The sequence below is a fragment of the Erinaceus europaeus genome, chromosome 14, assembly GCF_950295315.1.
Source record: "Erinaceus europaeus chromosome 14, mEriEur2.1, whole genome shotgun sequence".
NCBI classification, from domain to species: Eukaryota; Metazoa; Chordata; class Mammalia; order Eulipotyphla; family Erinaceidae; genus Erinaceus; species Erinaceus europaeus.
This window is the reverse complement of record NC_080175.1, coordinates 29,194,056-29,770,771: the sequence shown is the minus strand read 5'-3', so window position 1 is coordinate 29,770,771 and position 576,716 is coordinate 29,194,056. Positions and strand designations below refer to the sequence as shown.

The window sequence follows — 576,716 nt, the reverse complement described above, 5'->3', positions numbered from 1 at the left end:
CAAACACCCCACCCAAGGCAACAACTAATCCAGACCAAGTGGCAGCTTAGTGGGAGCAAGGCCCACCCAGCAGGGCCCTGCTGGGTTATGTTGCCAGCTTGTGGACACGGAACAGAATGCACCTTATGGGAAACTAGAGCCAACCAAAGGGCTCCCGTATTTCTCCGAATATTCACTTCAATTTCTTTTCCTGACACAGATCCAGGGATTAAAACACAGAGAAACACCAGAACATTGTAAGCTCAAACTAAAGGCGGTGCCAGGAATGAAACTGGGTTCTTGAAGCCACAGGCATGAAAGTCTTTGGCAGAAGAACTCTTTAAGATAGCTCATAAGCTATCTTAAGGTAAAAGGTCTTTTTATTTTTAATATTTGCAATTTCCTGTATTATATTTTGCTATGGAGAGACAAAAATTGTGAGAGAGACAGACAGAGAGAATGATGCTACCTATGAAACTGTCTCATAACCAAGGAATTTCTTTTAAAATATTTTTACTTTACTTTGTTACTAATTTGAGTAATGAGGTGAGTTTAAAGAGAGAAAAATGATAACTACTAGGCACTTTCACTAAAGCTCTCCTTTTTATTTAATAATTTTTCATATTTTATTTTCTTCTGATAGTTAGTATTGAAAGAGTGAGATGGGCAGTGGTAAAATCATAACACTGGTGCAAAGAGACTCTCATACCTGGAGTTCTCTGGGTCCTGACTCACCATGATGCAGGGCTGAGCAGGGCTATGATAAAAAAATGAATGAATAAAATAAACAAATAAATAAATAAATGACTCAGAGAGTGAGAGCAGAGCACTGCTCAGCTCAGACTTAATGCTGGAGAGTGGGGCATTCAGCCTGAAGCCTTGAAGCCTTGAAACCTCAGGCATGAAAGCTTTTTACTTAACCAGTAAGCTCTCTGTCTGGCCCCCAAGGGCTTCTTTCAACAAGAGCCCACAGACTGTGGATTCAGGCCCAGAATGGAGCAGCCTGCCACATGCTCAATGCAGGACAGTGACGCTTACACCTGAGAACCCCAGTTTCATTCCTGGTCCTTCCCAGGCCCAACTGCTCTTACCTGTTACCCCCCCTTGACTTATTTGGCTAAACACACAAACCTGTTTTCCCCCTGTAGGAAAGAGTGACTTCCTGTGCATCATAGCAAAAGCAAAGTCTCCGCATGCCTGGCCAAAGAGGAGACTGACCTCCCCTACCCCAGCCCTTGCCCATGCACAGAACTCTGCTCCTGCTCTATGGACTTTGCATTTTCCTAGCAGTTGGCAATCTCCAAGTCAATGTGATTTCCGTCTCTCTCTGATTTTCTTTCAAAATGACATCAAATTAGGATGTAACTTTTTCAAAACGTTATTTATTACCTATAACACACCAACAGGGAGAAAGAGAAAGTAAGCGCATTTCTTGCTCAGACAAATGTCAGAGGAACTCAAACGTCACCATCCAAGGCCCTGTGTACTGACACCAGAGATGTTTGTATCAATGAGGTGGGCAGCTCAGAGCTTCCTGGGTCAACAGCTGCAAGGGAATGAAACCCCTTGAAGGATTCCTGTTGGGGTGGCCTCCACCCTGACCCCAGGCACTGTGCACAACTTGGAAATTTTGTTGCAGTTTCTGCTTGTTGGCCCAATGACAAACACCAGCCTTGTCCTTCATTCTACCAGTTCAATCCCCAGCAGGACCTGTGAGGCTTCCTGCATATGTGCTTTGCCTCTCCCTTCTTTCTACTCCTTTCTTTTATCTCTTCTTGTTTGTATTTTTAAAATTATTATCCATTGCCCTTTTATTGTCTTTTATTGTCAAATATTATTCTAATCTCTTTATCGGGCATTAATGGCTTAGAGTTGTTGGTAAAATACAGTACTTTGTATATTTCTCTGTTTTCTTTTATTAAAAAATTAAATTTTTACTTGTATTTATTATTATTATTTACCAGAGCACTGATCAGCTCTGGTTTCTGGGGTATGGGGTATTGAACCTAGGACTTCGGGCCCTCAGGCATGAGAGTCTGTTTGCATAACCATTATGCTATCTATCCCCACCCTCAGTTTTCTTTGTTTTTTAAAAAATATTTTATTTTTTTATTAATTAGAATGACAGGAAAAGAAAGAACCAGACATCACACCAGTATATGTGCTTCCAGGGGTTGAACTCGGGACCTCATGCCTGAGAGTTCAGTGCTTTATCCATTGTGCCCCCTCCCGGATCACCACCCTTAGTTTTCTATATGACAATTAAACCCCTTCTAGGTCTTCCTCTGCCCTTATGTTCAGGACCTGAATCCTGAACCCCACCCTGGAGTCTTCTCCTTTGGTACAATATGCCATTGTTTGTACTTTATTCCCCCTTTCCAGTCTTTCTTCTATTTTCCCTTTTTTTTTTTTTGTAACCAGAGCACTGATCAGCTCTGGCTTATGCTGGTGCTGGGGATTAAACGTGGGACTTCAGAGCCTCAGGCCTGAGAGTGTTTTTGCATTACTATTCTGGTGTCTACCCCAGCCCCTCTTCTAGTTGGGATGCCACTAGGTGGATTGCTGAGGCTCTGTGCCAGCCCTAGGAAGCCAGGGTGACCCGTGGCTTCCCCAGCCCCTCCCCAACACCCTTCCATTTTTTGTTTCTTTCTGAGTTGAAAATCTACTGAGAAATTGAGAGGAAGGTGTGAGATAGAGACTTGGAGAGGAAGTGAGACCCCTTCAGACCTACCTCACCTCTCCTCACTCTGAAGGTGGGGAATGGGGTTTCAACCCTGCTCCTTGTGCACAGAAGTCTAGGAACTCCAGCGGGTTCCTCACAGCCCAGCAGCCCAGCAGCCCAGCACGGGTGCTCAAACTGTTTATTTCCTGGAAGGGGGTTGGAGCAGTGCAGGAGACAGAAGGGGGCTGGCCCATGGCACAGGCACAGGGGGAGCAAAGGCAGAGCTCCAGGACCCTTCTGTCTCTGTGGTCAGCACACCAGGCCAGGCAACCTAGCATCTCAGCCTCATAAGCCTGGTGTTCTGGCCAGTGAACCCTGTAACCTGCCTCTCTCTAGCTCCTGGGAAGGAAGCTCCCAAGCACACATCCTGTGAACAGACTGAAAACACCCTGCCCAAAGCAACAACCAGTCCAGACCAAGAGGCAGTGTAGTGGGGGCAAGCTCTGCCCACCACTATGTCGCCACCTTGTGGATACGGGGCAGAATGCACCTTATGGGAAACTAGACCCAACCAAAGCACTCCTCAATGTCTCCCAATATTGTTTTCACTTACTGTTTGTCACACAGAGCCAGGGAGAAACACACACAGAAAAACACTAGAACACTCTCTGGTTCAAGATAATGGTGGTGCCAAGGATTGAAACTGGATTCTTGAAGCCACAGGCATGAAAGTCTTTGGCAGAACTCCTCAGATAACTCCTAAGCACAAGGTAATCGTATTTTAAATATTTATATTTCATTGTAATATTATATTAAACTATCGAGAGAAAGAAGAGAGATAGATAGAAAATGATGGTAGCTACTAAGCTGTCTCCCAATCCAAGGACTTTTTTTCTAATATTTTTATTGACTTTAATATTTTTAGTAATGAGACATAGGTTCAAAGAGAAAGATAACTGCTGGGCAGTCATTTCTCCCCATGCTCCTTTTTGACTCACTGCTTGGTCATATTTTATTTTATGATTATGTTTAGTGATAAGAGCTAGAGATACAGAAAGATAAAGAGAGAGGGAGATGGGTAGGGGCAGATAGCATAATGCTGATGCAAAGAGACTCTCATACCTGAAGCTCTGAGGGTCCTGCCTTACCATGAGGCAGAAAACAGCAAGTCTCTCGTGAGACAAACAAAAAGCCGTATTTATATCGTATATATCTATATAGAGAGACTGAGAGCAGAGCACTCCTCAGCTCAGACTGATGCTGAAGAGCTGGGGATTCAGCCTGAAGTCTTGGAACCTCAGGCATGAAAGCTTTTTACATAACCATTAAGCTTTCTCTCTAGCCCCCAAGGGCTTATTTCTACATGAACCCCCCAGAGTGTTGGTTCCAGCCCAGAATGGAGCAGCCTACTTCATGGCTCAGTGCAGGACAGTGATGCTTACACCTGAGAGCTCCAGTTCCATTCCCTGCTCTTCCCAGGCCCAAGTGCTGTGACGCTCCCCCCCCCCCTTGACTTACGTGGCTAAATACACAAACCTATTTTCCCCCTGTAATAAATAAGAGTGACTTCCTGTGCACCATGGCAAATGCAAACTCTCCAGCTCCCGGGCAAAAGAGGAGACCTTGACACAAGTCCCCTTGTACCACCCAAAACTCTGCTCCTGCTGTATGGACTTTCCACTTTCCTAGCACTGAACAACCCAAGCCAATGTGATTACTCTCTCTCTCACTATCTCTCTCTAATTTTTTTTTCAAATAGTATCAGTATAGGATGTAACATTTTCAAGATATTTATTACAACCACACACCACCCTGGTGTGGGGGGGTGAGAGAAAGAGAGAGAGAGATTCAGAGCATATCTTGCTCAGATAAAGGTCAAAGGAACTCAGACATAACCATCCAAGGCCCTGTGCACTGACCCACCTCCTGGGACACCAGAGACATATATATCAATGGCGGGGGCAGCACAGAGCTTCCTGGGTCAACAGCTGCAAGGGAATGAATCCATTTGAAGGATTCCTGCTGGGGTGGCCTCCACCCTGACCCTAGACGCTGTGCACAGCTTAGAAACTTTGATGCAGTTTCTGCTTGCTGGCCCAATGACAAGCACCAGACTTGTCCTTCATTCTACCAGTTCAATCCCCAGCAGGACCTGTGAGGCTTCCTGCAAATGTCTTTCCCCACATTGTCCCTTTCTTTCTTCCTTCCTCTCTTTCTTTCTTCCTTCTTCTTTCTTTCTTCCAAGTGTTCTTATCTGTAATTTTCCCTCACTGTTTTCTTTCCTTCTTAATCTCTCTTTTTTAAAACTAGAGCAATGATCTGGTGGTGGAGGGCATCGAACTTGGGACTGCTGAGCCTCAGGCATCCTAGTGACTTTGAATAACCATTCTGGTATCTGTCTCTACTCCCTTTTCTAGTTTGAATACCACTAGGCTGATTGCTGAGGCTCTGTGCCAGCACTAGGAAGCCAGGGTTGCTGGAAGCAATCCCTCCCACACCATCTCCAACCACCTCCCAGTTGTTCTTTTTCTTTGATTTTAAAGTATACTGAGAAATTGAGGTGAAGGAGTGAGGTACAGAGGTGGACAGAAAGAGAGACCCCCACAGACCTGCCTCACCTCTCCTTCCCCTGCATGTGGGGAATGAACGCGGCTCCAGCCCTGGCCCTTGTGCATGGAAGTCTGGGAACTCCAGTGGGTTCCTCACCACCCAGCATCCCAGCACAGGTGCTCAAATCGTTTTTTTCCTGGAAGGGGTTTGGAGCAGTGCAGGAGACAGAAGGGGACTGACCCATGGCACAGATACAGGGAGAGCAAAGGCAGAGCTCCAGGACCCTTCTGTCCCAGTGGCCACCCCACCATGTCAGGGAATGTGGCACCTTAGTCTTGCAAGCCTGGGGCTCTGTAACCTGCCTCTCTCTAGCTCCTGGGAAGGAAGCTCCCAAGAACAGATCCTGTGAGCAGACTGCAAACATCCTGCCCAAAGCAACAACTAGTCCAGACCAAGGGGCAGTGCAGTGGGAGCAAGGCTCGCCCAGCAGGGGCCCTGCTGTTATATCGCCACCTTGTGGACACAGAGCAGAATGCAACTTACTAGAGAACAGACCCAACCAAAGGGCTCCCGTATTTCTTCTAATATTCTCTTCATTTTCTTTTTCTGACATAGATCCAGGGAGAAAAACACACAGAGAAACACTAGAACATTGCCACCTTGCTTAAGCCAAGGTGGTCCCGGGGACTTAACATGGGTTCTTGAAGCCATGGGCATGAAAGTCCTTGGCAGAACTCCTAAGATAGCTTCTAAGCTCAAGGTCTTTTTATTTGAAATATTTATAATTTATTGTATTATTATGTGTAGCTATGGAGAGAGAGGCAGACACACACACACACACACACACACACACAATGATGATAGCTACTAAGCTATCTCATGACCAAGGATTTCTTTTTAAAATATTTTTCTTTTGCAAAGCTCAATGACCCAGGTTTGAGCCCCTGGTCCCCACCTGCAGGGGGAAAGCTTTGTGAGTAGTGAAGCAGTGTGGTAGATGTTTCTCTATCTCCCTCCCTTCTCTATCACCCCCTTCTCTCTCCATTTATTATTGTCTCTATACAATAAGTAAATGAAGATAAAAAGAGATAAATGTTTTATTTTACTTTAGTTAATGTTTTTAGTCATGAGAGAGGTTTCAAGAGAGAATGATGATATCTACTAGGTAGTCAATTTCCCCTAAGCTCTCCTTTTTGATTTACTGTTTTTTCATATTTTACTTTATTGTGATGTTTAGTCACGAGAACCCAAGATACAGAGAGAGGGAGATGGGCAGGGGGAGATATCATAATGTTGATGCAAAGAGACTCTCATACCTGAAGCTCCAAGGTCCCTGCCTCACCATGATGCAGCGCTGGGTAAGACTCTGGTAAAAAAAAAATTAATAAATCTAAGTGAGAGCCGAGCACTGCTCAGCTCAGACTTATGCTAAAGAGCTGGAGATTCAAACTGAATTCCTGGAATCTCAGGCATGAAATATTTTGACATAACCATTAAGCTATCTCTCCAGCCCCCAATGTTCTTTCAACAGGAGCTCAAAGACTGTTGTTTCAGGCCCAGAATGGAGCAGCCTGACACATTGCTAACATTCTTTTTTTTATTGATTTATTTTCCCTTTTGTTGCCCTTGTTGTTTTTCATTGCTGTTGTAGTTATTATTGTTGTTGATGTCATTGTTGTAAGATAGGACAGAGAGAAATGGAGAGAGGATGAGAAGACAGAGAGGGGGAGAGAAAGGTAGACACCTGCAGACCTGCTTCACCACCTGTGAAGAGACTCCCCTGCAGGTGGGGAGCTGGGGCCTCCACCCAGGATCCTTACTCTGGTCCTTGCACTTCATGACACATGCGCTTAAACCACTGCACTACCGCCCGACTCCCAGGGCAGTGATTCTTACACCTGAGAACCCCAGTTCCATTCCCTGCCCTTCCCAGGCTCAACTGCTGTAACCTTTCTCTTGACTTACTTGGCTAAATACACAAACCTGTTTTCCCCCTGTAGAAAAGAGTGACTTTCTGTGCAGCATGGCAAATGCAAACTCTCCAGATCCCTGGCCAAAGAGAAGACTCACCCCACCCCACCCCTCCACCCCTTGCAATGGGCAAAATTCTGGTCATGCTTTATGGAATATCCATTTTCCTAGCAATGAGCAGTCCCCACGCCAAAGCAATTTTCATCAATCTCTCTCTATCTGTCTTCCTGATTTCTTTTATAATGGCATCAATTTAGGATGCATCATTTTCAGGGTATTATTTATTACCTATCACACACCAACAGGGAGAGAGACAGATAGAGAGACATATGGGGAAATTCAGAGCATTTCTTTGTTAGACCAATGTCAGAGAATCTCAGACATTACCATCCAAGGCCCTTACACTTACCCACTTCCTGAGACACCAGATTCCTTTGTATCAATGAGGGGGGCATCTCAGAACTTCCTGGGTCAACAACCCCAAGGGGATGAATTCCCAGAAGGATTCCAGCTGGTCTGACCTCCACCCAAGGCTAGCCTAATGACAAGCACCAGCCTTGTCCTTCCTTTACCAGTTTAATTCCCAGCACCACCTGTGAGGGTTCCTGCAGTATCTATTTCTTTTCTTTATTCCTACTTTCTTTTATCTCTTGTTTGTACTTTTTATTATCTATAGTTCATTTATTGACTTATTATTAGAAAAAAAATTCTAATTACTTTATGGGCATTAATGCTTTATTGTCAACAGTAAAATGTAGTAGTTTGTACATTTCTCAGTTTTCCACATAACAATTCAACCCCTTTAGACCCTCCTCTGCCATAAAGTTTCAGGACCTGAACCCTGAATCCCATGCCACAGTCTTTTACTTTAGTACAATGCACCAATGTTTTTACTTTAATCCCCCTTCCTCTTTACTTTCTTTTTAAAACAAATTTTTTTAACAGGAGCACTAATGAGCTCCAGCCTATGGTGGTGTGGGGCATTGAACCTGGGACTTCAGAGCCTCAGGCATGAAAATGTCTTTGCATAATAATTATAGTATCTTCCTCTGCCCCTTTTCTAGTTTGGATACCACTAGGCTGAGTGCTGAGACTGTGCCAGCACTAGGAACCCTGGGATGCCGGCAGCATTCCCTTCCTCCCCGCAACCACCTCCAATTTGTTCTTTCTCTTTGATTTTAAAGTACACTGGAAATTGAGAGGAAGGGGTGAGGTAGAGAGGTGGAGAGGAAGAGAGACCCCACAGACCTGCCTCACCTCTCCTTCCCCTGCATGTGGGGAATGAACGCGGCTCCAGCCCTGGCCCTTGTGCATGGAAGTCTGGGAACTCCAGTGGGTTCCTCACCACCCAGCATCTCAGCACAGGTGCTCAAATCGTTTTTTCCCTGGAAGGGGTTTGGAGCAGTGCAGGAGACAGATGGGGACTGACTCATGGCACAGACACAGGGGGATCAAAGGCAGAGCTCCAGGACCCATCTATTCCAGTGGCCACCCCACCACACCAAAGAATGTGGCACCTCAGCCTCACAATCCTGGGGCTCTGGCCAGTGAACCCTGTAACCTGCCTCTCTCTAGCTCCTGGGAAGGAAGTTTCCAAGAACAGACCCTGGCAAAGAGACTCTCCTACCTGAAGCTCTGAATTTCCTGCCTCATCATGACGCAGGGCTGAGCAAGGCTCTGATAAAAAAATAAATGAATAAAAAACATTAAAAATTTAAAAAGTGAGAACAGAGCACTGCTCAGCTCAGGCTTATGCTGGAGAGCTGGGGATTCAACTCTAAGCCTTGGAACCTAAGGCATGAAGTCTTTTTGTTTATTTTCCCTTTTGGTGCCCTTGCTGTTTTTTATTGTTATAGTTATTATTGTTGTTGTTATGGAAGTCATTGTTGTTGGATAAGACAGAGAGAAATGGAGAGAGGAGGGGAAGACCGAGAGGAGGAGAGAAAGACAGACAGCTGGGATCCTTATGCCAGTCTTGTGCTACCTGTGCTTAACCCGCTGCGCTACAGCCCGACTCCCACATGAAAGCTTTTTACATAAACATCAAACTATCTCACCAGCCTTCAAGTTTAGATGTTATGAACTGGCAAAGATCCTGATGACAATATTAAGAAGAAAAAAAAGTAAAATCCATTATAGTGGGAACACCATTAAGTTAAAAAAGACTTCTGTGTTTAATTGATGAATGTTAAAGTTTCTATGTACTTCTTAAGTAATTAGTATTAACTCTAGAGAGAGGAAAGAGAGAAGCCGACCATCACTCTGGCATGTGTGCTGCCTGGGATTGAATTTGAGATGTCGTAATTTTAAATCCAGTGCTCTAGTCACTGTGCTGCTTTCTGGAATGCCGCTGGTGTTTAAAGTATCTCAGGAAATATCCACACCACAAGGCTATAAATACCATTGCCTTGGGGATAGCTGGATGGTATACTCCTGGCTTTCTATCTTTCACACACACACACACACACACACACACACACACACACACACACACACACACACACACACTCTCACTAACATAAAATGATAAGTAAATCTAGTTAAATACTAAGAAAATTCCATTGCCCTTGAGATTAGAGATTCGCAGATGAAGATGGTGGATGGGAGACTTTGCCTTCCCACCCCTGAGGCTCCTCTTGTTCTCTGGAATTGCCTTTCTGGTCAAGAAGATCAGGACCTGAAGAGATCTCTTGAGCAGAAGTTCTTCAGGCTTGCCTTCATGCAGCCATCTTGGCTCTGTGCTCAGGGATGGGAGATTTTTTCTCTCTTTCCCGTGTGATCTTGGATGAGTTATGTGGTTTCTTTGAATTTCATTAAAGGAGAGCTTGGCAGCTATTTTTAAAAAGTGGTACTAGGGGAGTCGGGCAGTGGTGCAGTGGCTTAAGTGCACGTGGCCCAAAGCACAAGGACCAGCTTAAGGATCCCAGTTTGAGGCCCCAGCTCCCCACCTGCAGGGGAGTCGCTTCAAAGGCAGTGAAGCAGGTCTGCAGGTGTCTGTCTTTCTCTCCCCCTCTGTCTTCCCCTCCTCTCTCCATTTCTCTGTCTTATGAAACAACAACAACATCAATAACAACAATAATATTAACCACAACAATGTTAAACAAGGGCAACAAAAGGAAAAATAAATAAATAAATATTAAATTTCTTTTAAAAAAGGAATACTAGGAGGCTTGGCGGTGACGTGTTAAGTGCATATGGCGCAAAGCTCAAGGATGAGCTTAAAGACTGGGGGTTCAAGCACCTGGCTCCACACCTGCAGGGGAGTCACTTCACAGGCAGTGAAGCAGGTCTGCAGGTGTCTGTCTTTCTCTCTCCCTCTCTGTCTTCCCCTCCTCTCTCAATTTCTTTTTGTCCTATTCAACAACAATGACAACAACAACAATGATAAACAACAACAAGGACAATAAAAAGGAAAAAATAGCTTCAAGGAGCAGTGGATTCAAGTGCAGGCATCAAGCCCCAGTGATAAACCTGGAGGCAAATAATAATAATAATAATAATAATAATAATGAAAGAAAAGAAAATTACATCTCAGCAAGGCACTATATTGTCTGTCTTTTGGATCCTTGTATGCAGGTGTCTGTCTTTCTCTCCACCTCTCTGTTTTCCCCTCCTCTCTTGGTTTCTCTCCTACCCAGTGACAACAACAACAACAAAGTGGAGTACATGGCCTCCAGGAGCAATGGATTCATAGTGCAGGCACTGATCCCCAGAGATAACCCTGGACCATATATATATATATAACTTTAAGTTCAAAAGATGGGAAGGCCTAGAGAACATTTACACAGCTGAGAGAGCAATTGACTTTGCAAGAAAGAAGGTGAAAATGGAGACCTGGGTGTGTGTGAGCAAGCGTGTGTCAGGTACATCTCGAGCAGGGGAGCCAGCCACGACACCCCAAATGCCTGGAGGGCTCTTAGGTGGATGCAGGCATCCTCCACTCTTTACTCCTTGACCTGTGTGGTTTCTGGATACTTGGAGCACTAGTGGCTAGGCCAACTCTCTATCACTTAGGGGATCACTCTTTTTGGCCTCTGGCCACAGGTTTTTCTTCTTAAAATTCTACTGATGGGTGTGTTAGACCCAGGCCGTAGTCCAGTTGGCTACTGGCCACAGGATTTCCTGCTAATTCCAATGGAGAGTGGTAAAGGCAGCAGCACCCGGGACCGCGTGAGCCCTTCCCTAACGTGTTTAGTCCAGGCTATGCTGTGTCATGCTCATGGGCAAGGCTTGTAGGACTCCCAAGTCAGAAGCAGACACATTAAGAACCAAGAGGTCCGGGCTCTGTGTGTGTGTTTGTCCACATTCACACATCACTGCCCTTGGCATGTGCAATCAGAGGGCTCAGGGCAAATGCCAGGGACCAGGTGCTGGCTCATCTGGTAGAGAGCACATGTTACCATAGTAGAGGACCTGGGTTCAAGTCCCTGGTCCCCTTTCTCAAGGGGGAAGACCTCAGGAGCAGGTAAACAGTGCTGCATGTGACCATCTTCTCTCTTTAATACTTCTCTTTATTTTGAATAGATAGAGAAAATGAAAGAGGAAAGACAGATATATAGAAAGGGAGAGAGATATCTGCTGCTCTGCTTAACTACTCTGTGAAGCCTCCTTTCCCCTGGGTGAGGACCCAGGGCTTGAACCTGGGTCCTCGTACATTATAGTGGCTGTGCTCTATAGTGTGCACCACTGTATCCCCCATCCATCTGGTCAGTGTCAGCCTCCATTGAAAGAAAAAATGGAGAAGAAGATGACAAAGAATGGCCTCTAGGAATGGTAGAGTTGTCAGGTGTAGAGCCCCAGCCCTGGAAGGACATAATGAAGCACAGAGTAAAGGCCGCCTCACTCTGAACATTTCTGTGAACTTTCAAAGGTTCATGTTCACCTCACTGTTGCCTTCCTTCTATCTTCTGCTGTTTGTCTGTTTGCCTTTTGCCATCATCTTAACGGAGGCCTCCGGGTTTACAGGACAGAGCTGACACATGGGCACAATCCCATCTGCTGTCTCTGTAACCTGTGGAGACACCCGGGCCTCCTGCCCTCAGAAAGCAGAAGCGCCTTTGAAGAAGCTTCTGGAAGCTCCAGGTGGGAAGCAGTGATGTCAAGGACCTGGCCCTGTGGCTGAGGTCTCAGACCCCATCACTGAACACACCCCTTGTCACCCTCCAGCAGGACGGGATCCCCCTGTGCACTGCGACTCTGGTGGACTCGGGGTGTGGTCTCCAAACCCGGGTCCTGGTGCCTCCTCTCAGAGCAGAAGTGCAGACCCATGTGGACCCAGGAGATCAGGCAGGAGCTGGAGCAAGAGCAGGAGCAGGAGGCAGAGGCTCAGGGCATAGGGAGAGCAGGAGTGAGTCTTCCCTGGATGAGTCACGGTGTTGAGGGAGAGAAGGCAGTGCCCAGAAATGAAAGGAGTGGCTACAGCTGTAGGTGGGGCCTTTGGCTTTAAAAGTGGTGAGCCTTTGGGGGGCTTGCTCTCTTTCTGTGGAATACCATGTGACCAACAAGAAAGTAAGTGAGTGCATTCCAATCCCTCTCCCTCTCTCTTCCTCTTTCATGCACTAACATATTTTGTTTTCAATAAAGTTTAGTTTACTTGGATAATCATGCTCTCTTTTCAATTCATTGCTGAGATTGGCATGAGGGATTTTCAGAATGGGGGACAGATGCCCCCCATTATCACTTTAACAATGGGGTGGGGTAGGGGGGCTGTGAGTAGGTGGGGGGATCCTTAATAAAGGCCCAGCAGTGTCACTTCACTCAGGTGACCTGGACTGTGCCCTCCTGGCCACCATCACAGGGAAAACAGAGGGGCTGCTGCAGGCAGGGGCAGGTCTTCTGTCAAAGCCTAGCAGTTCCCCCAGATGCTCCTGGAAGGGGAGACCCAGGTCCCCAACCAGCACTGGCACAAGTCAAGGGCCAGGAAGACACCAGAGGTCATGACCTCGGAGGTTACAGGGGCCTTTGATTTTTTTCTCAGCTGCTCACTCCCTGTTGAGCTCTGGCTGACTCTGGTGCTGAAATAGGACCAGGTATCTCAGAGGCTCAGGCTTCCAAGTCCTTTGCAGAACAATTCTGCTGACACCCAGGCCCACTACAGGGACATTTGCAAATGCAGATTCAGATCACAGTGAGCCTCCAGCTCAGACATCAACAAACCCTTGAGGACCATGTCTGGGAAGGTGTGGAGAAAGGGAGCCCTGAGACACTGCTGGTGGGAATGCCGCCACTTTGCAAAGCTGCACAGGGAGTCCTCAAACAAACAAAAATGGCAATGCCTTAAGATCCAGCAATACCACCCCTAGGCTTATATCCAAAGACATGGAAGCACCGGTTCTCAAAGATATCTGAGCCCAGGGGCCAGGTGGTATTGCAGCAGGTTAAACACACATGGCACCACGAAGTGCAAGGGCCAGCACAAGGATGGGTTCAAGCTCTGTTCAAGCCCCTGGTTCCAGGCACCAGTCTCCCCACAGGCAGGGAGGGAGTCACTTCACTGGGGGTGAAGCAAGCCTGCAGGTGTCTTTCTCTCCCTCTCTCTGTCTTAACCCTCCTCTCTCAATTTCTTTCTGTCCTGTCCAACAACAGCAAAGGCAACAAGGACAACAAAGTGGGAAAAATAGCCTCCAGGAGCAGTGGATTTGTAGTGCAGGCACCCAGCCCCAGAGATAACCCTGGAGGCAAAAAAAAAAAAGGTATCTGAGCCCCCTGTTCTCAGCTGCACTGCTTACACTAGCCAAACAGGAAAGCAAGCTAATAGCCAATAAGATCATTGAATAAGAAGTTGTGAGAATAAGTATTAATCATTCCTTGAAAGTTCTGTAGAATTAAATGAATCTTTTGTTATTGAAAACAGTGTATAGTGTTCTTTAAAATCACTAATGTAGGAATACAAGCAGAGTGACTTTTCCTGGTAGACTGGGTTATCAAGCAAACTTAGCAACATAGATCACTGATGTCTAACAGTGCAGCCTGGTCTAATAGTGCAAATACCTAATAGTGAAACTGGTATAGAATGCTTTTCTCCAACCCTCTTGTATGATTGCAGTCATGAATAACTCTAAATAAACAATTGGACATACAACTTTTTAGTGTGTTCTTGTGAGAGTTGCTCCCGACCTTGCTGTGCCTTACTTAGTCTCTATCTGGTAACACATAAATGGGCAGAGAGACAGATAAATAGTTGCATTTCTATGTATAGATATAGACATGTAGAAATATGGAAAATTCAATCATTACTAAGTAGTTATTTATCTACAAGGAAAATATATTTCAGAGACTTTATCTCTTGTCCTCACAATAACTGTTTGAAGTACAATTTTCGTCACTTCTGCCTTATTGTAAGGAATCTGAGGGTCAGCAGAATTTCTGTGACCTGGATTACAGCTATTTCCCATCTGCATTTTTTTCCTCTTTACTTTCACTGAGGTTAACGGAGCTTTACTGTTGGTTATCAAAGAAAGAACATTGAGATCGCTTTCTCTCCTCTCCTCTCCTCTCCCGGATCAACTAGGAATACTAAAGGAGACCACCCGGACCGAAACAAGACAGGACTAGAATGACCACAGAAACCCAGTAAATCACCCGTGAGTACAAACACGCGTGGCTGGTGACAGAGAGGAGAGAGGGGCCTAAGGAGAGATTAAGTGACTGCTAACAGTTCGACAGTTTGTCAGTGGAGACACCACCTCCAGTCTGCTCCACCAACAAGGGGACAGCTGAAGGGAGGAAAGGACCCCCAGAGACTCACCAAGTGCAACTCTGAGTCTCCATTGCTACTACCCTCAGAATCTGGAGCAGCAACAGGGAGGGACACCAGGGTACAGAGATCTAACTGGGAAAATCAGAAGACCTATACCTCGGTGGCATAGCTGAAGGGCTGTGAAAGTCTCTTTGCATAACCACTGGATTATCTCTGCCACACCCTGCTTTATCTCTTGGTCAGGAGTCAGCGATTAAGCTAAGAAGCCTATTGATAGTTTAAAAGCCCTCAGGCTCCCATAGCCTACAGGGGAAAAAAAAAAGGCTTTTACACCACTGAACTCCAACTCAGGGATTGAAAAAACTGTTAACTTATATAAAATGGTTAAAACAACAAGAAAAAATATTGGAGACTTGAACCAGGACAAGAGTCCAGCTAAAAGTCCTCCAGAGGGTGAAGCACAAAACAACAAGTTCAACATCCAAACATTAGCTAAGGAAATAATAACAGGAGTGAGTAAAGAATTTGAAAAAATTGTAATCAGAAATGCAGGAACAACAAATGAGAATATGGAAGAAAATTCTAATTATCTCATGGTTATTAGAGAGCTGAAAGCTGAAATCTCTGAGCTAAGAAGGCAACTAGCTGAACAAGCTAAAACAGTATCAGTGCAGGGTAACAAAATAGATGAACTCCAGAAAGCAGTAGAGGGCAGAGAGAATAGAATCAATGAGGCTGAAGACAGAATTAGCAAGATTGAGGATGAATTAGAGACAACTAAAAAAGAAGTAAGAGATCTCAAAAAGAGATTAAGAGATGCTGAAAACAACAACAGAGTCCTATCGGATGACTTCAAAAGAAACAATATACGCATTATTGGCTTACCAGAGGAAGAAAGAGAAGGGGAGGAAGAAAGCATTCTCCAGGCCATAATAGCTGAAAATTTCTCTAGTCTAGACAACACCAAAGACATAAAGATTCAAGAAGCCCAGAGGGTCCCAAACAGAATTAACCCAGACCTAAAGACACCAAGACATGTCATACTTAGATTGGAAAGGAATAAGGATAAAGAAAGGATCCTCAAGGCTGCAAGAGAAAAACAAAGAGTCACCTACAAAGGAAAACCCATAAGATTAGCAGCAGACTTCTCCATACAAACACTACAGACCAGAAGAGAATGGCAAGATATCTATCGAGTGCTCAATGAGAAAGGCTTTCAGCCAAGAATACTATATCCTGCTAGACTGTCATTCAGACTAGATGGAAGCATCAAAACCTTCTCAGACAAGCAACAGTTGAAGGAAGCAACCATCACCAAGCCTGCCCTGAAAGAAGTTCTGAAAGGTCTCCTATGAACAACCAGACCACCACAAATAGGACATATATCAAAACACTCTAAAACTCTACAAGAATGGTGTTAAAATATCTTCAATCTTTGATATCAATAAATGTGAATGGCCTGAATTCACCTATTAAAAGACACACAGTAGGAAGATGGATCAGAAAACACAACCCAACAATATGTTGTCTACAGGAAACTCATCTAACGCAACAAGACAAACACAGACTTAAAGTGAAAGGATGGAAAACTATCATTCAAGCCAATGGCCCACAAAAAAGGGCAGAAACAGCTATTCTCATATCTGACATGATAGACTTTAAAATAGATAAGATTAAAAAAGATAGGAATGGACACTACTTAATGCTCAGAGGATCAGTCAATCAAGAGGACTTAACAATTATTAATATCTATGCACCCAATGAGAAGCCATCTAAATACATCAAACTTCTACTGAAAGAGCTACAGCAATATATTAACAGTAACACAAACATAGTAGGGGACTTCAACACCCCACTATCTCAACTTGACAGATCATCCAGGAAGAAAATCAGTAAAGACATAAGGGAGCTAAATGGAGAGACAGATAAACTAGAACTATTGGACATTTTCAGAGTCATTCATCCCAAGAAACTGGAATACACATTTTACTCAAATCCACATGGATCATTCTCAAGGATAGACCATATGTTAGGCCACAAAGACAGCATCAGCTTATTCAAGAGCACTGAAATCATCCGAAGAATCTTCTCAGACCACAGTGGAATTAAACTAACACTTAACAATCAACAAAAGAGTAGTAACAGTCCCAAAATGTGGAAGCTCAACAGTACACTTCTTAACAACTTCTGGGTCAAAGAGGAAATTAAGGAAGAAATCAAAATGTTTCGAGAGTTCAATGAAAATGAAGACACAAGCTATCAAAATATTTGGGACACAGCTAAAGCAGTCCTAAGAGGGAAGTTCATAGCTATACAAGCACACATTAGGAAACAAGAAAAGGCACAAATAAACAGCCTGATTGCACATCTTAAAGACCTAGAAGAAGAAAAACAAAGGAATCCTAAAGCAACCAGAAGGACAGAAATTACTAAAGTTAGGGCAGAAATAAATAACATTGAGAATAAGAAAACCATACAAAAGATCAATGAAAGTAAATGTTGGTTCTTCGAAAGAGTAAACAAAATCGACAAACCTTTAGCCAGACACACAAAACAAAAAAGGGAGAAGACCCAAATAAATCGGATAGTAAATGAAAGAGGAGAAATCACAACAGACACTGCAGAAATTCAACATATCATGCGAGGCTTCTATGAACAACTATATGCCACCAAGTTAGAGAACCTGGAAGAAATGAATGATTTCCTAGATACCTACCAACTTCCAAAACTAAGTAAAGAGGAAGTGGATAACATGAACAGGCCCATCACAGCTAATGAAATTGAAACAGTTATCAAAAATCTTCCCAAAAATAAGAGTCCTGGACCAGATGGTTTTACAAATGAATTCTACAAAACTTTCAAAGAAGAACTAATACCTCTACTTTTAAAAGTCTTCCAGAAGATTGAAGACACTGGAATACTCCCTGCCAGCTTCTATGAAGCCAACATCACCCTGATACCAAAAGCAGACAGGGACACAACCAAAAAAGAAAACTACAGACCAATATCTCTGATGAACATAGATGCGAAAATATTGAACAAAATTCTAGCCAACCGGATACAGCAGTATATCAAAAAAATTGTTCATCATGACCAAGTGGGGTTTATCCCAGGCATGCAAGGTTGGTTTAATATACGTAAATCAATCAATGTGATCCACCACATCAACAAAAGCAAGACCAAAAACCACATGGTCATATCAATAGATGCAGAGAAAGCCTTTGACAAAATACAACATCCCTTTATGATCAAAACACTACAAAAAATGGGAATAGATGGAAAATTCCTGAAGATAGTGAAGTCTATATATAGCAAGCCTACAGCTAACATCATACTCAATGGTGAAAAACTGGAAGCATTTCCCCTCAGATCAGGTACTAGACAGGGCTGCCCACTATCACCATTACTATTCAACATAGTGCTGGAAGTTCTTGCCATAGCAATCAGGCAGGAGCAAGGAATTAAAGGAATACAGATTGGAAGAGAAGAAGTCAAACTCTCCTTATTTGCAGATGACATGATAGTATACATGGAAAAACCTAAGGAATCCAGCAAGAAGCTTTTGGAAATCATTAGGCAATACAGTAATGTGTCAGGCTATAAAATTAACATTCAAAAGTCAGTGGCATTCCTCTATGCAAACACTAAGTTAGAAGAAATTGAAATCCAGAAATCAGTTCCTTTTTCTATAGCAACAAAAACAATAAAATATCTAGGAATAAACCTAACCAAAGAAGTGAAAGACTTGTATACTGAAAATTATGAGTCACTACTCAAAGAAATTGAAAAAGACACAAAGAAGTGGAAAGATATTCCATGCTCATGGGTTGGAAGAATTAACATCATCAAAATGAATATATTACCCAGAGCCATCTACAAATTTAATGCTATCCCCATCAAGATCCCAAGCACATTTTTTAGGAGAATAGAACAAATGCTACAAATGTTTATCTGGAACCAGAAAAGACCTAGAATTGCCAAAACAATCTTGAGAAAAAAGAACAGAACCGGAGGCATCACACTGCCAGATCTCAAACTGTATTATAGGGCCATTGTCATCAAAACTACTTGGTACTGGAACATGAACAGACACACTGACCAGTGGAATAGAATTGAGAGCCCAGAAATGAGGCCCCACACCTATGGACATCTAATCTTTGACAAAGGGGCCCAGACTATTATATGGGGAAGCAGAGTCTCTTCAACAAATGGTGTTGGAAACAATGGGTTGAAACATGCAGAAGAATGAAGCTGAATCACTGTATTTCACCAAATACAAAAGTAAATTCCAAGTGGATCAAGGACTTGGATGTTAGACCAGAAACTATCAGATACTTAGAGGAAAATATTGGCAGAACTTTTTTCCGCATAAATTTTAAAGACATTTTCAATGAAACGAATCCAATTACAAGGAAGACTAAGGCAAGTATAAACCTATGGGACTACATCAAATTAAAAAGCTTCTTCACAGCAAAAGAAACCACTACCCAAATCAAGAGACCCCTCACAGAATGGGAGAAGATCTTTACATGCCATACATCAGATAAGAGTTTAATAACCAACATATATAAAGAGCTTGCCAGACTCAACAACAAGACAACAAATAACCCCATCCAAAAATGGGGGGAGGACTTGCACAGAATATTCACCACAGAAGAGATCCAAAAGGCCGAGAAACACATGAAAAAATGCTCCAAGTCTCTGATTGTTAGAGAAATGCAAATCAAGACAACAATGAGATATCACTTCACTCCTGTGAGAATGTCACACATCAGAAAAGGTAACAGCAGCAAATGCTGGAGAGGGTGTGGGGTCAAAGGAACCCTCCTGCACTGCTAGTGGGAATGTCAATTGGTCCAACCTCTGTGGAGAGCAGTCTGGAGAACTCTCAGAAGGCTAGAAATGGACCTACCCTATGACCCTGCAATTCCCCTCCTGGGGATATATCCTAAGGAACCCAACACATCCATCCAAAAAGATCTGTGTACACATATGTTCTTGGCAGCACAATTTGTAATAGCCAAAACCTGGAAGCAACCCAGGTGTCCAACAACAGATGAGTGGCTGAGCAAGTTGTGGTATATATACACAATGGAATACTACTCAGCTGTAAAAAATGGTGACTTCACCGTTTTCAGCCGATCTTGGATGGACCTTGAAAAAATCATGTTGAGTGAAATAAGTCAGAAACAGAAGGATGAATATGGGATGATCTCACTCTCAGGCCGAAGTTGAAAAACAAGATTAGAAAAGAAAACACAAGTCGAACCTGAAATGGAATTGGAGTATTACACCAAAGTAAAAGACTCTGGGGTGGGTGGGGAGAATACAGGTCCATGAAAAATGATGAATGAAATAGTGGGGGTTGTATTGCTAAATGGGAATCTGGGGAATGTTATGCATGTAAAAAAAAAAAAAAGAAGTAGAAACACAAAGCAGAAATTGACTGAGTTTGGAGTATGGCACCAAAGTAAGAAAGCAGAAGTATACTAGATTTTGCAGTGAGTACCTCCCTAATACTTCCTCTCCACTTTTCCAAGCTTTGGGTCCATGATTGCTCAACAATTTGTTTGGCTTTGTATGTTAACTCTCTTTTCAGTCACCAGGTTCCAGGTGTCATCAGGATGCCGGCCAGACTTCCCTGGATTGAAGACACCACCAATGTGTCCTGGAGCTCAGCTTCCCCAGAGACCCACCCTACTAGGGAAAGAGAGAGGCAGACTGGGAGTATGGACCGACCAGTCAACACCCATGTTCAGCGGGGAAGCAATTACAGAAGCCAGACCTTCTACCTTCTGCAACCCACAATGACCCTGGGTCCATGCTCCCAGAGGGATAGAGAGTGGGAAAGCTATCGGGGGAGGGGGTGGGATATGGAGATTGGGTGGTGGGAATTGTGTGGAGTTGTACCCCTCCTACCCTATGGTTTTGTTAATTAATCCTTTCTTAAATAAAAAATAATAATAATTTTAAAAAAAAGAAAGAAAGAACATGCAGAGAAAAAGTCAGTCAACCAACCACTGATCAGAAGTTTTAGGATTTTTTTGTTGTTTCTTTTTGCATATGCTTGTCTGGTATTTGTATGTGTGTGAAAGAGATAGATAGATAGATAGATAGATAGATAGATAGATAGATAGAGATCAGGTTGTGGTGCACATGGGTAAGTGCACATATCACAGTGCACAAGGACCTGAGTTCAAGGCCCCAGTCCCCACCTGCAGAGGGAAAGCTGCATGATTGGTGAAACAGGATTGCAGGTGTCTCTGTCTCTCTCCCTCCCCTCTCAATTTCTGTCTCTAAACAATAAATAAAGATAATTAAAAATGTTTAAAAATAGAGAGAAGGCTTGTTCTATTATTCTCTCATCTAAGTAATTCAAGCCATCTTGTGCTACTAACTCCTCTGCTAGTCTGTCTTCCTTTGCTGTTCAAATTAGTTGCAGAGGACTGGGGAGAGCACTGGGCAGCACAGCACAGGGTTGTTTGCAGGAAGTCTCAGGATGTTCCCTGGCAGACAATATGCCAGAGTGATGGGAGGACTCCTCTTTCTCTTATCTCTCTCTCTCTCTTAATTTTTAACCAGAGCACTGCTCAGCTCTGACTTATGGTGGTGCTGGGGGGTTGAACCTGGGACTTTGGAGACTTAGGCATGACAATCTCTTTGCATAACCATTATGCTGTCTACCCCCTTCCACGATAGGCTTTCTCTTTGATAAATAAATGAAACTTTACTTTTAATAGAGAGATAATTGTATTCCTAATCAAAATGTGATACTTAAAAGATATGATTTCTAAACTCAAGGAATAAAAATCTTCGCGTGTTTTGTCTTTTTCCCTAAAGAAAGTTTAACAACGTTAAGAACAAGTGCAGATTGCTAGGCAGCAGTGGTCATCTCTGATGCTACTGTGACAAAGAAATGTAAAAAAACCTCTGACTACCAGGCGAACTCACTAGGACTCACTAGGGAGGGTTGAGGAGTACAGAGGGAGCATCACTTGACTTGCAGTGTCATGAATCAGCCACAAGTGGGCGCCCGTCTCATACAAATGTCAGCAAACTGCGTTCACAGCTGGATTTTGCTGCAAAGGAAACTAGAGATTCTACTCCTGAAGTTACACAGCATATTTTATATCCAATAATGTAATTATGTTGTGTGATATTGAATCAGAACTTATCGTGTAAAATTTAATTTACAAAGAGCTTGACATTAGTTAAATTAAAAAATAAAATTTGGGCTGGAGAGACAGCTTAATGGTTCTGCAAAATATGTTCATGCATGATTGTCTTAGGTTCTAGGTTAAAATCCTGGCATCACCACAAGTGAGAACTGAGAAGTGCTCTGGAATAAAATAAAAATAAAAATAAAATAAAATAACTTGGAGAATTGCACCAGGTAAATACTCTGGGTGAAGGTAGATTTTCAGCTCCACTGTAGGTGGGGTGGGGTAGGGACACAGAACGTTGGTGGCGGGAATGGTTTTAATATACACTACTATTAATTTATAGTCTTATAAATCACTCATCAATTGAGAGGGGAAAAACAGATTGAATGTCTTGAACTTGTTGATGCATAGACCTCAGTTATGAGGATATATTCATTCCTTCAATCTTTTTTTTTAATTGCTGTCATTGGATAGGACAGAGAGAATTGAAGAGAGAAGGGGAAGACAGAGACGAGGAGAGAAAGACAGACACCTGCAGACCTGATCACTGCCTGTGAAGCAACTCCTCTGCAGGTGAGGAACTGGGGGTTCGAATCTGGATCCTTATGCCAGTCCTTGTGCTTTGTGTCACATGCGCTTAACCCACTGCGCTACCGCCTGACTCCCTCATTCCTTCAATCTAAGCACTTATGGTTTCAAATTGGTAAGCTGATTAAATTTTAATGGCATGCTTAAAAATTTTATAAAATTATAATAACATAAAGTATCACCAGCCTTTCCCAAGGCATCACATTAAACCTGAGATTTAGAAATAAGATTCGATATGTGTTGAAGGGGCTTGAGACCCCTCAGGACAGAAGTAACGCCCAAGGACAGGCCTTGCTCAGCCCAAAGCAGGCAAAGTCCCCAGGAAGAGCTGCAGAGGCTGGAGGGAAAGGCTGCCTTTGGTGTCCAGGAGTGTCACGTGCAGTTCAGTTTGCAGACCAACAGCAGGCAGTCACCCATGCAGTGCAGCCATGTGCCGGAAAGCCCCATCTCTCGATGCAGACGTAAGGCAGCTGGTATTCTCTACAGCAGCCACATGGCCCTGTTGGCAATTTCTAAACACAACAAGACACTCAGGTTTCCCACAGACACAGACTATAGTAAGTAATAATTAGGGCCAGGTTCCCAAGCATTTCCATTTCCGACTTGCCATTTCCGGGTCTACGTTTTAAAAGCCTTGGCTCTCTGATCAATAAAGATTTTGCATTGTCTCGACACCATGTCTGTTCCTGAGTCATCTCCCTCCCGTCACTGAGTGAGTAGCAGCCCAGGCTGGCTCAGGTTGTGTTCTCTCCAACCCAGAGAGTACGCACGCGCCTGGGAAGAGGCACCCCACGCTAGTCCGGCCTTACTCATTATCTTTTTATGACAGAGACAGAGAGAAATAGGCTGAATAGAGGGCAAGATAGAAGGTACAGGGAAGGAGAAGCAGAGCTCTCACTGCAGGCCTGAGAGTGAGGCAGTTTCCACTGGGGAGGACACAGGGGAGTAGGCCTGCCTGCTGTGTGTGTCTGTGCATCTGTGTGTGTCTCACACATGGGCGGTCACCCACCACAGTGCACAAATTGCCCTTGGTGTGTGCAATCAGAGGGCTCACTGCAAAGACCAGGCCCCAGGTGGTGGCTCAGCTGGAAGAGTGCACGTGTTACCACCACAGTGCACCTGGGTTCAAGTCCCGGGTCCCTACCTGTGTGTGTGTGTTGGGGGGAGCTTTATGATCTGATGAGCAGTGCTGCAGGGGTCTCTCCCCTCTGTCCTCTCTCTCTGTCTCTGTGTCACCCTCCATCAAAAGAAAAATGAAACAAAAGAAAGAAAGAAAGAAAACTAAAAAAAAGTCTCCAGGAATGGTGGAATCCGGCAGGCAATGAGCCTCAGCGATAACCGTGGTGGAGAAAAAGAAGAAAGTAAAGGCCACTTCATGTTAAACATCTCAATGAAATTAAAAGTGTGCTGTGTTCACCTTGCTACTGCCTACCGTATGATGTCTATTTTTTTGATTAATTGATTCAATTTTTTTTTTAACAAAACCATAGGGTAGGAGGGGTACAACTCCACACAATTCCCGCCACCCATCTCCATAACCCACCCCCTCCCCTGATAGCTTTCCCATTCTCTATCCCTCTGGGAGCATGGACCCAGGGTCATTGAGGGTTGCAGAAGGTAGAAGGTCTGGCTTCTGTAATTGCTTCCCTGCTGAACATGGGCGTTGACTGGTCAGTCCATACTCCCAGCCTGCCTCTCTCTTTCCCTAGTAGGATGGGTCTCTGGGGAAGCTGAGCTCCAGGACACATTGGTGGTGTCTTCAATCCAGGGAAGTCTGGCCGGCATCCTGATGACACCTGGAACCCGGTGACTGAAAAGAGAGTTAACATACAAAGCCAAACAAATTGTTGAGCAATCATGGACCCAAAGCTTGGAAAAGTGGAGAGGAAGTATTAGGGAGGTACTCACTGCAAAATCTAGTATACTTCTGCTTTCTTACTTTGGTGCCATACTCCAAACTCAGTCAATTTCTGCTTTGCGTTTCTACTTCTTTTTTTTTTTTTACATGCATAACATTCCCCAGATTCCCATTTAGCAATACAACCCCCACTATTTCATTCATCATTTTTCATGGACCTGTATTCTCCCCACCCACCCACCCAGCCCAGAGTCTTTTACTTTGGTGTAATACTCCAATTCCATTTCAGGTTCGACTTGTGTTTTCTTTTCTAATCTTGTTTTTCAACTTCGGCCTGAGAGTGAGATCATCCCATATTCATCCTTCTGTTTCTGACTTATTTCACTCAACATGATTTTTTCAAGGTCCATCCAAGATCGGCTGAAAACGGTGAAGTCACCATTTTTTACAGCTGAGTAGTATTCCATTGTGTATATATACCACAACTTGCTCAGCCACTCATCTGTTGTTGGACACCTGGGTTGCTTCCAGGTTTTGGCTATTACAAATTGTGCTGCCAAGAACATATGTGTACACAGATCTTTTTGGATGGATGTGTTGGGTTCCTTAGGATATATCCCCAGGAGGGGAATTGCAGGGTCATAGGGTAGGTCCATTTCTAGCCTTCTGAGAGTTCTCCAGACTGCTCTCCACAGAGGTTGGACCAATTGACATTCCCACCAGCAGTGCAGGAGGGTTCCTTTGACCCCACACCCTCTCCAGCATTTGCTGCTGTTACCTTTTCTGATGTGTGACATTCTCACAGGAGTGAAGTGATATCTCATTGTTGTCTTTATTTGCATTTCTCTGACAATCAGAGACTTGGAGCATTTTTTCATGTGTTTCTCGGCCTTTTGGATCTCTTCTGTGGTGAATATTCTGTCCAATTCCTCCCCCCATTTTTGGATGGGGTTATTTGTTGTCTTGTTGTTGAGTCTGGTAAGCTCTTTATATATGTTGGTTATTAAACTCTTATCTGATGTATGGCATGTAAAGATCTTCTCCCATTCTGTGAGGGGTCTCTTGATTTGGGTAGTGGTTTCTTTTGCTGTGAAGAAGCTTTTTAATTTGATGTAGTCCCATAGGTTTATACTTGCCTTAGTCTTCCTTGTAATTGGATTCGTTTCATTGAAAATGTTTTTAAAATTTATGCGGAAAAAAGTTCTTCCAATATTTTCCTCTAAGTATCTGATAGTTTCTGGTCTAACATCCAAGTCCTTGATCCACTTGGAATTTACTTTTGTATTTGGTGAAATACAGTGATTCAGCTTCATTCTTCTGCATGTTTCAACCCATTGTTTCTAACACCATTTGTTGAAGAGACTCTGCTTCCCCATATAATAGTCTGGACCCCTTTGTCAAAGATTAGATGTCCATAGGTGTGGGGCCTCATTTCTGGGCTCTCAATTCTATTCCACTGGTCAGTGTGTCTGTTCATGTTCCAGTACCAAGTAGTTTTGATGACAATGGCCCTATAATATAGTTTGAGATCTGGCAGTGTGATGCCTCCAGTTCTGTTCTTTTTTCTCAAGATTGTTTTGGCAATTCTAGGTCTTTTCTGATTCCAGATAAACATTTGTAGCATTTGTTCTATTCTCCTAAAAAATGTGCTTGGGATCTTGATGGGGATAGCATTAAATTTGTAGATGGCTCTGGGTAATATATTCATTTTGATGATGTTAATTCTTCCAACCCATGAGCATGGAATATCTTTCCACTTCTTTGTGTCTTTTTCAATTTCTTTGAGTAGTGACTCATAATTTTCAGTATACAAGTCTTTCACTTCTTTGGTTAGGTTTATTCCTAGATATTTTATTGTTTTTGTTGCTATAGAAAAAGGAACTGATTTCTGGATTTCAATTTCTTCTAACTTAGTGTTTGCATAGAGGAATGCCACTGACTTTTGAATGTTAATTTTATAGCCTGACACATTACTGTATTGCCTAATGATTTCCAAAAGCTTCTTGCTGGATTCCTTAGGTTTTTCCATGTATACTATCATGTCATCTGCAAATAAGGAGAGTTTGACTTCTTCTCTTCCAATCTGTATTCCTTTAATTCCTTGCTCCTGCCTGATTGCTATGGCAAGAACTTCCAGCACTATGTTGAATAGTAATGGTGATAGTGGGCAGCCCTGTCTAGTACCTGATCTGAGGGGAAATGCTTCCAGTTTTTCACCATTGAGTATGATGTTGGCTGTAGGTTTGCTTTATATAGACTCCACTATCTTCAGGAATTTTCCATCTATTCCCATTTTTTGTAGTGTTTTGATCATAAAGGGATGTTGTATTTTGTCAAAGGCTTTCTCTGCATCTATTGATATGACCATGTGGTTTTTGGTCTTGCTTTTGTTGATGTGGTGGATCACACTGATTGATTTACGTATATTAAACCAACCTTGCATGCCTGGGATAAACCCCACTTGGTCATGATGAACAATTTTTTTGATATACTGCTGTATCCGGTTGGCTAGAATTTTGTTCAATATTTTCACATCTATGTTCATCAGAGATATTGGTCTGTAGTTTTCTTTTTTGGTTGTGTCCCTGTCTGCTTTTGGTATCAGGGTGATGTTGGCTTCATAGAAGCTGGCAGGGAGTATTCCAGTGTCTTCAATCTTCTGGAAGACTTTTAAAAGTAGAGGTATTAGTTCTTCTTTGAAAGTTTTGTAGAATTCATTTGTAAAACCATCTGGTCCAGGACTTTTATTTTTGGGAAGATTTTTGATAACTGTTTCAATTTCATTAGCTGTGATGGGCCTGTTCATGTTATCCACTTCCTCTTTACTTAGTTTTGGAAGTTGGTAGGTATCTAGGAAATCATTCATTTCTTCCAGGTTCTCTAACTTGGTGGCATATAGTTGTTCATAGAAGCCTCGCATGATATGTTGAATTTCTGCAGTGTCTGTTGTGATTTCTCCTCTTTCATTTACTATCCGATTTATTTGGGTCTTCTCCCTTTTTTGTTTTGTGAGTCTGGCTAAAGGTTTGTCGATTTTGTTTACTCTTTCGAAGAACCAACATTTACTTTCATTGATCTTTTGTATGGTTTTCTTATTCTCAATGTTATTTATTTCTGCCCTAACTTTAGTAATTTCTGTCCTTCTGGTTGCTTTAGGATTCCTTTGTTTTTCTTCTTCTAGGTCTTTAAGATGTGCAATCAGGCTGTTTATTTGTGCCTTTTCTTGTTTCCTAATGTGTGCTTGTATAGCTATGAACTTCCCTCTTAGGACTGCTTTAGCTGTGTCCCAAATATTTTGATAGCTTGTGTCTTCATTTTCATTGAACTCTCAAAACATTTTGATTTCTTCCTTGATTTCCTCTTTGACCCAGAAGTTGTTAAGAAGTGTACTGTTGAGCTTCCACATTTTGGGACTGTTACTAATCTTTTGTTGATTGTTAAGTGTTAGTTTAATTCCACTGTGGTCTGAGAAGATGCTTGGGATGATTTCAGTGCTCTTGAATAAGCTGATGCTGTCTTTGTGGCCTAACATATGGTCTATCCTTGAGAATGATTCATGTGGATTTGAGTAAAATGTGTATTCCAGTTTCTTGGGATGAATGACTCTGAAAATGTCCAATAGTTCTAGTTTATCTATCTCTTCATTTACCTCCCTTATGTCTTTACTGATTTTCTTCCTGGATGATCTGTCAAGTTGAGAGAGTGGGGTGTTGAAGTCCCCTACTATGATTGTGTTACTGTTAATATATTGCTGTAGCTCTTTCAGTAGATGTTTGATGTATTTAGATGGCTTCTCATTGGGTGCATAGATATTAATAATTGTTAAGTCCTCTTGATTGACTGATCCTCTGAGCATTAAGTAGTGTCCATTCCTATCTTTTTTAATCTTATCTATTTTAAAGTCTATCATGTCAGATATGAGAATAGCTGTTCCTGCCCTTTTTTGTGGGCCATTGGCTTGAATGATAGTTTTCCATCCTTTCACTTTAAGTCTGTGTTTGTCTTGTTGAGTTAGGTGAGTTTCCTGTAGACAACATATTGTTGGGTTGTGTTTTCTGATCCATCTTCCTACTCTGTGTCTTTTAATAGGTGAATTCAGGCCATTCACATTTATTGATATCAAAGATTGAAGATATTTTAATGCCATTCTAGTAGAGTTTTAGAGTGTTTTGATATATGTTCTATTTGTGGTGGTCTGGTTGTTTATAGGAAACCTTTCAGAACTTCTTTCAAGGCAGGCTTGGTGATGGTTGCTTCCTTCAACTGTTGCTTGTCTGAGAAGGTTTTGATGCTTCCATCTAGTCTGAATGACAATCTAGCAGGATATAGTATTCTTGGCTGAAAGCCTTTCTCTTTGAGCACTCAATAGATATCTTGCCATTCTCTTCTGGCCTGTAGTGTTTGTATGGAGAAGTCTGCTGCTAATCTTATGGGTTTTCCTTTGTAGGTGACTCTTTGTTTTTCTCTTGCAGCCTTGAGGATCCTTTCTTTATCCTTATTCCTTTCCAATCTAAGTATGACATGTCTTGGTGTCTTTAGGTCTGGGTTAATTCTGTTTGGGACCCTCTGGGCTTCTTGAATCTTTATGTCTTTGGTGTTGTCTAGACTAGAGAAATTTTCAGCTATTATGGCCTGGAGAACGCTTTCTTCCTCCCCTTCTCTTTCTTCCTCTGGTAAGCCAATAATGCGTATATTGTTTCTTTTGAAGTCATCCCATAGGACTCTGTTGTTGTTTTCAGCATCTCTTAATCTCTTTTTGAGATCTCTTACTTCTTCTTTAGTTGTCTCTAATTCATCCTCAATCTTGCTAATTCTGTCTTCAGCCTCATTGATTCTATTCTCTCTGCCCTCTACTGCTTTCTGGAGTTCATCTATTTTGTTGCCCTGCTCTGATACTGTTTTAGCTTGTTCAGCTAGTTGCCTTCTTAGCTCAGCAATTTCAGCTTTCAGCTCTCTAATAACCATGAGACTATTAGAATTTTCTTCCATATTCTCATTTGTTGTTCCTGCAGTTCTGATTACAATTTTTTCAAATTCTTTACTCACTCCTATTATTATTTCCTTAGCTAATGTTTGGATGTTGAACTCGTTGTTTTGTGCTTCGCCCTCTGGAGGACTTTTAGCTGGACTCTTGTCCTGGTTCGAGTCTCCATTATTTTTTCTTGTTGTTTTAACCATTTTATATAAGTTAACAGTTTTTTCAATCCCTGAGTTGGAGTTCAGTGGTGTAAAAGCCTTTTTTTTCCCCCTGTAGGCTATGGTAGCCTGAGGGCTTTTAAACTATCAATAGGCTTCTTGGCTTAATCAATGACTCCTGACCAAGAGATAAAGCAGGGTGTGGCAGAGATAATCCAGTGGTTATGCAAAGAGACTTTCACAGCCCTTCAGCTATGCCACCAAGGTATAGGTCTTCTCCTGAGTTTCCCGGTTAGATCTCTGTGCCCTGGTGTCCCTCCCTGTTGCTGCTCTAGATTCTGAGGGTAGTAGCAATGGAGACTCAGAGTTGTACTTGGTGAGTCTCTGGGGAGTCCCTTCCTCCCTTCAGCTGTCCCCTTGTTGGTGGAGCAGACTGGAGGTGGTGTCTCCACTGACAAACTGTCGAACTGTTAGCAGTCACTTAATCTCTCCTTGGGCCCCTCTCTCCTCTCTGTCACCAGCCACACGTGTTTGTATTCACGGGTGATTTACTGGGTTTCTGTGGTCATTCTAGTCCTGTCTTGTTTCGGTCCGGGTGGTCTCCTTTGGTATTCCTAGTTGATCCAGGAGAGGAGAGGAGAGGAGAGGAGAGAAAGCGATCTGCTGCTCATAGCTCCACCTCCGGAAGTTGATTCAATTTTTTTATTTTACAAAATTGCCTGTCGACAGGGCTTTGAGTCCACTCCCTTCCCACCACCAGAGTTCTGACTCTTCAGTCTCCCCACTTCGAGCCACTACAGTTCACTTAAGGTTTTAGACATGGGCCAACCATCATCTCTACAGCTTTTTTTTTCATTATCTTACAGGGGGCTTCATGATTTACAGTTCACTCACTGACACACAGACACAATCTCACCTGCCCCCCCTGTAACCTGTGGAGACACCCGGGTCCCCAGTTCTCAGAAGGCAGAGGAGAAGAAGCTTCTGTAAGTTCCAAGGGGAGACAGTGACATCAGCGATGTGGCCTTGTGGCTGAGGTTTCAGGACCCTACCACGGAGCACATCTGCACTCACTCAGCCTCAGACAGGGCAGCAGCAACTGCAGGACCTGGCGTGCAGTGACCCAACTCCAGGTCCTTGCACATCCTTTCAGGGCAGAAGTACAAGTCCCTAAGATCCTAGGGAATCTCACGAGAGTAGGAGGCCAAGGCTCAGTAAAAGCAGGGACAGAGTCCCCCCTGGATATGTTACAGGGGTGGGGAAGAGGGGTGCTGTGTAGGAGCAGGAAGGGGACAGAGCAGGGCCCAGCAAGGCCACTTCACTCAGGTGGCCTGGGCTGTGTCCCCCTGGTCATGGTCACAGGGAAGACTGAGGGGCTGCTGCAGCTAAAGCAAATATCCCTGAATCTTTTAGAGGTGGTGTTCCAAGGAGTCACTGGACAACGGAAGCAGTTTAATAAAACCAGGGGCACTTGACCGTGCTTTACCCATTTCCCAGCAGCATGAGGGAAGGCCATGGTGTGTGCTTCAATTCCACTTGCTCTTAAACTGTTTCTTTAGGACACAAAACATCTGTCTTATATCTCATGACTTGAGTGAGGAAAGCATTGTACAAGCATCACATCGTATTTTCTTTCAAATAGTTTATATGATACTTCTTCTTCTAGCGTTTGCCCTTCTTCCGTAGCCAGTCAAGAGCGTCAGGTTGAGCCTGATGTAAAGTTTTGAGACCTCCTTTGAATCTGGAGAGGTGGCAGTCCTTGACTATGTGGGTCACAGTCTGTCTGTAGCTGCAGGGGCAGTTCGGGTCATCTCTGGCTCCCCAGCGATGGAACACAGAGGCGCACCGGCCATGGCCTGTTCGATAGCGATTGAGGAGGGTCCAATCATAACGTGCTAGGTCAAAGTCAGGTTAACGCTTGCAGGGGTCTGTGATGAGGTGTTTGTTCTTTACCTCAGCTGACTGCCAACTTTGTTTCCAAGAGAATGGAACAGAGAAGTTCAGTGTAGGCATAGGAGACCAGATTGGGTGACGAGACGTCAAGCGTTGGACAGGGTGGGCGAAGATATCCGTGTATATTGGCAGGTCTGGTCGAGCGTAGACGTGGGAAATGAACTTAGATGATGCCGCATCCTGCCGAATATCTGGCGGGGCGATGTTGCTAAGAACTGGCAGCCATGGAACCGGGGTGGAACGGATGGTTCCAGAAATTATCCTCATGGAGGAATATAATTTGGAATCGACCAAGTGGACATGGGGGCTACGGAACCATACTGGGGCACAGTATTCTGCAGTGGAATAGCACAATGCCAGAGATGATGATCGTAGTGTGGAAGTGCTCGTGCCCCATGAGGAGCTGGCCAGTCTTGCAATGATGTTATTCCTCGCGCCCACCTTTGCTGCAGTTTTTATGAGATGTTCGTGAAATGACAGAGTGCAATCGAAAGTAACGCCGAGATAGACTGGCAGGGCTTCATGCCGGATTCTCGTATCGCCAAGCTGCACATTAAGCTCACGCGAGGCCGAGGCATGGTGTAGATGGAAAACAGATGATACCGTTTTTGCAGTGCTAGGGATTAGTCGCCATTTTTTACAGTAATCAGATATCAGAGACATGTCTTTCGTGAGTGTTTCCTCGAGGATGTCGAACTTGGATGCCTGAGTTGCACAGCAGATGTCATTGGCATAGATGAACTTCCTTGAAGAAGTTTCTGGGAGGTCATTGATGTAAATATTAAATAGCGTAGGAGCTAGAACAGAGCCCTGGGGGAGGGCACTTGAGACAAGTCTCCATCTGCTAGACTTGTCACCCAGATGCACCCGGAATCTTCTGTTTTGGAGAAGAAACGATATAGTGTTGGTCACCCATGGAGACAGGCATCTTGAGATCTTGACTAGGAGACCACGGTGCCAGACCGTGTCATAGGCTGCTGTGAGATCAACAAAGACAGCACCCGTCTTTAAATTCTTCTGGAATCCATTTTCAATGTAATAAGATACATTAAGATACTAAGGGAAGGTAATAAGATACATATAAGATACTAAGGGAAGGTAAGAAAGAAAGAGAAGTCTGAGGAAACACTCAGCCTGGGCAAGCACAGCAGGACAGTGAGAACAGGCTTCTCCCCACCTCTCTCCCACACAAGCAGACACAGACACAAACACACCTGTCTGGTGTTCAACACCCTGATTTTTCTGACCAGTGATTCTCTCACTGATGTTAGTCAATATGTTTTCTTGTCTGTGATCAGATGGAGTGCATCTTACTAGAGCTGCTTAAGACAAGAAGTGGTGGAGGGGTGGGGGGGCACTTGGCTGAGAGCACTAGCTATAAGCTGCTGGGTTCAAGGCCATGGTCTCCTGCCCACCCTGCCTGAAGAGGAAGAGCTTTATGAGCAGTGAAACAGTGATGCAGGTGTCTCTCTGTCTCTTTCTCCATCTCCTCCTTCCCTCTCACTTCTCTGTCTCTATCCAGTGAATTGTAAATAAAAATAATTACTAAAAAAGAAAATAAAATACATAATAAAAAAGAGAAAAAGTATAAAGAAAAAGCTAAGGGATTGTGGTCCAGAAGGTGGCACAGTGGATAATGCATTGGATTCTCAACCATGAGGTCCCGACTTCAATCCTGGCAGCCCATGTACTTGTGCCTGTGATGGCTGGTTCTTTCTCTCTCTCCTCCTATCTTTCTCATGAATAAAGAAATTCTTTAAAAAAACAAAACCTGGAGTCAGGCGGTAGCACAGCTGGTTAAGCGCACATGGCTTGAAGCTCAAGGAAGGGTGTAGGATCCTGGTTCAAGCCCCCAGCTCCCCAGCTGCAGGGGAGTTGCTTCACAGGTGGTGCGTCTGTAGGTATTTATTTTTCTCTCTCCCTCTCTGTCTTCCCCTCCTCTCTCCATTTCTCTCTGTCCTATCTAACAATAATGACATCAATAACAACAACAATAATAACTACAACAACAACAACAAAAACAAGGGCAACAAAAGGGAAAATAAATAAATAAATATAAAAAATTGAAAAACAAAACGAATCTATTCTAGGCTATATCAAGTCCCCTAATGGTTACTTGGATGCGTATTTTTTACACTACAGTTGAAGGACATCAAAAAATGTCAACAACTCATTTGCCATTCGATTTTCCAAATGACATTCCCTTTGTATACGCACACACACACACACACACACACACACACACACGCACACACACACGCACACACACACGCACACGCTCCTGGAAATATTGTGTCTCTGAGAGCATCCATGTGAATATCCTACTGTGATATTTACTCTGTTTAGGATTACATTACCACTGCATGAAATGGGGGCAAGGCTGTGGCATCTCTATTATTTCTAATAAATGTATGGGAATCTATAGTTATCAGAACAAAATTTCGAAGGACTAATTAAAAAACTCAAAGCTGAAGATGCAGATTGCTTCAGAGAATCATTCTGTCAGCTGGTCAGTTATTGTTGGGCAGTACGCCAGCTTCCCCCTATTTAATGCTGCAGTCTATTTACATAACCACTGTTAACTAAGAACCGCCCTGCCTACAGGGCATTGGTTTAATCCCCATTGGTTCATGATGTCTTTTTGCTCCGCCCCCTCTCGTACACCCTGATTTCCACCAGTCTCTTTTTGCTCCACCCTCTCTATGTCACAGCCTGTTTCCATCCTCCTTGGCAAGTATATATACAGCTGCTTTTCTGTGTAAACACACTTGGGATTGCCTTCCGGCTCTGAGAGTTCCAGAGTCTATCTCCTGCGATGCTAGCTCGGCACAAGTTCCTGATCCCTCTCCCACACAGCACCCTCAGGCTATCCCGGCAAGTTATGATGCTGACCTTTGATCTCTGACATCACAGCACAGGGGCCTTGGCTACAGTGGAATCTCCAGTCTTGGAGACTGAGCTGACAGTGTGAACAGTGCTGTGTCCAGCTCTGTCTTTAGTGTCAAGGAGTGAAGAGTAGAGGATGTCTGCGTCTACCAGAAAGTCTTCGAGGCTTTCAGGGTGTCTGGGCTGGCTCCCCTGCTTAAGGCACAGTCTGTTCACATGCCCTGTGTAACTGGCAGAGGAGGAGGAGGGCAGTCCCAGGAGGTGCTCTGTGTGATGCCCACTGACAGAATCCTCAGCTTCAGCCCTGATCTCATGAACAGTTACTTGTGCTCATGAGATTCCCTTCTGCTGATGCCAGAGAGCAGACTTGACCTGTTAGGATCAGGGTCCTGTGGGCTTACTCAGGGCACAGCCAAAGAATACCTTAGTACTTCCTTGAGAAACATTTGGATGTTTTATTTATTATCTGCTGATCTTGGGACTCCTGCCTCCATCAACCCCAAAATGATGACTGACTTAAAGAAGAATAGAGTCAGTTTTCCAGAATCCTGTTATCTAAGGGTGTATGTTAACCTGAGACTATAATGGAATGACCTCTTCACACTCTTGGATGTCATGTAATCTGCAATTTGACCTCTATAAGGTCGTATATCTGTTTATTATTATTATTTTTTATTGAGTGAGAGAGAGACAGAAGCAGAAGTAAGAGAAAGTGAAGGGGCAAAGGAGAAGGGGAAGGGAAGAGGAAGGAGAAGAGGGAGGGGAAGGAGAGAGCCAGAGAGTCACTAGCATATGCAAAACTGGGGATGATACTTGGGGTTACATGATTTTCAGTTCAACTAGACACTGTGCTATGGACCTGAGTTGGTTGTTTGAAACATTCATCATCTCTCCTTTGTCCTCTTACTGTTCCCTCACCCCTTTTTATCATTTAGTGGAGGGGATAATTCACTACAGTGCAGTTTGTTGACACAGGGTAAGATTTCTCATCTCCCGGGAGTCAGGCAGTGGTGCAGCAGGCTAAGCGCACTTGGCACGAACCGCAAGGACTGGAGTAAGGATCCCGATTCGAGTCCCCGGCTCCCCACCTGCAGGGGAGTCGCTTCATAGGTGGTGAAGCAGGTCTCCCCTCTCTGTCTTCCCCTCCTCTCTCCATTTCTCTCTGTCCTATACAACAACGACGACATCAATAACAACTATAATAACTACAACAATAAAACAATAAGGGCAATAAAAGGGAATAAATAAATATTAAAAAAATTTCTCGGGAGTCGGGCTGTAGTGCAGCGGGTTAAGCACAGGTGGCGCAAAGCACAGGACTGGCATAAGGATCCCGGTTCGAACACCGGCTCCCCACCTGCAGGGGAGTCGCTTCACAGGCGGTGAAGCAGGTCTGCAGGTGTCTATCTTTCTCTCCTCTCTGTCTTCCCCTCCTCTCTCCATTTCTCTCTGTCCTATCCAACAACAGTAATAACAACAACAATAAAACAACAAGGGCAACAAAAGGGAATAAATAAATAAAATTAAATTAAAAAAAAAATTTTAAAAATGGCCTCCAGGAGCAGTGGATTCATGGTGCAGGCACCGGGCCCAGCAATAACCCTGGAGGAAAAAAAAAATTTCTCATCTTCCAGTGAGAGGTATCTGCAGAACACTCATCCCCACTCAGCTCCTCTCCTAGCACCAAGCACCAGGACCCCAATACCCTCGCTCCCCCTCACTCCCTCTTAGTGTCTCCTTTCTAACAGGTCCTGAGACTCTGCTGCTTCCTTGTCCCCTGACACTAAAGTGACAGCTCCTGTGCCCTGTCCTTCAAGCTGCCCTCCATCTCCACTGGCCCTGAGTGACCTCAACTCTCAAAGGAGCTCTGTCCAGGGTGAATCAGGGTGCTGAGTCCTTCTGGGGGACTAAGACTCCTCTGTAATGCTTGTGAGTGCTGACATCAGCATGAGTCCCTGTGTCCCGCCTGCCTGGTGACAAGCTGCCCTGTGGGTCTGCTGTGTTGCAGTTCTTCTGTGAAGGAGGGCAGCCCGGAAGAGGAGAACATCCCAGTGTTGCCTCTTGGCTGCATCCTGCTCTTCGGCCCTGGCAAATTCCAGAAGGGGCAGAAGTGGCAGAAAAGGCAAATGTTCTTATATTCCAATGTGCTGCTCATCTCCAACACAAAGTACGTACCTGCTCCCCCTGCTCTTGCCCCCACTGCTGCCTCTTCTCTGCTGCCCCAAGGACAGAAGAGGTGGCTTTTCTGCAAGGTTTCTGTCCAGCACTGTGTGGGCAGCTGAGGGGAAGCATGGAGACTGGGCAGGGCCTGACCCTGGAGAAGGACAGCCAGGGTGGTGAGGCTGAAAGAGAGATGCGGAGACAGAGGCCAGTGGGGCTCCAACCTGGAGGACCCTCTCATGGCCTGCTCTTCCTTCATATGTCTGCCCTTCCAGCTCAGCCCAAGGGAGACAGGACAAGCCACAGTCAGTCCCAGCTTCCCAGGACTCACAGACACTCACATTGAATTTCTGTAAAGTGTTTACACTCACAACCTGCACATGGTGACAGGGACCTGGGACTGAGGGAATGGATGATTCATTGACTGAATTTTTTCTATGTGACAAGAGGCAGTGAATTTAGTGTGTGGAAAACACTGTTGAGCAAAGTCCTCCTCATTTTTTTTTTACTAGAGTTCCCTATTCAGCTTTGGCTGATGGGTTGTGGGGGATTGATCCTGGGACTTTGGAGCCTCAGGCATGAGATTATCTTTTCATAATGATTATGGGATCTACCTACCACCCTCAAATTTCTTTTTAAGTACCTGAGAGACAGAGAAGGAGGTGGGGAAGGGAACAGAGAGGAGAGACACCCAGTGACAGCTCCCACCATGCAGTTCCCTTTGCTCGTGTCCATGGTCCTTCTCATGGTATTCATGAGCCTCTGTCTGGTTTTACGGTGGGCATAGTACTTAAGCTGTTTTTTTTAATTCTTTTTTTAATATTTATTTATTCCCTTTTGTTGCCCTTGTTGTTTTATTGTTGTGGTTATTATTGTTGTTGTCGTTGTTGGATAGGACAGAGAGAAATGGAGAGAGGATGGGGAAGACAGAGAGGGGGAGAGAAAGATAGACACCTGCAGACCTGCTTCACCAACTGTGAAGCGACTCCCCTGCAGGTGGAGAGCTGGGGACTCGAACCAGGATCCTTATGCCGGTCCTTGCGCTTTGCGCCATGTGCGCTTAACCTGCTGCGCTACCGCCAGACTCCCCTTAAGCTGTTTTTTATGTTTTGCCAGACTCTAAGTGAGATCATTATGAATACAAATTTATGAGAGCAAATTTTAAATAACTTAAGCTTTAAAGGCATGAAAACCTCTTAGAAACTGAGACGGGGTGGCTGGGTATTGGCACACCTGGTTGAGCATACATGGCCTAAGTCCCAGGTTCAATCCCCACTCCCCATCTGCAGGGGGAAAGATTCATGAGCAGTTAGCAAGGCTGTAGGTTTCATTCCTCTCTTCCATCTTATTTCTCTCAGTCCTATTAACAAAACAAAACAAAACAAAACAAGACAAAAAAACCAGGAAAATGACCCACAAGAACAGTGGATTCATCATGTATACACTAGGCCACAGTGATAACCCCAGTGACAATTAAAAAATATATATATTGAAAATTCAACTTAATTGTTTGGGACTCATGGAAAATATACTTAAATAACATTGTAATGCATGATTTATTTCATTAGTATCCTCAAGCACTTTCAGGATGACAATAATTAATAAGTTAATTATGATTTCCATACAATTAATAAGGGAAATATGATCATGGATCATTATGGCTAATAAGTAAGCAACAGGAAAGATGCTAAAAGAGTGAAAGTTTTTCTTAGAGAGCTCATAAATATAAGGGGTAGTATATAATTGTTCTACAATGTTCAAGAAAATGCCACTTTTCTCCCTCTGGTAAGGAGTGTTCAGGGACATCCTGGGCTGGGCTCCAGTCAGCACACAGCACTCAGGCCCCAGCCCTCCCTCTGCTGTGTTCTCAAGGCTCAGCTCAGAGGGGAAGGCGCCACAGAAACACACCCACCATCTCCCCAGGAGAAACCCAGCTGCTCCCAGAACGCTAGAGATGCAAGCTAACAGTTCTGTGCTCTGTCCCATCTCCAGGTTCCACAGAGACTTCAGAATCAAGTACTCGGTGCCCCTGCGGGACATGTGGGTGGCACACAACTGGAGGAAAGGCGCAAGAGCCCGCGCATCGCTGGTCTTGGGCTGGGCTGACCGCAGCTTCATGGTCTCTTTTCAGTAAGACTGCAGCCTGGCCCTGTCTCCTCATGACTCTCAGGGGGAGCACAGCTCCATCTGGGGATCTGTTAGCCACACGTGCTCCGACCCTCACAAGAACAGCTGTGTGCCCTCGACTATCCTCTAATGGCTCTGATTCAAGCAAACACATGCAGCTGCTAAGCCCTCTGCAGATGGGGACCAGGGGCTTGAACCCGGGTCTTTGTGCATGGTAACATGTGCAGTTAACCACCGGCACCACCACCTGACCCTCAATCCAATTTCTCCTCCATCTAGAAGATTTCCTTGCCAAATCAGCAAACTATGTCAAAGAGCAGGGCCCCTGACACCCAGTGGGCAGGACAGGCCTCCTGACTCACACAGTCCCACCAATAACAACACGATGTTGATGTTTACATGCTGATGATTTTTTGTTTGTTTGTTTCCTGTAGATAATTTATTCCTGGAAGGGATGACTCTTTTTTTTTTTTTTTTTTTTACTTTTTATTGGTGGGGGCAATACAATGTGTTTGTGTGAATTTTGTGCATTTTAACTTCTTTTCTCCCCTTCTCTTGAATTTCAATTCAGTTGAGAGAATGGAGAAATGGTACAATGAGCTTTATAGGTATGTCCTTAGTTCAGGTATTTCAAATCTTTTTTTTTAAAGACTTTATTTTATTAATGGGAAAGATAGGAAGAGAGAGAGAAAGAACCAGACATGACTCTGGTACATGTGCTTCTGGGGATTGAACTCAGGACCTCATGCTTGAGTCCTTTTATCTTTGTGCCACCTCCCAGACCATGGTATTTCAAATCTTCAAGTTCTCAGAATGCAGAGTCCTAGTAGTCTATGCCACTCCCTCTCATTCCTCTTCTCTCCATGCTGTGATGGGAGCTAACATCACCCTGGACCATGTATTAAACTGCCCTGACTTAAGGGCAGGTTTCTCCACGGGGTGGTTCTCAAAGCAAATGCACTTGCCGGCCCTACAGCCCAGGGAGGTCCTGGCCTGGACTCCAGGAAGAAAAGCTGTGAAGACAGGATCTGCAACCCTGATCTCAGAGACCTGACAACACAGATATGTTTTCTAAGACTGGTCTTATTTTCCAGAAATACATTTGCATATCTCTTCATTAGATCTTGCTGAGTATGTTGATATCCTGAAAAAGTAGTGAAAAATACTGAAGTGACTAGTCAAAACGTAAGTTGATTAGAAAATAATCTAACAACTATTCTGTTTTGGGTCACTGTGGACTTGATTAGCAACATTCATAATGAGATTTTGGACATCCAGAACACCATCCGAAAGCATATGGAAGACATCAGTGTAAGTGTTTCTAAGACTAGAACTTACATTCCAAGCTCCTGCCTTGAAGAGAAAGAGGTCTAGAGATGAGGGAAGAATCCAGAATGTACCAGACAGAAAAGTGTATTTTCCTACAGACACACAGATTATGTATACACAGAAAAGGAAGCTGTTCACTATATGCAACAATAATTAATGGTCACATGACAAACTTGGAAAGAACACTGCATCTGAAAAGTTACCATTTTTTTTCAGATTGCCCATAATATCAATTCTAGATGTCTCTTGTACTAAATAGTTTTCACGAGGCAGCTTTTCTATTAGCATGGATTTTTTCCCCAATTAACTCTTGCATATACAAAGTGGTTTGCATTTTTTTCTGTATAATTTATCCCTGGAAAATATTTTTTTTAAACTTTTTATTCATGGGGAGGATTAACGGTTTACAGTAAACAGTAAAACAGTTGTTGGCACATATGCATATTTTCTCAGTTTTCTGCAAAACACTCTCACCCCCAGCCCAGATCCTCCTCCACCATCATGCACCAGGACCTCAAAGACCACCCTAGTCCTTTACTTTGGTACAGTACACCAAACCCAATTCAAGGATGACCCTTTTAAGTGAAGAGAAAATATTGACCTCAATTTCCTTTCCTTTCCTTTCCTTCTCTCTCCTCTCTCTCTCTCTCTCTCTCTCTCTCTCTCTCTCTCTCCCCCTCTCCCTCCAGGATTATTGCTGGGGCTCATTGCTACACTACAAATCCACTGATCCTATAGCTTTTTTTTTTTTCTTTCAATTTTTCCTTTTTTTTCCTTTGATATGACAGAGAGAAATTGAGAGGGGAGAGGAAGATAGAGGAGACAGAAAGAGGTATGCAGACATGCTTCACCACTTGTGAAGTAACCCCCATGCAGATGAGGAGCAGGGGCTGGAACCAGGATCCTTATGCAGGTCCTTGCACATTGTACTATATACGCTAAACCTGGTGTGCCATAACCCTCCTCTCCCCCCTCAAGAGAGATAGGTACCTGCAGACCTGCCTCACCTCTCATGAAGCCTCCCCACTACAGGTAGGGAGCGAGGGTTCCATCCTGGGTTCTTGCACTTGGTAAGGTGTGTGCCTAACCAGCTGCACCACCTCCTAGCCCTCTTTCTTTTTGCTTCTTCTTTTGCATAATTTGAGCATCTGCATCATGTCAGGGTTGCCCTTCACTCTGCAGCACTGATGACACTTTCCTGCTTCTTCATACACCAGGCAATGCTTCTCCTCAAATGGGGAAAAATGTGGGGTTTTTTTCTTTCAAACCATTAGATTAAATAGTTGACATTTTAAATTATGAATTCACTCAACTGGGAGTTACCTGTGTGTATATCCCACGACTAGAGACCAAGTAGGAAGAAATCCACATATCCTTGTCAACACACTTCTGAACATGCACTGAAAACCCAAGGATTTACTAAAATCTACAGTGTCAATTCTAAACCACAGTCACCCCCAGGGGTCAAGTAGCTTTGATACTGGACACAGGGCTCTCTCTCTGGGGAAACAGAGCTGCTGGGAAATGTGCTCTTCCACTGCTCACTCCAAAGACTTACTGTGACCCTGACTTCTTTCTCTCCCAGGACTCTGAGGAAGCCTCTCAGGGGCCTGTGAGTTCCAGGATGGAAGAAACCACAGAGCCACCTGCAGGTGAGTGTCAGGGAAATCTAAGAAAAGGCTGATTGGAGTGAGACATTAACTGCAAAGCCTCAGAGAAAATGGTTTCCAGCTTAGCTTCAATACCTTCTGACAGGGAAAAGTGTAGGCGACAGGCCTCCATGCATTCAATAGACAGTGACCCACTCACTGCTCTGTAACAGGCTCTAATGACAGTCCTTGCTTCTCTACTTCTTTCTCTGTGGCAGATTGGGCTGCTCTGTAGAGCTCTTCCTCATGAGGAATTCATTGCATTCCAGGCACAGGAATGTATAAGAGCATCTTCCTCTTTATTTTGTCAACTCTTTTCTTGGGCACATGGTAGGGCAGAGTCTCCTGTCAGATTCAGGGACACAGAGACACAGAGACACAGCCTTCTTTGCACAGAAGGTCCAGGAGAAGGCCCATGTGCCATCTTCTACAGTGAGGTGAGTCTCTTCATGGTCAACCTGGACGTAGACTGAGGTTTCTCTCCATCTAGTTGGCATACATCTGCATGAACATGAAGTGGGCCAAATGGCAACCACTGAGGAGCTTCCACTAGAAGCAGATGACTCCTCCAGCCTCACATGTGGAGACCAGCAGTGGAGAGGGGACCCACTGGGTTATTGGATATGCCTCATGCCAATCTTCCTTCCTGAAAAAAACTCATGACACTGTAAACCAATCCCATGGTGGGGGAAAGGCAGGATTGACAGGGACCTAGTAGCCCACAGAAACCATGCACATCTTTACTCACTCACTCACTCTTGTAGAGGTGGAGCAGCAGTGCAGCTAAGAATTGCACGAATGAACTGGACTCTATTCTGAGCTTGTATTGGAGAAGCCTTGGGTTTTCTGTTACAATGAAACTCTCAATTCCACCCCCAGGTCAGTCTCATTTCTCAAGTCATCTTCAGGCCCAGGTCAGCATGAAACTAGACTGAAATTCTATGTTTTATCAGGTGTCTTTAAAATGGTCCTTCTAGCCAGTCCCTCCTCCTTCCCCAATATAATGCTAAAACTCTCCCACCAATCTTTGTGCCTTGGAAGATAGGGCTAGTTGGTATTTGTTTGGATTAGAATAGAATGGGTTGAGATATTTTTATTATGATAATTCTAACCCAGGAGTACTGATTTACATTTTCAAGGTTGTATTCATCAACCCTGAGGAATTTATAAAACAAATCTTGCCTAAACATTGAAGACAGGTCATTTTAATAAGCTAGCCTGTTTAGTCATCCCACTCAACCCCCATGGATAGAACATCCCTTTTGTTTGGTCACAGAGGGAACATGAACTCTTCCTCCAAATAATGCCCATCACAGAAGGACCAAACCTGACAGGGTGATCCAGGAGTCTGTTTCTATGCTGCTGCCTGTGCTCAGCCTCAGAGGACTCACTGGGTATAGTGTGAGTGTAAGGAGAGGTGGCATTCTTCCTCGAGGCCTTCTCTCTGCTGAGACTCAATACTGAATTTATCTGGATTCCAGTTACAAACCTTAAATTCAGTAAAAAGTAAGGTCACGTACCTCAACTCCTCATAAACATCTTTTCCTGCTGATAGGCATGGATCATCTCTTAGACTTAAGACTTAGTTTGCTTTCCCCATCTCTTCTTCTACAATGGTTTCAGTTAGGAAGTGGATCCTTGGAGTTGGGCGGTAGTGCAGCAAGCAAAGCACAAGGACCGGTGTAAGGATCCTGGTTTGAGCCCCTGGCTCCCCACCTGCAGAGGAGTCACTTCACAGGCAGGGAAGCAGGTCTGCAGGTGTCTCTCTTTATCTCCCCCTCTGTCTTCCCCTTTTCTTTCCATTTCTCTCTGTCCTATCCAACGATGACAATAATAACTACAATAATAAAACAAAGGCAACAAAAGGGAATAAATATTTTTTAAAAAAAGGAAGTGGCCCCTTGGCCCCTTGGTTCTCCAAGTCCTTCATCCCCTCACTGCCTCTGCTTTGCTCCCTGAGGCTTCTCCTTTGTCCATTGCTAAACCCTGTGCTGCTATGTTCACAGGTCTCTGTGCTGGGGGTGACTCCACCCGGACCTTGGGCAACTCTGTTGACAGAGACCACAAGAGTAAGAGTGTCTTGGTGGCTGTGGACCAGAGGAGTGATGACAACACTGCCTTCCATGATATGGAAAGCATTAGGCAGTGTGCCATGTTCAACCATCGGCACAGGGCTCCTACATGGCCATCTGTATTGACCCAGACTGCCTTGGAGCCCAACAATGAATTTCTGATGGGCTGTGGGGACAGGACCACCCACAAGGTGCCAGTCTACAACTATGCTCTGGGCCTTCAAAGGCCCCATTATTCCATTAGTAGTGTATTATGTTGGTATATAGTCTTTTGTTGTATTTTGCTGTTTGTTGCTATAATAAAATTTATTCCATAATACTATACTTATATGACCACTATTTTTTGTTCAAGGTTCACATTAGCACTTTGCTGAGGCCTCACGTGGGCAGTTCTAGAATCAGCTGAGGTTATGTGTGCCTCTGCTTAAATTTTATGAACCTCAGGGTAAATTTGGTTGCGTTCTCACTCTTTCTTGCACATGGGTGTTAGCAAGCGTCTCTTTCCTTGCAATATCAGAGTTTTGGGAAGCCTGTTCCATACATATCAAATATCACATTTCTAAATGATAGGCTCATGTCTTTTAGTGCTTGATAATGCCTGGGATTATTATTGTTGTTGTTGTTGTTATTGTTGTTGATGTCATCATTGTTGTATAGAACAGAAAGAAATGGAGAGGCTGCAGGGGAGTCACTCCACAGGCAGTGAAGCAGGTCTGCAGGTGTCTATCTTTTTCTCCCCATCTCTGTCTTCCCTTCCTCTCTCCATTTCTCTCTGTCTTATCTAACAATGATAATATCAATAACAACAACAATAATAACTACAACAACAATAAAAAACCAAGGGCAACAAAAGGGAAAATAAATAAATAAAACTTAAAAAAAAAATGTTGAGTCGCCTATGAAGCGACTCTCCTGCAGGTGGGTGGGGGGACTCAAACCAAGATCCTTATGCTGGTCCTTGAGAGAGATACAGAGAAAGACCACAGCACTGCTGAGCTCTGGCTTATGGTGGTGCTGGGGATTGAGCCCAGGAACATTGGAAGGTTTTTTTTTTTTTTTTTTTTTTTTGCCTTCAGGCCCACACTATGAATCCACTGCTTCTGGAGGCCATTTTTCCCATTTTGTTGCCCTTGTTGTTGTTATTGTTATTGCTGTCATTATTGTTGGATAGGACAGAGAGAAATTGAGAGAGGAGGGGGAGAAAGAGGGAGAGAAAGATAGACACCTGCAGACCTGCTTCATCGCTTGTGAAGCGACCTCCCTGCAGGTGGGGAGCTTGGGGCTAGAGCCGAGATCCTTGCCCCAGTCCTTGCACTTCACACCAAGTGTGCTTAACCTGATGCACTACTGTCCAGCCCCCTCTTTGGAAGTTTTTGCAGAACCATTATGCTGCCTACCAACCTCCTCATTTCTGTTTTTTTGATCAGAGCCCCTCTGGGCTCTGGCTACTGGGGATGCTGTGATCCAACCTGGGACCTCCTGCATGCAAGTCCGGTGGATCACTGCTGTGCATCTCCCCAGCCCTCTGCACTCACTCCTTCTGAATCTTCCCTAAGCAAGGTGGCTGGTCCTCCTACACTTTGCAAACTACTGTGAGAGACTGATTTTGCTGATGGTGGTCCCTGTGCACCTGCCCCTCGCAAGTGTTCCCACAGTCACCAGCCTTGGGCATGACACTCCCCGGCTGGCAGTGGAGCCCCTTCTCCTAGATGCTTCAGGTCCTCTCCTCTCCCGGATCAACTAGGAATGCCAAAGGAGACCACCCGGACCGAAACAAGACAGGACTAGAATGACCACAGGAACCCAGTAAATCACCTGTGAGTACAAACACGCATGGCTGGTGACAGAGAGGAGAGAGGGGCCTAAAGGAGAGATTAAGTGGCTGCGAACAGTTCAACAGTTTATCAGTGGAGACACCACCTCCAGTCTGCTCCACAACAAGGGGACAGCTGAAGGGAGGAAAGGACTCCCCAGAGACTCACTAAGTGCAACTCTGAGTCTCCATTGCTACTACCCTCAGAATCTGGAGCAGCAACAGGGAGGGGCACCAGGGGACAGAGATCTAACCGGGGAAACTCAGGAGAAGATCTATACCTCGGTGGCATAGCTGAGGGGCTGTGAAAGTCTCTTTGCATAACCACTAGATTATCTCTGCCACACCCTGCTTTATCTCTTGGTCAGGAGTCAGTGATTAAGCTAAGAAGCCTATTGATAGTTTAAAAGCCCTCAGGCTCCCATAGCCTACAGGGAAGAAAAAAAAAGAGGCTTTTACACCACTGAGCTCCAACTCAGGGATTGAAAAAACTGTTAACATATATAAAATGGTTAAAACAACAAGAAAAAATATTGGAGACTCGAACCAGGACAAGAGTCCAGCTAAAAGTCCTCCAGAGGGTGAAGCACAAAACAACACATTCAACATCCAAACATTAGCTAAGGAAATAATAATAGGAGTGAGTAAAGAATTTGAAAAAATTGTAATCAGAAATGCAGGAACAACAAATGAGAAAATGGAAGAAAATTCTAATTATCTCATGGTTATTAGAGAGCTGAAAGCTGAAATCGCTGAGCTAAGAAGGCAACTAGCTGAACAAGCTAAAACAGTATCAGAGCAGGGCAACAAAATAGATGAACTCCAGAAAGCAGTAGAGGGCAGAGAGAATAGAATCTATGAGGCTGAAAACAGAATTAGCAAGATTGAGGATGAATTAGAGACAACTAAAGAAGTAAGAGATCTCAAAAAGAGATTAAGAGATGCTGAAAACAACAACAGAGTCCTATCGGATGACTTCAAAAGAAACAATATACGCATTATTGGCTTACCAGAGGAAGAAAGAGAAGGGGAGGAAGAAAGCGTTCTCCAGGCCATAATAGCTGAAAATTTCTCTAGTCTAGACAACACCAAAGACATAAAGATTCAAGAAGCCCAGAGGGTCCCAAACAGAATTAACCCAGACCTAAAGACACCAAGACATGTCATACTTAGATTGGAAAGGAATAAGGATAAAGAAAGGATCCTCAAGGCTGCAAGAGAAAAACAAAGAGTTACCTACAAAGGAAAACCCATAAGATTAGCAGCAGACTTCTCCATACAAACACTACAGGCCAAGATGCTTCAGTACCTTTGGTCCTTCCTGTCACCAACAGGAGGCATGAGGCACGCGATCAATTGTACCCTTTCACAGATAATGCCACCAGGAGGTTTGAAGAGCTGGGAAGGATAAAAAATGTTTACACAGTCCTGTCTTTCAAAGGTGACAATGGATACCCATCTCTTCAGAATAAATAAACATGTGTGATGATCACAAATATTGGTGTTAATTTTAATGAGAGACACACCAGAGCCCTGCTCAACTCTGGCACAAGATGGAGTGCCAGGGATTGAACCTGGGACCTAGAGCTCTTCAGCCCAGCAGAGAGTGGTGGGGCCAGCCTGCCCCCACCCCTGTGGTCACTGTGCACAGGACACATGGAGTGGCTCTGAGTGTGGAAATGGACAAATCTGGATTCTGTGATATGCAGTGGAAGGAAAGGTCAGAGGGGACAATCTGCCTTCAGATCTTCAGAGTCCATTAGCAAGGTGAACAACTAAAGCTGAGAACTTAAGACTTATATCCCTTTTTTATCCATTGGCATAGGAGGTGGCACAGTGGCTAAGAGCTCTAAACTTATGGACCTGAGAACCCAAACTCAAGCCGTTAGCATTGCATGCACCAGAGGAGTGTCCCCCTAACCTCTCTTTATCTTTGCTAAAGGGTTAATTCTTTCTTTATTTTTTAACTTTTAAATTTTTATGGGCTGGGGAGACAGCATAATGGTTATGCAAAAGTCTTTCAAGCCTGAGGCTCTGAGGTCCCAGGTTCAACCCCCCCGGCACCACCATAAGCCAGAACTGAGCAGTGTTCTGGTCTCTTTCTCTCTAGGTATCTTTCCTTCTGTGTCTACTCTTTCTCATTCAAATAAAATAAAAATATTTTTTTCTTTAAAAAAATTTTTTATTATCCTTATTTATTGGATAGAAACAGCCAGAAATTGAGAGGGAAGGAGGAGACAGAGAGACACCTGCTTCACCACTGGCAAAGCTTTCCCCCTGCAGGTGGGGGTCAGGTGCTCGAACCTGGGTCCTTTCACATTGTAACATGTCGCTCAACCAGGTGCACCACCACCAGGCCCCAAATAAAAATATTTTTTAAAATTTTATTATTTATTTGATAGGACAGAGAGAAATTGTGGGAGAAGAGGGAGCTAGAGAGGCAGAGAGACATCTTCAGACCTGCTCCATGGTGATAATCTTGAAGGTGGGAAGCAGGAAATTGAACCTGGGTCTTTGTGCATGGTTATGTGTGCTCTCAGATAGGTGTGTCATCACCCAGCCCCTATAAATAAATTCCTTTTTTAAAAAATTGCCACCAGGGTTATTGATGGGGCTCTGTGCCGACACTATGAATCCATGGCTCCTGGCAGCCATTCTTTCTTTTTCTCTTCTTCTTTTTTCTTTTTTTCTTTGACAGGAAAGATAAAGAAATTGAAAGGTGATGGGAGATAGAAAGGAAGAGGAGGGAGTTGGGCAGTAGGGCAATGTGTTAAACACAGGTGGTGCAAAGCATAGGGACCAGTGTAAGGATCCTGGCTTGAGCCCCTGGCTCCCCACCTGCAGGGGGGTTGCTTCACAAGTGGTGAAGAAGGTATGCAGGTGTCTATCTCTCTCCCCCTCTCTGTCTTCTCCTCCCCTCCTCTCTCTATTTCTCTCTGTCCTATCCAACAACGATGACATCAATAACAACAATAATAGCTACAACAGTAAAAACAAGGGCAACAAAAGGGAATAAATAAATATTTAAAAAATCAAAGGGAGAGGAAAATACATACCCCCGCTAAATAATTCTTTTAAAAAAGACTTTTGTAGGAGTCGGGCAGTGGCACAGCAGGTTAAGTGCATGTGGCGCAAAGCACAAGGACTGGTGGAAGGATCCCCCTTCAAGCCTCCAGATCCCCATCTGCAGGGGAGTCACTTCACAGGCAGTGAAGCAGGTCTGCAGGTATCTATCATACTCTCCCCCTCTCTCCTCCCCTCCTCTCTCATTTCTCTCTGTCCTATCCAACAATGATGACATCAATAACAACAATTATAAGAACTACAACAATAAAACAACAAGGGAAACAAAAGGGAATAAATATTCAAGAAAAAAAAGACTTTTGGATTGAAATAATTACCCTGGAAGCAATAATTAATTCCCCAGCTTCATTTTCAAAGTGAGGTGGAATCATTCAATCATCAGTTCTCCTTTCTTGATTCCCAAATTGTCTTTTGCCGGGCTAGCCTGAAGGTGTTTCTTCCCAGGCACATGTTCTCTGGGTTGGAGAGAACTCTGCCAGAGCCATCCTAGGATGCTGCTTACTCAGCAATGCAGGAGGGGAACCAGGAACTCATGCCAGGCTAGTGTCATGGGAGAGAGCCTCTGGGACTTTCGGAGTGGAACACAATGAAAATGTTTATTGGTTAGAAAAACCTGCCCTTTATATATTCTGAGATGGAAGTGGCAGGCCAGAAAGAGGAAATGGGTAGGAGAGTGGGTGGAAAGAAGGAAAAGAGCATGAAGATACCAAGCTTCCATCTAACCAGTGAGGGTTAAACCAATGCCCTGCAGGCAGGGCAGGTCAACAACTGTTGCGAAGGTTCTAACCAGTGGGGATTAAACCAATACCCTGCAGCCAGAGCGGGTCTCAGGCAAAACAATGATTATGTAAATAGACCACAGCATCAAGTAATGCAGCATGGAGAAGGGGGGAGCTGGCGTAATGCCCAACATCTCCCCCTTTCTTTTTATCTAACGGCCATAGTATCAGTAATGCGGGGTGCTTTGTGAGGCAGGGAGTCTGATAGGAGGAGGCACCCCTTTGGGGTTCTGCTGTCCCTCCTTGCTCAACCTCTCAGTAGAGAGAGAGACTAACAGGATTGACACACCCCTCTGGTTCAAGCCCTGCCAAGCTCAACCACATCCTCACAATTTCCCGACATCTCCCTCTTTCTTAATGGCCATATATAAATGGGTCAATGTCTGTAAAAGACTCCATATCTGTCAGGGGAATAGCAGTGTAGGCATGAACAGAAACCTATATTGTGAAGAAATTTTTTTTTTTTTTAAAGAACTGAAATAAGACAGGGAGGGATAAATAAGAGTAGCAAGGGACAGTGTGAGACTGAAGAGAGGCCTGTTAGGTGGAGAGGGGTTGCCTGATGTGTGGAAAGGGAAGCTGACTAATAGGTGGAGGAGTGGGGGCCTGATAGGCTGAGGGGCGAGAGGGATGATCTGGTCTTGCAAAGTCCTAAGACAGCTGGTGGTATGGTCCATGGACTGCTATAGTCAGTCCTCAAGAAGTCCAGCAGTGTAAAGGGAGTGTCCAAAGTTGTACCAGCAAGTCCAATAGAAGTGTCAGTCCAATGCCAATGACCAGGGAAAGAGATGCTGCACGTCTATCTCAATTGGGGAGGATAGCCACTGGAACTTTGCTTCTCTGTAGAGAGTGAGCTGGAACCACCAAAACATGACAGGCGAAGCAGAAGCAAGATGGGCAGACAGCAATGGGCGAGAGAAATGCAGTAGGAAATTTCTTTCTTGGAGTCAGTGAATCAGGTTCTTTAGATTATGTCAGGTCACATCATGGGTTTCAGGGGTGTGTGTTATAGACATGCCATCTTGTGGGCGATGTCAGAGGACAGGGGTCCAAATGGATTTCTGGGGACTCCATATGAGCAGATGCTTCTTCATGTGAAGGCTTGACATAGCTGTAATCACATACTTGTGAAGAAAAAAACTTGTAACAAATTAGAAGTTTACTATAATTGATAACTTGATAACTATAATTGGTTTAAGTATCTTTATAATTTTGTTTAAAGGGCATCTTATGTGACCTTGTGTAGCAGTCTCTGTACAGTAGGATCTTCAGACCAAATTTAGGTAAAATATATATTGATTTTTAACTATTATTTTACTTCAGACTTTAAACAAACATAGGTTACCTAGAGAGTTAATACATGTTAGTGACAATTTTTTAAAAAACATTTACAATGTCAGATTTGTTGTGGATTAATTTCCACAAGATTAGTTTATAGGGCATTTGTGGGGGCCCTCCAAAAATGTCCTGTATGAAGAATTTGTATTTTAATTTTGGAGATGATGAATTGTCACACTGAATATTTAGACCTTTACCTTAAATACTCAGTTACTGGGAGTCAGGCTGTAGTGCAGCAGGTTAAGCGCAGGTGGCGCTAAGCTGAAGGACCGGTGTCAGGATCCCGGTTTGAGCCCCCGGCTCCCCACCTGCAGGCAGGTCCCTTCACAGGCGGTGAAGCAGGTCTGCAGGTGTCTGTCTTTCTCTCCCCCTCTCTGTCTTCCCCTCCTCTCTCCATTTCTCTCTGTCCTATCCAACAACAACGACATCAATAATAACTACAACAATAAAACAACAAGGGCAACCAAAGGGAATAAATAAATTAAATTAAATTAAATTAAAAAAAAAACTCAGTTACTTTAGTGAATTAATTTTACCTTTATAACAATCGTGTTGAAAACTCCTTCATTTAACTCTGCCTGGTAAGAATGCAGCTTCAGAGTTACACTTTTCACCATTAAGTTCATGTTTACCAAACTTGAAACACACACATAAACATGTAGTTTATAACACACAGGAGGAGAAAACTTTTGTTATGAAGACATATCATTTCAAACATGAATTTAGATCTGTACTGTCTTAGTTGAACCATCTTTACTCACACAGTTGAAGACTAAATGCTTCAAATTTATACCAAGACTTAAAAAAATCAAAAGAGGAAAAAACAATTTTTGGACTGTTTCTGGACATCTCCAGAAACCATGGCTGTGTCCAGCATTTTTATATAAAGTCAATTAAGATTCAGAGTACTCAGAACAAAATGGGTCATACAAAAAATTTTGGTCATTCAGCTCACCCAAAAAACAAAACTGGCCAGTCATAGCATAAGACATTCAGAAAAGGGGCAGGGGAAGAGAGAGAGGGCTCTGTGAACCAGATTTTTCAGATTCTGCCATGTCGTATTATGGGTCCAGGGGTGTGTCCTGCAGCCAGTCTTCTTTCAGTGTTTCTTGGTCCTCAGGGATAGAAGTGCCATCATATGGGTATTGCCAGACATGGCGGGTAGGAAGCCAGACAGGTTTTGAGTAATTAGGTGGAAAAATGCCTGTGAAACCACTCCCCATGGTTAATAGGGGGTCAGGCCCTTTCCAAATTTTATTGAGTGGGTCTTTCCACTTGACCTTAATAGCTGGGAGGGTGGGTGGTGTTTGCCATGAAGAATAATAGGAGATTGGTCCAAGGTATTGAAATATTAAAGAGATTTAATGTAGTTAAGGCTTTTTCCAGCTGGATCTTGGGGGGGTACATTTCTCCTTTTTCTTTATTTAATTGAGCCTTAAGGGTTTGATGGGCCCTCTCAACAATGCCTTGTCCCTGTGGATTATAGGGAATGCCTGTAGTATGAGCAATGTTCCAGAGGGAACAAAATCTTTAAATTGTTTGCTGGTAAAAGCATTCCCACTGTCAGTTTCAAGATGAAGAGGTATGCCCATTACAACAAAACAGGAGAGCATATGGCTTATAAGCTTTTTTGAGCTTTCTCCCACCTGAGCTGTAGCCCACATAAACTTAGAGGTGTCAGTTGAGACAAACATATTTTTGTTTGCCAAAGTTGGGTATGTGGGTGACATTAATTTGCCAAAGAGTGTTGGCTTTTAAGCCACAGGGGTTAACCCTAAGAGTCTGAACAGCAGATGTCTTGATTAGACCTGCACAGGAGGAACATGTAGCAAGAATACATTTCAACTGTGCCAGAGGAATATCAGGAAATCGAGCTTGAAGACCTTTAAGATTAACATGGGTTAGGGAATGGAAGTCAGCAGGATTAGAGACAGAGACTAGGAGAATTCCTGTGGAGGCAAGGCGGTCGGCTGCAGCATTACCTTTGGACAGGGGACCAGGAAGAGGGCTGTGGGAATGAAGGTGTTGAACATACAATGGTTGGGTTCAAGAACAGAGAATAGAGGCAATTTGAATGAAAAGAGGAGAAAGTGGGTTGTCATCAATTTTCACATAAGAACGACGTTGCAAGCCATGGAAGTAAGTTAACAGTATACACACTGTCAGAAAAAAGGTTGAAGGATTCTGGTACAGCTTTTAATGCAAGGAAAACAGCATAAAGTTCTTTGTACTGAGGGAAATTATCAGGAAGCTCAGTAAAGAGAGGTTTGGGGTATTGCTTGTCTGGATAATATATAAGGGCAGCAGCTCCCTTTTCTCCACCATCAGTGAAGATTGTAGGAGCAGAGGGGATGGGATCTCAAGAGAAAATTTTAGGTAGTAGTAGAGGCATAAGAGGTAAAGAAACTATCAATTTATTAGAAGGAAAATGATTATCTAATTGTCCTGGAAAACCCATTAAACTTACAGTAAAATGAGAATGGTGGTGTATGAGTCACTCTGTATCTCTGAGAGAAAAAGGAAGAATAATTGAATCCGGTTCTCTTCCTAAGACCTATACTGATCTATTTCTTCCTTGACGAATCATAAATGCTAAGGCATCTGTCTTGGTAAGAAGTCTTGGAGCCCCTCCTACAGGTGTATGAAGCCATTTGCGAATGCCATGCTTCTGCCACAGTGCCCCCATGACTGTGGGGGTGGAGTTAAAGATTAGAATATTTACAGGAGAGGAAGGGCAGAACCTAACGAGGTGCATGTCTTGGAGAGCCTGGTTAACCCTTTCCAGTGCCAAGGAGGCTTGGAGGGTTAACATGTGCTTTAAGGAGGGCTGTTTGTTTCCTTTTAACAGATCAAACAGAGGTTTCAGGCAGCTAGTAGGAAGATAAAGATACTGCCTAAGCCAATTTAAATTTCCAAGAAAACTTTGTACATCAAAGCGAGTCACCCAGGTGCCTATGGCCACTGCAAGCTCCGCCCAGGCTCAACCCTGCCGCTCATTGGCCCTGGAGGCAGCGCACCAGCCTGGCCGCCCCGCACCCAGCAGCCCAAGCCGAAGACACCCCGGTAAAGCCTTGATGTCCCACTGCCCGCGCGTCCCCCACCAGGCTCCATGGCCTCAGGGGGCATGTGCCTCCCCCACCCCATCTCGGGCTCATGGGCCCACCTCCACCTCACTGCTGCTCACTCTCCGCAGGTGGCCACGGGTGCAAGCGCTGTGGCCATGGGTCCTGAAGTGCATGTGTTGCTGCTGCTGGGCTTGCTGTACTGGGCTGGGGACTGCGAAGCCCAGATGACCTGGCGGCGCCCAGGCCAGCAGCAACTCTGGCCATGGGCCGAGTGGGTGCCGGCTGACGGGCAAGCGGTGGAGAGCTTCCCTCTGGACCTTACGGCCTTGGAGGGCAACATGGAGAGCTTCATGGAGCAGATTCAGAGCCTGGCGCAAGCCCTGTACCCTTGCGCCTCACAGCAGCTCAGCGAAGATCTGCACCTGCATCTCCTGCTCAACAGGTCGGTCACCTGTAACGATGGCAGCCCGGCGGGGTAAGACCCTGGCGCGCCCCCTCCACGCTCCTGGCCGGCCCCTCAGGCTGCGGGGCGTCCGCACCCTCTCTGGTGGCCCGCGCCCTAGCAGAAAGGGGTTCTGTCGGTCTGGGGGGGGGATGCTGGCGCCCCAAGGTAGACGGGGCGGCACTAGAAGAGCTGGTCCCTAGTTGGCCCCGGAACTGACCCCAAGGTCACTGATGCGCAGCCTGCTCATGGCCTTCTGTCCCTGGGCGAGTGACCCTGACCCCAGCAGGAGGAGGTGAGGCGAGGGGGGCGTGGAGTCTTGTGGGACCCCCACTCCCATATGCACACACTACAGTTCCCTGTGGTGATCGAAACAGAAGGTCTTATAAGCAGAATTTAGAAGCATACCAACAATCATGTGAATGGAAAGAATCATAGACTTTCCTCCTTCTCAGGACCACATCACTGTGCAGAGGATGAGGTTTAAACCCAGTTTCCTGTCCTTGCTAACCCAAAGAACCATCAAGTGGCTATCTCAGTTCTACTGGCAGGTGCTGATTGTCTTCCTAGTGCTTTCTGACAGATGAGAGAAAGCTGTGAAGGTTGTGCTCCATCACTCCCCTCAGCCAATCTTTGACACAGCTGGGTCTCATTCCCTGCAAGTCAACGTTGTAATTACTACATTCTCTCTCTCTCTCTCTCTCTCTCTCTCTCTCTCTCCTCTCTCATAAGCTTTGTAACTTGTGCACACACACAGGTGCCCTAGGAGCATATTTCCACTTGAGCTCAGGAGTATTTTCATTTTTTCTGGGAAAGTAGCACTTCAGCTTGACTCTAGAAAGTGTTTGAGAGTAAAACACTGTATGTGTGGATGTCTGCTGTGGATTTGCCTCAAAATATGCAAGGATTATTGTGAAATTACTTTTAAATGTTCACTGTACAAGTTATACATGTGCTTAAAACACTTATAGTGAGGGGCTGGGCAGTAGTGCAGAACATGGCACAAAGCACAAGGACCAGTATAAGGATCCAGATTCAAGCCCCCAGCTCCCCACCTGCAGAGCGGTCACCTCGCAAGTAGAGAAGCAGGTCTGCAGGAGTCTATCTTTCTCATACCCCCTCTGCCTTCCACTCCTCTCTCAATTTCTTTCTGTCCTATCCAACAACAACAACAACAGCTATGACAATAATAACAACTACAACAAGCACAACAACAAGGGCAACACAATGGGAAAATGGCCTCCAGCAGTGTAGGCACCGAGCTCCAGCAATAACCCTGGAGGCATATACATATATATATATATAGTGTGTGTGTGTGTGTGTGTGTGTGTGTGTGTGTATGTGTGTGTGTGAAAATTTCTCTACTCTCCTGGGGATTTGAACCTCTTGCCTCTAGCTTGTCAGGAAACACCTCTCCCACCAGGCCACTCCGCTAGCACTGCAGGCAGCTGCTAACTCTCTATCAGTTGCTTTCTAACAGATGAGAGAGAGAGCTGGGAAGGCAGTGCCACCCTTAATCAAATACTGACTGAGAGGCCAGTCTATGTCTCCATTATGATTCTGTGTCAGGAGCTCCTGCTCTCATCACACAACATCCATCACAGTGACTATAAGCTCAGGTTACTCCGTACTGTGTGCTTTGATTCCTTGAAAAATACCATTTAGAGCTTCTGAAACAGACTTTTGATTATATTAAGAAGACATCTACCTTCGAAATGTAAAAAAAAAAAAAAAAGCACAGTGCATATATATATTTGACCATGCCATTTTGAATTATTTATAAAGAATAGATCCTTTAAATTCTTCAATATTGGGGGTCCAGTTGGTGGTACACCTTGTTAAGTGCGCACATTACAGTGTGTAGGGACCTGGGTTCAAGCCCCGAGTCCCCACCTGTAGGGGGAAACCTTCATGAGTGGTGAAGCAGAGCTACAGGTGTCTCTCTGTCTCTTTCAATTTTTGTCTCCCGATCTCTCTCAATTTCCCTCTGTTCTAGCAAATAAAAATAAAGTTAAAAATAATAATTATAAAATAATAATAATAAATACCCATGGAGCTAGGAAGATAGCATAATGGTTATGCAAACAACTTTCATGCCTGAAGCCTAAGGTCCCAAGTTCAATTCCCCACATCACTATAAGTTGAGGAGTGCTCTGGTAAAATAGATTTTAAAAATCCTTTAACAAGAAAAGGGGGAGGGGAGTTAACACAGCATAATGGTTTAGCAAACAGACTCTCATGCCTGAGGCTCCAAAGTCCCAGGTTTAATCCAATACACTACTGGCATTCGGGGTGGGGGGATGCAGATGAGGGGAGGGAGCAGGAAATAATGGAAAAGAGTGTGTGGGGATAAGATAGCATAATGGCTATGCAAACAGACAATCATTCCTGAGACTAACAAGGCCCCAGGTTCAATTCCCTGCATCACCATAAGCCAGAACTGAGCAAGGCTCTGGAAGAAGATAAAAAAGAAGCTAGGTGGAAGAAAAGTTAAATACCTGTGGAAAGAAGCTAATGAACACTTGATCTGGACTATCTGGGGACACAGCCTTTTACTAAATCTGTGTGTAGGAATTCACTTCATGTGGAGGCTGGAATAGTGGTGGGCATGCCAGAGGTTATTATATGAAGGGACTGACTCTTTGGAAAAGCAAGTGAGTTCATCTCTTGGGGGACAGGCGTTGAGGGGGGGTCAGATTGTTGACATGTCTTGACCAAAGATGCTGAGCAGTCTCCTGAATCATTGACTGCATTCTGGCTCCTTCATGTGGTTAAATAGTGAATAGCACCCTTTAAAGTTATTCGGGATTTTTTGTTTGTATTTGGGTGTTTTTTTTCTTTGTTGTTGTTGTTGTTTGTTTGTTTTTTCCATTTGATTTTATAAGACATTGAGAAATTAAGGGGGAAGACAACAACAACAAGACAACAAATAACCCCATCCAAAAATGGGGGGAGGACTCGGACAGAATATTCACCACAGAAGAGATCCAAAAGGCTGAGAAACACATGAAAAAATGCTCCAAGTCTCTGATTGTCAGAGAAATGCAAATAAAGACAACAATGAGATACCACTTCACTCCTGTGAGAATGGCATACATCAGAAAAGGTAACAGCAGCAAATGCTGGAGAGGGTGTAAGGTCAAAGGAACCCTCCTACACTGCTGGTGGGAATGTCAATTGGCCCAGCCTCTGTGGAGAATAGTCTGGAGAACTCTCAGAAGGCTAGAAATGGACCTACCCTATGATCCTGCAATTCCTCTCCTGGGGATATATCCTAAGGAACCCAACACACCCATCAGATAAACACACCTGTAGAGGAGCCTCTTGTGTTGTCTTTTTCCCCCCCATTATTTAAAAAGCAAATATGTTACAAAACATTATCATTTGTTATGTAATTCATCATATATTTCTTGTTTATTTTTTTAAATTAATGTAATAAAAATTCACTTTATAAAATAATACAAAAGGCAAGGTGAGCGTAGGAATTCAGTGCTTCTGGCTCCCCAGGGAGGGTTGGGCGGCACCCCACACACCCCCACCCCACCCCCATCGTACTGGGGTCTCAGGGACTCAGAATCTTGGGTTCTGCCTGAGGCCACAGTCTGGCTGGGCCTCTCTTAGGCAGTGAGTGAGCTGCAGCAAAGGCTGCTGGGAGAAGGAGTTTGGTTGCAGTGCTGTAGTGCTGGGCCTGGTGTCCTGGTATGGTCAGGAGCAGCTGGACTGGTGTCTTTCTCAGGGAGGCCCCTAGTTCCCACTGCTCAGCATCCCCAGTAGCTTGCTGGGCTCCAGGCCCTGTTACTGGGCCACGCTTGGCACATCAAAGCCCATGCGCCTCAGGAACTGGGCCACGTTCACCTCCTGCCCTGTGAACTGGTTGCGGATGGTGGGGCAGGTGGGGTTGCAGTGAGGCCAGGGGCAGCTATCCACCAGGTGGATGGGGCAGCCTTTCAGGGGGGCTTTGCTGGCATTATGGCTCCCATGCAGGCTCCTGTCCCAGCAGTGCAGCGCCTGGGGTAGGGACGTCCCGTTCACCTGGACTTCTGTCCACTGGCTGCAGACAGAAAACCAGCAGGAGTCAAAGTTCAGGCAGGGTGCAGCCAGAGATGGCCTGAGCTAACTGAGTAAATGGCTTCAGCAGCTTTAGAAAGGTCAAGTGGGTGGGCAGCCTGAGGTCTGGGATGGGGGTATTTGGGCATCTCGTGTGAGGAATGATGAGGGATGATGTCCTAGAGACCCGGGAACACTGACCTTCGGATGATGACCTCATGTGAGAAGCAGGCAGGGGCAAAGCTGGCCCTGGAAGGAAGGAGAGGGATACCCATGAGTCAGTCCCAGTCCCACAGTCCACCTCGGCCTGCCCCCACCCCTCCCTTGGGGGCCAGGCCTCCACCTGCCTCTCAGTCCCTTCCTGTCACCGGGTTTCATCCCCAGCAGCACACATGTCTCTACCACCCTCCTCCCTTCTGCCTCCAGACCTTATTTATTTATTTATTTATTTATTATTTATAGAATCAGAACACCACTCAACCCTGGCATAAGGTGGTGCTGGGGATTAAACCAGTAGCTTTGGGGGCCTCAGACACACAAGGTCTGTGCTCTAAGAGGCTGAGCAGTCTCCTCAGCCCTGTAGTTTGCTTTACAGGGAAGTTTCAGGTTCTTAGCAAAATTGAAGTATAACCCCTGTCCCCACAGATGGGACACTGGTCACAGGGTGACCTGCACATGACACATGTTGTCCAGAGTGCACCAGGGACATGAGAGTCTCACTGTTTCCCCTTCTATCAGTTTGGACAAATAGCAATCAGAACAGTCCCGCGCCCCTAGGATCCCTGTTCATCCCTCCTCCCCAAATCCCTGGAATCCCCCAGATCTGTTTCCACAGCTCTGTCTTTTGCAGAATGTCCTGTCGTTGGGACCATGCAGTGTGTGGCCTTCCCAGATGGGAATCCTCTTTATTCTGGCTGCTTTTCAGTGCTGCACAGTTTCCCTTGATGTGGGGGAGATCAGTGTACTCCCACCCATGGCAGGCTCCTGGCTGCTCCCCTTTCTAAGTCCCCTTTAGGCGAAGTGCTCCCCACCATGTTGAGAAGGGTGCGAGGTTCCCCACAACTCACGACACATTCTGGAGTGTGTGTCTCAACTCTCCGGCTAGGTTCTGGACATAGAGCCTCTGGTCCTCCTGCACTGGCTGGCCAGTGAGGTACGCGTTATCCACTATCAACTGGGCCTGGTCGAACAGCCACTGCACCACGAACAGCGGGCCTGGGGAGAGCAGGGGCTTGGTCCCTGAGGTGTCCACCCTTTCTGAGAGGTACTCTGCCCTCCACCCCCCCCCCCAGCTGGCCTGGCCCCCACAAGCCACACTCTGGCCTAGATCACAGGGACCTGAAAGCTCCCTAGAGTTTGGGGCTGGGAGGGGGTGGTGGGGTCCTACAACAGCGGGCCCTAGGGTGCAGCTCCAGGGGGTGCAGGGCTCCCTAGCGCCCCAGTGAGGCAAACAGAGCTAGTCACCCTGCTCCGGTGGACACGGACCTAAGCCGACCTCTGAGGGACTGTCTTGGGTAATGGATGTTGGAGGGGTGCAAAAAGGCGGACCCCACAGCCCCACTCACTGCTCACTGTTGGGTAGACTTTGTAGCCGAAGAAACAGTTCCATTCCTCGCCTTCCTTGAACTGACGCCGGCAGGGCTCTGGGACCAGCCCGTTCCAGTACCTGGGTCACAGGCTGCAGGTCAGGCGGCGCCCCAGGCCACACAGCAGAGCGGGCACGCCCACCCAACTCAGGTCCCGCCCACTCGGCGCAGATGCCGGCGCAGACCACGCCCAGTCCGCTTAAGCCCCGCCCAACCAACAACAAGTAGGGCTCAGTCCACAATAGGTCCCGCCCACGCACTTGATTCCCCGGCGGATGACCTCCGTGGGCGCGCAGGTGAGAGTGTCGACGCAGTCGGTGTGGCGATACTGCTTGTTATCCAGGAACCAGCCCGAGTCGACCAAACCCCGCACCTGGATGGCCGGGTAGCCCAGCTCCTCCAGCTGCTTGGCCACCCGGTCCACATTGAGCAGCACGCCAGTGCCTCCCGCGCTGTGGGGAGACAGGGTGTGAGGCTGGGGTGGGGACGCGAGGCGGGGTGACTGGGAGAGGAGAGCTCCCCACATCCACAGTCCTGTACAACGCAGAGAGGGGGCTGCAGAGCAGGGGCCCAGGCCAACTGGTCTTTCCCTCCATACCTCCTTCTCTTCCTCTCTCTGGCTCTCTGCCTCAGTTTCCCTATAGACAGTTGAGATGAATGGGTGGCCCAGGTGTCTTGAGCTCCCCACTTGTTGGGTTGCCAGGCCTTGGAGAAGGAACCCTGGTCCCCATGCAACCCACAACCAACTTCCTGGGTCACAAATCAGGCCTTCCTTCTATCACATTATCTGGGGGGATCCTCTGAAGTGAAATCACCAGCTGCCCAGGAATGCCCATTCTCTTGCACCTACCCCAGCTAGGCAGTGTCACACCCCTGGGGCCTGTAGGGCCCCAGCTCCCCTTCCCTTCTACCCAGTGTCTACCCCCTAGCCTGCTTCTGTGTCCTCCCACCCCCTGCCAAGCTCACCTACTTCCTGCCAGCAGCAGCACCTTGCCCCCTGCCAACCCCCTGTCCAGGAGCTCCCGAACCACCTCCTGGATGATGAGGGTACCCATGAAGGCATAATCATCTGTGGGGAGAAAGAAGGCGGCTGCCGGTGGACTGGGCAGGGCAGGCCCACAGCCAGCCCTGGAGCAGGGAGCCCTGGAGCCAGCTCTCACTGAGGGCATCTGGAGGTGGGGGGGGGGTGGTGGCACTAGCGACAGCCAAGAAGGAGGTGGCTGATGCATACCAGGCCACACTGAGACCCCACCCAGGGAGCTTGGAGGAGTGAGGGGACTTCCCCCTCCCTCAGGGTCAGCCTGTCAAGGGATGGAGGGGGTGTAGAGACTGGAGGTCTTTATCTTCCCAGGAGCCCTGCCTGGCCCAGGCACTCACTCTTTTTAGTCTTGGGGGAAGCGCCACTCCATACATCACTGGAGCAGTAGGGGATGAAACTGCAGCAGAAGGACAGAGAGACACAGGTACAGTGTGAGCTGCTGCCCCCCTCCCTGGGAGGAAGGAAGCCCTCCCCAAGAACCTTCTCCCAGAAGTGACCCCCAAAAGGAAGAGCCTTTAAGAATATCCCCCCTCTAATGCTTACACCATGTTGGCATTCCACCAGTGGGGGTTCTCCTCTGGAAGGGAGGACAGAATCCCGGTGCCTGTGGGGGGACACAGGTGATGGGGCTGCTTGCTGGGCGTGTGTGCGTGTGTGTTTGTGGGGGGGGGGGGTGGCCACCCGAGAGCACATGTGTCTCTGTGTGCAGGGATTTCTCTACAGCCCGGTGTGGCTCCAGCAATGGAGGCAGCCAAAAGCACGTAGGGATGGACACATGAAGTCACCATGCTCAAGATGCCCAAGCTGTGACAGCTAGGTGAACCCTGGGAGGTTGGGATAAGAGTGCCAGGCCCATGGATGGGTGGCCTCTGGGAAGTTCAAGAACTGGGCTGGGCAGAAGGACGCTGAGCAGCTTCCAGGATTGGGGATGGAGAGTCCCAAGAGGTCTGCCCCTGGCCCAGGTGGGTCTGTCTCCCCCGCCCACCCCGTCTGTTCACCTATGCGGGTGCGCGGCCAGTCCTTGGAGCTCATGAGGTGCGGCGTTGCGCTGTGTCTCAACTCGCAGGTGTCGCGGTTGAAGCAGTACCAGCCTCCTGTACAGACAGTCCTGTGCTTAGGCCTGGCGGCCTGCAGAGTCCGCCCTCCCGCGGTTCGGCCTGGGGAGGTGGTGGGCAGGGGCGGGGGCGGGGATGGGACGAACCTTCCAAAAAGATCAGCCAACGTCCACTGCCTTTGGACTCCTTCAGGTAGTAGCTGTAAGGGCGCGGGGCGGCGCGGCGTCAGCGGGGTTCAGGGTCGCCCCCATCCCACCCAGAGCCTTCACTCGGGTGTGGAGGGGGTAGGGGGCCCCCGGCGGGGAGGGGGCATCATTCCGCCTGTCACCTCACGCGTGTGGCCACACGAGGGCGCCAGCGGACGGGCAGCGCGTCTGTCCCAGCGAGAGGGCACAACCCCGGGAGGGGGCGCTCGAAGGGCGGGGAAGGGCGCGAGGGGCTGCGTGGTCCGTGGAAAATCCCCACGGGCCGCATGGCCCGAGACCCCCCATGACCTCCACGCGGGCAGCCAGTCGGGGGTCCCCGGCTCCGGGGGGGGGGGCTTGGCGCTCGGAGAATAGCAGGACCCGGGTAAATGTGGGGGCGTGCGGGGACGCACAGAGCAGGGTTGGACCTGCCCACCGAGGTCTGAAGAGTGTCCTCAGGCTGTGCAGTCACCTAGGGCCTCAGCTACCCATCCTTCCCAGCCTGCATCCCCGACAGATGGAGGGCACTGTGCCACCTGAGCCTCCTCTCCGCTCCACCCCTCTCTCCTGGTCAGGCAGCAGGGCAGTAGCGGCTACAGGGAACTGCAGTGTGTGTATATGGGAAGGGGGGTCCCACAAGACTCCACGCCCCCCTCGCCTCACCCCCTCCTGCTGGGGTCAGGGTCACTCACCCAGGGACCGAAGGCCATGAGCAGGCTGCGCATCAGTGACCATGGGGTCAGTCCCAGGGCCAAATGGGGACCAGCTCTTCTAGCGCCGCCCCGTCTACCTTGGGGTGCCAGTATTCCCCGCCCCCCTCCGCCCCCAGACCGAAGGGACTCCTTTCTGCTAGGGCGTGAGCCACCCGGGCCAGCCAGAGAGGGTGCGGACGCCCCGCAGCCCGAGGGGCCGGCCGGGAACCTGGAGGGGGCGCGCCAGGGCCTTACCCTGCGGGGCTGCCATCGTTACAGGTGACCGACTTGTTGAGCAGGAGATGCAGGTGCAGATCTTCGCTGGGCTGCTGTGAGGCGCAGGGGTACAGGGCTTGCGCCAGGCTCTGAATCTGCTCCATGAAGCTCTCCATGTTGCCTTCCAAGGCCGTAAGGTCCAGAGGGAAGCTCTCCACCGCTTGCCTGTCGTCCGCCACCCGCTCTGCCCACGGCCGGTGCGGCTGCTGGCCTAGGCGCTGCCAGGTCATCTGGGCTTCGCAGTCCCCAGCCCAGTACAGCAAGCCCAGCAGCAGCAACGCACGCACTTCAGGACCCATGGCCGCAGCGCTTGCACCCGTGGCCACCTGCGGAGAGTGAGCAAGCAGTGAGGTGGTGGCAGGCCCCTGGGAGCCCGAGGTCCAGGGCAGTGGTGGGGGGTGCGGGGGGAGGCGCTTGCCCGCTGAGGCCATGGAGCCTGCTGGGGGACGCGCGGGCGGTGGGACATCGAGGCTCTACCCTGGTGCCTTTGGCCTGGGCTGCTGAGCAGGGCGCAGGGGCGGCCCGGCTGGTGCGCTGCCTCCCGCCCTTGCCAGTGAGTCGCTGGGACCCAGCCTGGGCGGTGCTCTCAGGGGACCAGGGGAGCCTGGGTGCCCGCGCTTTAGATGTGCCACCACCGCCGCTGCTGCCCGGGCTGGCAGAGGGGGAGGGGGCCGCGCTCGCTCTTTTCTTGGCCTAGGCATCGCCTTTTCTTCCCAAACCATAGGCCTGACAGAGGGGCCTGGATTATTCCCCATGGCAGCAGGAGGCGCTCCCAGCCTGGCTCCATGGGGGGCAGCACAGCCCGAAGGCCCCCACCACTTCATTCACAGTGGTCAGCTTCGCACCGCCCACCCTGTCTCCCAAGCTGCTTGCAGGGTCGTGGGGGGAGGGGGGGCGGGTGGCTCCCCTTGTGTGTGGCCACCCCGGGGTGCGTGCGCTCACCTGAGCCCCTGGCCCGGTCGCCCAGCACACTGGCTGCCCCTAGCCCAGACCTCACCTTGGTTGGTCTGGGATGCTGTCTCCGGAGTCTCTGCTCTGCGCGCTGGTCCACCCGGCTTGGGAGCACTCCCTCTCTGGTGATGGCCAAGAGACTCTGGGACTTTTATTCAGCGAGGCCCCGGATTAAAGAGATGGTGGACACAGGAATCTGTGCCCAGGGGCCTCCAGGAGGAGCTAACAGGTGTGGCGCAAGGCCCTGGTGCCCTGGGTGACATACGGGAGGTACCGGGCGCCCCAGGCTCTAGAGGGAGCCTTCCAGGACCGCTACAGGAGGCGGACCTGGGGTGACCAGTGGGCCTGCACTTCTGTGGGGTCTTGGACCCTCCCCACAGGGGGCCCGGAGGCGGTAGCTGGCGTGACCCATGCTGAGCACACCCCTCACCCCCTACCCCCTGGGAATTCTCCCTGCCTCTGTGGTGGCTGGGACACGGCCTGGATTTACCTCTCTGCATCTCCTTACCTTCCCAGGCAGCCTCCCCGGGATGGAGCAAGACTTTCTGGTAGAAATCCAAGTGAGGAGAACAGGTGTTTGCCTAATTCTCTACCTGGGAGTCAGGGAGGCAAAGAAAGAAAAATGTTTGCTAACCCTCATCCCCAGAGCACAATCCAGACCTCTTCCTGCCAACCCTTCATGTGTGTCCATGGGCAGCGAGACACCCATTCCAAGTCAGAATGCATGCCTGGCCTTTGGGGACCAGTTCAGACCAAGGACAGGACTTCCAACTCCGTTTCCCTAATTCAGGCAGCCAGGGAGCAATGTCCCCCAGGAAGCCATCTGCCTGGGCTCCTAAGCCCAGTCCTACCGACCTATGTGCAGGGCTGCAGCTTCCCTGCCTCTCTTTGTCCCCTTTGTCCCACTATCCACAGACAGCCCACTGTCCTGCACACATAGCAGGTGACACAGTGGGGCACCCAACTGGGGCCATGGAGCACTGTGGTGCCAAGCATTTGAGGCGTGCCAGGTGCTGCCAGTGTGTCATGGTCCAGATCCTCCTCAGGTCCTCCCATTTTCCTGATGAAGACAACTGAGGCTTGGAGGAGCCAGCAGTAGAGCCAGGGATGAGCTCCCAGCATGTGGAAATCCATACTGCAGCCCCCCCACACCTGTCCCATTGTTGAGTCAATTCAAAGGTCATGCTTAGTGTGGCTTAGTGGACAAAGTGCTAGGTTTTCAAGTATGAGGTCCTGAGTTTGATCCCTGATATCACATCTGCCAGAGTGATGCCCTGGTTCTTTCTCTCCCCACATTTCATTAATAAGTAAGCCTTGGGCCTGTGAAATAGCTCACTTGGATAGTGCACTGCTTTCTCATGTGGGCAACACATTTCAAACATGGCTCTCACTGTGCTAAAGGATGCTCTGGGGCTGTGGTCTCTCTGTCTCTCTCTCTCTCTCTCTGTCTGCTTCTCTCTCTCATTTTTTCTTTTTTCCTTTAAAAAATTTTTTATTTATAAAAAGGAAACATTGACAAAACCATAATATAAGAGGGGTACAACTTCGCAACTTCGCACAGTTCTCACCACCAGACCTCCGTATCTCATCCCCTCCCCTGATAGCTTTCCTAATCTTTCACCCTCTGAGAGTCTGGACCCAAGATCATTGTGTGTCTTTTCCTTTTTTGAAAGCACTGCTCAGCTGTGGCTTATGGTGGTGTAGGGGGATTGAAGCTGGGACTCTGGTGCCTCGGGCATGGAAATCTTTCCCATAACCATTATGCTATCTCTACTGGCCTCTGCCTCTACTAACAAACAAAAGAAAACATATTTTGGGGTGCAGGAAGTGACACAGTGGATGAAGGAAGATGTCTTGGATTCTCAAATATGAGGTCCAAAGTTCAACCTCCTGTTTCCCATGTGCCTAAAGGATGCTCTAGTTCTCTTTCTTTTTTTTTTTTTTTAAGATTTATTTATTTTTTTAACCAGAGCACTGCTCAGCACTGGCTTATGGTGGTGCAGGGGATTGAACCTGGGACTTTGGAGCCTCAGGCATGAGCATCTGTTTGACCGGTGTAAGGTGTTTGACCGGTTCAAGCCTCCAGCTCCCCACCTGCAGGGGAGTCACTTCTCAGGCAGTAAAGTAGGTCTGCAGGTGTCTTTCTCTCCCCCTCTCTGTCTTACCCTCCTCTCTCTATTTCTCTCTGTCCTATCCAACAATGATGACATCAATAACAACAACAATAATAACTACAACAACAATAAAAACCAGGGCAAGAAAAGGGAAAATAAAGATATTTTTAAAAATACATAATTTCTTTTTTTCTATTATCTTTATTTATTTATTGGATAGAGACAGCTAGAAATTGAGAAGGTAGGGGATGATAGAGAGGAAACAGACAGAGAGACACCTGCAGCACTGCCTTATCACTCACAAAGCTTACCCCCTGCAGCTAGGGACCGGGCCTCATACCTGGGTCCTTGTGCATTGTAACATGTGCATTCAGCCAGGTGCGCCACCACCCAGTCTCAGTTCTGTGTTTCAATAACAAATAAATAATTTTAAGATAATAACAATGGACACTCATGCCTGAGACTCCAAAGTCCCAGGTTCAGTCCCGCACACCACCATAAGCTAGAGCTGAGCAGTGCTTTGGTAAATATATAGATAAATTAATAATAATAATAATAATAATAATAATAATAGTCAGGCTTAGCTTCAAACACAGGTCCCATCTGGGGCTGTCCCCTGCCCCAGTCTGGTGGAAGGCTCTGGGGAAGCTAGCCAGCACTTTTGTTCCTCCTCCTGGTGTCCCTTGTCCAAGTCTAGGCAGGCCATGCTGGCTTACAGCTGGACAGTATGGTGGCCCTGGCTCCAAGTCACTTCCTGGCAGGGAGATCCTGGGAAAGGTCTGTGACCTCTTCCCAGGCCTCCACTTCCTCCCCTTTTAAGCAGGGCAGTGACCGTCCCTCCATCAGAGTGCAGCTGTGGGATTATAGGAGCCTATGCATGAGAGCGCAAAAGGTTGTCAGCTAGCCCCCGCCTTTGCAGGAGTGGGGGGCTGTGGGGGGTGAGGGCTGGTTTGTTCTGAAACCTGGCCCTGGGCTTTGCTGGACTGTGATGGGTCCACACACACAACGAAAAAGAGTCTGTGGTTAGGTTTACTCCATGCTAGTGGCTGTGAGGAAGGCGCCTCTGTGGGATGCATAGTGCAGGACTTGCATTCTTGAGACCTTGTTGTGGTTTATGGTAGAGCATTGATCTGGCCTTTTCCCTTACTTCTCCCTCATTAAGTATATAAATAAATATTTATTTCTAATTATTTATTAATTATTATTATTTCATTCAGTTATTTTTATTTTTATTTTTAAATTTCCTTATTGGGGAATTAATGTTTTACATTCAACAGTAAATACAATAGTTTGTACATGCATAATATTCCCCAGTTTCCCATATAACAATGCAACCCCCACTATGTCCTTTGTCATCCTTCTTGGACCTGTATTCTCCCCACCCACCCTATTAATTATTATTTAAGATAGAGGCAGAGAATGAAATAGACCCACAGCACTGAAGTTTCCTTCAATGTAGTGGGGGCCTGGCTTGAACCTAGGTTGCAATTATGGCAAAGCTGCTCACTATCAAAGCTAGTGATTTTACTGGCCCTACTTTTATTTTCCATTTTAGATTTATTTACTTATGAGGGGGGGGCTGGGGCTCATACCTGGGTCCTTGAGCATTGTAACGTGCATTCAACAAGGTGTGCCACCACCCAGTCTCAGTTCTCTCTTTCACTAACAAATAAATAATTTTAAGATAATAATCATAGACTCTCATGCCTGAGACTACAGAGTCCCAGGTTCAATCCCCCACACCACCATAAGCCAGAGCTGAGCAGTGCTTTGGTAAATAAATAAAAATAATAATAATAATAATAAATGACAGGGGTAGATAACATAATGGTTATGCAAAGAGACTCTCATGCCTGAGGCTCCAAAGTCCCAGGTTCAATCCCCTGCACTACCATAAACCAGAGCTGAGCAGTGCTCTGGTTAAAAAAAAAAGGGAAATAAATAATAGTTAGGTTTAGCTTCATCTGGGACTGTCCCCTGCTCCAGGCTTGTGGAAGGCACTAGGGAAGCTAGAGAGAGGAGAAAGATCCATGGCATCTCTCTGGCACATGTGATGCTGGAAATTGAACTTGGGACCTCATGTTTGAGTGTCTAATGCTTAATGCACTGAGCCATCTCCTGGATTGCAAAAATAAAAATTAAGAAAAAGTTAGGGCGATGATAGCATAATGGTTATACAAAAACACATTTATGCCTGAAACATGAAAGTTCCCAGGTTCAATCTCAGCACCACCATAAATCAGAACTGGGCAGTTCTCCCGTCACACAAAAGAAGAAAACAAACACTAGCTGTAGAAGTAAAGCAGAGACTCCAAACATGAACTGATTAAACCTCTGAGTGACTCTCCCGACATTGGCAAAGAACCATTCAGACCAGATCCACCCTTGCACCCCTCACGCCTAGGGGGAGCGTCCCCCTCTCTACTTAAGCCCCCCAAATCCAGTGTGACTCCCAGGTCAAACTGAAGTCCTTGCTTGGCACCACAGTGCTCCATGGCCCCAGTTGGGTGCCCCACTGTGTCACCTGCTATGTGTGCAGGACAGTGGGCTGTCTGTGGATAGTGGGACAAAGGGGACAAAGAGAGGCAGGGAAGCTGCAGCCCTGCACATAGGTCGGTAGGACTGGGCTTAGGAGCCCAGGCAGATGGCTTCCTGGGGGACATTGCTCCCTGGCTGCCTGAATTAGGGAAACGGAGTTGGAAGTCCTGTCCTTGGTCTGAACTGGTCCCCAAAGGCCAGGCATGCATTCTGACTTGGAATGGGTGTCTCGCTGCCCATGGACACACATGAAGGGTTGGCAGGAAGAGGTCTGGATTGTGCTCTGGGGATGAGGGTTAGCAAACATTTTTCTTTCTTTGCCTCCCTGACTCCCAGGTAGAGAATTAGGCAAACACCTGTTCTCCTCACTTGGATTTCTACCAGAAAGTCTTGCTCCATCCCGGGGAGGCTGCCTGGGAAGGTAAGGAGATGCAGAGAGGTAAATCCAGGCCGTGTCCCAGCCACCACAGAGGCAGGGAGAATTCCCAGGGGGTAGGGGGTGAGGGGTGTGCTCAGCATGGGTCACGCCAGCTACCGCCTCCGGGCCCCCTGTGGGGAGGGTCCAAGACCCCACAGAAGTGCAGGCCCACTGGTCACCCCAGGTCCGCCTCCTGTAGCGGTCCTGGAAGGCTCCCTCTAGAGCCTGGGGCGCCCGGTACCTCCCGTATGTCACCCAGGGCACCAGGGCCTTGCGCCACACCTGTTAGCTCCTCCTGGAGGCCCCTGGGCACAGATTCCTGTGTCCACCATCTCTTTAATCCGGGGCCTCGCTGAATAAAAGTCCCAGAGTCTCTTGGCCATCACCAGAGAGGGAGTGCTCCCAAGCCGGGTGGACCAGCGCGCAGAGCAGAGACTCCGGAGACAGCATCCCAGACCAACCAAGGTGAGGTCTGGGCTAGGGGCAGCCAGTGTGCTGGGCGACCGGGCCAGGGGCTCAGGTGAGCGCACGCACCCCGGGGTGGCCACACACAAGGGGAGCCACCCGCCCCCCCTCCCCCCACGACCCTGCAAGCAGCTTGGGAGACAGGGTGGGCGGTGCGAAGCTGACCACTGTGAATGAAGTGGTGGGGGCCTTCGGGCTGTGCTGCCCCCCATGGAGCCAGGCTGGGAGCGCCTCCTGCTGCCATGGGGAATAATCCAGGCCCCTCTGTCAGGCCTATGGTTTGGGAAGAAAAGGCGATGCCTAGGCCAAGAAAAGAGCGAGCGCGGCCCCCTCCCCCTCTGCCAGCCCGGGCAGCAGCGGCGGTGGTGGCACATCTAAAGCGCGGGCACCCAGGCTCCCCTGGTCCCCTGAGAGCACCGCCCAGGCTGGGTCCCAGCGACTCACTGGCAAGGGCGGGAGGCAGCGCACCAGCCGGGCCGCCCCTGCGCCCTGCTCAGCAGCCCAGGCCAAAGGCACCAGGGTAGAGCCTCGATGTCCCACCGCCCGCGCGTCCCCCAGCAGGCTCCATGGCCTCAGCGGGCAAGCGCCTCCCCCCGCACCCCCCACCACTGCCCTGGACCTCGGGCTCCCAGGGGCCTGCCACCACCTCACTGCTTGCTCACTCTCCGCAGGTGGCCACGGGTGCAAGCGCTGCGGCCATGGGTCCTGAAGTGCGTGCGTTGCTGCTGCTGGGCTTGCTGTACTGGGCTGGGGACTGCGAAGCCCAGATGACCTGGCAGCGCCTAGGCCAGCAGCCGCACCGGCCGTGGGCAGAGCGGGTGGCGGACGACAGGCAAGCGGTGGAGAGCTTCCCTCTGGACCTTACGGCCTTGGAAGGCAACATGGAGAGCTTCATGGAGCAGATTCAGAGCCTGGCGCAAGCCCTGTACCCCTGCGCCTCACAGCAGCCCAGCGAAGATCTGCACCTGCATCTCCTGCTCAACAAGTCGGTCACCTGTAACGATGGCAGCCCCGCAGGGTAAGGCCCTGGCGCGCCCCCTCCAGGTTCCCGGCCGGCCCCTCGGGCTGCGGGGCGTCCGCACCCTCTCTGGCTGGCCCGGGTGGCTCACGCCCTAGCAGAAAGGAGTCCCTTCGGTCTGGGGGCGGAGGGGGGCGGGGAATACTGGCACCCCAAGGTAGACGGGGCGGCGCTAGAAGAGCTGGTCCCCATTTGGCCCTGGGACTGACCCCATGGTCACTGATGCGCAGCCTGCTCATGGCCTTCGGTCCCTGGGTGAGTGACCCTGACCCCAGCAGGAGGGGGTGAGGCGAGGGGGGCGTGGAGTCTTGTGGGACCCCCCTTCCCATATACACACACTGCAGTTCCCTGTAGCCGCTACTGCCCTGCTGCCTGACCAGGAGAGAGGGGTGGAGCGGAGAGGAGGCTCAGGTGGCACAGTGCCCTCCATCTGTCGGGGATGCAGGCTGGGAAGGATGGGTAGCTGAGGCCCTAGGTGACTGCACAGCCTGAGGACACTCTTCAGACCTCGGTGGGCAGGTCCAACCCTGCTCTGTGCGTCCCCGCACGCCCCCACATTTACCCGGGTCCTGCTATTCTCCGAGCGCCAAGCCCCCCCCCCCGGAGCCGGGGACCCCCGACTGGCTGCCCGCGTGGAGGTCATGGGGGGTCTCGGGCCATGCGGCCCGTGGGGATTTTCCACGGACCACGCAGCCCCTCGCGCCCTTCCCCGCCCTTCGAGCGCCCCCTCCCGGGGTTGTGCCCTCTCGCTGGGACAGACGCGCTGCCCGTCCGCTGGCGCCCTCGTGTGGCCACACGCGTGAGGTGACAGGCGGAATGATGCCCCCTCCCCGCCGGGGGCCCCCTACCCCCTCCACACCCGAGTGAAGGCTCTGGGTGGGATGGGGGCGACCCTGAACCCCGCTGACGCCGCGCCGCCCCGCGCCCTTACAGCTACTACCTGAAGGAGTCCAAAGGCAGTGGACGTTGGCTGATCTTTTTGGAAGGTTCGTCCCATCCCCGCCCCCGCCCCTGCCCACCACCTCCCCAGGCCGAACCGCGGGAGGGCGGACTCTGCAGGCCGCCAGGCCTAAGCACAGGACTGTCTGTACAGGAGGCTGGTACTGCTTCAACCGCGACACCTGCGAGTTGAGACACAGCGCAACGCCGCACCTCATGAGCTCCAAGGACTGGCCGCGCACCCGCATAGGTGAACAGACGGGGTGGGCGGGGGAGACAGACCCACCTGGGCCAGGGGCAGACCTCTTGGGACTCTCCATCCCCAATCCTGGAAGCTGCTCAGCGTCCTTCTGCCCAGCCCAGTTCTTGAACTTCCCAGAGGCCACCCATCCATGGGCCTGGCACTCTTATCCCAACCTCCCAGGGTTCACCTAGCTGTCACAGCTTGGGCATCTTGAGCATGGTGACTTCATGTGTCCATCCCTACGTGCTTTTGGCTGCCTCCATTGCTGGAGCCACACCGGGCTGTAGAGAAATCCCTGCACACAGAGACACATGTGCTCTCGGGTGGCCACCCCCCCCCCCACAAACACACACGCACACACGCCCAGCAAGCAGCCCCATCACCTGTGTCCCCCCACAGGCACCGGGATTCTGTCCTCCCTTCCAGAGGAGAACCCCCACTGGTGGAATGCCAACATGGTGTAAGCATTAGAGGGGGGATATTCTTAAAGGCTCTTCCTTTTGGGGGTCACTTCTGGGAGAAGGTTCTTGGGGAGGGCTTCCTTCCTCCCAGGGAGGGGGGCAGCAGCTCACACTGTACCTGTGTCTCTCTGTCCTTCTGCTGCAGTTTCATCCCCTACTGCTCCAGTGATGTATGGAGTGGCGCTTCCCCCAAGACTAAAAAGAGTGAGTGCCTGGGCCAGGCAGGGCTCCTGGGAAGATAAAGACCTCCAGTCTCTACACCCCCTCCATCCCTTGACAGGCTGACCCTGAGGGAGGGGGAGGTCCCCTCACTCCTCCAAGCTCCCTGGGTGGGGTCTCAGTGTGGCCTGGTATGCATCAGCCACCTCCTTCTTGGCTGTCGCTAGTGCCACCACCCCCCCCCCACCTCCAGATGCCCTCAGTGAGAGCTGGCTCCAGGGCTCCCTGCTCCAGGGCTGGCTGTGGGCCTGCCCTGCCCAGTCCACCGGCAGCCGCCTTCTTTCTCCCCACAGATGATTATGCCTTCATGGGTACCCTCATCATCCAGGAGGTGGTTCGGGAGCTCCTGGACAGGGGGTTGGCAGGGGGCAAGGTGCTGCTGCTGGCAGGAAGTAGGTGAGCTTGGCAGGGGGTGGGAGGACACAGAAGCAGGCTAGGGGGTAGACACTGGGTAGAAGGGAAGGGGAGCTGGGGCCCTACAGGCCCCAGGGGTGTGACACTGCCTAGCTGGGGTAGGTGCAAGAGAATGGGCATTCCTGGGCAGCTGGTGATTTCACTTCAGAGGATCCCCCCAGATAATGTGATAGAAGGAAGGCCTGATTTGTGACCCAGGAAGTTGGTTGTGGGTTGCATGGGGACCAGGGTTCCTTCTCCAAGGCCTGGCAACCCAACAAGTGGGGAGCTCAAGACACCTGGGCCACCCATTCATCTCAACTGTCTATAGGGAAACTGAGGCAGAGAGCCAGAGAGAGGAAGAGAAGGAGGTATGGAGGGAAAGACCAGTTGGCCTGGGCCCCTGCTCTGCAGCCCCCTCTCTGCGTTGTACAGGACTGTGGATGTGGGGAGCTCTCCTCTCCCAGTCACCCCGCCTCGCGTCCCCACCCCAGCCTCACACCCTGTCTCCCCACAGCGCGGGAGGCACTGGCGTGCTGCTCAATGTGGACCGGGTGGCCAAGCAGCTGGAGGAGCTGGGCTACCCGGCCATCCAGGTGCGGGGTTTGGTCGACTCGGGCTGGTTCCTGGATAACAAGCAGTATCGCCACACCGACTGCGTCGACACTCTCACCTGCGCGCCCACGGAGGTCATCCGCCGGGGAATCAAGTGCGTGGGCGGGACCTATTGTGGACTGAGCCCTACTTGTTGTTGGTTGGGCGGGGCTTAAGCGGACTGGGCGTGGTCTGCGCCGGCATCTGCGCCGAGTGGGCGGGACCTGAGTTGGGTGGGCGTGCCCGCTCTGCTGTGTGGCCTGGGGCGCCGCCTGACCTGCAGCCTGTGACCCAGGTACTGGAACGGGCTGGTCCCAGAGCCCTGCCGGCGTCAGTTCAAGGAAGGCGAGGAATGGAACTGTTTCTTCGGCTACAAAGTCTACCCAACAGTGAGCAGTGAGTGGGGCTGTGGGGTCCGCCTTTTTGCACCCCTCCAACATCCATTACCCAAGACAGTCCCTCAGAGGTCGGCTTAGGTCCGTGTCCACCGGAGCAGGGTGACTAGCTCTGTTTGCCTCACTGGGGCGCTAGGGAGCCCTGCACCCCCTGGAGCTGCACCCTAGGGCCCGCTGTTGTAGGACCCCACCACCCCCTCCCAGCCCCAAACTCTAGGGAGCTTTCAGGTCCCTGTGATCTAGGCCAGAGTGTGGCTTGTGGGGGCCAGGCCAGCTGGGGGGGGGGGTGGAGGGCAGAGTACCTCTCAGAAAGGGTGGACACCTCAGGGACCAAGCCCCTGCTCTCCCCAGGCCCGCTGTTCGTGGTGCAGTGGCTGTTCGACCAGGCCCAGTTGATAGTGGATAACGCGTACCTCACTGGCCAGCCAGTGCAGGAGGACCAGAGGCTCTATGTCCAGAACCTAGCCGGAGAGTTGAGACACACACTCCAGAATGTGTCGTGAGTTGTGGGGAACCTCGCACCCTTCTCAACATGGTGGGGAGCACTTCGCCTAAAGGGGACTTAGAAAGGGGAGCAGCCAGGAGCCTGCCATGGGTGGGAGTACACTGATCTCCCCCACATCAAGGGAAACTGTGCAGCACTGAAAAGCAGCCAGAATAAAGAGGATTCCCATCTGGGAAGGCCACACACTGCATGGTCCCAACGACAGGACATTCTGCAAAAGACAGAGCTGTGGAAACAGATCTGGGGGATTCCAGGGATTTGGGGAGGAGGGATGAACAGGGATCCTAGGGGCGCGGGACTGTTCTGATTGCTATTTGTCCAAACTGATAGAAGGGGAAACAGTGAGACTCTCATGTCCCTGGTGCACTCTGGACAACATGTGTCATGTGCAGGTCACCCTGTGACCAGTGTCCCATCTGTGGGGACAGGGGTTATACTTCAATTTTGCTAAGAACCTGAAACTTCCCTGTAAAGCAAACTACAGGGCTGAGGAGACTGCTCAGCCTCTTAGAGCACAGACCTTGTGTGTCTGAGGCCCCCAAAGCTACTGGTTTAATCCCCAGCACCACCTTATGCCAGGGTTGAGTGGTGTTCTGATTCTATAAATAATAAATAAATAAATAAATAAATAAATAAGGTCTGGAGGCAGAAGGGAGGAGGGTGGTAGAGACATGTGTGCTGCTGGGGATGAAACCCGGTGACAGGAAGGGACTGAGAGGCAGGTGGAGGCCTGGCCCCCAAGGGAGGGGTGGGGGCAGGCCGAGGTGGACTGTGGGACTGGGACTGACTCATGGGTATCCCTCTCCTTCCTTCCAGGGCCAGCTTTGCCCCTGCCTGCTTCTCACATGAGGTCATCATCCGAAGGTCAGTGTTCCCGGGTCTCTAGGACATCATCCCTCATCATTCCTCACACGAGATGCCCAAATACCCCCATCCCAGACCTCAGGCTGCCCACCCACTTGACCTTTCTAAAGCTGCTGAAGCCATTTACTCAGTTAGCTCAGGCCATCTCTGGCTGCACCCTGCCTGAACTTTGACTCCTGCTGGTTTTCTGTCTGCAGCCAGTGGACAGAAGTCCAGGTGAACGGGACGTCCCTACCCCAGGCGCTGCACTGCTGGGACAGGAGCCTGCATGGGAGCCATAATGCCAGCAAAGCCCCCCTGAAAGGCTGCCCCATCCACCTGGTGGATAGCTGCCCCTGGCCTCACTGCAACCCCACCTGCCCCACCATCCGCAACCAGTTCACAGGGCAGGAGGTGAACGTGGCCCAGTTCCTGAGGCGCATGGGCTTTGATGTGCCAAGCGTGGCCCAGTAACAGGGCCTGGAGCCCAGCAAGCTACTGGGGATGCTGAGCAGTGGGAACTAGGGGCCTCCCTGAGAAAGACACCAGTCCAGCTGCTCCTGACCATACCAGGACACCAGGCCCAGCACTACAGCACTGCAACCAAACTCCTTCTCCCAGCAGCCTTTGCTGCAGCTCACTCACTGCCTAAGAGAGGCCCAGCCAGACTGTGGCCTCAGGCAGAACCCAAGATTCTGAGTCCCTGAGACCCCAGTACGATGGGGGTGGGGTGGGGGTGTGTGGGGTGCCGCCCAACCCTCCCTGGGGAGCCAGAAGCACTGAATTCCTACGCTCACCTTGCCTTTTGTATTATTTTATAAAGTGAATTTTTATTACATTAATTTAAAAAAATAAACAAGAAATATATGATGAATTACATAACAAATGATAATGTTTTGTAACATATTTGCTTTTTAAATAATGGGGGGGAAAAAGACAACACAAGAGGCTCCTCTACAGGTGTGTTTATCTGATGGGTGTGTTGGGTTCCTTAGGATATATCCCCAGGAGAGGAATTGCAGGATCATAGGGTAGGTCCATTTCTAGCCTTCTGAGAGTTCTCCAGACTATTCTCCACAGAGGCTGGGCCAATTGACATTCCCACCAGCAGTGTAGGAGGGTTCCTTTGACCTTACACCCTCTCCAGCATTTGCTGCTGTTACCTTTTCTGATGTATGCCATTCTCACAGGAGTGAAGTGGTATCTCATTGTTGTCTTTATTTGCATTTCTCTGACAATCAGAGACTTGGAGCATTTTTTCATGTGTTTCTCAGCCTTTTGGATCTCTTCTGTGGTGAATATTCTGTCCGAGTCCTCCCCCCATTTTTGGATGGGGTTATTTGTTGTCTTGTTGTTGTTGTCTTCCCCCTTAATTTCTCAATGTCTTATAAAATCAAATGGAAAAAACAAACAAACAACAACAACAACAAAGAAAAAAAACACCCAAATACAAACAAAAAATCCCGAATAACTTTAAAGGGTGCTATTCACTATTTAACCACATGAAGGAGCCAGAATGCAGTCAATGATTCAGGAGACTGCTCAGCATCTTTGGTCAAGACATGTCAACAATCTGACCCCCCCTCAACGCCTGTCCCCCAAGAGATGAACTCACTTGCTTTTCCAAAGAGTCAGTCCCTTCATATAATAACCTCTGGCATGCCCACCACTATTCCAGCCTCCACATGAAGTGAATTCCTACACACAGATTTAGTAAAAGGCTGTGTCCCCAGATAGTCCAGATCAAGTGTTCATTAGCTTCTTTCCACAGGTATTTAACTTTTCTTCCACCTAGCTTCTTTTTTATCTTCTTCCAGAGCCTTGCTCAGTTCTGGCTTATGGTGATGCAGGGAATTGAACCTGGGGCCTTGTTAGTCTCAGGAATGATTGTCTGTTTGCATAGCCATTATGCTATCTTATCCCCACACACTCTTTTCCATTATTTCCTGCTCCCTCCCCTCATCTGCATCCCCCCACCCCGAATGCCAGTAGTGTATTGGATTAAACCTGGGACTTTGGAGCCTCAGGCATGAGAGTCTGTTTGCTAAACCATTATGCTGTGTTAACTCCCCTCCCCCTTTTCTTGTTAAAGGATTTTTAAAATCTATTTTACCAGAGCACTCCTCAACTTATAGTGATGTGGGGAATTGAACTTGGGACCTTAGGCTTCAGGCATGAAAGTTGTTTGCATAACCATTATGCTATCTTCCTAGCTCCATGGGTATTTATTATTATTATTTTATAATTATTATTTTTAACTTTATTTTTATTTGCTAGAACAGAGGGAAATTGAGAGAGATCGGGAGACAAAAATTGAAAGAGACAGAGAGACACCTGTAGCTCTGCTTCACCACTCATGAAGGTTTCCCCCTACAGGTGGGGACTCGGGGCTTGAACCCAGGTCCCTACACACTGTAATGTGCGCACTTAACAAGGTGTACCACCAACTGGACCCCCAATATTGAAGAATTTAAAGGATCTATTCTTTATAAATAATTCAAAATGGCATGGTCAAATATATATATGCACTGTGCTTTTTTTTTTTTTTTTACATTTCGAAGGTAGATGTCTTCTTAATATAATCAAAAGTCTGTTTCAGAAGCTCTAAATGGTATTTTTCAAGGAATCAAAGCACACAGTACGGAGTAACCTGAGCTTATAGTCACTGTGATGGATGTTGTGTGATGAGAGCAGGAGCTCCTGACACAGAATCATAATGGAGACATAGACTGGCCTCTCAGTCAGTATTTGATTAAGGGTGGCACTGCCTTCCCAGCTCTCTCTCTCATCTGTTAGAAAGCAACTGATAGAGAGTTAGCAGCTGCCTGCAGTGCTAGCGGAGTGGCCTGGTGGGAGAGGTGTTTCCTGACAAGCTAGAGGCAAGAGGTTCAAATCCCCAGGAGAGTAGAGAAATTTTCACACACACACATACACACACACACACACACACACACACTATATATATATATATGTATATGCCTCCAGGGTTATTGCTGGAGCTCGGTGCCTACACTGCTGGAGGCCATTTTCCCATTGTGTTGCCCTTGTTGTTGTGCTTGTTGTAGTTGTTATTATTGTCATAGCTGTTGTTGTTGTTGTTGGATAGGACAGAAAGAAATTGAGAGAGGAGTGGAAGGCAGAGGGGGTATGAGAAAGATAGACTCCTGCAGACCTGCTTCTCTACTTGCGAGGTGACCGCTCTGCAGGTGGGGAGCTGGGGGCTTGAATCTGGATCCTTATACTGGTCCTTGTGCTTTGTGCCATGTTCTGCACTACTGCCCAGCCCCTCACTATAAGTGTTTTAAGCACATGTATAACTTGTACAGTGAACATTTAAAAGTAATTTCACAATAATCCTTGCATATTTTGAGGCAAATCCACAGCAGACATCCACACATACAGTGTTTTACTCTCAAACACTTTCTAGAGTCAAGCTGAAGTGCTACTTTCCCAGAAAAAATGAAAATACTCCTGAGCTCAAGTGGAAATATGCTCCTAGGGCACCTGTGTGTGTGCACAAGTTACAAAGCTTATGAGAGAGGAGAGAGAGAGAGAGAGAGAGAGAGAGAGAGAGAGAATGTAGTAATTACAACGTTGACTTGCAGGGAATGAGACCCAGCTGTGTCAAAGATTGGCTGAGGGGAGTGATGGAGCACAACCTTCACAGCTTTCTCTCATCTGTCAGAAAGCACTAGGAAGACAATCAGCACCTGCCAGTAGAACTGAGATAGCCACTTGATGGTTCTTTGGGTTAGCAAGGACAGGAAACTGGGTTTAAACCTCATCCTCTGCACAGTGATGTGGTCCTGAGAAGGAGGAAAGTCTATGATTCTTTCCATTCACATGATTGTTGGTATGCTTCTAAATTCTGCTTATAAGACCTTCTGTTTCGATCACCACAGGGAACTGTAGTGTGTGCATATGGGAGTGGGGGTCCCACAAGACTCCACGCCCCCCTCGCCTCACCTCCTCCTGCTGGGGTCAGGGTCACTCGCCCAGGGACAGAAGGCCATGAGCAGGCTGCGCATCAGTGACCTTGGGGTCAGTTCCGGGGCCAACTAGGGACCAGCTCTTCTAGTGCCGCCCCGTCTACCTTGGGGCGCCAGCATCCCCCCCCCAGACCGACAGAACCCCTTTCTGCTAGGGCGCGGGCCACCAGAGAGGGTGCGGACGCCCCGCAGCCTGAGGGGCCGGCCAGGAGCGTGGAGGGGGCGCGCCAGGGTCTTACCCCGCCGGGCTGCCATCGTTACAGGTGACCGACCTGTTGAGCAGGAGATGCAGGTGCAGATCTTCGCTGAGCTGCTGTGAGGCGCAAGGGTACAGGGCTTGCGCCAGGCTCTGAATCTGCTCCATGAAGCTCTCCATGTTGCCCTCCAAGGCCGTAAGGTCCAGAGGGAAGCTCTCCACCGCTTGCCCGTCAGCCGGCACCCACTCGGCCCATGGCCAGAGTTGCTGCTGGCCTGGGCGCCGCCAGGTCATCTGGGCTTCGCAGTCCCCAGCCCAGTACAGCAAGCCCAGCAGCAGCAACACATGCACTTCAGGACCCATGGCCACAGCGCTTGCACCCGTGGCCACCTGCGGAGAGTGAGCAGCAGTGAGGTGGAGGTGGGCCCATGAGCCCGAGATGGGGTGGGGGAGGCACATGCCCCCTGAGGCCATGGAGCCTGGTGGGGGACGCGCGGGCAGTGGGACATCAAGGCTTTACCGGGGTGTCTTCGGCTTGGGCTGCTGGGTGCGGGGCGGCCAGGCTGGTGCGCTGCCTCCAGGGCCAATGAGCGGCAGGGTTGAGCCTGGGCGGAGCTTGCAGTGGCCATAGGCACCTGGGTGACTCGCTTTGATGTACAAAGTTTTCTTGGAAATTTAAATTGGCTTAGGCAGTATCTTTATCTTCCTACTAGCTGCCTGAAACCTCTGTTTGATCTGTTAAAAGGAAACAAACAGCCCTCCTTAAAGCACATGTTAACCCTCCAAGCCTCCTTGGCACTGGAAAGGGTTAACCAGGCTCTCCAAGACATGCACCTCGTTAGGTTCTGCCCTTCCTCTCCTGTAAATATTCTAATCTTTAACTCCACCCCCACAGTCATGGGGGCACTGTGGCAGAAGCATGGCATTCGCAAATGGCTTCATACACCTGTAGGAGGGGCTCCAAGACTTCTTACCAAGACAGATGCCTTAGCATTTATGATTCGTCAAGGAAGAAATAGATCAGTATAGGTCTTAGGAAGAGAACCGGATTCAATTATTCTTCCTTTTTCTCTCAGAGATACAGAGTGACTCATACACCACCATTCTCATTTTACTGTAAGTTTAATGGGTTTTCCAGGACAATTAGATAATCATTTTCCTTCTAATAAATTGATAGTTTCTTTACCTCTTATGCCTCTACTACTACCTAAAATTTTCTCTTGAGATCCCATCCCCTCTGCTCCTACAATCTTCACTGATGGTGGAGAAAAGGGAGCTGCTGCCCTTATATATTATCCAGACAAGCAATACCCCAAACCTCTCTTTACTGAGCTTCCTGATAATTTCCCTCAGTACAAAGAACTTTATGCTGTTTTCCTTGCATTAAAAGCTGTACCAGAATCCTTCAACCTTTTTTCTGACAGTGTGTATACTGTTAACTTACTTCCATGGCTTGCAACGTCGTTCTTATGTGAAAATTGATGACAACCCACTTTCTCCTCTTTTCATTCAAATTGCCTCTATTCTCTGTTCTTGAACCCAACCATTGTATGTTCAACACCTTCATTCCCACAGCCCTCTTCCTGGTCCCCTGTCCAAAGGTAATGCTGCAGCCGACCGCCTTGCCTCCACAGGAATTCTCCTAGTCTCTGTCTCTAATCCTGCTGACTTCCATTCCCTAACCCATGTTAATCTTAAAGGTCTTCAAGCTCGATTTCCTGATATTCCTCTGGCACAGTTGAAATGTATTCTTGCTACATGTTCCTCCTGTGCAGGTCTAATCAAGACATCTGCTGTTCAGACTCTTAGGGTTAACCCCTGTGGCTTAAAAGCCAACACTCTTTGGCAAATTAATGTCACCCACATACCCAACTTTGGCAAACAAAAATATGTTTGTCTCAACTGACACCTCTAAGTTTATGTGGGCTACAGCTCAGGTGGGAGAAAGCTCAAAAAAGCTTATAAGCCATATGCTCTCCTGTTTTGTTGTAATGGGCATACCTCTTCATCTTGAAACTGACAGTGGGAATGCTTTTACCAGCAAACAATTTAAAGATTTTGTTCCCTCTGGAACATTGCTCATACTACAGGCATTCCCTATAATCCACAGGGACAAGGCATTGTTGAGAGGGCCCATCAAACCCTTAAGGCTCAATTAAATAAAGAAAAAGGAGAAATGTACCCCCCCAAGATCCAGCTGGAAAAAGCCTTAACTACATTAAATCTCTTTAATATTTCAATACCTTGGACCAATCTCCTATTATTCTTCATGGCAAACACCACCCACCCTCCCAGCTATTAAGGTCAAGTGGAAAGACCCACTCAATAAAATTTGGAAAGGGCCTGACCCCCTATTAACCATGGGGAGTGGTTTCACAGGCATTTTTCCACCTAATTACTCAAAACCTGTCTGGCTTCCTACCCGCCATGTCTGGCAATACCCATATGATGGCACTTCTATCCCTGAGGACCAAGAAACACTGAAAGAAGACTGGCTGCAGGACACACCCCTGGACCCATAATACGACATGGCAGAATCTGAAAAATCTGGTTCACAGAGCCCTCTCTCTCTTCCCCTGCCCCTTTTCTGAATGTCTTATGCTATGACTGGCCAGTTTTGTTTTTTGGGTGAGCTGAATGACCAAAATTTTTTGTATGACCCATTTTGTTCTGAGTACTCTGAATCTTAATTGACTTTATATAAAAATGCTGGACACAGCCATGGTTTCTGGAGATGTCCAGAAACAGTCCAAAAATTGTTTTTTCCTCTTTTGATTTTTTTAAGTCTTGGTATAAATTTGAAGCATTTAGTCTTCAACTGTGTGAGTAAAGATGGTTCAACTAAGACAGTACAGATCTAAATTCATGTTTGAAATGATATGTCTTCATAACAAAAGTTTTCTCCTCCTGTGTGTTATAAACTACATGTTTATGTGTGTGTTTCAAGTTTGGTAAACATGAACTTAATGGTGAAAAGTGTAACTCTGAAGCTGCATTCTTACCAGGCAGAGTTAAATGAAGGAGTTTTCAACACGATTGTTATAAAGGTAAAATTAATTCACTAAAGTAACTGAGTTTTTTTTTTAATTTAATTTAATTTAATTTATTTATTCCCTTTGGTTGCCCTTGTTGTTTTATTGTTGTAGTTATTATTGATGTCGTTGTTGTTGGATAGGACAGAGAGAAATGGAGAGAGGAGGGGAAGACAGAGAGGGGGAGAGAAAGACAGACACCTGCAGACCTGCTTCACCGCCTGTGAAGGGACCTGCCTGCAGGTGGGGAGCCGGGGGCTCAAACCGGGATCCTGACACCGGTCCTTCAGCTTAGCGCCACCTGCGCTTAACCTGCTGCACTACAGCCTGACTCCCAGTAACTGAGTATTTAAGGTAAAGGTCTAAATATTCAGTGTGACAATTCATCATCTCCAAAATTAAAATACAAATTCTTCATACAGGACATTTTTGGAGGGCCCCCACAAATGCCCTATAAACTAATCTTGTGGAAATTAATCCACAACAAATCTGACATTGTAAATGTTTTTTAAAAAATTGTCACTAACATGTATTAACTCTCTAGGTAACCTATGTTTGTTTAAAGTCTGAAGTAAAATAATAGTTAAAAATCAATATATATTTTACCTAAATTTGGTCTGAAGATCCTACTGTACAGAGACTGCTACACAAGGTCACATAAGATGCCCTTTAAACAAAATTATAAAGATACTTAAACCAATTATAGTTATCAAGTTATCAATTATAGTAAACTTCTAATTTGTTACAAGTTTTTTTCTTCACAAGTATGTGATTACAGCTATGTCAAGCCTTCACATGAAGAAGCATCTGCTCATATGGAGTCCCCAGAAATCCATTTGGACCCCTGTCCTCTGACATCGCCCACAAGATGGCATGTCTATAACACACACCCCTGAAACCCATGATGTGACCTGACATAATCTAAAGAACCTGATTCACTGACTCCAAGAAAGAAATTTCCTACTGCATTTCTCTCGCCCATTGCTGTCTGCCCATCTTGCTTCTGCTTCGCCTGTCATGTTTTGGTGGTTCCAGCTCACTCTCTACAGAGAAGCAAAGTTCCAGTGGCTATCCTCCCCAATTGAGATAGACGTGCAGCATCTCTTTCCCTGGTCATTGGCATTGGACTGACACTTCTATTGGACTTGCTGGTACAACTTTGGACACTCCCTTTACACTGCTGGACTTCTTGAGGACTGACTATAGCAGTCCATGGACCATACCACCAGCTGTCTTAGGACTTTGCAAGACCAGATCATCCCTCTCGCCCCTCAGCCTATCAGGCCCCCACTCCTCCACCTATTAGTCAGCTTCCCTTTCCACACATCAGGCAACCCCTCTCCACCTAACAGGCCTCTCTTCAGTCTCACACTGTCCCTTGCTACTCTTATTTATCCCTCCCTGTCTTATTTCAGTTCTTTAAAAAAAAAAAAAATTTCTTCACAATATAGGTTTCTGTTCATGCCTACACTGCTATTCCCCTGACAGATATGGAGTCTTTTACAGACATTGACCCATTTATATATGGCCATTAAGAAAGAGGGAGATGTCGGGAAATTGTGAGGATGTGGTTGAGCTTGGCAGGGCTTGAACCAGAGGGGTGTGTCAATCCTGTTAGTCTCTCTCTCTACTGAGAGGTTGAGCAAGGAGGGACAGCAGAACCCCAAAGGGGTGCCTCCTCCTATCAGACTCCCTGCCTCACAAAGCACCCCGCATTACTGATACTATGGCCGTTAGATAAAAAGAAAGGGGGAGATGTTGGGCATTACGCCAGCTCCCCCCTTCTCCATGCTGCATTACTTGATGCTGTGGTCTATTTACATAATCATTGTTTTGCCTGAGACCCGCTCTGGCTGCAGGGTATTGGTTTAATCCCCACTGGTTAGAACCTTCGCAACAGTTGTTGACCTGCCCTGCCTGCAGGGCATTGGTTTAACCCTCACTGGTTAGATGGAAGCTTGGTATCTTCATGCTCTTTTCCTTCTTTCCACCCACTCTCCTACCCATTTCCTCTTTCTGGCCTGCCACTTCCATCTCAGAATATATAAAGGGCAGGTTTTTCTAACCAATAAACATTTTCATTGTGTTCCACTCCGAAAGTCCCAGAGGCTCTCTCCCATGACACTAGCCTGGCATGAGTTCCTGGTTCCCCTCCTGCATTGCTGAGTAAGCAGCATCCTAGGATGGCTCTGGCAGAGTTCTCTCCAACCCAGAGAACATGTGCCTGGGAAGAAACACCTTCAGGCTAGCCCGGCAAAAGACAATTTGGGAATCAAGAAAGGAGAACTGATGATTGAATGATTCCACCTCACTTTGAAAATGAAGCTGGGGAATTAATTATTGCTTCCAGGGTAATTATTTCAATCCAAAAGTCTTTTTTTTCTTGAATATTTATTCCCTTTTGTTTCCCTTGTTGTTTTATTGTTGTAGTTCTTATAATTGTTGTTATTGATGTCATCATTGTTGGATAGGACAGAGAGAAATGAGAGAGGAGGGGAGGAGAGAGGGGGAGAGTATGATAGATACCTGCAGACCTGCTTCACTGCCTGTGAAGTGACTCCCCTGCAGATGGGGATCTGGAGGCTTGAAGGGGGATCCTTCCACCAGTCCTTGTGCTTTGCGCCACATGCACTTAACCTGCTGTGCCACTGCCCGACTCCTACAAAAGTCTTTTTTAAAAGAATTATTTAGCGGGGGTATGTATTTTCCTCTCCCTTTGATTTTTTAAATATTTATTTATTCCCTTTTGTTGCCCTTGTTTTTACTGTTGTAGCTATTATTGTTGTTATTGATGTCATCGTTGTTGGATAGGACAGAGAGAAATAGAGAGAGGAGGGGAGGAGAAGACAGAGAGGGGGAGAGAGATAGACACCTGCATACCTTCTTCACCACTTGTGAAGCAACCCCCCTGCAGGTGGGGAGCCAGGGGCTCAAGCCAGGATCCTTACACTGGTCCCTATGCTTTGCACCACCTGTGTTTAACACATTGCCCTACTGCCCAACTCCCTCCTCTTCCTTTCTATCTCCCATCACCTTTCAATTTCTTTATCTTTCCTGTCAAAGAAAAAAAGAAAAAAGAAGAAGAGAAAAAGAAAGAATGGCTGCCAGGAGCCATGGATTCATAGTGTCGGCACAGAGCCCCATCAATAACCCTGGTGGCAATTTTTTAAAAAAGGAATTTATTTATAGGGGCTGGGTGATGACACACCTATCTGAGAGCACACATAACCATGCACAAAGACCCAGGTTCAATTTCCTGCTTCCCACCTTCAAGATTATCACCATGGAGCAGGTCTGAAGATGTCTCTCTGCCTCTCTAGCTCCCTCTTCTCCCACAATTTCTCTCTGTCCTATCAAATAAATAATAAAATTTTAAAAAATATTTTTATTTGGGGCCTGGTGGTGGTGCACCTGGTTGAGCGACATGTTACAATGTGAAAGGACCCAGGTTCGAGCACCTGACCCCCACCTGCAGGGGGAAAGCTTTGCCAGTGGTGAAGCAGGTGTCTCTCTGTCTCCTCCTTCCCTCTCAATTTCTGGCTGTTTCTATCCAATAAATAAGGATAATAAAAAATTTTTTTAAAGAAAAAAATATTTTTATTTTATTTGAATGAGAAAGAGTAGACACAGAAGGAAAGATACCTAGAGAGAAAGAGACCAGAACACTGCTCAGTTCTGGCTTATGGTGGTGCCGGGGGGGTTGAACCTGGGACCTCAGAGCCTCAGGCTTGAAAGACTTTTGCATAACCATTATGCTGTCTCCCCAGCCCATAAAAATTTAAAAGTTAAAAAATAAAGAAAGAATTAACCCTTTAGCAAAGATAAAGAGAGGTTAGGGGGACACTCCTCTGGTGCATGCAATGCTAACGGCTTGAGTTTGGGTTCTCAGGTCCATAAGTTTAGAGCTCTTAGCCACTGTGCCACCTCCTATGCCAATGGATAAAAAAGGGATATAAGTCTTAAGTTCTCAGCTTTAGTTGTTCACCTTGCTAATGGACTCTGAAGATCTGAAGGCAGATTGTCCCCTCTGACCTTTCCTTCCACTGCATATCACAGAATCCAGATTTGTCCATTTCCACACTCAGAGCCACTCCATGTGTCCTGTGCACAGTGACCACAGGGGTGGGGGCAGGCTGGCCCCACCACTCTCTGCTGGGCTGAAGAGCTCTAGGTCCCAGGTTCAATCCCTGGCACTCCATCTTGTGCCAGAGTTGAGCAGGGCTCTGGTGTGTCTCTCATTAAAATTAACACCAATATTTGTGATCATCACACATGTTTATTTATTCTGAAGAGATGGGTATCCATTGTCACCTTTGAAAGACAGGACCGTGTAAACATTTTTTATCCTTCCCAGCTCTTCAAACCTCCTGGTGGCATTATCTGTGAAAGGGTACAATTGATCGCGTGCCTCATGCCTCCTGTTGGTGACAGGAAGGACCAAAGGTACTGAAGCATCTTGGCCTGTAGTGTTTGTATGGAGAAGTCTGCTGCTAATCTTATGGGTTTTCCTTTGTAGGTAACTCTTTGTTTTTCTCTTGCAGCCTTGAGGATCCTTTCTTTATCCTTATTCCTTTCCAATCTAAGTATGACATGTCTTGGTGTCTTTAGGTCTGGGTTAATTCTGTTTGGGACCCTCTGGGCTTCTTGAATCTTTATGTCTTTGGTGTTGTCTAGACTAGAGAAATTTTCAGCTATTATGGCCTGGAGAACGCTTTCTTCCTCCCCTTCTCTTTCTTCCTCTGGTAAGCCAATAATGCGTATATTGTTTCTTTTGAAGTCATCCGATAGGACTCTGTTGTTGTTTTCAGCATCTCTTAATCTCTTTTTGAGATCTCTTACTTCTTTAGTTGTCTCTAATTCATCCTCAATCTTGCTAATTCTGTTTTCAGCCTCATAGATTCTATTCTCTCTGCCCTCTACTGCTTTCTGGAGTTCATCTATTTTGTTGCCCTGCTCTGATACTGTTTTAGCTTGTTCAGCTAGTTGCCTTCTTAGCTCAGCGATTTCAGCTTTCAGCTCTCTAATAACCATGAGATAATTAGAATTTTCTTCCATTTTCTCATTTGTTGTTCCTGCATTTCTGATTACAATTTTTTCAAATTCTTTACTCACTCCTATTATTATTTCCTTAGCTAATGTTTGGATGTTGAATGTGTTGTTTTGTGCTTCACCCTCTGGAGGACTTTTAGCTGGACTCTTGTCCTGGTTCGAGTCTCCAATATTTTTTCTTGTTGTTTTAACCATTTTATATATGTTAACAGTTTTTTCAATCCCTGAGTTGGAGCTCAGTGGTGTAAAAGCCTCTTTTTTTTTCTTCCCTGTAGGCTATGGGAGCCTGAGGGCTTTTAAACTATCAATAGGCTTCTTAGCTTAATCACTGACTCCTGACCAAGAGATAAAGCAGGGTGTGGCAGAGATAATCTAGTGGTTATGCAAAGAGACTTTCACAGCCCCTCAGCTATGCCACCGAGGTATAGATCTTCTCCTGAGTTTCCCCGGTTAGATCTCTGTCCCCTGGTGCCCCTCCCTGTTGCTGCTCCAGATTCTGAGGGTAGTAGCAATGGAGACTCAGAGTTGCACTTAGTGAGTCTCTGGGGAGTCCTTTCCTCCCTTCAGCTGTCCCCTTGTTGTGGAGCAGACTGGAGGTGGTGTCTCCACTGATAAACTGTTGAACTGTTCGCAGCCACTTAATCTCTCCTTTAGGCCCCTCTCTCCTCTCTGTCACCAGCCATGCGTGTTTGTACTCACAGGTGATTTACTGGGTTCCTGTGGTCATTCTAGTCCTGTCTTGTTTCGGTCCGGGTGGTCTCCTTTGGCATTCCTAGTTGATCCGGGAGAGGAGAGGACCTGAAGCATCTAGGAGAAGGGGCTCCACTGCCAGCCGGGGAGTGTCATGCCCAAGGCTGGTGACTGTGGGAACACTTGCGAGGGGCAGGTGCACAGGGACCACCATCAGCAAAATCAGTCTCTCACAGTAGTTTGCAAAGTGTAGGAGGACCAGCCACCTTGCTTAGGGAAGATTCAGAAGGAGTGAGTGCAGAGGGCTGGGGAGATGCACAGCAGTGATCCACCGGACTTGCATGCAGGAGGTCCCAGGTTGGATCACAGCATCCCCAGTAGCCAGAGCCCAGAGGGGCTCTGATCAAAAAAACAGAAATGAGGAGGTTGGTAGGCAGCATAATGGTTCTGCAAAAACTTCCAAAGAGGGGGCTGGACAGTAGTGCATCAGGTTAAGCACACTTGGTGTGAAGTGCAAGGACTGGGGCAAGGATCTCGGCTCTAGCCCCAAGCTCCCCACCTGCAGGGAGGTCGCTTCACAAGCGATGAAGCAGGTCTGCAGGTGTCTATCTTTCTCTCCCTCTTTCTCCCCCTCCTCTCTCAATTTCTCTCTGTCCTATCCAACAATAATGACAGCAATAACAATAACAACAACAAGGGCAACAAAATGGGAAAAATGGCCTCCAGAAGCAGTGGATTCATAGTGTGGGCCTGAAGGCAAAAAAAAAAAAAAAAAAAAAAAACCTTCCAATGTTCCTGGGCTCAATCCCCAGCACCACCATAAGCCAGAGCTCAGCAGTGCTGTGGTCTTTCTCTGTATCTCTCTCAAGGACCAGCATAAGGATCTTGGTTTGAGTCCCCCCACCCACCTGCAGGAGAGTCGCTTCATAGGCGACTCAACATTTTTTTTTTAAGTTTTATTTATTTATTTTCCCTTTTGTTGCCCTTGGTTTTTTATTGTTGTTGTAGTTATTATTGTTGTTGTTATTGATATTATCATTGTTAGATAAGACAGAGAGAAATGGAGAGAGGAAGGGAAGACAGAGATGGGGAGAAAAAGATAGACACCTGCAGACCTGCTTCACTGCCTGTGGAGTGACTCCCCTGCAGCCTCTCCATTTCTTTCTGTTCTATACAACAATGATGACATCAACAACAATAACAACAACAACAACAATAATAATCCCAGGCATTATCAAGCACTAAAAGACATGAGCCTATCATTTAGAAATGTGATATTTGATATGTATGGAACAGGCTTCCCAAAACTCTGATATTGCAAGGAAAGAGACGCTTGCTAACACCCATGTGCAAGAAAGAGTGAGAACGCAACCAAATTTACCCTGAGGTTCATAAAATTTAAGCAGAGGCACACATAACCTCAGCTGATTCTAGAACTGCCCACGTGAGGCCTCAGCAAAGTGCTAATGTGAACCTTGAACAAAAAATAGTGGTCATATAAGTATAGTATTATGGAATAAATTTTATTATAGCAACAAACAGCAAAATACAACAAAAGACTATATACCAACATAATACACTACTAATGGAATAATGGGGCCTTTGAAGGCCCAGAGCATAGTTGTAGACTGGCACCTTGTGGGTGGTCCTGTCCCCACAGCCCATCAGAAATTCATTGTTGGGCTCCAAGGCAGTCTGGGTCAATACAGATGGCCATGTAGGAGCCCTGTGCCGATGGTTGAACATGGCACACTGCCTAATGCTTTCCATATCATGGAAGGCAGTGTTGTCATCACTCCTCTGGTCCACAGCCACCAAGACACTCTTACTCTTGTGGTCTCTGTCAACAGAGTTGCCCAAGGTCCGGGTGGAGTCACCCCCAGCACAGAGACCTGTGAACATAGCAGCACAGGGTTTAGCAATGGACAAAGGAGAAGCCTCAGGGAGCAAAGCAGAGGCAGTGAGGGGATGAAGGACTTGGAGAACCAAGGGGCCAAGGGGCCACTTCCTTTTTTTAAAAAATATTTATTCCCTTTTGTTGCCTTTGTTTTATTATTGTAGTTATTATTGTCATCGTTGGATAGGACAGAGAGAAATGGAAAGAGAAGGGGAAGACAGAGGGGGAGATAAAGAGAGACACCTGCAGACCTGCTTCCCTGCCTGTGAAGTGACTCCTCTGCAGGTGGGGAGCCAGGGGCTCAAACCAGGATCCTTACACCGGTCCTTGTGCTTTGCTTGCTGCACTACCGCCCAACTCCAAGGATCCACTTCCTAACTGAAACCATTGTAGAAGAAGAGATGGGGAAAGCAAACTAAGTCTTAAGTCTAAGAGATGATCCATGCCTATCAGCAGGAAAAGATGTTTATGAGGAGTTGAGGTACGTGACCTTACTTTTTACTGAATTTAAGGTTTGTAACTGGAATCCAGATAAATTCAGTATTGAGTCTCAGCAGAGAGAAGGCCTCGAGGAAGAATGCCACCTCTCCTTACACTCACACTATACCCAGTGAGTCCTCTGAGGCTGAGCACAGGCAGCAGCATAGAAACAGACTCCTGGATCACCCTGTCAGGTTTGGTCCTTCTGTGATGGGCATTATTTGGAGGAAGAGTTCATGTTCCCTCTGTGACCAAACAAAAGGGATGTTCTATCCATGGGGGTTGAGTGGGATGACTAAACAGGCTAGCTTATTAAAATGACCTGTCTTCAATGTTTAGGCAAGATTTGTTTTATAAATTCCTCAGGGTTGATGAATACAACCTTGAAAATGTAAATCAGTACTCCTGGGTTAGAATTATCATAATAAAAATATCTCAACCCATTCTATTCTAATCCAAACAAATACCAACTAGCCCTATCTTCCAAGGCACAAAGATTGGTGGGAGAGTTTTAGCATTATATTGGGGAAGGAGGAGGGACTGGCTAGAAGGACCATTTTAAAGACACCTGATAAAACATAGAATTTCAGTCTAGTTTCATGCTGACCTGGGCCTGAAGATGACTTGAGAAATGAGACTGACCTGGGGGTGGAATTGAGAGTTTCATTGTAACAGAAAACCCAAGGCTTCTCCAATACAAGCTCAGAATAGAGTCCAGTTCATTCGTGCAATTCTTAGCTGCACTGCTGCTCCACCTCTACAAGAGTGAGTGAGTGAGTAAAGATGTGCATGGTTTCTGTGGGCTACTAGGTCCCTGTCAATCCTGCCTTTCCCCCACCATGGGATTGGTTTACAGTGTCATGAGTTTTTTTCAGGAAGGAAGATTGGCATGAGGCATATCCAATAACCCAGTGGGTCCCCTCTCCACTGCTGGTCTCCACATGTGAGGCTGGAGGAGTCATCTGCTTCTAGTGGAAGCTCCTCAGTGGTTGCCATTTGGCCCACTTCATGTTCATGCAGATGTATGCCAACTAGATGGAGAGAAACCTCAGTCTACGTCCAGGTTGACCATGAAGAGACTCACCTCACTGTAGAAGATGGCACATGGGCCTTCTCCTGGACCTTCTGTGCAAAGAAGGCTGTGTCTCTGTGTCTCTGTGTCCCTGAATCTGACAGGAGACTCTGCCCTACCATGTGCCCAAGAAAAGAGTTGACAAAATAAAGAGGAAGATGCTCTTATACATTCCTGTGCCTGGAATGCAATGAATTCCTCATGAGGAAGAGCTCTACAGAGCAGCCCAATCTGCCACAGAGAAAGAAGTAGAGAAGCAAGGACTGTCATTAGAGCCTGTTACAGAGCAGTGAGTGGGTCACTGTCTATTGAATGCATGGAGGCCTGTCGCCTACACTTTTCCCTGTCAGAAGGTATTGAAGCTAAGCTGGAAACCATTTTCTCTGAGGCTTTGCAGTTAATGTCTCACTCCAATCAGCCTTTTCTTAGATTTCCCTGACACTCACCTGCAGGTGGCTCTGTGGTTTCTTCCATCCTGGAACTCACAGGCCCCTGAGAGGCTTCCTCAGAGTCCTGGGAGAGAAAGAAGTCAGGGTCACAGTAAGTCTTTGGAGTGAGCAGTGGAAGAGCACATTTCCCAGCAGCTCTGTTTCCCCAGAGAGAGAGCCCTGTGTCCAGTATCAAAGCTACTTGACCCCTGGGGGTGACTGTGGTTTAGAATTGACACTGTAGATTTTAGTAAATCCTTGGGTTTTCAGTGCATGTTCAGAAGTGTGTTGACAAGGATATGTGGATTTCTTCCTACTTGGTCTCTAGTCGTGGGATATACACACAGGTAACTCCCAGTTGAGTGAATTCATAATTTAAAATGTCAACTATTTAATCTAATGGTTTGAAAGAAAAAAACCCCACATTTTTCCCCATTTGAGGAGAAGCATTGCCTGGTGTATGAAGAAGCAGGAAAGTGTCATCAGTGCTGCAGAGTGAAGGGCAACCCTGACATGATGCAGATGCTCAAATTATGCAAAAGAAGAAGCAAAAAGAAAGAGGGCTAGGAGGTGGTGCAGCTGGTTAGGCACACACCTTACCAAGTGCAAGAACCCAGGATGGAACCCTCGCTCCCTACCTGTAGTGGGGAGGCTTCATGAGAGGTGAGGCAGGTCTGCAGGTACCTATCTCTCTTGAGGGGGGAGAGGAGGGTTATGGCACACCAGGTTTAGCGTATATAGTACAATGTGCAAGGACCTGCATAAGGATCCTGGTTCCAGCCCCTGCTCCTCATCTGCATGGGGGTTACTTCACAAGTGGTGAAGCATGTCTGCATACCTCTTTCTGTCTCCTCTATCTTCCTCTCCCCTCTCAATTTCTCTCTGTCATATCAAAGGAAAAAAAAGGAAAAATTGAAAGAAAAAAAAAAAGCTATAGGATCAGTGGATTTGTAGTGTAGCAATGAGCCCCAGCAATAATCCTGGAGGGAGAGGGGGAGAGAGAGAGAGAGAGAGAGAGAGAGAGAGAGGAGAGAGAAGGAAAGGAAAGGAAAGGAAATTGAGGTCAATATTTTCTCTTCACTTAAAAGGGTCATCCTTGAATTGGGTTTGGTGTACTGTACCAAAGTAAAGGACTAGGGTGGTCTTTGAGGTCCTGGTGCATGATGGTGGAGGAGGATCTGGGCTGGGGGTGAGAGTGTTTTGCAGAAAACTGAGAAAATATGCATATGTGCCAACAACTGTTTTACTGTTTACTGTAAACCGTTAATCCTCCCCATGAATAAAAAGTTTAAAAAAAATATTTTCCAGGGATAAATTATACAGAAAAAAATGCAAACCACTTTGTATATGCAAGAGTTAATTGGGGAAAAAATCCATGCTAATAGAAAAGCTGCCTCGTGAAAACTATTTAGTACAAGAGACATCTAGAATTGATATTATGGGCAATCTGAAAAAAAATGGTAACTTTTCAGATGCAGTGTTCTTTCCAAGTTTGTCATGTGACCATTAATTATTGTTGCATATAGTGAACAGCTTCCTTTTCTGTGTATACATAATCTGTGTGTCTGTAGGAAAATACACTTTTCTGTCTGGTACATTCTGGATTCTTCCCTCATCTCTAGACCTCTTTCTCTTCAAGGCAGGAGCTTGGAATGTAAGTTCTAGTCTTAGAAACACTTACACTGATGTCTTCCATATGCTTTCGGATGGTGTTCTGGATGTCCAAAATCTCATTATGAATGTTGCTAATCAAGTCCACAGTGACCCAAAACAGAATAGTTGTTAGATTATTTTCTAATCAACTTACGTTTTGACTAGTCACTTCAGTATTTTTCACTACTTTTTCAGGATATCAACATACTCAGCAAGATCTAATGAAGAGATATGCAAATGTATTTCTGGAAAATAAGACCAGTCTTAGAAAACATATCTGTGTTGTCAGGTCTCTGAGATCAGGGTTGCAGATCCTGTCTTCACAGCTTTTCTTCCTGGAGTCCAGGCCAGGACCTCCCTGGGCTGTAGGGCCGGCAAGTGCATTTGCTTTGAGAACCACCCCGTGGAGAAACCTGCCCTTAAGTCAGGGCAGTTTAATACATGGTCCAGGGTGATGTTAGCTCCCATCACAGCATGGAGAGAAGAGGAATGAGAGGGAGTGGCATAGACTACTAGGACTCTGCATTCTGAGAACTTGAAGATTTGAAATACCATGGTCTGGGAGGTGGCACAAAGATAAAAGGACTCAAGCATGAGGTCCTGAGTTCAATCCCCAGAAGCACATGTACCAGAGTCATGTCTGGTTCTTTCTCTCTCTCTTCCTATCTTTCCCATTAATAAAATAGTCTTTAAAAAAAAAGATTTGAAATACCTGAACTAAGGACATACCTATAAAGCTCATTGTACCATTTCTCCATTCTCTCAACTGAATTGAAATTCAAGAGAAGGGGAGAAAAGAAGTTAAAATGCACAAAATTCACACAAACACATTGTATTGCCCCCACCAATAAAAAGTAAAAAAAAAAAAAAAAAAAAGAGTCATCCCTTCCAGGAATAAATTATCTACAGGAAACAAACAAACAAAAAATCATCAGCATGTAAACATCAACATCGTGTTGTTATTGGTGGGACTGTGTGAGTCAGGAGGCCTGTCCTGCCCACTGGGTGTCAGGGGCCCTGCTCTTTGACATAGTTTGCTGATTTGGCAAGGAAATCTTCTAGATGGAGGAGAAATTGGATTGAGGGTCAGGTGGTGGTGCCGGTGGTTAACTGCACATGTTACCATGCACAAAGACCCGGGTTCAAGCCCCTGGTCCCCATCTGCAGAGGGCTTAGCAGCTGCATGTGTTTGCTTGAATCAGAGCCATTAGAGGATAGTCGAGGGCACACAGCTGTTCTTGTGAGGGTCGGAGCACGTGTGGCTAACAGATCCCCAGATGGAGCTGTGCTCCCCCTGAGAGTCATGAGGAGACAGGGCCAGGCTGCAGTCTTACTGAAAAGAGACCATGAAGCTGCGGTCAGCCCAGCCCAAGACCAGCGATGCGCGGGCTCTTGCGCCTTTCCTCCAGTTGTGTGCCACCCACATGTCCCGCAGGGGCACCGAGTACTTGATTCTGAAGTCTCTGTGGAACCTGGAGATGGGACAGAGCACAGAACTGTTAGCTTGCATCTCTAGCGTTCTGGGAGCAGCTGGGTTTCTCCTGGGGAGATGGTGGGTGTGTTTCTGTGGCGCCTTCCCCTCTGAGCTGAGCCTTGAGAACACAGCAGAGGGAGGGCTGGGGCCTGAGTGCTGTGTGCTGACTGGAGCCCAGCCCAGGATGTCCCTGAACACTCCTTACCAGAGGGAGAAAAGTGGCATTTTCTTGAACATTGTAGAACAATTATATACTACCCCTTATATTTATGAGCTCTCTAAGAAAAACTTTCACTCTTTTAGCATCTTTCCTGTTGCTTACTTATTAGCCATAATGATCCATGATCATATTTCCCTTATTAATTGTATGGAAATCATAATTAACTTATTAATTATTGTCATCCTGAAAGTGCTTGAGGATACTAATGAAATAAATCATGCATTACAATGTTATTTAAGTATATTTTCCATGAGTCCCAAACAATTAAGTTGAATTTTCAATATATATATTTTTTAATTGTCACTGGGGTTATCACTGTGGCCTAGTGTATACATGATGAATCCACTGTTCTTGTGGGTCATTTTCCTGGTTTTTTTGTCTTGTTTTGTTTTGTTTTGTTTTGTTAATAGGACTGAGAGAAATAAGATGGAAGAGAGGAATGAAACCTACAGCCTTGCTAACTGCTCATGAATCTTTCCCCCTGCAGATGGGGAGTGGGGATTGAACCTGGGACTTAGGCCATGTATGCTCAACCAGGTGTGCCAATACCCAGCCACCCCGTCTCAGTTTCTAAGAGGTTTTCATGCCTTTAAAGCTTAAGTTATTTAAAATTTGCTCTCATAAATTTGTATTCATAATGATCTCACTTAGAGTCTGGCAAAACATAAAAAACAGCTTAAGGGGAGTCTGGCGGTAGCGCAGCAGGTTAAGCGCACATGGCGCAAAGCGCAAGGACCGGCATAAGGATCCTGGTTCGAGTCCCCAGCTCTCCACCTGCAGGGGAGTCGCTTCACAGTTGGTGAAGCAGGTCTGCAGGTGTCTATCTTTCTCTCCCCCTCTCTGTCTTCCCCATCCTCTCTCCATTTCTCTCTGTCCTATCCAACAACGACAACAACAATAATAACCACAACAATAAAACAACAAGGGCAACAAAAGGGAATAAATAAATATTAAAAAAAGAATTAAAAAAAACAGCTTAAGTACTATGCCCACCGTAAAACCAGACAGAGGCTCATGAATACCATGAGAAGGACCATGGACACGAGCAAAGGGAACTGCATGGTGGGAGCTGTCACTGGGTGTCTCTCCTCTCTGTTCCCTTCCCCACCTCCTTCTCTGTCTCTCAGGTACTTAAAAAGAAATTTGAGGGTGGTAGGTAGATCCCATAATCATTATGAAAAGATAATCTCATGCCTGAGGCTCCAAAGTCCCAGGATCAATCCCCCACAACCCATCAGCCAAAGCTGAATAGGGAACTCTAGTAAAAAAAAAATGAGGAGGACTTTGCTCAACAGTGTTTTCCACACACTAAATTCACTGCCTCTTGTCACATAGAAAAAATTCAGTCAATGAATCATCCATTCCCTCAGTCCCAGGTCCCTGTCACCATGTGCAGGTTGTGAGTGTAAACACTTTACAGAAATTCAATGTGAGTGTCTGTGAGTCCTGGGAAGCTGGGACTGACTGTGGCTTGTCCTGTCTCCCTTGGGCTGAGCTGGAAGGGCAGACATATGAAGGAAGAGCAGGCCATGAGAGGGTCCTCCAGGTTGGAGCCCCACTGGCCTCTGTCTCCGCATCTCTCTTTCAGCCTCACCACCCTGGCTGTCCTTCTCCAGGGTCAGGCCCTGCCCAGTCTCCATGCTTCCCCTCAGCTGCCCACACAGTGCTGGACAGAAACCTTGCAGAAAAGCCACCTCTTCTGTCCTCGGGGCAGCAGAGAAGAGGCAGCAGTGGGGGCAAGAGCAGGGGGAGCAGGTACGTACTTTGTGTTGGAGATGAGCAGCACATTGGAATATAAGAACATTTGCCTTTTCTGCCACTTCTGCCCCTTCTGGAATTTGCCAGGGCCGAAGAGCAGGATGCAGCCAAGAGGCAACACTGGGATGTTCTCCTCTTCCGGGCTGCCCTCCTTCACAGAAGAACTGCAACACAGCAGACCCACAGGGCAGCTTGTCACCAGGCAGGCGGGACACAGGGACTCATGCTGATGTCAGCACTCACAAGCATTACAGAGGAGTCTTAGTCCCCCAGAAGGACTCAGCACCCTGATTCACCCTGGACAGAGCTCCTTTGAGAGTTGAGGTCACTCAGGGCCAGTGGAGATGGAGGGCAGCTTGAAGGACAGGGCACAGGAGCTGTCACTTTAGTGTCAGGGGACAAGGAAGCAGCAGAGTCTCAGGACCTGTTAGAAAGGAGACACTAAGAGGGAGTGAGGGGGAGCGAGGGTATTGGGGTCCTGGTGCTTGGTGCTAGGAGAGGAGCTGAGTGGGGATGAGTGTTCTGCAGATACCTCTCACTGGAAGATGAGAAATTTTTTTTTTCCTCCAGGGTTATTGCTGGGCCCGGTGCCTGCACCATGAATCCACTGCTCCTGGAGGCCATTTTTAAAATTTTTTTTTTAATTTAATTTTATTTATTTATTCCCTTTTGTTGCCCTTGTTGTTTTATTGTTGTTGTTATTACTGTTGTTGGATAGGACAGAGAGAAATGGAGAGAGGAGGGGAAGACAGAGAGGAGAGAAAGATAGACACCTGCAGACCTGCTTCACCGCCTGTGAAGCGACTCCCCTGCAGGTGGGGAGCCGGTGTTCGAACCGGGATCCTTATGCCAGTCCTGTGCTTTGCGCCACCTGTGCTTAACCCGCTGCACTACAGCCCGACTCCCGAGAAATTTTTTTAATATTTATTTATTCCCTTTTATTGCCCTTATTGTTTTATTGTTGTAGTTATTATAGTTGTTATTGATGTCGTCGTTGTTGTATAGGACAGAGAGAAATGGAGAGAGGAGGGGAAGACAGAGAGGGGAGACCTGCTTCACCACCTATGAAGCGACTCCCCTGCAGGTGGGGAGCCGGGGACTCGAATCGGGATCCTTACTCCAGTCCTTGCGGTTCGTGCCAAGTGCGCTTAGCCTGCTGCACCACTGCCTGACTCCCGGGAGATGAGAAATCTTACCCTGTGTCAACAAACTGCACTGTAGTGAATTATCCCCTCCACTAAATGATAAAAAGGGGTGAGGGAACAGTAAGAGGACAAAGGAGAGATGATGAATGTTTCAAACAACCAACTCAGGTCCATAGCACAGTGTCTAGTTGAACTGAAAATCATGTAACCCCAAGTATCATCCCCAGTTTTGCATATGCTAGTGACTCTCTGGCTCTCTCCTTCCCCTCCCTCTTCTCCTTCCTCTTCCCTTCCCCTTCTCCTTTGCCCCTTCACTTTCTCTTACTTCTGCTTCTGTCTCTCTCTCACTCAATAAAAAATAATAATAATAAACAGATATACGACCTTATAGAGGTCAAATTGCAGATTACATGACATCCAAGAGTGTGAAGAGGTCATTCCATTATAGTCTCAGGTTAACATACACCCTTAGATAACAGGATTCTGGAAAACTGACTCTATTCTTCTTTAAGTCAGTCATCATTTTGGGGTTGATGGAGGCAGGAGTCCCAAGATCAGCAGATAATAAATAAAACATCCAAATGTTTCTCAAGGAAGTACTAAGGTATTCTTTGGCTGTGCCCTGAGTAAGCCCACAGGACCCTGATCCTAACAGGTCAAGTCTGCTCTCTGGCATCAGCAGAAGGGAATCTCATGAGCACAAGTAACTGTTCATGAGATCAGGGCTGAAGCTGAGGATTCTGTCAGTGGGCATCACACAGAGCACCTCCTGGGACTGCCCTCCTCCTCCTCTGCCAGTTACACAGGGCATGTGAACAGACTGTGCCTTAAGCAGGGGAGCCAGCCCAGACACCCTGAAAGCCTCGAAGACTTTCTGGTAGACGCAGACATCCTCTACTCTTCACTCCTTGACACTAAAGACAGAGCTGGACACAGCACTGTTCACACTGTCAGCTCAGTCTCCAAGACTGGAGATTCCACTGTAGCCAAGGCCCCTGTGCTGTGATGTCAGAGATCAAAGGTCAGCATCATAACTTGCCGGGATAGCCTGAGGGTGCTGTGTGGGAGAGGGATCAGGAACTTGTGCCGAGCTAGCATCGCAGGAGATAGACTCTGGAACTCTCAGAGCCGGAAGGCAATCCCAAGTGTGTTTACACAGAAAAGCAGCTGTATATATACTTGCCAAGGAGGATGGAAACAGGCTGTGACATAGAGAGGGTGGAGCAAAAAGAGACTGGTGGAAATCAGGGTGTACGAGAGGGGGCGGAGCAAAAAGACATCATGAACCAATGGGGATTAAACCAATGCCCTGTAGGCAGGGCGGTTCTTAGTTAACAGTGGTTATGTAAATAGACTGCAGCATTAAATAGGGGGAAGCTGGCGTACTGCCCAACAATAACTGACCAGCTGACAGAATGATTCTCTGAAGCAATCTGCATCTTCAGCTTTGAGTTTTTTAATTAGTCCTTCGAAATTTTGTTCTGATAACTATAGATTCCCATACATTTATTAGAAATAATAGAGATGCCACAGCCTTGCCCCCATTTCATGCAGTGGTAATGTAATCCTAAACAGAGTAAATATCACAGTAGGATATTCACATGGATGCTCTCAGAGACACAATATTTCCAGGAGCGTGTGCGTGTGTGTGTGCGTGTGTGTGTGTGTGTGTGTGTGTGTGTGTGTGTGTGTGTGCGTATACAAAGGGAATGTCATTTGGAAAATCGAATGGCAAATGAGTTGTGGACATTTTTTGATGTCCTTCAACTGTAGTGTAAAAAATACGCATCCAAGTAACCATTAGGGGACTTGATATAGCCTAGAATAGATTCGTTTTGTTTTTCAATTTTTTATATTTATTTATTTATTTTCCCTTTTGTTGCCCTTGTTTTTGTTGTTGTTGTTGTAGTTATTATTGTTGTTGTTATTGATGTCATTATTGTTAGATAGGACAGAGAGAAATGGAGAGAGGAGGGGAAGACAGAGAGGGGGAGAGAAAAATAAACACCTACAGACGCACCACCTGTGAAGCAACTCCCCTGCAGCTGGGGAGCTGGGGGCTTGAACCAGGATCCTACACCCTTCCTTGAGCTTCAAGCCATGTGCGCTTAACCAGCTGTGCTACCGCCTGACTCCAGGTTTTGTTTTTTTAAAGAATTTCTTTATTCATGAGAAAGATAGGAGGAGAGAGAGAAAGAACCAGCCATCACAGGCACAAGTACATGGGCTGCCAGGATTGAAGTCGGGACCTCATGGTTGAGAATCCAATGCATTATCCACTGTGCCACCTTCTGGACCACAATCCCTTAGCTTTTTCTTTATACTTTTTCTCTTTTTTATTATGTATTTTATTTTCTTTTTTAGTAATTATTTTTATTTACAATTCACTGGATAGAGACAGAGAAGTGAGAGGGAAGGAGGAGATGGAGAAAGAGACAGAGAGACACCTGCATCACTGTTTCACTGCTCATAAAGCTCTTCCTCTAAAGGCAGGGTGGGCAGGAGACCATGGCCTTGAACCCAGCAGCTTATAGCTAGTGCTCTCAGCCAAGTGCCCCCCCACCCCTCCACCACTTCTTGTCTTAAGCAGCTCTAGTAAGATGCACTCCATCTGATCACAGACAAGAAAACATATTGACTAACATCAGTGAGAGAATCACTGGTCAGAAAAATCAGGGTGTTGAACACCAGACAGGTGTGTTTGTGTCTGTGTCTGCTTGTGTGGGAGAGAGGTGGGGAGAAGCCTGTTCTCACTGTCCTGCTGTGCTTGCCCAGGCTGAGTGTTTCCTCAGACTTCTCTTTCTTTCTTACCTTCCCTTAGTATCTTATATGTATCTTATTACCTTCCCTTAGTATCTTAATGTATCTTATTACATTGAAAATGGATTCCAGAAGAATTTAAAGACGGGTGCTGTCTTTGTTGATCTCACAGCAGCCTATGACACGGTCTGGCACCGTGGTCTCCTAGTCAAGATCTCAAGATGCCTGTCTCCATGGGTGACCAACACTATATCGTTTCTTCTCCAAAACAGAAGATTCCGGGTGCATCTGGGTGACAAGTCTAGCAGATGGAGACTTGTCTCAAGTGCCCTCCCCCAGGGCTCTGTTCTAGCTCCTACGCTATTTAATATTTACATCAATGACCTCCCAGAAACTTCTTCAAGGAAGTTCATCTATGCCAATGACATCTGCTGTGCAACTCAGGCATCCAAGTTCGACATCCTCGAGGAAACACTCACGAAAGACATGTCTCTGATATCTGATTACTGTAAAAAATGGCGACTAATCCCTAGCACTGCAAAAACGGTATCATCTGTTTTCCATCTACACCATGCCTCGGCCTCGCGTGAGCTTAATGTGCAGCTTGGCGATACGAGAATCCGGCATGAAGCCCTGCCAGTCTATCTCGGCGTTACTTTCGATTGCACTCTGTCATTTCACGAACATCTCATAAAAACTGCAGCAAAGGTGGGCGCGAGGAATAACATCATTGCAAGACTGGCCAGCTCCTCATGGGGCACGAGCACTTCCACACTACGATCATCATCTCTGGCATTGTGCTATTCCACTGCAGAATACTGTGCCCCAGTATGGTTCCGTAGCCCCCATGTCCACTTGGTCGATTCCAAATTATATTCCTCCATGAGGATAATTTCTGGAACCATCCGTTCCACCCCGGTTCCATGGCTGCCAGTTCTTAGCAACATCGCCCCGCCAGATATTCGGCAGGATGCGGCATCATCTAAGTTCATTTCCCACGTCTACGCTCGACCAGACCTGCCAATATACACGGATATTCGCCCACCCTGTCCAACGCTTGACGTCTCGTCACCCAATCTGGTCTCCTATGCCTACACTGAACTTCTCTGTTCCATTCTCTTGGAAACAGAGTTGGCAGTCAGCTGAGGTAAAAAACAAACACCTCATCACAGACCCCTGCAAGCGTTAACCTGGCTTTGACCTAGCACGTTATGATTGGACCCTCCTCAATCGCTATCGAACAGGCCATGGCCGGTGTGCCTCTGTGTTCCATCGCTGGGGAGCCAGAGATGACCCGAACTGCCCCTGCAGCTACAGACAGACTGTGACCCACATAGTCAAGGACTGCCACCTCTCCAGATTCAAAGGAGGTCTCAAAACTTTACATCAGGCTCAACCTGACGCTCTTGACTGGCTACGGAAGAAGGGCAAACGCTAGAAGAAGAAGTATCATATAAACTATTTGAAAGAAAATACGATGTGATGCTTGTACAATGCTTTCCTCACTCAAGTCATGAGATATAAGACAGATGTTTTGTGTCCTAAAGAAACAGTTTAAGAGCAAGTGGAATTGAAGCACACACCATGGCCTTCCCTCATGCTGCTGGGAAATGGGTAAAGCACGGTCAAGTGCCCCTGGTTTTATTAAACTGCTTCCGTTGTCCAGTGACTCCTTGGAACACCACCTCTAAAAGATTCAGGGATATTTGCTTTAGCTGCAGCAGCCCCTCAGTCTTCCCTGTGACCATGACCAGGGGGACACAGCCCAGGCCACCTGAGTGAAGTGGCCTTGCAGGGCCCTGCTCTGTCCCCTTCCTGCTCCTACACAGCACCCCTCTTCCCCACCCCTGTAACATATCCAGGGGGAACTCTGTCCCTGCTTTTACTGAGCCTTGGCCTCCTACTCTCGTGAGATTCCCTAGGATCTTAGGGACTTGTACTTCTGCCCTGAAAGGATGTGCAAGGACCTGGAGTTGGGTCACTGCACGCCAGGTCCTGCAGTTGCTGCTGCCCTGTCTGAGGCTGAGTGAGTGCAGATGTGCTCCGTGGTAGGGTCCTGAAACCTCAGCCACAAGGCCACATCGCTGATGTCACTGTCTCCCCTTGGAACTTACAGAAGCTTCTTCTCCTCTGCCTTCTGAGAACTGGGGACCCGGGTGTCTCCACAGGTTACAGGGGGGGCAGGTGAGATTGTGTCTGTGTGTCAGTGAGTGAACTGTAAATCATGAAGCCCCCTGTAAGATAATGAAAAAAAAAGCTGTAGAGATGATGGTTGGCCCATGTCTAAAACCTTAAGTGAACTGTAGTGGCTCGAAGTGGGGAGACTGAAGAGTCAGAACTCTGGTGGTGGGAAGGGGGTGGATTCAAAGCCCTGTTGACAGGCAATTTTGTAAAATAAAAAAATTGAAACAATTAATCAAAAAAATAGACATCATACGGTAGGCAGTAGCAAGGTGAACACAGCACACTTTCAATTTCATTGAGATGTTTAACATGAAGTGGCCTTTACTTTCTTCTTTTTCCCCACCACGGTTATCGCTGAGGCTCATTGCCTGCCGGATTCCACCATTCCTGGAGACTTTTTTTTAGTTTTCTCTCTTTCTTTCTTTCGTTTCAATTTTCTTTTGATGGAGGGTGACACAGAGACAGAGAGATAGGACAGAGGGGAGAGATCCCTGCAGCACTGCTCATCAGATCATAAAGCTCCCCCCAACACACACACACAGGTAGGGACCCGGGACTTGAACCCAGGTGCACTGTGATGGTAACACGTGCACTCTTCCAGCTGAGCCACCACCTGGGGCCTGGTCTTTGCAGTGAGCCCTCTGATTGCACACACCAAGGGCAATTTGTGCACTGTGGTGGGTGACCGCCCATGTGTGAGACACACACAGATGCACAGACACACACAGCAGGCAGGCCTACTCCCCTGTGTCCTCCCCAGTGGAAACTGCCTCACTCTCAGGCCTGCAGTGAGAGCTCTGCTTCTCCTTCCTTGTACCTTCTTCTATCTTGCCCTCTATTCAGCCTATTTCTCTCTGTCTCTGTCATAAAAAGATAATGAGTAAAGCCGGGCTAGCGAGGGTGCCTCTTCCCAGGTGCGTGCGTACTCTCTGGGTTGGAGAGAACACAACCTGAGCCAGCCTGGGCTGCTACTCACTCAGTGACGGGAGGGAGATGACTCAGGAACAGACATGGTGTCGAGACAATGCAAAATCTTTATTGATCAGAGAGCCAAGGCTTTTAAAACGTAGACCCAGAAATGGCAAGTCGGAAATGGAAATGCTTGGGAACCTGGCCCTAATTATTACTTACTATAGTCTGTGTCTGTGGGAAACCTGAGTGTCTTGTTGTGTTTAGAAATTGCCAACAGGGCCATGTGGCTGCTGTAGAGAATACCAGCTGCCTTACGTCTGCATCGAGAGATGGGGCTTTCCGGCACATGGCTGCACTGCATGGGTGACTGCCTGCTGTTGGTCTGCAAACTGAACTGCACGTGACGCTCCTGGACACCAAAGGCAGCCTTTCCCTCCAGCCTCTGCAGCTCTTCCTGGGGACTTTGCCTGCTTTGGGCTGAGCAAGGCCTGTCCTTGGGCGTTACTTCTGTCCTGAGGGGTCTCAAGCCCCTTCAACACATATCGAATCTTATTTCTAAATCTCAGGTTTAATGTGATGCCTTGGGAAAGGCTGGTGATATTTTATGTTATTATTATTTTATAAAATTTTTAAGCGTGCCATTAAAATTTAATCAGCTTACCAATTTGAAACCATAAGTGCTTAGATTGAAGGAATGAGGGAGTCAGGCGGTAGCGCAGTGGGTTAAGCGCATGTGACACAAAGCACAAGGACTGGCATAAGGATCCAGGTTCGAACCCCCAGTTCCCCACCTGCAGAGGAGTCGTTTCACAGGCAGTGAAGCAGGTCTGCAGGTGTCTGTCTTTCTCTCCTCATCTCTGTCTTCCCCTCCTCTCTCCAGATCTCTCTGTCCTATCCAATGACAGCAATTAAAAAAAAAAAAGATTGAAGGAATGAATATATCCTCATAACTGAGGTCTATGCATCAATAAGTTCAAGACATTCAATCTGTTTTTCCCCTCTCAATTGATGAGTGATTTATAAGACTATAAATTAATAGTAGTGTATATTAAAACCATTCCCACCACCAAAGTTCTGTGTCCCTACCCCACCCCACCTACAGTGGAGCTGAAAATCTACCTTCACCCAGAGTCACAGTGCACAGGGGGATCCTGTCCTGCTGGAAGGTGACAAGGGGTGTGTTCAGTGATGGGGTCTGAGACCTCAGCCACAGGGCCAGGTCCTTGACATCACTGCTTCCCACCTGGAGCTTCCAGAAGCTTCTTCAAAGGCGCTTCTGCTTTCTGAGGGCAGGAGGCCCGGGTGTCTCCACAGGTTACAGAGACAGCAGATAGGATTGTGCCCATGTGTCAGCTCTGTCCTGTAAACCCGGAGGCCTCCGTTAAGATGATGGCAAAAGGCAAACAGACAAATAGCAGAAGATAGAAGGAAGGCAACAGTGAGGTGAACATGAACCTTTGAAAGTTCACAGAAATGTTTAGAGTGAGGCGGCCTTTACTCTGTGCTTCATTGTGTCCTTCCAGGGCTGGGGCTCTACACCTGACAACTCTACCATTCCTAGAGGCCATTCTTTGTCATCTTCTTCTCCCTTTTTTCTTTCAATGGAGGCTGACACTGACCAGATGGATGGGGGATACAGTGGTGCACACTATAGAGCACAGCCACTATAATGTACGAGGACCCAGGTTCAAGCCCTGGGTCCTCACCCAGGGGAAAGGAGGCTTCACAGAGTAGTTAAGCAGAGCAGCAGATATCTCTCTCCCTTTCTATATATCTGTCTTTCCTCTTTCATTTTCTCTATCTATTCAAAATAAAGAGAAGTATTAAAGAGAGAAGATGGTCACATGCAGCACTGTTTACCTGCTCCTGAGGTCTTCCCCCTTGAGAAAGGGGACCAGGGACTTGAACCCAGGTCCTCTACTATGGTAACATGTGCTCTCTACCAGATGAGCCAGCACCTGGTCCCTGGCATTTGCCCTGAGCCCTCTGATTGCACATGCCAAGGGCAGTGATGTGTGAATGTGGACAAACACACACACAGAGCCCGGACCTCTTGGTTCTTAATGTGTCTGCTTCTGACTTGGGAGTCCTACAAGCCTTGCCCATGAGCATGACACAGCATAGCCTGGACTAAACACGTTAGGGAAGGGCTCACGCGGTCCCGGGTGCTGCTGCCTTTACCACTCTCCATTGGAATTAGCAGGAAATCCTGTGGCCAGTAGCCAACTGGACTACGGCCTGGGTCTAACACACCCATCAGTAGAATTTTAAGAAGAAAAACCTGTGGCCAGAGGCCAAAAAGAGTGATCCCCTAAGTGATAGAGAGTTGGCCTAGCCACTAGTGCTCCAAGTATCCAGAAACCACACAGGTCAAGGAGTAAAGAGTGGAGGATGCCTGCATCCACCTAAGAGCCCTCCAGGCATTTGGGGTGTCGTGGCTGGCTCCCCTGCTCGAGATGTACCTGACACACAGTTGCTCACACACACCCAGGTCTCCATTTTCACCTTCTTTCTTGCAAAGTCAATTGCTCTCTCAGCTGTGTAAATGTTCTCTAGGCCTTCCCATCTTTTGAACTTAAAGTTATATATATATATATATATATGGTCCAGGGTTATCTCTGGGGATCAGTGCCTGCACTATGAATCCATTGCTTCTGGAGGCCATGTACTCCACTTTGTTGTTGTTGTTGTCACTGGGTAGGAGAGAAACCAAGAGAGGAGGGGAAAACAGAGAAGTGGAAAGACAAACACCTGTATATAAGGATCCAAAAGACAGACAAAATAGTGCCTTGCTGAGATGTAATTTTCTTTTCTTTCATTATTATTATTATTATTATTATTATTATTATTATTATTATTATTATTTGCCTCCAGGTTTATCACTGGGGCTTGGTGCCTGCACTTGAATCCACTGCTCCTGGAGGCTATTTTTTCCTTTTTATTGTCCTTGTTGTTGTTTATCATTGTTGTTGTTGTCATTGTTGTTGAATAGGACAAAAAGAAATTGAGAGAGGAGGGGAAGACAGAGAGGGAGAGAGAAAGACAGACACCTGCAGACAAGCTTCACTGCCTGTGAAGCGACTCCCCTGCAGGTGTGGAGCTGGGCGCTTGAACCCCCGATCTTTAAGCTCGTCCTTGAGCTTTGCGCCATATGCACTTAACACGTCAAGGCCAAGCCTCCTAGTATTCCTTTTTTTAAAAGAAATTTAATATTTATTTATTTATTTTTCCTTTTGTTGCCCTTGTTTAACATTGTTGTGGTTAATATTATTGTTGTTATTGATGTTGTTGTTGTTTCATAGGACAGAGAAATGGAGAGAGGAGGGGAAGACAGAGGGGGAGAGAAAGATAGACACCTGCAGACCTGCTTCACTGCCTGTGAAGCGACTCCCCTGCAGGTGGGGAGCTGGGGGCTCAAACTGGGATCCTTAAGCTGGTCCTTGTGCTTTGGGCCACGTGCACTTAAGCCACTGCACCACTGCCCGACTCCCCTAGTACCACTTTTTTAAAATAGCTGCCAAGCTCTCCTTTAATGAAATTCAAAGAAACCACATAACTCATCCAAGATCACACGGGAAAGAGAGAAAAAAATCTCCCATCCCTGAGCACAGAGCCAAGATGGCTGCATGAAGGCAAGCCTGAAGAACTTCTGCTCAAGAGATCTCTTCAGGTCCTGATCTTCTTGACCAGAAAGGCAATTCCAGAGAACAAGAGAAGCCTCAGGGGAGGAAAGGCAAAGTCTCCCATCCACCATCCCCATCTGCGAATCTCTAATCTCAAGGGCAATGGAATTTTCTTAGTATTTAACTAGATTTACTTATCATTTTATGTTAGTGAGTGTGTGTGTGTGTGTGTGTGTGTGTGTGTGTGTGTGTGTGTGTGTGTGTGTGTGTGAAAGATAGAAAGCCAGGAGTATACCATCCAGCTATCCCCAAGGCAATGGTATTTATAGCCTTGTGGTGTGGGTATTTCCTGAGATACTTTAAACACCAGCGGCATTCCAGAAAGCAGCACAGTGACTAGAGCACTGGATTTAAAATTACGACATCTCAAATTCAATCCCAGGCAGCACACATGCCAGAGTGATGGTCGGCTTCTCTCTTTCCTCTCTCTAGAGTTAATACTAATTACTTAAGAAGTACATAGAAACTTTAACATTCATCAATTAAACACAGAAGTCTTTTTTTAACTTAATGGTGTTCCCACTATAATGGATTTTACTTTTTTTTCTTCTTAATATTGTCATCAGGATCTTTGCCAGTTCATAACATCTAAACTTGAAGGCTGGTGAGACAGTTTGATGTTTATGTAAAAAGCTTTCATGTGGGAGTCGGGCTGTAGCGCAGCGGGTTAAGCACAGGTAGCACAAGACTGGCATAAGGATCCCAGCTGTCTTTCTCTCCTCCTCTCGGTCTTCCCCTCCTCTCTCCATTTCTCTCTGTCTTATCCAACAACAATGACTTCCATAACAACAACAATAATATCTATAACAATAAAAAACAACAAGGGCACCAAAAGGGAAAATAAACAAAAAGACTTCATGCCTTAGGTTCCAAGGCTTAGAGTTGAATCCCCAGCTCTCCAGCATAAGCCTGAGCTGAGCAGTGCTCTGTTCTCACTTTTTAAATTTTTAATGTTTTTTATTCATTTATTTTTTTATCAGAGCCTTGCTCAGCCCTGCATCATGGTGAAGCAGGAAATTCAGAGCTTCAGGTAGGAGAGTCTCTTTGCCAGGGTCTGTTCTTGGAAACTTCCTTCCCAGGAGCTAGAGAGAGGCAGGTTACAGGGTTCACTGGCCAGAGCCCCAGGATTGTGAGGCTGAGGTGCCACATTCTTTGGTGTGGTGGGGTGGCCACTGGAATAGATGGGTCCTGGAGCTCTGCCTTTGATCCCCGTGTCTGTGCCATGGGTCAGTCCCCATCTGTCTCCTGCACTGCTCCAAACCCCTTCCAGGGAAAAGTGATTTGAGCACCTGTGCTGAGATGCTAGGTGGTGAGGAACCCACTGGAGTTCCCAGACTTCCATGCACAAGGGCCAGGGCTGGAGCCGCGTTCATTCCCCACATGCAGGGGAAGGAGAGGTGAGGCAGGTCTGTGGGGGTCTCTCTTCCTCTCCACCTCTCTACCTCACCCCTTCCTCTCAATTTCCAGTGTACTTTAAAATCAAAGAGAAAGAACAAATTGGAGGTGGTTGCGGGGAGGGAGGGAATGCTGCCGGCATCCCAGGGTTCCTAGTGCTGGCACAGTCTCAGCACTCAGCCTAGTGGTATCCAAACTAGAAAAGGGGCAGAGGAAGATACTATAATTATTATGCAAAGACATTTTCATGTCTGAGGCTCTGAAGTCCCAGATTCAATGCCCCACACCACCATAGGCTGGAGCTCATTAGTGCTCCTGTTAAAAAAAATTGTTTTGTTTTTTTTTTTGTATCAGCATTTTATTATTCTTTTTTAAGAAAGGATTAATTAACAAAACCATAGGGTAAGAGGGGTACAACTCCACACAATTCCCACCACCTAATCTCCATATCCCACCCCCTCCCCCGATAGCTTTCCCATTCTCTATCCCTCTGGGAGCATGGACCCAGGGTCATTGTGGGTTGCAGAAGGTAGAAGGTCTGGCTTCTGTAATTGCTTCCCCGCTGAACATGGGCGTTGACTGGTCAGTCCATACTCCCAGTCTGCCTCTCTCTTTCCCTAGTAGGGTGGGTCTCTGGGGAAGCTGAGCTCCAGGACATATTGGTGGGGTCTTCAATCCAGGGAAGTCTGGCCGGCATCCTGATGACACCTGGAAAAAATTTGTTTTAAAAAGAAAGTAAAGAGGAAAGGGGATTAAAGTACAAACATTGTTGCATTGTACTAAAGTAAAAGACTGTGGTGTGGGATTCAGGGTTCAGGTCCTGAAACTTTATTGCAGAGGAGGATCTAAAGGGGTTGAATTGTTATGTGGAAAACTGAGAAATGTACAAACTACTGCATTTTACTGTTGACAATAAAGCATTAATGCCCATAAAGTAATTAGAAATTTTTTTCTAATAATAAGTCAATAAATGAACTATAGATAATAAAAAGTACAAACAAGAGATAAAAGAAAGTAGGAATAAAGAAAAGAAATAGATACTGCAGGAACCCTCACAGGTGGTGCTGGGAATAAAACTGGTAAAGGAAGGACAAGGCCAGTGCTTGTCATTGGGCTAGCATTGTCCTTGGGTGGAGGTCAGACCAGCTGGAATCCTTCTGGGAATTCATTCCCTTGGGGTTGTTGACCCAGGAAGTTCTGAGACGCCCCCCTCATTGATACAAAGGAATCTGGTGTCTCAGGAAGTGGGTAAGTGCACAGGGCCTTGGATGGTGATGTCTGAGATTCTCTGACATTGGTCTAAGCAAGAAAAGCTCTGAATTTCCCCATATGTCTCTCTATCTGTCTCTCTCCCTGTTGGTGTGTGATAGGTAATAAATAACACCTTGAAAACGATGCATCCTAAATTGAAATATAAAATAAATCAGGAAGACAGATAGAGATTGATGAAAATTGCTTTGGCGTGGGGATTGCTCATTGCTAGAAAAATGGACACTCCATAGAGCTTGAGCAGAATTTTGCCCATTGCAAGGGATGGAGGGGTGGGGTGGGGTGAGTCTTCTCTTTGGCCAGGGATCTGGAGAGTTTGCATTTGCCATGCTGCACAGAAAGTCACTCTTTTCTACAGGGGGAAAACAGGTTTGTGTATTTAGCCAAGTAAGTCAAGAGAAGGGTTACAGCAGTTGAGCCTGGGAACGGCAGGGAATGGAACTGGAGTTCTCAGGTGTAAGAATCACTGCCCTGGGAATCGGGCGGTAGTGCAGTGGTTTAAGCGCATGTGTCATGAAGTGCAAGGACCAGAGTAAGGATCCTGGTTGGAGCCCCCAGCTTCCCACCTGCAGGGGAGTCTCTTCACAGGCGGTGAAGCAGGTCTGCAGGTGTCTACCTTTCTCTCCCCCTCTCTGTCTTCTCCTCCTCTCTCCATTTCTCTCTGTCCTATCTTACAACAATGACATCAACAACAATAGTAACTACAACAACAATGAAAAACAACAAGGGCAACAAATGGGAAAATAAATCAATTCTTCTTCTTCTAGCGTTTGCCCTTCTTCCATAGCCAGTCAACAGGTCAGGTTGAAAGCTGTCAGGAGCTGCTTGTTGCTGGCATTGAAAGTGACTGGGATCCATGTGGATTCAGTCGGCTAGGAAGGATTGTCAGTTTCCCCAATAAATGGGTACTCACGGGATGCACCACGAGAAGGTCGATCCAATGCATCCCAATAAATCAATAATAAAAAAAAGAATGTGAGCAATGTGTCAGGCTGCTCCATTCTGGGCCTGAATCAACAGTCTTTAGCTCCTGTTGAAAGAACATTCGGGGCTGGAGAGATAGCTTAATGGTTATGTCAAAATATTTCATGCCTGAGATTCCAGGAATTCAGTTTGAATCTCCAGGTCTTCAGCATAAGTCTGAGCTGAGCAGTGCTTGGCTCTCACTTAGATTTTTTTTTTTTTTTACCAGAGTCTTAGCGCTGCATCATGGTGAGGCAGGAACCTTGGAGCTTCAGGTATGAGAGTCTCTTTGCATCAACATTATGATATCTCCCCCTGCCCATCTCCCTCTCTCTGTATCTTGGGCTCTCGTGACTAAACATCACAATAAAATAAAATATGAAAAAACAGTAAATCAAAAAGGAGAGCTTAGGGGAAAGTGACTACCTAGTAGATATCATCATTCTCTCTTGAAACCTCTCTCATGACTAAAAACATTAACTAAAGTAAAATAAAACATTTATCTTTTTTATCTTCATTTACTTATTGTATAGAGACAATAAGAAATGGAGAGAGAAGGGGGTGATAGAGAAGGGAGGGAGATAGAGAAACATCTACCACACTGATTCACTACTCGCAAAGCTTTCCCCCTGCAGGTGGGGACCAGGGGCTCAAACCTGGGTCATTGAGCTTTGCAAAAGAAAAATATTTTAAAAAGAAATCCTTGGTCATGAGATAGCTTAGTAGCTATCATCATTGTGTGTGTGTGTGTGTGTGTGTGTGTGTGTGTGTGTGTGTGTGTGTGCCTCTCTCTCCATAGCTACACATAATAATACAATAAATTATAAATATTTCAAATAAAAAGACCTTGAGCTTAGAAGCTATCTTAGGAGTTCTGCCAAGGACTTTCATGCCCATGGCTTCAAGAACCCATGTTAAGTCCCCGGGACCACCTTGGCTTAAGCAAGGTGGCAATGTTCTAGTGTTTCTCTGTGTGTTTTTCTCCCTGGATCTATGTCAGAAAAAGAAAATGAAGAGAATATTAGAAGAAATACGGGAGCCCTTTGGTTGGGTCTGTTCTCTAGTAAGTTGCATTCTGCTCTGTGTCCACAAGGTGGCGATATAACAGCAGGGCCCCTGCTGGGCGAGCCTTGCTCCCACTGCACTGCCCCTTGGTCTGGACTAGTTGTTGCTTTGGAAAGGATGTTTGCAGTCTGCTCACAGGATCTGTTCTTGGGAGCTTCCTTCCCAGGAGCTAGAGAGAGGCAGGTTACAGAGCCCCAGGCTTGCAAGACTAAGGTGCCACATTCCCTGACATGGTGGGGTGGCCACTGGGACAGAAGGGTCCTGGAGCTCTGCCTTTGCTCTCCCTGTATCTGTGCCATGGGTCAGTCCCCTTCTGTCTCCTGCACTGCTCCAAACCCCTTCCAGGGAAAAAACGATTTGAGCACCTGTGCTGGGATGCTGGGTGGTGAGGAACCCACTGGAGTTCCCAGACTTCCATGCACAAGGGCCAGGGCTGGAGCCGCGTTCATTCCCCACATGCAGGGGAAGGAGAGGTGAGGCAGGTCTGTGGGGGTCTCTCTTTCTGTCCACCTCTGTACCTCACTCCTTCACCTCAATTTCTCAGTATACTTTAAAATCAAAGAAAAAGAACAACTGGGAGGTGGTTGGAGATGGTGTGGGAGGGATTGCTTCCAGCAACCCTGGCTTCCTAGTGCTGGCACAGAGCCTCAGCAATCAGCCTAGTGGTATTCAAACTAGAAAAGGGAGTAGAGACAGATACCAGAATGGTTATTCAAAGTCACTAGGATGCCTGAGGCTCAGTAGTCCCAAGTTCGATGCCCTCCACCACCAGATCATTGCTCTAGTTTTAAAAAAGAGAGAGTAAGAAGGAAAGAAAACAGTGAGGGAAAATTACAGATAAGAACACTTGGAAGAAAGAAAGAAGAAGGAAGAAGAGAAGAAGGAAGAAAGAAAGGGACAATGTGGGGAAAGACATTTGCAGGAAGCCTCACAGGTCCTGCTGGGGATTGAACTGGTAGAATGAAGGACAAGTCTGGTGCTTGTCATTGGGCCAGCAAGCAGAAACTGCATCAAAGTTTCTAAGCTGTGCACAGCGTCTAGGGTCAGGGTGGAGGCCACCCCAGCAGGAATCCTTCAAATGGATTCATTCCCTTGCAGCTGTTGACCCAGGAAGCTCTGTGCTGCCCCCGCCATTGATATATATGTCTCTGGTGTCCCAGGAGGTGGGTCAGTGCACAGGGCCTTGGATGGTTATGTCTGAGTTCCTTTGACCTTTATCTGAGCAAGATATGCTCTGAATCTCTCTCTCTCTTTCTCTCACCCCCCCACACCAGGGTGGTGTGTGGTTGTAATAAATATCTTGAAAATGTTACATCCTATACTGATGCTATTTGAAAAAAAAATTAGAGAGAGATAGTGAGAGAGAGAGTAATCACATTGGCTTGGGTTGTTCAGTGCTAGGAAAGTGGAAAGTCCATACAGCAGGAGCAGAGTTTTGGGTGGTACAAGGGGACTTGTGTCAAGGTCTCCTCTTTTGCCCGGGAGCTGGAGAGTTTGCATTTGCCATGGTGCACAGGAAGTCACTCTTATTTATTACAGGGGGAAAATAGGTTTGTGTATTTAGCCACGTAAGTCAAGGGGGGGGGGAGCGTCACAGCACTTGGGCCTGGGAAGAGCAGGGAATGGAACTGGAGCTCTCAGGTGTAAGCATCACTGTCCTGCACTGAGCCATGAAGTAGGCTGCTCCATTCTGGGCTGGAACCAACACTCTGGGGGGTTCATGTAGAAATAAGCCCTTGGGGGCTAGAGAGAAAGCTTAATGGTTATGTAAAAAGCTTTCATGCCTGAGGTTCCAAGACTTCAGGCTGAATCCCCAGCTCTTCAGCATCAGTCTGAGCTGAGGAGTGCTCTGCTCTCAGTCTCTCTATATAGATATATACGATATAAGTACGGCTTTTTGTTTGTTTCACGAGAGACTTGCTGTGTTCTGCCTCATGGTAAGGCAGGACCCTCAGAGCTTCAGGTATGAGAATCTCTTTGCATCAGCGTTATGCTATCTGCCCCTACCCATCTCCCTCTCTCTTTATCTTTCTGTATCTCTAGCTCTTATCACTAAACATAATCATAAAATAAAATATGACCAAGCAGTGAGTCAAAAAGGAGCATGGGGAGAAATGACTGCCCAGCAGTTATCTTTCTCTTTGAACCTATGTCTCATTACTAAAAATATTAAAGTCAATAAAAATATTAGAAAAAAAGTCCTTGGATTGGGAGACAGCTTAGTAGCTAGCATCATTTTCTATCTCTGTCTCTCTCTTCTCTCTCTCAATAGTTTAATATAATAATACAATGAAATATAAATATTTAAAATACGATTACCTTGTGCTTAGGAGTTATCTGAGGAGTTCTGCCAAAGACTTTCATGCCTGTGGCTTCAAGAATCCAGTTTCAATCCTTGGCACCACCATTATCTTGAACCAGAGAGTGTTCTAGTGTTTTTCTGTGTGTGTTTCTCCCTGGCTCTGTGTGACAAACAGTAAGTGAAAACAATATTGGGAGACATTGAGGAGTGCTTTGGTTGGGTCTAGTTTCCCATAAGGTGCATTCTGCCCCGTATCCACAAGGTGGCGACATAGTGGTGGGCAGAGCTTGCCCCCACTACACTGCCTCTTGGTCTGGACTGGTTGTTGCTTTGGGCAGGGTGTTTTCAGTCTGTTCACAGGATGTGTGCTTGGGAGCTTCCTTCCCAGGAGCTAGAGAGAGGCAGGTTACAGGGTTCACTGGCCAGAACACCAGGCTTATGAGGCTGAGATGCTAGGTTGCCTGGCCTGGTGTGCTGACCACAGAGACAGAAGGGTCCTGGAGCTCTGCCTTTGCTCCCCCTGTGCCTGTGCCATGGGCCAGCCCCCTTCTGTCTCCTGCACTGCTCCAACCCCCTTCCAGGAAATAAACAGTTTGAGCACCCGTGCTGGGCTGCTGGGCTGCTGGGCTGTGAGGAACCCGCTGGAGTTCCTAGACTTCTGTGCACAAGGAGCAGGGTTGAAACCCCATTCCCCACCTTCAGAGTGAGGAGAGGTGAGGTAGGTCTGAAGGGGTCTCACTTCCTCTCCAAGTCTCTATCTCACACCTTCCTCTCAATTTCTCAGTAGATTTTCAACTCAGAAAGAAACAAAAAATGGAAGGGTGTTGGGGAGGGGCTGGGGAAGCCACGGGTCACCCTGGCTTCCTAGGGCTGGCACAGAGCCTCAGCAATCCACCTAGTGGCATCCCAACTAGAAGAGGGGCTGGGGTAGACACCAGAATAGTAATGCAAAAACACTCTCAGGCCTGAGGCTCTGAAGTCCCACGTTTAATCCCCAGCACCAGCATAAGCCAGAGCTGATCAGTGCTCTGGTTACAAAAAAAAAAAAAAGGGAAAATAGAAGAAAGACTGGAAAGGGGGAATAAAGTACAAACAATGGCATATTGTACCAAAGGAGAAGACTCCAGGGTGGGGTTCAGGATTCAGGTCCTGAACATAAGGGCAGAGGAAGACCTAGAAGGGGTTTAATTGTCATATAGAAAACTAAGGGTGGTGATCCGGGAGGGGGCACAATGGATAAAGCACTGAACTCTCAGGCATGAGGTCCCGAGTTCAACCCCTGGAAGCACATATACTGGTGTGATGTCTGGTTCTTTCTTTTCCTGTCATTCTAATTAATAAAAAAATAAAATATTTTTTAAAAAACAAAGAAAACTGAGGGTGGGGATAGATAGCATAATGGTTATGCAAACAGACTCTCATGCCTGAGGGCCCGAAGTCCTAGGTTCAATACCCCATACCCCAGAAACCAGAGCTGATCAGTGCTCTGGTAAATAATAATAATAAATACAAGTAAAAATTTAATTTTTTAATAAAAGAAAACAGAGAAATATACAAAGTACTGTATTTTACCAACAACTCTAAGCCATTAATGCCCGATAAAGAGATTAGAATAATATTTGACAATAAAAGACAATAAAAGGGCAATGGATAATAATTTTAAAAATACAAACAAGAAGAGATAAAAGAAAGGAGTAGAAAGAAGGGAGAGGCAAAGCACATATGCAGGAAGCCTCACAGGTCCTGCTGGGGATTGAACTGGTAGAATGAAGGACAAGGCTGGTGTTTGTCATTGGGCCAACAAGCAGAAACTGCAACAAAATTTCCAAGTTGTGCACAGTGCCTGGGGTCAGGGTGGAGGCCACCCCAACAGGAATCCTTCAAGGGGTTTCATTCCCTTGCAGCTGTTGACCCAGGAAGCTCTGAGCTGCCCACCTCATTGATACAAACATCTCTGGTGTCAGTACACAGGGCCTTGGATGGTGACGTTTGAGTTCCTCTGACATTTGTCTGAGCAAGAAATGCGCTTACTTTCTCTTTCTCCCTGTTGGTGTGTTATAGGTAATAAATAACGTTTTGAAAAAGTTACATCCTAATTTGATGTCATTTTGAAAGAAAATCAGAGAGAGACGGAAATCACATTGACTTGGAGATTGCCAACTGCTAGGAAAATGCAAAGTCCATAGAGCAGGAGCAGAGTTCTGTGCATGGGCAAGGGCTGGGGTAGGGGAGGTCAGTCTCCTCTTTGGCCAGGCATGCGGAGACTTTGCTTTTGCTATGATGCACAGGAAGTCACTCTTTCCTACAGGGGGAAAACAGGTTTGTGTGTTTAGCCAAATAAGTCAAGGGGGGGTAACAGGTAAGAGCAGTTGGGCCTGGGAAGGACCAGGAATGAAACTGGGGTTCTCAGGTGTAAGCGTCACTGTCCTGCATTGAGCATGTGGCAGGCTGCTCCATTCTGGGCCTGAATCCACAGTCTGTGGGCTCTTGTTGAAAGAAGCCCTTGGGGGCCAGACAGAGAGCTTACTGGTTAAGTAAAAAGCTTTCATGCCTGAGGTTTCAAGGCTTCAAGGCTTCAGGCTGAATGCCCCACTCTCCAGCATTAAGTCTGAGCTGAGCAGTGCTCTGCTCTCACTCTCTGAGTCATTTATTTATTTATTTGTTTATTTTATTCATTCATTTTTTTATCATAGCCCTGCTCAGCCCTGCATCATGGTGAGTCAGGACCCAGAGAACTCCAGGTATGAGAGTCTCTTTGCACCAGTGTTATGATTTTACCACTGCCCATCTCACTCTTTCAATACTAACTATCAGAAGAAAATAAAATATGAAAAATTATTAAATAAAAAGGAGAGCTTTAGTGAAAGTGCCTAGTAGTTATCATTTTTCTCTCTTTAAACTCACCTCATTACTCAAATTAGTAACAAAGTAAAGTAAAAATATTTTAAAAGAAATTCCTTGGTTATGAGACAGTTTCATAGGTAGCATCATTCTCTCTGTCTGTCTCTCTCACAATTTTTGTCTCTCCATAGCAAAATATAATACAGGAAATTGCAAATATTAAAAATAAAAAGACCTTTTACCTTAAGATAGCTTATGAGCTATCTTAAAGAGTTCTTCTGCCAAAGACTTTCATGCCTGTGGCTTCAAGAACCCAGTTTCATTCCTGGCACCGCCTTTAGTTTGAGCTTACAATGTTCTGGTGTTTCTCTGTGTTTTAATCCCTGGATCTGTGTCAGGAAAAGAAATTGAAGTGAATATTCGGAGAAATACGGGAGCCCTTTGGTTGGCTCTAGTTTCCCATAAGGTGCATTCTGTTCCGTGTCCACAAGCTGGCAACATAACCCAGCAGGGCCCTGCTGGGTGGGCCTTGCTCCCACTAAGCTGCCACTTGGTCTGGATTAGTTGTTGCTTTGGGTGGGGTGTTTGCAGTCTGCTCATAGGATTTCTTCTTGGGAGCTTCCTTCCCAGGAGCTAGAGACAAGCAGGAGACAGGGTTCACTGGCCAGAGACCGGGCTTTCGAGGCTGAGGCACTAGGTTCCCTGGCCTGGTGGGGTGGCCACAGAGACACAAGAGTCCTGGAGCTCTGCCTTTGCTCCCCCTGTGTCTGTGCCATGGGTCAGTCCCCTTCTGTCTCTTGCACTGCTCCAACCCCCTTCCAGGAAAAAAGCGATTTGAGCACCTGTGCTGGGCTGCTGGGCTATGAGGAACCCTCTGGAGTTCCCAGACTTCCATAGACAAGAACCAGGGTGGAGCCCCAGTCCTTCCCCGCCCCTTCAGGGGGAGGAGAGGTGAGGCAGGTTCGCAGGGTGGATCTCTATCCACATCTCTATCTCATCCCTTCTTCTCAATCTCTCAGTGTAACTTTAACTCAGAGAGAACGAACAAACTCTCACTCTTTAACACACACACACACACACACACACACATTTGTTTTTATTTATTCATTCATTTAATTTTTCCAGAACCTTGCTCAGCCTTGAGTCATGGTGTTGTAGGAATCTCAGAGCTTCAGGTCGGAGAGTCTCTTTGCATCAGCATTATGGTATCTTCCCCTGCCCATCTCCCTCTCCCTGTATCGTTCTGTATCTCTAGCTCTCATCACTAAACATAACCATAAAAGAAAATGTGATAAAATAGTAAGTAAAGAAAGAAAACTTGGCCATAAGTGACTGCCTGGTAGTTATCATATTTCTGTCTTTATAATTACCTCTCATTACTAAAGATATTTAAAAAGTAACGAAAGAGAAAATGTTAAAAAAAAAAAAAAGTCCTTGGACTGGGAGACAGCTAAGTAGCTAGCACCATTCTCTCTGTATCTCTCTATCTCTCTCCCCCTCTTTCTCCCCATATCTAAATATAACAATGCAATAAAATATCTAAATTAAGAAGACCTTGGGCTAAGGAGCTATGCTAGGAGTTCTGCCAAAGAATTTTATGGCTTGGGTCTCAAAAACCCAGTTTCAATACCCGGCACCACCATTAGCTTGAGCTGAGCAGTGTTCTGGTGTTTCTTTGTCTGCTTTTCTCCCTGGATCTGTGTCAAGAAAAGAAAATGAAGACAATATTCGGAGAAATACTGGACCCCTTTGGTTGGGTCTAGTCTCCCATAAGGTACACTCTGCTCCGTGTCCACAAGGTGGCGACATAACCAAGCAGGGCCCCTGCTGGACGAGCCTTGCTCCTACTGCACTGCCCCTTGGTCTGGACTAGTAGTTGCTTTGGGCAGGGTGCTTAAAGTCTATTCACAGGATCTGTTCTTGGTAGCTTCCTTCCTATAGGCTAGAGAAAGGCAGGAGACAGGGCTCACTGAGCAGACACAGGCTTTTGAGTCTGAGGTGACAGGTTCCCTGGTGGGATGACCACAGAGACAGAAAGGTCCTGGAACTCTGCCTTTGTTTCCCCGTCTCTGTGCCATGGGTCAGTCCCTTTCTGTCTCCTGCACTACTCCAAATCCCTTATAGGAAAAAAAAAAAGCGATTTGAGGGGACTGGGTGATAGTGCATCGGGTTAAGCACACATGGCGCAAAGTGCAAGGGCTGGCATAAGGATCCTGGTTTGAGCCCTTGCTCCCCACCTGTAGGGGGGTTGCTTTGCAAGTGGTGAAGCAGTGAAGCAGGTCTTCAGGTGTCTATCTTTCTCTCCCCCTCTCTGTCTTCCACTCCTGTCTCCATTTCTCTGTCCTATCCAACAACAACGACATCAGTAACAATAACAATATCCACAACAATGCTAAAACAACAAGGGAAACAAAATGGAGAAATAAAATAGCTTCCAGGAGCAGTGGATTCGTAGTGAAGGCACCAAGCCCAACAATAACCCTGGAGGAAAAAAAAAAAAAGCAATTTGAGCAGCTCTGCTATGCTGCTGGGCTGTGAGGAACCTGCTGGAGTTCCCAGACCTCCACACACAGAACCAGGTATGGATCCCTGTTCCCAGCCTGTACCAGTAGGAAAGCTAAGGCAGGTCTTTGGGGGGTCTCTCTCCCCATGTCTCTATCTCATCCCTTCCTCTCAGTTTCTCAGTGGACTTCAAACTCAGAGGGAAAGAAAAAGTGAGAAGGTGTTGGGGTGGGGAGCCTCCAGCAACCCTGGCTTCCTAGTGCTGGCACAGAGCACCTAGTGGTATCCAAACTATAAAAGGGGGCTGGGGTAGATACCATAATGGTGATGCAAAGACACTCTCAGGCCTGAGGCTCTGAAGTCCCAGGTTCAATTCCCCTCACCACTAGAAGTGATAATAACAAATCAGTGTCTTTGATTTGTTTATTTTTGCCGCCATAGTTATCACTAGGGCTCAGTGACAGCACTGCAAATCCACTGCTCCTGGAGGCCTTTTTTGTTTGTTTTTCTATTTTAATGGATAGGACAAAGAGAAATTGAGAGAGGAAAGGCAAAATAGAGAGCCAGAAAGACAACTTCAGACCTGCTTCACTGCTCATGAAGTGTCCCCCCTGCAGGTGGGGAGTGGAGGCTGAAGCCCTGGCTCTTGCATGGTCCTTGTGCATAGCAAAGCCCATGCTTAACCGGGTGCACCACTGTCTGGCCCCCATGAATGAATGTCTTTTTATTTTAACTTCTATTCTGGGATAGATTAAAAAGATGGCCTCTGAGCAGTTGCCTGGGACTTTGGGGACATTGAGAACGTGTCGTGCAGGTTAATGGGGACAGTCCAGTGTCCCCCCAGCAGGGACCCAAAGCTGACACACTCTGACTCCTGCCCCAGGTGCAGGCCTCCAGGGCTTTCCAGCTCCCCAGCTGCCTCAGGCTTTCTCAGCTCATCACCACCATCACCTGAGCTCCCCCCACCATGTGACTTTTATTTCAGATGGAAAGAAACAGAGGGGAAGAACTCACAGCTCCAAAGCTTCCTTCTTCAGAGGTGTCTTGCCGTCACCCAGCAGGCATCTCACCTCCTCACAGGTCAGAAACTAGTTCTGTGCCCACCACTCCCTGTAGTTGTTTTATTTCCGTGTCTGAAATAGTCTCTTGCTTTGTCAAGTCAGCATTCAAATCTTCAAATCTTCAATAATCTTGACAGGTAGGAGGTAGGCAGATAGGTATGTGAGGTTTGCATACACAGATGTAGGGAATTCTTTTTTTTTTTAATGAGAGAGTAAGCATGTATATCACTCTGGAACTTGTGGTGCCTGGCATGGAACTTGGGTCTCATGCTAGAGGGTCCAACACTGTAGCCACTGTGCCACCTCCTGAGCCCCGTGGCCATGAGGCATCCGAGTGCACGGTTTGCACACACATTGTGGAGCTCTCAGCTGGGCCTCATGGGGCCAAGTGATTAAGGTTTGCAAAGACCTTCAAATAAGTGAGCTGGATAGATTTCACCTAGAGGAGAAGCCCTGTGAACCAGAGGAGAAGGAGAAAACACCTAAGAGATGCCGCAATGGGACAGACAGAAGACAGTGGAGGAAAAGGAGCAGGTTTCTGCACAAAGGAGAACACAGTACGTACTGTTTCCTGCATCTTTGAAATCTTCTGTAGCAAAACAGAGATGGTAAAGCTGCTGTGTGGGGGGGGGAAGGGGGGCACGGGGGGGTTGTCAGCAGTCTCACTGGCCTCGGCTTTCCACAGGGCAACCTTGGTCTCAGCGGGTCTCGAACTCTTCTGCCACCCAGAAAACTCAAACAAGCCCTCTGGGTCCTTGGGACACTTGACTGCAGTTTGCTCTTGGCCCCTCAGATGCTCCTGAATCCTTAAATCTCTCTCAGAAGAGCTCTAAGATCCATCTCTCGGCTTCTCTCAAGACCCAGGTGCCAGCTGCCGTGCTGGGTAGTCAGAGAGCCGGTGCCGATCCCACAGGGCCCAGGACACAGGTTGGGCTTTAACCCAGGACCCGCTTCCTGCCCTGTTCCAGCCTGTCCTTCCGCCTCTGAGGCTGAAAATTAAAATCATTAATCACTCCAGTTGTGTTCACAGCAAACTTGTTGCTGAGAACTCAGGAAATAGCAGGGCTGTTTTATATTCTCTCTACTTCCTGGTGTTTCACTCATCCCTGTCCCCTCCTGCTACTCCCAGCAGTCTGGATGGCAGACAAAGCTGGAGTCAAGCTGCAGAGGACAGAGGACGCCCTGAAGACACTTGTAGTTCCTGCTGGAAAGATGAAGACCCACCTTAGGGAATCAGACCTGGAGAAGTTAAATGGTTTGTAAGTTTCTCCTGTGGTTTAAGCAACAGGTTTCTAGGGGCCTCCCTCCTCCCGGCCCCCTTCCCTATCTTTATTTAATAAGAGTTAAGGAGAACCTGATAAAATTGTAAGTAGGGCACCAAAGTAAAAACCCAGTGGTGAGGGGTAGACATGTAGCTTCCTGGGCCAGTGGGGGGTGGGAATGGGCGGGAGGGATGGGTCACGGTCCTTTGGTGATGGGAATGGTGTTTATGTACACTCCTAGCAAAATGTAGACATATAAATCAGTAGTTAATTAATATGAGAGGGGGAAATCAATTGTACGTCTCAAAGGTTCTCAAAAGACAAACTGAATCTTTTTAATAGATAGGCTACGTATTTGATATGCGGACTCTCTCAAAAGCCTAGACCAAGTAGATTAGAAGCTTCCAATAGCACAGCTATATACAAGATACTGGGTACTGTACAGCAAACCATAACAAAGGGACTTTTCAAAGTTAACCCAATTAACAAATAATGTGATGATAATATTAACTATTGATTGTCTTTTTGAACCCTAAGACAGCAGGAACCTCACATCTTCACTATAGAGCCCCTACTTCCCCCAGTCCTGGCACCCTTGGATAGGGCTCACTTTCCCGTATGCATCTCCCAATCCATACCAAATAATATTGCATCCGCCAATCACAACCTAACCAAAGCAACGATTGCCATCTCAACATGCTTCACCTCAGAGTGTATCCAGAGACTTCACGTGTGGAATGACAACCCTTCAGCTTCATTACTCGGGTGAGACCTTTCCTTTTATAGTACACTCTAATTTCATCTCAGGTAGTTCACTTTCTAACAAAGTCCCATAACCTAGACATACACCAGTTTCTGTGAGAGAGAGCGTATGTGCACACGTATCCATAAACTACTGCAAAATATATACCTGAAAGCAGGATTACACTAGAGTTTGCAGTGAGTACCTCCCTAACACTTCCTCTCCACTATTCCAAACTTGGGATCCATGATTGCTCAACAAATTGTTTGGCTTTGTATGTTAACTCTCTTTTCAATCACCAGGTTCCAGATGCCACCAGGATGCTGGCTAGGCTTCCCTGGATTGAAGACCCCACCAATGTGTCCTGGAGCTCAGCTTCCCCAGAGACACACCTTACTAGGGAAAGAGAGAGGCAGACTGGGAGTATGGACCGACCAGTCAACGCCCATGTTCAGCGGGGAAGCAATTACAGAAGCCAGACCCTCTACCTTCTGCAACCCTCAACGACCCTGGGTCCATGCTCCCAGAGGGCTAGAGAATGGGAAGGCTATCATGGGAGAGGGTGGGTTATGGGGATTGGGTGGTGGGAATTGTGTGGAGTTGTACCCCTCCTACCTTATGCTTTTGTTCACTAATCCTTTCTTAAATAAAAAATTTAAAAATAAAAAAAATAATAAAAAAAAAGAGTTAAGGAGAATAAAACCCATAGACCAAAATAAACTGCTTCATGTCAGTGAAATTTCTACAGGGCTAGAACAGGGGGCTTGGGACTTGTGAGGTAAATGCCTCCACAGGGCTCCTGAGCCAGCCCCCACCCTCCTCAGCCTTACTGAGTACAGTCTTCTCTAGGCTGCCAGGCCCTAAGGCTGGAACAAGTGAAAAACTTTGCTGGGGTGGGGGATTCGATCCTAAGATCTGGGAGGTGAGAGGCGAGAGCGCTAGTAATGTTCCTATCGTCCCACCCTCCCAACCTAATGCAGACTTTTCCCCATAAGTCTCCTCCAGGTCCCAACAGGCGGGAAAAACATCTCCTGGAGGGGATCCAATCCCGAGACCTGGGACTTGAAAGGCAAGAGGGTTGAGCATGTTCCTATCGGCCCTCCGTCCAACCCTTCTCCGACTTTCACTCACCAGGTCTCGCCTCTCTAGGGCTCAAACCCACATGAAAACACTTAGCGCTCTCAGCAGAGCACCAGCCTGGGATCTGGGGCCTGTGAGGTGTGAGAGCGCTTCCATGGGCTATTCTGCTCCCCACCCACCCTACAGGGAATTTTGAGTACTTAGCTCTCCACCGGGTCTCCTCTCTCAAACACGAATGAAAATGCTCAGAACACCTGCCTGGGACCGATCCTGGGAGCTGGGGCATGAGAGGCAAGAGGCCTCTGCAGGGCTATTCACCGGCCTCCTGTACTTTTCCCTTAATTCTCCTCCATGCTGCAGGGGGGGAGAGGGGGATGGAGGGTGGAGCCTGAAAAGCTGAAATGCTTCACACACTGGGGTGGTGGGGTTACTAGGGGGACAGGACCCCGGACCCAGGACATGAAAAACATGCGAGTTCCTGGGACTCTTCCCCCCAAACTGACAACTCCTTCATTCTGTGACAACCAAGGACTGAACCCAAGGCCCCAGGGCCCCTGGGGTCACTGCCCCCCACACCCACACAACTCTCAGCTTCCTGCAGGTGAACTCCGCTACAGCAGCCCCTGCTTGGAGAAGGGGCAGAGCTGACCGAAGTGGAAACAGAAGGGGAAACTCCCAACCCCTGCAGGTGTCTGCAGTCCAGGGGCTGGGGAGGGCCTCAGGGAACAGGTAGACGGCTTCATCCGGGTCAGCAGCCTGCGGCCAGCCCTAGGCTGTGGGGACATGGTAGCATCTGTTGACTACAGTGGTTGGTACCCTGCTCCTCAGTCCTGTTAGGCTGTCTGCCCAGCCTTCACCCCCACTCCTCCCACCCCCCAGCCACTGCCCGCTTAGCTGTCTTGGATCAGACAGCATGTAGAGCAAACTCATGCAGCAGACTCCACAGGCTGGGACCCAGAGGCCCTGCAGCCACAAGCCAGAGAGGATGGGGGCTCTGGACGAAAGGAAAAGTACATCAAAAAGGACCATTTTAAAAAAGATTTATTAGAGAATGAACCAGAGTATCACTCCAGCATTGGCAGTGGCTGGCATCAAACTCTGGGCTTCACAAATGCAAGTCCCTTGCTCTACCTGCGGTGGTATCTCCCTGCCGCAGGGTTCTCTCAGGCCAGGGAGAGCTCAGTGGGAGAGCGCAGGACCTGTGCGCCCAAGGCCTCCCATGCTGGAGCCGCCTCGCCCCGCCCCGGGGCCAGATCCAGTGCTCTCCACCTGGAAGCCCTTCAAGAATGAGGTGTGGGGAAGGAGAGCAGCACGAGGACTCACCATGCTTCCAGGTGTGGGGAACTGCTGTGGGGCCAGGGTGACCCCTCACTGCTCAAGGCTGTTGCCCCAGCGCAGATGGCACAGTTCTGTGTCCACACTGAGATTCCACCCTAGACGTGGGACACGGCTGCAGAGTCTGCACTGCCACCATAGCCGCTCAAGTCCTGCATCTGCGCCACGGCTCACTTCAGGCTCCGCCCATCGGGGTCTGGCCCCGCCTACCAGGGTCCTGGCAGCTCCCAGTTGACCAGCAGCAGGGGAAGAGTGTGGAGCCCCCCTGGGAGATTAATTACACCTGAGGCAGCCATGACCCTGCCAATTAGCAAGTCCGTTCCCAGGAAAGTGACTTAGGAGACATTCTGCATTGACATGGCCCTTTATGTCCAGCAGAGGCAAAGATGGGGCTGCCCAGAGGGGCGCCTTGATGGTGGAAGGTGGGGGCAGGTACCAGGTGGCGGTGCACTGGGCGCCATGTGCCTGGACCCAGATTCAAGCCCCAGGTCTCCACCTGCATGGACAAGATTCAGGAACAGTGGGTCAGTGTTGCAGTGCGCTCTCTCTCTCTCTCTCTCTGTGTCTCTCTCTCTCCATCTGCATTCATATCTCCCTGTCCACATTTCTCCCTCACCGGTTCTCAACTCTAAATTAAAAACAAAATAGCAGTCAGTCATGATCCATGGAATCTACCAGGTGCCTAAAGAAAGATGTTCATCGAATATAAACTAATGTATTATAAACACTGGATACTCAATACATCATAGGGGAAAAAACAAAACAATGGTTTGAGAGTAATTGTGGCACTCGTGTGTAAATCCACTGTGCAAAAAGCCACATTCACAGAATGCTGCAAAACAACCAGGATGCCTTGTGGACATGCTGAAGAATGCATCTGAATTGGCATATTGCCCCCAAGTAAAAGACTCTGGGGTGGGTGGGTGGGGAGAATACAGGTCCATGAAGGACGATAAATGACATAGTGGGGGTTGTATTGTTAAATGGGAATCTGGGGAATGTTATGCATGTACAAACTATTGTATTTACTGTTGAATGTAAAACATTAATTCCCCAATAAAGAAATAAATCATTTTTTAAAAAAATGACATAGTGGGGGTTGTATTGTTAAATGGGAAGCTGGGGAATGTTATGCATGTACAAACTATTGTATTTACTGTTGAATGTAAAACATTAATTCCCCAATAAAGAAATAAATTTAAAAAAAAAGAAAAGAAAAAGTTGTAAGTCTGTGTATATTCTTCTGGTAATTATATGTGTGTATATATATGCATATATATCTGAAAAATAATTTTAAAAAAGTATTTAAGAAATGCGCTGCGTACAAAGCCTGAGCTCTCCTTTCCACAAAATGCTTAGAAACAAGCTGGATTGCGGTGTTTTGCTGCCTCCTTGTGGACACACTGTAGAATGCATCTAAATATACGAATTCATCAGCTCCCGGTGTAAGCTTTGTATATTCAAAGATATTCATCTCACTGCAACTGAGACGAATGGAAGGCGAGGGAGACAGCATAATGGTGATGGAAAGAGACTCTCCTGCCTAAGGTTATGAGGTCCCAGGTTCAATCTCTCGAACCACCATCAGCCAGAGCTGAGTAGTGCTCTGCTAAAATAATAATGGTGGTAATAATAATAATAATAATAGAAACTGAGAAGATGGCTCAGTGGTGGACAGCAAGTCTTGAATGTGTGATCCCAGGTTCAATCCCTGCCCCTCCCAGGCCTGGCTGTTTGTTTGGAGCCCTTTCCCTCTTTACATGGATAGAAAGTGCTTTTTTTTTTAATATTTATTTATTCTCTTTTGTTGCCCTTATTGTTTTATTGTTGTAGTTATTGTTGTTGTTGGATAGTACAGAGAGAAATGGAGAGAGGAGGGGAAGATAGAGAGGGGGAGAGAAAGACACCTGCAGACCTGCTTCACCATTTGTGAAGCGACTCCCCTGCAGGTGGGGAGCCGGGGGTTCCAACTTCGATCCTAACACAGATCCTAGCACTTTGCACCACGTGTGTTTAACCCACTGCACTATTGCCCAACTCCTGACAGCTGTTCTCTGTGACAGCACTCACTTATTCAGTCTTGACTGGATAGTAGAGACAGTGAAAATCAAAGCCCACTCTGGGCACTTGGCTTTGCCGGAGGCACTGGGCCTCAGAGGTGAACATCTGGGTTTTCTAGCACTGAGAGGTCTCTAGACAAATGTCTGGATCAGTCTCTACATCAATGTCTGATCTGTCCTTTTTTAAATCAAAATTAAATCAAATTCCACAAAACAACATCACTAGGGAAGTTTCACATGGGATGGAGCAATGCAGTGGTGTCTCTTTCTCTTCCTTGTCTATCTCTGTTTTTAAAAGATTTTAATTATTTATTCATGAAAAAGATAGGAGGAGAGACAGAAAGAACCAGACATCACTCTGGTACATGAGCCACCAGGGATTGAACTCAAGACCTAATGCTTCAGAGTGCAATGCTTTATCCACTGCATGGTCCCAGACTATGACTCTCCCTTATCTCTCTCTCCTTCTCTCTCTTCTAATCTACTTGTATCTCCCTGAGTCACAATCCCCAGGCCCTGAATTAAGTAAGGAGTCTGTCATGGCCAGGGAACCCTGCACACCATCTACTTACACAGATACACTCACAGTTAAATAAATAAAGATATGCTAAATAAACACATAATAGCCATCTCCATACCAACTCCCATCAATGGAGAAGGACGCATTTCATGGATAGTCTGTACAGTTAACACAGTAAGATCTGGCGAAAACCTGGGCTCTCAATAGTCCACAGAGTCTGGATATACCTGACTACAGCACTCTGCTGCCACCTCCTGGCCACGCCGCAGGATGGGGGGGGGCTGCCAGCTGGGTGGGGTGTGATGTAGATGTCCAACGCAGGGGTCAGGAAGTACGTGCCAGTGAAAACAGGTGGCTCAGACATCATTTCCCCCTCCCCCCAAATTTTTTTTTCTTAAAAAAATGTGTGCTAAAGTGAGCTGTATCTGTTTGGATCCATTTCAGAAAGGAATATATTGCTCCTGAAAGATTGGGGAAATATATATACACAGACATAATCAGCCCATGTCGATGACCTTGGGAAAATCAATACAGTTTGCAGTGGGGAAGATGGGACACAGAACTCTGGGGGTGGGAATGGTGTGGAATTATGTTGTTGAGCCAGATGTTGTTGTGTGCGGGTCGTGGAGATGAGAGAGAGGGTGTCCAGAGCAAAGAGGAAACACAAATCTTTATTTGCACTGGCACCTCAGAGTTGGGTGCTAGAGAAGCAGGTTGGGTTGCATGGAGGTAGCAAAAATGGCCGCCCTATGCAGTAACCTTTCCTGTGTCTGAACACCGAAGTGAAGCGCTGGCAAGAGAGCGAGGTGCGGAAAATGAAGGGTTTTTATAGGAGTAGCTTTCATGAGAATGGGAAGGGGGAGGAGTAACCATAGTACTCCAGGATAGGATGATAACTCTCGTGAGAATGGGAGGGGGAAGGAGTGACCAAAGCACTCCAGATATCGCGGGGATATAGACAATGTCCTGAGGGCATAACATGGCAGAACAGGCACTCCCAGAATGTCCCAACTCTCACGAGAACTAGTAGCCTGAGGGGAAAACATGGCAGATGTGAATGCATCTGCACAATTTCCCAGCATCTCCCAGAATTAGATCCCTATTACCTTACAATCTTGTAAATCAATATGGAATCACTAATGATTAAAAGAGTTCTTACAGGGCCTAGCAGTGGTGCAGCTGGTTAAGCACATACATTACAGTGTGTAAGGACACAGGTTCAAACTCCTGGTCCCCACCTGGAGGGGGAAAGCTTCAGGAGTGATGAAGCAGGGCTATAGGTATCTCTCTCTCTCCCTCTCTACCTCCTCCCCCTCTCAATTTCTGTCTCTATCCACTAATAAATAACAATAATAGTAAATTTAAAAAATTTAAATCTCTCTGCCTTTTGTATGCTAATGACTGACTCTGCCTAGGGCCAGTGCTCTCCACCTGGAAGCCATTCAAGAATGGAGGGAGGGGGAAAGCCCTCAGGTGTTGGCTTGTCTGAGATGGCAGGCTGGGGGGCCAGGTGGCAGTGCACCCAGTTAAGCATGTGCTACCATGCAGTAGGACCCAAGTTCAAGACCCCTGACCCCACCTCACAGGGAGAAGCTTCACAAGTGGCAGAGCAGTGCTGCAGGTCCCTCTCCCCACCCCACCCCCACCCAGTTTCTGTTCTATCAAACGGTAGTGCCCGCAGCCCTGCTCCACCTCCTATAAAACTTTCCCCCCGCAGGTGGCAAGTGGGGACTTGAACCTGGGTCCTTACTCATGGCAATGTGTGCACTCTATCAGGTGCACCACCACCTGGCCCCTCTTGCCCAGATCCCCAGATAAAAGCCTTTCCCCCCCCATAGAGGACAGCAGCAGAGGCAGGCACCAGAGCCCCTCTGAAGTGTGTTAGGGGGTGGGGACACGCTGAGGGGCACCCTGTGCTTCTGCTCCCCCTCAGGCTGGCTCAGTCCTCACCTGCAGGTGGGAAGCTTCCAAGTGGTGGAGCAGGGCTGCAGGTGCTTCTGTCTCCTCCCCTAACCTCCCTCCTGATTTCTTTCTTTTCTTTTTTCTTTCTTTCTTTCTTTCTTTTTTTTTTTTTTTTTGCTTCCAGGGTTATTGCTGGGGCTTGGTACCTGCACTATGAATCCACCACTCCTAGAGGCTATTTCTTTCCCTTTTGTTGCACTTACTGTTTATCGTTGTGGTTATTATTATTGTTGTTATCACTGTCATTGTTGTTATATAGGACAGAGAGAAATCGAGAGAGGAGGGGAAGACAGAGAGGGGAGAGAAAGAGAAGACACTGAAGACTTGCTTCACCACCTGTGAAGCAACCCCCCATAAGTGGGAAGCTGGGGGTTCAAACCGGGATCCCTACCCTGGTCAGTGCTTTGCGCCATGTGTGCTTAACCCACTGAGCTACTGCCCAGAACCCTCCCTCCTGATTTCTCTCTCTCTCTCTCCAGTATATAAAATATTAAAAAAATTAAAGGAACATCAAAAGTCTCGTGACTCCATGTATTGGGGTGGGGCTAGAAGGGGATTCACGTCACCTTGTCATGCTTAGCGCTGAAGAGCAGGTGCAGGAGCCAGAGGAGAAGGTGGGCAGGAAACAGCCACTGCACCCCAACTCTGCGGGCTGACACTGTCCTCTGACTTGGGAACACAGAGGACCCCGGGCAGCGCAGCCCCTGTGCCCCCTCCCTCCATGCCTGACCTTGGAAAAGTAAAGAGAAGAACCATTGTTAGAAGCCTCAAGCATGAGAATCATTAGCATAACCATTGTGTGATCTATCATTCAACCAAGCTGGTTCTACCTCTTTAATTGAGAAGGTATACATTGAGAGCTTTACATATCAGTAGCCTCTTTTCTACCTTTTGTTACACCCTTTGAGATGGAGACACAACCTAGGTGTGCACAAGATCTTCAGACCAGATTTAGTTAAAATATACTGATTTTTAACTAATTTTTACCCTAGACTTTAAACAAACTCAGTTTACTTAGAGAGTTAACACATGTTAGTGACAATGTTTTTTAGAACATTTACAATGTCAGATTGATGCCAGATGTGTTGTGGATTAATTTCCACAAGATTAGTTTGCAGGGCACTTTTGGGGGCCCTCCAAATATGTCCTGTATAGAGAATTTGTATTTTAATTTTGGAGATGATGAATTGTCACGGTAAATATTTAGACTTTTACCTTAAATACTCAGTTACTTTAGCAAATTAATTTTCCCTTTGTAAAAATCATGTTGAAAACTCCTTCATTTAACTCTGCCTGTAGCTTCAAAGTTCCACTTTTAACCTTAAAGTTAATGTTTACCAAACTTAAAACACATATAAACATGTAGTCTATAACACACAGGAGGAGAAAAACTTTTGTTATGAAGACATATTATTTTAAACACAAATTTAGATCTGTACTGTCTTAGTTGAACCATCTTTACTCACACAGTTTAAGACTAAACATTTCACATTTATACCAAGACTAAAAAAAAATCAAAAGAGAAAAAAAAAATTTAGGACTGTTTCTGGAAGTCTCCAGAAATCATGGCCATCATATTTATATGAAGTCAATTAAGTTTCAGAGTACGCTGAGCAAAATGGGTCATACAAAAAATTTAGTCATTCAGATCACTCTCTTACAAAACACAACTGAAAGCAGAGGGGGAAGACAGCAAGCTTAAGATGTTCAGAGAGAGCGAGGGGGAAAGAGAGAAACGGTAGGAAGGTTTTGTTTTTGGGCTCTGTCAACCAGATTTTTCAGACCCCGCTGTCGCATTATGAGTCTCAGAGGACGTCCTACTCCAAAAAGGGCCTCAAAAATCCCAGTTAGGCTGGTTCTGACTGTTCCTGCAGGATTGCTGTGAGCACCCATCCCCAGAAGATAGATCAAAGGTGGGGGGGCTGGCTTAAGGCTCGACAGAAGGGGGTGATAGAGAGGGAGAGAGACCAAGAGACACCTGCAGCACTGCTTCACAATTTGTGAAGCTTTCCCCCTGCAGGTGGGGGCCAGGGGCTCGAACCTGGGTCCTTGCACATTGTAGCATGTGTGTTCAACAAGGTGCGCCACCACCTGGCTCCCAAAAGTCTTACTCTTATGAAACAGCCAATACATTACAATACTTGCCTCCCAAAACTTGTACAGAAAATTATCAGGGCGAAGTGGTAGTGCGCCATGTTGAGTGTACTCATTACAATGCTCAAGTATCCTGGTTCAAATCCCCAACCTCCACCTGCAGGGGTGGATCTTTACAAACCGAAACAGTGCTGTAGATGTCTGTCTTTTTCTTCCTATATCTCCCTTCCCCTTCAATTTCTCTCTCTCCTATCAAATAAAAAACAAACAAACGGGAGTCGGGCAGTAGCACAGTGAGTTAAGCGTGTGTGGCGCAAAGCACAAGGACCGGTGTAAGGATTCAGGTTTGAGCCCCCGGCTCTGCACCTGCAGGGGAGTCACTTCACAGGCGGTGAAGTAGGTCTGCAGGTGTCTATCTTTCTCTCCCCTTCCTCTCTCGATTTCTCTCTGTCCTATCCAATGACAGCAACAACAAAAACAATAATAATAATAACCACAACAATGGTGGTCCAGGAGGTGGTGCAGTGGCTAAAGCACTAGACTCTCAAGCATAAGGTCAAGAGTTCAGTCCCTGTAGCACATGTACCAAAGTGATATCTGGTTCTTTCTCTCTCTCTCTCCTATCTTTCTCATTAATAAATAAATAAAATCTTTTAAAAAAATTAAATAACCACAACAATGATGGAACAACAAGGGCAACAAAAGGGGGGGAAATGGTCTCCAGGAGCAGTGGATTCATGGTGCAGGCACCGAGCCCCGGCAATAACCCTGGGGGCAAAAAAAAAAAAACACAATAGATTTCCTAGCATTTATTATCTTTATTTATTGGATAGAGACAGCCAAAAATCAAAAGGGAAGGGTGATAGAGAGGGAGAGAGACAGATAGACACCTGTAGCACTGCTTTACTATTCATAAAGATTTTCCCCTGTAGGTGGGGTCCAGGGACTCCAAACCAGACCTTGTGCACAGTAACATGTGCGCTCAACTAAGTGCTACCAACCAGCCCCATTTAAAAGCAAAACAAAACAAAACAAACGAGAGCACTGCACTGCTTATCTCTGGTTTGTAGAGGTCCAGGGGATTGAATTGGGGACTTTGGAATGTACGGCATGAGATTCTCTTTTGCATAGCCATTAAGCTATCTACCCTCACCCTCTAGGTATGAATCTTAATAAAATAAACTACTTTTTTTGGGGGGGGAGATAGCATAATGGTTATGCAAAGAGACTCTCATGTCTGTGGCTCCACAGTCCCAGGTTCCTAGGTTCAATCTCCACCCTACACCACCAGACTGAGCAGTGCTCTGGTGAAAAAAAGAAAGAGAGAAAGAAAGAAAGAGAGAAAGAAAGAAAGAAAGAAAGAAAGAGAGAGAGAGAGAAAGAGAGAAAGAGAGAAAGAGAGAAAGAGAGAAAGAGAGAAAGAGAGAAAGAAAGAAAGAAAGAAAGAAAGAAAGAAAGAAAGAAAGAAAGAAAGAAGGAAGGAAGGAAGGAAGGGGAAGGGAAGGGAAGGAAAGGAAAGGAAAGGAAAGGAAAGGAAAGGAAAGGAAAGGAAAGGAAAGGAAAGGAAAGGAAAGGAAAGGAAAGGAAAGGAAAGGAAAGGAAAGGAAAGAAAAAAGAAAACAAAAGAAGAATCTACTTTTGTACTTTGTGATTACTCAAGTAAAAATGCATCTTTTTCAATGATATGGTTTCTAATCCTTCAACAAATTTAAGTAGATGGAAAAATCAAACCAGATGTTTGGTAAGACTCCATTAATTCACTTTTTGTGTAAAAAAGTTTCATTAGGTGGTTCAGGAGGTGGCACAGTAATAAAACTTTGAACTCTCAAGCATGAGGTCCTGAGTTCGATTCCCGGCAGCACATGTGCTAGAGTGATGTCTGATTCTTTCTCTCTCCTCCTATCTTCCTCATTAATAAATAAATAAAATCTTTGTTTAAAAAAAGTTTCCTTAGTACCTATCTAAAGTAACCAAAATATGAGTAAAGTTGGTAATAAACTCTATTTACTCTACAAAAATATTGTCATTTTAATTATCCTTAATGTAACTAAAAAGGTTTTTAAAAACCCCATTCATCACGGGCAGGTGGGAAAGCTTCACAAGTGGTGAAGCAGGGCTGCAGGTGTCTCTTTCCTCTCTCCCCCATCCCTCTCAATTTCTGGATGTCTCTAGCCAGTAAATAAAGATTTAAAAAAAAAAAAAAACAAAGAAAGAGACTCACTAAGAGGTGCACTACCCAGCGGGGCTATTTTTTGACCCCAGTTTTTTTTTTCTTTTCTCTTCTATTTTCTTTTAGGGTGATAGGACCTCGTATGTGCACAGAAAGATTCCCAGAAAGATCATTTCATTTCCATCATAGAACCAGAGAGAAGGTGAGACACCACCACGACACTGCTCCATCATTTGTGGAACTCCCCACTGTTGAGGTATTCTTTTTTTTTCTTTTAAGATTTTATTTATTTATTTATTTACTTATGAGAAATATAGGAGGATAGAAAGGACCAGACATCACTCTGGTACATGTGCTGCTGGGGAGTGAATTTAGGATCTCATGCTTAAGAGTCTAATGCTGGGGCTCTGGGCAGAAATCTTCTGCTTAAATTACCCCCAGGATATTTGTTAGACACGCGCATTTCTTTTATTTATTTATTATAGGAAATAGATCAAGAGAAATTAAGAGGGGGCAGGGGAGATAGAAAAGAGACAGAGAGACACCTACAGCCTACTTTACCATCTGTGAAGCTTTCCTCCTGAAGGTGGAGACCAGGGGCTTGAACCCAGGTCCACTGTAGTGTATGTGCTTAATCAGGTGTGCCACATCCTGGTTCCTGCACATTTCTTTTTTTTTAATATTTATTTATGTATTCCCTTTTTTGTCCTTGTTGTTTTATTGTTGTAGTTATTATTGTTGTTGGTGTTCTTGGATAGGACAGAGAGAAGTGGAGAGAGGAGGGGAAGAGAAAGATAGACACCTGCAGACCTGCTTCATCGCCTGTGAAGCGACCCACCTGTAGGTGGGAAGCAGGGGGCTTGAACCCGGATCCTTATGCAGGTCCTTGCACTTTGCGTCATGTGCACTTAACCCGCTGCACTACCATACACATTTCTAACTAGACCCTATTTACATCTATCAAGCCAAATCCCCGGAGGTGAGACATGCGAATATGAACCTTACAAGGTTATTTTGACATAGGTAGCCCATAGACCACACTTTGAGAAATACTGCTATGCCATTGCCAAACTCTTTCAAACACCCAATCCAAACATCATTTCAAATGCTAACATAGTAGTTTCAGCAGGGGGCAGTAAAGTTAATAGAACTAATCTAATTATAATATGCTTTCAAACAATATATGCAAGGCATCCTGTTCGATCCAAGGGATATAATGATCAGCAAAACTGGTCTGGTTTCTTCTCTGGTGGACCTAAATTTCTAATTATTGGAGACTCTTAAGCATTAACAGAGACTAACAAATGTAACATTACAACTGGAAGATATGTTATGAAAAGGAAATACATCACACACTAAAAACATGTTAGGTGGGGCAGGGTGGAGGCACACCTTGTTGAGTGAACACATTATAGTTCTTAAGGACCCAGGTTTGAGCCCCCAGTCCCCACCTGCAGGGGCAAGTGGGATCTACACAAGTGGTGAAGCAGTGCTACAGGTTTCTTTCTGTCTCTTTCCCTCTCTATCACCTCTTTCCCTCTCAATTTCTGGTTGTCTCTGTCCTCAAAAAAAGGGGGGTACTGCGTGGTAGCACACCTGGTTTAGTGTACAAGGAAATAGGTTCAAGACCCTGCACCCCACTTGCAGGGGGAAAGCTTCACAGGGGGTGAAACAGGACTCCCTCTCTTCTTCCCTCTCCCCTCTCAATTTCTCTCTGTCCTATCTAGTAAAATAAATAAAAGGTTTTACTGTTGAATGTAAAACATTAATTCCCCAACAAAGAAATAAATTTTTTAAAAAATTTTAAATGTTAGATATGTTTGACCTTATCTAGGAAGTTATGTGATAATGGGACAGCAGCATTTAAAATGAGATTTTTTAAAATTATTTATTTTTTATTATTATCTTTATTTATTGGGTAGAGACAGACAGAAATTGAGAGGGAAGGGGGAGATAGAGAAGGATAGAGACAGAGAGACACCTGCAGCACTGTTTCACCGCATGTGAAGCTTTCCCCCTGCAGGTAGGGACTGGGGACTTGAACCCATGTCCTTACACATTGTAACATGTGTGCTCAACCAGGTGCACAATTGCCCAGCTCCTGAAATGAGATCTTAAAGATAAAAAGAGTCCATTAATGGGGCTGGGCAGTAGCCCAGTGGGTTAAGTGCACACGGCGCCCAGTGCAAGGACTGGTGTAAGGATCCTGGTTCGAGTCCCTAGCTCCCCACCTGCAGGGGGACGGGCAGGTCGCTTCACAGGTGGTAAAGCAGGTCTTCAAGTGTCTATCTTTCTCTCCCCAATCTGTCTTCTCCTCCTCTCTCGACTTCTCTCTGTCCTATCCAACAACAACAATAGCAATAACAACAATGACAACAACAAGGGCAACAAAAATGGGGGGGAGAGTCAATTAGACTAAGTTTGATGTGGGGGGCAGAATTTTCTAACAAAGAACATCATACTGTAAATGTCCTATGGTAAGAAGATGAAGTCTTTGTTTCAGAGCAAGAAGAAAAAAAGTTTGAAATGAAATCTGGGAGGTAACGGTAAGACTTGCAAGGCCTTGACAGTCATGTTATGAGGGATTAGTTTATATTGTAAAAACCATGGGATGTCATTACAGAGTTGGAATTAGATAATATGTCAGTTTTTTTAAAAAATCACTTTGCTGTGGAAAAAGACAAAGGGTAGAAGGCCTAGAACATGTATCATTATTCTTATTTCATGAATAATAAAGTAAGATTTATTATTTTTTGTTGTTTATTTATTATTTTTATTTATTTATTATTTATTAATAAGAAAGTGAGATTTATTATTTATTTATTTAAATTCTGAAAGCAGAAGTACACTAGAGTTTGCAGTGAGTACCCCCCCAACACTTCCTCTCCACTATTCCAACCTTTGGGTCCATGATTGCTCAACAATTTGTTTGGCTTCGTGTGTTAACTCTCTTTTCAGCCACCAGGTTCCAGATGTCATCAGGATGTCGGCCAGGCTTCCCTGGACTGAAGACCCCCACCAATGTGTCCTGGAGCTCCGCTTCCTCAGAGACCCACCCTACTAGGGAAAGAGAGAGGCAGACTGGGAGTATGAACTGACCAGTCAACATCCATGTTCAGCGGGGAAGCAATTACAGAAGCCAGACCTTCCGCCTTCTGCAACCCACAATGACCCTGGGTCCATGCTCCCAGAGGGACAGAGAATGGGAAAGCTATCAGGGGAGGGGGTGGGATATGGAGATTGGGTGATGGGAATTGTGTGGAGTTGTACCCCTTCTACCCTATGGTTTTGTTAATTTGTCCTTTCTTAAATAAAAAATAAATTATAATAATAATAATAATAAATTTTTTAGATTTTTAAAAAATTTTATTTATTTATTTTAAAGAATTTATTTATTTATTCATCATAAAGATAGGAGGAGAGAAAAAAACAGCCATCACTCTGGTACATGTGCTGCTGGGGATCGAACTTAGGACCTCATGCTTGAGAGACTAGTGCCTTAGCCACTGTGCCACCTCCTGGACCACTTTTTAGGTCTTTATTATTTATTTATTTTTACCACAGAACTGCTCAGCTGTGGCTTAAGATAGTGTGGGGTACTGAACCTGGGACTTTGGAACCCGAGCCATAGGAGTCTCTTTGCATAAACATAATACTATCTACCCCAGCTCTTAAGTTCCATACTTGATGTAAGGTTTAGTTATTTCATCTATAAAATAATAATAACAGCACTTACTACAGTGTTTTTTTAGTGAATCCAAGCCAATTAAAAGAATATTAAATTTTTAAGGGCTGGGGAGATAGCATAATGGTTATGCAAAAGCCTTTCAAGCCTGAGGCTCTGAGGTCCCAGGTTCAATCCCCAGCCCCACCATAAGCCAGAACTGAGCAGTGTTCTGGTCTCTCTCTCTATCTATCTCTCTCACTCTCTCCCCCTCTGTATATACACTTTCTCATTAAAATAATAAACTAAATAAAATATTTTTTAAAAGAATATTAGATTTTTAGTACACTATTAGGTTTCTAGCTGGAACTCAACAGGTATTATTATTTCTATTATTACAATTATTAGAACATACATTCTTGTCCGCCCATCACAGAAATGAGTGGCCTCAAATCACCCACCTTCTTAGCATAAAACTAAGATGACCATAATTAGTCACAGTCCTTTGTTGGTTTGCACAATCAACTGGGTGTAAGACCATAGCACCAAATTTGGGCTACCTCACAAGTTAGTTTTCTTTTCTCCTGAATAGACTATTATTACTCTAGGCCCATGTCCTATGTTACTGCAATTATTGGATCAACTTTTCATCCTAAAGAATAGATCTAAACACTTAGTGTCAGGACTGGAGATATAGCTAATCAAGTAGGGTGCTTCCCTTGCCATGTGTGTGAACCATGTTTGAATCCTGCCACCACATGGGAGGTTCTATATCAACAGAGGAAGCTATGGTTCTGTGGTGTTTTCCCTCAACCTGAATGGGGGGGGATCACTGGAGCAGTGAAACTGAGTGAAAGCCCAGTTCAACAATAACAATAGTACAGCAATAACAATAACATGTCATTAGCAAAAACTAATTAAGGCAGCAAATGAATCTTGAATTATTTTGTGTGATCAGCCTTGAAGTCCTGAGTTATCTGTGCTTTTTCTTTTTTAAATATTTATTTATTTCCTTTTGTTGCCCTTGTTTTTTTATTGTTGTAGTTATTGTTGTTGATGTCATCATTGTTGAATAGGACAGAGAGAAATGGAAAGAGGAGAGGAAGACAGAGAGGGGGAGAGAAAGACACCTGCAGACCTCCTTCAATGCTTGTGAAGCGACTCGCCTGCAGGTGGGGAGCCAGGGGCTCCAACTGGGATCCTTACACTGGTCCTTATGCTTCGCGACACCTGCGCTTAACCTGCTGCACTACCGCCTGACTCCCATCTTTTTCTTCTCTGACCTTCTCCTTTAAATCTTGGATAGCAGCCTCAAGGTCCCTTAGACTGGGGCTGTTTTCCAAGTTAGAGTTGCCACCACTCTCCATGGGAGACACAGGAGGGGGAGCAGGGGAAGTCTTAGGAGGAACTTCCTCGGTCTTTTTGGGAGGGGGCCCTGCATATCTCCTGAAAGCTGCAATCATGGTCAAGAGGAATCAAGATGTGGCCCAGAGCAAAATGTCCCAGAGACAGAGAACCTGTCTAGCAAAAAAAGAGTAGAGGATTTTGGAATCCTCGTGATAAGGAGGAAGGTTGCCCATGACAGAGGGGTCTCAGGAAAATAAGAAGAGGGAGAAAAAGAACTGCAGTGACTTTGTTAAACACAAGGCTGCAGAGAACCAAGCGGCTGTATACTTATCTGGGGCTGGGGTGCCTTCATACGTCTGCCGCTTGTGTGTGAAGCTGAGGGGGGTAGGTCCCAGGTTTGGGCGCCAGATGCCAGGCTAGTGTGGGGGTGTCTCTTCCTGGGCGCGTACTCTCTGGGTTGGAGAGAATGCGACCAGAGCCAGCCTGGGCTGCTACTCACTCAGCAACACAAGGGAGATGACTCAGGAACCAAACACATGGCACGAGGCAATGCAATATCTTTATTGAACAGAGAGCCACGGCTTTTAAAGAACAGACCCAGAAGCAGCAAGTTGGAAACAAAAATGGCTAGGAAAGGGGCGGAGAAAGGCCAGAAAGGTAGGAACTTCCTTAGCAACTGTTGCGAGGGTATTAACTTGTGGGATTAATGATACCCTGGAGGCAGCAAGGGTCTTGAGTGTAGAAAGAAGATAGATCAAAGGAATGGAATGGGTGGGTATCTTTCAGGCAAAACAATGATTATATATATAGGCCATCGTATCAGGAAAGTAGGGTTCTTTGTGAGCCCTGCCGAGCTAAACCACATCCTCACAATTTCCCGACACTTCTCTATTATTATTTTTAATTAATTAATTAGTGTATATAGAGAGAAATTTAGAGGAGAGGGGAAAGTAGAGAGGGAGAGAGAGAGAGAGAGAGAGAGAGACACCAGCCCTACTTCACCACTTGGAAACTTTCCCCTATAGGGGACCAGGAACATGAACCTGGATCCTTACACATTATAATGTGTTTGGTTAACCAAGTGCACCACAGCCTGGCCTCTTTCTGTATTATTTTTTAGACCTAAAGGCATAGAGGGAGAAAGAGACAGAGATATGGGAAAAGAGAGAGTGAGTGGGATGGAGAGAGAGGGGAGAGGGAGGGAGAGAGGCTTGGCAGTGGTGCACTGGGTTAAGTGCATAGTACTAAGCTCAAGGACCCACATAAGGATCCCAGTTGGAGACCCAGGGTCCCCACCTTCCTATCAAAAAAATTAGAAAAAAATGACCAGAGGAGCAGTGGATTTGTAGTGCAAGTACTAAGCCCCAGTGATAATCCTGGAGGCAAAAGAGAGAGAGAGAGAGAGAGAGAGAGAGAGAGAGACCACAACACTAAAACTTCCTTCAATGCAGTGGGAGCTGGGCTGCTGAACTTGAATATAGTTAATGCATATGGCAAAACAGCACTGTCCAAATGAGCTATTTCACTGGTCCTGAGATATCTGTATTTTTTCTTGCTATTCTCAGATGCTATTCCCATTTTAATTAATTCTGGCCAGAACAAGTGACAACAGTAGCAAAGCTTTCTTTAATGTGTGTGGAGTAACTCACCTCTGTCACAGAAACAATGAGGTGTTTTTTTTCAATATTTTAAATATTTATTCATTGCCTTTTGTTGCCCTTGTTTTTTTATTGTTGTAGTTATTATTGATGTCATTGTTGTTGGATAGGACAGAGAGAAATGGAAAGAGAAGGGGAAGACAGAGAGGGGGAGAGACAGATAGATACCTGTAGACCTGCTTCACCACTTGTGAAGCAACTCCCCTGCAAGTGGGGAGCTGGGCGCTCGAACCGGGATGCTTACATGGGTCCTTGCGCTTCACGCCATGTGCGCTCAACCTGCTGCGCTACCACCTGACTGATACCATAAGGTTTTAAAAAGTCTCGGGTGACTAGACACCATCCTTGCAGCCTAAAGGACTGTGTGCGTGCAGCAGTAATCTCTTCGCTTCTTGCCTTTTTCTTAGTTCCTTTTAAGATTATTCAAAGGAATCTTTTTTAAAAATATTTTTTATTTATTTTATTTTTGAGAGAGACACACAGAGAGAGAGAGAGGAGAGAGAGAGAGACCAGAGCACTGCTTAGCTCTGGATTATGGTGGTGCAGGGGATTGAACCTGAAAGTTTTGTAGCTTCAGGCCTGAGAGTCTGTTTGCATAACCATTATGCTATCTCCCCTGCCCCTATTCAAGTAAAACTTAAAATAGTTTATTTATTTACTTTATTATGTTATTATTACTTTTTGCCCCCAGGGTTATCACTTAGGGCTTGGTGCACTATGCTCCTAGTGGCCATTTTTTCCATTTTTTTTTTAATTTTTTTTTTTCCTCCAGGTTCATCGCTGGGGCTTGATGCCTGCACCACGAATCCACTGCTCCTAGAGGCCATTTTTCCCATTTTGTGGCCCTTGTTGTTGTCATTGTTGTTATTGTTGCCATTGATGATGCTGTTGTCAGATAGGACAGAGAGAAATGGAGAGAAGAGGGGAAGACAGAGAGGGGAAGAGAAAGACAGACACCTGAAGACCTGCTTCACCACCTGTGAAGCAACTCCCCTGCAGGTGGGGAGCCGGGGGCTCGAACCAGGATCCTTATGCCGGTCCTTTCGCTTTGTGCCACCTGCGCTTAACCCACTGTGCTACCGCCCGACTCCCTCATTTTTTCTTGGCTAGGAGAGAGAGAAATTGAAAAAAGAGTGGAGGATAGAGAGGGGAAGAGAAAGATAGACATCTGTAGACCTGCTTCACTGCTTGTGAAGCAACCCTCCTGCAGGTGGGGAAACAGGAGTTCGAACTGGGATCCTAGTGTGGGTCCTTGGGCTTCTTACTAAGTGCACTTAGTCTGGTGTGCTATCACCCAGCTCCCCTTAAACAGTTTATATCTGTTGTTTTCACCGGGCTGGCTTCACGGGCGGGTAACAGACGACCCGGGACTCATGGCTGGGTTGTAAGCAGTATCTCTTTATTCATGCAGGACGCAGCACAATCTACACCAAGCTAAGCTAAACTAAAACTAAAACGAACAATGTTGTCTTATATATACTTCCCAAGTAGAGTGTGAACAGGATGTGACATAGAGAGGGTGGAGAGAAAAGTGACTGGTGAAAATCAAAGTGTGACAAGGAGAGGGGGCAGAGCAGGCAAGAATTCTACCACTGAACCACCAATGCCCTGGAGGGAGGGTGGTGCTTGTTAACAGCAGTTATATAAATAGAATGAAGTGGTTATGTAAATAGAATAATGTTAAGCAGGGGGATTAAACTAATGAAACAGAAGGGGTTTTTAGAAGCATACCAACATATATCAGCAAAATAACTTTATAAGGAGAACAAATGGAGAGTAAAATCTGCATGTCACTGATAAGGGGAGGTAAAATCAGCGGTTTCCTCTAACTAACATTCAATGTCTTTTCTTTTAAAAATGTTTTTTATTATCTTTATTGATTGGGTAGAGATAGCCAGAAATCTAGAGGGGAGGGGAAGATAGATAGGGAGCGAGAAGAGAGACACCTACAGCCCTGCTTCACCACTTGCAAAGCTTTCCTCCTACATGTGGGGACAGGGGGCTTGAACCAAGGTCCTTGTGCACTGTAACATGTGCTCAACCAGGTGTGCCACCACCTGGCCCGCATTCAATGTCTTTTCTAAGTAGCATTCCCAAAGGGATCTCAGCATATTTTATGGCTGAAATATCTAGAAAATAATTCACCCCCTCATTCATTTTTTAAATTTAAAAAAATGTATTTGTTTATTTATTTATTGGATAGAGACAGAGAGGAATCAAGAGGGGGAGATAGAAAGGGAGACAGAGAGACACCTGCAGCCCTGCTTCACCACTCATGAAGCTTCCCCCCATAGGTGGGGTCAGCTTCAGCTTGAACCTGGGTCCTTATGCTCTGTAACGTAAGCACTTAACCCCATGTGCCACTGCCTGCCCCGCTCCCATTCACATTAGATACTATTTAGCAATGACCAGGCCCTTTGGCACCAGAATTTTGGTTCTACTGACACCTATCTGTGTTACAGGAATTATAGATCTTTGTTGGCCAACCGGAGTAACTAGACCATGGACTGTGCAAGCCTGTGGTCAGTACAAAACCTGGCGTGCTGAGATATCTATTCTGGGTATTCTCCAACAAATGTGTGTGTCTATGGGGCAGGGGGAGTTAGACTCCAACCTGGTTTCTGTGCATGGCAAAGCAGATGCACTATCAAAGTGAGATATTTTGGAACCAGAAAGACAGAATGTGGTGCACTTGGCTGTATGCACGTGTTACCTTGCACAAGGACTTGAATACTTCCCCCTGCTCCCCACTTGCAGGGGTGGGGGACACTTTATAAGTAGTGAAGCAGGTCTGTAGGTGTCTGTCTCTCTCCCTGTCCAATCTTCCCTCCCCTCTCAATTTCTCTATGTCCTAACAAATAAAATAGAAAATAAAATAAGCAAGTAAGTAAAGGAAAAATGGCTGCCAGGAGTGGTGGATTGGCAGTGTTGTCACTGTGCCTCAGAGATAACCCTGTGGCAACAATAATATAAGTGGGGAGTCGGGCAGTAGTGCAGTGGGTTAAGCGAGGCATAAGGATCTCGGTTCGAGCCCCCGGCTCCCCACCGGCCAGGGAGTCACTTATCAGGAGGTGAAGCAGGTCTGAAGGTGTCTTTCTCTCCCTTTCTCTGTCTTCCCCTCCTCTCTCCATTTCTCTCTGTTCTATCCAACAATGACGACAACAATAAAACAACAAGAGCAACAAAAGGAAATAAATAATAATAATAATATAAGTGAGCTATTTGCCACCCCTGCTATTCCCATTTCAAACTTCTTTTTTATTATAGATGCATTTTTAAAAATTTATTTATTTATCAGAGCACAGCTCAGCCCTGGTTTACAGTAGTGTGGGGGGGTTGAACCTGGAACTCTGGAGCCTCAGGCATGAGAATCTCTTTGCATAACCATTATGCTATCTACCTTCACCCTATAGACACATTTTTTTAGTTAATTAATTTATTATTTGGTAGAGAGACAGAGGGAAATTGACAGGGGAGCATAGAGAAGGAAATAGAGACATCTGTAGTCCTGCTTCACCACTTGTAAAGCTTTCCCCCTGTAGGTGGCTTGAACCTTAGTCCCTGCGCACTGTACTGTGTGTGTTTATTTAGATGCATCATTACCTGGACCCCCTGGACCCCCCTCTTCTTTTTCTTTTATTTACCAGAGCACTGTTCAGCTCTGGCTTATGGTTGGGGATTCTTCAGAGCCTCAAGCATGAGAATGTTTTTGCTATCCCCACCCCAGACACATTTTGTTTTGCTGACACTAATATTGGTGAGATGAGGAATTGTGCCTATGTGCCAACAACGGTACTGAAAGCCATAAATCTCCCAATTAAAAAAATAATAAAGGAAACTTAAAGTTCTGGTACAGGGACCACTAAAAGCAAGAAAGAGCCTGTCATATTATTTATTTATTATTTATTTATTTATAGAGGGATTAATGGTTTACAGTTAACAATAAAATACAATAGTTTGTATATGTATAACATTTCCACATAACAATACAACCCTTATATTTATTTATTTTTTAACCAGAGCTCTAGTTTATGGTGGTACTGGAGATTGAACCTGCAACTGGACTTTTGATGTCTCAGGCAGAAAAGTCTTTAATTTTTTTTTTCTTTTCTTTTTTTCCCTTTGTTGCCCTTGTTGTTCATTGTCGTCATTGTTATTATTATTGTTGCTGTCGTTGTTAGGTAGGATAGAGAGAAATTGAGAGAGGAGGGGAAGACAGAGAAAGATAGATACCTGCAGACCTGTTTCACAACTTGTGAAGTGACCCTCCTGCATGTGGGGACCTGGGGGCTCCAACCGGGATACCTGAGCTTTGCGCCATGTGCGCTTAACCCACTGCACTACTGCCCAACCCCCTAAATATTTTAATTAGTTATTTCATAATAATTTACAGAATTGTAGGATAATGAGTATAATTCCACACCTTTCCCATCACCGGAGTTCTGTGTCCCCATTTCCTCCACTGGAAACTGCATTAGTTCTACCAAGATCACAGATAGGGGTTGACTATTATTTCTATAACTATTTAGCTATATTTATATATTTGCCCATTTTTTCTATAGTTTTACCCTCTTTTCCTTTCTAAGTCACACCAACTACTTCCAAGTGTCCTTCCTTCTTTCTTTCTTTTGCCTCCAGGGTTAGTGCTGGGGCTAGGTGCCTGTACTATGAATCCACTGCATCTGGAGGCCAGTTTTGTTTTTTTTTAATAGGACAGAGAGAAATGGAGCGGGGAGGGGAAGACAGAGTGGGGGAGAGAGGGGTAGGGGTATAGCATAATGGTTATGCAAAGAGATTCTCATGCCTGAGGCTCTGAAGTCCCAGATTCAATCCCCCACACCACCATAGACCAGAGTTGAGTAGTACTCTGGTAGAAAGAAAGAAAGAAAGAAAGAAAGAAAGAAAGAAAGAAAGAAAGAAAGAAAGAGAAGAAAGAATGAAAGGAAGGAAGGAAGGGAGGAAGAAAGGAGGGGGAGAGAAACATAGACACCTATAGCCCTGCTTTACTATTTGTGAAGTGACCCTCCCGCCGCCCCCCCCCCCCCCCGCAAGTGGGGAGCCAGGGTCTTAAACCAGTGTCCTTGTGCTTCGCATTATGTGTGCTTAACCCAGTGCGCCACTGCCAGACCCTCTGTCCCTCTATCTCTCTGTCTCTTTCTTCTTTCCATCTTCTATCTCTGGGTCCTGATGGAACTGGGTTTCAGAATCCCTAGTGATCATTTTTTTAAAAATGTTTTTATTTATTTATTAATGAGAAACATAGGAGGAGAGAGAAAGAGCCAGACATCACTCTGGTACATTTGCTGCCGAAGAGTGAACTCAGGCCTCATGCTTGAGAGTCCGCTGCTTTATCCACTGTGCCACCTCCCGGACCACCCCCCTAGTCATCTTCCCCTAACTTTTCTCCTCCTCTGGGAGTGTCGGCCAAAATTCTTTTTAGGGTGCAGAAAGTGGAAGGTTTAGCTTCTGTAATTGCTACTCCACTGGACATGGGCATTGGCAAGCCTGTTTCTGTCTTTCCCTAGTGGAGTAGGGCTCTGGAGAGGTGAAGTTCTAGGACACATTGGTGATGTTATCTGCCCAGGGGGTCCAGCATGAAATCATAGTAACATCTGCAACTTGGTGGTAGATTATCAGGGTTAGAAGGTTGACATCTTATACAGTAATGCCACCAGTTGCTTCTGGTCTCCCTGGTCTAAGCTTTTAGGAGAGTCAACATTTCAAAGAACAAGTCATTATTAGAAAGTTATTAACACTGGTGTATTGCGCCAAAGTACTTTTTAAAAATTTTTTAAAACTTTTATTTATTTATTTTGAATAGAGACAGAGAAATTGTGAGGGGAGGGGAAAATAGTGCAGGAGAGAGACAGAGAGACACCTGCAAACCTGCTTCACCACTTGTGAAGCTTTCCCTCTTCAGGTGGGGACCAGGGGCTTGAACTCGGATCCCTGCTCACTGTAGTATGTGCGCTTACCAGGTGCACCACTGCCTGGCTGTATTGCACCAAAGTAAAAGACTGGGGGGGTGGGGGCGGAGAGTACAGGTCCAATAAGGATGACAGAGGACCTAGTGGGGGTTGTATTGTTTTCTTTAAATATTTATTTATTCCCTTTTGTTGCCCTTGTTTTATTGTTGTAGTTATTATTGTTGTTATTATTGATGTCATCGTTGTTGGATAGGACAGAGAGAAATGGAGAGAGGAGGGGAAGACAGAGAGGGGGAAAGATAGACACCTACAGACCTGCTTCACCGCCTGTGAAGCGACTCCCCTGCAGGTGGGGAGTTGGGGGCTTGAACTGGGATCCTTATGCCGGTCCTTGCGCTTTGCGCCACATGCGCTTAACCCGCTGCGCTAACCGCCTGACTCCCAAGGGGGTTGTATGGTTATGTGGAAAACTGAGAAATGCTATGTACAAACTATTGTATTTACTTTCGAATGTAAAACATTAATCCCCCAATAAAGACATTAAAAAGAAAAAGAAAAAAGAAAGAAAAAATGTATTAGCAAGTTGAGCGCACTGTGAAAATTCAGTCTGACTACATACAAGTTTGAAGTCTTAGATTGAAGGAACATATACTCAGCCTATGGTCTGTGAATTAAAAATGTTTGAGACATTCAGTCAGTTTTTCCCCTCTCATATTAACTAAACAGAGATTTATGAGATTACAAGTTAATAGGAGTGTGCATCAACACCATTCTCACCATGAAAGGGCTGTGTCTCCCCCATCCCCAGTGAAGCTGAACATCTACTCTCATCCAGAAGATGTTTCAATGCACCTTCTAACAGCCTTTTTTTTTTTTCATTTTTCTTTTAAGAGAGGGTGAGACAGAGAGATAGTGAGGGACAGAGACAGAGAACAAGAGTGATATCTGCAGCACTGCTCTACTACTTTGTGAAGCTTCCTTCCTTCCAGGTGAGGACTGGGGCCATTAATCCAGATCCTTGGACACGGTGACAAGTATGTTCTACTGGTTGCACTACCACTCAACTTTTCACCTTCTAATTCTTTTTTAAAAAATATAAAAAGTAAGGTCCAGGCGGTGGTGCACCTGGTTAAGCACTCATATTACAGTGTTCTAGGACACAGGTTCAAGTCCCCAGGCCCCACCTGAAGGGGGAAAGCTTTGTGAGTGGTGAAGCAGGACTGCAGATATCTCTCTCCCTCTTTGTCTCATCCTCCCCTCTCAATTTATCTGTCTCTATGTAATAAGAAAAACAAATTATATATATATACACTATATGTACATTATTATTTATTTTAATGAGATATAGAGATAAAGAAATACCAGAGTACTGCTCAGCTCTTTTTATGGTGGTCTGGGGACTGAACCAGGGGCCTCAGAGCCTCAGGCCTAAAAGTCTTTTGCATAACTTTTGCATATGTCCTCTACCTCACTTCCTATTTTTTTAAAAACTATTTTTATTTATTTTCCTTTTGTTGCCTGTTTGTTTTTATTTTTGTTGTAGTTATTATTGTTGTTAGAGAGAAGTGGAGAGAGGAGGGGAAGACAGAGAGAGGGAGAGAAAGACACCTGCAGACCTGCTTCACCGCTTGTGAAGGGACACCCCCGCAGGTGAGGAGCCAGGGGCTTGAACCAGGATCCTTACGCCAATCCTTGAGCTTTGCGCTTAACCCACTGTGCTACCGCCCAACTCCCCTCATCTTATACTTCTAAATGAGTATAGTTCATAAAGCACATTCATTATTATTCAAAATTCAGATATATAACTTCACAATTGCAGGCAACATAAAAAAATTTTTTTTTCTCCAAAATATCTGTCTTTTCCATGTTTATTTTGCTCCAGGCATAGAAGCTCCGCTTATTGTGAATTCTGGTATCTTGAGTAAAATATAACAATCGAAACAGAACTGAAGGAGAAAGGAATTGTAATGACTGACCAATAATGGACAGCTTCCCTGCTTCTTGTTGTTGTTGATCCTACCCTTCCAAATCAGTCACATAAGACTTCTTGCTTCTAGTTAGCCTTCCTCCAGCTTCTCTATTCAACTATCTCAAACCTCGAGCATACAATGAAACTGTTCTCTTTTGTTATTAAGCTTTTCCATTCCTGTCAGCATTTGAAATTATTTATTTTTTATGAGAGAGAGATGAAGAGAAAGAGATAAAGATAGAGATATGTAGAGATCAGAACCCTATTCATCTTTTACTTATGGAGGTGCCAGGGACTGAACCTGGGACCTAGGTATGCAAATGCAAACTCTGTGCTACAATAGTGTTAAACCTTTGAATCTATGCCAGATCCAAGTGTTGGTGGCTGACTACCTTTGTTGCAGCATGAATAGAATGAGTCACCTCTTTGTGATCTTATCTGGGTGATTTTCATTTATTTCCAGTCATTCACTCACCTATTTACCACATATTAATAGTAAATTATGTGCCAGACAGTGCCCAGCATGGATACCGAAACAGTTCCTGCTCTCAAGGAGACTCGGTCTATTGGGACAAACACATTAGTAGAATTGTAGTTCTGGGAGTCAGGCGGTAGCACAGTGGGTTAAGCGCACGTGGCACAAAGCGCACAAGGACTGTGGTAAGGATCCCAGTTTGAGCCCCTGACTCCCCACCTGCAGGGGAGTCGCTTCACAGGCGGTGAAGCAGGTCTGTAGGTGTCTATCTTTCTCTCTCTCTCTCTCTCTTTCCCTCCTCTCTCCATTTCTCTCTGTCCTGTCTAACAACGACGACATTAACAACAACTACAACAACGAAAAACAAGGGCAACAAAAAGGGGGAAATAAATAAATATTAAAAAATAAAAGAATTGTAGTTCAATGTGGTTAAGTGAAATAAAACACACACACACACACATAGATCAAGTGAGGCTCTTAGGGGAGGAAACCCTAAGTCAAGTGCTAAGGGATCAGTATGACTTGGCCAAAATAAGATGAGGCGAAGAATATTCAAAGCAGGTGCAGGAAGGGTTGGACGTGGGTAGACCGAATGAACAAAGACTAAGAGGCCAGAAAACAGGTTTGTGGGTGGCCTTGTGCCACATTTACAGAGCTTGGTTTTCATCCAAACAGCTCTCTCCCGGAATAAGAGAAATGGCTGCTGTAAGCATAGAAGAATCAACATTAAGGAAGTATTATCTGAGTCCCTTACTACTGTCAAGTCCTGGAGAGCAGAGACACAGCGGCTCAGCTCTGCCACAAAGCGAATACTCAGTGAATGATGAATGAACAAAAGATGTCATTGCTCTCGACTTAATGCTTTCCTTATGAAACAAGGTAACCCGGGTCATCAGTTTGAAAGGTTTATTAGGGATGATGGGAGATAGGACGGGAGTAGAGACATTCTGGAGGGCAGGGCTGGTGGACACGAAACCTGCAGTAGGGTAGGGGCAAGGGATGCACAGCCATGAACGACCTGAGGGCTAACCACGCGGCGGTGGCGGTGGCGGTGGCGGTAAGGCAGACAGCGAAGAGTCGGGACATCCCGGAGCTCACCCTTGTGCCCACGCCCGCCCCCTCTAGGCGGAGCCGCGGCACGACGCTCTTCCAGATTGGACGCTCCGGAAGCCCGGGGCGGGTATTAGAGGCCGAGTGTTCTCGGGGATTGGCTGCCCTGGCAGACGGACGTGCGGCCGACGGAGCTGGTTGGCCCAGGGCTCCGGGGAGTGGAGGGCGGGTCCTTCTCCTGGGTCCCCTATCTGTCATTGGCTCCCTGCGGTTTCCTTGGGGACGTGGCGCCGCCACCGACCCGGGCCTTCTTCCGGCTGGGCTGAAAGCCGCAGGGAGAAGCTACCCCCGGAGCAGAGAGGTGCTGCGGGAGCCGGCAGGCTGCTCTACCTGGTGAGTGTGAGCGTGGGAGGGCGGAGGGGCCCGGAGGGGCAGGGCCGGGATGCGGCGACCCCCACCCCCGCCACCCGGGACGCGCTAGCCCTTGAGAACGCTCCTCCCAGGGAGCCCGGAGCGGCCCCTGCAACGGGGGCGAGCGCATCTCAAGTGGGAGCCGGGCAAGAGGGTGGGCGCAGTGGCCTTCTGGTGGAGCGCTAGTCTTGGGGGGTGGGGGGGACACGCAGGAGCTAAATCTGAAACCCTACCTACTCTTTCCAGACTGCCATCTCCAGAGTTAGGAGATGCCTGGGACAAGGAGACCACCTGCTCAGGGCAAAAGGAAAAGGAGGTGACACCACTGAAGGGAACCCATGGCTAGGTAAAACCGCACGCCTTCTCCTCTGTGGGGGTCTGTTAGTGGTAAACCGGTTGAGGCGCCCTGGGAGATTGGTACAAGTGCGACTTGCATTGGGGCTGCATTTGGATTCGCAGTTTGTTCACATGGGTGCAGACACAAATTGCACGGGAGTGGGAATGTGTGGGTAGGGGGAGAAGGAAACAACAGCAGTTTCCAGTTTATAACTCCAGGTTGATGAGCAAGTGTTCACTCAGCCCTGAAAAGTGCTAGATCATAATGTTCTTCAAATTTCCATTTGAGTGGGGCTAGGCCCCCCTTAAAGAGCTTAAACAAATTTAAAAAATTGTTTTTCATTGAACTTTGAAAACAGAAAGGTCCTTTTGGATCCCTATGGAAGGTGAACTTGACATTGAAATATGTTTGTCCATACATTTTTTTAAAAATCGTCTTTATTTATTTATTGAATAGAGACAGCCAGAAATCCGAGAGGGCAGGGGTGATAGAGAGGGAGAGAGACAGAGAGACACCTGCAACACTGCTTCACCACTCGTGAAACTTTCTCCCTGAAGGTAGGGACTGGGGGTTCGAACCTGGGTCCTTGGACATTGTAATATGTGTGTTCAACCTGGTGCACCACCACCCAGCCCCCATACATTTTTTTTTAAAGATTTTCTTTAAAAAATATATTTATAAGAATGGGAAGGGGGAGGAAATAGAACCAGAATATCACTCTGGCACATGCAATACCAGGAACCAAACTCAAGACCTCATGCTTGAGAGTTCATCTATGCCTCCTCCTGGACCACTACTTGCTTGTACATTTATACTACTGTGAATCTTTCAGAAAAGATTAGTGTGGCTAAATGTATCAGTATGGAACAATTGTGGAGTAGGGTAAGTAGGGGAAAGAAACAGAATAGCAGGTGTGGTGTATAACAAAAAATGGAGATGAACACACAACTAACTATATTACCATAGAGGACAGGTACATATCCATGTACACATAGTATGTCCTTGGGACAAATACTTAGGAACTGTGTTTCAGTGGTTGCCTCTTAAGAGGGAGAGGCAGTTAGGGCAACAGATTTTTTTTTTTTTTTTTTATCGGCACACTGCTCATCTCTGCTTTATGATGGTACAGGGGATTGAACCTGGGACTTTGGAGTTTCTGACATGAAAGTCTCTTTACATAACCATTATTCTATCTTCCCCCCCTTTTTCCCTGTGTTTTTATATGCAAAAACTTCTGACAGTTCAATACATATGCTTTTTAAAAGTCATTTGCATATATTGCCTATTAAAATAATCTTATAAAAATCAGTTGAATACATTTTCTGCCTGTCAAGTTTTTTTGCCGCATTCCTGGTGGGAGTTAATTCTAGTTGCTCTGATTTTCCAGTGTTAATGAAACTTTACGGGAAGACTGGCAGTCTTTTCATTAACAAGTTATTAATTCTTTGAATTGCACCTACCCACCCAAAAGGGCAGGCTCTGGAGGGGCAGGGGTGGGGGGTGAATAAGAGACAAAGCTTTTCTGACTTATATAGTTAGAAGCACCATGAGCTTCATATAAGTCCTTTTTCTAAAAATTGAAACTTACACTTCTGATGGTGTAAGTTTTGCTTTTCTTAGGGAGGTCTTTTACCCATTTAGAAGAGTTATTCAGGGCATTAGAGATGGCATAATGATCATGCAAAAAGACTTTCATGCCTGCTGCTTTAAGGTCCCAGGTTTAGTCTAGCACCACCATTAGCCAGAGCTGAGCAGTGCTTTGGTCACAAACAAAAACAAGAAGTTTTTTATTTAGTACTCGGTTTTAGAGGCTTTTCTGATTAATGTTCATCTCATTTCAGGATCAGTTTTTCCTACCTCTGTCCAGCCTCCTGGTACTTTACTGTGCCCACAGTGAGTCCATTTCTCCGCCAACGAGTAGCCTTCCTAGGACTCTTCTTCATTTCTTGCCTCTTTTTACTTATATTAATCATGGACTTTCGACATTGGGGTGCTTCATTACCACGAGACAAGCAATACGAAAGGTGAGTCAGCTTTAGGTCATTTTGATCAACTTTGGCCTTAATGTCATAAATATTTTGATAAGCTATTTAATACACTACTACCTTTGACCCTCTTGGGGGAAACTGTACTTGTATTGGTAAAATTTCATACTGTTTCTTATAGAAAGATGATCTTAGCCTCATTTTAGCAATGTTCAGTTTTGTCTCAAGAATGTTGATACTGCAATTTAACCATGAAAGACATCTTTCTGTTTTCTTCTTTTGGTGGGCTAACTTACTAGATGTGTAAATGTTTAGAATTGTTATGCTCTCTTACAAGAATTGAGCCTTTTAGCATTAATAAGTGACTCTTTTTATCCTGGATTGTACTTTTTGCTCTGAAATCTACTAATCTGCTGTTAACTTATTTTAGCTTTTTCTTTATTAGCACCAGCAGGGTAGAATTCTTCCATTCTTTTAGTTTAAGCATATTATTTAAGCATATGTAAACATTAAGTATGTTCACATTGTAAGTGAGCTTCTTGTGAGTAATTAAATTTAGTTGAGTCTTGCCTTTTTAACTGTCATTTTATTGAGGGGTTAGTGACTTACAGTACAATTGTTGATGTATGGGTACAACCACCATCCCATCATGCACCCAGGAGCCCACCCCCTACCCGCAGCTGCCTCCGTTCTTCTTTAGAGTTCTTTCCTTTGGTGCAGAGTCTTCCTTTTTATCTAATCTGACAGTGTTTGCATTTTTTGTTGGGATGCTCACTTTTTTTCTTAAATTATTTTTTTCTTAATTTTTTAAAATCTTTACTAATTTGATAGAGACAGCCAGAAATTGAGGGGGAAGAGAATGATAGGGAGAGAGAGAGAGAGAGAGAGAGAGAGAGAATCACTTGTAGCCCTGCTTCACCACTTGCAAAGCCTTCCCCCTGCAGGTGGGGACCAGGGGCTTGAACCCAGGTCCTTGAGCATTGTAACGTGTGCTCAACCAGGTGCCCCACTACCTGGACCCAACTTAGGCCATTTATATCTATGTTTAAATTATGCTTAGGTTTAAATATACTACATTTAATTCTTGTTCTCTGTTTCTTGTTTTTTCTCTTTTTTCATTGAGTACATGCTAATGATCCCCTCTTTTGTTAATTAATAACTTTTTTCTTTTTAGTGCTTACTTTAGAGTGTGCCATATACATCTAACTTATTATATTACCTTAAGCAATATTATGTCTTTATAAGATAGGACAGAGAGAAATTAGAGGAAAGAGATACTTGCAGCACTGCTTCACCCTGCAGGTGAGAGCTGGGGCCTCGAACCTGGATCCTTGTTCACTGGAATGTGTGTACTCAGGCAGAGGTGCCACCTGTAATACTGTTTCTTAATGCACAATATCAAAGCCTAACAATAATATACTTTTAATTTTTCCTTTTCCCCTTGACACTTGTGCTAATATTGTCTTATACTTTGCATTTACATTTGTTATGTACTCCACCATATATTGCTGCTATTTTCATTTTAAAAGTTTAGTTATCTTTTATTTATTTTCATTTAAAAAACTTGATTATCTTTTATTTATTTTCACTTTTACTAAGGATTTATTTATTGAGAGAGAGATGAGAGCAGAACTCCAAAATTGAGGGATAAACCTCCCGTGTTCTACCTACTATTTCCCTATCAGCTCAATTATGTATGTATGTATGTATTTATTTATTTATCTTACCAAAGCACTGCTCAGCTCTGGCTTATGGTGGTACTGGGGATTCAATTATTATTATTATTATTATTATTATTTTAATATTTATTTTATTTATTTATTCCCTTTTGTTGCCCTTGTTTTATTGTTGTAATTATTATTGTTGTTGTCGTTGTTGGATAGGACAGAGAGAAATGGAGAGAGGAGGGGAAGACAGAGAGGAGGAAAGAAAGATAGACACCTGCAGACCTGCTTCACCGCCTGTGAAGCAACTCCCCTGCAGGTAGGGAGCCGGGGTTTGAACCGAGATCCTTATGCCGGTCCTTGTGCTTTGCGCCACCTGCGCTTAACCCGCTGCGCTACAGCCCGACTCCCTCAATTATTATTTTTTAAGGACATTTTAAAAATATGAAAAAATTGGCTGGAGAGGTGGCTTACTAGGTAGGGCACCTTCCTTCTCATGACGTCCCCTGTTCAAGCCTTGGAGCCAGATGGGAGGTGCTTTGGCACTGAAGGAAACCCTGTGCCGTGGTCTCTCCCCAAATGAAAAAGTGGCCTGGTGCCATAAAATCATGCATATGTGAGACCTCGTTTGATTTACTTCTCTAGTTCTGTTGTTCGCTGCTCACTTCCTAGTAGTCTCCATCCTAGCCATATTGACATACACCAACTTGCATGTTTATACCAATTAGAACATGTTGTCTTCATCATTTTCCATATGGTTTTCACTTTACTGCTTCTTAGATAAATATTAGGAGGCTTTTGAATACAAACCTCAGTGAAACTGGTCAAATAAGAAAGCTTACTGGAAAAAAGAGAGAAAGAAAGATAGTTAGTTTATTGGATTACATAACTGGAAGTCCAGAAAACTTAACCAAATAAGAAAGTTTATTGGGGGCAGGGCTAGATAGCATAATGATTATACAAACAGACTCTCATGCTTGAGGCTCCAAAGTGTCAGGTTTAATCCCCGGCACCACCATAAGCCAGAGTTGAGCAGTGCACTGGTAAAAAATAAATAAATAAATAAATAAATAAATAAATAAATAAATAAATAAAATAGACATACATATATATATGATCACATGACTAGAAGACCAGAAGTAGAGGGGAGACTAGATCAACACTGGCAGTCAGGATGAAAATTCTACCTCTTGTCTACATTACCAGGTTCCTTAAAAGTTGCAAAATAGTAGTTAATAGCAACCAGGGCTACAGGTCTCACTCCTGCCCTGCAGAAGAGAAACATATTTCATGCCTCATAAAAATGAAGAAGATTCTCCCCAGAAACCTCTAGCAACTCTTTCCATGAATCTTTCATGTCAGAGTTGGGACATATGTCTACTCCCTTAATATTTATGAACTATATCTTCCCCTAGAATCTCTTTTAGTTTGTTTTGTTTAGAGAGAGAAGTCAGAGAGACAGAGAATGAATGAGATCATAGCACTGAATCTTTCTTCTGTGTGTGGGGCCATGTTTGAACTTGGATCGTCAACATGGCAAAGCAGCACACTATTCAAGTAAGCTATTTTATCAGCTCTTGAATTTCTCATTTCCTGTTTAAGAGTAGCCATTCATTCACCCTTTAAATCAACAAACATTTATTGAGCAGTTATTTTGCCAGGTGATTGTAGGCCATAAGACATGGAGATCTCAGGACCTTTGTTCAAGCTTTTTTTTTTTTTCAATTTTTCTACCCCCTAGTGGTGCTGTGCATTTGTATTATTATTATTGGTTTTTGTTTTTCCTTTCCAGCAGAGGAAATACTTGTTTAGGTGATTGCAGCTGTCAACAGTTGACCATAAGAAGCTTGTTAGCTTTGTAAATCCAAATTCATACTTTGAGTTTTATTAATGGTTATTGAGAAATTTATGACAGGCCTAACTGCAGTTTTCCACTGGAAGACAGCATGAATCTAACTGGATTTTGTGTTAATTAGTATTGCTAGAGTGAAGATGGTTAGGAATGGGTGGTGAGCAATACAGATAGAGAGGAAGATCAGGTTGAGCCTGTTAAACCACTTTAGGGGAGTTAGACATTATCCTGAGTACAGAAGAAAGACTTTGAATGATATGGTCTTGATAGCTTTTTAAATAAAGTTCACTATGGCAGCATTGTAGAGAATGAATTGAAGGGGGAGTAAAAATGAAAGTAGGGAGACAAATTGGAATGTCCTAGCAGAGAGATAATGGTTGCGGAACCAGGAGGTGGCAAACTTGGTTAATCACTCACATTACAGTGTGTGAAGACACAGGTTCAATCTCCTAGCCCCCACCTGCAGGGGGAAAGCTTCACTAGTGGTGAAGCAGGACTGCAGGTGTCTCTTTGTCTCTTTCCCTTTCTTGTCTTCCCCCCCCCTCTCAGTTTCTCTCTGCCTCTGTCCAGTAATAAGTAAATAAAAATATTAGAGAGAGAGAGATGATGGTTGTCTGATCTTAGGTACAGCAGTGATAGATCTGAGAGCTAAGAGGGCCACGTGGTTGGTGCACATGCTGCAATGCACAAGCACCTGGGTTTGAGTCCCTGGTCCCTACTGCAGGGAGAAAGCTTTGCGAGTGGTAAAAGCAGTGTTGCAGGTGTTTCTCTATCTCTGTCCCTTCTTCTCTCTTGATTTCTGGCTATATATATCTCCAATAAATAAATAAAGATAATATAATTTTTTTTAAAGAAAGTTTGAGAGCTAAGCAGGAGGTAGGAGAATTAGGTGGCTCTTATCTGCCACTGCATCCCAAGTGGCAAGATCCAATATATACTTGTTAAGTTGAATTAATTGAAACAAGCTGGCTTCAGTCCTAAGTAACACAAACTATGCTGTTATAAGAACCTTAACCAGGGGAGTCAGGCGGTAGCGCATCGGCTTAAAACACAGGTGATGCAAAGCTCAAGGACCGGTAGAAGGATCCCGGTTCCAGCCTCCGGCTCCCCACCTGCAGGGAAGTCGCTTCACAAGCAGTGAAGTAGGTCTGCAGGTGTCTATCTTTCTCTCCTGTCTTCCCCTCCTCTCTCCATTTCCCTCTGTCCTATCCAACAATGACAACAACAATAATAAGTACAACAATAAAGCAACAAGGGCAACAAAAGGGAATAAATTAATTAATTTAAAAAAACTTTAAAACAAAAAAGAATCTTAACCAGGCTTTGACATCCTACAGTGCTCTGAGAAGCCACTGCATTCTCGTCCTTTGATAAGAAGTTATGCACATATTGCTATGAATTACCATATATTATTTAATTTCACTCATGGCAGCCTCTTTGAATCATTTAGGAAGAAAACACTTGAGAGCTTGTGTACATAACCTGGGTGAGAGATATCGGAGTACAAAGATGAATATAGCATGACCCCTGAACTCATGGAATTTATCCTCAAATTAGAAGGCAGACATTTCCAAACAAGATAATAGTTTATGGGCAGCTGTGCAGAATCAGGAACTGTACATACTCCACAATCAGGAACAAAGTTAAGAGTCAGAAGTTAGTCAGAACAGGCCCATGAACAACAAAATTTGATATGACTAAGTCCACTTAGTTCAGGTTCTCTTATCACTATGAGGTCTTGTATACTTTACTGATAAGATAGGCTGTCACTTAGAGTATGCTTGCTTCCATTTTATACACTGGTTTAGATGGGTTCGCGCATGTTTCAGAACAAAGCAGGTAACAGAAAATTGGAGTGGTGGTATAGTGGTGGGTGTGGTGGTTATTGAATGTAAACATACTGGTGACAACAATCAATATCTGCCATCGTGACAGTGAGGCAGGAGAGGAAACTTATTAATGATAGACTCGGGCTGAGTGGTGGCACGTGTAGTAGAGCTCACATCTTAACAATGTCCAAGGACCTGGGTTTAAGCCCTCCCCCTACCCCCACCTGCACGGGGAAAGCATCACAAGCAGTGAAGCAGTGCTGCAAGTAACACCCTTTTTCTCTCCCTATTACCCCTCCCCTCTCAATTTCTGTCTATCCCATCAAACTATATATATATATGGAAGTAGTTAAAAAATTATTTTCATATTAAAACAAATTAATCTGAGTTTTCAGCTCTTGGTGAAACAGCATATCTTTAAAATTTTTAACTTAATTTTATTATTATATTTGTTGGATAGAGACAGAAATTGAGAGGGAAGTGGGACATATAGAGGGAGATAGTAAGAGAGGCACCCATGGGTGCTGGTGCACCTGGTTGAACATACATATTACAATGCTCAAGGATCTCTGGTTCTTTCTCTCTCCTCCTGTCCCTCTCATTAAATATAAATAAAAAAAATTTTTAAAGAAGGAAATAATGGAGTATCCATAAAGATAGAATCTAGAGCCATTTCTTCTTTTGCTCTTCTTTTTTTTTTTGAATATATATATATTTTTTGCCCTTTTTTTTTCTTTTTCTTTCTTTTTCTTTTTTATCAGAGAAATGCTCAGCTCTGGCTTATGGTGGTGCAGGGCATTGAACCTGGGACTTTGGAGCCTCAGGCATGAGAGTCTCTTTGCAGAACCATTATGCTATCTACCCCTGCCCTCTCTCTCTGGCTCTCTTTTTTAAATCTTCTTTTTTCAATATTTATTTATTCCCTTTTGTTGCCCTTATTGTTTTATTGCTGTAGTTATTGTTGTTATTGATGTTGTTGTTGCTGGATAGGACAGAGAGAAATGGAGAGAGGAGGGGAAGACAGATAGAGAAAGATAAGACACCTGCAGACCTGCTTCACTGCTTGTGAAGTGACTCCCCTGCAGGTGCGGCACCAGGGGCTCAAACTGGGATCCTTACAGTGGTCCTTGTGCTTTGCACCACCTGTGCTTAACCCACTGACTGCACTACCGCCAACTCCTATCTCTCTCTCTTTTTTAAAAATATTGTTTATTTTTAGAATAGTTTGGGCTCACAGGGATGTGAACCCCTACCCTCTATACTCAGGCAGCAAGGTTATTTTTGAGAATAATTTTTGTTAGATATATGTTCTTAACTATATATCTTGCATTTGCTATATAAGACATACTCCAATAGCTCCACATTTCATATATTTTACACTCACTTATTCATGTTCATATTCATGTTATCAACAAACTCTTAGTGTCTATTCTGTGGTATCTAGTAGGGTAGCTATTACCTACAAATGAAGTTAAACTAAATAAAAATTTTAAAATATCAGTGTTTCACTCATACTTGTGCTCATTGGCCACGTGTGGCCTTAGTGACTCTGCATTAGACAGTGCAGCTGGGACTGGTTGGTGGCGCACCTGCTTGAGTACATGTTACCATGTGCATGGACCTAGGTTCAAACCTGCCGGTGGGAAGCTCAAGCAATGGAGAAGTCCAACAGGGGGTCATTTTTTGCCTCTGGGCAAAACTTTATCAGCTTAAAAAAAATTTTCCTGCCTCTGGGGGGCTTACTTGCCTCGACGGGCATTTTCTAGCATGGGGGAAGGGTGAGGCCTAGAGTCCCAAGGCATGGCTGCAGTCAGTCTTTGAGAAACCCAGCAGCATAAGGGAAGCTGCTAGTTTTGTGCAAAGTGTCTGAGGTGTACCAGTGAGTCCGATAGAAGTCCAAAGCAAATGTCCACTGAAGAATTGCCAGGGGGTGAATTGTTGTACGTCTGTCTCGATGGGGAATGTCAGCCATCAGAATTCTGCTTTTCTGTAGAGAACTTGACAGCTGCAATTCACTTACTTATGAAACAAAACTTGTAGCAGGTTAGAAGTTTACCACAATTGATAACTCTATTACAATTAGAAGTCTTTTTTAGAATGATTTTAAGGTTGTTTAAAGTTTAAACAATAGAATGTGAAAAGGCCCTGGTTCTACAGAAAAAGAAGGGGTTTTCAGAAAGGGAAGACAGAGAAAGATCTGTGAAATAGAGAGAGTGCTATGATGGGAAATAAAAAGTCATGTTGGGCTAGAGATGAATCTTGCCTATTTCTCTGCTATCTATGACATCTTGTGCAGTCAGTATTTGCAAGAGTTCTGTAACTTGAACCCAGATGTCTGCCCAGCTTTACCAGTAGAGCTAGATGTTACAAATTTATTGGCTTATCGTAAGCCCAGTTCAGTTCTGTAATTTGATTAGAATGGGAAAGTATGTGGTGAAATGAACTCTTTATGGCTGTGAACTTTCTAGTATGTAACAGGTTTTTACCATCTGCCTTATTTCCCTTAACTCAATCTTGTTTCACATCCAAGAAAATTTTGCCTGACCCTATTCTATAATAATTTACAGCAATATGTTGAAGTTCAGATGTGTGTTTTTCTCTTTTTTTTGTCTCCAAGGTATCGCTGGGGAGCAGTGCCTGCACTATGAATCCACTGCTCCTGGAAGCCAGTTTTCTCATTTTTGTTGTTGTTGTTACTATTGTTGTTGGATAGGACGTAGAAATCGAGAGAGGAGGGGAAGACAGAGAGGGGGAGAGAAAGATAGACACTTGCAGACCTGCTTCACCCTTTGTGAAGCAAGTCCCCCACACCCCCAACCACCCCTTGCAAGTGGGGAGCCAGGGGTGTGAACCAGGATCCTTATGCTGATCCTTGCACTTCACACCATGTATGTTTAACCCACTACACTAGGCCTCCCCTCTTTTTTTTTTTAAGTTTATATATTTAAAAAAAAAAAATTATCATGGGACAGGGGAAGTATCAATAGTTATGCAAAGAGACTCTCATGCTTGAGGCTTCAAAGTCCCAGGTTCAATCCCCTGCACCACCATAAGCTGGAGCTGAATAGTGCTCTGGTTTAAAAAAAAAAATTACACACACACACATAGTATTTGGGGGGCAGTGGTTAATGGACTACTGTATAGTTATTGAGACATGGGTAAAACACTCTCACTCTCAACTTTGGTCCTTTTCCACCACCATGCATCAAGAATGAGGACCCCGCCTTCCTCCAGAGTCCTTTGCTTTGGTGCCATAGTCTAGAGAATTATTAGAATGCTAGAAGTGGACCTACCCTATGGCCTGGCAATTCCTCTCCTGGGGACATATCCCAAGGAAACAGACACTCTTCCAAAGAGATCTGTGTCCACCTATGTTCATAGCCCAGAGTCTGTAATAGCCAAAACATGGAAGCAACCCAGGTGTCCAACAACACATGAGTGGCAAAGAAAGTTGTAGTATAGGGTAGGGGTAAATAGCAAAATGGTTATGCAAAAAGACTCTCATGCCTGCCGGCTCCAAAGTCCCAGGTTCAATCCCCTGCACCACCATAAACCAGAGCTGCTCAGTGCTCTGGTGGAAAAAAAAAGGGAGGAAGGGAGGGAGAGATAGAGGGAGAAAGCTGTGGTATATATACACAGTGGAATACTTACTACTCAGCTATTAGGAGTGACAGATTCACCTCCTTTTAAAAATATATATTTATTTATTGGAGACAGAAATTGAGATGGGACAGGGAAATAGGGAGAGAGATAGACACCTGCTGCTCTACTTCACAACTCCTAAAGCTTTCCTAAGGGGCTTGAACCTGGGCCCTTGTGCACTATAATGTGAGCACTTAACCAGGTGCTCTACTGCCTGGTCCCTGAATTCACCTTCTTCATCTCAACTTGGATGGAGCTTGAAGCAATCATGTTAAGTGAGATAAGCCAAAAAGAGAAGGATGAGTACAGGATGATCTTATTTGTAGGTGGAACTGAAGAAACAACAGAAAGAGAAAACACAGAGTAAAACTTTTTTTTCTCTTAAAAAAAAAAATCTTATAGAATAGGTAAGGTACCCAACTCTTCTTTCCAATTTTAGCACTACTTGTCCATTCTCTTTCATCTCATCCTGTTATGTTTCTCTCTGAAGAAGCATTGTCGTCTGTATGGTAGTCATGAAATCACCAGTAAATACAGGCTGAATTGTTCTGCAGGCTGTGGCTTGCCATATTGCATATTGTTCTGACTGGAGGTGGATTTACTATAAAGTTAATGATACTTGTATCTCAGGGCTCCTCATTTGCCTTATTCCCCTTTGTTAGGAGGTGCCTGGGAATAGACTCAGGGCCTCACATTGAGCTGCTTCCCAACCCTTGCCCATCCCTCCCCTATATTTAATAGAGACTATACCCAGAGCATTGCTCTACCCTACTTGGACTTGCCCTGGTGCTAACTGTGGTGCTCCCATGTAGGCTTGGAGATTGAACTGGAGTTCATGCTTGGTAAGGCTGATACCCGTTGTGCACTGAACCATTCTCTGGCCACCTCTGTATTTGTATTGTTAAACCTTTATTAATTGGTTCCTTTAAGATTTATGTTTTATGGGGGAGAAAGACACTAGAGTACTGCTTTGGCATTTGGATGCAGAAGGGTGGAAATTTATCCTGCAGCCTTAGACATGCAAGTCTTTTGCTCTAATGCTGACCCTTTTCCCCAAGACCCTTAAAACTTTATTTTTAAATATTTATTTATTGATTTTTAAAGAATGAGAGATATATTGTGTGCTAGGTATTGAACCTGGTGGTTTTGGGGCCTCCACCCTGTGTACTACCTCTGGTTGCTGCTCAGCTTTGGATTATGGTGGTGTGAGGGATTGAACCTGGGACTTTGGAGTCTCAGGTATGAGAGTCTCTTTGCATAACCATTATACTATCTACCCCACCCCAATACATTTTTTTAAAGATTTTATTTATTCATTCATGAGAAAGAGGAGTAAAAAGAACCAGATATCATTCTGGTGCGTGTGCTTCCAGGGATTGAACTGGGGACCTCATGCTTGAGAGTCCAGTGCTTTATCCACTGCGCCACCTCCCAGACCACCCAAAACATTTTTTTAAAGAGGTTTCCTGTCCCTAATTGTATTAGCTTCAGGTTTCATGAAACCTATTTCTATTACTGAGGGATTATATGTAAAGGTCCTGGGACTAAGTGGTGGCACACCTGATTGAGCGTACACATTGCCATGTGCAAGGACCCAGGTTCAAATCCCCAGACCCCACCTGCAGGGAAAAAGCTTTACAAGTGCTGAAATAGTGCTGCAGGTCTCTCCCCCCCCCTGCCTCCCCCCCCCATATATATCTTATTTTTAGCTGTCTTAAAGATTACAAAAAATTAAGAAAAAGTCTTGGGAATTTATTATCTAAATTGTATAAGAAGAGGCTAAGTATAATATTTGAAAACATTAGCAGCACCAGTTTTGTGACATTTCTTCAATTATTAGCTCAACCTGTAATAATGCTTATTCAAATTTCTAAACAAGTTATCAGGATTGCTTTAGTTCTCTAACAAGCAGAACAATTTCTCCTAAATTTAATGGATTATAACTACAAACACCAATTATTAATTTTGGCCTAGAAGCTCTTTAATGCTTGGTAGATTGCTCTCCCAGATAGTTTCAGAACTGTGCCCAAATGTAGAGGAGTCTTTTTATTTATCTAATTTCAGTGGTCTATGGGCAAACAATCCAGTCATTGCCTCAAATCATCAATAAACATAGTAACTATGATGATTATGTTTATGTTGAAGTGCAAGGACCCGCACGAGGATCCCGCTTTGAGTCCTCGGCTCCCCACCTTCAGGGGGAGTCACTTCACAAGTGCTGAAGCAGGTCTGCAGGTGTCTATCTTTCTCTCCCTCTATCTTCCCCTCCCCTCTCAACTTCTCTCTGTCTTATCAGAAAAAATGGCCACAGGAGCAGTGGATTTATAGTGTAGGCACCGAGCCCCAATAATAACCCTGGAGGCAAAAAAATGCTAATGAAAAAACGGTTTAAATGGGGGAGTTGGGCAGTGGCACAGTGGGTTAAGCACATGTGGCGCAAAGCGCAAGGACCAGTTAGGACCCCGTTTCGAGACCCCAGCTCCCCACATGCAGGGGAATTGCTTCACAGGCGGTGAAGCAGGTCTGCAGGTGTCTCTCTGTCTCTCTTCCTCTCTATCTCCCCCTTCTCTCTCAATTTCTCTCTGTCTCTATCCAAAAATAAATAAATTTTAAAAATATGCAAAAAGAAAACTAAAAAAAAAAAAAAAGGCTTAAATGGTGGTGCCTTTAATGGACCTAGCTTCTTACCACTAATCCACTGATCTTTGCTTTTGCTTGGCTTAGGTATTTGGCTCGTGTAGGGGAGCTTGAAGCCACTAACACTGATGACCCAAATCTAAGTTATGGACTTGTTGTGGACTGTGGCAGCAGTGGCTCCCGGATCTTTGTTTATTTCTGGCCAAAACATAATGGGAACCCCCATGACCTGCTGGACATCAAGCAAATGAGAGACCGCAACAGCCAACCAGTGGTTAAAAAAATCAAGCCAGGTACTAATCAGAATGTATTTTGTTCTTGATCTTTTTTATCCACTGCAGGCATGAGAGAAGAGAGAAGAGAAGAGGAAAGCAAGCTGTCCTTTTCTTCTCCCAGTTGCAGAATGAGAGGCATAGCTCATTGATTGTTACCTCCTCCTCTCAAATAAGTGTTTAGCACCTTAAACAGAACTTTCTGGGGTGTCGGTTTTCTAGGTCTCTGTGATCTGTTATTTAAAGAAAGTATTTTGTCTTAAGGAATCTCTGCAATGGCAGATACTCCAGAACACGCCAGCGATTACCTTCGTCCTCTGCTGAGCTTTGCTGCTGCTCATGTACCTGTGCAGAAGCACAAGGAAACCCCTCTCTACATCTTATGTACAGCGGGCATGAGGCTTCTCCCTGAGAGGTTAGTACGATACAGGGCCTGAGAAACAGGAAGATGGGAGCCACTGCAATTAACGGGCTGATTTCAAACATTGTCCTCACTGGTTCTCTGGTCTGAAGGTGGGATGTGGGTGCCCCACATGACTAGAAAGGTGGCATGGAAAGACTCCTTGCTCAAAAATAAAGAGCAGAGCCTCCCATGTGCACCCAAATAGTGCAGAGTCATTTGTTCATGTCCTCATTTGCTTCTTTGAGATCAACAGCTACCTGAGATGGCTGTCATGATTCTTAGCTTTGATTGAAGGTTGAAAATTTGGATCTTGAGCCACTGAAAGGGGAGCATAATTGCAGAAGGGTAGGTAGCAGCTAGGCAAAAAGCTCAACTGGTAGAGCATTGGACTTTAATACCTGAGGTTCCTGGTTCAATGCCCAGTACTGCATGTGTCAGAGTGGTGCTCTGGCTTGTATCTCTCTTTGTCTCTGCCTCTTGTATAACCCTTTCTCTTCTATGTAATTAACAGAAGGATGGTGGGAGGGTCACCTGAGGGACTGAGCACCTAGGGACATGTAGGAGGGGCTCTGGCAGGAATGCTAAGTTTATCTGACTACTTGGCAGTTATTGTTGTGACTTGCCAAGCTCAGTCTCCATTACTTTAGACCAACTTGGTCAAACTTGGTTATTCAGGTCTGCAACCTTGCACTAAAGGAAATAGTGAAAGTAGACAAACAAAAAACTTGTATTTCCACGAACCTAGCACAATGGCTGCATTTGTCACATTATCTTCTCTCTGTCCATCCACATGTGATTTCCACAAAGCTGTAATTGCTGCTCGTCCAACTTAGCATTTTTGTTTTCAACATAAGCAATATTCATGTTGTTCACATATTTAGGAACCTTAGGAAAAACATAGATGACACAGATCATAGGTCTGTGAGTAGCCTGAGGTCTCAGAACTCTGTGAGGGGGAGGAGAAGCTAGAGAAAAAGCTGACTACAAGGTCAAAAAGGTGTGGTTAGATAGAGAACATGGTTTAGCCACATTTTCTGTCTGGAGCAAAGGAGAGGATTGCCTCATTTCCTGGCATTGGGCAGCATCTTCTGCTTATCAGAGAAATTTCTATCCAGACAAAATCCACTTACCTCATTCATGTAGGGTGTTTGTTATTAGTATGGAAGTTCTGAATATTGAGATTTATTTGACCTTAAAGATTTTGCAGAACTTGTCTTTTTTAATTCTTTTCTGGTCACCTTTCCTAAAACCCAGCTCTATCCAGGGCTAATAAAATCATTGCTCTGTCAAAAGCAGCTGGACTTACTGGCGTAAGTGTAACTACCGCTGCAAGGCTCTGTTTTGTTTAATGTTTGCTAACTTATGAGCATTGTGAGCCAATATTTAAAATGAGTGTGTCACCTAGACTATACATATATATATCTTTTTAAATAATTATTTATTCCCTTTTGTTGCCCTTGTTGTTTTATTGTTGTAGTTATTATTGTTGTCGTTGTTGTTGGATAGGACAGAGAGAAATGGAGAGAGGAGGAGAAGACAGAGAGGAGAAGAGACAGACACCTGCAGACATGCTTCACCACTTGTGAAGTGACTCCCCCGCAGGTGTGGGGAGCTGGGGGCTTGAACCCAGATCCTTATTCCAGTCTTTGCGTTTGCACCACCTGCGCTTAACCTGCTGCGATACCGCTCGACTCCCCTGGACTATATTTTTAAATTGTTAGCACTAGTTTCATTTTTTTTGCCAAAGACCTGGACTAACAAATTTGTTTCACTTCCTATTTTGTAATAAGGAAGCCTTTAGAGATTTACAAAGATAAGGTGATATTTAAGAAAAATTGTTGTGGAGAATGTTAACTTTACACAAAAGTAGAGATCACAGTGTAATAAGTCCTCATTTACCCATCACTCAGCTTCAACAAGTAACATTTTACCATTAAAATCTTTCTTTTTTGAATGCAGTGCTAGGGGTGGAACCCAGGACCTCATGCATGAGAAGCAGGTACCCTACCACTGAGCCACCTGTCTGGCCCAATTCTTACTTTTTTTCTGGCCCAATTCTTACTTTTTTTTTTTTTTTTTTTTTTAAGAATGAGAGAGATCTAAGTGCTGCTCTACCATCCATGGAATTCCTCTTATTTTGCCTTTGCTGGGGATCAAACCCAGATCCTTACAGATGTGAGGTATCTGCTCTCTTGTTATAGCAAGAACTTCTAACACCATGTTGAATAGTGATGGTGATAGTGGGCAGCCCTGCCTAATACCTGATCTAAGTGTGAATACCTTCCTTTTCTCACCATTGAATATGATACTATTACTTTTTTAATTGACACCAGGGTTATTGCTTGGGCTTAGTACCTACATGATGAATCCACTGCCCCTGGCAGCCACTTTGCCCTTTTTTTTTTTTCTTCTATTTAATAGGAAAGAGAGAGGGGGAAAAAATGATTTTTTTGAGAAGGTAAGGAGAGTTAGCGAGGGAGACAGAGACAGATATGTGCAGTACTTGCTTCACTGCTTGTGAAGCTTCCCCCCTGCAGCTGGCAAGTGGGAGCTCTCACCCTGGTCTTTGTGCATGGTAACATTTGCGCTTAGCCAGCGGCACCACCACCTGGTCCCCTCGTCTATAAATTATGAAGCTGTGCTTCAATTTCCTGTGTATTATTTATTCTCACACTGTAAGAGATATGAAATGAAATGATCCTCTCATCTTTTACTGTGATTTAGATTGTAACATTATATAAGGGAGAATATTATTATTACTGTGCTACTTTTTAAATAGGAGGCTATACTGTGGAGGAAATTTTAACCTTTAGTCAAAGAATGTACAAGTGAATGGAGGAGGCGGACAGTGAGGTTATGACAAACAGAAGGTCAGGTTGAGGCCGTTTGAGGAGAGTTTGATGATTGACTTGTGAATTCTTGTTCTTTCTTGCAGGAAGCAGTTGGCTATCTTGACTGATCTAGTGAAAGACTTACCACTGGAATTTGACTTCCTCTTTTCACAGTCTCAGGCAGAAGTGATCTCTGGGAAGCAGGAAGGTACTGAGTCTTAAAGGCTTTGCTGATTCACCCCTCCATTAACCACAACTTAGTCTTTCTAACGGTTGTTCAGCTCTACTTCACAATCTGATTTTTGTTTGTTTGAAAGTGATGTTCTTGATTCTGCTATACAGTTCTTGTCACTACAGTATTTGTATATTCTGCTTTGGTATCTGCTTTTTAAATTTTATTTTATTTTATTTTTTGCCTCCAGGGTTGTCACTGGGGCTCAGTGCCTGCACTACAAATCCACTGCTCCTGCAGTCATTTTTTTAGATTTTTTTTTATAAGATAGAAGTTGAGAAGGGAGGGGAAGATAGGAAGAGAGAGAGTCGTCACCTGCAGACCTGCTTCACCACTTGTAAAGTACAAATCTAATAGTTTCTTTAGTGTTTTTCCCTTTGAAAGCTAGTTGAATTTTTCTCTTTTTAGATATTTTTATTTGTTTATTATTGGGTAGAGACAGAGAAATTGAAAGGGGGAGGGGAAGATAGAGAGGAAAAGAGGCAGAGCAATACCTACAGCACTGCTTCATCACTCATGAAGCTTCCCCTGCAGGTGGTGGGAACTGTTTGCATTTTCTAAATTTCCTATAGTGAATAAGGATTAATGTATAGAAACATATGTTTGGAAATCATGGAGCTTGTCTCCCCATTGAATGAGCCAGGGGCTTACACCGAGATCCTTGAATGGGGTCCTTACACTTCGTACCAGGTGCAGTTAACCTGGTGTACCACCATCCAGTCTCCTGGTATCTGCTTTAGAATGAAACTCCTTGAAGCCATAACTCTGTTTTTAACTTTGTGCTACATATTGTGCTTGTAGGAATGTGTTAATATTTAGTTATGAGTCATGTTAGAGCTTTGATGAGCTAATTGTAGTTTTGAAAACATGCATACACCTAGGATTTGTACTGACTTAGCCGAAGTCAATTGTAAGACTAATGAACTAAAGTACAGGGGAACTTTCATTTCAGAGAATGATCAGAATGAATTTCCTTTGTTCCATTATGGTTCTCCCTTTACTTACTATGCAGTATTGATCCTAAAAGTTCGCACTAGTAGCTTGTAGTTTGGGGGTAGTCTTGAATATATATTCTTGTATATTCTTGAGAGCTTGTTTGGAGGGTTTTTTTTTTTAATTATAAGCCTTTAAAATTTTTTTTTTATATTTATTTTCTCTTTTGTTACCCTTGTTGTTTTATTGTTGTAGTTATTATTGTTCTTGATGTCATCGTTGGATAGGACAGAGAAAAATGGAGAGAGGAGGGGAAGACAGAGAGGGTGAGAGAAAGATAGACACTTGCAGACCTGCTTCACCGCTTGTGAAGCAACTCCCCTGCAGGTGGGGAGCTGGGGGCTCAAACTGGGATCCTTGAGCTGGTCCTTGTGCTTTGTGCCACATGCGCTTAACCCGCTGTGTTACTGCCCTATTTCTTGTTTGGAGGTTCTAGCAGGAGATCGCAGCTACTCATACACCCTCGACTGAAGATGAGTCCGACTCTATTTGGAGAAGGCCATCCTCTTTGACCGAGGGCGCAGCTTCGAGAAGGACACACACACACATGGAGTGGTGAGGGAGGAAGGGGACACCCGCCTAGCCAGCCAGATCAACCGAATCAACCCTGGCGATCAATAGGGTGACAGATGTCGCAGCCAGATCGCCCTCACATCCTTGAATATGTATTATTAACGTAGCCCAGGTGTGGTCTTTGTGAGGAATTACGTTTTATGTATTCTAGTTACAAAATCACATGAAAGGTTTACCTTCTTCAATTTCAGGATGGCCCTTTCAGCTTTATAAATTCCATTAGGCTCTTTCTTGTATCCTGTTTATTTTCTGTGCTTTCTGTCTTTCCACTCACTGTAGGATCAGACTGGTTTCTTAGTAATATGGCTGCTTTAATAACATTCTAATCATTTCCAACAGCTGTGTCATTTCTGACTTTGCTATTTTGTGTTGAGATTTTTTTTTTGTACTTCTTGGTATGCCTGGACATATTGAATTTTGTGTTATAAGGCTTTTGGCCTTATTTTGCTCATAAAGAGGATTTTTTTTTTTGTTATTACTATTAGTTTTAGTGGAGAGATGACTTGGTTAGGTTTAAGACCCTATTCAGCTGCCTGCAGTGGGCTGTGTATGATTTTCTTGATTGAACTTTCAAGACCTTAGCACTGATATTTGGGTTTGTCCTGTATGTACCAGCTAGTAACCAATGGGGCACCTCGCTAGAGCCCATGCAAGTGGATTATCTAGCCCTTAATTTAGTTCTCAGTAGCTTTGGCATATTATTTAATGCCGGATCCATGCAAATGAGGTATAGAGCGAAGCCCAAGAGTTCATTTACCACAGCTCCCTTCTCTCCTGACATATTCTGCTTGCTCAGGACTCTTTCAAAGTCCTGGTCAAAAACCAGGAAGGGTTTCACTCTCTCATGCACTTGTAAAATTGTGTATGTATCCAGGGCCAAATGATGGATAACAAGAAGAAAAGAAATGATATAAAATATATAAATACTGTGTTGGAAAAACCATGATGCATTTTTGCATAGAAAAATGCATCATGACTTTTCTAACAACTCAATAATGAGAAATTGAAGTGATAACTTCTGTGATCAGAGAGAAGGATTCACAACCTTCCATATTTTAGGCACCTGCTGGGTCAGCCTCCACTGTTGCAGGATTGCTTGGTAGAAGAAGACAAGAAAGAAGAAGGATAGGGGAAGACAAGGGTTGTCCTCCATTCCTTTTGAAACTTTGGAGTTTCTCTTCTGTTCCTTAAACGGCATATAAGATTGCAAACGTCTTTCCACGTTTTTTTGTGTTTCATTCAGTCTTTAAGTTCAGGTCAGGCAATACCAGGAAAAATACTAGCAAATCAATATTAGTTTAGTAGTTCTTTAAATTCTGACTACTGTCCCCATGTGCCCATTTTCATTTACTTTCAGAACTCTCAGTAGCTGTTTCTTGCATTCTATGCAGAATTTACCCTTCCTTACATTCAATGGGGAGACAAGCTCCATGATTTCTAAACATGTTTCTATACATTATTTCTTATTCAATATAGTAAATCTAGAAAATGCAAATATTTTTCAAAGGGAAAAACATAAAACAACCCTAGGGGTCAGGTGGTGGTACATCTGGTTAAGCACACACATTACAGTGCACAAGAACCCAAGTTCAAGTCCCTGGTCCCCACCTGCAGGGGGGAAAGCCTTATGAGTGGTGAAGCAGGGCTGCAGGTGCTTCTCTGTCACTTTCCCTCTCTATGTCCCCCCTACTCTCAATTTCTCTCTGTCTCTGTCCAATAATAAATTAACCAAATAAAAAGATTAAAAAAACAAAAACCATAAAATTTTGTACTGAAAGTATGGAGCAAAATATTATCATCACTTTTTTTTCTAAATAGAGGAAAAGAGCAGACCTGGGGAAATGGGATAGCAGAAGATAAGTCAATGAAAGCTTTCGTATTTCTCTTAGGAGTTTATGCATGGATTGGAATCAATTTTGTTTTGGGAAGATTCGACCATGAAGATGGTGAGTAATCTGGGTTTCTTATGGTTCTTACAGTTCTTTAAGGATTTAATGCTTAATTCATAATCTGTTTGATAGCACGTGAGTATTAATTTAGAGTTGCTTTTCTTTTCTTTTAAAAACTTAAGATGTTTTATTTTTTAGTCCTGGTTTTCTTTTTGACTTTTTTAGTATGGAAATATATATATATTAAAGTGAACCTCTACAAGCCTATTACCCAGAATAAACATGTAATAGTTTACTATTTCTGATGTTCCTTTCATATAGCACTGATATTTTTCTTTCTTTTTCTTTTTTACTAAATTCTTTTTTTTTTTCCTCCAGGGTTATTGCTGGGGTGGAGGATATTTTTCCCTTTTCGTTTTGCTCTTGTTGTTTATCATTGTTGTAGGACAGGATAGAGAGAAATCGAGAGAGGAGGGGAAGACAGAGCGGAAGAGAAAGACACTTGCAGACCTGCTTCACCACTTGTGAAGCGACAACCTTGCAAGTGGGGAGCCAGGGGCTCAAACTGGGATCCTTACACCAGTCCTTGAGCTTCGTGCCATTTGCGCCTAGCCCTGATATTTTCATACTGAATTTTTAGAAATTGACCTACTGAGAGATATGTGTTAGTAACACAAAGGCTTTACATGTAATAGGTCCTGGTTCAGTTCCTACCACCACTAATAACCAGAACTGATTTGTGCTCTGGTCAAAATAATAATAATTATTATTATTATTAAATAGCAAGTCCTAGACATACCATTTTATGTTCATGAATTTTATTTATTTATTTATTTTAAATATTTTATTTATTTATTAATGAGAGAGATAGGAGAGAAAGAACCAGACATCACTCTGGTACATGTGCTGCCGGGGATTAACTCAGGACCTCATGCCTGAGAGACCAACGCTCTATCCACTGCGCCAACTCCTGGACCACCATTTTATTTATTTTTAATATTTATTTATCTTGATAGGATAGGAAGAAACTTAGAGGAGAGGAGATGGAGCAGGAGAGTAAGAGAGACACCTGCTACTTCACTGCTTGTGAAGCTTACAGGCCTGGGGATGTTGTTAACCTGGGTCCTTGCGCATGGTAACTTGTTCACTCAACTGGGTGAGCCACCACCCAGCCCCTCTTTATATGTTTTCATATGTAAAACAAGCAGATGAATTTCAAAATAAAACAAAAATGACCATGATCTCATTTTTTAAACTTAACAAAAGCCAGCACTTCTTAATATCAAAGTTAAATCCTAGATTTAGCTAGGAAACAGTATTTTTAGAAAGAGAAGTACAAGTCATAAATTCACCTAGATTTTAAGGCTATTGTTTAATTTTTTGGAACTTTTTATATTTATATCCTTTCCCTTTTATGCTGAATACTTACTTGCTCATAAATCTATTAACATAAATGTTTATTTTCTTTACTCCACAGTATTTGTCTGATGGCTTTTAAACTAATACTAATACCTTTATCATTTTTATTTTTTTAAATCTTTATTATTGATTTACAAAGTTATAAGACAACAGGAATATAATTACACATGTTTCCAATACTAATGTTATTAACAACAAGGCTACTTAGAATACAATTTAAGATTTGTCACTTTTGGGGGCTAGGTGGTAGTGCAGCAGGTTAAGCAAACATGACTTGAGGCACAAGGATCCCAGTTTGAGCCTCTGGCTCGCCACTTGCAAGGGACATTCACTTCACAAGTGGTGAAGAAGATCTTTCTCTCCCCTTCTCTGTCTTCCCCTCCTCCCTTGATTTCTATCCTATCCAACAACGACAGCAATAACAACAACAACAACAACAATAAAAAATAAGGTCAACAAAAGGAAAAATATAGCCTCCAGGAGCAATGGATTCATAGTGCCAGTGATAACCCTGGAGATAAAAAAAATGGGGGGGGGGAGTTAGGCGGTAGCACAGCATGTTAAGCACACATGGCACAAAGCGCAAGCAAGGACCAGAGTAAGGATCCCAGTTAGAGCCCTGGGCTCCCCACCTGCTGGGGAGTCGCTTCACAAGCAATGAAGCAGGTCTGCACATGTCTGTCTTTCTCCCTCTCTGTCTTCCCCTCCTCCATTTCTCTCTGTCCTGTCCAACAATAATGACATCAATAACAAGAACAACAATAATAAAACAACAAGGGCAACAAAGGGAATGAATAAAAGAAAATTGTCACTTTTATCATTAAGATATGTTATTTTACAGGGATCATATAGTCAGAGTACCCATGTTTAAGTCACTTGAAATAGTTCTCTGCTATTTGATTTGGCTAGATTACTATATTTCAGTTTGCTATATATATTTTTTACTTAGATTGAAATTTGGTTTTTAGTGGCAGAGTTACTCCTGTGCCCTTATTATTTCAGAACCCGATGCTGAAGCTCCCCAGGAATTGGCATCTGGACGCAGAAGGACTGTTGGGATACTGGATATGGGAGGTGCCTCTCTCCAAATTGCTTATGAAGTTCCTACCTCAACCACTGTCCTTCCTCCAAAGCAGGTACTTCCCCTCTCTCTCTCTCTCTCTCTCTTCCCCCCCCCCCATCTCTTTAGCCAGAGCACTACTGAGCTCTGGCTTATGGTGGTGTGGGGTACTGAACCTGGGACCATGAGGTCTCAGGCATGACAGTCTGTTTGCATAACCATTATCCTATTTACTCCCGCCCACAGGTATTCTCTCTTAAGCAAAATTGAGATTTTAGGAATGCTGGTATTTGAGAAGAAAACACTGGGTTCTAATATTTTTATTCCCATACTTGCTCTAGCTTCTTGAGTAGATTACCTCTCTGAGTCTTAATTTCTTCACATGTAAAAAGAAAGTAACATATCTGCTTTATCATGTTGTGAGGATGTAATAGCACTATGTATATAAAGCACTTAGCAGTTGCCCAGCATGTAGTGAATACTTAATACACCTTAGAAGTTATAATCATACTATTTCCCAGTGTGGCCTGAGGATTAAACATAATAACATATAAATTGCAGAACACCATATTTGATAAGTCCTTGTTCATTAAATTGTTGATGAACACTATTATTTCCTTTTCTTTGCTCATGTTATCATTACTGAGCTTTTAATATTCTTAACTTGACTAAAGTATAGAGAATATATTTGAGGTAGGGCAGGGGTAGATAGCATAATGATTATGCAAACAGACTCTTGTGCTGAGGCTCCAAAGTCCCAGGTTCAATCCCCTGCACCACCATAAGCCAGAGCTGAGCAGTGCTCTGGTAAAAAAAAAAAAAAAAAAAAAAAATTAAAAATAAATAATTCCTTTTTAAGAAAAAGAGAATATATTTGAGGAAGAAGCTTCATCATAGAAAGAAAAAAGACTTGCAGAAACTATTTGAGCACCTACTATGTGCAAGGAATGACACATGTTATACTGTCCTGTAATTTGATGTAAATCAGGGTGTCTTGTTCTCAGCATGACTGGCAGCTTGGTCAGGAAAAGTCTTGGTTGTGGAAGGCTGCCCTATGTGTCCTGTGATATTTAGTGGCCTTCTTGGCTCCACCAGGAAGTGACTAATGACAGCTCCCAGCCCTGCCCCTTGCCACTACCCTATCTTTATTTTGATAAAGATATTGTTGGACACTGCCAAATGCCTCTGGAGGGTTGGTGGTGGTGGTAGTGGTGAAAATCACTCTGGTTTAGAGTGCTCTAAGTGAAGGGCTGTAACAGTGTGGGAACTGACAGTGTCAACTCCGTTTGCTAAAGTTAAACAGGAGCCATGCCAGCTTGATGGAAAGTAAGGTATTTACCTGGCCCTTGGATGGAATAGGTATTTGCATAGTTGAGGTTGAGAGAAGGCTGTCTGTATAGAGGGAACAGTATGTACAAAAGCAACAAAGCATAATCATTTATGCTGTCTCCCCAGCCCCTCTGGTTTTCTTTCCCTTCTTTTTTTATTGATAAAATAAATGTTTTTAAACAAAGAATATTATGTCTATTACATATGGCAGAGTTTCACATGAGATAGAGAGACTTGAGCCAGACAGACCTCATTCTGATATTTTTGGCATCAAGGACACAACTGGGAACCTCAAGCATGCGACTCTGGTGCTCTGCGGGTTGAACTCTTTTCTCTTCTGCAGAAACCCCATGATTTAAAAAATTATCTTTATTTATTTATTGGATAGACAGTCAGAAATTGAGAGAGAAGGGGGAGATAGAGAGGAAGAGAGACAGAGAGACACCTATAGCCCTGCTTCACCACTGGCAAAGCTTTCCCCCTGCAGGTGGGGAGCGGGGGCTTGAATGTGTCTCTAGCATTGTAACGTGAGCTCAACGAGGTGCTCCCCCACCCGGCCCCTATACCCATACTCTTAGGAATGTAGACATATATTCAAAGAGTGGAATTGCTGAGCCTAATATTAAATTCATAAATTAAAAAAAAAAAGAATGCTGACCCTGGGTCCATGTTCCCAGAGGGATAGAAAATGGGAAAGCTATCGGGGGAGGGGGTGGGATATGGAGATTGGGTGGTGGGAATTGTGTGGAGTTGTACACCTCCTACCCTATGGTTTTGTTAATTAATCCTTTCTTAAATAAAAAAAAATTTAAAAAAAAGAATGCCATCATAATCTTGATTTTACAGACAAGCAAATATTGCACCTTAAGCACAGTAGAATGGTAGGGAATAGGAATGAGAGAATCATGTAGCTAGAAACAAGAGTGGAGGTTTACTATCATGCTAAGCCATGAACTAAGAAGTCTAATTGATTTAACCTCTGTACCTGAAGTACCTTTTGATTGGAGGTACTTTTGAACTTTCTTAATTTCCAACCCTGTCAGAAGAGAGTATTCAGCAGTTTTAGGAAAAATCAAAAAATTGATCACATGATTACCTCCTAAATCCCTTAAATTTATTTTTGACCAAAGGATTTTTTTTCTGATTATAAATACACATATATTCCCATTATTATTTTTTTTCCTCCAGGGTTATTGCTGGGCTCAGTGCCTGCACCATGAATCCACCGCTCCTGGAGGCCATTTTTTCCCCCTTTTTGTTTCCCTAGTTGTTGCAGCCTCGTTGTGGTTATTATTGCCATTGTTGACGTTGCTTTGTTGTTGGATAGGACAGAGAGAAATGGAGAGAGATGGGGAAGACAGAGAGAGAGGGGGAGAGAAAGAGACACCTGCAGACCTGCTTCACCGCCTGTGAAGCGACTCCCCTGTAGGTGGGGAGCGGGGGCTCGAACCGGGATCCTTACGCCGGTCCCTGTGCTTTGCGCCACGTGCGATTAACCCACTGCGCCACCACCCGACCCCCATATTCCCTTGTGTTTTTTTTTTCTTTTTTATTTATAAAAAAGAAACATTGACAGAACTATAGGATAAGAGGGGTACAACTCCACACAATTCCCACCACCGGATCTCTATATCCCATCCCTCCCCTGATAACTTTCCTATTCTTTATCCCTCTGGGAGTATGGACTCAATGTCATTGTGGGATACTGAAAGTAGAAGGTCTGGCTTCTGTAGTTGCATCCCTGCTGAACATGGGCATTGACTGGTCGATCCATACTCCTAGCCTACCTCTCTCTTTCCCTAGTAGGGTGGGGCTCTGGGGAAGCAGAGCTCCAGGACACATTGGTGGGGTTGTCTGTCCAGGGAAGTCTGGTCGGCATCATGCTGGCATCTGGAACTTAGTGGCTGAAAAGAGAGTTACAAAGCCAAACAAACTGTTGACCAGTCATGTACCTAAAGGCTGGAATAGTGCAGATGAAGAGTTGGGGGGTCCTCCATTTTATAGATAGCTAGTAGGTATATTTAATTATATTCCAAAGGGCCCGTGGCTATACTAGTTTTGTTGGGTTTTTTTGTTTGTTTTTTTGCCTGAGCCTGAAATCTGATATGCAGGTGGATCCAAGTTATTGTCTGGGGAGATGATGTCATGGCTGGAAAAGGAACGGAAAGCTGGATCAAGGAAGAGAGTAGTAGCTCCCTAATATGGGAAAGGGGTATGAATATACCCCATCAATTTGATTTGGTCTGGGGCCCATATTCAGCTTAGGAGCCTAAGTAGCCTCTGCATCCCTGTAGATCTGAGCTCACATTCTGTGGTCATGAGTAGAAACGTTCCAAGCTGCCCCAATATCGACCCGTCTTTCTCAGTTGTAGCATAGAGTATGTTGTCCAGCCTCCCTTTGGAGGATGGAACATTCTCTACCATTGTTGATCCAAGTTGAGGGCAAGGTTCTATGGGGGTCCACAAAGGCGTCTATTTTGTTGTTCCTGGTAGAGATGCCCAGTAACAATAGAGAGAGGGATTTATTTGAGGTTTAGGCCCATCATGTCTGTTTGGGAATCTCAGGACTCCCGGAATAGGACCCCAGCTGATGGGGTAGATTAATCTACCTTGTATATGACTTATAGTGAGTATTATAATCTCTGATTTGCTATTTAGTATATGATTTTTTTGTACATACAGTCTTATCATTTTATGCCTTTGTTTAAAATAGTGTTATGAAAATAAAAGAATGATACAAAATATTCTAAGGAACAGTCATGGAAAATTAAATCTAGCATACTGATGATGTCATAGCTTTCCAAAAATTGGCTAACATGAAAACCGTTTTGTTTTTTTTTTTCACGTTGCATTACAGGAAGAAGCTGCAAAGATCTTGCTGGCTGAATTCAACCTAGGCTGTGATGTGCAACACACTGAACATGTGTATAGGGTTTATGTCACAACTTTCCTGGGGTTTGGGGGCAACTATGCCCGGCAGCGCTATGAAGACCTTGTCCTGAATGGAACTCTTAGTAAAAACAGGTATATTTGATATGGAGTATGTGTTTCTGAATTAGAATGTCATCAGACTAACAGATGTTAGGAAGATATATTCATTCTTTAACTATATTTTTATTAGTGATTTAATAATGATTTACAAGATTATAAGATAGTTGGGGTATAATTCTACACTATTCACACCATCAAAGTTCTTAGCCCCCAACCCCTTCCAATGCTAACCACCATAGTTCTAAGGTCATAGATATGGGTTGACTATATATTTTTTGTTGGCCTTTTTTCAAGTTCATGTGTTCCACTTATGAGTGAAATTACCCCATAGTTGCCTTTCACTTCACTTCCTTCCTTCCTTACCCTAATCATAATCATTGCCAACCCCATCCATTTAGTCCCAAAGGATACACTGTAGTATTTTTTTCAACTGCTTAGTAGTACCCCACTGATTATTTGTCCCATGACCTTTTTTTGTGTTTGTGTAAGATTCATATTAGTGATTTGATTTTTATCCCATTGTTAAAGCCCCACCCCCAACCCTAAGTATTCCTCATAGGGCTTTTTCCTCTGATATTTTAAACTTTTAATCAGGAAAATGAAAAAGCACATAATGGAGAAGCATGTGAACCATTTGGGCAAAGATGGCTGACCCCACCTGGAAGCTCATGCTCATTTTTATTCACTTCCAAGTCCTGCCTCCATTCTTTTCTAAGCCACATCTACAATGATTACAACTTGTGGGTTTCCTCCCGTTTTTCCTTTTCCCTCTCAGATAAGGGAAACAGTGTCTGACTTCTTCAAGTGTTCTGATTCGGAAGATATATTCGTATCCCACTAAAGCAACTATATCCTTTCTTGCTTCTCTTCACAATCACCTTTGCCACCAGGGTATTGTTGTTGTTGTTATTGTTATTATTATTATTATTTGCCTCCAAGGTTATTGCTGGGGCTCAGTGCCTGCACTGACCTGCTTCACTGTCTGTGCAGCGACACCCCACCCCACCCCACCCCCCGCTGCAGGTGGGGAGCCTGGGGCTCAAACCAGGATTCTTACAGCAGTCCTTGCATGTGCACTTAACCTGCTGCACTACCGCCTGACTCCCAGGGATAGCATTTCTTATGATCCCTCTGTTAGTCATTGCACTAACCTGAGTGAGAGTACATTTTGATCTTTGCTGCAAGTGTATAACAGCTTACAGAAATGGCCTCTTGCCATATCCTACCTTGTCGGGCTAGCATCGCGAGAGAGAGATGACCCAGGAACCAGTCTTGTGGCGGCAAGGCAATTCAAATTTTTATTCATCCGAGTGCCCCAGAGTTGGGCAGTAGCACACCTGGTTAAGCTACGTGGAGTAAAACCAATGGCCGTGTCAGCCTCTCGGTCTGCCTATGAGCGCTCTTTCAGGTTGGAACAGGGAAGAGACAAGACAGAAACGGAAGTGGCTTGACAATACCATACATGGTTAGGAAAGGGGCAGAGAAAGGCAAAAGGGGCTGGAAATAGTATGGACCTCCCCAACAACTGTTGCTAGGGATTCAACTGGTAGGATTAGCAATACCCTGGAGGGGGGAATTAGGAAGGAGACCTTTAGTTATTTGTAAGACAAAGCAGAAAATTGATATGTAGATAATAAAAGAAATGCAGGGTGGTGCAGGCTTAATGTTTTAAGGAATGCCGGCTCCTGGAAGCAGGAAGATGCAGCAGGGAAGTCTTATATGGCGGGCAACCTTTTGAGGTTCCTGTGACCCCCCTTTTGCTCAACCCATCCTTAGAGAGAGAGACTAACAGGGCGGACTCACCTCTCAGGTTAAGCCCTGCCAGGCTCCACCACATCCCCACAATTTCCCTACACTATTTCAGACATCAGAAGATTAAATGACATATATTAAGTTGCTAGTTTAAAATGTGTTATAACACAATTTCTAGAAAATCCTTCTGCAAGGCAGTGTCAACACATATTTATTGAACCACACTGAAATTACATCTTTTGAAAGAGTTAGGTTTCATAATAAGCATAAAAGATAGAAAGTATTTATAGCCAAACTTAACTTTTATTTGTATTTTCTTTTTTTTATTATTTATTTGTATTTTCTAAGGCTTATTATTTTTATAATATTTATTAGATAGAGGCAGAAAGAAATTGAGAAGGAAGGGGGAGACAGAGAGGGAATGGGCAAAGAGAGACCTGCAGCCCTGCTACACTGCTTGTGAGGCTTCCTCCCTTTAGGTAGAGACTGGGGGCTTGAGCCTGGATCCTGGTACTTTCATGTAACGTGTACTTTCAACCAGGTTTGCCACCACCCAGCCCCTGAAAATTAATTTTTAACTTATTCTCTCATTAAGTTCAGAATAGTGCACGTTTCCTCGAGCATGTACAAATCTCTGGTTATTGTGTACCTTAGGTGTTTGAAAACCTGATAAAGCCATTAAGATACAAATAGATGTGGGTTTTATTTTTAGCATTTAAGATTATTTCATCACTATGCACATTGAAGGAAAGCAGAATAGAAAGTTTTTTTTTTTCACAATAATTTTTTAGCCCTATTTGTTCATCTAGAAACACTACTTTGGGGCCGGGGAGGAAAGCATAATGATTATGCAGAGACTCTCATGACTGAGGCTCCAAAGTCCCAGGTTCAATCCCCCATACCACCATAAGCCAGAGCTGAGCAGTGCTCTGGTAAAAAAAGAAAGAAAGAAAGAGAAACACTACTTTGAAGAAGTACTGTTATGTTCCATTTATAATAATCTCTTTAAAAATATTTTTATTTATTTATTTATTACTGGATATAAAGAGAAATTGAGAGGGAGAGAGGCACAGAGATACCTGCAGCCCTGCTTTACCACTGCAGGTTGGGACCAGGGGCTTGAACTTGGGTCCTTTTGTACTGTAATGTGTGCACTTAACCAGATGTGCCACTGCATAGCCCTATAATAATTTCTTTACGGCTGTCAGCCGTCTTAGATTGGGTATGTGTTAAAGAAAACATTATCTAATAAGCTTTTCTTTTATTAGTGTTAAGTTTCTACTACAGGGTGCTTTTTTGGAGAATCTGTTATCCCAGATGGTGAATGTATTAAAATCAAGCATTATGTTCATATTCTAAAAACACACTTTATAAGTTGTGTTAATGAGATGGGGAGAGAACTAAAGTCTCATTCTGTCATGTAAGAGTCCAGGGATTAAACTCAGGACCTCATATGTGAGAGTTCAACACTTGGCTATACCACCTCCCAGAATGTCTGAAAACACTCTTAATATATGGAAGTGCTCATGGACCTCAGATCACTCCTGCTGGCACTGTGGCATCTGAAAAACAAATTACCAATTTTATTTTATTCCTTCATCAGCTATTACACTTCCTTTTCCATTGTCTTCTAAAAATTATTTATTTACTTTCTTTTGTTACCCTTGTTTTATTGTTGTAGTTATTATTGCTGTTGTTATTGATGTCATCATTGTTGGATAGAACAGAGAGAAATGGAGAGAGAGGGGGAGAGAAACATAGACACCTGCAGACCTGCTTCACAGCTTGTGAAGTGACTCCCCTGCAGATAGGGAGCCAGGGGCTCGAACCGGGATCCTTATGCCGGTCCTTGTGCTTTGCGCCACCTGCACTTAACTCACTGCGCTACCGTCTGACTCCCAAACTTATTTATTTTGGATAGAGAGAGAAATTGAGAGGGAAAGAGAAGATAGGGAGAAGAAGAGACACCTGCAGCACTGCTTCACCACTTGTGAAGGTTGTCCCCTGTAGGTGGGGACTGGAGGCTTGAATCCTTACTGGGTCCTTGTAAGCTGTAGCATGTGCACTCTGCCAGGTGTGCTACCACCCAGCCCCCCTTTTCCATTTTCTTTGTTGTTCTGATTTTCTCTCTCTCTCTCTCTCTCTCTCTCTCTCTCTCTCTCTCTGTGTCTCTTCATCCCCCTCCTTCCTCCCTCTCCTGTTTTTCTCTGATGTTTTCAGACTGCATCATTGTCTTACTATGCATCCACCTTTTTTTGTCTTATATTTAAGTCTTGCCGCCACTTTAGAAGATTGATTAATCTCATAATGTGTACTACCAGAAAAAAAATCTATAATTACAGGGCCAGATGGTGGCACACCTAGTTGAGTACATATAGTTCAGTGTACAAGAACCAAGGTTCAAGCCCCTGGTCCCCACCTGCAGGGGGAAAACTTCACAAATGGTGAAACATTGCTGTCTCCTCTTTTCCCTCTCAATTTCTCTCTGCCTCATTTTCATTTTCTTTTCTTTTTTAAAGATTTTATTTATTTATGAGAAAGGAGGAGAGAGAAAGAGCCAGATTTTACTCTGGCATATGCGCTTCCAGGGATTGAACTCAGGACCTCATGCTTGAGTCCAAAGCTTTATCGCTGCGCCACCTCCCAGACCACAACAGTTCTCGTTTCTAAACTGAAGTTGCTAAAGTGAAATGCTTATAGTGAAGTGGCTGTGATAGTACTCCACCTTTCTTTTCTTTTTTTCTTCCTTTCTTTCTTTCTTTCTTTCTTTCTTTATCTTGTAGTAGTAATGTCTATCTTTTTGTCACTGTGGTAGGTTGCTGGGCCAGAAGACAGGCCTGACTCCTGACAATCCATATCTGGATCCCTGCCTGCCTGTTGGCCTCACAGATGTGCTGCAGAGAAGCAGCCAAGTCCTGCACGTTCGAGGGAAAGGAGACTGGGCAGCTTGTGGGGCAATGCTGAACCCCTTGCTGGCTCGCTCCAACACCAGCCAGGCCTCACTGAATGGCATCTACCAGTCACCAATTGACTTCAACAACAGTGAATTCTACGGTTTCTCTGAGTTTTTTTACTGTACAGAGGATGTGTTGCGCATTGGTGGCCGCTACCATGGGCCAACATTTGCCAAGGCTGCTCAGGTAAATTATTTACGAGTGCAAGTCCTGCCAGCAGTGGCCCTTTATTGGAAAGATAACTTTGTGCAAGTATCAGCTCTAGGTTAATTTCCCCCTTTGTGGGTATTCTCATATGTAATGTGAAATAATGTCACAGAGGTGGAAATATCAACTTTCATTTTCTTGACTGATGGGATTAAGAACTGATGGTAGTGGTGGGAATTGTGTAGAGTTGTACCACTCTTATCCTATGGTTTTTGTCAGTGTTTCCTTTTTATAAATAAATTAAAAAAGAAAAACTGATGGTGGTATATAGTCACTTTGAATATTAGAAAAATGTTATGGAAAGTAGTGGTGAAGTATTGTTTAAATTTAAATTACAGAAAAAGTAAGAACTTACAAAATATGTGGAGCTTAAGCATCTTATAGACTTAAATTATTACCAGGAATGATAAACATTTAGCTAGCTCCTATGGCTCCTCCTTTTTTTTTTTTTTTTTTTTTTGTAATGATAGTGTAGCAGAGACAATGGGAGGGGCCACCGTACACCAAAGTTTCCTTCAGTGTAGTGGGGGCCAGGTTCAAACCTGGGTTGTAAATATGGCAGAGAAAATTATGGGAAGATGTTTGTATGTGTATGTATATATTTCTAAGTGGCTATTTTCTTTTAATTTTTTTTTTTTTTTTTTACCAGAGCCCTGCTCAGCTCTTGCTTATGGTATTGCAGGGGACTGAACTGGGACTTTGGAGCCTCTGGCATGAGAGTCTCTTTGCATAACCATTATGCTATCTACCCCATCCTCAGTTATTTATTTATTTGTTTATTTATTGCCTCCAGGGTTATCGCTGGGGCTCGATGCCTACACTACAAATCCATTTTTTGCCATTTTTGTTGCCCTTGTTGTTATTATTGCTGTTGTTGTTTAGGACAGAGAGAACCTGAAAGAGAATGGGGAAGGCAGAGAGGGGAAGAGAAAGACACCTGCAGACCTGTTTCACCACTAGTGAAGCAATCCCCCCCTCCCCGCAGGTGGGGAGCCGGGGACTCAAACCAGGATCCTTGTACTGGTCCTTGCACTTTGAGCCATGTGCAATTAACCCACTGTGCTACTGCCCGACCCCCTTTTAAATCTTTTAAATATATTTATTTATTTATTTATTTATTTATTTTCCCTTTTGTTGCCCTTGTCTCATTTTTTATTGTTGCTGTAGTTATTGTTGTTATTTATGTCATCATTGTTGCATAGAATAGAGAGAAATGGAGAGAGGAAGGGAAGACAGAGAGGGGAAGAAAGAAAGACACCTGCAGACCTGCTTCACCGCCTGTGAAATGACTCCCCTACAGGTGGGGAGCCGGGGGCTGGAACCAGGATCCTTACACCGGTCCTTGATCCTGTACGCCAATCCTTGAGCTTTGTGCCATGTGTGCTTAACTTAACTCTGCACTACCGCCCGACTCCCTTAAATAATTTCTTTTTATTAGTTACTAGATGTAGACAGAGATATTGAGAGAGAAAGACACCTACAACATTGTTTCACTGTTCCTAAAGCTTGCCTCTTGTAGGTGTGGACTGGGGGCTTGAACCGGGGTCCTTGAGCACTGTAATGTGCATGCCCCACTATATTTGGTTTTTGTCTGTCTTCTGCCACTAGAATATAAATCTCATGGTGACAGAGCATTTATTTGACTGTTTTATTCCCTTCGGGATTCCCTGGCAATTAGAAGAGTGTCTGGTGCAAAGCAGACAGGGATTGTCAGCTTCCTGAACAAACCAAAAGGAATGATTTCTTTTTTTCTTTTAAGTTGTATTGTTGTAGTTACTGTTGTTGTTATTGATGTCATCGTTGCTGGATAGGACAGAGAGAAATGGAGAGAGGAGGAAGTCAGGAGGTAGTGCAGCAAGTTAAGTGCAGGTGGCGCAATGCACAAGGACCAGTGCGGGCTCCCCACTTGTGGGGGGGTCGCTTCACAGGTGGTGAAGCAGGTCTGCAGGTGTCTATCTTTCTCTCCCCCCTCTGTCTTCCCCTCCTCTCTCCATTTCTCTCTGTCCTATCCAACAACGATGACATCAATAACAACAACAGTAATAACTATAATAAAAAAACACAGCAAGGACAACAAAAAGGGAAAATAAATAAATAAATATTTTAAAAATTTTAAAAAAAAGAAATGGAGAGAGGAGGGAAGACAGAGAGGGAGAGAGAAAGATAGGCACCTGCAGACCTGCTTCACCACTCATGAAGCTTCTCCCCTTTAAGTGGGTTGCCGGGGGCTCAAACTGGGATCCTTAACGCTGGTCCTTGCGCTTTGTGCCACCTGCACTTAACCCGCTGCACTACCACCAGATTCCCAGGAATGATTTCTTTGGTAATAATTGTGACATGGAAGCAGACCAGTGGTAGATCTTTAACCATTCTGTTCCATTTGCTTCACCTGCTCATGTCAAGGTGTAGAGTAGAATGAAACTCTTATCTTTTGATGTTGCTGCTCCTGGTTCTCACCTTACCTTTCTCTGAAGCCTCAGAGGCTCAGGAGCCACTCAAGTTTCCAGTGACCTGAGATCTGGGACTAAAATGGCAAAGGACCTGGCCCAGTGTTCAGTAAACAAATGGACCCTTTTTCATCTGTCAACCCATAGCCCACAAATTACATTAGATATTGAGCACTTTGCCTCCATTTTCATGTTGTACTATTTCTCGATTGGTTGTTCCAGGATTACTGTGGCATGAATTGGTCTGTACTAACTCAGAGATTTAAAAATGGCCTCTTTTCGTCACACGCAGATGAGCATCGACTCAAGTAAGTCATTTTGTTTTCTTCCTTAGATGTGGCCTGAAATTGTAGATTGGAGGTTTCGGTGAGGGAGGGGACGTGAGCAATGATACAGAATGGGTTTTATGTCGGAGAATTTGATTGTTTCAGACCTAGATTATTTGTCTTTGTTGTTGCCTGGGCTTCACCACACCAGATCGACTTTTTCAGAGTCAGAGAGAGGGAAAGCCATCAGAGGCTTCTCAAGTTCAATGGGTGCTATGATCAAACACCCATTCGGTTGAACATATGGCAAAGCAGGCGGGATCCTCCCAGGTGGGCTATGTCTCTAGCCCTTCAAATTTAAATCTTCTGAGGCACCAGGACTAAAAATAGTGAACCTGTTTTAGTGAAGTCAAGGAAGACCAAAGAGAGTCGTCTCCGAGTAGTTTGAAATCAAGAGGTGGTCAATATTTTTTTTTTAATATTTATTTTCCCTTTTGTTGCCCTTGTTTTATTGTTGTAGTTATTATTGCTGTTATTGATGTCATCATTGTTAGACAGGACAGAGAGAAATGGAGAGAGGAGGGGGAGAGAAACATAGACACCTGCAGACCTGCTTCACCACCTATGAAGCGACTCCCCTGCAGGTGGGGAGCCAAGGGCTCGAACCAGGAGGAGCCTTACCCTGGTCCTTGCACTTTGTGCCAGGTGCACTTAACCCGCTGCGCTACTGCCCGACTCCCAATTTTTTTAAATTAAAATGTCAAACATACAGAAAAGGGAGTTGGGCGGTGGCGCAGCGGGCTAAGCGCTTATGGCGGAAAGCACAAGGATCCCGGTTCGAGCCCCCCAGCTCCCCACCTGCAGGGGGGTCACTTCACAATCGGTGAAGCAGGTCTGCAGGTGTCTGTCTTTCTCTGCCCCTTTCTGTCTTCCCCTCCTCTCTCCATTTCTCTCTGTCCTATCCAACAAGAATGACATCAAGAACAACAATAACTACAACAATAAAAAAACAACAAGGGCAACAAAAGGGAAAATAAATAAATATTTTAAAATAACATACAGAAAAATGGGAAGAAAATAACAAACTACTTCAGCAGATGTCAGTATTTTGCCATTTTAGCTCATCAGTAGTCCTCTCATTTTGTAAATGTTTTCATGCAAAAATATTTTGCATTTAAAAAGAGAATAGGGGCTAGGGTAGATAGCATAATGGTTATGCAAAAGAGACTTTCATACCTGAGGCTTGAAAGTCTCAGATTTCCTATACCACCATAAACCAGAGTGGAGTGCTCTGGTAAAAGAAAGTTTAAAATGAGAGAGAATAGTGCAATGAGGGGGCTGGGCAGTAGCGCACTGAGTTAAGTGCACATAATATGAAGCGCAAGGTCCCAGTTTGAGCCCCTGGCTCACCACCTGCAGGAAGGTTAGGTCACTTCACAAGCAGTGAAGCAGGTTTTTCTCTCTCTCTTTCTGTCTTCCTGTCCCCTCTTAATTTCTCTCTGTCCTATCCAATAAAAATGGAAAAATAGCCAACAGGAGCAGTGTATTCTTACTGAGCCCCAGCAATAACCCTGGAGGCAAAAAGAGAAAGAAAGAAAGAAAGAAAGAAAGAAAGAAAGAAAGAAAGAAAGAAAGAAAGAAAACTCCTACATGACTATCACTCAGAGCTTCTCTAACAACTGTCAACTCCTTGCCAATTTTTTAAAAATATTTATTTATTTATTGCTAAATAGAAACAGAGAAATTGGGAAGGAAAAGGGAAACAGAGGGAGAGAGACAGAGAGACACCTGCAGCCCTGCTTCACCACTGGTGAAGCTTTCCCCCTGCAGGCCCCCCGGTCCTTACGTACTGTAGTGTGTTCGTTCAACCAGGTGCACCACCACCTGGCCCCTCCTTGCCAGTTTTATTTCTATTTGCCCACTCACTCCCCTCCCAACAAATAAATTCCAGACATCATGTAATCACAGTTTTAGATATTTTATTTCTCTGAAGATAATGACTCTGGGCAGGGGAGGGGGGAGGAAAGAGATGACATAGCCACATGATTACTGCATAAAGATGTTTTGTTTGTTTGTTTTGGCACAAGGGTTATTGCTGAGGCTCGGTACCAACACTCCAAATCCACCACTCCTGGCAGCTATTTCCTCCCCTTCCTATTTTTTTTTTTATTTGATAGGGTAGAGAGAAATTGAGAGGGGAAATGGAGAGGGAGAGAGAAAGAGAGAGAGACCTGCTTCACTGTTCATGAAGCATCCTTCTTGTAGGTGAGGAGCAGGAGTTCAAACCCAGCTCCTTGCGTATGTTAATGTGTACATTCAACTGGAAATGCTAATATCCAACTCCGTTAAAGTTTTTTTTTTTATTTTTTATTGCTAAATAATGGCTGGTGGAGGGGTTGATGGCCCAGCAGGTAAACGATATGCCTTCCATGTATGAGCTTCTGGACCCACTCCCAAGCACCACACATTAGAACCATTGACAGCACTAAAAGGACTCTGGATGGTGCTTTGGTGCCTTTTTCATTCTGAAAATCTAGAATGAAAATTCCACCTAGTAAGTGGCTCAGAAGTTAAGCAGATGCATGATGCCCTAGCCTCCATCCATAGTATGACATTAAAAACAAAAAAAAAAAAAAAAAAGAAATAGGCTCAAATTTGACACTCTCTAGAGGTGAAGAAGGTAAAGTAGAGACAGTTTTTTGTTGCTGTTTGTTGACAGTGACCAAGAGAATGCAAAGAAATTATTGTAATTCTTTTTTTTTTAAAAAAAAAAAAGGTGGTATAGGAGGTGGCACAGTGGATAGAACTTTGGACTCTTAAGCATGAGGTCCCGGGTTCACTTCCTGACAGCACATGTACCAGAGTGATGTCTGGTTTTTTGGTGTTTTTTTTTTTTCTCTCTCTCTCCGCCTATCTTTCTCATTAATAAATAAAATCTTATTTTTTATTTTTATATTTTTTTTACCCATGCAGTGGATAAAAGCTTTGGACTCTCACGTATGGGGTCCTGAGTTTGGTCCCCAGCATTGCATTTACCAGACTGATGCCCTGGTTATTTATTTTTCTCTTTCTTGCCCCCCCCCCCCATTAATAAATGTATAAATATAAAACTTTTTTTTTTGTCACGCAGATATCAGTGTTTTAAATCAGCCTGGATGTACCAAGTTCTTCATGAAGGATTCCACTTTCCCTATGACTACCCAAACCTGCAGACGGCCCAGCTGGTTTATGACCGAGAGGTTCAATGGACACTTGGAGCCATTCTGTACAAAACTCGATTCTTGCCACTCAGGTAAAATGAGCTGATCAAGCTGGCACCTTGAGCTCAGGAGGTGTCAGCTAGGGCCTCCACAAAGGTTTTGTTAGTGATCCCCACATATTACCATCACATGAACTATTATTTCTAACCAGTTGTGTTAAAACAGAAAGAAGGCTAAGAATTAAGAGTGTTGGGTCCATTTTTAAGTTTTGCAATTTCAAAAGTTCAGTGTATGTGTTCACTCAAAAATTAATGTTTAGGATTGAGTTCTTGCTAACCATATTGACTGATGAACCAAAATGTCATTCTTACATTACTCTGGCAAACATGTCTGACTAGAAAGCTGCAATGGAGAAGGATAGAGGATAGAGTGAGCTTTCCTAATAGGTAGAGTACTCTAGAGGAGGTGTCATTGGTTTGGAAGACTTCTCAGTTGGTTAGAATTAGAACAAAAGATGTTTTTAGTGGGTACTATCCCCAAGCCATGACAGTTTGATGGTCTTGTCCTTTTTTTGTTTTATTGTTTGTTTATTTTATTCCTTGGGAGAGGATTCATGGTTTATAGTCGACATTAAAATACATTAGTTTATACATGTGTAACACTTCTCAGCTTTAACATAACAATCTAAACCACCCCCGCCACCATGGTCTTGTTCTTATGTACTATAACATTATTTAGGGTACTATTTTTCCTGGATTATTTCTGATACCTAGATAAATTCTTAATTTTGGAGGTCTGCTTCTCTAAACTCAGGACCATCAGAAATAAGCAAGTGAGATGCAAGGGTAGGTAGCATAATAGTTATGCAAAGAGACTCTCATGCCTGAGGCTCTGAAGATCCCTGTTCAGTCCCCCACACCACCATAAGTCAGAGCTGATCAGTGCTCTGTAAAATAAATAAGTAAGTAAATAAATAAGCAGGTGATAAAAATGAGAGAAGAGCCCCCAGTCCCCACCTGCAGGGAAGCTTCATAAGTGGTGAAACAGCACTGCAGATGTCTTTCTTCCTCTCTGTCTCCATCCTTCTCAGTTCCTCTATGTCCTATCAAAATAAGTAAAATAAAACAATTTTTTAAGTGAGAGAATAGGGCTGGAGAGATAGCTCTCTAGGTATGGTAGCTGCATTGCCATCCATGCAACTGACATTTGAACCCCAGCACAATATGGTAGATGCTGCATCAACAGAGAAAGTTTTTTATTTATTTATTTATTTTCCCTTTTTGTTGCCCTTTTTTTAAAATAAATTTTTATTATCTTTATTTATCGGATAGAGACTGTCAGAAATTGAGAGGGAAGAGAGAGACAGAGAGGAAGAGAGACACCTGCAGCCCTGTGTCACCACTCGTGAAGCTTTCCCCCTGCAGGTGGGGACCAGGGGCTTGAACCTGGGTCCTTGCTCACTGTAATGTGTGTGCTTAACCAGGTGCACTACTACCTGGCCCCTTGCCCTTGTTATTTTTCATTGTTGTTGTAGTTATTGTTGTTGTTGTTATTGATGTAGTCATTTGTTGGATAGAACAAAGAGAAATGCAGAGGAGAGGAAGACAGAGAAGGGGAGAGAAACATAGACACCTACAGACCTGCTTCACCTCTTGTGAAGCGACTCCCCTACAGGTCGGGAGCTGGGGGCTCGAGCTGGTGTCGTATGCTTTACATTGGTTTGTTCTAGCCCTCCCCCGCCAAGAGAATTGGATCAGTCCTGTTAATTTCGCGGGCCTGCTTGGCCCCGCCCCAAGGAACCCCGAGAGAGGGGTTCCTGAGTCAGAGGGTTCCTGAGTCCGAGAGTTCCTGAGTTCCTGAGTTCGAGAGTTTCAGAGTTACAGAGTAAGAGAGAGTTCCACAGTGGAAGAGTTTCAGAGGGTTCCCCAGTGGGATCCTTACTCTGGTCCGTGTGCTTAACCTGCTGCGCTACCACCCAACTCCCAACAGAGAAAGTTTCACTGGTGCTATGGTGTCATTCTCTCTCTCTTTCTAATTATCCAAGTGAAAAAGTGGCCTAGAAAAGTGAAATTGAACAAACACAAAGCCCCAGTTAAAAAAAAATAAGTGAAAAGAAATGAGAGAAAGGGGAACTGGAGAGACTTGCCATAACCAGTGGATAATTACTCACCTGCAAAAGTGCTGTCTCAGCCATTGCCATTTCTCATTTGTAGAGCAAAGCCAAAAGTTGATGCATTTTTTCAGCTGGGAGACTTATATATTTAAAAAATACAACAAACCAAACAGGGTGGAAATGGATTTTGTATCTGCGTCACCAGAGAACAACTTCTGTTCTAGACAGGTAGATCACTGCACTTTGGTTTGCACACCTCTTAGCCGCCCCCCACCCCCACCCCCAGAGTATAATGCTGTTAATCAGGCAAAAGCTTTCTATAACCGTATCCTAAAGTGCGGTGATCTGCCAGTCTAGAACAGAAGCTGCACTGGTGGTCCTGATACCAAATCCATTTCACTTGGCAGCTCTGGGGCTGGGGATATTAGCCAGCATTGCTTGCTCTGTGGAGCTAATGTCTTAGCATATTTGCTTGAATAGAGTAAGTGCGGGAGCACCACCAGTCGTCTTAAACAGCTTCTCTCTGAAACCAACATTCTTCCCTTAGGGATCTACGGCAGGAAGGTGTCCGACAAGCCCATGGTAGCTGGTTCCGTCTCTCTTTTGTCTACAACCATTATCTCTTCTTCGCCTGTATCCTGGTGGTGCTACTGGCTATCATCTTGTACCTTCTGCGGTTACGCCGAATTCACCATCGACACACTGGAGCCTCAGCTCCATTGGACTTGCTGTGGATCGAAGAGGTGGTGCCCATGATTGGGGTACAAGTAGGGCCATGAGGCTAGACATGGGTGAAGGATGCTAGAGTATCCCCGAGCTGCTGCTCATTGAGTTCCACTACTTTCTTGTATTGGCTCAGATGCTGCTTTGCCTGACCTTGTGGATATTTGGCCTTGGAATTTTGACTTTAGTATCTACTTTGATTTTTCTCTCAATTTCCAGGTTTTCTTCTCTGGAAAAACTGTCAGATAATCTATACAAAACTAAATAATGAGAGATTGGTGCTAACAAAGAGGCCCAACCTTTGTCCATCTGAAGCATGTTTCTTTTCCCTTATCTGAAGGGTTTGGTGTGTTCCAGAAATTTGACTTTTCTCCCCTTGCTAAAGTATGAAGTTTAACATTGGAGTCACAAGAAGACTGGCTGAAACCAAGCTTGGAGCATCTGAAACAAAGCCGAAGACATTCTTGCAAGAGCAGCAGTCCCTTCTTTCTCTGTAACAGAGATGTCATTTATGTGGAGATCCACAGCCTTTAATAGGGACCCAAGGTCTTTGAAGTTCAGTGGGACAGATATGAATTTCCAGGCAACCAAAGTAACAGCTTCTTTGCTTTCTTGACAAAGAAGCTATCATGAGTATGGTCCAGGATCCCTAATATAGAGTTGCCAGTGTTAGTACATGATTTTAAAAGGTGAGAACCTCAGCTAAATGAATGGTCCATTGCAGATTTTGACAGTGTCTTATCTGATGCCTGGTATAACCAAATTAGATTTTTTTTTCCCATGTCTATGTACCTCACAGGCTGTTTGGGCATTATTTTTTTTTTTTCTCTTTGAGCCTTAAGTGTGTTTGTCCATTATACAGGAATTCTCAAGAAGAATTCCTTAATTTTACTGCTAAAGTCAGCATGTGATTTGGGAAGGATATATTTGAGTTGTTTCTAAAGAAGAGAAGAATGTTATCAGGACAGTTGACAAGGCATAATAAAACCCAAATTTTTACTAATTTATTAATTAATGTCTTTCTGAGAAATAGAAATGTTCTCAATTTGACTCTTGAACTGTCTGATAAGAAGCATATTCACAATTTTGGAGTAAACTGAAAATTCTATTAATAAGCCACTTGAAAATTTTCAGAACCTTTGTTGAAAGACTGTTCAGTCACAGACAGCTTATCTAGTAATGAGAAGTGAGAAAAAGCCATAAGAATTATATTTTCATTCACTACCCTTCAGGAGCTCTGTTGCTTCTTAACATTTAACCTTCAGTTTGCACAAGGATTTCATTTCATTTTCATGAACTTATTCTTCCATGGATTTTTTTTTTTTTTTTTTTTTTTTAACTAGAGCACTGTTCAGCTCTGGCTTATGGTAGTGCAGAGGACTGAACCTGGGACTTTGGAGCCTCAGGCACAGGAATCTCTTTTCTCTTTGCATAACCATTATGCTGTCTACCCCGCCCCTATCGAGTTTTTATACTTGTTTTGCCCAAGAATATGTTCCTAGAGTTGAGGGTTGAATTAATCGTTCTTTCTTTTTTTAATTATTATTGTGGTCCAGGAGGTGGCGCTGTGATAAGGCTTTGGATTCTCAAGCATGAGGTCCTGAGTTCGATCCCCGGCAGCACATGTGCCAGACTGATGTCTGGTTCTTTCTCTCTCCTCCTATCTTTCTCATTAATAAATAAATAAAATCTTTTTAAAAAATTATTATTATATTGTATTTCTGCTGTAGAATTCTAGATTAGATAGAGAGAGTGGTTTGATGTTAAAGATAAAAAGTATAAGTGCACACATTACAGTGTGCAAGGACACAGGTTCAAGCCCCTGACTTCCGCCTGCAGTGGGGAAGCTTCACAAGTGGTGAAGCAGGGCTGCAGGTGTCTCTCTGTCTCTCTCCCTCTCTATCTGCCTTTCCCTCTCTACTTCTCTCTATATCCAATAATAAATAAAAAATTTTTTAAAGATTAAAAGTAGAATTAAATATTAATTCTGTGCTGGGAGCAGAAAGAAATGAAATGCTTGATAAAATGTGAAAAAGAAATGAAAATTTCTTATAATAAACTGAGATGGAAGTAAGTATCTCCTGTAGGCAGGTAGATGAGACAATGAGGACTCTTGAATTGCTTCAAATTAGATAAAAATGGAGCCAGCAGAGTCATAGTTCCCTTGGAAATCTTTTTCACTTTTTATTAGAACTTCTGTCACTGTAATTTAATTTTCAAGACTTCAATATTTCCTTTTAAAAACAAACAAAACTCATTATTTTTGTGTCCCAGTGGGTGGCCTTTCCTTGCCTTACGAATGCTGCTTATAAATGTCTAACTCTCTGCTAGTCATTACCTACTCCGGTAATTCTTTTCATTTTGGGTTTCCAAATCTACTGTCTTTTGGTTTTCATTTTCTTGTGAGATCTGGTCAATGATCTATAATAGTTAAGAAGCTACCTTCTTAATTGGCTTAACGGTGTATGCTCAAAATGAAGTTTAAAGGCTCTTGTTAGCAAAGTTACTCATCTTGGTTATACTAGTAATAATAGCTACTATTTATTAAGCACTTGTGTTTCAAACACTTAAAATTTTTCTATGTGGCATTAATCATTATGACATCCTTTCAGATTGATATTAACTGTATTCTTTTTATAGTTGAGAAACTCAGGATACATGTTTATCAGGTTTTTTTCAACATAAATGTATTTCTTATTCTTAACTTATTCTAGTCTTTGAATTTTTTAGTGTATTTTATTCTGTTTATTACCATATTATTGTAAGATCTAGAGTTTTCTTTATTGTCATGAATAAGATTTCTCAGAACTCTATGTTGTAAAAAATAAGATGAAAATTTTATCATACTCCTCAGAAAAACTGAATATTTGCTCTTTGTGTTGATTCCTGTGCTTCTTCCATTGTTCCCAATTAATAGATTTTCAATGAAATTTCATTAGAAAAAAGTCATGTAATCTTTGTTGAGAAAACTGTGTGTGCTTTTACATATAGTGCTTTCTCATAATGAAATAGTCAAGCTTATAGAATCAGACAGTCTTTCACTTTTAACCCCCTAATTTTAGCCTTCAGTGTTTGTGTGCGTTTGTTTACCAGAGCACTGCTTAGTTATGGCTGTCGGCTATTACTGGTGCCAGGAATTGAACTTGGGACCTCAGAGCTTTGTGCATGGAAGTCATTTGAATAGCAATTATGCTATCACCCCCACCCAGTTTTTTGTCTGTGTAAAGATTTCTGATCAGCACGGAGTTTTGACCTGCTCCATTTCCGATGTGGTCCAGTTCACTCCTCCTTAGGTAACCTGGAAGGCCCCCCCACTCCTGGGAGATCACTATATTGATGCCAAACCTAGTGTGGACACTAAGCGCACTGCAGCTCCAGCCTCAAACTCCCATGTAGCTGGGACTACAGGTGTGTGCCACCACACTGGGCTTCTTTAAAGATTTCTATTAGTAATCTCACATTGTAGACAATTCACTTAACAAGATAAATATGGCTTCGTAAAATTTGCATTCCAAACTGGCTCTTTTGAATCTTCATCTTCATGATGAAGCATCAATAAACCTGAACTGTTTTAGTGTTTTTATATTTTTTCTCCTTATTTTTTACCAGAGCATTGATCTGTTCTGGCTTATGGTGGTGCAGGGTATTGAACCTGGGACTTCAGAGCCCCAGGCATGAGAATCTCTTTCCATAGCCATTATGCTATTTATCCCCACCCTAGTGCTTTTCTTATTACTATGAGACACTTCACAAATGTTAATAGTCTTCAGCCATACTACCCTGAACACTCCCAATCTCAGAAGCTAAGCAGGATCGGGCCTGGTTATTGGATGGGAGACCAATGTCAATAGCATGGTCAGTGGCTTACAGGAGTGATACTTTTAGTCTGTGTTGCCATAACCCATCACTTTTCTTTAACTCCTTGTTACCACATCATCATGAAACTATATATAATACTCAATGATGTGCCATTAGCATTCTGTAAGCCAAATTATACCATCTTTCTCTTAAATTGATTTCCCTTGATCAAGGAAATTTTACTGTCCACCAATCTGTATTCTTTTTTTATTAACCAGAGCACTGCTCAGCTCTGGTTTATGGTGGGATAGGGGATTGAGCCTGGGACTTTGGAGCCTCAGGCACAAAATTCAGGTGTCTCTTTGCATAACCATTAATGCTATCTATCCCTGCCCTCCAATCTATTTCTCCAGATGTCATCCTAAGTATTTGGACTGTTCCTTACTCAGTCTAAGACCTCCTGTTAACTACGAAAGCTGTAGGCAGTGACGACTGAAATGATTGGTTGAAAGTTTGTCCTGCACTTGCTTGTCTCATCAGCACTGACACTATCATATCCGTATTTGTATTGCTTAAATAAAATAACTTCTCACTGATGTCCCTTCCCTATACCTCTGTTCTCTTAGTTTATTATTACACTTTTTGTCAGGAGAGAAAGACAAGTGGATAGAATGATTCAGGGAAAAAAAAACACTTCATGAGCAGCCAAACTAAATTCTAGTTCTGGCTTTGCCATTAAACTACGACAACTTGGCCTAGGCAAAATATCTGCCCTGTTTTCTTTGTTTCTTGGCCTGTTTTCAAAAGCAATTATCATGCATAAAGTTCATAAGATGTAATTTTTAACACTGGACTTTTAGAAGCCTTGTTGTTAACTTCCTTGGTTTTATGGATGATATATTTGGGGCCTGGAGTGGTATTAATAGGCACATGGTCTTGATGAGTGACCTGGTCCGGGTTTCTTTCTTCTCTGTACCATCCACATTCTTTGACAGCTACAATGAAATGCTCACTAATGGAACTTTCCTAAGAGATCTTTTTGTTTGTTTGTTTGTTTTTGTCAACAGCATATTTGTGTTATAGATACCTACAACTTCCTACCTGCAGGGGGAAAGCTTTACAAGTGTTGATGCAGGGCTGCAGGTGTTTCTCCCTCTCTATCTCACCCTCCTCCCTCAATTTTTCTGTGTCTCTCCAATAATAAATTAAACTTAAATTAAATTTTAAAAAGGGGACCAGGTGGTGTATCACCTGGTTAAACACTCACATTATAGTTCACAAAAACCCAGGTTCAAGCCCCTAGTCCCCACCAGCAGGGGGAAAGCTTCATGAGTGTGAAGCAGGGCTGCAAGTGATTCAGCCTTCTAGCCTCTCTAACTTCCCCACCCCTTTCAACTTCTGTCTCTTATGTTTTTTAAAAAAATATTTTTAATTTATTTATTAATGAGAAAGATAGGAGGGAAGAACCAGACATCACTCTGGTACATCTGCTGCCAAGGATTGAACTTGAGACCTCATGCTTGAGTGTCTAGTGCTTTATCCATTGTGCCACCTCTCGGACCACTCTGTCTCTATCCAATAATAAGTAAAAATAAAATAAAATAAAATAGATACCTGCAACTAACTGTGCCCAATCTATATGACTGTTGCTGTTATTAATTTGTGATTGCTCACATTTAAGAATAAAATGCGAAATATTTTGTTAAAAATTCCATCGTGCTTTTACTATGTCTATTCTTGTTTCCCTTCTTTTAATACATTTAAAATTTTGATGTCTTTTTTAAACATTTTACATATTTTATGCTTTTTTTTTTTTTTTCCCAGAGCATTGCTCAGCTGTGGCTTATTATGGTGTGGGAAACTGAACCTGAGACCTTGGAGCCTCAGACATGAATCTCTTTGCATAATCATTATGCTCTCTCCACCACCCTATAAAAATTCTTTTAACCATGGCATCCAAGCAATTCGTGTGACAGTATCAATGCCTATTATCTACCTCATTAACAAATTTGGGTGAATTCTTATATTGTTCCCAGACTTCCTTTTTAAAATTTTTTTCAGTTGGACCTTTTCATACTAATTCAAAAATACTACCCAATTTCCCCTTTTGTTGTGGTATGTAATCAATTTGAATTAGGAATTAAGGTAGAAGTAGCCATGAATGTTTTAAATTCTCCCAAATTAATCTTTCAGGTGGTTCTAGTTTGAGAATCCTGATACTAAGGCCCTATGTTTGTCAGATTTGTAAGATCCCACATTAAACAAGTGTTCCCTTTCTCCCTGAATAATTCATTATTTCTCAGTATGGTTATTAGAAAAATGGAGAAGAAATACACCTCTTGATCCTTTTTTTTATTTCTAAGTTTGAGGCATAGGCAGCCCTAAATTCATGTCTGCCCCTACACCTTCCCCTTAGTGTAGCCACATGTAGACAGACCCTCTGGTGACTTGCCACTTCATTATCAATCCACTTCTCCAGTCTGTGAAACTCTGCTACTTTCTTCTCCAAATCACCTAATAGAAGTTGATCTGCCAGGGTTGCTGGTGGTGAAGGCTCTGCCCCTCATCAGCTTCACAAGTCTCTCTGCAAACAGGGATCCCTGATAAAATCTTTGATTCCTGGTGTTCCTGAGTATGTTTACTGTATTTGAAATTCTCATTTCACAGTTCCTTATCAGTGAAAGCCCTGAAGTATATGCTGGGTGTCCTCCATTATTTCTGTTGTGAGCAAGAGTCTGCAGTGTATTGAAAGACTTTTTTTTTTTTTTTTTTTTAGTATGGCCCACAAATAAACACTTTCCTTCCCTACAGCACAAACACCCTAAAGGCTACCTGTATTGCATCACTTTATGGGTTGTTAAAATAGTGTTTTTCTAGTGTTCCATGTTGTTACTGACAGATCTTAACACTTCTCACCATACTCTTAAGGCTGTTGAGCCAAATGTACAATGCACAGGAGAAAGGAAATGCATTTCTCCTTTACTCAGGGGCATGCGTCTATATGCTGCAGATGCAGATATGTAGCCTATCTGCAGCCTCAGGATCAGATGCAGATAAACTGGTTTTCCTAAAGATGAGCGGTGCTGATCTTTGCAACCAGTATTGCTTAGTAGATAGTCTCACCCCTGCCACAATGGATGGCATTTGTCTATGTAAATTAAAGACAAATTCTTGGTTAAGAAAGCCAAGTGTTTGCATTTCTTTGATGTTCTAAAAATAGAGATAGCTTTCTAAAGTATTGAATTCACTTAATTTTTTAAAATATTTATTCCCTTTTGTTGCCCTTGTTTTATTGTTGTAGTTATTGTTGCTGTTATTGGCATTGTTGTTGGATAGGACAGACAGAAATGGAGAGAGGAGGGGAAGACAGAGAGGAGAGAAAGACACCTGCAGACCTGTTGGTATTCTTCGTGTTGGTTTGGCCCCCTTCCCCCTACCTCTGAGAGAAATGGTTTGGTCCTTGCTAGTTTCGGGCCCCTCTTTCTCCCCGCCCCCTATGCTAAGGACGTGCAGAGAGTCCCAGCAGCAGCTGCGGAGGAAGAATGATGGAGAAGCACATGGTGTGGTGATTTGCCTGTTAGTGAATAAAGATTAAACTGCAGCTTGTCAGCCCAGCCGTGTGTCCCCGAGTCTGTCTCTGTCTACCACCGCAACGCTAGCCAGCCAGCTGGAGCCCCCGAATTTAACAATACAGACCTGCTTCACCACTTGTGAAGCGACTCCCCTGCAGGTTGGGAGCCGGGGGCTCCAACTGGGATCCTTATGCCAGTCCTTGCGCTCTACACCACGTGTGCTTAAGCCGCTGCAATACCCCCCAACTCCAGAATTCACTTAATTTTATAGGTATATGATTTATTTTGAAAGAGGTATTGGGACATCAATCTGTGATCATCCATCTCCCATTTATTGATGCAACATTTGGTGTGTCTGGTGCTAGTAGCATAAAACAAAAATAATTTGGATAGAGACCAGGTGATGTTACACCTGGTTGAGCACACATATTTCAATGCACAAAGACCAGGGTTCAAGCCCCCAGTCCCCACCAGCAGGGGAGAAGCTTTATGAATGGTGAAGCAGTGCTGAAAGTATATCTCTCCCTGTATCCCCCTTCCTCTTGATTTTTGTCTCTGCAATAAAGATAATATATATTTTTAAATCTTAAAAAATAATTTAGATACTCTCCATCAGGAGATCATAGATGGACACAATAGTTAAAACTTAAATGCAACCAGATCTGTTATCTTTGTTCATTATCTTTAATAACAAGTGAAGTCGGGGGAGGGGGGTGGCGGTAGCAGCGGGCTAAGCACACATGGCGCAAAGCACAAAAAGTGAAGCTGGAGTAGATAGCATAATGGCTATGCAAACAGACTTTCATGACCGAGGCTCTGAAGTGCCAGGTTCAATCCATGCCCCCCCCACCAACTTTGACACCCTCTCCCCAGATAATGCCTTTGGCCCACCTGCATGTTAGCTGTCATGCTCAAGCAAAAATTAGTAAAGTCATGGGCCCCTTGGAATATACCTAAAATAGACCTAGTAGCTTTCTCCACAATAGAGACCCTGAATCTTATCAGCTAGTCTTCCCTCTAGGTTCCTGATTATTAAACAATTTGCTCTTCTTTATATCTTAATGCTTTTTCAGCCAAGTTGCAGATTCTACCATGATGTCAACCTGACTTCCCTGGGCAGATGACCTCACCAGTATACCCTAGAACCCCACCTTTCCAGACCCCAGCCCCACTAGGGAAAGATAGAAACAGGCTGAGAGCATGGATCCACCTGCCAACACCCATGTTCAGTGGGCAAGCAATTACAGAAGCCAGGCATTCCACCTTCTGTACCCTGTAATATTTTTGAGTCCATGCTCCCAGAAGGATAAAGAACAGGAAAGCTTTCAAGGGATGGGGTGGGATACAGGGTTCTGGTGGTGGGAATTATACCCCTCTTATCCTACGGTCTTGTTAATCATTATTAAATCAATTAAAAAATATATACTGCTTCCAGAGATTGTGGTTTAGATTTAGGTGAGACTAGGGCTATAGGATTAAAAAATTCCCAATGTAAACTGAAAACTGAGTCACTAGCGTAAGTCCCAGGGTCTGAGTTTTTAAAAGTAAAACTGTCTACTTCTCTTCCATTAAGAACATGAGAGTGGCACAGAATACTGGAATATTGGAGAAAGCTCCCCTAACACAGCCCATGCCTTTCCATGTGTGAAGCCCCAGCTCTGAAGCCCAGCACATGGGAGCACCACAGCATCAGGGGGAAATCTGCAGACGGTGAATAGCATTACGGTATCTCTTGCTCCCATTATCAGAAATTAAAAAAAAAAAAAAAAACCCAGTTATTGTAGGCACAGTGTTAATAGTGGATGTGAGGTTCTGGTGATGTCAAAATAAAAAGGGTAGGGGACCCCTGGCTCCCCACCTGCAGGGGAGTCACTTCACAGGTGGTGAAGCAGGTCTGAAGGTATCTTTTTCTTTCTCTCTGTGTTCCCCTGCTCTCTCCATTTCTCTCTGTCCTATCCAACAATGATGACATGAGTAACAATAATAACAACAACTCCAATAAAACAAGGGCAACAAAAGGGAATAAATAAATACCAAGTTGCAAAAAAAGGGCAGAGGAGAGGAACAGATCATCTGGTCAGACTGTTAGGTGAGGAAAACCTTTTTTAAAAAATTCATATATTTTTATTAGTGATTTAATAATGATTTATAAGATTATAGGTGTTGGGCATTAAGCCCTGCTTCATTGTTGATACTATGGTCTATTTACATAATCATTGTTTTGCCTGAGACCTGCCCTGCCTGCAGGGTATTGGTTTATCCCATTGGTTAGAACCTTCGCAACAGCTGCTATGGAAGCTAAGTTCGCGCTCTTTTCTTTTCTCCATCCCCTCTCCTAGCCATTTTCTTTACCAACCTGCCACTTCTAGTTTCTAAGATATAAAGGTGTTGTCTCTGATCCATAAAGGCATTGCATTGCGTTCCCACTCAGCCAGGAGTTCCTGGTCTTCTCTCTCCGGCGACACTAACCAGGCAATAGGGGTATATTTCCACACCATTCCCATCACCAAAATTCTGTGTCCCTAACCCCACCAGTTCTTTCCAACTCATAGAGGAGTTCACTCCGTGTGTGTGTGTGTGTGTGTGTGTGTGTGTGTGTGTGTGTGTGTGTGTGTGTATATATATACACATATTCAAGTTCATGTGTTTCATTAATTTTATTTTTTGTAATATTTATTCCCTTTTGTTGCCCTTTTTATTGTAGTTATTATTGTTGTTGTTATTGATGTCATTGTTGTACAGGACAAAGAGAAACAAGTGTTGGCAAGAACATGGAGAAAATGAAACTCCTGTGCACTATTGGTGGGAAGTAAAATGATGTAGCCACTAACTATGGAAAATAGTCAGGAGGTTGCTCCAAAATAAAAATAGAACGGCCATGTGATGCAGCAGCCCTACTCCATAACTTTCAAAGATATATGCATCTGTATTGTCACTGCAGCATTATTTACAATAGCTAAAACAAGTTAGGTGTCCACTGAAGGAAGAATGGATAAGTGTGATATACATGATGAAATACAAGTGGTCTGGGAGGTGGTGCAGTAGATAAAGCACTGGACTCTCTTCTTTTTTTTTTAACCACAGCATTGTTCAGCTCTGGCTTATGGTGGTGCTGCGGATTGACTCTGAGGCATTTTGTGCCTCAGGCATGAAAGACTTTTTGCATAACCATTTATGCTATCTCCCCAAGCCCAGAGTAAAATCTTGCTCTTTGTAATAACATGAATGGGTTTGGAGAGTATTATGGTAAGTGAAATAAGAATAAGACAAATACTGTACAACTTCACATCTATGTGGCATCTTAAAATGAAACAAATTACAGACCCAACAACAACAACAGATGGTGACCAACGGGAAGGAAACTATGGGAGTGGGAAAAATGTATAAAGAGGATCACAAAGGAAAACTTCCAGTTACAAAATTCAGTCATGGAGTTATAATGTAGAATGAGCATTATAACCGACAATAAGGTACTGCAAACATGGCAGATGCTATGAAAATATGTTAAGTACATTTATTGTGATGATCACGTTACAGTGTGAACATATGTAGATTCCTTGACTGTACACTGGAAATTAAATAATGTTGTATGTCAATTATACTTACAAATAAAGCAGTAAGCAGCTGGGGGAATAACTCAGCTGGTAAAGTGCAGAACTTACATGCCCAAGGCTGCTGGCTTAATCCCTGACAACACATGAGCCAGAGTAGTGTCTAGCTTCTCTCTCTCTCTCTCTCATGTGAAACTCCACCTCATATGAAATAAATAAAACTTTAATATAAAAAAAAATGAAGCAATAAAAAAGTTGGCTAGGACAGAGCCTTATGAAATGTCAATGTAAACTCATAACAATCTGTTTAAACATCTGAATAAATTTTCATATAGTACATCTTCAAAATCCTTTTTCTCTTATTTATAAGGCTGTTATGAAACAAACCTATTTGTACATCTATTCCATTCCTCTGAATTCATAAGATAACAGCACTATCAAAAGAGGCACTGGACTAGTTCATGATGAATCCAACTGGCTACTAGTCATTTTCTTTTCAAAGGACAAAATAAACCTTTTTTTCCTGCAATAGATAACAGATGCCAAGCTTGTAAAAATCTACCCATTTTTGAAAATCAGAACTGTAAAAGACCTTTTTTTTTGCCTCCAGGATTATCACTGGGACTAGGTGTCTGCACTAAGAATCCACTGCTCCTGGAGCCTATTTTTTCCCATTTTTTGTTGCTCTTGTTGTTGTTGTTGTTATTGTTGCCACTGCTGTTGTTGGATAGGACAGAGAGAAATTGAGAGAGGAGGGGAAGACAGAGAAGGAGAGAAAAAGATAAACAACTACAGACCTGCCTTACCACTGAAGCAACCCCCCTACAGATGAGGAGTCGGGGGCTTGAACCAGGCTCCTTGCACAAGTCCTTGTGCTTCAAGCCACGTGCGCTTAACTCACTGTGCTTAACCCACTGCACTACTGCCCAGCCCCCAAGACACTATGTCTTACTGAAGGTTATCTACCTACTTTAGAATTCTGCTCATTGAAACTCAACCTGAAAGAAATACATCTAAGATCATAAATAGTTTCTACTTAGGCAGAATATAGGACTCAAATAGACAGAGATCATACACATAGAGGCAAGAGCTTACAACATTAAGAAATCTGAGGCAGAATCTATTGATGCTAAGCAGCAGAAAATGTCAGAATTCTTCCTCTACATTAAATCTGATTTTCAACATGAAAAGTAGTAAGTCTAAACAGGAACCTTTAGTGTCACCATGCCCAATGATTTTTTTTGGGGGGGGGTGGGGCAAGGAGAGTGCACTTGGAGAAGAGTATGTGCATGCCAGAGATTGAGTCAAACCTAGATCCTTGTCCATGTGAGGTGCAAGCTCTCCCACTAAGCTGCATCCCTGGCCCTCTATGGCATTCTTGATCCAGGGGCTGTCTCAGAAACAAACAATCTGTATAACTTGACCAATCTGGAAACAGCTTGGTATACGAAGGTCATCCTTTTAGAAACCCCCAAATCCTTTATACTCTGATGAGTTCTCAAAAACAGTTTCATTCCTAGGAGGCTGATCTTCTTAGAATTATTTTGGGACTCTTCGGAGTTCACTCATGAGCCAAAGGGCAACACTGAGCAGAGCCAAGGAGCCCGACTGGTGAGTGGCAGCCAGAGGAGTTGGAACATACATCAGCAGAGTGCTGATGCCCAGGCCCACCTGTTTCAAAGGGAAGAAAGCAGCAAGAAAATTAGGAACCACAAACTGAGCTAAAACGACTGAGCAAACCTCCATATTACCCCTTCAAATCATTTAAAAAAAAAAAAATATATATATATATATATATATATATATATATATATAATTTCCACAAATAAATTTATTTGCAGCAAAGGAAAATGCAAACAAAACCAACCTGAATCTCCTTATCCTTCACTCTATTTCTGGTCTCCTCTACAAAAGTCACCACTGTTCTTGTTTCTACATGCTTGTATTGTTTTGTATAAATGTTTATAGATAAACATACAATTATGTACATTAATAAATATATATTGTTCAGTGGAATAGGTAGCATAATGGTTATGCAGAGACCCTCATGCCTGAGGCTCTTAAGTCCCAGGTTCAATCCCCTGCACCACTAGAAGCCAGAGCTGATCAGTGCTCTGGCTAAAGTAATAATAATAATAACAATAATAAATGTATTAAATATATATTGTTCTATCTTTTGGGGTTTTTTTCAGCTAATAATCTATATCTTCTGTTATTTCATTTGTAAGAACTGAAAATTATGTATTTCATTTTCTGATTGATCTTCCAGCCTATTATAAATATTTAAAAATATCTTCTTCTAGGTGCTGGGAAATGGTTCACCCAGTACAGTACATACTGCTGTTTAGGTTTAAGCCCCTGGTCACCACATGGATGCACCTGTACAGGAAAAACTTCAAGAGTAGTAGAATAGTGCTACAGTGTCTCTGTCTCTCTCATCACTCCCTCCCCTAAGGGGGGAAAAAATGTCCCTCACTGGTGGAAATATACAGGTGTGAAGCCCCAGAGAAAAACATGGCACAAAAAAAGGGTTTTTTTTTTTTTTTTTTTTTTTTTTGCCTAGCACTTTTCCTTTTTAACTTTGTTTTGGACACACTGTCCTATCAAAAAAAGTGCTGCTGTTTTTTTACCTGTGTATAAGCCAATGCTAGAAGAGTTGCTGCTGCCATCTTAGTCCTTCGAGGAAGGGGAATTCTCCGCAAGAGAAAATAGAGCACTGTAATGGCAGTCACTGAACTGATTCCCTGCAGGGAGGAAAGACTCTCGGTAAGCACTGGGGAGAAAGAAGTGTGACATTCCTGGTTTCTGCTCACTTTCCATTTTATACTCACTAAGCAGTTTGCTGTCCCAGGTAGAGAACCACCTTGCAGTTCCAACTCTGATTACTCCTTCTCAGTCTCTATCATACTCCTCTTGGTCAACTGGTTATTTAAATGTCAGTATTCACTAGATCCTACCTAGTGTCAGTGTATCACTTAAACATATTTTTTCTCTCCAGTGATCTTTTCCATTTTCCAATGCAGTGTCCCCCAGGTGTGGCTCTCACTTGAAAAAATAATTCAGGTGGGAGAGACAGCATAATGGTTATGCAAACAGACTCTCATGCCTGAGGCTCCAAAGTCCCAGGTTCAATCTCCCACACCACCATAAGCCAGAGCTGAGCAGTGCTCTGGTGTTTCTCTCTGTCTGCATCTCTCTCAAAAATAAAATAAATTTTTTTAAAAAAAGGAAAAGAAAAACTAATTCTTTCCATCTTTTCCCTTAAATTTATCTTTATTTTAATCTTGTATTTCTTTTCTTTTCTTTTCTTTTTTTTGTCTCCAGGGTTGTTGCTGGGGCTCGGTGCCTGCATCATGAGTCCATTGCTCCTGGAGGGTACTTTTTTCCTTTTGTTGCCTTTGTTGTTTTTATCATTGTGGTGGTTATTATTATTATTGTTATTGATGTCATTGTTGTTGGATAGGACAGAGAGAAATGGAGAGAGATGGGGAAGACAGAGAAGGGAAGAGAAAGATAGACACCTGCAGACCTGCTTCACCACTTGTGAAGTGACTCCCCTACAGATGGGGAGGTAGGGACTCGAACCAGGATCCTCACGCCAGTCCCTGCACTTTGTGCCATGTGCGCTTAACCGGCTGCACTACCACCCGACCTCCTAATCCTGTGTTTCTAAAGCAAGGCTGACCCCAGCACATGAGGGCCATTATTTTCTAGGGTTGTAAATAGAGAAAGTGGTGGTGCTGTCAGTGCTTAAACAACAACAAAACTAGTCTCATCTGCATTTATTCCTTCAGACCAGGGTCCTGGGACTGGTAAAAACATTTCCACTGCCCGTTCTGTGATGTCAAGGAGAATATTTTTCTAGCAGATTTCCACATGATTTCACCTCTTTTTCAGGAGTGGTGCCAATTTCAACCTAACTTCACTAGTTCCAAAATGTGTGCAGAGATGGGGGCTGAGTCTACACAAGGTAAGCTGCCGAAGTCCCAGCATTCTTGTAGGCTACCGGAGTTTCCTTTTTGGTCTGTACTTGTGTCACTCTCAGTCACGTACTGCCGGTCCCTGTTCAGGCGCCATTTGCTGGGCTAGCTTCGCGGGCAAGAGACAGACAACCAGGGATTCATGGCTGATCTGGGAACGCAGTTCAATCTTTATTGACGAGCAGGGATGCAGTTCAACAATCTAATCTCTTCTAATCCCTCTTCATTAGAAACCCCTGTCTTTTATATTTCCTGAGGCGGAAGTGTCAGGAAAAGGAAGTATGTAGGATAGGGGGTGGAGAGAAGGAAAATATCGCTTGAACCAATGGGGATTAAACCAATGAAAACAATGATTATGTAAATAGACCAGAGTCAAGCAATGCAACAGAAGGGGTCTTAGAAGAAGCAGAATTTAAAAGCATAGCAACAACGTACCACAAATTGATGACACGCCTCCATTTCTAGTTCATTACTCATTTCCAACTACGTACTATTTCTGAGTCAGAAGAACTATGGGACTTCTTTGATCTTTCTTCATCTTCATTCCTGTATCCTTTCTTCTGTTTCCTAAAACTTCTGTCAATGCACAATTCTTTGCACATTTTGCTCCACTGCAAAGCCTTGATCCCTATCACTCTCACCTGGTTACTAAACAAAACTATTAGTTCTTGTTGCTAATGTTACCCAGCTCCAATTTACCATGCCCAGGCTGCCACATCAAGTTTGACATGAATCCTTAGCAGCTGCTTCAGTGAAATGAAAAGTATTTATGATGCTCTTGTCTTCAGAGCTTCAGGGGTTTCATGAAGCTCTGTGTTTAGTAACCATTGTATTCTCTTCTTACTCAGCCTCCTTTCTGTTAAAATGATGCTCTTGTGTGTGCATACAAATGAGGGATGTTGTCACCTGCCAGCCAATAAAAGGTATGTTTGAACTTTAAGCTAGCTGAATCTGAAAGTCAGACTTTTGCTGAAAACATCGGATCAGGGAGCGGATGCTGTATTTCTTCTAAAGAGAAATGGAAGTCCCCCACTCTACTCTCTTTGTTGCCAGCAGTGTTGCACTGACACATGAGTGGGTCCCTGTGCTTAGCAGTAAATAACAAGCAGACAGACTTACCAATATCCGGTGATCAAACTGCACCATGGTGGGATTCTCAAAAACATTTCTCAGGATGGGGGAGAAGGTGAAGAGATCTCCTGGAATCCAAGATTCTCCCATCTTGGGGAAGGAATTATAGACAAGTCCAGCATCTAAACCAGCCACAAAAGCTCCTATATCCAATGTGAGAGAGAGATTGGTTAAGTACTAGTTCTGGCACAGAAATAAAAACTTATCATCCCAGTGGCAGATAAAAGGAATAAGCAAAAAATAATAACAGGGGTTCTTAAGCAGTGAGTAAACATTATAATCACAATGGGAACTTAGAAATAGCAAATCATTATGTTGCACCTTAAACCAGTGTAATATGTCAAGTATACCTTAAAAAACAAAATTGCACCCTCACTTTTTAAAATCTTGTTTTTTAATCTTTATTTATTGAATAGAGACAGCCAGAAATTGAGAGGGAAGGGGGCAAGAGATAGAGAGATACCTACAGCCCTGCTTCACCACTCACAAAGCTTTCCCCATGCAAGGAAAAGTCTAGGAGGCTAGAACCTGGTCTTTAAGTATTGCAGCATGTGTGCTCAACCAGGTGTGCCACCACCCAGCCCCCATCCTCACTTTCCACTCAAATTTTTGGATTGCCTCTTCTACAGGAATTGAGAGGCATGATAATTTGGAAAATATTCTTTATTGATTCTGCTGTCCCTGCCCCCCCCCTTTTTTTTTTTTTGCTGTTGTTTGTTTTTACAGAATGGATAAGACAGACAAAACCGGAGTCTCTCCAGCTGGTTTTTTGTTTTGTTTTGTTTTGTTTTGCCTCCAGGATTATGCTGGGACTCGGTGCCTATACTAGGAATCCACTGCTCCTGGAGACTATTTTTTCCCCTTTTGTTTTCCTGTAGTTGTATTGTTGTTGTTTTCATTGCTGTCATTGTTGTTGTGTAGGACAGAGAGAAATTGAGAGAGATGGGGAAGACAGACAAGGAGAGAAAGACACCTGCACACCTGCTTCACTGCCTGTGAAGTCACCCCACTCCAGGTGGGGAGCCAAGGGCTGGAACCGGGAATCTTTACGTTGGTCCATGTGTGCTTAACCAGCTGCGATACCGCCTGGCCCTCCCTGATGCCCTTTTTTTTTCTTTAAAAATATTTTATTTATTTTTGTTACCCTTGTTTTATTGTAGTTATTATTGTTATTATTGATATCATCGCTGCTGGATAGGATAGGAAAGAAATGGAGAGAGGAGAGAAAGACAGAGAGGGGGAGAGAAAGATAGACACCTGCAGACCTACTTCACCGCCGTGAGTGACTCCCCTGCAGGTGGGGAGCCAGGGCTTGAACAGGGATCCTTATGCCGGTCCTTATGCTTTGCGCCACATGCACTTAACCCGCTGCGCTACAGCCCGACTCCTCCGATGCCCTTTTTAAACCACCATCATAATCCAATGAGAACTTCCCAAATGAGAAATATTCAGAAATAGATGATTGTATGATTTACTCCCTTGGGCTTGGACTCCAGTGTTACTTAATCAAAGAGACCTTCCCAATGATCCCTCTCTTTTTTAAAATTTATAAAATGGAAATATTGACATGACTGTAGGATAAGAGGGGTTCATTTCCACACAATGTACCCAGAGCTCCATATCCAATCCCCTCCCTCGATAGCTTCCCTATTCATTTATTTATTTATTTATTTATTTATTTTTTAGCTTCTCTATTCTTTATCCTCCTGGGAGAATGGACCCAGGATCCAACTATTTTATTTCTTTATGAGAGAGATGCAAACACACACACACATATACAATCAGGAGAGGACTACTTTGCTCTGGCTTATGGTGCTGCAGGAGACTGAACCTGGAACTTTGGAGCCTCAGGCACGAGAGGCTCTGTACATAACCTTTATGCTATCTATCTCCCCCACCCCTCCCAACGATCTCTTACCCATATCTCCTATCCTGCTTTTTCTTCCAGAATGGAATGCCACCTGACATATATTTTTCTTGTATATTATCTATCTTCCCCAAGTGCTCAGAAAATGTTTGTTGAATGAGGAAACAGTAAAAACTAAACTCTAGATAATACATTAAAAAGGGTATCTATCAGGGGCCAGGTGGTGGGCACACCTGGTTAAGCACAAGCATTATACCGTGCAGGGACCCAGGTTCAAGCCCCTGGTCTCTACCTACATGAGTGGTAAAGTAGGGCTGTAAGTGTCTCTCTTTCTCCCCCATCTTCTCAATTTTTCTGTCTCTATCCAGTAATAAATAATTTTTTTAAAAAATAAAGGGTATGAATTAATAGATGAATGGCCTATCTCTGATCAAAAAGGTTCAGGAGGGAAAGATTATTTTCCTGATTTCTATAAATGACATTTTTTTTATCTATATACAAAATTATAAGCTTACGGAGAATAGGTAAACACCATACACACCATTAAAGTTCTATGTCCCTACCTGCCAACAACCACTATAGTTCTCAGAGGCTTAGACACAGTTTGTAGTAAGGCTAGTTTTTTTTTTTTTTTTAAATGTAAATGATATTTACAAAATTGAAATTCAAGCTCTTCTATTTTACTTACACACACACAAAGTGGAGTGGATTGCTGGTAAGGTGGTTAATGGTTATTATTTTTAGAGCAGTACTGTCTCACAGAATATTCTATGATAGTGGGAATGTTCTATGTCTGCCAGTCAATACAATAGCTGTAAGCCACATGTAACTAATATGACTAAGGAATTAAATCTTAAATTGTAATTAATGTATGTTTGATAATCATGTAAAACTAGTAATCACTTTATTTAACTAGACTGAGAAAAACAGAGGGATGATTTAAAGAGTAGGAAAAGATCTGTGTAGTGTGAAAAATATTTCCCTATAAGCCATTATTAAATCACTACTAAATAATGTTTTAAAAGGGAGGAGGACAGAAAGAAAAGAGAAAAAAGAAATGACCTTTGCTGGCTTCTTCACCCCAATGAACTTCTTGGTGTAATGTAAAAGTAGTAATACTAGGGAGTCGGGCGGTAGCACAGTGGGTTAAGTGCACGTGACACAAAGCGTAAGGATCCCGGTTCCAGCCCCCGGCTCCCCACCTGCAGGGGAGTCGCTTCACAGGCAGTGAAGCAGGTCTGCAGGTGTCTTTCTCTCCCCCTCTCTATCTTCCCCTCCTCTCTCCATTTCTCTCTATCCTATCCAACAACGACGACAACAATAACTACAACAATATAACAACAAGGGCAACAAAAGGGAACAAAAAAAGTAGTAATAGTAATGTTAACAGAATAATATTCTTTTCTACTCTTCTAAGCACTAAATATTGTTCACATGCATTAGTCACACTATTATCATTATCCCCATTTTACAGCTCTGGCTCATTGAAGGATCAAGGTTACACAGATCAACCAAGGTTATATAGTTCATAGTTGTAAAGCCAGGATTTGAATCTGGGCAGGATTCAAAAGTTGATACCTCAAACTTCTGTACAACTGACTAGAAAGCAGGATATTGGGAAAGACAGATGTAGCAGAAAAGGGGAGTCGGATGGTAGCGCAGCAGGTTAAGCTCATGTGGTGCAAAGCACAAGGACCAGTGTAAGGATCCTGGTTCGAGCCCTGTGCTCCCTACCTGCAGGGGAGTTGCTTCGCAGGCAGTGAAGTAGGTCTGTAGATGTCTATCTTTCTCTCTCCCTCTCTGTCTTCCCCTCCTCTCTCCATTTCTCTCTGTCCTATCCAACAACAATGACATCAATAATAACTACAACAATAAAACAAGGGCAACAAAAGGGAATAAATATTAAAAAAAAAAAAGCAGTAGCAGAAAAGACAGGGCTTAAAGATGGTAAATATGAAAAGGCAGGTGTGAGAGAGAAATAAAAAAAAGCTGGAGATCTCATGCCTGAGGCTCCAAAGTCCCAGGTTCAGTCTCCCACAACACCATAATCCAGAGCTGAGCAGTGCTCTGGCAAAAAAAAAAAAAGAGAGAGAGAAAGAAAAGCTAAAGGAAAGGGCAGAAGTTTATGCAAGAGATCTTATAAATGTAATGAAAACAGACCATCTTTGATGAGAAGAGCCTTACCTGAGAGAGCTGTAAGGAACACGAGGCCTGCTGTTCCATGAGCAAATCGTCTCAACCACAGAAGCTGACGAGTTTCAGGCAACTAAGCAAGAAGAAAAAAAAAGAAAAAAAGAAAGAAAGAAAACACCTCACTCAGATAAACCATACTACAGAACCTATGAAGGCCAATCAAGTCTCCAAGTCCTAACCCAAGTGACAGGTTTTTTTTTTTAATTTATATTTATTTATTTTCCCTTTTGTTGCTCTTGTTTCTTATTGTTGTTGGAGTAATTATTGTTGTTGCTACTGATGTTGTCATTGTTAGCACAGAGAAATGGAGACAGGAGGGGAAGACAGAGATGAGGAGAGAAAGGTAGACACCTACAGACCTGCTTCCCCTGCAGGTGGGGAGCCAGGGGCTCCATCCAGGATCCTTAAGCCAGTCCTTGCGCTTCGCACCACATACGCTTAATCCGCTGCACTACCGCCCAACTCCCCCAAGTGACAGTTTAAGGTTAGATCTTCTCTCACCTACAGGTTAGGTACAGTACTCAAAGTAGATAGTCTATGTATATATCACTTTTTTTTTAAGGTTTATAGTTACTGTCTGTCCTCCCTATTACCTTGTAGGCGTAGTGAAGGCAGAACCTGGCACCTGTCTTGCTTCCATAGTACTTTTAGCCCAAAGCTGAGCATGTAGATCTCAATACAGATCTGTTCAATAACTGATGATATCTAAGACTGTTATGTGTGATATTTAGAAATATCAGCACTCAGGAAATATAATCAGGATCCAAACTGCATAAATGCATTTGTTTAATCTTTTTTCTTTTATTTTTTACTATAGATAACTTCTGATACCAATCAGTGAACCAACAAATAGTCATTAATAACTTTACAAACAGGTAATTATAAAGATAGATACAAAGGAACTGAGTCAGAGATGCCCACAAATGGTTTATAATCCTTTATGTGAAAGGTTAAGTACTGTTACTTAGATATCAATGGGCAGCATATCTCATTGGTGAATACTGGCATCATACAACAACTTTCTGTGGAATGGAAATTTTTTTTGTCTGTACTGCCTAAAACATGGCTAGAGATTTAAGACATGGCTAGAGGAACTGGAAATTAGTTAATTTTATTTAATAAACTAATTTATTGGGGCCAGGCGGTGGTATACCTGGTTAAGTGCTCACATTATAGTGTGCAAGGACCCAGGTTCAAGCCCCTGGTTCCCACCTACAAGGAGGAAGCTTTATGAGTGGTGAAGCAGGACTGTAGGTGTCTCTCTGTCTCTTTCCCTATCTACCTCACCCCCTCTCAGTTTCACTCTGTCCCTATCCAATAATAAATACATAAATAAATAAAAATAAAGCTTTTTAAAAAATAAAATAAAATAATTTAATTAGGTAAATTTTAAACAATTGCATGTGACCAGTAGCTACTATGCTAGACTAAAGTGGACTATCATTTATTTCAAACTGTTCATATGATTAGTGGAATGTAAATAAGCAAAAGACAAAAACTAATAATTGGGGGCCAAGTGGTGGCGCACCTGGTTAAGTGCACATGTTACAATGTGCAAGGACCCAGGTTCGAGCCCCTGGTCCCCACCTGCAGGGGGAATGCTTTGCAAGTGGTGAAGCAGGGCTGCAGGTGTCTCTCTTTCTCTCTCACTATCTCCCTCTACCCTCTCAATTTCTGACTATCTCTATCCAATAAATGAAGATAATAATAAAAAACTAATGATTGATAACATTAAAAATTACTTATAACCTTTAAGAGGACCATTTCTCACAAGGAACTACCTTGCTGGCTCCAAGAGTGTCATTTCAGTGGAGAGAATATTTTGAAGTGTAGGGAAACCAAATGATAGGAGTTGACAAAACAGCTCGCCTGGATAGTGTGCTTGCTTTGTCAGTGTGCTATCCAAGTTTTGAGCCTGGACCCCACCTCACCAAAAGAAGTTTCAGTGCTGTGCTATCTTTTCCTCTCTGTCTTCTATCTGATTTAAAAAAAAAAAAGTGACAATCAACAGAAACTGAAAGAAAGAATGGGTTTTCAGGAAGAACACCTACTGATGAAAGCAATTCATTTCAGAAGTTTTGAAAGTTAGGAGAATAATAACAATGTTCAAGCTCATTTGAAGTCCCTGTGGGGAATGACTACCAAGGCAAAACCTTCTTTCCTTTCCCTACTGGGACCTAGGTCATTGTCTCCAAAAAAATAACTGGATTCTAATTTAAAACATTATTTTCCCTAGTGGGGGTTGTATTTTTATGTGGAAAACTGAGAAATGTTATGTATGTACAAACTACTGTATTTACTGTCAAATGTAAAACATTAATCTCCCAATAAAGAAATTAAAGAAAAAATTATTTTCATAAACAAGGAGGTAACCCAGTGGTGGAGCACAGGACTTGCAGGCATGAGGCCAAGTGCCATCCTTTCAACTGAATATTGATGCTTTGATTCTCTCTAGCTAAATAAACCCTTAAAATAAAGTTTTTAATGTCTTCAGAAAAAAGACCTAGAGGAGTCGGGTAGTGGTGTACCTGGTGGTACACGTATCACCATGTACAAGGACCAGGGTTCAAGCCTGTGGGAAAAGGTTCACAAGCACTACTGCAGGTGTCTGTCTGTCTGTCTGTCTATCTCTCTCACACTCTCTCTCTTCCTGTCCCTCTCAATTTCTCTGTTTTATCAAATAAAATAAATAAAGTTGTGGTCTGGGAGGTGGTGCAATAGATAAAGCACTGGACTCTCAAGCATGAAGTCCTGAGTTCAATCCCCAGTAGCACATGTACCAGAGTGATATCTGGTTCTCTTTCTCTGTCTTTCTCATGAATAAATAAATAAGATCTATAAATAAATAAAATAATCCCTGGGAGCCAGCAAGATAACTCACATGCTAGGGCACAAGCCCCTGGCACTCCACATGGGAGGGCTATGATGCCAGAGGAAGCAAGGAATAGTGAGATAATACATGTGTGTGAAGCCCTGGGATTAAAAAAAAAAGTTCTATTTTCATCTCAAACTTAACTTCAAGAATAATTTATCCAGGTAAATTGACTTTAGTACTTAAAATGAAATTTATTGAAAAAAAGAAGATTCATGCCTTGAATTTACAACGAGGCATAAAATATAAAAACCAGTAAGTAGTATTTTCATTTAAACAAAGAGAATACTTTCAAGACAAAAATCACTAAGGCATACCATATTATTAGACCTGATGAATGACAAGTCCCCTTCTAAAGAACTCAATACAGTGCTTGTACATCACTAAAGGTGCAGGGCAGAACTTGTCCTCTGGGCTTCCTCACCTCTGCCCTCCTACTCTAGGGGTTAACAGCAAATGGTCCGTGTCTCTTGATACTCATTCCTGCTTTTTCTAAAATTCACGTTTTCACCTTTCCCTATAGGCAAAGCTAACAAAATACTCAGCTCCTAAACTAACTATTTGAATGAGAAGATTCCAGCACAAGAGAAAACCACATTTTACTTGGTAGTACTGAAGTTATTCCAAGTTTCAAGGGGCGATGTTTCTCTAAACTTTGATTACACCTCGTTTCTGGCAAACTGATATATCTTACTAAGGAAACACATGCAGTTTTACTTTTAGGTCCCCATTAGAACTAGAACTTCCATTTCTCTGAGCCTGTCAACATATGTACACATGTGGTAACAATACAGACCGATATTTACCTTGTGCTGAGGGAGCAGAAGGGAGAGGGAGGTCCATAAGCTGGCACAGTAAAGAACAAGGGCTGATCCCAAGTGGGCAGCGAGGCGGTACTGACTGACCCGAGGGATGTCATAGGAGTTGGGTTTTTCTTCTAATCCACTTTTGACCATGTACCATCCTAACAGACCCTAGTACCAAAGGAGAAGAGGCAAATAAAACAAGATTACAACTTTTTAACTTTACACTATGAGGATGAGCTACTAGGAACCCTCACTACCTGACTTCTTTCTATATATCTTCCTGGAGTCTCTGTATCCTAAGAATCATGAGTCATTTCCACACATAGTAGCAAAATTACCTAGACATGTTTTTTATTACTACAGTTTTGTTTTTAGCACAGGCAGAGATAGAGAAGAGAGAAAGAGACCATAGCATTGAAGCTTCCTTCAGTGTAGTGAGTACTGGGTTTGAGCCTGTGTTGTGCACGTGGCAAAGCAGTGAACTATCCAAGAGAGCTATTTTGCTGACCCAACACTGTTTATATTAAAATTCTGTGGGAGTAGGACTGAGGAGAGAGCACAAAGGACTAGTATGAGAGTGGTCCCAGCTAGAATCCCTGACACCAGTAATAGTAGGAGCTGATTGATGCTCTCTCTGGGCAAAACAACCAACCAACTTTACCGAAGTATTAGCAAAATATAGAACAGTACACAATAGCTTACCTGTGAGGAATACTTTACAAATGCTTGATGTGATTTAGCATTATGTAAAAGAGAGTAAAGTAAGCTATTTCTATAAAAAGTAAACTGGTATTTTAGGAAAACTTGACAAGATAGGGGTTCACAAACTACCATCAAGTTAGGTGAAAAAAGATAATTGTAGAAGTCTGGGGGTCAGGTGGTGGCGCACCAGTGTGCAATGACCCAGGTTGAAGCCCCTAGTCCCTACCTGCAGGGGGAAAACTTCGTACGTGCAGGAGCAGGGTTGCAGGTAGGTGTCTCTCTGTCTCTTTCCCTCCTCCTCCCTTCTCAATTTCTCTGTCTCTATCCAATAATAAAAATAATAAATATTTTTAAGGGTCAGGCGGTGGCGTACCTGGTTAAGCGTACACATTACAGTGTGCACGGACCCAGGTTTAAGCCCCTGGTCCCTACCTGCAGGGGGAAAGCTTCACAAGTGCTGAAGCAGGGCTGCAGGTGTCTCTCTGTCTCTCTCCCGCCCTATCTCCTCCTCCCCTCTCAATTTCTGTCTCTAGCCAATAAAGTTTGGGAGAGAAGTCATAAAAATCTAAGGTTCTGCAGGCAACTTGCTTTTCTTTCTAATTTTTTACTTTTAATATTTTTACTTATTATTGGATAAAGACAGAAACTGAGAGGGGAGAGGGAGGTACAGAGAGACACCTGCAGGCCTACTTAGCTACTTATGAAGCTTTCCCCCTGCAGGTAGAGACCAGGGGTTTGACCTCGGTCTTTGCACACTTAATGTGTGTGCTTAACCACAGCCAGGCTCCCTTCTTCTTTTTTTAACTCTTTTTTTCCCCTTTAATATTTATTTATTTATTTTCCCTTTTGTTGCCCTTGTTGTTTAACATTGTTGTGGTTATAGATGTCATTGCTGTTGGATAGGACAGAGAGAAATGGAGAGAGATGGGGAAGACAGAGAGGGGTAGAGAAAGACAGACACCTGCAGACCTGCTTCACTGCTTGTGAAGCGACTCCCCTGCAGGTGGGGAGCCGAGGGCTTGAACCAGAATTCTTATGCCGGTCCTTGTGTTTTGCATCACATGTGCTTAACCCACAGCGCCACTGCCCAACTCCCCCCCCCCTTTTTTAACTAAATTAAATTTAATTATTTTGGGTGGGGACAGAGAAATTGAGAGGGAGAGACAGAGAAATTGAGAGGCAGGGACAGAGAAATTGAGAGGGAGAGACAGATACCTGCAGGACTGTTTCACTACTTGTGAAGCTTCCCCTGTGCAAGGTTTGAACCTAGGTGCTTGCACACTGTAATGTCTACACTCATCCAGGTGTGCACTGTCCAGTCCCTTTTTCCACTTTTAAAGAATCCTGTGATTGCATCTGACCTATTTGGATAATCCAGAATGACCTCTTATTTTAAGGGCAGATGAGATAATAACTTTAATTTTTTTTTTAAATTGCCACCAGGGTTATTGCCAGGGCATGGTGCCAGCACTACAAATTCACTCTTCACCACTTGTGAAGTATTTCCTCCTGCAGGTGAGGAGCAGGGACTAGAACCTAGGGCCTTACACATGGTAATGTGTGCGCTCAACTGAGTACACCAATGTCCAGGCTGCAATTCTTTTTTTTTTTCTTTCAGATTTTATTTATTAATGAGAAGTAAGAGGAGTGAGAAAAAGAGAACCAGATATTACTCTAGTATAAGTGCTGCCAGGGATCAAACTTTGGATATCATGCTTGAGAGTCTAACACTTTGTCTACTGCACCACCTCCCAGACCATGATAACCTTAATTTTTTTTTTAAAGATTTTATTTATTTATTAATGAGAAAGACAGGAGAGAGAGAAAGAACCAGACATCACTCTGGTACATGTGCTGCTGGTAATTGAACTCAGGACCTAATGCTTGAGAGTCTAGTGCCTTAGTCACTGCTCCACCTCCTAGACCATAATAACCTTAATTCTTTTTTTTTTTTTTTTTTTTAGATAGGACAGAAAGAAATGGAGAGAGAAGGGGAAGACAGAGAGGGGACGAGAAAGACAGACACTTGCAGACCTGCTTCATCGCCTGTGAAGTGACTCCCCTGCAGGTGGGGAGCTGGGGGCTCGAACCAGGATCCTTGCACCGGTCCTTGCACTTTACACCATGTGCGCTTAACCCATTGCACTACTACCCAACTCTGTAATAACCTTAATTTTTAAGCAACTTTTTAATTGTCATTTAACAGAACATATTCATAGATTTTCACAGACTTTTTTTTTTCCCCTTGAGCACTGCTCAGCTCTGGCATGGTAGCACAGGGAATTGAGTCTCAGACCTGGTAGCCTCTGGCTGAGAATCCTTTTGAAAAACTATCATGCTATCTCCTCCACCCTACTCACAGATTTTAGGAAATAAGATATAATTTAGGAAATAAGTTCACATACATCATCTGAATGACTGAGAGGTCTGATAAAAAAAAATATGACACCCTATGTGGCAAACCCTGGTCTGAGCCACCCTAAAATAAGCTCTCTTTGCTTCATCTATCCTCCCTATATACTACTAGACTTTCATTGGTGTCCCTTTATCATCTATTTCCTTTAACTCCATTTTATCTCTTCAATTCCTTCTACTCACTCGATTCATATAGTTAACACTTCTGAATTAAATCAACCAAGTAACTTCCTCCTGACCAAAAGTGGACTTTTACAATTTTTACACCAGAGCACTGCTCAGTTTTGTCCTATGGTTCTTCTTCTTCTTCTTCTTCTAGCGTTTGCCCTTCTTCTGTAGCCAGTCAACAGCGTCAGGTTGAGCCTGATGTAAAGTTTCGAGACCTCCTATGAATCTGGAGAGGTGGCAGTCATTGACTATGTGGGTCTGTCTGTAGCCGCAGGGGGACTGAACCTGGGACTTTTGGAGCCCCAGGGATGAGTCTGTTTACATAACCATTATGCTATCTCCTCTACTCACCAAAATCTGTTGGAATTTTGGATGCTCTCATACTCTTAATTTAGCACCTGTATACCTAGACCCAAATAACACATAAATATCTTCTCTCATATTCCTTTTCTGTCTCTCAGTCTCACCTAACCACATAAAAGTGGGAGTTTTTCAAAGCTCTTTTCCTAAGCAGGAGTTCAACTTGTATGATTTTAATCACCATTAATTAATTTAAAAATCACATCTGCACTTTTAAGATCCTTTGTTTCACAAAATGTTTCTTTTAGGATTTTTCTGTTTGCTTTATAGTTATCTTAGCCTAAGGATCCCACATCCCCAGGGAACAGGAAAATTAGAAAAACAGAAAGACAAGAACTTAGGAGGAGAGCCATGATAGGAAAGAAACTCTGATTCTTGTGATACAAACATATTCTCAGTGTTTAGTGTTTGCAAGCACTAAATGATGTATTTTACAAGATTTCATTTAGTATCCATACAACCTAAATGCTAGGTACTATTATTACAGCCACTAGTGAACTTAGATAAGATGCCCTGCTAACTAGTAGAGCTAGACCTTGAAGCCAGGTTTGTGACCCTAAAACCTAAGCTTTTACCCACTCTGTTATACTGCTTCAAAAATTACATCAAAAACAACGCTAACTGCAACTTCCTGGGGATTTCTCTGGTTTACCAACATTGAGTAAATCTTACCTGGAAGCAGACTAAACCACAGAGGGCAAGAACACGTCCTTTCAAGCCACGACTAAGCCAGCCCTTTCTCCAAAAATAGGCAGCAGGTAAGATGTATGCAAGGCCTACAAGACGACCCCACATTCGGTGTGAGTACTCCATGTACCAGATGAACTTGAATTCTGCCAGTGTCATACCATGATTCAAGCTGGGTGAAAAGTAAAAAAAAAAGAGAGAGAGAGAGAATAAAGATGAAATACGCAGCTGATTTTTATTTTCAGTCTTGAAGTTTGACTGATTTCATCAGACACCTCTTTCAGGATCTCTGGGAATGCACGTGTAGAGTCGAGGGCTAACTGAATTTAACTGAGCCATGTTTCAAGAAATGGAGGGACCAGGCGGTGGCACACCCAGTTTTGCGCACACATTACCATGCCCAAGGATCTGGGTTTAAGGCCCTGCAATGTTTAAATAAGCAAAAGATGACTAAGGAGGTGGTTGTGAGTAGGGTGCTGAACTTGCTAGCATGAGGCCCAAGTCTGATCCGTGGCATCCTATGTGCCAGAGTGATAATCTGGTATCCTCTATCTTATGTTAATAAACAAGACATTTAAAGCAAACAAACATTTGCCCAATTTTCTGTAATAACTTACATTTTAAATTCTGGGAATTGTTGGTATTTTTTGAACTCTGCTTCCCACTCCTCTTGGTTTGTAGGTGGCTTCATCTCCTTTATTAAATGCCAGTCTACCATTGAGAGGCCAGATTCTGTCAACCTTAAGACAGGAAAGAAATTTGAGTGTTTGAGTATGCATGTGTGTGAGTGTACATATAAGATGCTAATTACTTATAAATGGTTTACAATAGGTAGATCTGAATCTAATCCCTCTAAAAGTAAACAGTACTACATTACTTCTTCTGATACCTTTATTTCCTGTAGACTGACTGGTTGTTGCTTGGTCAAATTTAAGTTGGAGGAAGGGGGCAAAATACATTGGAAGTGACCAGAACATTCATGAGTACCCAGTGTCTATTAGATAGGTGAGCTGTAAGGTGGTGATTATTTTAAGAAACATGGAGAAAGTTTGCAGAACACATACTTTTTTAATACCATAAAGCATTTTCATCAAAAGGAGTTAGGGTACCTAAAGCAAAAAGGTGAATTTTAGGGCTCAGGCAGGAAATGTGCAAGATAAATCTGGAACATCTGATTACTTATAAAGTAATCAAAAGTGGGCGGGGGTAGATAGCAAAATGGTTATAGAGAACCTCATGCCTGAGGCTCCAAAGTCCTAGGTTCAAACCCCCATATCACCAGATGAATAAACAAAAGAGCATCAGACAGGTTAGCAAAAGAAAAATCAAGAGGTTTGGGAGAAAACCTGGGTAATTAGGATTGAATATGAGATATTTATCCTGTGATAAGTGGCCTGGAATACATAGAAAAAGTGAAGCCTTTATCAAACAGAGTATGGTGTCATTTTTACTGAGAATAAAAAGCTTAACTTCAGGTATAGAGGTCAAGTTCATTGATGAACTTATACCTGGGTGGTAGTCGCCAAACCACAATCCTCTGGGTCATACTAGGGTCCTCGATGATTACTTCTTCAATTAGAAAAAAAAGGGAAAGGACTGAGATGGGGCAAGAGCTTCTTGAAGCTTTCAGAGCCTTCACTGCTCCTAATTTAAATTAATCTGGATCTTAAATAATAGTGACCCTTTCTCTCAAGGTCCATAGGGATCTGACTGACCCTTAGTTGCCCAAACCAATGTGATGTTTATAGGAAGAGGACTTCTTTAAAAATAAGAAGACAAGCCTATCTGACCTGTTTGGTGAGACTAATCCCACAATTCAAACAAACTGTATTGTAATTTCTGTAATACATCTGAACTCTGCCTATAGGAAACAAATGTCTACAAACAGTGCACAGTTAACAGTAAGTAGCTAGTTTCTAAGTAGGATCCTACTAATAAAACCCTGTTCTATATAGCAGGTTAAGTCATCAGACTTGTTCTTCAAACCTGTTTCTGCTTATGTAAAATGAGGAAGCCGGAATCAATGGTATCTAAGATCTCTCTCCTCAGTCTTCTCCCTCTGTCATCCTATGCTTTCACCGATGACCATCCAGCTAGCTGACACTATGCGAAAATTACTCACCTGGTTACTCCACCAAGAATAACTGCTCCAGCCACTGTTCCACTGCAGACCAGAAGCCATCGACCCACCACTCGCTCAGCAGCCTTTGAGGGAATAGGCACCGTGCTACTCCCAGATTGCAGAGCTACTTCAGAGATAGTGCTGTACTGCCCTGGCCTCAGGGGGCACCTGGCCCCACAGCTGACACCACCCTAAGGACCAAGACAAATTACAGTTGCAGAATGAGGGAAATGCCTCACTCCACACTACTCACATGCAACCCCACTGTGTCTGGAGTGGATTACCCATTCCATTGCTATCACCCTTGTAAAAGACCATCCGCATCTTTCTCCTTTTCAGGATTTTATTAATACAAGATAGAGAAGGTAAAGAGAACCCTGGTAGACAGACACCAGATAGCCAACCCAGGACCTTACGCTTCCAACTCCAGAGTCGTGCTCACTGTGCCATCTCCCAGGGTCCAAACCATCCCTTTTCTGGAGGTTTCTTCCCTTCAGCTTTGCTTCCCTCCAGATCCATCTCCTCACTACGGGAACTATTTTTTAAAATTTATTGTGGGATAGAGACAGAGAGAAATTGGGGGGGGGGGGGAGAAAGTGAGGGAAAGAAAAGACACACACACACCTCCTGCAGCCTTGCTGTGAAGCTTTCCCCCTGCAGGTGGGGACCAGGGGCTTGAACCTAGATCCTTGCACAACTGGTAATGTGAGTGCTTAGCCACGAGAGCCACTACCCACTCTCCATTTTTTTTGTTTTTTTTTTTTGCCTCCAGGGTTATCGTTGGGGCTCAGTACCTGCACTAAGAATCCACTGCTCCTGGAGGTCATCTTCTTAAATTGATTGGATAGGGCAGAGAGAAACTGAGAGAGGAGGGGAGACATAGAGAGGCAAGAGAAAGACACCTCCTGTGATCAAGTGGTCACAGTGGATGATTCTTTTTATTACCGATTGCATTTATGCTTTTGTTATTCTGGGATTCAGTTTATTATTTTTATTAAGAATTAGTGTTCGGATTAGACTTCTGGAGGTGGAGCTACAAGCAGCAGATCGCTTTCTCTCCTCTCCTCTCCTCTCCCAGATCAACTAGGAATACCAAAGGAGACCAACCGGGACCGAAACAAGACAGGACTAGAAGAATGACCACAGGAACCCAGTAAATTACCGGTGAGTACAAACACGTGTGGCTGGTGACAGAGAGGAGAGAGGGGCCTAAGGAGAGATTAAGTGCCTGCTAACAGTCCAGCAGTTTATCTGTTGAGACACCACCTCCAGTCTGCTCCACCAACAAGGGGACAGCTTAAGGGAGGAGAGGACTCCCCAGAGACTCCCCAGAGACTCACAACTCTGAGTCTCCATTGCTACTACCCTCAGAATCTGGAGCAGCGACAGGAAGGTACACCAGGGGACAGAGACCTATCCAGGAAACTCTGAAGACCTATACCTCGGTGGCATAGCTGAGGGGCTGTGAAAGTCTCTTTGAATAACCACTGGATTATCTCTGCCACACCCTGCTTTATCTCTTGGTCAGGAGTCAGTGATTAAGCTAAGAAGCCTATTGATAGTTTAAAAGCCCTCAGGCTCCCATAGCCTACAGGGAAAGAAAAAAAAAAAAGAAAGAGGATTTTAAACCACTAAGCTCCAACTCAGGGATTGAAATAACTGTTAACTTCCACCACTGTGAACCCTTTAATTAACTTACTTATACGTAGACACAAGTCAATCCAGGCAATAGTGATCAATAATTTGAAAAGTACTGATAAAGGGAACTCATAACATAATATATAAAATGGTTAAAACAACAAGAAAAAATATTGGAGAATCGAACCTGGACAAGAGTCCAGCTAAAAGTCCTCCAGAGGGTGAAACACAAAATAACGAGTTCAACATCCAAACATTAGCTAAGGAAATAATAACAGGAGTGAGTAAAGAATTTGAAAAAATTGTAATCAGAAATGCAGGAACAACAAATCAAAATATGGAAGAAAATACTAATTATCTCATGGTTATTAGAGAGCTGAAAGCTGAAATCGCCGAGCTAAGAATGCCACTAGCTAAACAAGCTAAAACTCTAAAACTCTACAAGAATGGTGTTAAAATATCTTCAATCTTTGATATCAATAAATGTCAATAGCCTGAATTCACAGATTAAAAGACACAGAGTAGGAAGATGGATCAGAAAACACAACCCAACAATATGCTGTCTACAGGAAACCCACCTAACTCAACAAGACAAACACAGACTTAAAGTGAAAGGATGGAAAACTATCATACAAGCCAATGGCCCACAAAAAAGGGCAGGAACAGCTATTCTCATATCTGACATGATAGACTTTAAAATAGATAAGATTAAAAAAGATAGGAATGGACACTACTTAATGCTCAGAGGATCAGTCAATCAAGAAGACTTAACAATTATTAACATCTATGCACCCAATGAGAAGCCATCTAAATACATCAAACTTCTACTGAAAGAGCTACAGCAATATATTAACAGTAACACAATCATAGTATGGGACTTCAACACCCCATTCTCTCAACTTGACAGATCATCCAGGCAGAAAATCAATAAAGACGTAAGGGAGCTAAATGAAGAGATAGATAAACTAGAACTATTGGACATTTTCAGAGTCATTCATCCCAAGAAACTGGAATACACATTTTACTCAAATCCACATGGGTCATTCTCAAGGATAGACCATATGTTAGGCCACAAAGACAGCATCAGCCAATTCAAGAGCATTGAAATCATCCCAAGCATCTTCTCAGACCACAGTGGAATTAAACTAACACTTAACAATCAACAAAAGATTAGTAACAGTGCCAAAATGTGGATGCTCAACAGTACACTTCTTAACAACCTCTGGGTCAAAGAGGAAATCAAGGAAGAAATCAGAATGTTTCGAGACTTCAATGAAAATGAAGACACAAGCTATCAAAATATTTGGGACACAGCTAAAGCAGTCCTAAGAGGGAAGTTCATAGCTATACAAGCACACATTAGGAAACAAGAAAAGGCACAAATAAACAGCCTGATTGCACATCTTAAAGACCTAGAAGAACAACAACAAAGGAACCCTAAAGCAACCAGAAGGACAGAAATCACTAAAGTTAGGGCAGAAATAAATAACACTGAGAATAGGAAAACCATACAAAAGAGCAACAAAAGTGAATGTTGGTTCTTCGAAAGAGTAAACAAAATCGACAAACCTTTGGCCAGACTCACAAAACAAAAAAGGGAGAAGACCCAAATAAATCGGATAGTAAATGAAAGAGGAGATATCACAACAGACACCGCAGAAATTCAACATATCATGCGAGGCTTCTATGAACAACTATATGCCACCAAGCTAGAGAACCTGGAAGAAATGGACGATTTCCTAGATACCTACCAACTTCCAAAACTAAGTAAAGAGGAAGTGAATAACATGAACACGGCCATCACAGCTAATGAAATTGAAACAGTTATCAAAAATCTCCCCAAAAATAAAAGTCCTGGGCCAGATGGTTTTACAAATGAATTCTACAAAACCTTCAAAGAAGAACTAATACCTCTACTTTTAAAAGTCTTCCAGAAGATTGAAGACACTGGAATACTCCCTGCCAGCTTCTATGAAGCCATATATCACTCTGATACCAAAATCAGACAGGGACACAACCAAAAAAGAAAACTACAGACCAATATCTCTGATGAACATAGATGCGAAAATATTGAACAAAATTCTAGCCAACTGGATACAGCAGTATATCAAAAAGATTGTTCATCATGACCAAGTGGGGTTTATCCCAGGCATGCAAGGTTGGTTTAATATACATAAATCAATCAATGTGATCCACCACATCAACAAAAGCAAGACCAAAAACCACATGGTCATATCAATAGATACAAAAAAAGCCTTTGACAAAATACAACATCCCTTTATGATCAAAACACTACAAAAAATGGGAATAAATGGAAAATTCCTGAAGATATTGGAGTCTATATATAGCAAACCTACAGCCAACATCATACTCAATGGTGAAAAACTGGAAGCATTTCCCCTCAGATCAGGTAATAGACAGGGCTGCCCACTATCACCATTACTATTCAACATAGTGTTGGAAGTTCTTGCCATAGCAATCAGGCAGGAGCAAGGAATTAAAGGGATACAGATTGGAAGAGAAGAAGTCAAACTCTCCTTATTTGCAGATGACATGATAGTATACATGGAAAAACCTAAGGAATCCAGCAAGAAGCTTTTGGAAATCATCAGGCAATACAGTAATGTGTCAGGCTATAAAATTAACATTCAAAAGTCAGTGGCATTCCTCTATGCAAACACTAAGTTAGAAGAAGTTGAAATCCAGAAATCAATTCCTTTTACTATAGCAACAAAAACAATAAAATATCTAGGAGTAAACCTAACCAAAGAAGTGAAAGACTTGTATACTGAAAATTATGAGTCACTACTCAAAGAAATTGAAAAAGACACAAAGAAGTGGAAAGATATTCCATGTTCATGGGTTGGAAGAATTAACATCATCAAAATGAATATATTACCCAGAGCCATCTACAAATTTAATGCTATTCCCATCAAGATCCCAAGCACATTTTTTAGGAGAATAGAAAAAATGCTACAAATGTTTATCTGGAACTAGAAAAGACCTAGAATTGCCAAAACAATCTTGAGAAAAAAGAACAGAACTGGAGGCATCACACTCCCAGATCTCAAACTGTATTACAGGGCCATTGTCATCAAAACTGCTTGGTACTGGAACATGAATAGACACACTGACCAGTGGAATAGAATTGAGAGCACAGAAATGAGGCCCCACACCTATGGACATCTAATCTTTGACAAAGGGGCCCAGACTAGTACATGGGGAAAGCAGAGTCTCTTCAACAAATGGTGTTGGAAACAGTGGGTTGAAACATGCAGAAGAATGAAACTGAATCACTGTATTTCACCGAATACAAAGTAAATTCCAAGTAGATCAAGGACTTGGATGTTAGACCACAAACTATCAGATACTTAGAGGAAAATATTAGCAGAACTCTTTTCTGCATAAATTTTAAAGACATTTTCAATGAAACGAATCCAATTATAAAGAAGACTAAGGCAAGTATAAACCTATGGGACTACATTAAATTAAAAAGCTTCTTCACAGCAAAAGAAACCACTACCCAAACCCAGAGACCCCTCACAGAATGAGAGAAGATCTTTACATGTCATACATCAGATAAGAGTTTAATAACTAACATATATAAAGAGCTTGCCAAACTCAACAACAAGACAACAAATAACCCCATACAAAAATGGGGGGAGGACTTGGACAGAATATTCACCACAGAAGAGATCCAAAAGGCCGAGAAACACTTGAAAAAATGCTCCAAGTCTCTGATTGTCAGAGAAATGCAAATAAAGACAACAATGAGATACCACTTCACTCCTGTGAGAATGGCATACATCAGAAAAGGTAACAGCAGCAAATGCTGGAGAGGGTGTGGGGTCAAAGAAACCCTCCTGCACTGCTGGTGGGAATGTAAATTGGTCCAACCTCTGTGGAGAACAGTCTGGAGAACTCTCAGAAGGCTAGAAATGGACCTACCCTATGATCCTGCAATTCCTCTCCTGGGGATACATCCTAAGGAACTCAACACATCCATCCAAAAAGATCTGTGTACATATATGTTCTTGGCAGCACAATTTGTAATAGCCAAAACCTGGAAGCAACCCAGGTGTCCAACAACAGATAAGTGGCTGAGCAAGTTGCTGTATATATACACAATGGAATACTACTCAGCTATAAAAAATGGTGACATCACCGTTTTCAGCCGATCTTGGATGGACCTTGAAAAAATCATGTTGAGTGAAATAAGTCAGAAACAGAAGGATGAATATGGGATGATGTCACTCTCAGGCAGAAGTTGAAAAACAAGATCAGAAAAGAAAACACAAGTAGAACCTGAAATGGAATTGGCATATTGCACCCAAGTAAAAGAATCTGGGGTGGGTGGATGGGGAGAATACAGGTCCATGAAGGATGATAAATGACATAGTGGGGGTTGTACTGTTAAATGGGAAACTGGGGGATGTTATGTATGTACAAACTATTGTATTTACTGTTGAATGTAAAACATTAATTCCCCAATAAAGAAATAAATTTAAAAAAATAGAATCGTATTCATGAAAATAAAAAAAAGACGCCTGCTGACCTGCTTCACCGCTTGTGAAGCGACCCCCTTGCGGGTGGGGATCCGGGGGCTCGAACCCGGATCCTTGAGCTTCCTACTATGTGTGCTAAAGCCCAGCTCCCCTTCCCCCTTGGGTCTTTAACACCCTGACCGACAGCCTACACTGCACTTGCTCTGGGATCTGCTCCTGGGCTCGACCAGGTCCACATGTCACCCACAGCAGCCTCTGACCGGGGACTGTGCCTTCAGGTTCATGGGGCTCCATCTGCAGCAGCCATGAGCGCTGGGACAGAAGCGTCTGCGCCTTGGTCCCCTGCGACCTCTGCTTCCAACACAGCTTCCTTACACAGTACAACCAACACACGAGTTTGACAAGTCAATTATACATGACAGAACTGTGATTTCCTCGTGGGCTGGAGGCTTTAACTACCCAGTTTCTAAACAAATAACAGCCTTTTTCTGACTCAACTGCTAATGACAGAAGCCCCAAATTCCATGTACAGTTTCCTGTTTCTTTTATTTTATTTTTAGTTTTTTTATTGGGGAATTAATGTTTTACATTCAACAGTAAGTACAATAGTTTGTACATACATAACATTCCCCAGATTCCCATATAACAATACAACCCCCACTAGGTCCTCTGAATCCTTCTTGGACCTGTATTCTCCCCACCCAGCCACCCACACAAGTCTTTTACTTTGGTGCGATATGCCCGGTTTCCTGTTTCTAAATGAAACAACTTTGGACAATTTAAATCAATCTTCAATTTAACTCCTCCTCTGTGGAAAGGGCTCATGGTCCCTAATCCGAAGACCTGGGGGCTTCCAGCAGAACCTGGCACATGGTTAAGAATAGCCGAGCTTTTGCTACTTGCTAAGTGTTTGATGCACAAGCTTATCAAGTTGGTGTTGCTGTCGTGCCCCTCTTACAGACGAGGAAATCAAGGCACAGCAAGGGTACCTCATTTGGGCAAATTCCAGACACCGATTAAGTGTTGCCCCCGGCCCAGACTATGCGGGTGATGGCTGAGCAACTGCGGGAACGTGGTGTGCACGGGGTTCTACCACCTTCCTCCCTTCCGCTCCGCCCCTTGCCGGCTTCCGTGGGACTCAGATCGCAGCGGTGCGGTACCTGCGTTCTAGAAGCCGCCCTAGGAACAAGGAGCCGGAGGCACGAGTTGCCCATCAAGGCCTTCAAGGGCGGGAAGAATAATCGCTGCATACCGAGAACTAAGCCCGGATGCAACCGACACCCTTTAACTCGCGGTGATCTCCTCCTTCGTCTCCGAAAGGAGAAGCACTTCCGGGTTACGCAGCGAACACCCTCTAGAGGCCGCAGCCAGCAGCGACTACAGCGCCTGCGCGGGCCACTCCACCTACACGCGGAGTGTTCGTACTTGGGCGGCGGGGGCGCGCCTCAGTGAGCATGCGCCGGCACCCAGACTGCGGGAACTGAAGACGCGCGAGAGCGGAACCCTTCTAGCATGATGAGGCAGGCGGCCTCCTCGGAGCGGAAACGGGCGCGGGTGCCATCCGGGACGGCGGGTGCGGACGGTGGAGGGGAAGGGTGTTGTCTGCAGCCTTCTCTCCCAGGGGCGGGGCGCGGCGGGGCGGCACGCTTTCCGGCCAGTGGGGACATCGCGATTTCCCTCAAAGTAGTTTCCCTGGCTCTTCACAGCCCGCCCGCTCGACTTTAAAGGTGTGGTCCCCGAGGGCATGAAGAGGGGCTTACAGAGAGTGCCCAGCCCTCAGCCAGATGTGCGGGTTGGAATCCCAGCGCCCGCCGAGGGGCTTCTTGCAGTTGTTGGTCTTGGCTCCGCGCTGCTGTCCGGGCCGGGCTGGGCAGGGTGACAGGCAGCGGCTGGGACATTTGGCAAGTCCTTCGAGAGCTGCTGGCTCCTCCTGAGACTCAGAACTTTTCCACTTCAGGGTCGTTTTACCCTTTTAAAACTGAGGATCCCGGAGACGGTTAAAACGGATCGGTACTATTGGATTTTTAAACAGATGTAACTAGAAGACGAACATAATGGACCCAATACGTTTCATACAAATAACGTGTGTGTGTGTGTGTGTGTGTACACACAGCCTTCCCTCTGGGACAAATATAAAATGTTAGTGTTCTGTATATTCCGGAGTTATGTTTTCCCCTTTTCTCTGCAGACCTGAGAACTTTTATTTATTCATTTTCCCTTTTTGCTGCCCTTTTTTTTTTAAAAAAAAATTGTTGTAGTTATTATTGTTGGATAGGACTGAGAGAAGTGGAGAGAGGAGGGGAAGACAGAGAGGGGGAGAGAAAGACAGACACCTGCAGACCTGCTTCACTGCTTGTGAAGTGACTCCCCTGCAGGTGGGGAGCCGGGGGCTTCAAACCAGGATCCTTACGCCGGTCCTTGTGCTTTTCACCTGCGCTTAACCGCTGCGCTACCACCCGACTCCCGAGAACTGTTTCTCCAAACAAATGTCATCTCTTCTTTTTATCCCTCCCCTTCTTCTTCTTCTTCTTCTATCCCCAGACACACAGACAAGGATCTTTGTTTCTTGAGGCAAAAGGTTTTTTGGTTTTTTTTTTGCATTGTCTTAGCCTTTTGTGCATCCCACCTCTCCTGGCCTAAATCTTTTCTTGTGTGAAGCTCCTGGAGTGACTCCACGGCTCTTGCGCAGAGCAGACACCTCAGCCTTTCACATTTTGAAACTGACAGTCTTATTTGAAATCAATGAGACAGTTAACAGTCTGATGTTAACATATTAAAGATTGCTCTTCTTTCTTTCTTTATTATTGGATAGAAACAGAGAAACAGAGAGGGGTGGAAGAGACAGAAAGGGGAAGAGACAGAGATACCTGCAGCCCTGCTTCACCCTGCAGGTGGAGGGGGGACCAGGGCCTTGAACTCGTGTCCTTAACGCACTGCAATGTGTAACCAGGTGCGCCACTGCCTGGCCCCTAATACATGAGTTTTTATGAATCTGTATTCAGCCTTCAGTAAGTCATTGTACTACTATTGTGTATTGTGGTAGACACTGCTTGTTGTGGGTTATTAATACATATTTTTTACATACAGACCTTAATTAGTAACAATGATCAGACACCTTGCCTATATAAATAAGAGAAAGTAGTTAATGTTTTAAAGAATAGTATGTGACTTATGAAGCATTATATGAGTTAAAAAGAAGAAAATACAAATTCTTACTTTTGGAAAGAGGAAACCCGTGACCTGAGTCAATGGAAGATTTTTAACATTAAAAATGGAGTTGGATGGACAGTGGAGAATTGAGCTAGCATAATGTATTGTTTATTCATAATAACTTTTTAAAATTTATTTATTTATTTATTTAAAAAGGAGACATTAACAATACTGTAGGATAGGAGGGGTACAACTCCACACAATTCCCACCACCAGAACTCCATATCCCATCCCCTACCCTGATATCTTTCCTACACTTTAACCCTCTAGGAGTATGGACCCAAGGTCATTGTGGGATGCAGAAGGTGGAAGGTCAGGCTTCTGTAATTGCTCCCTGCTGAACATGGGCATTGACAGGTCGATCCATACTCCCAGCCTGTCTGTCTCTTTCCCTAGTGGGGAAGGGCTCTGGGGAAGCAGCTCCAGGACACATTGGTGGGGTCGTCTGTCCAGGGAAGTCTGGTCGGCATCATGCTGGCATCTGGAACCTGGTGGCTGAAAAGAGAGTTAACATACAAAGCCAAACAAATTGTTGAACACATAATAACATTTTTTATACATTTAGTGGGCACTACCTTATTGACGTAAACAATCTTTTATCCTCACTCTGAGGAAAGTATAAAAGCTGTCTTTTTTTTTTTTTTTTTTGGTAGAAAATAAAGAAGGGAACATTTATCCTGTTTTAATAGAAACGTAAGCTAAGTTATTTGTTCGGGATACACAAAATAAGTGGTAGAGCCAAAATTTGAAACACATTTATTTATTTATTTTTTACTTTTTTTTAGTTTATTTATTTATTCCCTTTTGTTGCCCTTGAGGTTTTAATGTTGTAGTTATTATTGTTGTTACTGATGTCATCGTTGTTGGATAGGACAGAAATGGAGAGAGGAGGGCAAGACAGGAGGAGAGAAAGATAGACACCTGCAGACCTGCTTCACTGCCTGTGAAGCGACTCCCCTACAGGTGGAGAGCCCAGGGCTCAAACGCTTTGCTCCACGTGTGCTTAACCGGCAGCGCTACCGCCCGACTCCCCACATCTTATGTTTTAACCACATATTTCTTTTAAAGAAATTTAAACATATTTTCTAGGCATTGAGAAGCATTGAAAAGAATCTGACCTACAAAAAGAAAAGAAAAGAATCTGGCCTAGAATGTGAGGAGGAAAACTGTTTTTAGGAAGATAAACTTGATATTCAATGTATATTTTTATTATTATAGTTTTGTATGTGTGTATAAAACCCAGAAGCATCAAATTAATAATATAGCATATTCACTGGTGCTACTATAATTATGTATTTACCTACTTATTAGAAGTTTGCATTTTGGCAGCAAAACGTATATTATGTATGGTAGGTTGGGCTGGATGGATAGTACCATCATGAAATTGCGTTGTTTGTGTGTTTTAGGAGCAGCAAATGGATTTCTCATGGAAGTGTGTGTCGATTCAGTAGAGTCAGCTGTAAATGCAGAAAGAGGAGGTAAGAAAAATTAGAGAATGAAGGAGCCAGGCGGTGCACCTGGTTAAGCACACACATTACAGTGCTCAAGGGCCCAGGTTCAAGTTCCTCTCCCTACCTGCAGAGGGAAAGCTTCACAAGTGATGACGTAGAGCTGCAGGTGTCTCTGTCTCTTTCCGTCTCTGTCTCCCCACTCCTCTCAATTTCTGTCTCTATCCAATAATAAATAAATAAAAATATTATAAAAAATAGAAAAATTAGAGAATAAATGACAGTTGGTAGCTCTTTAAATTAACATTATAAAAAATAAAAAAATTAGAGAATGAATGACAGTTGGTAGTCTGAAAATGAATCCTGCAAATCCCTAACCTTGGGAGCCCTTATGATAACTAAGGATTCTATTAAACCTTTTGACAAGAATCAACCAACTAGAAAACATACTGGAAAATTACCTTCTTTGAGCCTTCTCCCTGGAAGTGTCATTATGAGTCTATCCACAATGTTACTTTCCTACCAACTTCATTTTTAAAATATATATATATATATTTATTTATTATTTAGTCCTTTTTGTTGCCCTTGTTGTTTTATTGTTGTAGTTATTCATTTTTTAATTGAAAACCTATTTAAGATTTTCTTTTTTTTAAAAAAGATTTTATTTGGGAGTCGGGCTGTAGCGCAGTGGGTTAAGCGCAGGTGGCGCAAAGCACAAGGACCGACATAAGGATCCCGGTTCGAACCCCGGCTCCCCACCTGCAGGGGAGTCGCTTCACAGGCGGTGAAGCAGGTGTGCAGGTGTCTGTCTTTCTCTCCTCCTCTCTGTCTTCCCCTCCTCTCTCCATTTCTCTCTGTCCTATCCAACAACAACAACAACAATAATAACTACAACAATAAAACAAGCGCAACAAAAGGGAATAAATAAAATAAATATTAAAAAAATATTTTATTTATTTATGAAAAAGATAGGAGGAGAGAAAGAACCAGACATCACTCTGGAACATGTGCTGCCAAGAATCGAACATGGGACCTCATTCTTGAGAGTCCAAAGCTTTATCACTGCGCCACCTCCCAGACCACATGTTGTTGTTCTAGATGTCATCATTGTTGGGTAGGACAGAGAGAAATGGAGAGAGATGGGGAAGACAGAAAGCGGGAGAGAAAGACAGACACCTGCAGACCTGCTTCACCGCCCATGAAGTGACGCCCCTGCAGGTGGGGAGCTGGGGGCTCGAACCGGGATCCGTATGCCGGTCCTTGCACTTTGCGCCACCTGCGTTTATCCCTCTGCACTACTGCCTGACTCCCCTGCCTTCATTTTTTAAATTGAACTAGGCAAAGATATACTTCCCCCCATAAAAAACTGTTGACTTACAGATAAGTGTAGAAATTTGTTGACATTTTCACCTTCTGTTCATTTATAATTATCATTTTCTAAACATTCTCTATTTATACCTCAAGGTTTATTTTTTATTTATTTTTATTTTTTGCCTCTGAGGTTATTGCTGAGGCACTGTGCTGGCACTATGAATCCACCACTCCTGGAAGCCATTATTTCATTTTTTTTTTTTATTGGATAGGACAGAAAGAAATTGAGAGACGAGGGGAGGATAGAGAGGAGGGAGAGAGATAGAGACACCTGCAATCCCCCCCTGCAGGTGGGGAGCCATGGCTCAAACTGGGATCCTGATGGGGGTCTTTGTGCTTTGTACTATGTGCATGTAACCGAGTGAGCCACCGCCCAAACCTCCCCCCCAACACCTCAAGGTTTCTTTTGCTTTAATAGGAAGCACAAGCATTTCTATCATCTCATCTCAGCATCAAAAAATAATTTACATTTTTTAAATAGGAAATTTCAAATATACATTAAAGTCTAGAAACAAGTATAAATACCCATCTGCCCAACACTCAGTTTCAACTATTTTCTTTTAAAAATTTTTTTTATTTATAAAAAGGAAACACTAACAAAACCATAGGATAAGAGGGGTACAACTCCACACAGTTCGCACCACCAGAACTTCGTATCCCATCCCCTCCCCTGATAGTTTCCCTATTCTTTTTTTTTTTTTTTTAATTTCTTTATTGAGGAATTAAGTGGTATCTCATTGTTGTCTTTATTTGCATTTCTCTGACAATCAGAGACTTGGAGCATTTTTTCAAGTGTTTCTCGGCCTTTTGGATCTCTTCAGTGGTGAATATTCTGTCCAAGTCCTCCCCCCATTTTGGATGGGGTTATTTGTTGTCTTGTTGAGTTTGGCAAGCTCTTTATATATGTTGGTTATTAAACTCTTGTCTGATGTATGACATGTAAAGATCTTCTCCCATTCTGTGAGGGGTCTCTGGGTTTGGGTAGTGGTTTCTTTTGCTGTGAAGAAGCTTTTTAATTTAATGTAGTCCCATAGGTTTATACTTGCCTTAGTCTTCTTTATAATTGGATTCATTTCTTTGAAGATGTCTTTAAAATTTATGCAGAAAAGAGTTCTGCCAATATTTTCCTCTAAGTATCTGATAGTTTGTGGTCTAACATCCAAGTCCTTGACCCACTTGGAATTTACTTTTGTATTTGGTGAAATATAGTGGTTCAGTTTCATTCTTCTGCATGTTTCAACCCACTGTTTCCAACACCATTTGTTGAATAGACTGCTTTCCCCATTTAATAGTCTGGGCCCCTTTGTCAAAGATTAGATGTCCATAGGTATGGGGGCTCACTTCTGGGCTCTCAATTCTATTCCACTGGTCAGTGTGTCTATTCATGTTCCAGTACCAAGCAGTTTTGATGAAAATGGCCCTATAATACAGTTTGAGATCTGGGAGTGTGATGCCTCCAGTTCTGTTCTTTTTTCTCAAGATTGTTTTGGCAGTTCTAGGCCTTTTTTGGTTCCAGATAAACATTTGTAGCATTTGTTCTACTCTCCTAAAAATGTGCTTGAGATCTTGATGGGAATAGCATTAAATTTGTAGATGGCTCTGGGTAGTATATTCATTTTGATGATGTTAATTCTTCCAACCCATGAACATGGAATATCTTTCCACTTCTTAGTGGCTTTTTCAATTTCCTTGAGTAGTGACTCATAATTTTCAGTATACAAGTCTTTCACTTCTTTGGTTAGGTTTACTCCTAGATATTTTATTGTTTTTGTTGCTATAGTAAAAGGAATTGATTTCTGGATTTCAACTTCTTCTAACTTAGTGTTTGCATAGAGGAATGCCACTGACTTTTGAATGTTAACTTTATAGCCTGACACCTTACTGTATTGCCTGATGATTTCCAAAAGCTTCTTGCTGGATTCCTTAGGTTTTTTTGTGTATACTATCATGTCATCTGCAAATAGGGAGAGTTTGACTTCTTCTCTTCCAGTCTGTATGCCTTTAATTCCTTGCTCCTGCCTGAACACTATGCCAAGAACTTCCAACACTATGTTGAATAGTAATGGTGATAGTGGGCAGCCCTGTCTAGTACCCGATCTGAGGGGAAATGCTTCCAGTTTTTCACCATTGAGTATGATATTGGCTGTAGGTTTGCTATATATAGACTCCACTATCTTCAGGAATTTTCCATCTATTCCCATTTTTTGTAGTGTTTTGATCATAAAGGGATGTTGTATTTTGTCAAAGGCTTTTTTTGTATCTATTGATATGACCATGTGGTTTTTGGTCTTGCTTTTGTTGATGTGGTGGATCACATTGATTGATTTATGTATATTAAACCAACCTTGCATGCCTGGGATAAACCCCACTTGGTCATGATGAACAATCTTTTTGATATACTGCTGTATCCAGTTGGCCAGAATTTTGTTCAATATTTTCGCATCTATGTTCATCAGAGATATTGGTCTATAGTTTTCTTTTTTGGTTGTGTCCCTGTCTGCTTTTGGTATCAGAGTGATGTTGGCTTCATAGAAGCTGGCAGGGAGTATTCCAGTGTCTTCAATCTTCTGGAAGACTTCTAAAAGTAAAGGTATTAGTTCTTCTTTGAAGGTTTTGTAGAATTCATTTGTAAAATCATCTGGCCCAGGACTTTTATTTTTGGGATGGTTTTTGATAGCTGTTTCAATTTCATTAGCTGTGATGGCCGTGTTCATGTTATCCACTTCCTCTTTACTTAGTTTTGGAAGTTGGTAGGTATCTAGGAAATCGTCCATTTCTTCCAGGTTCTCTAGCTTGGTGGCATATAGTTGTTCATAGAAGCCTCGCATGATATGTGGAATTTCTGCGGTGTCTGTTGTGATATCTCCTCTTTCATTTACTATCCGATTTATTTGGGTAGCTTCTCCCTTTTTTGTTTTTTGAGTCTGGCTAATTTTTTAATTTTGTTCACTCTTTCGAAGAACCAACATTTACTTTCATTGATCTTTTGTATGGTTTTCTTATTCTCTGCCCTAACTTTAGTGATTTCTGTCCTTCTGGTTGCTTTAGGATTCCTTTGTTGTTCTTCTTCTAGGTCTTTAAGATGAGCAATCAGGCTGTTTATTTGTGCTTTTTCTTGTTTCCTAATGTGTGCTTGTATAGCTATGAACTTCCCTCTCAGTACTGCCTTAGCTGTGTCCCAAATATTTTGATAGCTTGTGTCTTCATTTTCATTGAAGTCTCGAAACATTTTGATTTCTTCCTTGATTTCCTCTTTGACCCAGAAGTACTTTCAACTATTTTCAGTAGGCCATTTTTAATATATACATATATATTATGTATATATTCATGAGAAAGATAGGAGAGAGAAAAAGAGTCAGTTATCACTCTGTTACATGTGTTGCCAGGGATTGAGCTCAGGACCTCATGCTTGAGAGTCCAGTGTTTTATCCACTTCACCACCTCCAGACCACAAATGGCTATATTCTTCATCTATATCAGAAGCCAGCAAACTTTTTCAAAAGAGTAGTATGTATATTTTTGACTTTGCTGGTCATATTTGGTCTTTTTAAAAAAGATTTTATTTATTTATTAATGAGAAAGATAGGAGAGAGAGAAAGAACTAGATATCACTCTGGTACATGTGCTGCTGGGGACTGAACTCAGGACCTCATGCTTGAGAATCCAGTGTTTTATCTATTGTGCTACCTCCCAGAGGTATTTTTCTTTTTTTTTTTTTTTCTTTTATTTTAATTTTTAGTCATTTTTGGTGCTTCACTATTCTGGGCTAACTTTTTCAGTTAGAAAGGCCAACACATGGGGCCAAGTGATGGCATACCTAGTTGAGCACACGTTACAATGAGCAAGGACCCAGGTTCAAGCCCCTAGTCCCTACTTGCAGGGGGAAAGCTTTGCAAGTGGTGAAGCAGTGCTGCAGATGTCTCTCTTCCTTTATCTTCTCAAATTCTGGCTGTCTCTAGCCAATAAAAAATAAAGGTTAAAAGAAAAGAAAAAGTGCAACACATTGGGTCTAATAAAAGGGCTCATTTGGATAGTGTGCTGCTTTGTATTGTGTGTTACACAGGTTTGAGACAAGCCCCTACTGCACTGAAAAGAGTTTTGGTACTGTGGAAAGAAAGGAAGGAGGGAGGGAAGAATGGAAGAAGGGGAGAAGGAAGGGGAAGAAGGAAGGAAGGAGGGTGGGTAGAGGAGGTGGGGAGGAACCACAGCACCCAAACTCCCATCACGTGGTGAGGTCTAGACTTCTTTTCTTTGAAAATAATCCTTTGAAAAGGTAAGAACCTTTCTTAATTTGGCAACAAAAAAGAATTAATGAAGTACACATGCTACATCATGTATAACTATTGAAACTATAAGTAGAAAAAAGTAAAAATAAACAAAACCTAGTATATCCTAGCATATATATATCCCACTTATATTAAATGTCCAGATCAGGAAAACTTATGGCTACATAGAATGTTAGTGATTGCCATGGGCAGAGAGCATGGGGCAGGCGGAAAGTGAGGCCTAAAGAATGGGAGATTGTGGGAGTCGGGCTGTAGCGCAGTGGGTTAAGCGCAGGTGGTACAAAGCACAAGGACCGGCATAAGGATCCCGGTTCGAACCCCGGCTCCCCACCTGCAGGGGAGTCGCTTCACAAGCGGTGAAGCAGGTCTGCAGGTGTCTATCTTTCTCTCCTCCTCTCTGTCTTCCCCTCCCTCTCTCCATTTCTCTCTGTGCTATCCAACAATGACAACAACAATAATAATAACTACAACAATAAAACAACAAGGGCAACAAAAGGGAATAAATTAAATAAAATAAATATTTTTTTAAAAAAGAGTGGGAGATTGTGGGTCCGATCTGTGGCACCCCCGCTGAAGCATACATAATATGAAGCGCAAGGACCCGTGCAAGGATCCTGGGTCTAGCCCCCAGCACCTCTCCTGCAGGGGGGGGGGGGTCGCCTCACAAGTGGTGAAGCATGTCTGCAGGTGTCTGTCTTTCTCTCACTCTATCTTCCCCTCCCTCTCTCAATTTCTCTCTGTCCTATCAAAAAAAAAAAAGAAAAAAAAGAAAAGATGGCTGCCAGGAGCAGTAGATTTGTACTGTCAGCAATGAGTCCTAGTGATAACTCTGGAGGCAAAAAAAAAAAAAAATGGTGAGATTTATTTCCTAGATGGTAAAAGAAAAATTTCTGGAATTGGTGATGGTGATGACTACAAAGTTCTATGGATGTACTGAAAACCCTTGTATACTTTTAAGTAGGTAAATTATACGGTATATGAATTACATATCAGTATAGATTTTCCTTGTATTTTTTTTTTGCCACCAGGGTTAATCTGAGGCTCCTTACCTGCATAATTCCTCTGCTGCTCCAGCTCCAGATCAGACACACACACACACACACACACACACACGTCATGAAAGGCAGAGAAGGGGTAAGAGGAAGAACAGCACAGTACTGAGCCACTACTCATGAAGCTCTCCTGTGCAGGTGTTCCCATGTGGTGGCTTGATTTTTAGGTATGATAAAGTGTATACTCCACCAGGTGAGCCATCTCTTGGCACCCCCTCCAAAGATTTTATTTTTTTAAAACAAATAATTTTAGTTTACAGGCTACTAAAAAAAGAAATTAAGCATTTAGCCCATAGTCATATTTTGGTTTTTATTTTTTATATTTATTTATTTTCCCTTTTGTTGCCCTTGTTTTTCATTGTTGTTGTAGTTATTATTGTTGTTGTCATCGTAGTTGGATTGGACAGAGAGAAATGAAGAGAGGAGAAGAAGACAGGGGAAAATAAAGACAGACACCTGCAGACCTGCTTCACTGCCTGTGAAGCGACTCCCCTGCAGGTGGGGGGCCGGCTCGAACCGAGATCCTTCCACCGGTCCTTGTGCTTTGCGCCACCTACGCTTAGCCCGCTGCGCTACCGCCTGACTCCCATTTTTTATTTTTTTAAAAAAGCATAGAAAATCCATTCTTTTTAAAAAACATTATTTATTTATTTATTTATTGAATAGGGACAGAAAAATTGAGAGAGGAGGGGGAGATAGTGAGGAAGAGAGACAGAGACACCTGCAGCCCTGCTTCACCACTTATGAAGCTTTCCCCCTGCAGGTAGGGACCAGGGGCTTGAACCTGTGTCCTTGCACACTGTAATGTGTGCACTTAACCAAGTGTGTCACTGCCTGGCCCCACCATAGTCATATTTTGTTGACCTTCCATTTTTCTACTTATTCTCCCAACCCTCAGATTATTTTGTAGCAAATATTAGAAATCATGATGTTTCGTCCTTAGATACTTTAGTAGATATCTCTGGAATCTAAGGACTATTTAAAAGAAATAATATTTTTGTACTTTCCATTGCATAATATTAAAATACAAGCTTAATTTTTTTTCTCTTTTTAGTGTGGTAATGATATTTAGATATTTAGGTATTATCAGGTTTCATTTCAGCATCTCACCTAAGAATTTTAATAGGGGTTACATAGCTACACTAGGGCCGAGTGGTGGCACACCTGGTTGAGTGCACATATCTTACAATGCAGAAGAACCGGAGTTCGAGCCCCTAGCCCCCACCTGCAGGGGGAAATCTTTTTTGAGTGGTGAAGCAATGTTGCAGGTGTCTCTCTGTCTCTCCCCCTCTCTATCTCCCCCTTCCCTCTTGATTTCTGGCTGCCTCTAATAAATAAGTAAATATAATAATAAAAAATGCTGGCTGTAATTAAATCTAACACTTTTCACTTATTGCTAAAATACTGTTTTGACTTCACAACTGGTGAAGCAGGGCTGCAGGTGTCTCTCAATCTCTCTATCACCCCTCCCTCTCAATTTCTGGCTTGTCTTTATTCAATAAATAAATAAAGATAATAATAAAAATAACACAATTATTTAAAAAATAAAATACTTGATTGAAGAACTTTACATTGTGTGGTCTGGGAGGTGGCACAGTGGATGAAGCATTAGATTCTCAACCATGAGGTCCTGAGTTCAATCCCCAGCAGCACATGTACCAAAGTGATGTCTGGTTCTTTCTCTTTCTCATCATACCTTTCTTTTTTTTTTTAAAGGAAATTTCGTTTTTTTTAATATATTTATTTTATTTATTTATTCCCTTTTGTTGCCCTTGTTGTTTTATTGTTGTAGTTATTATTGTTGTTGTTATTGATGTCATCGTTGTTAGATAGGACAGAGAGAAATGGAGAGAGGGAGGGGAAAACAGAGAGGAGGAGAGAAAGATAGACACCTGCAGACCTGCTTCACCGCCTATGAAGCGACTCACCTGCAGGTGGGGAGCCGGGGTTCGAACCGGGATCCTTATGCCGGTCCTTGTGCTTTGCGCCACCTGTGCTTAGCCCGCTGCACTACAGCCCGACTCCCTCATCATACCTTTCTAATAAATAAATAAAATAAAATAAAAAGAACTTTATCGGTTGTAATGAAGTTACAATGAAGTTCAGTTTATACAAGAAAGGGAGGATAAATGCTTCGTTTCTCTTATTTACACACTTTTTAGATGAGTTTTTACTCTGCAGTGAACTCTTTATATAAGCCTGATTTATACATATCTGATGTAGTTTACTTATTTTTAAAGCATATATATATAAACTATTTATTTATTGGATACAGACAGCCAGAAATCAAGAGGGAAGGACAGAGAGGGAGAGAAGACAGAGAGACACCTGCAGCACTGCTTCACCACTCATGAAGCTTTCCCCTTGCAAGTGGGGACCGAGGGGTTGAACCTGGGTCCTTGCACATTGTACCGTGCTCTCAATCAGGTGTGCCACCACTCAGCCCCAAGCATTTATGTATTTATAAAGCAGAGAGAGAGAGAGCACCAGAGCACCCCTTTGACATGTCCAGTGTTGGGGATTGAAGTAGTACCTCCCTAACTACTAGTTAGCCAACTTCCCAGCCACATTGTCATTGTTTTTATTGATGCTCAAAATATCCCATCTTTGATTGTTAGGCGACTCTTCAGTCTGGTTTATAGAATTTTTTTTTCTATAAGCTTCATTTTATTTGACAGGACAGAGAGAAACTTAGAAGGAGGGGGTATAGGGAGGGAGAGGGAGCGATGAGGCGGTGGTGCACTGGTTTAAGCACATATAGTAGGAAGTGCAGGTGGTGGGATCCCAATTCGAGGCCCCGACTCTCCACCTGCAGGGGGGTCACTTCACAAACTGTGAAGCAGGTCTACAGGTGTCTTTTTCTCCCCTTGTCTATTTTCCCCTCCCCTCTCAATTTCTCTCTTTCATATCCAACAACAACAACAATATGGAAAAGATGGCTGTCAGGAGCCATGGATTCGTAGTGCTGGCACCAAGCCCCAGAGATAACCCTGGAGGCAAATAAATAAATAAATGAATAAACAAACGGACAAATGGAGAGAGACACCTGAAGCATCACTTCACCACTCATGAAACTTCCTTCTGCAGGTAGGGGCTGGGGATTGAATCCAGTTCCTAGTGCACTGTAATGTGTGCAATTAGCCAGATGCACCAGTGCCTGCCCCCTGGAATCTATTTTAAATTTATTTATTTTATTTATTACATATTACAGAATCTCACAAGACACATAGAAAGGAGAGATATAAACCAGAGCATTATTACATGTGGGGCTGGAGAGAGGGACCAGATAACCACTCAGGTACACATAGGACTGGGGAGCAAATAGGGAAGCTCAGGCATGCAGCTCTGTCTCTTACTAGCTGAGCCATTTACTCAGCTGCTGGAATCCTCTGATAGACTCTTGTAGTCTAACAGGTCTTTTGCTCTCCGCATTCTCTTATTCTTGAAGTTGTCTTCATTTAAGCTGCGCAAAAAGCTGACTAGTGTTAATTTTTAAGTTAATAATAATAAAGACTATTGGAAAATATAGTTATTTATTTTTTCTTTTCTTTCTTTCTTTTTTTTTGTCTCCTGGGTTATTCCTGGGGATCGTTGCCTGCACTACGAATCCACTGCTCCTAGAGGCCTTTTTTTTCCCTTTTGTTGCCCTTGTTGTTTATCATTGTTGTTGTTGTTATTGTTGTTGTCATTGTTGTTGGATAGGATAGAGAATTTGAGAGAGGATGGGAAGACAGAGAGGGGGAGAGAGAGACACCTGCAGACCTGCTTCACCGCCGCCCGTGAAGTGAACCCCCTGCAGGTGGCGGGGGGGGGCTTGATCCTTACGCCCATCAGCTTCCAGCTTGATCGCCTACACCAAATGCACCTGAGTGGCCTCCTGCCTTCTCTCTCTTTTTTTTGTTTTGTTTTAAGTTTATTTATTTATTCCCTTTTATTGCCCTTGTTGTTTTATTGTTGTAGTTATTATTGTTGTTGTTGCATAGGAGAGAAATGGAGAGAGCAGGGTAGACAGAGAAGGGGAGAGAAAGATAGACACTTGCAGACTTACTTGCTTCACCTCTTGTGAAGCAACTCCTCTGCAGGTGGGGAGCCGGGGGCTTGAACTGGGATCCTTATGCCAGACTTTTTGCTGTGTGTCATGCGCGCTTAACTTGCTGCGCTACTGCCCGACTCCCTTATTTTATTTTTTTAAACTTTACTTTATCTGATAGAACAGAAAGGAAGAGAGAGAGGCAGAGACAGGTATAGCATTGCTCCACCACTCATCAAGCTTTACCCCTGCAGGTGGGAACCAGGGGTTTGAACCTGGGTCTTTGTTGATGGTATTAAATGCAGTTAACCAGATGTGCCACCACTCAGCCTCTGTACTGAGAAGTGCTTGGTTTTAATAAAATCATAGGTGCTGGTCGGATTGAATTATGTTCCAGCTTACTGGAAGGGGGAACCACACCCAGTATGGGTAAGTGTTCAATTTTCATATTTTCTCATAAAAGTGTATAAAACCTGGAGACAGTTGATAATTAATTTCATATGGGTCCGTTACTGTTTTTACTATCCTCTTAATTATGCAATGAGCATTGTGTCAGAAATGCTGATGGTTATAAAGATATGATTAAATATATGTTCTCAAGTGGGGTTAGATAGCCTAATGGTTATACAGAGACTCTCATGCCCGAGTCTCCAAGGTCCCAGGTTCAATCCCTCGAACCACCATAAACCAGAGTTGGTCAGTGCTCTCATTAAAAAATAAATAGGGAGCTGGGCAGTAGTGCAGCAGGTTAAGCTCACATGGTTTGAAGCGCAAGGACCATGAAGCAGGTCTGCAGGTATCTTTCTCTCCCCCTCTCTGTTTTCCCCATCTCTCTCAATTTCTCTGTCCTATCCAACAACAACGGCAGCAATAGCAACAATAACAATAATAAGGGCAACAAAAATTCGAAAAAAGGGGTTCAGGCGGTAGCACAGTGGGTTAAGCACACGTGGCACAAAGCGCAAGGACCGGCGTTAAGGATCCCAGTTCGAGCCCAGGCTCCCCACCTGCAGGGGAGTCACTTCGCAGGCAGTGAAGCAGGTCTGCAGGTATATTTCTCTCCCCCTTTCTGTCTTCCCCTCCTCTCTCTATTTCTCTCTGTCCTATCCAACAATGAACAACATCAACAACAATAACCACAATAAGGCTACAACAAGGGCAACAAAAAGGGGAAAAAATGGCCCCCAGGAGCAGTAGATTCATGGTGCAGGCACTGAGCCCCAGCAATAACCCTGGAGGAAAAAAAAAAAAGGCCTCCAGGAGCAGTGGATTTGTAGTGCAGGCACCGAACCCCAGAGATAACCCTAGAGTCAAAAAACAAAAACAAAAATAAACAACTAATAAATAAATATTCTCTTCTTCATACATCAAAAAGTTGAGATGTAGGTAGTTTGATGTAAAAATTAGTTTATTTGCTCTGCAATAATATTAAAGACCAAACTGTTTTTGATCATTTCACTCTGGAACCCTTGGTATATTGACTTTTTTCTCTCTCTCTCTTTAGAATTATTTATTTTTAAAAATTATTTATTTATGGTGGATAGAGACAGAAATTGAGAGGAAAAGGAGGGAGGGAGAGAGACACCTGCAGCCCTGCTTCACTTCTTGTGACGCTTCCTGGGGCTTGAGCCCTGGTCCTAGTACATTGTAACATGCTACTCTACTGGATGTAACAACATCTGGCCTTCCCCACCCTTTGTTCCCTCTTAGTCTTTATGCTGTAGTCATACATTTTACTTCTTTGTATGCTAAGAATTTTGTAATGTTAAAGGGATTACAATATTGTTTTAAATAATGATAAGGATAGTTTTAATATCTTCATTTTTTAAAAAATATTTATTTATTTATTTATTGCATAGAGACAGAGAGAAATCTAGAGGAAAGGGGGAGATAGAAAGGGAGAAAGATAGCTATCGCACTGCTTCACCACTTGTGAAGTTGCCCCCTGAAGGTGGGGACCAGAAGCTTGAACCTGGTTCCTTGTGTATTATCATATGCACACTCAACCAGGTGTGTCACCACCTGACCCCTCCCCTAATATCTTCATTTCTTTACATTAAGCTGTATTTCTATCTGATGGAATTTTCTTTCTGCCTGACGTGGTTTTTTTCCCCCCCTTTTGTTTGTTTGTCTTGTCATCATCAGGCTTTTATTGGTCTAGGATGACTTTTTCAGATAGAGACAGAGGCAAAGAGGCTACAGCAAAAAAAAGTCATAGCACTGAAGTTTCCTCCAATGTGGTAGGGACTCTTCTCAATAAAGAAGAACATTTCCTGGCATTTCTATGAAATCTTGAGGACATATCTGTAAATTTGAATGCAATCTTTTTTTTTTTTTAACAGTGACTATTAAGTACTGGGCATATTGCTATCCCATGCAAAATTGGGATCCATTAGTAAGAAAAAGAAGTAAATTTATATTGGGCAAATAACTAATAGGACTTGCTACAGAACTTATTATTGGGGTTTATGAGATAGTGGTGAAATTACTTGTGTCATATTTTAAGTACTTTTTAAGCTTTTCCTTTTAAAAATAATTTTATTGGGTGGGGGAGATAGTGTAATAGTTACACAAAGAGACTCTCATGCCTGAGGCTCCAAAGTCCCAGTTTCAACCCCCCCATACCACCATAAGCCAGAGCTGAGCAGTGCTGTGGTTTAAAAAAAAAAAATCATTTTATTGGGGCTTAGTGGTTTACAGTATAGTTCTTGACACATGGGTAGAATCTCGTATCTCACCATGATAGATGTCTCAAAACAACAACTTAAGTCCTTTTCCATCATCACGCACTAGGATCCCTCCTTTCCCCATATTTAAATAATTTTATTCATAGACTTCTATATAAAATAAAAAATAAGTAGGGGCAGGGGTAAATAGCATGATGACTTTGTAATGTCAATATTTTTATTGTTGTAGTTTTTGTTATTGATGTCGCTGTTGGATAGGACAGAGAGAAATGGAGAAAGGAGGGGAAGACAGAGAGGGGGAGAGAAAGACACCTGCAGACCTGCTTCACCGCTTGTGGAGTGACTCCCCTGCAGGTGGGGACCCGGGGGCTCCAACCAGGATCCTTATGCGGGTCCTTGAGCTTTGCGCCACCTACACTTAACCCATTGTTGCACTAGCGCCCGACCCCCAGCATGATGATTTTGTAAAGACACTGTCATGCCTGAGGCTCCATAGTCCCAGGTTCAATTCCCCCCCACACCACCATAAGCCAGAGCTGAGCAGTGTTCTGGTTAAAAAAATAATAATAAAATAATAATAGTGGTAGAACTTTGATTCATCTTTTAAAAAAATTGTATTATCTTTATTTATTTATTAGAGATAGCCAGAAATTGAGAGGGTAGGGGGAGACAGAGAGGGAGAGAGACAGAGATACCTGCAACACTGCTTCACCACTTGTGAAGCTTTCCCCCTGCAGGTGGGGACTGGGGCCTCGAACCTGGGTCCTTATGCTTAGTAACGTGTACTCAACCAGGTGCGCCACTACCTGGCCCCTAAAAACTTTAGAACTATGCAACCATTTCACACTTTTTAAAATTAATATTTTTGGTGTGTGTTTGAGAGAGAGGCCATATATTACTGCTTCATCATATATGATTCTAGGAATTGAACTCAGAGCTCAAGAATACAAGCCACCCACTGGTCCACTTTCTTGGCTCCCTCTACAGTATGTTCTCTCTTTTTTTTTTTTTTAAGATTTTATTTATTTATTAACAAGAAAGATAGCAGGAAAGAAAGAACCAGACATCACTCTGGTACATGTGCTGCCTAGGATTGAACTCAGGACCTCATGCTTGATAGTCTAATGCTTTATCCACTGTGCCACCTCCTGATCACCAGTACGCTCTTTAGAGCTGTAAACAATCAGAATAGGAAGATCAGATCTTAGGTAAGACACCGGCAGAACATTGAGATTGGTTGTTAATACACTTTCCTTTTAAATAATATTTATTCTAATGAGAGTGAGAGAGAGATTGAGAGACTCCAGAGCACTGTTCAGCTCTGGTTTATGGTGGTGCTAGGGACTGAAGCTGGAATCTCAAAGTCTCAGGCACAAGGTGTTTTGCATTATGCTGTCTCACTATCTTGGTTATTACACTTTCTTTTTTAAAATTTTATTTTAGCTATTTACTGATGCTTTGTTATTTGTTTATTATTAGATACAGAGAGAAATTGAGAGAAGAGGGAGACAGAGAGACACCTGCAGCTCTGCTTCACCATTCTTGAAGCTTCCCCCTGCAGGTGGGGACTAAAGGCTTGAACCTGGGACCTTATGCACTGTAATGTGTGAGCTCAATCAGCTGTCACCACTCAGCCACTAATTTTTTTTTCAGTCAGAGATACAGAGAAAAAGATGAAGAGAGTGAGAGACCACAGCTGTGTTTGTCTCTGGCTTATGGTGGTACTGGGGATTTTTTCTTTTTCTTTTTCTTTTTTTTTTTTTAATTTACTTTTAATGAGAAAAATACAGAGAGTGTGGTCCGGGAGATGGTGTAGTGGATAAAGCTTTGGATTCTCAAGATGAGGTCCTGAGTTCAATCTCCAGCAGCTCATGTACCAGGGTGGTGTGTTGTTCATTCTTTCTTTCCTCCTATCTTTCTCATTAATAAACAATATCTTTAAAGCGAGAGAGAGAAAGAGGAATACAGAGAGAAAGATACACAAACCAGGAACACTGCTCAGCTCTGGCTTATGCTGGTACTGGGATTGGACCGGAAATCTGAGAGCCTCAAGCAGGAAAGTCTTTTGCATAACCATTATGCCGTCTCCCCAGCACAAATATTTTTTAAAAACATTTATTTCTTTCATGAACATTAGGGAGAGAGAGGGAGATGCCAGTGTAGCACTGTCATTTGCAATGCCAGATAACGATGTCAGGAATCAGGAGCTCATGTTTATGAATTCAGAACTCTTGGCCTGACTCTACTGGTGTTACTGGCATTCTGTAAGTACTCACAAGTACTTATAGAATGCGATAACTGCTGAGGCTCCAGAGTCCCAGGTTCAATCCCCTGTACTACTATAAACCAGAGCTGATCAGTGCTTTGGTAAAATAATAATAATAATAATAAATACAATAACTGAGGTAGGGGTATATAGCATAATGGTTATACAAAGAAACTCCCATGCCTGAGGCTCCAGAGTCCCAGGTGCAATCCCCCACACTACCAAAAACCAGAGCTGAGCACTGCTCTGGTTAAAAAAAAAAAAAAAATTAGGGAGTCAGGTGCTAGCACAGCAGGTTAAGCGCATGTGGCACAAAGCTCAAGGACTGGAGTAAGAATCCTGGTTCGAGCCCCCTGCTCCCCACCTGCAGGGGAGTCACTTCACAGGTGGTGAAGCAGGTCTGCAGGTATCTGTCTCTCCCCCTCTCTGTCTTCCCCTCCTCTCTTGATTTCTGTCTGTCCTATCAAACAACGACAACATTAATAACAACAACAAAAATAACTACAATAACAATAAAAAAGGACAGAAAAAAGGGGAAATAAATAAAAATTTAAAAAATTAAAATGGCAGTAACTGCTTTCTAATTTCACTTAACTTACACAATATGCCCAATTTTTCTCACTGGCCTCCTTCCTTTTAGGGCTACCTTTCTGTGGTTTCTTTAGTCAACTCTTCCTTGTAGTAGTGATACATAAGAGCAAATGGAAAGACCAAAAATACTGACTTTTTGAGCTTTTTTGCTCATTGTAAATTATTTATTTATTTATTCCCTTTTGTTGCCCTTGTTGTTTTGTTGTAGTTATTATTGATGTTGTTGTTGGATAGGACAGAGAGAAATGGAGAGGAGGGGAAGACCGCAAGGGGGAGAGAAAGACAGACATCTGCAGACCTGCTTCACCGCCTGTGAAGCGACTCCCCTGCAGGTGGGGAGGCGGGGGCTCGAACCAGGATCCTTAGGCCAGGCCCTGTGCTTTGCGCCACATGCGCTTAACCCGCTGCGCTACCACCCGACTCCCTCTCATTGTAAATTTTAATTAATCTGCTTTCTTGTAGGTGTCCTTCAAGTAGTGAAGCAGTGCGTACAGATCCCAGTTTTTGTGATGATTAGGCCACGTGGGGGTGATTTTTTATATTCAGATCGTGAAGTGGAGGTGATGAAGGCTGACATTCATCTTGCCAAGCTTTATGGTGCTGATGGTTTAGTATTTGGAGCATTGACTGAGGATGGACATATTGACAAAGAGCTGTGCATGTCACTTGTGGGTAAGAACAAGTGGACATTAGCAGCAGGTTAAATGCATGTGGTGCGAAGCGCAAGGACTGGCATAAGAATCCTGGTTCTGGTGAAGCAGGTCTGCAGGTGTCTGTCTTTCTCTCCCCCTCTCTGTCTTCCTCTCCTCTCTCCATTTCTCTCTGTCCTATCTAACAACGACAACATCATCAACAACAACAAAAACAAAAACAAGGAACAAAAAGGAAAATAAATAAATATTAAAAAAAAAGAATTTGAATCTGGCAGCTTGGAAGATGCACTCAATTTACAAGCATGAGATTTGGAATTAGATCTCTAGCATTGTATGTGCCAAAGTAATGTTCTGGTTCTTTCTCTTCCTAATTCTTACATTGATAAATAAGTGCATCTTGAAAGAAAGAAAGAAAGAAAGAAAGAGAAGAAGGAAGGAATAAAAAGAAATAAGAGTTTGCATATGAGTCTAAAATGTTCTAGTGATAATTACATTCATATTCTTCATACAGAAAAATATGGTAATGGTGGATGTAGCTCTTTAGGAGAGTGCGTACTTTGCATGTATAAGACCTAGGGTTTGATCCTAGACATAACGTTCCCACAACCCCACCCTCCCATAAAAAAAAAGGAAGGAAGAAAGAAGATAAAAAAGGAAGGAAGGAGAGAAAGAGAAAAAGAAAGAAAAGAAAAAGAAAGGAAGGAAGGAGGGGCCAGGCAGTGGCACACCTGGTTAAGCGCTCACATTACAGTGCAAGGACCCAGGTTCAAGCCTGATCCCAATCTGCAGGGGGAAAGCTTCACAAGTGGTGAAGCAGGGCCACAGGTGTCTTTCTGTCTTTCTCGCTCTCTATCTCCCATCCCCTCTCAATTTCTCTCTGTCTCTATGCAATATTAAATAAACAAACATATAAAAAAAGAAAGAAAGAAAGGAAGGAAAATGAGACTGGGTCTAGTTTTGAACTGACAATATGCTTGAGGCTCCCAATTTCCCAGTATCCCATGTGCCAAAGTTGAACTCTGAGTTCTACCTCTCATTCTGTCTCTGTTTCATTTGAAACTCTTTCCTGTATGTGTAAATAAAATTTTATGAAGATTTTATGTATTAATTAGAAAGACAGAGAGAGAGAGAAAGAACCAGACATCATTCTTGTACATGTGCTTGAGAGTCTAATGCTTTATCCACTGCACCATTTCCTGGAGCACTAAATAATTTTTTTTAATGTGATCCCAAAACAGATTTCTCAGTCATACTTGCAGATACTTACACTAACCTATTTTTAGCAGTGCTTAGTAGTTATTTAGCTGTTTGGAGTAAAGGGTATGTGTGGCAGTCCTCACAACTCTCTTCAATTGCTCTAGATGATGTTCTGCTATCTAAACTCAACAAATTAGGTTAAGGAAGTTACTTGATTCCATTAACTACTGCACCAAAAACTTCAAAAGCTAAAGCATTTGTTTAGTGTAGCAGTATGTTAAAGGAACAGAAGCAAGCTATTTTAACTAGTAGTCCAAAGTATTTCTCAAAAAAGATTCTCATATTGTTTTTTGACCTTCTAGCTAATATTAAGTAATTGTCCTCTCCGATATAAATAATAGATATAACTCTGCCTTTTTAGTTGCCAGTTCATATAATTTTTTTACTTCTTACAAAGAGTAAATGACCATTTTTTAACTATGAAAATTAGATTAGTAGTAAAAGGGCTTTTGAGTTTTTAAGACTTTGTTTTACTATTAATTTAGTTCAATGTCTTCACTCCTTGGGACAAGGGAATATAAAAATTTTCTTCCTGGGAGTCAGGAGGTAGCACAGGTGGCACAGAGCGCAAGGACCAGCGTAAGGATCCCAGTTTGAGCCCCCAGCTCCCTACCTGTGTGTGGGGGGTCGCTTCACAGGCGGTGAAGCAGGTTTGCAGGTATCTGTCTTTCTGTCCCCCTCTCTGTCTTCTCTGCCTCTCTCCATTTCTCTCTGTCCTATCCAACAACAATGACATCAGTAAGAACAACAATAATAACTGCAGCAATAAAACAAGGGCAACAAAAGGGAAAATAAATAAATAAATAAATAAATATTTTTAAAAAGTTCTTCCTGACATGATGGATTCAGTGATGAGCTCTTCATTCACATTGTTATGTAACTTTCTTTTTATAGCTATTTGCCGTCCTCTGCCTGTCACTTTCCACCGAGGTGAGTCCTTTCTTTTCTTTTTTTATTTTCCGTAACTGGGGCCTTGTGTATATCGAGTTTTATCACTCTGGCTGCCTTTTTATTCTGCTAGGTAGACAGTCAGACAGACTGGTGCACCTCTCATAACATTTGTAAATTTATTTATTTATTTTTAATTATCTTTATTCTGTAGAAACTGCCATAAGTCTACAACAACAATAAAAAAACAAGGGGAACAAAAGGGTAAATAAATAATTAAAATATATATATTTTTTATTTATAGGGGCCAGGTGGTGGCACACCTAGTTGAGTCCACATGTTACAATGCACAAGGACATAGGTTTAAGCCCCTTGTCCCCACCTGCAAGGGGAAAGTTTTGAGAGTGGTGAAGCAGTGCTGCAGGTGTATCTGTTTCTCCTCCTCTCTATCTCCCCCTTCCCTCTTAATTTCTTTTTAAAAAATATTTATTTATTTATTCCATTTTTGTTGCCCTTGTTTTATTGATGTCAATGTTGTTGGATAGGACAGAGAGAAATGGGGAGGGGAGGGGAAGACAGAGAGGGGGAGAGAAAGATAGACACCTGCAGATCTGCTTCACCACCTGTGAAGTGACTCCCCTGTAGGTGGGGAGGCGGGGGCTCCAACTGGGATCCTCACACCGAATATTTCCATTTTATTTATTTTTTTTAAAGATTTTATTTATTAATTAATGGGAAACATAGGAGAGAGAAAGAGCCAGACATCACTCTGGTAGATGTGCTGCTGGGGATTGAACTCAGAACCTCATGCTTGAGAGTCTAATGCTTTATCCACTGCACCACCTCCTGGACCACAGTATTTCCATTTTATAAATAAAAATCAAAAAAATATATACTCTGGAAAAAAAAAGTCACAGGCTCATAGCTGTCTTGGCCAGTGCTCTGCTTTGCCATGCGCAAACTCAAGGTTCCAGCCAGCCCTAAACACAGTGGAGGAATCTCTGGTGCTATAGTTTTCTCCCATCTCTCTCTCTACCTCTGTATCTGAAAAAGCCAGTTTAGAGCAGTGAAGCCCTAGAGATGACAACAAGAAAAAGGAAAAGAGAGCTAAGTCATGTGTACAAATACAAAACTCACTGGTTATAAAAGAAGTTTGATCCAAATTGTATTTGGAAAGTTAGAATAAATTTAGGCTAATTGCTTGGATTGCTAAAAACAACATACTAATATTTCTGTATAAGACTTATAATTTTTAGTTATCTTTGACAAGAAATATGGAGGCTGAGGATTAGATTATGATCTTTGTTTAATAGATTGTATTTTTTAAATCTTTCTTTTCACCATTCCACTACTAATAATTTCCTTGTAGTTTTCATTGCAAGGAGATGGCCTAAAGTAGGTGGAATATTTACATGCAGAGATAGGAGTATGACACAAACTCTTTCAAGAGGGACTTCTTTAATGCTAGGATTTTCTTATCTTTTATTTTTATTTTATTTGATTTGATTTATTATTGGATAGAGACAGAGAGAAATTGAGAGAGGAGGGGGAGGTAGAGAGGGAGAGAAACAGAGAGATACCTACAGCCCTGCTTCACCACTTGTGAAGCTTTCCCCCTGTGGGTGGGGACCTGAGGCTTGAACTTGGGTCCTTGCACACTGTAATGTGAGCGCTTAACCAGGTGCACCACCACCTGGCCCCATTAATGCCAGGATTTTTACAATACCCATAAGTTTTTTTTTTTAGATGAATATGTGTATCTAATTGTTACAAATTAAATTGACTTTGGCTTTGATTTTTTTTTTTTCCTGCCAAGGCTTTGTTGGGACTCTGTGTCTACAAGATTCTACTGCTCCCAGTGGACTCTCTTCTTTCTACCTTTTTAAAAATGTTCTATTTTGATAGAGGCAGAGAGAAATTGAGAGGGAAGCGGGAGATAGAATGGCAGAGAGAGAGAGACTGGCAGTACTGCTTCACAGTTCCTGAAGCTTTCCTTCTGCAGGTAGGAATTGGGGGCTTGACCCCAGATCCTTGCACACTGTAACATGTTCATTCAACCAGGTGAGCGGCAAGCTGGCCCCTGTATCTTTTTTCCAGACAGAAGATGAGAGACAGAGAGGAGAGACATTTGATACCACATATGAAACTGCCCCTAGGCATAGTGCTCCTTTGTGGTAACCAGAGACCTGAGCCTGGGTTCTTATGCATGATAAAGTTTACTTTCACTTGGTGAGTTATCTCTGTGCCCTGACTCTGAGTTGTTTTTAAAACTCCATTTTGGGTGGGGGTAGATAGCATAGTCATTATGCAAAAAGACTTGGCACAGAAGCTCCAAAGTTCCAGGGGTTTTTTGTTTGTTTGTTTGTTTTTGAGGGGAGTCATCACTGATCTAAAATTCCAAGTTTAATCCACCACACTACTATAAGCCAGAGTTGAGCAGTGCTCTGGTGTTAAAAAAAAAAAAATCATTTTGGTGGGGGATTAGTGGTTTACAGGACAGTTCTTGACACATAGGTAAAATTTCTCATTTCACCATGATAGATGTCTCAAAACAATCTCACCCCCAACTTAAGTCTGGTGATATTTTCTCTGCCATTTTCTTATATCAGATATTTTTGTTATTATATTCTCCAACTACACATGCCTGCTCTTCTCCTTTATAAATGTGCATGATAACCCCCCCAAGAATACTTGTAAATATGTATAGAAAGCTATGTCACCCTAACTGTACTCTGATAAAACGGAATGCTCCCTCATCTTTTTTTTTTTTTTAACATTTACCATCAGGCTTCCCAAGTTGAGTTGTTTTTTTAAGCCAATAAATCTGTTCTTAAAAAAAAAATTCAAAACAATTTTATTTATTTCAGCCTTTGACATGGTTCATGACCCAATGGAAGCTTTAGAGACTCTAATAACTTTAGGTTTTGAACGAGTATTGACCAGTGGATGTGACAGTTCGGCACTAGAAGGGCTTCCCCTAATAAAGAGACTCATGGAGCAGGTATACACAGTTTATTTCATCTCTTTTTGTGAAAAATCTGGAGAATCGATTGTTCCGCTAGGTTGTAAAGCTAAATATTGTTGACTATAAGGGACAGTGAATAGGCTGTCTATCTACTTGTATTTCTTATTTGTCATTAATGTTTCTAGCAATCAAAACATGCAAAGTATAGTGTGTAGGATTCTGATCTGACTGGAATAATGGCAGCAAATTCTGCCTTTTTCTGCCACCTTTAAGCTACATTTTCATATTCTCAGTCTGTATGTCAAATGTGATAATTATCATTTGAAGGTGAATTCTAAAATTAAGATTTTATTCTTTCACCTCTTCCCAACTCTCAAGATAAGAAATGCATTTTTTTCTTTTGCCATGTTAGTGTCATTTGTAGAACAATCAGAAGATGGCTTTGTAACTGTTCTTCCTTTATTTATTGGACATAGTCCACATAGTGAGTATGAACTTTGGAGATGACAAAATTCTAGATTTGAGACTGACGTTTGGCACTTACTTGTTTTGTAATGTTGTATGGATTATTAACCTTTAAACTTTTTGTTTATTCATGTGTGGAAACTGAGATAAGTGTAGTATTTCCTTGTAGGTTTGTTCTGGGGACGGTAGAGACAGAATGTGTTAAGAGTCTTAGCATAGTGCTCTACATATAATAGATATTAATACATACATTACTGTTTTTATTAATTAAAGTATTTAGTATGACTTTGTAAATATTTGCTTATGCTCACTTTTCTCTAGTTATGAAAGTAATTCTCAGAAATTTCACTTAAGGGTTTGTTGTGACTTTGCTAGTCTAGAATTTACTGGTTTTACAAACTGTGCACTAGGCATATGTTAGGTGCAGGTCATTTTTACTGTAGGGTGGTCAAGATTGTGTGTTTGTGTGTAGTTTCTGCTCTTCCAGTCTAATGCATATTAGGCACTCTTTACTATTTTTTTCCAAAAAATTCTTAATGGTTTATAGTATTATAAGATTTAAAAAATACAGTTTCACGTGTGTATATACATACATGAGTTATACACATATAACCCACTCTGCCTACCCCCATACAGGCACAGAAAAATCCTTTTAGGCTGGCGCAGTAGCTTAGTTGTATAGTGTGCTACTTTGCCGTGTGCATTTACAATCCAGGTTTAAGCTTGGCCTCCATTGTACTAAAGGGAGCTTTGGTGCTGTGGTCTCCTTTACTCTCTCTGCTTCTCTCTCTCTCTCTCTCTCCATATATATATATATATATATATATAATTAATCACTGAATATATATATACCAGAACACTGTTCAGCTCTGGCTTATAGTGATGCAGGGGTTTGAACCTGGGACTTTGGGGCACCAGGCATGAGAGTCTTTTTGCATAACTATTATGCTCTCTACCCTTGCCCTTGATTTTCTTTTAAACTTTATTTGACAGGACAGAGAAATTAAGAGGGAAAGGGGTGGCCTGGGAGGTGGTATAGTGGATAAAGCATTGGACTCTTAAACAAGAGGCAAAAGGCTTAGAGGCGGAGAGAGAGAGAGACATCTGCAGCACTGCTTCCCTGTAGGAGGGGATTGGGTCCTTGTAGGTGGTAACACATGCACTTAGCCAGGTGCACCACTACACACCCTACCCACCCCCAAATTTTAACAACAGGCACTTACAATAAAGCAGGCAATTTCAATAGACTACTATTTTTAAAAATGTTGTGGGAACGCACTGAAGAGGAATTAATCCTAGATTCGAGGGATGGGACTGGCTATAGTTAAATTCTCTAGAAGAAAATACATCCATGTATTGTAATAAGTGTGTAATAAGTAACAGTTATTTGAAGGATGATTAGAAATTACCCATCTAAAAGAGTTAGGGGGAGGGGCAACAAAATGGGGAATGATTCATGCAGAAGAAATAATAGATGCAAAAGACCTGGAAACAAAAGTGGACTTAGTTTATTAAGGTTGAAGAAAGACTAAAATGTTACATTCAAGAGAAGAATATATAAATTATTAAAAAATAAGCACTAGTAATAGTTTTAAAATATTAATATATTTATATTTCTGTTCTCAGGGCCTTATTTCATTTACTAGTAACATGTTAAAACTTGTTCATTTTTTTCTTTCTCTTTTTTTTTCAGGCAAAAGGCAGAATTGTGGTTATGCCAGGTATGTATCCATTCAACAGCTGGACACCAGACTATAGTGGACAAGATGCAAAGGAGTCAGGACAGTGGGTGGGGGAGGGTATTGGTACTTATTGTTAAGAGACAAGAATTTATAATTTGATTAAAATTTAAAATAAGGAAGTTTGTGCTAGAATTTAAAACTTTAGATAAGAGCTGAAACATTCTAACTTTAAAAAAAAATTATCTTTATTTATTGGATAGAGACAGCCAGAAATTGAGGAGGTAAGGGGAGATACAGAGGGAGACAGAGAGATACCTGCAGCACTGCTTTACCACTTGCCAAGGTTTCCTCCTGCAGGTGGAGACCAGGGCTTGAACCTGTCTCCTTGTGCATTATAACGTGTGCTCAACCAGGTGTGCCACCCACCACAGGCCCTTAGGACTGAAACGAGTTAGCTCACAGAGGGACAGGAGAACTGATTAGGATTTCTTCATGTTTGCTTTCTTACAATTTTGTGAATATCAGTATTTATCTCTGGTGATGTACAGTAGTTTCAATGCTGCTACACTGAGTTAAGGTCGAATGTCCTACTTGTTAATAACCAATTTCTTAGGTGATATATATATAATACAGAGTTTATGAAAATCTCTGGCCACCAAATTCTAGAAAAATTTGATCATATGCACCTAGTAATAAACATAATATCAATTAAGTAGATAGTGCCACATTAGAATTGGACAATTTTTAGGGGCCTGGTGGTGGCTCACGCACATGGTTGAGCACTATGTTAGAATTGGACAATTTTTGGGCAGGGGTAGAGAGCATAATGGTTATGCAAACAGACTGTCAAGCCTGAGGCTCCAAAGTCCCAGGTCAATCCCCCTGCACCATCATAAACCAGAGCTGATCAGTGCTCTGGTAAAAAAAAAAGAATTGGACTTTTTTTTTTTTTTTTGGCCTCCAGGGTTATTGCTGAGGTTCGGTGCCTGCACTATGAATTCACTGCTCCTGGAAGCCAATTTTTCCCCTTTGTTGCCCATCGGTGTTGTTGTTACTATTATTGTTGTCGTTGGTGTTGGATAGGACAGAGAGAAATGGAGAGAGGAGGGGAAGACAGAGAGGGGTAGAGAAAGACAGGCACCTGCAGACCTGTTTCACTGCCTGTGAAGCGACTCCCCTGCAGGTGGGGAGCCTGGGGCTCGAACCACGATTCTTCCACAGGTCGTTGCGCTTCGCTCCACGTGTACTTAACCCTCCATGCTACCGCCTGGCCCCTGAATTGGACAGTTTTTATAAAGGACTAGATAAGGATATCAGGGAGCACCAATATGAAAAAAATTAAAAATCAGTTTTTCTTATATTAAATTTCTCAAACTAGGGAGTTGGGTGGTAGCACAGTAGGTTAAGCGCATGTGGCACGAAGCGCAAGGACCCGTAGGAATCCCAGTTCGAGACCCGGCTCCCCACCTGCAGGGGCGTCGCTTCACAGGTGGTGAAGCAGGTCTGCAGATGTCTTATCTTTCTCTGCCCCCGTCTTCCCCTCCTCTCGCCATTTCTTTTCGTCCTACCCAACAACAACGATATCAATAATAACAACAACAACAGCAATAAACCAACAAGGGCGACAAAAGAGAATAAATAAATAAATATTTTTAAAAAATTCTCAAACTTATAAAAATAGAAAATTAGTGTAATAGTTTAACATTTTACCATTTTTCTCATCTTTTTTTATCATGAGATACTTTAAATTAAAGATGAAATAACACTTTATTTTTATACATCTTTAAAAACGTAAGGATATCTTACTGTAACCACAGTGCCATTTGTAGGCCTATCCAAAAACAAACAAAAAAAAAAAATCTAAGCAGATAATATCATTTGAATACTCAACTAATAGTCTCCTTTCTATAGTTGTCCCCAGAATATTATTTATAGCTGATATGAACTAGAATCTTCTTCAGGAATGTGGAGCCTTTTTTCTACCAAGGACCATTTTTTTGGTTTATAAAAATTAAACAAATCATAACATCAGTCATAGACCTTATAATATATCAATTTAAAAGTTACCACTAGGGGGAGTCAGGCAGTAGCGCAGCTGGTTAAGCGCAAGTGGCACAAAGCACAAGGACCAGCACCAGCTTAAGGATCCTGATTCGAGCCCCCCCCCCCCATCCCCATCAGCAGGGGAGTCACTTCACAAGTGGTAGCAGGTCTGTAGGTGTCTTTCTCTCCCCCTCTCTATTTTCCCCTCCTTTCTCCGTTTCTCTCTGTCATATCCAACAACGACAATTACAACAATAAAAAAACAAAACAAACAAAAACAAAATAAAACAAAACAAAAAAAAAGGGCAACAAAAGGGAATAAAATTTTTTTTTTAAAGCGAAAAAAAAAAGTTACCACTAAGGGAGTCGGGTAGTGCAGTGGGTTAAGCATACGTGGCGCAAAGCACAAGGACTGGCTTAATGATCCCTGTTAGAGCCCCCGGCTCCCCCTCACAAGCAGTAAAGCAGGTCTGCAGGTATCTTTCTCTCCCCCTCTCTGTTTTTCCCTCCTCTCTCCATTTCTCTCTGTCCTATCCAACAATGACGACATCAATAACAACAATAATAACTACAATAAAACAAAGGCAACAAAAGGGAATAAATAAATATTAAAAGAAATAATGACAGATGCAAATGAACTTTTTAAAGGAGACCAGGTAGAGAAATAGTGTCATAAATTTAGGAAGCTTTCACCTGATTAATGAACAGTTAGATAGCATCCCTCATATTGAGACCATTAACAGATAAATCCAAGAGTACTAAAGTAACTTACTGAATCTGATGCATTTCCATTTAAAGTTAAATATTTAATCAATATCTCAATGCCCAGACTTTTGAACAATGGTTGATATTGACAGCTATTGTTTAATGTGTAATTATTATATAATCTCCTATGTGCAAGGTATTACTTGGGATGCAGAGTTAAACAAAAAACTACTTCCTCAGGTGATTCACAGTCTTCAGTGAAAAAGATAGTCTATACAAAAATATTTATGTTTAGTTAAACCTTACCCCACAAATACTAATTCCATACCAGGTTCTGTAGGAAGTATGTAAACACGGAATATGAATTAAACCTTTTTTTAAAAAAAGATTTTATTATTTATTTATGAGAAAGATAGGAGGAGAGAGAAAGAACCAGACATCACTCTGGCACATGTGCTGCCAGGGATCAAACTCATGACCTCATGCTTGAGAGTCGAAAGTTTTACTACTGCGCCATCTCCCGGACCACTGAATTAAACCTTCTTAGTTGAGGGCCTTATAGATCTGTAAACATGTTCTTACAATTTCATGTAGACAAGTATCAGCAAGTAAAATTTCCTAGAAAAGTCAGCCTGATGGCCTAATATGTACTTATCATTAAGAAATATAATGGTAAGTAGAACTTGGTTATTTCCTCTAGGGATTTTGATAATGAAACTTCCAATATATTTAGGCTCCATTTCTTTGTATATGAAGAAAGGCTGTTTAGTCAGGACAGGGAGATTAACTCACAGGGTAGTGTATGCACCTTACTACACACAAAGTTCTGGGGTTCAACCCTGGCACCAAGTGGAGCATCATGACGCTGGCAAGTTCCATGGATGGTGGAGCAGTGCTGTTGTGTCTCTTTCCCTTTCACCTCTCTTCTCCCCTCTCTCTCTTCCTCTAAAATAAGAAATGAAAATGTTTTCCCAGGAGTGGTGGTATTGTGCATATGCAAGGCCTTGGCATTGCAGTAGACAACAAAAAAGAAAAATGAAAACTATATAAAGCTAGTTATTTCAGGTTCTAACTGTAAAGATGTTTTAGTCTATTTCTGTTAAATATATGGCCTATATCCTAAAGTTGTGGATAAGCCAACAACATGTAACATGTGTTTTAGTAGTCAAATATTATTTGCTAGGAGGAAATAATATATTTGTATTTTAATTCTTATTTATTGGGGGATAAATGGCTATTTTTTTTATGATCCACAATAAAATATAGTAACAAAAAACAAAATATAGTAGCTTGTACATGTATAACATTGCTCAGTTTTCCACATAGCAATCAGCTCCCTCTGGGTTCTTCTCTGCCATCATGTTCCAGGACCTGGAGCCCCCCCCCCCCCCAGTCCTTTACTTTGGTGTAAACAGCAAACCCAGTCCAAGTTCTGCTTTGTGTATTTTAATTCTTTTTTTTTTTTTTATTGTTAGGGCTTGATGCCTGCACTATGAATATGGAGGACATTTTCCCCCTTTTGTTGCCCTTGTTGTTTATCATTGTTATTATTGTTATTGTTGTCATTGTTGTTGCATAGGACAGAGAGAAATCGAGAAAGGAGGGGAAGACAGAGGGAGAGAGAAAGACAGACACCTGCAGACCTGTTTCACCACCTATGAAGTGACTCCCCTGCAGGTGGGGAGCCGGGGGCTTGAACCAGGATATCTAAGCCGGTCCTTGCGCTTTGCACCATATGTGCTTAACCCGCTGCACTACCACCTAGCCCCCTGTGTATTTTAATTCTTACAAAAGCTTATAAAGTGGGCGATATTATTTCTCTTTTACTGGTGAAAACGAAGTGATGCTTTGAGCCTTTAGGTTATTTAAGGTCACATAGCTAAGAGATAGAGTGATAAAGCCAGGACTCAGATCTGAATTGTATTTCTTAGTCTATTTTTTCTACTTCTCAGGACTTGGTGACTGTACTACTAAGAATATATATATTTCTCAGGACTTGATGACTGTACTAATAAATATATATATATTGTTATTAAAATAAAAAGGACTTGGCTGAGGTGCATAAAGGACTTGGCTATGCCATGGCTGGGAGGAGGTTTAAACAATCAAAGCCTTATTATGGCAGTACAGTAGTACAGGATGTTATAAGTTAGGCACAACAAAATAAGCAATTACTGGCTACTCATTATGGCTGTTGAGGAAAGTCTAAAGAGTTTACTGGCTAGCTGAGTCACATGTGTTTAGTTCCCAGGAGAGGCATCCATGGCAGGCACCTCAAGCACTTTCAGCCAAGATCCATCTGAGCAGGAAAAGAAGCAGGGGGCAAAACGGTCAGACTTCTGGCTGGCTATGTTTAAGTCCATTCAACCCACCCTCAATCCATTGTGTATTTGCACAGATTGTGATGTGATCTGTCACCAGGCTGACATCAGCTGTGTGCTGTGTCCAACATCCTATGGTATTTTTCTTATGGCTGGTATATGTATCACAGCATGTATGGATGAATCATTCAAAGTTTATAGTCATGTTACTTTAGCAACTTGAATTGTTTGATTCAAAGTACATATTTTATCAGTCATTAAAAGTATCTATTGCATCCAACGATATTCAAAGGATATAAAGGTGAATAAACTAAGTTTGTATTTATAATCTGGCATCAGTTCAGAGCATGATTCCTTATGTATGATTCATCAAAACAAAAGAGTCATTGTAGAGTGAGGGTAGATAGCACAATGGTTATGCACAGGCATTCTCTTGTCAGAGGCTCTGAAGTTCCAAATTCAGTCCCACACTATGCCATGAGACAGAGCTGAGAAGTGCCCTGGTTTTAAAAAAAAAAAAAAAAAAAAAAAAACAGTCATTGTAAAGAACTTCGTTGTACAGTTTTAATAAAGTAAAGTCAGACTTTTCTGTGAAATGAAACAACTTGATCTTTTAATGAATAAACTCTATAACATCTTTTTTTATTTCCTTTTTTTAAAATTGCCTCCAGAGTTATTGCTGAGGCTTGGTGCCAGCACCATGATTCCACCCCTCCTGGCAGCCATTTTTCCATTTTGTAGGATAGGACAGAGAGAAATTGAGAGGGGAAGGGGAGATAGAGAGTGAAAAAGATAAACATTGCAGACCTGCTTCACTGCTTGTCATCCACCCCTGCAGGTGGTGAACGGGCTCTAACCCGAACCCTTGTACAGGCCCTTGTGCTTAGTACTATGTGCACTTAACCAGGTGCACCACTGCCTGGCTCCCATTATTTCCATTTTCAGTGATGTTAGCGTATGCTTCAAATCAAAGTTATATCTCTCAGACAAATCTTTAAGGCTGTGGCATTAACTTCAAGTTCTCTCTTTCCCTTGCATTAATACGTGTGTGTGTGTGTGTGTGTGTGTGTGTGTGTGTGTGTGTGTATTTTAGTAGTAGGGAGGGGCCAGAGTGCTGCTCAGCTTTGGTGTATGGTGATGCTGGGCATTGACCCTTGGACCCCTGAACCTCAAGCATGAAAGTCTGGTATACTACCTTTACACTATCTCCCCTCATCCCTTACCTTGCATTTTAATTTGATTTTGCTTTAATTGAGGAAAAGCATAGACTCAGATTCCAAGATGTGGGACAGGAATGAAGCGAGCCACTTCTTTGCCGCGGGACCCAGGTTAAGAATGAGTTCTGGGGTGATGTTATCATAGCCAGCAGCTGTTCCCGGCAAAGAAGTGGCTCGCTTCATTCCTGTCCCACATCTTGGAATCTGAGTCTATGCCCAAAGTTTGGCATCATGCGAAGATAATAGCGGTTTTGAAACCAAAGAAAGACCCAACACTGGCCGCCAGCTATAGACCAATTTCTCTCCTCTCCGTGTGTTACAAACTCCTTGAGAGGCTTCTTCTGTCCCGTATTTCTCATCTTACAGAGAAATTCCTATCACCCGCCCAAGCTGGTTTCCGCCCAGGAAGATCTACCTGCGAACAAGCCCTGGCCCTCTCAACCTTACATTGAAAATGGATTCCAGAAGAATTTAAAGACGGGTGCTGTCTTTGTTGATCTCACAGCAGCCTATGACACGGTCTGGCACCATGGTCTCCTAGTCAAGATCTCAAGATGCCTGTCTCCATGGGTGGCCAACACTATATCATTTCTTCTCCAAAACAGAAGATTCCAGGTGCATCTGGGTGACAAGTCTAGCAGATGGAGTGTCGTATGCTTTACATTGGCTTGTTCTAGCCCTCCCCCTCCAAGAGAATTGGATGAGTCCTGTTAATTTCGCGGGCCTGCTTGGCCCCGCCCCAAGGGACCCCGGGAGAGGGTTCCGGAGTCCGAGAGTTCCTGAGTTCCCCAGTGACAGAGTTCCTGAGTTCCGGAGTTCGAGAGTGCGAGGGTGGGAGAGTGTCTGAGTTCGAGAGTAAGGGAGAGGGTTCCTGAGTTCCAGAGTAAGAGAGAGTGCTTGCGCCGCCGCAAAGAGACAGCAGAGTTCTGTTTGGTGATTAGTTTGTCTTAGTTTGTGAATCGTTGTTCCTGAATAAACAAATACAGCTGCCCTGCCCAGCCGTTGTCTCCGCGTCTCTGTTACCCGCCGTGAAGCAAGCCCGGCCAGAGCCTCTGAAAATTTTAACAACAAATGGCGCCCAACGTGGGGCTGACCTGCGCATCTCTCAGATAAGTAAAGACAATTTGGCTACCTATGCACGATGGCCTTCTCTTCTGCTTGTGAAGAGATCTCCAAAGGCCTCTGCTCTTTCTTCACGAGACTGTTTTGCTGTTTCTGGAACATTTATCTCTGGACCACTCTGTGGTTTCCACTCGCTCGAGCGAACTCAGAACAGCCAGCGGGAAGAGCCAGCGGGCGGGAGGCAAGGCGCGGAGCTGCTGTTTCCACCTGGTCAAACAGCCAGCCAGCCGGCTGCGCCCAGACAACCCCGCGCACCGCGCCAGCAACCCCGCAGCCCCGCAGCCCGCAGGAGGCCTACGCCACCATGCAAGAGCCCGATGCCAGCACGCTAGAGCCCGATGCCAGCATGCTGGAGCCCGATGCCAACATGCTGGAGCCTGAGGCCAACATGCTGGAGCCCGATGCCAACATGCTGGAGCCTGAGGCCAGCCCACAGGAGCCGGCTCTCCACCGCGTGGCGCAGGGCACTGGACGCGTGATCCCTCCACACTGCTTGGCCACTGCGAGCAGGGCAGCAGACATGGCAGGGCCATGGGGCAGGGCCGCGGCGGCCTATCATGGCCGCCACCCCTGGGCACCTAGGCTCACGCCTTCTACAAAGATGGCCTGCCTGCCCTCTTTCTATGAATTCTGGAACCATCCCGGGCCTCCCGGACCCCCGGGCTCCCTGCCGAAACTGGGCACACGACATCTCCAGCTGCCGGTCTGGCCTGAAGGCAGACAAGCTGGAGTACGCAGAGATTTGTGCAGAGATCACAACCTGCAATTCCTAAAAGTGAAGCTGCACGGGAAGTCACCTCCGAATGGTGACCCCCCCCCAACCACTAAGACAGTACAGATTTATATTCGTGTTTAAAATGACATGTCTTCGTAACAAAGGTTTCTCTCCTTGTGTATTAATGACCATGTTTATGTGTATGTTTAAAGTTTGGTAAACAGTAGCTTTAAGGCTAAATTCTTACTAGTCAAAGTTAAATGAAAAAGGTTTTCAACGTAATTCTCATAAAGATAAAATTAACTTACATTTAAAGTCTGAGGTAAAAATTAGTTAACAATCAATATATTTTAACTAAGTTGGTCTAAACAAAAGGTTAAATAGACTCGTTGATATGTAAAACACTACTACCTTCTCTATTAGAAATGGTAGATCGCACAATGGCTATGCTAATTATTCCCATGCCTGAGATTTCCTCTCCGGCCCACACCTAGGGTGTGTCTCCATCTTGAATGGGTGTAACAAAAGGTTAAAAGACGTTGTTGATATGTAAAAGTCTCAAATTCCTTCTCTATTAGAAATGTTAGATCGTACAGTAGATATGCTAATAACAAGTTTTGTTTCATAGTAAATAAGTTGCAGCCAGCTGCCTTTGGGACCCTAGGCCGTTCCCCGCCCCCATGCAAATGCCCATCGAGGCAAGTAGCCCCCCAGAGGCAGATAGGGCCCCCTCAGGCCTTCCCTTGGCAACATGCTGGTTTTTGTTATATATGTTTCTGTTCACCCCACACCCTTGATACTATAGTCATTTAGTTAAAAAGAAAAGGGGGAATTGTCGTATGCTTTACATTGGCTTGTTCTAGCCCTCCCCCTCCAAGAGAATTGGATGAGTCCTGTTAATTTCGCGGGCCTGCTTGGCCCCGCCCCAAGGGACCCCGGGAGAGGGTTCCGGAGTCCGAGAGTTCCTGAGTTCCCCAGTGACAGAGTTCCTGAGTTCCGGAGTTCGAGAGTGCGAGGGTGGGAGAGTGTCTGAGTTCGAGAGTAAGGGAGAGGGTTCCTGAGTTCCAGAGTAAGAGAGAGTGCTTGCGCCGCCGCAAAGAGACAGCAGAGTTCTGTTTGGTGATTAGTTTGTCTTAGTTTGTGAATCGTTGTTCCTGAATAAACAAATACAGCTGCCCTGCCCAGCCGTTGTCTCCGCGTCTCTGTTACCTGCCATGAAGCAAGCCCGGCCAGAGCCTCTGAAAATTTTAACAATGGAGACTTGTCTCAAGTGGCCTCCCCCAGGGCTCTGTTCTGTCTCCTACGCTATTTAATATTTACATCAATGACCTCCCAGAAACTTCTTCAAGGAAGTTCATCTACGCCGATGACATCTGCTGTGGAACTCAGGCATCCAAGTTCGACATCCTTGAGGAAACACTCACGAAAGACATGTCTCTGATATCTGATTACTGTAAAAAATGGCGACTAATCCCTAGCACTACAAAATGGTATCATCTGTTTTCCATCTACACCATGCCTCGGCCTCGCGTGAGCTTAATGTACAGCTTGGCGATACGAGAATCCGGCATGAAGCCCAGCCAGTCTATCTTGGCGTTACTCTCGATCGCACTCTGTCATTTCACGAACATCTCATAAAAACTGCAGCAAAGGTGGGCGCAAGGAATAACATCATTGCAAGACTGGCCAGCTCCTCATGGGGCGTGAGCGCTTCCACACTACAATCATCATCTCTGGCATTATGCTATTCCACTGCAGAATACTGTGCCCCGGGTATGGTTCCGTAGCCCCCATGCCCACTTGGTCGATTCCAAATTATATTCCTCCATGAGGATCATTTCTGGAACCATCCGTTCCACCCCGGTTCCATGGCTGCCAGTTCTTAGCAACATCGCCCCGCCAGATATTCATCGGGATGCGGCATCATCTAAGTTCATTTCCCGCGGATATCTTCGCCCACCCTGTCCAACGCTTGACGTCTCGTCACCCAATCTGGTCCCCTATGCCTACACTGAACTTCTCTGTTCCAGTCTCTTGGAAACAGAGTTGGCAGTCAGCTGAGGTAAAGAACAAACACCTCATCACAGACCCCTGCAAGCGTCAACCCGGCTTTGACCTAGCACGTTATGATTGGGCCCTCCTCAATCGCTATCGAACAGGCCATGGCCGGTGCACCGCTATGTTCCATCGCTGGGGAACCAGAGACGACCCAAACTGCCCCTGCGGCTACAGACAGACTATGACCCACATAGTCAACGACTGCCACCTCTCCAGATTCAAAGGAGGTCTCGAAACTTTACATCAGGCTCAACCTGACGCTGTTGACTGGCTACGGAAGAAGGGCAAACGCTAGAAGAAGAAGAGGAAAAGCAGGAATGGAGCCCTCATGATTTTACTTACTTTAGAATAATCTCTATAGATTTAAAGTCTATGTTATGTAAACCAAAGAGCATCTAAGTTCATGTGGGTTCTGTGTCCTTATCAGTTGTTCTCAGAGTCTGTAGTCTACTTCTTTCTAATCTCATTTTTACTTAATAGGGAAAGAGTAATTCTTGAATCAATGAGAAATTTCAATATGGGGAGCCCAGATAGAGTCAACAGTGACTATTACTCATTAACTTTTATTCAGGGCCAGAGAGATAGCTTGCCAGGTAGGTTAAGCCCTACTGTATAGGAGGTACTATGACACAACTCTGGTACTGTAGTCTCTCTCTCTTTCTCCTTCTCTCTGTCTCTGCTTCTCTCTAAATGGAAAATAGCCCGAGGGTGGGGTGGGGAGCAGTCCAGGAAACAGTACAATTACACATGCACAGGGCACCAGCTCCATAAAAATAATAAGTAAGTTTTATGTAGAATTGTTTTAACTAATGCACTGTATCTTTTCCAATAGGGGGTGGCATAACGGACAGAAATCTACAAAGGATCCTTGAGGGTTCAGGTGCTGTAGAATTCCACTGTTCTGCTCGATCTGCTAGAGATTCAGGAATGAAGTTTCGGTAAAAATGTATTCTTTGACTCATACAAGATGGGATGAGATTAATTTTTACCACCCCAAATAGGAAAAATTTTGTTAGTAACATCAATAGTGAATAGAATGTTGTGATTAGTATATGGCTATTGTAATCATTTTTGCAATTTTTCAAATACATCAGATAAGTTTATATCCTGCCTTAAATAAGCAGCTTCTTCTGAAAATAGGTGAACATCTTTAGTCATAAGTAATTGCTGAACTTATACCAGTTAATAGTAAATTCTAGTTCATTAACTAAATTTCAAATATGTACATGTGTGTTCATTCACCACAGCTTTGCTTTAGTAAAGTTAGTAACTTTGTACGTGGATAAGCTGAAGTCATGGCCATTTTTTTTAATTTGTTAATGGATAAAGACAGAGAGAAATTGAGAGAGAAGGGGGAGATAGAGAGGAAGAGAGACACCTGCAGACCTGCTTCACCGCCTGTGAAGTGACTCCCCTACAGTTGGAGAGCCGGGGGCTACAACCAGGATCCTTACTCCAGTCCTTGCACTTTGTGCCACTTGCGCTTAACCTGCTGCACTACCGCCCGACTCCCAAGTCATGGCCATTTTTAACTTCCTTTTATTTATGTTTTATTATTATTTTTTTTTATCAGAGCACAGCTAAGCTCTGGTTTATGGTGGTGCAGGGAATTGAGCCTGGGACTTTGGAGCCTCAGGTATGAGAGTCTCTTTGTATAACCACTATGCTATTTACCCCTGTTCAACTTTTACCGTTTAATATATATATATGTTTATTTACTGAGAAGAGGAGGAAACCACAGCATCATTCTGGCACATGTGATACCAGGGATTAAACTCCGGATTTCATGCTTGAGAGTCCAGCATGACTCTCCTCCTGGACTACTCTTTTTAATGTTTAAGTATTTATTTATTTATTGCCTTCAGTGTTATTGATGATGCTAGGTACCTACACTATAAATCCACTGCTCCTGTGGCCATTTTTTCAATATTTTTGATAAGACAGAGAAATTGAGAGGGGAGGGGAAGATAGGGAGAGAGAAAGATAAGACACCCACAGACCTGCTTCACTGCTTGTGAAGTGACCCCCCTGCAGGTGGACACTGGGGGGCTTGAACCAGGATCCTTGAGCTTCATACTATGAGCTTAATCCAGTGTGCCGCGGCTCACCCCCTGGGCTACTCTTTTACCTTTAATACTTAGTCACTCCTGACTTTTACTTTCTGTTTTCAGTTATTTTGAAATTATGTCACCATTAAGAAATGGAAAGTTACATTTCTATATTGTTATTGAGTGAATATATATTAAGTTTACCAGAGTACTGCTCAGCTCTGGCTTACACAGGATTGAACTGGGGGCCATGATGCCTCAGGCATGAGAGTCTTTTTGCATAATCATTATGCTATCCTCCCTGCCCCAGATTCCTGTATTTTAATAGTACTTGATGACTTCTAAGTTGGAGGTGGGATGGGGGAAGAGTCTTAGAACTAACATGTCTACATTAAACACACACACACACACATCAGTATAGTAATAGATTCAGTTACTTGGTGTTTCATTACTTAATAAAAATTACTAAGTATGATAGTCCATAGCCTTTGATCTGCCCTATTCTTGCATGTTGAAATATCTTATAAAATGAAGTATCAATACAGTAGCTGATTTGTAAATTTACATAATTATCTTGATTATTTCTATTGCAGAAATTCCTCTGTTGCCATGGGAGCCTCACTATCTAGCTCAGAATATTCTCTAAAAGTAACAGATGTGACCCAAGTAAGGACTTTGAATGCTATTGCAAAGAATATTCTTGTTTAGCTGAATCTCTCTGAGAGATATGTATATCACAGGATGGAGTTAAAATAATTAAGAATAGTAATAATGAAATAGTCTGTATTTCTCTATGAATTTACCTTTCGTCTTGCATGTCCATGGAGAATGTTTCCAAGAAGAAATGGAACATAGGAATATAATCATTTCCTTTGCTTCATCTTGCCAGCCATCTCCATCATCATGATTAAACCTGGCTTATGCTTCTTCCTCAGGCAGAGTCTTAGTTTGTTTTCAATAGAAATAATTTATAAAAAAAAAAGAAATAATTTATGAAATATGAAATTTCAACTATAAGATATAAATTCAGAGTGCTAACTTTGGGGTTGATTTAATAACAGTATTTTGCTTTTTCATTTGTAAAATAAAATTTTCTTTACTATTACGGTAGATTGTCATTTTTTACAATATAGTCTGGCCAAATAGAAAAGCTAGTATTTTGTTTTTGTTTTTCTTCTTTTCATAATTTTTTTCTTGTTATTATGTACTCATTGAATATGTTGCCATTGGCAGGACACTAAGGATACAGAGTAAAGTGATACAACATAAAAAAACAAACAAAAACCCCAGACTTGGGAACTGGGAAGTAAAAGTTCCCAGATTTACAAAGGTACACATGATCTCTGATACTCACTAGGTTACTCTTGCCTCTGCTTCCAGATAGAGAAATTGCATAGTGGTCCGGGAGGTGGTGCAGTGGATAAAGCATTGGACTCTTCAAGCATGAGGTCCGGAGTTCAGTTTCTAGCAGCACATGTACCAGACTGATGTCTGGTTCTCTCTCTCCTACCATCTTTCTAATAATTAAATAAAATCTTTTTAAAAAGACAGGGGCCTGGGAGTCAGGTGATAGTGTAGCGGGTTAAGCGCAGGTGGCTCAGGGCGCAAGGACCAGTGTAAGGATCCAGGTTCGAGCCCCGGCTCCCCACCTGCAGGGGAGTTGCTTCACAGGTGGTGAAGCAGGTCTGCAGGTGTCTTTCTCTTCCCCTCTCTGTGTTCCTTTCCTTTTTCCATTTTTCTCTGTCCTATTTAACAATGACATCAATATTAACTACAACAATAAAAAAGATGATAGTACTCCTCTCTTTCTTTCTTTCTTTCTTCCTTTCTTCCTTTCTCCCTTCCTCCCTTCCTTTCTCTCTTTCTTTCTCTGTTTCTTAAATGGAAACAGTGACCATCGGTAAGAGGGGTATAATGCCCAGGAGTTGGGCGGTAGTGCAGCAGGTTAAGTGCACATGGCGCAAAGCGTAAGGACCGGTGTAAGGATCCCAGTTCAAGCCCACAGCTTCTCACCTGCAGGGGAGTCACTTCACAGGCAGTGAAGCAGGTTTGCAAGTGTTTATCTTTCTTTCCCCCTCTGTCTTCCCCTCCTCTCTCCATTTCTCTCTGTCCTGTCTAACAATAATGACATCAATAACAACAATAATAATAACTACAACAACAAGGGCAACAAGAGGGTAAATAAATAAATAAATATAAAAAGGGGGGTATAATTCCCACCACCAGAGCTCTATATCCCAACCCTTCCCCTGATAGCTTTCCTATTCTTTAACCCTCTGGGAGTATGGACCCAAAGTCATTGTGACATGCAGAAGGTGGAAGGTCTGGCTTCTGTAATTGCTTCTCCACTGAGCATGGGCATTGACAGGTGGATCCATATTCCCAGCCTGTCTGTCTCTTTCCCTAGTGGTGCGGGGCTCTGAGGAAGCAGAGCTCCAGGATACATTGGTGGGGTCGTCTGCCCAGGAAAGTATGGTTGGCATCATGGTAGTATCTGGAACCTGGTGGCTAAAAAAGAGTTAGCATATAAAGCCATAGAAATTGTTGATTAATCATGAACCTAAAGGCAAGAATATTGCAGATGAATATTTGGGGTCTCTGCTTTGGAAATAGCTAGTAGGTCTGTTTTAGGTATATTCCCAAGGGCCCATGACTATTAGTTTTTGCCTAAGCCTGACATCTGATATGTAGGTGAACCCAGGTTATTGCCTGGGGAGATGATGTCATTGCTAGGAAAAGAGCTAAAAAGCTGGATCAGGGAAGAGAGCCACTCCCAATTATGGGAAAAGTGTATAAATATTATTGACTATAAATCCCATCAATCTGGTCTGGGGCCCATATTCAGCATAGAAACCTATGTGAATATGGGCCCCAGAGAGTCTACATCCCTGTAGGAGTGACTCTTCTTTCTTTCTTTGTTTAATTAAAAAAAATTATTTATTCCCTTTTGTTGCCCTTGTTTTTTTATTGTTGTTATTAATGTCATCATTGTTGGATAGGACAGAGAAATGGAGATGGGGGTAAAGACACAGAGGGGAAGAGAGAAAGATAGATACCTACAAACCTGCTTCACTGCTTGTGAAGCAACTCCCCTGCAGATGGGGAGCCGGGGATTCGAACCAGGATCCTTATGCTGGTCCTCGCACTTTGCGCCACCTGCACTTAACCTACTACGCTAGTGCCCGACTCCCGACTCTTCTTTCTGTCCTGCTCTGTCCAGCATTGCAGTTCACTGGCTACGGAATCAGTGGAGTTGCACAGGTGCAAAGTCCCTGATTTTCAAAAGGAAGTATGGATTATCTTGGGTGGGTGACAATGGGAGTAACTGTTTTATGCATATTTTTACTTTTGTTGGAGGAATTTCTAGGCCCTACTTAAAACATAGAGAAAAAGAACTTTTTACTATCACTAATCTGGCTATGTCTTTTAAGATATTGCACAAGAGAGAAAACTTTTTTCTTTATTGGGGAATTAATGTTTTACATTCCACAGTAAATACAGTAGTTTGTATATGCGTAACATTTCTCAGTTTTCCATATAACAATACAACCCCCCACTAGGTCCTCTTGTCGTCCTTCTTGGACCTGTATTCTACCCACCCACCTACCCACCCCAGAGTCTTTTACTTTGGTGCAATACGCCAATTCCAGTTCAGGTTCTACTTGTGTTTTCTCTTCTGATCTTGTTTTTCAACTTCTGCCTGAGAGTGAGATCATCCCATATTCATCCTTCTATTTCTGACTTATTTCACTTAACATGAATTTTTCAAGGCACCCAAGATCAGCTGAAAATGCTGAAGTCACCATTTTTAATAGCTGAGTAATATTCCGTTGTATAAATATACCACAACTTGCTCAGCCACTGATCTGCTGTTGGACACCTGGGTTGCTTCCAGGTTTTGGCTACTACAAATTGTGCTGCTAAGAACATATGTGTACACAGATCTTTTTGGATGGATGTGTTGGGTTCCTTAGGATATATCCCTAGGAGAGGAATTGCAGGATCATAGGGTAGGTCCATTCTAGCCTTCTGAGAGTTCTCCAGACTGTTTTCCACAGAGGATGGACCAATTTACATTCCCATCAGCACTGCAGGAGGATTCCTTTGACCCTACAACCTCTCCAGTATTTGCTGCTAGAGAAAACTTTTCTTAGAGTTATCTACAATCAGAAGAAGACATCCAGAAATCAATTTCTTTTATTATAGCAACAAAAGCAATAAAATATCTAGGAATAAACCTAACAAAAGGATTGAAAGATTTTTATACTGAAAATTATGAGTCAATATTCAAGGAAATAGAAAAAGCCACAGAGAAGTGGAAAGATAGTCCATGTTCATGGACTGGAAGAATTAACATAATCAAAATGAATGTACTACCCAGAGCCAAATACAAATTTAATGCAATCCCCATCAATAAATACCCCACCCATTTTTTTTAACAATACAACCCCCACTAGGTCCTCTGCCATACTGTTCCAGGACCTGAACACCCCCCCCCCCCGAGTCTTGGTGCAATACCCCAACTCTAGTCCAAGTTCTGCTTATTGTTTTCTCTTTTTTTAAATATTTATTTATTTATTTATTTTCCCTTAGTTTTTGCCCTTGTTGTTTTATTGTTGTTGTTATTATTGTTGTTGTTATTGATGCCTTCGTTGTTGGATAGGACAGAGAGGAATAGAGAGAGGAGGGGGAGACAGGGAGAGAGAAAGATAGACACCTGCAGACCTGCTTCACCACCTGTGAAGCGACTCCCCTGCAGGTGGGGAGCCAGGGGCTTGAACCGAGATCCTTATGCCGGTCCTTGTGCTTTGCGCCACCTGTGCTTAACCGCTGCGCTACCGCCCGACTCCCTTATTGTTTTCTCTTATTCTACTTTTTAACTTCTGACTATGAGTGAGATCATCCCATATTCATCCTTCTGTTTCTGACTTATTCCACTTAACAGGATTCCTTCCCCACCCAATTTTTTAGGAGACTAGAACAAAAGCTAAATTGGAACCAGAAAAGACTTAAATTACCAAAATTATTTTGAGAAGAAAGAACAGAATGGAGGCATCACACTCTCAAATCTCAAATTGTATTTTAGGGCCATTGTAATCAAAACTGCTTGGTGGGTTGAGGGTAGATAGCATAATGGTTATGCAAACAGACTTATTCCAGAGGCTCCAGAGACCCAGGTTTAATCTCCCGCACCACTATAAGCCAGAGCTGAACAGTGCCACTTCTGGTTAAAAAACAATAATAATTAAAAAAAAAAAAACTGCTTGGTACAGGAACATAAATAGGCACACTGACCAGTGGGATAGAATTAAGAATCCAGAAGTAAGCCCTCACACCTGCGGACATCTAATCTTTGACAAAGGTGCCCACACTATCAGATGGGGAAAGCAGAGCCTCTTCAACATATGGTGCTGGAAAAATTGGGTTGAAAAGTGCAGAAGAATGAAACTGAACCACTATATTTCACTAAATACAAAAGTAAATTCCAAGTGGATCAAGGACTTGGATGTTAGACCACAAACTATCAGATACTTAGAGGAAAATATTGGCAGAACTCTTTTCCTTATAAATCTTAAAGACATCTTCTATGAAACGAATCCAACTACAAAAAAGACTAAATAAAAAAATTAACTAATGGGACTACATCAAATTAAAAAGCTTCTGCAACCGGTGGCACAGCCATATACAAATAATGTCCACATAAATTATGGTGATGTTGTGTATAATACAGAAAATCCTAACAAGAGATATTTCAAAGTTAACCCAATTGCCAAACAATGTGATTATAGCAATAACTATCTATTGTCTAACTCTTAAATCCTAAAACAGCAGGAACCTCCCACTTGCTCTATATAGCCTATATTTCCCCCAGTCCTGGAACCTCTAAGGGTGGGACTCACTTTCCTGCATGCTTCTCTCAATTCATAACAAATGATATTGCATCCACCAATCCCAACCTAATCAACACAAGGAGTACCACCTCAGCATGCTCCACTTCAGACTGTGTACAGAGACGTCAGACATGGAATGTCAACCCTCCACTCTCATTACTCAGGTGAGACTTTTCCTTTCATAGTATGCTCTAATTCCATTCCAGGAGGTTCACTTTCTAACAAAGTCCCAAAACCTAGATATATACCAGGTCCCGTAAGATAGAGCATATGTTCACAAGTATCCATAAATTAGGGCAAAATATATAACTGAAAGCAAAAGTACACAATAGTCTGTAGTGAGTCAGTATAAAGTTCATAATGAAATAGTGTCTACTTAGACTTAGATACCCTTGTCACCTACTTCCTATTACAATTCTCTTACTCAGTCCAAAGCTAACCTCATCAAAGCAAGGACTGCAAAAGCTGAATAAGGCCAAGAGACTGGCATACTCTCAATGACGCTTTAGTCACTATCAGGCCACCCCGTCAGCTGGGGCCCTAGTCGGAGAGTCCTGAGATTCCCGAACAGACATGATGGGCCTAGACCTTGAATAAATCCCTCTCTCCATTGTTACCAGTCATCTCTATCAGCAACAACACAGTAGACCCCTTTGTGGGTGCCCCATAGGGCCTTGCCCTCAACTTGGATCAACAATGGTAGATAATGTTCCATCCTCCAAAGGGAGGCTGGACAACATACCCTCTGCTATACCTGAGGAAGATGGGTCCTGATATTGGGGCAGCTTGGAACATTCCTACTCATGACCACAGAATGTGAGCTCAGATCTACAGGGATGCAGAGGTCACATAGACTTCTAAGCTGAATATGGGCCCCAGACCACATCAAATCAATGGGGTTTATAGCCAACAACATTTATACCCCTTTCCCATATTTGGGAGCGACTCTCTTCTCTGATCCAGCTTTCTGGTCCTTCTGCCAGCCATGACATCATCTCCCCAGACAATAACTTGGATCCACCTGCATATCAGATTTCAGGCTCAGGGAAAAAAAGAAAAAGGAAAAAAAAAAAAAAACTAATACAGCCATAGACCCTTTGTAATATAATTAAAATATTCCTACTAGCTATTTACAAAATAGAGGACCCCCCCCCCAACTCTTCATCTGCACTATTCCAGCCTTTAGGTTCATGATTGTTCAACAATTTGTTTGGCTTTTTATGTCAACTCTCTTTTCAACCACCAGGTTCCAGATGCTAACAGGATGCCGACCAGACTTCTCTGGACAGACAACCCCGCCAATGTGTCCTGGAGCTCTGTTTCCCATGGCCCCACCCCACTAGGGAAAGAGAGAGGCAGGCTGGGAGTATGGATCAACCTGTCAACGCCCATGTTCAGTGGGGAAACAATTACAGAAGCCAGACCTTCCAACTTCTGCATCCCACAATGACCTTGGGTCCATACTCCCAGAGGGTTAAAGAATAGGAAAGCTATCAGGGGAGGGGATAGGATATGGAGTTCTAGTGGTGGGAATTGTGTGGAGTTGTACCCCCTCTCATCCTATGGCTTTGTCAATGCTTTTTATAAATAAAAATAAATAAATAAATAGCTTCTGCACAGCAAAAGAAACCACTGTCCAAACAAAAAGATCCCTTACAGAATGGGAGAAGATCTTTACATGCCATACATTAGACAAGAGGCTAATAACCAAAATATATAAAGAGCTCATCAAATCCGACAACAAGAAAACAAATGACCCCATCCAAAAATGGGGGGAGGATATGAACAGAATATTCTCCATAGAAGAGATCCAAAAGGCCAACAAACATGAAAAAATGCTCCAAGTCATTGATTGTCAGAGAAATGCAAATAAAGATAACAATGAGATACCACTTCACTCCTGTGAGAATGTCATACATCAGAAGAGGTAACAGCAACAAATGCTGGAGATGTTGTGGGGACAAAGGAAACTCCTGCACTGCTGGTAGGAATGTCAGTTGGTCCAACCTCTGTGGAGAATAGTCTGGAGAACTCTCAGAAGGCTAGAAGTGGACCTACCCTATGACCCTGCAATTCCTCTCCTAGGGATATATCCTAAGGAACCCAACATAACCATCCAAAAAGATTTGTGTATATGTATGTTCATAGCACAATTTGTAATAGCCAAAACCTGGAAGCAATCCAAGTGTTGAACAACAGATGAGTGACTAAGTTGTGGTATATATACACAATAGGATACTACTCAGCTATTAAAAATGGTGACTTCACTTTCTTTACCCCATCTTGGATGGAGCTTGAAGAAATCATGTTAGGTGAGATAAGCCAGAAACAGAAGGATGAATATGGGATGATCTCACTCATAGAAGCTACAAAACAAGATCAGAAGGGAAAACACTAAGCAGAACTTGGACTGGAGTTGGTGTATTGCACCAGAGTAAAAGACTCTGGGGTGGCTGTGGGGGTAGGAGGGTTCAGGTCCTGGAACATGATGGCAGAGGAGGACCTGGGGGGGGGGTTGTATTGCTATGTGGCAATGTTATACATGTACAAACTTACTATATTTCACTGTTAACTGTAAACCATTAATCTCCCAATAAAGAAATAAAAAAAATTCTATAATCATTAACTAGAAGTATACTCTGGCTATCTTGAACATTGAACTTTTATTATTTAAATGCAACCATTTATTAATTAACATTTGCTTACTAAATAGTAACGACCTTATGTTTCCCCTGAGTCATTCTGAACAAGCACTCCTTTCTGCTGAAATCCTTTTCTACTGAATCAATTATTTATAGCATACACATAATCATGACAAAATATTTTTTATAGATCAATAAGACAAAATTTGGGAGAAACTGTTTTGCATAAGTTAAGACCAGAACCCAGACTTTCAGACTCCTTTACATCTTGCAGTCTCTCAGTGCAGTCTTTAAAACTCAATGACAAAAAGGAACCCTGCTAAACTGTTACAAGTGGGAATACAAAGTGGTCTAATTCCTATGGAAAATAGTCTAGACAGTTCTTAGGAGGCTAAAGATGGACCTACCCAGTAACTGGCAATATCATTCCTGGGGATATAGCCAAAGGAAGCAAATACACATCTCCAAAGAGAACTACACACACACCTGTGTTCATTGCAGCACAATTTGTAATAGCCCAAAATTGGAAGCAATGCAGATGTCCAAAACAATAAGTGAGTAAGAAAGTTTTTGTATCTCCTGGCAGTAGATAGCATAATAGTTATGCAAAGACTCTCATGCCTGAGGCTCCAAAGCCCCAGATTCAACCCTCCACAACACCATAAGCCAAATCTGAGCATTGCTCTAGTAAAAAAAAAAAAAAAAGAAAAGAAAAAGAGAGTTGTGATATATGTACTCAATAGAATACTACTTCATTGCTAAAAATGATAATGTCAGGGGCCAAGTAGTGGTGTACCTGGTTGAGGTCACATGCTACAATGTTCAAGAACTGGGTTCATAAAACCCCTATTTCTCCCAGACCTGGAACCTCAGCGGTAGGGCTCGTTTTTCAGTAGTCTTCTCTCAACCCATACCAATTGATACTGCATCTGCATCTGCTGGTCTCAACCTAACCAAAGCAACCAGTACCACCTCCATATGTTTCACTTCAGACTGTGTGTTTGTAGACTGTGAATTATGTTAGGTGAGATAAGCCAACAAAAGAAGAATGAATACCAAATGATCTCACTCATAGTTGGAATTTAAGAAATAAAGATAGAAAGGGAAAACACAGAGTAAAACTTAGACTAGGTTTAATGTACTGCACCAAAACAAAGGACTCCAGGGTAGGGTAGAAGGGAGAAAGCTGGTGGGGCTTTGGGGTCCTGGTGCATTATGTGGGAGAGGACCTAAGCTGAGCCTAAGAGTGTCCTGTGGACACCTATCACAGAGAGACGAGAAGCTGCACCGTTTCCATGACTGCACCAGAAATCATTAACAAACCCTTCAATAGAATTATTTTGAAAAATCAATGGCAATACTTTAAAGAAGAGAGGTCAAAATATTTTCATCCAAGATATTAGGATAATTTCTGAAAATTTGCATATATTTGATATTTTCAGATTACATCTTTTGTGCACAGTGACAACTTGTGGTTTAAGGAAATCCTATGATATATATACACCTAGGTGAAGAGGCCAAACTCATTTTTTTTGTTGTTTTTTGTTTTTCCCAGAGCCCTGCTCAGCTCTGGCTTACAGTGGTGTAGGGGATCGAACCTGGGATCTTGAAATTCAGACATGAAAGTCTCTTGCATAACCATTATGCTCTCTCCACAGCTCTGAATTTACCTTTGAAAAAATATCTTTGTTTATATATAACTATTGCATTAACAAAGATCAGTTATGGCACGAAGCACAAGGACCAGCGTAAGGATCCTGGTTCGAGTCCTTAGCTCCCTACTTGTAGGGGAGTTACTTCACAGGCGGTGAAGCAGGTCTGCAGGTATCTATATTTCTCTCCCCCTCTCTGTCTTCCCCTCCTCTCTCTTCATCTCCTCTCTCTGTGGTATTTAACAATGACAACATCAAGAATAACAACAACAACAAAAAAACAAGGGCAACAAAAGGGAAAATTAAAAAAAAAGACCAGTTAACTATATCTACAGGACCTGTTTCTGGGCTCTGTTCTGGCCCATTGATCTGTTTGCTTAGTTTATCATCATCACCATACCTTTTTTAAAATTTTTTACTAGTGATTTAATAATGATTAACAAGATTGTAGGATAACTGGGTATAATACCATATAGTTCCCACCACCAGACTTCCATATCTCATTCCTTCCGCTGAAAGCTTCCCTATTCTTTGTCTGGGAGTAGGGACCAACATTCTTTATGGAGTGTAGAAGGTGGAAGGTCTGGCTTCTGTAATTGCTTCTCCACTGGACATAGATATTGGCAGGTCGATCCATATCCCCAGCTGGTTTCTGTCGTTCCCTAATGTGGTAGGGCTCTGGAGAGGTGAGATTTTGGGACACATTGGTGAGGTCATCTGCCCAGGAAGTCAGGATGGAATCATAACATTTACAACTTGGTGGCTGAAAGGTGGTAAGATAAAAGCATAACCAAAATTTTAAAAAAATACAATAAAAATAAAGCAGAACAAGCTGTTTTATAAAGAACACAAAAGTAGGAGTAGAGCCCGTGAAATTAGGGGTCTTCAAGTAGGAAGAAGCTAGGAAGTCCAGTTTAGTTATTTTCCAAGGGGACCATAACTTTAGTAATTTTTGCCTGAGCCCAATAGCTAATATACAGATGGACTAAAAATATAGTCTGGGAAGATGTTGTCAGAGTTGAGAATAAGACTAGAAAGCTGGATTAAGGCAGAGAGTAGTTCCCAAACATGAGGAAAGTATATAAATACCATTAACTGTTCACCCCATTGATCTGATCTCATGCCAGTTTATATTTATATTTAGAACAAGAGCCTGTGTAACCTCTGAGTCTGTCACTCTGAGCTCCCAGTCCATGGTCACAGATGGAAACACTCTAGATTGCACTCATTTCAGGACCAGTCTTCCTTGAGCGGCAGAATGTGTTGACCCAACATTACTTCAGAGAGTGGAGCAGTCCCTACCTGTGCGGCTCTAAAGTGAGGGCAAGGTCCTATAGAGGCCCACAGGAGTGCTTATGATGGCATTCCTGATGGAACTGACTAGTGATGACACTGTACTTCTGATTATTTTAGCTTTATAGTATAAATCTTGAAATCAGGTAGTGTTAGACCTCCACCTGGTTCTTAGAACTGTGTTGGCTATTCTGTGTCTTTTGTCTGCATATATAAACTTCAGAATCAATTTATTGATATTCATAAAATAATTTCCCAGAGTTTAAAAAAAAATCTTTTTATAGGGAGTCAGGTGGTGGCGCAGCGGGTTTAGTTCACGTGGTGCAAAGCCCAAGGATGGCATAAGGACCCCGGTTCCAGCTCCCGATTCCCCCCACCTGCAAGGGAGTCTCTTCATAAGCAGTGAAGCAGGTCTGCAGGTGTCTATCTTTCTCTCCCCCTCTCTGTCTTCCACTCCTGTCTCCATTTCTCTCTGTCCTATCCAATGACATCAATAACAATAGCAATAATAACCACAACAATGTTAAACAATAAGGGCAACACAAGGGAAAATAAATAAATAAATATTAAAAAATCTTCCTATTATCTTTACTTATTTATTGGATAGAGACCGTCAGAAAGCAAGAGAGAAAGGGGAAATAGAGAGGAAGAGAGACAGAGAGACACCTGCAGCACTGCTTCACCACTTGCAAAGCTTTCTCTTTGCAGGTAGGGACTAGGGGCTCGAACCTGGGTCCTTGTGTACTGTAATGTGTGCTCAAACAGGTTTGCCACCACCCGGCCCCACAGAATTTTTTATAAGCATCACATTAAATTAATATATCAGGGGATCAGGTGGTGGCACACCTGATTGAGCACACACATCACAGTGTACAAGGAACCGGGTTCAAGCCCCTGGTCCCCACTTGCGGGGGGGGGGTTTCACAGGTGGTGAAACAGGGCTGCAGGTGTCTCTGTCCCTCTCCCTCTCTATCTCCTCCTTCCTCTCAATTTCTGACTGTCTCTATCCAATAAATAAATAAAGATAATAAAAAAATGTTTAAATGAATATATCAGGTTGGGGAGAACTAACATATTGTATCTTACAATATTGAGTCTTATTCTACCTATGAACATAGAATTTATTTAGTTAGTTCATTTATTTAGTTATTTAATGTATTTATTTTGTCTCTTATTTATTTATTATTGGAGAGAGACAGAAATTGAAAGGAGAGGGTGAAACAGAGAGGGGGAGCAACAGAGAGATACCTGCAGCCCTGCTTCACCACTTGTGAAGCCTCCCCCCAGCAGGTGGGGACCAGGGGCTTGAACCCAGGTCCTTGCGCACTGCAATGTGTGCAGTTAATCAGGTGTTCCACCACCTGGCCCCTTATTTAGCTATTTGACAAGGCAAGGCATTGTAATAACTGGCTGTGGTTTCTAATTTTTTTTTTGTCACTGTTATTGTTCACCAGTCAGGACTCATTTTTTCAGAGAAAGAGACCATAACACTGAAGTTGCCTCCAGTGTTGTCTTGCACCCATGTCTACTGTGTGCTTGAACCCGTACATGGTAAAAGCAATCCCTCTTCTAGGTGAGCTATCTCACTGACCTTCAATTATTAAAAAACAAAACTTTCTTAGAATTTGTCTACTTTAAAATCTTAGGTTTATGACTGAGCCTTTTTTTTTTTTTTTTTTTTAGATAGAGCGAGCCAGTACATAGGCATGTATGAAAGGTCTGTCCTGCATTCTGAACCACCTCTCTGGCCCCTATTTTTTTTAATTCCCTAAGGTTTTTTTTTTTTAATTATCTTTAGAAAGGGGGGAGATAGCATAATGCTTAATGCTTATGCAAAGTGTGCCTGAGGCTCCAGAGTCCCCCTCACACCACCATAAGCCAGTGCTGAGCAGTGCTCTGGTTAAAAGAAAAAAAAAAAATCTTCATTTACTTAGTAGATAGAGATAGCCAGAAATCAAGAGGGAAGGGGGAGACAGAGGTAGAAAAACACCTGCAGTACTGCTTGACCACTCATGAAGCTTTCCCCCTGCAGGTAGTGGCCAGGGGCTTGAACCTGGGTCCTTGTGAACTGTAATGTGTGCACTTAACTAGGAAAGCCACCACCCGGCCCCACTTCCCTAAGTTTTAATAACATCGCTTTCTTTTTCTTTTTAAGATTTTATTTATTTATTCATGAGAAAGATAGGAGGAGAGAAAGAACCAGACATCACTCTGGTATATGTGCTGCCAGGAATTGAACTTGAGTCCTCATGCTTGCGATTCCAATGCTTTATCCACTGTGCCGCCACCCAGACCACATAACATAAATTTCTTTAGCATTAATAAACTGGTCTATCTCAGCAGATCCCAGGACTCCAGAAGGGTTGGAGTATGAGAGTGGAGTGAAAGGGGACTGGAGGTCCAGTACCCTGTGGTGGAGGGAGATGACAATTTGGTGGTGGGCGAAATGTGAGATAGTGTCCATATGACAGCAGTGTAGTAAATCTACATTTCCTTAATAAGCTGATTTAAAAAAAAAATGCTTAAGTTTCTTGTGACCTGGGAGTTGACTCTGCTGGTCAAGCACTGAACTTGCAAGTATAAAATCCCGAGTTCAGTCATTTTCCAAGGTGATGCTTGGCTCCTATATCCCCTCCCCTCACTAATAAATATTTTTTTAAATTAAATTTCATATTCATCTCAGTCTCAATGAGTCCCAAAGGGACATGAATTTGAAGTTCAGTGCTCATTTGGAAACTTTAGTGTGCTAAAAAGAAAAAAATTCGCTCCTATATGTTAGAAATTTAGCGGGGGCTGGGCAGTGGTGCACATAGAACGAAGCTCAAGGTTCCTAGTTTGAGCCCCCTGCTCCCAACCTACATGGAGGAGGGTGCCCACAAGCAGTGAAGTTGGTCTAGAGGTATCTATCTTTCTCCCCGCCCTCATCTTCCCTTCCTCTCTTGATTTCTCTCTGTCCTATCCAATAAAATGAAAAAGAAAGAAAGAAAGAAAAAAAAGGCCTCCAGGAGCAGTGGATTCATAATGCAGGTACCAAGCCCCAACAATAACCCTAGAGACAAAAGAAAAAAGAAAAGAAAAAGAAATTTTGTTCTCTTCTTTTTTAAGACTTTTTTTAAAAAAGTATTTTATTTATTTTTGAGAGAGATGCAGAGAGAGAAGGGCACAGAGAAACACGAGAGCACTGCCCAGCTCTGGCTTATGGTAGTACGGGGGATTGAACCTGGGACTTCAGAGCCTCAAGCATGAGAGTTTGTTTGAATAACCACTATGCTATTTACTTCCACCCAATATATAATCTTATTTATTGGATATAGAGAGGGAGAAATAAAAAAAAGAAAGGCAGAGAGAGTAGATAACAGGGAGAGAGAGAGAGATGCACATAGCATTGCTTCACTGTTCATGAAGCTTCCCCTCTCCATGTGGGGACTGGAGGCTTGAACCCAGCTCCTTGTGCATTGTCACATTTGCACTCAACCAGGAGTGCCACTACCTAGTCCCCCTTTCTATTTTAAATCTTCTTTTAAGTGTTGTCCTTTATTAAAGTCAAAAGTTCCTATAGAGACCTACTAAATACTTTTATTATCTCCAGGATAAGAATTTTGCATATACTGACAGCTAATGGGTAGGTATGAAGGCTCTGGGGTAGGGGGGAAGCTCTGACTTAGAATTACAGGAATTTCATGCACAATCTGAACAGCTAAGGTAACATATTTTGTATAAATGCATTGTTCTTTTTTGTTTGTGTGTGTGTGTGGTATAGGTTCACACAAGGTATGTTATGTTATTTATTTCCTAAAGATTTTATTTACTTATTCATGAGAAAGATACGAAGGGAAGACAGAGAAAGAACCAGACATTACTCTGGTACATGTTCTTCTGGGAATGAACTCAAGACCTCACACTTGAGAATCTAATGCTTTGGGATATCCCCTGCGCCACCTCCAGGACCACGGGTGTATTATTTTATAACCTGACTTTTTCAAACAAAATTTTCACTCTTTTTAACCATGCTTTAAGTTACATGTTCTTAATTAGAAGTCTAGAGAAGGAGGGTAGTTCACATTTCTTTCTTTTTTTTTTTTTAATTCTTTTTTATTATTTATTTTCCCTTTTGTTGTCCTTGTTTTTTTGTTGTAGTTATTGGCGTTGTTGATGTCGTTGTTGGATAGGACAGAGAGAAATGGAGAGAGGAGGGGAAGACAGAGAGGGGGAGAGAAAGACAGACACCTGCAGACCTGCTTGCTTCACCGCCTGTGAAGCGACTTCCCTGCAGGTGGGGAGCCGGGGGCTTGAACCGGGATCCTTATGCCAGTCCTTGCGCTTTGCGCCATGTGCGCTTAACCCGCTGCGCTACCGCCCGACTCCCGGTAGTTCACTATAAACTATAAGGCCTTTCTTAAAACAGAAACGAAACACACTTACAGTAGCATGCTCTTCTACTGATTTCTTTTCTTTCTTTTTTTTCTTTTCTTTCCTTTTTTTTTACAAGAGCACTGTTAAGAGGAGGCTTATGGTGGTGCAGGAAGTTGAATTGGGACTTTTGAGCCTCAGGCATGCGAGTCTTTTTTTCACAACCATTATGCTATCTACCCTAGCCCAGTACTTCTCTTTAGGCCATGTGTCTTCAGGAGAATGAGAAACATCTTCACTTCTGATTTGTCAGTGAATTCTGCTGACATCTTCCAGGGACTGCTTCCTTAGATATGACCACACCTACAGAAGTTCCGGTGCTCTGGAATTTGATGAATCTGCCATAGATCTTTAGTCACATGTCTGTCCACTGGGATAGTACAAACATGCAGCTGAAGAAGGTTAACCATTAAATTGTTGAGGTGAAAGGTCAGGTTACCTGATTTTAGTAGGAAATTCAAGCAAGAAATGTCATTGCTACTCACCTGCCTTCTCTGAGGAAAGGGATAAATAAAGAAAATAACACAGTCTTCATTCTAGGAGTGCTCCAGGAATCATGCTGGAAGAGTTCTGCAACTCTACTTTTTGGGTAAGAATGTGTATTTGTCTTCACTGTTGACTCTTCGTAGACTTAGACTAGCCTAAAGTGGTCACTAATAGGAACCAGAGAAGTTAGTTAGATGTGCAGTTGTTCTAAAACTAATTTGTTTTAGGAAATGTAAATCATAGTATCACAAGAGGATGTTTTGTGTGGGAGAGAATCTCTCTCTCTCTCTCACCAGAGTAGTACTCAGTTCTGGTTTATGGTGGTGCAAGGGATTGAATCTGGGGCTTTCGGAGCCTAAGGTATGAGAATCTTTTTGATCATAATCATTATGCTATCTACCCCTGGCTTAATATGTTTATTCTATAATATAACTTTACTGTATCCTGGTCTCTTCTTATACTAACTAGCTGCAAAAATCACCTTCCATAAAGAGAAGTTAGGAAAAGGCTTCCAATTTCATCAACATGGGAGGGGGAATTGTGTGACTTGTGGGGTAAGATAAAAAAAGAAAAGTCCAATTATTAAGTATGTCTGAAAAATGATGTTGAAATGATAATTACATATTTTAGAGGCACTGACTTCAGTGATAGGAACTAGAGCTTGAGGGCAGGAACATTAATTTGGACTTCATCAGCCTTGAGGCAATTTTTCAAAACATTAGAGGAAAGAATGTCAAACCAGAGTTAGTGCAGCATCAAGAGGTCTAGTGGAGGTGGACAATGATAAGGGAACTTGGATTTAGTGACTTTGAGGATGTGTGATTTAGGGGGCCAGGCAGGGGCTCACCCAGTTAAGTGCATATAGTACTAAGCACACATAGTACTAAGCATAAGGACTGGTGCAAGGATCCAGGTTTGAGCCCCAGTCCCCCACCTGCAGGGGAAACGCTTCATGAACAGTGAAGTGGTCTACAGGTGTCTATCTTTTCCCCTCCCTCTCTATTCCCCCTTTTTCTGTCAATTTCTCTGTCTTATCCAATAAAATGGAAAAAATGGCCTCCAGGAGCAGTAAGTTTGTAATTCCAGCACCATGCCTCACCCTGGAGGCAATGAGATAGATAGATGAGAGAGAGAGAGAGAGAGAGAGAGAGAGAGAGAACACGTGTGATTTACAAACTCCTAGCATGAACATCAGGATTACTTGAAATGTTAAAGCAGTTTTTAAAAAAAATTTATTTGTTCATTTTTTGGATAGAGACAAAATAAAAAAGTAAGAGAGAGACCTGCAGCACTGCTCCACCACTGGTAAAGCTTCCCTGCTGCAAATGGGGAACCAAGGCTTGAACAGGAATTTTTTCATTCTGTGGGGTGGCCCGCCACTCAGCCCCTTAAAATAGTTTTAATAGCACGGGCAATTCTTCTGAATAGTAAGGTTAGATACCTTTATGGAAAGAGTAGAAGAGCAGAAATTATAAGTTCATGCAGAGACAGCACTTGTTGTTTTAGGGAAAACTTAGAGCCCAAAGTCCTGGAGATCAGGATTTGTATACCCAGAAATATGGGGCCTAAATAAGCCCCAAGCTGTCTCTTGCAAATTCTGAGAATTATCCAGTAGATCATCTTGGTCACAGCACCTGAGTCTTCCCTTTGTAGAATCTGTACAAACAGATGTACAAGAGGACTTAAAAGTTTTCCCAGTGGAATTAAAAAAAAAAATCTACCTTCTTAGAACTCAGATATACTGTTTTTTCCAACCTCTTTGCTTCACAAGACAGTTTATTGTAGAATGTAGAGACTAGTACAAAATTTCTGGCCATAAAATTTGCCTTATTTTTCAATCCAACTTCAGTCCAAAGTATTTTTGTTGTTCCTGTGCCCTCAGATTGTAATAACCCTTTAGGCTATAGGAGGTTAAATGTCATATCATGACTAAGCATTCTTCTTGTCTGAACTTTACTAATTTTAAGTGGTAGTAAAAAATAAAAACAAAAAGGGCAGTAGTAGATGGCATAATGGTCATGCAAAGAGATTCTCATATCTGAGCCTCCAAAGTCCCAGGTTCAATCCCCTGTACCACCATAAGCCGGAGCTGAGTGTGCTCTGTTATAAATTAAAAATAAAATGACAATGTTTTGATAGCTCAGGGAACTAACGTCTCCTTTAATTTTTAAGTATTTCTGTTTATTTATTTATTATTGAATAGAGATAGAAATTGAGAGAGGAGGGGAGATAGAGGGAGAGAGACACCTGCAGACCTGCTTCACCACTCATGAAGTTGGGGGTTCAAACCTGAGTCCTTGTGCACTGTAATATGTGTGCTCAACCAGGTGTGCTACTATTCTGGCTTCTTGCCCTTTCCTTTAGAAGGAGAACCTTACCACTATTGTTGTCAAGTTGTGGGAAGAAGAAAGGAATGGTTTCTTTTCTGTAGTGACAGCTGTAGTGATAAAGTTAACACAGAATAGCAGGTGAAGAAACTCACTTAGTAACATGGGGAGAAAGGTTTTTAGAGACTGAATTGACCAGGGGGAAAAAATCACTAAATTTTACATGGTGGATTTTTATCAACAAAAATTAACAGGGAAACTAAGCTAGTTAAAGGTCAGGGCTATATAGTTATACTTAATGAATTTAAATTGTTTGGAAGTGGAACTGGGGGTGGTTTCTGTCTTCAGAAAATGTGTATATTCAATAAACCTTTGTTATGGTCTCCCAGAATTCCTCATACCTGGATAGCCCAGAGGCAGACTTACCCCTTTGCTTTGAGCAAACTGTTCTGGTGTGGATTCCTCTGGGCTTCCTTTGGCTCGTGGCCCCTTGGCAGCTTCTCCATGTGTATAAATCCAGAACCAAGAGATCTTCTAACACCAAACTCTACATCGCTAAGCAGGTATGGAGACCCTTTTTTTTTTTTTTTTTTCTAAAATCCTTGGTGTACATAGAGGCATTTTCTTCATAGTTAAAATGTGTTCCTCCCTGTTTTAAGTCACTTTTCCAGGTGACATTGTGTCAAGCAGAGCCATGCTTTGAATGTCTTCCTCTCTACCTGCCCTATGCTTGACCATTTTTTTATGTTCTCAGTTAAAATGACTTTAGTGTTTACATAAGAACAGTGACTCTTAATCTTATAGTATTGGATTTTTTAAACACCAAGCATAAGTAATCAATCAGAAAAATAGTTATGTGCTTTCAGTATTTGAGAAGACTCTGGGTTATCAGTCTTCATACTATTCTGATACATAGAGGGACTGAAATTTAGTGAGCACCTACTATGAAGTGAAAATAAATTTATAGGGCAGAGGGTAGATAGCATAATGGTTATACAAATAAACTCTCATGCCTGAGGCTCCAAAGTGTCAGGTTCAAGCCCTCCGTACCACCATAAGCCAGAGCTGATTAGTGCTCTGGTAAAAAAAAAAAAAAATTAAAGAAGGAAATGAATTTATAATATTTCCTTTGTACCACTTGTGCATTCCAATCACTGCTCATCTCACAGAACCTATATTGAAAATAGGACTTCCATATTCCCAAAGTCTTCCACAAGTCTGGAGGATCACTCATAAAGGGAGGAAGGGCACATCTTTATGGGGACATACCTGAGTAGGAAAATAATGGAAAGAACCTGAACTGCAAGAGAAAGCCCAGGAAGAATGAGAGGGAAGACATTGCACTGGCCAATGCAACTGCACAGAAGGCCCTATGAAAACTCTCAGTGCAGGTTGTCAAAATACTAAAATTCTTTCCTTTGGAAGGTTTCATTCTATCTCTCCTGGTGTGTGTGTGTGTGTGTGTGTGTGTGTGTGTGTGTGTGTGTGGTGTGTGTGTTTTAACCAGAGCTGGCTTATGGTGGTGGTGTGGATTGAACCTGGGACTTTGGAGCCTTAGGCATGAAAGCCTTTTTGCATAACCATTATGCTATCTTCCCCCATCCTTGTCCTGGTCTTTAAAGAGAATTTTAGAAAGGAAACTTTGATTTATCATTCTATGAGCAAGCATGCCAATCATCTCAGATAATCTGCGATCTAAACAGAAGGAAGCACTTGGTCAAGGGAAGTTGGATTTGCACTGATAGTCTGGTTCTCTCTCCTCTTCCTCACTGATAAAAATGAACAAATATGAAAATATATAAAAGATTGCCTATTTTGTTCTGAAAATCTTCAGAGAGTAAGGTTAAGGTCAGTAGGTGTAGGTTATTTCAGGCTAGTCAACTTTGCTTAATTTGTAGATAAGTTTCTTTCTTTATTGCTGCTAGGGTTATTGCTGGGGCATGGCTCCAGCATGACAAACCCACCACTTCTAGTGGCCATGTCTTCCTTTAAGATTATTATTACTATATTATCATTATTTTCCTTTATTTGGTAGGACATATAGAAATTTTGAGGGGAGGAGAAGATAGAAGGGGAGGGAGACAGAGAGACCTGCAGCATTTACTTCACCACTCATGAAATTTCCCCTGGCAGGTGGAGACTTAGGGCTTGAACCCTGGTCCTTGTACATGTTAACGTGTGCACTCAACTGAGTGTACAACTGCCTTGACCTGCAGAATAACTTTTTAATAATACAAAATGTCTTATAACAAAATGGACTACTGAGAGAAATATTCCCTGAAAATACTGTATCGTTCCAGTTTTAGTATATGTGCTGCCAAAGCGAGCATGAAAAATACTGAAGCTGAAGTTAGACATTTGTCTGCCGGAGTACTGGGAATGGGACGACTATACAGAAAATATGACCTCTTCTCTCTCTCTCTCTCTCTTTCCACCCTCCTCCCCTCCCTCCCTTCCCTCTCTCTTTTTTTCTCTTTCTTTCTTTCTCTTTTCCTTCTTTCTTTTTTCCTTCTTTCTTTCTTTTTTCCTTCTTTCTTTTTTCTTTCTTTCTTCCTTCTTTCCTTTCTTTCCTTCTTTCTCTCTTGCTACTGAGATAGTATCTCCTTAAGAAGTTGACTTTAGTAAACCCCCCCTTGTGTTTGAAATTCTTCCAAGAAATCAGACAAAGGGCAAAGATTAGTAAGGTTTTAGTAGTCATTAAACAACCACAATATTTCCCTGATTCTAATAAATGAAATTGCGTATTTCTGTGTGACTGTTGTAGAATGTTTGGAAACTCCTAGAAGATAGGAAAAAATCAAAGTCACTGACATTTGTATCATTCCCTTATGTTTTTGTTAACATTCTGGTATATTTGTCTCTACTCTATTTAGTATGGATATAGTGTTGTTTATTTCATTTTCTTTTAAAAATGGATTAGTGATTTAATAATGGTTTACAAGATTGTAAAATTACAGGGGTATAGTTTTTTTTTTTCTTCCCTCCAGGGTTATTGCTGGGGCTTGGTGCCTGCACTATGAATCCACTGCTCCTAGAGGCTATTTTCCCCCCTTTTGTTGTCCTTGTTGTTATTGTTGTTGTTGTTATTGTTGTCATTGTTGTTGGCTAGGACAGAGAGAAATCAAAAGAGAAGGGGAAGACAGGGGAAGAGAAAGACAGACACCTACAGACCTGCTTCACTGCTTGTGAGGCAACCCCCCTGCAGGTGGGGAACCGGGGCTCGAACAGGATCCTTAATCCGGTCCTTGCACTTTACACTTACACCATGTGTGCTTAACCTACTGCACTACTGCCCAGCCCCCAGGAATATAGTTCTACTCCACACCCATCACCAAGGTTCTGTGCCCCCACCTCAACTCAGCAATAACCACCATAGTCCTCACAATGTCTCAAAGATATGTTGACTACTTTTTCCTTTGCAAGTTCATGTATTTTTTCTTAAGATTTTTATTTATTTATTAATGAGAAAGATAGGAGGAGAGAGAGAAAGAACCAGACTTCACTCTGGTACATGTGCTGCTGGGGATTGAACTTGGGACCTCATGCTTGAGAGTCCAAGCTCTTATCCATTGCACCACCTCCCAGACCACAAGTATTTCAATTCTCTATATGCCACATATGAACAAAACCATCCAGTAGTAAATAATGTGCTTTTATTAGTATTTTCTGATCAATCAACCTGAGAAAAGCTTTCTCTCTCTGCTTCACCACTCATGAAGCTTCCTTCCTGCAGGGGGCTTGAAGCCCAGGTCCTCATGAATGGTAATGTGTGAGCTCTGTTGGGTGCATCGCCACCTAACCCCTATTTACCATTAAAAAAAATTTTTTTATCTTATTTATTTATTGGGTATAGACATCCAGAAGTTAAGAGGAAGAAGAAGATAGAGAGGGAGAGAGGCAGAGACACCTGTAGCACAGTTTCACCACTTGTGAAGATTTCCCCCTGCAAGTGGGGACCAGGGGCTTGAACCTGGGTCCTTGTGCATTGTAACATGTGCGCTCAACCAGGTGCTCTACTACCCAGCTCCCCTTTACCAGCTTTTTCACCTACTAGCTTTTTTGTGTTTATTTTATTAACAGGCCACTGCTCAGCTCTGGCATATGGTGGTGCAGAGTATTGAACCTGGGACTTGAGAGCCTCAGGCACGAGAATCTTTTTGCATACCCATTATGCTATCTATCCCTGCCCTGTGTGTGTGTTTTTAAAACAACTTTTATTTTACTGGTCCTGGGTTTGATTTCTAGAAGCTCTTAATTTCTTTTTTTTTTTACACATGTACCAACAACTTTATTTACTGCTTATTGTAAACCATTAATGATCACAAAAAATAAAAAATAAAAAAACCAAGTCATAATAGTAAGAATTGAACCAATGGCCCAATTTCCTTCTTTCTTTCTTTTCTTTTTCTTTTTTTTTTTTTTTTTGCCATTTTTTCCCCTTTTGTTGCACACCTTGTTATTGCTGTCATTGTTGTTGGATAAGACAGAGAAATCAAGAGAGGAGAGGAAGACAGAGGGGGGGAGAGATAAACACCTGCATTCCTGCTTCACTACTTGTGAAGCGACCCCCACACACACACTTTCCTTTTCCCTATTCTTAATCTTTGTTAAGTTTGACTACAAGGAAAAGATTTATATGGGGTGTGAGTAAGTACACAGGTTACCATACACAAGGACCCCAGTTGGAACCCCCACTTCCCACCTGCAGGGGGGGCATGTTTGGTGAGTGGTGAAGTAGTCTACAGTTGTCTTTTTTCCCCCCTCTCTATCTTCCCTTCCTTTCTAAATTTCTCACTGTCATATCCAATTAAAAATAAATTTAAAAAATGGGGGGGTGGGAGTGACCCCGGGGACTGGTAGATTTATAGTGCTAGAACCAAGCCTCAGCTATAACCCTGGTGGCAGAAAAAAAAAATAGATGTATATTAGTCAAGACTTTCACCTACAAGTTATACCTGCTGGCTTAGATACTAAAGAGTTTATTATCTTGGGGGGGGGCTTATTATCTTATAGATCAAGAAGTCTAGAAGTAATATAGGATTTGCTGATTTTTTTTCCATTTTTTAAAATTTATTTATAAAGTGGAAATATAGACAAAACCATGGGATAAGAGGGGTACAATTCCAAACAATTCCCACTACCAGAACTCTGTATCCCATCCCCTCCCTTGAAAGCTTTCCTATTTTTTTTAAAGATTTCTTTAATATTTCTTTATTTCCTTTTTGTTGCCCTTGTTGTTTTATTGTTGTTGTTGTTATTTATGTCGTTGTTGTTGGATAGGACAGACAGAAATGTAGAGAGGAGGGGAACACAGAGAGGGGGAGAGAAAGATAGACACCTGTAGACCTGTTTCACTGCCTGTGAAGCGACTCCCATGCAGGTGGGAAGCCCGGGGTTTGAACCAGGATTCTCAGCCCGGTCCTGGTGCTTTGCGCCATGTGCGCTTAACCTGCTATAATACCCCCCCCAACTCCCGAAATCTTTCCTATTTATCCCTCTGGGAGCATGGACCGAGGTTACTATGGGGTGCAGAAGGTGGAAGGTCTTGCTTCTGTAATTGCTTCGCCACTGGACATGGTCGTTGGCAGGTCAATCCACACTCCTAGTCTATATCTGTCTTTCCCTAGGGGGTCAGGGGTCTGGAGAGGTGGGGTTCCAGGACATATTGGTGAGGTAATCTGCCTGAAGAAGTCAGGTTAGTGTCATGGTAGCATCTGGGATTTGGTGGCTGAAAAAGCATTAAGATATTAAAGCAGAACAAATTGTTTAATAATCAGGAACCTAAAGATAAGAATATAACAAATGATGGTGTATTGTACCAAAGTAAACATCATTGGGGTTGGGGGGAAGGTTCAGGTCCTGGAACATGATGGCAGAGGAGGACCTAGGGGGGCTGAATTATTATGTGGAAAACTGGGAAATGTTATGCATGTACAAACTATTGTGTTTTGCTGTCAACTGTAAACCATTAATCCCCCAATAAAGAAATAAAAAAAAGAATATAGCAAGTGAGATTTGGGGTTTATATTTTGGAAAAAGCTAGTAGGTCTATTTTAGGTATATTCCAAGGGGCTCATAACTTCACTAATTTTTACCTGAGACCAACAGTTACCATGCAAGTGAACCAAAGGTATTATCTGGGGATATGGTGTCAGAGTTGGGAATAGGACTAGAAAGGTGGATCAGGGAAGAGAGTAGCTCCCAAATATGGGGAAAGTGTGTAAATATTGTTAACTGTAAACCCCACTGATTTGATCTGGGGCCCATATTCATCCTAAGAGCCTGTGTAGCCTCTGTATCCCTCAAGGTCTGAGCTCGCATTCTGTGGTCATGGCTAAGAACATTCTAGGCTGCACTAATTTCAGGACCTATCTGCCTCAAGTGGTAGAGTGTTGGCCCAACCTCTCTTAGGGGAATGAGGCTGTCTCCCATTGTTGGTCCACATTGAGGGCAAGGTTCTATAGGGGCCCACAAAAGGGTATAATATGTTGTTCCTGATGGAGATGGCCAGTGACAGTGAAGACAGGGATCTGTTAGAGGTCTAGGCCCATCATGTCCATGTGGGAATCCCAGGATTCCCTGATTACGGCCTCAGGTGATGGGGTGGCCTGGTAGTAATTAAAAGAGCCATCATTAAAGTAAGCCAGTCTCTTGCCCTTATCCAGCTTTTGTAGCCTTTACTTTGTCTGACAAGGTTAGCCTTGGAGTGATTGAGGGAAGTGAAACATGAAGTAGGTGAGGAGGGTATCTAGGTCTAAGTAGAAACTATTTGATTAGGTACTTTATTCTATCCTTTTTTAGGTCTTTCTACTTGCTTGCTGCATCTACTGAGTCACTGCAAACTATTGTGTACTTTTGCTTTAAGGAATATATTTTCCCCTAATGTATGGATACATGCACATATGCCCTATCTCATGGGCCCTGGTCTATATCTAGGTTCTGAGGCTTTGTTAGGAAATGCACCACCTGAAATGGAATTAAGGAGTCCTATGAGGTAGGAAAGGTCTCATTAGAGTAATGAAGTTGGCTGACATTCCACACCTGATGTCTCTGGACACAATCCGAAATGAAACATGTTGACGTGGTACTGGTTGTATTGCTTAGATTGAGATCAGCAGATGCAGTATCAATTGGTATGAACTGAGAGAAGCATGTAGGAAAGTGAGCCCCACCCCAAGGTCCCAGGACTTGGAGAAATATGGGTTTTATAGACAATGGGAAAGGCTCCTGCTGTCTTAGGGTTTAAGAAGGCAATAGGTAGTTACTGTTATAACCAAATTATTTGTAAATTTGGTTTACTTTGAAAATCCCTTTGTTAGGATTTGCTGGTTTTATTGATTTAACAGGTCTAACAAGGACGTCTACAGGCAGCTAACCATAAAAATCTTTTTTCTGCTGACCTCATTTCAAGCCAGTTATCAAGTTAGCATACCACACAGCCCAATGATTGCAACAGCCACAGTCACCACACCCTCAAGTCAATATCCAGAGAAAGATAAAGAGTTCACGTCCCCTGAGGTATCACTTCAAAAGAAAAGAAAAAAAAAGTTTAATTAATAACAAACAGTTAAAAAAAATACAGTTTCTAAGACTTGTGGAAACAATGATGGTTATTGTTGGGGGTAGGGTGGGGACACAGAATTTGGGGGTGGGGTATGGTGTGGAACTATCCACTGTAATCCTACAATTTTATAACACACTAAAATTACAAATACAAAAATTACAAAAAAGTAAGTTGTAATTCTCATACCACAAGACTCAACTATCTAAATATAATTTAGTGGGTTTTAGTATATTTATAAAATTCTTTGATCATGACCACTAATTTCAGAGTATTTTCTTCACTCTAAAAAAAGAAAAAACCCTCCATAATATTAAGTAGTTTCCTCCCTCTTCTTCCAGGCAACTATTAATCTTTCTGTCTTTATGAATTTACCAACAGACCAGATTTAATTTATATATTGAATTATACATTATACAATATGCGGTCTTTGGTGTCTTATTTCATTTAGTATATGGTTTCCAAGTTTTATCCCTGTTGTAGCTTGAATTAGTATGTCATATTCTCTCTCTCTCTCTGTCTTTTTACCAGAGCACTGGTAAAAAGTGCTCAGCTTTTGCTTATGTTGATGCAGAGGATTGAACCTGGGACTTTGGAGTCTCAGGCATGAGAATCTCTGCCTAACATTATGCTATCTACCTCTGTCCTTCTCTCTCTCTCCCTTTTTACCAGAGCACTGATCAGTTCTGGTTTATGGTGGTGCGGGGGTGGGGGGGGGTTTGAACTTGGGACTTCGGAGCCTCAGGCATGAGAGTTTCTTTGCATAACCATTATGCTATCTACCACCACTCTCGTTCTTTTTTTCTAAAACTGATTTTTATTTTTAGAAAGTGCATGTTATGAATTTACCACTTAAACTATTGAAGGTATATAATCCAATGACATTAAATTCTTTCATAGTATTATGCAATCATCACCACTATATAATATCAAACATTTTCATTATGCCAAATGGAAATTTCATATACATTAAAGAATAATTCTCCATTCTTTCTGCTCTACTCCTCTATCAAGACAAATCTGTTTTCTGTTTCAATATATGCCTATTATAGATATTTCATTTATGAATGCTGACATAGAACATTTTACCTTCTCTGTTGGCTTCTTTCACTTAGCATTTTATTTTCAAGACAGTAGCATACAACATGCTGCAGCATGTATCAATATTTCATTTGTTTTTGTAAATGGCTAATATACCATTGTGTAGATATACCATATATTTTTAAATATTTATTTATTCCCTCTTGTTGCCCTTGTTATTTTTGTTGTAGTTATTATTGTTGTTGTTGGATAGGACAGAGAGAAATGGAGAGAGGAGGGGAAGACAAAGAGGGGGAGAGAAAGACACCTGCAGACCTGCTTCACCACCTGTGAAGAGACTCCCTTGCAGGTGGAGCAGGGGGCTCGAACCAGCATTCTCATACCGGTCCTTGCACTTTGCGCCACTTGAGCTTAACCCACTGCTGCCGCCGGTAGCGCAACTCCCCGATATACCATATTTTGTTTGCCCATTCACCAGTTGATGAACATTAGGATTGTTTTCAATTTTTTGTCTATTGAACATTTTGAATAATGTTGTTGGAAACAGTTGTGTGCATATTTTCAACTTTCTTAGGTATATACATAGGAATAGAATTGCTGGCTCATATGGTGACTCTATGTTTAATATTTTCAAGAGCTGACAATTGTTCCCAAAGTAGTGGGGGGTAGATAGCATAATGGTTATGCAAAAAAACTCTCATGCCAGAGGCTCCAAATTCCCAGGTTCAATCCCCTGCACCACCATAAGCCAGAGCTAAGCAGTACTCTGGTCAAAAATAAATAAATAAATAAATAAATAAATAAATAAATACTACCCAAAGTGACATCACTGATTGCAATGTCAGAAATCTATGAAGGTTCTTTTTTTAAAAAAGATTTTATTTATTTATGAGAAAGACAGGAGAGAGAAAGAACCAGACACCACTCATGGCTGCCGGGGATTGAACTCGGGACCTCATGCTTGAGAGTCCAAAGCTTTATCACTACGCCACCTCCTGGACCACTGAAGGTTCTAATACTCGTCATTACTGGTACTTGTTACTGTCTACCTTTTTATTATGGCTAGACATGAAGTGTATGTCATTGTGGTTTTGATCTGCATTTCCTTAATGACTAGTGATAATAAGCGTCTATTTATATACTTTTTGGCCACCTGTATACCTTCTTTAGAAAATGTTATTCTTTCAACAAGCCCTTTGCCCATTTTTTGGTATTTGTTATTTTTTATTCAGAAGAATGTCTCCCTATGTCAAAAAGTAGATAATTGTACTTACAGCAGAAAAATCCAGAGTTACACTGTTGATGAAGAGTTTGCTGGGCATTTTCAATGCCCTAAAGGCTATAAAGAAAAGGGGAGGGAGTCGGGTGGTAGCGCAGTGGGTTAAGCGCATGTGGCGCAAAGCGCAAGGACCGGCTCAAGGATCCCGGTTCGAGCCCCCGGCTCCCCACCTGCAGGGGAGTCGCTTCACAGGTGGTGAAGCAGGTCTGCAGGTGTCTGTCTTTCTCTCCCCCTCTCTGTCTTCCCCTCCTCTCTCCATTTTTCTCTGTCCTATCCAACAACAACTACAACAATAACTACAACAATAAAACAACAAGGGCAACAAAAGGGAATAAATAAATAAACAAAAATCTTAAAAAAAAAAAAAAAGAAAAGAAAAGAAAAGGGGAGGAGAAGAGGAGAAAAACTACAATGTTCCCTTGTAGTTCTGGAACAGAGAATACAACAAAAAGGCTTCTCTCTTGTTAAATATAAGGACTCCTGAACAGGAACCACCACAACATTTGATGCTTCACATTCTGCTCATAGTCTTGAAGAACCTATCAATACATAGTTCACAAAATAGATTTCAAGTTAATCTGATAATTTAAGTTGAAAGGTGTCACTGGGGCCAGGCGGTGGCGCACTTGGTTAAGCACACACATTACAGTGCTCAAGGATCCAGGTTCAAGCTCCTGGTCCCCACCTACAGGAGGAAAGCTTCATGAGAGGAGAAGCAGGGTTGCAGGTGTCTTTCTGTCTCTCTCTTTCTCTATCTTCCCCTCTCAATTTCTCTCTGTCTCTATACAATAATGAATAAATAAATAAAATATTTTAAAAAACATTAAAAAAAAGAAAAGTGTGGTCTGGGAGGTGGTGCAGTGATAAGGCTTTGGACTCTCAATCATAAGGTCCAGCAGCACATGTGCCAGAGTGGTGTCTGGTTCTTTCTCTCTCCTCCTATCTTTCTCATGAATAAATAAATAAAATCTTAAAAAAAAAAGAAAGGTGTCACTAATATAATTCATATTAAACTCAGTGAGTTAAACAGCTACCAGATAAAGATATGTGCACATTTGATTACTTACATATTTACAGTTAGATACTATTTTTACTATATAATGAAAAAGTAGAATTGATGAATTTTTTTAAATTTCTTTATTGGGGAAATTAATGTTTTACATTCGACAGTAAATACAATAGTCTGTACATACATAACATTTCCCAGTTTTCCACATAACAATACAACCCCCACTAGGTCCTCTGTCATCCTTTTTGGACCTGTACTCTGCCCCCCACCTACCCCAGAGTCTTTTACTTTGGTGCAATATGCCAATTCCAGTTCAAGTTCTACTTGTGTTTTTCTCTTCAGATCTTGTTTTTCAACTTCTGCCTGAGAGTGAGATTATCCCATATTCATTGCAGGATCATAGGGAAGGTCCATTTCTAGCCTTATGAGAGTTGCCAGACTGTTCTCCACAGAGGTTGGACCAACTGACATTCCCACTAACATTGCAGGAGGATTCCTTTGATCCCACAACCTTTTCAGCATTTGCTGCTGCTACCTTTTTTGATGTATGACATTCTCACAGGAGTGAAGTGGTATCTTATTGTTGTCTTTATTTGCATTTCTCTGACAATCAAAGACTTGGAGTATTTTTTCATGTGGATCTCTTCTATGGTGAATATTCTGTCCATGTCCTCTCCCAATTTTTGGAAGGGTTATTTGTTTTCTTGTTATTGAGTTTGGCAAGCTCTTTATATATTTTGGTTATTAGCCTCTTGCCTGATATATGACATGTAAAGATCTTCTCCCATTCTGTGAGGGGTCTCTTGGTTAAGTTTTATTACTATTTATGATATAAAAGCCAGGCTAAGGATCTCACAAGAGGTTCCAAGAATTGAACCTAGGATCTCACACATGCCCTCTTGCTGAACTGCATCCTTGATCTCTAAGTAATTTCTCCTAACAAATAATGAAGATAGTACTTTGGGCTTGTCGAGCAATTCATGGTGATATTTTATTAAGACTCCACTTTTATATTTATTTATTTATGCCTCCAGGGTTATTGCTGGGGCTCGGTGCCTGCACTATGAACCCACCGCTCCTGGAGGCTGTTTTTTCCCTTTTATTGCTTTTGTTTATCGTTGCTGTTGTTGTTGGATAGGACAGAGAGAAATGGAGAGCGGAGGGAAAGATGGGGGAGAGAAAGACAGACACCTGCAGACCTGCTTCACTGCCTGTGAAGCAACTCATGCAGGTGGGGAGCCGGGCTCGAACGAACGGGGACTCTTACTCCAGTCCTTGAGCTTCGCGCCACGTGCGCTTAACCCTCTGCACTACTGCCTGACCCCCTGGCTCTTCCACTGTCCTCCTTCTATTGCCTCCTCTAAGAACAGTCCAGCTTCATTTTCTAGCTACAGACACACCTCTTTCCAAGACTCTACCAACTTGTCTTTGAGATAGTATTCAGCCTTTGATTTCACAAAACCAAACCTAGTAGGTGCTAACAAAGATGCCCCCTCAACCTTCCTCTCTCCCTCCCTCCCTTTCTCCCTCCCTCCCTCCCGTCTTTCCTTCCAGCATTCCACAAATACATACAAACAAATATAGCTACCCACATATAGTTAGAGCTCCTTATGAAACCAAACCAGACTTATGAGTGAAATATAAAGAAATCTACACACTGCCAGGTGTGTGTGTGTGTGTGTGTGTGTGTGTGTGTGTGTGTGTGTGTGTGCGCGCGCTTACTAGCAGGTTGCAAACTGGAGAGGTTGCCCCAAGTCATTGAGGCTTGGTGCCTCAATGCTGATGATTCCACAGCTTCTGGTGGCTTTTTCTTTTCTTTTTTCTTTTTTTATATCAACAGACAGAAATAGGGAGGGAGAGAAAGAGAGACACCTGCAGCACTGCTTCACTGCTTGTGAAGTTTCACCCCTCAGGACAAGAGGACCAGGGACTTGAACTCAGACCTTTATGTGTGATAATGTGTGCAGTCTGGGGTGTGCTGTGGAATTTCCAGTCCTGGAGAAACAGTACTCTGAGCCTGGATCTTCTGACATGATCATGCTCAGTTCATGCTAAGCAGTTTGCTGTGATTAAATTCTCCTTTCCTGAGTTTCTCTACATGGGAAAAAAAAATAATTAAAGCTTGTGTTCTGAAAACACATGTTAGTATCATCTTATTGTTTCCATGGCAAAAATGAGTCTCTCAAGTTTGTAAACTTTTTGTGTATAGTTTTATCTTATTAGCCCCCAAGAACTAATGCAGGACAAGAATGGATTCCATTTCAAGAGCACAACTAGACAGGGGCATAAAAAAATAAAAATAAAAAGTCAGGGAGGTACCTGACTTTTTATTAATTTTTATGATCATTATTTATTTGAGACAGCCAGAAATTGAGAGGAAGGGGGAGGTAGAGACCGAGAGACACCTGTAGTTCTGCTTCACCATTCACAAAGCTTTTCTCCTGCAGGTGGGGAGTAGGAGGAGCTTGAACCTGGGTCCTTGCTAGCTCAATCAAGTATACCACCACCTGGCCCCTGGGACTTAATTTTTAAGTGATTAAGGACATGTTTTAAATTGTGATTATTACTATTAGTTGCTGATAACTCCAGGGCCCCAAGACTGTATCCTTGGAAATATCTTCCTTGGATAAGCAATTTGTTTCTGCAAGTTGCATTTCAAAGTTCAGATAAAGTTGAGAGAGAGAGAGAGAGAATGGTATCAAATCTTCCATGAATGTTCTAGTGCGGTGGCTACCACATAGCACTCACAGCAAAGCAGGACCGCTATCCAAGTGAGCTATTATGCCAAACCATTCAATATTTTTGAAACTCTGCATTGAGTATTAGATAAAATACTTTCAGCTCAGGCCTGTGTTCTGCTTTGCCAAGTGCACAACAGAGAGGCTACCACCCCCCACTGCCCCACCCCTCACAGACACTTGTCTGTGAGAGGCTGTGTCTGCTCCCGGATAACTTTTCATTGTGTCAGACACTAGGACTCCTTCATGTTTCACCCCTTTCGAAGACGATTCCTTGGCTCCTTCTCTGGGTGGCTCACACAACTATTCCCCAATGGCCACTAATTCAACCTTTTTTTTAAAAAAAGATTTTATTTATTTATGAGAAAGATAGGAGGAAAGAGAAAGAACCAGACATCACTCTGGCACATGTGCTGCCGGGGATCAAACTTGGGACCTCATGCTTGAGAGACCAAAGCTTTATCACTGTGCCACCTCCTGGACCACGACTAATTTAACCTTAAGTTCTCTTGCATTTTCCTTGTTTGGCGATTATAATAGAGGCTGCCATAGGGACAATGGCTGTCTTTTAGTTGAGATCTCTCTCCTCTCTCTCTCTCTCTCTCTCTCTATATATATATATATATATATATATATATATATGCATGTGTGCTTCTGCCAGTATCATGTGGCCATTTGTATGGAGTATTTTAAAAAATATTTATTTATTTATTCCCTTTTGTTACCCTTGTTGTTTTATTGTTGTAGTTATTGTTGTTACTGATCTTGTCATTGTTGGATAGGACAGAGAGAAATGGAGAGAGGAGGGGAAGACAGAGAGGGGGAGAGAAAGATAAACACCTGCAGGCCTGTTTCACCACCTGTGAAGCAACTCCCCTGCAGGTGGGGAGCCAGGAGCTTGAACCGGGATCCTTATACCAGTCCCTGCACTTTATGCCACATGTGCTTAACCTGCTGCGCTACCTTCCGACTCCCAGTGTATGGAGTATTTCTACTCAATACTATGAAGGGGGTGCCATTAATGTTGTTGGTGTCAAAAGAAACTAGGGTTCTCTCTTCCTTTCTTCTGTTTAGTTGATTGAGATGTGTGTATGTGATGTGTGTGTGTAGTTGATAGGAGAGAGGAAAAGTAGAAGGGGAATTGCACAGGTAGCACAAGGACTGACATAAGGATCCCGGTTTGAGCCCCCCGGCTCCCCACCTGCAGGGGAATCACTTCACAGGCGATGAAGCAGGTCTGTCTGCAGGTGTCTATCTTTCTCTCCTCCTCTCTGTCATTATGTTCCAGTACCTGAACCCTCCACTCCAACTCGAGAGTATTTTACTTTGGTGCAGTAAAACAAACCCAGTCCAAGTTTTGCTTTGTGTTTTCTTATTTTCCAATATTTTTTCAGTATTTTTTTCTGATATCTGCATATGAAGAAGTTGGTGTGGAATGATGACATTGTGCTTGCATAAGGCCCTGATAATGCCAAAAATAAATGTTTTATAAAACATTCCATTTTTTTTAAACACCAATATTGGGCACCCACCATCAGGGATTCCTTAATTGTTGACTTGACTAAGGCAATCTATAAAAAAACCTCTTGCCTATAGAAATAATGCAAATCTCATATAACAAATCACCAAAGACCTTTTCCAGTTAACTTTGAAATTCTTGTGTTGGGTACACAGTCTCTATTTTAGGTGTGACTGGTGGATTTATACAAGTATTTCAGTAAAACAAGGAACCCAGGATAAATATGCCCCAATACTACCCAGTTCTTCCAACTCCCTACCAGTTCCCTCCTTAGATCTTGAAGTCTCTGATCCTTGTCACTTCTCAGAAGCAGTCTGCAATTTATAAAATCAATAGAATTCCTATTGAATTCCCAATGACATAATTCAAGGAAACTGAACAACTTATTCAAGAATTTATGCAGAACTTTTAAAAAGCAAAAATATCAAAAGCATTACTAAGGGAAAGGAGGAAAAATGATGAGGTACATAGGGATGGTTTGAAAAAGTGGGGTACGTAGAGATGGTTTAGTTTTTGTTGAGATATAACATGGAAAGGGAAGAAAGAGGGCAAGAGTGAGATGGAGAAGGGAAAACATCTGAAAGTTGTGATTGGAAGCAAGAAGTGGGTCCTTGCAGGTTTTAGTGATTATGGATAGAGGATAAGGTTACTAGAAACCTTCTCCCAGCATGGCTGATGGCTGTGGTTGAGTGGTTAAGTCACTGGATATGAAGCTAGAGACCCATGATCAAATCCCTTGAGTTGGATGTCTCTACCCGAAGGTAAGTATGAAGGTCTTAAGTTGAGGGGGGAAGGGGGGTGATCTATGAGATAAACTATTCCAGAAACCCCTATGAGTTAGTGCCCAGAAATTGTCCCCATTGCTCTTTGAGCAGAATTGTCTTCTGTGTCCACGGCTAAAGCAATCACAAGCCAGGAGATGGGACCAGTGATAGTGTTGGAGACAGGTCCAGTTTCTACCTAAATACACAACTGATCTGAGTAGGCTAAATATTTTACAAAAGGGGGGCTTATGGTAGGAAAAAGAGGGTGCTTTTATTGTAGTAGGCAAATGTACCTGAGTCAGGGACCTAACAAGAAACAGATGGCAGAGGCAAAGTAGGATAAAGAGGTTATATTTACAAACAGACCTGGAGCTTAATAGCAAACTACCACAAAGTAGAAGTAGTTGAAAGTTCATTTTTTAAAAACTGTTTTATTTATTTATTTTTAATTAATTAATTAATTTAAAAAAGGAGACATTAACAAAGCCTTAGGATTGGAGGCGTACAACTCCACACAATTCCCACCACCAGATCTCTATATCCCATCTCCTTCCCTGATAGTTTTCCCATTCTTTATCCCTCTGGGAGTATGGACCCAAGGTCATTGTGGGTTGCAGAAAGTGGAAGGTCTGGCTTCTGTAATTGCTCCCTGCTGAACATGGGTGTTGACTGGTCGATCCATACTTCCAGTCTGCCTCTCTCTTTCCCTAGTAGGGTGGGTCTCTGGGGAAGTGGAGCTCCAGGACACATTGGTGGGGTCATCTGTCCAAGGAAGTCTGGTTGGCATCATGCTGGCATCTGGAACCTGGTGGCTGAAAAGAGAGTTAACATACAAAGCCAAACAAACTGTTGAACAATTGTGGACCTAAAGGCTGGAATAGTGCAGATGAAGTGTTGAGGGATACTCACTTTAGACTATTGTGTACTTTTGCTTTCAGGTATATATTTTGCTCTAGTTTATAGATACGTGTGAACATATGTTCTTAGGGGACCAGGTCTATATCTAGGTTTTGGGACTTTGTTAGGAAGTGAACCACCTGCAATTGAATTAGAGAATACTATGAAAGGAAAGGTCTCACCCAAGTAATGAAGCTGAAGGGTTGTCAATCCACTCCTGAAGTCTCTGGACAGAGTCTGAGGTGAAACATGCTGAGGTGGCACTCGTTGCTTTGATTAGGTTGTGATCAGCAGATGCAATATTAATTGATATGAACTGAGAGAAGCATACAGGAAACTGCACCCCACCCTAAGGTTCCAGGACTTTGCTGTTTATTTATTTTAACTGAGAGAACAGAGAGAAACTGAGAGGGAGAGGGTGAGACACCTGCAGCACTGCTTCACCACTTTCCCCCTGCAGGTGGGGACCAGGGGCTTGAACCTGGTTCCTTGTGCTTGGTAATACACACACTTACCCTGGTGTGCCACCACCTAGTCCCTTGAAAGTTTATTTTATTGTATTTATTTATTTATTTTTATTTTATCAGATAAGACAGAGAGAAGTTGAGAGGGGGTGAGGGGGAGAGAAAGAGAGAGACCTGCAGACCTACTTCACCACTTGTGAAACTTTCACCCTGTAAGTGGGGACTGGGAGCTTGAACCCAGGTTCTTGCTCACTGTATTGTGTGCACTTAACCATGCACAGCACCACCTGTCCCCAAAAGTCCATTTTAATGGCCCTTTCAAACACAATGTTCGTGTTGTTTCTGGCCTCTTAGAATGTTGGCAGTTTGGCCCCACCTATGGATTTGGCTCTATTTTAGTAGCTTTTTCTCTCTTCCTATTTTTAACATTTTTTTTCTTTTTTAAATATTTATTTATTTATTCCCTTTTGTTGCCCTTGTTGTTTTATTGTTGTTGTCGTTGTTGGATAAGACAGAGAGAAATGGAGAGAGGAGGGGAAGACAGTGAGGGAGAGAAAGATAGACACCTGCAGACCTGCTTCACTGCATGTGAAGTAACTCCCCTGCAGGTAGGGAGCCGGGGGCTCGAACCAGGATCCTTATGGCGGTCCTTGCGCTTCACGCCGCCTGCGCTTAACCCACTGCACTACCTCCCAGACTCCCTCTCTGGTCCTATTTTAATATAACCCCAGGGACAAAACAACTTAGAAAAAAATTTAAAAGATTTAATTTTTTTTACTTATGAGAGAAAGCTAAACAAAACAAAACAAAAACAGGGCCAGGTGGTGGTGCACCTGGCTGAGCGCATATGTTATAATGAGCAAGGACCTGGGTTCAAGTCCCCAGTCCCCACCTGCAGAGGGAAAGCTTTGCGAGTGGTGATGTAGTGCTGCAGGTGTCTCTCTATCCCTTCCCTCTCAATTCATGATTGTCTCTATCCAATCAATAAATAAAGATAATAAAAAATTAAAACTAAAAACAAAAACAGAACATCACTGGCATATGGGGTGCAGGAATCAAACTTGGTAGCTCATGCATGGAAATCCAGAGCCCAACCCATTATGCTACCTCTTATCACCATGATGGAAAATATTTATAGTATAAAAGGGCTTTTGTCAAATGATATTCTTCCACTCATAGCCAGAAGTTGAAAAACAAGATCAGAAGGGAAAACACTAAACAGAACTTGGACTGGAGTTGTAAAAGGCACCAAAGTAAAAGACTCTGGGGTGGGTTGGGGGGAGGGCTCAAGTCCTGGAACAGGACGGCAGAGGAAGACCTAGTAGGGGCTGTATTATTATGTGAAAAAGTGGGAAATGTTATGCATGTGCAAACTATTATATTCTGCTGTTAACTATAAACTGTTAATCCCCCAACAAAGATGTTAAAAAATTATATTCTCAGCAAAAGTATGTTAAAGTGCATGGCTGTGCGCCCTTGCTAGGACCAAGTAACATTTATTCTAAAATTTATACGCAAAAAGGGCATTCTCTAAACATTTGCATTTCTGTAAGTGGTGTTGATTGGTTTTTTTGAACATCATAAAGAATATGTCTTCATTTATAAACTGTCTATTCACATCATTTACTTTTTTTTTAGAACAGTGTGTTAGTATATTTAACTTTTTAATCTTTTGAACAGGTGATTCTCAGAGGGGTTCAAAGTTCATAAAGTACAAAAATACTCTCAGTCTCTCATAGTATCTAATAACCATCGCTATCAGTTACTTGTGTAATCTACAACCACACATACCACCCTGATGCACCTGATCTCATTTAATCAGTTCCTGTGTAACCTTCCAGAGATAACTCATGCTTTTACAAGTGCCTACACATCCGTCTTTTTTACAACACAACTCAGAGCATCTTACATACATTCTTAGTTTTGAGATCCTTCTGCTTTAGAATGTAAAGATCTTTATATATATATATACATATATATACATATATATACATATATATACATATATATACATATATATCTGTGTAATGACAACTTGAGGTACTGTTGTTTGAATGTACCATCATTCATATACATAATTTATATTAAAACTAGGTGGTTTCTTACTTTCTGCCATGATAAACAGTGCTTCAATACATAGTTTTGTCCATATGAGTAGGATAAGTATGCTATCTGACAGAACTTATCTAAAGGATAAATTTCTAGAAATGAAATTACTGAGTTTAAAGTATGTGGACTCAAACTTTTTATAGCTACTGTAAGTTGTCATCCAGAGAGGTTTTTCCTCAGTCTCATCAACTTTTTATTATCAAACTTTTTGTTATTTGCTAATCAGGTAAATAAAAATGGTAATATCACAATTTGAAATTGTATCCTTTCATTACTAGTCAGTTTAAATATCTTTCCATATGCTTATTATTTCTTTTTTCCTTTAAATTACCCATTTATGTTCTATTGTTGTACAACAAGTTACCCCAAAACTTAGCAGCCCAAAAATGACATGTTTTGTCTCACAGTTGCCATGGATCAGGAATTTGAGAGCAGCTTATCTGGGAGTCTCTCACGAGGTTGCAGTTAATTATCAGATTGGGACTAAGTCTGTCTGAAGGCATCCTACACTCATCTGATTAGGACTAGAGGATCTACTAAGATAGCTCACTCATGGCTACTGGCAGGAAGTCTTAGCTCTTTACCAAAGGGGGCTCTCCATTGAGTTGCTTGAGTTCCCTTATGACGAACTGGTGATTTTATTCACATCGAGTAATCTGATAAAGAGCAAGTTAGTCCTAGAAGAAACACACCATCACTGTTGTCATGTTCTACTCCTTTAAAGGAAAGACTGTTTTTATTATTATTATTTTATTTATAAAATGGAAACACTGACAAGACTCTTATAAGAGTGGTACATTTCCACACATTGCCTACCCCCAGAGCTCCATATCCAATCCCTTCCCTTGAGGGCTTAGCTTCCCTATTCTTTTTTAAATTTTTTTTAAAAGGATTTTATTTATTTATTAATGAGAAACATAGGAGGAGAGAGAAAGAGTCAGACATCACTCTGGTACATGTGCTTCCAGGGGATTGAACTCGGGACCTCATGCTTGAGTGTCCAATGCTTTATCCACTGTGCCATCTCCCAGACAACTTCCCTATTCTTTATCCCTCTGGGTGTACAGAGCCAGGATCATTGTGAGGTGTGGAAGGTGGAAAGTCTGGCTTCTGTAATTGCTTCTCCGCTGAACATGGGTGTCCCTTTATCAAAAATTAGATGTCCATAGGTGTGAGGGTTTAGTTCTGGGCTTTCCATTCTGTTCCACTGGTCTGTATACCTATTTTTGTTCCAATACCAGGCTGTTTGGACTGTGATGACCTTATAGTATAGTTTGAGATCTGGGAGTGTGATACCTCCATTTCTGTTTCTTTTCCTCAAGATTGTTTTGGCAATTCTTAGTGTTTTCTGGTTCCAGATAAATCATTGTGATTTTTGTTCTATTCTCTTGAAGAAACTTGGCAGGACTTTGATGGTTATCACATTGAATTTGTTTATGGCTCTGAGTAGAATATTAATTTTGATGATATTAATTCTTCCAACCCATAAGCATGGGATATCTTTTCATTTCTTTGTATCATTTTCTATTTCTTTGGATAGTAACTCATAGTTTTCAGTATGCAAGTCTTTCACATCTTTGGTCAGGTTTATTCCTAGATATTTTATTGATTTTGCTGTGACAGTGAATGGGAGTGATTTCTGGTTATCCTCTTCTTTGTAGGAAAGTCACTATTTTCAGCTCACACTTGAGGAAACGAGAACTAAGCTTGAAGAGAAGAATGGCAAAAAATTTACAGACATGTTTTAAGACTATCACACTATAAATAACAAAATCTAACTGAGTTTATCTTACTTATTATGAGTAAATCCTGTCTGTCTATCTATCTATCTATCTATCTATCTATCTATCTATCTATCTATCTATCTACCTATCTACCAGAGCACTGCTTGGCTCTGGTTTATGGTGGTGCTCGGGACTGAACCTTGTATGAAGGCTGGTTGCATAACCTGTACACTATATCCCCATTATTAACCAGAGAGAGAGAGAGAGAGAGAGAGAGAGAGAGAACCAAAGCATCACTCTGACATATGCAGTGCTGAGTATTAAACTTGGGACCTCATGCTTAGAAGTCTTGCATTCTACTGCTGTTTCTTCCAAACCACCCAGGTTTGTTTTTGTAGTCACAGAGGCTTCTGGGCCAACCTTTTCTGATAGAGAGAGACAGAGGGAAAGAGACTACAGCATCACCACTTGCTCCAGTATGATGGGGACCAAGTCAGGACCTGGGTTATGTGCATGGCAAAAGAGGCACCTTCCTAGGTTAGCTATCTTGCTAGCTTCCATCAATTTTATTTTTAGAGACCTAATAAGATTTTTTTCTTTTTTTTTTTTTTACCAGAGCACTGCTCAGCTCTGGCTTATGGTAGTACAGGGGATTGAACCTGGGACTTTAGAGCCTCGGGCATGAGAGTCTCTTTGCATAACCATTATGCTATCTACCCCTACCCCCTAATAAGATTTATTAAACAATTAATGAACCAGAAACTCTCTAATTAGCAAGTGGGATAGTGGTCTGAAAAAATCATTCAAAAAGAAAGGTGTCTATGGTCAGGAAAGGAGCAAGATAAGCAAAGATTAAATTATTTCAGTTTAGTTAACCTCCCTACAGGGAATGACAGGTTAACTCATTTTATGACAGGTTAACTCATTTTTCTTTGGGGAATGAAAAAGACTACATCATTGATATTGATCACAAAATAACTTATCGACCAATTAGAAGGACATTCTTGTGGGAACTTGAATCTCAAGGAGGTTGAAACAAGTAAATTCAATATTATGTCTGGGTAGATTTAGTATAAGTACCTACATTTTTGGTCTGTTATTTCTCTTTCAGCAACACTCTTCAAAGTATTTATAGCATACTTTGAACTTTATTCCCTTTTTTAAAATTTATTTATTCATTCCCATTTGCCACCCTTGTTGTTTTATTGTTGTAATTACTGATGTCGTTGTTGTTGGATAATACAGAGAGAAATGGAGAGAGAAGGGGAAGACAGAGAGGGGGAGAGAAAGACAGACACCTGCAGACCTGCTTCACCACTTGTGGATTGACCCCCCTGCAGGTGGGGAGCCAAGGGCTCGAACCGGGATCCTTATACTGGTCCTTGCACTTTGTGCCACTTGCGCTTAACCCACTGCACTAGCTCCCAACTCCCCTGAACTTTATTTCATTGCTTGTACTATAGGTATCTGTTAATTCCAGAAATAATTATGGATTATGTTATCTGAATTATCACATACAATTTTTCTCACCTATTACTGGAAACCATTCTATTCTAAAGAATGATATTCTCCTGTCTCTCCCTTCTCAGGTGCTTGTTGGAGTTCTTCTTATTCTAGCAGCCACTGAACTGGCCTTTGTGCTCACAGAAAATGCTGGACAAGCCACAGTCCCTGCTATTAAATACACCAATCCCAGTCTATACCTAGGCACATGGGTAAGACCTCCTCGGCCTTGTTTATCTTCTCTTTACTCAGTCTTCTAGCTGAAATCTAATTTTTTCGGGGGTGTAATGGAATTAAATCCAATTTCATACAGCTTTTAAAAAGACCCATGGAGAGGCAAAGATTGGTAGTGTTTTGATTGTAGTATTTTGAAAGAAATTTCAGTGTTTCAACAGTAACTTGTAGAATCTTCTCCCAAAGATGAGTATTAGCCATAAAGACCAAGATGTGTACCTTATTCCCTGATAACTTGCCACTTTCAGGATTACTAATGAAATCTACATTCTTTGATGTAATACAATTTTCTAAATACTATAAATATCTTTTTCTATTTTGTTCAATAGAATGGAGATAAATTGAGTTGGGGGGGAGTTAGAGTGGGTGAGAGAAAGATAAACATCTGCAGACCTGCCTCACCACTTGTGAAATGTCCCCACTGCAGGTGGGGAGGAGGGGGCTTGAACCCCGGTCCTTGCTTGGGTCCTCGTTCATAGTATTATATGCATAATATTATGCTTAACTGGGTGTGCCACTGCCGAGACCTGAAAATGTTGTTTTCAAATTATGTATTGGATAGAGACAGAGAGAAATCTAGAAGGAAGGGGGAAATATAGAGACAAAGGCAGAGACAGAGATTGAGATAGAGACCTCTTGTGAAGCTTTCACTCTGCAGGTGGAGACTGGGGACTTGAGACCAGGCCCTTATAGATTGTAAACTGTATACTCAACCGAGTGTGCCACTTCCCATCCTTCTATCAATAATATTTTAAGTTGATTAATTTGATTAAATTGATTAACTTTAATCAGTGAGTCACTGAATTGAGACCTGTTAGTATAAACTTGATAGACACTGATGTCTCTTCTACAAGCATATTTTGGGGGTAGGGGGCTGTACAGTCCTCTTTAAGTAGTTGCTATCATTTTTTTTTTATTTTATTTATAAAAGGGAAACACTGGCAGTCGGGCAATAGTGCAGCAGGTAAAGCACAGGTGGCGCAAAGCGCAAGGACAGGCGTAAAAATCCCGGTTCGAGCCCCTGCCTCCCCACCTGCAGGGGGGTCGCTTCACAAGCGGTGAAGCAGGTCTTCAGGTGTCTTTTTCTCCCCTCTCTGTCTTCCCTTCCTCTCTCCATTTCTCTCTGTCCTATTCAACAACAACAACAATAATAACTATAACAATAAAACAACAAGGGCAAAAAAGGGGAATAAACAAAATTTTTTTTTAAATCTTTAAAAAAAAAAAGGAAACACTAACAAAAACCATAGGATAAGAGGGGTACAACTCCACACAATTCCCACCACCAGAACTCCAGATCCCCTCCCCTCCCCTGATAGCTTTCCTATTCTTTATCTCTCTGGGAGTATGGACCCAGGGTCATTACAGGATGCAGAAGGCTTCTGTAATTGCTTCCCTGCTGAACATGGGAATTGGCAGGTCGATTCATACTCCCAGCCTGTCTCTCTTGTTCCCTAGTGGGGCGGGCTCTGGGGAAACGGGGCTCCAGGACACATTAGTGGGGTCGTCTGCCCAGAGAAGTCCAGTTGGCATCGTGTTAGCATCTGGAACCTGGTGGCTGAAAAAAGAGTTAACATATAAAGCCAAACAAATTGTTGGCTAATCATGAACCTGAAGGCTGTGGAATATTGAAGATGAAGATTTGGGGGTCTCTGTTTTGTAGATAGTTAGTTGGCCTATTTTAGTTATATTCCAAAGGGCCCATGACTATACTAGCTTTTTTTTTTTTTTTTTTCCTGAGCCTGACATCTGATAGGCAGGTGGACCCAAGTTATTGTCTGGGGAGATGATGTCATGGATGGAAGAAGGGCTGGAAAGCTGGATCAGGGAAGAGAGTAGCTCCCAAATATGGGAAAAGTGTATGATAAGTGACAATGTCAGTGTCACTTGTTGTTTTCGATGGGTTATGTTGTTTTCGCCGGGCTGGCTTCACGGGCAGGTAACAGACGACCAGGGACTCATAGTTGAGCTGTAGGCAGTATCTCTTTATTCATGCAGGACGCAGCACAATCTAAGCCGAGCTGAGCTAAACTAAAGGTAAAGTACTCTAAAACTCACAACGCTGTCTTTATATATACTTGACAAGTAGGGTGGAAACAGGGTGTGACATAGAGAGGGTGGAGAGAAAAGTGACTGGTGACAATCAGAGTGTGACAAGGAGGGGGGGTGGAGCAAAAACATATCATGAAACAGTGGGGATTGAACCAATGCCCTGGAGGGAGGTGCTTGTTAACAGCGGTTATATAAATAGAATGAAGTGGTTATGTAAATAGAATAGTGTTAAGCAGGGGGGATTTAAACCAAATGAAACAGAAGGGGTCTCATGCATACCAACAACTTGTCATTTGAATTTCTTGAAAAATCAGAGTGTCTGGCAACTATGGGTCTATACTCTTGGAGCAGTGGTCAACTAGGATTGAGTAAATTACCTGGTTAGACTAGGCATATACTCCAGTATAGTCCTCCATTCTCAATTCACTCAGTAACATGATCTGCCTGGTTCCTGTAGGCGTTTTCATTTGTTACCAGAGTTATAAATAAAGATGAATTTAGTCAGTGGTGTGCAGGACCCCATTAGAATAACTGATTGTGCACAATCAGCTTCTCCCACGAGGCCATTTTGTGACATCGTGTTAGAGTTGCATCGTGGGGGGAGTATTTGTGTCATGAAAATTGGCAAATAAAGTAGCCTGAGAAGTGGTGCAGTGGATAATGTGTTGAACTCTCAAGCATCTAGTCCCAGATTTGATCCTAGCATCACATATATCGGAGTGATACTCTAACTCTTTCACTCATCAAATAAATAGATAAATAAATAAATTTGGGGCTGGCAAAATATCTTGATTATTGTGTTTACTTTGCCATGAGCATTACCTAAGTTCAAACCTAGCCCTATCACAGTGAGAGAAGCTTCTGTGTTGTGATGTCTTTCTGTCTCTCTGTCGTTCTATCTGAAAAAGTTGGTCTGGAGCAATGAAGCCCCAGTGATGATCAAAAGGAAAAAAAAAAATCTTAAAAAAAGAAAAGAGAATTTTTGTTGCCCTTGTTGTTTTATTGTTGTTGTAGTTATTATTGTTGTTATTGTTGGGTAGGACAGACAGAATTGGAGAGAGAAGGGGAAGACAGAACGGGGGAAAGAAAGACTCCTGCAGACCCACCTGTGAATCGACTCCCCTGCAGGTGGGGAGTCTGGGGTCTCAAACAGGGATCCTTATGTGGGTCCTTGGCTTTGCACCACGTGCACTTAACCCGCTGAGCTACCACCCAACTCCCTGTTTAAAGAATTATTTAGTCACCAAAGTAAAAGACTCTGGGGTGGGTGGGAGGGAGAGTACAGGTCCTAGAAAAGGATAACAGAGGAACTAGTGGGGGTTTTATTGTTATGTGTAAAACTGAGAAATAGTGTTCATGTACAAACTATTGTATTTACTGGCGACTGTAAAACATTAATCCTCCAATAAGGAAAAAAATTTTTTAAAGAATTATTTAGTATAATATAATTAGAATTTTGTTTTGGGGGGTTGGCATGCAATGTCTGGGCGGTAGCACACCGAGTTGAATGTACATAGTACGAAGCAAGGACCCACTCAAGGATTCTGGTTTGAGCCCCCAGTTCCCCACCTGCAGGGGGGTCACTTCACAAGCGGTGAAGCAGGTCTGCAGGTGTCTATCTTTCTCTTCCCCTCTCTGTCTTCTCCTCTTCTCTCAATTTCTCTCTGTGTTGTCCTATAAAAATGGAGGAAATAGCTGCCAGGAGCAGTGGATTCGTAGTACAGGCACTGAACCCCTGCGACAACCCTGGAAGCAAAAAAGAAAAAAAGAAAAACTTTCATGTTTGAGGCAACAAAGGTCCCAGGTTCAAATCCCCAGAATCATTGTAAGATAGAGCTGAGCAGTGCTCTGCAGTGGGGGAAGACCTGCTCAAGGATCCAGGTTCCAGCCCCCACCACCTGCAGCTGGATGCTTCACGAGCAGTGAAGCAGGTCTGCAGGTGTCTTGTCTTCCTCTCTTCCTCTCTATCTTCTCTCCTCTCTCAATCTCTCTGTGTCCTATGAATAAAACAGAAGAAAAAAAAAGGAAAAATTGGCTGCTAGGAATAGTGGAGTGTACTGCTGGCACCAAGCCCCAGAGATAACCCTGAAGGCAAAAAAAAAAAAAAAACACAACTTAGTTCTCTCCCACTCCCAGCCCCCAACCCCCACTGCCAATCTGGATTTTTAAAAAAATTATTATCTATATTTATTTGATAAAGACAGTCATAAATAAAGAGGGAAGGGATGACAGAAGGGGAGAGAGAAAGAGAGACACCTTCAACACTGCTTCACCTCTAGCAAAGCTTTCACCCTGCAGGTGGGAACCAGGGTCTCGAACCTGGGTCCTTACGCATTGTATCATGTGTGCTCAACCAGGTACACCAACACCCAGCCCCCTCACCAATCTGGATTTTTGCTGGGCCTTCATGCCAGCATGTTTCTTTTACTCTCGATGGCTTTTTTTTTTTTTGACAGAAGGTGAAAGGCAGAGAGGGAGATACCACAACACTGCTCTCCTGCTCATGAAGTTTCCCCTTTACATGGTTCTCCCATGTGGTGGCTGGGAGTTTGACCCCAGGTCTTCAGGCATAGTAAATTGTGCACTCTACTCGCTGAGCGACTTTTTGGCTCCCTCATTAGAAAATCATGATGCAGATAACTTGCACTTAGCCAACAGAATCTGCCTTCCCCAGCTGATGATTGCAGTGCCCGAAACTCATTACCTTGAGTCTTGCAAACGTTTTTCAAAGTAACTGTGTTAAAATGGAAATGACCCTCTGTTTTCCTTCCCTATTCAAAACTGTTGAGTAGAGGTGGAGTGAGCTGGGGAGTTTCAGGAAGAGTGTAGAAGTCTTGTAAGAAACGGTTGGATGGTATCAGGGAGGAAACTAACAATTTAGCATTCAACTTACCAGGATGGGTGGAATAGCTCACTTGGATAGTGTGCTGCTTTGACATGCTCATAATCCACACTCAAGTCCAGCCCCACCGAAAATAATGAAGCTTCAGTGCTGTGGTCTCTTTCACTATCTCTCTCTCTATTGCTATTTAAAAACATAAGAAAAAAAAATAAGCTTGTTACAAGAGATTAGTTTCAACAATTTCTACATCCAGCTCCCTTTTCTTCCCCTGCTCTCCGACATCCTTCTTGACTCTTGTTCTCGGTTAGTGACACTGTTCTTCAGAACTGCCTGTGACTTTTTCTCTAGCTCCTGGTTTTGCTGATCCAACGTAGCAGGCGGTGGTGTGTGAGAAAAGACTCTTGGTTCCTGTCCATATTTTGGATTCTTTCAATATTCTGTAGCACTTTCCAGTTCCAGACTCTGATTCGGATACTCCTAAAGGTAAGGAGAAAAGAAAGGGTAACATGAAGAGTCATCGTTGGAGGGATCCAGGCGGTGGTTCACCAGGTTGAACGTACATAGTATGAAATGCAGGGACCCACTCAAAGCTCTGGGTTTGAGCCCCCAGTTCTCCACCTGCCCGGGGGGGGGGGGTCACTTCAAAAGTGGTGAAGCAGGTCTGCAGGTGTCTTTCTCTCTCCCTATCTTCCCCCTGCCCTCTCAATTTGTCTCTGTTCTATCTAAAAAAAAAAAAAATTGAAAAAATAGCCACAGGAGCAGTGGATTCATAGTGCAGGCACTGAGCCCCAGCAATAACCCCTGGAGGAAAAAAGAAAAAGTCACTGCTGGGCAATGTCTAACTTAAAGTAAGTGGTAGAGACTAAGTTGAGGGGCCAGGCAGTGACACACCTACTTAAGTGCTCACTTTACAGTGCACAAGGACCCAAGTTCAAGCCCCTGATCCCCACCTGCAGGGGGAAAGCTTCACAAGTAGTGAAGCAGGAATGCAGGTGTCTCTCTCCCTTTCTATCTCCTCTCTCCTCTCAATTCTCTTTGTCTCTATCCAATAATAAATAAATAAAACTTAACAAAAAGAGAGAGTAAGTTGAACTCTAGGATGGAATTGTATTTAGGGAATTTGATAATAGGATAGATATAGTTACAGCTATATTACTGCTATTAGAGTTATTGCTATGGCTCATTGTCTGCATGACAAATCCACTTCTTTTGGTAACATGGTCATCTTCTTTCTTTCTTTTTTATTTTTGATAGATAGAGAAAGAAACTGAGAGGGTGAGGGGGCCGGGGACCGCAGCTGAGCTGAGGCCGAGAGTCTCTGCAGAAGCCGCAGTCACGCCCAGGGTAGTGGCCGGTCAAGCAGCTGCTGTGCCAGATGTGGCCGGTTAGCCTGGCAGTGCCTTTTGGGGGCCAACTAATAGCTTGCCGCTGTGCTGGGTGCAGGGAGCACAATGTCGCTTCTGCCCGAGGGTCAGTAAGGGTGGCTGCTATGAGTGGAGTGGCGACTGACTACCAAGACTGCCCTCCGGTTACTGGCACTTGTATCCAGTAGGTTTTGTCCTGTCTATGCAAGTATTTCAGTTCAAATAATCTAGTATTAGACATGTTTATTTGTGAAATAATGCAAGCGAATGTAAATCCCACATATTACTTCATTAAATGCAATAAAGTACTGTTGTGTAGTCTCTTCATACAGTAGGCCATCTAGTCCTTGGCCTTTACTTATTGCACAGAAGTTATAAAAAGTCCAGTGAACAAGATGTGGACGGACAGGCAAGTTGGCCTGTGTACACAATGAGAAATTAGTATGCTGAGTGGAATGGTAAATTTAAACATTTTAATAGTGCAATTAAGGTAATCAAGGGTTCAAATGTTTGCCAATGAAGTCATGTTCAGGCAAAAAAAATAATAATGAAAAAAAGGGAAGGGTTCCAGCGGTAGAGCTGCAGGTTAAGCGCACATGCGCAGAGCAAGGAATGGCTCAAGGATCCCGATTCGAGCCCTGCCCCCCTCCCCACCTGCAGGGGGTCTCTTCACAAGCGGTGAAGCAGGTCTGTAGGTGTCTTAGAGTCAGAGAATGTCTCCCTTCCTCTCTCAATTTCTCTCTGTCCTGTTCAGCAACAACGATATCAATAACAACAATAATAATAACCACAACAACGATAAAACAAGGGCAACAAAAAGGGAAAAAATAGCCTCCAGGAGCAGAGGATTCGTGGTGCGGGCACCCAGCCCAAGCAATAACCCTGGAGGCAAATAAAAGAAAAAGAAAAAAAGATGGAGTCCGGCGGTAGCGCAGCAGATTAAGCACAGGTGGCTCAAAGCACAAGGACCGGTGTAAGGATCCCGGTTGGAGCCCCGGCTCCCCACCTGGAGGGGAGTCGCTTCACGGGTGGTGAAGCAGGTCTGCAGGTGTCTGTCTTTCTCTCCCCCTCTCTGTCTTCCCCTCCTCTCTCCATGTCTCTCTGTGCTATCCAATAACGACGACATCAACAACAACTACTACAACAATCTTTAAAAAGGGCACAAAAGGGAATAAATAAATACTTTTTAAAAAGATAGAAAAGAAAGAAACTGAGGGGGGTGGAGGCAGTAGAGAGAGACAGAGCGATACCTGCAGCTCTGCTTCACTGCTAGTGAAACTTCCCCCCCTGCAGGTGGAGACCAGCAGCTTGAACCCAGGACCTTTCTCATGGTGATGTGTGCTCTACCAGGTCTGTCACCACCAGGACCCCTTGACAATAGACTTTAATACATTTGAGAATAGGCATTGAAATAGGGGTTACTTAGATGTAATTCAGAGAAAAGACTCATTTTCTCTCTTTTTCCTCCATAGGATAACACTTCTGATCTGGTTTATTCCTGCCTGTTCTTCACCTGCTATGGCATCCAAATCCTGATCCTGATCCTTTCAGCATTTTCAGAAAAAGATGACTCATCAAATGTAAGACTCTAGATCTGTCCATCTCCTATATTACTCTTTTGAATAATATCTTTTTTTTAAAAAAAAGTTTATTTATTGGATAAAGACAACCAGAAATCGAGAGGGAAGGGGAGATAGAGAGGGAGAGAGACAGAGATACCTGAAGCCCAGCTTCACCACTCGAGAAGCTTTCTTCCTGCAGGTGGGAACTGGGGGCTCGAACCTCAGTTCTTGTGCACTGTAACATGTGCACTCAGCTGGGTGAGTCACCACCTGGTCCCATTTGGATAGCATCTTGACAAATATAACTTCAAGATGTGTAGGTCCTGACACCTTGAAAACAGTGGTCTAGACAATTCTATGACATAAGGAAACAGAAGGTGATCATACTTTGGTCAGTTTGATTTTCACATTGTTTTGCCACAGATCTTTAGCATCAGCAATTAATTTATACATTTATTAAAATACACTATTAACATTTTATTGGTGACCTTAAGGTTTCCAAATAAACATATGTTCACCAGCCACCTTCATTATCACATCTATTTTATAGCATATTATGTTTAGGAGACCCCATTTCTGATGTTACAGTTCAATTTCCATTTTCAACTGATTTACTTTCTGATTTTTGTATGTCTTGCAGAATCCATCATTCACGGCTTCATTTCTGAGTAGCATTACCTTTAGTTGGTATGACAGGTAGGAAATTCCTGGAGTATGGCTTGTCTATATCCCTCCCACTTCTGAAAGTGATGAAAATATTAATCTTCAGAAAATTCCTGGTTACCTCCAGTTTCCTTCTACTTAGAGTCAGAGAATGTTAAAACTGACAGATCAATGTAATTCAGCCCCTTCACTGGGAAAATTCAGATGCTGAGGAGAGGGTGGAGGGGGATTTGTTCTTGGTAACTTGGGGGTTCCATGGAAAAGGGGATAGTAGTAGGAGATGAAGACAGTAGAACAGAGAAAGAAATTGGAAGGGGTAGGCAATGTGGAACAGTTTGGGGCAGTGTGGGATGAAACAGTTAGCATGGACCTCTAGACAGTCTAGAGCTGATAACCTTGGAATTTGCAGTTCCATAGACCCCTTGGATTAACTGGTAATGCCCATGAATCTTTTTTTTTTTTAATATTTATTTACTCCCTTTTATTGTCCTTGTTGTATTATTGTTGTTATTATTGATGTCGTCATTGTTGGATAGGACAGAGAGAAATGGAGAGAGGAGGGGAAGACAGAGAGGTGGAGGGAGAGATAGACACCAGCAGACCTGTTTCACCACCTGTGAAGAGACTCCCCTGCAGGTGAGGAGCCAGGGGCTCGAACCGAGATCCTTACACCGGTCCTTGTGCTTTGCGCCACATGCACTTAACCCGCTGTGCTAGGACTCCCATGAATCTTTTTTTAGAGATTTTTGTTTGTTGGTTTGTTTCTGCCACCAGAGTTATTGCTGGGGATCAGTGCCTGCACCATTCTACTGTCTCCAACTATTTTTTTTCTTTTTCTTTCTGTTTTTTGTTTTGTTTTTGTTTTAAGTAGAGAGTGAGAGGCAAGGAATGAGAGGAAAAGAAAGGGAAAGAGAGATAGGAAGAGAGGGAGTGAGACACTAGCACTGCTCCTCCTCATGTGGAGTTTCTCCCCTGCAGATGGCTGCTGGGGGGGGGCTTGAACTCATGCCTTCACACATGGTAACACATGCATTCTACCAAGTGGACCACCACCCAGCTCTTTGACATAATGTTTTAAAAGTATAAAATAAAAGAAATATTTCACGACTCTGGGGAAGGAGGAAAGGAAAGAGGCTGCTGGTGGGGTGGGCCTGGTGAAAGATGGTGGAAAAGGGTCTAAGTTGGAGGCGAGATTGCCCTACAGACATATCACAGAGAGATGAGAGATTATACTCATGTGTCAACAACTGTACTGCAAGCCATAACACACCCTAATAAAATGATAAAAAAGCAAAATTAAAAGTTGTCATTTCCAAGTATGAGAATAGATTAAATCTGAAAAGTGTCATTCCTGATCACTACCACATTTGTCAAAAAATACATGAAAGCCTCATCTGTTTCCTCAACATTTTTATTGGGTTTATATTTAATTTGTCTTATATAAGATATTTAAAGATGTATGTTGGAAATGTAAAGATAATAAAGTCAGTGTATCAGTTTTCAATGTAGAAAAATAAAATAAAAGGTTATAAAGGAGAACAGGCATATGGAAATATAGTATTTTTACTAAAACCAAACTTGTGATATATTAATTCAAATGCTTCTTTACAAATGCATTTTAAAGAAGAGGACCAATTGGCAAGTCTAATAATTTATAACAGTGATGTGTAGAAAGCATCCATGAGGACATCTATGTTGTTGCCTGGTGAAAAAGTCAGAAGGTATTCCTTTTACAACTGTGATTGGCTCACCCATACTCAGAAGAAAAAGCTATTTCAGTTAGAAGCTAGAAAAAAACAAAGATGTGATTTGTTTTTCATCCTCCATATTTCCTAATTCCAGGTTTAGGTTCTCTGATCTAGGGGGGCGAGTGGTGGCACACCTGATTGCGAACACATGTTACAATGTGCAAGGACCTGGGTTCAAGCCCCTGGTCTCCACCTGTAGGGGAGAAGCTTTGTGAGTGGTACAGCAGGGCTACAGGTTTTTCTCTCTCCCCCGCCTAACCCTCTCGGTTTCTGGCTATCTCTATACAATAAATAAAGATAATAATTAAAAAAAAAAAAAAAAAGAATCTCTGGGAAGTTGGGCGGTATAGCACAGTGGGTTAAGCGCTAGTGGGGCGAAGCGCAAGGACCAGCGGAAGGATCCTCATTGGAGCCCTCAGCTCTGCAGCTGCAAGGGAGTCGCTTCAAAGGCAGTGAAGCAGGGAGTCGGGCGGTAGCGCAGCGGGTTAAGCGCAGGTGGCACTAAGCACAAGGACCAGCGGAAGGATCCAGGTTCGAGCCCGCGGCTCCCCACCTGCAGGGGAGTCACTTCACAGGCGGTGAAGCAGGTCTGCAGGTGTCTGTCTTTCTCTCCCCCTCTCTGTCTTCCCCTCCTCTCTCCATTTCTCTCTGTCCTATACAACAACAATGACATCAATAATAACTACAACAACAAAACAACAAGGGCAACAAAAGGAATAAATAAATAAAAAAGAAAAAAAAAGGCAGTGAAGCAGGTCTGCAGGTATCTTTCTCTCCCCGTCTCTGTCTTCCCCTCCTCTCTCCATTTCTCTGTCCTATCTAACGACGACGACATCAATAACAACAAGAATAATAACTATAACAACAAAAAAGCCAAGAGCAACAAAAGGGGAAATAAATAAATAAATATACAAAAAATTTTTTTTAAAAAGAGGACCTCTGATCTAGAGGGACAGCATAGAATCAGTCTCCATGTCTGCTCAGTATGTGAAAAGTATCCTGGAAGCCCCTCAAAAAGATGTCAAAATGGCAGAGAGGGCCAGTGTTTGAGGAAGAACAAACAAGAGCAGGGTGAGGTTATGCTGTTTAATTAATTAATTAATTAATTTATTTATTTATTTATTTATTGTGAGAGAGGGCAAACCAGAAAATTATTCTGGCATATGCAGAACTAGAAAATCAAACCCTAGACCTCATACTTGTGAGCCCTCTGGTCTTCTGCTATACCACTTCCTGGGCTACTATTTCAGTGGTATAGCTCTTAATTCAGTAGTTTCTCTCCCCTTTCCCTCATTCTCCTGTCTTCTACAACAGTCCATCAGCCCCACCTGTTCCCTTTTCTGCCTTTCCTTTTCCTCTGTCAAGATCAAGGCAGAGGAGGTGGGGCAGAGGGGCAACTGAGAAGTCTTATCCTTCTACTTCTCCATCCCAGCATTTGGAGGCAGGTTCTAATAGCAACATCAAGGAGTCAGCCTCTAACTTAGTTTGTGCAGTCACAGCTGTGGGTCATTCTTGTTCTAGCACCGTTCTGAAAAGCTACAAGCAACCTTTAACATTTGACGATGTCTGGGATGTTGATGAAAAGAGCAAAACCAAGACACTGCTCAGCAACTTCGAAAAATACATGCTAGGAGATCTACAGAAGGCCAGACGAGCATTCCAGAAACGACAACAAAAGAACTCGCAGAAGAACCCTGGAGCCAGGCTGCATGGTTTGAACAAGAACCAGAGTCAAAGCCAAGATGTCCTTGTGCTGGTAACTTTCCCACCAGCATCTATGTGAATATTTTGTGTGTCATAGGCAAGGAATCCCCACTGTCATGGCAGTACTGTCTTCACATTTTATAGCACTTTATAACATGCCGTAAATTTACATTATTCATAGTATTCACAATGCTAAAAATACCTTAGTGATGGATGGATGTGGGTGTATGGGTATAATATTTTCTCCTTTGGAGTTATTTGGAATGTTCCAGTGGGGTGTGTGTGTGTCACTGAACTCTCACACTGCTCTGGCCCAATTTTTTTCATATATACAAATAGGGAGAGAGAGACACCACAGCACCAAAGCTTCACAGATTCTATAGTACCTCCCATGTGGTGCTAAGAGCTCAAACCTGGGCCATATGCCTTGTCCAGTAAGCTATCTTGCTGGCCCCCAAAAGATTTTTTTAAGTAGAAACATAAAATAATATCTTAGCTTTATCATAATTGCATCTGGACTGAATTAAACATTAATAGCTAATTTATTTCTTCATTCAAGAATATACGTTGAGTATCACTGTATCAGATGTCATTCTGATACAAGGTTAGCTTGATAGATACAAATGTCCCTCTTTAAGAGTTATAAGTGTTATGAAGGAAATAAAACCTACTCATGTATATATATTTCAGGGTAATATGAGAGATTCCTCAAAGGAATATTTGAACAGAGACCCAAACTATGAGAGGAGCCTACCTGAGGGGCATCATAAGGGTGTTCTATTTGAGGGAGAAACAGGTGTCTGCAAAGACCTTATTTCCAAATAAAGGCACCTTGTAAGGTATTAGAGTCAGAGGTGCCAGGTGGTAATGCACCTGATCAAGAGTATATATTACCATGTGCAAGGACCCCCCCATGCACAGGGAGGACGCTTCATGGGCACTGAAGTGGGTCTGAAGGTGTCTTTCTTTCTCTCTCCCTCTCTATTTCCCTCCTCTCTCAATTTCTTTTTTTTAATTTATTACTATTTATTTATTTATTTTCCCCTTTCGTTGCCCTTGTTTTTTATTGTTGTAGTTATTATTATTGTTGTTATTGATGCTGTCATTGTTAGGACAGAGAGAAATGGAGAGAGGAGGGGACGACAGACATGGGGAGAGAAAGACACCTGCAGACCTGCTTCACCACCTGTGAAGCGACTCCCTTGCAGGTGGAGAGCTGGGGGCTCCAACCGGTATCCTTCCACTGGTCCTTGCGCTTTGTGCCACGTGATCTTAACCTGCATTACAACCTGATTCCCCCTCTCTCAATTTCTGTCTGTCCTATCAAGTGTAATAGAAAAAAGAGAAAAAAGGCCACCAGATTTGTAGTGCTGGCACTGAGCCCCAGCAATAAACTTGGTGGCAATGAAAAAAAAAAAAGATACTGGAGTTAGGACATCAACATGTCTTTTAAGTGGACACAGTTTAGCCCATAATATCCCACAACAATTACAAGCAGGAAAAGGAAAAAGCTCCTGAGCATCTGATTTAGAAATACAGTACTGGGAGTCGGGCAGTAGCACAGCAGATTAAGTGCACGTGGCGCTAAGCTCAAGGACCAGTGTAAGGATCCCAGTTCGAACCCGGGCTCCCCACCTGCGGGGGAGTCGCTTCACAGGCGGTGAAGCAGGTCTGCAGGTGTTTATCTTTCTCTCCCCCTCTGTTTTCCCCTCCTCTCTCCATTTCTCTCTGTCCTATCCAACAATGACGAGAACAATAACTACAACAATAAGGCAATAAGAGCAACAAAAATGAAAATAAATATTTTTTTAAAATACAGTACTGTGTCCAAGCCATTCACTTGTTAAGCTTGTTCCTAGGCTGGCATGCAGTCTTGCCTTTTCTTTTTATGTAATATTTTTATTGGTTTAATTTCCTAATCTGAAATGGTTTATAAGTATCAGTTAGAACAGTGGTGAATGATTACTAGTCAGTGAAGAGTTCAGAACCTATACAAAGAAGGCAATGGGGGGGTGCGGGCAGTGGCACACCAGGTTAAGCGCACCTAGTAGGAAGTGCAAAGACCCACACAAGGATCCAGTTCACCACTGGCTCCCCACCTGCAGGGGGGGGTTGCTTCACAAGCGTTGAAGCATGTCTGCAGGTGTATCATCTCTCTCCTTCTCTACCTTCCCCTCCTCTCTCAATTTCTCTGTGTCCTAATTCCCCCCCAAAAGGAAAAAAAAATGGCCACAGGAGCAGTGGATTCATAGTGCGGGCACCTAGCCCCAGCCCCAGCCCCAGTGATAACCCTGGAAGAAAAAAAAAAAAAAAAGAAGGGACTTAAAACTTTGGAGTCCTTTGGTGCAGGATAAAGTCTTCCATTATATAGCTCTGTGAGCACTGTTTTTTTACTTTTGTATCTAGGAGGAAACTAAAAAGAAGAAAAAGGATTCTGGAAAAACAAAAGACTACCCCAAGTCCTGGTTGGTCAAGGCCCTCTTCAAAACTTTTTTTGTCACACTCCTGAAGTCATTCCTACTGAAGATAGTGTATGACCTCTTGACATTTTTAAATCCTCAGCTGCTGAAGTAAGTCCCCACCCAGATCTTGAGTTTTCCTTCCAGGAGCTCCTCAGTCACTTTCCTTTTTGCCCCTTGTGTATGTAGGCTGAAGCTTATTATCAAATTCCATTTTAAAAATGCTCTTACCTTTCCCCACCTTACAGAATTGTATTCATAAAAATCACAAGGCAGTTTCCAAGATCCAAAGGGATTTGTTCTTTCACCTTCCCCTTCCTCACATCCGCCCCACCCCACATAGGAGGTCAGATACTTATTAGGCGCTATTTTTTTAAAAGATTTTATTTATTAATTAATGAGAAAGATAGTAGGAGAGAGAAAGCACCAGGCATCACTCAGGCATATGTGCTGCTGGGGATCGAACTCAGGACCTCATGCTTGAGAGTCCAAAGCCTTATCACTGCGCCACTTCCTGGAACACTCAGCACTCTTTTGTTACTAAGCAGAACAGCTATGGCTGGGGCCATTTCCAAGCAATGGGCAGCATACCCCAAGAGAGTCTTGAACCTTGTGTCTGTAATCTCATCTCTCCACAGTCACAGCTTTCAGTGGGAGATTCAGGCCAATCCTAACACGATTTCACAGTTTACTGGGATCTGTGGGATGAATATTCTTCAGAAGAAATCCTAACTGAGACTAGATGCTTGTCCTAAGTCTTTTCAGGCCTGCCTTATCCATTGTGTTCCACACAGACTCTTTCAGGGGCAGAGCTGGTGGAGGGAGGATAAGCTCAAAGCAATATAATGGCAGCTCTGTGAAATATTTCTTTCCTGATCTCTCCTCAGAATCCTGGGTCTTCCACCCTAAATTCTTACTGTTCATCTTCAAGCAAGAACACTGACACAAATGGGAGGCTTAGGTCTTCCAAAGGCATTGATGATTCAGGTCACATTTGTAATCTATAAAATAAGAGTAGAGTGTAGTTAGCTGTGGATAAGGAGAGTGAAGGACCCTGAGAGGCCTGATGATTGTCTCTTGGTTTTGCTCTGGCAGATGGCTGATCTCTTTTGCAAATAACGGTGGAGCATACATATGGGTCGGATATGTCTATTCCATCCTCTTCTTCATTGTGGCCCTCATCCAGTCTCTCTGCCTTCAAGCTTACTTTAAACTGTGCTTCTTGCTGGGAGCAAAAGTGCGGACAACTGTTTTGGCTTCTGTTTATAAGAAGGTAAGAAGAATATGTCAGGCATCACACACACACACACACACACACACACACACACACACACACTCCCCTAAGTAAATATAAGTATTGATTTTAAGATTGAGAAAAATCTAATAGAAATGATAAGTGATGGGGCCAGGTGGTGGTGGTTCATGATGTCTTTTTGCTCCGCCCGCTCTCCTAGTACACCCTGATTTCCACCAGTCTTTTTTCCGCTCCACCCTCTCTATAATCCCAATCCTGTCCTTATATATACTCACCAAGTAGGGTGGAAACAAGATGTGACATAATGAACCAGTGGGGATTAAACCAATGCCCTGCAGGCAGGGTGGTGCTTAGTTAGCAGTGGTTATGTAAATAGAATACAGTGTTAAGCAGGGGGGATTAAACCAATGAAACTGAAGGGGTTCTAGAAGCAGAATTAGAAGCATACCAACATGAACCTGCTCATAAATTCTGTTTGCTACTCTCAGATGACAATGCTGATATAACTTAGGCTGCTTTCTATTCACCCACTTTGGACTAGCAACCAGCCAAGCTTTCCTCTGTCAGACTCTTTTAGAGTGTGTGACTGTATGCACTCAGCCTACTGAGTTCTGCAGACATGGTAGCTTTCCCCTTTCTTAGGATTATTTTGCTCATCTTTCCTCTGGTAAATTATTTTATGGCTTAATTTTCTCAGAGAAATTGTATTTACTGTGTCCTAGATATCAAGGTAAAGGTGTATGTTCATGTCCCTTAAAGAGTCAATTATATCTCAATAATAATCAAACAAATAAGCAAATAAATAAGAAATGAAAATAGAGTAGTTATGATGAGTGATTACAAACCTAGAAGAAATCTACTCTTGAGGAGAAAGGACTTTTATAGGTTTGAACGCCAAGCATTTGCCTTTTCTTCCTTTTTATACTCCCACTACTGGGGGAATCTCATCATCTGTGCTTCTCTGTTACAGCTCGGGATCTTCTCACTTGTTTTCCTCTTGCTTTTTGAATAGCTTTTTTTTGTTGTTGTTAGGTTTGAGGGTTGCAGGGACTGGTTCTTTATTTCAAAAAGACATATGTCAATTTTCAGTATCAAAACAGTTAAAACAGATATACTTTTTTTTTCTCCCAGTCATACCCCCCAAAAGAGACCATGTCAAAGGAGAGTACATTTTAAGCCAATAAACTGCAGGATGCATATCTAACAAACTTCATTGAAACCTTACTAAAAAGGGGCAATTTGGGTAGGGAAAGAAATTTGTGAAGAATCAGGACACGGCTAGCCCACAGGCTATAGAGAGAGTTCTCATAGCCAGATGGGATGGCTAGTTATACCCCCACTTCAAAGAAGCAAAATTTCAAAATAATGTAGGTTTTGTACATAAGCTATTCAAGATTTCTCCAGCAATAACCAATACAAAGCACTATGATATGGCACATTTAAAGATAGCAGCTTCTGACCCAGAAGAGGGTGATGAGATGAATTTCATATGGCAAAAATATAATTTTTTTCTTTCAAGTGGGGCATAAAAGTAGTGGTCACTTCAACATAAAGGGCACATGATCCATTCTGTAAGTTGTTGGGAAGGGCCAGGAAATGAGATATGGTGCTGGTCACAGAGGTCTCATCATCTTAATCTATTTGGTTACTGCTGATGAAAACTGTAAAAGTTGCCCAAAGAGACCTGGTTGATATCATTCTCTCTCCTATGGAGTGAACAATATACACTAAGTCAAAAAGTTACTTTCCAAAACTCTAGAGGGGTTAGATTTGCTGCTTCAGAATTGTGAGAGCACTTGGAATGTTTTACAAATGGTCCATACAACAACAAAAATGGTTAATTACAAAATGTGTACATCATAACATGCTTTTTAAAAGACAGTTTGCATTGTGCTCACATTCCCTTGAGTGTTCCTAAAGGTGCTCAGTCTCTAGCCCAATTGGAATCTCTGGGGGAGAGGTTGAGACTGTTTGGCAGGGGTGGGGGGTGGAAGGGGTGGGGAGGTGAGAGGTGGTGGTGGCAAAAGGAGAAAGCAGCCTTCCAGTTAAACATCAGCCCTCAGTTTCAAGGTCAGCTTCAGGCAGCTTGGCCTCAGGCAGAGGAGGGGGTCAAAGGGAGGAGCAGCGCAGGGTAGGACTGGGGTGCTCTACATCTCATTCAGGTCAAGCAGAGTCTGGTCCAGCATCCTTTGTGTACAGAGGTGTTCCTCTTTGATGCATTTCAGCTTATCTTCCAAGTCATCAATTGTCTTTTCTAGCTTGGCCACCAATCTCTCAGCAAACTCAGCATGAGTCTCTGCCTCCTACAGTTTATCAGTAAGAATTTTTATCTCTTCCTCATATTTGTCTTCTTTTTGAGAATACTTTTCCTCAGCAGCACTCAGACACTTCAGGTTCTGGTCCATCAGTCTGATCTGCTCATCCATCTCTCGGCAACAGGACTCTGCCAGCTCAGCATGTTCCTCTGTGCGTTCCAAGTCCCCCTCTTGCGAGCTAACTCTTCATATTTCCTATCTGCCTCTTCTGCAATATGCTTCGCTTCCTTGAGCTGGATTTCCTGGAGCTCCATCTTTTCTTTGTCTTTTAAGGCTCAATTTTCAATGACTTTCATACCTCTCTCACTCTCGTCAGCAGTTTTCTCAGCTTCCGCAGGGCAGTAGCCAGGCGCTCCTGAGTGGGGTCCAGCTCCTCTTCAACCAGCTGGATCCTGTGGTTCAAGGACGCCACCTCAGCCTCAGCCTGCTCCCGGGCCCGCCTTTCTCCTTCCACTTCCCACTGCAGACGCTCAGCCCTCTCTTCGGCATCATCAGCCTGCTGCTGCAGAACCTGGATCTTGTGCTTAACCGCCTCAATAGTGGAGGTCCCAGCCTGCCCACCAACTCTTTGAATAGCTTTTTTATTTTATTTTATTTTATTTTATTTTATTTTATTTTATTTTATTTTATTTTATATCAGATATAAAGAGAAGAAAGCCAGAGTACTATTTATATATATATTGCTGGGGATCAAACTAAGAGCCTCAGACACGCAAGTCCTGTGCTCTACCAGCTGACCCATTTCCCCAGCTGCAACTTTGCTTTTCCCTTCTGAAAGCAGTGTGTTTGTCTTTCCTGAGTAGATGCTGGCGTATCATTAGCAGACAGGTGACGTAAATGTCTTAGATCTGGTCAACTTCTTTGAACTCCCAGATATCACATTGGTATTTGTCTTCCCCAAAATTTGTTCCTGTAATCCTTTTATTTCTTCTAGAGATATTGAACTTTCTGGTTTGCAGGATATGAAGTCTTTAACCAGCTTTTTAAATTCATTTCTCCTTTAAAAAAATTTTTTTTTTGGGGGGGGGGAAGACTCGGGTGGTAGCATAGCAGGTTAAGCACAACAGGTGGCACGAAGCACAAGGACCAGCATAAGGATCCCAGTTCGAGTCCCTGGCTCCCCACTTGCAGGGGAGTCACTTCACAGGCAGTGAAGCAGGTCTGCAGGTGTGTATCTTTCTCTCCCCCTCTCTGTCTTTCCCTCCTCTCTCCATTTCTCTCTGTCTTATCCAACAATGACAACATCAGTAACAACAACTACAACAATAATAAAAAACATAAAATAAAAAAATATAAATAAATAAATATTAAAAAATTTAATGTTTTTTTAAATGTATTCAATTATTAGATAGAGAGAAACTGAGAGGGAAGGGGAAAATAGGGAGGGAGAGAGACAGACATCAGCAGCATTGCTTTATTTTTTAAAATTTATTTTACTATCTTTATTTGTTGGATAGAAACAGTCAGAAATTGAGAGGGGGAAGATAGAGAAGGAGAGAGACAGAGAGACGGTACCCGCAGCACTGCTTCACCACTCGCAAAGCTTTCCCCCTGCAGGTGGGGACCGGGAGCTTGAATTTTTCTGAGGCAGAGACATATGGGGAAAGGAATGGAGTGGTATCAGAATGGCAGGAAAGTGTGGTCCAAAATGAGAAAGCAGTGTGTGAGATTTGGAGGCACAGTTCCTTGAAGAAACTGTGTTCATATGGAACCTATTATTCTACTGTGTTCTCACTTCCTGAATATTCATGGCCTTGTTTATGCATTCCAATCCCAATCTTTTTCTATAGGCGCTGACCCTATGCAACCAAGCAAAGAAACAGTATACTATTGGAGAAACAGTGAATCTAATGTCTGTGGATGCACAGAAGCTCATGGATGTTGCCAACTACATCCACTTGGTGTGGTCAAATATTCTACAGATCAGTTTAGCAATCTATTTCCTGTGGCAAGAGTTGGGACCTTCAGTCTTGGCAGGTGTCGGGTTGATGGTACTCTTAATCCCAGTTAATGGGATACTCGTCACCAAAAATAGGGCTCTTCAGGTAAAGTAATTGTTACCTTGAGGTTATGTACTTTTTTCAAACTTAAAAGTGTTTTGTTTATTTTATTCTAATTCATGGTGGGGGCTTGGACGATAAAACCATTGGAAGGTTTTTGTTTGTTTGCTTTTTTCTGGAGCACTTTCCAGCTCTGGTTTATGGTGGTGCAGGGGACTGAACTTGGGACTGTGGAGCCTCAGGCATGAAAGTTTCTTTCCATAACCATTATGCTATCTACCTCTGTCCCCACTGGAAAACTTTCCACCAGCCCAAATGAACTTGATTTTCTCTATCTTCACTTTTCATCTTCTGACCATTTAGGTTTTTTTTTTTTCTAATATTTTATTATTTTATTCTATTTATTTTGCATAAAGACACACAGCAACTAAGAGGGGAGAGGGAGATAGAAGAGGAGGAGAAAAAGAGAAACACCTGGAGCATGGCTTCACTGCTCATAAAGCTTCTCTCCCTGAAGATGGGGACTGGGGGCTTGAGCCGGGGTCCTTGAACATTATACCATGTGTACTCTACCAGATGCACTATCACCTGGCCCCTCATTTCAATTTATTTATTTGTTTGTTTATGACAGAGACAGAAACTGTGAGTGAAGAAGGAGCTAGAGGGAGAAAGACAGACACTTGACCAATTAGGCTTTTTTTTTTACTTTTAAAAATATTTTATTTAATTATTAATGATAAAGATAGAAGGAGAGAGAGGGAGTCAGGCAGTAGCACAGCAGGTTAAGCACATGTGGCGCAAAGCGCAAGGACCAGCGGAAGGATCCCGGTTCAAGTCCCCGGCTCCCCACCTGCAGGGAAGTCGCTTCACAAGCGGAGAAGCAGGTCTGTAGGTGTCTATCTTTCTCTCCCCCTCTGTCTTCCCCTCCTCTCTCCATTTCTCTCTGTCCTATCCAACAATGATGCATCAATAATAACTACAACAATAAAACAAGGGCAACAAAAGGACTAAATAAATAAATAAAATATTTATTTTAAAAAAAAGGAGAGAGAGAGATAGAGAAAACCAGACATCACTCTGGTACATGTGCTGCCCAGAATTGAAATCAGAACCTCATGCTTGAGAGTTCCGTGCTTTATCCACTGTGCCACCTCCTGGGTCACCACCACCTACGCTTTATATAGTCTATATTTGTTCATGATCAAAGGAGGAGCCTGATTGGAGAAGGAAGGGCTATCCTAGACACCTGCATCCCACTCCATTCAGCTGTTCTTAGAAAAACTATTTTTGGTCATGTTTTTCCATCATAACTATACATACCAACCACAAAAAGCACTAACATTAGTGGCCTGAGTCCATAATCCTGGCCCTTAGTTCTACCAGAAATCAGGGGTTGCGTGGATGGACTCTATGTCATATGTGTTTTTTATTCATTCATTTTGCACTGATCTAGTTGCTAATCATAATTTAAAAAAAAATTTACTATGCATTCTACTTTGTTAGAATACAACAGAAGATAGAGGGAAAATGTCAGATCATGTTACATACTGTGCAGTGCAAGGAATTAAGCAGGATGATGTGATAATAAGTTTTTGCTGATTGTTATAGATTACAGGGCAGGAAAGACTTGGAGGAGGGCAATTTTGAACTGAGCTCAGAGCAACACAAGTCTGAATGTGAAGGAGCAAGTCTTGAGAAAGATGAGAGAAGAACAACTAGGAAAAAGGGCACCATCAGGTTAAGGCTGTGGTAGGCAGAAGTGAACTTGGCATGTTCAGGGATCATAAATAAGACAGATGTGACGGGGCAGTATGGACAAAGAGAAAGAGAGAGATGTATGCCTTCACTCGGGACTTCAAATTCTAAAGAAGTGAGTCATAAAAACTTCCTCGTCCTAGTACTTAACAGCAAATCTGGATCCTCTTACCTAAAAGCATACTTTTTTTTTCTTTGCTTTTTCCTGGTAGGTAAAAAATATGAAGAATAAAGACCAACGGTTAAAGATCATGAATGAGATTCTCAGTGGAATCAAGGTGAGAAACCAAGTCTTGGTGTCCCACTTTTTTTTTAAAGACCAGAACATTACTCAGCTCTGGTTTCTGGTGGTGTGGTGTGGTGTGGTGTGGTGTGGTGTGGTGTGGTGTGGTGTGGTGTGGTGTGGTGTGGTGTGTGTGGTGTGTGTGCTGTGGTGTGGTGGATTAAACCTGAGACACTAGAACTTCAGGCATGAGAGTCAAGTGGACATGGGGGCTATGGAACCATACTGGGGCACAGTATTCTGCAGTGGAATAGCATAATGCCAGAGATGATGATCGTAGTGTGGAAGCGCTCGCGCCCCATGAGGAGCTGGCCAGTCTTGCAATGATATTATTCCTCGTGCCCACCTTTGCTACAGTTTTTATGAGATGTTCGTGAAATGACAGAGTGCGATCGAGAGTAACGCCAAGATAGACTGGCTGGGCTTCATGCCGGATTCTCGTATCGCCAAGCTGCACATTAAGCTCATGCGAGGCCGAGGCATGGTGTAGATAGAAAACAGATGATACCGTTTTTGCAGTGCTAGGGATTAGTCGCCATTTTTTACAGTACAGAAAGTATGGTGTCTGGGTAACTCCTTGTTCCCTGGCAACCTGGAACACTTGTCACTTTGAAGCAATAACAACAACAATAAGGGCAGCAAAAATGGGAAAAATGACCTCCAGGAGTAGTGGATTCGTAGTGTAGGCACTAAGCCCCAGTGATAACCCTGAAGGCAAATAAAAATAAATAAATAAATAAATAAATACATAAATAAAATGTTGTGTATATAGTAGGTTCCCAATAAAGATAAGCTATCTTTTGTTAGTCTTTATATTCTAGATATCTACCCCTCAAATTGGGGGAAGTATATCTTTTTCTTTAGAATCAAACCTTAGTCTTAATTTTTTTTTAAATTTTTATTTATCAAATGGAAACACTGGGGATTCCAGCAGTAGTGCAGCAGGTTAAGCGCAGGTGGTACTAAACACAAGGACTGGTGTAAGGATCCTGGTTCGAGCCCCCGGCTCCCCACCTGCAGGGAAGTTGCTTCACAAGTGGTGAAGCACGTCTGCAGGTGTCTATGTTTCTCTCCCCATCTCTGTCTTCCCCCCCTCTCCATTTCTCTCTGTCCTATCCAACAACAACGACATCAATAGCTACAACAATAAAAGGAGGGCAACAAAAAGGAATAAATAAATAAATATTTTTTGAAATCTTTAATAAAAAATTGGGGGGCCTTGTGGTGGCGCACCTGGTTGAGCGCACGTATTACAATGTGCAAGGACCTGGGTTCGAGCCCCCAGTCCCCACCTGTAGGGGGAAAGCTTCATGAGTGGTAAAGCAGGGCTGCAGGTGTCTCTCTATCTCCCTCTCTATATATATCACCCCCTTCCCTCTTGATTTCTGGCTGTCTCTTAATAAATAAAGATCATTAAAAAATTATAAAAACAAATAAATAAATTGAAACACTGACAAGACCACAGGATAAGAGGGGTACAATTCCACACATTTCTCGCCACCAGAACTCCATATCCCATTCCTTCCCCTGATAGCTTTCCTATTCTTTTATTATTATTATTATTTTCCCTTTTTGTTGCCCTTATTGTTTATTGTTGTAGTTATTATTGTTGTTGATGTCATCGCTGTTGGATAGGACAGAGAGAAATGGAGAGAGGAAGGGAAGACAGAGATGGGGAGAGAAAGAAAGGCATCTGCAGACCTGCTTCACCGCTTGTGAAGTGACTCCCCTGCAGGTGGGGAGGTGGGGACTCGAACTGGGATCCTTACTCCGGTCCTTGTGCTTTACACCACCTGTGCTTAACATACTGTGCTACCACCTAACTCCCAGCTTTCCTGTTCTTTATCCCTCTGGGAGTATGTACCCAGGATCATTATGGGGTGCAGAAGGTGGGAAGGTCTGGCTTCTGTAATTGCTTCCCCACTGAACATGGGTGTTGACAGGTCAATCCACACTCCCAGCCTGCCTCTCTCTTTCCCTGGTGGGGCAGGGATCTGGGGAGGTGGGGCTCCAGGACACATTGGTGGGGTGGGAAAGTATATCTTAAAACCTGGGTAGATGGATTGTTATACTTTCAATGCAACAGTGTGAACTGTGCTCCCTCCTTCCTTCCTTCCTTCCTTCCTTCCTTCCTTCCTTCCTTCCTTCCTTCCTTCCTTTCTTCCTTCCTTCCTTTCTAAGATTTTATTTATTTACTAATGAGAAAGAGAGGAAGAGGGAAAGAACCAGACATCACTGATAAATGCGCTTCTGGGGATTGAACTGAGGACCTCGTGCTTGAGAGTTCAGTGCTCTATCTACTGTACCACCTGCCAGAGCACTGAAGTGTGTTCTTTTCTACTCTTGTAGATCCTGAAATATTTTGCTTGGGAGCCATCATTCAAAAAACAAGTCCACGATATTCGGAATAAAGAGCTCAAGAATCTGATAGCCTATGGGAAGATACATGCAGTAATAGTGTTCCTTTTATACTTAAGCCCTGTTCTGGTAAGATTCAGGGGTCAATGGGCTGGGTCAGCTCCCTGAAGATAAAAACTGTGTTCTAAAAGGTCTGCCTAGATCCTCTAGGCCTGACCCCCAAAGAACCTTACCCCACTTCAATATTCAGTGCCCTAAGATGTCATTCCTACTTTATATCCCCAGGTCTGGTTTTACACTTAGGTATTGTTTGGTGGTGTGAAAACACAGAGCAAATTTTCAGTATGTTCAGCATGAATGTGGTATATGGGAATTATTTTTTAAAAAATTAATAGTGATTTAATAAATTATAAGATTATCAGGGTATATTGATAGTTTCATACCACACCCACCATCAGAGTTCTATGTACTACACCATAGATTATCATCATAGTTTTCCTTTTTTTTTTTTTGCAATTTCATGGACTTCAATTCTCTATATTCCACATATAAGTAAAACCATTCAGTAGCTGTCTTTCATTTCCAAAGAATACAATATTGTCTTTAACTATTCAGTAGTACTCCACTGGATATATATCCCGTAATTTTTTTATCCAGTCATTGTTGATAAGCATTTAGGTTGCTTCCATATTTTAGCTATTATGAATAGTGTTGCTATTAATATGGGGGTGCATATGTCCTTTTGAATTAATCTTTTCATGTCTTTTGGATAAATGTCTAAGAGTGATATTGCTAGATATAAAACATTTCCATTTTTGTTTGTTTAAGAATTCTCCATACTACTTTACATAGTGGCTGTACCAGTTTGCTTTCCCATCAGCAGTGTAATAGAGTTCCTTTTTCCCCACATCCTCACCAATATTTACAATTTCCTGTTTTATTGATGTAGGTCATTCTCAGGATGTGAGATGGAATCTCAGTGTGGTTTTAATTTGCATTTCTTTAATAAGTGAAGTGGAGCATTTCCTCATATGTCTGTGGGCCTTGTGTACTTCTTTAGAAAACCACTTATTCATATTTTTGCCTGTTTTTTACTTCTTTTTTAATTTAGTTTATTTATTCCCTTTTGTTGCCCTTGTTGTTTTATTGTGGCAGTTATTATTGTTGTTGTTACTGATGTCATCGTTGTTGGATAGGACAGAGAGAAATGGAGAGAGGAGAGGAAGATAGACAGAGAAAGATAGACACCTGCAGACCTGGTTCACCGCTTGTGAAGCGACTGCCCTGTAGGTGGGGAGCCAGGGGCTCAAACCCGGATCCTAACGCGGGTCCTTGTGCTTTGTGCCATGTGCGCTTAACCCGTTGGGCTACCGCCCCACTCCTACTTCTTTTTTTTGTTTGTTTAAATAGAGAACCATGCTCTTCTTTAATAGTTTGTTAAGTATAAATTTGATACAACAAATTGTTTCATCTATTAAAACAAATTTCCAGTAATTCTGGCAATTGTCTTTTGGAGATTTTCCCAAAATTTCTAAGGAAACCTTACAAAATGAAGGCCAACTCTAACATGTATAACCATTTTATTGTTGACATTTTTTTATATTTATTTTCCCTTTTGTTGCCCTTGTTGTTTTCATTGTTGTTGTAGTTATTGTTGTTGTTATTGATGTTGTCGTTGTTAGATAGGACAGAGAGAAATGGGGGGGAGACAGAGGGGGAGAGAAAGATAGACAACTGCAGACCTGCTTCACCGCCTGTGAAGAGACTCCCCTGCAGGTAGCGAGCCGGGGATTCAAACTGGGATCCTTATGCTGGTCCTTGAGCTTTGCACCATGTGCGCTTAACCCGCTGCACTACTGCCCAACTCCTTGATTTAAAAAATTTTAAGATAACAGGGATACAACTCCACACTGTTTCCACCACCAGAGTTTTGACTCCCCAATCCCTCCACTGTAAGCTACAGCAATTAAGGTTAAAGATATGGGTTTACTTTTAATTCTATAACTATCTGTCTATATTTGTATATACTTGCTTCCCCCCTTTTTTGTCCCATTTTCTCTTCCTTTCCAAGTCACACATACACCTATTACTACATCCAACTGACCTTCCCTTTTTCCCTCCTCTCTGGGTTCTGATGGAGTTGGAATTCAGAGCCCTCTAGTCATCTTCCCCCTACCACTTCTCCCCAACTGGGAGTATGGGTCAAAATTATTTTGGGGGTTCAGAAGGTGAGAGTTCAGGCTTCTGTAATTGCTTCTCTGCTGGACATAGTTATTGGCAGATTGATCCATACCCCCATCCTGTTTCTATCTTTCCCTAGTGGGGTAGAGCTCTGGAGAGGCAAGGTTCCAGGACATATTGGTGAGGTCGTCTGCCCAGGGAAGTCAGGATGGAATCATGAGAGCATCTGCAACTTGGTGGCTGAGGCTGTAGATGTCTCAGTTGTAATTGGTGGATTTTGTTAAGGTCTACAATGTAGATATTTGTTATTTGGGGGGATCACCTCTGTTCCCTGTTAACTCCATGGTCATGCCTCCCGGAAGACTCATTGGGTTATTTCTCTTCTTTCTGTTGAGCTGTATGATGTGTGGTCAAACTGTTGTCAAATGTGTGGTGTGCAAATATCTTCTCCCAGTTGCTGGGTTGTTTGTCCTTGAAAGTTTTCTTTCAATGCGTAGAAGCTTTTTAATTTGATGTAGTCCCATTTACTTAACCTTGTCCTAGTTTCACTTGCCCATGTAGTTGATCTATCCAGAAATGGATTTAAATAGAAAGGCTTCTTATCTTGGAGAGGCAGTATTGGTCTATTGTGGAAAGAACATTAATATAAGAGCTAAGAAACAAGAGTTTTGGTCTCACCGATGTTATTATTTGACTTTGTGACACTGTGCATGAAATTTCCTCTTATTTGGGACTAATTTTTCCTCTCTCTCTCTCTGTCTCTCTTGCTCTCTTTCTATCTGTCTCTTTCTCTCTCACTCAGTTAAAAGAGAAACCAGAGTAACACTGCCATTTACTTGGTTCTGGGTATCAAATTCAAAACTTCATGCATGTGAGACTTATGCTTTACTGCTGACCCACCTCTTGGCACTGGACTCAGTTTTCCCATCTATGATATGGGGAGATTGAGATAGGTAATGCCATAAGATTACCTCAACTTTAATATAATATGTTCCTGATTCTTAGCATAATGCCTGGACAATTATTGCTTTTCCAGGTATCTGTGACCACATTTACTGTCTACACCCTGGTGGATAGCAATAACATTTTGGATGCAGAAAAGGCCTTCACCTCCATCACCCTCTTCAATATACTACGATTTCCTCTGAGCATGTTTCCAATGGTAGTCTCCTCCATGCTCCAGGTGAGTAGGAACTTCCACTGCTAACTATTCCTGGTTGAAATTCTTACACTTCATAATGCCTGTCTGATCATTCTCATTTCTGACTTTTTCTGGTGAACTTTCAACCAAGCGAGTTTGTTCTGAAATCAGGTTTATCCAAGTATACAGTGAGGACGAGTTTATCAATTTTACCTTCCTCCCAAGGAACCAATGCTTAAGAATACATCTAGTGAGGGGCCAGATGGTGGCACACCTGGTTAAGTGCACATTACAATGCACAAGGACCCAAGTTCAAGCCCCATGAGGACTGCAGGTGTCTCTGTCTCTTTCCTTCTCTATCTCCCCTCCCTTCTCAATTTCTCTCTGTCTCTATCCAATTATATATATATATATGTCTCTATATATAGAGAGAGACATATATATGAATAAATCATCTAGTGAGACTGTGATTAGCCCTAGTATCTTGAACTTTTCTTTAAAAAAAAATTATGGGGGTGTTGAGCAGTAGTGCAGTGGGTTAAGCACACATAGCATGAAACACAAGGACTGCCGTAAGGATCCTAGTTCAAGCCCCCAGCTCCCCACATGCAGAGGGGTCGCTTTAAAGTGGTGAAGCAGGTCTTTTTTTCCCCCTCTGTCTTCCCCACCTCTCTCAATTTCTCCCTGCCCTGTCCAACAACAACAGCAATAACAACAATAACAGTAACAACAACAAGGGCAACAAAATGGGAAAGGTGGTCTCCAGGAACAGTGAATTTGTGGTGCAGGCACTAAGCACAAGAGATAACCCTGGAGGCAAACACACACACACACACACACACACACACACACACACACACACACATATATGTTATTAGTGAAAGAGAACCAAATCATCACTCTGGCACATGCAATGCTGGGGATTGAGCTCTGCTTGAGGGTCTATCATTGTATCTACTGCTCCACCTCGTATGATGTGCAGGAACATTTCTAGGGCCATTTCGCTCACATTTTCCTAAGACTTTTAAGATGTTTCTATTAGGGAATACATCCCATATAGAAAAGATCCATTGCTGCAAGTCATTTGGTGGTAAAAAGCAGTCTGGTGGCCTCAAATTGTAGGGGAGAAAAATTAGTTTGGAGTTAAGGAGTATCTGGATTCTGTAAACAGCCTAGTTGAGTCTCAGAAGGAAGATCACAGAATAGCTGGCAAACTTTTGAGGCATCCAGACTGATGGATTGTGCGTCGGTACTCATCACTGAGTCTACTGTCTCACTAAAATAGATCTGGCAGCAGAAACAACTCAAATCTTGAAAAAGACCTCATTGTCTTGGACAGTATTAAGAAAGACGGGCATATTTGACTAATGAGGGTTTCATGTTCTGTTGTTGTTTTAGATTTAAATAACTTATTACATAGATATCAAATGCAAGGTCAGTGAGTGTATAGCTCCTTGCATTCCCCATTCCACAAGATGATGCTAAAACAAAAGGGTGAGCAGGAAAGAAGAAATTGACTGGGATTGGACTATTGCACCAAAGTAAACTCTGGGAGAGGGGGAAGTAGATTTTCAGCTCCACTCTAGAGGGGTGGGGTTAGGGATCTTTGGTGGTGGGAATAGTGTCAATGTAACTCCTATTAACTTATAGTCTTATAAAGCACTAGTCAATTAAAAAAATTTTAAAGGAGGGAGGGCAGCAGGTAACATTGCAACATGGGCAGTGGGAGCTGGTCCTGCTAGCAGCTAGATAGCTTCACAGCCTGCAGTTGTGCTCTGAGGAGAGAGCCAGACAGAAAACCCAGTAATTCATGAGAACCAGGGTGACACTGAGAAACCATGTTAGGACAATCTTCCTGAGAAGGTAAGGAAGCAAAGGATAAATACCTTTGTAAAAGCTTCTAGAAATTCTCCCAAGTTCTCCTGTTCCAGGAGGCCCATAGGATGTTCTGCAAATGTTTAGGTCAGCTGAAGCTTAAGTATGGCCTTTGCAGAGATGGGAAGTCTCTCTGGTACCATTTTCTCTGACAAGTTCCCAGTAGTGACTATTAGGACTATGGATGGGCCATTAAAGCGGAGATCAGAGAAGAAATGCTAGGGGTACAAATACCAGAGCTAAATAGAAGTTAAAGTTTTACCTTAGAGAAAAGGCAAGATAGAGTCTATGGAACTAAATCCAAAGTTTGGAATATCAATGGGTAGGATAGTTAAGAGAGATAAGCATAAAGATAGACAATAGCAGTTGAGTTAAGCTATCCTCCCACCCCTGTCCCTGCCCCTGCTTCAGGGGCTAAAACAGCTTCCTTTCCTTTTTCCTTCCTTCCTTCCTTCCTTCCTTCCTTCCTTCCTTCCTTCCTTCCTTCCCTTCCTTCCTTTTTTTCTCTCTTTCACCACCAGGGTTATCACTGGGGTTTGGTGCCTGCACAACAAATCCACTGCTCCTGATGGCCACTTTTTCTTTCTCTCTTTCTCTCCTTTTTCTTCCTTCTATTTTACTGAATAGGACAGAGAGATATTGGGAGGGGAGGGGGACATAGAGAGGGAGAAAGACACCTGCAGACGTGCTTCACAAGTAATGAAGCATTCTGCCTGCAGGTGGGGTAGGAGGGGGTGGGGGGAGCTTAAACCCAGGATCTTGCACACGGTAATGGGTAATGTGTGCTTAACCAAGTGTGCCTCCACCCAGCCCCATAAACAGAGCATCTTAATTCCTCTCATTTGGAGTGGGATGTTTTTCAGAGTCAAGTTGCAGTTGAATCTGAAGTGAAGTTGGGATTTTCCAGCTGGGTCCTATAGAAAAGTATGAACAAGAATCCTGGTAGATTTACTAGCTGCTTCCTTATCCAACACTGGTGACAAAGTCAAAATTCTCTCTCTCTCTCTTCCCCCAGGGTTATTCCTGGGGCTTGCACTACAAATATACTGCTCCTGTTGGCCTTTTTTTCCCCCCATTTTTTTTTTTTATTGGATAGGACAAATTGAGAGGGGAGGGGAAGATAGAGAGGGGGAGAGAAAGACAGACACCTGCAAACCCACTTCACTTTCTGTGAAGTAGCCTCTCCCTGCCTGCCCCCCCCCCCTGCAGGTGGGGAAGTGGGGATCTGGGGGCTTGAACCAGGATGCTTGTGTGGGACCTTGTGCTTCATACTATGTGCAATTAACCTGGTGCGCCACTGCCCGACCCATTAAAGTTCCCTCTTTGCTTGTCACTTTGTTGTGTTCAGTCTCTTCTGTGTCCTCTAGGCTAGTGTTTCCATAGAGCGACTTGAGAAATACTTGGGAGGAGATGACTTAGACACATCAGCCATTCGACATGACTGCAATTTTGGTAAGTAAAATTAGAAGTTTCTCTACAGACTTATTCACAGTACTGGAACCAGAGTTGTTTTTTTTTTTTTTTTTTTGCCTCCAGGGTTATCGCTCAGTGCTAACACTACAAATCCACTGCTCCTGGAGGCTATTTTTCCCATTTTGTTGCCATTGTTGTGGTTGTTATTATTATTGTTATTATAGCTGTTGTTGTTGGACAGGGCAGAGAGAAATCGAGAGAGAGGAGGGGAAGACAGAGAGGAGAAGAGAAAGACAGACACCTGCAGACCCGCTTCATCGCTTGTGAAGCAACCTCCCTGCAGGTGGGGAACCTTAAGCTGGTCCTTGTGCTTTATGCCATGTGCGCGTAACCCGCTGCGCTACCACCCGGCCCCCGGAACCAGAGATTTATATACAAAGGTTCAGCATCAGCAAGCTGATTAAAAGGGAAACCAAGGGGGCCTGTTTTGAACCTTTGTTTGTATAATAAACATACTGATTTTACTTACATTGTGTTTTCACTTAGAATAGACTAACCAGATTGCTAAACAAAGCTAAACCAGTTATTTTGAGGATAAATGGAATCCTGCAAAGAATCTAGAAAGCAGAATTCAGAAAAGAAGCTACCATATGGAACTGGGAAAGCTGACTGCTGAGACAAGCTCTAGAGGTGTAAGGACTGGGGTGAGCATGGCTTTCACACCCAGAACAAGCAGGTATCTGGAGCCAGAGGACTAGTAGCTGAGTTTATATATGGATATGGAGTTTATGGCAGGAGAGAGCCTGAGAATATGTGAGATGCTGGGGAAGCAAAATATCTAACTATACTTGGGTAGAGGGCTGCTTTTGCCATGTGCATGACTCAGCCCAGCCTCCATCACACTGGAAGAAGCTCTGGTGCTGTGATCTCTTTCACTTTTTTTTTTTTTTTTTGGCTTCTTTTTTCTCTGTTTTTGAAAGTTATTCTGGAGCTGTGAAGCCTTAGTGATGCCTATGATGATGATGATGATGACGACAATGTAACAGAAAGTCCATGAGTCAGGAATACTACTGAAACCTTATACTGTTTTAGTGGAATTATTTTATATTAAGCCAAAGATTTCTGGAGCACAGAGGAATAAAAGATATACAGACATCTGTGGGGGCGAGTCCTCTCTCAGTCACACCAGCCTACCTTGTTTTGGCATCTGGGCTTTTTTTATCATAGAGAAAAGAGAGCTTGTTTATCTAGACAGTTTTGCTTTCCACTTCATCTTCTTATTAACAACAACAACAACAAACAACAATAAATGAGGCATTTTAAACACTAAATGATGTTAAGTAATTTCACAGAAACATGAATACCCTTGGGATTTCAAAACTATCTTTACCATTTCAAGTAAAACTACACTAACTTATTGGAAACAGAACTCAAATGTAGAGAGACACATGAGGACAGAGAAAGGCAGACAGAAACATGGATATTTGTATCTTACTTAAAAAGAACAACTTGTTCTCAACAGACAAAGCTATCCAGTTTTCTGAAGCTTCCTTTTCCTGGGACCTGGACTCGGAAGCCACAATCCGAGAGTGAGTTGCCTCTTATCCAATCCTGCTATTCTTTAGCTTTCCTTGGCAGCCCTGTTATTGGAGCTCTCCATGTAATGGAACAAATGGGAAGATAAGATGTGTGTGCGCCGGTTCAGCTAAGTGATGTACAGGCTAAACACCTGGAAAGATGAGCTGATGGCAATGACCCCAGGCCTCTGCCCGTAACAACATCTGCCACATTGCTTTGCTACTGTAAGATTATTTGTGGTGAGCTGAGAATCCATGAAGACATTTCTTCTCCAGATAATGGATAGAGGTAGTGCAGCTTGTCAGGCAGGCTATGCCTTTGGGTATGGTAGAGGTTACACATAAAAGCCCAAACTCAATTTTACTTCATTCATTTAATAAGAACATCAGGCTCTGATTTCTTTCCCCAAAGTAGACAATAAGAGCTGCCTCTGTAAGCTTCAACTTCAGAAGTGGAAATTTATATCTAATAGCTCATTCCTATAGCCCACCCTGCATGCTACCTCCTCTGTCCTAAGTCAATTCTTTCTTGCTATGCAGCTGAAAATGTGTTTTTTTAAATAGATCTTTTAAAATTATCTAATAAGACATAGAGAAATGGAGAGGGAAGTGGAGATAATGAGGAAGAGGGGAAAAGGGGCATCTGTGGCACTACTTCACCACTTGAGAAGCTTCCCCTTGCAGGTAGAGACTGGGGGCTTGAACCCGGGTCCTTACACACTGCAATGTGTGTGCTTAAACAGCTGTGCCACCAACCTGCCCAGAAAATGTATTTCTTTTTTTTTTTAATTTTTTATTTATAAAAAGGAAACATTGACTAAACCATAGAATAAGAGGGGTACAACTTCACACAATTCCCACCACCAGAACACCATCCCCTCCCCTGACAGTTTTCCTATTCTTTAACCCTCTAAAAGTATGGACCCAAGGTCATTGTGGGATGCAAAAGGTTGAAGGTCTGGCTTCTGTAATTTCTTCCCTGCTGAACATGGGCATTGACACGTCGATCCAGCCTGTCTCTTTTCCTAGTGGGGAAGGGCTCTGGGGAAGCAGAGCTCCAGGAAACATTGGTGGGGTTGTCTGTCCAGGGAAGTCTCGGCATCATGCTAGCATCTGGAACATGGTGGTTGAAAAGACAGTTAACATACAAAGCCAAACAAACTGTTGACCAATCATGGACCTAAAGACTGGAATAATGCAGATGAAGAGTTGGGGGGGGAGTTCTCCATTTTGTAGATAGCTAGTAGGCATATTTTAGTTATATTCCAAAGGGCCTGTGGTTATACTAGTTCCCCCCCCTTTTTATTTTATCCCCTGATCCTGAAATCAGATATGCAGGTGGATCCAACTTATTGTCTGGGGAGATGATGTTATGGCTGGAAAAAGGACCAGAAAGCTGGATCAGGGAAGAAAATGTATTTCTTAAGCACTACATGTAGCAACACACCAACTCATCCACTAACTACAACACTTTTCTATTCCCATAGCTTTTACTATGAATTCAGAACTTCCCCCCAGGGTGTTTTGATTCAGAAGCTCACCTTCTAAACCCTCGCCTCCTGAAAGCTTCCATTTGCAGAGGAGCCTGGCCCCAGCTCCCATATTATTAGTATAATATGTCTAGTAGAAATTCAACTGGAGGAGGCAGGTGGCAGCACATCTGGGCTTAAGCACATACATTACAATGCACAAGGACCCAGGTTCAAGCCCTTGCTCCTGACCTGTAGGGGGAAAGTTTCACAAGTGGTGAAGCAGGGCTGCATGTCTCTCTCTCTCTCTGTCTCCCTATCTATCTCCTCTTTCTCTCTCAATTTCTCTCTGTATCCAATAATAAATAAATAAATATATTTTTTATAAAGAATTTAGCTGGAGGAGGGTAGATAGCATAATGGTTATGCAAAGAGACTCTCATATAAGGCTCCAAAGTCTCAGGTTCAATCCCCCACACCACCATAAGCCAGAGGTGAGCAGTGCTCTGGTAAAAAAAAATAATAATAAGTGGTCCAGGAGGTAGCTCAGTGGATAAAGTATTGGACTTGAGGTCTTGAGTTTGATCCCTGGCACCACATGTACTAGAGGGATGTCTGTTTCTCGCTCTCCTTTCTCATCATCAATAAATAAATAATGTATTTTAAAAATTGTAATAATTAATAGTAAAAACATAAGAGAAAAAATTGTTTAAGAAATTTAGCTGGATAGGCAGGTTCAGACAGACTGAGCAACTTCTTGATGTTCCTAATGTCCTAGGGACTCAAGTAATAGGGTCAGAACAGAGTATGAGAGAGTCTAGCCTAGCGTGGGCCCCCTCTCAGCCAGACTGAGTCAAATCAAGCTGGATCCACTAGAGATCATTCTCTCACCCCATAGAGCCAAAGAAAAAATAATCTTCTGGTGGCTGGATGGTGGTGCACTCAGTTGAATGCACATGTTACAGTACTCAAGGACCTTGGTTCAAGCCCCTGGTCTCCACCTGCAGAAGGGAAGCTTCACAAGCGGTGAAGCCATGCTATAGGTGTGTAACTCTCTCTCTCCCTCTCTCTAATCAGAGCACTGCTCAGCTCAGGCTTATGGTGGTGCAGAGGACTGAACCTGGGACTTTGGAGCCTCAAGCATGAGAGTTTCTTTGCATAGCCATTATGCTATCTACCCTCACTCTATTTCTTTCTCTCTCACTCTCTATTTCACCCTCCATTCTCAATTTCTCTGGTAATAAATAAATTAATTAAAAACATTTTAAAGAATAAAACTTTAAAAAATCATTATAGAAGTACTTCGGAGTCTTGTGTATTCAGGATAACTTTTCCATTCTTAAGAGACTATCATGTACTACCAGACTTTTCATAACAGTTTGAAAAGTAGTTTAAACTACTCTTGCATTTTTAAGCTCATCCCCTTCAAATACACTCTGTTTTTCAGTGTGAACCTGGACATCATGCCAGGCCATTTGGTGGCTGTGGTGGGCAGTGTGGGTTCTGGGAAATCTTCCTTGATATCAGCCATGCTGGGAGAAATGGAAAATGTCCACGGGCACATTACCATCAAGGTGAGAGGGAATTCCAGGGAAGGCTTCTGACACTCATATGTGGGCCACTTACAGCTGCTTTCTGTTTTGGGGAAGAAGACACTGAAGGCCGGAATCTGATTTCCACTGCTCTTGGAAACATCTGGCAGACCTGTAAACTGCAGCTTCTTTACTGCCATCTGTAATAGAACATAATCATAATCTGAGTTCCCTGGTAATCCTCTTTTCGTTTTATTATTTATTTTTATTTTTTAACCAGAGCACTGCTCAGCTCTGGCTGATGGTGATGTAGGGGATTAAACCTGGGACTTCAGAGCCTTGGGGATGAGAGTCTTTTTGCTTAACCATTATGCTATCTACTCATGGGTCCCCTGGTAATTCTCTTATGCATATCAAGATTCAAAAACTGTTGATGATGTCTTCCTTTAAAGCACAGACATTTGAAGAGATGTCTTCCTTTAAAGCACAGACATTTCTGCTTTGTCTGTGTATGTAAACCTTACAGTCATCAAAAATGCAGATAAAAATAACATTATACAGAGAGAAAGAGTTGGCACAATTTATTAAAAACATCTAACTTGTACCTAGGATACCAAAAAAGACCAGTAACCAAAAGGAAAGAAACAATAAAGAAGTAGTAATAGGGGAGTCGGGCGGTAGCACAGCGGGTAAAGCACAGGTAGCACAAAGTGCAAGGATCAGCATAAGGATCCCGGTTCGAGCCTCCAGCTCCCCACCTGCAGGGGAGTTGCTTCACAAGCGGTGAAGCAGGTCTCAGGTATCTATCTTTCTCTCCCCCTCTCTGTCTTCCCCTCCTCTCTCCATTCTCTCTGTCTTATCCAACAACAATAATAACTACAACAATAAAAACAAGGGCAACAAAAAGGAATAAATAAATAAATATTTTTTTAAAAGAAGAAGTTATAGGAAGGGGGAGTAGTACTGTGAAATCTGCACTGGCAACTACACCCAGCATCACAGTTACCCCTGGACTCTTCCTTCAGTACACACACACACACACACACACACACACACACACACCCCTCCTCCTTTAAGAATGAGGTCTTTGAGGACACTGTTCCTAATACAAAAATCTGATGTAAGGTGCAGACATTGTCATAAATTATTTTGTAACAGGAAAGGAGGAATTTTTTGTTGTTGTTGTTTCTTGTTTGCCACCAGGACTACCACTGGCTGTTGGAATAAATACCAGTGCTTGATATACATTTCTTCAAATCTAAGTTCTGTTTGTTTCGCCCCATTCTTGTCACTCCCACCTTTAGTCCTTTATTTCTGGGGCTACAACTGTCACATGGACCAATCTTTTCCCATCTAGGGCACAACAGCCTATGTCCCACAACAGTCCTGGATCCAGAATGGGACCATCAGGGACAATATCCTTTTTGGATCAGAATTTGAGGAACGGAAGTACCAGAAAGTTATAGAAGCTTGTGCCCTCCTCCCAGACTTGGAAATACTGCCTGGAGGAGACCAGACTGAGATTGGAGAGAAGGTATATAGACACCAAGAGATGTTAAGTGTGAGATAAGTCAGAAAGAGAAAGGTGAATATGGGATAGCCTCACTTATGGGCAGAACTTAAACAAGAACGGAGAGGGAAGCACAACTTTGATTGGTTTTATGTATTGCTCCAAAGTAAAGGACTCTGGGGAGGGAAGGCAGAGAGGAGAATAGGGAGGAAGGGGGCTTTCAGGTCCTGGTACAGGATGATAGACTTAATTTGGGGGTGAGAGTGTTTCGTGGACACCTATCTTGGTAAGATGAGAAATTGTAACTGTGTGTCAAGAATTATTAACCCCCCCAAAAAAAAGTAAAAAAAAAAAAAATGAAAGAAAAGAAACGGTGAGAAAAAAAAAGTGAGGGTGGTGAAGTACATGGAAATAAAGTAGTTGACCCATTTCAATTGTCATGTTTTAGAACAAATAACAGAAAATAGGGGCTGGATGGTGGTGCACTTGGTTGAGTGCACATGTTACAGTGTGCAAGGACCCAGGTTTGGGCCCCTGGTCCCCTCCAGTAAGGGGTAAGTTTTATAAGTTGTGAAGCAGTGCTGCAGGTGTCTGTCTTTCTCTCTCCTTCTCTGTCTACCCCTTCCCCCTTAATTTCTGGCTGTCTTTATCCAGTAAATAAAGATCACTTAAAACATTAAAAAAACAAATAGAAAATATGAGTTTTCACAACATGTTGTGCAAATAATTCAGGGTTTATATTACTATACCTAAAAAAATATGGAGGAATGATGTAACCTAAAGGGAAGTTGGTGATGTCAAGACCTGAGAGTTTAAGTAGCCTTGGTGACACCTGACCCCATGTGTGGAGCAGCAGAGGCAAATAGTAAAGCCCCAGTGTTCAGACTCTACTTTTGTATAATGAGAGGGCATAGTAGGGTTCTGGTAATCTGCTTCAACCATTCAGAAATTTAGTCATGTTATTAGATACCTTTTGTCATGTTATTAGATACCTTTCTTGAGAACAGATGCTTCAAAGTTTTACTAGTGATTTAATAGTGACTTACACGATTTTTAAAAAAGAAGCAAGCAACCTATTTCTTTTTTATTTTATATTTGTTTGTTTGTTTTGCCTGCAAGTTTATCTCTAGGGCTTGGTGGCTGCACTAAGAATCCACTGCTCTTGGAGACCATCTTTGTTACATTCTTGTTGCTGGATAGGACAGAGATAAATCAAGAGAGAAGGGAAAGACAGAGAGGAGGAGAGAAAGATAGACATGCAGACCTGCTTCACTGCTTTCAAAATGACCATTCTCCAGATAGGGAGCTGGGGGCTCAAACGGGGATCCTTTGCACTACTGCCCAGTCCCTGACTTACAAGATTTTAAGATATTAGTTTTATACCACTTTAACCACGAAAGTTATGTACCCGTCACTCCCAAGAATAACTACCATAGTTCTCTAAAAGTCATAGAGATGGCTTGGCAACTTTTTTTTTTTTTTTGCAAGTCCATCTGTTTTGATTGTCTGTACACGACATCTGAGTGAAACCATTCAATAGCTGTCTTTTATATCCTTGCTTCATTAAGTATAATCATCTCTCCCATTTGTTTTGTCTGGAAGGACACAATATCATCTTTTTAAATTGCTGAGTAGTACTCCATTGAGTATATGTCACATGACTTTTTTTTTTCCTCCAGAGTTAACTCTGGGGCTCGGTGCCTGTGCTATGAATCCACTGCTCCTGAGACCATCCCCCCATTTTAATTGGATAGGGAAAAGACAAATTGAGAGAAGAGGGGAAAATAGAGAGGGGGAGAGAAAGATAAACACCTTCAGGCTTGCTTCATTACTTGTGAAACAACCTTCCTGCAGGTGAGGAGCCGGGGGCTTGAACCAGGATCCTTGTGCTTCATACTATGTGTGCTTAACCTGGCATGCCACCGCCTGGCCCTTTCCATGACTTCGTTACCCAGTCATCTGCCAATAGACATTTAGATTGCTTCCATATTTTGGTTATTGTGAATAATACAACTATGAACAGGTGTGTGTGTGCATATGTTCCTTTTAATTAGTGTTATATCTTTTGGATAAATGCTTAAGAGTGATACTGCTGGATAATAAGATATTTACATTTTTATGTGTTTAGGATTCTTCATTCTGACTACAGTCATTTGCATTCCCATGAGCAGTGTGACAAAGCTCCCCTCTTCCCACATTCTCACCAGCACATCATTTCCTGCTTTGCTGATGTAGTCCTTTCTCTGGAATGTGAGGTGGAATTTCGGTGGGGTTCTCATTTGCCTTTATGTAATGATGAGTAAAGTGGAGCATTTGCTCATGTGTGTGGGCCATGTGTATTGATTTCTTAAAATTAAAAAAAATATTTTGGGGGGCCAGGTGGTGGCACACGACACCTGGTTAAGAGCACATATGACAGTGAGCAAGGACCTGGATTAAAGCCCCTGGTCTCTGCCTGCAAGGGGAAAGCTTCACAAATGGAGAAGCAGGGCTGTAGGTCTCTCTCTCTCTCTCCCTCTCCCTCTCTATCTTCCTATCTTCCCCACCTTTCTTGATTTCTGTCTATCCAATAATAAATAAATAAGTACTATTTTTTAAAAAGATTATTTTCAGGGGACAGTAGATAGCTCACTTGGTAGGATGAGTGCTTTACCAAGCATGAGGTTCTGAGTTTGAGCCCCATCACCACAAGGGGAAGCTGCATGCACAGTGGAGGGGTACTGTGATGTCTCCTCTCTCTCTGCCTTTCTTCATCTTTCTCTCTAACTAAAATAAAAAGAAAGAAAAAGTTGATTCAAGGGAGCTGGGCGGTAGCATAGTAGATTAAACGCATGTGGTGCAAAGTGCAAGGATCCTGGTTCAAGCTTAAGAATCCTGGTTCAAGCCCCCGCCTCCCCACCTCCAGGGGAGTCGCTTCACAAGTGGTGAAGCAGGTCTGCAGGTGTTTTTCTCTCCTCCTCTCTGTCTTTCCCTCCTCTAGATTTCTCTCTGTCCTATCCAACAACAACAGCAATGACAACAATAACAATAACAACTATGCAAGCACCGAGTCCCGGTGATAATCCTGGAGGCAAAAAAAAAGAAAAAGTTGATTCAGGAGTTGTGATACCATACATGTATGATGTGTTAAGCTGTGTTTCTAAAAATTAATGAAGAAATCATTTTCCTCTTCAGGGAGTAAATCTCAGTGGGGGCCAAAAGCAACGCATCAGCCTGGCAAGAGCTGCCTATCAGAATTCAGATATCTACATTCTGGATGACCCTCTTTCGGCTGTGGATGCTCATGTAGGAAGGCATATTTTTGATAAGGTCCTGGGACCTAATGGCCTATTGAAAGATAAGGTGAGAAATTATTTGTGGGCCTGGGGGCACCACATACCTTAAGACAGCTTTTACTTACCTGCCTCCTGAGCTGCTAAGGAGATACAATACCAAGGCGGTCTCTCAAGGGACCAGGATACCTTCCATCTGAAGGTTTTGGCTTACTCTGGAACTGAGTAACTTGAACTTTATTCTGTTATTCTGACCTAGAGCCTCTTATGATGATTGATTATGATAAAAAATTACTTTATGACCCATGGTATAATAAAAAACATACTTGGTCTTTGTCCCAGTTCCATTCACAGAGCTCCTAATACTGGGATTTAAAAAAAAATTATTATATTTATTTATTTATTGGATGAAGACAGCCAGAAATTGTGAAGGGAAGGGGTGATAAGGAGAGAGAGAGAGAGAGAGAGAGAGAGAGAGAGAGAGAGAGAGAGACCCCTGCAGCAATGCTTCACCACTTACAAAACTTTCCCTTGCCAGTGGGAACCGGGGTCTTGAACCTAGGTTCTTGCACATTATAACAAGTGTGCTCAACCAAGTGCACCACCACCTGGCCCCTAATACTGGGATGTTTTTGTCAGTTCCAAATGGTTTTGGAATTTTGCTAGCTGGCTACTGGAAGAAGAAGCTAGCTAGCTATTCAGTTCATTTGTATGCACCATTTATCAATATACGGGTAGATCCTGAGCTCAAGTGGCATATTTGACTTCTAGGCAAGCAGGAGGAGAATGTGCGTAGGGCCAACCTTAGTGTCACTACAGGAGACCATCTGTGAGTATATCAGCAATGACAGGAACTCCTCTTACAGGGTCAGGTTTTGGAATGAGGTGCTGAGAAGGGAAAGACAGGACAATCAATACAACTTTCTGTTATTTTTACAGACTCGACTCTTGGTTACACATAGCATTCACTTTCTTCCCCAAGTAGATGAGATTGTGCTTCTGGAGAATGGCACCATTGTGGAGCAGGGATCATATAATGCTTTATTAGCCAAGAAAGGACTGTTTGCAAAGAATCTGAAGACATTCATAAAACAGACAGGTGCTGAAGGAGAGGCCACAGGTATGTTAGAAGGAATAGACCAGGCTAGAACTTGTGATGGGGAAATGGTGGGATATGTACACTGACATTTACCTTTTGAACTTTTATTTGGTATCCAATGAACTAGATTTGGGAAGTGAATTATCCAGAGAGCCAAAGCCCACTCTTTCTGGTCTCTGTGTCTCTGTAAAGAAATATGCCTGGGTCAAGTGGAAGGCTCAACCTGCTCATCTGGTCTCTGACATGTAATGGAAGGATACTTTTTACAAGGGTATGGCTAAAGGTTGGGCATGATTGCCCTGTGGAAGAAAACCAGGGGCACAAAGAGCCCCTTTTAGAGATGCATTGCTTCTGTTCTCAAGTCACACGCCCCACTTCGCCCACCTCAAATCCATGAAAATCATTTCCTGACAATCCAGGAAGTGGTACAGAAAATAAAGCATTTGACTGTCAAGCATGGGGCCCCAGGTTTAATGCTCAGCAATGCAAGTACCAGTGTGATGCTCGCTCTCTCTCTCTCTCTCTCTCTTTCCTCTACTACCTCCTCCCTCTCATTAATAAGTAAATAAATTCCAGGGGAGAGGGGATGGAAAACCATTTCCTGGGTAGTTCCAAAGACTAGCACTAATAGTGTACTCCTGTATTTTTGGTTAACCCTGATGTTTTAGGACCTTGAAATCAGATGGTTTGAGACCACTTTGGAAAGCACAAGAGATGAAAATTAGTGTGCAAATCTAGAAGTCGGTAACCATCAGGGACAGGGAAAGATCAGGATGATATGTGGAAGATAAATTGGCAGCCAGTTTAGGACAATGGGCCAGGGTACCAGGAAATGGAGAATAAAAAGGACTGAGTTGAAACTTTCCATGAGCCTTTATGTGTTTTAAGTATTTACAGAGCTGGAGAAAGCAAAATATTCTTGCATCGGTGGTGAAGATCCCAAGCAAAGAGTAGTGTCTGATGCTGAATGCCCCTGGATTACAGCTTTAATAAAGCGCAAAACCTGGACAGTTTTCTTATGCTAATTCTAAAGTGTTTTTTTTTTTTTTTTTTTTTGCCTACATTTGAGTTTCTGCATCAGGTTAAAAAAAATCCCCATAGATGGATAGCCCTGTGAGTCATCCCCGTGTACTAATCATCATCTTTTGTGTACTAAGGACAGTTTGCAAAACAACTCAGTAAGGCCTAGTCCTCAGGAACACTGAGCAGTTATGTAAATCCCAATGACTGGCATGCTGTTGTGTTGGTTCTGAGACTCAAGGTACAGATTATAAGATGGCAGAATAAAGGGAAGGGCAGAAAGGCAAAATGAGCTCACAACTGGTACTTCCACTGCTCCTGGGCAGACATTTTTTGTTTTTGTTTTTGTGTTTTATTTTATTTACTTTTTCAAATGAGATGCACACACAGAGAGTGAGAGAGACAGAGAGATATCAAAGCCCTGCTCGGCTCTGATTTATGTTGATGTTGGAGACTGAACCTGGGACCTCCTAGCCTCAGGAATAACCATTATGCTACCTCAACAGTCCCATTTTTCCATTCTTTTTACTTCAGATAGGGGAGAGAGGGAGTGAGAGAGATAGAGATGGAGAGCACCACTCCACTATTGATCTTTCTCTAGAGCTGTCCATGGCGATCCCAAGTGGCACCAAGGACTCAAACCTGATTCTTGCACCTAGGAAAGTGTGTATTCTACCAAGTAAGCTATCTCTTGGCCTCTCCTTTTTACCTTTGGATAGAGAGAGAGAGAGAGAGAGAGAGAGAGAGAGACTGAGAAAGCAAGATTAGAGGGTACAGGACTATTTCAGAAGTTAACCAAATGAAGGGGTAGCTTGATCATGTTTATAATTGCTGATTTAAAGTTATTTTACAGGAGTCAATGGGATAGTTCACCTGGGAGGGTGTCTGCTCTGGCAAATGCGCACAACTCAGGCTCATGCCCTGGGTACTTTACGTGCAGCACTGGGGAAGGTTCAGTGCTGTGGTGTCCCCCTCTTTCTCTCTGAAGAAGTTGACCTGGGGGGATAAAAATCCAGTAATTGCAAAAAATAAGGTTGTTTTTCAGTCAGCTCTTGTCAGTGATTCCTTAGGTACAGTTTCTGTCAAATAGTTTAAAGTTCAAGGAGAACATTTTAAATTTACAATCATCTATCTAGTCAATTCTGAAATTTAAAAAAGTATTTATTTATTTACTAGATAGAGACAGAGAGAAATTGAGAGAGGAGGGGGAATAGAAAGGAAAAGAGGCAGAGAGAGATCTGTAGCCCTGCTTCACCACTCATGAAGTTTTCCCCCTGCAGGTGGGGACCAGGGGCTTGAACCTGGGTCCTTACACACTGTAGTATGTGCGCTTAACCAGGCATACCACCACCTGGCCCCTCAATTCTGAAATTTTTTACTCTTCTTCTTAGTATTAGTATTTATTAGTATTATTTTACCAGAGCACTGATCAGCTCTGGTTTATGGTGGTATAGGGGATTGAACCTGGGACTTTGGAGCCTCAGGCATAAGAGGTTCTGTGCCTAACCATTATGATATCTAACCCCACGTTTTATTCTTCTTTCTGTCTACTATGACTCTTTTTATTTATTTATTCTCTTTTGTTGCCCTTGTTGTTTTATAGTTATTATTGATGTCGTCGTTGATGAGGTATAGTTATTATTGATGTCGTCATTGTTGGATAGGACAGAGAGAAGTGGAGAGAGTAGGGGAAGACAGAGAGGGGGAGAGAAAGACACCTGCAGTCCTGCTTCACCACCTGTGAAGCAATTCCCCTGCAGGTGGGGAGCCGGGGGCTCGAACTGAGATCCTCACGCTGGTCCTTGCGCTTTGCGCCACTTGCGCTTAACTGCTGCGCTACCGCCCGACTCCCTACTATGACTCTTAAAAGTTCTTTTTCCCAAAAGATATTGGAAGCTTTTGGGAATATTTTTTTCTCTTTTAGAAAATCATTTTCTCTCCTATTTCTCACTTACCTTGGCATTTCTGAATGAGACGATGTATTAACAAGTAGTATTTCTGGAGAAAGAGATTCCAGTGAAAGATTCTTTGGGATCTCTTGTTGAGACTTGCAAGATCAACAAAAGTACCTCTCCTGAGAGTATGGATCAACCTGTCAATGCCCATGTTCAGCAGGGAAACAATTACAGAAGCCAGACCTTCCACCTTCTGCATCCCACAATGACCTTGGGTCCATACTCCCAGAGGATTAAAGAGTAGGAACAGGGGAGGGGATGGGGTACAGAGATCTGGTGGTGGGAACTGTGTGTTGTACCCCTCTTATCTTATGGTTTAGTCAATATTTCCTTTTTATAAACAAATAAATAAATAAAAAGAAAAGTGCCTCTCTCTCCCCCTCTCCCCTTCTCCCTCCCCCCCAACTCCCTCTTTCTCTCCCTCTCCTTCTTTCTCCTTCCCCTCTCTCTTTTACAGAGAAGGCTTGGTTTTAAGATCCCTGATCTGGTATCTCCCTAACCTTTACTGTGTCTCCTAGTCAATGAGGATAGTGAAGGAGAAGACGACTGTGGACTGATGCCCAGTATGGAGGAAATCCCTGAAGATGCAGTGTCTTTGACCATGAAAAGAGAGGAAAGTCTTCGTCGAACACTTAGCCGAAGGTTGGTCCACTAGCATCCCTCATCACATCCGTATTTTCACTTGCTTGTTGTCTTTTACGCGGTGGGCTCTTCCTGAGGGAGCAGATACCCTGTTCTTCCTCTGTTTCCTTGTATGGAGAGAGTTGGGGTGGTGTCTTTCCTTCACGGCAGTTTGCTCTGAAAATGCACTTTGAACAAACAGAAACTGGTATTTGTTGGCAAGAACACCTTGGGGGGGCATCCACACACTCAGGCAAATTTCCCCTCTCTCACTCTCTCAGTTCTAGGTCCAGTAGCAGGCATCGGAAATCCCTAAAAAATTCTTTGAAAACTCAGGATATGTTTCCTCCTAAGAAGAAGGAAGAAATAGTGAAAGGACAAAAACTAATTGAAAAGGAAACCGTAGAAGCTGGAAAGGTGACCACCCTGATAAATAGTACCTTTAGAGGTGTTAAAAGTTTGTGAATCTGGATATTTTGAAGTGGATGACTTGAACATAGCAAAGACATACCTTCTGTGTTTTGCAAATCTCTAAATTCATCATTGGAGTGTAGGAGAGACCCTGGACTTCCTACCACACCATAATTCTATGGAGAATAACGGGCTTCTTGTGAATACCCTCACACTACATTTTATGAGTGTTTGATTCCTTTCTATTTTTTAAAACGTGATTCTTACAGCTAGAAAAACACTAATTTATCAGTTGCATAGTCATAAGTTAGTAAACTTAAAACCACAAAAATCCAAGATCTTACAACCACAAAAACCATCTGTTGCAACTGTTTTTATCTTCCTCTCTTAATTGCATCTGACTCATTAATAATCTGTTGGTTATTTTTTAATTTTTTCTGGTATTATCTTTACTTATTTATTGGTTAGAGAAAGCTAGAAATTGAGAGGGAAGGGGTGATAGAGAGGGAGAGAGACAGAGAGACACCTGCAGCCCTGCTTCACCACTTGCAAAGCTTACTCCTGCAGGTGGGACTGGGGGTTCGATCCCGGATCCTTGTGCATTGTAACATATACACTCAACCAGATGTGCCACCATGAAGTCCCTAATCTGTTGGTTATTTACCCCGAATTGTTTTTCAACATGATTACTATCCTGACTCTGTGTAGAAATGATGAACACAGGTGATCAAATTTTGCTGCCTGTTATTCACCTTTCTAAGCTATTCCATACCCCCTACCCATGTGGTTGGTATCATAGGTAATTTCTTCATTAAAAGCCATTAGGGGGAGTCGGGCGGTAGTGCAGCGGGTTAAGTTCACATGGCGCAAAGCACAAGGACTGGCGTAACGATCCCGGTTTGAGCCCCCGGCTCCCCACCTGCAGGGGAGCCGCTTCACAAGCGGTGAAGCAGGTATGCAGGTGTCTATCTTTCTCTCCCCCTCTCTGTCTTCCCCTACTCTCCCCATTTTCCTCTGTCCTATCCAACAACAATGACATCAATAACAACAATAACTACAACAAGAAAAAAACAAGGGCAACAATTTAAAAACAAAGTCATTAGGAACTCCACAAATACTAAAGTGTGGGATTTTGCAGGTGAAATTCTCTGTCTACATGAAATACCTACAAGCAGTGGGAAAGAATCTGATATTCTTCATCTTCCTTGCCTATACAATCAATTCTGTGGCATTTATTGGATCCAACCTCTGGCTCAGTCTTTGGACCAGTGATTCCAAAACCTACAATGGCACTGATTATCCAGCCTCTCAGCGGGACATGAGACTTGGTGTCTACGGAGCCTTAGGAGCAGCACAAGGTATATCTGATAACTGCAGCTATCAGCTCTTATGCAACCTGTCTGGACTTTGCCTGGGCTCAGAAAAAAAAAAAAAAAACTCATTATATCCTTGGTAGATACCTTCATCAGTCCTCTGTAAAGCGATGTCGAATCACTAATTAAAAAAAAAAAAACCTTTGAAAAAATATAGACAAGCCCCTGTTCCTCACCGACAATGGAGATGTTTCACAAACTGTGAAAGAGGGCTGCGGGGTCTGTCTGTCTCTCTTCCTTTCTATCTCCCTCCCCCTCAGTTTCTCTCTGTCCTATTGAATAAAATGAAAGAGAAAAAAAAAAGGAAATAAGGTCACTAGGAGCAGTGGATGGTGCTGGCACTGAGCCCGTGATAAGCTTGGAGGCAAGAAAGAGAAATGCAAACAGAAAACATTTTCAACAATCCTTGTTCATGGTGCTTATTAAATTTTTTCCATCTCTAGGCCTATTTATATTAATAGCAAATATCTTGAGTATCTATGGTTCCAAACATGCATCAAGCATCCTCCACAAACAACTGCTGAACAATATCATGCAAGCACCTATGAGTTTTTATGACACAACACCCATAGGCCGGATTGTGAACAGGTTTGCTGGGGTAGGTAACTCAGGAACTCTTGTGTTTATATGTTGAGGCTCTTTCTGTTTCTGACAAGGAAAGAATACTCCTGTCCCCCCCAGATAACACTGTTATTCTAGTTACTTCACCTACTCAGTACACAAATATTTCCTAAGTATTTTGGGTGGTACCCCAAAGATAGATAGAGGAACAAACAGCTCCAGTTTGTCCTATAGTAGGGAAGGTAGTCAGAGATAACATTGTGGTAGAATATGGTAAAACCAACATCTCTGATGTATACAGTGGTATTCTGTGGGTATAAGCAGATGACAGATAAAAGAAGTATTAACTCAGCTTGAGTGATGGACAGTACAAAATGTTAGAGAAGATAAGACTTAAGAAATAGAAATTAATCATAGTGATAAGGGATGGGTAAGTGGCAACAGAAGCAAAGTGAGAAATATTATTCTATAGAGAGAGAAGCATAAGTCTTGCTGGCTGTGGCAATGAATAAAATGAGCTGCTGAATAACCCTTTAATGATTCTTAATGCATGCATGTAAGATAGAAATTTCAGGAAGAAACAGACACCATGTAATTCAGAGCAATTAACTGTCACTGGCAAAGTTTTCGTATTATTTTATCATATTGCTCATTCATGAAGAGCAGATGTAGTTTTTCAAATATCTGAGCAGCTATAGACCCTTGTTTACTTGGTTGCAGAGCAGACACAGATATAGTTGATTGCTTCCAAAGTAGGAAAGTGACTGGTGTCCACCCATTTATCATCTTTCTTTTCAACATAAGTGATGAACGTGATAGCATTGGTCTCTCTTTAATACAACCTTTAAAAACTTAAAATTTGGGATGGAGAGATTTTTTCACAGGAATTGCCAGAGGAAACAACTTCCCAGATAAAGGATGATTCTTCAGTCAAGGTTGGGTGACAGGGCTTGTGGGCTGGAAGCTTTAGAAAAATGTTTAGTGAATGTTTATCATGTGCCAGGCTCTGTTCTAGATACTAAATGGAGTCAGGATCTATATAAAGTTAGAAACTGAGTTGGCCTGGTTATGGAAGATTTCAGCATAAGGCTGTTAGCTCAAAGTGGTTGTGAATGGCTTAATAAATTTAACAAATGGGAATTTCACTAAGAATGAGAAACTTTGACAAATGTATTGAAAAGTGAATAATAACTGCCATATCTGTTTGGAGAGATTTAGAAATATTGATAAATAACAGAAATGAGATTGATTATTAGAGTGAGCAGAATCATTTGTTGCACATGATATGAATGGATTGACTGAAGGTCTCACTGAGAACATCAGCCCATGAGTTCCTCCACTGAAATCGAGAAGATATAAGAATTTATCGACGTGGTCCGGGAGGTAGCTCAGTGATAAAGCTTTGGACTCTCAAGCATGAGGTCCCGAGTTCGATTCCTGGCAGCACATGTGCCAGAGTGATGTCTGGTTCTTTCTGTCTCCTCCTATCTTTCTCATAAATAAATAAAATCTTTTTTTAAAAAAAAGAATTTATCGACAAACCACCTCTCCTAATTATTTGTCTCTAGGATATCTCCACAGTGGATGACACTCTTCCTATGTCCTTGCGCAACTGGACTACATGCTTCCTGGGGATAATCAGCACCCTTGTGATGATCTGCCTGGCTACTCCAGTCTTCGTCGTCATCATCGTTCCTCTTGCAGCCATTTATGTGTTTATTCAGGTAGGTTTGTATCCCTTCTTGAGAATCTTCTCCTTTGCTTATTGCTGGCCACTTGTTCCTCTCCAGCATCTTTACCACTTAGTCATATGTTGATATGACAAGGAGTCACAGACCACTGTCTGAAGCTGAAGTGTCAGCCTCGATTGGTGTAAGTTTCATAGCAAATCTTAATTGTTTCTCCACCCCTAGAACTCAAGTGGGACAAAGAGGGGAGGAAGGAGATAGATTACAGCACTGTTCCACTATCCTTGGGAGTAACCCACTTTGTGGTACTGCCACATAGTGCTAGGGCTCAAACCTGGGGCTTTGTGCTTGGCAAGGCATGGTTCCTGACTAGTCAATTACAGAAGCCAGACCTTCCACCTTCTGCACCCCATGATGACCCTGGGTCCATACTCCCAGAGGGTTAAAGAATAGGAAAGCTATCAGGGGAGGGGATGCAATACAGAGTTCTGGTGGTGGGAATTGTGTGGAATTGTATCCCTCTTATCCTCTGGTTTTGTCAGCATTGCCATTGTATAAATAAAAAATTTTAAAAATAAGAAAAATGTATATTCATCCAAAAATTATTTTTATTACTTTTATTTATTTATTGGAAAGAGCCAGCCAGAAAGTGAGAGGAAGGGGAAGGGAGAGAGGGAAAGAGACAGAGAGACACCTGCCCCCCTGCTTCACCACTTGCAAAGCTTTTCCTCTGCAGGTAGGGACTGGGGGCTTGAACCATAGCCCTTGCACATTGTAACATGTGCACTCAACCAGATGTGCCACCCCCTGGCCCCTACCAGTCAATTAAAAAATAAGGTTTTAATTATCTTTATATATATTGGATAAGGACAGAGAGAAATTGAGAAGGGAAAGGAAGATAGAGAGGGAAAGAGACAGAGAGACACCTGCAGCACTGCTTCACCACTCTCAAAGCTTTCCCCCTTGTAGATGGGGACCAGGGCCTCAAACCTGGGTCTCTGTGCATTGTAACATATGCACTCAACCATGTACACCACCACCCAGCCCCCCTAGTCCATTTTTTTTAACCCAAGTATTGCTCAGCTCTGGCTTATGGTGGTGCCAGGGATAGGACTTAGGCCCTCTAGTACCATTAACATGAAAGTCTACTGTATAAACAGCTATGTAATTTCCCCCAGACTGATCTGTCAGTTTTTATCTAAACCTCATCATAGCTGTCTCTGGCAATTTCTTAATCACATACACTTTCCACTTCTCAAATTCCAATAACATTTGCAAAATTCTTTTAGACACTTATTTTTTAAATTATTTTAATTTTAAGTTTATTTTTATTATTTATTTATTTATATTTTATTTTAATTATTTTTAGCCACTACAAAAACTATCATTTCAACAATATGTGCAGTCTTTAGAAGAATATGGATTAGGATGACAAAATTCTTCTCATGGTTTCAAAATCCACACTTCTAAGACTATGGTGTATATTTATTTTCATCTTACTCTGTTCTCCACCAATCCTAGGTCTTCCCACTGTCCTCTTCCTCTTAGTTTCTCTAATTCTTCTTCCAGTCAGAGATGAGACTGGAAGCTTTTGTCTTCTTTGCATGTGCCTTGTGGTCATCAAGTGAAGAACGTTGAGGCATGGCCATAACGGAGGAGAGAAAACATGCTTGCTGCATGATTATGCACTCTTTAACTTTTGGTTCCAGATATTTTATGTGGCTAATTCCCGTCAGCTGAGGCGTCTGGAGTCTGTCAGCAGGTCCCCAATCTACTCTCACTTCAGCGAGACTGTATCAGGTTTGCCTGTTATCCGTGCCTTTGAGCACCAGCAGCGGTTTCTAAAACACAATGAGATACTAACTGATGCCAACCAGAAATGCACCTTTTCCTGGATTGTCTCCAACAGGTGAGACTGCCCCTGAGAATATACTCAAATGTGTGATTTGGGGTTCTGTATACTTGACATTAGCTATGGAAGGGCAGGAATCTTCAAGCATGAGCTCTGGAGTCAGAGACTGGGTCCCAATGTCTACTTTGCCACTTACCAAACTGGGTGGACTACCTTGACTTCTTCCTGGAAAATCTTGGTGTCTTTGTTTCTACAATGGCTAGAGCACATCCTATCTCACAAGTGTTTGGAAGATGTAAAATAGAATCATTAAGCATTTTGTGACTCTCAGGTACTGTACAAGCACTGGACAGACTGGGCCTTCTCTGATTTAATGAATGTGAGTGTCTCTATTAGTAGGACGCTCCTTGTAGTTGGGGTGAAAAAGGCTGAGGTTGGAGGGAGGAGAGATTATCATTTTTCTGTAAAACCAATATAACACACACAGAAATCTGACATCCTGTGAAGTAAACACCTCCACAACCCCAACCAACCTACCCTGAAAGACGGTCTTCTTCAGCATCAGTAGACCCTGGCAAGAAGTGGTATGTCCTTGAAAGACTAAGATCTTTTCCAAGAAGTGGCTTCCACACTGATTTGAGGCATCAAGGACAGAATGATACTCAGTATTATTTAGAACATGGAGAGATCGAGAATATGGTTATACGGGGTGGGAGCTAGTGCATTAGATTGAGCACACATGTTACAATGCATGAGGACCCAGGCTCAAGTTTCCCGTCCCCACCTGCAGGGAGAAAGCTTTGCAAGTGGTGAAGCAATGCTGAAGGTGTCTCTCTGTCTCTCTTCCTCTCTCCCTCCCACTACTCTCTCAATTTCTGTCTGTCTCTGTTGTTTTCGACGGGTTAGGTTGTTTTCGCTGGGCTGGCTTCACGGGCAGGTGACAGACGACCAGGGACTCATGGTTGAGCTGTAGGCAGTATCTCTTTATTCATGCAGGATGCAGCACAATCTAAGACGAGCTAAGCTAAACTCAAGTACCCTAAAACTCACAATGCTGTCTTTATATATACTTGCCAAGTAGGGTGGAAGCAGGATGTGACATAGAGAGGGTGGAGAGAAAAGTGACTGGTAAAAATCAGAGTGTGACAAGGAGGGGGCAGATTAGGTGAGAATCCTATCACTGAACCACAAATGCCCTGGAGGGAGGGTGGAACTTGTTAACAGTGGTTATGTAAATAGAATGAAGTGGTTATGTAAATAGAATAGTGTTAAGCAGGGGGGATTTAAACCAGGTGAAACAGAAGGGGTCTCATGCATACCAACATGTCTCTATCCAGTAAATAAAGATAACAAAATTAATATGTATCATATGTATTTGTATACATGCTAGAATTATTGATACATTTGATTCAGGAAAATCAATTTTAGTAAGTCATGTCTATCAACATATTACTCAAATCTATGAAGCCTATCTACAGATTCCTTTCCATCATTTTAAAGTCAGAAACCAGACAGGGTACACTGAACCTTCTAGCAGTGCACACTCTTTAACCTTTTCTATGGACTCTACATGGTATTATTTCTCTATATGGTATTATTTCTCTATATGGCATTATTTCCTCAGCCCCCTCAAAGTAAGTCACTTTGGAATATTTGCTAAAATGCCAACTCCTAAATCTTTTGTGAGGCTCCTTGAATCAAAATCTCTTGAGGGGGAAGAACCCAGGAATTTTTTTGCATGAATTTTATTTTAATGAGTGATTTAATAATGAGACAATATATTAAACTTATGACACGACAGTGGTATAATTCTACACTGTTCCCACCACCAGAGTTCTATATCCCCAGTTTCTCTACTGGAAACTGCAGTAGTTCTCCAAGTTCACAGATATGGATTGACTGTTATTTCTACAACTGTCTATATTTATATATATATTTGCCTATTTTTCCCTATGGTCTTGCCTTCTCTTCCTTCTAAGTCACACCTACATCTATTGCTATTTCCAAATGTTCTCCTCCCCCCTTTTTTTCTCTTCTTTCTGGGTCTTGGGGTCTTGATGGAGTGGATGCTCAGAATTTGTTGTGTTTTTAATAATTTCCTTGGGTTATTTTTGTGATTCAGGAGGTTTGGAAGATGTTGAGCCATACAATTCCCCTAGTCTAGCAAACTCCTCTAGTATCTGTAAAGTATGATTTATTTCCTAAAAATACAACTTAATAGAATTTAGGGTGGGTAGTCCGGGAGGTGGTGCAGTGGATAAAGCATAGATCTCAAGCATGAGTTCCTGAGCTTAATCCCTGGCAGCACATGTACCAGAGTGATGTCTAGTTTTTTCTTTCTCTTCCTATTTTTCTTTTTCTTTAAATATTTATTTATTCCCTTTTGTTGCTCTTGTTTTATTGTTGTAGTTATTATTGTCGTCATTGTTGGATAGGACAGAGAGAAATGGAGAGAGGAGGGGAGACAGAGAGGGGGAGAGAAAGATAGACACCTACAGACCTGCTTCACTTGTGAAGCGACTTCCCTGCAGGTGGGGAGCGAGGGTTCAAACCCAGATCCTTATGCTGTTTCTAGCACTTTGCGCCAGCTGCGCTTAACCTGCTGCGCTACCGCCCAACTCCCTCCTCCTATCTTTATACTCAATAAATAATTTTTAAAAAAGAATTTAGTGTGGTCCAGGAGGTGGCTCAGTGGATAAAGTACTGGATTCTTGAGTATGAGGTCTCAAATTCAATCCCTGGCAGCATATGTACCAGAGTGATATCTGGTTCTCTCTCTCTCTCCTACATTTCTCATTACTAAATTAAAAAATAAAAATAAAGAATGGGGAAATATGTGTTAAAATACGGTTTAAGGGAGTAGGGTGGTAGAGCAGCGAGTTAAGTGCACGTGGTACAAAGCACAAGGACCAGAGTAAGGATCCCGGTTCTAGCCCCCAGCTCTCCACCTGCAGGGGGAGTCACTTCACAAGTGGTAAAGCAGGTCTGCAGGTGTCTATCTTTCTCTCCCCTCTCTGTCTTCCCCTCCTCTCTCCATTTCTCTCTGTCCTATCCAACAACGATATCAATAACTACAACAATAAAACAACAAGGACAACAAAAGGGAAAATAAATAAATATTTATTAAAAAATAAAATAAAGTAAGGAAGTAAAAAAATGGTTTAAAAAAAGAAAGAATTGGGAGTCGGGTGGTAGCGCAGCGGGTTAAACGCACGTGGCGCAAAGCACGAGGACCGGCATAATGATCCTGGTTAGAGCCCCTGGCTCCCCACCTGCAGGGGAGTCACTTCACAAGTGGTGAAGCAGGTCTTCAGGTGTCTATCTTTCTCTCCCCCTCTCTGTCTTTCCTTCCTCTTTCCATTTCTCTCTGTCCTATCCAACAACAATGACATCAGTAATTACAACAATAAAACAACAAGGGCAACAAAAGGGAATAATTAAATATTTTTGAAAATCTTTAAAAAAAAATAATTTAGGAGCACATGGGATAATCAATTGAGTGACCTAAGAGTTCTCAAGTGACCTTGAGTTCTGCCAACTCAAGCCAGAGAATCTTCTATGAACACACAAGGTGCTGGACAAGGTCAGGAAGTAGAGATTAATAACACCTCTCTCCTCTGGTTCTTTTGTTCTACAGGTGGCTTGCAATTCGTCTGGAACTAGTTGGGAACCTGATTGTCTTCTTATCATCTTTGATGATGGTTATTTATAAAGGAAGTATACCTGGAGACATTGTTGGCTTTGTCCTGTCCAATGCACTCAATGTGAGTCCGAAGATAGGAAGTTTGTTTATGTCAATGTTTAAATTAATTTTAAATTAACATTCATATTAAAGTTTAGTCTAACATAGACTATGGGGTTTACATTTCTGACTGCACAAAGGAAGATAGAGGTTTAAACCCTGGCTCTATCTCTTACAAAAGGATGTGCCTGCAGATATGCTCCTTATGTTTTCTAAACATGTGCCACTGTTAGCAAAATGGACAATTTGTTGTCCTTGGGAATTAGAAAATTAATTTGTTGTAGTGTGATCTAATAGTTCCCATCTCTTTGTCTCTTTGCTTGATTATGATCAAAAGAGAATAAGTGAGTTTCTTTAATATAGTAGTAACCAGGCCTGGAAGATAGCATAATGGTTATGCAAATAATTTTTATGCCTGAGGCTCTGAAGTCCCAGGTTCAGTCCTCAGCTCCACTATAACACATAGCTGAGTAGTGCTCTGGAGTGTCTCTCTCTCTCTCCATGTGTATATATATATATATACACATGGAGAGAGAGATATATATATGGAGAGATAGATATATATATAAATATATATATATGGAGATATAGACAGATATAGATTTATAGATATGGGAGTAAACATTAGGTATTATTTCCTAGCACCTATCAGAGAGTGACTGATACCATAGTAAATATTCAATAAATGTTCAATATTGTTTTTCTCACTTAATGAGTCTTTTGGCTTTTTTTCATAGTACTTTTTTAAACTTATGGAAGTTTGCATAAGTACCAGCAGGCTCTCTATGTCTCTGTCTTTAGTAGAAGTTAATTAAGTCCCAAGAGATCAAGACAGGGGTTCTTCAAGGATTCTGTTGCTTTGGTAAATTTATTATTTTTTTTAATATTCATTTATTTGATGGAGACAAATTGAGAAGGGAGAGGGAGATAGAGGGGGAAAGAGATAGAGAGACATCTTCAGCACTGTGTCACCACTCATGAAGCTTTCCCCCTGCAGGTGGGAACCAGGGGCTTGAACCTGGATCCTTGTGCACTGTAATGTGTGCGCTTAACCAAGTGCCACTGCCTGGCCCCAGATTCTGTTGTTTTGTACACCAGAATCATTCAGTTCCTTGTGCCACTACCCTTTCCACACCTTCCCCCAATGTCTAGGTTTATTAACCTAGAACAGATGGGGCAAAGAGTTAGAGAACCTTCAATTTGAATCAAAACAGAAATCCACAGAATGTTACTTGCAGTTTCCATGATCCTGTACTTTTCTTCCCTCTAATCAGTGCGTGCGTGTGTGTGTGTGTGTGTGTGTGTGTGTGCGCGCGCGCGCATGTGTAGGAGAATTAGAGTCCTGGTCTTGAAGGTTGGGTTTCTCAGTCAAGCTATTGTGAATTGAGAGCTGATTGAGGAGAAAGTTTTTTTGAAGCCATTTTCTTTCTCTCTCTCTCTCTTTCCTTCTTTCTTTCTTTCCCTCCCTCCCTTCCTCCCTTCCTTCCCCTCTTTCTTTCTTTCTTTCTTGGATAGAGATAGAGAGATATTGAGGAAATGAGGAAATAGGGAGAGAAAGAGAGATACCCGCAGACAAGCTTCACCCCATGCAAGGGAAGACTAGGGGCTTGAACCCAGGTCCTTGTTCATGGTAACATGTGCATTCAACCAGGTGCACCAGCACCCAGCTCCCAGTTACTCTCTACCCTATGTCTTTTCTGATGTTTGCCTCATTTCTAAAATACCACCAATGTTTTACCTCTCCATGGGGACACTAACTAGACTTACAGCAGGAGAGCTGAGCTCTGGTCCCATTCCTGCAACTGCCAGCCTCGCCGAGCCCAGTTCTAGCCCCAAACTACTTCACTCTCCTATTATCTTCTATGCTTTTGCAGTTGAGCATGTACCGTCCTCTAGCTCTTGGATGTGGGTGTACTGGTCTAATTTCTTCCCCAAGTAGACAAGGACTGCCGCTTGAACTTATCTTGTGGCTCTCCCAGAGTGTAGAAGGTTCAAGGTACAGAGTAGGCGCTGAGGTGATCTTGTGGTTGGGTGAGTGAAGTTGGTTTCTGAGTCTGAGATGATTTCTAGCTTTCTTCTTTTAATTTTCTGCAGATCACACAAACTCTGAACTGGCTAGTGAGGATGACATCAGAAGTAGAAACCAACATTGTGGCTGTGGAGAGAATAATCGAGTATATAAAAGTGGAAAATGAGGTAAGGAGAAAAAAGAGAAGCCCAGGGATAAGGCTAAAAGAAGTTGTACCCTCTTTACCTTGCCCAGTGGGTTCATATGGGTGCACAAAGCCTCTCCTGTGGGACCAGGAGGTAGCACACTTGATTGAGAACATGTGTTACAGTGTGTGAGCACCCGGGTTCAAGCCTCCAGTGTCCACCTACAGGGGGAAGCTTCATAAGTAGTAAGGCAGTGCTACAAGTCTCTCTCTCTATCTATCTATCTCCCTCTCCCTCTCAATTTCTATCTGTCTCTATCAATTAATAAATAAAAATATATATCTTAAAAGAACTCTCTTAAAGTTTCTCTAACTCAAAAGACCCAATTTCTCAAAACTTAGAATAGGAAACGTGGGGAAAGTCAAGCCTGGAATGCACTACGTTAAATGGTGGCTTTGTTCTGGAAAGCCACAGAGCCATTGCATGGAAAAGGGTTTCTTTAATTGAAACCTTCTGGAAGTTCCTGTCTAGTCTAGTTTGTTCAGTGCAGTTGTCCACAGATGGTTAAGACATGCTAATCTTCTCTTGCTTTATGACATGAGTGCCATGGGGACTGTTCAGTGAGTTTGCTACTGTGTAAAGCATTTCTCTTCCTTTCTCCTTGCCAGGCACCCTGGGTAACTAAGAAGAGGCCTCCAGAAGGTTGGCCCAGCAAAGGAGAGATTCAGTTTAACAACTACCAAGTACGGTACCGGCCTGAGCTAGATCTCGTACTAAATGGGATCACTTGTGACATCAGGAGCTCAGAGAAGGTACATGAAACTGAAAAGGGGCCTGGATTCGAGTCTTTGTGATGACAGAACAGTTGGGTGTAGAGGTGGAGAGCAGCTGCCCTGTGTGGGTCAGGCCACTTTCTGGCATTGGGAGGTTAATGGACACAGTTTCACCACCAGAGGGCAGAATATCCCGGAATCAAGCAGACTGTGCAAAGCCTTTCTGCTCAGTCTTTCCCTGTCTCCTTGCCAGCAGCCTTGTCTGCTGAGGCTGACCAGGCCCCGTTTCCTGTAAGGACCACAGCTGTAGAGAGGAAGTCAGGTAGGAAAACAGGAAATACCAGATCTGGGGGAGCAACTGATAAGAACAGCAGTATGGAAGCTGTTGTACTCTGCAAACCCTTGCACTCTCCCATGGATTTCTTGTTGTCTGAAGACTTGGACTCTGGTTGAGGACCCAAGGCAATCTGGACATTATGCTGGGTTCAGGTCAGGGACTGGCTCTCAGATGATGGTTGACCGAACCCTTCTCTTCAACTCACAGCAAAACAATAATTTCTTTTTTTTCCCTTTTTTTGCATCCAGGGTTATCTCTGGGGCTCAGTGACTGCACTATGAATCCACTGCTCCTGGAGGCCATTTTTTCCCCATTTTGTTTACCATTGTTTTTATTGTTGTTGTCATTATTGTTACTGTTGTTATTGGATGGGACAGAGATAAATGGAGAGAGGAGAAGACAGGGAGAGGGAGAGAAAGACACCTGAAGACCTACTTCACCACTTATGAAGCGCCCCCCCAGCAGGTGGGGAGCTGGGGGCTCAAGATGGGATCCTTGCACTTCACACTATGTGCGCTTAACTCGGCGTGCTACTGCCTGTCCCCCACCCAAAACAAGAATTTTTTAATTTAATTTTATTTATTTATTCCCTTTTGTTGCCCTTGTTGTTTTATTGTAGTTATTATTGTTGTTGTTATATAGGACAGAGAGAAATGGAGAGAGGATAGGGAAGACAGAGAGGAGGAGAGAAAGATAGACACCTGCAGACCTGTCTCACTGCTTGTGAAGTGACTCCCCAGCAGGTGATGAGCCATTTTTGTTGCCCTTGTTGTTTTATTGTTGTAGTTATTATTGTTGTTGTTACTGATGTCATCGTTGTTGGATAGGACAGAGAGAAATGGAGAGAGGAGGGGAAGACAGAGAGAGGGAGAGAAAGATAGACACCTGCAGACCTGCTTCACCGCCTGTGAAATGACTCCCCTGCAGGTGGGGAGCCGGGGGCTCCAACCGGGATCCTTATGCTGGTCCTTGCGCTTTGGGTCAAGTGCACTTAACCCGCTGCGCTACCATCTGACTCCTGAAAAACAATTCTTATTTACAGATTGGTGTGGTGGGCAGAACAGGAGCTGGGAAGTCATCCCTGACGAATTGCCTCTTCAGAATCCTAGAGGCTGCAGGTGGCCAGATCATCATTGATGGGATAGATATTTCTTCCATTGGGCTCCATGACCTCCGAGAGAAACTGACCATCATCCCCCAGGTGAGCTCTAAAACATACCTTTCTACATGAAGCATGTGGTGCAGGGAATTTCTTCTTTGCATATATTCAATTACCAAGAGTCATTTCTGCAGTCTACCCAGATAATTGAACTAGTTCCCTAAAACACATTGTCCCTGGAACCTATTTAAAAAGAATATAACAAAAAGCGGTGGAGGGTCAAGAGGTAGCGCAGCAGGTTAAGTGCACATGGCGCAAAGCAAGGACAGGCCTAAGGATGCCAGTTCGAGCCCCCAGCTCCACACTTGCAGGGGGGTCGCTTCACAGGCGGTGAAGAGGCAGGCCTGCAGGTGTCTTTCTCTCCCCTTCTCTGTCTCCCCTCCTCTCTCCATTCCCCTCTGTTCTATCCAACAACAACGACATCAATAACAACAACAATAATAACCACAACAACGATAAAACAAGGGCAACAAAAGGGGTAAAAATAGCCTCCAGGAGCAGTGGATTCGTGGTGCAGACACCAAGCCCCAGCAATAACCCTGGAGGCAAAAAAAAAGGGAAAAAAAAGAAAAAGAAAACTTTTGTATTTTTTTGGTATTATGTCCATATCTGATCGGTAGGTGGCAGCAACACAACAGAAGTCAAGTAGAGCAGCTGCTTATTTAGCATTTCTATAGCCCATCAGGGCTCAAAAGACCTTTGCAATCAACATTAGCTGTCTTGCCACTGAAGCTTGAAACCATTAAGCTTTATACTCCCCATTTGCTGTGGTTAAAATATAGGGAAGGGAATTTACTGCAATATTCTGCTAGCAAGCAGAACACTCAGTGCATCAGCAAGAAAGGCATCCCTTCAGCTTCCCCTAGTGAGGACCACTGGGAAGTTTCTCTTTCCCAGCGCTGTGCAACAGCTCTTCAGGGCCAGGCCCTTGCCTGTCACCACAGCCAAGGCTCGGAGCTGGGTTTGGTTTGTCTGGTGATTATTCAGTTTGATATATATATTTATTTATTCTAATCACCACTAGAGTTTCACTACTCCAAGATGACTTTTTTTCAGCTAGAAAAGCAGAAACAGAGGCCAGGCAATGGTGCGTCTTGTGAGTGCAAACACTGCTGTGCACCAAGGTCTAGGTTCAAGTCCGAAGTCGTTCCCTGCAGGGGGGAGACTTCCTAAGTGGTAAAGCTGTGCTGCAGGTGTCTCACCTTCTCTCTTCTCTACCTCCCTTTCCCTTCTCAATTTTTCCCTATCCTATCAAATGAAAGAGGAAGAAAGAAAAAAAGGAAGGAAGGAAGGAAAGAAGAAAAGGGACATATGACCACTGGGGGTGGTGGATTTGTCATGCAGGTACCAAGTCCCAGTGATAACCCTGGTGGCAATAAAAATAATAAATTGAGGTGGCACAGTGGGTAAAGCATCGGACTCTCAAGCATGAGGTCCTGAGTTCAATCCCCAGCAGCACATGTACCCAAGTGATGTCTGGTTCTTTCTCTCTCTCCTATATTTCTCATTAATAAATAAATGGAATATTTAAAAAATAAAAAGTAATTAAAAGAGAGAGAGAGAGAAGCAGAGACAGAAGGAAAGATATGACAGTGCTGAAACTTCCCACAGTGTGGCAGGGACTGGACTCAAACCTGAGTCATAGCCCTGGACAAAGCAAGCAAAATCCATCCAGGAGAGCTGGCTTGCTGACCCTTGTGCATTCTTTTTCTAAAAAAAATATATTTATTTATTTATTTATTTTTCCCTTTTGTTGCCTTTGTTTTATTGTTGTAGTTATTATTGTTGTAGTTATTGATGTCGTCATTGTTGGATAGGACAGAGAGAAATGGAGAGAGGAGGGGAAGACAGAGAGGTGGAGAGAAAGATAGACACTTATAGACCTGCTTCACTTCCTTGTGCGTTCCTTTGTGCAGCCTTCTCAGTGGCATAAGACATTCTTCTTCCCTTACCACCCATTCTTGGTCCTTCCACCTCTACATCCTGAGGTTTCTCTTCCAGGTGTGGGAAATTCCTCTCCCTTCTTTAGAGATGCTTTGGAAAATGTGGGGTATTCAGACATAAATCCCAGAGTGAAGATGGATAAAACAAAAAAACCAAGTAAACCAGGAACTCCTCACTCCCCTGCTGACCTCTGCCAGCTGCTGCTCAAAGCCATCAGCAGAGAGTCTTAGAGAAGCTCAGACACTAGCCAGGAGTCCATCTCAGACCAGCCCTACTAGTTCCTTTCCTGAAAACAACCCAAGCAGCCCCTCATCCCTTGACTTGCAGGATCCAGTCCTGTTCTCTGGAACCCTGAGAATGAATCTAGACCCTTTCAACCACTACTCAGATGAAGACATTTGGAAGGCTTTGGAGTTGGCTCACCTCAAATCTTTTGTGTCTGGCTTGCAACTCGGATTGTCCTACGAAGTGGCAGAGGCTGGTGACAACCTTAGGTAATGTTTTGTAACCCCCCCTTCCACAGGGAGGAGACCGCGCTCCCTTTGTGGCTGATGCTCAGTGAGCAGCAAGTACATGGAATTTTAACTCTCCAAGTCAAATTCTCAGTGTGTAGAATGGACCTGTTGTGGGACAGTATGATAAAACAGGTGTGGATGTGCTTTGAAATGCTTGAAAAATGGCAAGTAAAGGAACTCTCAAGAGCCTAGGCAGTAGCACATCTGGTTAAGCACACACATTATAGTGCAGAAGGACCTGGGTTCAAGCCCCTGGTCCCCACTAACAATGGGAGAGCTTCACAAGTGGTGAAATAGGGCTGCAGGTATCTCTCTGTCTCTCTCTATCTCCCCCTTCTTAATTTCTCTGTCTCTCTCTATCTCCCCCTTCCCTCTTAATTTCTCTCTGTCTCTATCCAGTAACAGATAAGTAAACAATTTTAAAATATATATATATAAAGAAAGTAAATGTACCCTCACAAGATGTTCCTTATCAGAGACTTATAGATTTGCAATTATGGAAGTTCTCAGCTGCAGGTTGTGACTTGAATGAAAACCATGTCAGTGCTGGCTCTACCCCAGAGTCTGATTTAATTGGCATAAGGTATAGACTGAATGTGGGCATTGTAAAGGGCTTCCAGCTTGAGCAGCATGGCCATTCTGGGAGGTGGTGTCTGCAAGGTCATGGACACTCAGAGACTCTCAGTTCTCCTACTTTTTCCTTCTGTACAAGGTGCTTTTACGTATGCTGCTACTTCTCTATGTGTCTTCCTTCATCCTGTGTTTGTGGCCTCCTTTATCAGTTGGCCTGGCATATTCCCTGTGACAGTGTGGGTATTTCCTTCTCCCCCTTCCTTTTCTCTGTCTCATAAAAAAAAAGAAAGAAAGAAAGAAAAGGAAATAAAAGAAAGGGTCCAGGGGATGGTGTGCCCGGTTACGTGCTCACATTATAGTGTACAAGGATCTGGGTTCAAGCCCTTGGTCCCCACCTGCGGGGGAAAGCTTCATGAGCAGTGAAGCAGGTCCGCAGGTGTCTCTGTCTCTCTCTCTCTCTCTCTCTCTATCTGCCCTCCTCTCAATTTCTCTCTGTTTCTATCCAATAATTAACAGATAAAGATTTAAATAAGTCTGGCGGTGACGCACCCAGTTAAGCACACACAGTACTATATATGCAAGAATCCTTGTGCCAGGACCTGGGTTCGAGCCCCTGTTCCCTGCCCACAGGGGGACCAAGCTGTGCTGGAAGTCTAAAGGTTTCTTTCTCTGTGTTTCTCTCTTTCTACCTCCCCCTCCTCTCTCAATTTCTCTCTGTCCTATCAAATAAAAAAAGAAAGAAAGAAAAAAGGCCACCAGAAGCGGTGGATTCGTAGCGCTGGCCTGGCATCGAGCTCCAGCGACTGGAGAGGGGAAGAAATGGGAGGAAGATCCTCAGCTTATCTGCGTACACAGTATCACGTGAGAGGCACTGCCTAGAGTGTTGATTCTGACGTGGAATGTATGACCTACTCAGGAAACTTAAAAACAGCTTAAACTTAGAGCTAGAGTTATCCCGGCATTTGCGCATAGGACTTTGCAAGAGTGGGGTCTCACTTTCAGCCCCTAACACTGTATTTGCCAGACTTGAGCAGCAGTCTGCTCTTCCCTTCATGTTTTCTCATAAAAATAAATTAGATTTTAAAGATTAAGTATAAGTCTCTCTTAAATATATTTAGTTATTTATTGGGTAGAACAAAGAAGAATTGAGAAGGAACGGGAAGATAGGGAGGGAAGGAGGTGAGAGAAATACCTGAAGCCCTGCTTCACCGCTGGTGAAGCTCCCCCCTTCCCTGTTTGCAAGTGGAGGCCAGGGACTTGAACCTGAGTCCTGGAGCACTTTAATGTGCACACTCTATTGTCTGTGCCACCGCCCAGCTCTCTATAGTTCTCTTTAAAGTAAACAAAAATCTAGGGTGGGGGGGGGAGATAGATCCATAATGGTTATGCAAACAGACTCTCATGCCTGAGGCTCCAAAGTCCCAGGTTCAATCTTTCACACCACAATAAACCAGAGCTGAGCTGTGCTCTAGTAGAAAAAAAAAAAAAAAAAAAAAAAGAATTTTTTAAAAAGTGAAGAAGAAAACAAAAATCTAAAATCTAGAAATTACCCCAGCCAGTGGTCTGGGAGATGGTACAGTGGATAAAGCACTGGACTCTCAAGCATGAGGTTTTGAGTTCAATTCCTGGCAGCACATGTACCAGAGTGATGTCTAGTTCTTTCTCTCTCTCTTCCTATCTTTCTCATTAATAAATAAATAAAATCTCAAAAGAAAGAAAGAGAGAGAGAGAAAGGAAGGAAGGAAGGAAGGAAAGAAAGGAAGAAAGAAAGAAAGAAAGAAAGAAAGAAAGAAAGAAAGAAAGAAAGAAAGAAAGAAATTTACCGGGGGCAGGTGGTAGTGCAGCAGGTTAAGCATGCATGGGATGAAGTGCAAGGACTGGTGCAAAGATCCCGGTTCTAGCCTGGGGCTCCCCACCTACAGGGGGGTCGCTTCACAAGTGGTGAAGCAGGTCTGCAGGTGTCTTTCTCTCCCCCTCTGTCTTCCCCTCTTGATTTCTCTCTATCCTATTCAACAACAATGACAACAATAATAATAAAAATAAACAACAAGGGCAACAAAAAGGGAAAAAAAATGGCCTCCAGGAGCAGTAGATTTGTAGTGCAGGTACCAAGCCTGAGTGATAACCTTGGAGGCAAAAGAAAGAAAGAAAAGAAAGGAAGGAAGGAAGGAAGGAAGGAAGGAAGGAAGGAAGGAAGGAAGGAAGGAAGGGAGGGAGGGAGGGAGGAAGGGAGGGAGGGAGGGAGGAAGAGAGAAAAATGTTTGCCCCAGCTGTACTTACCCCAAACCAGTTGAATCAGGAGCCTGGTGTGTAGCCCCGGGGGAACACTTGCACACTTGGTGTGAAACACCATTACTTTTGTTTTCCTTGTGCAGCAAATCCAGGACCAAGCCAAACACTTTAGGTTTGGGGCTTATGAGAAAAGACCATTGGAACTTTCTATCAACAAAGTATGTTACGTCCCTACCAGAGTTAAGGAATTCAATGGCACAGACACACATGGTCACATGGCACCTAACTTTATGGAGAAGATAGTCCTTGCGTGCACAGTAGACACAGGAGAAGACAGTCCCTGTCTGCACAATGGTCACAGCAGATATGGGGATCCGGGTGGGACACTCAGGCAGGGTATGATAGGAACCTTGATGCTTTTGGTTTATCTCTGTCCGTGTTGACTCTTTTTTTTTTAATTATTTATTTATGAAAAGGAAACAATGACAAAAACCATAGGATAAGAGGGGTATAACTTTGCACAGTTCCCACCACCAGAACTCTATATCCCATCCCCTCCCCTGACAGCTTTCCTATTCTTTATCCCTCTGGGAGTATGCACCCAAGATCATTGTGAGATGCAGAAGGTTGAAGGTCTGGCTTCTGTAATTGCTTTCCCACTGAACATGGGCATTGACAGGTCGATCCATACTCCCAAACTTTCTGAGAGACTCTTAAATGACATCACCAGTGCTTTGCTTTTAGACTGGGCTTGGGGGTATTGAAATACGAATCCCTCATAAGTGATCAGAGATAGGAGATCAGTGGGGCCAGGTGGTGGCACACCTGGCTAAGCACACACACTACAGTGCTCAAGGACCCAGGTTCAAGTCCCTGCTCCTCACCTGCAGGGGGAAAGCTTCACGAGTGGTGGAGTAGGGCTGCAAGTGTCTCTTTGTCTCTCTCCCTCTCTGTCTCCCTATACCCTCTCAATTTCTCTCTGTCTCTATCCAACAATAAATAAATAAAATTAGAAAAGAGGTAGGAGATTAATCAGTTTGGGGAGAGAATTAGTAGCAGAAAGTCAGGTGTGCCTTGGCACTGACCTGTTATTTCCTGTGAAGTCCTACGGACTCAGGCTAGAGTTGAGTACAAGTTCAGGAAATGGTTTTACAGTATCTCTGTTTTTACATTACTGAGAAAGACTGGAGGTTCATCGTGGGTGACTTCTTATTTGCAGAAATTTTCTTACAGAGAATTACAGAACTTTCATCTAGTCACCCTCTGTTTAATATGTTCCCTAATGGCCACAGCAGGAAAGAGCAATTAGTGAATTCCTGAGTATTCCCTCCACATCATTTCCCAAAGCTTCTTTATGTAAGCAAGAGGTCCAGCCTTCATTACTGGCTTTTAGCAAATTAAAGCGATTTGCATTTTACAAGCATATTTGAATTCCACAGCCATTGCATCTCACACCAAGACACCACGCTCATTAGATAACTGCATCTCTAATCAAGGCAGAAGGCCTTGAACACATAATTAGCCTGGTGACTAGAAATGTACATTAAAATAGCAAATGGATTTGCTTAGACCACTAAGAAATGCCATGGGGGCACTGGGTGTGATGTCACCCTATAATGGTGTCAGGTCGAATTCTACTAAAGTGAACTTGTTGCATTTGCTGGATCATTGTTGATGCTTCGGGATGTCACCATAACAAAAAGCAAAGCACAATTCCTGGCCTAGTTGGCATAGTGTTTTCCAAATTTATGTAAACATGAAAATCGTCTGCTTATCAAAAACTCACATTCCTAGGCATCTCCCCATTCTCTGAAACTAAATATTGAAATATGAACTTTAGCATTTACCTACAGTGAGTCTTCTAATTAACTGGGAAAGTCTAGAAAATAGAGCAGAAAAAAATCAAACCAAACCTAAACAAGCAAACAAATTTTTAAAAACCCAGTTGATTGAAGAAGGTAAATCATTTTGGGGGAAAATTTAAGAGCTTTGAAATCAGGACATAAAAAGTGCCTTCCCCCCCCCCCCCATCCCAGGGGCTATTATGCCCTGGGCCCTAGGGGCTAATGTTTGGTTTATTCCATTTATTGCAGCATAGGGCAGAGGCAGCTACTGTGTCTGGCTAGAGCTCTGCTTCGGAAATCCAAGATTCTGATCATGGACGAGGCCACTGCTGCAGTGGATCTGGAGACAGACCACCTCATCCAGACCACCATCCAAAGCGAGTTCTCCCACTGCACAGTCATCACCATCGCCCACAGACTGCACACCATCATGGACTGTGACAAGTGAGTCGGGGTGGAAGAGCACTACAGACGTAGTTTAACCCTTTGCCAACAGCAGTAGCCGAGAGACAACCCACAGCAGAAGGACTGACCACCATTATTCTTGCTGATGAAGAAACCGAGTCCAAGAGATTTCAAGTACTCGTCATCCTAATAAATGTCAGCAGGGCTAAGGGCACTGTCTGGAGGGTGAAATGGGAAGTTAGGCTGATTAACAAAATAAGGGGATAGTTGGTGGCACACTGGGTTAAGAGCCCATGTTAACAAAATAAGGGGAGGTGGAGATCCAAACCTCAGGTAGCAGATCTTTTGTGGTTGCTGGGGCTTCACTGCTCTGGACCAACATCTTCAGATAAAGAGAGACAGTGAGAGGACCCAGGCAGTGGCACACCTGGTTAAGTACACACATTACAGTGCACAGAGACCCAGGTTCAAGCCCCTGGTCCCCACTAGGGGAAGCTTCACAAGTGCTGAAGCAGTGCTGTAGGTGTCTTTCTGTCTCCCTCTCTATCACCCCTCCCCTCTCAATGTCTGTCACTATCTAATAATAAAACAAGGTGCTATAGATTAGATATTTTAAGAAATAAAAAATTAAGAGAGAAAGACAACAGCACCAAAGCATCATCTAGTTGGGGCTGGGCTCGAACCTACTTCACTTGCAGGATAAAGCAGGAGCACTGTCCAGGTGAGTCATTTTACTGACCTGTTGAGTGGCAGATTTTGACCACAAATCTTCCCTATCCACATGGGTCTCAGCTGTCTTTTGTCCCTTCCAATTCTGACTTTCATGTTTATGGTAGGGGTAATATTGGCATTCTTTGAACCTGGGGAGAATAAGACTTTTCTTTGTCTTTTTTTAATTACCAGAGCACTGCTCAGTTCTGGCTGATGGTGGTGTGGGCGACTGAACCTAGGACTTTGGAGCCTCAGGCATGAGAGTCTCTTTGCAGAACTATTTTTTTTTTAATTTTTTTTTATTAAAGAAAGGATTAATTAACAAAACCATAGGGTAGGAGGGGTACAACTCCACACAATTCCCACCGCCCAATCTCCATATCCCACCCCCTCCCCCGATAGCTTTCCCATTCTCTATCCCTCTGGGAGCATGGACCCAGGGTCATTGAGGGTTGCAGAAGGTAGAAGGTCTGGCTTCTGTAATTGCTTCCTCGCTGAACATGGGCGTTGACTGGTCGGTCCATACTCCCAGTCTGCCTCTCTCTTTCCCTAGTAGGATGGGTCTCTGGGGAAGCTGAGCTCCAGGACACACTGGTGGTGTCTTCAATCCAGGGAAGTCTGGCCGGCATCCTGATGACACCTGGAACCCGGTGACTGAAAAGAGAGTTAACATACAAAGCCAAACAGATTGTTGAGCAATCATGGACCCAAAGCTTGGAAAAGTGGAGAGGAAGTATTAGGGAGGTACTCACTGCAAACTCTAGTATACTTCTGCTTTCTTACTTTGGTGCCATACTCCAAACTCAGTCAATTTCTGCTTTGCGTTTCTACTTCTTTTTTTTTTTTTTTACATGCATAACATTCCCCAGATTCCCATTTAGCAATACCACCCCACTATTTCATTCATCATTTTTCATGGACCTGTATTCTCCCCACCCACCCACCCACCTCAGAGTCTTTTACTTTGGTGTAATACTCCAATTCCATTTCAGGTTTGACTTGTGTTTTCTTTTCTAATCTTGTTTTTCAACTTCGGCCTGAGAGTGAGATCATCCCATATTCATCCTTCTGTTTCTGACTTATTTCATTCAACATGATTTTTTCAAGGTCCATCCAAGATCGGCTGAAAACGGTGAAGTCACCATTTTTTACAGCTGAGTAGTATTCCATTGTGTATATATACCACAACTTGCTCAGCCACTCATCTGTTGTTGGACACCTGGGTTGTTTCCAGGTTTTGGCTATTACAAATTGTGCTGCCAAGAACATATGTGTACACAGATCTTTTTGGATGGATGTGTTGGGTTCCTTAGGATATATCCCCAGGAGGGGAATTGCAGGGTCATAGGGTAGGTCCATTTCTAGCCTTCTGAGAGTTCTCCAGACTGCTCTCCACAGAGGTTGGACCAATTAACATTCCCACCAGCAGTGCAGGAGGGTTCCTTTGACCCCACACCCTCTCCAGCATTTGCTGCTGTTACCTTTTCTGATGTGTGACATTCTCACAGGAGTGAAGTGATATCTCATTGTTGTCTTGATTTGCATTTCTCTGACAATCAGAGACTTGGAGCATTTTTTCATGTGTTTCTCGGCCTTTTGGATCTCTTCTGTGGTGAATATTCTGTCCAATTCCTCCCCCCATTTTTGGATGGGGTTATTTGTTGTCTTGTTGTTGAGTCTGGTAAGCTCTTTATATATGTTGGTTATTAAACTCTTATCTGATGTATGGCATGTAAAGATCTTCTCCCATTCTGTGAGGGGTCTCTTGATTTGGGTAGTGGTTTCTTTTGCTGTGAAGAAGCTTTTTAATTTGATGTAGTCCCATAGGTTTATACTTGCCTTAGTCTTCCTTGTAATTGGATTCGTTTCATTGAAAATGTCTTTAAAATTTATGCGGAAAAAAGTTCTTCCAATATTTTCCTCTAAGTATCTGATAGTTTCTGGTCTAACATCCAAGTCCTTGATCCACTTGGAATTTACTTTTGTATTTGGTGAAATACAGTGATTCAGCTTCATTCTTCTGCATGTTTCAACCCATTGTTTCCAACACCATTTGTTGAAGAGACTCTGCTTCCCCCATATAATATTCTGGGCCCCTTTGTCAAAGATTAGATGTCCATAGGTGTGGGGCCTCATTTCTGGGCTCTCAATTCTATTCCACTGGTCAGTGTGTCTGTTCATGTTCCAGTACCAAGCAGTTTTGATGACAATGGCCCTATAATATAGTTTGAGATCTGGCAGTGTGATGCCTCCGGTTCTGTTCTTTTTTCTCAAGATTGTTTTGGCAATTCTAGGTCTTTTCTGGTTCCAGATAAACATTTGTAGCATTTGTTCTATTCTCCTAAAAAATGTGCTTGGGATCTTGATGGGGATAGCATTAAATTTGTAGATGGCTCTGGGTAATATATTCATTTTGATGATGTTAATTCTTCCAACCCATGAGCATGGAATATCTTTCCACTTCTTTGTGTCTTTTTCAATTTCTTTGAGTAGTGACTCATAATTTTCAGTATACAAGTCTTTCACTTCTTTGGTTAGGTTTATTCCTAGATATTTTATTGTTTTTGTTGTTATAGAAAAAGGAACTGATTTCTGGATTTCAATTTCTTCTAACTTAGTGTTTGCATAGAGGAATGCCACTGACTTTTGAATGTTAATTTTATAGCCTGACACATTACTGTATTGCCTGATGATTTCCAAAAGCTTCTTGCTAGATTCCTTAGGTTTTTCCATGTATACTATCATGTCATCTGCAAATAAGGAGAGTTTGACTTCTTCTCTTCCAATCTGTATTCCTTTAATTCCTTGCTCCTGCCTGATTGCTATGGCAAGAACTTCCAACACTATGTTCAATAGTAATGGTGATAGTGGGCAGCCCTGTCTAGTACCTGATCTGAGGGGAAATGCTTCCAGTTTTTCACCATTGAGTATGATGTTGGCTGTAGGTTTGCTATATATAGACTCCACTATCTTCAGGAATTTTCCATCTATTCCTATTTTTTGTAGTGTTTTGATCATAAAGGGATGTTGTATTTTGTCAAAGGCTTTCTCTGCATCTATTGATATGACCATGTGGTTTTTGGTCTTGCTTTTGTTGATGTGGTGGATCACATTGATTGATTTACGTATATTAAACCAACCTTGCATGCCTGGGATAAACCCCACTTGGTCATGATGAACAATTTTTTTGATATACTGCTGTATCCGGTTGGCTAGAATTTTGTTCAATATTTTCGCATCTATGTTCATCAGAGATATTGGTCTGTAGTTTTCTTTTTTGGTTGTGTCCCTGTCTGCTTTTGGTATCAGGGTGATGTTGGCTTCATAGAAGCTGGCAGGGAGTATTCCAGTGTCTTCAATCTTCTGGAAGACTTTTAAAAGTAGAGGTATTAGTTCTTCTTTGAAAGTTTTGTAGAATTCATTTGTAAAACCATCTGGTCCAGGACTTTTATTTTTGGGAAGATTTTTGATAACTGTTTCAATTTCATTAGCTGTGATGGGCCTGTTCATGTTATCCACTTCCTCTTTACTTAGTTTTGGAAGTTGGTAGGTATCTAGGAAATCATTCATTTCTTCCAGGTTCTCTAGCTTGGTGGCATATAGTTGTTCATAGAAGCCTCGCATGATATGTTGAATTTCTGCAGTGTCTGTTGTGATATCTCCTCTTTCATTTACTATCCGATTTATTTGGGTCTTCTCCCTTTTTGGTTTTGTGAGTCTGGCTAAAGGTTTGTCGATTTTGTTTACTCTTTCGAAGAACCAACATTTACTTTCATTGATCTTTTGTATGGTTTTCCTATTCTCAATGTTATTTATTTCTGCCCTAACTTTAGTAATTTCTGTCCTTCTGGTTGCTTTAGGGTTCCTTTGTTGTTCTTCTTCTAGGTCTTTAAGATGTGCAATCAGGCTGTTTATTTGTGCCTTTTCTTGTTTCCTAATGTGTGCTTGTATAGCTATGAACTTCCCTCTTAGGACTGCTTTAGCTGTGTCCCAAATATTTTGATAGCTTGTGTCTTCATTTTCATTGAACTCTCGAAACATTTTGATTTCTTCCTTGATTTCCTCTTTGACCCAGAAGTTGTTAAGAAGTGTACTGTTGAGCTTCCACATTTTGGTACTGTTACTAATCTTTTGTTGATTGTTAAGTGTTAGTTTAATTCCACTGTGGTCTGAGAAGATGCTTGGGATGATTTCAGTGCTCTTGAATAGGCTGATGCTGTCTTTGTGGCCTAACATATGGTCTATCCTTGAGAATGATCCATGTGGATTTGAGTAAAATGTGTATTCCAGTTTCTTGGGATGAATGACTCTGAAAATGTCCAATAGTTCTAGTTTATCTATCTCTTCATTTAGCTCCCTTATGTCTTTACTGATTTTCTTCCTGGATGATCTGTCAAGTTGAGAGAGTGGGGTGTTGAAGTCCCCTACTATGATTGTGTTACTGTTAATATATTGCTGTAGCTCTTTCAGTAGAAGTTTGATGTATTTAGATGGCTTCTTATTGGGTGCATAGATATTAATAATTGTTAAGTCCTCTTGATTGACTGATCCTCTGAGCATTAAGTAGTGTCCATTCCTATCTTTTTTAATCTTATCTATTTTAAAGTCTATCATGTCAGATATGAGAATAGCTGTTCCTGCCCTTTTTTGTGGGCCATTGGCTTGAATGATAGTTTTCCATCCTTTCACTTTAAGTCTGTGTTTGTCTTGTTGCGTTAGGTGAGTTTCCTGTAGACAACATATTGTTGGGTTGTGTTTTCTGATCCATCTTCCTACTCTGTGTCTTTTAATAGGTGAATTCAGGCCATTCACATTTATTGATATCAAAGATTGAAGATATTTTAACGCCATTCTTGTAGAGTTTTAGAGTGTTTTGATATATGTTCTATTTGTGGTGGTCTGGTTGTTTATAGGAAACCTTTCAGAACTTCTTTCAAGGCAGGCTTGGTGATGGTTGCTTCCTTCAACTGTTGCTTGTCTGAGAAGGTTTTGATGCTTCCATCTAGTCTGAATGTCAGTCTAGCAGGATATAGTATTCTTGGCTGAAAGCCTTTCTCATTGAGCACTCGATAGATATCTTGCCATTCTCTTCTGGCCTGTAGTGTTTGTATGGAGAAGTCTGCTGCTAATCTTATGGGTTTTCCTTTGTAGGTGACTCTTTGTTTTTCTCTTGCAGCCTTGAGGATCCTTTCTTTATCCTTATTCCTTTCCAATCTAAGTATGACATGTCTTGGTGTCTTTAGGTCTGGGTTAATTCTGTTTGGGACCCTCTGGGCTTCTTGAATCTTTATGTCTTTGGTGTTGTCTAGACTAGAGAAATTTTCAGCTATTATGGCCTGGAGAACGCTTTCTTCCTCCCCTTCTCTTTCTTCCTCTGGTAAGCCAATAATGCGTATATTGTTTCTTTTGAAGTCATTCCATAGGACTCTGTTGTTGTTTTCAGCACCTCTTAATCTCTTTTTGAGATCTCTTACTTCTTTTTTAGTTGTCTCTAATTCATCCTCAATCTTGCTAATTCTGTCTTCAGCCTCATTGATTCTATTCTCTCTGCCCTCTACTGCTTTCTGGAGTTCATCTATTTTGTTGCCCTGCTCTGATACTGTTTTAGCTTGTTCAGCTAGTTGCCTTCTTAGCTCAGCAATTTCAGCTTTCAGCTCTCTAATAACCATGAGATTATTAGAATTTTCTTCCATATTCTCATTTGTTGTTCCTGCAGTTCTGATTACAATTTTTTCAAATTCTTTACTCACTCCTGTTATTATTTCCTTAGCTAATGTTTGGATGTTGAACTCGTTGTTTTGTGCTTCGCCCTCTGGAGGACTTTTAGCTGGACTCTTGTCCTGGTTCGAGTCTCCATTATTTTTTCTTGTTGTTTTAACCATTTTATATAAGTTAACAGTTTTTTCAATCCCTGAGTTGGAGTTCAGTGGTGTAAAAGCCTTTTTTTTTTCCCCTGTAGGCTATGGTAGCCTGAGGGCTTTTAAACTATCAATAGGCTTCTTGGCTTAATCAATGACTCCTGACCAAGAGATAAAGCAGGGTGTGGCAGAGATAATCCAGTGGTTATGCAAAGAGACTTTCACAGCCCTTCAGCTATGCCACCGAGGTATAGGTCTTCTCCTGAGTTTCCCGGTTAGATCTCTGTGCCCTGGTGTCCCTCCCTGTTGCTGCTCCAGATTCTGAGGGTAGTAGCAATGGAGACTCAAAGTTGTATTTGGTGAGTCTCTGGGGAGTCCTTTCCTCCCTTCAGCTGTCCCCTTGTTGGTGGAGCAGACTGGAGGTGGTGTCTCCACTGACAAACTGTCGAACTGTTAGCAGTCACTTAATCTCTCCTTAGGCCCCTCTCTCCTCTCTGTCACCAGCCACGTGTGTTTGTACTCACGGGTGATTTACTGGGTTTCTGTGGTCATTCTAGTCCTGTCTTGTTTCGGTCCGGGTGGTCTCCTTTGGTATTCCTAGTTGATCCAGGAGAGGAGAGGAGAGGAGAGAAAGCGATCTGCTGCTCGTAGCTCCGCCTCCGGAAGTCGAATCTCTTTGCAGAACTATTAATGCTATCTCCCCCCGCCCAGAATAAGACTTTTCTCACCCAGGGAAGAACCCTATATTAACTAATGTAGATTTAAGCAATGCATTTTTTTTTAAATTAACAAACTTGGTAAATGGTCTCACACTATATAATTCTGCTACTTGAGTTTGTTTTATTTATTTTTTTTTGCCTTGGGTTATCACTGGGGATTGATGCCTACACTACAAACCCACTGCTCCTGGTGACTATTTCTGTTTTATAGGATAGGGCAGAGAGGAATTGAGAGAAGAGGAGAAAGTAGAGAGGGAGAAAGACACCTGCAGACTTGCTTCACCACTTGTGAAGTGACCCCCCCCCCCCCCCGCAGGTGGGGAGCCAGGGGCTTGAACTGGGATCCATGTGCTGGTCTTGATTTATTTATTTATTTTTAGATTTTATTTACTTATGAGAAAGGTAGGAGGAGAAAGAACCAGACATCATTCTGGCACATGTGCTGTTGGGGATCAAATTCGGGACCTCATGCTTGAGAGTCCAAAGCTATCACTGCGCCACCTCCCAGACCACTCGGTTGATTTTTATACATGGAATCCATCCATCATAATGCAGGTGGCTAGGGTCCATTCACTGTCACTGCTTTGTAGATTTGTATGCATATATTACCAGCCAGTCCTGGCATTCATAAAAATGTCAAGATTCAAGATGCTTTTTTTTTTTTGCCTCCAAGGTTACTGTCGGGGCTTGGTGCCGGCATCACAAATCCAGTGCTCCTGGTGGCCACTTTTTTCCCCTTTTCTCCTTTTTTAAAATATTTATTTATTCCCTTTTGTTGCCCTTGTTTTTTATTGTTGTAGCTATTATTGATGTCATCGTTGCTGGATAGGACAGAGAGAAATGGAGAGAGGAGGGGAAGACAGAAAAGGGGAGAGAAAGACAGACACCTGCAGACCTGCTTCACTGCCTGTGAGGCAACTCCCCTGCAGGTGGGGAGCCAGGGGCTTGAACTGGGATCCTTACGCTGGTCCTTGCACTTTGTGCCACGTGCTTACCCCGCTGCGCTACGGCTCGACTCCCCTTCTTCTTTTATTATTATTATTATTTAGTCATTTTATAGGACAGAGAGAAATTGAGAGTGGAGGGAGAGATGAAGAAGGGGAGAGAAAGAACATTCCCACAGTAGGTGGGGTGCGGGGACTCGAACTCAGGTCCTTGCGCATAGTACTGTGTGCACTTAGCTGGGTGCACCACCACCTGAATCCTGCTGCTTTCTAAAATGTTGATCTTTTCTTCCTTGTTTCAGGATAATGGTCCTAGACAGTGGGAAGATTGTACAGTATGACAGCCCTGAGGAACTGCTGAAAAAACCAGGCCCCTTTTATTTTATGGCCAAGGAAGCTGGCATTGAAAACACGAATAGCAGCACATCATTCTGACCACAAGCCCCATGGCTTAGAAGAATATCAGCATCATTCCTTATTTAACTGTGTGTGTGTGTGCGCGCGCGTGCGCGTGTGCATGCATGTTTAAAGACTAGTGCCTGAATACTCCTGTACCCACTACCCAAGTTAAGGAAGTGTTACCAGAGGCATCTAAACCTCCTTGATGGTCCCATTTCGATCTCACCTCTTGGCTAACCACCCACCCTACTCAAGATAAAAACAACTCTGAATCTTGTGCTAATTATTTCCATACTTCCCATTTTAGTTTGACCTTTTTGTATCTATCCAAAGTGTACTTTTGGAAAAGATTTCTGTGACTGACTATACTGCATGCATATTCTTTTATGATTTGGTTCTTCTGTTTAGTGTTACATCTGTGCTTTGCACCATGTGCGCTTAACCCACTGCGCTACTGCCCGACTCCCTTAGTGTTACTCCCTTAGTGTTACATCTGAGACTCATCCACGCTCATGAGGTTGGCTCTTCCTCACTGCTTTGTAGTGTGACAGTATGCAAACATGCTACAGTTGGTCTATTTTAACACTGGTCAGCAGTATAATTATGTTTCTTTTCCCCTCTACCGTGAACAATGCTGTGAGGATTCAGGTACTGAAATTCTGAGATACACATTTAAGTTTCTTCAGGGCATAACATAGGAATGGGGGTTGGACATGTTCATACGCATGTACTAAGTAATGACTTTTTCTTTGCCTCCAGGGTTATTGCTGGGGCTCAGTGCCTACACTATGAATCCACTGCTCCTCTGACCATTTTTCAAGTTTTTTGGATAGTACAGAGAAAAATTGAGAGGGGAAGGGAAAGTAGAGAGGGAGAGAGAAAAATAGACACCTGCAGACATGCTTCACTGCTTGTGAGGCAACTCCCCTGCAGGTAGGGAGCTGAGGGCTCAAACTGGGATCCTTATGAGGGTTCTTACATTTCTTATTATAAGAAAGAGTTTAATCTACATTACAGTGCACAAGGACCCAGGTTCAAGTCCCTGGTCCCTACCTGCAGGGGAAAGCTTTGTGAGTGGTCAAGCAGGGCTGCAGGTGTCTCTCTATCTTCCCCTTCCCCTCTGAATTTGTCTCTGTCCAATAATAAATTAAGATAGTGGTCTGGAGGTGACACAGTGGATGAAGCATTGGATTCTCAACCATGAGGTCCCAAGTTCAATCCCTGGGAGCACATGTACCAGAGTCATGTCTGGTTCTTTCTCTCTTTCCTCCAATCATTCTCATGAATAAATAAATAAATAATAAATAAATAAGATAATGAGTTAAGAAGGGGCCGGGTGGTGGTGCACCTGGCTGAGCGCACGTCACAGTGTACAAGGAGACGATGCACCAGTGCTCATGCGTTCTACTAGCTGAACCATCTCCCAGTCCTGCTATCCCTATTTCAGATAAGGAAGCTGAGGGACTGTTTAGTAAACTGCCAAGGTCAATAAGCTTTCAAGCATCAGAAGCCAGAAAGACTGACTCCATAACAAGGGGTAAAGACTTGAGAGCTTACAGCCCTAGTTTTAAATGTAGAATCCATCAAAAATGTGGTATGTGACTTGGGCAAATCATACTAGCACTGGAACTCATTTTCCTACTTCATAAAGTAAAAGCACTGGCCTTGATAACCTGGTTTTTTGTTGTTGTTGTTTGTTTTTTATTATCTTTATTTATTGGATAAAGACAGCCAGAAATCGAGAGGGCATGGGGAGATAGAGAAGGAGAGACACCTGCAGCACTGCTTCACCACTCGCGAAGCTTTCCCCCAGCAGGTGGGGACCAGGGGCTTGAACCTGGGTCCTCACACATTGTAACATGTGCACTCAACCAGGTGCACCACCACCCAGCCCCCAAAAACCTGTTTCTTTCCCCTAGTCTGTGTATTCAACATCCTTAACACCCAACAATTCTTTACTGTCATCCATACAATGTCCTCATCCCCTTTCTGTCGGTGCCTCTGTCACTTCTCCCCCCTCCTCTGTGCTCCATCCTTGTTCCAACCTCCCTGGGTGACCTTGTTAATCTTTAGTGCATCCATTTCCACATTTGTAACATGAGAAAATACTCATGTTAGGAATTCCAGCTAGAGAGATTTCGGCAATTCTGTACACAGAGCAACATCTTTTGACAAAGTGAATCAATTTCTTCAGTTGGTCTCTCTCATTTAGAAGCTGGACACCACTGCCCTGTCAAGAAGGTATCCCCTAGAAAGCCTAGACTAAGGCTCAGGCTAAACACTGAAAGAAGTCAAGAAAAAACAAAAAACAAAAAAAAAAACCCACTCATGGCACTTATAAATGTTTTTATTTATAAAATAGCTACTTAAATATAAACATCTGCAAATATAAACACTATTCACAAGACACTTGCACTGCTGCCTTCTGAATAGCAGAACAGGTGTCTCTCCGGCTCAGAGGGATCCTAAGGCCAAAAGTGCACTTGAAGGAGCAGGGGTTGTTAAGGTGATTCTTGAGTTCCTTTCTTTAGACTAAATCCAGGCTTGAGGTGATCCAAAGTAGGCTCCATTTCAGGGGAAGGTCTTAAGAACACAAGCCCTACTCAAATCTAATTTTCTGGGGGAAACTCTTCATGTGGCAGTAACAAGTATATTCCCAAGGCCAAAGAGAGAGAGGTATGACCAAGCACTCTAGGATCTGTTTGTCTTAGACTAGTCTCAGAAGCATGGAGGCTGGAGGTGAAACAGAAAATGCTTATTTCCAAATCTAAGACAAGCTACTGCTTATCCCAACTCAAATAAGACACACGTCCTGTGTTCTGTGGCTGTGGATAGTCTGCATGCTTGAATGGAGGAGAGAGCATCCAGTCTGTCACCTGACTGGACTGGTTTTGGCTCACTGCAGAACCAATCCTTTCAATAGAATGGTGGAACACTGATCTTGGTCACCTAGGAAAACCCATTGGCTACTGAGTTGTAAAGAGGAGCAGGACCATGTAGTGTAGGGAGAGTGCATAAGGGAGAGAAGTATAGGCGACTATACCTCAGAGGGAAGAGAATTGTTCAGGAGAAGGTTGAAAGAAAATAAAGACCCTCAAAACTTTTTCCAAGAAGAAGAAAGAACAGTTGAATTTTTCATAAGCCAACCTGGAAATGCAGCGAAATAAAAAAGATCGCAGATGGTAATGTGATATAATGGTAAATTAAAAAAACTAGAGATTGTGTGTGTATACACGTGTATGCGTGTACACATGTGCACTAGGCAGTGGCACTTTGAAACATTAGATTTGGTTCAGTCTTGAAAAACTCCTTTCCACATAAGACACATCCCAAAAGGGCTCCCAGATAATTCTCTTCATCGAAGTCAGTTACTAGTCGGTTGAATATGAGCCATGGGGCCACCCTACAGACAATATGGTACAACCAAAGCCAACATCTTCTAGCATACACAGAATACTGATCTTCTGACTGGAAAGGTCTCATTTCCAAAGTCTTGCCTCAGAATTTGCCTCTCTTCTCATGGGCTCGGGATTTTTTTTTCAAGTCCAGGACCCACTCCAAATTCTAGAAATTCTAATGAGCATCAAAGCAGACAACCTAGTCAAGGAGAACAGGGCTTCTCTGGTGCCCTACCCTGCCTGGTCAAGCAGTGTGGACAGGGCCTGGGCCTTGGGAGCAGGCGCCCTTCCTGTGGACCACCAGAACCCTTCAGGAGAAGGACAGCGCAGGCAGCAGGTACGTAGCAGGCAGGACACACTCAGGTGTACTCAGCTTTGCGGATGTAATTGGATGGGACGTAGCCCTCCTTCCCATTGACTTCAGCCAGCCACCACTCTGTGTTTCCCATAACATCTTTAAACTCCAGGATCTTGAGCTTCTGGTTGGCTGACACACTCAGTTCGTTCGGGTTCCGTGCCTTAAAGGTGTAGACAGCAAAATAGACCTGTGTGAGAAAGCAAATGAGACAGGAAGTGGGAAAGTGCTTGGAGCGCTGCTGCCCAATAGAACTTCCTGTGGAGATGGTGGCGATGGCCTCTTTCTGCACCGTGTAAAGTTCCAGTCACACGTGGCTACCCGAGTTGCCTTAATGGGGAAGAAGGAACTTCCAGTCAATATGGAAGATGGATGAGGATACCCTCCCACACTCCAAATACAGAAATTCTGAATTCAGAAACAAAACAACAGGGGGCCAGGTGGTGGCTCACCTGGTTGAGTGTACATGTTACAACTTGCAAAGACCCAGGTTCAAGCCCCCTGGCCCCTACCTGCGGTGAGAAAGCTTTGCGAGTGGTAAAGCAGGGCTGCAGGTGTCTCTCTATCCCCACCCCATTCTCTCAATTTCTGGCTGTCTCTATCCATAATATAATAATAATAATAATAATAATAATAACAATAAAAAAGAAACAAAACAACAGCAGCAACTAAACAATAAATACCTGAAGAAAAGGATCATTCTCTCTCCCAACATATATTAGAATGTGGGTCAGGCAGGGGAGACAGAATAATGGTTATGCAAAGAGACTTTCATGCCTGAGGCTCCAAGGTCTCAGGTTCAATTCCTAGCACCAGTATCTCCTATATGTATCTTTCAAAAAAGAAGAAACGGGAGGGGAGAGCTGCGGTGGTACACCAGGTTAAGCACACATAGTATGAAGCATAAGGACCCGTGCAAGGATCAAGGTTTGAGCCTCCGCTCCCTACCTGCAGGGAGGATGGCTTCACAAGCGGTAAAGCAGGTCTGCAGGTGTCTTTCTCTCTCCCTATCTTTCCCTTCCCTCTCAATTTCTCTCTAGCCTATCCAAACAATTGAAAAAATTTGCCACAGGAGCAGTGGATTCATAGTGCAGGCACCAAACCCCAGCAACAACCTTGAAGGCAAAAAATAAAACAAAACAAACAAACAAAAAACTGGTCCTCTGGAATTCAGAGTTTGCCAGAGGCAAACATCTTAAGCAAAGACATGACTGGATCCCGCCTCCCATTGTTGTATTAAAACACACATGGAAACTAATTGCTTCTTAGAGTGAGCAGAGGCAGCAAGTGGAGGATTCTCGACAGAGAATCCAGGTGTCAAGTGTGGTTTTGAGATATGCAGGTTAGAGCCAGAGAGACAGCTCACCAGGTAAGGTGGGCAGCATAGCTCAGGTGCTCAGGTTCAAGCCCTGGCAGCACAGGGCAGGTACTATGGAATCTCTCCTTCTGTCCCTTTTTGAATGAAAAAGTGGCTTGGAGTGGTGAAATCATGCGTGGATGAGGCCTGGGTCCATACATAGGTTATGTGCACTTGTAGATCTGACGTCTCTGGGGGCATCTGCAGAATCCCAGGACCTAGGCTGAGCAGTGTGTCAGGGTTTGAAGGGTGGCTGGAGGGGTCGCTCAGGTGACCAGGAGCACTTACCTGGTTGCCTTCTGTCTCACTGCCCTCTGGCTCCTTGCTTTTGTCCTCCAGAGGTTGGGCTGCCCTTGCACACGCTCTAGCGAGGTCTCTGCTGTGCCCCTGTTGCCCTGTTCCAGAGTAACCAACCATTTCTGGATGCCTGGAGTTCCGCTGGCTCCTTGGGGTGGGCGCGGGCCGGCTAACATCTCTGGGGGTGTCTGCAAAGTCCCAGGGCTGGGGCTGGGCAGTGGTGTCAGGATCTGAAGGGTGTCTGGAAGAGCTGCTCTCAGAACTGCCTGAGTTTAAGGATGTAGTGAGAAGTCCCTGGTCAAACTCCTTCAACGGAGAGTCCTCTAGAGGCTGCTTCTGACAAGGCCCTGAGGTAAAGGTCACAGCCATACTGCTGGGGTTGACAGTCAGGGTGCTGCTGCTGTTCTGCCGAGGGAACCTGGGTGAGGCGCTGTTGTGCTCTGACTCATTGGAGGAGTGGCTGCCAACAGAGGCGTCAGAGTGGCTGCGCCGGGCATTGTAGGGCCGCAGGAAGGAGCTGTACACAAAGCCTTTGGTGACTGCAGGGAAGAAAAGCAACTATTAAGAGCTGGGGGGGGGGAGATGCAGGAGGGCAGTGGTGCACCCTGTTGGGCTCACATATCACCCAGATCAAGCCTTCTCCTTGCTTCTCTCCTGCAGGAAGGACACTTCGTGAGTGGTGGAGCAGGTCTGCAGGTGTCGTCCACTCCCTCCATATATATCCCTCCCCTCTCAATTTCTCTCTGTCCTAGCAAAATAAAATAGAAAAAAGTAACCACCAGGAACTGTGGGTTTGTAGTGCTTGCACCAAGCCCCAGTAATAACCCTGATAGCAGTAAAAAAATTAAATTAATAAAATAAACAAATTAATAATAAAAGCTGCGAACAAAAAAAAAGGAGGGAACAGAGAAGAAATTGGATTTAAAAAATGTTATATGAGGGGGCTGGGTGGTGGCGCACCTGGTTAAGTGCACACCCTACAGTGCGAAAGGACTCAGGTTCAAGCCCCTGGTTCCCACCTGCAGAGGGAAAGCTTCACAAGTGCTGACACAGGGCTGCAGGTGCTCTGATCAAACAAATAAACAACAACAACAATAACAACAAAAAATATTCCGGACCAGTGGTGGTGCACCTGGTTGAGCGTATGTGTTACAATGCACAAGGTCCCGGGTTCAAGCCCCTGGTCCCCACCTGTTGGGGGAAAGCGTCAGGAATGGTGAAGCAGGGCCGCAGGTGTCTCTCTGTCTCTCCCTCTCTATCATCCCCTTCCCTCTCAATTTCTGGCTGTCTCTATCCAATCAATAAATGTTATATGATAGGATAAAAAACTGAGAGGGAAAGCGGGGGGGGGGGGACACCTGCTGCCCTGCTTCACCACTCCCAAAGCTCCCCTTCTGTAGGTGGTCCCTGGGAGCTTGAACCTGGGCCCTTGCATTACTGCCTGGCCATGGTTTGTGTGTTTTAAGTAATCATAATTTTTAAAATCCTTTCTTTCTGCCAGAGCACTGCTCAGCTCTGGCTTATAGTGGTGCCAGGGATTGAACCTGGGAGCTCTGAACCTCTGGTATGAGAGTCTATTGCATACTCTGCTGTGCTAGCTTCCTGGCTTGAAACTAGGGGTCAAGAGCTAGGCCAACAGTGAGGCATGAAATAGGATTCCCAGTGACTAAACAGTCCGCCCGGGGATACAGTGCAGGTGGGAGAGAGGGAACTCTGCTGCTGCCTGCCAGCTCCTTTCTGCTATAACCTCAGGAAAGATAAGTGATGGAGTCCCGTCCGTGAGCCCCCCTCCCCACCAAAATCAAGACAAGGGTCAAAGTAATGACCACAGGCTTGAGAATAAGCACATGAGGAAAATTTAATTGGATGTCTGACTAGTGGAAACAAAGGCTGCAGGAGAGACTTAACTAAGCGCATGTTCAGACACACTAGTTTTATTACAGGAATTCTAAAAACCCTGCCATGTGGCCAGCAGATGGCGTAGTGGATAAGATATTTGTCTCAGGGAGTTGGGCTAAGTGCCGGTGGCACAAAGTGCAAGGACCACTGCAGTAAGGATCCCAGTTCAAGCAGGGTCTGCAGGTGTCTGTCTTTGTTTTCCCCTCTTTGTCTTCCCCTCCTCTCTCCATTTCTCTCTGTCCTATCCAACAACAACGACATCAATAACAACAATAATAATCACAACAACGATAAAACAAGGGAAAATTTTAAAAGAGAAAATAAAATAAAATAAAAATTGTACCTGCCCTTATCCATTTCCGGGGGGGGGGGGGGGGCGCTGTGAGGTGTTTTTTAGTTATTCCTAAATAGCCATGAAATAGAACCATCTATAAGGGGGTGGGGTCAGAATATGACAACTCAAAAACCCCTTTCTTCCAGGTTTTAAATCCACATACTCACAGAAACATTTGCAGGATGTGGAAGAGGGCAGCATGCTTTATGGCTCGCTCAAAACAGGCCAAAAGGCAGGAGACTTGGCAAGGAGGGGCCGGGTGGTGGTGCAGCTGTTGTACTCCAGGACCCAGGTTCAAGCCCTCGCTCCCTGAGTGGTGAGACAGTATTGCCAGTCTCTCTTTCCTTCTCTCCCTGCTCAATTCCACTCTGTCCCTATCCAATAAATAATATAATATTTTTCAAAATGCCTTAAAAAATAAAAAGCAAAGGAGCGGAGTTTCCTCTAGAATTTGTAAAAACAAAAACCAAAGCAGGTTTTCTATCACTGATGACTTGGGTGTTGCACACTTAGAACTACATATTACTTTGACCAAAGACTCTCTCTTTTAACTTTTCCCGGCCTACACAGGACTTGAGTCTGAGAAAAATCTCTCTTCCTCATTTAGAGTCACGTGAGGCTGATGTCTGACATTCTTACCTCCATTGTCAATGAGCCAGCGGTTCCGACTGCCCATAGGGTCCTTTTTTTTTATCACCCCCACCAGGTCACCTTCCAGGAGAGAGACATCTAAGTCTTGAGCAGCATTGAAGTTCCGTTCTGCTTGGAAAAGTTTTTCTGGGGGGTACCTTGCCAGAAGGGAGGCCCGGAGTTCTTCTGTCTGCAGCATGTAACTGGGCTGAAGCACACACCGACACCATGAACAGGGTGGCCCTCGGCCACTGCCCCGCCATCAGAGTCAGTCACAGAGAGAGGCCAGTGACCACCAGCAGCTGACCACACCCATCAGATGTGCCGCAGCCAGTCACTGTGGCTGGGTAAATAACAATCTGTCATGTTTTGAAACTTTTTATAGCAATTAAGAGAAATACCACACACACTAAGTTTTACATCTTAGAAAACAAAGATTCTAACAAAGAATCAAGTTTTAACTGTCACTTAGGGTAGGGGAGGTAGCTCAGAATAGAAGAGCTGAAGGTCGAAGGCCCCAGGTTCAATTCATACACCACCAGCTACCTGAACTCCACAGTGCTTTAATTTCTCATTTGCTTTAAAAGATAATTTTTAGGTGGTGGGTTATTCCAAAGTAAAGGACTCGGGTCCTTTCAGGTCCTGGTGCATGATGGTAGTGGTAAGAGTGTCCTGCAGTCCACTAGGGAAAAATAGAAGCCGGCTGGGGTTTGTATCAACCTGCCAATGCCCATTCCCAGCAGAGAAGCAATAACATTACAGAAGCCAGAACTGCAGCCCATAAAGAATGTTGGTCCAGGTCCAGGAGGTGGCGGCAAAAGGGGAAAAAAAAAAAAAATTTTGATCCTACTCCCGAGGGGATGTTAGGGGACGATGTTAGGGGACGTTAGGGGACGATGACCAAAGGGCTCTGAACTCTAATTCCATCAGGACCCAGAGAGAGAAGAGGAAAGAAAAAAAAAAAAAAAAGAAGAGGGAAGGACATTCAGAAGTAGTAGGTGTGACTTTTCTGTCTTCCCCTCCTCTCTTTATTTCTCTCTGTCCTATCCAACAATAACAACAATAAAAAGGGGGGGCAACAAAAGGGAATATTAAAAAAAAGGGGGGCAGAGGGTAGATAGCATAATGGTTATACAAAGAGAATCTCATGACTGAGGCTCCAAAGTCCCTGGTTCAGTTCTCTATACCACCATAAGCCAGAACTGAGTAGTGCTCTGGTCAAAAAAATAAATAAATAAAATTAGAGAGAAAGAAAAAACAGGGTCCTGAATCAGGGAGTCTGAGATTCCAGAACAGACACGATGGGCCTGGACCTCGAATAAACCCCTCTCTCCATTGCTACCGGTCATTTCTATCAGGAACAACACAACAGACCCCTTTGTGGGCCCCCATAGGACCTTGCTCTCAACTTGGATCAACAACGGTAGAGAATGTTACATCTTCCGAAGGGAGGCTGGACAACATACTCTATGTTCCACTAGAGGAAGATGGGTCGATACTGGGGCAGCTTGGAATGTTCCTACTGATGACCACAGAATGTGAGCTCAGATATACAGGGATGCAGAGGTCACATAGGCTCCTAAGCTAAATATGGGCCTCAGGTCACATCAAATCAATGGGGTTTACAGTCAACAATATTTATACCCCTTTCCCATATTAGGGAGCTACTCTCTTCCCTGATCCAGCTTTCTGGTCCTTTTTCCATCCATGACATCATCTTCCCAGACAACTTGGATCCACCTGCATATCAGATTTCAGGCTCAGGGGCAAAAAGAAACAAAACAAACAAAAAAACCTAGTATAGCCACAGGCCCTTTGGAATTTAACTAAAATATGCCTACTAGCTATCTACAAAATGGAGGACCCCCTAACTCTTCATCTGAACTATTCCAGCCCTTAGGTCCATGATTGGTCAACAATTTGTTTGGCTTTGTGTGTTAACTCTCTTCAACCACCAGGTTCCAGATGCTAGCATGATGCCAACCAGACTTCCCTGGACAGACAACCCCACCAGTGTGTCCTGGAGCCCCGATTCCCCAGAGCCCTTCCCCACTAGGGAAAGAGAGAGGCAGGCTGGACATGTGGATCGACCTGTCAACGCCCATGTTCAGCGGGGAAGCAATTACAGAAGCCAGACTTTCCACCTTCTGCATCCCACAATGACCTTGGGTCCATACTCCCAGAGGGTTAAAGAATAGGAAAGCTATCAGGGGAAGGGATGGGATACAGAGTTCTGGTCGTGGGAATTCTGTGGAGTTGTACCCCTCATCCCATGGCTTAGTCAATGTTTCCTTTTTATAAATAAAAAATTTTAAATGAATAAATAAATAAAAAGAGAAGGCAGGGCCATAGAAATAAAATGGACAAAAAAAAAAAAATACACACACTGTGGGCGGGGGTATATAACATAATAGTTATACAAAGAGCCTGAGGCTCCAAAGTCCCAGGTTTAATCCCCTGCACCACCATAAACCAGAGCTGAACAGTGTTCTGGTAAGAAAGAAAGAAAGAAAGAAAGAAAGAAAGAAAGAAAGAAAGAAAGAAAGAAAGAAAGAAAGAGAAAGAAAGAAAGAAAGAAGAAAAAGAAAAGTAAATGTAGATAGTTATAGAAATAATAGTCAACCCACATCTGTGACCTTGGAGAACTAATCCAGTTTCCAAGGCAGGGACTGGGGACACAGAACTCTGGTGGTGGAAAATGTATGGCATTATATACCCCTATTATCTCATAATTTTGCAAATCAATATTAAATCATTAATAATTTTTTAAATAGTGTTTTGCAGAAACTTGAGAAATTTTACACATGTATCAACAACTGTATTTATTAGGGGCTGGGCATTGGTGCACCTGGCTGAGTACACACATTACAATGTGCAAGGACTTGGGTTCAAGCCTCTGGTCCCCACCTACAGCAGGAGAAGCTTCACTAGCAGTAAAGCAGGGCTGCAAGCTCTCTCTTTCCTCTATCTTCCCTTCCCTCTTGATTTCTCTCTGCCTGACCAAATTAATAAATAAATAAAAATTAAAAGTAAATGCTGAAGAGGGGATTGTGCTTAGTGAAGTAAGTGAAAGACAACTCCCAGATGATTTCACTTCTGTGTGGGATATAGAAAACTTAAATACATGAATTTTATGAGAAAAAAAAAAGTCAACCCCTATCTATGACCTTGGGAGAATTATGGTGGTTAGGGGCACAGAACTTTGGTAGAGGGAATGGTGTGGAACTATACCCCTATAATTACTATTCTGTAAATCACTTAAAAAAAAAGATGCAAAAAATCAAACTCAAGATATCAAGAATTACTAGATCATCTTTGTCTTGCTATCTGAATCCAGACAGTAAAAATTTCTTCACTTCCTTCATCAATACAAACAGTCACAAAAATAAGAAAAAGTAAAAGCAACAAATTTGATTCCTTCATTTAACACAGGATTCATTAATGTCTATGGGATTTTATGGGGCAAAAAATATAAGCAAAGACAGGTTCGACTTTTAGATTACATAGCCATATAATCTGACATATGTCACCTTTCTTCTCAAAGCAAAGCCCAAGGGCTGGCATAAGGATCCCGGTTCGAGCCTCCGGTTACCCACCTGCAGGGGAGTTGCTTCACAGGTGGTGAAGCAGGTCTGCAGGTGTCTATCTTTCTCTCCTCCTCTCTGTCTTCACCCTCCTCTCTCTCTTTTTTAAAAAATATTTTATTTATTTATTTATTTATTAATGAGAAAGATAGGAGGAGAGAGAGAAAGAACCAGACATCTTTTTGGAACATGTGCTGCGGGGATTGAACTCAGGACCTCATGTTTGAGAGTCCTTTATCCACTCTACCACTGCTTTATCCACTGTGCCACCTCCTGGACCACTTCCCCATCTCTCTTGATTTCTCTTTGTCCTATCCAACAACAACAACATCAATAATAACTATAATAATAAAACAACAAGGACAACAAAAGGGAATAAATAAATATTAATAAAATAAATTAAACCCTAACTCCATTTAAAAACCTAACTCCATGTGAGAAAGCTGCCAATCATGAACTGCAGTGACTTTTACTATGTAATCGGAAGTAGGAAGATTTAGAGGAAACGTCATGCCTAATTAACTGACCAGAGCTTTAACATCAATACTGAAGCAACAATGCCTTTCAGAGGGCACTGGAACAGCGTGGTGGCCACTCTTAGGGACAGCAGACACACTAGGACGCTCAGCAACAGCAGTGATTGAGTCGCTGATAGATGAGAACACAAGACACTTTATTCTCCATTTAGCATATATATAAAATAGCTAAGCTGCTATTAAACTGACCTGGAGAGGCTGTGGTGGGTCCAACAATATTGGTAACAATCTAGGCTGTTTACTCAAACGGCAATTTCCAAGTGCTTTACATATGCTAAGTCCGCAATGAACATATAATTAGGTGGTGCAGCGGATAAAGTGTGTACTGTGATACAGAGTTTACTACTCAAGCATGAAGGCCTAATGTGGTCCCCAGCACAGCATGTGTCAGTCTGGTGCTCTGGTTCTCTCTCTTTCTCATAAGTAAATACATAAATAATTTTTTAAAATATTTATTATTGGATCAAGACAGACAGCAATTGAGAGGGGGAGGGGAGAAAGAAGGAAAGAGAGGGGCCGGGGGTGGGGTGGGTGGCGTATGTGGTTGAGCGTGCATGTTCTAATGCACAAGAACCTGGCTCAACCACCTGGTCCCCATCTATAGAGAGAAAGAAAGGATCACGAGTGGTGAAGCAGGTCTGCAGGTGTCTGTCACTCTCCCTTTCTCTATCCAATAAATAAATAAAGATAGTTTAAAAATTAAAAGAGAGAAGGAGGGAGGAAGAGGAAAAGACAGGCCAGGGGCTTGAGCCCATGAGCCCAGGTCCTTGCACACTATAGTGTGTGCACTTAACTCGGTGCACCACTGCCTGGTCCCAATAAGTTAATTTTTTAAAAAATATTTATTTATTCCCTTTTGTTGCCCTTGTTTTATTATTGTAGTTACTATTGTTGTTATTGATGTTGTTGTTGTTGGATAGGACAGAGAGAAATGGAGAGAGGAGGGGAAGACAGAGAGGGGGAGAGAAAGACAGACACCTACAGACCTGCTTCAACACTTGTGAAGTGACTCCCCAGCAGGTGATGAGCCAGGGGCTTGAACCTGGATCCTTACACCCGTCCTTGCACTTTGTGCTGTGTGCACTTACCTGCTGCGTTACCACTCAACTCTCGTAAATTGATTTTAAAAATAGTGAAGAGAAGGAGAGAGAGAGAGAGAGAGAATGAATGCAAGCTGGTCTGGGAGCTGGACACATCCGCCACCCGAGACTCTCCTCTACTCACCATGCCCAGAAGTGGCTTCCGAGTAGACTGGCGGTCTATGGTTTTCCTTTCAAATGACCTCTTGGTAGCTGGAAGGGACTCTGGGAAGAAGGTGAAAACCTGGAGTTGCTGCAGAACTCTGCTGTGCTCTTCGTGGAAGATGGCGATGAGGTTTCCCTCCCTGCCAGCAACTTTGAGTAACTGCAGTCCATGGGAAGGGCAGAGAGAGGGGAGAACAGAATGTGAGGAAAGATATCAGGACCCACAAAGCTTCATCAAAACCAAATGGGAGCTTCCATTAAGCTGCAGTTAGTCCACTCTAAGTCCCCAACCCTGCACCCTGCAGCAAGGGACAAAGCTCTCAGTGGCAGAGATAGCAGGCCACATTGGCTGGTTCCTCAGAGATGCTCATGATGGAAAGACGGTCATTTAAAAGTCACAGGTTTCACTAGTTTGAAGGGACATATGCACTCCTATGTTCATAGCTGTATTATTGCCAATAGCAAAAGAGTGGAAGCAACCTAAATGCCCACCAACAGGTGACTGGCTAAAGAAGTTATAGGATTCTCTCCACTGTCATTGGTCATCTCCATCAGGAACAACATAATGGACCCCTTTGTGGCCCCCACAGGATCTTTCTCTCAATGTGGATCAACAATGATAGGGAATGTTTCATTCTCTGAAGGGAGGCTGGAAAACATACTCTACCCACCCAAGGAAGACGGGTCCTGAAATTAGTGCAGCCTGGAATGTTCCTAGCCATGACCACAGAATGTGAGCTCAGACCTACAGGGATGCAGAGGTTACACAAGTTCCTGTGCTGAATATGGGCCCCAGATCAAATCAATGGGGTTTACAGTCAACAATACTTATATACTTTTCCCGTATTTGGGAGCTACTCTCTTCCCTGATCCAGCTTTCTAGTCCTTTTTTCCAACTATGACAGCATCTCCCCAGAAAATACCTTGGGTCCACCTGCATGTTAGCTGTTAGATTCAAGCAAAAACTAGTAAAGTTTTTTTGTGTGTGTGGCCCCTTGGAATATACCTAAAACAGACCTACTAGCTTTTTCCAGAGACCCCAAATCTCATCTGCAAATCCTTGCCTTTAGGTTCATGATTAAGCAACAATTTGTTCTGCTTTACATCTTAACTCTTTTTCAGCCACCAGGTTCCACATGCTATCATGATGCCAACCAGACTTCCCTGGGCAGACGACCCCACCAATGTGTCCTGGAGCCCCACCTCCCCAGACCCCTGACCCACTAAGGGAAGAGAGAGAGGCTGGGAGTATGGATTGACCCTGCCAATGCTCATGTTCATCGGAGAAGCAATCACAGAAAGAAGCCAGACCTTCCACCTTCTGCACCCCATAATGATCCTGGGTCCATACTCCCAGAGGGATAAAGAATAGAAAAGCTTCCAAGAGAGGGGACTGGATATGGAGTTCTGGAGGTGGCAACTGTGTGGAACTTTACCCCTCTTATCTTATGGTCTTTTCAATATTTCCATTTTATAATAAAAATTAGAATAAAGGGAGTTGGGCAGTAGCACAGCAGGTTAAGTGCATGTGGCCCAAAGCGGAAGGACAGCGTGAGGATCCTGGTTTGAGCCCCCGGCTCCCCACCTGCAGGGGAGTCACTTCACAGGAGGTGAAGCATGTCTGCAGGTGTCTATCTTTCTTTTTCCCTCTGTCTTCCCCTCCTCTCTCCATTTCTCTCTGTCCTATCCAACAACAACAATAATAACTACAACAATAAAACAACAAGGGCAACAAAAGGGAATACGTAAATAAATATTTAAAAAAAGAATTGTGAGAAGTGGGAGTCAGGCAGTAGCGCAGTGGGTTAAGTGCACGTGGCGCAAAGCGCAAAGACCACGGTAAGGATTCCGGTTCGAGCACCCGGCTTCCCACCTGCAGGGGAGTCGCTTCACAGGCAGTGAAGCAGGTCTGCAAGTCTGTCTTTCTCTCCTCCTCTCTGTCATCCCCATCTCTCTCGATTTCCCTCTGTCCTATCCAACAATGACAACATCAATAACAACAATAACTATAATAATAAAACAACAAGGGCAACAAAAGGGAATAAATACTTTTTTTTTTCATTTCTTTCTTTTATTTTGCCTGCCACCTCTCCATCTGGGAGGCCAAGGGTATGACTGCTGGTGGGTGGTAACAGGCAAACAGTGGGCAGAGCCCCATCTTTGGCTGCAGGGAGGTTAAGTAAATATTTTTTTAAAAAGACTTGTGAGAAGTATAGTGATGCTGGTTAAGCACACACATTACAGTGTGCGAGGACCCAGGTTCAAGCCCCTGGTCCCCACCTGTGGTGGGGAAGCTTTATAAGTGGTGAAGCAGGGCTGCAGGTGTCTCTCTCCTTCTCTATGTCCTCCTCCCTCTCCATTTCTCTGTGTCTCTATCCAATAAAAAATATAGAACTACGTATGGACCGGCATAAGGATCCCGGTTCGAGCCCCCGGCTCCCCACCTGCAGGGGAGTAGCTTCACAGGCAGTGAAGCAAGTCTGCAGGGGTCTGTCTTTCTCTCCCCGTCTCCCCCTCCTCTTTCTATTTCTCTCGTCCTATCTAACAACGACGACATCAACAACAACAACGATAACTACAACAACAATAAAAAAACAAAGGCAACAGAAGGGAAAATAAATAAAAAAGAAAAGAAAAGCTTTAGAAAAAATAGATAGCAGGAGGGTGGGGATATATTACTTTGGTGGTGAGTGTGATATGGAACTGTACACTGGAATCTTACAATCTTGTAAACTACCATTAATCACAAATTTAAAAAAAAAAAGAATAAAGTAAAAGTCCCAGGTTTCACGGCTGGGGACAAACTAGTGACACAGTGATAAAACTCTGGTCTGATGTGCAGAGTTCTGGTCCTGAGTTAGATGACAAACATCATATATGCCAAGTAAAGATCTGGGTGCCCCCGACCCCCTCTCTCGCTGCTTACTGAATGAGATACTAACCTATCTCGTTTGAGTCCTCTCTCACACAGCACAGCCCTACCGTGCAGTCCTAGAAAATCCCAGGAGGCTCTCAGAGACTCCTCCACATGGGGAGCAAGGGGCTCACCGAGAGCAGCGGCTTTAACTGGTCCAGAGCCTGGCGCACGAAGTCACAGTGGGCCTCGGCATAGCCATGGACACAGTTGCTGAAGAGGCCCTGGGCGTACTGGTGGAACTTGGGCAGCTCATCCAGCAGCTGGGCATTCAGGGCCTCGTAGTTGTTCCGGGCTGACTGTAGCTCTTCTAGTGTTTTCTTGTCCTTTAGTTTCTCTGCCCGTTCAGTGCAGTTACAGAAGTCCAGGAGCTTGTCAAAGCGTTTCTGTACCAGCTTATGGGGTCCTGTAAACATGCTCAGTAACTGATTTAGGGGAGAGATGACAAGCCGCTCTGTCCTCTCCTTCTGTGGGGATGAGAGAAGAACACTGCTCAGTTTCCTGTGATTGATATTCCCCACAATATCCTTCTGGCTGATCTTAGTACTTCCCATACCACCTGTTTTGCTCCAAGCCCACAAGCTGCATCCCAGCAGATGCAACAACAGGGCTCGACCCATCCAGCACCAGCATGTGGGCACATTCTGCTATCTTCTCAACTTAGAACCCTCTCTCTTAAAAAAATTATCTACTGGGGAGTCGGGGGGTAGAGCAGCGGGTTAAGTGCACTTGGCGCGAAGCGTCAAGGAACGGTGTAAGGATCCCAGTTCAAGCCTCCAGCTCCCCACCTGCAGAGGATTAACTTCACAGGCAGTGAAGCAGGTGTGCAGGTGTCTATCTTTCTCTCCCCCTCTCTGTCTTCCCCTCCTCTCTATTTCTCTCTGCCCTATGCAACAACGATGACATCAATAACAACAACAGTAATAACTACAACAACAATAAAAAAAAAAAGGGCAACAAAAGGGAAAATAAATAAGTATAAAAAATTATTTACTTACATTTTGCACTGCTAGGACCTCAATACATACATGATACCACCCCTCCAGGGGCAACTTTTCTCATTCTGTGTATGTCAGAGAGAGAAGGGGCAGGGACCATACATGGGTCATGCCTGCCCTTTCAACTAACTGAACTAAGACTCCAGGAACATGTGTGGAACATGTCTCCACTGAATTAATTTCCTCAGGAACTGGATATAGATAACTTAAGAGGGCCAAGGCACAGAAACTGGGTTGAGGGGAGTCGGGTGGTAGCACAGCTGGTTAAACGCAGGTGGCCCAAAGGACAAAAACTGGCATAAGGATTCCAGTTTGAGCCCCCCAGCTCCCCACTTTTTACAAAAGTAAAAATATGCATAAAACAATTACTCCTATAGTCATCCACCAGAGATAATCCATATTTCCTTTTGAAAATCAGGGATTTTGCACCTGTGCAACTCCACTGATTCTGTAGCCAGTGAACAGCAATGTTGGACAGAGCAGGACAGAAAGAAGAGTCAGGAGTCGGGCGGTAGCACAGTAGGTTAAGCGCAGGTGGCGCAAAGTGCAATAACCAGCATAAGGATCCTGGTTCGAATCCCCGGCTCCCCACCTGCAGGGGAGTAGCTTCACAAGTGGTGAAGCAGGTCTGCAGGTGTCTATCTTTCTCTCACCATCTTTCCCTCCTCTCTCTATTTCTCTCTGTCCTATCCAACAATGATGACATCAATAACAACAGTAATAACTACAAGAATAAAAAAACAAGGGCAACAAAAGGGAATAAATCAATAAATAAATATTTAAAAAAAAAACGGTTGAAGATAGAGCCACTTACAAAATTTGTGAAAAGCTGATCACTGATGTAGCGATGCACCTTTTCGAACTGTTCCAAGTCTCTGTGTCCCTTCTCCATGCATACGTCCCACATGCTCACAGCAGCCACTACCTTCACGCATGCTGATTCCTGGAGTCAGTGACAAGAACAAGTAAGGCAAAACAGTATTCTAGTTTCATTATTCAACCTAGGTGAATCTCCTAACACTTTAGCTATACACAATTTTTCTTAAAGAAAAGAAAGGACAGTTTTAAAAGTAAGCTATGGGGGGGGGTGCAAAGGCATAGTACTTTGGTGAAGGGTGTGATATGAAATTATACCCGTCATCTATAAAATTTTTTTAAGATATTTATTTATTTATTTTCCTTTTTGTTGCCCTTGTTTTTTATTGTTGTTGTTACTGATGTTGTCAATGTTAGATAGGACAGAGAGAAATGGAGAGAGGAGGGGAAGACGGGGGGGGGGGGGGAGAGAAATAGACACTTGCAGACCTGCTTCACCGCCTTTGAAGCGACTCCCCTGCAGGTGGGGAGCCGGGGGCTCGAACCGGGATCCTTACACTTCGCGCTACCTGCACTTAACCTGCTGCACTACCGCCCAACTCCCTCTGTAGTCTTTTTTTAAAGATTGATTTATTTGAGAGAACCAGGGCTATCGGGGCCAGTAATTATCAGACGGGGAAGGAGATGCAAAACAGTAGAAAGGGGGAAAAGTACATGGATCGAGACAGAAGCTGGACTTGTGGTGGTGTGCAAGCGTGTGATATAAAGATGAAGATTCATAATACAACACACCGAAAGCCTATGCAATGCTTCCAGCTACACTTACCTCATTAAAAATACTAACAGCAGTAACAGCAGCCAATGCTGGAGATGTTGTGGGGTAAAAGGAACCCTTCTGCACTGCTGGTGGGAATGTAAATTGGTCCAACCTCTGTGAAGAACAGTCTGGAGAACTCTCAGAAGGCTAGAAATGGACCTACCCTATGATCCTGCAATTCCTCTCCTGGGGATATATCCTAAGGAACCCAACACATCCATCCAAAAAGATTTGTGTACACATATGTTCTTGGCAGCACAATTTGTAGTAGCCAAAACCTGGAAGCAACCCAAGTGTCCAACAACAGATGACTGGCTGAGCAACTTGTGGTATATGTATATATATGGTGATATATGTATATATACATATATACATATATATATACACATACTACTCAGCTATTAAAAATGGTAACTTCACTGTTTTCAGCTGATCTTGGATGGATCTTGAAAAATTCACGTTAAGTGAAATAAGTCAGAAACAGAAGGATGAATATGGGATGATCTCACTCTCAGGCAGAAGTTGAAAAACAAGATCAGAAGAGAAAACACAAGTAGAACCTGAAATGGAATTGGCGTATTGCACCAAAGTAAAAGACTCTGGGTGGGTGGGTGGGGAGAATACACATGCAAGAAGGATGACAGAGGACCTAGTGGGGGTTGAATTGTTATATGGAAAACTGAAAAATGTTATGCATGTATGAACTATTGTATTTACTGTCAAATGTAAAGCATTAATTCCCCAATTCAGAAATTAAAAAAAAATTAACATCAGTGCTGAAGTAGCAGATGACAGCTGGCTTTTACATAATCTATCAGGGTCTCAATGGACACATCTGTGTGTCCTATCAAAGTGTCTGTATTATTCAGTGTTTATTTATTGCATGAGCAAATCTGCAGACAGAATTCACTTATGTGACTTGAACCAGGGCAAGATCTTTATTCACCCGAATATGCTGGAGGTAGAGAGACAGGTCTCGGATGAAAGATTTGATCAACCGTTCTTGCATTCGGAAGTTCTTCTCTGTTTCTTCAAATACTTCATCTTTTATCTATTCAAAAGAGACAGATGTCATCAGCAAGTTTAGACTCTCCCTCCATCCATTTTATTGACAAAAGTATGTCCCTTTAATGTTTCCCTGGATCAGACTTGACTGCATGGAACCCACCTATGTATTTTTGAAAAATCCCTTTCTCTGATCCTCTTATGTCCCCTGCTCTGAACTCAATCCTTGGCCTTGTCTAGGCTATTCTCCTTACTGTCCCCGGTGCTGCCCACATAGGTTGACCTCAGTGTCTTCACCTGTGTTGTTGCCTTACTTGGCTTGTCCGCTTCCCTCCCTAGACCAAACCTGCCCTTCTAAGGTTCAGATTAAGTCTCTTGCCTGGGAAGCAGGGTCAAAACATCCTGGAGAACAATCTGGAGAACCTATATTCAGGCCCACTTGTAAATACAGTACAATCACACAAAGTAAGACAGTTGTGAACAGAAACGAGTCCAGGTGCGAGACAAGTTGTCCAATGCAGAAAAGAGATTGCTGGATGGCTACAATCAGGAAGTAAGTCCTAATGTTCAGAATTTTACTGAAGGAGGGAGGTTTGTGCCAAACTCCTGGCACTCCAATCCTGTAATTCTCTACTTATAACAGTGGAAGGCATGGGAGTGGGAGGCATGTAACTAGGATGGAAACTACACGGGAAAGTGTCACTCAGGTCTGCAGGGTTTCCTTTAAGTGTACAGGAGCTAAACAGGTTGTTGTTATTATTATTGTTATTTGTACTTTGAATCTTTATTATACCCAGGAGACACTAGGAAGGAAATCATGCCAATGAACACCACGCCGGCCATGCTGCAGAGCACTGAAGAGCTGCAAAGATGCCCCAAGCCTACAAGCGGAGGACTCTCACCTGTGGTGCAAACCCGGTAAGGTGCTTCAGGTGGCTGCTAACTCGGTTGGACTTTTTGATGATGGAGTGAATGTTCAGCTTAGAAATTTTCTCCATGAGGCTATCTTCATCACCCTTCCGGTACTTGAGGACTAGGGAGTAAGTCAAATTGACGGGTTAAGAAAGCCCTTTTCCGAGCAGAGAGAGATGAGCTCCAAAATGAGCTCCAGTACCGGTAGCAACCTGAGTCAGAGCTAATGCTTGTTTTCTTTTTCTTTTCTTTTCTTTTTAAAATTTATTTTCCCTTTTGTTGCCCTTGTGTTTTTTTTTTATTGTTGTTGTAGTTATTGTTGTTGTTGTTACTGATGTCATCCTTATTAGATAGGACAGAGAGAAATGGAGAGAGATGGGGAAGACAGAGAGGGGGAGAGAAAGACAGACGCCTGCAGACCTGCTTCACCGCCTGTGTAGTGACTCCCCTGCAGGTGGGGAGCCAGGGGCTTGAACCAGGATCCTTACTCCAATCCTTGTACTTTGCACCACGTGTGCTTAACCTGCTGTGCTACCGCCCAACTCCCCTTTTTCTTTTTTTTTTTTCCTAAGATTTTATCTATTTATTGATGAGAAAGATAGGAGGAGAGAAAAGAACCAGACATCACTCTGGTACATGTGCTGCTGGGGATCAAATTCAGGACCTCATGCTTGAAGGTCTAGTGCTTTATCCATTGTACCACCTCGTTTTCAATGAGCCTAGTGCTACATAGACACAAAGCAGTGAGCTGTCAGAAAATGTCATGAAGGGGGTAGATAGCGTAATGGTTATGCAAAGAGACTCTCATGCCTGAGGCTCTAAAGTCCCAGGTTCAATCTCCCACACCACCATAAGCCAGAGCTGAGCATACTCTATTTAAAAAAAAAAAAAAAAAAAAAAGAGGAAAAAAGAAAAAAAAACGTCTTGACATATTTTCTATGCAAAAATGTGTCATGACTTTTCCAACAACCCAATATTAATCCAAACTGCCACTTCTGTAGTCAGGATGCCTGCAGAATAGCAGAGAAAGACAGTGGACAGACGGGAGAAGGATTAGAGACAAGGAGGCCACATAGGAGAGGTATAAGAAGAGACTAAGTTTTGTTAATTTATCCTTTCTTAAATAAAAAACAAATTAAAAAAAAAAAAGAGAGACAAAGATTTGGAGACAAGAAAACTGGAGTTCAGTGCTTGGACATGACATTTCAGTAAGCCTGAAATAGGCCACTAAATAAATGAATAAATAATAAATTAATTTTAAAAAAACCTCTCTCTCTCTCTCTGTCTCTTTCTTTTTTCCCCAGAGCACTACTCAGCTCTGGCTTGTGGTGGTGTGGGAGACTCGACCTGAGACCTCAGACATTAGATATCAGACATTAGACATCAGAGCTTCAGACATTAGAGTTTTTGTTTGTTTGTTTTAAGGGTAGGGGAGACAGCATAATGACTATGCAGTACTCTGGAAGTGAAAATGTTGAAAAGAGCCATATTTGCCTTATGATACAATTTTTAAATGGTCTCGTGTATAAATGAAGTTTATATAGCCAATCATCTCACAAAATAAAATGCCATACCATACATGAGTGACCTGCAGAAAAGTCTGAAGATGAAAGTGGAAGGGTGTCAAGGGGGTGTTGGGTGACAGAAAAAGGTCCAGTTTACAGCTGCAGACACAATGAGGTATAAACCAAGACAAGTGGCTAGATGTCCGGAGGACGGTAACAATCAACACAATCAACCAATGTGGGGGACACGGCTGAAGTAGAAGGCAGAGAAAACAACTCTGGATAAAGGCTGGACAATACTGGAAAGATAGGCTACTCTGTATTATAGATTCTCCTAGGGTGGGAATGACAAATCCATTTAGCATGGTCACCATGCAATACACATGGCCTGTTCTTTCTTTTTTTAAAAAAGATTTATTAAAGAGGATGAGACAGAATAAGAGCATTACCCTGGTAGTGGTGCTGCCAGGATGTGGCGCTGGGGATGGAGCAAGGCTCTCATGCTTGCAAGTCCTGTACTCTTAATACTGAGCTACCTTCCCAATCTCTTACTGAGTGTTCAGATTAGACTTTCAACAACAGGTTTTGATGAAAGAGAAACGGTTTAGTTCATCCTATGGAAGAGTGAGTGAGTGGTTCAACAAATGATTGAATAGTATTGGGAGGGGAGGGGAGGGGAGGTAACTCAGGTAAGAAAGGCAGGTAGATTACTGGGGACAGGAAGGAGTGGTGGCAGCAAGAGATATGGGCAAACTGGGTTCTAAAAGAAGATAAAAGCTCCTAAATTAAGCAAGAACAGTAAAACATCTGACTAAACTTGTAGAGAAAATTAACCTAAGCTTCGGTCAAAAAAGGACTGTCTTGGGAGTTCGGCAGTAGCGCAGCAGGTTAAGCGCATGTGGCGCAAAGCACAAGGACCGCAGTAAGGATCCTGGTCTGAGCCCCCAGCTCCCCACCTGCAGGGGAGTTGCTTCACAGGCAGTGAAGCAAGTCTGCAGGTATCTGTCTTTCTCTCCTCCTCTCTGTCTTCCCCTCCTCTCTCTTCATTACTCTCTGACTATCCAACAACAATGACATCAATAATAACTGGAACAATAAAACAAGGGCAACAAAAGGGAATAAATATTTTTTAAAATGTTTATAAAAAAAAAAGGACTTTCTTTCATAATCCAGATGTCCAACATCAGCTGAGTGACTAAAAAAGTCATGATATATATATACACAGCAGAATACTACTCAGCTGTTAAAAATTATGTATCCTGGGGGTTGGGCGGTAGTGCAGCAGGTTAAGCGCACATAGCGCAAAGTACAAGGACTTGAGTAAGGATCTCGAGTTCGAGCTCCTGGCTTCCCACCTGCGGGGCAGTCGATTCACAGGTGGTGAAGCAGGTCTGCAGGTGCCTTTCTCTCCCCCTCTCTGTCTTCCCCTCCTCTCTCCATTTCTTTCTGTCCTACCCAACAACAACATCAACAATAACAACAATAACTACAACAACAAGGGCAACAAAAGAGAAAATAAATAATAAAAAAATTTTTAAAAACTGATGTATCCGTAGTATACTCTTGGATGAAGCTTGAGGACATCATGTTGAATGAGATAAGTCAAAAAAGATAAAGGTGAATATCAAATTATCTCACTTTTTTTTTTGCACACCAGTCTGTAATTTTCAATGAGTATTAATGATCATAAGGTACTACTTTTCTTCTATTGTTGTTGTTGCCCTTGTTATTATTGTCACTGTTGTCACTGCTATTGCTATTGCTGTTGTTGCTGGATAGAACAGAAAGAAATTGAGAGAGGAGGGAAAGAAAGAGGGGGGAGAGAAAGATAGACATCTGCAGACCTGCTTCACTGCTTGTGAAGCAATCCCCCTGCAGGTGAGGGCCTGGGGTTCAAACCAGGATCCTTATGCCTGTCCTTGAGCTTTGTACCATGTGCACTTAACCCACTGCTCTACCGTCTGGCCCCAGGTACTACCTTTCAAGTCCGATTGAGCTTAGCAATGTTTAATAACGGCTTTATTAAATACAATCTCACTTATTAGGGACTTAGGACCAGAGATATAGAGCACAAAGAGAAACATGGACTAGACATGGTGTACTGCACCAAAGCAAAGGACTCTGTAGAGGGAGAGGGAGAAAACTTTGGGGGGCTAGTACATAATGAAGTTGTATGTCAATGAATCCACTGTTATGTGTTAACACCCTTAATAAAAAAAAAAAGAAAGAGGCTACGGAGCAGCAGCTGCTGTGTTTCTCTCCTCTCCTCTCCTGGGTCAACTAGGAATACCAAAGGAGACCACCTGGGACCCAACAAGGCAGGACTAGAACGATTTCAGGAACCCACCAAATCACCATTGAGTGCAAACATGTGTGGCTCATGAACTGTTGTTGAGCCAGATGTTGTTGTGCGCGGGCCGCGGAGGAGAGAGAGAGGAGGGGTGCAATGAACAGAGAGGAGCCTAAGGAGAGATTGAGTGGCTGGTAACAGTCCAGCAGTTTACCAGTTGAGGCACCATCTCCAGTCTGTTTTACCAACAAAAAGGCTGCTGAAGGGAGGAGAGGACTCCCCTAAGACTCACCAAATGCAACTGCGAGTCCCCATTGCTACTGCCCTCAGAGGCTGGAGCAGCAGGGGGGAGGCCCTGTGCTGACATCTGGGAATAGAGAACTGACCAGGAAACTCAGGAGAAGAGCTACACCTCAGTGGCCTAGCGTTGGGGCTGTATAGTGGGAGCCTTTCCACATTGTTCTCCTGATGAGAACATGGTGAATAATTGCCTCAGAACCTACAGACTATAAACGAGACTTGTTTAGAAACTCACAGGGCCCAACAGTTTGGCAGAGAAGCTTAATTAAGCCTGGAACTTTGGATCCTTGGGGTGTGAGACTCTCTTTGCATAACCACTGTATTATCTCTCCCCCACCCTGCTTTATCTCTTGGACAGGAGTGAGTGATTAAGCTAAGAAGCCTACTTATAGTTTAAAAGCCCTCAGATTCCCATAGCCTACAGGGAAGAAAAAGAATAAAAGAGGCTTTAACAGCCTCTGTGCTCCAACTCAGGGGTTGAAATAATATTGAAACAACTGTTAATTTCCACAACTGTGAACTGTTTAAGTACCTTACTTAGACACAAGTCAATCCAGGCAAGAGTGATCAGTAATTTTAAAAGTACTAAAAGAGGGACCTCATAACATACTATATAGAATGGTTAAACCAACAAGAAGAAATATTGGAGAAATAAACCAGGACAAGAGTCCAGCTAAAAGCCCCCCAAAGGCTGAACTATAAAATAGTGAGGTCAGGAGCCGGGCAGTGGTGCAGTAGGCTAAGTGCACGTGGTGCAAAGCTCAAGGACTGGCTAAAGGATCCCAGTTCAAGCCTCTGGCTCCCCACCTGCAGGGGAGTCGCTTCACAGGCGGTGAAGCCTGCAGGTGTCTGTCTTTCTCTCCCCCTCTGTCTTCCCCTCCTCTCTCCATTTCTCTCTCTCTTATCCAACAACAACCACATCAATAACCACAATAATGTTAAGCAATAAGGGCAACAAAAGGGAAAATAAATAAATAAAATGTTTAAAAAAAATAGTGAGGTCAACACCCAAACACTTGTTAAGGAAAGAGTCACAGGAGTGAGTAAAGAGTTTGAAAGAATTGTCATCAGAAATACAGAAACAGTGGTCTAGGAGGTGGTGCAGTGGATAAAGCATTGGACTCTCAAGCATGAGGTCCTGAGTTTGATCCCTGTCAGCACATGTACCAGAGTGATGTCTGGTTCTTTCTCTCTCCTCCTATGTTTCTCATTAATAAATAAATAAAATCTATTTTAAAAAAAAGAAATATAGAAACAACAAATGAGAATCTGGAAGAAAACACTATCAAGGTTATTAGAGAGCTGAAAGCTGAAATAGCTGAGCTAAGAACGCAATTAGCTGAACAAACTAAAACAGTATCAGAACATGGTAACAAAAAAGATTAACTACAGAAAATAGTACAAGGGAGAGAGAATAGAATAAATGAGGCTAAAGATAGAATTAGCAAGATTGAGGATAAATTAGAGACAACTAAAAAAGAAGAGATCTCAAAAAGAGATTAAGAGATACTGAAAACAACAACAGAGACATATGGGATGACTTCAAAAGAAATAATACACACATTATTGGCTTACCAGAGGAAGAAAGACAGGGAGAGGAAGAAAGCATTCTTCAGGACATAATAGCTGAGATCTTCTCTAGTCTAGACAACATAAAAGACAAAAAGGTTCAAGAAGCCCAGAGGGTCCCAAACAGAATTAACCCAAACTTACCTACAAACTTCCAAAATTAAATAAAAAGGAACTAGATAATATGAACAGGCCCATCATATCCAACAATGGGGAGAAGACATGGACAGAATATTCACAAAAGAGATCCAAAAGGCCGAGAAACACATGAAAAAAATGCTCCAAGTCTTTGATTATCAGAGAAATTTAAATAAAGACAATAATGAGATACCACTTCACTCCTGTGTGAATGTCATACATCAGAAAAGGTAGCAGCAACAAATGTCAAAGAGGTTGTGGGAACAAAGGAACCCTCCTGCACTGCTGGTGGGAATGTAAACTGGTCCAACCTCTGTGAAGAATAGTCTGGAGAACTCTCAGAAGGCTAAAAATAGACCTACCCTATGATCCTGCAATTCCTCTCCTGTGGATATATCCTAAGGAACCCAACACACCCATCTAAAGAGATCTGTGTACACATGTGTTCTTAGCAGCACAATTTGTAATAGCCAAAACCTGGAAGCAACCCAGGTGTCCAAGTTGAAAAATAAGATCAGAAGAGAAAACACAAGTAGAACCGGAACTGGAGCTGGTGTATTGCACCAAAGTAAAAGATTCTGAGGTGGGTGGGAGGAAGAGTACAGGTCCAAAAAGGATGACAGAGAACCTAGTGGGGTGACAGAGGACCTAGTGGGGGTTGTATTGTTATGTGGAAAACTGAGAAATGTTATGCATGTACAAACTATTGTATTTACTGTCAAATCCCCCAATACTGTCAAATCCCCCAATAAAGAAATTTAAAAAAAAAGAAAGAAAGAAAGAAAGATGGAAGGGAAGGATGGAAGGGATTGTCTGGAGCTGGAGAGAGAGCATTTTGGTTATGCCAAAATACTTTCATGCAAGACTATGAGGTCCTAGGTTCAATCCCTAGAACTACCATATGCCAGAACAGAGCAATGTCTAGAAATAAAAAAACGGAAAAAGAATGCCAGGGCCAGGTGGTGGCGCACCTGGTTTGGCTCACATGTTACAATGTGCAAGGACCCAAGTTCGAGCCCCTGGTCCCCACCTGCAGGGGGAAAGCTTCACAAGTGGTATAGCAGGGCTGCAGGTGTCACTCTGTCTCTCACCCTCTCTAACCCTCCCTTCCCTCTTGATTTCTGACTGTCTCTATCCAATAAATAAATAAAGATAATAAAAAAATTTAAAAAAAAAATACCTTAAATAAGCTCAGAAGACAACTGCCCAGGCTGGAAGAAACATTTCTGACCATGCTTTCTCTAATCAATTTTCCTCTCTTCCCTCTCTCTCTCAGTTATGGGGACCTGGGTCTTGAACCCCAGTCCTGTGCATCGTAATGTGTGTGCTCTACTGGCAGCACCACTACCCAGTCCTATTCAGTCTTTTCTATGAAAAAGATGCTTATTGTAATGAGCTTTATCACAAATGCCTTATTTCCAATATCCCATGGTAATGTTCTTACTGTGACTTTTTTTTTTTAAATATCACATTTCCCCAAATTCTACTACCATTTATTCACCACAGTCGGGGCTGGGGGCGTGCAGCACCTGATTTTGAGAGCTCACACATTACCAGGCCCTCGGACACAGTTCAAGTGCCCAGTTGCCATCTGTGACGGTGGGTAGGGATGGGACTTCACTAGTGGTGAAGCAGTGCTGAAGGTATCTCTCTTTTCTCCCCCTCCTCTCTTAATTTCTGTCTCTATCCAGTGAATAGATATTTTTTTTAAATTTATTTGCCACAGTGCTATTACCTATTACCTGTTTTGTGCACCACTAGAGGAAGAAGTAATTCTTTTGAGGAGGAATACCTTCTCATAGGCACATCACTTTTTATCAGGTATGCTCTTCTTACCCAGGTCTTTTCGGCGTTTATATTCATTAATGTTGACATTGATATCCTTCACAGCAAGGACTGCGTTAGTTAGAGGCACTTTATCTGGGTGAGATTCTGGGGTGGAATTCAGCAGCTCAATCAGCAGCAGTGGGTATCGCATTACTCTTTGTACTGGTTTGATGAGGAAGGAGCCCAGGTTAATATAATTTGTGCATCCCCTGTACAAATTGTAGACAAGGAAAAACAGAGACTTAGTCAACTGTCACTGGTATAGAGTCTTTGTTATTCTCTCTTTTTTTTTAACTTTTTAAATATTTTTTATTTATTTTCCCTTTTGTTGCCCTTGTTGTTTTTGCATTGTTGCTGTAATTATTGTTGTTGTCATTATTGATGTCGTTGTTAAATAGGACAGAGAGAAATGGAGAGAAGAGGAGAAGACAGAGAGGGGGAGAGAAAGACAGACACCTGCAGACCTGCTTCACTGCCTGTGGGGAGCCGGGAGCTCGAACCGGTATCCTTATGCTGGTCCTTGTTCTTTGTTATTCTTAAATATAGTGCTGTTTCACCAATTTTCCAATCTAATTCATTTAGCAGATATTTCCTGGGCCCCTAATATAAACAGATGCTATTCAGGGTGCTGAGGATTTAGAGATAAGATAAAATAAAATAAAGTAATATCCACGTCTTGGTGAAAGGAAACAGGCAATAAACAAAGCAAACCCACAGAGCCATCTGTTTGATGACACAAAGAAAATATGGCAAGGAAGAAATACTTCCAGCTTTCTGTCCATAAACTAATATAAGCAAGAGTCAGTGTATCAAGAGGCAAAGGAACTTACCATTCGCTGTACAGGCTCCTACATGACAGTGAGCATGAAAAGGAAAGACAACTGATTAGAGATACTGTTGACACTGACTCTCAGCCTTGCCACATCACCTGAGTTCAACTAGCTCAACTAATGCCTATTAACTCTGGCAGAAAGAAAAAAAAACAAAAAACGAATCACTTGAGATAAAGGGAAATTATAGGGTGGGGGAGATAGCATAATGGTTATGCAAGCAGACTCTCACACCTAAGGCTTCAAAGTCGCAGGTTCAATCCCCCAAACCATCATAAACCAGAGCTGAGCAGTGCTCTGGTAAAAATAAATAAATAAATAAAATTGGGGGGGGGCGTGCACAAGGGGGAATTAGAAATGTCTACAGTGGCATATCTAGTCTATTAAGAAAAGTTACGGGGCCGGGTGGTGGCATACCTGGTTGCGCACACATGTTACAACGCACAAGGACCTGGGTTCGAGCCCCCAGTCCCCCCACCTGCAGGGGGAAAGCTTCACAAGTGGTGAAGCAGTGCTGCAGGCATCTGTCTCTCTCCCTCTCTACTCCTCCCTTTCCTCTCGATTTCTGACTATCTCTATCCAGTCAATAATAATAAAAAAAAAGAAAAAAAAGAAAAGTCAGTAAACCTATAGCTTTACTTTTATCTACTTAATACACACACGTTAGTGATCTAATATTGATTTACAAAAGTATAAGATAACGGGTATAGTTCCACACTGTTCCCATCATCAGAGTTCATTGGAAACTGCATTAGTTCTCCCAAGATCACAGATTTGGGTTGACTATTATTTCTGTAGCTGTCTATATTTATATATATATTTGCCTATTTTTTCCCTATGGTACTATCTTCTCTTCCTTTCTAAGTCACACCTACCACTTCTGAGTGTCCATCCCTTTTCTCTCTCTCTCTTTTTTTTTCCCTCTTCTCTCTTGGGTCCTGATGAAGAGTTCAGAGCCCTCTGGTCATCTTTCCCTAACATTGACCTCTCTGGGAGTACGGACCAAAAATTTTTATGGGGTGCAGAAGGTGAGAGCTCTGGCTTCTGTAATTGCTGCTCTACCGGACATGGACGTTGGCAAGACCTACATATTTTCTTCAAATATTTTGTATTATTTATTGGACAGAGACAGAGAGATATTGAAAGGAAGGAAGGAGACGGAGAGACAGCTGCAGCACTGCTTCACCACACATGAACCTTTCCTCTTCAGGTGGGGACTAGGGGCTTGAATTAATGTCCTTGTTCATGGTAACATGGGCACTCAACCAGGTGTGCCACCGCCCAGTCCCTCAGATCTATGTTCTTATAACCTGCCTCCTTGAGGCAGAATCTCACCTAGTGGTTAAGAATAGATGACTAAGGAGTCGGGCGGTGGCGCAGTAGGTTAAGCGCACGTGGCGCAAAGTGTAGGACTGGCGTAAGGATCCCGGTTCAAGCCCCTGGCTCCCCACCTGCAGGGGAGTCACTTCACAGGCGGTGAAGCAGGTCTGCAGGTGTCTATTTTTCTCTGCCCTTCTCTGTCTTCCCCTCCTCTCTCCATTTCTCTGTCCTATAAAAAAAATAAATAAATAAAAGAATAGATGACTAAGGGGTAGGGTGATGATACATCTGGTTGAGCACACATTATAACAAGGAAGGACCAGGGTTCAAGCCCCCGATCCTCACATTAAATGGAAGCTTCCTGAGCAGTGAAGCAGTGCTGCAGGTGTCTCTTCTGTCTCCTTCCTTCTCTCTATCACCCTCTATCTCCTCCTTCCCTATTGATTTCTCTCTGCCTATCTCTATGCAATAAATTAAAAGGGGAAAAAAGTCTACTGATTTTACATTAAAAAAATAGATAAATGCTAACTTCACCCTGTGTGAGTATGGATAAAGAGACTAACATGGGTGAGAGCAGCAGGAAGCCACGTAAGCTTTCTACGTGATGTAGTGAGAAAAGGGCAAGTTATGTATAAGGACCCATAAAGACATATCATTTCTGGTTCGGATTAGGCAGCTATCATATGAAGTCTAGACACATACACAGGAGTGACTTATAAAGGCAGCACTAAATAGCTGTGATGAAAATGAAGTGGTCAAAGCTCCTACTTAAGATCTGCCAAGGAGTCCTGAAGGTGCTTCTGGATCCTCTCATCCTTCTCGTAGACTTCCAGCAGTGAAATGGCCTCATCGTGATTCTGGCAGTAAACCTTGTATGTTCCCTCAAGCTCATCCCGGTGACCAAGAAATATGGGTCCTTTGGAATATATACAAGCAAACAGTGTTTTTAGAGACCTTTTTTCTTAGTAACTGAAATGTAAGGTATAAACTTTAATACCAGTTAAATCCTATCACAAGAAATGATAACTTCCATGTAACTGCTTAAAGATGTATTTATTTAAAGCAAAATTCAAAAGAGCCATGTCACATATCTATTTTTCAAAATATACATACAGCTTCCGTTTGCTTTCAGACAGTGAATTTTTTTAAAAAAAAATGTTTATTTTATTTCATTAATGGTTTAATAATTATTGACAAGCTTATAGGATAAGAGGGGTACAATTCCATACAATTCAATTCCCACCACCAGAGTTCCATATCCCATCCCCTCCATTGGAAGTTTCCCTTTTCTTTATCCCTCTGGGAGTATGGACCAAAGATCTTTATGGGGTGCAGAAGGTGGGAGTTCTGGCTTCTGTAATTGCTTCTCTGCTGGACATGGGCATTGACAGGTTGATCCATACTCCCAAGCCAGAGTCAACTTTTATAAATACTCCCTATATAGGTAACTAATCAAAAAATCTTAAAATCACTCTATTATGTGTGGGGGTGATGGTTTACAATACAGCTGTTGACACATGGAAGGACCAAGGTGGGTCCTTTCCCTCCATCATGCATCTGGACCACAGATTCCCACCCCCCCATAGTCCCCTCCCTTAAAGGAGCCCTCATTCTGCCCCAGGAAAACCTCCCCAGGGGAGATGTTCCTTGTACAATAGCTGCTTTCAACTGCTTCTTTGTATTGACTATATAAACTAAGATGACAGGACTATAAGTAGAATTTATTATCATTAACTACAATGTAAGCCCCCCAATTCTTTGATACAACAATATATTCTTTATAAATCACTAAGTTGCAAAAAAGAAAAGGCAAACAAACAACAACAAAAACCCAGGAATCTAGTAGCCATCTTAACATCAAAGCAAGTGCCAGTTCCCTGCCATGTGAAAACTACAGCTCTTTGCTCCACGTTCCTCTACTGGCTACTTGCTTGGCCTTTCACTATCCATGTAGAAGGAGAAATAGAGGGCCAAGTAACCTCTAAACCAAGTACCTAGTTTCCCTAACACAACTACTTAACACCAGCAAGACCCCTCTTTCCCCTAACACCTATTCATGAGGTTAACAAGCAAACAAACAACAAAAGGTCTGGGAGGTGGCACAGAGGGGAGAGCTCAGAATTTGCCAACATGAGGTCCTGAATTTGACCCCTGGCACTACATATGCCAGAGTGATACTGTGTTCCCTCTCTCCCTCTCTCACTACTAAATAAATCTTTAATTATTTGCTTTTGAAATGGTGGCAGGGGCTCCTACCTACAGCATCGCTGACTTCCAGATCAGCCAATAGTTGCTTTGAGACCTTAATCACCATCTGCATATTTCCAAAAAGTCCTTCAAAATCAACATTTGGTACCTAAAAATGGGAAATAAAATGTAAAGATACATGAAAATGAAGACTGACAACCTATCATTCACACTAGGAACATTTCTTGCAAGAATGGAACAAAAGTTATTCAAAATCACTTTTCCTTGCTCTTCTTACAAAGCTTCCAGAATAGGAACATCCAGTTCTCTCGGGAATGTCACACTTGTCTTTGATCCAATTACTCCCAGCTTGCTCCCCAAATCTCCCTCCACCTTAGTGAAAAATGACTATGGAAACAATTTGGTCTATAATTAAATCAGAATACAAATACTGCAAGTACTCTAAATCCACTGGTACTGTCACTTTACAGAAATTCTTGGGAGTGAATGCTAGATGAACAAGTAGTAACAAGGAAGATGAACAGTGAATCTTCTAGATACAATTCACCATTTTTTGTTTTTCAAAGTAGCTATGGAAGTGTCAATACACAAATAATAAGGGTTTCCCGAAAAACCTTGTAAAAGCAGGTATTAAAATCAGGTAGCTCATCATCACCAGAATTAATTACATTATTGTACAACTTTCCCAAGACTCCCTGGAACTGTCCTCTCCTTTTTTTCCCCACCAGGGTTATCACTGGGGCTCAGTACCAGCACTATGAATCCACAGCTCCAGGTGGCCATTTTTCCTTTTTTTTTCCCTCTTTCTATTTTATTGGACTGGACAGAGAGAAACAGAAGAGAGAGAAAGAGAGAGGTGGGGGGAGAGAGAGAGATTTGCAGACCTGTTTCACCACTTGTGAAGTGCCCTCTCTGGAGGTAGGGAGCCGGGTCTTGAAGCGGGGGTCCTGTTGCACAGTAATAAGTGTGCTTCACTGGATGCATCACTGCCTGGACCCCTCCCCTGAACTAGTTTCATGAATCCTAGAAAACAGTCCCCTGGTAAGTCAATACTAAAATGACCAAGTGACAATGCTGAAGGCTCAAGGAGATGACACAAGTAATGCTGAAACCCCTGAACTGAGATTAAGCAGCAGCCATAGTCTTCGTTTCACACCCAATAAACCTTCAGGGTGAAAGCTCCTGAGAGAAGCTCTCCTTGGAGAACCACCTTCAAGCTGTTCTCTCAGTTCCCACCTGTGCCTGCTGCAGGGGTGTCATGATCCGCTCAATACACATCTCCAGATCCCGAATGTAGTCTCTTTCTGTCTGAAGAAGCTCTTCTATCACCTTGGATCTCTTCTCCAGCATCCTCTGCTCTGGATTTTCTGTAGACACAGACCCAGAAGAGGCTACTGGTGATGCAGACTGGGAGGAGAGGAGAGTCATTTCTAGGAGGGAAAAGAGAACTGGTCATCCATCAGCTCTGGGTGTTACTGCGTAATTCAACAACAGTTGAACTGGAAAGAAATTACTCCTTGAGAATCAAAGGTCAACTGTCAGGAAATTCAATCACACATGTCATTTCTAATCATGAACAGATTTTTAAAAAAAGTGTAGAAACTCATCCCTGTAGAGACAGCTTCTCCCATTATAAAATACTTTCTCCCTTTCTTGCTTTATTTTATTATTATTATTTTGCCACCAAGCTTATTGCTAGGGGGTCAGTGCCCGCAGGATGAATCCACTGCTCCTGGTGGCCATTTTTCCTACCCCACCCTTTCTTTATTTATTTAAAGGACAGACAGAAATTGAGAGAGGAGGGTGCTGGGTGGTGGTGCACCTTGTTGAGTGCACATGCTACAATACACAAGGACCCAGGTTTGAGCCACCAGTCCCCACCTACAGGGGGAAAGAAAGTTCTGCAAGTGGTAAGGCAGGGCTGCAGGTGTCTCTCTTGAGCCCCAGTAATAACCCTGGAGGAATGGGGGGGGTTAGAGAGGAGAGGAAGACAACGAGAAAGAGATACCTGTAGACGTGCTTCACCACTTGGAAAGCCTCCCCTATGCAGATGGAAAGCAGGGATTCAAACCCAGGTCCTTGCATGTGCTAAAGTGTACAATCAACCAAGTGTACCAACACCCAGCCCCTATAAGATGCTTTTTTTTTTTTTTCCTCCAGGGTACCTGCACAATGAATCCACTGCTTCTGGAGGCCATTTTTCCGATTTTGTTGTTCTCCTTGTTATTGTTGTTGTTGGATAGGACAAAGATAAATTGAGAGAGGAGGGGAAGACAGAGAGGGGGAGAGAAAGATAGAGACCTGCTTCACTGCTTGTGAAGCTACCCCCTGCAGGTGGGGAGTGGGGGAGGGGGCTCAATCCTTATGCAGGTCCTTGTACTTCAAGCCATGTGTGCTTAACCCGCTGTGCTACCACCCGGCTCCTAAGATGCAATTTTTACAGTGTATCTTTAAAATGAGTAGCTGGCCTATGTTGGGATGACATTGTCAGTATCCACAACTTTATTGGGAAAGAGGTTAAAAATTCTCATCAAGAACTGTTTTCATGTAATTAGACATAAAGTCTGTTCCTGATTTCAGCAGGAGAAACGCCAAACAGGGAGTTTAAAATAATTTTATTTCTTTTAAAAAAATATATTTATTTATTTATTTTCTCTTTTGTTGCACTTGTTTTATTGTTCTAGTTATTACTGTTGTTATTGATGTCATCATTGTTAGATAGGACAGAGAGAAATAGAGAGAGGAGGGGAAGACAGAGAGGGGGAGAGAAAGACAGACACCTGCAGACCTGCTTCACCGCCTGTGAAGCGACTCCCCTGCAGGTGGGGAGCTGGGGGCTCGAACCGGGATCCTTCCACCGGTCCTTGCACTTTGTGCCACATGCACTTAAGCCACTGCGCTACTGCCCAACTCCCGAGTTTAAAATAATTTAAAAAATTAAAAGAATAAAAAGAATACGGGGAGGGCACACAAACATTTGGTGGTGGGAACACTGAAATTATACTCCTGCTAATTTATAATCTCATAGATCACTAATTTATGATCTCATAGATCACTAATTTATGATCTCACAGATCACTAATTTATAATCTCATAGATCACTAATTTATGATCTCATAGATCACTAATTTATGATCTCATAGATCACTAATTTATGATCTCATAGATCACTAATTTATAATCTCATAGATCACTAATTTATGATCTCATAGATCACTAATTTATAATCTCATAGATCACTAATTTATGATCTCATAGATCACTAATTTATGATCTCATAGATCACTAATTTATAATCTCATAGATCACTAATTTATGATCTCATAGATCACTACTGATTCAACATGTCAGGGGAAACCAGATTCACTACTTCTAGTTCTCTGCCTAGACCAGAGAACTAGAAGCTATAGCTCTGAGTATACAGATTTTCTTTAGCCTAAGTATTTAGTGTTTCAGATTTGTAAAATGATCAAATTCTGACACTGGGCTTAACTGTTTAAGTAGCTCTAAAAAAATAATAATAATACATATATATTGCCTGCAACCTTAGACCAGATAGATGAAAATCATTTGGCCCTCTCAGCATCTACTACTGCGGCTAGTAGAGACCCCTCAAGGGCACAAAGCACAGTGAGGTCAAGTAAATTACAGCAGATCCTAACCAGTAGATTTTTAAAGAAAAGCAAGCCCTCAACTAGCTTGGTTATAATAATAATTCACTACTGTTATTTTAAATTATTTCTAAAATGACAAGGAACCCTTCCCGTTCTCTTGAAGATGCTTATTTCTCCTATTCCTAGAACCTTTAGGATTTTGCCTGTAGGTTTATATCCAAATCCTATGCACTTAATCCTTAACCTTTTGCCTTCCTATCCTGCAGTCTCAACTAGAAAAAGGCAGGAATGTGTGTGTGTGTGTGTGTGTGTGTGTGTGTGTGTGTGTGTGTGTGTGTGTGAGAAATAGTTGCTTTCCTCAAGAAGTACTATTCTTTTTAAAAAATATTTTATTTTATTTTATTTTAGAGAAAAAACAAGAAAGTACATATGAGAGCACACAGAAAGATCAGAGCACTGCTCAGCTCTGGCTTTTGGTGGTGCTGGGGATTGAACCTGGGACCTCAGAGCCTTAGGTATTAAAGTCTTTTGCAGAACCATTATGCTGTTCCCCAGCCTGGAGTTTATGTGTTTGAATTTAAAACTTTGAAAAAAATAAAAAAACAAAATTTCAAAAACTCCCTAGAAACCATCCTCTTCCATGAACTGACTGCAGTAGTTGAAAGCATAAAACTCCTACAAACACACATAAATGCAGAGCTAGCTCTACATATAGTGACACAATTAGGTTTTTTAAAAAATATTTTAACCAGGTGGCACACCTGGTTAAGTGCATACATTACAGTGCACAAGGACCTGGGTTCAAGGCCCCGTCCCCACTTCCAGGAGGTAAAGATTCACAAGTAGTGAAGCAGGTCTGCAGGTGTCTGTCTTTCCAACAACAATAAACAACAAGGGCAACAAAAGTGAAAAAAGTTTTTTAAAAAATTTAAAATATATATAGTTTTAACCAGAACTCAGCTCTGGCTTAAATTGGCTCTGGAGATTGAATCTAGGACCTGGGAGCCTCACACATAAAAGTATTTCTGCATCATCTCTATGCTATCTCCTTATCACTTTATTTATACTAACACAGAGGGAGAAAAATGGTTTAACTCTCATGAAGGGCCACATACTTTTGGCAGGTGGATACAAAGTCTCTTTAGTCTCTTTAAAAAGCCAAAAACACCTAAGTGGAATAAAGAAAATGCCTAGAGGGATGTTTCTGCTAAACTGCAGGCACCCGCCCCAAACCCAGAAGTGCTGACTCAGCAAAGCTGGGCACCTGGTGGTGGCATCAAGTCCAATAAAATCTCAGTTTCTTAGGCAGGGGGGTAAACTTCTGGCTCTCACACATTCTACTACTCAAAGATTAAGACAAACCAGCAGCACCTGACTTGAAATAACTCCAAATATAGACTTAATTTATTCTCAAAAATACTCGGCCTACTACTAGTGTGTGGGACCAGCACCTATGATTAAGTGCACCCATTACAGGGATCCAGGTTCACGCACCCGGTTCCCATCTGCAAGGAGTAAGCAGGTACTGCAGTTGTCTCTTATCCACCACCACCACCAGCTGCCTCTAGTTTCTCTCTGGCTTCTCAAGATGCAAAAAAGGAGCCAAAAAAAAAGTTTCCAGGAGCAGTGAAGGCACGGCACCCCAGAGATCATCCTGGTGGTGGAAAAAAAAAAAAAAGTAGCCCCTTGTCCCCAACTCGATGCCGTGTAAACTCAGGCTTGCACTCCCTCCCCACTCTGGAGTCCATTCCCGCCCGCATGCCTCAGTTTCCCCATCTGTCCAATGAGAATGGCACCTGCTTTGCAGAGGTTTTGTTGCTCAGCTCGGGGGATATCAGCACAAGGAAGTTATTTCCCCACTATGGGCTAGAAAATGCCAGCTGCACCAAATGTTCATTTCAGGTATCCTACCGTCCTACTCTGAGAACAATAAAATCTGGGGATGAGAAAAACAGAAGAGAGGAGACTAACGCCCAGCACCAACTCCCACTTTCTTCCTAGGGTGGTCCCTGGAGGCGTTAGTGGTAACCGGTTTCTCCCTTTGACTTCCTCTCCCACCCTCCCCACCCCCACCCCAATTCCACTCCAGCAGACCCCCCCCCACCCCAGCCCCCAGGCTCATTACTCAACCACCGAGTTAACCCGCAGCTCTCCACAATTGTAATGACCCCAGGAGAGCAGAGCTAAGGAGAAAGGCCATTTACTCTTCCCTTGCCACTACAAGTTGGCTTTCCTTTCCTTTTCTTTTCTTTTAGGGACGATCTATGAATTCCCAGAGTAGTTCCGAGCTGCACTCTTTTTTTTTTTTTTTACCTACTTAAATGAGAGCTCCAGCAATCCCGGGAGTTATCTGCAGGCCCAAATTCCGGTGTGTGTGTGTGTGTGTGTGTGTGTGTGTGTGTGTGTGCTAGTGGGTCGAAGGGCAAGCAGGCAGAGCTGAATCTTCCCAGAGCTCTGGAATGCTCAGCAACCCCCAGAAATCCTTTGAATAAGGTCGGCATTTCCCCCAGGCTCCCTCCCATATTTACATATGAATGACCCCAGCCCCCCAGGCTATCCCAGCAGGGCCAGTGCTAAAGGGCGGAGCTGGAATTCTCTACTAACTGGACTGAGTGAGATGCACAAAGAGTTTGCTGAGCTCAACAACTTCCCCTTATTAGCTGTTGTCTTCCCACTCTAAAACAGCTATATTTCAGTTTAGGGGTTTGTAATTCAAGAGTTATTACTTCTGATTTTGTTTCGTGGGACATTCTTTTCAGTGAAGAATTGGGAGAAGTGAGTACACCTGGCTAATATGGCTCACTAGGGCCTCTTTCAGTCCTTCCTGCCAAGGAACTTTGTGCAGGGCTTTGCCAAGGGAACCAGAAAACCCAGTACCTCATCCTAAAGCCATCAGAATGCAGCAGTTGCCAGCTGCCTGGGCCCAAGGCTACAAGAACACAAACTGGCTATAGGGGCTGGCTACAGGGACTTGCTCACAGCTCACAAACACTTCTACTTGAGAGATGGAGAGAGGCCACTTAGCAGAAGAGCCCATGCCTTGCATGTTGGAGGAGCTTCTTGGTTTGATCCCAACACTGCATAAAATGACAAAGAAGAGCATCTGTAGATAGATAGCGCAGCGGGTTAAGCACAGGTGGCGCAAAGTGCAAGGACTGGACCAGCGTAAGGATCTCAGTTCGAGCCCATGGCTCCCTACCTGCAGGGGAGTCGCTTTACAGGTGGTGAAGCAGGTCTGCAGGTGTCTTTCTCTCCCCCTATCTGTCTTCCCCTCCTCTCTCCATTTCTCTGTTCTATCCAGCAATGACGACGACATCAATAACAACAATAATAACTCCAACAATAAAACAAGGGCAACAAAAGGGAATAAATATTTAAAAAAATAAATGACAAAGTAGTGTTTTGGTTACTCTTTCCTTCAATTAAAAACAAGCAAAAGATGAAGAGAGGGGACAGCAAAACAGGTCACCAGGGAGGACACCTGTAGCTGCTGTGGGGTGACCCAGGGGCCAGGACACTGTGGCACTGAAGGAAGGTCTAGGCTTCTCTCTTTGTGTCTTTGTCTTTTTTTATCTGAAAAACTTAGCCCAGAGCCAAAAACTCTCAACTTCAAAAGATGAAAAGAAAGTGTGTGTGTGTGTGTGTGTGTGTGTGTGTGTGTGTGTGTGTCACACCTAGTTGAGTGCTCACATTACTATGTGCAAGAGCCCAGGTTTAAGCCCCCAGTCCCCATCTACAGGGGGAAAGCAGAACAGTGAAGCAGATATCTTTCTTTCTCTTTCCCTTTCTATCTCCCCATCCCTCTGTATTTCTCCTTGCCCTAGCAAATACGTAACTGAATAAAAGAACCAAGGAAAATAAAGTTATAGGATGATATGTTGTGACATCTTTGTTAGAGAGAAAAGAATAAGTGGTCTGGGAGGTGGCGCAGTGGATAAAGTGTTGGACTCTCAAGCAAGAGGTCCTGAGTTTTATCCTCAGCAGCACATGTACCAGAGTGATGTCTGGTTCTTTCTCTCCCTCTCTTCTTTTATCCCTCTCGTTAATTAATAAATAAAGTATTAATAGAGGAAGCTAGAATAAAAAGAAAACTTGTAAAACCTCTACATATTTCCACAAACAAAATACATAAATGGATGGACACACACACACACACACACGGTCTGGAAGAAAAGTCTAATTGTCTCAGGGAAGGAACTGGGACTTTGGGTAGAAAGATCAGTGGGGACTTGAACTGAATCAGTACTTTTTAATCTCACAGAAATGTATCATTGTCAATCTTTTATAATGAACTGTCATGCTTAACACCTTCTCCACTTAGAAAAAGAAAGTCAAACCCTGTAACCAGGAGTCAGTCAGCTTTTAGGAATCGATTACAAAGTTGGACAAATACAAATCGACATAAAGTTGGACAAATGTAGAAAGGTGTGTATTTACCAACACACACACACAAATTAAAAACAACAAAAACTCCTCCTGAAAAGAGCCTGGTTATATAAATTATGGCACAAGGGTATAGCAGAATACTGTGGAGGTGGTACAGCAGATCAAGTGTTGGGCCCTTAAGCAGGAGATACCCAGTCCAATCCCTGGCACCTCATGTGGCAGAGTGAAGCTCTGGTTCTCTCATTCTCTCATAAATACACATATCAACCTCTGAAAAATAATAATACTATGATAACCATGGGGCTAGAGATTCATATCTATTAACATAGAAAGATGTCTTACACAGGCTGTTAAAAAAGGAAGTTACGGGGGCCGGGTGGTAGCACAGCAGGTTAAGCACATATGGCCCGAAGTGCAAGGACCTGCACAAGGATCCCCGTTAGGGCCTCTAGCTCCCCACCTGCGGGGGTAGGGTGATACGGGGAAAGGTTGCCTCACAGCAGTGAAGCAGGTCTACAGGTGTCTGTCTTTCTCTCCCCCTCTGTCTTCCCCTCCTCTCTCGATTTCTCTCTGTCCTATCCAATAACAACAAGAGAAACACAAATGGAAAAAAACAATGGCCTTCAGGAGCAGTGTATTCACAGTGTAGGCACTGAGCCCTAGCAATAACCCTGGAGGCATAAAAAAAGGGGAAGTTACACCCCCTGACTTTTATTTTGCCTCTTCAGAAATACCTCCCTATGGGGAAAGCATTCCATCTCTTACTATATCTTAATCCATTATATCTTAATCCATTTCTTAATAAAATTTCTCTTGACACAAAAAGAAAAAGCAAACTATAAAATGGTTTATGAATGAATTATAATTCCGTTAAAAAGGGGAAATCTGTTAAATTGGAATGGAAAAGGTCTTGAGGGTGATAGAAAACCTGACATTTTGTTTTCTTTGCTAGTCTTTATCTAGTGATGATGCAATATTAACATGGCAAAGAATAAGATAATCAAAGGGGAAAGGAATGGGAAAGCAAAAATTAGGACAAAGGAAAGCTGATTTCCAATGATGCACACCTGGAACCTATATAATGTCTAATATACAACAATGCTTCAATAAAACAAAACATGAATTTAAAAGAATATATTACAGGAAAAATTCCATAAAACAAGGTTATTCTATAATACCAACAGCACTCGGTTACACTGAACAGTCACTTCATATTCTTTCCTCACTTTTTAATAACCTAAGATCTCTTTTTTCTTTCTTTCTCACCAGAGCACAGCTCAGCTCTGGTTTATTTTGGTGCTGGGATTGAGCCTGGGACTTTGGAGCCTCAGGCTTGAGAGTCTCTTTGCATAACTATTATACTATCTCCCTCCACCACCACCACCCCCAATCTGAGATTCCCCCCCCCCCATCTCATCCCTTTAAGATGCTGAGGGACATGGTTGATTAAACACTGTTGAAATGATCACTTGCTACTCTAATCAGAAAAGCATAAACCCAACTGCCAACTTCAAGACCAGTGTAGAAAAACCCTGAGAGGGTGGGTTGGTCATTCTGAATTTGCTCACCAACTCACTAGGCGCGCCTGGAATCAGACCTCCTGGTTTTCCGAAACACCACATAGCTCTCTGGCTGTTCCACTCAGCCCCCAGCTATTCCTTAGGCTCCTACTTAACTTGTGTTTGGAGAAAGTTTATCCTGCTCCAGGTAAAACTTTCAACTTCGCAGTCATTGTGTTTTCTGCCTAGGTCACAGTGGACTCTTCTGGGATAACCAAACCTTGGAATGAAATTTCTTACATTAAGGTCCAAAATCTCAAAGCAATTAAAAAAAGGAAGAAGGAGAAGGAGAAGAAGAAGAAGAAACAAAACAAACAAATAAAACAAAACTCCACAACCTTTCCTGCCCCGCCAATTCTGTCACGCAGCACTGTGTACAATCCCTGTGGGGTGGCTCCAGCTCCCATTTCCCCTCCTTAGTCTAGTGCCCTGTCCTGCTTGACAGCCAACTACAATCAAGTGCAGAGCCTACTTCTGCTGCCGCCAGGACAGTGAGTTTAGTGTTCATCACTGTGAACACTCACCAGACACACACAAATCCTCCAGAGTGGTGTGCTGTAGTTGTGACCAAGACATCTGCACAAGTGGCTAGAACACCAGACTTGCAAGCTTGAGGCCCTGGCATCACAGACTGGCATTCTAGTTCTTGCCCCATTTCCTCTTTCCTTCCCTCTCTCATAAGCAAGCAAACAAAAATCTTTAACAAAGTAAAATGAATGACAAGGCTATGATTACCATTATCTAATACTTGGGCAGATGGAATGAAATAAACCAGACAGCAAGCAGCTGGGGAGGTGGCTTAACAGAAAGAGTGCAGGACTTGCTGTGTAAGGTACTGCATGGAAAATTAAAAATTAGGGAGTTGGGCGGTGGCACAGCAGGTTTAGCATACATGACAGGAAGCACAGGACCAGTTTAAGGATCCTGGTTGCAGCCTCTGGCTCCCCACTTGTGGGGGGAGTCGATTCACAAAGGGTGAAGCAGGTCTGCAGGTGTCTTTCCCTCCCCCTCTCTGTCTTCCCATCCTCCATTCTCTCTGTCCTATCCAACAATGATGACATCAACAACAACAACAATAATAACTACAACAACAATAAAAAACAAGGGCAACAAAAGGGAAAATAAATAGATAAATATTTAAATAAAAAGAATATTCACCAAAGAAGAGATCCAAAAGGCCAACAAACATATGAGAAATGATCCAAGTCATTGATTGTCAGAGAAAGGACAACAATGAAATACAACTTCACTCCTGTGAAAATGTAATAAATCAGAAACTATAGCAACAATAGATGCTGGAGACATGGAGTTCCTTTGTAGGGACAAAGGAACTCTCATGCATTGCTGGTGGGAATGTAAGTTGGTCCAACCCCCGTGGAGAGCAGTCTAGAAACTCTCACAAGGCTTGAAGTGGATCTACCCTATGACCTTGTAATTCCTCTCCTAAGGATATATCCTAAGGAATCAAACACATCCACCCAAAGAGATCTGTGTATACTTATGTTCATAGCAGCACAATTTATAGTAGCCAAAACCTGGAAGCAACCCAGGTGTCCAACAACAGGTGAGTGACTGAGAAAGTTGTGGTATATATACACAATGGAATATTACTCAGTTATTTAAAATGGTGATTTTATCATTTTCAGCCCATCTTGGATGGAGCCTGAAGGAATTGTGTTAAGTGAGATAAGTAAGAAAAGGATGAATACGGGATGATCTCACTTATAGACAAAAGTTGAAAAATAAGAATAGAGGGGAAACATAAAGCAGAACTGGGCATAGGGTAGATAGTATAATGGTTATGTAAACAACTCTCATGCTTGAAGCTCCAAAGTCCCAGGTTCAATCTCCCACACTACTATAAACCAGAGCTGAGCAGTGCTCTGGTAAAAAGAAGAGAAACACACACACACACACACACACACACACACACACACACACACACACACACACACACACGTCCAGAACTTGGACTGTAGTTAGTGTATTGCCTGGAACATGATGATGGAGGAGGACCTCAGTGGGGAGTTAGAGCATTATGTGGAAAACTGAGGAATGTTATGCATGTACCAACTACTGTATTTTACTGTCGACTATAAACCATTAATTCTCCAATAAAGAAAATAATGATTAAAAATTAATTTTAGGACCAGGAAGATAGCTCACTCGGAGAGTACAACTGCTTTGTCATGAGCTCCACCGAACTGAGGGAGCTACCCCTCACCAATTCAGCTGATCAGTATCCTAATTCTGTCTAGAGTTTTAATTACAAAAGAGGTTGAATGCCGAGTACAGAGTTACTAGGCAACATGCTGGGAAACAGGTAAAGGCATAGAACAGGTTGAAATGCCATCCAGTGCTATCTTAAGTTTCAGGCAAATCATTTCATCTCTCTAGTGTTCAAGAAAGCAAAGCACATGGGATTAAACTAGATAGACTTTATTTCTTAAAATATTTATTAATGAGAAAGACAGGAGGGGAGAGACAAAGAGAGAGGGAGAGAGGGAGAGGAATAGAGAGAGAGAGAGAGAGAGAGAGAGAGAACAACCAGACAGCACTCTGGTACATGTGCTGCCGGGGATTGAACTCAGGACCTCATTCTTGAGAGGTCCACTGTGGCATCTCCCAGACCACAAACTAGATAGACTTTAAAATTATTTCTTTAGGAGCCCAAAGACAGCTCACCTTTAAAGTGCACACTTTACCATGTGTGAGTTTGAGCCCCCAGTCACCACAGGGAGGAATCTGCACAGCGGAAGCTTCAGGAGCAGTGGAGCAACACTGGTTTCTCTCTCCCACCCTCTCTGTGACTCAGTCTAAGTCTAAACAAAAAGAAAAAAGGGTCTGCCAAGACTGAAAGAATCATGTAGGCACAGTGTCTGAATGATAAACTTGGTAAAAATAAAAATATTTCCACCCAATTAATAAATCTAGTTGAACAGCAGACAGTACAAAAATTCATAAGACAATGACTAATATAAAATAGAGCAAACTTAAACACTAAGTGTTTATAGTAATTTTTTAAAAGAATTTATTTAATTATTCATGAGAAAGACAGGAGAGAGAGAAAGAACCAGACATCACTCCTGGTATGTGTGCTGTCGGGGAATGAACTCAAGACCTCATTGTTGAGGATCCAGTGCTTTATCCACTGCGCCACCTCCCAGACCACAGATTATAGTCATTTTATTTTATTTTATTTTATTTTTTGATTATAGTCATTTTAAAAAGAGGAACCAGTCCATCAAAATAAGGATTATTTCCAAATGTAATCCAATATTTTGATGGCACAAAAATGATTAAACTGGGCTGGGCAGATGATGCCAGCAGTAGCACATCAGACTTTCTTTTTTTTAATTTAAATTTTTTAATTTTTTAAAATTATCTTTATTTATTAGAGACATCCAGAAATTGAGAGAGGAGGAGTGATATATATATAGAGACAGAGAGACACCTACAGACCTGTTTCACCGCTTGTGACGCTTTCCCCCTGCAGGTGGTGACCAGGGGTTTGAACCTTGTGCACTGTAACATGTGTGCTCAACCAGGTGTGCCACCAGCCAGCTCCCACCCCAGACCTTCATGCCTGTGGCACCAGAGGTCCCAGGTTCAATCCCCTGACTGAATCCCCTGACTGAATATAAACCAGGAGAAGAAGGAGGAGGAGGAGGAGGAGGAGGAGGAGGAGGAGGAGGAGGAGGAGAAGGAGGAGAAGAAGAAGAAGAAGAAAAGAAAGAGGAAAAAAAATAGGTTTTCCTTGGGACTCCAGTCAGTCCTGCTACTCAGCCTTAAATTAGCTTTCAGCACCCCAAATGTCCCCTGGCTTCCATTGCTCAGAACAGATGTGGTGTTTCTAGATAGTTACATAACAGGTATACTGAATATGGCACCAGGAGAGCCGGGTGGTTAAATGCACATCGTACTATGAGGAAGGACCTGAGCAAGAACCTGGGTTCGAGTCCCACCCACCACCAGCTGTGGAGACACTTCACAAGTGAAGAGGCAGGTCTGCAGGTGTCTTTCTCTCTCCCCCTCTATCCTCCTCCTCCTCCTCCACCACCACCACACCCCGATGATTTCTCTTTGTCCTGTGAAAAAAGAAAGAAAAAAGCCACCAGGCACAGTGGATTCATAGTACCAGCACCAAGCCCTAGCAATAACCCTGGAGGCCAAAAAGTAAAAAAAAATAAAGCTCTGAGACTCTTATTGTTTCTCCTTCCTACATGATCTTGGAAGTCTCGGTGTGTGTGTGTGTGTGTGTGTGTGTGTGTGTGTGTGTGTGTGTGTGTGTGTGTGTGTAAGATGTTAAGCCTCTTGTCAGGCAAACACTAGAAGAAGAAGCCTCTTGTCACTTTTAGACTCGGTGTGTGTGTGTGTGTGTGTGTGTGTGTGTGTGTGTGTGTGTGTGTGTGTGTGTAAGGTGTTAAGCATCTTGTCACTTTTAGACTCTGAAAGTCTGGCTTTCCTAGTCTCCATTTTCTCAGTGTGGTAAATGCACACCATCCTCTAAATAGTTGTACAAAGTGTCACACAGTGTTACTTAGTGTCACCTAGGCAGTCACTTCCTTCCCAAGCCCAGACGATGGACTGGTCATTTGCTGTTATTATCCAAGTAAGCTATACCCCCCCACCCCGGTCTTTAGGAAGCCTGTAAGCAAGTTTTTCTTCCTGCTTTCTTTCCTGTTTTTCTTTCCCTTTCTTCTCCTCCCTCCCTCCCTTACCAGAGTCCTACCCAGCTCTGGCTTAGGGTGGTACCAGAGGTTGAACCTGAGACCTCAGAGATTCAATCATGAAAGTGATCCCAGTCTTTGTGAAAACACTACAATAAGGCATTAAAAAAAAAAAATTAAATATTTTAACTGGTATTGCCAGTTACTTAGCTACCATAGTTACAACAGAATTTAGGACCTATGGCTATGGATAAACCAGGCTTCAGTCTTTTAAAGGGGGTGGGGACAGACAGCAGAGGAAACTGAATTCTCTATCATCTCCAAATCACTGAGGAAAGGACTAGAGAAACTCTATAAATTTTGTTCCCTCACATTTTCACATCTCAGAAAGCAAGATATAGCTTTCTAATTAATATAGGTTAAAGTATTCTAGTTTAATTAAAACTCTTATGTGCAAGGACTGGATTAGAGCCACTGCAAGGAAGACATTTCACAAGTGGTGAAGCAGGTATCTATCTTTCTCTCTCCTGCTCTATCTTCCCTCCCCCTCTCAATTTCTCTGTCCTGCCAATAAAAAGAAGAGGGGGGTGGCTGCAGGGAGAGGTGGATTTGTAGTACTGGCACCAGCAATAACTCTGGTGGCAAAAAGATAATAATAAGGGAGGAGGGTAGATAGCACAATGGTCATGCAAACCGACTCTCATGGCTGAGGCTCAAAAGCACCAGGTTCAATCCGCCTCACCACCATAAGCCAGAGCCGAACAGTGCTCTGGTAATAATTATTAATAATAATTATTATTAATAATAAATATTAATAATAATATAATAAACAACTCTTTTTTCTTTCTAATGGTACCTAAACTTATTCAGTCTTACAATATATGTTTGAGATTCAACCATTTTGTTTCTTTGTCTCCTCTCAGCTTATGAAAGTTTTTTTTTTCAGTCCCCCCCCTTTTTTTAATTGGGAGGCTAATGGTTTACAGTACAGTTGTTGGCACATGGAGGCAATTTCTCATCTCGCCATGACAGGTGTCTGAAAAACACACTCACCTCAGCTTAGGTCCTCTTCCACCATCATGCACCAGGGCCTCAGAGACCATCTCCTCCAACTCCTCTCCCTGCCCTCCTTCCCCAGAGTCCTTTGCTTTGATGCAACACACCAAACCAGCCCAAGTTTTACTTTGTGTTTTCCCTTTCTACTCTCTTAAGTTTCTTAAGTTCTGCCTGTGATTTCTGATACTGCAGAATGAAGCGCAGAATCCAGGATCCAGCCCTGCTTCCTGCTATGCGTGGAGCCATGTATACGAATGTGTCTCTTACCACCAGAAATGGCTGTCACACCATAACTCGGTAGGCTGGTGTTTACACACTGTCAGCTCTTCTGGCTTTCTCGGGAAGTGTCAAATTGGAAAGCTCTGTGCTATCAGGGTGAGTGCACCATGTCTCTGACTACCCACAGGCACATCCCACTGGAGAAGGGTAGCTGCTGTGGGACTGACTGCAGGTGAGATGCTTTGATCAGCCCACTGCCCACAGTAGGCCTGTGCTGCGGAAGACGGCCTTTCCCCATCTTGTGCTTTTACAGAGAACTAGGATCTCTCCAGATCAATTAGTCCCCTGTGGTTGGTAAATTATGATATAAAAATAATATAGGGGGTACCTTGTGGAGAACATAGTCTAGCTTCTTGAGAAAACAACTAACGGTCCCAACCAGCCAGGTGCTTGAGTTGGGTGGAGTCTGCCAAATTAGAGCATTCTAATCTCTGGAAGAGGAGAGCTGTAGTTTCACCAACGCCTTACTTATCTTCCAGCTCCGGGGAAATGCAGCCCTGCACTTATTTCCTTGTGCCTCTATATGTTTACTCTTTCCCTCATCTTTGCCTCCTACGTAACTATCTTTAAAGTAGAACTGAAACTGAAGCCTTGATTTCAAAAGAAAGAAAACTTGGTTCAACTCTGTGCTCCCCTCAAGTACAGTCATATCTCTGATTCTTTTCTCCAGAGGTTTAAAAGAGTGATCTGGGCAAGAGAGATTGCTCAGCCTGTTAGAACACCAACTTATATGTCTGAGGCCCCAGAGGTTCCAGGTTCAGTCGTTGGCGCCAACTTAAGCCAGAGCTGAGCTCTGCTTTGGTCCTCTCCTTTACCCATCCTTTCTTGTAATAAACAAATAAATCTTTTTATAAAAGTATGAAATAAGAAAGAAAAAAAGAGGAGTGGGCTATGTGCCCTCCCTCTGTGACCTCTTTCATCATCTAAATCCTTTGCAATTCATTTTTTTTTATCCCACTATTATTATATTTTAGTAGTACTGACTTTTCAGTCAACCAATGACCTCCCCAACAAAATCAGTGATGTTAGTTACCCTTGATTTCTCTGTGGCACTTCAAAGTGATGGCTATCATTGTATCCACTCACAGTTTCTCTTCCTTCCTCCCTCTCTATCTCCCCTTACCTCTGGATTCTTCTCTGTCTTTATCCAATAAATAAAATAATTAAAAAGAAAAAAAATTAACCTACCTTGGGCTGGGGTGGTAGTATCATGGTTATGCAAAAAGAGTTTGGGAGCAAAGTATATAGCATAGGACATGCTGTGGGAAATCAGAATAAAGAAAGTTCATTAAAGATTTTTTATTTGTTCAATGGCAGGAAGAGAGACAGGACAGGGCTCTGCTTTGAGGTCTGTGGCACCAAAAGTTGAACATAAGCCCTCATGCCTGGCTTGTGCCACTCCCTCCTGAGCCACACTCCATGCTGTGAAGCTCAGTTTTTACTTGAGTCAGGGACATCCTTTAGGAAGATGTTTGACTTTGAACTAAAGCTTAAAGGGGGAACAGAGTGGAGACAGGCAGAGGAAAGGAGGAAGAACATTCCCTAGTTAGGGAAGCTACATGAGGACAGACACAGAGTTGCAGTGAGAAAAAAGAGGAAAACAGGAGGGGGAGAACTAAAACTAGAGGGTTGGGATCTGAGGAACCAGATGGGAGTTTGGCCCAGACCTGAAGTAGGAGTCGGAGCTGCACCTGCACGTGGTGACTCACCCACCCCCTTACGTGTGATTACTGAAACTGTGAGTGGGTGACTCCTGAGGAAGGAACAAGTAGGGGAAAGAGTGGGTGTCTGAGAGCCAAGCCCAAGGACGTGCCCACAAATCGGAGCAGGAAGAAGATGCTGGTAAGAGAGCTGGAGAAGAATGTTCGTGGGGGTCAGAAGGTCAGAGAGTTTCAAGTGAGATACAGTGATAGCCATCACTTTGAAATGCCACAGAGAAATCAAGGGTAACTAACATCACTGATTTTGTTGGGGAGGTCATTGGTTGACTGAAAAGTCAGTACTACAGGTATGCTTTCTTGCTCTGGCCTTTATTTCATTTTTAATTTTGTGCAGGATCTTCAAGCTATATTTGCCTAACTAAAATATAATGAAATGCTTGGTACTCAAAAGGTTTCCCTTAGATAAAATAAATGAGTACCTGTAAAGCTATTAGATGAAAATTGCAAAGTGCTCAGAAAATTACAAAGGACGTAAATTAAAGTGGAGATAACCACCACCGCCACTATGACTGAGGGTGGCATTCCAAGGTTGTTTTGCTGGCCATTCGTTACTGCTCAGCTAATTTATGAGCCCCATCATGTCCATACAGTGGCAGAGGCCTCTTGGCATCTGCTATACTCAGGGCATACATAGGTTTTGTTTGGTTGGTTTAGTTTTGTTTGCTTCCAGGGTTATCACTGGGGCTCAGTCCCTGCCTGACAAACCTACCACTTCTGGCAGCGTTTTCTCCCCAATTTGATAGAGAGAAAGTGAAAGGGATAGATAGACACTTGCAGCACTGCTTCACTGCTCATGAAGCTTCCACCTGCAGGTGGAGACTGGGGGCTTGAATCCAGGTCATTGAGCATTGGTGGCATGTGAGGCATCACACCTAGTCCACCCTGGTTTCTAACCTACATATAAGGCTAATCAGGATAAAAAGATAACTGGAATGACTAGAAGTTTTTTTCTGCCACCAGGGTTATCACATGACCTATACTTGTACAATTCCCACGATTCCTCAGTTCCTGGGGGAAGTTCTCGCCCATGGGAAAGTGTATGCTGTAGTGGGTAAGCCATCTCCCAGTCCCCTGACTAGAAAAAAATCTTATTCTAGTATTTTGAATTCAGGCTGTAGCTACAAAGATATTGTATCCATATGATTGGTAATAGAAAAAAAAACCTGACTATCAAAGTCCTAAAAACTTTGAACTGCTAGTCTAACTCTGGCAAAAGCACCTTCAAGTTCATGCATTTTTTTAAAAATCTTGAGAGAATATGAAAGCAGAAAACTTTCCACTTACTTTTGTCACCATTTCCCACCTGAACTCTGTGCACCACACTTAGTGCATCTGTTACTTCTATTCTCCCTCTGTCTACCATATGCCAAGGTTTTTCTTCACTCTAAACCCATGCAGATCTCTACTACATGTGGCATAGGGGTGTGTCCTTTATTTGAAGCCCCTTTCTCTGATACCCCCAAAACATTTCTGCTTCTCTAAGTTCATTTAGGTGGCAGGAACTCACAGCTGTGCCTTCTAGTGTCAGCTGTAGTGAGGCAGGTAAAAGCACTGGTCTGGGCATCAAAAACCCAGATCCTGGGCAGATGGCTTTACCAATGTGTCTGGGAACCTTACCTCTCCAGAGCCCTGCCCAACTAGGGAAAGACAGAAACAGGTTAAGGGTATGGATAGACCTGCCACTGCCCATATTCAGCAGAGAAGCAATTATAGAAGTCAGACTTTCTGCCTTCTGCACCCCATAAAGAATTTTGGTTCTGGATGGGTGGTGGCACACCTAATTTGAGTGCACATGTTACAGTGTGCAAGGACCCGGGTTTGAGCCCCCAGTCCCCAACTGCAAGGGAGAAATATTTTCAAGTGGTGAAGCAGGGCTGCAGATGTCTCTCTATCACTCTCTGCCCTCTCAATTTCTGGCTGTCTCTGTCCAATAAATAAGGATGATGATGATAATAATAATAATAGTAATAAAAGAGTGTTGGTCCAACCTCACAAGTGGTGAAGCAGGTCTGGAGGTGTATCTTTCTCCCTCTCTGCTTCCCTCACCCCTCTCAATTTCTCTCTGTCCTATCCAATAAAAATGGAAAAAATGGGGAGTCGGGCAGTCACACAGCAGGTTAAGTGCAGCAGATTAAGTGCACGTGGCACGAAGCCCAAGGACTAGCATAAGGATCCCAGTTCAAGCCCCAAGCTCCCCACCTGCAGGGGAGTCGCTTCACAGGCAGTGAAGCAGGTCTGCAGGTGTCTGTCTTTCCCCCTCACTGTCTTCCCCTCCTCTCTCCATTTCTCTCTGTCCTATCCAACAACGACGACACCAATAACAACGACAATAAAACAAACAAACAAACAAACAAAAAACAAGGAAGGGAGTCGAGCGGTAGCAGAGCAGGTTAAGCGCAGATGGTGCAAAGCACAAAGAGCGGTGTGGCGTAGGATCCCGGTTCGAGCCCCCAGCTCCCCACCTGCAGGGGAGTTGCCTCACAGGCAGTGAAGCAAGTGTGCAGGTGTCTTTCTTTCCCCCATCTCTGTCTTCCCCTCCTCTCATCATTTCTCTCTGTCCTACCTAACAACGGCGACATCAATAACACCTACAACAATAAAAAGCAACAAGGGCAATGAAAGGGAATAAATAAATAAATAAATATTTTTTAAAAATTAAAAAAACAAGGACAAGAAATGGGGAAATAAATATAAAGAAAAAGAAAAAAAAAAAGGCCACCAGGATCAGTGGATTCACAGGACCGGCATGGAGCCCCAGCAATAACCCTGAAGCAAAAAAAAAAATTCTTTTTTGGTCCATACTCCCAAAGGGTAAATGTTAAAAGGAAAATGACCAGAGAGTTCTGAATTCCAATTCCATTAGGACCCGGAGTGGAAAGAGGGGGTGGGGGAGGAAAGAAGGACACTTAGAAGTAGTAGGTGTGACTTAGAAAGAAAGAAAAGGCAGGGACATAGAAAAAAAAAAAAAAGGACAAATATATAAATACAGATGGAAATAATACAGAATATATACCTATATATATGTGTATGTATATATATAATAGTCAACCCTTATCTGTGATCTTGGGAGAACTACTGCAGTTTCCAATGGAGGGAATGGGAATACAGAACTCTGGTGATGGGAAAGGTGGAGAATTATAACCCTGTTATCTTATAATTTTGTAACTCAATATTAAATCACTAATAAAAAGTTAACAACAACAACAAAAACAGAAACAAACACCCAGGTCCTATTCCTGACCCAAGGACTGACTAGTTTACTTTTCAGTTTTCAAAATGTTGATTATAACCCTCCAAATAGATTTTAAGACCCAAACAAGAGTGGGTTATAATATACTGGCATGTGCTGGTTTGTAGGTTTCTCTCTGGCAATAATGTGAGAGGATTCCTTTTTTTATTTTTTCTTTCATTTTATTGGGTGGTGGTAGTTCATGGTTTACAGTACAACTGCTGGTTCATGAGTACAGTTTCTTGTCTTCCTTGGTAGGAGTCTCCAGAACACTCTATTCCCCTATAAAAGAATTCCTATATAAGTGTTGTAGCTTTCTAGTATTGAACCTTTAGCCTTAACTCTCATCTTAAGTTCAGTTCAACATTTTTCTCTTTAAGAGTTCATTTAAATATCCTAACAGCATTAAGATTAACCCAGTTCACGTGAAACATGAAGCACCAGGCCCCTTCATGACTACTTTTATTGCCGGCAAGTGGAAGAGAGAGAGAAGAAGGAGAAGAAGGAGAAAAAGAAGGAGGAGGAGGAGGAGGAGGAGAAGACGACGGAGGAGAGGACACCAAAGCCTTTGGTGCTGCAGTACTCCTATGTAGCCCACTGTGAGCTCAAACCTTGGCCACACACATGACAAAGCAGGTGCTCTCGCACATGAGCAGCTGCACCAGCATAAGTGCAAAATCTCAGTTCCAACATTGGTCAAGAAATGGGAGTACAAGGGGCTGAGTGGGGGCACGTCTGGCTGAGTCACACTTTATTGTGCACAAACAGCCAGGTTCAAGCACCTAATTCCCACCTGTGGGGGGTGGGGGCTTCATGAGTGGTGAACCAGTGCTGTAGGTGTCTCTACTTCTCTCTCCCTATCTCCCCCTCCTCTCTTTTCAATCTCTCTGTTCTATCAAGTTAAATTATATATATATATATATATATATATATATATATATATATATATATATATTAAAATGGTAGTATAGGGTCAGTGAAATAGCTCACGGGGATAGTGTGCTGCTTTGCCATGTGCGCGAAAGAAACTTTGGAGCTGTGGTCTCTCTCTCTCCCGCTCTCCTCCCCCTTGGGTCCATGTGCACTATAATGTGTGTGCTTAACCAGGTGCACCATCACCTGGCCCCTTCTAGATTTATTTTTTTAAGGTGTTTTATTTTTAAGATTATTTATTTATTTTCTTTTTGTTTCTGCATTGTAATATGAGCTCAACCAGGTGCTCCACCACCCAGCCCCCACCCCCAACCCTCTCAATTGCTCTCTGTCTCTATCCAGTAATAAATAAATACATACATCTAGAGGGATGAGAGTGATAGCATTCCCTGTACCACCATAAGCCAGAGTTGAGAACAGTGCCCTGGTAAAAACAAAAGGAAGAAAACCTAGAGTTGTGAATTGTTATTAATAATAGGTAGGTTAGTGTAATACATGCTATACTACCTAACACTGCTCTTTTTTTTTTTAAGTGTTCTATTATTTTTAAAACTTTTATTTATTTTACTAGAGTCGGTGAGGGAGAAGGAGAGAACCAGATTATTTCTCAGGCACATGGCAGTGCTGGGGTTTCAAACTCAGGACCTCATGCTTGGCAATCTAACACTTTTCCCACTGAGTCACCTCCCATGCTATTTGTCTATTCCTCACCTCTCCTCTCCTCTTTCTCTCTTTTTTTTTTCTTCTTGATGCAGAGGTGGAGAGAGGGGGAGGGAGGAGGAGGGAGGGGCGCAGAGAGGGAGAGAGACAAAGATACCTGCAGCCCTGCTTCACCACTCATGAAGCTTTCCCCCTGCAGGTGGGGGCTAGGGGCTTGAACTTGTGCACTATAATGTGTGTGCTTAACCTGGTGTGCCATCACCTGGCCCCTTCTAGATGTATTTTTTAAATATTTATTTATTTATTTATTTATTCATTTCCCTTGTTTTTGCCCTTGTTTTATTGTTGTAGTTATTGTTGTTGTTATTGATGTCTTCATTGTTGGATAGGACAGAGAGAAATGGAGAGAGGAGGGGGAGACAGAGAGGGGGAGAGAAAGACACCTGCAGACCTGCTTCACCGCCTGTGAAGCGACTCCCCTGCAGGTGGGGAGCCAGGAGATTGAACTGGGATCCTCTCACCAGTCCTTGTGCTTTGCGCCACGTGCGCTTAACCCGCTGCACTACTGTCTGACTCCCCTAGATGTATTTTTTAAGTTTTTTTTAAGACATTTTTTTATATTTATTTCCTTTTTGTTGCCCTTGTTGTTTTTACAGTTGTAGTTATTGTTGTTATTGACATCGTCTTTGTTGGATAGGACAGAGAGAAATGGAGAGAGATGAGGAAGACAGCAAGGGGGAAAGAAAGATAAGACACCTGCAGACCTGCTTCACCGCCTGTGAAGTGACGCCTCTGCAGGTGGGGAGCCGATGGTTTGAACCAGGAACCTCATGCTGGGCCTTGAGCTTTGTGCCACATGTGCTTAACCCACTGCGCTACCGCCCAACTCCCATAGATGTATTTTTTTTTTTATTTTAATATTTACTTACTCCCTTTTGTTGCCCTTGTTGTTTTATTGTTGTAGTTATTATTGTTGTTGTTGATGTTGTTGTTGTTGGATAGGACAGAGAGAAATAGAGGAGGGGAAGGCAGAGAGGTGGAGAGAAACAGACACCTGCAAACCTGCTTCACCCGCTTGTGAAGTGACACCCCCGCAGGTGGGGAGCCGGGGGCTCAAACCAGGATCCTTACACAGGTCCTTGCACTCTGTGCCACTGCACTTAACCTGCTGCGCTACCGCCCGACTCCCCATAGATGTATTTTTTAAATGACCATATGAAAATATTGGAAAGCAAGCCAAGACTGTACAACAAAAGAAGAAAACTAGGTAAGATTTATATTTATCTGTCTGCTCTCCCCGCCCCCAACACTCCCCACCACTCTTCAAAATATTTCCTAGTCTTTTAGCTTGTGGGAGTACCAACCAAAACAGAAAGCCAGCAACTGGCTATCTTAGACACCGAAGAGTCAAAAGCTCAAGTCTGGAGCACTATGGTAGCTAGATATTAAAGGGAAATCAGGTCCAAGTCTAAGGCTCTAAAGTGGCTAGGTATGACGGGAGACATCATGGAAAACAAGAGTCCAGAAAGGAAGATCCCAGTGTGTAGAAGTCACCCTCAAATCCTTGCACTACGCTTGTGGAATATGAAACTGAGGAAGCCAGCAGAAGCAATGACAGTCAGAGACCACAGAGCCCACCAGGTATCCACAACTATCTTTTACAAAAGACAACATTTGAAACTTGAGTTTAAGTTAGCAGACTCAAGAAACACTTCCACTTTTCCACTGCACCTTCAGAAGACTCACCCTTTAAGATAGCATGGTCGCAGGACTGAGGTCACACCCTGTAAAAAATGGCGACTAATCCCTAGCACTGCAAAAACAGTATCATCTGTTTTCCATCTACACCATGCCCCAGCCTCGCGTGAGCTTAATGTGCAGCTTGGCGATACGAGAATCCGGCATGAAGCCCAGCCAGTCTATCTTGGCGTTACTCTCGATCGCACTCTGTCATTTCACAAACATCTCATAAAAACTGCAGCAAAGGTGGGCGCGAGGAATCACATCATTGCAAGACTGGCCAGCTCCTCATGGGGCACGAGCGCTTCCACACTACGATCATCCTCTCTGGCATTATGCTATTCCACTGCAGAATACTGTGCCCCAGTATGGTTCCGCAGCCCCCATGTCCACTTGGTCGATTCCCAATTATATTCCTCCATGAGGATAATTTCTGGAACCATCCGTCCACCCCGGTTCCATGGCTGCCAGTTCTTAGCAACATCGCCCCTCCAGATATTCGTCGGGATGCGGCATCATCTAAGTTCATTTCCCGCGTCTACGCTCGACCGGACCTGCCAATATACGCGGATATCTTCGCCCACCCTGTCCAACGCTTGACGTCTCGTCACCCATATGGTCCCCTACGCCTACACTGAACTTCTCTGTTCCAGTCTCTTGGAAACAGAGCTGGCAGTCAGCTGAGGTAAAGAACAAACACCTCATCACAGACCCCTGCAAGCGTCAACCCGGCTTTGACCTAGCACGTTATGATTGGGCCCTCCTCAATCGCTATCGAACAGGCCATGGCCGATGCCCCGCTATGTTCCATCGCTGGGGAGCCAGAGACGACCCGAACTGCCCCTGTGGCTACAGACAGACTATGACCCACATAGTCAACGACTGCCACCTCTCCAGATTCAAAGGAGGTCTGGAAACTTTACATCAGGCTCAACCTGACGCTGTTGACTGGCTACGGAAGAAGGGCAAACGCTAGAAGAAGAAGAAGGACACACCCTAGAAGTAAGGACACAATGTACACCCCGGGGCATTTGCACAGAGGAATGAACTGATAAGATGGGAGTGGAAGGACAAACCTGGTAGACAGACTGGATTCCTGGCCTGGGAGGCAGGCTGGGGAGTCTCTAAAAAGGCTTTGTTTCTCATGTGGAGTAGGGGGAGGGAGGGGAAGAGTAGCAGAGGAGGAAGGGTGAGGCAGTCTACTTGGATAATTAAACCTGCTGTGTGGACAGGATCTGAGGGCAGCATCCAGCAGGAGGGAGGGAAGGAGGGAGGCAGCAGTCTGGATCTCAGGACTCAGGGACCCTACAGGGCAACCTGGACATGTAATTTATAAGGCAGAAGGGAGGTGGGACAATAAAAAGGAAGACATCCTAATTTATAAGCACCTACTAGGCTCCAAACAAGTGTTTTATTTATATTATCTCACTATGAGACAGGTATTATTATCTTCCTTTTACAAATAAAGACTCCAAAGTTCAGAGAGATTAAAGTAATATACAAATAAATGGCAAATGAGAGGTGGAGCTAATATTTGAACTGAAGGGAGATTTACTCTAAGGCTTTCTTTACTGTAGCTACGGATTGTGACAATGTAATAATCACAAAGATAGAGACATAGAGACAGCTAGCAAAGAATGTTAGAAAGCAAACGAGATTGCTAGGACAGGCTAATGCACTCTGGGGCAAGAAGTATACTAGAGGTATAAAAGGGGTGCCTGGCTGGGGAAATGGCTCCTGAAAATTGCATATCTGAGGCTTTTTGGTTCAATCCCTGCTGCCTTTTCAACTGGAGTAGTGTTCTGTTCCCTCTCTCCCCTCCCCCTCTCCCCATCCCATGCAACACTCTCAATCGTACATAATAAATAAAATAAAAAGTCTTTACTCTTTCTACCTCATATAAAATGAATAACAAATCTTAAAATATAAAAGGAGTGGGGGTCGGGTGGTAGCGCAGTGGGTTAAGTGGACATGGCACGAAGAGCAAGGACCAGCATAAGAATCCCGGTTTGAGCCCCCGGTTCCACACATGCATGGGGGGTTGCTTCACAAGCGGTGAAGTAGGTCTGCAGGTGTCTATCTTTCTCTCTCCCTCTGTCTTCCCTTCCTCTCTCAATTTCTCTCTGTCCTATCCAACAACAGCTATAACAACAGTAACAATAAAAACAACAACAAGGGCAACAAAAATGGGGAAAATGGCCTCCAGGGGCAGAAGATTCATGGTGCAGGCACCAAGCCCCAGCAATAACCCTGGAGGCAAATAAAATAAAATAAAATATAAAAGGAGTGTGAATTCAGCTAAATATGAGTATACTGTCAAAAGTTAAACCTGCAAATATGAAGAGCTGTAAAAATGGCAATGCCAAACGGTGGCAAGGAGCTGGTTCACAGAGGTCATAGGGCATATTACAACACTCCAGAGAGAAAGGTTTGACTCCTGCTAAGTCAAATAGCATAAGCACATGCTGTTAGAGATGGGAGGCTTAATACAATAAGGAACTAAAGGTAGGAAACAAAGTTCATTTAAGGAGCAGTTGTGGGGGGAAGGTAAAGGAATATGAAAACCAGCACAAGGAAACACAGAATGAGCTTTTCTTTTTTCTCTTCTTTGAGCTGTAAGGAATTCACGTGTCATCCAATCCCTATCTTTTCAAACTGAAAATGTACCTAGGGGGGAAAAATGGCTAGTTACTAAATACCTCAGTCTCCCAACTAAAGTTGGGTTTAGTTTCATTTTTATCGTTGTAAATGCAGGTAAAAAGCCTGCTTTGTCCAAAACAGTCTCTTGGAAATTCAAGTCAAATCAAACTTGTATTGAAAAAAAAGGGGGGGGGGGGGACACAGAATAAACCACTAGCAGTTCCTATCAGTTCCAGGCTTACAACAGAGACTTCTCTTCCCACACCCCACCCCCATTTTTGATGGCTTCCACTACAAATCTATCCAGTGAGCATATTCTGAAGGAGACTTGCATCAGTAAATTCTACTTAAGAGAAAAGCATGAGATGGATTTTTCTAGACCATTCCATTTTTTTTTTTTTAACTTTAATCCATATCCTCTGGCCATAACTGGACTTCTCCCAAAGTAGTTTAAACCAGAAAGTCTGCTTAGTATGAGAATAACACATCATCAAACTAGTTTTAACAGGAAGTTCTGAAACTTTAAAAAACAACCATAACTAACTAACTAAAGTTCATTCTGTAGACCTGAAAAAGACAAACTGGTGAGCCGACAAGAAAGCTTAGTTGGGAGGGTGCATATACCATCAGGCATATGACCAACCCAGGATCAAGTCCAATTCCCACTACACTTGGGGAGGGGCTTCACTTCTGTGGTCTCTCTCTCTCTCTCTGAAGAAGTCAGCAGAGTGATGAAGCCCTGGAGAAAACAAACAGAACAAAACTGGCATGAAATAAATATTCTGTAGATAATGAAAAACATTTAATATCCCCATTTTACAGGTAAATTAGTAAGGACTCACTAAGATGAAGTAATCTGGAAACCTAACATGTACAAAGCACTAGGAAGCTCTCCTGAATTCCACAAGTTTTATCACTCATTATTCACTGAAGAGTGCAGAGTGGCAAGGAATGAACACACTGTTAAACAAGTTAAGTCTTCTTTTCCACTACTGTCTAAAGAAATATGGAGATGAAGAGAAAGAACAGGCCAAGAAAATGAATTTTGGCTTGGTGCCCTGATCAGTGATTTTGCTGCCTCGTGAGACAGAAAAATGAAAGCAAGAATGAAAAGATATTTGGGGTTAGAGATGCCTGACAAAACCAAGCGAGGTAACCAAAGGAAGTTCCTGTGAGAACTCTATCTGCTTTTGAAAGCCAGATATCCTATTCACAACACTAAATAAATTCTTGCCTCCCTGAGGAATTAAATCTCTAAGGCTCTTCTCAGTCAGGACACTTAGTAAGAATTTTAGGAGCTAGATTCCTTAAGCACACTTTTTTTGGTACCTAGTGTAATCATCCTTTTGATATTCTTTCTTCTCTGTCCTAAAAAACCTGACTGAATTCCTACCTTGGTTTTTCTTCCTATTTTGCACAAATTCTGAGCATCTCAGGGTGCTGGGTGCTGTGCGGCGGAGACAACTGTTCCTTTTCCAAGTATCTGAGCCATTTAATTTTCTCTCGTCCTGTAAACTCCAGGTATTATTATCCAGTGAGGGGCCCTGAAGAATGTCACAGTAACACTCTCCTTGGCCTCTCCTAGTCCACTGACTCTGCAGACTCTGCGGGGTGCTCCTGACACCTCCGAGCTCCATCATTCCTGGCCTGTTGATGCCACTGAACTCCAAATTTTTCACTGGATGCAGAGAATCTGGTCCTCTGTAATTCTGACATTTGTACTCACACATTGCAAACAGAGCGCCACGGTCTTTATTTTCTATATCAGAGCTATTCTGATCCATAGCATGACTCTTTGCTTTGGGAGATATTCTATCATTTTGATAAAAATTCCCGTTCCCTTCACAGTATTTGACAAAGTCCTTACTTTCACTGATGCCATTCAAATCTGGGAAGTCCATAGACTGACCATTAGTATGACACCCAGAGACATGATATAAATCATTGAGGTCTCTACAATAAAAATCAGTATCTCTATAATTCTCAAGTTTGTAATTAAAATTCCTGTGGTCCATATCCCAATTTTGAGGTTGATCAAAATTCCCCAGAGAATCATCTGAAGTGCTGCAGACAGTCCACTGTTCAATTTCCTTAGAGTTCTCAGAGTTATGATTCAGACTCTGACTCTTATGATTTCTGTAGCCATTCCTTTTTGCATATCCTTCACTTTCCCAGGTTACATCCGGGCTTCCTGTAAAACAATTCTCCTTCATCTCAGGGCTCGGATTCCTGTAATCTACATTTTCTGAATTCCTACAGTCATCACAGCCTTGAGTTATATGTCTGTGGTGCACAGAGTCCTTTCCGCCCTCCTCCTTTTCCTTGTCGTCCATATACCTTTGCTCATTCTGCTCAAAATCCCAGTATCCACAGTCCCTTTTTCTGTAGGGCCGATTCTGCCTTGTTTTCCAGTATCTGGAATCCAAGTAATTTCTGCCAGGTCCGTCCAGCAATGCAAACTCCTGCAGGCAGTCTTCATACTCCCAGCTAGAGCTCCAGTGCCCTTTCTTCTCTGTTTCTCTCTCCGTTCGAATCTCATAAGGTTCGCACATATTCAGTGCACTTCAACACACGAGTTCCACTTCTCCATTCCATGGGCCTGGGTTGGGCTGAGATCCAGACAGGTGCAGCTTGGCCTAAGGCTGTGTCTGTCCTTAGAGTGTCTCCCAAAACACTCAAGACACTCTGAGCTGCTTGAGGAAAGCAGAGCACAGAGCACAGAGAATCAAGAGAGAAGTGGACTTATTTCAGCCTCAGGATCCAAAGAAGTGGAGTTAGTGGAGTTATTTCAACCTCAGGATCCAATCAGTGAGCTGCTATATCTTTCCCCACAGAGGCCAGAAGATAATTAGTAACCAGTGTTCATGTGATTAGACTTGGCAGTTTTGTTTGGTGTTTCCCTCAAGCTGGTCAAACTGGCTTGGCTACTTTAAGTGCTGAAGACAGAACTATTCTGCTGCTCTAAAGGTTTTACAGAAAAAAGCCATGTGAAAGAGATACAGCCCCCTTTCCTAAAGCTTCAGGTAAGATCAGGTATCGGCCTCATCTACCTCTTTACTCCTTTGGTAGCCCATTGGGAGCATATGTAAAAGTTTCCATGAATAGTTCAAACTGGATCTCTGTTTCCCATGTTCCAATCCAGCTAGCTAACCTTTGGACATCTGAACAACTCTGGGACTCCCCTTTACTTAGAGAAAGAACTCTTCCTCCTTTGTTTTCACGGGACTCAAGTTACCTATTGGTGTACACTCAAATCACAAACTATTCAAATTCCTGCTCACAGAAATGAACATTCCACCACAGAGAGAAAAAGTACTTAGTTTACTTGGACCTGGTATAGGAGAAGACAGGGGGAGAGAAAGATAGACATCTGCAGACTTGCTTCACCCCTTCTGAAGCGACTCCCCTGTAGGTGGGGAGCAGGGTTTCAAATTGGGATCCTTATGTTGGTCCTTGCGCTTTGCGCCATGTATGCTTAACCTGCTGCGTTACCGCCCAACTCCCTAAAGTACACATTTTTATTTTATGTGAAAAACACATAATTTCTCAAACCAGACAGGTGTGGTAGATGATCAATTCTAGGAAGTCCACTTAGCCCGCCTTAATGATCCACCAGCAAATCCTTCTGGCTCTGACTCAAGATATACCTAGACCCAAGCACTCCTTGTCTCCACTCTATCATCCTGAGCTATGCCATCATCGCCATCTTTTGCCTGGATCATTGCAGTCATCTCCTAACTGGTCTCTCTGCCTCTGTCTTGGGTCTCTTTTGTCTGTTCTCAACACTGGAGCCATAGTGACTGTAAAAGTGTCAGTCAGGTTGTGTCACATCACTGCTTAAAGCCTACTAGGGCTATCTGTCAGTCTGAATGACAAACTATAAAGTCCATGTCTTTGGTCTTACTGAACCAGCTTGCCTAGTATTCCTCAAACACCTGGCCCTCTGCACTTACTGTTCTATCTGCCTAGAGCCCCCCACCCGCACCCCCCATGGCTTGGCTAAAGCATCACATTTCAGCAAGGTCTTCCATTATCTTATGGCTCTTTTTTCCTTCTTTTTTTTTTTTGTATTTTTTTTTAATTTATATATTCCCTTTTGTTGCCCTTGTGTTTTTTTTTTATTGTTGTAGTTATTATTGTTGTTGTCATTGGCTAGGACAGAGAGAAATGGAGAGGGGAGGGGAAGACAGAGAGGAGGAGAGAAAGACAGACATCTGCAGACCTGCTTCACCGCCTGTGAAGTGACTCCCCTGCAGGTGGGGAGCCGGGGTTCGATCCTTTTTCCTTCTAACACGCTACATAGTCTTTAGCTATTTACTATTTGCCTTTCCTTCCAAAGGGGAGAGATCACTGCTATAACTCCAGTACACAGCCTGGACTGTAGCAGGAGTACAGTAATATTTTCTGAGTAAACAGCTGCCCAAGAGTTTTTCATCTTTTGAGTCTCACTACACCTAACCAAGCAACAGGTTTGAGAGAAGTAGCACACTCCGAGTAGGGTGTGGTGGCATGAATGCTTGTGGCTGAGGGGTTCCTGGCCAACAGAAAACTGGCTGTTTCACTATGTCCTGCAAAGACGCAGTGAAACCTGAAACCAATATTTGAAGTCCCTGGATCCACTCCAGTTTCTCCACCCTAGTGCCTACAGCATAGGGTGAAGAAAAATTTGCAATGTTAGGATACAAACTGCTAAGAATAGGGACTCCGGAGTTAAAGTAAGTTAAACACTCTCCACTATATCGAATTCCTGACCTACACCAAACCATCTTTCTATTGATAAAAGGGCAATAAGTTTCTGCCATGAATTAACATGACTATTAATGGTGTTTGATTATCGCTGCTGTTTTGCACCAAGGAAAAATTAGAAGTAGCTGAGATAACACCCAGAACCAGATGTTAACAAGCTGAGAACTTACTTTTTCTCTCATTTAGAGAAAAATTTTTATTATTATACTTATTTCCCAGAGCACTGCATGTTTCTGGCATATGGTTAAGCAGGGGATTGAACCTGGTACATCAGAGCTATCCCCCCCACCCAAGACTATTATTTTACACAAATCCTTATCATTTTAAAAATCCACAAACTGGCTGGGATATCTAACTCTATAATCTCTTATTAATTTGAGAGGGAATTTTTATATCTGAGGCATTTCAAGAAAACTTCAGAACAACATATTGCATCTGCAATAAAAACTATACCTTCAGGAGCTGGACGGTAGCACAGTGGGTTAAGTGCACGTGGTGCAAAGCGCAAGGACCCACGTAAGGATCCCGGTTCAAGCCCCCAGCTTCCCACCTGCAGGGGAGTCGCTTCACAGGCGGTGAAGCAGGTCTGCAAGTGTCTCTCTTTCTCTCCCCCTCTCTGTCTTCCCCTCCTCTCTCCATTTCTCTCTGTCCTATCCAACACTGACGACAACAACAATAACTACAACAATAAAAAAATAAGGACAACAAAAGGGAATAAATATTTTAAAATAAATAAGTAAAACTATACCTTCAAATTAATAAAAAGTGTCTCAAATATTAAACATTGACTTTATATATAGATGATATAATTTAAAAGCAATAACTTTCCAATTTGTTAATCTAATGATTATCTTTTAAATATATATATATTTTTTTACTTTATTGGACAGAACCAGAGAGAAATTGGGGGGGTAGAGACACCTGCAGCACTGTTTCATTGCTCGTGAAGCTTTCCTCCTACAGGTGGGGGTCAGGGACTTGAACTCTAATCCTTGCACACTATAATGTATGTGCTCAACAAGGTGCACCACCACATGGCTCCTAGTGATTCTCATTTATGAACCTTAGATTTTGCCCAATATCTTGCTGAAAGTATTATTTTCCCAGGGAAAAAAAAAAACAAACCTTAATTTGATTTGCAATGGTTATTTAAAATTCAAACTAGCCTGGGAAAAGGTGGAGGAGATAGCTTAATGGTTATGGCTCTAGTAAATTAATCACTTAAAATAAAACTACCCTGAGAGTCTCTGGCCATCCGTCCTTTAAGCATTAAGTTAAAGGGGAGAGATTTAGGAGCAAAGTTGCTGAGGGAGTAAAGGCCACTCTCTCTATAACTTACTACCCACTGCTCTTATTGAGAACAGAGGGCTCCAAGTCCACACCTAAGGAACCATGGCTATGATTCGAAGCAGCAAGACAGGTAGTTTGATTAAAAACAGAGACCACTAGCAGTGTGGCCACTAGCGTTTCAAAGATACACAAAAGATACCGTGACTCTGTCCTTTTTATTCACCATTGTATAGTCAGTGTCTGGCTCATAGTATCTATGCCAGAAATATCAGCTGAGTCAAAAACAAAAAAACAAAAAAACTGTGCAAGCCTGACTGGTAGTCAAATTTCAGGTTCGTCACCCTCTCTGTGAGATGAGAAAAACCCATGACAAGCTAGAATGAAATTCTCTCTGAGTTACAGTAGCTAGGCTTGGCCAGGGCTTCTAACATTAGAAAGTCTGTGGACTGTTTCCACTGCTTTGAAAGCCAATCTATCGGACTGGAAGGTACTATGTTTTAGATCTGAAATGTAATTTATTAATTAGCAACTCATTTAATCAGGAGCACCCTGAGGGCAGAGGGCACATCCATGTTTATTACCACATGCCCTGCCCTTAGCACAGCACCTGGCACCTGGTACCTGGCACAGACTCAATGACAGTTGTTGGATGTATGAATGTCCTGAATATCACCCCAGAGCCCACAGAGCCACACATCATCTCCCAGCACACCAGAATCAGAAGTACTTGACTCTAAGAATAATCCCCAAGTTTAGAATCCTAATTATTTTCAGTCAGAACCAAATACTGGCTTATCCAAAACTACCAACACTGGACTTTCTGTTTCTAATAGTTAAGGTTTAGGTTATTTGAACCAAGGGGAAGACTGATAAATAAGTAAGAGGAAATATGAAAATGCCAGAGCTTGGGGAACAGATCAGAGGTAGGGAACACAGTTTTTAATTTATTTATTTATTGCCACCAAGGTTATCACTGGGGCTCAGTGACTGCACGATAAATCTACCACTTCTGGTTATCATTTTTTCTTTTTTTCCTTTGACAGTACAGACAGAAATTAAGAGGGGTAGGAGAGATAATGTGTAAGAAAGACAGGGAGACAGACACCTGCAGTACTTGTTTCACTGCTTGTGAAGCTTCCCCCAGCAGATGGGGAGTGGGGGCTCAAACTCAGGTCCTCCCAGATGATAACTTGTGCACTTACCAGGTGTGTCATCACCCGCCCCCTACCATTTCTTCTTTTGACAAATAACCAAAGTCTGCTGGGAATACAGGATATTGCTTTGGCCAAGACAATGTTACCCGTGCACAGTTCTGTATGGATGAAGCACCTAGTTCAATCTGTGGCACCAACAGAAAAATGCTAAAACAAAAATAAAAAACATCTTCTTAAAACTACAACACACTTGGGAGTTGGGCGGTAGTGCAGCGGGTTAAGTGCAGGTGGCGCAAAGGGCAAGGACTGGCATAAGGATCCTGGTTCAAGCCCCCGGCTCCCCACCTACAGGGGAGTCACTTCACAGGCAGTGAAGCAGGTCTGCTGGTGTCTATCTTTCTCTCCCCCTCTCTGTCTTCCCCTCCTCTCTCCATTTCTCTCTGTCCTATCAACAACAACATCAATAACAACAATAATAACTACAACAATAAAACAACCAGGGCAACAAAAGGGAATAAATATTTTTAAAAAACCTAAAAAAAACCCCACTACAACACACTTATAAGATGGTATGGAGGAGTCCAAAGAAAGAGAAAATTGTAATCTAGAGAAGTAAACGACCTCAGAACTGCTCTATTCCAGGAATTTCCCCAAAACCAGCAAACTGAACTTTTGTTTTAATGGTGCTCTGGGGATAAGGGGATCAAACATCAAAGTCCAGAGCTTCTACAAGATAAGGACACTAAAAGGAGGCCTTATAAGCTAAGATTAAGATCCCACAACACTCTGAAGATGAATTGGAGATCTAATCGCTTTGGTGATCCATGGTAGTTTAAGCCTTGATAGTGACTCAGGTAGAGCTGGATTGAGAATGATTAATATTTACATGTGAAAATCCCTTGTCAGCATGTTTTGGGCATATATGTGTGGCTTCTTGAATAATCCTAAGGAAAGTCAGAAATTTGGAAAACAGGGTAAATTCTATGAGAATAAGGCTTTATAAATATAGAGGTGTTCCTGGTCTGAAGGCAACCATTGATGTCAAGTTGAAAAAAACCAGTGCAGAAAATATTGACACATGGTGTTAGAGATTAATGTAGTTAACCAGGACAAGAACAGCTAGGAGAGAAGTGATCAGGGTTAAATCAGTGAGTTTTGCTTGCAACTGTTGCTATGTTACTCCTGTTTACAAGGGTGTGTACTCATGGTCCCGCCTGCTGCTCACATTGAGTCATGCCGACAGTTAAAATAATATTAATGAGCTAGTGTAAGTCTTTTTTTTTTTTTAAACTTTATTTATTCATTTGTCCCTTTTGTTGCCCTTGTTGTTTATTGTCATTGTTGTTGTTATTATTATTGTTATTACTGTCATTGTTGTTGGATAGGACAGAGAGAAATGGAGAGGGGAACGAAAGATAGACACCTACAGACCTGCTTCACCGCCTGTGAAGCGACTCCCACTGCAGGTGGGGAGCCGGGGGCTTGAACCAGGAACCTGATGCCAGTCCTTGCACTTTGTGCCACCTGCACTTAACCCACTGTGCTACCACCCGACTCCCGCTAGTGTAAGTCTTATGGATTATGCCCCAAGAAACATCACATTTCAGAGGCAAAATATATCCTTAAACTGGCAGATCTGACATAATTCTGTCTTGTTAAATTTTGATCACAGATGCTAATATTCAATTATTTGAATGCTATCCCTCAAAATGCTTTCCCAGTGTTTTCCAGTGTATGATATCTGCTACAGGTTCTTTGTTAAGATATTTTAAAAATATTTTATTTTGATGAGAAACACACACACACAATCAAATGCTATAATGCTATGACTAGCAGAGTAAAAATAACCAAATATACAAGGAGTCTAGGTCACAAAGAGTGAGAACCATATGACATCCAAAAGAATGCCAGTGACAGATAACATCTTAGAATTACCAAACATAAGTTTATAAAATACCTATGCTTACCATATTAAATGAAATTTAAAACAAGATGAGAGATAACTGCAGGAAACAAATACCCGTTACAAAACATACTAATATTCCCCCACACCTATGGACATCTAGTCTTTGACAAAGGTGCCCAGACTATTAAGTGGGGAAAGGAGGGTCTCTTCAACAATGGTGTTGGAAAAATTGGGTTGAAACATGCAGAAGAATGAAACTGAACCACTATATTTCACCAAACACAAAAGTAAACTCCAAATGGATCAAGGACTTGGATGTTAGACGAGCTACTATCAAATACTTAGAGGAAAATATTGGCAGGACTCTTTTCCATATAAATTTTAAAGGCATCTTCAATGATACAAATCCAGTTACAAAGAAGAATAAAACAAAAACAAACTAATGAGACTACATCAAATTAAAAAGCTTCTGCACAGCAAAAGAAACCACCGTCCAAACAAAGAGACCCTTTACAGAATGGGAGAAGATCTTTACATGCCATACATCAGACAAGAGGATAGTAACCCAAATATATAAAGAACTCACCAAACTCAGCAACAACAACAAAAAAGAAATCACTCCATCCAAAAATGGGGAGAGGATATAAACAAAATATTCACCAAAGAAGAGATCCAAAAGGCCAACAAAGATATGAAAAAATACTTAGAAATTCAAATAAAGACAATAATGAAATACCATTTCACTCCTGTGAGAATGTCATACATCAGAAAAGGTACCAGCAACAAATGCTGGAGAGGTTGTGGGGACAAAGGAACCCTCCTGCACTGCTGGTGGGAATGTAAATTAATCCAACCCCTGTGGAGAGCAGTTTGGGGAACTCTCACAAAGCTTGAAGTGGATCTGCCCTATGACCCTGTAGTTCCTCTCCTGGGAATATATCCTACGGAACCAAAAACACCCATCCAGAAAGATCTGTACATACCTATGTTCATAGCAGCACAATTTGTAATAGCCAAAACCTGGAAGCAACCCTAATGTCCAACAACAGATGAGTGGCTGAGAAAGCTGTGGCATATATACACAATGAAATACTACTCAGCTATTAGAAATGGTGATTTCACTTTCTTCGCCTTAACTTGGATGGAGCTTGAAGGAGTCATGTTAAATGAGGTAAGCCAGAAAGAGAAGGATTGAGTATAGGATAATCTCACTCACAGACAAAAGTTGAAAAATACTATCATGATGTCAACCTGACTTCCCTGAGCAGACGACTTCATCAATGTGTCTTGGAACCCCATTTCCCCAGAGCCCTACCCCACTAGGAAAAGACAGGAACAGGCTTGGGGGCAGGGGTGTGTGTGTGCATCGGCCTGTCAACACCCATGTCCAACAGAGAAGCAATTACAGAAGACCCCCCCCCCCATAGAGATCTTTTGGTCCACACTCCCAGAGGGATAAATAAGAAACCTTCCAGTGTAAGAGATGGGATATGACACTCTGGTGCTAGGAATTGCATGGCATTGTACTTCTCTTACCCCATCATCATTATTAAATCAGAAGAAGAAGAAGGAGAAGAAGGTGGTCCGGGAGGTGGCACAGTGGATAAAACATTGAATTCTCAAGCATGAGGTCTTGAGTTTGATCCCCGGCAGCACATGTACCAGAGTGATGTCTGGTTGTTTCTCTCCTTCTATCTTTCTCATGAATAAATAAAAAATTATATTTAAAAAGGAGGAGGAGGAAGAGAAGAAGAAGAGGAAGAGGAAGAGGAAGAGGAAGAGGAAGAGGAAGAGGAAGAGGAAGAGGAAGGAGAAGTGGAAGGAGGAGAAAAAGAAGGGGAAGGGGGAGGGGAAGGAGAAGGTTCAATCCCTGGCACCACTATAGGCCAAAGGTGAGCAGTGCTCTGGTAAGAAATAAATAAACAAGAAGGCCAGGTGGTGGTGCCCCCAATTAAAGGCATACATTACCATGTGCAAGGACCCTGGTTCAAGCCCCTGGTCCCCACCTGCAGGGGGGAGGCTTCCTGCATGGAGAAGCAGTACTACAGGTGTCTCTCTTTCTCTCTCCCTATCTCCCCCTTCCCTCTCTATTTTTCTCTATCTCTGTCAAATAACCAAATAAAATGTTAAAATAAATAAACAAATAAATAGTAAAAATTAAATTCATCAAGTATTTGATGAGTCTTCACCACTACGTCAGGTGAGCAGGAAATAGCACACTGATGCACGAGAACTATCTGTCTTTCGGTAGGCTTGAGCTTCTCATCAGGAGGCTATAAACAACTAAACATCACATAAGTCAGACTTAGATAAATGCTGTATTGAAGATCCTTTACATTTTAGGACTTAAATTTCAAGATTAGAGACTGGACAGATTGGTTTGGAGGGAAAATCTTGTTGTTTAAATTGATAAATTTTGTTCTCTTTTGAGGGATTGCTTATCTTGTTAGAGATGCTATTTATCTGTAAGTGGCAGTGTGCCAGACCCTGTGTGTGGAGACACTGGGACCTCAAGCATATTAAGTCCTGTCTTCTTGCTGCCAATACAGTGGGTTTTGTTGTTATTGTTTGTTTTTAAATTTTTATAATTTGCTTTTTTCCCCTTTTGTTGCCCTTGTTGTTTTATTGTTGTTGTAGTTACTATTATTGTTGTTATTGATGTCGTCGTTGCTGGATAGAACAGAAAGAAATGCAAAGAGGAGGGGAAGACAGAAAGGGGGAGAAAAAGACAGATACCTGCCGACCTGCTTCACTGCCTGTGAAGTGACCAAACCCCTGCAGGTGGGGAGCTAGGGGCTCGAACCGGGGTCCTTATGCCGGTCCTTGCACTTCGCGCCATGTGCACTTAACCTGCTGTGCTACCGCCCGACTCTGTTTTGTTTTTTTATCACAGCACTGTTCAGCTCTGGCTTATGATGGTGCAAGGGATTGAACCTGGGACTGTGGAGCCTTAGGTATGACAGTCCCTTTTATAACCATTATGCTATCTCCACCATCCTAATGCCGTGTTCTTAAACACAGTAGATACAACTCTCTGTACCCTCTTATCCTATGGTTTTGTCAGTGTTTCCTTTTTATAAATAAATAAAAAAATTAAAAAATAAAAGAGTGACCTATAGATGGCCTAGAATGAGATTAATATGATAACTAGTTTAACATACTTATTACTACTACTTATTATTATCATTAAATTCATAATTAAAAGGTAAAAAAAAAAAAAGAAGATACAACTCTCTCCTTCCTATATTATGAATTACTTTTCCTCCAGGTTTGGTGACTAGGAATGAGGTCTCTAGAAGTTGATCACCTTCAAATTAAGGGTCAAAATTTAATTTTCGGGAGAAGCAGCTCGTAGTTTAACACACACACACACACACACACACACACACATACACTCAAATCCCAGCCCTTTTGGCAAGATACTTAATCTCTACAAGTCTTAGTTACCTCCTTTATAACATAGCCATGTGAGTTATCTTTGTGTATTTTGAGTAGTTGTAAGGATTCTTCATGTAAGCAAATAGTGATGAATGCTTATTGGTAAGTTAATATTGTTAATTATTGGGGATTGTGGGATGTGGGAAAAATATTGTTAATTATTACTATTATAGAGACAGAAGGTGCTGTTGTCTCCTGAGTCTTAGCCTTAGTAGAACCTGGTTAAAGGAAATTATCTTTAGAGACTTCCCATACTGCTAAGGATGCCACAGCAGAACAGGGGTATAAATATATTGTGACAAAATAAGAAGTTAGGCAATAAACCAACAAATCATTCTTTAAGTGTCAATCAGAGATGAGTAACATCTTCCTAAAACACATGTGCAGGCTTCTTCTACCTGGACTTGACAAGAAATAACTATGCCTTATTTCCTCCTCACTTACCTCGAAGCTGCTGGAGGTCCATATTCAGACTTCCCATGTTACTGTCATAAAACTCAAGTGTCTCCAGGGTCTCTGCCTTTAATGATTCCTCTTGACTCTCTAGCAATAAGCTGAGCTCTTCTTGAGTCCTGTTGTACATATCCAAATCCTGTTCCATTTCCTGAATCCTCACCAATACCAAGGGACACTGGGAAGTTGGGTCCAAAGTTTTTTCTCCCTGCTCAGATCCCTCTTTTTCTAGGGTCTCACAAGTAGGGTGGTGAGAGACTGGGGGTCTGGGGGGCGCTGCATTCATTCTCTGCTGTGCTGACGGAGGCAGCGGAGCTGGTCGAGAAGGTCTCACTGCCAGAGGTAGCTCTGGTTTCAGGTTCTGGTCTACCAGCAGTTGGGGAGAAGTGGAGGGCACAGTGCTGGGACGGGGTGGGGGTGGCCTTAAAGCCTTTCTCCTCCCAGGTAGCTCCTGCTGGGTAAGGGCCTTTGAGGAACCTCGGACAATATCCTTCTCAGAATTAAAGTCCATGATAGAAAAGTGGCGCAGAATTTTATCTGGTTCTGTGCCAGGTCCTGACAAGCTCTTCTCAAACTCTATCAGCTGCTGCGTCAACTTAGAATCCAGATCAACAGTGCCATCTCCCTGTGGAAGTGTCATTGCCTCTACCCTGGGCACTCTGTCCTGTGAACGAGGCTTCAACTCTGATCTCTCTGATGGAAAGAAAAAGCTGGAAATATTTTCTTCAAGTGTGTGGTACTTTTTAGCACACTTCGCCATACCCTGGAGCTGAGGACTCCACTGGCTGTGTCTGCCTACTCTGGGAGATGAAAGGAAAGAGTCACTGTGAGGAGGAGGCCTGGGCTTTTGAAGGGTTCTTGGCTGGGAGTACAGTCCTCTGAGAGGAAGGCTGGAATAGTCTCTGGTCCTTGCTTCCCGGGGAACAGGGTCAGAGTACTGTTGTGGGTGGGGGTGGCTCTCTCCAGTAGTAGAATAATACTGTTTTTCCTGCAATTTGGGATGGAAAGATGCCTGAGACTGGGAGGAAACACCATTGACTTCTGAAGGGTCCTTCGTGGAACAGACACTGGCAAGAGGCTGTTCGTGTCTTATACCTGGACTTCTTGGGGACCCTCCTGAGGTGCTCTCATCTTGAGGAAAGTTTCTGTTGGCCTCGTATTCAGGAGTCAGATGCTCCAGGGGAGAAATGATTGTTTCAGAAGTAGAACCATTGGAGCTTTCTGTCTTACAGTCAGGAGATTCACATATCTTTTCCTCTACCTCTAAAGAGTTGTCGGAACAATCCAAAGACGTTTCAGGGATCCTGGTCAGACTGCTTTCTGGTGACAGATCCATGGTTCCCTCCACCCTGGTTTTAGAACATAACTTTACAAACCGGTATGGGAAGATGCCTGTCCTGCCCTTCAGTGATCCTTCCAGCCAGCCATCTTCCAGGGTCCCCAGGATCTGGATTTTATCACCTACTTCAAAATCTAACTCATTTGGCTCCAAGGCTTGGAATCTGTAGAGGGCAATCCCATAGGTCCCTGGCTGCTCCTCATCCTCTTCTGGCCCCTTCTCTTCTGTTGGCGGGGTATCTACTGTAATGTTAATGACACGGTCATCATGATTTCCAGTATTTACAGGCTCATCCACAGTCCTCAGAGGCCCTAGAAGCTCTACAAAACCTTCTGGGAAAATGCCTCTTCGGCCCTCTAACTCCCCTTCAAACCAGCCTGGTTCAGGCACTCCAATAATGGTAATCACATCCCCTTCTCTGAAGTCTAGTTCCTCATCCAGCTGTGCAGAAAGTCCCATCAGTGCCCGGGCTTGTCCCATGGAATAGTCAGGAATCTGGAGCTGGGTGCTCTGTGAATGCCACTGCTGGCTTTGTGAGGAGAGGCAGAGTTCATTAACGCACGAGGATGGGAAGAAACCTCGGGCCCCCCAGCAGCTTCGGCCCCGCAGCCAGGCAGCCGTGGGAGAGCCATCAAGAATCACCAGGTCGCCTACAGAGAAGTAAAGAATGATTTCACTTATTATATTAGCCGAATATACTATCACAGGGCAACACAGCAATTTCAGCATCTGTCAAAAGCAAGGAAATGGGTAGCTAGAGTCTTATGGGTACATTGTTTTTCCTTTTTTTATTTAGGTACAAATTTTTAATAAGCAGTGAAAACACATTGGATAGTTTAGTTGATTTAATGGCAAGTTAGTATGCTTAATGATCTAAGGACAATACAGGGACCATTTCTCCAAACCTGTGGTTTGCAAATACAGCCTGAGGGGCTCTGGAGTATCCACTCGATCCTTTCAGGATGGCCCATAAGGTCAAAATAATCACACTTTCTTCATATAATTCAGTCACAACAACAACACAGCAGAGTGAACACAGATGCAAAAATGAGGATCTAACTTCCTTCTATTGAACCAATATTAAAAATAATTGCAAAAATATTAACTATCATCCTTTTCTTCTTTAGAAAACTATTTTTTATAAAATCTTGCATGTATTAATGTGTAATAGTTTTTAAAAAGCATTTTTATTTAACATTGACAAATATATTTTAAATTGCTTAGTTTTTTTTAAAAAAAAATTTAATTATCTTTACTTATTTATTGAATAGAGACAGCCAGAAGTTGAGAGGGAAGGGGGTGATAGAGAGGGAGAGAGATAGAGATACCTGCAGCCCTGCTTCACCACTTGCAAAGCCTTCCCTCTGCAGGTGGGTACTAGGGGCTCGAAATAAGGTCCTTGCGCTTTGTAACGTGCGCTCAGTCAGGTGCACCACCACCTGGCCCCTAAATTGTTTAGTTTTAACAATAGTTGATGTACTTAATATCTTATGTACAAAAGCAAGAATTCTATAGGGTCAAAAAAATAAATAAAAAGCATTCTGTAGGGTCTTGGTTACTTTTTGTTGTTGTTAATATGTCTTTTTAAAATTTTTAAATATTTATTTGTTTTCCCTTTTGTTGCCCTTGTTTTCATTGTTGTTGTAGTTACTGTCGTTGTTAGATAGGACAGAGAAATGGAGAGAGGAGGGGAAGACAGAGAGGGGATGAGAAAGACACCTGCAGACCTGCTTTACCGCTTGTGAAACAACCCCCCTGCAGGTGGGGGGCCGGGGGCTCGAACCAGGATCCTTACGCCGGTCCTTGCTTTGCTGTGCTACCACCCCACTTCCAATATATTTTTTAAAAGACAGAGAGAGGCACAGTTCTGTCATATGTGGTGCCTGAGATCCTGCCCAGGGTTGTACACATACAAAACATTTGTTCTGCCTGCTGAGTCACCTCCCCACTTGCTCTCAGTTACTTTTAAGGCTAAAAATGGGAGGGCTGGCAGAAAAAAAAAAAAAAGCTCACTTGGATAGTGCAACTGCTTTGCCATGTGAACAATCCAGGCTCGAGGCCTGTCCCCACTGCACTGAAGGAAGCTCTCTCTCTCTAAAAAAAAAAAATCATCCTGGAGAGGTGAAGCCCTGATAAAGAAAAGAAAAGAGATGGAGAGGGGAGGGGAGGGGAGGGGCTGAGGTAGGAATTATTAGAACAGTAGAACACAGTTCAATGCTGGAGAAGCCAAGTTAATTCCCTGCACCATACAGGCTTACCAAGACATATAACAAAGCCAAGAATGAGGGAAATTCTGTGGGTGGTGAAGTGGTGTTTGGATGTCTCTCTTTCCCTCCCTCAACTCCCAACCCCAGCTATTCAGCATTCTCTCACATAGTGAAATCCTAATTCAGCTCAGCATTCTCTCACATAGTGAAATCCTAATTCAAAAGGGACTAGGCTACCTAACATGGCTAAAGAGGGAAAAGGCATCCTGACATTGATCAACTGGGTCAGGCAAATGATAAGAACTCTCTGTTTACAGAAATTTGTTTTGCAGAAGTTGAGGGAAATCCATCATGATCCAAAAGGTCAGATGGCTTCATGACCTGGAGAGTCACACTTTTGTTCCAACTTGTCTTTTGTCTTCAAGGCAAATCGCAAGACTTCAAATCTCTTTCAAGAAAGGAAACCCTATCATAATACAGAAGCAAATGGCCTCAAGGCCCAGTCCTGTTTATCCAAAAATCCATATTCTGTTTTTCAAAAAAAAATTACAACATAGAAGTTACTAGCCTGCCCCCATCCCCAACATTCTCTAAAACAAAGAAACAGCAAAGTAGATTTGAGCACTGCACCTGCCCTCACTAAGCTCTAAGTGATGGTGTTTTCTTTCTCTGGCACTTATCAGTGGGTCCCCATTTAGCTTCACCAATGAGAACTGGTTCCACACAAGGGGACTTTCATTGCCTATGATAAAAACTTCTCCATGTGAAACTTGAGCATGCTTCTTTGAAAAGCCTTAGAAGCCTACATTCATCTTGACTGCCTATATGACTGTTAATTAAAGAAATTATTGTTTATGTCACTAATCTTAGAGCTTGCACTTCTATTTACTATCAATAGGCAATACCTAAGACAAGATATTTCATAGCAGCCTGGGAGTAGATAAAAGCACTAGACTCATAACCATGAAATCCTGAGTTTGATTTGTAACATTACATATGCCAGAGTGATGCAAGGACTGGCGTAAGGATTCCAGTTTGAGCCCCTGGCTCCACACCTGCAGGAGAGTCGCTTCAGAAACAGTGAAGCAGGTCTGCAGGTGTCTGTCTTTCTCTCCCCTTCTGTCTTCCCCTCCTCTCTCCATTTCTCTCTGTTCTGTCCAACAATGATGACATCAATAACAATAAGACAACAAGGGCAACAAAAAGGGAATAAATAAATATTTTTAAAAATTTTGCACATAGTGGTAATCACCATTTTCAATAATTTTATACTCCTTTACTTAGTTGTTCCTGAAAATTAAGGTCTTGATAATTTATTTTTAGTGGTGTGGGGGATTGAACCTGAGACTTTGCAGCCTCAGACTTGAACACCTTTTTTGGATAACCATCATGCTATCTCCCTCCCCTTATTTAATTTAATTTTTTTAAGATTTTATTTATTTATTCATGAGAAGATAGGAGGAGAGAGAAAGAACCAGACATCACTCTGGTACATGTGCTGCCGGGGATCAAACTCAGGACCTCATGCTTGAGAGTCCAAAGCCTTATCACTGTGCCACCTCCCGGACCACCCCTTATTTAATTTTTAACAAAGTACTGCTCAGTTCTGGTTTACAGTGGTGCAGGGGACTGAACTTGGGACTTTGGAGGCACAGGCAAGACTCTCTCTGCATAACCATTATGCTGTCTACCCAACCCTCTGGTTCTTTATGTCTATATTCCTTTAATTTATGATTCAGTATCTATTGGCCAGAGTTTGGAAGTTTGGAGTTTTGAGATCTGTAAGTGATCCCCACATTAGTTCTTTTTAAATATTTATTTATTTTATTTATTTTCCCTTTGTTGTCCCTGTTGTTTTGTTGTTGTAGTTATTATTGTTGTTGTTATTGATGTCATCATTGTTGGATAGGACAGAGAAATGCAGAGAGGAGGGAAAGATAGAGAAAGACACCTGCAAACCTGCTTTACAGCCTATGAAGTGACTCCTCCTGCAGGTGGGGAGCCGGGGGCTCGAACCGGGATCCTTACGCCAGTCCTTGTATTTTGCACCACATGCACTTAACCCGCTGCGCTACCGCCTGACCCCCCCACACACACACACCATTAGTTCTAAGGTCATTCCACCAAGGCCAAAGAGGGAGCTCACTGGAGATGTGGCTACTATTCAAACACAATGTGCCTTTGGTGACTAAAAGTATGCCATAATTCACACTCCACTGGTTATGAAATTAACTAGTATTTGTTTTCTCTTTTTGCCACCAGGCTTATCACTGAAGCTCAGTGCCTATACAACAAATCTACCACTCCCAGAAGTCTTCATTCATTTATTCACTCAGCCATTTATTTCTCTCTCTTTTTGACAGAGAGAGAGAAATTGACAGGGGAGGAAAGAAGGGGGAGAGGAGGGAGGGGGGAAGCCGCAGTGTTGCTTCATCACTCGTGAAACTCCTCACCCACCTCCCCACGGGTGGGGACCAGAGGGCTTGAACCAGGTGCTTGTGCATGGCAATGCATGTGGCCTATCAGGCACATCACCACCCAGCACCTTGAACTAAAGTTCTTAAAGCTACAGAGCTATACCATTTTCCTAGTTTTCCCTGCTTTCCATGAGACCTTTATTATAAAGTTTGTTTTCTTATCTATTTACAGCTGGGTAACTGTTTTGGTAAGTTTCACTCATTGTATGGTAGGCTGACATTTCAACTGAATTTCTTTTCTTTAGTAGGTGGGGCCTCATAAATATATGATTTTCACTACTCTGAGTCACTTTTTCTCAGAGAAATAGAGAAAAAAAATCACAGCAATTCAACATCATCTGATGCCATAACACTTCCCATGCCCAGTCTTTGGGAGGTGAGAGGATGAGGATACAGAACTTTGGTAGTGGGCATGGTGTGGAACTATATCCTGTAATCTTACAACCTTGTAACCCATTATCAGTCACACACACACACACACACACACACACACACTAAAATAAGAATGAATGGGAATCTTTAGAATCTGAGTATCAGGCTAACTGTAGAGAGCCTCTCACTGAGCCCTACTGCCCAAAGGACTGTGTGCTTCATGCAGACTGTCTGAAGTTTCCAAGTGAGCCATCTCCTGGTTGATATCTCACACAGCACAATTTATGATGCATGAGCTTTGATTGATAAATATCACTTTCCTGCTTATCTGCATGTAAGTTTATCTATCAATTGTTTTAGTCTTTTTTGAAGAAGATGGTGGAGTGTCGGCCTAGGCACATGATGTTAAAGGACAAGGGATCAGCATTTTTGTTAAATGAGCCAATTACTAATGATATGTCACCATCCTCCATAATGTACGTGAGGTTTTTCTTTCCTTTTTCTCACTCGGTCTTTTCATTTTAAACACTTCTGTTTTTGTTTTTCTTCATCCCTCACTGTTCTTTTTAATATTTATTTATTTATTTTCCTTTTTGTTGCTCTTGTTGTTTTATCGCTGTAGTTATTATTGTTGTTGCCATTGATGTCATCATTGTTGGATAGGACAGAGAGAAATGGAGAGAGGAGGGGAAGACAGAGAGGGGGAGAGAAAGATAGAACCTGCAGATCTGCTTCACTGCTTGTGAAGCAACTCCCCTGCAGGTGAGGAGTGGGGGGCTTGAACCAGGATCCTTATGCTAGACCTTGTGCTTTGCACCCTGTGCGCTTAACCCACTGTACTACTGCCTGAACCTAGCGGCCCCCCCCACACACACACACACTCAGTTTTAGAACAGTCAGTGGCACTGGTCTCCTGCACTGGTCCTTCTAAGTTTAAATATAACTTTCTGATTCTAAATATAACTCAAAATACAAGGGAAAATCCAAAAGCAATTGGTAACATTGGAGAAAGGGTGACACCTGCTGGACAGAAGCTCCCTAAAGAATTCACACACACACGCACACGCACACGCACACGCACACACACACACTTTCACATAATAGTTGGGAAAACAGGTCACCCAAATTCCAGAAATCCCAGGTTAAAGATAATCAAAATAAGGGCTAGGCAGTGGCCCACCTGTTAAGAGTGCACATTTTACATGCACAAGGACCTGGGTTCAAACTCCTGGTCCTTACCTACAGGGGAAAAGCTTCATGAGCAGTGAAGCAGTGCTACAGTTCTTTCTCTCACCATACCTCACCCTTTCCCCTCCATTTCTCTCCATCTCTACCAAATAAATATTTTAAATAACAAAATAGCTGACATGTATTGAAGGCTTACCATATGCTAGATGTTTTATATATATAACTTTAATCCTCACAACTTCACTGGAGATAATAACTACTATTATCCTCCACTTTATAGTGATTTAACTAGCCCAAGGACACTGCTATTAAGTTGTGGAGCTATATATTTTTTAAAAATGTTTATTTATGGGAGAGGACAAAGACCACCAGGAGCAGTGGATTCATAGTGCCAGCACCAAGTCCCTGTTGGCAATAAAAAATAAAATAAAATAAAATGCTCTTAAAATAGGTTTTGGAGAATTAACTCAAAGTCCAATTTTTTTTTATTATTAAGGCTTAGAGAAATCTGTTAGATTTCTTTCTCTTTCATGTGTATACATGGTTTATCAAGTTAAACCTATCCCTTTTTTGCCATACTTAAAAGAGTGAACATCAATGTTAACAACATACCTAGTTAATTCTACCATTTTGATAGTTTCTTTGAATCATCATACTAGTTGTTTCAGTTGCTGGAACACTACTGGTTTCTGAGCTTATACAAAAACAGATGGGTCTAAATCAGGTATAGATGTTGCAAGGGTTTAGAATCCATATGTCTATCTGAGGGCAAGTAGGAAGAACTACTCAGGGGTCAAGAGGTGGCTCAGTGAATAGGGCTTGGAAACACGAGGCCCTGAGTTCAATTTCTATATCCTATGTGCCAAGTGATGCCCTGGTTTTCTCTTTCCCTATCTTGTATTTATGAATAAATAAAATTAAATTTTATCCCTCAATTTTCGTATCTCAATTCTTGCTCTACTATTATACATTAAAAATGGTAATGTTGTTACCAAAACAATGTCAATTTTCTTTTTCTTTTTTGCCTCCAGGGTTATTGCTGGGGCTCAGTGCCTGCATTACTAATCCACTGCTCCTGGAGGCCATTTTTCCCATTTTGTTGCCCTTGTTGTTGTCATTACTATTGTTATCATTGCTGTTGTTGCTGTTGGATAAGAGAGAAATCGAGAGAGGAGAGAAGACAGAGAGGGAGAGAGAAAGGCAGACACTTGCAGACCTGCTTCACCGACCGAGAAGTGACCCCCTTGCAGGTGGGGAGCCGGAGGCTCGACCAGGATCCTTATGCCCATCCATGCAATTCGCGCCATGTGTGCTTAACCAACCCACTGCGCTACTGCCCAGCCCCCACAAAGTCATTTTATTAATTTTTTTAAATTTATTATTGGATAGAGATGAAGAGAAATCAAGGGGGAGGGGAGATAGAAAGGCAAAGAGACAGAGAGACACCTGCAGTCCTGCTTCACCACTTGTGACAGTTTCCCCTTGCAAGTGGGGACCAGGGGCTTGAACCCAGGTCCTTGCACACTGTAATATGTACACTTAACCAGATGTACACCTGGCCCCATCAACTTTTTTTTTTTTGCCTCCAGGGTTATTGCTAGGGCTCGGTGCCTGCACTATGAATCCACTGCCCCTGAGGCTTTTTTCCCCCTTTTGTTGCCATTGTTGTTTTACCATTGTTGTTATTACTGTTGTTATTGATGCCGTCATTGTTGGATAGGACAGAGAGAAATGGAAAGAGGAGGGGAAAACAGAGAGGGAGAAAGATAGACACCTGCAGATTCACTGCCTATGAAGTAACTCCCCTGTAGGTGGAGAGCTGGGGGCTCAAATCAGGATCCTTACACCAGTCTTTGTGCTTCATGCCATGTGTGCTTAACCTACTGCACTACTGCCCAACCCCCTACACTGTCATTTTTTTATGGAAAGAAAAGTTAATTGTAGTCTGAAATGTGGCTACCAATTATAATGATCTGATATGACCTCAAATTCTTTTTCTTTTTTTAATTTTTATTTATAAAATGGAAACACTGACAAGGCCATAGGATAAGAGGGGTGCAGTTCCACACAATTCCCATCACCAGAGCTCTGTATCCCATTCCCTCCCCTGACAGCTTTCCTATTCTTTAACTCTCTAGGAGCATGGACCCAAAGATGACTTCAAATTCTAAGGTCAAAACTCCTCATCTTTGGATCTCATTTGCATAGTTTATAGCATGAGATTACTTACACTCACTTTACTACCTCCTAAGTCTCTGTTGAGGACCAAGTATGAATGAATTTGTGAAAAAAATTACTGTGGAATTTATAAACTACTACTAAAATGTAAGATATTATCATTGTCAGCACTATGTTGGTATTGCTGAAGACTTTGTAGAGGTTAGCTACTTATTCAAATTCAAAATAGGATCTAGTTATCAAAACAGAGTAACTACCAGTCTAATTTAAAAGCCTACTTTTAGATGATCAACTTACCTCGATGAAGTGGAAGACTGTTCAGTTCCTGGGATGTAAATTCAGAAATACAGACAAAGAGCCTCTCTCCCTCTTTTAGACTGGGAATGGTTACAATTTCTACAAAACTGCTGGGAAATTGTCCTGGAAATAAAGAAATAAATAAATTAAATAAAACATTTCTGATACTGACATTCCTTTTTCTGTGGGTAAGGACAAATGATTTTTTTTTTTTTCCTGAACCTAAATTTAACACTCACGTAGTACTAAAAATTAGAGAACATACTTGTACACTTGGCCAGAGGTCAGGCAGTAGTGCAGCGGGTTAAGCCACATGGTGCAAAGCACAAGGACCAATATAAGGATTCCAGTTCAAGGCCCTGGCTCCCCACCTGCAGGGGGGTCACTTCATAAGTGGTGAAGCAGGTCTGCAGATCCCAGTTCAAGGCCCTGGCTCCCCACCTGCAGGGAGGTCACTTCACAAGTGGTGAAGCAGGTCTGCAGGTGTCTATCTTTCTCTCCCCCTCCCTGTCTCCCCTCCTTTCTCCATTTCTCTCTGTCCTATCCAACAACGACATCAATAACAACAATAATAATAACTACAACAATGATAAAAAATAAAAAAAATAAAAACAAGGGCAACAACAGGGGGAAAAAGTAGCCTCCAGGAGTAGTGGATTCATGGTGCAGGCACTGAGCCCCAGGAATAACCCTGGAGGAAAAAAAAAAAAAAAATATATATATATATATATATATGGTATACTTGGCCTGGGAGGTGGTGCAGTTGCTAACACAATGGACCCATAAGCATGAGGTCCTGAGTTCAATCCTTAATATTGCATGTGACAAAGTGATGCGCTGTTTTTTTTTTTTCTCTCTCTCTGTGTCACTTAGAAGTTTGCTATTTTATTTGATTCTTTAAATTGCCACCAGGGTTATTTCTAGGGCTTGGTACCAGCACTATGAATCTATCACTCCCAGAAACTTTTTTTTCTACTTTATTTGATAGAAAAAAACAGAAATTGAGAGGAGACAGAGATAGAAGAAAAAGGAGAGATACCTGTAGACTGTTTCACTGCTTGTGAAGTGTCCTCCTGGCAGGTGGAGAGAGAGGGCTCAGACCACGTTCCTTGTACATGGTAATATATGAGCTCAACTGGGTGTACCAGTTTTTTTTTCTAATTTTTTAAAAGATTTTATTTATTTATTATTAGAAAGATGGGAGGAGAGAGAGAAAGAACCAGACATCACTCTGGTGCATGTGCTTGAACTTAAGACCTCATGCTTGAGAGTCCAACACTTTATCCACTGTGCCATCTCCTGGACCACCCAATTTTTTTTTAAGACTTATTTATTATTTATGGGGTGGGGGAGAGAGACAACATCACTCTTACACATGCAATGCTGAAGACTGAACTCAGGATTTCATGCCTGAGTGGCCAATTCTTTACCTGCTGTGCCACCTCCTGTGCCATGGAAGGTCATTTTAATAAATTTAGACCAAATGTGGACTTAGAAGTAGGGGGGAGGAGTAGGCACATCAGGTTAAGCACAGATAGTATGAAGTGCAAAGAACAGTTCAAAGATCCTACCTGTGTGTGTGTGGGAGGGGGTCGCTTCACAAGCGATGAAGCAGGCCTACAGGTGTCTGTTCTCTCTCCCTCTCTGTCTTCCCTTTCCCTCTTCTCAATTTCTCTCTGTTCTATCAAAAAAAAAAAAAAAAAAAAAAAAAGCCACAGGAGCAGTGGATTCATAGTGCAGCCATTGAGCCCCAGGGATAACACTGGAGGCAAAAAGGAAGGAAGGAAGGAAGGAAGAGACGAAGGAAGGAGAGAGGGAGGGAGGGAGGGAGGGAAGGAGTAAGCAGGATGCATTAGGTTCTCTTGAAAAGAATGAGAGGAAGGGTGGCAAGTTTTAAAAGGAAACAGCTAGAGAAAGCAAGAGAATCACTTTATGTACCAGAAGCCACCGGCAGGGAATGGCCCAAGAAAAAATTGGCAGAACACAAGACCCGAACCGATTTAATGCCTGGTATGATGTGTATCAGAGTCATGCTCCGGTTGCTCTCTTAAATCTCTCCTATATGAAATTTAAAAATCATCTTAATCATAACTTGGTAGAAAGAAAAAACAATGGTAAACAACAGGAAGTTCTAGAAAGTGGAAAGCATTCTGAAGAGAAATAAGAGTGCTAGATGCAAAGGTAAAACACTGGAAGAGAAAAGGAAAGACTAGGACAGAAAGCTAGGACTGGGGCAGCTGGCCTCTGCTCATTCCAACCTCTTGAAGGGCCCAGTAAGGAGAGAAGAATGATAACAAGTACTCTCTCTCCTGGATAACAGAAATCATAGGATGAATATAAAGGAAATCACAAATAATTCTTGATTCTATTGATGTACATACAATTCTTTCTTTTTTTTATTACTATTAGCCCATTTTTACTCACTTCTACAGTCCTGCCTTCACTTCCTTCCTTTTTCTTTTTTAAAAATATTTTTTATTTATTAGCGACAGAGAGAAATTGAGGGGGGGATAAAGACAGAGACACAGAGAGACACCGGCAACCCTGCTTCACCACTCGTGAAGGTTCCCCCTGCAGGCGGTGACCCAGGGCTGAACCCGGGGCCCTACGCACTGTAATGTGTGTGCTCAACCAGGTGTGCCGCCACCCGGTCCCTGATCTGCAATTCTTACGTAACTTTTATTCTTAGTATGAAAAGATGGGAGGGCCTATAGTGTATTTTGTATATGAAAAACTATACATCTCTTACCTGTAACATCTTCTTTCTTCCCAAGAAGCCAGAATTCATCAACCACTGCCAACACCTCAATAATGTCTCCCACAAAGAGTGGCAGTTCTTCTGAGACACTGGGGCAGAAATCAAAGATAGCTCGAACCACTGAACCAGCCTCCATTTTCACAGCCTGCACAGAAAGGTCAAAAGAAAGGGGAAAACATAGGTACTTAAGACAATACACTTTAGATTTGTATGTTGATAATGATAAAGCTCAAGATACAAAAATAGTTACAATGAAGCCAGTGAAGGAATGAGAAACAGTAATTTCCTAATGCCTTTTTCATTTGAGTCTCAAAGTAACTCCAGAATTAAAAGTAAAAAACTTCTACCACTGGGGTCAGGCAGTGATGAGAACACACATCACCATGCACGAAGATGGGGCTTTAGCCCCACCTGCAGTGAGGAAGCTTCATGACCTTGAAGTAGTGACATAGGTGTCTCTCTTCTCTCCCTCCACCTCTCAATTTCTTGGTGTTCTATCAAATGAAAAAAAAAAAAAAAAGGAAAAAATGGCCATCAAGAGCAGTAGATTTATTATGTAGGCACCAAGCCCCAGAGATAACCCTGGTAGCAATAAGAGAAAAGCAAGAGGTAAATAATAATAATAATAATTCTACCCATGAGTGCCAGAAAACATGCACATTGAGAAATAGAAAACTTTTTCCCCCAGTGTGAGGTTCTCACTGCTCCTGAGTGAGTTTAAACATTATTTTTATTTCAGATAAAGACTATAGCACTCAAATCTCCCCCTGGCTCCATGGCACCTCCTATGTGGTGCTGGGGCTCAAACCTGGGCCTTGTACATGGTAAAGTCTGTGGCTTACCCTAGTGAGCTATCTTTTGGCCCCAGGTAATATCAGTTTTTAACATGGCTAATAGTGCACTTTTAAAATATAACATGTAACAACATGGGTGGAGGGTAGATAGCATAATGGTTATGCAAACAGACTCTCATGCCTGAGGCTCCAAAGTCCCAGGTTCAATCCCCCGCACCACCATAAGCCAGAGCTGAACAGTGCTCTGGTTTAAAAAAAAAGGGGGGGGGGGGAGTCGGGTGGTAGCGCAGCGGGTTAAGCGCAGGTGGCGCAAAGCCCAAGGACCAGCATAAGGATCCTGGTTCGAGCCCCCGGCTCCCCACCTACAGGGGAGTCGCTTCACAAGCAGTGAAGCAGGTGTTTTTCTTTCCCCCTTTCTATCTTCCCCTCCTCTCTCCATTTCTCTCTGTCCTATCCAACAACGACGACATCAACAACAACAATAATAACTAAAACAGCAATAAAATACAAGGGCAACAAAAGGGAATAAAATAGTAAAAAAAAAAAAAAAAAAAAAAAAAGGACTTAAAAAATATAAAGAAAAAGAAAGTAACACATAGAGTGCATACAGTTATCAGCACTAATACTAAAGCCATTACATTTACTCCCCACAGCCATCAAGTGGAGGCTTAACTGAAATGTCTGAGGTCACGCTTTTCCCAGCAGCAGGGCCAGGATTCCACCTTAAAGTAGTGAGATTGTGTCTTTAAAAAACCAGTCACACCACCTGAAAACTACAGCAGGACTTTGTGTCAATAGCTGAAATTTAAAGCACATTAGTCAGGAGTAGTGCAGTGGATACACATGAGGACTTGAGTTCAATCCCCAACATCACATGTGTCAGAGTGATGGTCTCTCGTTTTCTCTCTCTCTTTCTCTCTTTCTCTTTCTCAATAAATAAATCTTAAGCAAAGCAAACAAAAAAGGCAGCACCAAGTAGCGCACACCTGGTAGAGGGCACAAGGGCTTGAGTTTAAACCCTGGGTCCTAACCTGCAAGAGGGAAGCTGTTTCTCCTCTACTCCTTTCTGTCTCCCCCTTTTTCACGCCATTTTTCTCTCTATCCAAAATAAATAACACAAATTAAAGAACTAACAGCCATAAAATAAAATAAAAAGAGAAAGTAAGGCCTATGAAGCTAAGATATAGCTCACTATCTCAGACCAAGCATGTATTTTCTGTTCAACATGGCGTCCTTGCACTGCTGAGCTGTAGTAAGATGTGTCTGTTACCTTCACATGTGTCTCAGCGATCAAAAGGGAGGAACTAGTACACATGCACCTGTAAACAACCAGCTATGGTCAGCACTCCACCCCCTTAAGTCTTTCAAGGACTAACAAAAATAAAGTTCTCCAAAGTGTCCTGCCCCCAAGTCTTATTTTTCTTTATTTGCCGCGAGTGCTCATCTGCTGTTGGTAGATGAGAATTCTTTCATCTCATATATAAACTATGATCGCAACAGAAAGCACTCAGTGCCTAATTACAAACAAACAAACAAAAAAGTTGCAGCTTGGTTCTGTTTACAATCTAAGACAACAGTGATGTCGACAGACATGTCAGGCAGATGATAACTAGTTCAGGAGCGAACTATAGGGGAGTGCCTATAAGATTTTTTTTTTTTTTGTCCCCAGGGTTATTGCCGGGGCTCGAATCCACTGCTCCTGGAGACCATTTTTCCCCCTCTTGTTTCCATCATTGTTGTGGTTATTATAATTATTGTTGTTGTTGCTGTCGTTGGATAGGACAGAGAGAAATGGAGAGAGGAGGGGAAGACAGAGAGGGGGAGAGAAAGATAGACACCTGCAGACCTGCTTCACCGCCTGTGAAGCGACTCCCCTGCAGGTGGGGAGCTGGGGTTCGAACCGGGATCCTTATGCCAGTCCTTGTGCTTTGCGCCACCTGCGCTTAACCCACTGCGCTACAGCCTGACTCCCAATAGGAGTGTAATACTATAATGTTCCCACCACCAGAGTTGTGTGTCCTCATTCCCTCCTGTCATTCTCCCAAAGTCACAGATATAGGTTGACTTTTTATCTATAACAAGCTATACCTATATTTATATCTTTTTTTTTTTGCCCATTTTTTTCTATATTTCTGCCTTCACTTCCTTTCAAAGCCACACCTACATCTATTACTACTTCAGAGTGCCGTTCCTTTCTTTCCTCTTCTCTCTGATAAAATAGTGCCTGGCTTCCCCCGGTGTTTCACAGTTTTGATTCGCTTTCTGTGACCACATATTGCCTTTAAATATTAAAATTTTGAGTAATTCTCACACATACTGTGAATGCAATGCACTCATCAGAACAAGGTTCAAAAAACAAGATTCTACAACCTTTTAGCTACTTCACTTTGGTCATATTAAACTCTTGGGGCTTCAATTTCTTTGTTCAAAAACTAGAGAATTGAGTGGGGGTAGGGATAGTAAACATAATGGTTATGCAAAGCCTGAGGCCTGAGGCTCCAAAGTCCTAAATTCAATCCCCCTGCACCACCATAAACCAGAGTTAAGCAGTGCTCTTATAGGGAAGGAAAAAAAAAAAAAAAGAGAGTAATACTTTCATAAAAATCATCAAGAGGATAATGATATGGATAAAAATTGTACTAATGCCTAATGTACAGTATGGCAAGCATTACATACTCCATCCCCTCAAATTCTCACAACTCTATAAAGTATGTTACTGATCCTATTTTGCAGGTGAGCGAGCACACAGACCAGAGGGATCATGTGATTTGTCCAAAGTCACACAGTTACATTGCTGGTGTTAGAAAGAAACTAAATGGGAGTCAGGTGGTAGCGCAGTGGGTTAAGCGCATGTGGCGCAAAGCACAAGGACCGGTGTAAGGATCCCGGTTCCAGCCCCAGGCTCCTCACTTGCAGGGGAGTCACTTCACAGGGGGGTGAAGCAGGTCTGCAGGTGTCTATCTTTCTCTCCCCCTCTCTGTCTTCCCCTCCTCTCTCGATTTCTCTCTGTCCTTTCTCTCCCCGTCTTCCCCTCCTCTCTCCATTTCTCTCTGTCCTAACGACAACATCAATAACAACAAAAATAACTACAACAACAATAAAAAAACAAGGGCACCAAAAGGAAAATAAATAAATAATTAGAAAAAGAAAGAAAGAGAATACTAGAGGCCACTCCAAAACATCACTTCCATAATCAAATGCAAGCTCAACTCTGTCACCAGCATAGCATCACCAGAGAATATGCTATTTCAGGGACATAAATGCTATGTAATTAACCATTTCAACATGCCAATATACGTTTAAAAATAAGACAGATGGGGTCAGGTGGTGTCTCGCCCAGTAGAGCACACACACTACCATGCACAGGGTCAGGGTCCAAGCCCCCACTTTCTTCCGCTGCAGAGACTCAACATGATCTGCTCTGGCTGATGAATGCAGGCTTATTACTAAGATCATACATTAGTATAGTGTGTTACAATACACAATACCACCACTGTCTAACTTTAAGGTCTTTTTTCCCCTTTTGCTATCAGTCTTCCCTTTGTTGATTTCCTCTGTCAACCTTTCCACCCTCTTTCCAGTTTGTTGTTTATACTATCCTGGGGAGAAGGGACCACATAAACACCAGCAAAGTTATTAAAAGTTCCCAGATACATAACAAGTAAACAAACTCTAAATGAAAAGCTAACAAGCTTTTCTGTGCTGGTGAAATGCATGTGGCAGCCCTAGAGTTCCCAACAGTTACTTCTTACGTGTTCTGAGGCCCCTTCCTTATTTTCTGGCTGTCTTCCAGGGGGCTGATGTTGCCAGATGTCAGATTTCTGCACAAGGGTGGAGTCATAAATGGCTCTTTAAAAACACACACAAACATATTTTACAATCTCTCAGTCATCTGTATGTTAGTACAAGCACTCCTCAAGAATGGGCCAAAGGGGGTATCACTTTCCTCCTTACATACATTTCCTCAAATTCCATCTCACAATCAGACTAAGTATATACTTCATCATCTCATATTAAGAGTTAGCATAAGCCCCATAGCATTATCCCGTGAGTACCCATTCATTGGGGAAACTGACGATCCTTCCTAGCCGACTGAATCCACATGGATCCCAGTCACTTTCAAAGCCAGCAACAAACAGCTCCTGACAGCTTTGCTGTTGACTGGCTACGGAAGAAGGGCAAACAGAAGAAGAAGAAGGAGAAGGAGAAGGAGAAGGAGAAGGAGAAGGAGAAGGAGAAGGAGAAGGAGAAGGAGAAGGAGAAGGAGAAGAGATCTATCCTGTTCATCGAAGAATGACCTTTATGATCTGAAAGAGTTAAAACTTCTCCATGAGAACCCTTTTATGCTCAACTGGAAAATGACTCAAGCAAAGAAGGGTCTGGCTCAATAAATACTTTACTGACTAACCTCCTACCCTATTGGAATGAGTTCGTAACCACTGAGGAATACACACCCTGGACTTTGCTGAAGTCAAGCCTGGCTGAATTTCAGGATTCAAGCCTAAGACTAGACAGGAGATGGTAAAGTCTTCTGTTTTAATGTGAAAGCCCATGAATACCATCCTCATCTTCTCTGTTCTGACTGAATACACTATGAAAGAAAGGCAACTTCTAATTTGTTCATATCTGGGTCACTTTAGAGGCCTGGACATTTCTTTTAAAAGTTAATCAGAAATAGCTTATATAAGCTGTTCCACCAACTCCAGATGGAAGTAAAAAGAACAGGAGAGGAAATGAGAACACAGATGGGCTTGAGGAAAGCAGAGCATGAAACAGCTTATATGGCACTATGTCAGGGACATGAAAAAATCTGCTGGGAAAACACCACCTTACTCTCTCCCTAGTGAATGTCTGTATTTCTACCACTGGAGAGTCATTCTGATTTGTGATGTAAATATCTTAATTCTTTTTTTTTAAACTATCTTTATTTATTTATTGGATAGAGACAGCCAGAAATCGAGAAGGGGGTGAGGAAGACAGGGAGAGAGACAGAGGGACACCTGCAGCCCTGCTTTACCACTTAATGAAGCTTCTCTCCTACAGGTAGTGGAGACCAGGAGCTTGAACCCAGATCCCTGAACATTTTAACAACTGTGCTCAACCAGGTGCACCAGCACCAGGCCCCAACATCTTAATTCTTCAAACCCTTTTAAAATGTAGAATCCTATGAAGGGATTTTTTTTTTTTTTTTTGTCTGTTTTGTCAGAATGTCTAAAATTGTGCTCAGCACACAACACACTCTCAATTTTTTGGTTTATTGAACTTTAGGAAAACGTGAAATTTCCATATCAAAATCTCTACTTCCCACCAAAGTAGTAGATTCTGAGGTGGGGGTGGGAGTGGAGGTAGGAGTGGAGGGAGAGGTCCTGGAACATGTTGGCTGAGGAGGTCCTAGAGGGGGTTGAATTGTTATGTGGAAAATTGAGAAACGGTACACATGTACCAACTACTGTATTTCACTGTTGACTGTAAACCATTCACCCCAGGAGTCAGTTGGTAGCACAGTGGGTTAAGCACACGTGCGAGGCGCAAGGACCCGTGCAAGGATGCTAGTTCAAGCCCCTGGCTCCCCACCTATAGGGGAGTCGCTTCACAGGCGGTGAAGCAGGTCTGCAGGTGTCTTTCTCTCCCCCTCTCTGTCTTCCCCTCTTCTCTCCATTTATCTCTGTCCTATCTAACAACAACATCAATAACAACAATAATAACTACAATAACAATAAAAAACAAGGTCAACAAAAGGGAAAATAAATAAATATTTAAAATTATTTAAAAAACATTCATCCCAATAAAGAAAAAAACAACGTCTACTTCCACTTATCGAAAATTAAATTAGCAGGGGTTGGGTGGTGGCACACCTGGTTGAGTGCACATGTAACAATGCGCAAGGACCCATGTTCAAGCCCCTAGTCCCCACCTGTAGGGGGAATGCTTTGCAAGTGGTGAAGCAGGGCTGCAGATGTCTTTCTCTCTCCTTCTCTATCTCCCTCTCAATTTCTGGCTGTCTCTATCCAACTAATAAAGAAAAAAAATTCTCTTTAGAAACTCAGGAGTTGGGGTCAGAAAGGGAGAACACAGGGTGAAACCTGAACTGGAGGTGGTGTACTGTACCAAAGCAAGGGAAGAGGGGGTCCTGGAGGATGGTTTGTGGTCCTAGGTTGGGGGATGAGAGTATTTTGCAGACACCTGGAATGTGAAACTGGGAAACTGTAACCATGTGTATGACAATGTTGTAAACTATTAACTCCCCAATAAAATGGAAAGAAAATAAAAAGGGAAAGAAAGAAATTTGGGAGTCAGGTGGTAGTGCAGTGGGTTAAGCGCACATGGTGCAAAGCGCAAGGACCGGCGCAAGGATCCGGATTTGAGCCCCCGACGCCCCACCTGCAGGGGAGCAGGTCTGCAGGTGTCTGTCCTTCTCTCCCCCTTTCTATCTTCCCCATCTCTCTCCATTTCTCTCCTATCCAACAATGACGACATCAATAACAACAATAACTACAACAATAAAACAAGGGCAATAAAAGGAATTAAATAAATATTTTTAAAAAAGAGAAAGAAATTTGTGGTATATGTACATAACAGAACATCACTTCTCTCAAATCACATTCCCTTCAACGTAGACTCCATTTTCCTCTCTTGGTTCTCCAGCATGTTTTTTTTTTTTTCCCTTTTTCAAATTGTTTTATTGGGAAGTAATGATTTACAAGACAGTTTTCATAACATGGGTACAATTTCTTATCTCCCAATGATAGGTGTCTACACACCACCGTTCTCCTCTATTGTGTCCTCAACCCTCTCCCAACCCCAACCTCTCACCACTACAATCAGCCGCCCTCACCCCCAGTCCTCGGTTGTGCTGCAACAGACCACAACTAGTCCAAATCTCACCCTATATTTTCCCTTTCTTTCCTTGCTTCTTAAGGTCCATCTAAAGGTGGGAATCATATGCTACTTGTACACCTGTGTCCACAGAAGCACTATTTTTAAGAGCTCAAGTTTGGAAGCAACCTCACAATCTAAACAACAAGAGTGGCTAGGAAAGTTGTGGTAGGACAGCGATAGATAGCATAATGATTATGCAGAGACTCTCATGCCTGAGGATCCAAAGTCTCAGGTTCAATCCCTTGCATCATCATAAACCAGAGATGGTAAGTGCTCTGGTTAAAAGAAAGAAAGTACATATACTGGTACATATACTCAGCTGTAAGACATGGTCACATTTGAATGAAACTTGAAGAAATCATGTTAAGTAAATAAAACCCAGGAGAAGGAAGAATACAAAAAATTTCAAACAGGAATGATGAAATAATTTTATATTCACCATCTAGATTCTACTATTAAAATCTTATTCTGGAGTGTACACATTACAGTGCCCCAGGACCCAGGTTCAAGCCGCTGACCCCAACCTGCAGGGGGTAGCCTCTCAAGCAGTGAAGCAGTGCTGCAGTGCCTTCCTCCCTCCCTCCCCACTTCCCTATCCATTTCTTCATCTCTATCCAAAATTAAAAAAATAAACAACTAAAAACAAAACTTTTAAAAAGACCCTACTGTATTTACCATATATCTGTGTGTGTGTGTTTGTGTACATGTGCACTGCAAATACTGACATTCTATTCTATTCTATTCTATTCTATTCTATTCTATTCTATTCTATTCTATTCTATTCTATTCTATTCTATTCTATTCTATTCTATTCTATTCTATTCTATCCTATCCTATCCTATCCTATCCTATCCTATCCTATCCTATCCTATCCTATCCTATCCTATCCTATCCTATCCTATCCTATCCTATCCTATCCTATCCTATCCTACTCTACTCTACTCTACTCTACTCTACTCTACTCTACTCTACCCTACCCTACCCTACCCTACCCTACCCTACCCTACCCTACCCTACTCTACTCTACTCTACTCCACTCCACTCCACTCCACTCCACTCTACTCTACTCTACTCTATTTTGGAGTGACTCCAAAATAAATAATCATATCCCTCCTAGAATTTCAGTATATATATCTTGACCTAAAGTTTATTTGTTTAGTTTTTGTTCATTTGAAGAACTATTTCCTTTTGACCTAAGATAAATTCTGTTCCCACAATCTTTTCACATTTAAATCAATGACTTTTTTTTTTTTACCTGAGCACTACTCAGCTCTGGCTTAAGGTGGTACAGGGGATTGAACCTGAGACTTTGGAGCCTCAGGTCTGAGAGTCTCTTTGCATAACTATTATGCTGTCTACCCCTACCCAAAATCAATGACTTTTAACTATCAACTTTCACTTACTCAGTTGCTTAAAAATTCACACAATATTTCTATTTTTTATCATTCCATTTGCATACTCAACAAAATTTATCAACTATAATGGAATCAATAAAATTTTCAAGCAGGCTAGAAATCTGGCTGTCCTGGGTACCGAAGAACCCTTTTTTTTTTTTTTTGAGAAAAAAAATTTATTACAAATATGCTCAAAGTACAGTGATTGCTTTTCTTTTAATTATCTTAAGGTATACAAACATACTCTGTTTTTCAAGGATCTGTTTGTCTGGGGGGAGACTGTTGTGATGAGCATGGCAATTAGTGTGTTACTAATACTTTTATTTTATTTATAAAAAGGAAACAATGACAAAACCATAGGATAAGAGGGGTACAAGTCCACAGAATTCCCACCACCAGGATTCCATATCCCATCCCCTCCCTTGATAGCTTTCCTATTCTTTAACCCTCTGGGAGGATGGACCCAAGCGAAGAACTCTTCTTAATATAGCTTTCCTAATATTTTCTGGTTACAGCAACATTTTTTCAGGTTTTTTTTTTTTTGACAATGTTTTTCAACCTCCTCTCACCACAGTTATCTATAAAGTCTATTTGAAAAACCTCTCTGTTCCCATAAAGTACTTGCAGTCAAGAATATGTTCCGCCTGCAGGGGAGTCACTTCACAGGCGGTGAAGCAGGTCTGCAGGTGTCTATCTTTCTCTCCCCCTCTCTGTCTCCCCCTCCTCTCTCCATTTCTCTCTGTCCTATCCAACAACGATGACATCAACAACAATAATAACTACAACAATAAAACAACAAGGGCAACAAAAGGGAATAAATAAACATTAAAAAATAAATAAAATAAAAAAGAAAGAAAGAAAGGAAGGAAGAAACCTGGAATAAAATAATACAATGGTTTGGTGTATTGCCCCAAGCAAAGGACTCTGGGGAAGGGAGATTGGGGGAGAGCTCTGGGGTCCTGGTGCATGATGATGGAAAAGGGCTTAAGCTGGAGACGAGAGAGTTTTGCAGACACCTGTCCTGGGAAGATGAGAAATGTTACCCACGCATCAACAACTGTATTGTAAATTATTAATCCCCAATGAAATTATTGAATATCATGGTAAAAATAGCACATTTGCTACAATAAAATTCATCTCAGTTTATTATTAGTTTTAGAGGCACAAAAAAAAAAGCCTTAGGTTAAAATTCATTTTTAATTACTTTCTATAAACCTGGCTAAATCCAATCAAAATAAGACTTGCTCAGAAACCTCAATTTGAGTGAAAGAGACCACGCACGGCACCAAAGCTTCCTTCAACGTGGTGGGGGCCAGGCTTAAACTTGCGACATGCACATGGCAAAGCAGCACACTATCCAAGTGAGCTATTTTGCTGGCCTGACAGATTTATCTTAATATGTAACATAAAATGTGACAGAATGTGAAAGCAAGCCTGGGAAAGGGCAAGAACTGTTAATTAGTAATACAACATCTACAAGTTTGAACATACATTACTAAAAAAAAAACCCTGAGATTACAATCTATAATATAAACTTTTACCCCGACAGCTACTGATATCAAACAGCTTAATAAGGAATTTCCAGCACAGTCTTCTGAGAAAAGAACTGAACCTGACTCAACGCAGTGAGGGCGGGTCTCAAAGCTGGCACAGGGCAAAGCAGTGCATTTGACCTAAATGAGTTATTTCACCAACCCCTAGAACAAAATTTGTGAAAGGGTTTCCTCTACCAAAAGATAGCAGGCTGTAGTTTCTCCTCTCTCCTGTGGACCTACGAAGAGGAGCACAGCCCTCTCCCCATGAGGGGTAGACATGTTCTCTATAGGGACTCTCTAGGTCAGGTCCCTTTCAAACAATAAGCTTTCTGTTTAAAGAATATCTTACTTAATTTTTTATTAGTGATTTAATATTGATTTACATAACTATATGTCAACAGAGTATATAGTTCCACACCATTCCCACCATCAGAGTTCTGAATCCCCAATCCCTCCACTGCAAACCACTATAGTTCTCCCTAGGCTGCAGATATGGGTTAACTGTCATCTCTACAACTATCTGTCTAGATTTGTACATAACTGCCCCCTTTTTCTTCCAGGTTCAATCCTCTCCCCCACCCAGCCCCCCAGCCACTTATGACATCATTACTACATCCAAATGTTCTTCCCTTTTTCCTCTTCTTTCAAGATCCTGATGAAGCTGTGCGCTGCGTCCTGCATGAATAAAGAGATACTGCCTACAACCCAGCCATGAGTCCCTGGTCGTCTGTTACCCGCCCGTGAAGCCAGCCCGGCGAAAACAACATATGGCGCCTACAACGTGGGACCAGACCTGCGCAACTCCCAGATAAGTGAAGACTTTGCCTACCTATGCACTATGGTCTTCTCTTCTACTTATGAAGATGTTTGCCAAAGCCTCCACTGTTTTATCATGAGACAGTTACTCTGTCTCTGGAACATTCTGCTCTGGGCCACACTTTGTTTCCTTGACCGGGAACTTTGGTTTCTTGTGACCCTAATCATAGAGCTTGGGAGATGCACTGAGATTTCTCCTTGGACTTTCTGGATTCCCTCGCCCATGTTTCCTGAGGAAAAGGACTACATTTTGTTCCAGGCCACAATTTGGTTCTTTATGACCGTGATCATAGACCTTGGGATATGCATGGGGATTTCCCGAGACTTTCTGGACTTCTTCTCGCATGTTTCCCATGGAGAAGGACTACTCTAATTTGAGGAGCGTTCTCCAATACCCTGGCAGTCCCCAAGAATGGAGACACGTGGTTAGTTCTACTCTCCTGATTGGATTCTTTCTTTGATGGGAAGACGCTTTTAAAAGTAGATGCCTGAAGCAATACAACAGGAACAGTCGGAAGCACCCCAAATGGAATTTCGAGGAGCTTTTTGGACTAGGACGCCCTCCGGGGACTCATGATACTACATGGTGAGATCTGTTTCGTAAGAGAGTGATTTGAATGACTGAATTTTTGTTTAACATTGACTTAAAAAAAAAAAATGCTAGACGCAGCCATGATTTCTAGAGACATCCAGAAATATTCCAAAAAATTGTTTTTTCCTCTTTTGATTTCTTTTTTTATGTCTTGGCATAAATCTGAAATGTTTAATCCTGAAACGGTATGAGTTATGGGCAGGGCAGATAGTGCAATGATTATGTTAATTATTCTCATGCCTGAGGTTTCTACCATAGTTCTTCTGTTTACCTTTCCACATTTTATTGAGTTTAAACTCAATAAAATTAAAGGATTCCAATTATAATGGAGTTATCAATTATAGTAAACTTCTAATCTGCTACAATTTTTGTTTGACAGGTAAGTGAATTTCAGCTGTCAAGTCTTCACATGAAAAAGCATCTACTCAAATGGAATTCCTGGAAATCCATTTGGATCCTGTTCTCTGACATCGCACACAAGATAGAATGACTACAACACACCCCCAGAAACCAATAATGTGACCTGGCACGACCTAAAGAAACAGATTCACAGACTCCAAAGATCACTCTCTACAGAAAAGCAGAATTCTGGTGGCCGACATTCCCCATTGAGACAGAAGTCCAGCGTTTCATCCCCTGGTATTTTCTTCCATGGTCATCTACTTTGGACTGACACCTCCATCGGACTTACTGGTACACGCTGCTGTGTTTCTCAAAGACTAACTTCAGCCAGTTGCCTTGAGACTTTATAGACCATGTCCCCTCGCCTGCAGGCTCTGTCCCCAGAGACAGAAAACTCCCCCTCCTTATTAGGTTATGTCCACAGAGGCAGGAAATGCCCTTTGAGGCAAGAGATGCCCCCAGAGGCATGAAGCGTTCCCAGAGGCAAGAAATGCCCTTTCGCCTGCTAGGCCTTGCCCTTTGAGGCAAGAAACGTTCCCCTTGGCATCACACTGGTTACTGCTGCTCGCCTATTTTGTTTTCCATGTCTTATGCCAGTTCTTTTGAAAACGCCTGTACGATATAGGTTTCTGTTCACCCCACAATCCTGATACTATGGCCATTAGTTAAAAAGAAAGGGGGAATTGTTGGTATGCTTCTAAAAACCCCTTCTGTTTCATTAGTTTAATACCCCCTGCTTAACACTGTGTTCTATTTACATAACTACTGTATTCTATTTACATAACCACTGCAGGGCATTGGTTCAATCCCCACTGGTTCATGATATGTTTTTGCTCCGCCCCCTCTCCTTGTCACACTCTGATTTTTACCAGTCACTTTTCTCTCCACCCTCTCTGCGTCGCATCCTGTTCCCACCCTACTGGGCTAGTATATTTATAAGGACAAGATTGTTTGTAATTTTTAGTTTAGCTTAGCTTGGTATAGATTGCACTGTGTCCTGCATGAATAAAGAGATACTGCGTACAACCCAACCATGAGTCCCTGGTCATCTGTTACCTGCCCGTGAAGCCAGCCCGGCGAAAACAACAGAGCTGGAGTTCAGAGCTCTCTTATCCTCTTCCTCCTATCACCTCTCCCCCACTGGGAGTATGTATCAAGATAGTTTGTAGGGCTGAATATTTAACTTTATTTACTTATTTATTGGACAGAGACAGAAATTGAAAGGGAACAGAGAGAGGGAAAGAGAAAACTACAGCACTGTTTCATCATTCATGACACTTTCCCCACACAGGTGAGGACTGGAGGGTTTGAACCTGTGTCCATGTATATTATAACATGCAAACTCAACAAAGTGAGCTACCACCTGCCCCCTAAAACAATACGTTTTCATGGACAACCAGAAATGTCCTAATGTCCCAGAACTGAAGTCTCCAGAAAACATTAATTTGGGGAACTAGAAATTCATTTTTTTAAAAAAGTTTCCAGAAATAAGAAGTTGTATTCAGCCTCAAAAGCAAATGCACATGTCTCTCAGTGAACTGAAAGATCCGTCTCTTTCTTTTTCTGTGTGTGTGTAAAAGGAAAGTTGTTAGAAAATGACGTCCAAACCAGCTTCAGGAAGGAAGGAAGTGAAATTCGGAAAGAGCCTTTCCTTCTCTGGTTTATGTTGCTGGAGTTCACTTTGAACAGAAGGCCAAAAGTCACTGCCATGCGGTTACTCAGAGCACTAGTCGAGGCGGAGAGAAAAGAAGAACCCGTCTTGATGATGATATCTCCTGAAGCTAAGCAGCATGGGCCAGGCTGGCCAATTTAAAAGCATCTTCTAAGTACTGACTCACATGAACTTTGCTTAAATGGGTTATGGAATGTCAGACTGTGAAAAAAAAGAAAAAAGAAAAAGAAAGGAAGGAAGGTAGGAAGGAAGGAAGGAAAGAAAGAAGGAAAGGAATTATCTATTTTTATAAAGATGTTTTTCTTTTCTTTATTTTTATTTTTGTATTATCTTTATTTACTGGATAGAGACAGCCAGAAATCAAGAGGAAAGGGGGGTGATACAGAGAGAGACAGAAACAGAAAGACACTGCAACACCACTCAAAAAGCTTTCCCCATGCAGGTGAGGGCTGGGGGCTCAAATCTGGATCCTTGTGCATTGTAACATGTGTGCTCAACCAGGTAGGCCACCATCCACCAGTCCCAAAGAATTATCTATTCATATACTATACTGTCTTACACTTATCAATTATACAATTATCTATTATTATTATCATCAAAAACATATCAATTATACAATTATCTGTTCATATACTATACTGTCTTACTGCAGGTGAGTTGTAAACACAGACACACACACACACAAACACTATAGTAAAGCATATATATATATATATATATATATATATATATATAGTCTTAAGTAAAAGGTTCTGGGGGGGGTTCAGGTCCTGGAACATGATGGCAGAGGAGGACCTACTGGGGATTGAATTGTTATGTGGAAAACTGGGAAATGTTACACATGTACAAACTATTGTATTTTACTGACAACTTTAAACCATTAATCCCTCAATAAGGAATTTTTTTAAAGCTATTATATTTTAATGTCAACTATAAACCATTAATCCCCCAATAAAGAAATTAAATATATATACTGTCTTAAATTTTGACCTTCTATTTTGTTTATTTCAAATTTGCCCCAAGTTAGAAGAGTAGCAATCATAGCAGATGGAATAGTATATATGTTACTTTTTGCCCACTGGAAGGTCTGTTTTGTTTTGTTCTGCTTGTTTATTTTTACTAAAGCACTGCTCAACTCTGGCTTATGGTGGTCCTGAGGACTGAACCTGGGACCTTTGGTGCCTCAAGTATGAAAGTATTTTTGCATAAGCATTATGCTATCTCCCCAGCCCTGGAAGGACCTTTCAATTCTCTTTAAGATTTAAACTGGGGGAGGAGCAGGTGGTGGCGCACCTGGTTGAGTGCACGTTACAATGCACAAGGACCCAGGTTCAAGTCCCCAGCTCCCCCCTGCTGGGGGAAAGCTTCACAAGTGGTGAAGCAGTGCTGCAGGTGTCTCTCTGACTCTCACCCTCTCTATCCCTCCCTTTCTGACTGTCTCTATCCAATAAATAAAGATAATTTAAAAAAAAAATTTTTTAAAGATTTAAACTGGGGGTCAGGTCGTGGCATATCTGGTTAAGTGCACACATTATAGCTCACAAGGTCCCAGTTGCAGGGGTGAAGCTTCACGAATAGTGAAGCAGGGCTACAGGTATTTCTCTGTTTCTCTCTTACTCTGTCTCCCCCTTCCTTCTCAATTTCTTTCTGTCTCTATGTAATAAATAAAAAAATATTTTTAAAAGATTTAAACTGAACAACTCTCATCTAAAGTATCAAATCCTTCTTTATGCTCCCCTCTTTGTGTTGCTCAACTATTTAATATGCGTAATCCCACCATTCCTGGGCTGGCTTTTTCATTATTTTTATCTGAGACAAACAGACAGAGGGACAGACACCACAGCACCTCCCCAATGTCCATGGAACTACCCTGGTGCTGTCCATGGTATTTCATATAGGGTTAGAGCTGGAACCCAAAGCCTCAGGCATGCTAAGGCTTTATTCAGTAGGCTATCTCCCAGTCCTTCTGTTTACTTATAAAAATGCTTCTATTTATTTATAATTTTTTTTTACAAAAAGCAAAATAAAAATTCTAAAGCCCAAGGATGAATGTGTATGATAAAACTGCTTTAATTAAAATGACTCCCACATTCACTCCCCCATGTTAATCTGTTTTTCTCCTTCTTTAGCTATTTTACATATATTACATATATCTTCTTATATATTACAACATCAATTTTTTTTTTTACAAAATTACACTGGTAGAAGAAGGCCCCAAGGTTAATATTTCAGGAGCTATTAAATTGGAAGAAATTTACATTAAGTAATCATTTTCAAATAAGCCAACCTAAGAATTATTTAAATATCTAAGATCCACATTTCTTAAATTATGCATGATTCTCATTCGTGGGTGGAAAATGTAAGACTCACTGACTCATAAGTAAACATATTAGACATGTCTGAGCTCATTGGCTTAGTAACACATTAAAATTAACAGCTCCACTGTGTACTGTATGTAAGAAATGCCCAGATAATATACACAATAACAGTTGAGGAGTAGAGATTAATGTGAAACTGTGAAGTGAAACTTCAGGGTGAGGCTGCAGATAACAAGGAACACAACAGACATGTGAAAACAGGCAGCTTATAGGGCTGTTTCCTAAAGTTGAGAAAATTTATTAACCCAATGTTCCAAGTTATAAGGATAAATGTTACAGATATCTGCAAGGTCAGCATCTTGTTTCTTTTTCTTATCTGTTTTCAAATATAAACCAGCTTTTCTGCTAATGATTTGCAAAGACATAAGGAGTTTCCCTACCCTTCAGCCTACTTTAAAGTATATTCTTTTTAAAAAATATTTATTTATTTCCTTTTGTTGCCCTTGCTTTATTGTTGTAGTTATTACTGTTGTCGCTATTGGATAGGACAGACAGAAATGGAAAGAGGAGGAGAAGACCTCAGAGGGGAGAGAAAGACACCTGCAGACTGCTTCACCACTTGTGAAGTGAGCCCCACCCCCTGCAGGTGGCGAGCTGGGGGCTCCAACGAGGATTCTTAGGCGGGGTCCCTGCGCTTTGCGCCATGTGCACTTAACCCACTGCACTACCGCCTGACTCCCTTTAAAGTATATTCTTTTCCTTTGGAGCCTGGTGCTTGCACATCAAAGCCATTACTCCTGGCGACTATATTCCACTTTTTCTTTTTTTTTCATTTGATAAGACAGAGAGAAATTGAGAGGAAAGGAGTAGGTAGAGAAGGGGAGAGAGAGATGCCTGCAGCTCTGCTTCACCGCTCGTGAAGCTTCCTCCTGCAGGTAGAGACCAGGGGCTTGAACCCGGGTCTGCGCACACCATAATGTGTATATTCAACTGGGTATGTCATTGCCTGGCCCCTAAAGTAAAACATTCTTGATAGTTTCAAAGAACCAGGAAATGAATTTAGAAAAACTAAAGATTCTGACATTGAAAAGTGGAAAGCAAAGAAACTGTAACTTGGAGTTAAAAAACAGTTTAGGCTGTGGTCAGGGAGGTGGCGCAGTGGTAAAGCTTTGGACTCTCAAGCATGAGGTCCCGAGTTCGATCCCCGGCAGTACATGTGCCAGAGTGATGTCTGGTTCTTTCTCCTATCTTTCTCATAAATAAATAAAATCTTTAAAAAAAAAAAAACAGTTTAGGGGGCTGGTAGCACATGGGTTAAGTGCACATGGCCAAAGTGCAAGGACTGGCATAAGGATCCTGGCATAAGCCCCCAGCTCCTCACCTGCATGGGGGGGGGAGCGTTTCACAAGCGGTGAAGCAGCTCTGCAGGTGTCTTTCTCTCCCCGTCTTCCCCTCCTCTCTCAGTTTCTCTCTGTCCTATCCAACAACAACAATAGCAGCAATAACAATAACAACAAAGGCAATAAAAATGGGGAAAATGGTCTCCAGGAGCAGTGGATTTCTAGTGCAGGCACTGAGGCCCAGCGATAACCCTGGAGGCCAAAAAAAAAAAAAAGTTTAGATCATTCTCAGGGTAGGTAATTATAGATCATTTTAAAGAAACATCAACATCCAGGAACCATGGAACACAGGGACTAGTAACTTTACAACAAAAACGAATGCTTTGGGAGTCCGGCTGTAGCGCAGCGGGTTAAGGGCAGGTGACGCTAAGCACAAGGACCTGCATAAGGATCCTGGTTCAAGCACTGGCTCCCCACCTGCAGGGGTGTCGCTTCACAAGCGATGAAACAGGTCTGCAGGTGTCTATCTTTCTCTCCCTCTCTCTGTCTTTGCCCTCCCCTCTCCATTTCTCTCTGTCCTATCCAACAACAATGACAACAAATAATAACTACAACAATAAAACAACAAGGGCAACAAAAGGGAATAAATAAATAAAAATTAAAAAAAAAAAAAACAACGAATGCTTGGCATTCATAGAAACTAGACCCATTATTCTTAAAAGACTATATAGGATAGTTTACTTTCTTAGTAAAATTTATTTGCTTATTACTAGAGAGAGGGAGAATGAGAGAGGAGGGGGAAGAGAAAGAGAGGACTACAACAACGTTTCTCATGTCTGCATAAGATGATGCTGGAACTAAGCTTGTAGCTCTGGGGCCTCACCCATGCAAGTTGGTGCCCAATCGTCTATGGTTGTTTCTATTCAAGATGACTCAGAGAATTATTCCTAGATGGAACAAACCCAACAAATAGCTGATTTCTCTGATGCGTTAATGAGAAAACTTAAACGTCCTAAATCATCAGGATATTCAAAGCTACAGTTCAATAAATTTCACTTCATATAAAAGAAAGCTAATGGGGGCTGAGAGTGCATCAGGTTAAGCTCACATAGTGAGAAGAGCAGGGACCAGCACAAGGATCCTGGTTCAAGCCCCCGGTTCTCCACCTGCCAGGGGTTACTTCATGAGCAGTAAAGCAGGTCTCCCCCTCTCTCTCGATTTCTCTTTGTCCTATCCAGCAACAACAACAATAATGGAAGAAAATGGAGGCTAGGAGCAGTGAATTTGTAGTGCAGGCATTGTGCCCCAATGATAGCAGTAAATAAATTAATTAATTAATACTAGCAAGATAGGAAGGGCAATGTTAAAAATGTAAGAAAAATAAGGCATCTACATGGAGACTTGTGAGCCTGGGAGAGACAACAGTAGCTGAACTAACATAATGGGGAAAAAACAGATGGGGGATATGTTTTGGTCTGTCATGATAGGAAGAAAACACAGAATGGTGTAGGATGGCCGAGCGGTCTAAAGTGCTGTGTTCAGGAAGAAAACACAGATGTTTTAATAATGAGATTACAAAATTGATACAGAAATAAACAGTACTGTCTGATAGTTGAGAAAAACTGGATTACTAATTCATTAACAAATGGCAAATGCACGCAATCATAGGCCAATTAATTAAGCATACCCTAGAGACTACACATTACTAGTCCATCTCGGCAGCAAGTCCAATTATTGGGACTCCTGATGAGTGAAAGGCAGAGTTCAGGACTTTGCTCCAGTTCTGCATACTGTTTGTTTTTCTCCCCAAGTATCAAAATCAGTCTTGTACTCCTAAAATAAATCCTACTTGAAAATTTTTGGTTTTGCTACTATTTTGAATATGTTACTACACCTACGATTGCAAGGGTATTTGTGGGTAATCTTTTCTTTAACTTGTCTTTATCAGATTTGCATATAGAAATTAGACTGACTTCATAAAATCAACTGGGAAGTGTCCTTCCTCCTGCTTTCTGAAAAGTCTATGTAAAACTGACATTATCCTTAAACAATTGGCAGAATTCATCATGCAAATAATGCAAGATTGGAGAACTTCAAGAATACACTTTTTAAAAATATTTTTTTATATTTATTTTCCCTGTTGTTGCCCTTTTTTATTTTATTATTGTTGTTGTTATTGATGTCATTGTTGTTGGACAGGACAGAGAGAAATGAGAGAGATGGGGAAGACAGAGAGGGGGAAAGAAAGATAGACACCTGCAGACCTGCTTCACCGCCTGTGAAGCGACTACCCTGCAGGTGGGGAGCCAAGGGCTCAAACCGACATCCTTACACCAGTCCTTGCGCTTTGCGCCCTGTGCGCTTAACCCACTGCGCTACCGCCCAACTCCCGAAGAATACACTTTTAATTATCTTCCCCCCTCCCCCCGGCTACTTTTAAGAATTTTCTCCTGGACGGGGGAGATAGCATAATGGCTATACAAACAGATCATGTCTGAGGCTCCAAGGTCTCAGGTTCAATCTCCTGCACTACCATAAACTAGAGCTGAGCAGTGCTCTGGTTTAAAAAATATATATATATTCTCTTTATGACCAAAGATAGTTCAACAGATAGAGCACAGGACTTGCAAATGTCAAGTCCTGAGTTTGGTTCTCAGACTGCATGTGCCAGAAGTGGTATTCTGTCCCCTCTACATACTCACACACAGATGAATAAATAAATCTAAGAAGAATTTTTTAACAGGTGATTCCAATGCTTAGATGTTAATTTACCTTGCTTGAAGTTCATTATTTATTTATCTATTTATTTGATTTGTGAGTTGATGATTTCCACTAAATTAAGGGAAATTACACGGGATTATATAACCAGTCTCCACTGTATAATTGTGCAGTGCCTCTCACTGTGGGAAGAATACACTCTGCTGTCACATGTTTGTTAGACTTGACCTCATGACTTGCTTTGACAAATACGGTGTCAGCGGGCATGACACAAGCAGGAGTCTCAGCCCACATTTTATCATCTGGCCTGTCTTCTTGTGCTCCTACAGTCTATCACAAGAACAGCATATTTTGGGAAGTCACTGCCCACTCAGCAAGGCCCAGAAAAACAGGGAGAAAAGACTTTAATCCAAATGGGAGCCTGTAGAGTTTATTATTATTATTATTATTATTATTCTGAGAGACAGCTGCCCTGGCACATGTAATGAACTGAACATGTAATGACTGAACTCAGAGGCTGTTTTCTACCTTCTAACCTGCCTAGTGCTGCACACTGATCCTCAATAAACCAAACTGCAGTCAGGCTTGAGATCCAGGAATAGGAAAGTAAAACAAACAAACCAACAAAAAACTTATAATAATCATTCTTTGAGACTGTGAAGTTATTTGTTGCAGTCTAAAAATCCCAAGACATAATGTAGAAATAAGATGTTTTCACAGGGTTTGTAGACCTCACTCTTAACTAAACACAGAGAACTCTCATCATCTGTGTAAATGCCTATTATCTTTTAAGAGTGAACTTAACAGCTTGTACAGAGGAGCCCGTAGTATCTGTCCATATCTCCTGTATGCGCTACAGGGCAGGGCTTTTTTGGTTGTTGTCCATTTTAACGTTATTGCTGGTACCTAGTAAACCTACCATAATATGTGTAGAATCAATAGTATATCATTCTGAACTGCTTGACCATATCTGTCACAGTAGCCACATTCCCAATGATCAAGCTACTCTGCCCAGAAATCATGGGACCTCTGAGGCTTCACTTTTTTTTTTTTTGGATAGAGACAGCCAGAAATTGAAAGGAATGGAGAGATAGAGAGGGAGAGAGAGAGAGAGAGAGACACCTGCAGCCCTGCTTCACCACTCATGAAGCTTTCCCTCTGCAGGTGGGGTCTGGGGGCTCAAACCGAGATCCTGTGCACTGTAACTTGTGCGCTCAATAAGGTGTGCCACCATCCAGCCCCTGAGGCCTCACTTCTAAGTTAGAAAGGCTGTATTTTGTTAATTAGGAACTTGGAGGCAATTAAGATTACTGATTACAAGTGACTGAGCACTCCAAAGAAAAATGAAAAAAGAGGGGAGAGTCTGTGTGTCTATACACATATAATTTTTTTTCAGATGAAGGTAAAAGTAATCCTTAGGAAAATGATTCTGGTTGTTTCTCTTTATAACATTAATATATATGCCAGGCAGTGGCGCACTTGGTAGAATGCATATGTTACAATGTGCAAAGATCAAGGTTCAAGTCCCTGGCTCCCACCCACAGGGGGAAGAGTTTCAGGAGTAGTGGTAAAGAAATGCTGCAGGTGTGTCTTTTTCTCTCTCCATATGTCTCCCCTTTCCTCTTGATTTCTCTGTCTCTGTCCAAAAAATAAATATTTAAAAATAGACCTACTGAGTTTAATTTATATAGTATATAATTTATGTATTTACAGTACACAATTCACAGACTGGCAAGATAGTTTACCTGGGAGGGCTACGTTTATGGCCTTGTCATGCCTGAGGCCCAGGTTTAAGCCCTAAGCACACCACTGGTGTGAGAGGACGATAGCACCAAGGGAAGCTTCCATGCTGTGGTTTCTCCCCGTCTTTCTCTAGATTTGTCTATTGATTCATTTTAGAAAGTTGGCTGGGAGCAGAGAAAATGCATTATGTGCAAGGTCCCACTGGTGACAGAGCTTTTGTTTGTTTGTTTAAAGATTCTGTGACATGATGATTCATTTGGATTGTGTTTGCTTTGCCATGTGTGGACCCTGGTTCAAGCCTGAATCCCACTGAGTGAAGGGAAAATCAGGTGCTATAGTCTCTTTTACTATCTGTCTGCCTTTCTGTTTCTATTTAAAAAAAAAATTTTTTAAAAAAAGATTCTGTGCATATTTCAATGTATTCACAGACTTGTGCAACTTTTACCACTATTAATTTTAGGCCATTTCAGAATCTTGGGTGGGGGAAATAGCATAATGGTTTCATACCTGAGGTTCCAAGGCCTCAGATTCAATCCCAGGACCACCATAAGCCAGAGTTGACCAATGCTCTGGTTTAAAAAAAAAAATGGGGCAAGGGGTAGGATAAAACAAAAAAATCAATCAAACAAATACCTCAGCTCTCACTAACAGTCACTTACCATATCCCCCCCTTCATGAGTCTCCCTGGGGGCTGGGCAGTAGCGCACATGGCACAAAGCACAAGGACTGGCGGGGGAATCACTTCACAAGTGGTAAAGCAGATCTGCATGTGTCTGTCTTTCTCCCTTCCCCTCCATTCTCAATTTCTGTCTGTACTACCCAACAATAGCAATAACAATAACAACAAAAAATGGCCACCAGGAGCAATAGATTTGTAGTGCAAGCACCAAGCCCCAGCAATAACCCTGGAGGCAAAAAAAAAAAAGTCTCGCTACGTATCTCACCCCACCCTGCACCCTGCTGCCAGCCTCTGGTAGCCAGCAATGGACTTTGTGTGTCTTCCCTGGGATGCTCATTTCATTTTCAAATACAAATGTGATCAGCTTAAAATACATGCAGTAATTAAGAGCACTGGCTACAAAAGACTGCTCAGACTCAGATCCTAGCTCCATCCTCTATTAATAGACTTAGATGACTTTCTGTGTCCTAATTCCCTCATTTATAAAACAGGTGTATAATAGATCCTGCCTCATAGTGATTTTTTTTTTTTTTTAACCAGAGCACTGCTCAGCTCTGGCTAATGGTGGTATAGGAGATTGACCCTGGGATTTTGGAGCCTCAGGAATGAGAATCTCTTTGCATAACCATTATGCTATCTACCCTCTGCCCTGTAGTGAAATTTAAGTGAGTAAATATATGGCAAGGCACACACACACACACACACACACACACTCCCCCAAGCTATCCTTATCAAAGCAAGGACTGCAAAAGCTGAATAAGGGCAAGAGACTGGCATACTTTAACAATGACTCTTTAGTCACTATCAGGCTGGGGCCCTAGTTGGGGAGTCACTATCAGCTGGGGCCCTAGTTGGGGAGTCCTGAGATTCCCAAACAGACATGATGGGCCTAGACCTCTCTCCATTGTTACCAGTCATCTCTATCAGGAACAACAAAATAAACCCCTTTCTGGGTTCCCATAGGACCTTGCCCTCAACTTGGATCAACAACGGTAGAGAATGTTCCATCCTCTAAAGGGAGACTGGACAACATACTCTATGCTACATCTGAGGAAGATGGGTCCTGATATTGGGGCAGTTTGTAACATTCCTACTCATGCATGACCAGAGAATGTGAAGTCAGATCTACAGGGATGCAGAGGTCACACTGGCTCCTAAGCTGAATATGGGCCCCAGATCAGATCAAACTGATTGGGTTTACAGTCAACAATAGTTATACACCTTTCTCATATTTGGGACCAGCTTTCTTTCCCATATTTGGGACCAGCATTTGGGGACCAGCTTTCTGGTCCTTTTTACAGCCATGACATCATCTCCCCAGACAATAACTTGGATCCACCCACATATCAGGTTTCAGGCTCAGGGGAAAAAAAAAAAAACTAGTATAGCCACAGGCCCTTTGGAATTTAACTAAAATATGCCTAACTATCTACAGAACAGAGACAGTCCCCCACCCCAACTCTTCATCTGCACTATTCCAGCCTTTAGGTTCATGATTAGTCAACAACTTGTTTGGCTTTATATCTTAACTCTCTCTTCAGCCACCAGGTTCCAGATGCTACCCTGATGCCAACCAGACTTCCCTGTTCACCAATGTGTCCTGGAGCTCCGATTCCCCAGAACCCTGCACCACTAGGGAAAGAGAGAGGCAGGCTGGGAGTATGGATCAACCTGTTAACACCCATGTTCAGCTGGGAAGCAACTACAGAAGCCAGACCTTCCAAAACTTCTGCACCCCACAATGACCTTGGGTCCGTACTCCCAGAGGGTTAAAGAATAGGAAAGCTACCAAGGGAGGGGATGGGATATGGAGATCTAGTGGTGGGAACCGTGTGAAGTTGTACCCTTCTTATCGTATGGTTTTGTCAATGTTTCCTTTTTATAAATATATAAATAAATAAAAATTAAAAATAAGAATACAGCTTTGGTGTTTTGTCACTCAGTAGGCTTGAAAATTAGTGTCTCCGAGGGAGAAATGGAGAATGACTGCTAATGATCACAAGATTTCCTTTTTGGGAAATGCAAATGTTCTGGAACTAGATAGTGGAAAAATATTCAATTAGGGGCCGGGCACTGGTGCATACACTGGTTGAGCATACACATTACTCTGTACAAGGACCTGGGTTTAAGTAACTCTCTGGTCCCCACCTGCAGGGAGGAAGCTTCATGAGTGGTGAAGCAATGTTATAGGTGCTTCTCTCTCCTCCTTTCTAAAGTCCCCCTCCCTTTTAAATTTATCTCTGACTCTGTAAGAAAAAAAAGTGGGGGCCAGGTGGTGGTGCACCTGGTTGAATGTACATGTTATAATGCACAAGGACTCAGGTCTGAGCCTTTAGTCCCCACCTACAGGGGGAAAGCTTCACAAGTGGTGAAGCAGTACTACAGGTGTCTTTCTGTCTCTCTTTTTAATATTTTTCTTTAAAAAAATTATTTTTGTTTATTATTGGATAGAGAAAGAAACTGAGAGGGGTGGGAGAGGTAGAGAGGGAGACATCTATAAGCTGAAGATGACAACAGTAATTTACTTCACAGGTTGTTATGCAGATTGAGTTTATTTGCAATCGAGAGACAGAGAAACTGAAAGAGTACTGAGGAGATGGAGAGGGAGACACTGGCAGTTCTGCTTCACCACTCACGAAGCTCCCCCCTGCAGGGGGGAGCCAGGGACTGGAGCCCAGGTCCTTACACACTATGACATGTGTCCTCTACTGGATGTGCCACAGCTCAGTCCTTTGTAGGTAAAAATCTTAATATACTTCCTGTGCACTCAGTAAGCACTTAGTAAATGTTAGCTATGAGTATGGTGATGAGGATGGACAGTGAAGAAGGAGGAGGAACACTGACACCATGACCCCAGCTGACTATAACATAAATCACACAGAGGAGGCTGCACATTCTGGGTGGGGCTAACTGCTCAAAAAACTCCCGCTGTCTTCTTGAGAGGAAGGGGGAAGTAATGTGACTCTTTGTGGTTTCTGGCCATAAGGATAAAGCAATTGACATCTTCTTCTCTAAGCCCGAAACGAGCTGTGTACTCATAACAGACCCACAAAGATTTGGCAACAGTTTGAAAAGGAGATCCATGCAAATGGGCGCGAGAAAATCATTGCCAAGAGCCTTCCAGGGACAAAAGAGGGCTATGAAAGCAGCCTGTACTTCTAGGAAAATCACTGGCACTAAATACTAAATGCTAAATACTCCAAACACATCTACTATTTAACACTGGTTCTGCAGCCCAGAAGGTGGTGCAGTGAATGAAAAGTACTGGATTCTCAAGCATGGCATCCTGAATTCAATCCTCAGCATCACATGTGCCACAGTGACATTCTGGGTTTCTCTCCCTCTTTCTCATACACCAATCAATCAATCTGAGTTTGCCATCACCATGCCTTAGACTTTCACCATCTTTGGGGCTACAACAGTTTCATAAATGGTTACGCCAGTCTCATCTTCTCATTTTCTATCCTCTACACTGCAACTGAAATTTTTCTTCCGTAATGCCAAATGTCATCATTAATTATTTACTGCTTATGAGTTCCTCCAGGGCTTCCCATCCATCACTTACAGATGGAAACTCCTCTACAGACAGAAAGCTCATCAAGATCCAGTCCTAGCCCACGTTTGGCCTCATTTTTAGATGCTCTCCTCCTGCCATATGCCTTAAGTTTATCATCATTAAACTTATTTATTTTTATTTATATCATTTTTCTATCGGAGCTATGTCTTTTTTTTTAAGTCTTTTTTAATATTATTCCCTTTTGTTGCCCTTGTTGTTTTTATTGTTGTTATTATTATTGTTATTGATGTCATCGTTGTTGGACGGGAGAGAAATGGAGAGAGGAGGGGAAGACAGAGGGGGAGGGGAGAGAAGGACAGACACCTGCGGACCTACCTCACCGCTTGTGAAGCGACTCCCCTGCAGGTGGGAGGGGGGTTCGAACCAGGATCCTTACACTGGTCCTCGGTTTGCGCCACGTGTGCTTAACCCACTGCACTACCACCCGACTCTCTGCTCAGCTATGTCTTATGGTGGTGCTAGGGATTGAACCTGGGACTTTGGAGCCCTAAGTATGAGAGTCTGCCTGAAGAAACACTATGCTGTCTCCCCAGGCCTATCCTCACTATAATGCTGGCAGTTCTCTGCAGCTTTATGGTACATTATGTAATATAGTTACAACTGCAAGCTGCTTTGTAAACATATTATCTTATGTGGGTTGTTGCTACCTGTGACCAGGTATGATCTGAAGTGCATCCCATGATTGTTAAATCTCTGCAAAGAAGAACAATAATCAGCTAGCAAGTCACCTCTGATTAGTACTTTTATTGTGAATAACAAATTATATGTTCATTTTCAAACATTCAAGAGTCATCAGAAGAGAATACTGAGCATGCCTGACTCTGACTTGGGTAGTACAAGAATAAAGTTTGAACATATTGGTAAATTTCAACACATTGGCGATAAGGAAGTAGAACAGCAGGAAGAACATAGGACTTGTAAGGACTGGACGCTGGGCTGGATCCCTAACACCACCTGTGATGGTTGAGCTTGTTCTGAACTTTTTATTTTCATAAAATAAATCTGTTTTTATTTTTTAATATTTATTTATTTATCCCCTTTTGTTGCCCTTGTTGTTTTTTATTGTTGTAAATATTACTGATGTCGTTGTTGTTGGATAGGACAGAGAGAAATGGAGAGAGATGGGGAAGACAGAGGGGGAGAGAAAGACAGACACCTGTAGACCTGCTTCACCACCTGTGAAGCAACTCCCCTGCAGGTGGGAGTCGCAAGCTCAAACAGGGTTCCTTACACCAGTCCTTGTGCTTTGCGACACGTGCCCTTAACCCACTGCGCTATTGCCCAACTCCCAAAATAAATATTTTTTAAATATGTTATTTATTAATTAGAAGGACAGGAGGAGAGAGAGAAAGAACGAGACATCACTCTGATATATGTATTGCTGGGGACTGAACTCAGGACCTCATGCTTCATCCACTGCACCACCTCCTGGACCACTAAAATAATTTTTTTTTTAATTTCAACACAAATATTTGCATTAATTTTCTGTTAAATGCCTTTAATTAAAACAAACTATTAACAAATGACTAGTTAGTCTGATAATAAGAGTGTATGTTGTAATAAATTCACTAAATGTCTTCTTCATTCTATGTTAGATTTTCAGTTTTATTAATCATTAGCTTCAAAACCAGAAGAAAATATTGATTTTGGTGCTTTATTCTTTCAACCTTCTAATTACTAAATAAAAAGGCCAAGTGCACCCAGTTGACCGTACATGTTACAGTGTGAAAGGACTCAGGTTTAAGGCCCTAGTCCCCACCTACAGTGAGAGGAAGCTGTGAGAATGATGAAGCAGTGCTGTAGGTGTCTCTCTTTTGCTCTCCTTTTCTATGTCCCTCTTCCTTTTCAATTTCTGTCTCTAACCTGTAAATAAATAAATGCAAACAAGTCTTCCACTTTAATTTTTTTTCTACTTTGATACTGACTCACTACCCTGCAAAACTACTGTAGTCGAATATCAGGTCAAGGTAGCACCACTGAAAATAAAATTGAATTTATTCATGTCTACAGGGCTCCCGATGCAATTATTAAAAAACATACATTTGCATTACTCTGCTTCTGAGTCCAGCTAGCAGTTCAAGAATACAGGACCCCAACTGGGTCTAACAGATGTCTGGTTTTAATGGAAACTTGTTCTCTTCTTACCTGACCCTCCAGGGACTCTCAGATGTTTCCTGATAAGCAGATCTAAACTGTAAGACAATAATATCCTAAAGGAGGTTCTGGCACTGAGCCCCAGAAATCCTTAAAGCAACAAACACTGTGTAAATGAGGACAACTAGAGTACTCACAGGCCTCTCAGTTCTCTCCCCTGGCTTTAGGAAACCATGAAAATGATTTACCAAACAGAAGTTATGAAATCCCATCTGAGGCAGAGTGTTTTTAAATAGAGATGGTCTGCTGTTGACAATGGCATTCCCTGACACCTGGGATATTTTGGAAAGCTCCTCAGAAATGACGTCTGGGTCAGACGGAGTCGCACAGCCCAGTGGATCCTTTCTATTTATGGAAGGTGGATAAGTGGGAACCTCCTGTGAGGCCTGGTAGATTAAAGGATCAGTTAACTCACTCCAGAGTGGGCAAGTCAATAAAATTACATCAAAACTCACTTAAAAATCCAGAGCGGTGGCGCAGTGGGTTAAGCACATGTGGCGCAAAGCGTAAGGACCCGGATTCGAGCCCCGGCTCCCCACCTGCAGGGGAGTCGCTTCACAGGCGGTGAAGCAGGTCTGCAGGTGTCTATCTTTCTCTCCTCCTCTCTGTCTTCCCCTCCTCTCTCCATTTCTCTCTGTCCTATCCAACAACGAACAACATCAACAATGGCAATAATAATAACCACAACGAGGCTATAGCAAAAGGGGGGAAAAAATGGCCTCCAGGAGCGGTGGATTCATGGTGCAGGCACCGAGCCCAGCAATAACCCTTGTGGGGAAAAAAAAAAAAAATCCAGAGTGTGTTCGTGTATTGCACCAAAGTAAAAGGCTCTGGGGGATTCAAGTCCTGGAACATGATGGCAGAGGAGGACCCAGCGGGGGTTGAACCTTTTGTGAAAAACTGAGAAATGTTACATATGTACAAACTACTGTATTTTACCATTGCCTGTAAACCATTAATCCTCCAATAAAGAAAAACAAAATTCAGAGTATGGGAAACTATAGAGCAAAAGGTCTATTTCTTCAACAAACCAACTACAGTCAAAAAATTCTAAATTGGGAGTCGGGCGGTAGCGCAGCAGGTTAAGCCCACGTGGCACAGAGCTCAAGGACCGGTGTAAGGACCCCAGTTCGAGCCCCCAGGTCCCCATCTGTAGGGGAGTAGCTTCACAGGCAGTGAAGCAGGTCTGCAGGTGTCTATCTTTCTCTCCCCCTCTCTGTCTTCCCCTCCTCTCTCCATTTCTTTCTCTCCTATCCAACAACGAAGACATCAACAACAACAATAGTAACTACAACAACAATGAAAAACAACAAGGGCAACAAAAAGGGAAAATAAATAAAAATTTTTTTTAAGTACTAAGTTAAAAGGGAGAGGGGCACTAAACTAAAATCTGCTTAAGAATTAGGAGTCGGTAGTGCAGCGGGTTAAGAGCAAGAGGCGCAAAGCGCAAGGGCAGGCATAAGGATCCCGGTTCCAGCCCCCGGCTCCCGGCTCCCCACCTGCAGGGGAGTCGCTTCACACGCGGTGAAGCAGGTCTGCAGGTGTCTATCTTTCTCTCCCCCCTCTCTGTCTTCCCCTCCTCTCTCCATTTCTCTCTGTCCTATCCAACAACGACAACAACAATAACAACAATAATAACTACAACAATAAAACAACAAGGGCAACAAAAGGGAATAAATAAATTAATTAATATATAAAGAATCACAATAATTAAGTGCAAGAAAGACATGTTTGTTGGATCTTGATTGAGACAAGTGAAAAAAAAAATCTGAACTGAGACAAATGGAGTTGGATGGATACTTCAGTGACAGTGCACAGGACTTGAACCCCCATCACCATCAAATACCAGAGATGAGTAGTGCTCTGGTTAAACAAAAGAAAACAAATGGGAAAATCTTGAATATTAATTTACTTCTTGATGATATTATTTACTGCTACCATTTTAAGTGATGATAATGGTTTACTGTCACACATTAAAAAAAATCTTTAAAAGATGGGCTGGAGAGATATCCTCACTGGGTATAGCACAGCCCAGCTTTAAGCCCTGGCACCAAACAGGAGTGTTGAGACACCAGGGTTAGTTCCTGTCCTGCGGTGCCTGGCTTCTCTCTGATATACTTTATCTACCTGAATGAGAAACAACATGGGAAGTCAAGAGTTATGCATGTGTAAAACCCCAGCTCTTGCCCCAAACAAGAAAATGAGGATCTTTTTCCTAAAAGTCATTTGAATCATAGGATCTACAGAAAAAGGTAAAGACAGATGGAATATAGAAAACACCTCAGTCTTGGCGTATCGCACCAAAGTAAAAGACTCTGGGGTGGGTGGGTGGGGAAAATACAGGTCCAAGAAGGATTCAGAGGACCTAGTGGGGGTTGTATTGTTATATGGGAATCTGGGGAATGTTATGCATGTACAAACTATTGTACTTACTGCTGAATGTAAAACATTAATTCCCCAATAAAAAAGAAATAATACTAAAAAAAAAAAAAAAAAACACTTCAGTCTTAGAAATCTCTTGGGTACATGAATGACATAAACGTTTGTTGGACTCTTTTTATTCCCCCGCCCCCAGCCCCTGCCCCAGCACTGCTCAGCTTTGGCTTACAGTGGTGTGGAGGACTGAACCTAGGACTTTGTAGCCACAGGCATGAGATTTGTTTTTTGTTTATTGGTTTGTTTTTGCATAACCATCATGCTATCTCCCTTCCCCTATTGTATTATTCTGTATTCATTTTTGCAAGTCTTAAATATTTCACTACAAGAAAAGACTAAAGCAGTCAAAAGGTACTACTATTTGAAGGAGTTCTGAATTTTTCCCACTTGGAGATGCTACTCCATATCTGACTGTCTGCAGCAGTCAGAGTGAGATCCACAGAGGAGTTTCCTAAACCAGTCCTCCCATAGCCTCCACAACTCACGGAAGGCTGGTGAGCTAGTGTGAAACACGTGCGACGTGTGGACAAAGGCTATACCTCACTTACTGTTTGTGTCAGTTGTTTCGTGTCCTCAGTTGCCTGCTTACCTGAGGCCTTCTACCTGCTCACTGGCTAAGCGCATGAAGACAAATGCTAGTTCTATCACTTCATAGAAGTGTAACTCAAGGGCAAGTTTCTCAGCTTATTTGTGTTTTAATCCGTCCACATGTACAATCAGGATTACAGTGGCATCTTTCTTATAAAACTGTTCTGAAGAGTAAATGAAGGTGCATTTGTCATGGTGAATGGCTAACGTGTCAGCTGCCAAGACTACACCGTTCTTGTTTTATATTCCTCTGCTTTATTTTGAATTGAGATCATTCCTGAAACCCCATAAAATGAACAGAAGCAATTATAATTAATAATGCACCCATTGAATCATTTTTATCAAAATATTTTTTAATTTATTATTGGAGAGAGAGAAATCGAGAGGGAGAGAGACAGAGAGACACCTGCAGCAATGCTTCACCACTCGTGAAGCTTTCCTCCTGCAGGTGAGATCAAGGGCTTGAACCTGGGTCCTTGTGTACTGTAATCTGAGTGCTTAACCAAGTGTGCTGCTGCCTGCCCCTCGCCCCCCCCCCCCATTGAATCATTGTTGATTCAATCATTAGAGAGAGGCATCTCTAAACTAGTCTTCCTAGCCTCTTCCCCCACGAAGACCCCTAGTTTCATTTGTTCTATTCCTACCTTTGGGTTCCTATTTATTAAACAATTTGCTCTATATCTTACTGCCTTTCAGCCACCAGATTGGACACACTACCATAATGCCATCCTGACATTCTCAGGCAGTTGATTTCACCAATGTGTCCCAGAACCTCACCTCCCCAGAGCCCTACCCCACTAGGGAAAGATAGAAACAGGCTGGGGGTATGGATTGACCTTCCAATGTCCAAGTCCACTGAAGAAGCAATTGCAGAAGCCAGACCTTCTACCTCCTGCTCCCCATAAAGAATCTTGGTCCATACTCCCAGAGAGGAATAAAGAATGGGGAAGCTTCCAATTGAGAGGATGGGACACAGAACCCTGGTGGTGGGAACTGTGTGGAATTGCACCCCTGTTATCTTACAATCTTGATAATCATTATTAAATCACTAATAACATTTAAAAAAAAAAGAAAGAAGAAGAAAGTGATGTGCAGAGGTAGTCTAGATCAGATTTAAGGGTTAGGCAATAGAGTGTAAAATCGGAAAGTGGTAGGTAGAAGGTGCCAAGTAGTAGAGTAAAAAAGTTCAGCAGTACTTTAGAACAACGCATCTATCTATACAGGACAGTGGCAGTGACTTCTCCTAGAGGAGGACATTATGGTGTTTGTGTGGCAACTATTTCTTACATTTCGATTTTTTTTATTTATTATTGGATAGAGATAAAGAGAAATTGGGGAGACAAAAGAGGGGAGAGGAAGACAGAGAGGACACCTGAACCCTACTTCACCACTTGTGATGCTTTCCCCATACAGGTGGGGTCCAGGGGCTTGAACCTGGGACCTCGTGCACTCTAATGTTTGTGCTTAACCAGTGCACCACTGCCTGCCCCCCCCCTTTTAAATTTTTTTTTAATTTTTATTTATAAAAAGGAAATACTGGGAGTTGGGCGGTAGCGCAGCAGGTTAAATGCACATGGCGCGAAGAGCAAGGACCGCCATAAGGATCCCGGTTCGAGCCCCCAGCTCCCCACCTGCAGGGGAGTTGCTTTATAGGCATTGAAGCAGGTCTGCAGGTGTCTACCTTTCCCTCCCGTCTCTGTCTTCTCCTCTTCTCTCCATTTCTCTCTGTCCTGTCCAACAACATTGACATCAATATCAACAACAATAATAACTACAACAATAAGCAAGGGCAACAAAGGGAATAAATAAATAAATAAATATTAGGGAAAAAGGAAACACTGACAAAAACTATAGGATTAAGAGGGATACAATGCCACACAGTTCCCACCACCAGAACTCCATATCCCATCCCATCCCCTGAGAGCTTTCCTACTCTTTATCCCTCTGGGAGCATGGACCCAGGGTCATTATGGGATGCAGAAGGTGGAAGGTCTGGCTTCTGTAATTGCTTCCCCGCTGAACATGGGCATTGGCTGCCTGGGCTCTTTCTTACCCTTCTATATTGAGCTATTAGATGATTTGAAGCCTTGTTCTATAATAGAGCAACTTGGCATATGTGGTAGAGCCATTCATCATGACCATCCTGAAACAGAGCCAGAAATGAGAAAGAAGCCCGAAGACCTCCACATTGTTGAGGTTGGGAGAAAGGAATAAACGAGATAAATGGAGGACATGGGGTGTGCACGAGGCTGGGGAGTTCTGCACAACTTGGCACATCTATTGCAACTTTTTCTGCTGATGGGGCAGAATCATTTATGCTCAGAGAATCACCTCGTGGAAACAATGCAGAGTGTGTGCTGAGTCCAGAATCCATAGCTAGACAGTCAGGGTCAGCACTGATGATTCTCTCTGGGCAACCCTCTCCCACCATGTGCTTGTCAGCAACACATTCTCCTTTCCAAAACCACAGAGTCCACAGGAGCAGGTAATGTTAGAGCTAAAGAAATTAGTGGTGTGGCCGGACTGACAGTTATACTTACACAATCAAGAAGGAAATGGAAATTCTACTTGCTTATTGAGCTCAAGCATGCAAAAGCAGAGTAAAGGAATTTTCCATACTTGCCCCCCGACCCCGGATTCCTTTTCTCTGTATTAGTGTGGACTATTTTTTTTTAAATATTTATTTGTTTTTAAAACATTTATTTATTTATGAGAAAGAACCAAAGCATCACTCAGGCACATGTGACCCAGGGATCCAACTTGGGACTTCATGCCTGTTTTATTCATGGTACCATCTCCCAGGCTGTTATTTATTTATTGGGGGGAGGGGAGGGAAGAAAGAATCAGAACACTACTCTGGTACCATGAAATGCCAAGATTCAAACTCAGGACCCTGTGACTTTAAGTCGAAAATTCTAGCCACTGATCACCTTCCAGGTCACACCCAGACTGAGTCACTGTAAAGGTCCATTTGCTGAGCGCACACTAAGCACCAAGCACGGCCAAAGGTGCTTGGGCTAGATCAATGAGCAAAACAGGTCTCCACCCTTGAAGAGCTGTCTGTTTGAGAGGTAGAGAAAGAAGTGACAGGTAGGGGAAAATAGAGATGTGGGAAAGGACTAGAAAAAAGGAAGGAGGACACTTGAATATTGAAATTACCAGTGAACAGGAATATTATTATTATTATTTTTTAACCAGAGCACTGCTCAGCTCTGGTTGATGGTGGTGTGGGGAATTGTACCTGGGACTTTGGTGCTCAGGCATGAGTCTCTTTTCATCACCATTATGCTATTTACCCCCACCCTAGGAATATTAATTTTAAAACTCTGCCCCGTAAGTTGAGAAATAGGAAAAGAAATGGGAAGCACAAAGTAAAATTGGACTAGGTCTGGTGTATTGCACCAAAGAAAAGTACTCTGTGTGTGTGGGGGGGGTGGTAGTGTTCAGGTCCTGGTGTATATAGTGGGGGAGGACCTAGGCTGGGAGTGAGTTTGGCAGAAAACTGAGAAAATTTTATATATGTACCAATACTATAAACCATTAATCTCCCCCCATACACAAAGCAATTAGAATATACTCAGAAGTTTTAATGTCAGTTTAATAGCAAACTCAGAAATACAATGCACGAAAAATCGAAGAGATAAATAAAACAATATTATCAAAGAATAAATGAAAACTCTGTCCCTCCCTGCAATTTATTATCACAAATTCCTCACAAGTATTCTCTCTAGCAAAAGAGGGTTTGGGGAGTATTTGGTTTATTCCAGAGGAAGGGGGGAAGGTAACTATTTTCTGTGTTCTTCTGTTTTCCAAAAGATGAAAGCAAATGTGGTCTAATGAAGGGAAACTCTGGGCTGCAGAGGCAGCTCACCAGGTGGGAAACCTGCACCGCCATGCACAGGACTCAGCTTCAAGCCTCAGCACCACATGGAAAATGCTATGGGGAGGGGGGGGGAGCCAGTGCTATGGTGTCTCTCCCTCTCTGTCTCTCTCTTCAAATGAAAAAAGGGGCCCAGAGTGGCTGAAATCTCACATACACAAGGTCCTGATTCAATAAAAACAAACACAAAATGAAAAGGAAAGAAGGAAGATGTTAACTGGAGAACTAAACTGAAGCGCAGTGACAACAAATACTTCTCTCCGAAACTCGTCATTGACATGTTGGCATCTGGGCTTGGTCTGCTCCACAGAATGACACTGAGGTCAATGATGTGTAGTGGAGCCCTCGGGCATGACCTATTGGAGATTTCTGGGGGGCCAGAGGGTTGCACACCCAGTAAGCACCCATAGTACTATGCACAAGAACCTGTGCCAAGGATCCAGGTTCAGCCCCAGCTCGCCGCATGCTCCACCACTGGTTAGGTGACCCCTGCAGGGGGGGCTGGTTTTCTCTTTTTTCTTTTCTTTTTTCATTTATTTATTTATAAAATGGAAGCACTGACAAGACCACAGGATAAGAGGGGTACAATTCCATATAATTCCCACCACCAGAACTCCGTATCCAAGCCCCTCCCTTGAAAGCTTTCCTATTTTTTAACCCTCTGGGAGTATGGACCCAGGGTCGTTATGGGATGCAGAAGGTGGGAGGTCTGGCTTCTGTAAGAGCTTCCCCACTGAACATGGGTATTGACAGGTCGATCCATACTCCCAGTCTGTCTCTCTCTTTCCCTAGTGGGGCAGGGATTTGGGGAGTAAGGCTCCAGGACACCTTGGTGGGGTCATCTGCCCAGGGAAGTCAGGCTGGCATCATGATAGTGTCTGGAACCTGGTGGCTGAAAAAGAGTTAGGATATAAGGCAAAACAAATTGTTGACTAATCATGAACCTAAAGACAAGAATATTGCAGATGAAGATTTGGGGTCTCTGTTCTGGAAAAAGCTAGTAGGTCTATTTTAGGTATATTCCAAGGGGCCCATGACCTTACTAGTTTTTGTCTGAGCTTGACATCTAACATGCAAGTGACCTAAGATATTGTCTGGGGAGATGGTGTCATAGTTGGAAAAAAGGACTAGAAAGCTGGATCAGGGAAGAGAGTAGCTCCCAAATATGGGAAAAGTATATAAATATTGTTGACTGTAATCCCCATAGATTTGATCTCGGACCCATAGTCAGCACAGGAGCCTATATAACCTCTGCATCCCTGTAGGTCTGAGCTGGCATTCTGTGGTCATGAGTAGGAACATTCCAGGCTGCAGTAATTTCAGGACCCATCATCCTCATGTCGTAGGTAGAGTATGTTATCTAACCTCCCTTCGGAGAATGAAACATTCCCTACCATTATTGATCCACCTTGAGGGCAAGGTCCTATAGGGGCCCACAGAGGGGTCCATTATGTTCTTCCTGATGGAGATGACCAGTGACAGTGGTGACAGGGATCTGTTAGAGGACTTGGTCCATCATGTCTGTGTGGTAACCTCAGGACTCCCTGACTAGGGCCCCAGGTGATGGGGTGGCCTAATAGTGACTAAAGAGTCATCATTAAAGTATGCCAGTCTCTTGCCCTTATTCAGCTTTTGTAGTCCTTGCTCTGTCTGACAAGGTTAGCTTTGGAGTGGCTGAGGGACATGCAATAGGAGGTAGGTGAGGAGGGCGTCTAGGTCTAAGTAGAAGGGTGAGGGTGGATATTCAGCTTTATGGGGAGGGGGCACACAGAAATTTGGTGGTGGGAATGGTGTTAATATACACTCCTATTAACTTATAGTCTCACAAGCCACTATTCAATTTATAGGAGAGGGGGAAAAATGGATCAAATGTCTCAAACTTTCTGATGCACAGATCATAGCTCTGAGTATATGTTCCTTCAGTTTAAGCACTTAAGATTTCAAAAGGGGCTGGTTTTCTTTTCTTTTTTTTAATATTTATTTATTTATTCCCTTTTGTCGCCCTTGTTGTTTTATTGTTGTAGTTATTATTGTTGTTGTTATTGATGTCGTCATTGTTAGATAGGACAGAGAGAAATTGAGAGAAGAGGGGAAGACAGAGAGGGGATGAGAAAGATAGACAGATAGACACCTGCAGATCTGCTTTACCGCTTGTGAAGCGACTCCCCAGCAGGTGGGGAGCCAGGGGCTCGAACCAGGATCCTTACTCCCATCCTTGCACTTTGTGCCACGTGTGCTTAACCCACTGCGCTACCACTCGACTCCCTCAGGCTGGTTTTCTTAACTGCTACTATTTACAAACAGTGAAGCAGGTCTGCAGGTGACTATCTTTCTTTCCCCCTTCCTCTCTCTATTTCTCTCTGTCCTATCCAATAAAACAGGAAAAATAGCTAACAGGAGCAGTGGATTCGTAGTGTTGGCACCACGCTTCAGCGGTAACCCTGGAGGCAAAAAAAAAAAAAAAAAAGGAAAAGAAAAGAAATTTCTGTGGGTGGGGGAAACGGGTTGTGATGCACCATGCACAAGGAAACTGGACTCCTATGAGAGAAAGATTTCCAGTTAATCATCAAGCCACTGCCCACTCTTATAAGCTAATCTTGCCTTTCTGTTTTTTTTTCTTCAGATAATCAAAACAAGATAAACAAAAGTAAATGTACTGAACCCCAAAAAGGAGGGGTGCCACAAAATTAGACCAATTTTAAGTGCATTCTTCTCCACCACACAGGTCATCTTCCATCCCCCAAACAAAGACGGGGGGGGGGGGGGTTGGCGCACCTGGTTGAGCACACATATTACAAAGACTAGGCTCAAGCCCCCAATCCCCACCTGCAGGGGGGAAGCTTCACAAGTGGTGAAGCAAAGCTGCAAGTATCTCTGTCTGTGTCTCTCCCCCCCTCCCCATTTCTGGCTGTCTCTATCCAATAAATAAGGATAATACCAACTACAACAATAAAACAAGGGCAACAAAAGGGAAAATAAATATTTAAAATATTTTAAAAAAGGAAACAGTGGAACACTTAAAAATTATAATACCAATTTTTTTAAAATTTATTTATTTATTACCTTTTGTTGTCCTTGTTGTTTTATTGTTGTGGTTATTATTATTGTTGTCATTGTTGGATAGGACAGAGAGAAATGGAGAAAGGAGGAGAAGACAGAGAGGGGGAGTGAAAGATAGACACCTGCAGACCTGCTTCACCGCCTATGAAGTGACTCCCCTGCAGGTGGGGAGCCAGGGCTCAAACCGGGATCCTTACTCCGGTGTGGCACTTAACCACTGCGCTACAGCCTGACTCCCTAATACCAATTTTTGTAAAGATTTTTTATATTTATTTATTTCCTTTTGTTGCCCTTATTGTTTTATTGTTGTAGTTATTGTTGTTGCTGTTGCTGTTGTTGGGTAGGACAGAGAGAAATGGAAAGAGAAGGGGAAGACAGAGGGGGAGAGAAAGACACCTGCAGACCTATTTCACCGCCTGTGAAGCGACTCCCCTACAGGTGGGGAGCTTGGGGCTTGAACCAAGATCCTTTTGCTGTTCCTTGCGCTTTGCGCCACCTGCGCTACCGCCCAACTCCATATACCAATTTTTTTTTTTAATTTCTAAAAAAGAGAGAGACAGAAATAGCCAACATTGTTGTCCGGGAGGTGACGCAGCAGATAAAGCACTAGACTCTCAACATGAGGTCCCAAGTTCAATCCCCGGCAGCACATGTACCAAAGTGATGTCTGGTTCTTTTTCTCTCCTCCTATCTTTCTCATGAGTAAGCAAATAAAATCTTTAAAAAAAGAAAAAAAAATAGCCAAAATTTTTTTAATTGGGAAATTAATGTTTTACATTTGACAGTAAATACAATAGTTGATACATACATAATATTTTCCAGTCTTCCATATAACAATACAACCCCCACTAGGTCCTCTTTCATCCTTTTTGGACCTGTATTCTCACCCCCACCCACCCACCCCAGAGTCTTTTACTTGTGCAATACGCCAATTCCAGTTCAGATTCTACTTGTGTTTTCTCTTCTGATCTTGTTTTTCAACTTCTGCCTGAGAGTAAGATCATCCCATATTCATCCTTCTGTTTCTGACTTATTTTACTTAACATGATTTTTTCTTTTTTTTTTTTATTTCTTTATTGGGGAATTAATGTTTTACATTCAACAGTAAATACAATAGTTTGTACATGCATAACATTTCCCAGTTTTCCATATAACAATACAACCCCCACTAGGTCCTCTGTCATCCTTCTTGGATCTGTATTCTCCCCACCCCAGAGTCTTTTAATTTGGTGCAATATGCCAATTCTAGTTCAGCTTCTACTTGTGTTTTCTCTTCTGATCTTGTTTTTCAACTTCTGCCTGAGAGTGAGATCATCCCATATTCATCCTTCTATTTCTGACTTATTTCACTTAACATGAGTTTTTCAAGGTCCATCCAAGATAGGCTGAAAACGGTGAAGTCACCATTTTTAATAGCTGAGTAGTATTCCATTGTGTATATATACCACAACTTACTCAGCCACTCATTTGTTGTTGGACACCTGGGTTGCTTCCAGGTTTTGGCTATTACAAATTGTGCTGCCAAGAACATATGTGTGTTGGGCAGTAAGCCAGCTTCCCCTTGCTGCAGTCTATTTACAAAACCACTGTTACCTAATAACCGCCCTGCCTGCAGGGCACTGGCTTAATCTCACTGGTTCGAATTCTCTTTTGGCTCCACCCCCTCTCCTCATCACACCCTGTTTTCCACCACTAGTTTGTACTCTCTTTTCGCTCCACCCTCTCTATGCCACATATTGTTTCCACCCTCCTTGGCGAGTATAAATACAGCTGCTCTTCTGATTAAACACACATGGGATTGCCTTCCGGCTCCAAGAGGCCCAGAGTCTCTCTCCTACGACCGGCAATGTACACAGGTATTTTTGAATGAGTGTGTTGGACCAATTGACATGCCCACCAGCAGTGTAGGAGGGTTCCTTTGACCTTACACCCTTTCCAGCATTTGCTGCTGTTACCTTTTCTGATGTATGACATTTTCACAGGAGTGAAGTGGTATCTCATTGTTGTCTTTATTTTCATCTCTCTGACAGAGACTTGGAGCATCTTTTCATGTGTTTCTCGGCCTTTTGGGTCTCTTCTGTGGTGAATATTCTGTCCATGTCCTCCCCCCATTTTTGGATGGGGTTATTTGTTGTCTTGTTGTTGAGATTTGCAAGTTCTTTATATATTCTGGTTATTAGCCTCTTGTCTGATGTATGGCATGTAAAGATCTTCTCCCATTCTGTGAGGGGTCTCTTGGTTTGGGTAGTCATTTCTTTAGCTGTGCAGAAGCTTTTTAATTTTATGTAGTCCAGTAGATTTATGCTTGTCTTAGTCTTCTTTGTAATTGGATTTGTTTCACTGGAGATGTCTTTAAAATGTATGCGGAAAAGAGTTCTGCCAATATTTTCTTCTAAGTATCTGATAGTTTGTGCCAACATTTGATTAAGGATTGGTATATCATCCCACAATAGTAAAGTATAGGACTTGTATAAGCATGAGGTCCTGAGTTTGATCCCTGGCAACATATATATCAAAGTGATGTTCTGATTCTCTCCCCCCGCACCCCCCATCTCTTTAGTAAATAAATAGCTTTTTTAAAAGTGAAATAAGGGAGTGGGGCAGTGCAGTTAGGCGCACATAGTACTATGTGCAAGAACCTGCACAAAGATGCGGGTTTGAGCCCCTGCTCCCCACCTGCAGTGGGTACACTTCATGAGCGGTGCAGCAGGTCTGCAGATGTCTTTCTCTCTCCCTCTCTGTATCTCCTTCCCCTCTCAATTTCTCTCTGTCCTATCAAATAAAATTTTTTAAAGACTGCCAGGAGCAGTGGATATGTACTGCAGGCAGAGTCCAGTGATAAGGCTGGAGGCAAATAAATAAATAAAGTAAAATGTCCTGAGAGATGGTGCAGTGGAAGAAGTGCTGGACTCTCAAGCATGAGGTCTGAGTTCATGTGCTAGAGTGCTGCTCTCCTACTTATTTCCTACTCCCTCTCTCCCATTTATGAATAATAAAATCTTTTAAAAAATAAATAAATAAGAGAAAGACTGGTGCTGAAAGGCAGGAACAAAGTCTTGTCTTTCTACATTTCACAATTTTCTACAATTAAGAGGCATAATTTTTCTAACTAGAAAAAAAACAGCTAGGTCAAAAAAAAAAAAAAAATATATATATATATATATATATATGCCAAGGGACAGCACTGCTACCAGACAGGGTGCCCACTCGCCTTATATGTGGTGCTGGCTGAACCCGGGGATTACACAAGAAAGTAAGAGCTTGGGGGTGGGGAAAGGGATGCTCCAGTCTGTGCTGTCTCTCCTTCTCTCTGAAGCCAAAAGATCAGGGCAAGAAGGAGGTAGCCTGGGACTGATGAAATCATACATGTGAAAGGCCCCCAGTGCATCAAAACAAAAAAAACAAAAAAAAACCAACCACATACCAAACGCAAGAGATGGCCAGGAGAAGTGATGGCCTGCTGATACTCTCGCAGTTACTGAAGATGAGCTGCCTATTAAACTATCTATCTCGTGAGATATACTCAGGCAAGATAAACAAGGAATAGAGTCTGATCTACAGAGCAAAAACCTATAATTTGATATCTTATACTTAAAATCATGCTGACAACTACCATTCCAGTGCTGAATATGGCTTTCCTTTATTCTTCATACCAGTGACTTGAAGGATAACTCTTAACAGGAGAACGGAAAAGCTGACCTAATAGTGAAATAAAGGTTTCTGTGGGAATCATGAAGTGTTTAGCATAACTTTATATATTTAGGATTCAGAAGTAAACCTTTCTTTTTTTTGAAACTTCACCTTAGCAAAGGCTTGGGATTTGGGTGGGCAACCTTCTGGTCTTACATGTTTGGACACAAATCCTAAAAGTATATTTCAAGAAGCTTATCACCCATTTATGAAGAGAATGCTTCACGAACTAGGAATGGAAAACTCATCTTTGATAAGAGTGCATCTAAAACAACTATTACACGAAACATGGAAACTTTAGACTCAAGTTCTCAGCGTTGTAAGAAAGTAAAAGAAATAAGCAGGTGATGGGAAGTAAACAAAAAACCTATCACTATTTTTTAAATATATAAAAAATCCTGGGGGGGGGGGGTGAAGCAAGGCTGTCAACTGCCAAATCAACGAAAACCAATTCTATTTCTCTTCAACTACCAATAACCGACGGAAAATGAAGCCAATGAGATCGGATATATATAGTAGCAACAAAACTATGACATATTCAGCTGTTAATTTAAACAGTGTGAGATATTAACAAATGCACTGGTGGGAGTCGGGTGGTAGTGGAGCGAGTTAAGCACATATGGCACAAAGCTCAAGGACCTGGGTTTGAGCCCCCGGTTCCCCACCTGCCTGGGAGTCGCTTCACAGGCAGTGAAGCAGGTCTACAGCTGTCTGTCTTTCTCTCCCCCTCTGTCTTCCCTTCCTCTCTCCATTTCTCTCAGTCCTGTCCAACATAACAACAACAATAATAACTACAACAATAAAACAACAAGGGCAACAAAAGGGAATAAATAAATAATACTAATATATATATATACTGGACTCTGGTGGTATAGTAGATAATGTAATGGTAGATAGAGGCTCTCATACCTGAGGCTCCAAAGCCCCAGGTTCAATCCCCTGCACCACCATCAGCCAGAGCTGAGTGGTGCTCTGGTCAAAAAAAAAAAAAAAAAAAAGAAAAGAAAAAAATATACTGGTCTCTACCCTGGCACAGGGCTCCTGGCCCAGAGGACGACCTGCAGTAGGATCACTTACTAGTGTATTTTGTTCTATTAAAGTGATTGTTTGAGCTCTTACATAGGGTCACCAGAATAACCAAACTTGAAATTTCTTCTCTTTCTTTTTCTCTTTCTTCCCCCTTTCTGTGAAGGACACAGCAAGGGAAGAAGAACTAGGGTTCCTTTGCAATCAAGAAACGCTTGTCATACCAAAGGACTAAAACAAATGGTAGATTTAGGGATACATGGCATGAAGTCTGTAACTAGCTCAAATGGGTCAGAAAAAATTGTATATATATATATGGCACAGAAACATGGGATGGGGCACACAAGATAGTTCACCTGGATTGTGTACTTGGCTTGTCCAGCACAGGACCCAGGGTTGACTCTAGGTCTCATTACACTAGAAGAAGCTTCAGTGCTGTGGTATTCTGTCCTTTTTTTTATTTTATTTTTATTTATTCCTTTTTTTGTTGTTGCCCTTGTTTTTTTTATTTTATAGTTATTATTGTTGTTACTGATGTCATTGTTGGATAGGACAGAGAGAAATCGAGAGAGGAGGGGAAGACCACCCAACTACTGGTATTCTTTCCTTCTTTCTTCCTTTCCTTCACTTCTCCTTCCTTTCTTCATTCACCAGAGCACTATTTTGCTTATGGTGATGCTAGGGATGGAACCTGGGAGCACAGAGCCTCAGGCTTGAAAGCTGTTTGCATAATCCTAATGCTGTCTCCCCAGTCCTGTCTCTCTTCCTATATGAGAAAGTCAGCCGAAAGCAGCGAAACTCTAGTGATGACAAAAAAAACACAAGGAAACCCAAAAAAAAAGGAATCTAGGGAGAGGGAGTAATAAAGCAAATATGGCCAAAAAGCTAACACTCAGTAAAGTAAGGCAAGGGATATACAAAAGTTCTTTGTGCTAATCTTAGAATTCTGTTAGTTTTAAATTATTTCCAACTATAACAAAAATTCTAAAAAAAACAAAAAAAAAAAACACTGAGCTGAATAGAGGGACACATTACTTGGAGGAAATGAGTTAATATGGAACCGATGTTGAGAGCCTCCACCTCAAACAATTTATAAATTCAATGTAATCCCAATAAAAAGTCCTCAAAGTTACGATTTTGAGAAATTTGATAAACTTATTCTGAGTTGTGTATGGAAAAACAGTGACCCTTGTAAACTTAGGAATGAAGAATAGAAATGGTGTACTTGATGTGCAAGTTTTGAGGACACATTACAAAATCACTGCAATAAAACAGAAAGAACTGAGCAAGACAAGACTAGTGAAGAAACGCTGCAAGACAGACTGGTGGAAAGCATGCCTTTTTTTGAGATGTTATGATGAAAACTGACTCATTAAACAAAATAATAATACTGGATCCCTATTATATGAGCTCCAGACTTTAAGCCATGCCCTGAACACTGGAAGGGGTCTCTTGCATAAAACTCAAAAAGTATAAAATGTAAGTCAAAGAATTGATTACACTGAAAATAAGACCTTTTCTTGCTTCATAGACAAGTACATGGTAACAATCGGCACTCTGCCAGGTTTATCACAACAAGGCCTAAAACAGAGCTTTTTTTTTTTTTTTTTGCCTCCAGGATTATTGCTGGGGTTCAGTGCCTACACCAGGAATCCACTCTCCTGGAGGCTATTTTTTCCCTTTTGTTGCCCGGCTCCCTAATTATTTTATTTTAATGAGAGAGGTGGGGTGTGGAGAAAGCAGAGCACTACACAGCTTGAGTTATTGGTGGTGCTAGAGACTGAACCTGGGACTTCAGAACCTCAGGCAAGTCTTTTGCATAACCATTATGCTGTCTCCTAGCCTGAAGCTCTTTACTATTCTTATAGCTCTCTCTTTTTTTTAATATTTTATATTATTTTTAATATTTTATTTATTTATTTATTAATAGGAAAGACAGGAGGAGAAAGTTGTTATTATTGTTATCGTTGGATAGTACAGAAAGATTCCAGAGAGGAAGGGAAGACAGAAAAGGGGGGCGACAGGGACAGAAAGACACCTGCAGACCTATTTCACTACTTATGAAGCAATCCCCCCCCCCCCCCCCGTAGGTAGGGAGCCGGGGGCTCAAACTGGGATCCTTATGCTGGTTCTTTGCTGTGCACCATAAGACAGAGCTTCTTAAGTTAAAATGTTGGGTTGTCAAAAAAGTCATGATGTATTTTTCTGTGTAAAAATGTGTCATGACTTTTCCAACAACCCAAAACAAATACACAGAAAAAACAGATCCACTTTGCAAGAATATATATATATATATATATATATATATATATATATATATATATTTTTTTTTTTTAATGATTACCTATGAGGCATAAGATGATTGAGAAGAAGAGGGAATTTTATTTTTTTTAAAGAACTCTTTCTCACCTTCTGCACCCCATAAAGATGTTTGGTCCATACTCTCAAAGGGATAAAAAAACAGGGAAGCTTCCAATGGAAGGCATGGGGTGTGAAACTTTGGTGGTGGAAATTGTGTGGAATTGAACCCCTCTTATCTCTATCCCCCACCCAAAAAAAAAGAGAAAAAAGAAAAAAGAAATCTTTTAGACTCCTTACATGCTAAGAATTCAAATAACGAATGGCAAATCTAAACCAAAAATTGTTTCCTTCCCCCAAACTTGCAACTTTCCTAATAACAAAAGCTCCTCTGGTTGCCAGCTCTGTTGATGAGTAACAGCTTTTCATTCTTTTTCAAACAGGAAGGGAGAATTCAGGGATCAGCAGAGTAGTACTAAAGGGATCAGCAGAGAATATTCACGAAACAGTGTCTTTGTTCTCATGACCTGACAACTTCACTGAAAAGACCTGATTTAGAGTGAGTCAGCTACAGGCAGAATAGTGTCAAGTTTTCAGGTCATTTGAAGCTCTTTACTATTTTTTTTAATTATTTAATTTTTTTAAAATTTTTTATTATGTAACTTCCCCCCTTTTGTTGCCCTTGTTGTTTATTGCTGTTGCTATTATTGTTGTTGTTGTTGTTGTTGTTGTCATTTTTGTTGGGTAGGACAGAGAGAAATGGAGAGAGGAAGGGGAGAGAAAGGTAGACACCTGTAGACCAGCTTCACTGCCTGTGAAGGGATTCCCCTGCAGGTGGGGAGCTGGGGGCTCAAACTGGGATCCTTACACCGGTCTTTGTGGTTTGTGCCACTGCCTGGCTCCCTAATTATTTTATTTTAATGAGAGAGGTAGGTGGGGGAGAAAACAGAGCACTATACAGCTTGGGTTTATGGTGGTGCTGGTGATTGAACCTGAGACTTCAGCATCTCAGGCAAGTCTTTCGCATAACTATTATGCTATCTCCTAGCTTGAAGATCTTTACTTTTTTTTTATAGCTCTTTTTTTAATATCTTATTTATTTATTTATTAATAAGAAAGATAGGAGGAGAGAAAGAGAACAAACTGGTACATGTGCTGCCAGGGATTGAACTCAGGACCTCATGCTTAAGAATCCAATGCTTTATCCATTGCGCCACCTCCCGGACCACTATTGCTATCTTATAAGCAGTCTTTCTGCCTTAGTGACTCCACCTGATCTGGAATCTCAAAATTCTAGAGGAATCTGGTGATGGTTATTCCACAGATGAAGAGACAAAGGCCCTGAGAGGAATTACTGGCATACAAGCATGGAAGAGAAGGTTTTTCAATCCTGACTATTCCCACTCAGCGGTCAAAGTGAGCCTTTTAAAACAGACATCATCATGAGTCTTTTTGATGGCTTCTTCCCCCTCACTCAGGGTAAAGGCCAAAATCCTCACAATGGCCTACACTGATGTGCTTCAAGGCACACCCACCATCTCTCATCTGCTGCCACTCTCTCCTCGCCCACAAGGGCACTGCCTGGCCACCAGCACCTCCTCATTCTGCACACAAGCCAAGCATGCTCCTGTTCAGCTTACCCTCTAACTCCTTCAAATCTCAGATCAAATGGAATCTCAGTAGAGGCCTTCTCGGACCACTCCCCCTGCCACTTTCCAGTCTTCTCCCACATGCACTGCTCTAAACTACTCAGTAGCACTCATGACCATGCACTCGCTATCTGTGCACACACTTATTCACCATCTCCCTCCACCCCTCAGCAGAAAGGCAGAATTCTGTTTTGTTCACAGCTATATTCCCACCATTGGGCACATACAGACATTCCAAGAGTAATCTTTTGTATGAATGACCAAGACAGGTCCAAAAGCTCTTTTCAGATGTCAAGCTCCTAATACACTGTCCCACTTGCTCCATGTTGCTACCTTAATCCTTAGTGGCCACAACCTTCAAATTGGAAGACCCAGTGAATTTAAATGTGAAATTTATTTCTGCTCTACCTACTATGATGGCCTTTTATAGCATTGGTATATGTGCTGCCAAAGTGAGCACAACATATGGGTTTAATTAATGGATCTTTCATTATAGAGCTGTTCTATGATCTGATTTTATAGCTATTCCTTTAGACTTTTCAGAGTTTCTAAATGTGAGACTGAGGTCTTATAATTAACTCCTGACCAGCAAGGTTAAAGTACCCAATCATGAAAATTCATTTATTCAGCTATTTTCCTGAGCTGGGTATAATGAGAAACTATTTAGTATTAGTTGACTTAGTGTGACATTTTTTTTTTGGAAGCGTTGTGACAAACTTTTAAGTAATAATTTAGCTGGAGGTTGGAGGAATAGTTCACCAGGTAGGGTGCCTGTCTCTTCAAGGGTTGCAGCCCAGGTTCAAGTGCTAACACCACATGGGAGTGCCGTAGCACTACAGGTTGATCTGGTGTCTCTCCCTTATTGTGTCTCTCTTTCTCTGTCTGAGTGAAAAAGCAGGTTGAAAGTCATGATATCAGTGGTCCGGGAGGTGGTGCAGTAGATAAAGTGTTGGACTCTCAAGCTATGAGGTCCCGAATTCAATCCCCGGCAGCACATGTACCAGAGTGATGTCTGGTTCTTTCTCTCTCTCCTCCTATCCCTCTCATTAATTAATAAATAAAATATTTTTTAAAAGCTTAAAAAATAAAAGTCATGATATCACACGTGAGGCCTCCCAGCAGCCTCCACTCCACACACACACAAAAGTGCTTTAGCTAAGGACTAAGAACACATGAGAATTTCAGACCTGATAATCATGTCATAACATCTTTTTTTTTTTTGCCTCCAGGGCTATTACTGGGGCTCAGTGCCTGCACTAGGAATCCATTGCTCCTGTGGCCATTTTTTTAATTTCTTGGATAGTACAGAGACAGTTAAAAGGGAGGGGAAGACAGGGAGTGAGAAAGACCTGCTTTACCATTTGTGAAGTGGTCTCTCTGCAGGTGGGGAGCCAACTGGGATCCTTGTGCTTTAACCTGGTGAGCCACTAATAGGCCCCCTGGAATAATGTCTTTTTGTCAGTAATACATTCAGACTTCAGAAATGATAGAACAAACTTAGAAAATAATTTGACCATTAAGTATGTAAACCTCTATTCAGTCTATGTTAATTATTTTTATTATTAAAAGCTAGGGAGATAGTGAACTGGTAGAGCAGCAGACTTGCATGCCGGGAGCCCTAGAGGTCCCAAGTTCAATCCCCAGCTGACCCCAGTGCTCTGGTCTTTCTCTCTCATGTAAATAAATAATCTTATAAAAAGATTATTACAAAGTTGAGATAAACCCTGGTGACATAAATAAAAATTCCCAAATGTAAGAAGAAAGTATCTGAACTTTGAAAAAATCACTTTTTTATTTTAGCCCAGCACCATTAAAGTGACCAGAACAAAAATGAGCCTGAAGAGTCAGCATGCATCCTGCAGAAAGGGTTTCCTCCTCTGGCAGAGGTTAATGAGCTGGCTCTGGAGGCTTCCTTTTGCAGTCACGAAGCACAGGGAAGAAAGAAATCTAAACACAGTCCACTTAACCCTTTCACAGAACCACCTCATACTGTCTTTCACTAGGTTCTAAAGCTGAATACACATACTGGCTTTTGGGAGATCTTAAATAGTGATTCAAAAATTACAACTTATCATCTTTAAGAGAAAAAAAAAAAAGTAGTTTCAGTTCAATTTGTGTTTTGATCCAGTTATGAACTTCAATACGGATGGAAAAGGTATGTGAGAGGCCCAGGAGGTGACACAGTGGATAAAGCATTGGACTCTCAAGCAGGAGGTCCTGAGTTCAGTCTCCAGCAGCACATGTACCAGAATGATGTCTGGTTCTTTCTCTCTCTCCTCCTATCTTTCTCATTAATAGATAAAAAATATTAAAAAAAAAAAAAAAAGTATGTGAGAGGGGCTGTGCAGTTAAGAGGAACTATCAGAGGAAAGGAGCCAAAAAAGAAGAACTAAGAAATAGGAAAGGTTTGGCTTTAGGGTTGCTAGACAAAAATGAATTAACTCACAGCCTAGGAGGTGGCGCAGTGGTAGAGCTTTGGGCCTCCTCACGTGACGTCATGAGAGATCCCTAGCACCACATATGCCATGTTACTCCTTTGGTGTCTCTCTTCCTCTCTTACTCTATCCTTTATTTATTTATTTTACCAAAACACTGCTTAGCTCTGGCTTATGGTGGAACTAGGAATTGAACCTGGGATCTCAGAGCCTCAGGCATGAAAGCTGTTTGCATAACCATTATGCCGGTTCCCCCAGACCATTCTGAGTCTCATGAAACAGATAAAATTAAATGATTGAAAGAATAATTTATATAAAATAACTCATGCAGTGGTCCGGGAGGTGGCGCAGTGGCTAAGGCACTGGACTCTCAAGCATGAGGTCCCGAGTTTGATCCCCCGCAGTACATGTACCAGAGTGATGGCTGGTTCTTTCTCTCCTATCTTTCTCATAAACAAATAAATAAAAAATTTTAAAAACAAACAAAAAAACTCATGCATAATCGACGGACTGAAAAGATTATTATATATCAAGAACTGGGTAGATATCACCAATGGTAATATATATAATATATATAATATTAATATGTTGACATTATTTATATATTATATAATATATAGTGTGTGTGTATGTGTGTGTGTATTAAGGAAAAACACAAAATGTGAACACTGATTAAAGGCATCTTATCACAAGCAAAATGTTCTTGGTTCATTGAAAAAGTTCTCTCTGCTCTGTATAGACTCCACCCCGATTTCAGATTTTAGCTACTCTCCAACAAAGTACTCCATTGCAGCTGTGGAGTTTAATGCATTTAACACTGAAGTATCTGTAATTTGAAACATTTCTCTCTCTTTTTTTTTTTTGGTCTAACAATGCTAAAGTCACTGGGAGGGTTAAACATAACAAGTGGCTGAGGAGGCAGTACAGTAAGTAAAAACTTTCAAGCCTGCGGTTCTGAGTTCTGTCCCCAGCATCTCATGCACCAAAGTGGTGCTCTGGTGTGTCCTCTCTCTTTCTCTCTCTCCCTCGCTCTCATAAATAGATAAATCTTTTTTTCAAATAATAAAAAGTGATGATAATGAGGGGCTAGGAGATAGCACAAGCCTCAGGCTCCAGCCCCAGCAGCACTATGGACAGCACCAGGAAGCCTCACTGATGTTGGGACAATGCTCTGGTGTCTCTTATCTCCACCGCTCTATTCCTAAAATAAAAAATAAGGAACCTGAGATGCACTGTGCGACTTGCAATTTTTTGAAAAATTTTTTTTTCTTAAAACTTTTGCTCTTATCGCAATGTAACATGTAAAACCAACAGCTAGGGCAATAGCTCAACTGGTAGAACCCTGGACTCTCATGCTTGAGGATCTCAGTTCAATCCCCAGCATCACAGGTGGTGCTCCGGTTTCTCTCTCTCTCCTCTCTGCTTCATGTGAAACTCTCTTATATGTAATTAATAAAATAAGTCTTTAAGATCAGGGCACTTCAGAGACGGAAGGGGACCTTAGAGGTTGCTTCACTGAATAATTTAGGGGAAAATGGATGCTGAAGGGATGAACTTCCTCATCACCTGGAATCTATTCACACTGTGAGAGCAATGAGTCTAACTCTGAGAAACCAGAGCAGACATCATCACAGCCGCGCAAAACCACTTCCTCCCTTAATTCAGCTCAGCAAACCATCTGAGCTAACGTACGCTCATACCGTAATGTCAGTGCTGCCACTGGCCTGCCACCTACCAAGCATCACTAATCACAACAAGTGTTTCAACGCAAGATGCTTATATTCCTGTAGAAAGGTGACCGCAAAAAAAGATGGAAAGACAAGCCTCCTGTACTACAGGGCATGTAGAGTGCCAAAAATATTTACCTTCAGGAACACGTAGGAGACAGGTAGTAAAGAATAGTGAGATTACATTTAAAGCGCACGCCCATTCCCACTTAATCCCATACATTTCCACGGCGCCAACTTTGCAGTGGGCCTGGCCAGTAACCCCAACATTCTTTTACTCTAGTGGCAGCACCGGCACCTCTTTCAAGGTTAAGCGCTTTGGGAAACTGATGCCTGGTGGACAACCTGCAGGCAGCAGGAATGCAGGTGTTTGTAAGAATCTGCAAAACTCCACCATCATCACACCATCAAACTTGCATCTCTAGCCCAACAGGTCTTGCTTCGCAAACCATCCCTCCCTGCCGCCGAGACAGATTCGCTCACGAATCAATCAATCCCTTGCACCGACGGGATGGGACTTGAAGCACACGCCAGAAGAATGTCTCCATCTGCGAAACCGGAGGGCTGGGCTAATGCTGAATTCTTTCCCAGCTCTCGAATTCCGCCTCATTGCCTGAGTGGCAGGCTGAGTGGCAGGCGGCACGGTGCACCGAGCCCGGGGCTTGACACTTCCCAAGCCCACGCCCGCATCCCCCGGGACGTGCCCGCAGCGTCTTGCACTCGAGGAGCTCCCGGGGCCCCCGCCGGCCGCGGGTCCGAGGGGCTCACAGGAGGGTGCGGCGGCCCCACCGCCCGCCGACCGCCCCGGGCCGGGCAGCTGCCGCGGCGGGCAAACGACCGCACAGGCCCGGCCGCGCGGCGCGCTCCCGTGGGCGCGGGCCCCTCCGCTCGCTCCCCGCACCGAGACCCGGCTCCCCGCCCCGCCCCGCCCCGCCCCGTCCCGCCAGGCTCCTGACCTGCTCCCCGCCGCCCGGCGAGCCCTCTGTGCCGCGGGCAGTGGCGGCCGCCAGCCCCCCGCCGCTGTCACCTCAGCCCCTGGAAGCGGCGGGCGGGTCAATCTGCTGTGACTCAGCGCAGCCGCCCCGCCTCCCGCCCTGGCTTCCGCCTCCTGCGGCCGGGGGGCGCCACGCTTCGGCCCCGCGCACCCACCTTCTAGGGCCTGGCCCGCGCTCGCGCCCCCTGGCGGCCAGCACCACCCCTCGCGCCCCGCGACGTCAGAGGGGGCGGCGCTCCCAGCACCTCTGCGGGGGAAACTGAGGCACCCGCGCCCGCTCCGAGGCCTGCAGGCTCGCGCAGCTGGGCACCCGCTGCTTGCGGGCGTTCGGCTCTGCGCGTTGCTCCGGCTGGCAAACTTCTTCCCTCACTTACAGCTTTCTCATTACCCCACCACCACCACCACCCCCACACACACTGCCCTTCAACCTAAAAAAATTTCCATTTGGAGAAAGCCAATTCCATTTTTGTCTGTGATGTTGTCCTCTGCTACCCTGAGGCAGTTTCCTTTCGCTCAGTGCCTTCACTTCTGCCCTATCTCCTCCCCCCTGAAGACTTTCAGGACATCTTAGAGAAGTTTAAAAAAACAAGGAGTGACAGAATGGGCAGAACTGGGCAGTGCTGAGAGATGGTTTTTTAATATATATAAATTTTCCCCTTCTGTTGCCCTTGTTGTTTTTTATTGTTGTTGTAGTTATTGTTGTTATTTATGTCGTTGTTAGATAGGACAGAGAGAAATGGAGCGAGGAGGGGAAGACAGAGAGGGGGAGAGAAAGATAAACACCTGCCAACCTGCTTCACCGCCTGTGAAGCGACTCCCCTGCAAGTGGGGATCTGGGGGCTCAAACCGAGATCCTTGAGCCAGTCCTTGCGCTTTGCGCCACTTGCGCTTAACCCGCTGCACTACCGCCCAACTCCCTGAGAGATGGTTTTTAACTTGTCCTGGAATCCTCACAGGATTCCTTGTGCGTGGAAATCCGCAAAGTCAAGCTGCTGGGTAGGTTTCCTGAAATGTGGTTCCTTGCGTTTCTGGAACCTACTTAGGATTCTAGAATGTGATAAGTATACCAATGCACAACTGGGATAAACATCTATTTTTAAACTGTCATCCAGAGGCTGTGAAAATACATACACAGTGATGATGCACCAGACTTTTATACTTGGAGCCCCGGAGGTCCCAGGTTCAGTCCTCTGCACCACTATATGCCAAAACTGGGCAGTCTCTGGGTGGACTACGTACTTTAGATGTGACTCTGCTTTACAAGCACAGTCTGGGGATGCATTACCTGTTTATGCAGCTGGCCCACATGCTGTCTCTAGACCTATGCCTCTCACCCACTACCACCCCTATCTGATAATTATCTGTTTAATATTCATGTAGAAATGAATCATCCCTGTAAAGATCCCGGTTGGAGCCCCCAGCTCCCCACCTGCAGTAGAGTCACTTCACAGGCAGTGAAGCAGGTCTGCAGGTGTCTATCTTTCTCTCCCCCCTCTGTCTTCCCCTCCTCTCTCCATTTCTCTCTGTCCTATCTAACAACGATGACATCAATAACAACAACAATAATAACTACAACAGTGAAAAACAACAAGGGCAACAAAAGGGAAACTAAATATAAAAAAAAATGTAAAAAAAAAAAAAAGAAGAAGAAATGAGTCATCCTTAATACATCCCACTTGTATTAAGTCAGGTCAAAATTTTTTTAATCTTTATTTATTTGTTGGTAAGAGAAAGCCAGAAATCAAGAGGGAAGGGGGTGATAGAGAGACACCTGCAACACTGCTTCACCACTTGCAAAGTTTCCCATTGCAGGTGGGGACCAGGGGCATTGTAACATGCAGCTCAACCAGGTGTACCATCACTGGGCCCCAGTCCCAAATTTTTTTTTACATTATACATGAATTACTGGTGGTAAAAAAAAAAAAAATTAGCAATTGTACTTTTCTAATTGTCCTTGGTAGAAAATTAGGAAGTCAGTGCAAAATAGAAAGCTATCAGATTCTTATCAGTTCTCTTAGATTGCTCTGGCTGCTGTACAAATGACTATAAACTGAGTGGCTTAAACAAAAAACACTGATTTTTCAGTTTGGGAGGCTGGGGAATCTGAGGTCAGCATGCCAGCATGTTCAGGCTTTGGCAAGAACCAGAACTGTCTGTGTATAGATGTCCTCTGGTACCCTCCAAAGACACACAGAGAAGCTAGTTGTTTTCTTCCACTTATAAGGACACTACTACTTATGGGGGCTGTCCCCACCATGACCAAATTACCCCAAAAGATCTTACCTCTAACTACCATCCCATCAAGGCTCAACAAATGAATTCAGGAGTGACAGGTACCTTCATTTCATAACACTCTCCATTGAGTCCTTCAGCCTGTGACATAAAGTCTACCATAAACCACAATGTGTGTAAAAAATATATATACTACATTTAGATATAAAATATAATGATGAGTCTTAAAAATTATTTGTTTCGGGGGTTGGGCAGTAGCACAGCAGGTTAAGCGCACACGGCGCATAGCACAATGACTGGCATAAGGATCCCGGTCAAGCAGGTCTGCAGGTGTCCATCTTCCCCTGCTCTCTCCCTTTCTCTCTGTCCTATCCAACAATGATGACATCAATAACAACAACAATAGTAACTACAACAATAAAACAAGGGCAACAAAAGGGGGGGAAAGGAATTTAAGAAAATGATTTGTTTCATTTACTACATATGAAAGTTCAGAAAGAGAGAGAGAGAAGCTAGAGGATCACTATGGCATATGCAGTGTCAGGGATCAAACCAAGGACCTTATACATGCAGGTTCGATACTCTCTACCAGTGGATTGGTTTCCCTCCAGCCATGTGAGCCTTTTATTTCTTATCTTATTTATATTTCATCTAATTTCAGAAGGGGTCTAAGTAAACTCATTCAGTTCTTTTGATCTAATGCCCAGGATGAACTCTTCATTCCAAAGGCCTCACATTAGGTCTCCCCTCCCCCCTCCACATGCCCCCCACTTCCTGTGGGTTGTATTTACCTTCTTCCTGGGACTGTACAATAGGAAGCAATAAGATAGCAAAAATGATCCTGCCTCATGAGGGTTATTCCTGGGCTGCTGGTTCCTGGGTCTAGTGATGCTCCTCCCCATATGCAGCAAGGGGAGGCGGGGTGGGGATAAAGGGTGCAGGGGTGAGGGATATCTTACAAGTAGTGGAATTGAAGTTTGGAGAAGGAGGGAGGTTCTGCTTGCTTAGGTTCTGCCCAGAGGAGGAGTGGTTTACTTGGGTTTTAACAGCCAGAATGAAGCTAGTGTTAAAGGAGAAATGAAGTCACAGTCCAGGCAGGAGGCGTGTGTGTGTGTGTGTGTGTGTGTGTGTGTGTGTGTGTGTGTTGTGTGTGTGTGTGTGTGTGTGTGTGTGTGTTGTGTGTGTGTGTGTGTGTGTGTGTGTGTGTGTGTTGTGTGTGTGTGTGTGTGTGTGTGTGTGTGTGTGTGTTGACCAAATCATGGGACCACATATGTGATAATGACATTGATGGTACCCTTGTCCTAGCAATGCTGTTTTGTCTCTTGATTTTTGTTTTTGAGATGGCTGGTTAGGTTAGGAGAGTTTTCTATGACAATGGAGAATGTGAATCTTATTTATTGGCTCTTTTAACAAGATTCAGTGTGGTTTGAATGCTATGCTATGTCTTGGACCTGTGCTGGGCTACGTTTCTGGCCTGCTAGCTCTGCTAGATCTGGAAACAACAACAACAACACATACACACACACACACACACACACACACACACACACCTTTAGACATGGATGCAGTTGCAAGAATCAATCAGATTCTTCTCTACCTTATTTCTCCTTCCTTGAACTTGTGCTATTATGTTTTGTAAAAACCTTCCTTTCCCTTTTCCAAGCATCAGCTCTTCAGGTAAATCTCCCAATCTTCCCCAGTCACCCTGACTCAGACAGTTCCAGTGCTTCTGCTCTCGGCATCTCTTCTTGGGTATAATTATTTCTGGTTTTATTTATTTGCCTCCAGGGTTATCACTGGGGCTTAGTGCCAACACTACGAATCCACTATTCCTAGCAGCTGGTTTTTATTTTTCTTTCTTTTTTTTTTTAATTGGATAGGACAGACAGAAGTTGAGAGGGAAGGGAGAAATAAAGAGGGGAGGGGAAAATAGGGAGAAAGACAGACACCTGAATACTTAATACTGTGTGAGCTTAGCCAGGTGTGCCACTGCCTGGTCCCCTTTGCTGTATGGTTCTTTGTGAACTTGTTTATTATTTATCACTTCCTCTAGGCCTCTCCCATACACCCCCCCCCCATGTAGAAAGGGTGTTGTTTCTCTGATTTACTACTTAACCCACCCCCAACCCCCAGCTCTTGTCACAGGTCTCAGTCATAAATGGAGTCCTACTATTTGACAGATGGATGAATCAATAGATTAACTACTTGAATTCACTTCTTGGTACTTTAACAGAAAAAAAGCTGTGGGGCCAAGATTGGCTCAGTGTCAGAGTGCATGCCTTGCATGTGTAAGGCTCTGGTTTCAATCCTTGGCATTGTGTAAGGTGTCAGAGCAGTGCTCTATCTATATAAATAAATGAGCAGTAAAATAACAGGGGGGAAAAACTTGATAACTTTGTATCAGAATTTTGGTGGTTTTGGAATAAAAAGTAAACTGTAGAAAACCATGGTGATTTAGGACTTCTGCTCCCATCTTTTCCTTTAAAAGGTGATTAGAAGCATTCAGAATATTACACAGTGATTACTGATTTTGATCTTCTGAGGGAAATGACAGGTGTCCCCTATGAAGGATAATTCTGTCTAGAGTTTCTGAACCTGCCATATATTTTCTCTTGTTTTAGTGTTTTTGCCCAAGATGTATGTCCAAAATCCAGCCACAAGCAATTTGATGAAATAATAGAAACTATTTGCAGTAATCTACTCTTTTTCTTTTTTATAATTTTTTTATATTTATTTATTCCCTTTTGTTGCCCTTGTTGTTTTATTGTTGTAGTTATTATTGTTGTTGTCGTTGTTGGATAAGACAGAGAGAAATGGAGAGAGGAGGGGAAGACAGAGAGGGGAGAGAAAGATAGACACCTGCAGACCTGCTTCACTGCTTGTAAAGCAACTCCCCTGCAAGTGGGGAGCCGGGGTTCGAACCGGGATCCTTATGCCGGTCCTTGTGCTTTGCGCCACCTGCGCTTAACCCGCTGCGCTACAGCCCGACTCCCAATAATCTACTCTTTTTTAAAAAATAATTATTTATTTATGAGAGGGACAGGAGGAGAGAGAGAAAGAACCAGACATCACTCTGGTACATGTGTTGCTGGGGATTGAACTCAGAACCTCATGCTTGAGAGTTCAACCCTTTATCCACTGCACCATTTCCCAGACCACTAGTAATCTACTCTTGATCTTTAGAGGCTGAGGTCTCTGACAGGAGAGACATATGCTTACTAAGGAGAGAACATGTTGGCACTCTCACTTACTAGGTAAAGTTGACTACAACTAGTTTTCTTTTTTTTTAATAGTAAACCCAGTTTATTTACACAATATTTTGCCATGCAGCTTACTGAGTGGTACTCAGTGTGCTAACAAAAAAGACAACCATTATCTTGTATCTGAAAATGGCTGTAAATAGATAATTTTCTCTTAAATGAGTTAACTGAGGCCTAATCATTATAGATAATTTAAAAAAGACATGGATAGTTTAAAAATACATTCGTAAAGAGTTTCTATAGTTTACATACTGGTAAAATTAAGACTAGTACTGCAGCTCAGTAGTGTACATTTAACCTTATTTTAATAAGTGCATAAAAACAAAAATAACTTAAATTTACTTTATTTCAGGGCTCAGATTTATTGGTGATTTTAAAATAGTTGTTAGGACAATCAGTTTTCTTATTTAAAAAGTAGTCTGCCAGAAGTGGTGGGATCATATAGGTGTGAAGCACCAGCAAAACCATGTAGCAAATAAATAAATAAGTCTTTTGGACAGACAGTTACTACAGCCAGGGAAATAGCTCAATTGGGACTCACATACTTGAGTTCAAGTTCAGGTATTACATGAACCAACTTGGTGCTCTGGATCCTCTCTCTTTAAATTTCACAAAATTCAATGTGAAAATAAAATAAAATAAAAAACAGGCAGGGGAGTCAGGCGATAGCACAGCGAGTTAAGCACATATGGCAGAAAGCACAAGGACTGACTTAAAGATCCCGGTTCCAGCCCCAGGCTCCCCACCTGCCCCCGGCTCCCCACCTGCAGGGGAGTCACTTCACAGGCAGTGAAGCAGGTCTGCAGGTGTCTTTCTCTCTCCCTCTCTGTCTTCCCCTCCTCTCCATTTCTCACTGTTCTATCTAACAATGACGACATCAATAATAACTACAAAAACAATGAAAAACAACAAGGGCAACAAAAGGGAAAATAAAAATAAATAAATAAATAAATAAATAAATAAATAAATAAATAAATAAAACAGGCAGTTTACTTATTTATTTTTTCACCAGAGCACTGGTCAACTCTGGCTCATGGTGGTGTGGGTGATTAAACCTGGGACTTTGGAGCCTCTGGCATGAAAGCCTCTTTACATAACCATTATACTATCTACTCTTTACCCTAAAACAAGCAGTTTACAACCTAGCTTTGTGCTTCCTTCCTGAGAGGGTAGCTAAGAAAACTGCCTTTTATGGGTTTAATTGATTAGGTCAGGCCCACCCAGCATTGTCTTTCTTTTGATTACTTCCAGAACCTGTTGATTTGGGGCCTTGATTACATCTACCAAATCCTTTTGCCGTATAATGGAACATAGCCATGGGAGAGGTATCTAAGTCACAGCTTCTACCTAGAGCAAGAAAAGGGTCTAGTCAAAGGCTAGAGCCATTGAGAATTATCTAAGAGTTCTCCTATGGCTTATATGAAAAAGAAGTTGGATGTTTAAATTTGTACATGTTACCTAAGAGAAGAAAAAATGAAAGAGGAGAGAAAATAGAAATCAGTTAATGGGTACATATTGATGAGGTTATAGTTATCATACACTTTTTCTCTTTTTGAAAATATATATTTGGATAGAGACAAAGAGAAATTGAGAGGGGGAGGAGGTAAAAAGAGAAAGAGACAAGAGACACTGGCTTATTTTACTACATGTGAACCTTTCCCCCAGCAGGTGGGGCCCAGGGGCTTGACCCTGGGTTCTTGCACACTGTAATGTCTGAGTTTAACCAGGTGCACCACCACCTGGCCCTCTCACACACACACTATATATATATATATATGAAACACTGACAATACCATAGGATAAGAGGGGTACAGCTCCACACTATTCTCACCACCAGAAGTCTGTATCCCACTCCCTCCCCTGATTGCTTCCCTATTCTTTACCCCTCTGGGAGTATGAGCCCAGGGTCATTGTGGGACGCAGAAAGTGGAAGGTCTGGCTTCTGTAATTGCTTCCCCGCTGAACATGGGCATTGACAGGTCAATCCATACTCCCAGCCTGCCTCTCTCTTTCCCTAGTGGGGTGGGGCTCTGGGGAATCGGGGCTCCAGAACACATTGGTGGGATTGTCTGTCCAGGGAAGTCTAGTTGGCATCATGGTGGCATCTGGAACCTGGTGGCTGAAAAGAGAGTTAACATATAAAGCCAAACAAATTGTTAACTAATCATGAACCTAAAGGCTGGAATAGTGCAGATGAAGAGTTAGGGTGTCTCCGTTTTGTAGAGTTAGTAGACCTATTTGAGTTATATTCCAATGGGCCTGTGACTTTACTAGTTTTTTTTTCCCCTGAGCCTGAAACCTGATATGTGGGTGGATCCAAGTTATTGTCTGGGGAGATGATGTCATGGCTGGGAAAGGAACAGAAAGCTGGATCAGGGAAGAGAGTAGCTCCCAAATATGGGAAAAGTGTATAGATATTGTTGACTGTAAGCCCCATCAATTTGATCTGATCTGGGGCTCATATTCAGCTTAGGAGCCTATGTGACTTCTGCATCCCTGTAGATCTGACCTCACCTTCTGTGGTCATGAGTAGGAATGTTCCAAGCTGCCCCAATATCAGGACCCATCTTCCTCAGGTGTAGAATAGAGTATGTTGTCCAGCCTCCCCTTTGGAGGATGGAGCATTCTCTACCGTTGTTGATCCAAGTTGAGGGCAAGATCCTATGGGAACCCAGAAAGGGGTCTATTTTGTTGTTCCTGATATAGATGACCAGTAACAATGGAGAGAGGGATTTATTTGAGGTCTAGACCCATCATGTCTGTTTGGGAATCTCAGGACTCCCCGACTAGGGGCCCAGCTGATGGAGTAGCCTGATAGTGACTAAAGAGTCATTGTTAAAGTATGCCAGTAGTAAGTAGACCTTACTTTCATAAGGTTAGCTTTGGAGTGACTGAGGGAAGTGTAATAGGAAGTAGGTGGAGGAGGGTATTTAAGTCTAAGTAGACACTATTTCATTATGAACTTTATACTGACTCACTGCAGACTATTGTGTACTTTTGCTTTCAGGTACATATTTTCCCTAATGTATGGATACATGTGAAAATACGCCCTATCTCATGGGACCTGGTCTATATCTAGGTCTTGGGACTTTGTTAGGATGTGAACCACCTGGAATGGAATTAGAGAATACTATGAAAGGAAAGGTCTCACCCGAGTAATGAGGCTGAAGGGTTGACATTCCATGCCTGACGTCTCTGGACACAGTCTGAAGGGAAACAGTCTCAGATGGTACTCTCAGATGCGTTGATTAGGTTGGGATCAGCAGATGCAATATCATTTGGTATGAATTGAGAGAAGCATGAGGAAAGTGAGACCCACCCTAGAGGTTCCAGGACTGGGGGAAATATAGGCTCTATAGAGGAAGGGGGAGGTTCCTGCTGTCTTGGGGTTTAAGAAGGCAATAGATAGTCATTTTTAACCAGAGCACAGCACAGCTCTGGCATATGGTGGTGTGGGGGATTGAACCTGGGACTTTAGAGCCTCAGGCATGAGAGTCTTTTGCATAACCGTTATACTATCTCCCCCATGCTTCATACATAATTCTGAGTGCTTTTTTTTCTTTTCTTTCTCTCTCTCTCTTTTTTTTTTCCACCTCCAGGGTTATCGCTGGGGATCAGTGCTTGGACAACGAATCCACTGCTCCTGGCAACCATCTTTTTTCCATTGTTGATGCTGTTGTTGTTGCTGTTGTTGTTGGATAGCATGGAGAGAAATTGAGGAAAAAAAGGAAGACAGAGAAGGGGAGAGAGAAAAACACCTGCAGACCTGCTTCACCACTTGCAAAGCGACCCCCCTGCAGGTGGGGAACCGGGGGCTTAAAATGGGATCTTTGTGCTGGTCCTTGCGCTCTCACGATATGTTTTCAATCTGGTGTGCTACCACAGGGTTTCTAGTCCCCAAGTGCTTGTTTTTTATACTAAAGTGAAAAGACAGTGGGAGAGAGGAGCGTCATAGCTTATGGGGGCAGAAACCTTTGTGGAAATTAGAACAAGCCTAAAATATTACGAATTATCCATCTGAAAACTAGAGATGCTCCTATCTAGTCAAACATGGAGGAGTGATTACTGCAATGTAATCTTTAATTTGGAAGAAAAAGTTCTGGGAAGAATAATAAACTACTGAAGGTCTTCTTGTGTATGAGATTTTTAAAAAGACATTTTAATGAGGGACAGAGACATCAGAGCACTACTTAGCTCTGGCATCAAATGGTGCTGGGGATTGGACTTGAGAACTCAAGGTTTCAGGAAAGAAAGCCAGATGTTCAAGCACTTGTGCTATCTTCCTAGCCCCTGTGAGGTAGTTTTAATAGAATATATATATATAACCAGAGTACTACTCAACTCTGGCTGATGGTGATGTGGGGTGCGGGGGATTGAACCTGTGACTTTGAAGCCTCAGGCATGAGAGTCTCTTTGCATAACCTACCCTCCATCCAGGTCTTTATATCTCTGTCAAACTCACGGGCTTATAATCAGTCAACTTGATGGGTTATGATCTCCCAAGAGAGTTGGGGGTGGGAGAGAGCAGGCTGAGGGGGAGTTACCTAGCCCTTCTTACTGATTTATGAGGGTATCACTTTTTTTTTTTTTTTTAAAGATTTTATTTATGAGAAAGATAGGAGGAAAGAGAAGTAACCAGACATCACTCTGGCACATGTGCTGCCGGGGATCGAACTTGGGACCTCATGCTTGAAAGTCCAAAGCTTTATTACTGCGCCACCTCCCGGACCACGGTATCACTTTTAAAAAAAAAAAAAAAGATTTTATTTATTAGAAAGATAGGAGGACAGAGAGAAAAAAAATCAAAAAACAGACATCACTCTGGTACATGTGCTGCCAGGGATTGAACTCAGAACCTCATGTTTGAGAGTCCAATGCTTTATCCACTGTGTTACCTCCAAGACCATAAGGGTATCACTTTTAACCCCCACAAACCCATCCATTTCTTCCCCTGGATGAGTAGCTGTGACTCAGAGAAGAGAATGACTTGTTTAAGGTCACAGAGCAAACAAGGAGCAGGCTGGGATGGTATTCCAGGCCTGATGGAGTCCCAAGCTACCCTTCATGCCTGCAGTCTTTCCTTTAAGGGAACACTATCTTTCTAGGCTGGTGTTTTGTAGGGAAGGTTTCCTCTTTATTTATTTTTTATTTTATTTATTTATTCCCTTTTGTTTTATTGTTGTAGTTATTATTGCTGTTGTTACTGATGTCGTTGTTGTTGGATAGGATAGAGAGAAATGGAGAGAGGAGGGGAAGACAGAGAGGGGAAGAAAGAAAGACACCTGCAGACCTGCTTCACCGCTTGTGAAGCCACTCCCCTGCAGGTGGGGAGCCGGGGGTTCGAACTGGGATCCTTATGCCGATCCTTGCACTTTGCGCCACGTGTGCTTAACCTGCTGCGCTACAGCCCGACTCCCAGGTTTCCTCTTTATCATAAAATCTTAGTTACAAAATAAAAAGAACACCAGCCAGGAAGATGCAGGCCAAAGTCAGAGAACCTCCCTTCTTGCCCAGTGAGTCCTGCCTACTCTCTCCCACATCAACTCTGATTTCATAACCATGCCCGATGTGCTGGGAGACATTTTCTTATAGCAGACCACTGCTTGTGACAGAGTCCCCACTTCCTTATCATAACTGACTCCATCTTGACCTGAATCTGAACCTGTGCAACCGCTTTACTTGACAAGAAGTAGATCTTAGTGTTCTGAAATTATTAATTGTTGATTGTTAATTGTATCCATAACAGGTTGTCCTGACTGTAGTAACAGACCGCCCAAACCACCGCATGTTTGGCTTTCTGTAACCTAGCTTGCTTTCTGCACCTACCCCTATGAATGGTTGTGCTACACTGAGCTTGGGACTGCACTCTGACTCTCAGACTTGACTAAATTGATCTCAGCTGGTCTCTGACACTTACCCCATAACATAGTCAGCTCTGACTTATAATGGTGTGGGGGGTTGAACCTGGGACCTTTGGTGCCTCAGACGTGAAAGTCTTTTTACATAGGCACTATACTACCTCCCCAGCCCTGTATTTTCCTTATAATGTTCTGCCTGCATAATTGCTCAGTGCTTCAAGTCCTTGGCCTGACAGGTAGGGAAGACACTGAACTAGATATACTAGAAAACTAGATCAACTAGATGCCTTTTTTTAAAAAAAATTTTAATTTCTTTATTTTTTGGATAGAGAAAGCCAGAAATCAAGAGGAAAGGGGGTGATAGAGAGGGAGAGAGACAGAGAGACACCTGCAGCCCTGCTTCACCACTCATAAAGCTTTCCCCCTGCAGGTGGGGACTGGAGACTCAAACCTGGGTCCCTTTGCATTATAATATGTGTGCTCAGCCAGGTGCACCACCACCCAGCCCTTTTTTTTTTTTTTTTTTTGCAGTGCTGGGTACCCACCTAGTTCCTTGTACATGTAATACCATCAATCCACATCTCAATCACATTTTATTTTGTATTTTTAGAGAAAGAGAGGGAGGGACACCAAAGCACTATTCTACCACCCGTAAAGCCCCACTTGTTCTTGTTTTTATCAACCCCATGTGATGCCAGTATAGAACCCGGGGCCTTGTGTATGGAAGGTGTATGTTCTGTTTGCTGAGCCACCACGCAGGCCTGAGACTACAAGTCTAAAAGAAGGCAGTGAATTGGTGGTGGGCTGATAAGGGAGTTATTCCTGGCATTTCTCCATCCCTGTTTCCCTTCCTGAGTTCGAACTACCTTCTCACCTGGGTTTCAGCAGCCTCCTCCCTGACTCAGCTTGCCCCTGCTCCCACCAGCTCTTCAGGGCCATCATTCTAAATCTGATTCTGCCACTCCCCTCAGAGAACCTTCAAAGGCTTCTTATTCTTCTGAGGATAAAGTCCAAGCTCTGTAATGTGGTTCAAAGGTCCTTGCTGAGCCGGTCCCTCCCTACCCCTCAGCCTTGCCCTGTTCCCACCATCTCACTGACTCCCACCAGACTGCATCTTCATATCTCCTGAACTCAGTGTTCTTCCCGGCTCCTGACCTTGGCACTTGCTGTCTCCTCAGTTCAACTGCAGCTTCCCATATCTTTCCTCCCAGTCAATACCTCCTTATCTGACTTCTTGTATCTTACCTCAGACTTCACTAGCTCAGAGATAACTAGCCTAATCTCTCCAAATGGAGCCCTTCCTACAGGCACCTTCCCCCCACACCAGAGTCTACTGAGTCAGCATTTATCACAATACAGTGTGTTAGAAAAGATATTTAGGAGAGTCGGCGGTAGCGCAGCCGGTTAAGGGCATGTGGCGCAAAGCACAAGGACCAACGTAAGGATCCAGGTTCGAGCCCCCGGCTCCCCACCTGCAGGGGAGTTGCTTCACAGGTGGTGAAGCAGGTCTGCAGGTATCTGTCTTTCTCTCCCCCTCTCTCCATTTCTCTCTGTCCTATCCAACAATGACATCAATACCTACAACAATGAAACAACAGGGACAACAAAAGGGAATAAATAAACAAATATTTTAAAAAAAAAGAAAATTGTTTTTAAAAAAAGAAAAAATATTTAGGGAGTCAGGCAGTAGCACAGTGGGTTAAGCACAGGTGGTACAAAGCGCAAGGACCAGCTCAAGGATCCTGGTTCGAGCCCCCGGCTCCCCACCTGCAGGGGAGTCGCTTCACAAATAGTGAAGCAGGTCTGCAGGTGTCTGTCGTTCTCTCCCCCTCTCTGTCTTCCCCTCCTCTCTCCATTTCTCTCTGTCCTATCCAACAATGACCACAACAATAATAACTACAACAATAAAACAAAAAGGGCAACAAAAGGGAATAAATAAATTTTTTTTTAAAAGTCATAAAAAAGAAAAGATACTAAAAAAAAAAATAGTGTGGTGCCCTATTTGTTTTCCCAACTGGACTGCAGTCACCTTGACATCATGAACTGTGTCTTATTTCTCTGGTAGTCTCTGCATCTATTAAAATCGCAGTCTCAATAAATGTTCCTTGCATGAATGAATGAATGAATGAATGAATGAATGGCATGCAGCTATCCCAAGGAAAGCACTCTGACTGCACTTTCTTATTTCCTTGTTTGTTATCACTGGGACTTAGTACCTTCAGGAGAAATTAATTCATCCACTCCTGACAGACAATATTTTTCCTTTTTATTTTTTTCTCTTTTGTTGACAGAGACACAAATAGAAATTGAGAAGGAAGGAGGGAAGAGAGAGACCTGCAACATTCCTTCATCTCTTATGAAGCTTCTCTCCTGCTGGTGGGGAGCAGGGATTTGAACCTAGGTCCCCGCACATGGTACTGTGTGCACTCTACCAAGTGTACCACCACCAGGCCCCTCTGACTATACTTTCAAATATAAGGTCTGTGACTGTGTATGGGGCTCTGGAAACAGAAAAAAAATGGCTATGCAAATAGAATTTCATGCCTGAGACATTTAAGTTTCCACCCAGGCTCAGTCCCCAGCATCATCATAACCTAGAGCTGATTAGTGCTCTGGTTAAAAAAAAAAGAAAGAAAAAAAAAAAGAAAAGAAAAATAGAAAAGAAAACAACAAATAAGCAAAAACCCAAGACAGTGTTTGTCCTGGGAGGTGGCACAGTGGATAAGACATTGAACTATAGAGCATGAGATCCTGAATTATATCCTGACTTCACATGAACCAGAGTGAAGTTATAATACTTTCTCCCCCCTCTGATTGATAAACAAAAACTAACTTTTTTTTTTCTTCTAAAGTGACTATGTGGCAGGAAACCTACAAATTAAGTGATATCCAGACAATCTGGTAAAACTGACTGGATGTGGCAACCTCAGGTAGAAAGTCTCACTCAATTAAAAAGAGTCCCTTTTTGAGTCCTGGATGGGCTCTGAAAAAACAAAGCACTGAACAATACAGACGGAAACCTCAGTGGACTGTACTTTGTCACAGCAGATTCGGGAAGGAGGAAGGGAGACACTAAGGGGACTGGGGACCCAAGTCACTCTGGTGGAATAAGAAGATGATGACCTGGCTGAGAGAGAAGTGTACTGAAACCTATCTTGGGGAAATGTACCCTTCTGACAACAAAAATCCTGTACTTTAACATTCCTCAATAAAGTGACTACGGAGTTTAAAATAAAAAAAGGCAGGGGGCCAGGTGGTGACGCACTGAGTTAAGCACACATAGTATGAAGTGTAAGGTCTCACACAAGGCTCCCCACCTGCAAGGGGGGGGGACACTTCATAAGCAGTGAAGCAAGTTTGCAAGTGTCTTTCTCCTTCCCTCTCTATCTTCCCCTCTCCTCTCAATTTCTCTCTGTTCTATCCAAGATGAAAGAAAAAGATGGCCACCAGGAACAGTGGATTCATAATGCCAGCACTATGATAACCCTGGAGGAAAAATAAAATAAAATAAAAACAAAATAAGGTGTGCCTACACCAACGTATAGGCATCCTGCACCAGCACCTCCCTCTACCTGACTGCTAAGGCCATAAAAATGCAGATGAATGCAGATCTGAACACCTGGAGACAAAGGCTGAAGTAAAGCCCCTCAGGGGAACCCACCATAAAAATTGACCTGAAAACTCCAGTCACAGCCATTCTCTCCCTCCCTCCCTCCCTTCCTCCCTCCCTCCCTCCCTCCCTTCCTTCCTCCCTCCCTCCCTCCCTTCCTCCCTCCCATCCTCCCTCTCCCCCTTCCCCTCTCCCCCTTCCCCTCTCCCTCTCTGTCCTCTGCACACCTCTACAGCATGCATTTTCCTCCCTTTTATATTCCTATGCTCGTGTCCCTGAAACATGGCTGTTTCTCTAGCGATTCTCCCATGCAGATGTCAATCTAGAACCCTATCGGCACAGCTGAGAGGTCTGTGTCCTTTGACCTGTTTGTTCTCACTCCCATGATACAGTTCTCTTGCATAAATAAATATATCTTTAAAACAGGAAAAAGTTCTCTCAATTAACTGTCTAGAGTGAGAAGTGAACCAGTGAATATGGGATTAAAATGGGAAGAGAAAGTGTAGAGAAAGGAGAGACTGCAAGATTAACACTTTCTTCAGTTAGCCTCTAGACTAGTCTGAGATAACAGAAACCAAGTGTCAATTTTCATCTTGAATGACTCCCTGTAGAAGTGGACTGTCACAGCTAGGGCACCTGTTTCTGGTGGGTGTAGGCACTATTGCAGACAGGAACTAAACCGCACAGTGTGACAGAAGAGTTCATTAGAGAAGGGTGGGTAGGGGAGAGAAAAAAGGGAGGTGGAGGCTGAGCCCTAAAATGAGGTGCATGGAAAAGAACCCCAGGGAGAGAGGCCTCAGGACGCGCAAGTGCCTCGTTATTGTCATCTTGTGCTCTGCATGCCGCACGATGATCTTTAGTGACATCTCTCTGCTTTGCTCAATAACACTTCTACTGGGTTGTCAGACAAGTCATGACAGTTTTTCTGTGCAAAAAATGTGTCATGACTTTTCTGAAAACCCAATAGTGCATACATGTTCTCTCTGGGGACCTCAGGTGTCCATTCTCCAGGGGCATTCTGTAGTATACTGAGATGCCCAGAAAAATGTCTTGAATGGTCCATGTGCAGCTGGGAGGGATAGTGCAGTGGCAGCACACAAGACTTGCTTAGGAGAGGTTCCAGGTTTGATCTCTAGAACCACCAACAGCCAGAGCTAAGTGGTACTCTGCTGCTGTGTGTGTGTGTGTGTGGGGTGGTGGTGATAGGTAATGATAATGTCTGTGTACAAAAGTGGGTTGCAGTAGGACTAGGTTTTTGATTTTTTGTTTTTTTAATTGCCATCAGGGTTATTGCTGGGCCTCAATGTTGGCACTGAATCTACTTCTTCTGGCAGCCATTTTTCCCCCTTTTCTATTTTAGTTGATAGGACAAAGAGAAATTGAGAGGGGAAGGGGGAGAAAGACACCTGTAGACTTGCTTCACCACTCTTGAAATATCCTTCTGCAGGTAGGGAGCTGGGGTTTGAACCTGGGTCCTTGCATGTAGCAATGTGTATACTCACCTACTACTGAAGCACTACTGAAGGCCCCTGGGGATGACTAGATATTTGTATGTGAGATCCTTTTCTTTCTTTCTCTATTTCTTCCTTTCTTTCTCTTTTTTTTTTTTTTTTTTGCCAGAGCACTGCTCAACTCTGGTTTATGGTGGTATGAGGGATTGAACCTGGGACTTTGGAGCCTCAGACATGAGAGTCTCTTTGCATAACCATTATGCTATCTGCCCTTTTTTTTTTTTTGCCTCCAGGGTTATTGCTGAGGCTTGGTGAATCCATTGCTCCTGGAGGCTATTTTTTCTCCCTTTTGTTGCCCTTGTTGTTTTAGCCTTGTTGTGATTATTATTATTGTTGATGATGTCATTGTAGGATAGGACAGAGAGAAATGGAGAGAGGAGGGGAGACAGAGGGGGAGAGATAGACACCTGCAGACCAGCTTCACCGCCTGTGAAGTGACTCCCCTGTAGGTGGGGAGCCGTGGGCTCGAACCGGGATCCTTATGCCAGTCCTTGTGCTCTGCACCACATGCACTCAATCCGCTGTACTAACACCAGACCCCCCTGCCCTTGATGTTTTATCATTGTTGTGGTTATTATTATTGTTGTTGTCATTGATGTCGCTGTTGTTGGATAGGACAGAGAGAAATGGAGAGAGGGGAAGACAGAGAGGGGCAGAGAAAGACAGACACCTGCGGACCTGCTTCACTGCCTATGAAGCGACCTCCCTGTAGGTGGGGACCCAGAGACTTGAACCCGGATCCCTATGCCGGTCCTTGTGCTTTATGCCATGTGCGCTTAACCTGCTGCGCTACCGCCTGACCCCCAAGATCCTTTTCTTTTTTTTTTTTTTTATTACTATTATCATTGTTATTATTTTAACCAGAGCACTGCTCAGTTCTGGTTTATGTTGGTGTGGGGGATTGAACCTGGGACTTGAGAGCCTCAGGCATGAAAGTCTCTTTGCATAACCATTGTGCTATACCCCCTCCCCGATCCTTTTCTAATGAGGAACCTATTGCTTAATGTTGAAATGATCCTCTGGGATTGTAGAAGAATTGGTCACCTGGTCCTGCTTGAGGATATTTAGTGACTGATAATCCTGACACTCCATCCATTCTCTCAGAAAGCTTCACTGTAATACCAGAAAGGTGGGAACTAGTATGGAGTCTTCTGGACTGAACCCACACTGCCAGAATCAGAAGTATTTATTTATTTATTTATCTATTTATTTATTTATTTTTAAAATGTATTTATTTTCCCTTTTGTTGCCCTTGTTTTTTTTTTTATTGTTGTTGTAATTATGCTGTTGTTATTGATGCCATCATTGTTAGATAGGACAGAGAGAAATGGAGAGAGGAGGGGAAGACAGAGAGGAGGAGAGAAAGATAGACACCTGCAGACCTGCTTCATCGCCTGTGAAGCGACTCCCCTGGCAGACGGGGAGCTGGAATCAGAAAATTGTTAAGCACCGTTGAATGTGTGTATTACTGCAACCAAGAGTTTAGCTCTAGAACAGAAGGAGGCCATTGTGGATTTTTCTGAATATGTTTATACTTAAATATGTCCTCGATAACAAACTGAAAAGATTGCTTCGTTTTGTTGAGGTACAACATGGGGCACAAGGGGTCCTGGGGAGCACAGACACTTTGTTTTCACTGGGTTTGCACACATGCAACTGGTACACACACTTTTGTTTTAACTGAATTTGCACACGTAGAACTGACATGAACGCTGGTGAAGGGTCTTTACACTGTACTATATGAAGGGGGAGGAGTTCGTTTCATCACACCAGTGAAAAGTGAGCCCCGGTGTGAAGTAAGAAGGGCATAAGAGGAGGGGGCTTATATGGAGAAGGCTTTTTTTTTGGACTAGCTCCAGAGATTCTCAGGAACCTACCCCCCGAGCTTTAACTCTAACTTCACATTTTGCATGTAACTCTAATAAAGGACAAATTTAGAAACTGCACATCTGTCACAGTGTTCTCTTGAAATTCTTTTCGAGCAAAGACCACTCGAAACCCCAGAAGGGATCCCTACCTGTAAAAGCCTTCTTCAGTCTGATCGGAGAGCAGGAATAAAGCCTGTCTAAAGTTTTGCCCTGGACACCCCAGGGCTAGTTCATCTTCACATCTTTCTTCCTGGCTGCCCGGGGCTGTACTTTCTTTGGTAAAACATGGTCTCCATGCCCAGAGCTGGGAATGCTCCTTGTAGGGGTTACTTGAGGGATGCTTCTCTTGAGGTGGAAGTTAATCTGGAAGTAAAGACAAAAAAAAAGCTAGAAGAGTATATTGAATCAGTTTAATTTTTCTGCTTCCTAGAATTGAAATGGGAGAAGATCCATCTGGGCTCTGTCTCACCACAGTTCTGGCTTCTCAGGACATTAAACTAAGGAAAAATATTACAGCCGTGCCTCCCCCCCACATACACACAGACAGAGCAGCACTGGTGGTGACACGTAGGTTTAGCTAATTGCCAACGCCCCCAAACATAAAGTGGTACATAAATCACTAGTGATACATACATTTTATCTGGATGAACTTAGTACATTTACTTTATATATATTAGAATTTTAAAAAATATATTAGTGAAAAAGAGAGGACCAAAGAACTTTGGTGAATGTGAAACCAGGGACTGAACTCAGGACCTCGTGCTGGAGGTTCAGTGCTTTACCTACTGCCCCACCTTCTAGGTCACTGAATTAGGAAAGATTATATTTACACCTCCAAGCATGATTTTACCAATGTTGTTGCTTAGGATGAGAGTTTTGACTGATGCATCATAATAATACCCTTTCTGCTGATGGTGTGAATCATAGACGCCATGCTCAGGCATGCCAATAAATGACTCAGACCTTCAAAGTGAGATTTGTGCCACAAGTGTTTAGAAATACAGGTAATAGAAATGGTGCAGTTAGTATGGGTTTCCAGTGCATCAATGCACTGCTTCCAGCGGTACCCTGAAACTTCCTTACTGGCTGTGGCACTCGGATGTTTTTGACAGAGGAGTGTGGGATATGCTGGCTGTGGGGAAGTTACAGACAGACTATGACCCACATAGTCAACGACTGCTACCTCTCCAGATTCAAAGGAGGTCTCGAAACTTTATATCAAGCTCAACCTGACGCTGTTGACTGGCTATGGAAGAAGGGCAAAAGCTAGAAGAAGAAGAGGTTCCTTGGAGTGAAGAGGGAGGGAATGACACAAGGGTTTAATTATACTCCCCTAAGGCTTCCTTGGCTAGCAAGCTCTTGATCTGAGAGAACAAATACAACTCCTGCCATAGGGTGAGGGAATGCATAATAGCTATGCAAAAAGACTTTCATGCCTGAGGCTCCCAAGTCCTAGGTTCAATCTCCCACACCAACATTAACCACAGTTGAGCAGTTTTCTGGTGCAAAAAGAAGGAAGAGGCAGAGAGAGAGAGAGAGAGAGAGAGAGAGAGAAGGAAAACTTTATTGCAGAGCTGGCTGTCCCTTCCATAAAAATTCACAAGCAGCATTTCTGCTGACTCCAAAACAGGCAACTTCAGAGTCAATTACAATGCATCATTTACTAGTTCCTATTGCATGTCAATACAAAGATGTGAAAATGGGGCAGGGGTAGATAGCATAATGGTTATGCAGAGAGACTCTCATGCCTCAGGTTCTAAAGTCCCAGGTTCAATCCCCTGCGCCACCATCAGCCAGTAATACTTTTTTCCCTTTTTTTTTTTTTTTTTTTTTTTACCAGTAATGCTCTGGTAAAAAAAAGGAAAAAAAAAAAAAGAGGAAAGAACTGGAAAAGGAAAAGAATATGACATCTAGAAGGTTGTTGGCAAAATATGGAGCAGGAAACAAGATACTGGGAGATATTTGAAAGATTCTTAACTGTAACATGAAATCCTTGTAATAAAGTTGTTTTTTTCTTTTCCTCAGTCAGATAGATTTCTGCTTTATAATGAGGAGAAGGGGGCCAGGTGGTGGGGCATTCAATTGAATGTACATGTTACCATGTGCAAGGACCCAAGTTCAAGCCCCCACTCTCTATACCTGCAAGAGAGAAGCTTCACAGATGGTAAAGCTGGTCTGCAAGTGTCACTCTTCCTCTCTCCCCTCCACTCCCCCTCTCAGTCTCTCTCTCTCTCCTATCTAATTAAAAAAGTACAGGAAAATAGGGGGAAAATGGCTACCATTGGGAGTGGTGGATTCCTAGTGCATGCACTGACTGGACCCCAAAAATAACCCTAGTGGCAATTTTTATTTTTCATTTATTTATTTTTTACCAGAGCACTGCTCAGCTCTGGGTTATAGTGGTGTGAGGGATTGAACCCGGGACATTGGAGCCTCAGGCATCAGAGTCTGTTGCATAACATCCACCATCCTAGTGGCAATTTTTTAAAAATGAGAAGAGAAACAGATTTTATGATGATCATTAAATAGATTCTCAGTTGCTACCATATCTGGCAATTGTATCCAAAGATAGATTCCCACTCTGAGTTATATTTGACATCAGGCTGGGTTATGCTAACTTGTTTAAAGGCTATGTGATAAAGGAGATGAAATCTTTTGAAGCAGAGGATGTTAGGAGGAGTTGTAGTTGTTTAAATTTAGCACTGAAGAACTTGTTTGTAATGAAAGACTTACTAATGATTTGATATCAGGGTAGATGCAGAACACGGGTAAGATAATAAAAAAGGGAGAGAGGATGCAGAGGCTAGAAACTTGGAATGGGATAACAGGCTACAATGGAGTCACTCTTGGCTTCTTGCATCAGCAAATAGGAGTTATTTATATTATACAGGAAGTGGGGGGTGGGGCACGGAAAAGGAGAAAGGCAGAAGTAGCTAGAGATTTCAGAGTTACTGTCAAATGATTCAAAGTTCACTGTACTCTCATCCTTGTGATAGACAAAAGTGGGTCACAAACACAGGCTGAGCTCAGCATGAGGCCCTGTAACTCCTGGGAATGTGGGTTCCCTCTACATTACTTACCATGAGACAAGTTCTCACCTTCTCTAGGTTTTTGTGTCCACAATCACAAATGGGAATTATGAGATTGTTGTGAAGGTTAAATGAGACAACTCTCCAAAACTCTTGTAGATGGGGCCTCTCTAGTAGCTAGGTGGCCAGGTAGGGTACATGTCTTGCCATGTACACTGCCCAGGTTCAGACTCCAGTGGCACATAAGGTGTCTCCTTCCCCATCCCCTCTCTCCTCTCTCTTCCTCTGAATGAAAAAGCAACCCAGAAAAGTGAAAACAGGCATGTGCAAGGCTGTAGTTCTGAAAATAAAAAGGTCTCGCAGAGTGTCTGACACCTAGTGTGGTTATGGTTAATAAATAGTAGCTATAACTGCCTTTTTTATTTATAAAAAGGAAACACTAACAAAGCCATAGGATAAGAGGGGTACAACTCCACACAATTCCCACCACCAGAACTCTGTATGTAGCTATAACTGCCTTTTAGAAGATAAGCCACTTGACTGCTCTGAGTTAACAGAGAAAGGGTCTCTTAAATAGAGATTGCATTTATCTATTAACATAAGAGAGACAAAGGAGAGGAAGGAGGAGGGAGAGGGGACCAAGAAGGAAGTCAGAACATCTGCCCAACACATGTGATATTGGGGATCAAACCCAGGACCTTAAACCAATACTTTAGTTATTGTACCACAGCCTGGGCTATAAGGAAAGGGTCCTTGGCATTATGTTGTATAGAGAAACAGTAAGTGAGAGTAAGGAGGCCTAGGCAGAGCTTGCCTGTGGGAAATAAGGTCTATAGATGATCATTAAATAGGATGACTTCCTTACCATTTCAGAATTTGAAAACTAGTACTGGTGACCTCTGAACCCCTTTAGTTCTGAGGTTCTGAGGTCCTAAGCTAACATGACTAGAACTAAAAGGTCCAACTTACAGACCGACAAAAAAAAAATTTTTGCTCTTCATCAAGAAAGCTGTGGAAAGCTAAACATTGGAGAGCAATGGGCTCTTTGCTGAAGTGAATGGACAGCAAGGCTGCCTGGGCACAGCAGACAACAGGAGGTGGGCAGAGTGCCACCTGCTGGTAGTTCTTGCTGATGGCACAAAGAATGTGCCTTGGGACTCCTGTATCTGTGGAGTCCATCTGTGTTTGAGTCACTGTACTAAATGCCTGTGTGTATGCACTTTCTCCTTTGGATTTTTTTTTTTTTTTGCCTCCAGGGTTATCGCTGGGACTTGGTGCCCGCACTATGAATCCACTGCTCCTGGTGGCCATTTTTTCCCCATTTTGTTGTTGCTGTTACTGTTGCTGCTGTAGTTGTTAGATAGGACAGAGAAATTGAGAGAAGAGGGGAAGAGAAAGACAGATATCTGCAGACCTGCTTCACCACTTGCAAAGCGACCTCCTGCAGGTGGGGAGCTGAGGTGTCGAACCTTGTGCTGGTTCTTGCGCTTTGCACTATGTGCGCTAACACCCGGCCCCTTCATTTTGACCTTTTATGAAGGAGATAATATGATCACTTTACAGAGGAAGAAACTGAGGACAAGAGCCACAGATTAGTGAATTTTCCCATGGCTGGTAGACAACTGGATTTAGAATCAGACTGACTGTTTTCCATCACTTTGGTATCTTAGAAGAAAACAGAATAAAAGTCAAAAGACACAATAGGAAAGAGGCATGAGAAAGACTAGTATATGAGGGGCCTGGAGGTGGTGTATCTGGTTGAACCCACATGTTACAATGCACAGTGGCCCAGGTTCAAGCCCCTGGTCCCTACCTCATTGGGCTGATTTATTCAGAGTTGGAGAGGGAGGGAGGGAGGGAGAGAGGGAGGAAGAGAGAGAGAGAAAGAGAGAGAGAGAGATGGAGATGCAGAGAGAGAAGACTGAATCTTCCTTTGGTGCAGTGGAAGCCAGGCTTGAACCTGGGTCGAGTACATAGCAAAACACAGGCACTATCCTGATGAGATACTTTGTTGGCTCTGAACTTTATTTTTTAAATGGTAAGAGAGGGGAGTTTAGGCAGATATCTACAACTATGCAAATGGGTAAAGATTACAAGTATGCCATAGGTTGTTACTGTGCATGATCTATACAGTGCTCTGTCAAAGTCAACTTAACTCACCAGTTTTGGTTCCCCTGGACCTACAGTCACAGTCATTGTCTCAGGGTCGTACCCAGGTGCTGTGGCAGTGACAGTGTAGGTACCCGGAAGCAGGAGCCGGAAGTAATCGCCTTGGTCACCTGGAAGTTACAAGGATATAATTCAGTGTGTGGATTAGAAAGTGGCCCTATACAAGGCCTTGAATCTGAAAAGATATCTGTGGATTTTATCTAATCCTAAACTTGGTTTCTTTTAATAGCATGATGAAGCTGATTTAGATCTAAAACAACAGGAAGTTGAGGTCCATCCTAGGAGTATGGGCTGCAGCTCCAAGCAAGCAGATGTTTCTGTGCTCTGCAGTGTCACGGTCAGTTTTAGACCCTATCTTTGAAAAGCTACTCATTTCCAGTAGTAGGTTGCTGAGAGAACAGGTGAAAGAGCTATGAATGTTTTACCCATTTCAGAGACTAGATTAAATGCTACACTGTTGTGCAGCCCTTGACTGGACAGAGGACAGTAGCGCTGTATATGTATGACCTTACATAGAGTAGAAGGACTGAACTAAATGACTTCTAAAGATCCTGGCTTTTAACAGAGGGGGAGATTAATAGTTCACAGTTGATAAAGTTGTTGCTAAACAACACTTTTTAAAAACATTTCTTTATTGGGGGATTAATGTTTTACATTTGACAGTAAATACAATTTTTTTTTGTTTGTTCATTTATTTTTTAACCAGAGCACTGTTCAGCTTTGGCTTAGGTGGTATGAGGGATTTAACCTGAGACTTTGGAGCCTTGGGCAGGAGAGTCTGTTTGTATAAACATTATGCTATCTACCCTCTGCCCAAATACAATAGTTTGTACATGCATAACATTTCTCAGTTTTCCACATAACAATACAACCCCCACTAGGTCCTCTGTCATTCTTTTTGGACCTATACGCTCCCCCCGCCCCAAGAGTCTTTTACTTTGGTGCTTTTTATTATTATTATTATTATTTTAACCAGAGAACTACATAGCTCTGGCTTCTGGTGGTGTGGGGGACTGAACTTGGGACCTCAGGCATTGGGAGTCGGGCTGTAGCGCAGCGGGTTAAGCGCAGGTGGTACAAAGCACAAGGACCGGCATAAGGATCCCGGTTCGAACCCCGGCTCCCCACCTGCAGGGGAGTCGCTTCACAGGCAGTGAAGCAGGTCTGCAGGTGTCTGTCTTTCTCTCCTCCTCTCTGTCTTTCCCTCCTCTCTCCATTTCTCTCTGTCCTATCCAACAACAACAACAATAATAACTACAACAATAAAAAAAAAACAAGGGCAACAAAAGGGAATAAATAAATTAAATAAATATTTTTAAAAAAAGAATCTCTGGCATGAAAGTCTTTTTGCATAACCATTATGTTGTCTCCCTCACCCAAGAGTCCTATTTTTAATATTTCTTTTACTATCTTCAAAAAAATACTAAAGGGAAGGGGGAAAAAAGAATACTAAAGGGAAGAAAAAAAATAACTATGGCAGGAATGTAACCTTTTTGGCTAATGACTATACACCCCTTCAGACTCAATTAGGACTATACATTCAATATTTAAGTACACAAAATGAATAATTAAACTAATAAATGCAGCTAAGAGTAGAACAGATGATCACCAACAAGGAAATCTCTTCTCTGTCCCCTGGTAGATGTCTGTGTTTTACTTTTAAGGGTTTCAGCAAAAGCTTCGTGTAATTTTGTGTGTGTTGGATAGTTTATGTTATTCCCCAAGGGCTATCATTTTCTTGATTGGGGGCTTACACAGGAGTGGTTAGTTAATGTTATATCAGAAAAGTCTAACTCCAGATGCAGCTATTAGGAGGGTTTCAGTATCTTTAATCAACAATACATGCTTTGTTAAGTAGCATAATGAGTGTGAGCAATGAGTTCTTTCATTGATGAAGTGAGCAATTCATCTGGCACGATGGATATTGGAAATGGGTTCTTGTTGGTGAAATCTGTGGTATTCAACACATATGGTTTGGTCAGAATGTCTGAGACAGCTTAAGTTTTCAATGAATAGTGTATAGGGATCTAGCAAGCTTTGACTCTCTTAGGACTTCCTGCAGTTTGATCCCTAAATAGTTCTGGGGTAGAGAATTCTAGCTGCCTAATGCTTGGTCAGCCTACAGTACATAGCCTTGAGAATACTGTTGCCTTAGCCTTGAATGAACCATTCATGTTAGACGTGCTGGGACTACCTTAAAGTTGAGAATTCATCAGTTTTAAACAAACTGTCTGAACTGTAAGATGACTGTGTGGTAATAAATAAATGGCTGTGTGGTAAGATGTGACTGAGCTTTGGTGATACTGGGGCTGTGGAGTAGGCAGATCTCACCAACTCCTTCATAACTACTGCTCTACGTTAAATTAAAAAGAAAAAATCCCTATGACCTGTGCACGATCAAGTAAAACTGGGTCAGTCTGCAGTGCCACTGTGCCATGAGATAGAATGTTGTTCTAGGGGATTTCAAGTTCACTCCAAAATCTGCTGCCACTATCAGCCTTGCCCTGCAACAAGCCTATTGAATGAGTGAGTCTTGCAATTTCCTCCTGAAATAGAGGTATGATGAAAATCCTGGTATGATGAAAATAAGACTAAACAGTAATTTTAAAGTCTTCTTTCTCTTATACCTCACTTCATACCAAACATATGATTTGTTAATGGCCCCAAACCCAGAAAATATTCCTAACAAAGTTGTAGGAATGCTGAATGCTGAAGAGACATCACATTTGCAGCTTCCTAGTCTTTATTCTTTTTTTAAATATATATTTATTTTCCCTTTTGTTGCCATTGTTGTTTTATTGTTGTAGTTATTATTGTTGTTGTTGATGTTGTCGTTGTTGGATAGGACAGAGAGAAATGGAGAGAGGAGGGGAAGACAGAGAGAAGGAGAGAAAGATAGACACCTGCAGACCTGCTTCACCGCCTGTGAAGCAACTCCCCTGCAAATGGGGAGCTGGGGACTCAAACCGGAATCCTTATGCTGGTCCTTGCGCGTTGTGCCACATGTGCTTAACTCACTATGCTACCACCTGACTCCCCCTAGTCTTCATTCTTAACCCATGGCTCCACTTTTTTTTTTAAAAAATTTATTTATTTATATATTAACACAAAATAGATATATAAATAGATAGATTGCCTGAGACCAGAGCATCATACTCTGGTACATGGGATACCAGGAACTGAACACAGACCTCATGCTTCCAAATCCAGCACCCTACTCAGTTCCCATTTCATTTGTGCTTTCCTCCTCTTTCCCAGCTCCATATGCGTTATTCTCAATCACATATGTCCCAGACATATGTATTAGTCTCAATCACTTACAAACTGGAATCCTAATTATTCAGATGAAGATGAGAAAGTGAAAGGTTCCTTCTTACCCCACCAAGTAGTGGCCACTTACTTGAGGTGACATCATGGTTGATCCCACTGACAGAAATGACAGCCCCTGGGAGATTATTATAATTCTCATCTAGCACCATTCCTTTGATTCCCTTGTGTACCTGTAGAAAAAGGGGTTATAACATGTAGCAATGATCATGAAAGATTTACACAGTGTTTAAGAGTCCTCAAAACTCTTTCCTGGGGGCTGGGCAGTGGTGTAGCGTGTTAAGTGCACATGGTGCAAAGTGCAAGGACTGGTGTAAGGATCTCAGTTCAAGCCCCAGGCTCCCCACCTTCAGGGGAGTTGCTTCACAGGTGGTGAAGCAGGTCTGTAGATGTCTATCCTTCTCTCCCCATCTTTGTCTTCCCCTCCTCTTGATTTCTCTCTGTCCTATCCAACAGCAACAACAGCAATAACAACAATGATAAACAACAAACGCAACAAAAGGGAAAAATAGCCTCCTAGACCAGTGAGTTCGTAGTGTAGGTACCAAGTCCCGGCAATAACCCTGGAGGGGGAAAAAAAAAAACCTTTTCTCAAATATTTTTGCATTTGATCTTCATAGAGATGATTCTAACAACCCCTTAACAGGTCTCTCTGTGCCTCCACCCTCACCATTAATAATCTCTTCTCAAGAAAGCAGTCAAACTGATACTTGGGTTAAAACCCAAGTCAAACTATGTTACTAATTTCCTCAAAGCCCAACTCAGTCAGAGCAAAAAACTAAAGTATTTAGAATGGTTGACTCTGATCTCAGTTCATATTGCCCTCTCCCTCAATCACAAAAAAATTCCAACCACATTAGTGTCTTCGTTGTTTTAAATACTGAACTTTTAAAAATTATAATTAGGGGCCTGGGTAATGGCACACCTGATAGAGCAAAAATGTTATATTGAGCAAGGACCAAGCCCTCAGTCCCCACCTGCAGGGGAAAGCTTCATGTGTGGTGAAGCAAGTGGGCAGGTGTCTCTCTTTCTCTTTCTTTTTAAATATATTATTATGATTATTTACTTATTTATTGGATAAGGACAGTCAGATTGAGAAAGAAGAGGAGACAGAGACACCTGCAGCACTGCTTCACCACTTGCAAAGCTTTCCCCCTGCAGGTAGGAACTGGGGTCCAACCTGGGTCATTGGAACTGGTCCAACTGGGTTCATTGTACCCTGTATGCTCAACCAGGTGCACCACCACCCAGCCCCCTCTTTCTCTATTTCCCTCTTCCCTATCAATTTCTTTCTGTTTCTATCCAATAAATAAATAAATAAATGTACTAAAAAAGAAAATAAATATTAAATAATTAAGTTATAATTAAATGCAAGTAATGTAGCACTTGCCATCCTGTCACTTTTTTTAAATGACTGTTTTTTTTTAAATTTGTATCTTTATTTATTTATTAGACAGAGACAGCCAGAAATCAAGAAGGCGGGAGATAGAGAGGGAGAAAGCTTTCCCCCTGCAGATGGGGACTGGAGACTTGAACCTGTGTCCTTGTGCACTGTAACATGTACACTTAACCAGGTGCACCACTACCCAGCTGCTCATCTTGTCACTTTTAAGCATACAGTAATGCTAAGTACCTTCACATTATTATGGACCCAATCTACAGGATTTTTTCGTTCTTTCTTTTTTAAATTTATTTATTTCCTTTTGTTGCCCTTGTTTTATTGTAGTTATTATTGTTGTTATTGATGTCATCATTGTTGGATAGGACAGAGAAATGGAGAGAGGAGGGAAAGACAGAGAGGGGGAGAGAAAGATAGACACCTGCAGACCTGCTTCACCACCTGTGAAGCGACTCCTCTGCAGGTGGGGAGCCAGAGGTTCGAACCGGGATCCTTAAGCCGGTCCTTGCGCTTTGGGCCATGCGTGTTTAACCCGCTGTGCTACCGTCTGACTCCCATACAGAACTTTTTCATCTTGTAAAACTAAACTCTATACTCATTAAGCAACTCTTCAACCATCTTCTCCTGCCCAAATAGTATTCCCAGCCCCACCCCCTGCCCAACCACTCCTCTACTTTCTGTCTCTGTGATGTGACTACTCTTGATATGTCATTAGTGAAATCATACAGTACTTAGGTTTTTGTGACTGACTTATTTTACTTATCACAATGTTCTCAGAGAACATCCATGTTGTGTATGTGTCAATCCTTCTCCTTAGAGCTGAATCATACTCAATTTTCTTTTATTTTTTAATTTATTTATTGGGGATTAATGGTTTACAGTTAACAGTAAAATACAGTGGTTTGTGTTATGTGTAACATTTCCCAGTTTTCCACTTAACAATTCAACCCCCACTAGGTCCTTCTGTGCCATCATGCTCCAGGACCTGAACCCTCTCTCTCCCACCCCAGAGTCTTTTACTTTGGTGCAATCCACCAACCATACTCTATTTTTCCTTATTCATTAATCCACCAGTCAATACTTGGGTTGTTTCTGCCTTTTGATTTCTGTGAATAATGATACTATGAACACAGATATACAACTACTATCTCTGAGATCCTGCCGCCAGTTCTTTGGGGGTCTATCTACAGAAATGGTGTTTCTGAATTATATGACAATTCTACTTTAAATTTTTTGAGATGTTATCATCTGTTTTTCACTGTGATTGGGCCATTTTACATTCCCACCAACTGTGCACAAAGGTTCTAATTCTTCCACATTCTTGCCAACCTTTGATATTTTCTGTCATTGTCTAAAAAAATAGCTTTTAGGGAGTCGGGCTGTAGCGCACGTGGAGCAAAGCGCAAGGACCGGTAGAAGGATACTGGTTCAAGTCCCCGGCTCCCCACCTGCAGGGGAGTTACTTCACAAGCCGTGAAGTAGGTCTCCAGGTGTCTATCCTTCTCTCCCCCTCTCTGTCTTCCCCTCTTCTCTCCATTTCTCTCTGTCTTATCCAACAATGACAACAAAAATAATAATACAACAATAAAACAACAAGGGCAACAAAAGGGAATAAATATTTTTTAAAAAATAGCTTTTAACAACAGCCTAGGAAGTGGTATTGAGGCACTGGATTTGCAAGCATGAGATTCCAAGTTTGATCCTTTGTACTGAACATGCCAAGTGTTGCTCTGGTCTCTGTTTTGTGAAATAAATAAAGTACTGACATATGCATGTGTTGGCCAGAGCACTGGTTTATGGTGGTGCCAGGGCACTAGTGTACTAGTGTGCTTTCTTCTTGGCTTTAAGATATATATATATTCTTTTTTTTTTTTTTTTTTTTTTTTTTGCTGGGGCTCAGTGCCTGCACTATGAATCCACTGCTCCTGGAGGCTATTTTTTCCCTTTTGTTGCCCTTGTTGTTTATCATTGTTGTTGTTATTATTATTGTTGTTGTTACTGTTGTCATTTTTGTTGGATAGGACAGAAAGAAATTGAGAGAGGACGGGAAGACAGAAAGGAGAAAAGATAGACACCTACAGGTCTGTTTCACCATTTGTGAAGCAACCACCCTGCAGGTGGGGAGCTGGGGCTTCAAACTGGGATTTTCACGCTGGTCCTTGTGCTTTGCACCATGTGCAAATCCGCTGTGCTACCGCCCATCCTCCGTTAAAATATATTTTTATAGCACCTCTCCTGATGAATGCAAGGTGAAATCTCACTGTGATTTCTGAAGTGCATTTCCCTAATGGCTAGTAATTTTAGCAACTTTTCCTTGCACATGGCTGATATGGTATCACTGTTATATCTTCATCCAGGAACCCTCTTCCCCTAGATGCCTATATGGCTCTCCCTCTCTCACCCCCAAGATTTTATTTACTTATTCATGAGAAAGATAGGAGGAGAGAGAGAAAGAACTAGACATCATTCTGGTACATGTGCTACCGGGGATTAACTCAGGACCTCAAGCTTGAGAGTTGAATGCTTTATTCACTGCTCCACCTCCTGGACCATTCTCATCTCCTTTAAACTGTTTAAATGTCACTTTTATGTAAGATCATCTTCATAATATTTACTGTTTATTCTTATATATGGAATTTGAGATCTCTTTTATCATTATTTTAGTACTATGTGTACTTAACCGGGTATGCCCCCCGCCCAACCCTCTCATCATTATTTTAAAATACATGTTTCTTATTTCTTGTCTGCCTTGCCTCACCAAACTATAAGACCTACAAGGACAGGGATATTGATTTGCTTATTCATAATCCCCAGCTACTTCTGCCAGAGAACTATGTTGAATAAATTTCACTGATAGAAGAAACTCAGATCTATTATACAGTCATGCATCACTTAAAGATGTTTCAGTGACTGATGGCTTGCAAATGATGGTGGTTCCAATAAGCAGTGCCATACAGCCAAAGTGTGAAGTAGGCTTCATTACCTAGATTTGCACATTACAGTCTATGATGGTCATAAAATGTTGAGATCATGAAGTAGCATGTAACTATATTGAGTCAGAGCAAAAGGAAGATTAGAGATTAGAGACACACACAGAGAGAGAGAAAGGGGGAGAGAGAGAGAGAAATAAAGTCATGCCTACCATTGGAAGATACTTCTTTTTCTGTAATCATGAAAGTTAAAGAACAGGATTCTTACCTGTTCCAAGAATAGGATTAGAGCTTCGCGATTAGCCAGCCACTCTCTCTGTAATTCCTCTTGACGGGGAAACTTGTCACAACTCAACTCCAGCGTGATCTCAAAGCAGTTGGTGTGGAGATAATTAAAGTCTTGCATTCCTAGGGGGAAAGAGAGAAATGACATAGTTGTATTGTCAGGCTCCCACCCCAAGTCCCATCTCAACTCCTCTTAAATCACCATCTCTCCACATAACCCTATCGCCTTCTGTTCTATCCCTTGATCTCCATTTTTACCTCTCCTCCGTAAAGCCTTTCCCTGCTTTCTCACTTCATATGCCTTTCTGATAGTCTAGCTTTTTCTCTTCATAAGTGCATATATTAATATCTCCATTCTCCTCTACCCTTCTTTTTTTCCACCTCATGACTGAAATTCATTTCTCAACCTCTTGGCAGTTCCAGCGTCAGCATGAGTCGTGCCTTAATATTAGGCTGCACACACACTGCTTTCGGGAGGACAGATTTCCTCTAAATGTCTTTCATACTGGGTGAATACTGTGCTTTCACACCTCTCCTCTCACCTGAGACATATCTCTAAAATATGCCCTCCCAGAAAAATAATCTCCTGCAGTCCAGCAGTGATGTACTGTGCTCAGTTACCTGGGTTCAAGCCTTCTGCCCACACCTGCAGGGGGAAAGCTTCACAGATGGTAAAGCAGTGCTGTGGTCTCTTTTGTCCTCCCCCAACCCCAATCCTCAATTTCTCTCTGTCTCTAGCCACTAAATAAAAAAATATTTTAAAAGGGGGGGGGGAGGAGAAAACCAAACTGAAGAATCAGAAGGCAGCTGAAGTTTTCCTCCATCAAACAGTTACTTATTTCTAACTACTAGATGATATAGTGAGTCAGTTATGCTTTAAAATGTTTTTTCTCAGGGGCCGGGCGGTGGCCCATCTGGTTGCAAGTGGTGAAGCAGGGCTGCAGGTGTCTCTTTGCCTCTTCCTCTCTATCACCCCCTTCCCTCTAGATTTCTGGCTGTCTCTATCCAATAAATAAATAAAGATTAAGAAAAATTTTTAAATGTTTTTTCTCAGAGCTGAGTGGTGTAAAGTGTTACATACACTTTACAGTGCGCAAGGACCTGGGTTTAAGCTCACGGTCGCCACCTGCAGGGGGAAAGCTTCAGAAGCGGTCAAAGGGTGCTACAAGTGTCTCTCTCTCTCCCTCTCTATCTCCCTCTTAATTTCTCCCTCTCTATTCAACAAAATAAATAATAATAAAAATCCTTAAAAATGTTTCTGATGCAGGGTCCAAGGTTCAATCTCCCGCACCACCATAAGCCAGAGCTGAACAGTGCTCTGGTTAAAAATAACAATAAATAAATAAATAAAACTGTTTCTGATGATTAGAATGACATTTATGTCATAATTTATTTAGGTTAAAATCATTAATTTAATCAATCTGCGCTTTAAGGATGAGCACAAGCAGCTGTTAGAGAAGAAATGGGGAAAGCTGATTCTTCCTCTGCATCAGAGCCACTGGGAAGGCTAAGCCTCCTAGTCAAATAAAGATTGCTGGGCCTGAGCCCCAGAGTTTCTGAATCAGTAATTAAGAAATGGGTTCCCTGGGCATCAGGTGGTAGCGCAGCGGGTTATGATGAAAAGCACAAGGACTGGCATAAGGATCCTGGTTCAAGCCCCTGGCTCCCCACCTGCAAGGGAGTTGCCTCACAGGCAGTGAAGCAGGTCTGCAGGTGTCTGTCTTTCTCTCCCCCTCCCTGTCTTCTTCTCTCTTGATTTCTCTCTGTCCTATCCAACAATGACGACATCAATAACAACAACAAAACAAGGGCAACAAAAGGGAAAATAAATATTTAAAAAAATTTTTTTAATTAAAAATAAATAAAGTGGGTTCCCCAAACCTGCATTTCTTACATGTCCTGAACATTACTAGTAATGTTTCTAGCATTAATAGGTGACGTGGGTGCGGAAGGTAGATAAAACAGACTCTCATGCCTGAGGCTCCAGAGTCCCAGGTACAATCCCCCGCACCACCATAAGCCAGAACTGAACAGTGTGCTCTGGTAAAAATAAATAAATAAACAAACAAACAAATAAAAACAGGTGACGTGGATGTAGCTGACCACACTGTTCAAACTACTGAGATATCTATCTGTCTTGGTGAATTTGATCTTGGAATTGAATCAATTTGTTTTAGGACCATGATGATCCATATTTCCCCCAAAAAGATAAGAAGGGGAAAGAAGAAATAAATGCAATTTCAAAAAGTGTATTTTCTTTTTCTTAATATTTATTTTCTATTTATTACACAGGGAAGAGAGTGTTTCACAAAAAGTAGAAATGAGAGAAAGAAAGAAGCCAGAGCACCACTTTGGTATGTAAAGTTGGGGGCTAAACCAGGAACCTCAGGCGTGACAGTCCAACTCGCCACCAGTTAAACCATTTTAAACTTTTATAGAAAAAAGCCCGTTCCTTTCTTAATGCAAACTAAAAAAATAAGGCTCAACAAAATAGTCTTGTCTAATGTTCAAGTGAGATTTTGGCCACAAGAAGTCTTTCTAAGACACACACAAACACACACACACACACGTACCACATCACATCATTGATTGAAATGTCACTGGCTCTACTTCCTTCCTATGCTCTAATTTACTGTATTATTACTATTATTTTTACCAGGACACTGATCAGCTCTGGCTTATGGTGGTATGGAGAATTGAACCTGGGATGTTGGAGCCTCAGGCATGAGAGTCACTTTTGCATAACCATTACACTATCTACCCTACCCCTAATTTACTGTCTAAAAAGCTAATTTTAAAGGACCATAAGGCATCTCAGCCTTCATTTTAAAAAATAGAATTATGGGCGCCAGGTGGTGATACACCTGGTTAAGCGCTCACATCACAGTGTGCAAAGACCCAGGTTCAATCCCCTGGTCCCCACCTGCTGGGGGAAAATTTCACAAGTGGTGATGCAGGGCTGCGGGTGTCTCTCTGTCTCTCTCCCCCTCCTCTCTCAGTCTCTCTCTGTCTCTATCCAATAATAAAATAAATAAATATTTTTTTAAAAGAATAGAACTATGGAGTCAGGGTGTGGTGTACCTGGTAGACCATAGATATAGATATAGCAAGGACCTAGGTTCAGACCATCAGTCCCCACCTGCCAGGAGGAGCTTCCTGATAGGTTAAGCAATACTTTCTCTTTCCCTTTTATTCTATCTCTTTTATTTTTTAAATTATTTTTTAAGTATTTTATTTATTTTATTTTTTTTTTAGAGAGAGAAAGACACAGAGAGAAACACCAGAGCACTGCACAGCTCTGGCTTATGGTGGTGCGGGGGGTTGAACCTGGGACTTGAAGTCTCAGTCATGAGAGTCTCTTTGCATAACCATTATACTGTCTACTCCCACCCTCTCTTTATGTCCCCCCCATCCCCCAGTTTTTTTATATATATATATATATCAAAAAGAAAGGGGGGGGAATAGCTACTAGGAGTGATGGATTTGCCATGAGGGCACCAAACCCCAGCAGTCACCCAGGTGGCAAAATGATAGTAGTAACTTTTAATAGTTACTTTAAGAAAATGAGGTTTTTGTCTTTTGTTACAGCATGAACAGAATTAGAGGGGATCCTGCTAAGTAAATAAGTCAGAAGGAGAAGAAAAAAAATTATGTGAGATTCAGTTGACAAAGTGGGCCAGAGAGATATCTCAGCTATCAGAGTATCAACGTGCATTTCTTTCTTTCTTTTTTTCTTTCTTTCTTTCTTTCTTTCTTTCTTTTTTAACCAGAGCACTGTTCAGCTCTAGCTTATGGTGGTACGAGGGACTGAACCTGAAACTTTGGAGCCTTAGCCATGAAAGCCTGTTTGCATATCTACCCTCCGCCTTTTTTTTTTTTTTTTTTTTTGCTTTCGGGGTTATATCTGGGGTTCGGAACCTGCACTACGAATTCACTGCTCCCGGAGGCCATTTTTCCCGTTTTGTTGCCTTTGTTGTTGCCGTTATTGTTGTTATTGCTGTTGGGAAGGACAGATAGAAATCAAGAGGGAAGGGGGAAGACAGAGGAGGAGAGAAAGATAGACACCTACAGACCTGCTTTACCGCTTGTGAAGCGACCCACTTACAGATGGGGGGGGGCCTGAACAGGGATCCTTACACGGAATCCTGCTCTTTGTACCACGTGCACTTAACCCACTGAGTTACCGCCTGCCCCTGCACCCCCAAAGTGCATTTCTGAGGCCTCAGAGGTCAGAGATTCAATTCCTGGCACCACCTTATGCCGGAAATGAACAGAAATCTGTTTTCTTTCTCCCTTCTGCTCTCTCTCAAAATAAATAATAATTATTTTTTTAAATATATTATCTCTCTCCCTCTCTTATTTATTTATTTTAAATATTTATTTATTCCCTTTTGTTGCCCTTGTTGTTTTATTGTTGTAGTTATTATTGTTGTTATTAATGTCGTCATTGTTGGATAGAACAGAGAGAAATGGAGAAAGGAGGGGAAAACAGAGAGGGGGAGAGAAAGAGAGACACCTGCAGACCTGCTTCACTGCCTGTGAAGCGATTCCCCTGCAGGTGGGGATCCGGGGGCTCACCGGGATCCTTATGCCGGTCCTTGCGCTTTGCGCCACGTGTGCTTAACCCACTGCGCTACCGCCCGACTCCCTCTCTCTCTCTCTCTCTTTAAATTATTTATTTATTCATTCATGAGAAAAATAGGAAGAAAGAACCAGACATCACTCTGGTACATGACCTGCTGGGGATCGAACTCAGGCCCTCATGGTTGAGAATCCAATGCTTTATCCACTGCGCCACCTCCCGGACCACTCCCTCTCTATCTCCTCCTACTCTCTCGATTTCTGGCTGTCTCTATCCAGTAAATAAAGATAATTTAAAAGGAAAGAAAAATAAGTAAATGCTAACTTAAGATACCTCCATTTTCAGATGCCTACTTGAATGCCTAACTATAATATTCACGTTCCTTCCTGGGACAGAAAAAACAGTAACTTGGAAGAAATGAGCCCTATTCTCCTTCAGTTGGCAGCACTGATGAATCCAAGAATCACTTTACCTTTGCTGAGAGAATACCAGGAAGCCCCATTAGTGATGCCATCTGGGAAATAATCCCCACAGTTCCAACCTTGATACATCCATCCATGTGCATAGGAATAGACTCTGGCCAGCTACAGGAAAAGCAGGCAGAAAATGAACTGGTGTGTGGCCAACCCATACAGCTATGCTCACACTCAGAAGTACAGTGAAGACAAGAAACTGGATTTAGTTGAAGAAATTAATTATTTGATCAAATGAAAGGAAATATCAGTGTGCTGGGATGGAGTTAGGAGAAATGATTTCTAGTGGAATCAGGCTAAATCTCTTCTAGTATGAAGTGAGTGGTAGTTATCAGTTGATACCTATGTTCCCTTATGGCTATATCATTTTCTAGCTGAATTTTGTAGAAGAAAGCAAAGAGAAAGCAAGGCATTTGACAGGAAAAAGTACTATGCACTGGACACATATGAGGTATGTGCTAGAGGGTGAGAAAAATATCTAGAATCTATACAGCTTTCTTCCATTACTAGTTTATAACAATGCACAAAATGAGACTACCGGAGAAGAAAATCTAACAATACCATTCTTTTGCAAAGCAACAGCTGGTCTTACTCTTTATAAGTGCTATTTACATTAATTAGCTATTCAATAGTATGTTGACTATAAAATAATATGTTACTTCTGCTTTATCACTGCTTTGAACAATTAAGCAAAAATTTTAATGTACATGGTCTATTTTTTTCCCCACTTATATGTACTCATGTCCCACCACTGAATCGCCTCCCTGGCCTAATGTATGTGTTCACATATGGTCACCATATCTTTGGAAATTAAAGCCCTCTCCCAAATTCACATTTCACGCACTACGTTACCATCTACTTTTTTTTTTTTTGAATATATCTTGTCATTAGCTTACATATTTTTTTCCCTCTTGTGCTAGAAAGTTTTCCTGCTTAATTTACTGTTTCAAGTATTCCAGACGTCATTACTCAAAACAAAACATATTATACTAAACTGCAAACTCCTAACAAGCAGGAAATGTTTCCAATTATGTCTGTGAACTCATGCCTAATAGACCCTGTGTCACTGACTTTGGTTTTCTTATGGGCCCCAAGTTCCCCTGGCTGGAGGGGCAGCCGTTCTGCATACCGTCCGGAAAAGCTTGTCATCAGGTGTTGGAGTACTGGCAGCACGGCGGAAACCTCGGACCCGATGCTCAAGGGATTTGTCATAAGGGTAATTGGCCACTACAGCCCCTCCGTGGAGATTGGCTGAAAGAACAAAGTTGAAAGAGCGCATCCAATGGATCACAGCCTCAGTCTCGGGTTCCACCTGTGGAGATGAGAGTGTGGAGGCAAAGCTGTGAGAGGAGGTGCCAAGTGGCCACTGGAGTAAGTTTGTCAGGAAGCAGCCTGAGGAGACAGCACATCTGAATAAAACCAAGGGTGTTCTATGAGACATGAATACTGGAGGTGAGCAATTTGAGTCTTTTGTGTGATGGTTTTAAAAATTAAGTGAACCCTTTTTTTTTTAAAATTTTTACTTTCTTTTTTTTAATATTTATTTTATTTATTTATTCCCTTTTGTTGCCCTTGTTGTTTTATTGTTGTAGCTATTATTGTTGTTGTCGTTGTTGGATAGGACAGAGAGAAATGGAGAGAGGAGGGGAAGACAGAGAGGAGGAGAGAAAGATAGACACCTGCAGACCTGCTTCACCGCCTGTGAAGCGACTCCCCTGCAGGTGGGGAGCCGGGGTTCGAACCGGGATCTTATGCCGGTCCTTGTGCTTTGCGCCACCTGCGCTTAACCCGCTGCACTACAGCCCGACTCCCCAGTGAACCCTTTTTAAAAATGAACTCTGCTGTGGCAGGAGTTACTCCCAGGAGCAGAGGTCTCCCAACATGATGAAGCTCTTTGCATTACCAAGGGATGGCATTATACTGCCACCTCTCCAGATTCAAAGGAGGTCTCGAAACTTTACATCAGGCTCAACCTGACACTGTTAACTGGCTACGGAAGAAGGGCAAACGCTAGAAGAAGAAATGGGCCTCCTGGGAACAGAGACCTAGGATCATCCAGTGGGATCCTCCAACTGAGAAAGGAAGGGAAAGGAGAGCATGGTGAAATAGGCAAGGATCCTCTGGTAAGGGAAGAGGAAAAACTTACAAGGGTGCAGCCCTCTGAGGTTTTTCTATAGAAGGCTGGAGTTAGGGGCCGGATGATGGCACCCTTGGTTGAGCACACACATTACCATGCACAAGGACCCTGGTTCAAGCCTCCGGTTTCCATCTAAAGGGTAAGAGCTTCATGAGTGGTGAAACAGTGCTATAGGTGTCTATTTTTCCCTCTCCATCTCCCCTTTCCTTCTCAATTTCTTTCTGTCCTGTCAGATAAATAAATTTTAAAACGGTAAAGTATCATGCAGCTGTACAACACTTTAAACTACTGTCACCACTAACATGAAACACTGTGAACGTGTGCTCCATGGAGGGCTGGACACCGGGGAAGGGAACAAATGTAAAAGGCATAAAATAGTTACTATTGGGAGTCGGGCGGTAGCGCAGTGGTTAAGCGCAGGTGGCGCAAAGCACAAGGACCGGCATAAGGGTCTCGGTTCAAGCCCCCGGCTCCCCACCTGCAGGGGAGTCGTTTCACAAGCGGTGAAGCAGGTCTGCAGGTGTCTATCTTTCTCTCTCCCTGTCTCCCCCTCCTCTCTCCATTTCTCTCTGTCCTATCCAACAACAAAGCATCAATAACAACAATAATGACTACAACAATAAAACAAGGGCAAAAACAAAGGGAAAATAAATAAATAAATTTTTTTTTAAAAGTTACTATTGCTGTGATCATATGAACACAGAGTTGATGCTTAATTCTCACTTGTGTAGTTGGTGTCCAACTATACCAGCTGCTTGCTAGAAGAGATGCCAAGTGGATTTGCCTGCTTTGCATGCAAATTTCTCCCCATACCTGACTTTTCCAGTTGTCTGGAAGAGGCAAGTGGTGGTTGGCACCTCCGAACTTCTCATTGTAGTAGATGTAGGTATTAAGGTCAGGGAAGTTCCGGTTCAAGTCCACTCCATTTGCATTGTTCCTGCCAACTAGATACCCAGTAGTATCTGGACCCTAGAGGGAGATGGAGAGATGAAAAGTGAAGGCTTCAGACTGAGACCTTTGAAGAATACTGTACAGTTCAAGTGTTAGGTTAATTTGCCAGGTGAAAGATTTTCTTCTTTAACTCGTCTGAAATCCCAACAGTGTGCTTCAAGTTTCCCTGAAAACTAAGTACTGGGGTTTGGGATCCCAGGAAAAGCCCTACTAGGAGTAGGATGTTTAGGGGCTGGATGGTGGTGCATGTGGTTGAGACCCCGCTGCCCATCTGTAGGGAGGAAGCTTCACGAGTGGTGAAGCAGGTCTCTCACTCTTTTGATCTCCCCTCCCCTCTCAATTTCTCTCTGTCCTACAAAAGAGAGGGAGAAAGGAAGGAAGGAAGAAAGAAAGAAAGAAAGAAAGGAGAGAAAGAAAGAAAGGAAGAAAGGTGAAAAAAGGTAAAGTATTGCAGGTGTTTTGTTTTGTTTTTTTCCCACTCATGTGCAATTCAATGAGTTTTGGGGGGTTTTGTTTGTTTGTTTTTTGCCAGAGCACTGCTTAGCTCTGGCTCATGGTGGTATGGGGATTGAACCTGGGACTTTGGAGCCTCAGGCATGAGAGTGTCTTTGCATAACCATTATGCTATCTACCCTCTGCCCAAGTTTTGGTATTCTTACAGAGTTGTACAACCATCACCACAATTTAAGAAGATTTCTATCCCCTGAAAAGACACCTTATTTTCATTTTACTTCAATTCTATGAGGTCTGTCACCTTTTGCCTCTGTAGATTTGTCTTTTTGCACATTTCATGTTCATGGGATCATAATATTATATGTCTGCCCTTTTTCAGAGGCATAATAAGGTCTTCCGGTTCCTTCATGTTGTGTGTGGTATATGTACTTCATTTCTTTTTAATGATATGAATTTGCCACACTTTGTTGATCCATTCACTAATTCTAACTATATTCATTTCTGAGAGCTGCTATAACAAATTTCCACCAAGCAGGTGGCTTGTTAACAGACTCATTCCCACCCAGCTCTGCAGGCTAGACATCTGAAACAAGGCGATAGAGTCGTCATGCTCTCTGAAGGCTCTAGAGGAGATTCCTGTCTCTTCCAGCTTCTGAGCTTCTGGCTGGTGTCTGTACGCCCTGGAATTCCTCAGCTTGCAGAACAGTTCACGTCATTTCCATCTTCACACAGATGCCATATCTCCTTTTTTTTTCTTTCCTCCTCTTCTCCTCCTCCTCCTCCTTCTATTTTATTCAATAGAACAGAGAGATATTGAGAGGGTAGGGAGAGACAGAGAGGGAGAGAGAAAGATAGACACCTGCAGACCTGCTTTACTACTCGTGAAATGTCCCTGCTGCAGGTGCAGAGCTGGAGCTTGAACCCGGGTCCTTGCAAATAGTAATATGTGCACTGTACTGGGCTCACCAATGTGCACTGTACTGGGCTCACCAATGTGCACTGTACTGGGCTCACCAATGTGCACTGTACTGGGCTCACCAATGTGCACTATACTGGGTTCACCACAGCCTGGCTCCCAACACATCTCCTCTGTGTGTCTAAATCTCCTTGTATAAATTTACTTCTTTTATAAAATTATTTATCTTAACTTTTGTTTTGTTTGTTTTTACAGATTTATTTATTCATAACTGGGAGAGGGGAAGAGACAGAGAACCAGACTATCACTCTGGTGATGCCAGAGCTTAAACTCAGACCTTATGCTTGAGAACCCCACATTCTATCCACTGTGCCAATTCCCAGGCCAAAATTTATTTATTTACTTATTTATTTCTCTCTTTCATTCTATAAGGACACCAATCATACTTGCTTTAGAGTTCACCCTAATTCAGTATGATTTCATCCCAACTTGGTTACATAAACAAAAACACCATCTTCAAATAAGATCAAATTCACATGGTTCAGGTGCACACAAATGTTGCATGGATACTTTGAACCCAGAGAGATTTTCCCACATACCCCCACCCCACCCCACCCTCAACATCTCATCCCACAAAAGGTGTGGACGGGTCTTGTGTGTTTCCAGATTCCCTACTGCAATACAGGGAAGTACTGATAGAAGGAGAGCAGTCAGGCTCGGGTCCTACCTACACCTCTTTCATATTCTCTTGTTTTTGTCTGTTTGTTTTAAGAAACTCAAGTTTGGGGAGGGAGAGCACAAAAAGAAACACGGATTGAACATGGTGTATTGTACCAAAGCAAAGGACTCTGGGAAGGGAGGATAGAAAGAAAAATGGGGGGCCTATTGCATACACATAATGAAATTGTATGTGTATGCTAATGATTGCACTGTAAAGCATTAACCCCTCGGGGAGTCAGGCGGTAGTCAGGGGTAAGTGCAGGTGGCGTGAAGTGCAAGGACTGGCATAAAGATCCTGGTTCGAGACCCATTTCCCCACCTGTAGGGGAGTCGCTTCACAGGCAGTGAAGCAGGTCTGCAGGTGTCTTTCTCTCTCCCTCTCTGACTTCCCCTCCTCTCTCCATTTCTCTCTGTCCTATCCAACAACGATGACATCAATAACAACAAGAATAACGACAACAATAAAACAAGGGCAACAAAAAGGAATAAATAAATATTTTTTAAAAAGCATTAACCCCCTCAATAAAAAAAATGAAAGAAAGTCAAGTTTGTTGGGCATACCACTGTTTACCTCTCTGATTTCTTATGGGCAATGTTTTCTTTCTTTCATTTTTATTTTTTAAAGTTAATTTATTTATTTTCCCTTTTGTTACCCTTGTTTTTTTATTATTGTTGTTGTTATTGATGTCATCATTATTAGATAGGTCAGAGCAAGCTGGAGAGAGGAAGGGAAGATAGAGACAGACACCTGCAGACCTGCTTCACTGTCTGTTAAGCGACTCCCCTGCAGGTGGAGAACTGGGGGCTTGAACTCGGATCCTTATGCCTGTCCTTGCTCTTTGCGCCTCATGCACTTAACCCACTGCGCTACTGCCTAACTCCCTTCTTTGTTTAAAAAAAATACTACTTACTACATTTCTCTGTGAGAGAGATTCAGAGTTTCTCATGAGACATATGAGAGAGAGAGAGAGTGAAGGGGAGAGGGAGGGGAGGGGAGGGGAGGGGAGGGGAAGGGATGCCAGAGCACCACTCTGGTACATGTGGCCCCTGGACTGGAAGCTCAGGGGTGCTCTGCCTATCAAGCTATTTCTCTGGCTACAAAGAAATTATTTCTTAATTTATTAAATCATGTCAACAGGAATTTGTGAGATTATGAGGGTCAACTCTGTGTTTGGTTCAGCATCTGGTCTCAATGCCCCTCCTAACTCTACTCTCCCCACCCCTCCCTAGCCCTATCCTAAAGTAGGCTTAAAATAGGTTTGGAAAGGACAGATGGTGCTTGGTTCTACTTGTACAAACAGAATGTTCAGATTCATGGAATCAGGATGGGGGTAGGGGTTGTCAGCAGTTAGGGGAAGGGGCAAGGGGGAAAGAAAGTTTGGGTCGAGCAGGGTGCTGTGTACTGGGGTGTTTGTTAAGAAGGTAGATATCATCATGGATATTCTCACCACAAAGACATTCTGAAAATTCAAGTAGTAAAGTCTAGTTTTAAAAATGGGGGGAAAATTTCAAGGTTACATATACATTTTAATTAGGAAAAAAAGACAATAATTACTCCATGCCTCCAGACCTACTGGGTTCTCAGGTCTGCCCTGGAGAAATCCTCCTTCTCATATTTAAACACTGCTTTTAAAGGAATATATTAATTATGTAATGCAAACATCCATTCTCACCCTTGAAAATTCTAACTAGATGGCTTTGAATTGGGGTGTGAGGAAGCCTGGGAATCTACATTTCAGAACATTTCTTTTCTTTTTTTTTTTTTTTTTTTTTTTTAGGTAATCAGGATTTTTTGGAGCAGTGGAAGCGAGAGATTCCAGGTGTGTGGGCTGAGACCAGCCCCCCAGGACTAGCCAAGCATGTAACCCCTATAGTTGTCCAACTAACCAGCTCAGCCAGCCCAGCCCGAGTCCGGCAGTATGATCCTGATGCACAGTGAGAAAAGAATTACTGACTTCAAGTTAGGCACCTCGGCATTCTTGTATTTATGTTAAGAAGTAAAAAGTCTGGGGGCTGGGCGGTAGCGCAGTGGGTTAAGCACACGTGGCACAAAGCACAAGGACTGGTGTAACGATCCTGGTTCGAGCCCCCGGCTCCCCACCTGTAGAGGAGTCGCTTCACAGGCGGTGAAGCAGGTCTGCAGGTGTCTGTCTTTCTCTCGCCATCTCTGTCTTCCCCTCCTTTCTCCATTTCTCTCTGTCCTATCCAACAACAATAACAACAAACAGCAATAATAATAACCACAACAACGATAAAACAACAAGGGCAACAAAAGGGGAAAAAAATAGCCTCCGGGAGCAGCGGATTCGTGTTGCAGGCAATAACCCTGGAGGCAAAAAAAAAAAAAGAAGTCTACAGACATTTTCTATCTTTCATCTGCAAATGTAAATAAATACTTTTTAAAAGTTAAGGACTACACTAGTAGATGGAAAAAAATAAATTTAATACAATAAATTTGAAGAATCTAAAACCAACTCCCCATCCCCATCCCCCGGTTATGGAGGAAGCTTGTTTGCCCGGCTATTTCTCCTCCAAATGTAAGTGGAAGGGCATGTGGATGGAAGAGAACCTTATGTTCTAAGCTAAAAGCTCAGAGGGAACGCTGTTTTGCAGCGTTCTTCCACAATACTATTTCCCAGTTTCCAAAGTATTGCTATGAATACAACCTCATCGAGCCTCACAATAAAGTTACAAACTAGCAGCAAAGATGTTGAGGGCACTGAAACCCAGAGTTAGCACCACATTTGTAACCGACAGTATAACAGGGTAGAAACCAATCTTCTTACTTTATAATATTCATACTGTTTCTTCCCCCTCTTTTACATCATGACACAGTGAGGGCAAACTGTCAAATAGCCTTTACTTATCCCAACGGTCCTAAAAGGGCTTTATTTTCTGCCGGAAATCTCCGGGGTTTGGTACCTGGGAGGCGGCCACCTCGTAGCCATCGGGGTTCATGGAAGGCAGGATGTGAATGCGCATGCTCTGCACCAGCCCCACGATGCGCTCGCTGCCTCTCCGGAACTCCTCGCACAGGAACTCTGACAGCTGCAGCAGCAACTCGCGGCCCAGCACCTCGTTCCCATGCATGTTCCCTACGTACTTGACTTCTGGTTCCACTGCAAACGTGATAAACACACAGGTAGGAAGTTAACACACGCGGCTAGCTTGCAACTGCCATTGATGCCTATCTTGCAAAGACATCTTTTCTCTCGATTTCAGTAAAAACTATAAGAAAATCTTAGGATTCCATTGGGTCGTTTTCAATAACCTCTGTTGTTGAACAGACTGCAGTTGCAAATGGTAACGAAGGTCAGTGTCAGATAGTTGATTCCTTACTGTAGGTTAGACTTTCATGCTCATTATTGTTCATCTCTATGGTAAACCTGGAATGTAAACATTAATAACGTCAAGATGAAATTATTAATAACTGTTTGAAGTCACGTAATTGAAATGATGGAGGCCAAAGGCCAGGTAGGTTTATAGTAGTTTGCTGCTTTTCAGAGACAAATCTTTTCTGGATAAGACATGCTCTCCTGAAATATCCTATGCCGTAGCATAACAGGTACTAATGGAAAACTTAATTTTCTGGGAACTCAAGACACGAAATTCTTCTCTCTCTCTCTCTTTTTTAGATATTTTATTTATTTATTAATGAGAAATATAGGAGTAGAAAGAAAAAGAACCAGACATCACTTCAGTATATATGCTGCTGGGGATTGAACTAGAGACCTCATACTTGAGAGTCCAGCACTTTATCCACTGTGCCATCTCCCAAACCACTAAATTCTTCTTTATATCTGAGAATGCCATGTCTTGAGCTACAGGTACGGAGTAAAAAATAACCTGTATGTGTCTTTTTCCATATTTGCCTTTGTGGCTATGCTCACTATTCCAAAGAAGTGCAAGTTGAGATATGAGCGGAGCCTCCAGAGTCACTTAAAGGAAACCACCGTTGCCCTCTTTAGAAGAAGAGAGAAAAGGTTTTGCCAAGGGATTTTCCTTCTATCCAATATGATTTTTCCTCCATAACTTCTGATTCTGCACCTCTTTATCTCCACATTTCCAAAACCTCTTCTCCATTCTTCTTGGCTCCATTTAAATGCATTGTAATGTATGTGCTCACTAGGTATGCCACTGCCCAGCCCCCAGATTCCTCTGTTCTTTTTAAGAGCTTTACAAAGGCCTGTAATGCTTTCCATGATTTCCTGCTGCCTAGTGTCCCCCACCACACCACTCTGGTCACTTCTCTTGATCTTTCTTTGCTCACTCTGCTGGAGCCCCAGGAATGGCTGCCACTGCTGTCCCTCGCTCATGCCAAGAAAGACCCTGCCTGGTCTTCTCCCTGTCAAAAATATCCACCACCCTTCCTGCCCCACGCACCCCCCCCCCATATCAGTATAGATGTGCCATTGCGTGCTCCAGAATCACCTTGATGAAGAAATTTTTTCTCAGTAGCAGCCACCCTCTCTCTCTTTTAAAAAATGTTTATTTCATTCATTTATTTTGGTAGAAACAGAGAGAAATTGAGAGGGAAGGGGGAGACAGAGACACCTGCAGCTCTGTTTCATTTCTTATAAAACTTTCCCCCAGCAGGTGGAGACAGGGGGTTGAACCTAGGTCCTCACACACTGTAATGTGTGCATTCAAACCAGGTGAGCCACCACCTGACCCAACAACCACTCTTTCTTGCTCATCTGAGGCATCCCATCTAGCTTTCCTGGGATTTTTTTTTTTCCTTTTTCTGTAACACTTGTTTTCATTCTGTGTAATACATATGTATAGGTATAGGTATATTTACTTACCCATTTGCTCTCTGTTTTACTGAACCAGAATCAAGGCCCTGAAACAAAAGCCTTCACTTTATTTTCTCTTGCATTTTGCAGAGTCTACAACAGTGTTTGATGTAGAAGATAATCAAGTAATGACTACAGAATGAAGGGATGAACAACCAAATTATAAGAGCTCAAGAAAAGGAGACTTCAGTGGGGCATAGACAAGTATGAAAAAGTATCAAAGGAAACCTTGACGCTTAGACAACTAAGCAGACACCAAGAAGGAGGAGCTACCTCTACAGTGTCAGTAACACTCACAGCTTCTGCAGTGGCACAGAAGCTGAGCAAAGGCTCAGCATTCAGGAAAATGATCCTAAATGGAAGGTTCAGAGCAAAGTGGTAGCTCGGAGTTCGGAGATCAATTGGAAACCCAGGGCAATAATTTAAGCCTCTTGTGGTAGAGGTTGGTGGGTAGAGGATATGGAAATGGAAAGCAAAAGAGATTTGAACTTGACACTTAGAAGGAGAAACTACCAGCTTGCATGTTAAAATGCCTATAAATAATCAGTGAGAAATTATAAATAAATGTAGCTGTCCACCAATAAATGAATAGTTAGGGCAGGAGAGATAGCTTAGTGCTAGAGCAAAAGACTTGCATATCAGAGGCTCCAAGTTCAATCCCTGGCACCACACGTTCCAGAACTGAGTGATATGCTGGTCTCTATGTCTATGTGTTTCTCTCTCTCACACAGAAACTAAATCTCTCTAAAACACAAATAATCTTAAAGCAAATCTTTTTTAAAAATTAAAATTATCACTAGGGAAATATAGAAACAGACTAGGGGTATGGACGCTCATGTCCAGCAGAGAAGCAGTTATAGAAGCCGAACTCCCACCTACTGAACCCCAGAAAGAATTTTGGTCCATATTCCCAGAGGGGTAAATGTTAAGAGAAGATGACCAGAGGGCTCTGAACTCCAACTCTATCAGGACCCAGAGAGAGAGGGGCAGGGGAAGAAGGACACTCAGAAGTAGTAGGTGTGACTTAGAAAGGAAGAGAAGGCCAGGACCATAAAAAAAATAGGCAAATATATATAAATACAAATAAATAGATATAGAAATAATAGTCAACCCATAACTGTGATCTTGGAAGAACGAATGCACTTTCCAATGGAGCGAATGGGGACACAGAACTCTGGTGTTGGGAAAGGTGTGGCATTAGACCCCTGTTACATTATAATTCAATATTAAATCACTAATAAAAATTTTAAAAAATTAAAATCATTCAGAAGCCCTCAAAATAAATTAATAGTTACATGTAACCATGCAATGGAATATTATTTAGTCATAAATTAATGTAGATCTGTATTTACAGCATGGGTATTATTTGTAAAGAGTTGTGAAATAAAGCAGTCATGGTATAGTCTCATTCTTTTTATTAAGGAATTAAAAAAAATATTTTCATTTACTTTATTTTAATGAGAAAGAGTAGATACAGAGGGAAAGATACTGAGAGAAAGAGACCAGAACACTGCTCAGTTCTGGCTTATGATGGTGCTGGGGATTGAACCTGAGATCTCAGAGCCTCAGGCTTTTAAGGCATTTGCATAACCATTATGCTATCTCCCCAGCCCCTGTATAGTCTCATTTCTATAAAAATAATGTTGTGGTTGCAATAGTTTAATACATTTCTAAAAGGTCTGAAAGAAAATACACTAATGCACCAAAGGAAAAGACCCTGGGGTGGGGTGGGGGGTCCAGGCCCTGGAGCATGCTGGCAGAGGGGGACCTAGCAGAGGCTGAATTGTTATGTGGAAAACTGGGAGATGTTACGCATGTACAAACTATTGTATTTCACTGTTGACTGTAAACCATTATTCCCCCAATAAAGAAACTTTTAAAAATACACTAAATAGTGGGTACAGATAACATAATGATTATGCAAAGGGACTCTTATGCCTGAGGCAATAAAGTCCCAAATTCAATCTCCTGCAGTGCTCTGGTTAAAAAAAAAATTACATATATGTATATATACATATAGTAAATAAATAAATTACAGAAAATATATTAATATGTTAACAGTGGTCATCTGTAAGTGGTGAAATTATGTGCAAATTTTATTTTATTTATTTATTTAATTTCTTTTAAAAATATTTTAAGGAGAAAGTGAGAGCTGTAGAAATATACAGAGTGAAATGGACCGGAGCACTGCTCAGCTCTGACATATAGTAGTGCCAGGAATTGAATCTAGGACCTCAGAGACTCCGGCATGAAAGTCTTCTGCATAACCACTGTGTTGTCTCCCTGGCTCGCCTTTAATTTCTAATCTTATACCAAACATGGATTTTATGAAATAAAATTATATTAAAGTAAAAACTAACACAAAAACAATTCAGCAAACAAAACAGTATCTTAGAGTCTCTCCAGGACACACTATCATTCATTCCATAAAGAGATAACCCTATGACCTTCTATGTTTCCTGGCAGAACTGGATGGGCTAATTGTCTGCTTATATCTCTTGAGGCATTGAATAGGGAAAGGTAGAGTAATAAGTAGCATGGAGGGTGGGAGAAGAAGAGTGGGAGTGGGGGAGAGTCAGAAGTGTTGACTGGGAGCAAGAAAGAAAATACTCTTTTGCCATTAAGGTCTTGACTAAGAAAATCCGAAAAAGGAAGGAAGTCTCTGGATTCTAAAATGAGATTACAGCTCTCCAGAGGCATAGGTAGTTGGACGACTAAGTAGGGAAACACATAACACAGGCTGAAGAAGTGGAAGGGACCATGCATGGACCTGCCCAGAAACCATCCCATTAGTGGACCTCTACAGTCCGCATACTCCCAGAACCACTCAGGGCTTGGCTTACAGGACTCATGGATTCCAGGGTTGTCACTGAACTCCAACACGTAGAGGTGTCTGCCCTTCACACTGCGTCCGATGCTGTAAACCCGTGTGATGTGGGGACATTCGTTGTGCACCTTGTACAGCGTCCTCACGAGATCATCATAGCGGTGGTGGCGAAAGGTCACTGGAGCAACCAACTTGAAGAGCAGGAGGAGCCGGAGGAAGATTGAGAGTAGGCCTGACATCTTGCTTGGCCTTGCCAGAGACACGCAGTCCAACCTCTTCAGTCAAAATCCGAGGGCCAAGAACCAGTTCTTTCTTGTTTCCCACAAGTAAATACCAGTGTGACAGTTGGTTGAGAAGGAAGTTTGGAATAGTTCCTCCCAACACTGGAAAATACTTATGTAGCTCTGGAAAAGTCACTCATCTCCCCTCCCCCATTCCTCTGTCTCTTCTAATCCAGGAAAACCTTTGGGAAGATTCCCCAGATTGGATAGTTTTGCAGATTCTGGTTTACTGATTAACTGGACAGTAAACAGTCTTCAATAAGTAGCTGCTTATAACCCTTTGATTTCCAGAAAATTTTGAGAACTTTAGCCAAATTAGGGTCTCCAATTACAAAGTAAGGAGGCATCTTGAACAATTGATATTGAATAATTTCAGTCAGACAATTTAAATCCAACTCCATAGGCTGCTATCAGACTATCTTTCTGAAGTGCAAGTCTGTTGCATCTTTTGTCTCTTTTCTTCATTAAATCTCTCAGCTAATGTCATTGAGAGAATGAAAAGATAAACAACAGGAGAAAAGAAATCGTACATGTGACAAATGTGTCCAGGACACACCAAGAATTCTCACAATAGTAAGACAAGCAACCTAATTAAAGTGGGCAACAAATTTGAAGAGACATTTCACTGAAGTAGATATATGAATAATTAATAAACACATTTAAAGATACCCAACACCACTGGTTACCAAGGAAGTGAGACTCAAAGCCACAATGAAACATTGCTCCATATCCAGTAAAATTGCTACAATAAAATAAATAAATAAAACACAATAACAAGTATTTGTGAAAATGAGATATAGCTGAACTTTTCCATAGATAGCTAGCAGGAATGTAAAATGGTGTAATCACTTTGGAAAACAGTTATTGATGTTTCTTAAAAGTTACATATGTGGCACAAAGTGCAAGGACCTGTGTAAAGATCCCAGTTTGAGCCCCCGGCTCCTCACCTACAGGAGAAATCATTTCACAGCGGTGAAGCAGGTCTGCATGTGTCTTATCTTTCTCTCCCCTTCTCTGTCTTCCCTTCCTCCTTCCACTTCTCTCTGTCCTAACAACGATGACATCAATAACAACAACAATAATAACTATAACAACAATAAAAAACAACAAGGGCAACAAAAGGGGAAATAAATAAATATAAAAAATAAAGTTACATATGATTTACTTTATAACACAATGATTTAATTCCTAGGTATTTACCCAGGAAACAAGTCCACATAAAAATGTGTACATGAGGGGGTCGGGCGGTGGCGCAATGGGTTAAGCCCATGTGGCGCAAAGCGCAGGAACCGGCTTAAGGATCCCGGTTCGAGCCCCCGGCTCCCCACCTGCAGGGGAGTCGCTTCACAGGCGGTGAAGCAGGTCTGCAGGGTCTATCTTTCTCTCCTCTTCTCTGTCTTCCCCTCCTCTCTCCATTTCTCTCTGTCCTATCCAACAACGAATTGCGTCAACAAGGGCAATAATAATACCCACAACGAAGCTACAACAAGGGCAACAAAAGGGGGAAAAAAAAATGGCCTCCAGGAACGGCGGATTCATGGTGCAGGCACCGAGCCCAGCAATAACCCTGGAGGAGGAAAAAAAAAAAATTTTGTACATGAATTGCAATGTTATTCACAATAAAGAAAAATGTAAATACTTAAAATGTCCACTAACTGGTGAGTTAATAAAAATACGACATAGCTACATAATTGAATATAGTTGACAATAAAAGCAAACAAACTGTTTCTAAGACTTGTGAGAACTATAGTGGTTATCTTTGGGAGGTGAGAGGGTAAGGACACAGAACTTTGGCGGTAAGTGGGGTGTGGAACTATACACTGTAAGCTTACATTATTGTATCTCACTATTAGTCACAAATAAAAAATAAAAAGGAATTCAAGTATGGATGCACTGTACAATATGGCTGCATCATTAAATATGTTTAGTAAAAGATCTGACACAGAAGGCCACATATTACATGATCCATCAGAAATGTCTGGAAAAAGTAAACATGAGACAGAAATTAAATTAGTGATTTCCTAGAGCTGGGAGTGGAAATGTGGAGAGACTGTAAGTGGGCATGTAATATCTTCTTGAGGCTAACAAAAGTGTTCCAAAATTAGACTTCAGCTATAATGGTGGTTGAGAAACTCTGTAAATATACTAAAATTCAGTGAATTGTATGTTTAAAAAGGTAGGCTTTTACGATACACAAATTACATCTCAATACAGATATTTAAAAAGAAATAAAACAATTCATTACAATCTCCTTCAAAGGTAACTATAGTTCTATTATACAACTCAGCAACTCATATCCCAAGAAGCTACTCCAGAGAACAAAGACTTGCACACAGCGTGTTTGTTCCTAGCAGTATTACTGATAACAGCTCCCCAAAGTGGAAACTACCCCAGTGTGTATCAGTCAGTGGATAAATGAAAGGTGGTACATCTACACACCTGAGCATGATTGAGTAATTTAAAGGAATAAAATTCGAACACACACTACCATGTGAATG

General features: G+C 43.0%; 8 protein-coding genes, 1 long non-coding RNA gene and 1 pseudogene across 20 annotated transcripts; 5 read left to right on the top strand and 5 right to left on the bottom strand.

The window, feature by feature from the left end:
• Nucleotides 1-57,892: 57,892 nt before the first annotated feature.
• On the bottom strand, nucleotides 57,893-63,498 carry LOC132532644 (palmitoleoyl-protein carboxylesterase NOTUM-like). Its single transcript, XM_060170960.1, has 11 exons — nucleotides 63,163-63,498; nucleotides 62,177-62,229; nucleotides 61,974-62,069; nucleotides 61,519-61,579; nucleotides 61,314-61,372; nucleotides 60,903-61,005; nucleotides 60,197-60,388; nucleotides 59,916-60,016; nucleotides 59,418-59,565; nucleotides 58,552-58,599; nucleotides 57,893-58,354 (listed from the first exon to the last, which is right to left on the bottom strand). Exons 1-11 carry the CDS (start codon nucleotides 63,480-63,482, stop codon nucleotides 58,099-58,101), a joined length of 1,437 nt encoding a protein of 478 aa, XP_060026943.1. The 5' UTR covers nucleotides 63,483-63,498; the 3' UTR covers nucleotides 57,893-58,098.
• A 6,853-nt stretch (nucleotides 63,499-70,351) lies between these two features.
• LOC132532643 (palmitoleoyl-protein carboxylesterase NOTUM-like) lies at nucleotides 70,352-75,960 on the top strand. Its single transcript, XM_060170959.1, has 11 exons — nucleotides 70,352-70,687; nucleotides 71,621-71,673; nucleotides 71,781-71,876; nucleotides 72,270-72,330; nucleotides 72,477-72,535; nucleotides 72,844-72,946; nucleotides 73,461-73,652; nucleotides 73,833-73,933; nucleotides 74,284-74,431; nucleotides 75,254-75,301; nucleotides 75,499-75,960. The coding sequence occupies exons 1-11, from the start codon at nucleotides 70,368-70,370 to the stop codon at nucleotides 75,752-75,754; spliced, it is 1,437 nt and encodes a 478-aa protein (XP_060026942.1). The 5' UTR covers nucleotides 70,352-70,367; the 3' UTR covers nucleotides 75,755-75,960.
• Nucleotides 75,961-150,765: 74,805 nt separating this feature from the next.
• On the top strand, nucleotides 150,766-194,193 carry ENTPD7 (ectonucleoside triphosphate diphosphohydrolase 7). The gene is made up of 13 exons (XM_007530259.3): nucleotides 150,766-151,008; nucleotides 151,273-151,372; nucleotides 153,205-153,387; nucleotides 165,060-165,265; nucleotides 165,509-165,659; nucleotides 168,583-168,686; nucleotides 172,166-172,222; nucleotides 174,587-174,720; nucleotides 178,831-178,997; nucleotides 183,532-183,856; nucleotides 186,547-186,632; nucleotides 189,721-189,882; nucleotides 192,451-194,193. Exons 2-13 carry the CDS (start codon nucleotides 151,365-151,367, stop codon nucleotides 192,680-192,682), a joined length of 1,815 nt encoding a protein of 604 aa, XP_007530321.1. The 5' UTR covers nucleotides 150,766-151,008; nucleotides 151,273-151,364; the 3' UTR covers nucleotides 192,683-194,193.
• A 9,303-nt stretch (nucleotides 194,194-203,496) lies between these two features.
• Nucleotides 203,497-230,319, bottom strand: LOC103119923 (cytochrome c oxidase assembly protein COX15 homolog). Of its 2 annotated transcripts, none has more exons than XM_016191365.2 (9): nucleotides 230,154-230,319; nucleotides 222,851-223,041; nucleotides 221,346-221,468; nucleotides 220,714-220,900; nucleotides 216,397-216,564; nucleotides 212,710-212,791; nucleotides 208,647-208,801; nucleotides 206,178-206,291; nucleotides 203,497-205,218 (listed from the first exon to the last, which is right to left on the bottom strand). In XM_016191365.2, the coding sequence occupies exons 1-9, from the start codon at nucleotides 230,241-230,243 to the stop codon at nucleotides 205,087-205,089; spliced, it is 1,242 nt and encodes a 413-aa protein (XP_016046851.2). In that variant the 5' UTR covers nucleotides 230,244-230,319; the 3' UTR covers nucleotides 203,497-205,086. The 2 variants fall into 2 exon arrangements, with proteins under 2 accessions (XP_016046851.2, XP_060027485.1); XM_060171502.1 differs by lacking the exon at nucleotides 230,154-230,319 and adding an exon at nucleotides 229,893-230,140.
• A 51-nt stretch (nucleotides 230,320-230,370) lies between these two features.
• CUTC (cutC copper transporter) lies at nucleotides 230,371-271,178 on the top strand. 6 transcript variants are annotated; one of them, XM_016191357.2, is made up of 9 exons: nucleotides 230,387-230,566; nucleotides 233,610-233,681; nucleotides 244,760-244,819; nucleotides 250,397-250,606; nucleotides 252,739-252,774; nucleotides 255,654-255,733; nucleotides 257,856-257,883; nucleotides 268,858-268,963; nucleotides 270,667-271,178. In XM_016191357.2, the coding sequence occupies exons 1-9, from the start codon at nucleotides 230,506-230,508 to the stop codon at nucleotides 270,779-270,781; spliced, it is 768 nt and encodes a 255-aa protein (XP_016046843.1). In that variant the 5' UTR covers nucleotides 230,387-230,505; the 3' UTR covers nucleotides 270,782-271,178. The 6 variants fall into 6 exon arrangements, with proteins under 6 accessions (XP_060027486.1, XP_016046843.1, XP_016046844.1 ...); XM_016191358.2 differs by having other exon boundaries at nucleotides 230,389-230,566; nucleotides 255,600-255,733; nucleotides 268,858-268,905; XM_007530261.3 differs by having other exon boundaries at nucleotides 230,400-230,566; nucleotides 255,600-255,733.
• Nucleotides 271,179-286,493: 15,315 nt separating this feature from the next.
• On the top strand, nucleotides 286,494-388,511 carry ABCC2 (ATP binding cassette subfamily C member 2). Of its 2 annotated transcripts, XM_007530262.3 has the most exons (32): nucleotides 286,494-286,550; nucleotides 289,164-289,337; nucleotides 311,469-311,594; nucleotides 316,859-316,993; nucleotides 319,347-319,454; nucleotides 320,077-320,132; nucleotides 323,369-323,603; nucleotides 325,958-326,121; nucleotides 327,106-327,283; nucleotides 331,371-331,625; nucleotides 333,548-333,613; nucleotides 335,968-336,105; nucleotides 339,194-339,340; nucleotides 342,541-342,625; nucleotides 344,109-344,175; nucleotides 347,080-347,206; nucleotides 348,522-348,698; nucleotides 351,849-352,016; nucleotides 352,886-353,066; nucleotides 356,539-356,662; nucleotides 356,923-357,058; nucleotides 358,191-358,410; nucleotides 358,869-359,023; nucleotides 360,555-360,710; nucleotides 362,384-362,583; nucleotides 366,164-366,290; nucleotides 368,363-368,464; nucleotides 369,091-369,234; nucleotides 370,575-370,733; nucleotides 372,963-373,129; nucleotides 378,049-378,243; nucleotides 386,739-388,511. In XM_007530262.3, the coding sequence occupies exons 1-32, from the start codon at nucleotides 286,518-286,520 to the stop codon at nucleotides 386,869-386,871; spliced, it is 4,638 nt and encodes a 1,545-aa protein (XP_007530324.1). In that variant the 5' UTR covers nucleotides 286,494-286,517; the 3' UTR covers nucleotides 386,872-388,511. The 2 variants fall into 2 exon arrangements, with proteins under 2 accessions (XP_007530324.1, XP_060027480.1); XM_060171497.1 differs by lacking the exons at nucleotides 286,494-286,550; nucleotides 289,164-289,337; nucleotides 311,469-311,594; nucleotides 316,859-316,993; nucleotides 320,077-320,132 and having other exon boundaries at nucleotides 319,359-319,454.
• LOC132532770 (tropomyosin alpha-3 chain-like) lies at nucleotides 328,299-330,153 on the bottom strand (annotated as a pseudogene).
• A 655-nt stretch (nucleotides 388,512-389,166) lies between the features above and the next one.
• On the bottom strand, nucleotides 389,167-524,761 carry DNMBP (dynamin binding protein). 5 transcript variants are annotated; one of them, XM_007530263.3, is made up of 17 exons: nucleotides 524,567-524,761; nucleotides 472,200-472,353; nucleotides 469,451-469,573; nucleotides 459,384-461,381; nucleotides 421,155-421,348; nucleotides 419,967-420,066; nucleotides 418,479-418,626; nucleotides 416,391-416,408; nucleotides 415,570-415,769; nucleotides 407,922-408,052; nucleotides 406,961-407,065; nucleotides 405,196-405,324; nucleotides 403,518-403,850; nucleotides 400,450-400,629; nucleotides 395,115-395,313; nucleotides 392,234-392,781; nucleotides 389,167-390,778 (listed from the first exon to the last, which is right to left on the bottom strand). In XM_007530263.3, the coding sequence occupies exons 2-17, from the start codon at nucleotides 472,342-472,344 to the stop codon at nucleotides 390,593-390,595; spliced, it is 4,737 nt and encodes a 1,578-aa protein (XP_007530325.1). In that variant the 5' UTR covers nucleotides 472,345-472,353; nucleotides 524,567-524,761; the 3' UTR covers nucleotides 389,167-390,592. The 5 variants fall into 5 exon arrangements, with proteins under 5 accessions (XP_007530325.1, XP_060027477.1, XP_060027476.1 ...); XM_060171494.1 differs by lacking the exon at nucleotides 524,567-524,761 and adding an exon at nucleotides 524,016-524,474; XM_060171493.1 differs by lacking the exon at nucleotides 524,567-524,761 and adding an exon at nucleotides 474,273-474,334.
• LOC132532771 (uncharacterized) lies at nucleotides 437,263-448,058 on the top strand. The gene is made up of 3 exons (XR_009544693.1): nucleotides 437,263-437,324; nucleotides 443,161-443,292; nucleotides 447,927-448,058. It is a non-coding gene; the product is annotated as an uncharacterized LOC132532771 (long non-coding RNA).
• Nucleotides 524,762-542,582: 17,821 nt separating the features above from the next.
• Nucleotides 542,583-574,386, bottom strand: CPN1 (carboxypeptidase N subunit 1). Its single transcript, XM_007530292.3, has 9 exons — nucleotides 573,954-574,386; nucleotides 569,237-569,433; nucleotides 564,088-564,243; nucleotides 562,267-562,449; nucleotides 561,137-561,248; nucleotides 556,066-556,205; nucleotides 551,542-551,641; nucleotides 548,133-548,251; nucleotides 542,583-543,306 (listed from the first exon to the last, which is right to left on the bottom strand). The coding sequence occupies exons 1-9, from the start codon at nucleotides 574,174-574,176 to the stop codon at nucleotides 543,169-543,171; spliced, it is 1,368 nt and encodes a 455-aa protein (XP_007530354.1). The 5' UTR covers nucleotides 574,177-574,386; the 3' UTR covers nucleotides 542,583-543,168.
• Nucleotides 574,387-576,716: the final 2,330 nt, after the last annotated feature.

Coding starts and splice junctions, on each gene's coding strand:
- DNMBP (XM_060171493.1), bottom strand. CDS start 474,317: ATGTGTACTAGTTCCTCCCTTTTGATCGCTGAGACACATGTGAAG. Junction 472,354..474,272: donor TCGCTGAGACACATGTGAAG/GTAACAGACACA, acceptor CTTTCTGTGCAG/GCTGTGAAAATGGAGGCTGG. Junction 392,782..395,114: donor CTGGCTCATTGACAATGGAG/GTAAGAATGTCA, acceptor TCTTCCCTGCAG/TCACCAAAGGCTTTGTGTAC.
- CUTC (XM_007530261.3), top strand. CDS start 230,506: ATGATGAGGCAGGCGGCCTCCTCGGAGCGGAAACGGGCGCGGGTGCCA. Junction 233,682..244,759: donor TGTAAATGCAGAAAGAGGAG/GTAAGAAAAATT, acceptor ATAAAATCATAG/GTGCTGGTCGGATTGAATTA. Junction 250,607..252,738: donor GCTGTGCATGTCACTTGTGG/GTAAGAACAAGT, acceptor TTCTTTTTATAG/CTATTTGCCGTCCTCTGCCT.
- LOC132532644 (XM_060170960.1), bottom strand. CDS start 63,482: ATGGGTCCTGAAGTGCGTGCGTTGCTGCTGCTGGGCTTGCTGTACTGG. Junction 61,006..61,313: donor TTCCCCCAAGACTAAAAAGA/GTGAGTGCCTGG, acceptor TTCTCCCCACAG/ATGATTATGCCTTCATGGGT. Junction 59,566..59,915: donor AGTCTACCCAACAGTGAGCA/GTGAGTGGGGCT, acceptor TGCTCTCCCCAG/GCCCGCTGTTCGTGGTGCAG.
- LOC132532643 (XM_060170959.1), top strand. CDS start 70,368: ATGGGTCCTGAAGTGCGTGCGTTGCTGCTGCTGGGCTTGCTGTACTGG. Junction 71,674..71,780: donor TTGGCTGATCTTTTTGGAAG/GTTCGTCCCATC, acceptor CTGTCTGTACAG/GAGGCTGGTACTGCTTCAAC. Junction 72,947..73,460: donor CTGCTGCTGGCAGGAAGTAG/GTGAGCTTGGCA, acceptor GTCTCCCCACAG/CGCGGGAGGCACTGGCGTGC.
- ABCC2 (XM_007530262.3), top strand. CDS start 286,518: ATGCTGGAAGAGTTCTGCAACTCTACTTTTTGG. Junction 316,994..319,346: donor TGATTCGGATACTCCTAAAG/GTAAGGAGAAAA, acceptor TTTCCTCCATAG/GATAACACTTCTGATCTGGT. Junction 333,614..335,967: donor AGATTCTCAGTGGAATCAAG/GTGAGAAACCAA, acceptor CTACTCTTGTAG/ATCCTGAAATATTTTGCTTG.
- ENTPD7 (XM_007530259.3), top strand. Junction 153,388..165,059: donor CGAGACAAGCAATACGAAAG/GTGAGTCAGCTT, acceptor TGCTTGGCTTAG/GTATTTGGCTCGTGTAGGGG. Junction 174,721..178,830: donor CTGTCCTTCCTCCAAAGCAG/GTACTTCCCCTC, acceptor GTTGCATTACAG/GAAGAAGCTGCAAAGATCTT.
- LOC103119923 (XM_016191365.2), bottom strand. CDS start 230,243: ATGCAGCGATTATTCTTCCCGCCCTTGAAGGCCTTGATGGGCAACTCG. Junction 220,901..221,345: donor CAATTCCCAGAATTTAAAAT/GTAAGTTATTAC, acceptor CTTTTCACCCAG/CTTGAATCATGGTATGACAC. Junction 206,292..208,646: donor AGTTTGATCACCGGATATTG/GTAAGTCTGTCT, acceptor TCCTCCCTGCAG/GGAATCAGTTCAGTGACTGC.
- CPN1 (XM_007530292.3), bottom strand. CDS start 574,176: ATGTCAGGCCTACTCTCAATCTTCCTCCGGCTCCTCCTGCTCTTCAAG. Junction 561,249..562,266: donor ATGACAAGCTTTTCCGGACG/GTATGCAGAACG, acceptor CTTTTCCTGTAG/CTGGCCAGAGTCTATTCCTA. Junction 551,642..556,065: donor TAATCCTATTCTTGGAACAG/GTAAGAATCCTG, acceptor CTTTTTCTACAG/GTACACAAGGGAATCAAAGG.